The 576,716-nt window shown below is 43.6% G+C and overlaps 3 protein-coding genes and 1 non-coding gene across 11 annotated transcripts; 1 reads left to right on the forward strand and 3 right to left on the reverse strand.

The window, feature by feature from the left end:
- Positions 1 to 15,220: 15,220 nt before the first annotated feature.
- akap10 (A kinase (PRKA) anchor protein 10) lies at positions 15,221 to 125,054 on the reverse strand. Of its 4 annotated transcripts, none has more exons than XM_068010520.1 (16): positions 124,866 to 125,054; positions 101,192 to 101,242; positions 75,111 to 75,296; positions 70,492 to 71,061; positions 67,449 to 67,547; positions 65,438 to 65,522; positions 60,698 to 60,821; positions 41,914 to 42,050; positions 39,136 to 39,280; positions 37,947 to 38,123; positions 33,559 to 33,668; positions 30,708 to 30,790; positions 29,964 to 30,016; positions 21,790 to 21,885; positions 21,667 to 21,703; positions 15,221 to 15,951 (listed from the first exon to the last, which is right to left on the reverse strand). In XM_068010520.1, exons 1-15 carry the CDS (start codon positions 124,885 to 124,887, stop codon positions 21,689 to 21,691), a joined length of 1,953 nt encoding a protein of 650 aa, XP_067866621.1. In that variant the 5' UTR covers positions 124,888 to 125,054; the 3' UTR covers positions 15,221 to 15,951; positions 21,667 to 21,688. The 4 variants fall into 4 exon arrangements, 3 of the variants coding, with proteins under 3 accessions (XP_067866621.1, XP_067866623.1, XP_067866622.1); XM_068010521.1 differs by lacking the exon at positions 15,221 to 15,951 and adding an exon at positions 15,958 to 16,789; XM_068010522.1 differs by lacking the exon at positions 21,667 to 21,703.
- Positions 125,055 to 138,306: 13,252 nt separating this feature from the next.
- Positions 138,307 to 451,006, forward strand: LOC137346751 (LHFPL tetraspan subfamily member 7 protein). Its single transcript, XM_068010530.1, has 3 exons — positions 138,307 to 139,158; positions 292,308 to 292,446; positions 440,541 to 451,006. The coding sequence occupies exons 1-3, from the start codon at positions 138,847 to 138,849 to the stop codon at positions 440,765 to 440,767; spliced, it is 678 nt and encodes a 225-aa protein (XP_067866631.1). The 5' UTR covers positions 138,307 to 138,846; the 3' UTR covers positions 440,768 to 451,006.
- On the reverse strand, positions 199,551 to 199,767 carry LOC137346914 (small nucleolar RNA U3). The gene has a single exon (XR_010968819.1). It is a non-coding gene; the product is annotated as a small nucleolar RNA U3 (small nucleolar RNA).
- A 24,653-nt stretch (positions 451,007 to 475,659) lies between the features above and the next one.
- LOC137346749 (spermatogenesis-associated protein 22) lies at positions 475,660 to 559,205 on the reverse strand. Of its 5 annotated transcripts, none has more exons than XM_068010523.1 (12): positions 559,116 to 559,205; positions 558,908 to 559,024; positions 558,725 to 558,827; positions 557,377 to 557,429; positions 553,786 to 553,917; positions 553,105 to 553,264; positions 544,783 to 544,884; positions 532,459 to 532,560; positions 526,017 to 526,311; positions 520,341 to 520,470; positions 495,577 to 495,674; positions 475,660 to 478,373 (listed from the first exon to the last, which is right to left on the reverse strand). In XM_068010523.1, the coding sequence occupies exons 4-12, from the start codon at positions 557,417 to 557,419 to the stop codon at positions 478,182 to 478,184; spliced, it is 1,254 nt and encodes a 417-aa protein (XP_067866624.1). In that variant the 5' UTR covers positions 557,420 to 557,429; positions 558,725 to 558,827; positions 558,908 to 559,024; positions 559,116 to 559,205; the 3' UTR covers positions 475,660 to 478,181. The 5 variants fall into 5 exon arrangements, with proteins under 5 accessions (XP_067866624.1, XP_067866626.1, XP_067866625.1 ...); XM_068010525.1 differs by having other exon boundaries at positions 558,908 to 559,008; positions 559,116 to 559,202; XM_068010524.1 differs by lacking the exon at positions 558,908 to 559,024.
- Between the last annotated feature and the right edge of the window lie 17,511 nt (positions 559,206 to 576,716).

Consider the following 576,716-nt stretch of genomic DNA (forward strand, 5'->3'; position numbering starts at 1 on the left):
CATTCAGAATGATCATGGCTGATCTTCTACCTCAATTCCACCTTCCAGCACGATCTCCGTATCCCTTAATTCCCTTAGTATTCAAAAATCTATCAATCTCTGTCTTGAATTCAATGGCTGAGTATTCACAGCCCTCTAGGATCGAGAATTCCAAACATCCACAACCCTGTGAGTGAAGAAATTTCTCTCATCTCAGTCCTAAATGGCTGACCCCTTATTCTGAGATTGCGACTTCTAGTTATAGATTCCCCAACCAGGAGAAACATCCTCCCAGCATCCACCTTGTAAAACCCCTTAAGAATGTTATATGTTTTAAAGAGATCACCTCTCTTTCTTCTAAATTCCAGGGAATATTCTGCCATGTCTACTCAATCTCTCTTCATAGGACAATCCCCTCATCTCAAGAATTAGTCTAGTGAACCTTCATTGCACTCTCTCCAAGGCTAGTATATCTGAAGACCCAACCAGTGTCCATCCACCACCACCCTCCTCTGCCTGGCTGAACATGTTCTCACATTGAACAACTTCTCCTCCAACTCCACTCACTTCCTCAAAATGAAAGATATCCACATGGGTCCTAGCTATGCCTAAATTTTTATGGGATATGTAGAATATTCCTTGTTCCAGTCCTATTTGGACCCCTTCCCTCATTTCTTTTTCTGATGCATTGATGACTTCTGCTTCCTGCTCTCACCCCGAACTGAAAGATTTCATCAACTTTGCTTCCAATTTCCACCCTTTCACCCTCCCATGGTCTATCTCTGGCTCTTCTCCCCTTCCGTGACTTCTCTGTCGCTATTTATGGGGATAGGCTATCAGCCAATATTCACTATCAGCCCACTGACTCCCACAGCTACCTCAAATACACTTCCTCCCACCCGATTCCTGTAAAGACTCCATTCTATTCTCCCAGTTCCTCTATCTCTGTCGCATCTGTTCTGATGATGTAACCTTTCAAACCAGAGCTTCTGATATGTCTTCCTTTTTCCACAACTGAGGATTCCCACTGATTTCCCCCCCACCAACTCCCCCCCACCACCTTGGTTGACAGGGACTCGACCATCCCATTTCCTGCAACTCTCCTCTTACCCCTTTCCCTCTCTCCCAGAACCATGATAGGCCTCCCCTTGTCCTCACCTTCCACTCCGCCAGCTTCTGTATTCAACAGATCATCCTCCGCCATTCTTATCACCTCCAGCATGACATCGCCACCAAACACATCTTCGCCTCCCCTTTCAGCACACTGAAAGGACCATTCCCTCTGTAACACTCTGGTAGGAAGGGGAAGGAACTCCCACGACCCTGCTAGAAGGCACAGTGGCGCAGTGGTTAGCACCGCAGCCTCACAGCTCCGGGGACTCAGGTTCGATTCTGGGTACTGCCTGTGCGGAGTTTGCAAGTTCTCCCTGTGACCGTGTGAGTTTTCGCCAGGTGCTCCGGTTTCCTCCCACAGCCAAAGACTTGCAGGTTGATAGGTAAATTGGCCATTATAAATTGCCCCTAGTATAGGTAGGTGGTAGGGAATATGGGATTACTGTAGGGTTAGTATAAATGGGTGGTTGTTGGTCGGCACAGACTCGGTGGGCCGAAGGGCCTGTTTCAGTGCTGTATCTCTAAATAAATAAAAATAATAAATAAGGCCGCCAGGTTTTGCTTGGTAGTATCTCCACATGGCGGTGGGCCGCTTTGCCTTCCATTAAATTGAGGCGCAGGCAGGAAGAGGTTAAATTGGAAGGTGTTGGGAAGGCAGTGGGCATTCCCATTCCCACCTTCCCATGCAATTTTATGGCCCCCCCAACCTCTGTTCCTGTCCCGAGGGGGATCATAAAATTCAGCCCAATCTATCTTCTGGCATTTATCTGTGGAATCTTGATTGTGAGGAAGCAGTGATAGACTAAGTACTTTTCTGATTGATTGCTGATCACACACCTGTATTAATGTCGTTGTAATGCACGACAGTCTTAAAGCGAAAAGCAAGTATTTTATTAAATAGTAAAACTGATGATGTGGGTATTTTGACGTGAATACTGTACCCTGCATCTGAGGGATGGTAAAAAGAGGTGATATTGAACAATATTATGCACACTTTTTATAATTTAATCAGTAAGGATACACTGTGTGGCCCCAGTGATGTCAACAAAAAGAAACAAATAATAAATGTGACCCCATTTTTGCACAACTAATAACAAAATGAAAAGGAAAATGGAAGCTTATCAAACTAGAAAGTAAAATAATACTCAGTGTCCACCAAACAATCCAGTCTTTGCAGTGCCTACTCAGAAGGTTGAAAGTAAAGATGTATTAGTAAGTCCCTTGGTTTGCTTCGTTTAAAAGATCCTAAGGGAGTTACTGTTGCGAAGCATCATTCAATCCACTCAATGTCGATCACCCATCGCACATATTTCTTAATGATTCAACTACCCTACCTAGCTGCTTCATATCTAGCCAAGCTAATGAGTGGAAATATTTATCATGTCTCACTCTGCCCACAGCCTGCTTTATTTACAACATGAAATACATTTTTAACTGCATAAAATTGATTTTTAGTAATTTTGTCATTTTTGTTTCGGCACAAGAAAATCAGCTGAAAATGTCATTTTTTCACTTGATTGTATTCTATTACCTGAATTGTGATATTTATTTCTAAATCTCTTTAAGGAGCATTATAATAGAAATTCTAAATATATAACAATTAATTCATGAAAATAATAAAGACTAAAAAAATTAAGTTACACCTTCATAAATCAGAGATCATGTTGAGATTCATGATGGCCAGATCTATGTGCATTTTAGAAAGTTGGTGCTGCTCTGTGGAGGTTCAGTGGGCTCCTGTTCTTTGGGGTATGTCCTGACTTGCGGTCATGATCTTTATTGCGAGAGATTAGATAGAATCTATTCTCTTTATGAGACTATTATTGTATTATTATTCATTTTACTTGCTGATTGTGGGTCATTGCTGGCATAGAGTGGAAATGCTATTTGCCTGCATTCACAACAGGCAATGCATTTCAATGGAAATCCATCACATAAATGGTACAATTGTAATGGGGTACAGGAGCAGAGAGACCTAGGGATGTAGGCTCACAAGCCTTTGAAGGTGGCAGGGCAAATTGAGGAGTCTTTTAAAATGGGATCTTTGGCTTTATAAATAGAGGCATAGAGTACAATAACAAGGAAGTTATGCTAACCCTTTATAAATCACTGGTTAGGTCCCAGCTGGAGTATTGTGGCCAATTCTGGACACCACACTTGAGGAAGGATGTCAAGAGCTTAGAAAGGATGCAGAGGAGATTGATTAGAATGGTACCAGGAATGAAAGACTTCAATTAGGTGGTGGGATTGGAGAAACTAGAATTGTTCTTCTTGGAGCAGAGAAGGTTAAGGGGAGATTTGATAGAGGTGTTCAAAATAATGATCAGTTTTGATTGAGCAAATAAGGTAAAATCGTTTCCAGTGGCAGAAGGGTCAGTAACCAAAAGATACAGATTTAAAGTAATTGACAAAAGAACCAGAGGCGACATAAGGAGAATTTCTTTTAGCGCAGTGATTTATTGTGATCTGGAATGCAATACAGAATGGAATACAGCCAACCAAATCGGAACTCAGTGATGCCATTGATTCTCTAGCCAGCGGAAAAGCCCCTGGGAAGGACAGCATTACCCCTGAAATAATCAAGAGTGCCAAGCCTGCTATACTCTCAGCACTACATGAACTGCTTTGCCTGTGCTGGGACAAGGGAGCAGTACCACAGGATATGCGTGATGCCAATATCATCACCCTCTATAAAAACAAAGGTGACCGCGGTGACTGCAACAACTACCGTGGAATCTCCCTGCTCAGCATAGTGGGGAAAGTCTTTGCTCGAGTCGCTCTGAACAGGCTCCAGAAGCTGGCCGAGCGCGTCTACCCTGAGGCACAGTGTGGCTTTCGTGCAGAGAGATCGACCGTTGACATGCTGTTCTCCCTTCGTCAGATACAGGAGAAATGCCGTGAACAACAGATGCCCCTCTACATTGCTTTCATTGATCTCACCAAAGCCTTTGACCTCGTCAGCAGACGTGGTCTCTTCAGACTACTAGAAAAGATCGGATGTCCACCAAAGCTACTAAGTATCATCACCTCATTCCATGACAATATGAAAGGCACAATTCAACATGGTGGCTCCTCATCAGAGCCCTTTCCTATCCTGAGTGGCGTGAAACAGAGCTGTGTTCTCGCACCCACACTTTTTGGGATTTTCTTCTCCCTGCTGCTTTCACATGCGTTCAAGTCCTCTGAAGAAGGAATTTTCCTCCACACAAGATCAGGGGGCAGGTTGTTCAACCTTGCCCATCTAAGAGCGAAGTCCAAAGTACGGAAAGTCCTCATCAGGGAACTCCTCTTTGCTGACGATGCTGCTTTAACATCTCACACTGAAGAGTGCCTGCAGAGTCTCATCGACAGGTTTGCGGCTGCCTGCAATGAATTTGGCCTAACCATCAGCCTCAAGAAAACGAACATCATGGGACAGGACGTCAGAAATTCTCCATCCATCAATATTGGCGACCACGCTCTGGAAGTGGTTGAAGAGTTCACCTACCTAGGCTCAACTATCACCAGTAACCTGTCTCTAGATGCAGAAATCAACAAGCGCATGGGAAAGGCTTCCACTGCTATGTCCAGACTGGCCAAGAGAGTGTGGGAAAATGGCGCACTGACACGGAACACAAAAGTCCGAGTGTATCAAGCCTGTGTCCTCAGTACCTTGCTCGATGGCAGCGAGGCCTGGACAACGTATGCCAGCCAAGAGCGACGTCTCAATTCATTCCATCTTCGCTGCCTCCGGAGAATACTTGGCATCAGGTGGCAGGACCGTATCTCCAACACAGAAGTCCTCGAGGCGGCCAACATCTCCAGCTTGTACACACTACTGAGTCAGCAGCGCTTGAGATGGCTTGGCCATGTGAGCCGCATGGAAGATGGCAGGATCCCCAAAGACACATTGTACAGCGAGCTCGCCACTGGTATCAGACCCACCGGCCGTCCACGTCTCCGCTTTAAAGATGTCTGCAAACGCGACATGAAATCCTGTGACATTGATCACAAGTCGTGGGAGTCAGTTGCCAGCGTTCGCCAGAGCTGGTGGGCAGCCATAAAGACGGAGCTAAAATGTGGCGAGTCGAAGAGACTTAGTAGTCGGCAGGAAAAAAGACAGAGGCGCAAGGGGAGAGCCAACTGTGCAATAGCCCCGACAAACAAATTTCTCTGCAGCACCTGTGGAAGAGCCTGTCACTCTAGAATTGGCCTTTATAGCCACTCCAGGCGCTGCTTCACAAACCACTGACCATCTCCAGGCGCGTATCCATTGTCTCTCGAGATAAGGAGGCCCAAAAGAAAAAGGAATACGCTGCCTGAAAGGGTGGAAGAAGCAGGTTCAATAATAAGTTTCAAAAGGCAATTGAATGAATACTTGAAGTGGGAAAATTTGCAGGCTATGGGGAAAGAACAGGAGAGTGGGACTAATTGGATAGCTCTACTAAAGTGCCAGCACAGGCATGATGGGCCAAATAGACTTATTCTGTTCTGCATCATTCTATGATTATAAAGGATTTAATGTAAGTGGTATATAGATTAAGTATGAGTCCCTCGATATCTCATGATGTTGTACAGCTCTCCTTTAACTAGTAGCAGGAAAGATACATTCCCATTGTCTCCATAGAACCATAGAAAACTTACAGCACAGAAGGAGGCCATTCAGCAAGTCTTATCTGCACTGGCTGAAAAATCTAGCCGCCCAATCTAATCCCACCTTTCAGCACCTGGTCTGTAGCCTTGCAGGTTACAGCTATTCAGGTGCAGGTCCAGGGACCTTTTAAAAGAATTGAGGGTTTCTGCCTCCACCACCATTCCTGGCAGTGAATTCCAGATACCCACCACCCTCTGGGTGAAAAGGTTTTTCCTCATGTCACCTCTAATCCTTCTACTAATCACCTTAAATCTGTGTCCCCTGGTAACTGACCTCTCCACCAGGGGGAAACAGGTCCTTCCTGGCTACTCTATATAGGCCCCTCATAATTTTGTACACCTCAATTAAGTCACTCCTCAGCCTTCTCTGTTCTAAGGAAAACAACCCTAGCCTATCCAATCTTTCGTCATAGTTGCTACTTTCAAGCCCTGGCAACATTCTCGTAAATCTCCTCTGTACTCCCGCCAGAGCAATTACGTCCATCCTGTAATGTGGAGACTAGAACTGTACGCAATACTCCAGCTGTGGCCTATCCAGCCTTTTATACAGTTCCAGCATTACATCCCTGCTTTTGTATTCTATACCTCAGCATTCCATATGCCTTCTTCACCAATCTATCTACCTGCCTTTTCACCTTCAGGGACCTGTGGAAATGCACTCCAAGGTCTCTCACTTCTACCCCTCTCAATATCCTCCCATTTATTGTGTATTCCCTCGTTTTGTTTGCCCTCCCCAAATGCATTACCTCACACTTCTCTGGATTGAATTCCATTTGCCACTTTTCCGCCCACTCAACCAAACCATTGATATCTTTCTGGAGTCTACAGCTATCCTCTTCACTATCAACTACACGGCTAATTTTTGTGACATCAGCAAATTTTCCAATCATGCCTCCCACATTTAAGTCCAACTCATTAATATATACCACAAACAACAAGGGACCCAACACTGAGCCCTGTGGAACACCACTGGAAACCGCTTTCCATTCGCAAAAACATCCGTCGACTACTACCCTTTGTTTCCTGTCACTGAGTCAATTTTGGATCCATCCTGCAACATTCCCCTGTATCGCATGGGCTTTCATTTTTCTGACCAGTTTACCATGCGGGACCTTGTCAAATGCCTTACTAAAATCAACGTAGAGCACATCCACTACATTACCCTCATCAATCTTCCTTGTTACTTCCTTAAAAAACTCATTCAAGTTAGTAAAACATGACCTTCCCTCAACAAATCCATGTTGACTATCCCTGATTAATCCATGCCATTCTAAGTGGCATTTTATCCTATCCCTCAGAATAGATTTTAACAACTTACCCACCACCGAGGTCAGACTGACTGGTCTATAATTATTTGGCCTATCCCTTGCACATTTTTTAAGCAATGGTATAACGTTCGCAGACCTCCAATCCTCCAGCACCTCGCCCATATCCAATGAGGATCTGAAGATGATCCTCAGAGCATCTGTTATTTCCTCCCTGACTCCCTTTAACAACCTTGGATGCAATCCATCTGGACCTGGCGATTTATCCACTTTCAAGGATGTCAGACCCTCTAGTACCTTCCCTCTCATTATGCTAATCGTATCTAATATTTCACACTCCTCTTTTACTACAATGTTTGCATCATCCCTCTCCTTTGTGAAGACAGAGACAAAAAACTCATTAAGAACCCTGCCCACCTCTTCTGCATCCACGTGTACGTTCCCTTGTACATCTCTGATAGGCCCTACCCTTTCCTTAGTTATCGTCTTACTCTTAATGTACTTATAAAACATCTTTGGGTTTTCCTTGATTTTACCTGCCAATAATTTTTTGTGTCCTCTCTTTCTTTTCTAATTTCCTTTTTTGCTTTACCCCTGCACTTTCTATACTCCTCTAGGCTTTCTAAACTATTAAGTTTTTTGTGATCGTCATAAGCTTTCTTTTTCTGCTTTAACTTACCCTATAAGGTTCTAGATAGCCAGAGAGCTTTAGATTTGGCAGTACCACTCTTTATCTTTGTGGGGACATGCCTACACTGTGCTTGTAGAATCTCGCTTTTGAATGCCTCCCACTGGTTTGCCACTGATTTTCCTTCAAGTAGCTGTATCCAGTCTACTTTGGCCAGATTACCTCTCAGTTTTGTAAAATTTGCCTTCCCTCAATTTATAACTTTTAGTCCAGCTTTATCTTTGTCCTTTTCCATGATTATGCTAAAACTAACTATATTATGGTCACTATTTCCAAAATGGTCACCCACTGCTACTTAATCTACTTGCCCAGCTTCATTACCGAAGACTAAATCTAGAATTGTGCCCTCTCTCATTGGGCTTGTTACGTGCTGGCTAAAAAAGTTCTTTTGAATGCAGTTCAAGAATTTTGTGCCCTCTGAGACCTTCACACTGTTTGTATCCCAGTTGATATTAGGATAGTTGAAATCCCCCTGTCTCCTGTTGCCTAAACTAATTATGGGAAAAATACTCTTCGTAAAGTTCCTTTATGACATGCCGATACAGCAAGAAATTAGGAAAGCGAGTGGTACTTTAGCCTTTATTACAAAGGGATTGGACTAAAAGAGTAAAGTCTTATTGCAATGGTACAGAGCCTTGGTGAGACCACACCTGGAGTATTGTGTACAGTTTTGGTCACCTTATCTAAGGAAGGATATATTTGCCTTAGAAGGAGTGCAATGAAGGTTCGTTAGCCTGGTTCCTGGGATGAGGGGATTGTCCTATGAGGAGAGATTGAGGAGATTTGGCCTATATTCCCTAGAATTTAGTAGAATGAGAGGTGATATCATTGAAGCATATAAAATTCTTGAAGGGCTTGGCAGGGTAGATGCTGGAAGGTGATTCCTTGGCTGCGAAGTCTAGAACTTGAGGTCACAATTTCAGAATCAGAGGTCGGCCATTTATGACTGAAATGAGGAGAAATTTCTTCATTCAAATGGTTGTGAATCTTTGGATTTCGCTACCCCAGAGAGCTGTAGATACTTAGTCATTGAGCATATTCAATGATTGACATCAATATATTTTTGGATACTAATGGAACCAAGGGATTGTGCAGGGAGGTGAAGTTGAGATAAAAGATTAACCATGATCTAAGTGAAAGGCAGAGCCGGCTTGAAGGGCCAAATGGTCTTTTCCTGCTCCTAAATCTTTTGTTCTGATGAATATCTGAATACAGTATTAAAAATCCTGCACACATCCTGTCCTGTGGGGACTTATCAACATCACAGAACCAGCTTAACTGGTCATTATCACATTGCTGTTTGTGGGATCTTGTTGTGCACAAATTGGCTGCTGTGTTTCCTACATTAGAACTGCTGATTGATAGTGGCTAATTTGACGTGGTTAAATGTCATATTTTTCTCATCTGTTTGTGATACAAGACTCAAGGAATTTAATTTTCATTCTACATTACCAGGCTATTGTAGATTGTGAATGACAGAATCATTTTCTCTCCCCTGTAGACTGTAATTGAAAACAGTAATTCAATCAAGGAGTTACTGTTCAGGCAACAAGCAGAAACTGCTTTGGATTCACTCTTAATAGTTTGTCTTCCTTGTCATTCGATATCTCATTCTCAAATATAATTATATGAATCAAATACTGTGGTATTTGTAAAGCAGCAGTTAGTATGTGTTAATAATGAAGAAGAATTTGATACCTCAGTTCTTGTATTATTAAAAATTCCATTTGTGCCACAATGCAATTTGGAACTTTGATTAAAGTCTCTGTGGACAAACAGAATATGACCACATGAGGGCACTCATAGCACAGTATCTCTGTATTCTGAATTACTTCACTGAACTGTCATTTGGAAATCTTGTCAAGTGTTTTATTTAGGTTTTGCACCTGGAGGTAATTGTAATCATGATCAGTGACATGACTTGTTTACTTGTCTTATTACCCTCCAATTTTCTCCAGAATGGCAAGTGTAAACTAGGGTACAGTTCCATGAGCGATATCTTCTCTCTCATCCCTGCCCAAGTGCTCATTTTTAATGTGTGGCAGGCAGCAGTGGATCACCCCATGCCCTCATTGGAAATGAAAATCAGGCAAGGTGTAAAACAGGTGGCTTATCCTCTCTTGCCATTTTTCTCCTGAATTGCTGTATCATGGTTTCTAACAACTGAACGGCTTGCTAGGCCATTTAGAGGGCAACTAGTCACATATGGGCCAGACCAGGTAGGGACTGCAGGTTTCCTTCTTGAAAGGGCATCAGGGAATCAATTGGGCTTTTACAACAATCCGACTTTATGGTCACTTTTACTGGTAAAGGCTTTTTTATTCCAATGGTCTCCTGGTTCGCCTTCCCTCTTTTATCCTTCATAAGTATCAGCTCGTCCAAAACTCGGCATCATGTCGCACTCACCTATCATTTCTGTCTTCCCTACATGGGATCCTGATCTCCAAAGCAATTGATGGCTGTGCTTTTGGGCACCTAGTGCCTACAATCTGGAATTCTCCTAAACTCTCCTGCCTCTGTACCTCCCATTCTTTCTTGAAGACCTCCTTAAAACTCACCAATTTGACTGTTTTGGGTCAGCCTGCCAAATATCTCCTCATGTGGCTTGACATCCATTTATTTTGATTACATCTCTGTGAAGTGTTTTAGAACTTAACCTCTACATTAAAGGCACAGTGAGCAAATAGTTGCAATTGTAAATTTAAAATGAGCATAATTTTCTGAACTTCCTTTCACAGGCAATTGTGAATATCAATCCCAAGGAACTGATGGAGATATTCCTCACTGTAAGAACATCAAAGTGCATAACATTAAACAAAGAGAATTTTTTTATTCATTCATGAGATATGGGCATTACTGGCTAGGCCAGCATTTATTGGCCATCGTTAATTGCCCTTGAGAAGGTGGTGGTGAGTTGCCTTCTTGAACTGTTGCAGTCCATGTGAGGTAGGTACACCCACAGTGGTGTTAGGAAGGGAGTTCTAGGATTTTGACCCAGTGACAGTGAAGGAACAGTGAATGCCAATGTGATTATCTGAAGGAAATACGATATAGAGTGGCAAAATGGGATAGTATATCCAATGGGTCTAACAATCTTTTCCATGTGATCTGAATTTAGTATCATTATGGTCTTTTCTTTGCTGGTGCACCCATTATACCTCGCCAATATCTTCTGTTAAAATTTTAAACCTGATTTCCAAGTTTTCCACATTTTCCAACTCTCCCATTTTCTTTCAGCCTCTTACTATATTAAGTAATTTCTGTTACTTGACTGAGATGGTCTCTCTCATCATCCAGCAATCGTTCTGTTGGTGCTCTCTTTTAAAAGTATTTTCCCCTTTCTCTGATCCCCATTAACCGTTCACTTGTTTTCAGTTCTGAAGGGTACAAACTCATACATTAACCATTCATTCTCTCCACAGATGTCAATTGTCCTGGTGTGTGTGTCTATCATTATTCAGTATTTTTCTTTGCAATCAGAAAATAAATACTTCTGTTTGAAACATCTGTTCTATGCAGTATGTTACTTTGGAATGCAGCAATTAATTAGACAAATGCAGCACTGTATTCATTCTGCATTTGAAACAGCTCAGAAAAGGCGATGATATAAATGGATGGCCAATCTATCTGTTGCTGCTCTTTGTTAAGGCAAACATTTTGTCCATGAGTCCAGCAGAACCCCATATACTTCTTTGAATATCATGAGATCTTCACCATCCATGTGAACCTAGACAAGAACTCATTAACATCTCAACATTTGAAAATACAGCATTCCTTACACAGTACTACCTCAGTACAACATTCTAGCGTCAATCTAGTTGATGTTCTCAAGTGGGCGTGAAACAACTTTCTGATTCAGAAGCCACACTACTATCAGCTGAGCTATGCTGACAAATAACAGACACAGCAGAAACTAATGCTTCTCCACGGCAAGAGGGGGAACATTAAGCAGACCGCATCCTTAGGCTACACTGTGGATTTGGCAGTGGTGAATTTCAGCTCAACATTAATGGGAGACTGGGAAGCACATCATGCACCCAAAATCTGAGGTAAGGATGACATGCATGGCATAAGAATACACTGGGAGAGAGGGAAAGGATAGGAACATGAACATAAGAACAAGGTGCAGCAGTAGACTATACAGCTCCTCAAGCCTGCTCTGCCATTCAATAAGATCATGGCTGATCTTTTGCCTCAACTCCTTTCCTGCCACTCCCCACATTCCTTGATTCCGCGATAAACCAAAAATCTGTCAATCTCAGCCCTAAATATACTTAATGATGGATCCACATCCCTCTGCGGTAGACAATTCCTAAGATTCATAACTCTTTGAATGAATAAGTTTCTCCTCATCTCAGTCCTGAGACTGTGCCCATGTTCTAGATTCCATAGCCAGGGGAAATAACCTTTGTGTCTACTCTGTCAAGCCCCTTCAGAATCTTTTTGTTTCAATGAGATCACCTCTCATTCTTCTAACTTCCAGTATACAGACCCAATTTACACAGCCCCCTCATCCCAAGAACCAATTACAAATTATATAAACACCAATTGAAAAAAAAACAAAGATCCAATGGTAGCTTATCCTTTGGTTATCCTTTTCAGCTTGTGCAACCATCGTCCTCCTTGTATATCCTTCATTGGCTCGGTATCCAGTTGTGTCTGATTGCACCTGTGCGATGCCCCCTTGGGGCGTTTTTCCACATTAAAGGCACTACATAACTGAAAACTGTTTAGGACTAAGCGCAGGACTAATTTGCATGTTTACTTGTAGTGGTGCTTGTTGCTGTCACCTTGGTACACAGCTTTTTATTCTCAAGTATAAGGCTTATGAATGAAGCAGCAAACTGCTTTTTGTCTGTAAGTCTGGCTTGAGAACTTCATATTCTGACTACTGCAGCGGTAACTATTCTTGTTCTGCGCTCAGTGTTAATGTTCTTGCATTACCGTAACAAAATGTGGGCAGATTCCTCCATTCAATTTATCACATGCGCTTCTTCATCCCTTCTAGTGACAAAAACAAATTTACCTAGAATCATAGTACCCCCACCACGGACAATTATTTCACCATATTCAAATTTTATTTTTTAAAAACCATGTTAGTTTGAGTACTGCAGACAGCCAAAGTCCTTCTACATTAATTATGCTTCCTGATGCTAATAAATCTGCAATATTAGGCTTTCCAAAGTGTACCAAGTCTGAAATATTGTTTTCCAAGGACTCTGCAATACACCTGCCCATCAGATGGATTTCCCAGTGTGATATGATTCTTCAGAACATCTTAATCTCCCACAATCCATAGAGAGTTGTAGCCAATCCAGCTCCTATTGAGGCTCTCCAGAAGCTGGCTGAGAGCTCTTGGGACTGTTGCTCTGGCTTCCAGGATGCAGAAAAACACATGCAAACCAGTACAACCAACAACACTGCTAGCATGAGGTTCTCTCAAGACAGGATTGCATCATTCTGTATTAGATAAATTCAAATAGAATCTATGTAATTGTGAAACTTTTCTAGGATAATTCAGAATGTGCTGCAAAATGAAACTCTGGCAACAATTGAAAACTGTTGATATGGGGGCCATTTACACAGCAATAAAGTACTGTTTGCGTAGGGACATGAACAGATTGAATTCCCATGACGCTCACAAAAGCATTGTTTGTCTCTCCCTGCAACTTTCTGATCCTCCCACACACTACATCTGTATGTCTCTCTGTCAGTGTCACCATATGGCTGGTTTTTCCACAGTTGCTCTTTCTTCTGTAACACACTTCTTCCCTCGTTTTCCCACGTTTATTTCCTTTTGTATGTGCCATTGGCTGCGTCTCAGTTAATTGTTTCACATGTACTTTACACTCAAAATCCCATATTTGGTCATTGCATAGTTAACAAATTATTCTGAATGTTAGTTGGCCTTTTCTCTTTCCATTACTATCTCACTGAAGGGTGCAGGCCATACCTGCCCCAAAATGTAAAGTCCAGGCTTGGTGGAGAGGGGAACTAGGTCACAAAAGCATTATTATTTATCACATTATTGACAAAAAACTAATTTATTTTGTAAGCCTTACAAAGCCAGGAGTCAACTTGAGAGTTATCAATCTAAACTTTTCCTCTTTTTCTGAACACTTCCCTCCCCATTTCATACTTTCTCTTGTAGCATAGGGAAAGCAAAAGATGGGACAAAAAATCTGTGTTCACAGACTGACCCCTGGGTTTGTGAAGTTTGAATAGCATATTTATTTTATCAGTTTTTAAAAATTCTAATTAGACCTGATTTGTATATGTAAATTAAACAGAATACAAAACACATCTCAGCAGCCTTTACAAAGCCACATTCTGCCATTTTGAAACTTTAGTACTGTAGAATTATGGAACAGCAATTAATCTAAGTTAAATCCAATTTACATGTGCAGAACTAATAGGGCTGTAAAGTCAATAGGATCTTCAGATGTTAACTGTAATCGTTAATGGGAGTCTCAGGATTTCCTCAAAATCCTTCCATTGTGATGGACCACAATTCCTTGTAGAGTACCTTGAATGCAGTAGACCGCACAAGTACTCCACAGAGGAGAAACATGAGAGATGACTGAAATCATGGATAAAAAGAACATTTTTGGAAGCTTTAAAAGTCAAGGAGAGCTGCAGAAAGGTGAAGGAGCTTAAGGGTAGGCTGAAGGATCTGATACCAATAGCAGAGCAAGAGATCAGTGTTGGGAGGATGAAGGGCACAGTTGCCAAATGGGGCTGGAGGAGTTTGTGGAAGGGTGAGGCAAGACCATTTAGAGATTTGTATACTAAGGGGAGGATTCCTTTCCTTAGGTTACTGGGAGTTGGGAGTTTGATTAGGGTGCAGCTTGGAAGTTGGCAAGGAAGATTTTGGAGAGGTCAAATCTAGAGGTAATGAAATCATGAATAATGGTTTCAATACTAGTGGGGGTGAGGCAAGTGCAAAGGTGGATGATGTGTGGCCGTCAAAGTAAGTAGTTTTGAGTGACGGATATGGATATGGAGTTTGAAGCTCAGTTCAGGACCCAGCAAGGCATTGAGGCTGTGAACCGTTGGATAGGAGCATGAGTTCGGCTGCTACTGATCTATGCTTAAACTTACTCAGGATGAGAAAAATAACTGACAAAAACTTATATCTAAATCAAGAGCAAGCGAGAGGGGACAGGCCTGAGAGCAAGTGAGAAAGAGGGTGGGCCTGGGAGCAAAGGAGAAAGAGGGCAAATGAGATTGAGTGAGCACACGAGAGAGAGTGCACAACAGAGAGGTAAGATTTGTTTAAAATAACAAAGCACATTTGAAAGAAAAGGTGTGAAAGAAATGGAGAACATTAGCAGTGGTCACTGGGTTTATAACTATTGCTACCAAGAAGAAAATCTGGTATCTCAGCATACACCTTGAAGCTTTTCAACAAGTTGGAGTCAACACTGTACAAAAAGTTCACCAGCCCACCATTAACTTGACTGAAATCATAGTGCCCACACAGATTAGAATCTCTCCCCTCCCACATGTACTCAAAAATGGAAGAAAAACACAAATCACACCATTCTCAATAATATATGTATTTTAAATCAAACACAATTAAATAGGTATGATTTTAGATTAAGTACATGAATACTTATGCATCCGAAAAACATAGAAATTGGTACATAGTACCAAAAACCTAGACACAGCCTTTGTTTGCTTGTTTCTTTGATAATACTCAATCTCAATACAATTAGGTAGCATCTGAGTAAATACCTCCATTTATCAGATATCAGCTAGAAACACGAGAGATTTTCCAAAACTTTTACAAAAAAATTGTACATATTTTCCCCACTCTGTGCTGATTTTCTTTTTGAACAAAAGTCCTGAAGGTATCATCTAAGGGCTGACAATAAAACAGACTGCAACAAATCAATGGAGTGGCATTTAGAACACAGCAAAGCTCTATTATAATAGTCACTTCAAATGTTCTCAAACCATACACCCAGAACCCAGATTTAAAGAGCGCTTTATAATCCTTTGATTTGCACCTCGATGCAGCAACTTCATGAGAAAACCCTTCACAGTGCTCTGACTGGTATTAAAGTTGTTGAAACGTGTGCGCAACTTGAGGCTGGAGATCCTGGAATGCATAGTTTTCTTCATACAAACAATGGAGTAATATCAGACTGTGTAAAGTACAGTGTTGTTCATGGCTGTGTTAACAGAAAGGAGGAGGCCTCTGCTGGACGTGAAGTGAAGCTGCTCGAACAGGAGGGTATAGGAACCGATTCTTCTTCCTTTTAGTCATAGCTATAATCGGGACAAAGAAAACACACACAACAATCAACATTGATGTTTTCAAAAGGCTAAGTTGGCCTCAGGGAACAAAGGAAAAATGTTTGATAACTTTCATTGTAACTGTGATCTAACATATACAGGATATAGAGGAACAGCTGTTCAGTGCTACACGTGCTTTCACAACAGCTATACATCTAGTCCATCTGAGTTTTATCCGTCCAGCAGTCTGAACTCTCACTGCAGGTCAAATCAAGTGATAAAAGACAAAACAGATCGCAACAAACCAATGGAGTGGCATTTAGAATGCAGCAAAACTTTATTGTAATATATCACTTCAAAATGTTCTCAAACCATACATGCAGAACAAAAAAGGCACTTTCTTAAACACTCTTCTCTCTCTTCTTCCTGTTCTTTGTCCATCAATCTGGAAAATGCTCCAAGACATGTTTTTATTGAGATGTAAGCAGTTGCATTCCGTTTGCTATTCCATACACTATATAGTACAAATATTAATCAATAAACAACAAAACCATTCCTGTATTTTGAGCTCTTCCTAACAGGTAATGTAATGCACTCAAGGTCCTTCGATATAACTTGTTGTACCCACTGATCTAGTCACATGATGCAACAAAGAAGACTGCCAGGATTGAGAGATAGTTATGGTAGATAACACCACAGTACTGCAACAACAACAAAAAATATTCGTGCCAGATCTTTTGGCTGCATGATGATCTCTGCACCCTGGGTAACTCTTGTGATTGCTCAAGCTTCACTCTTTCTGTTTCAGAAGTCACATGAAATCCTCGAGATCTACTGCAGCCATTGAGCTCAAGCTGTGCTGTTTGCATTGCTGTTATCAAAGCAGGTGTAGCATTTAATAGCTGAAGTGTGGTATTAAAACAACAGCTGTATGAAGAATCTTAACTTGTTATAATCAACAGCCACAGAAAGAGAGATCAAGAATTGTCTAGCACGATCTTTTCTGCCTGTTTCATGCTTCTCATTTTACACAGCTTATGAGATGAAGCAATAAGCAGACAATACATCCCCTTATTCATCGACACAGCCTACATTTAAAACAATCACAAGCTGTCCAATATAACCCAGTGTCATCATAATATCAAATTCTAAATTCATTTACAAAAATGGACAGACCACCTTAGTATCGAATCGCTCTTAGGTACTTTGTATATAATTAATGCAAATTTAACAAGTGCAAAATTGTATGTTGCATGTTCATCCAATGTGGAAATACTGGACACAAAGAAAACACAAGTTTAAAACAGAGTAAAAATAAATCAAGCCCTTTAAAACAACATTGGTATGGTTTTCAGTTGGTTTGAAGAAGAAACTTCATTAATATAGGACATAAAGATTATAGTCAATATAGACATATTGTACAAAAGCAACAGCTTAATTCAGTTTGACAGGTCGTGCCATCTCTTCAGAATGAGCTAATTAATCCACTAAATTCTCAAAAATTATATATGAATTGGGAAAAACTGTTCCATTGAGATATTACATACATAGTCAACTATTCATAAACCTAAAGCAAATGTCTACTAGTCTGCTTGAGATATTGAGATCATTGATCTTGCATATTAATAATTCATTACTACTGAATGCTGGCCAATAATTCGATAAGTAGTTCATATAAAACAAAGCTCCCTTGTAAGAAAATACAAAATAACATTAGAGGGGATTTGAATGACTGAAGTCAGCTGCTGTACAATTCTTTTTTATTCTTTTTTTGTGGGATGTGGGCGTCACTGGGCTGGCCAGCATTTACTGCCCATCCCTAGTTGCCCTTAAACTGAGTGGCTTGCTAGGCCATTTCAGAGGGCATTTTAAGAGTCAACCACATTGAATGTGGGTCTGGAGTCACATGCAGATCAGATCATGTAAGGAATAAGGACAGCAGATTTCTTTCCCTAAAGAAAAGAACATTACTGAACCAGATGAGGTTTTTTTTTTAAAAACAACAATTGAAAATGGTTTCATGGTCATCATTAGATTAGCTTTTAATTCTAGATTTATTAATTGAATTCAAATTTCACCATCTGCCATGGTGGGATTCAAACCCAGGTCCCCAGAGCATTAGCCTGGGTTCTGGCTTACTAGTCCAGTGACATTACCACTACACCACCACCTCCCTTCTCTCTTGGCCTGTATATCTGCTGCAGTTTTCAATTTGTAATTATTTGCTGTGCAGAATGGAGACAAATTGGAAACGATGTTCCAGTCCCTTTCAGGCCTCCTCACCACTTTTTCCAGTATATTGATGACTATTTTTTGCCATTTCCTGCTCTCCCCCTAAACTGGAAAATTTCATCAAGTTAGCTTCCAATTTCCACCTTTCCCTCATGTTCACATGGACCATCTCTGACTCTTCCCTTCCATCACTTCTCTATCTCCATTGCTGGGGGCAAGCTATCGATCAATATTCACTATATGCCCAATTACTCCCACACCTACCTCGACTACACTCCCTCTCACTCTGCTTCTTCTAAGGACTCTATTCCATTCTCCCAGTTTCTCCATCTCTGTTGCACCTGTTCTCATGATGCCACTTTTTATATATCAGTACTTTCTATATATTTTTCTTTTTCCTCAACTGAGGGTTCCCTTTAACCGTGGTTAACCGGGCCCTCGACTGTGTCTGTTCCATTTCCCACACTTCTGCTCTCACCCCTTCCCCACTATCAGCACCATGATAGGGTATCCCTGGCCTCATCTTCCATCCACAAGTTTCCACATTCAACAGATCAGCCTCTGTCAGTTCTACCACTTTCAGCACAATACCAAGTCAGGATGGTGTGTGACTTGGAGGGGAATTAGCAGATGGTGGGATACTCGCCGTAGAATTCCCAGCCTTTGACCTGTTCTTGTTGTCACAATATTTATGTGGCTGCTCCAGTTCAGTTTCTGGTCAATGATAACCTCCAGGATGTTGACTGTAGGGGTTTCAGAGGGATTTGAGTGTTATATACAAAATGCCTGGAGTATTGTGTACATTTTGGTCTCCTTACACAAGAAAGAATATACTTGCCTTAGAGGGGGTAGAGTCATAGAATTATACAGCACAGAAACAGGCTCTTCAGCCCATCGTGTCTGTGCTGGCCATCAAGCACCTAACTATTCTAGTCCCATTTTCCAGCACTTGGCCCGTAGCCTTGTATGCTATGGCGTTTCAAGTGCTCATCTAAATACTACTTAAATGTTGTGAGGGTTCCTGCCTCTACCACCACTTCAGGCAGTGCGTTCCAGATTCCAACCACCCTCTGGGTGAAAAAATATTTCCTCAAATCCCCTCTAAAACTCCTTACCTTAAATCTATGCCCGCTGGTTATTGACCCCTCCGCTAAGGGGAAAAAGTCTCTTCCTATCTAACTTATCAATGCCCCTCATAATTTTGTATACCTCAATCACGTCCCCGCTCATCCTTCTCTGCTCTAAGGAAAACAACCCTAGCCTTTTCAGTCTCTCTTCATAGCTGAAATGCTCCAGCCCAGGTAACATCCTGGTGGATCTCCTCTGCACCCTCTCCAGTGCAATCACATCTTTCCTATAGTGTGGTGCTCAGAACTGTACACAATACTCCAGCTGTGGCCTAACTAGCGTTTTATACAGCTCCATCATAACCTCCCTGCTATTATTCTATGCCTCGGCTAATAAAGGCAAGTATCCCATATGCCTTCCTAACCACCTTATCTACCTGTGCTGTTGCCTTCAGTGATCTATGGACAAGTACACCAAGGTCCCTCAGACCCTCTGTACTTCCTAGGGTCCTACCATCCATTGTATATTCCCTAGTCTTGTTAGCCCTCCCAAAATGCATCACCTCACACTTCTCAGGATTAAATTCCATTTGCCACAGCTCCGCCCATCTTACCAGCCCATCTATATCATCCTGTAATCTAAGGCTTTCCTCCTCACTATTTACGACACCAATTTTCGTGTCATCTGCGAACTTACCGATCATACCTCCTATATTCATGTCTAAATCATTAATGTACACTACAAACAGCAAGGGCCCCAGCACCGATCCCTGTGGTACACCACAGGTCACAGACTTCCACTCGCAAAAACAACCCTCGACCATTACCCTCTGTTTCCTGCCACCAAGCCAATTTTGAATCCAATTTGCCAAATTTCCCTGGATCCCATGGGTTCTTACCTTCTTAACCAATATCCCATGCGGGACCTTATCAAAAGCCTTGCTGAAGTCCATGTAGACTACATCAACTGCTTTACCCTCATCTACACATCTAGTCACCACCGCGAAAAATTCAATCAAGTTAGTTAGACACTATCTCCCCCTGACAAAGCCGTGCTGACTATCCCTGATTATTCCGTGCCTCTCCAAGTGGAGATTAATCCTGTCCCTCAGAATTTTTTCCAATAGTTTCCCAACCACTGATGTTAGACTCACTGGCCTGTAATTACCTGGTCTATTCCTGCTATCTTTCTTGAATAATGGTACCACATTCGCTGTCCTCCAGTCCTCTGGCACCTCTCCCATGGCCAGAGAGGATCTGAAAATTTGTGTCAGAGCCCCTATCACCTCCCTTGCCTCACACAACAGCCTGGGACACATCTCATCTGGGCCTGGGGATTTATCCACTTTTAAGCCCGCTAAAGCATCTAATGCTTCCTGCCTTTCAATGTTAATATGTTCAAGGGTACAATAAAGGTTCACTAGATTGATTCATGGGATAAGAGGATTGTCCTGTGAGGAAAAATTGATGGAATTGGCTTATAATCTGGTGTTAAGAATAAGAGGTGATGTCATTGAAACATAAAAGATTCTGAGAAGGCTTGACATGGTAGATGCAGAGAGGTTGTTTCCCCTAACTGCAATCTAGAACAAGGGGTAGGCCATTTAGGACTGAGATGAGGAGATATTTCTTCATCGAGAGAGCTTTGAATCCAGAATTTTCTATCCAGAGGGCTGCAGATGTTCGGCACTTGAGTATATTCAAGGCAGAGATCAATAGATTTTTGGATTCTAAAGGAATCAAGGAATATATGGATTGGGCTGGGAAGTGCAGTTGAGGTTGAAGATTAGCCTTGATCCTACTGAATGGCGGAGCTAGCTCCAGGGGCTTTATGGCACACTTCTAACTCCTATTTCTTAGTTTCTTATTTAATCTCTCCTGCCTTCTACCCGGTCACAGACCTTCCCCTTTTGTTCTTTCCCCTCGCCCTCTTTTCTCTGCCTCTGTACTTGTTTAAAATCGTTAAATTTTTATCATTTTCTGGTTCTGATGAAAGGTCACTGACCTGAAAGGTTAACTCTTTCTCTCTCCACAGATGCTTGCTCTCCTGTTTATTATTTCAAGTATTTTTCTGTTTTTATTTTAGAGTTCCAGCATCCACAGTATTTTGCTTTTGTATGGGGGGAAAATGGAGAGAATTGGAGATAGGGAAGTAAAAAACAGGGAGCAGGTGAGCATGCAGAGTGTGTGTGAAAGCCAGCGAGACAGAGCGAAAGCAAGAAAAAGAAAAGAAAAAAGAAAAAGATCGAGAGAAGTGACCTTCCCATGGGACAATGTCCCAGTGCTTTCTTGAAGGACCAGTCCACCACTGCCATGTAGCTTTCACCTACTCCTGCTCCTATTTTCTATGTTTCTATTACCCTAACTGCCTAAAATTTACAAACCATTTAATGTTTGTTATTTGTTGTCATTTCAAATTCTCTTATACAGGTGAAAAATAACCACTTACCTAAGAGACACAAATGTTTCCTTTACATTCTGGTCCACTGTGAACAACACAACACATTATTTCAGGAGTTCTTAATGGTAACACTGTTAAAGATGCACTGTTTCAGCAGCACCAATTTATTACCTTTGTGGACTTCACAATGAGTGGCTCACTTTGTGCTTGTTGTATTACGTCATTGACAATCATCTTGGCGATCTTCCATGCCATCTCCTCCTGGGCCTAAAACAGAAACAATTTCACAGTCCCACATTGTTGTGTGACTAGATGAGTAGAAAAACTACTGTTCAGGATAACCCAATTATTTCTCTACTTTCTTCCTTTGTGACATACTCCTCATGGCCACCTGGATCTGAAACATTGCACAATTGAGGGGAATTAGATACCGTTGCCCTGCAGCATTAAAATGGGCCAGAATAGAGGGCGTATCCATATCTAACACATGTTGTTGCTGACCTGGGAATGCTGGTAAGGGAGCTTTACTCTGCCCTGAACACATGCTGTATTGTATGAGGGGCTGGAGTGTAAACTAACTTACTCTAGACTACGAGATAACACAAAGGAGGAACCTTGGGGGTTGTGGTGGGGGCGGAGAGTTGGGACAAGCCACTAACATTGCACACAGTGCAGATAAGGAAATCTAACTGGATCTTGAGATGTATAATCAAAATGACAAAGCACATAGCCTAGGAGGTCTGACTGGGTCTGTAAAAGTCACTGATACAAAGCTACATCTTTAGTACAATGTACAGTTCTGATCACCATACAAATCAAGATATCTGAGCAATGAGGAGAGTTTAATAAATCTGGGATTGTTTGCTTTGTAAATCAGAAGGTTGGGAGAAGATATTGACTACGTAGTCAAGATTCTGAAGGGAAAGATAAATTGAACCCTGATAATATATTTAAGATTGATACACTTTAGAATCAGGAAGCACTGAAAAAGTTTAGATAAGTGGAAGGTTCAGGGACAGTTCACATTTAATTACTTTGTAAAAAGGGTGGAGAATGTATGGAATGGGCTGTCCAGGGAATAGTTGGTGTGAAAAGAAATTGGATCACTATTAGAGAGCTCGGGTGATTAAAAGCTATTAGATTCTGGGAACAGCCTATTGGATTGCAAAGACTTGCCCGGTCCTATACCTTCCTATTTTCTAAAACCCTATTTATTCAGAACAGGATAAACAGCGATTGAATGCATGTATGGCCACTACAACAAACGAGAATGCATCAACAGAATCTCTCTCCCACCCACACAATGGAATATCACCTCACCTCCCACATCAGTTTGTCCACAAAGACATCGGTTCCTTTAAAGTGTCCCACTTGGCACAATTGGTAGCACTCAACTCAAGAGTCAGAAATTTGGGTGTTCTAGCCCCACTCCAGCACAATCTAGATTAATACTTCAGTGCAGTATTGGGGGAATTCTATATCAGAAGTGTCACCCTTTGAATGAGACATTAAACTAAGGCCTTGTCAGTTCAACTGTTCAAAGAACAAAAGAACAGTACAGCACAGGAACAGGCCATTCGGCCCTCCAAGCCTGCGCCGATCTTGATGCCTGTCTAAACTAAAACCTTCTGCACTTCCGGGGACCGTATCCCTCTATTCCCATCCTATTCATGTATTTGTCAAGATGCCTCTTAAAACGTCGCTATCGTACCTGCTTCCACCACCTCCCAAGGCAGCAAGTTCCAGGCACTCACCACCCTCTGTGTAAAGAACGTGCCTCGCACATCCCCTCTAAACTTTGCTCTTCGCACCTTAAACCTATGTCCCCTGGTAACTGACTCTTCCACCCTGGGAAAAAGCTTCTGACTATCCACTCTGTCCATGCCACTCATAACTTTGTAAACCTCTATCATGTTGCCCCTCCACCTCCGTCGTTCCAGTGAAAACAATCCGAATTTATCCAACCTCTCCTCATAGCTAATGCCCTCCAGACCAGGCAACATCCTGGTAAACCTCTTCTGTACCCTCTCCAAAGCCTCCACGTCCTTCTGGTAGCGTGGTGACCAGAATTGCATGCAATATTCTAAGTGTGGCCTAACTAAGGTTCTGTACAGCTGCAACATGACTTGCCAATTTTTATACTCTATGCCCCGACCGATGAAGGCAAGCATGCCGAATGCCTTCTTGACTACCTTATCCACATGCGTTGCCACTTTCAGTGACCTGTGGACCTGTACGCCCAGATCTCTCTGCCTGTCAATACTCCTAAGGGTTCTGCCATTTTCTGTATACTTCCCAGCTGTATTAGATCTTCCAAAATGCATTACCTCACATTTGTCCGGATTAAACTCCATCTGCCATTTCTCCAACCGACCTATATCCTGCTGTATCCTCTGACAATCCTCATCACTATCCGCAACTCAACCAGCCTTTGTGTTGTCCGCAAACTTACTAATCAGACCAGCTACATTTTCCTCCAAATCATTTATATATACTACAAACAGCAAAGGTCCCAGCACTGATCCCTGCGGAACACCACTAGTCACAGCCCTCCATTCAGAAAAGCACCCTTCCACTGCTACCCTCTGTCTTCTATGACCGAGACAGTTCTGCACCCAACTTGCCAGCTCACCTCTGATCCCGTGTGCCTTCACCTTTTGTACCAGTCTGCCATGAGGGACCTAGTCAAAGGCTTTACTGATGTCCATATAGACAACATCCACTGCCCTTCCTTCATCAATCATCTTCGTTACTTCCTCAAAAAACTCAATCAAGTTAGAGAGACATGACCTCCCCTTCACAAAACCATGCTGCCTCTCGCTAATAAGTTCATTTGTTTCCAAATGGGAGTAAATCCTGTCCCGAAGAATCCTCTCTAATAATTTCCCTTCCACAGACGTAAGGCTCACCGGCCTATAATTTCCTGGATTATCCTTGCTACCCTTCTTAAACAAAGGAACAACATTGGCTATTCTCCAGTCCTCCGAGACCTCACCTGTAGCCAATGAGGATACAAAGATTTCTGTCTAGGCCCCAGCAATTTCCTCCCTTGCCTCCCACAGTATTCTGGGGTAGATCCCATCAGGCCCTGGGGACTTATCTACCTTAATGCTGTGCAAGACGCCCAACACCTCCTCCTTTTTGACAACGACATGACCCAGACTATTTACACTCCCTTCCCTCGACTCATCATCCACCAAGTCCTTCTCTTTGGTGAATACTGATGCAAAGTACTCATTTAGTACCTCGCCCATTTCCTCTGGCTCCAAGTACCTCGCCCATTTCCTCTGTTCATGTGATTCAGGTTGATGGCAAAAGATCCCACAACAAGGAGTTCTCCCAGCATCCTGGCCAACATTTCTCCCTCAACCAACAGCACAAAAACAGGTTTAACGATCATTCATCTAATTGCTGTTTGAGGGATGTTGCTGTGCACATAATAGCTTCTGTGTTTACCCACATAATAACAGCAACTACACAAAGTAATTCATTGGATGCAAAGTGCTTTGGGAAACATAAGATACCTCAAGCGCAAATTCTTTCTTTTCTCCACATAGAAAATGCTATTTATTCTATCTAGAGAAAGTTACCCACCATGATTCCTATCCAAGCATCCACCGAGATGGCAGTCCTCTGCACATGCGCAGGTTGAGCAGGGTAGAGTTGCGTCTCCAAGTACAAGTGTAGAGGACATCATATTTTTTGGTGGATGTGGAGTACAGAGGCAGAATAAAGATCCTAATTCATTTCTTCTCTAAATGATCCAAATTTTATTTTTGTAATAACCAGCATTGGACATTTACAGAGAGATTTTTTCAGCTATTAGTTCACAGTTGGGAAGAGGAAATTCATTAAATCAGAGTTAAAGAAGCGACTAGGGCACAATTTGCAAAAAAAAAATCATAACTTAATACAAAAACATTGCATTTAGACGACATCTTTCATATACATCGTCTCAAAGCACCTCAGGGGTGGGAGAGGAGGGCAATGCAAGGCAGGAGAAGTGAAATATTGAGGGGGGGTAGATGCAAAACACAGAATAAAGGTGAGATTTTATGAAAACGTGGAAAACATATAACCCTGATATTAAATGTGAATAGCAGATCGAGATCATGGCTGTTCTGTGTTAAATGTGGTCCTAAATAAATATGGTACTGGTTAATTCTGGCATTGTTCATAAAAATACAGGAAATACCAATCACGTTTGAAAATCCTCTCAATTTTCTCCTGCTAGATACTTCTTCTTTGGCCTCCTTGTCTCGAGAGACAATGGGTAAGCGCCTGGAGGTGGTCAGTGGTTTGTGAAGCAGCGCCTGGAGTGGCTATAAAGGCCAATTCTAGAGTGACAGGCTCTTCCACAGGTGCTGCAGATAAAATTGGTTGTCGGGGCTGTTACACAGTTGGCTCTCTCCTTGCGCTTCTGACTTTTTTCCTACCAACTGCCAAGTCTCTTCGACGCGCCACACTTTAGCCCCGCCTTTATGGCTGCCCGCCAGCTCTGGCGATCGCTGGCAACTGACTCCCACGACTTGTGATCAATGTCACAGGACTTCATGTCGCGGTTGCAGACGTTTTAAAGCGGAGACATGGACGGCCGGTGGGTCTGATACCTGTGACGAGCTCGCTGTACAATGTGCCCTTGGGGATCCTGCCATCTGCCATGCGGCTCACAAGTTCAAGCCATCTCAAGTGCCGCTGGCTCAGTAGAGTGTATATGCTGGGGATGTTGGCCGCCTCGAGGACTTCTGTGTTGGAGATACGGTCCTGCCATCTGATGCCAAGGATTCTCTGGAGGCAGCGAAGATGGAATGAATTGAGATGTCGATCTTGGCCGACATACATTCTCCAGGCATCGCTGCCATAGAGCAAGGTACTGAGGACACAGGTTTGATACACTCGGACTTTTGTGTTCCGTGTCAGTGCGCAATTTTCCCACTCTCTTGGCCAGTCTGGACATAGCAGCGGACGCCTTTACCATGCGCTTGTTGATTTCTGCATCGAGACACAGCTTTCTGGTATTAGTTGAGCCTAGGTAGGTGAACTCTTCAACCACTTCCAGAGCGTGGAAGTTGATGGATGGAGCATTTCTGACGTCCTGTCCCATGATGTTCGTTTTCTTGAGGCTGATGGTTAGGCCCAATTCGTTGCAGGCAGACGCAAACCTGTCGATGAGTCTCTGCAGACACTCTTCTGTGTGGGATGTTAATGCAGCATCGTCAGCAAAGAGGAGTTCACTGATGAGGACCTTCCGTACTTTGGTCGTCGCTCTTAGACGGGCAAGATTGAACAACCTGCCACCTGATCTTGTGTGGAGGAAAATTCCTTCTTCTGAAGACTTGAACACATGTGAGAGCAGCAGGGAAAAGAAAATCCCAAACAGTGTAGGTGCGAGAATACAGCCCTGTTTCACACCACTCAGGATAGGAAAGGGGTCTGATGAGGCGCCGCTATGCTGAATTGTGCCTTTCATATTGTCATGGAATGAGGTGATGATACTTAGTAGCTTTGGTGGACATCCGATCTTTTCTAGTAGTCTGAAGAGACCACATCTGCTGACGAGGTCAAAGGCTTTGGTGAGACCGATGAAAGCAACTTAGAGGGGCATCTGTTGTTCATTGCATTTCTCCTGTAGCTGGCGAAGGGAGAACAGCATGTCAATGGTGGATCTCTCTGCTCGAAAGCCACACTGTGCCTCAGGGTAGACACTGCTCCCTCGTCCCAGCACAGGCAAAGCAGTTCGTACAGTGCTGGAAGTATAGCAGGCTTGGCACTCTTGATTATTTCAGGGGTAATGCTGTCCTTCCCAGGGGCTTTTCTGCTGGCTAGAGAATCAATGGCATCACTGAGTTCCGATTTAGTTGGCTGTTCGTCCAACTCATCCATGACTGGCAGAGACTGGGCTGCATTGAGGGCGGTCTCAGTGACATTTTCCCTGGAGTACAGGTAGTGCTCCACCCAGCGGTCCATTTGCTTGCGTTGGTCAGTGATTGTGTCCCCTGATTTAGATTTGAGTGGGGGGGGGGGGGGGGGGGGCGATCTTCTTGATGGTTGGCCCAAAAGCTCTCTTAATGCCATCATACATTCCTCTGATGTTTCTGGTGTCAGAGGCCAGCTGAATATGACTGCATAGGTGTTGCCAGTAGTCATTTGCGCAGCGCCTGGCTGTTCTTTGTGCAGCACGTCTGGCTGCTTTAAGTGCTACGGATGTTAACTCGCTGGGGGCTTTCTTGTAGTTCAGCTTTGCAATGCGCTTAGCGGCTATGACAGGTTCCAGCTCTTCAAAGTGAGATTGAAACCAGTCTGCATTCCGCTTCACACGTTTGGTCTCTGATGTGGGCCCACTTGGTCTCTCATCCCCTATGGGAGTGTTTTGAAGGGCTTTTTCAAGTGAATTTAGAAACTTATGTAACAGCTGTGGATGAGAAATTCTGCTAGTGTTGATGCAGGGGTGGTCCTTCTGCTTGAATGATGCAGCTTCTTTGGTTTGAGTCTAACCTTGCTGCACACCAGGGAGTGGTCGGTGTCGCAGTCAGCACTGTGGAAGCTGTATGTGATTTGAACGCTGTTTAAAGAGGCTCACCTTGTGACGATGAGGTCCAGCTGGTGCCAACGACGTGATCTTGGGTGCCGCCAAGAAACCTAGTGACAGGGTTTAGTGTGAAAGAACGAGTTGGTGATGCAGAGGTTGTGATAGGTACACAACTCAAGCAGTCTCTGTCCATTCTCATTCATCCTTCCAATGCCATAGTGCCCAAGGCAGGAGGGCCATGAGTCATGCATGGTCAGCCCCAACCCTGGCATTAAAGTCCCCCAGCAGGAATAGGTGTTCGGTGTTGGGGATGCTACTAATATTATGGAGTTCCTCGTAGAACTGGTCTTTAACTTCAGGTAGGGAGCAGAGTGTTGGAGCATAGATGCTGAGTAGGTGTACTGGACCAGAAGCGGTGAACAGTCGGATGGACAGTATGTGTTCCGAGCCATTTGAGGGTGGCTCTATCATGCTGAGCAAAGAGTTTCTGATGGCGAAGCCCACTCCATGCTGTCTTGGTTCTTCGGGATCCCTACCCTGCCAGAAGGTGTAGTCTTGCTCTCTTAGAGATCCGCTCGCAGGGAGGCGTGTCTCCTGAAGTGCGGCAATGTCCACATTGAGCCTACTGAGCTTGTTGTTAATGATGGCGGTCTTCCGAGAATCGTTGATTTGTGTAAGGTCTTCCGACAGGCCAGGACACATAGTTCTGACGTTTCAGCTTGCAAAACGAAGGGCTGGTACCTTCTTTCCTTTTTTGGTCGTGCTGTTTGGTGTGGTGTTACAGTCCACTTGTCGGGCAATGACCTTGAGCTCCAAGCACCCATTGAAGCAGGTGGACTGTGGCGGGACAGAACCTTACTGACCAGGGCTGCCCGGGTGGTAGCATACCGGCGCCAAACGTCATGCTCTGCACTCCTTTGGACCCCACCAGGAAGGCCGAGAGGGGGGTTTTGACGCTTGGGCAACTCACAACCTCCATACATCTGCCCAGGCATGCACCATGGAGAGGTCACTCCATAGTCGGCTCACAGCGACCAAAACAACACGGAAGGCAGCAGTTACGGGTTATAAGTCCAGCTCAATTGGCGTAGAGATTGGGCGCCACGGGTTGCCTTTGTCGGTAGAGGTCATCGCATCTCACTGGACAGCTAGAGACTAGGACTGATTAAATTCATACCGCAAATGTGGCACAAATGATAAAAAACCCAACATATTTATTGATCCTTATTGAATTCACTGCATGTACTGCTACTCCCATGTTTGTAAATGATCATTTCACCTATGTAGACCATACTGGTTTGCTTGTCATATTTGGCTTGTCTGACTATGCAGTTAAAGTAGATGCTGCAGCCCAAACTCTTTAATGCAGCACTGTGTGGTCACATTATGGGGCTGCTCGTAATTCAGATTATTTTGATTCCCAAATCTGCACTCATGGATTTAGGAGATTTTCCCTATTTTTAAAATGGAAGAGAAAATCAGACAAAGCACAAAGCTCACATCCACATCAGCTTATCAGTATGATTATATTACTGTCAATGAAAATCATTTGGTGTTTATCACATGCTCTGGTGTGAGGATTGAATTCTGCTGGAACAACGTACACTGTGTGAGGGATGAGGAAGAGGCTGCTGATTCAAAATTAGTCATTGGATCTGCAAAAAGTATTAATCTTGAGACACTTTACCATCACCTTAAGTAGTCCAATACAGATGAGAACTTATTTGCAAAATTACAAGTTCTGATGCTTCAAAGTAGAGATTGGGCCAATTTTAAAACTTTTTTTACTTTAAAATAAATCAGTCTCAAAATTTACCTCATCCGTGCTCCCCTGTACCCACTTCTTCATTGCCTGTGAAAACATGGAACCTGTTTGATACAATATAAAAATAGAATTACAAGTGCACTTTGAGTACGAGTGAGCAAAATACTTCATTACTATAGAGTTTCCAGAATGACAACACAACCCTCAGTTTATGACCTGGTAAGTTGACGGTTAGCATGTTAAAACAGTAATGATGCTCTTTTTTTGTGTTCCATTTGGCACAGTTGCTGATGCCAGCAACTGTTACACAGACTGCTAACTGCAATGATCCACTGGGTGAGCCTTTAATCCACACCAGCTGTGTCAAGGGAAAACAACAGTCCAAGGGAAAGCACTGGGGAAGAGGAGGAATAAGCAAAAGGCAATTTTGGTTGGCTTAGGGGTTGTGATCATTAACAAAGTTCATTTTTCGATATTTTTTGTCTCTATTTGTTCATTTCTTTCCTTCTTCTCAGGCCTTCTTGCACAATACATAGAACAGGTTATTTGTTAGGCCATGGCATTTGTGAATTGTTGCGCCTAGCATGCTGCTAGACTGCAAATATGCACAAGGTTTCCAAAAAGCAGATCTGAGGAATACCAACAATAACTTACATTTATATAGTGCCTTTAATGTAGTGAAATGTCCCAAGGCATGTCACTGGAGTATAATTTAGACAAAAACAGATACTGAGTCAATGACTGAAAAACAGGTACGAGATTTCTCAAGTAAAAACAACTCAGGTAAACACTTACCTTTTGATTTTTTCACATCCGGCTCTGGTTCAGATTCTCTTATAAACTGGCCAAGCTCATTTATCTTCCCAAATGTCATTCGTCTACCAAATAAATCAAGCAGCATTCAGACACAATTGACATAAACTTGTTACGACAATTTAGTTTTGGCACTTAATTTTTGTGTTAGAGGTTAATGGTGCGGGAGTCTGGATGACACTCAGTTCGCTACTAGAACTGGGAGTCCCTGGAAGATGAGTCAGTCTAAGTGCAAACTGAAGGAACGAATATATGAGAAACACATGACCTTTGTTATGTCTGGTGGGAAAGTTAAAAGTGACCCAAATTAATAAATGTTCTGAACCATATAAAGGACAGATAAAATTGATAAAGCTGCTTATGATTTTGTAGAAATGTGTACCTGACAACATCTGGATCCAACTGTTTGTTCATATTTAAAGCTAACTACTGTTAATGCAACAGAACTAAGATGCATCTGAATGAAACCCAAGAATCTAACTGTAGGCAATTTGCAGCAATAAGATCCACTTTATCAAGGGCTTTGTAAAACATGATTTCAAGTTCAAGCATGAGTTGCTGTAATGTAACAGAAACTTCAGAGTGGAATAACTTTGCAGATTACAGTTGTTGGTTCAAAATAGTCTGACTAATTAGACAACAAATGAATTCAAAATTAGTTATTCAAATTAAGAGATTTTAAAAAAACAAGACTGTTCAGCCAGCCTTGTAGTAAAAGAGGAGTGTGAAATATTAGATACGATAAGCATAACGAGAGGGGAAGTACTAGGGGGTCTGACATCCTTGAAATGGATAAATCGCCAGGGCCAGATGGACTGCATCCCAGGTTGTTAAAGGAAGCTAGGGAGGTAATAGCAGATGCACTGAGGATCATCTTCAAATCCTCAATAGATACAGGCGAGGTACCAAAGGATTGCAGGTCTGCGAACTTTGTACCATTGTTTAAAAAGGGTGTGAGGGATAGGCCAAATAATTATAGCCGGTCAGTCTGACCTCGGTGGAGGGTAAATTATTAGAATCAATTCTGAGGGGCAGGATAAACTGCCACTTAGAAAGGCATGGATTAATCAGGGATAGTCAGCATGGATTTGTTAAGGGAAGGTCATGTCTTAGTAACTTGGTTGAGTTTTTTGAGGAAGTAACATGGAGGACTGATGAGGGGAGTGCAGTGGATATGGTCTATGTGGAATTTAGTAAGGCATCTGACAAGGTCCCACATGGCAGACTGGTCAGTTAAATGAAAGCCCATGGGATACAGGGGAATGTGGCAGGTTGGATCCAAAATTGGCTCAGTGACAGGAAACAAAGGGTAGCAGTTGACGGATGTTTTTGCGAATGGAAAGTGGTTTCCAGTGGCGTTCCACAGGGCTCAGTGTTGGGTCCCTTGCTGTTTGTAGTACATATTAATGCTTTGGACTTAAATGTAGGAGGCATGATTGGGAAATTTGCTGATGACACAAAAATTGGCCATGTAGTGATACTGAAGAGGATAGCCGTAAACTATCATGACTTTCATGATGGGCTGAAGGGTCTGTTTCTGTGCTGTATGACTCCAGAATGATATCAATGGTTTGGTTGAGTGGTGGAAAAGTGGCAACTGGAATTCAATCCAGAGAAGTGTGAGATATGCATTTGGGGAGGGCAAATAAAGCAAAGGGATGCACAATAAACAGGAGGATATTGAGAGGGGTAGAAGAAGTAAGAGACCTCGGAGTGCATGTCCACAGGTCCCTGAAGGTGGCAGGACAGGTAAATAGAGTAGTGAAGAAGGCATATGGAATGTTTCCCTTTATTGGCCGAGGTATAGAATACAAAAGCAGGGATATAATGCTGGAACTGTATAAAACGTTGGTTAGGCCGCAGCTGGAGTATTGCATACAGTTCTGGTCAACGCATTACAGAAAGAATATAATTGCTCTGGAGAGAGTACAGAGGAGATTTACAAGAATGTTACCAGGGCTTGAAAGTTGCAGCTGTGCGGAAAGATTGGATAGGCTAGGGTTGTTTTCCTTAGAACAGAGAAGGCTGAGGGGTAACTTAATAGAGGTATACAAAGTTATGAGGGGCCTAGATAGAGTAGCCTGGAAGGACCGGTTTCCCCTAGCAGAGAGGTCAATTACCAGGGGGCACAGATTGGTGGAAGGATTAGAAGGGACACGAGGAAAGACTTTGTCACCCAGAGGGTGGTGGGTGTCTGTAATTCACTGCCAGCAATGGTGGTGGAGGCAGAAACCCTCAATTCTTTTAAAAGGTATCTGGACATGCACCTGAAGTGCTGTAACCTATAAGGCTATGGACCAAGTGCTCGAGGTGCGATTAGATTGGGCGGCTAGTTTTTTCAGCCGGCACAGACACAATGGGCTGAATGGCCTCCTGCTGTGCTGTAATTTTACTCTGGCTCTATGGTCACATCGTTACCGTTTTAGAGACTTTAAAAATGATATGTAGGGTTTTGTAAGTGTTTTTTCACCCATATTTTCTCTGGTCAGCTGTTATGACAGACAAAAAAAGATCTACTGGTCCATCTGGCCTGCCCCACATAAATGAGACGTCTTGTGCACAATAAATGTACTCTCCCACCCACCTGGTACCATGTAATCTCCTGGGAGGCACAGAAAAAAAACAAGCCAATTAGGAAAATATAATCCTGAAAATTCCTTTCTGATCAGTTCAGCGATCGAAACTAGTCCAGGAGACAACTCTGGCCCTCATTACTGTCTCTACCAGTTTTTCTATCATGCCTTATTTTGAATTTAGCAAGTATTCAGTGACAAGAAGATGGCAGAACATGAGCTGCTCAGCCTAAATATTTCCAGTAGTTGTTATGACTCACCCCGCAAAAGTCCTGTGATATAAAGATTCCGGTTCTAGGCTTGCAGCATCAACTACTATTGCTTCATCAAAGTTTTTCAAGATTTTTACTGTGGCCTTTCTGACGCTGTGCTATTTTTAAAAAAGAGGTTACCATCAATGTTGACACAAAAACAAAGTTATACTGCTTGACATTTACTCTAGTCAAGGTGGCTCAAGAGAAATCATACAATCAGAATGGTTGCAGCAAAGAAGGAGGCTATTCAGCCGGTCAAGCCCATGCCGGCTTTCCGCAAGAACAATTTAGCTAGTCCCATTCCCTTTCCTTGTAGCCCTACAAATTCTTTTCCCTTCGGGTGCTTTCAATTCCCTTTTGAAGGCCATGATTGAATCTGCCTCCAACACCCCTTCAGGCAGTGCATTCCAGATCGCAACCACTGGCTGCGTAAGAAAGGTTTTTCTCATGTCACCTTTGGTTCATTTGCCATTCCTTAAATTGGTGTCCTCTGGTTCTTGACCCCTCTGCCAATGGGAACAATTTCTCCTTATCTGCTCTGTCCAGACCACTCATGATTTTAAACATCTCTATCAAATCTCCCTTTAACTTTCTCTTTTCAAAGAACAGCCCAGCTTCACCAAGCTATCCATGCAACTGAAGTAGCTCATCCCGGGAACCACTCTCAAAAATCTTTTCTGCACCCTCACATTCTTCCTAAAGTGCGGTGCCCAGAATTGAACATAATACTCCAAGTGAGGTAGAACCAGTGTTTCATCATAACTTCCTTACTTTCGTACTCTATGCATCGATTTATAAATCCCAGGATCCCAAGTGCCTTTTTAACCACTTTCACAACCTGCCCTATTTTGTGCACATATACCCTCATGCGTCTCTGTTCCTACATCCCCTTTATAATTATACCCATTAATTCATACTGTCGCTCCTCGTTCTTCCTAGGAAAATCTGTCACTGTGTACTTCTCTGCATTAAATTTCATCTGCCACGTGTTCACCTATTCCAGCAGCCTATGTCCTCTCAAAGTCCATCAATATCCTTTTCACAGTTCACTATACTTCCAAGCTTTGTGTCATCTGCAATTAAATATTACACCAAACAATAAATGCATAAAGTTGTACACTGAATATAAAACTGCATGGGGTATAAATTCTTTTTGACCAATATCCAGTTAAATCACAAAGGATAGTCAATATTTTCTGTTTTGCACCCATTCATCCATCCTAGGCACATGTGGCATGGACCTATTGAGCAAAATCACCTGTTTCTGTGCTGTAAATAATAAAATACTAAAAATAATTAATTGGGGGAGGGCCAATTTCAATTGGGTGAAAATGGATCTGTCCCAGGTAAATTGGAATCAAAGATTGGCAGGTAATACAGTAATGGAATAATGAGCTGCCTTTAAAGAGGTGATAGTTTGGGTACAGTTGAGGTATATTCCCACTAGAGGCCTGCTACCCAACCCGAAAGGACCAGACGACGTGTCGGGTTCGGGTCAGGTTGGGCCCATCTTCAGGGTCCGGCTTTCGGGCTCGGGTTGGGCCAGGCCGAGTCGGGTCGGGCCGGACAGGAAACACAGGTTAAGTGCTCTGCTGGCAAGTACTGAAATTAAAACACTTACCTGAGCTGGGAGTCCGGGATGAAACTGAGTCTGCACAGTGAGCGAGTGACATCACTATGACGTCATCACCCGTGCGCTGCAGCTTCGTGCAGATTCCGAGTTCGAAGGCAAGTAAAGGGATGGTTGGGTCGGGCTCGGGTCGGGTTGGGCTCGGGCCAAAATTGGAGGGACTCGGGCCGGCGGTGGTTCGGTTGCGCTCGGGTCGGGTTCTTTTTTCCCAACCTGAGCAGGCCTCTAATTCCCACAAGGAGGAAAGGACAAACAAAGCCAGAGCTCCCTGGATGATGAAAGAGAGAAAGATGAAACAGAAAGAGGGTTTGACAAATGTCAGGTTGATAATACAAGTGGGAACCAGGCTGAATGTAGAAAGTTCGGAGGGAACATGGAAAAAAAAATAGAGTAGCAAATAGAGAGCATGAGAAGAGACTGGCAGTCAACATAAAAGTGAATCCAAAAGTCTTCTTTCAGCATATAAATAGTAACAGGGTGGTAAAAAGGAGGATTAGGGCTGATGAGGGTTTACACATAGGGGCACAGGGCATGGCTGAGGTTCCAAAATCACTATTTTGCATTTGTCTTTACTAAGAAGACGTTGCCAAAGTCGTAATGAAAGAGGAGGTAATTGAGAGACTGAACTGACTAAAAATTGACAAAGAGGAGGAATTCAAAAGGCTGGCTGTACTTAAAATTGATAAGTCACCAGGACTGGAGCAGATGCATCCGAGGATACTGAGAAAAGTAAAGGTGGAAATTGCAGAGGCACTGGCCATAAATCTTTCAATCTTCCTTAGATACAGGGGTGGTGACAGAGGACTGAAGAACTCCAGACATTACACCCTTGTTCAAAAAAGAGTGTACGGATTAACCCATCAACTACAGGCCAGTCAGTTTAACCTCAGTGGTAGGAAAGCTTTTAGAAATAATAATCTGGGAAAAATTAAAAGTCGCCTGGACAAACGTGGATTAATTAAGGAAAGCCAGCATGGATTAATTAAGGGCAAATCATGTTTAACTGAAAGTTTTTTTGATGAGGTGACAGAGAGAGTTGATGAGGGTAATGAGGTTGATGTTGGGTACATGGACTTCCAAAAGGTGACACATAACGGGCTCATCAGCAAGGGTGAAGCCCAAGGAATAAAAAGGACAGTAGCAGCATGGATACAAAGCTGGCTAAGTGACAGGAAACAGAGTAGCGGTGAACGGTTGTTTATCGGACTGGAGGGGAAGGTATATAGTGGGGTTCCCCAGGGGTCGGTATTATAGATCAAGAAAAGCAGCGATCCTATTAATGACCTAGACTTGAGTGTGCAGAACACAATTTCAAAATTTGCAGATGACACAAAACTTGAAAGTATTGCGAACTATGAGGAGGATAATGATAGACTTCAAGAGGACATAGACACACTATTGGAATGGGCGGACATGTGGCTAATGAACTTTAACACAGAGAACTGTGAAGTGATACATTTTGGTAGGAAGAACGAGGAGAGGCAATACAAATAAAAGGTACATTTCTAAGGGGGTGCAGGAGCAGGTTGAGAAAGCAGTTAATAAGGCATATGTGACCCAGGGCTTTATCAATAGAGGTATAGAGTGCAAAAGCAAGGAAGTTATGGTAAACATTGGTTCGGCCTCACCTGCAGTCTGTCCAATTCTGGGCTCCACACTTTAGAAAGGATGTGAAAGCATTGGAGAGGCTGCAGAGAAAATTTACAAGAATGGTTCTGGGGATGAGAGACTTCAGTTACGAGGATAGACTGGCGAAGCTGGGGGGGCTGTTCTCCTTCGAGAAGAGAAGGCTGAGAGGAGATTTGATAGAGGTGTTTAAAATCACGAGGGGTCTGGGCAAAGTAGATAGGGAGAAACTGTTCCCAGTGGCAGAAGGGTCGAGAACCAGAGGACACCGATTTAAGGTGACTGGCAAAAGAACCAGAGGTGACATGAGGAAATTCTTTTTATTACGCAACTAAGGGTTAGGATCTGGAATGCACTGCCTAAGTCTGTGGTGATGGCAGATTCAATCGTGGCTTTCAAAAGGGAATTGGATAATTATCTGAAGCAAAAGAAATTTGCAGCGCTGTGTGGAAAAAGCAGGGGGTGGGACTAGCTGAGTAGCTCATACCTGGAGCCAACATGGACACGACGGGCTGAATAGCCTCCTTCTGTGCTTATAAACATTTTATGATTCTATAAATAGTTTGTAATGCATCCAGTAACCATAGGATGAGGCAGTGCAGAATTCCTTCAAATCATCCGGGCTTTAAGCCTAAGCCTCAACTGCAAATAATTTCCTCGGAATGACATTTCAGTTTTTGGACTTATGCTATTTCCTCTTCCACGGGGTTTTGCTCATTATTCATTTTGCTGAGTTCTAGAGCAGTTTTGTGCTGTTAATGACATAGCCACTGATTCATTTTTCAATCAACACCACCAATATAGATTAACTGGTCATTCATGTCATTTGCTGTTCACAGGACCTTGGGTACATAGTGTTACAGAGCCAAATACAGCAGTCAGTCAGTACATTTCAACTGTAATTTATTAGATGTGGAGCACTTTAGGATATTCTGAAGGCATAAGAAGCTATGTGAATTAAAGTTTTTTTTTAATTTTAAGATACCAAGTTGGTCATTTCTTATATGCTGCAAGTAAGAAAATATAGTGGATCCCTCACTCCAGTACATTCTAAAGTGTGGGCTAAACCATGTTTTACCAAGTGAACTACTAAATCAGATATACATTGAAGTGTTCTTAAGACAAACGTTTTCCATACCTGTGCCACACTACCATCAGAGCTGCCTGTGCTTGGTTCATGCTCATGAGGACTGTTTGGTCCTTGGCCAAGATAAGGAGTATAGGCTCCTGTATATTCATCATTTCGCACTGAATGGATGAGATCATTCAAGTATTTGTAGTACAAATTACTAGTCAAGAAACCAGGTAAGTAAACCTAAAAGGTACAAAAAGATAGACTATTTATAAGTAGGATGAAGAAAATAATCTTGACATTGATCAATATTTATGGTTTTCAAGCACTGTAGAAGACGTTTTACAGATTTTCTCTGTTCTACATGTCAGCTAATTGGCACATTTGTGCTTTACCCTAATCTATCTCACCATTGTTGAGTTCTTCAGACTGTTACAATAATTGTTTATTTTCTGCTTATAGCTTGTTAGGTGAACTACAGACAAACCCTGGTGCGCTGAACAGCTCAGATACTAACCATACCTGCACAACCAGATTCAAGTTTTTAAAAAAAATCTACATTCATTCATGGGATGTGGACAAAACCAGCATTATTACCCATCCCTAACTGCGCTTGAAAAGGTGGTAACAAGTGATCTTCGTGACAGGGCATTTCAGAGTCAACCACGTTGCTGTGGGTCTGGAGTCATATATAGACCAGACAGGGCGAGGACAGCAGATTTTCTTCCCTAAGACATTAGCGAATAGGATGGTTTTTATGACAATCCAGAAGTTTCATGGTCACCATGACTGAAATGAGCTTTTTTCCCCCCAGTTTAATAAACTGAATTTAAATTCCCAGCTGCCATGGTGGGATTTGAACTTGCATCTCCCAATCATTATTCCAGGTCTCTGGATTACTAGTTAAGTAGCATAACCACTACGCTACAGTATCCAATAAAATGCAAAGATATCTGTTGCTACCTGAGATAGATCTTACACATAGTGCCACAAAATTGGAAAAGTGTAATCATTCTATAAACACAAATTACATATTTAACAAAGAAAATAATAAAAGTCAGAAGCTTGCACACTGTACAAACAAAATCTATGTCCATGGTTTTCCCCAGAAAATACTTTCAAAATGGGTCCAAGTAGTCCAAACTGGGTCTACACCCATATTAAATAATGGAGGACGAAGGAAGATTATTGTTCAATTTGAAATGCAGATTTAAATCAGTAAATGTTCTAAGAGGCTTAAACAAAGCCAACTCACTTTTTCCATTGTTGTCCAGGCTTGCCTTAATGGAGTGGTGAAACAGTCAGGGAGTGGTCCTCCTTCTCTGCAGATATTTGACTCTATTTCTAATCGGACAGAATCATCAAATCCTAAAGGGTGTGTAGCTTGCAATGAAAAATACCTATAAATAACAACAGTGATTAAACAAGTGGTACTACAGGTCTGTCTTGCACTTCCACTGGATATAACTTGGTAGAACCACCCAGTGCAAAATTTAACCATACAAATGTTAGAAAAAGATCATGGGATGGAGGTGCTGGGGAACATTTGCTCTGGTGAGATTGCGTTTACGGCAAAATGGCAACAGAAAGCTGAGCTAGAAATCCTATGGCTAGCTCAAGGGTAATAAAAGTTAAAAAAGAACTGGCTTTCAAAATGCTCATCATGAATTGACATGAGACATGAAAGCAAAAAGGGATAATCAAAACTTGAATTAAAATATCCACCCTGATCATTTAAAAAGTTTTCTTATCTGCTAACAGCATAGCACAATGGCATTGGCACAATATTTCCTTTTGACAAATTAGAAGCCACATATTTCCTGCACACCCCACAGTCCCTTAACATTATCTTTGATATTATTGCTTAGCTTAGGGACCTTGAGACACTTCTACAAAGCTGCACTATAAAATAAAATTCTCAATGTGTCATGGCTTACACACCAAGGGCTGAATTTTATAAGCGCCCCGATGTCGGGGGTCGCGGCAGGGGGCCTGGAATATCCTTCAGGGAGAGGCCTGCCTCGACGCCAGGAACGACTTGCCCCATTTTAACTGGCGGTGAGGCCTCGTGGTGGCCTCCCTGCCACGTGGTGACAGAGACTTCATTTAAATATACTAATCAAATTAAAATGAACGAATAATCGCTTACCTTGTAGCGACAACCGTCTCACGCCGATATTCTGGTCAGTTGCCGAACATCCTGCACCTTCGGATCTCTATTCGGAGATCCGAGGTGGAACACTGTTTTGGGGGGGGGGGGGCGGAACTGTTGATTGGCTGAGGGGATGGTAGAAAGCTCTTGTAGCCACGGTATTTATATGGCTACTCCAGTTCAGTTTCTGGTCAATGGTAACCCCCAGGATGTTGATAGTGGGGCATTCAGCAATCGTAAAGCCATTGAATGCCAAGGGGAGATGGTTAGATTCTCTCTTGTTGGAGATGGTCATTGTCTGGCACCTGTGTGGCACGAATGTCACTTGCCAGTTATCAGCCCAAGCCTGGATATCGTCCAGGTCTCGCTGCACTTCTACATGGACTGCTTCAGTACCCGAGGAGTCACAAATGGTGAACATTGTGCAATCATCAGCGAATATCCCCACTTCTGACCTTATGATTGAAGGAAGGTCATTGATGAAGCAGCTGAAGATGGTTGGACCTAGGACACTACCCTGAGGAACTCCTGCAGTGATGTCCTGAAGCTCAGATGATTGACCTCCAACAACCACAACCATCTTCCTTTGTGCTAGGTATGACTCCAACCAACCGAGAGTTTTCCCTGATTCCCATTGACTCCAGTTTTGCTAGGGCTCCTTGATGCCATACTCGGTCAAATGCTGCCTTGATGTCAAGGGCAGTCACTCTCACCTCACCTCGAGTTCAGCTCTATTATCCATGTTTGAACCAAGGCTGTAATGAGAGCCAGAGCTGAATGGTCCTGGCCGAACCCAAACTGAGCAGTGAACAAGTTATTGCTAAGTAAGTGCCGCATGATAGCATTGTTGACGACGCCTTACATCACTTTACTGATGATTGAGAGTAGACGGGGCAGTAATTGGCCATGTTGGACTTGTTCTGCTTTTTGTGTACAGGACATACCTGAGCAATTCTCCACATTGCCGGGTAAATGCCAGTGTCGTAGCTGTACTGGAACAGCTTGGCTAGTGGCGCAGCAAGTTCTGGAGCATAGGCCTTCAGTACTATTGCTGGAATGTTGTCAGGGTCCAAGGCCTTTGCAGTATCCAGTGCCTTCAGTCGTTTCTTGATATCACGCAGAGTGAACCAAATTGGCTGAAGACTGGCATCAGTGATGCTGGGGACTTCAGGAAGCGGCCAAGATGGATCATCCACTCGGCATTTCTGGCTGAAGATTGTTGCCTTATCTTTTGCACTGGCGTGCTGGGCTCCCCCATCGTTGAAGATGGGAATATTTGTGGAACCACCTCCTCCAGTTAGTTGTTTAACTGTCCACCACCATTCACGACTGGATGTGGCAGGACTGCAGAGCTTAGATCTGATCTGTTAGTAATGGGAACGCTTAGCTCTGTCTATTGCATACTGCTTATGCTGTTTGGCATGCAAGCAGTCCTGGATCGTAGCTTCAGCAGGTTGACACCTCATTTGAAGGGCAAAGATTATGAAGTTTGGGGGTGAAAGGTCGGGACCAGCAAAAAAGTTTTTTTTGGGGGTGGGGGAAAAAAATCTCTTGTATGGTCATTGGGTGGGTGGAAGAGTGGCTTCAGTCTTTCATTGATTGTTTAAATTTAATTTGAATGCCCAAGACTCTTTAAAAATTTAAATTAACTGTCAGGGCTAAAAGACCTTTAAAAATGGCGCTGGCGCTGGACGCCGTTGCTGGGGACAAAGTGCCCTCCCCCTCTACGTCATCGGGGTGGGCGCTCCACCCCTCTATGTTAATGAGCAATCGCACTAAATATCGCTGCGCCTCCGCAGCACACGTCTCATGCGTGCACATGCACTTTTTGAAGCTCACCGCCAAGCCCCAAATTTGGCTATTTGATTTTTTTAAACTTACTTATCATACAAGATTATGGCATCATTCTGTGCTTCTTGACCATCGTACTGCCCGCTTTTTGCAGCGAGTTGAGCTTGGTAGTTGTCTGCAGCCAACCAAAACTGCAAAATATTTACAGCTTCTTCTTTCTCCATGTACTAGAAAGAAAATAATAAGAATTAAATGCACTCTACACCAAACTCTAGTTTCAAAAGCATCTTATCACAACCAAATGGATTACCTTGTGTGTGGTTCTTATTAAGTGGAGAAAAGCAGCTATTTTTGTGCAAAGCAAAAACCACAACAGCAAATGAACAACCACAAACTGTTTTTGTTGGTGTTGATTGAAGTAGCAACGTTAGCTCAGAGACTAGTGGAACTCCCTCCATTTTAAATAGTACCATCTTTTATGTCCACCTCAATTGGCAGACTTCGTTTATCATCTCTTCTGAAAGCTGGCATCTTCGACAATGCAGCAGTTCCTTAGTACTACAATGCTGTTTTTCTCAATGAGACACTCAACTCCTTTAGTGCAGCTTGTACCTACAACCTTTGGACTCTTGACAACGCTACCAAGATGACACTAACAAACTCGCACAAAAAGTTCAATTTTCTTTCAAGTGTTCACATAGAATAAGGGAAACGTTAACTGGTTAACGTTCAGCACCTCTACTGTAGCAGGTCATACTCGTCATTAGACGGTAGAGGAAAACATACAGAAAGTCCTACACCAGCAGCAGCCTACACTTTATCCATATGTGCGACAGAACATATACACAAATTACTGTTTAAACATGCTAATTTGAGATGTAATAAAAAATATTCTGCTCAACTTTGACAATATTGGGTCTGTTTTACAGCCCCTTTGTAAAATTCAATACATTATTGTTGAGAAAGTAGTGCAAAACAATCTGTTGGAGCACGCCATCTGGGGGATACTTTGTTCACAACTACCATAATACCAGTAGAGGTATTTAGTTATCATCTCACCAGTGATAGCATCATTTGTTTTAACTATTTAAACTCACCATCAGGATTCATCTTTAGAATAATAATTACAATAACATTCTTTCCTCCTGTAAATTTCCATTTTTATAAAAATACAGTCTCATCGATTTGGAGAATTCCTCTCTTAGAACATATACTGGTTTCAATCCACAATTCTCACATCCCTTTCCTCTGGTCTTCCTCCCAGGACATTCCCACATGTTGCTCCACTGTGTTTCAACTTGTGGCCCCATCTCAGTCCTGACCTTCAGCTATTCCAATATCCGCAAGCCTGAGCCAATTTAAACACTCTTGACTTCCCGCCCCACCTCCCAAAGCACATGACTTCTCCTGTTGGCTTTTGCCAAATTTCACTTTCATAATATAGTCAAAAGTTTCAGTTTGTCCTTTCATTTGGGGAAGGCAGATAATGTCCTGTGAGAACAACATTTGAAACTGCGCAAGTCTCTGGGAAGACTGCTTACTCGTCCTCTTTAAGCTGCATTTAAAAAGATTCATAATTTCATTGACATTTTTCAGACTGAAATTTGGGACTAATCAAGAGTTTTTAACAATTTCTTTGAATTAGTAATTGTTATGAAATACCAAAGCCACTTTGCCCATGATAAAAGAAACAAAATACTGCAGATGCTGGCAATCTGAAAAAAAAATATAAAGTGCTGGAAATACTCAGCAGGTCTGGCAGCATCTGTGGAGAGAGAAGCAGAGTTAACGTTTCAGATCTGTGACCTTTCATCAGAACTTTGTCCATGACCCTTAGTGATCAATAAACATTCATCAACCTTAATAGAAACTTGAAGCTCATGTTCTTAACAACTAAAACCTGCAATAATTCATGAATTATTAATTTTTAAAAAATCAATTCCACTTTAACATTATTCATTGTGCAAATAATTGAAATCACCTCAATTGCTAAGTTGTGATCTGTATCACACCAAGATGACACCAGTGCAAGGCTGCCAACAATCCAGGATTATCCTGAAGGCTCCAGGAATTAGAGATTGATCACCTGGACACCGCTGGAAGCAACCCAGGAGAAACATCATAGGGGTATTAACAAAAGTGTGCCATTTTTTCCACTTTCTTTGAACACTTCTGTTGATGAGTTATTTAAAAATAATTGGAGATGGGTGGGGGGTGGGGGAGGGAGGGCAAAGGCTGTTTGACTGGGCAGAGTGGTTGGAGCAGGTGGTCATGTGATGAAATCCCCAGAAATATGTCCAGAGTTTATATTCCTATACCAGACACTCAATTGGCCACTATGCCTAAAGTAATATGAGAATGCCTAGGAGATGCAGAAAAAACCTACAAACACAGAATATTTTCTCTAAACAAGGTAGAACTATAAAAATAGGACTTTTTTTATTCCTTCATGGGATGCTGGTGTCGCTGGCTACACCTGCAGTTATTGCCCTTCCCTAATTGCCATGGGGAAGGTGGTGGTGAGCTGCCTTCTTGAACTGCTGCAGTCGATGTGGGGTAAGTATACCTACAGTGCTGTTAGGAAGGGAGTTCCAGGATTTTGACCCAGCGACAGTGAAGTAACTGTGGCATAGTTCCAAGTCAGGATGGCGTGTGGCTTGGAGGGGAACTTGCAGGTGGTGGTGCATCTGCAACTCTTCTCCTTCTAGGTGGTAGAGGTCAGGCGTTTGGAAGGTGCTGTCTTAGGAGGCTTGGTGCGTTGCTGCGGTGCATCTCTTGGATGGTACACACTGCTGTGACTCTGTGTCGGTGGTGGAGGGAGTGAATGTTTGTGGATGGGTTGCCAATCGTGTGGGCTTCATTGTCCTGGATGGTGTTGAGCTTCTTGAGTGTTGTTGCAGCTGCACCCATCCAGGCAAGTGGAGAGCATTTCATCACACCCCTGACTTGTGCCTTGTAGATGGTGGACAGGCTTTGGGGAGTCAGGTGGTGAGTTACTCGCCACAGAATTCCCAGCCTCTGACCTGCTTCTTGTAACCACTGTATTTATATGGCTACTCCAATTCAGTTTCTGGTCAATGGTAACCCCCAGGATGTTGATAGTGGGGGATTCAGTGATGGTAATGCCATTGAATGTCAAAGGGTGATGGTTAGATTCTCTCTTGTTGGAGATGGCCATTGCCTGGCACTTGTGTGGCATGAATGTTACTTGCCACTTATCAGCCTAAGCTTGGATATTGTCCAGGTCTTGCTGCATTTCTACATGAACTGCTTCAGTACCTGAGGAGTTGCGAATGGTGCTGAACATTGTGCAATCATCAGCGAACATCCCCACTTCTGACATGATGATTAAAGGAAGGCCATTGATAAAGGAACTGAAGATGGTTGGGCCTAGGGCACTACCCTGAGCAACTCCTGCAGTGAGTTACTCGCCACAGGATTCCCAGCCTCTACAGCTGCGATGATTGACCTCCAACAACCACAACCATCTTCCTTTGTGCTCGGTACGACTCCAACCAACGGAGAGCTCCCCCCCTACCCCCGATTCCCACTGACTCCAGTTTTGCTCGGGCTCCTTGATGCCATACTCGGTCAAATGCTGCCTTGATGTCAAGGGCAGTCATTCTTACCTCACCATTTGAATTCAGCTCTTTTGTCCATTTTTGAACTAAGGCTGTAAAGAGGTCAGGAGCTGAGTGGTCCTGGCAGAGCCCAAACTGAGCGACACTGAGCAGGTTATTGCTAAGCAAGTGCCACTTGATCGCACTGTCGACGACACCTTACATCACTGTAATGATGATTGAGAGTAGACTGATGGGGCAGTAATTGGCCGGGTTGGACCTGTCCTGCTTTTTGCGTACAGGACATACCTGGGCAATTTTCCACATTGCCGGGTTGATGCCAGTGTTGTAGCTGTACCAACAGCTTGGCTAGGGCTGCGGCATGTTCTGGAGCACAGGTCTTCAGTACTATTGCCGGAATGTTGTCAGGGCCCATAGCCTTTGCAGTATCCAGTGCCTTCAGCCGTTTCTTGACAATGAGTGAATCGAATTCATAGAATCATAGAGGTTTAAGGCACAAAAAGAGGCCACTTGGCTCACTGTGTCTGTGCCGACCGAAAAACAAATCACCTCTTCTAATCCCACCTTCCAGCATTTGTTCCGTAGCCCTGCAGATTACCGCACTTGAGGTGCATATCCAGACTCCTTTTGAATGAGTTGAGAGTTTCTACCTCAACTACCCTTTCAGGCAGTGAGTTCCAGACCCCCACCACTCTCTGGGTGTAAAAGTTTTTCCTCATCTCCCCTCTAATATTTCTACCAATCACTTTAAATCTATGCCCCCTAGTCATAGACCTCTCTGCTAAGATGGACAGATCCTACACCTCCACTCTTTCCAGGCCCCTCAAAATTTTGTACATTTCAATCAGATTTCCCCTCAGCCTTCTCTGTTCCAAGAAGAACAAACACAGCCTATCCAATCTTTCCTCATAGCTGCATTTTTCCAGTCCTGGCAACATCCTCGTAAATCTCCTCTGCACCCTCTCCAGTGCAATTACATCCTTTCTGCAATGAGGTGACCAGAATTGCACACAGTACTCAAGTTGTGGCCTAACCAATGAGTTATACAGTTTGAGCATAACCTCCCTGCTCTTATATTCTATACCTCGGCTAATAAAAGAAAGGATTCCATATGCCTTGCTAACCACTTTATTGGCCTGTCCAGCTACCTTCAGGGATCTGTAGAAATTCATGCCAAGGTCCCTCATTTCCTCTACACTTCTCAGTATTTTCCCATTAATCGTGTATTCCTTTGCTTTGTTTGACCTCCCCAAACGCATCACCTCACACTTCTCCAGGTTGAATTCCATTTGCCACTTTTCTGCCCATCTGACTAGACCATCAATATCTTCCTGCAGCCTATGGTTATCCTTCTCACTATCTACCACACAGCCAGTCTTTGTGTTGTTTGCAAACTTCTTGATCATACCCCCTATATTTACGTCCAAATCGTTAATATATACCACAAAAAGCAGGGGACCCAGTGCTGAGCCCTGTGGAACGCCACTGGAAACAGCCCTCCAGTCGCTAAAACACCCGCCAACAATTACTCTTTGTTGCCTGCCACTGAGCCAATATTGTATCCGCCTTGCTGCATTTTCCTGGATCCCATAGGATTTTATTTTTTTAACCAGTCTGCCATGTGGGACCTTGCTAAAATCCATGCAGATCACATCAACTGCACTACCCTCATCTATGTTCCTTGTTACTTCTTCAAAAAATTCAATCAAGTTGGTCAAACAAGATCTTCCCTTAACAAATCCATGCTGATTATCCGTGATTAACCTGTGCCTAAGTGACAGTTTATCCTGTCTCTCAGAATAGATTCCAATAATTTTCCCACTACTGAGGTTAGACTGACTGGCCTGTAATTATGCAGTCTATCCCTCGCTCCAGTTTTAAACAGAGGTACGACGTTAGCAATTCTCCAGTCCTCCGGCACCACACCTGTCACCAGCGAGGACTGGAAAATGATGGTCGGAGCTTCTGCTATTTCCTCTCTTGCTTCTTTAACAGCCTGGGGTACATTTCATCTGGCCCTGGTTATTTATCAACTTTCAAGGATGCTAATCCCATTAATACTTCCTCTCTCCCCATGTTTATCACATCCAATACTTCACACTCCTCCTCAACTACAAAGTCTGCATCGTCCGCCTCCTTTGTGAAGACAAATGCAAAGTATTCATTGAGAACCATACCTACATCTTCCGCCCCTACACGTAGGTTACCTCCTTGGTCTTTTATGGGCCCTATTCTCTCCTTAGTTTTCTTCTTACTTTTAATGTATTGATAAAACATCTTTGGGTTCACCTTGATTTTGCTTGCCAATATTATTTCATGCCCTCTCTTTGCTTTCCTAATTTCCTTTTTGATTTTACCGCCCCCCCCCCCCCCCCCACTTTCTATACTCCTCTCAGCTTTCTGTAGTATTGAGTTCTTGATGTCAGACATAAGCTTTCCTTTTCTGCCTTATCTTACCCTGTCGGTTCCTTGACATTCTTGGAGCTCTAGATTTGGCCGCCTCACCCTTTTCCTTTGTGGGAACATGTTTACTCTGAACCCCTTGAATCTCCCTTTTGAATGCCTCCCACTGTTCTGCCACTTATTTACCTTCAAGTAGCTGTTTCCAGTCAAATTTCACTAAATCACTCCTCAGTTTAGTAAAATTGGCCTTGCCCAAATTGAGAACTCTACCTCCTGTTCTATCTCTGTCCTTTTCCATAATTATGTTAAAACTGACTTAATTATGATCACTCCCACCAAAATGCTCTCCCACTGCCACTCCTGCCCATCTTCATTTCCTAAAACTAAGTCTAAATATGCACCCTCTCTTGTTGCACTTGCTACATACTAGGCAAAAAGGTTCTCCTGAATGCACCTCAAGAATTCTGCTCCCTCAATTCCTTTCACACTAAAATTTTTCCAGTTAATACTGGGGTAGTTAAAATCCCTGACTATTACTGCTCTATTGTTCTTGCTCGTCTCAGAGATTTGCCAATATATCTGCTCTTCTATCTCTCAACAGTGTAACTGCCCCTTTTTTGTTTTGTTTTGTTTTGTTCCTTAGCGGCACAGTGGCGCAGTGGTTAGCACCACAGCCTCACAGCTCCAGCGACCCGGGTTCAATCCTGTGGAGTTTGCAAGTTCTCCCTGTGTCTGCGTGGGTTTCCTCCGGGTGCTCCGGTTTCCTCCCACAGCCAAAAGACTTGCAGGTTGATAGGTAAATTGGCCATTATAAATTGCCCCTAGTATAGGTAGGTGGTAGGGGAATATAGGGACAGGTGAGGATGTGGTAGGAATATGGGATTAGTGTAGGATTAGTATAAATGGGTGGTTAATGGTCGGCACAGACTCGGTGGGCCGAAGGGCCTGTTTCAGTGCTGTATCTCTAAATCTAAAAAAAAATCTTAGCTCAATCCATATGGCCTCACTTGAGGAACCTTCCAACATGTCATCCCTCCTCACAGCTGTAATAGTTTTCTTGATCAAATTGCCACTCCCCTTCCTTTCTTATTCCCCTCCCTATCGCATCTGGAAACCCTATAACCAGGAACTGCCATTCCAGTTCCTCCTTAAGCCATGTTTCCGTAATAGCTATGACATCATTTTGCCACGTGTCTATCTGTGCCCTCCGCTCATCTGCTTTATTTGCTATACTCCTGGCATTGAAATAGATACCCTTGAGCACTGCCAAACTCTTTTTTTTAAATTTTGTAATCTTTGTTTCCTCTTTCGTCCAGACTCATCCATTAATTTTCTGTCTTCCATTTTCATTTCTGATTTTGTCCCAACTGAGTCTACCCGCAGGTCCCCATTCCTGTGCCAAACTAATTTAAACCTTCCCCAACAGCACTAGCAAAACGTCCCGCAAGGAACTCAGTCCTGGCTCTGTTCAGGTGCAACCTGTCCGGCCCATCTCCCCCAGAGCCGGTCCCAATGTCCCAGGAATCTAAAGCCCTCCCTCCTGCACCATCTTTCCAGCCACTCATTCATCTGTCTTATCCTTCTATTTCTATACTCACTTGTGCGTGGCACTGGGAGTAATCCAGAGATTACTACTTTTGAAGTCCTGCTTGCTAATTTCTTACCTAGCTCCCTAAATTCTGACTGCAAGACCACACCCCTCTTTCTACCTATGTCGTTGGTTCAGATGTGGACCATGACGGCTGGCTGTTCACCCACGCCCTTCAGGATATTCTGCAGCTGCTCAGTGACATCCTTGACCCCGGCACCAGGGAGGCAACACACCATCCTAGATTCGCGTCTGCGGCCACAGAAACACCTGCCTGTTCCCCTAACTATTGAATCACCTATCACTATGGCTCTTCCAGTTGCCCCTGTACCCCGCTGTGCAGCTGAGCCACCCGTGGTGCCATGGACTTTGCTCTGGCTGCATTCCCCAGGTGAAGCATCATTGTCCTCAGTATTCAGAACTGAATACCTGTTGGAGAGTGAGCTGCACTCAGGGGTCTACTGCACTACCTGCCTGATTCTTTTTGACTGCCTGGTAGTCACCCATTCCCTCTCTCCTTGCATACTCTTAAGCTGTGGGGTGACCACATCTCTAAAAGTGCTATCCACGTAGCTCTCACCCTTATGAGCTGCCGCTCAAGTTCCAAAACCCGGAGCTCAAGCTGTCGCAATTGACAACACTTCCTGCACAAATGGTTCTCCAAGATAAGGGAAGCATCCTGGAGCTCCCAAATAGCGCAGGAGGTGCACATTCAAGGTTGAAGCATCCCTGCCATTCATTTATTTATTAGTTGACCCTTTGCTACATCTAAAAATAAACCTTACCAATTCTTCAACACCTTAGAATTATTAATAAAACCTTACCAGTACTGATATATCCTAATAAAAATCAATACGGTTCACTAGTTAAAATAAACCTTACTCAAAAAAAAAACTCACCAGCTACTCACTTGTTTCTTATTAATTTATATTCTTTTTTAGTCTGCCAATTACTGAGACTCTATAACCTAGCTATTTACACACCCACCCTAACAGTGATGTACTAACCAACCTATTTACTGATACTCCCGAGCAGCTGTTGTTCACCAACCAATCACCTTGCAGCATTCCTGTGATGTCACTGTTCACCTGGTTTTCAAGCTCTGGCACCCTGGACTCCTCTCTGCTCCGCTCTCGCTGTTTCCCGCTATCTGAATTGGCTGAAGACTGGCATCTATGATGCTGGGGACTTCAGGAGGAGCCGAAATGGATCATCAACTCTGCACTTCTGGCTGAAGATTTTTGCAAATGCTTCAGCCTTATCTTTTGCACTGATGTGCTGGTCTCCCCCATCATTGAAGATGGGGATGTTTGTGGAGCCACTTCCTCCAGTTAGTTGTTTAATTGTCCACCACGATTCATGACTGGATGTGGCAGGGCTGCAGAGCTTAGATCTGATTGGTTGGTTATGGGATTGCTTAGTTCTGTCTATTGCATGCTGCTTATGTTGTCTGGCATGCAAGTAGTCCTGGGTTGTAGCTTCACCAGGTTGACACTTCATTTTGAGGTATACCTGGTGCTGCTCCTGGCATGTCCTCCTGCACACTTCATTGAACCAGTGTTGGTACCCTGGCTTGATGGTAATGGTAGAGTGAGGGATACGCTGGGCCATTAGGTTACAGATTGAGTGAGGGATACGCTGGGCCATTAGGTTACAGATTGTGCGTGAATACAATTTCGCTGCTGCTGATGGTCCACAGCGCCTCATGGATGCCCAGTTTTGTATTGTTAGATCTGTTCGAAATCTATCCCCTTTCGCATGGTGGTGGTGCCACACAACACGATGGAGGGTATCTTCAATGTGAAGATGGACTTCGTCTCCACAAGGACTGTGCGGTAGTCACTCATACCAATACTGACATGCACAGATGCATCTGCGGCAGGCAGATTGGTGAGGACGAGGTCAAGTAGTTTTCCCTTTTGTTGGTTCCCTCACCACCTGCCGCAGACCCAGTCTAGCAGCTATGTCCTGGCCAATCAGAGTCAAGCTGCCTGGTTTAAATTTCAAACAAAGCTTGGCAGCTAACTGTCATTTACTGTAAACTGCTGCATTCTCCATGACAACGCCTCTACCAGTGTTCACTTGCCAACCAATCAGCACTCTCTTCTCATACAATATAAAGTTATTGTTTTCCCTTACATTGGTATTCTTGCAGATTGTCCTGATGAATGCAAAACAAAAAGCTTCGACAACATGTCTCTATTTTCAGCAATACTCAAGTTCTGTACTACCAAACAACTATTGGTATACAACAGAATATACCACCTCCACTGTTAAATTAGACTGCTTTCTGACATCCAGCACTAGATGAGCAGAAATTTCCTCCAATTAAAATTGGGAAGACTGAAGCCATCGTTTTCAGTCCCTGCTCCAAACTCAGGTTGCAATCTGTCCAAAGTTCACATCAAAGAGTTTGCATGACACACAATAAAACAGGCTGATGCAAAGCCATGTTTTAGGAGTGACCGCATGTCCACCAGAAACTTTTTAATGCTACAAGACAGCCCTCACTTTGCCTGCAGAATGGAGCTGTGTGTGTCCAAGCAAGTATACAAGAACTCTTTTGTAGCTGACCTCAGTGTGACCTGGTAGGATGTGCAGTCAGTTGTCTAACTCTAGTCTGCTGAATACGCATTCAAATTTCCGAATACCTGTTTGAAACTAGTAGTTTCAATATAACTACAATTATAATTACAGAATTTATTCCATGCTCATGAAGTGACAACTTGAATAGATCTAGTTTCTCAAGTGCAGTTGCAGCTGCAAACTAAACTCCAGCTTTGCATCGACTTGCAGCACTGGTGAGCGCCAGATGTGACTCTCATCGTATACTTGCAGCTGAATTGCCCTTTTACCAAAATTACAACCAGAAATCGCAGTACACTGTATGACTGCTGCCCAAGTTATTCATGAAATTATAAAATTGCCTACTTCATCAAGTTAAATAGACCTACTGCCCAAATTTTCTTAATTTATTAGAATATACTTGCATTCATTCAATGCCAAAACATTTCAAAATTCTTCACACAATGGATTACTTTTGAAGTGCAGTAACTAAACGTGGCAGCAACATCCCACAAGCATCAAATAGAGGAATGACCAGTGTTGTGACCAGGTGAGAAAGGGGTCTAGGGTTCCCTCTCAGCCTTCACCTGGTCTTACTGTAGCAGAGTTTAATTTTTAAACACATTTTTTTAGCGCCCCCCCCATAGTGAATCCTTGCTCACTAACTTCCAATTATAAAGCAAAGAAACTAGCCAAACAGGTTTTCTTAGGTTTAAAGAAAAAAGGTTGAACTTTATTAAACTTAAACTCTAATTCGGTTAACACCTACGGACACGCGACGCGCCCACGCTAGCATGCATACGCCATACACACATGGCGATAGAAACAGAAAAGAGAAGAAATAAAGTGGAAAAGTTTGGGACAATTCTGAAGACGGTTTTGGTTACTGTTCTTCGAGCTCACTGTAAAGTCCTTGATTGTAGGTAGGTCTTGCTTTTCGTTGGGGCCCAGTATTTTTCTTAAACTTTGTTCGATGTAGCAGACTTTTCTCTCTTGAAGTTCATGTGTCCTCAGTGGGTCCAGAGGCTTGTGAGAAAGAGATGGGAGCAGACAGGAGAGGTCTTCTCACTCCAGGAGCAAACAGTCTTTGAGTTCAAACTCTCTGTGGCTAGTCCAAAAAACCCTTGACCAGCCAGTTAATCATGTGACCATCTGGTTTAACCAGTTTGTGGATTGTATCACCTTAGCAGTCTCTGGAATGTGCCTCTTACACACAATACCTAGTGATCAAAGTCCATTTTAGGATAAGTGGATAAGGGAAGTAACCTCCCTTGCCCCTGTTGGTATGCAATTGTCCTTCATCCAAGTCTGGCAGCCGTTGTAACAGGCCTTCTCTTCTTCCCAGTAACAATTTGAAATTTGATGGCATATGGCAAAATGAATATGCCTCATTCTTTGCAGATGGGGGCCCAGCATGACACCAGTTAATCTGCATTTTTGGTGTTATTAGCTGACAAACCAGTGACTGGAAGAAATAAATCGCCATTGCTTTGAATAGTACATTCAGATCAGAACCATTGCAACAGGCAGACAAGACTCTAGCTGGACATTTCATTCCAAAGTATAATTAAGGTGACAAAACCACAAAGTTGCAAACTGATGGTGAAGCTCTACATTGGTAGCCTAAAGCTCTCTGAATGGGTTTAGTTCCAATTAGTATTTAACATTTCATCTTTCCATTGCTTCTCTCACTGCACTTACTAAATTTGGTCGTTTTATATTCTCTAACTTTAGGCAGCTACTTATAAGTTAAGGAGTAATTTCTGCCACTGTATCTTCAAGACTCATTCCTGCCACATCTGATACATCAAATGATCCTAACTCATGACTTCAAATCTCCTTTCACTTTCAATGCCTAATATTTTCCTGCCAATGCACAGTTACCCAAACAAATTTCTGTTCCCTCTCTGAAAAGCTTCATGTCGCGAATGCTACAATAAGCAAGCCAGAGACAATTTATTTTCGGAAGATGTCATTCTACATCCAGCAATCCATACTTGGCACAGTGGTGGTACTTTTGTCTGAGTCAGAAAACTGTGGCTTCAAACCATATTGCAGGTACTCAGCACAAAATCTAGACCAACATTTCAGTGCAGTACTAAGAGTACTACATTGACATAAGTGCTGTCTTTGTATGAGACATTAACCTGAGACCCCATCTACCTGTTCAGGTGGGACGTAAAAGACTGAATGGCACGATTTAAAGAGGAGGAGCATGACAGCTCTCCCGGTGTCCTAGCCAACACTTATCCGTCAACTAATACCATCAAAAATTATCCGACTATTTTATTTTCTTGCTGTTTATGGGACCTTGCTGCACATAAACTGGCTGCCACATGTGCTCACATAACAGTGACTGCACTTCAAAAATACCTAATTGTTTGTGAAGCACCCTGGGACACAAAGATATAAAAGATGCCACCTGAACAATCCAACATTAATTCCCTCTTTAAATCCCTCTAACCAGATTTCCTCATCTACATGCTGCCCTTAGGCAACATCATCTGCAGATATATGATCAGCCTTCACAGGTACATTGATGATACCCAGCTCTACCTCTATGCTGTCAGACTTCTGGCCCGACATCCATAAGAACAGGAGTAGGCCATTCAGCCCCTACAGCCTGTTCCACCTTTAGTTAGATCATGTTCGATCTGTAATTTATCATTTCTCTGCCTCAGCTCCATATCCCTGAACACCCTTGCCCATCAAAAATCTAGCAATCTCAGTTCTGAAATTTCCTATCGACCTCTAGCCTCAACAGCTTTTTGGGGAAAGAGAGTTCCAGATTTTCACTACCCTTTGTGCAAAGAAGTGACATCACCCATTTTAAGGTTATGCCCCCTTCTTCTGGACACTAGATGAAACAGTTTTTCTCTATCTACCCTATCAAATCCTTTAATCATTTTAAACACCTCAATTACATCACCCCTTAATCTTTTTTGCTCAAAGGAATACAAAGCTAATCCATACAACCTGTCCTCATAGTTTAACCCTTTTAGGCCCAGTATCATTCTGAAGTTGAGCTACATCCCCTCCAAGGCCAATATATCCTTCCAAAGGTGAAGTGCCCAGAACTGAACACAGTACTCCAGATGCGGTCTAAACAGAGCTTTATAAAAACTGCAGCATAATTTCTGTCCCTTTGTATTTCAGCCCCCTTGAGATGAAAGCTAACATTCCATCAGCCTTGTTAAAAAAAAAAGCCAGTGGTACAAAAGTTATTTAAGTGATTTATGTACATGGACCCCTAAATCACTCTACTCCTCCACAGTTCCTAGCTTCTCACCTTTTAAAAAACATTCTGGTCTATCTTTCTTGGTTCAAAGCGGATGACCTCGCACTTCGCTTGCATTGGAGTACTGACTTGGGTTGCAATAGAGTGCTACAGTGGAAGTTTGGTAAGTGAGGAAGTTCGGTAAGGAGGGAGCAAGGAGCTCCTTTCATTTCCTACCTGTCCTCAGAGTGAGGGGAGCCCAGAGCTTCCAAAGAGCACAGCTGACTGGGAGAAGACTCGGAGGGCAGAGTTCCGGACCAGTAAGTATAAAAAAACTTACTTCTGGTCAAAAAAACTGAAAGTGATGTCACAGGAAAGCTGTGACCTGATTGGCTGGTAGGGATTTTTTTTTAAACTGAATTTGAAAATAAAACATTGATAAAAATTGATTAAAACCCCAATTAACTAATTAATAAGTAGAGTAACTAAACCAGAGGGAGATTACTGTATTTAGTTAGCATTTAATATTTATAGTAGGAATCTAGCACTAGGACCATACAGTTATAACAATTTAGTAAGGATTTAATAAGTATTTATTTATCTTAAATTAATTTATTAATTAGTGCTAGAAATGTCAGTTAGAGGGGTGAAGTGCTTCACCTGTGAGATGTGGGAGGTCTGTGACGCTTCCAGCATTCCGGACGACTACATCTGCAGGAAGTGCACCCAGCTGCAGCTCCTCACAGACCGCATGGATCGGTTGGAGCGGCAACTGGATGCACTTAGGAGCATACAGGTGGCAGAGAGCCTCATAGACAGGAGTTTTAGAGAAGTGGTTACACACAAGGTGCAGGCAGATAGATGGGTGACCGCTAGAAGGGGCAGGCAGTCAGTGCAGGAATCCGCTGTGGCTATCCCCCTCTCTAACAAGTACACCGTTTTGGATACTGTTGTGGGGGGTGGCCTATCAGGGGAAAACAGCAGCAGCCAGAGCAGTGGCACCATGGCTGACACTTGTTCAGCAGGGAGGGATAAAGCGCAGAAGAGCAATAGTTATAGGGGACTCTATAGTCAGGGGCACAGATAGGCGCTTCTGTGGACGTGAAAGAGACTCCAGGATGGTATGTTGCCTCTCTGGTGCCAGGGTCAAGGATGTCTCAGAACGGATCGGGGATATTCTGAAGGGGGAAGGTGAACAGCCAGACGTTGTGGTACACATCGGTACCAATGACATAGGCAGGAAGAGTGATGAGGTCCTGCAGGGGGAGTTTAGGGAGTTAGGTAGAAAGTTAAAAGACAGGACCTCTAGAGTTGTAATCTCAGGATTACTCCCTGTGCCACATGCCAGTGAGGCTAGAAATAGGAAGATAGTGCAGCTAAACACGTGGCTGAATAGCTGGTGTAGAAGGGAGGGTTTCAGATATCTGGACCATTGGGATCTTTTCAGGGACAGATGGGACCTGTACAAGAAGGACGGGTTGCATCTAAACTGGAGGGGCACAAATATCCTGGCTGCGAGGTTTGCTAGTGTCACTCGGGAGGGTTTAAACTAGTGTGGCAGGGGGGTGGGAACCACAGCAGTAGGACAGCAAGTGAAATATATGAGGGGGAACTAATAAATAAGGCCAGTAAGACTAAGAGGAAAAGCAGGCAGGGAGATGTTGCTGAGCACAGCGGGACTGGTGGTCTGAAGTGCATTTGTTTCAATGCGAGAAGTATAACAGGTAAGGCAGATGAACTTAGAGCTTGGATTAGTACTTGGAACTATGATGTTGTTGCTATTACAGAGACTTGGTTGAGGGAAGGACAGGATTGGCAGCTAAATGTTCCAGGATTTAGAAGCTTCAGGCAGGATAGAGGGTGATGTAAAAGGGGTCGGGGAGTTGCATTACTGGTTAAGGAGAATATCACAGCTGTACTGCGAGAGGACACCTCGGAGGGGTCGTGCAGCGAGGCAATATGGGTGGAGCTCAGGAATAGGAAGGGTGCAGTCACGATGTTGGGGGTTTTCTATAGGCCTCCCAACAGCCAGCAGGAGGTAGAGGAGCAGATATGTAGACAGATTTTGGAAAGATGTAAAGGTAACAGGGTTGTGGTGGTGGGTGATTTTAACTTCCCCTATATTGACTGGGACTCACTTAGTGCTAGGGGCTTAGATGGGGCAGAATTTGTAAGGAGCATCCAGCAGGGCTTCTTGAAATAATATGTAGATAGTCCAACTAGGGATGGGGCCGTACTGGACCTGGTATTGGGGAATGAGCCCGGCCAGGTGGTCGAAGTTTCAGTAGGGGAGCATTTCGGGAACAGTGACCATAATTCCATAAGTCTTAAGGTACTTGTGGATAAGGATAAGAGTAGTCCTCGGGTGAAGGTGCTAAATTGGGGGAAGGCCAATTATAACAATATTAGGCAGGAACTGAAGAATTTAGATTGGGGGCGGCTGTTTGAGGGTAAATCAACATCTGACATGTGGGAGTCTTTCAAATGTCAGTTGATTAGAATCCAGGACCAGCATGTTCCTGTGAGGAAGAAGGATAAATTTGGCAAATTTCGGGAACCTTGGATAACGCGGGATATTGTGAGCCTAGTCAAAAAGAAAAAGGAAACATTCGTAAGGGCTGGAAGGCTAGGAACAGACGAATCCCTTGAGGAATATAAAGACAGTAGAAAGGAACTTAAGCAAGGAGTCAGGAGGGCTAAAAGGGGTCATGAAAAGTCATTGGCAAACAGGATTAAGGATAATCCCAAGGCTTTTTATACATATATAAAGAGCAAGAGGGTAACTAGGGAAAGGGTTGGCCCGCTCAAGGACAGAGAAGAGAATCTATGTGTGGAGCCAGAGGAGGTGGGCAAGGTACTAAATGAGTACTTTGCATTAGTATTCACCAAAGAGAAGGACTTGGTGGATGATGAGCCTAGGGAAGGGAGTGTAGATAGTCTCAGTCATCTCATTATCAAAAAGGAGGTGGTGTTGGGTGTCTTGCACAGCATTAAGGTAGATAAGTCCCCAGGGCCTTTTGGGATCTACCCCAGAATACTAAGGGAGGCAAGGGAAGAAATTGCTGGGGCCTTGACAGAAATCTTGGCATCCTCATTGGCTACAGGTGAAGTCCCAGAGGACTGGAGAATAGCCAATGTTGTTCCTTTGTTTAAGAAGGGTAGCAAGGATAATCCAGGAAATTATAGGCCGGTGAGCCTTACATCAGTGGTAGGGAAATTATTAGAGAGGATTCTTCGGGACAGGATTTACTCCCATTTGGAAACAAATGAACTTATTAGTGAGAGGCAGCATGGTTTTGTGCAGGGGAGGTCATGTCTCACTAATTTGATTGAGTTTTTTGAGGAAGTGACAAAGATGATTGATGAAGGAAGGGCAGTGGATGTTATCTATATGGACTTCAGTAAAGCCTTTGACAAGGTCCCTCATGGCAGACTGGTACAAAAGGTGAAGTCACACGGGATCAGAGGTGAGCTGGCAAGATGGATACAGAACTGGCTCTGTCAAAGAAGGCAGAGGGTAGCAGTGGAAGGGTGCTTTTCTGAATGGGAGGGATGTGACTAGTGGTGTTCCGCAGGGATCAGTGCTGGGACCTTTGCTCTTTGCTGTTTGTAGTATATATAAATGATTTGGAGGAAAATGTAGCTGGTCTGATTAGTAAGTTTGCGGATGACACAAAGGTTGGTGGAGTTGCGGATAGTGATGAGGATTGTCAGAGAATACAGCAAGATATCGATAGGTTGGAGACTTGGGCGGAGAAATGGCAGATGGAGTTTAATCCGGACAAATGTGAGGTAATGCATTTTGGAAGGTCTAATGCAGGTGGGAAGTATACAGTAAATGGCAGAACCCTTAGGAGTATTGACAGGCAGAGAGATCTGGGCGTACAGGTCCACAGGCCACTGAAAGTGGCAACGCAGGTGGATAAGGTAGTCAAGAAGGCATACGGCATGCTTGCCTTCATCGGTCGGGGCATAGAGTATAAAAATTGGCAAGTCATGCTGCAGCTGTACAGAACTTTAGTTAGGCCACACTTAGAATATTGCGTGCAATTCTGGTCGCCACGCTACCAGAAGGACGTGGAGGCTTTGGAGAGGGTACAGAAGAGGTTTACCAGGATGTTGCCTGGTCTGGAGGGCATTAGCTATGAGGAGAGGTTGGATAAACTCGGATTGTTTTCACTGGAACGATGGAGGTGGTGGGGTGACATGATAGAGGTTTACAAAGTTATGAGCGGCATGGACAGAGTGGATAGTCAGAAGCTTTTTCCCAGGGTGGAAGAGTCAGTTACTGGGGGACATAGGCTTAAGGTGAGAGGGGCAAAGTTTAGAGGGGATGTGCAAGGCAAGTTCTTTACACAGAGGGTGGTGAGTGCCTGGAACTTGCTGCCAGGGGAGATGGTGGAAGCAGGTACGATGATGACATTTAAGAGGCATCTTGACAAATACATGAATAGGATGGGAATAGAGGGATACGGTCCCCGGAAGTGTAGAAGGTTTTAGTTTAGGCAGGCATCAAGATCGGCGCAGGCTTGGAGGGCCAAATGGCCTGTTCCTGTGCTGTACTGTCCTTTGTTCGACACGCTGAACTCCATCTGCCAGTTTTTCTCACTCACTTTCTCTATGTCCCTTGGCCACTTTCTGCTCCCCATCTAAATTTAGTGTGCCTCCTAACTTAGCGTTGTTAGCAAACTTGGATTATACAGCTCTCTATTTCTTCATCTGATAGATTTATAAATATAGTGAAATGTTGAGGCCCCAGTACAGTAAAGTGAGGGACAACACTAGTCACATCTTGCCAATTGAGAGTATATACCTATTAACCTCACTTTCTATCTGCTACGTTTTAACAAATTCCCTAACCAGATTAAAAGGTTGCGCCAATTCCATGCACTTCCATTTTTCTTAATGCTCTCATGTGGAATTTTCAAACCCTCCTTAAAACCCACCTCTTTCCCAAGCTTTTGGTCACTCCTCTTAATACTCCTTTGGTTCACAATGGTTTACAACATTAAGTTGCAAGTTGTGCTGCTTTAACTGATATACTTCTTAGATACATATCTTGCTTTAAATGTCAGAATTCTATATTTCACAAACTTCTTAAATGAGATTAAAATATCAAATATTTACAATGCCACCAAACGTTGAGTGCCCAGCACATATCCCTGAAGAATGATACTAAAATAAAAGTAAAGTACTGCAGATGCTGGAAACCTGAAACACAACAAAGAAATGCTGGAAATACTCAGCAGGTCTGGCAGCATCTGTGAAGAGAGAAGCAGAGTTAACGTTTCAGGTCAGTGACCCTTCATCAGAACTGGTGACCAGAAACGTTAACTCTGCTTCTCTCTCCACAGATGCTGCCAGACCTGCTGAGTATTTCCAGCATTTCTTGTTTGTCTTCCCGAAGAATGACAGTTTACTTTAACACAAACATATTCTGTTTTGTCTGCTGGCTCTTGAACAACCAGCCAGTGATTTACATAATGAGTTAAAGACTAAGTACACTATGTTGCATCTTACCTCTGAGAAATAGAAGAGTGCTGACTCATTGAAAAGAATATCAGCCAGGTAAACAGTGCCACTGGTCAACACTTCAATTTGGTATTTACAAAAATGATGACTCCGTAAAAATTCTGTAAAGTGCCTATTGGAGAACGAGAAATGAAAAAAGGTCAGCATTCATTTTATATAGTGAACAAAGAATAATAGCTAAAATCTTAAAAGCCCTTCCCTGAATAAAAATCTGCTGGAAATTGCATTATTACTTTCATCTTTACTGAAAGAAAATTATGTGGGTTTTAAAAAGTAAATTTAGATACAATCCAAAACAAAACATTAATATGCTTCCTTTTAAAGTTTTTTATCTTAATTTTGCTAAATGTGGTCCTTTTAAAAAATTATCCCTCTTAATAAACCAGTTTCCTTGGAGATTAAAAGGTGCAATGGCTGGATAAAATAAATTGCTGTTTTCTTCTCCTGTGGCCAAATAATGGATGCCCCACTTTTTTTTTTTTACAACATTCCCATTACGACCTTATAATAAATCTGTTTGCAATGCCAGACCATATCAGATGTCTTGTGCTGTAAACAGCCAAAGGCTTGGAATAGCAGTTACTTTGCAGTTAAATGTATCTGTACAGGCCATTTTTGGGACTGACTGAGGAGGTCTCCTCATAAAAAAGTCAAATTTCAATAATTTAATGTTGGAGTGAATGTTAGGTGGCCACTCCATAAACTTGAGCATGCATTCCACTGTGAAAACTACAATAGGTACTGTATTACCAACACTAAAAAAAAATCCTGGATTAGCAGAAGGATAAATTGAAAATACCAGCAATCTGAAATAAACAGATGTTGGCTGATCTGCTTTCTAGTTCCACCATGTTAAATATGCCTTTCTACACCTTTAAATGTGACATGCAAATTGCAAGCTCCAAGAAATTTTCTACAAACTTTTGAATTCACTGATGTCAGCAAAGCAGCCAAGCTAACCACCCCCATTGTCTAGTACATGTTTGGGGACATGCAAGCTCAAGTGATATTTCAGATCATGAAAAGGGTTTACAATCCCCAAACCCCTAAAGTATTATAGCCTTGAAAACACTCAAATATATTTTTCAAAACAATGATAAATAGTGCTTCAGTTTTTAAGGGGTTTTTGCACAGTTTGGATCAACTGTTGTATATCGCAACAATCTAAATGTACAGTATGTGTGTACTGCATTCTCACCCATTAACTGGTTTGGGACAGTAAGGACAAAAATGGCATGATGCTGGACCATGAGTGAACTGGAACAGAGGACAATATGAGAAACAATACAGTTTACAGAGGTATAACGTATATATTATCAAGTCTATAAGTACAACAGATAGGGGGAAAATTGATGGATTTTTCAGAACTCTACTTCTTAACAATTATGATTCTAGTTTGTGCAACACAAGCATTTGTTGCACTTCTGAAAAAAAACTACAGAATAGAAAAAGGTCATCTGAGCTAATGAGTCTGCCCCTTTCCTATATTGAGCATGAGGGAGAAGAGTGGAGATGGAAAATTACAAAAGGGTTAGGAGCTGTCAAAACAGCAGCATATAAGCTTTCATTGCTTCTGATCCTGCAACAGTGGATGGTAACTTCCTAGTTCCTCCTTTCTCCTAGTTATATGCTAAGATTGACAAACATGATGCTGTTGTAATGACTAAAATTAGTTTCCACTGCCTATTTTGAAGAACTTAAGTTCCCTATCCCTCTCTCTGTGTCTCTGTCAGTCTCTCCCTTTCTATCCCTCTCTCTCTCCATCCTTCTCTGGTTCAAAAATTGTGACGCAGTAGCAGTCAGAACGCATAAATCTACAGCCCAAATTTTAGTTTCACATTTAACCACAAGATGGCAATAAACCAGTCACAATTCCCTCAGTCTCATCAAGGGGTTCTTTTCACTTGTGTCCTATAGGGTGATCAGCATGCATCAGGGAGCATCATTCCAGCTGAAATCACAGTGCCACCTTAGTAATGCAGAGTTCATCAGCAATTCTACTGCAGGTACCATTGTACCTCCGCATGCTTGGGATAATGCGCTGTTTACTCAGGCAAAGGTAGACTGAAAAGAGTAATGCAAAGGTGTAAAGAAAATACTTTTGCAAATTAAATTTCCCTAATTTTCTTGCATTTTAAGAAATACATGTAGATCATCCCAAACATCTTACAAAGAACATATTATTGATAAACACAATAAGGGTGCAATGGTGTGAAATGCTTGGCTTTACATCGACTTGGAGTTATGCAGTAAGCGCACCCTGAATTTGAAACCAGGACTCTATCAGACACTGCAGCAAAGCAGAGTTATACTCACTACAGGAGAGAGTTTCTACTTTGCTTTAGAGTCAGTTTGGCTTCAACATTGTATTTACACTATGCAAGCCAAAAATGCTTCGTACTGACACTAATGCATGATAACGTCTTAGTGATGGTGGTACTAGGATGAAAACATGTATCTTTATAGCTTATTACTATTTATCATCCAGTCTATTATTATCTGTACAGTTGTGTTTTACAGAAGAAAAATGCGCTGGTAAACTTATTAAGATATTATAGAACATTGGTAAGACATATTTGACTTTGTTTAACTTCAGCATCAGCTGCGGCTCAGATGGTCGTAGCACTGTAGCCCGAGTCAAAAGGTGATAGGTTCAAGTCTCACTCTAGAGACTTGAGCACTAAATCTAAGCTGACATTCCAGTGCAGTATGAAGGGGGTGCTGCACTGCCGGCGGAAGTGCTGTCTTTCGGATGAGATGTTAAACCAAGGCCCCATCTGCCCTGTCAGGTGGATGTAAAAGATCCCATGACACTATTTCAAAGAACAGCAAGGTCATTATCCCCGGTGTCCTGACCAATATTTATCTCTCAATCAACATCACTAAAACAGATTACATGTTTGTGGGACCTTGCTGTGTGAAAATTGGCTGCCATATTTCCTACACGGCAACGGTGACTAGATTTCAAAAAGTACTCAAATGGCTGTAAAGCGTTTTGGGATGTCCTGTGGTCATGAAAGGTGCTATATAAATGCAAGTCTTGCTTCCACCCCCACCCCATAAACAATACATCTAAATTATTTATTCAAAGATGCAGTTGTTCTAAAATGCATCCATTATAATCTGCAAAAAGTGTATTGCAGCATATTGGCTATGATACTGGACTAGTAATCCAGATGTCTAGATACAAATGAATTCAATAAAAACTGGTAATTTGAGAGCTAGCACCAGAAAATGACCATGAAAGCTACTGGACTGTCATAAAATCCCAACTGGTTCCCTAATTTCCTTCAGGGAAAGAGAACTGCTATCCATATTCAGTCAGTTATATGAAAAATTGTTCCTAAATTTAGTTCATCCATAACAATTAAGTTATTATTCGAGCAAGTAGCACAAATGTTGTTTGTGCAGAGGGGGAAGGGAATTGAATGTGAACTGAATCAGCAGGAATTCCTCTTCCTCCTCTCCCCAGTCACCACTCCGAGAAAGAATGGCTCGCTGTCATACGTGACTGTCTGTCAATTGCTTCTAACAATGAACTAGACCTCAGTACCGTGGGAACAAAGGAACAGAGAAATATTGGATTTGAGAATGCACTGCATTACAAGTTTAAAAGACTCTATTTTTAGAATTAGGTCATGACAACTTAATTCAGATTTGTACTGGCTTCAATTTCAGAGTTTCTGTTCAATAAAATTGCCACAGTTTTTGTTTTATGCATCGTGGCCATGGTGACAAATATTGCAACCCAGTCAGTCAGCTGTTTTAGGATAAGTGACAGACATCTGAACTGTCCATATCAAAGCACAGTTTCCAAACGATACTTGTGTTATCAAATAAGTTTGTTTACTGCACTTTTTCTAAAAGTAATCAGAACGCAAGGGTAATAAAGGGTAAAAAAAACCTTACAATGTTCTATCAGGTGTCAGTGGACAGTGATCTGGGTAGAAGTTCTGACTGATTTTAACTTTTCTGTTCTGTATTAATTAGCACCATACCAGACAGTACCCTTAGCAGGTACTACTGAACCAGCAGAGTTCTTCATTCCTGCTTGCTTTTTGGTGAAGAACAGTAGACCATACAGCGCCTCAGGCCTGCACCATCATTCAATACGATCATGGCCGATCTTCTGCCTCAACTCCACTTTCTCACCCGCTCCCCAGATCCCTTGATTCCCTGAGAGACAAAAAATTCTGTCTACTTCAGCCTTAAACATAATCAATGATGGAGCATCCACAACCCTCTGGGGTAGACAATTCCAAAGATTCATTACCCTCTGAGTGAAGAAATTTGTCATCTCAGCCCTCATCTTAAGACTGTGCCCGTGTTCTAGATTCTCCAGGGAAACCACCTCTGTGTCTACCCTATCAAGCCCCTTCAGAATCTTGTCTCAATGCAAGATGGACAAGCACACTGCAATGCTGCAGTATGACATGGCATGATGCACCATTACTAAACATACAACATCTCCTCCATAACGTCCTACTGAAAACAGTGGGTTTTCTAACAGCCACGCTGTTTTGTTGTACAGTAGTACCTGCTTACCATATATCCAATTTAGACAAAAATCCACCTACAGCAAACAAACTACAATGTCTCAAATTGAATACAGGCTTTTTGTCAGCTCTAACACTTGCCAAGATGCCCCTTCTTCAATACTTAATGTTCACCTCTAATTAGATGAGCTCTTAGTACTTTGAATTAATTATTTCCAACAAATTTACTCACTCTTTTTCCATCATAACGTACACTACAGCTTGTGCAGAAACAAAACAGTTGGGATCTGCTTGTCCATCTTCTCCACATATCTTAGCTATTAAAAAAAGCACAAATATTTATCCAAAATCAGAATTCAGTGCTGCACAATAATACACAACAGGAATACATTATAATTCTGAACTAGAATTACTGCATATAAATATTTTCAAAAATAGGCCATTGCTAATTATGCCCAAATCACAGCATCAAGAGAGTAGTTTTTTTTTGGGCATGGAACCAAACAAAAATTGCAAGGCAGCATTAAAAAGTGAAAGTAAAACATATGCAGTTTTAAGCACTATTAGCAGCTACTCAGGGTTTTGTATAGAAGCTTCAGTTAATAATCTGCCATCAAGTATCTCTTGCAAACTCAACGTATGACATTTTGGATAGACAGTCTTCAAAAAAAAGCGCTTCTTTCTTGTTCAAAAAATTCAGATGCAAGCAAAATGGACTATTTTACCATTGCAGAAAACTTTGCTGTTTGGTAGGAAGATCAAAGTTAAAACCTTCAGAAGAATTTCAGTTATGCATATGTGGGTGAGGGAAGAAGGGGAATAGGAAGGTCCAATTTCCCTTAGCAGAAAGGTCAATAACGAGAGGGCATTGATTTAAACTAATAGGTAGAAGGACTAGAAGGGAGTTGAGAAGAAATTTTCTCACCCAAAGGGTGGTAGGGTCTGGAATTCACTGCCTGAAAAGGTGGTAGCAGAAACTTTACTGGATTTAAAAATACTTGGATATACACTTACAGTGTCATAACCTCCGAGGATATGGACCAGGAGCTGGAAGGTGGGATTAGGATGGATAGCTCTTTTTCAGCCTGCACAGACAATATGGGCCAATTGGCCTCCTTCTGTGCCATAAATTCCTATGATTACATGATGTCGATGGATACACAACACAGCTGGCAGAACCACAGGAGCAGAGTTCACCTATACTCAGTACTGCCAACGAGATTGGGTTGGATTTTTATATAGGAAGAAAATATAAGTAACATGAAAGGTGCACTTTACTGAAAAGTTATTTATAAAGGAAGACACCTGGATACTCAATATCTCTCCCCTTACCCCCAATTACACCTTTGGGTGGTGATCTTTCAGTCACTGGCTCTTCTCGTTGGAATTTGCTTGCTAAACCATTTGTTGTTTCTCCACCCAACCCCACCCCAACCCATTTTCAAAAACCTCCTAAAAACTCATCTCTTCAACCACGCCCATGAGGACACCTACAAAAATGCAAGAGTGCTTTCTCAGTCACCCCATAGTACCGCGATTCAGAGGTACTGGTTAGAAGTTGCCAAAAGACAAGCATTTTGTGCAGAATCCACCATGATGAGACATGAATAAAAGTCCACACTCGGGGCGTTGTGACCTGGGACAGATTGAAGCAGTTTTCCCCAATCGTGACATTGTGAACTTCATGACACCAAACAAGGGGAAGTTCAACACAAGCTGTTTATTCCCAAAGTACCACTAACCGCAAGTTCTAAAGCATACAACAGTAACATGGGAGAACTGAATGATGCAGGTACTGTACAGGTAACTCGTTTTAACAGATCAGAGGGCAAATCCTATTTAAAGATTAACAGTCATCAAAATGACACTCAGCAATTCAGTAGCACCAATTAGCTTTTTCTATCTAGCACACCTCCAGGAAGCACATATGGATAGGACTGACCTTATCTGTGAAGTCCTCCATAGTGGATATGCCCAATACCCAATAACCTTTTTCACATGAGGTCTGGCCACAATGGCAAGATATGAAAGGGGGCTGTCTATGCACATGGAATAACAGCCCAGCAACAGTCATAAGTGTCATTTGGAAGAATGTAATCGTAAGAGGGGGAAAAAAAACTATTTTATCATCACACTCTTATTGTCTTAACTTGCAAAATAAAAATTTAATGCCCTTTGTATTTGAAGGCCAGCTTGTCCCACCCATCCTCCCATTTAAAAGCACAATTCAGTCTGTGACTTACCTACTATGTCATTTCTCATCGCTTCTATAATTGGAATTGGTCTAGAAGCATCTGGTGAAATGTATTTAGTAAATATATTAACTGCGTCACGTTCTATACCTGCGGAGGGAAAACAATCATGAATGTAACTGTTCAAAGTAAAACCCTTGGGTGCATTAATAAATGCATTACAAGGTTTTTTTCCACAAGCCTATTAATTATGGTGATTGAAATTTTATTATAAATTTAAGAACATGGAAAAAGGAAAACCTATTAATCAGCAAATTTCAAAAATGCCATGCTGCAGGAAATTAATTTTGCATGGTGGGTCATAAGTGCGCACCATTTGTTATGCATCTTTTGTGAACTGAAATCTCGTTGGCAGTACTGTGCAATCACAGCAGAAACAGCAACTTACTATACCCGGAGCAAGAGGAGATGCTGCCAAACTTTCAGCGGTAGCTTCCAAATTATTAATTTTGTAAAATCTATGAAGTTTATTGCTGAAGGTGTGCAGTCTTCTATTATGGACACATTTTTCTGACTCAATCTTCAGTTTTTCTTTAAGATTACTTGGACTTAGCTGTCCATCTGTTATAAAATTAGAAGATTTATATTGTGCAAACATGGCACAGTTTATATGTTAAAAAGTGAAAGTTCCTGGATTCAATTACGGTTTAAAAAATGTCTTTTACTTGGGTCCTCCTGTTAACCAGCAGATTCCCACTAAACTGGGGACGAAGGGAATGCTATCCATCATGATTAGAAGCTTAGATGAGTGCCAGACTGGAGGTTTGCAAGTGATCGTGCATAACGTACCTTATTCTATGGGGTAGGTAATAGATTAATATTCTTTAAATTTCAATACATAAAGTATTTATCCCCTTCCTCAAAATCAGTCTCTGAATGGTTAATGGTGATAGGTTTCCTGCACAGATTTTGATACCTAAGAGTCTTTTACTGGTCCTATTTTGTGTTTGAAGAATTTGCGAACAATAAAATTAATCTCACAAGTACTGCGCTATGTAAACTGAGGACACTGCAAGCCTACCTTAGGACACCTCCTTAAGCAAGTCCTTCTCAGATTCTTAAGTTATAATAAAAGCTATATTGCACAGAAGCACATAGCGTTCTAAGACAAATTTTTTTTTGGGGGGGGGGGGTGGGAATTGGTGAGTGAGAAAAGGAGGAAGAGGAGAAGATGCATTGTGTTTGAGCTGTCCCAGTATATGCATAAGTTTAAGAATTTCCAATGGAATGAAGAATGCTGAAATTTGCAACAACAAATGAAGTCCGTGGTCTTTCATTGCACTGGGTGAAAATATAAATCGGAATGATTTTGGTTTCTTTTTAAATTACATCAAATTACTGTACACGAGTCTGAACATGTATTTAAACACTATTTATAAAGGAATAAAGTTAGAGATAATTAATTTTCCAGTAACACAACATTTGGAAATGAGCCACCGCATGGGAGATTGTGGCTGCTCTTTGCCGCCATTTTTTGAGCTCACCTCAGATCGGTGGCGAGCTCTTAAAATCCAGCCCACTATTTCCTATTTGCAGCAGAGTTTTCCATAAGATTCAATTTTGGGAGCCTCAAACTGGAGATCATTTTAAGAGTTCTTCATTCAAAGTCAACAGAATTGTATCTTACTCTGCTACAAAATTACCATTGGTTACAATTGACCAGAAACTGAACTGGAGTAGCCATATAAATACCGTGGCTACAAGAGCAGGTCAGAGGTTAGGAATCCAGTGGCGAGTAACTCACCTCCTGACTCCCCAAAGCCTGTCCACCATCTACAAGGCACAAGTCAGGAGTGCGATGGAATACTCTCCACTTGCCTGGATGGGTGCAGCTCCAACAACACTCAAGAAGCTCGACACCATCCAGGACAAAGCAACTCCCTTGACTGGTATCCCATCCACAAACGTTCACTCCAGTGGCGCAGTGGTTAGCACCGCAGCCTCACAGCTCCAGGGACCCGGGTTCAATTCTGAGTACTGCCTGTGCGGAGTTTGCAAGTTCTCCCTGTGACCGCGTGGGTTTTTGACGGGTGCTCCGGTTTCCTCCCACTGCCAAAGACTTGCAGGTGATAGGTAAATTGGCCACTGTAAACTGCCCCTCGTGTAGGTAGGTGGTAGGGAATATGGGATTAATGTAGGGTTAGTATAAATGGGCGGTTCTTGGTGGGCACAGACTTGGTGGGCTGAAGGGCCTGTTTCAGTGCTGTATCTCTAAATAAATAAATATGCACTACAGCAACGCACCAAGGCTCTTTCAACAACACCTTCCAAACCCGTGACCTAAACCAACTAGAAGGCCAAGGGCAGCAAATGAATGGGACCACCACCAAGTTCCCCTCCAAGTCACACACCATCCTGACTTGGAACTACATCGCCGTTCCTTCACTCTTGCTGGGTCAAATCCTGGAACTCCCTTCCTAACAGCACTGTGTGTACCTACCTCACATGGACTGCAGTGGTTCAAGAAGGCAGTTCAGCACCACCTTCTCAAGGGCAATTAGGGATGGGCAATAAATGGTGGCCTAGCCAGAGACGCCCACATCCCATGAATGAATTTTTTTTAAATGGTGGTTAATTTCAAAATATGCATTTTACTTTTCAAAGGAATAAATTATAAGCAATATGATGAATTGTATACCACTGACACTGTAAATTATCAGTAGTCACTTTCATATTGAAATGCACGACCCTGAAATTGCTGCAACCCCCCCAAAAAAGAGCATCCTTAAAAATTAGATATTTTTCTTTCTCATTGCTAACTAACCACAGACCAGGGACGGAAGCTGGGACGTCCTGTTTTGTCTGGCTCAGCTGCTAGTAGATCAACTCATCAAGCCATTGAGGGAGGGCATTTTACTTTGAAAGTTAATCATTATTTGTCCATTCTAGTTCATTCCAAATAGCCAGCAATGATTTAGAGCATCTCTCAATACCAGCAACAAAGTGAATTCTAGTATCATTGATGAACACATCACGGATGAGAAAATAGGATCAAGTGACTACCTTAGAAGGAAAATGACATAAGCATGCTTACTTTTCATCAGTTTGTCTGACAGACCTTTCAGCCCAGTTGGGTGTGGATGTCCTTTCGATACAGGTTTGAGAGAGTCTTGACTTGCAGTCTCTGTCTGAAAGGTTACCGTTCTTGATGTCCCAACATGCAATGGATTCAGATCACTGCCACCCTGGTTTAATGAGTGGTTTGGAGATGTTTTATTTCGCCCAAAACAGTCCACGCTTGCAGGGTCTGCAACACTAAGTTCATCACCACTAGAAATCCGATTGCCCTTTGCCTCCAGGTCAGGTGACGTACTGCAGTCAAGCGATACTGGCACATCAGCATCGCATTGTCTGTTTGCAGGGGAAGCAGGTTCCGCTAAAGAGCTATGTTTTACTGTGTTCAGGCTATGGGCCCTGATGCGAGACCAGCTTGTGGAGCGGAAACTTTCTGCTTCCAACCAGAATTTAACTAAATGCCCAACTCCTTGCATCTCCATGAACTGGATGATATACGGAAGAGCAGTGCTGTCCTGCAGGACTTGTTCAAGAGTCTTTGAGAGCCTGGAGTTAGTCTCTTCAGCTTTGTAATTCAGGCAAGAATGGCCTATTTAAAAACAAAAACATGAAAAATAGGATGGACTTTTTTTTTGTTCAGTACAATGGTATATTAGTACCAAATTATTGTGTCAAAGCAGAGCACAATGCAAGAGGAAAAAATATCTGTTTCAACACGTATGTTGGGTTATAATTCTATTAATAGTAAATATTGGTCCATATCTATTGAAAAATAATGCTCTTACCCAACTGTGAAATGGCTCCAATCAATTATTGTTGGATATGGTACAGCTACGACTAGGGTGGAATAAACCAATTTTTAAGAAGTAAAGCCTACTTATTTTTTCAATGCAGTACTTGCAGAATGCTCCAGTTAGCACTCTGTTATGATGCAATGCACTGGTAGGATATGTTGCACACCTGCTACACTGCAGATTACCAAACTTAGCCAAGTCCTTGGGAGAGCTGCCAAAATGGAGGTGACACATTTCCCAATGTACCAAATGTGGCAAGTCCATATATAGCCCATGATGTCATTTTTTATTATAGGTCCAAACAGCAACTTTCATCCAGTAATTCTTCAATGTCTAACCTTAAAGGGACCTCACTGCATACTTCACTGCAGACAGCTGTCTACTTGCACCTCCTGTTGTAAAAGGTACACATGCATCAGTTATACAAACAGCTGGTTGCAATGAAGTATAGAATTCAGAGAATGCATCGCAAATGGGGGAATACTGCTGGAAGTTAACTCTAGATGTACAATTACACTGCCATGGTACTTCAGCATACAAAATTATCCATAATGTGGGATATAAATGTGTGAAATGAGAAAGTTGTTTGGGCCATCATGAAAATCCTTCCAAATAAATATGCATAGCTTGAAATACCATGAACTTTCACCAAATGGTTTTATCTTCTGAGGAAGGCAGATATACACAACAAAAATCTCTAAAATTGCTCTTGAATTTCCAAGAGCAATAAGAACGAACACACATTAGGCCATCAATTTAATGTTATGATGTATATTATTCAGCACACCCCTCCTGCAATCATTTTTATGGTTCCCATAAGGTAGGACCCACCATGCGCTGCTGTATAATTCAACATATATTAAATACTATTGCTAGAAGGTAACCATGAGAATATTTGATATTGCGCTTCTTAGACATATTCCGAATAGCAATCTAGCCATTACGAAATCCATATTATGAATTCTGTTTATAGTTAGCTTCTTTATAATTAACTCATTTGCTGTTTTGGATTACATTTTGTTCACATTCTGAACATACCTTCCCCCTGATGTGGCATAACAAGAAAAAAGGCATAAGCTATTCCATAGATGCTGCACAAGAACTATCTACTGGTTCTGGCTCCTTCTGCTCTACATTCCAATAAATACACTGCTCATCATCTGGATTTTACTGAAAGATCTGCTACAGTACATTATGTTTCTGGATTTAGAGCCACAAATCTCATTTTTTTCAATGCTTCATCCAAGATTAATATTTCTCACTTGGCTTGCACTTTGACAGTGCTTAAACTAAATTCATTGCTGAATTTTCAGTAGTGCATATGAAAACCAAGCCAGTAATTTCCGGAAACTATTACAGCTGCAAAGTATAAGATTAAATAATTTTTAAAATAACTAGCTTATGAAATTAGAAATTTAGATAATTGTTTAAGAAGCAGTTCAAATCTCCAATTGCCCCATTATGGCCCACACAACTTTCATGATCTTCCAATGACCTGCAGTCATGCTCTATTTAAGTTACATAAGTTGGAATCAACTCTAAGCACCAAATATTATTTCAGCAATTAGATTATGTACACACAATACTGTGAACTAAAAAAGTGCTTGGTTCTTTATTTCCACACATTCAGAATTAATATGTTATATGAAGGTGGCTTGTCTCATTTTTGACAGCTTAAAATAATTCCGGAACCACAAATACTAACACAGTGAAAGTGTCTCAGTTATTTCTCAGCATGAAATAAATTTGGCTACAACAAAAGAAAACCAATGAGATTCTCAATCAATTTTAGCTCTAACCCTCACTCTACTTCTCTAGGATAAAGCATGGTACTGGATAAGAAGTTAGCTTAAAAAAAATGAAAGGCCTGAATGGGCTACTCCTGCTCTTATGGAAGAAAGTACACATGATGTGTAATACAGAAGACAGGAGCGATCCCTGAACCCCTGCTGTTTCTAGTCTATATTAAATAGCTTGGGTGTTGAAACCAAAATGCAACTTTGTCAAATAAGCTGACAACACTACATTAGAACAGCTGTAGAGACAGAGATGGGAATAAAAAAAAGTCAAGATTTTGATTGTAGTCAGTGTCCCAATTACAGAGCCAAACAATCCAAATTAATTCAGATCATTAATTCATCATCACTCTGTTCCATGTCTCCTGACCTCAATTCTCACGCCATCCTATTATTCCCTCAGTCACCTACATATCTGAAAATTTTCCTGCTCCCTACCACTTCAGTCAACCAGCCCTCAACTCTCATTCACCAGCCCCTTTGAAACATTGTGGCCAAACCTCAAATAGCCACAGCCATCATTTACAACGTCAAGCTGAATTCCTGGACTCCAATACACCAACTACCAAAAATTGCCTCTAGGAAAATGTCTCAACATACTCCAAATAATAAGTACCACCTCTTTCCATTAAGTTGCACAGCATCCAAAATAACCTGTCTTATGGAATTCCAACTTGGTGCTGATCATGTGAAACATCACAGAAAGCACTGCTGCTTTCAATGTACTCTTAAAAAAAGAACTTTAAGGCAACCATTGGGCTTTATATGAGCTAGAATGTACCAAAAAATAGTTCTGATCTGGAAGTTACCACTGATCAATTAATTAATGAGAACTGCTGTTAACAAGGACAAAGCCATTCCAAAGTCAAACCTGGACTATTCTTTTAATGTTGAGGGAAAATGGCAGTATCACTAGCATTATTCTGTGTATACTGAAAAGCTATTATACCACCAGAAATCTTCTGGCTGTAGGCCAATATGGATCTTAACTTCTGATTCACTTGTGTTCCCCCACCCCCAAAAAAATCATTACTTAAATGGATATAAACAATACCAACTTATATTTATATTGTGCCTTTAACGCAGCAAAATCTCCCAAGGAACCTTCACAGGAGTGTTATCAATTAAAATTTGACATTGAGCCACATAAGGAGATTTAGGACAAGTGACCAAAAGCTTGATCAAAGAGGGCAAAAAAGAATGTCTTAAAGCAGGAGAGAGAGATAGAGGTGAAGTTTAGGAGGGGACTCAGAACTTTGGACATAGGCAGCTGAAGGCACAGTCACCAAATATACTACTTCATTGCAAATAGATTCAGTCAATACTCACTGCAAACTCAGAAGTGTTAAGGAAGTGTTTGTCATAAGGATGTTTAACTGTATAGATTTATTCTGTCACATATACCAAACTGGATATCGACAGTAATTGGTGAAGACTTACAATTGATGTCTGCTTAACGTTGATACAATAGAAACTCTATAAGGCTGGAGGTCGAATGCACACTATAGTGATTTCACATTGATAAAGTCAAGGTGGCAACTTGTAAATGTGCTCACTAAAGTTATAATGGGATAGTTAGTGGTGCAGTCAACCAACACAGATGCAGCAGATCTATGAATACAAAAATGACATTAACAGCTACTTCAAAAAGGGTCCTAAATGCTTTCAAAGGGTGATGGAATTATCCCTGGTTCTACATAGTCTCTTCAATATTTAATTCTGATTTCAAATTGAACAGCATGCTCAGTTTAGCAAATATAAAAATCAAACCTGGATCAATTTAAAATTCAACTCCATAGCATCTGCAGAGTGCCTATATTTCTACTATATATGTCCAATTGCTAAATCATTTTATTGAATGTTTTAAAACTTTTACAATGTTGGGTCAATCATTTATTGCAGTTTTATTAATTATAACATTCTATCCTGCAATAATGGCACCAAAACTTCAAAGGTCATATATTGCCTCTCTAGGCTTATCTGAGGATGTCTGTGGCTGATTATTTCACTGGATATCATGAGTTCAAATTATCAAATTATAACTTTACCTAGGTCTCCAAAATGAGCAGCTTCCATATGAATCGGCTGTTGATTGAGAACTGCTGTTCTGCCACGTGCAAAGGAGTCCATGTTGGCAGAGATGGCATTGATCGCCACATTGCTCGGTCCTGCAGCTTCCAGAAGTGCATGGTTCTTGCTTGGTGATGGGGTCCCAACAGGAATGAGGGCTGGGACTGCAAAAAAGAGAAAGCATTCAGAGAATAAAACAATTACTTTGCGAAAGCCTAACCTGAATGATAATTGCAATTAATTATTGGTAAAATTACTTTGAGATCCTTTTAAAACACGACTAGTGATGGGCCAAGAGCATGCTTCCAAGACCCTGTTGTTTTGTTTCCATGGTTCTCAATTCCAGGTCTTGAAAATGTTTATACTTTGAGCACAGAGGGAGGATGAAGACTCATTTCTGAGATATCAAAGATCCCAAATAGAATGAATTTGGGCAGTGTTTGCCCAGTTCCTGAGGGGCCAAGTCCCCCGCACAAGACTTTCGCCAACAGAAATTAACCGAAAACATTAAATGTACATGATATGTCTAGTAGGAAAACACTGAGAAAAATACCAAAAGAGGTTTTCTGTACCAGGACACTGATCAAAATCTTAAAAACCCATGGTAGGTTTAATGTTTCTCATTACGTGATCATATTTAATGTCAATTAACTAAAGTAATTTTTTTTAGACTAATTACATCTATTCTAACTTGATTGCATAGTCATTTAAATATTTCTTAATTGTGTATGAGCGACACCCAAACTTAAGTCAGCCGCAGGTGTTCTCCCCATTAGGAGATGGTATTTACACTGCACTGAGGAAGAGCCAAAGTGAAAGCATAAAAGTTTACCGACATTTAATTATTCTGCAAGTTTTTTTTTATCATTTTAAAATGCAGAAACTTATGCGCAACATTAATAAAATAGGGCCATTGATAGAGCTGCCCAACACTACAATAATTTAATACATATTTGTTTCATTTCAGTCCAAATAGGAAAACAATCAAATTGGGAAAAATGAATTTAGTCTTATTCTCCAATTAACACAACTATCCTCCATTAGAACCTACTTTATGCTTAGAAACACAATCATAAAGCTTAAATAATCAATTTATGTTTCACTATTAAGTTACCAAAAATATTGCACCTTGTGTACACAGCGATATGTTGTCCACCTCAACAATGATCCTACTATTGAACTACAAATGGAGGTAGTCATCAGTAAAAGTAACAAATTATACAAATTAAAACACATGAATTATAAGGAAGCTAAAAACAAACTGTTATGAACTAGAACATTTGGGACGACAGGAAAATAACTTTACCACTACAAGTTCCTAGAAGTAGGAAGCACCCACGGTCACACAATATAGTTCAGTCTTCAACATTAGTATACAGGAACCACCCATTGCCAATGTGCTAGTGCATGTGTGAAGTCTTGTTAAATGCCAAGGATCTGCGTCATTCAACAGAACAAGGGCTTCATGTTCTTTTAATGTTATCAGAGTGTTCCAGTGAACAATGCCTTCATTTTTGTAATTTTAGTAATTAGCATTACAATGACTGCAACAGAACAGAATGCTAAAACAAAGGGAATTTATTCCATTTAGACAGAATTTATGCAATTTAAATAATTATGGATAGTTGCCTTAGACTGATAATTGAAGGAAATAGAGATTAATACTGGAATTATTTAAATCGTGAAGATGGATATTCAAAGTGTTACAACCAAGGCAGGAGGAATGCATTGTTAATTCAGTCCCACTTTTCCCCGGGTCACAGCATATCAATAAATTTTCCCACCTACCAAAGAACAGCCAATTAGATACTCTATTTGTCTCCCAGAATAAAGCACACCAACCAGGTTTCTTTTATCAACATCATTAACCTTTCATTAGAAAAATAAGTCTTAACCAATAATGAGATAAATCTATATACGAAAAGCTCCTTATTTCCCTAGCCCTCAAGCACACACACATACATTCAAAGAAGCCAGTTAAAGGGGGATGGGGGAAAGAATTTGGTTTACAGCTGTTTCATAGGAATAAAATAACTTAGTATGTCACATTCTGGTAGGATGTTCTTCGGTTTGGAGAGACACCCCAGAATCGAATAGTCGGATGCCACTCAAAGTCTCTCCAGGCGAGGTTGATGAACAGTCTGTGATGGGTAGGTGTTCAAGGAAATTTGACTACAGCAGGCATCAAGTAGGTCTTTCAGCAGGGGTGTAGCAGCAGGTCTGCTTAGGTCTCACGGCAGCAGTATAACAGAAGATTTCTTCAGATTCCTTTCTTTTTTCTTTTGGGCCTCCTTATCTCGAGAGACAATGGATACGCGCCTGGAGGTGGCCAGTGGTTTGTGAAGCAGCGCCTGGAGTGGCTATAAAGGCCAATTCTAGAGTGACAGGCTCTTCCACAGGTGCTGCAGAGAAATTTGTTTGCCGGGGCTGTTGCACAGTTGGCTCTCCCCTTGCGCCTCTGTCTTTTTTCCTGCCAACTACTAAGTCTCTTCGACTCGCCACATTTTAGCCCCGTCTTTATGGCTGCCCGCCAGCTCTGGTGAACGCTGGCAACTGACTCCCACGACTTGTGATCAATGTCACAGGATTTCATGTCTCGTTTGCAGACGTCTTTATAGCGGAGACATGGACGGCCGGTGGGTCTGATACCAGTGGTGAGCTCGCTGTACAATGTGTCTTTGGGGATCCTGCAATCTTCCATGCGGCTCACATGGCCAAGCCATCTCAAGCGCCGCTGACTCAGTAGTGTGTACAAGCTGGGGATGTTGGCCGCCTCGAGGACTTCTGTGTTGGAGATACGGTCCTGCCACCTGATGCCAAGTATTCTCCGGAGGCAGCGAAGATGGAATGAATTGAGACGTCGCGCTTGGCTGACATACGTTGTCCAGGCCTCGCTGCCATAGAGCAAGGTACTGAGGACACAGGCCTGATACACTCGGACTTTTGTGTTCCGTGTCAGTGCGCCATTTTCCCACACTCTCTTGGCCAGTCTGGACATAGCAGTGGAAGCCTTTCCCATTCCAGTATATCTTAGAACACAGGAGGTAACAGGAACCACACTTAATGCAGGGAATTTTCAGAGACAGGAGGCAATAGGAATCTGCCACCTTTCAAATACAGGGTTTCTTCTCAAGAGATGCAGGACTCCTTTACAGAGAGAGGTCTTTTTCTGGGTCTTCCTCTTTGATCTCCAGGCAGGTCAAAAACCAAATTTCAAATGCCTGCTCTTTGTCCAGCTCACTGTTTTTTTTTAAATGGTCCAAAGAGAAAGTAAAACCTTCCTGACAGGTCACAAGTCCAGACATAGAGTCTCCCTTGTCATTCAAAGTGTTGCTTTGAGAATGTCAAACCCCTGGCTGGTTTCCTTGAATTTGCCTGTTTTCCTGTCCTTGTGCAAGTTCAGCTTCCTTTTCAAAACATACAAAAATTTCAGCTATTTGCAGGAGTCAATGTCCACTGAAAAATCCTTTTTTCAGTTTTTAAAAACACACAGAATTCTAAGTTTTCTTTTAAATACAAAAATAAAACTCTTGTAACAAAAGTTAAATAAAAAAAGAGCTCAATGATAGATGACTAAGTTATTTAGGTATTTGTATGACCTAATTATATTAAAGACAAAAGTGTTGGAAATTGAGTACAGAAGGAAAGATTATGGGCGGCACAGTGGTTAGCACCGCAGCCTCACAGCTCCAGCGACCCGGGTTCAATTCTGGGTACTGCCTGCGTGGAGTTTGCAAGTTCTCCCTGTGTCTGCGTGGGTTTCCTCCCACAGCCAAAAGACTTGCAGGTTGATAGGTAAATTGGCCATTATAAATTGCCCCTAGTATAGGTAGGTGGTAGGGGAATATAGGGACAGGTGAGGATGTGGTAGGAATATGGGATTAGTGTAGGATTAGTATAAATGGGTGGTTAATGGTCGGCACAGACTCGGTGGGCCGAAGGGCCTGTTTCAGTGCTGTATCTCTAAATCAAATTTCAGTGTGCTTCATAATTAGAAGAACATTGAAATCACAAAATATGCTCCATTTGCAAAATCTTCCCGAGGTTCCAAATTCAGTGTTAATACTGGCAGCAGTTCCCACTTAAGTTCTAATGCCTCAAAAATTTCCCATTTACAAAAGCATAGCTGACATCAACCGAGTCTGCATGAGATCCTTACTACTTTCCCCTTGCACCTCATGCTCCCCAATTTCCATCTTTAATTTTTTTCAAACCCTGTATTGTCATCTTTATTAGTGTCTTGTTTTGAGGGATTTTAGCTACAATGTTAGGTTGGAGAAGTTGAAGTTTTCCTTGGAGCAAAGGAGAGTGAAGGGAGATTTCATAGAGGCATGACAGGTTTAGATTAGGTAGACAAAGAAAAACTGTTCCCATTAGCTGATGGTACAAAGACTAGGGGACACATTTAAGATTTTGGTCAAGAGATGCAGGGGGATGTGAGGAAGAACTTTTTTACGCAGCAAGTGGTAAAGACCTGGAACTCGCTGCCTATGAGGGGGGTGGAAACAGAGATGATGAATGATTTCAAAAGGAAATTAGATGGGCACTTGAGGAAAATAAATAAACTTAAAGGGCTTCAGCGATCGAGCAAGGGAATGGGACTGATTGGATTGCTTAACAGAGAGTTGGCAAGGACATGATGGGCCGAATGGCCTCCTTTTGCGCTGTAATGATGGTACCTCTAGTAAAAAAGTATCTCAACGCTCTTCACAGAGGCATAAAGAAATAAATATTGAAGCTGAGACGTGAGGAGCTATTAGGAATAATGAGCAAAATCTTAGTAAAGGAGATGGGTTTTAAAACGGGTCTTGAAGGACATGGAAGCAGAGAGACAAAAGGATTGAGAGGAAATTGCAGAATGAGAGGCCAAGGCAGTTGAAGTTCTTAGTGTTCCGATTTAGGATTCATCCAATGATGCACCAGCTCTTTCCAAACCCACAACATTTAAAAGGACAAATGTAAAATATACACAAACCAAAACAACATGCATTTATATAGTAACTTAAATGTAATAAAAGCATCCCAAGGCACTTATATCTATTAATAAATAACCAGTGAGTGAGATGGCCGGCTTCAGATTGGTTTCCAGGACTCAGGGACCACTGCCTGAAGCTGGGGTACCACTTGTTTAGGACACTTTTTTTTGCTTGCATTTCAAATCCTTGATGGCCTCACCTCTCCTCATCTCTGTAAATTCCTCCTTCGACCCACAGACATCTCTGCACTCTTCCAAATATAGCATACTGCACATGTGATCTTATTCATTCCACAGCCATGCCTTCAGCTGTCAAGGCCCTAAGCTCTGGAATTCCCTTTGTGAACCTCTCTGCCTCTCTCTCCGCCTTTAAGATGCTTCTTGAAGCCTATCTCTAAGTTTTTGGTCACCTGTTCCAGAATCTCTATGTAGCTCGGTGTCAAATTTTGTTTGATAATCTCTCCTGTGGAGCACTCTGGGATGTTTTATGTTAAAGGCACCATATAAATGCAAAGTGTTGTAGTGGGATCCGGATTGAAAACCACTCAACTAAAGCAATCAAATTCTCACTCTGTGCACTGATTACAAGGGTTCTGTGTGAATTTGGGGTACTTTAACGTTATTAGTGGAATGTATGGAAGTACTGGGATGAAGCCATCGCCTCAGCTTCTGTCACAAACTCTGTTCTGTAGCCAGCGACTCCATCCCTCTCCCTCGCAGCCGAACCAGGCTGTTTGCAACCTTGTGTTATATTTGACCCGATGAGTTTCCAACCACATATCCATGCTATCAAGATGCCCTATTTTCACCTCTGTAACCACATGACTCCATCCTGCCTTAGCTCATCTGCTGCTGAAACCCTCATCCATACCTTTGTTACATCTACACATGACTGACTATTCCAACAGTCTTTGTAAATTTAAGGTCATCCTAATCTCTGCTGTCTGTGTCCTAATGCATGAAGTCCCTTTGGGCCATCGCCTCCTGTATGCGCTGACCTACACTGGCTCTCAGTTAAACAACACTTCAATTTTAAAATTCTCACCCTTCTTTTCAAATCCCTCCATGGCCTCGTACCTCCCCATCTCCTCTACTCCTACAACCCTTCAAGATATCTGCACTCCTCTAATTCTGGCCTCTTGAGCAACCCTGATTTTAATTGCTCCATCAGTGGCAATTCTACCTTCAGCTGCCAAGACTCTTAAGCCCTAGAATTCCCTCCCTAAATCTGTCCTTCTCTCTACCCCTTTTTCCTCCATTAGGACGCTTCTTAAAACCTAATTCTTTGAATATGCACCTTGAGCTGTTTGTATGTTTAAGGTGTCATATAATGCAAGTTGTTTTGCTGTATTGAGTGTGGGCCACAGCACAAAATATACAGTAGAAACTGGAAGCCTCAATAAAAGACAAATGTTCAAAATGGAAGTGTCACATTGATGCATCAGATGGCAGGTAAATGGGCTGAGAAATTTTCTCATGCTGTACCCGACTTGGAATTCTATTGATGGTGGATGCATTCTCCCCTCAATAAGCATATCAATTTAAAGCACCACACCTGCTATTTTAGTCCCTACACATTGTCATGTTAAGTATTTTTTTTGTGTCATGTGGAAGGGGAAAAGGAAAAAGTATTTTTATTTCACCTCGTCACTATGGAGGGTTAAAAGGTCACCATTAATGTAGTCTTGAACCTGGCGAGAAAGTGTGGAGTGATAAAGGCAGGTTTTTATCCCTCTCCCCAACTCTCTCCTCCCATCTGCAAGAAAGCACCTGACCTTCATTCAGCAGATTCCCAGACAACCTGCAAAATCATGTTAGGAACCTGGTGCACTGCAAATTTCAGAAAAAGCACGTGTGAGGGAGGCAGGAATAGAAATAGGCAAATAGCTTTATTCATAGCCAGCAAAGTAATTAGCAGGTGCAAGGACACTGCTTCTGTTCAGAGTTATGTAAAGCTCACGGCTGCTGATTTTTAGTAATATAGTCAAAAAATGTTCCATGCCCCCAATGATAACAAATAGCAACAATCCTTCCAAATACGTACACAACATTTAATACATCAAAGCATTTTGTAACCACCAAATTTAGCCATTGTTCCAGGTAGAATATTTAATTCCAGTTTAATTCGAAATAGTTGGAAAGGTACTGATTTAGAGAAATGCCGGCTGTTTAAACAGGTATTGTAATTGTTTAATTAAAGTGAACAGATTGTTTCATCATGCTCACAGCGCCTACAGTTTATGCCTGTGACTGATGACTGGAAATGTTGACAGCATTTGACTGCAATTGACAGGTATGAATTTACCATGCAGCAGCAAAGTTAGTGGAGATGAATGTGTCCAGCATCACTCCTCGTTGATTGTGAATTTCCATGGAAAACAATGGGCTTCTGAGATTTACAGATGGGAAAAGTCCAACATGGGTTCGATCAGCATTTTGGAAAAGCATCATTTCACCAACTAGGACAAAGCGCATAATTTTCTACTCAACCAAAAAATTGTAAGCATAATTATATCTTCTCTGTTTTCACTTGAATTATCAGAATAAATGTTGCAAGATGTAATAATGCCATAATCTGAATATGTTAACAGTCACACAACAGCAAGATGTGATACCCTAAATGGGAAGGCATTTCAAAATTGAATTTTATATCATTCCCTGTTTTTCAAATGCACTGAATCACAACCATTTGCCTTGAAATCATATTACTCACCATGACTACCCCATCAGCACCTGAGTTTTAAATCTATTTGGTTTAAAACATTAAACTGAAATGTTTGCACAATACAGACTAAAGCAATTTATTTCCCATGGTGTACCAATTCCAATCTGTCAAACATCACTTCATTGCATAGAATGATGGATCAAACTAATTCCTTTTATAAAAAGACTTGCATCTATGTAGCGCCTTTCATAGCATCAGGGTGTTCAAAACGCTCTACAGCTGATAAAGTACTTTTGAAATGGATTCACTGTTGTAATTTGGGAAACACGGCAGTCAATTTACACGTATCAAGCTCCCATAAACAGCAATTAAATATAAAGTGACCAGATAATCTGCCTTATGTATTGGTTGAAGGAAAACTGTGGACCAGGACACAAAGAGAACTCCCATGATCCTCTTTGAATTTTACAGTAGGATCTTTTATTCCAGCTAGAGGACCGACAGGGCTTCTATTTAAAGTTTCATCCAAAGGATGGCACCTCCAACAGTGCAGCATTCCCTCAATACTGCACTGAAGAGCCAGTCTAAATTACGCACTCAAGTCTTTAGCACGGGAGATGAACTCCACGATCTTCCAACACAGAAGCAAGAGTACTCCCACTGAGCCAAGGCTGACACTTATAAAAGGAGCAGGAATTAACATTAATGGGGAAATAATTTTCACTTCAGAAAAAATAAGGCATTAAAAAGCATTGTCAGCATTTAAAGCACTTCTGAGGAATACTGAGAACGCCTTTTTTGATGTTCAATTGTAACGTATTGTGTTTAAGTTCTCACTAATTAAGGAGTCTTTTTAACTGCTCTGCTGTCATCTTTTGCATCACTTGCAAACAACTTATACTATGAATCTCACATTGATGTGCAGCAGTTCCATTTTCACATCAATACAAATATTACTGAGGCACTTGAAAGCATGAGGCAGGAGCCAACTCCAAAAGCTTGTCTCACCATTTCAGCTTTGCGTCTGCAGGCCAGTGTGAAGCAAAGCTTAAAAAGTTACCAGCATTACATCTTCTTGTGCAAACCACCCTATGCATGGTGCCAGAGGACTGTTAACATTGCACTGTTGTTTAAAAAGAGACAGCCTAATCTTGCTGGTAGGCAAATCATTGGAAAAAATTCTGAGACATGGTATAAATCATCATAATTTAGAGGGGCACGGATTAATCAAAGAAAGTCAGCATGGATTTGTTAACGGAAGGTCGTGCCTGACCAACTTGATTGAATTTTTTGAGTAAGTAACATAAAGGGTCAATGAGGGTAGCGAATTCAATGTAGTCTGGATTTTAGCAAGGTTCTTGACAAGGTCTCACATGGCAGGCTGATCAGTAAATTAAAAACTCAAGGGAGAGTGGCAAATTGGATTCAAAATTGGCTCAGTGGCAGGAAGCAAAGAGCTATGGTCAAAAGGTGTTTTTGTAATTGGAAGGCTGTTTCCAGTGGGGTTCCACAGCGCTCAGTGCTGCTCATGGTATATTTCAATGATTTAGACTAAGTACTGTAGTAAATGTAGGAGGCATGATTAGGGAGTTTGCAGATGAAACGAAAATGTTGATAGTTAGGAAGAAAGCTATAGATATCACTGGACTGGTAAGGTGGGCAGAAAAGAGGCACATGAAATTCAATCCAGAGAAATGTGGGGTAATGCATTTGGAGAAGCCAATCAAGGCAAAGGAATACACAATAAGTGGTCAGATTCTGAAAAGCAAACAGAGACACCTTGGAGTGTATGTGTACAGATAGTAAAAAAAAATTTAGAGGCTCTTTATATGAACGTGCAAAGCATTCGCAATAATATAGATGAATTAGTGGCACAAATAGAGATAAATGGCCATTTGTTATCTTTCAAGACAAATTGTTCAAGAAGGGGAGACGTGGGAGCCATATCTAAACTGATTGCACGTACAGTTGTCTCTGATGTAAAAACACCAAGGCTGGGCATCATTGCTTCTGAGACTGGAATTGATAAAATAAATTAGTAGCTATTTCAAACACTCAAAAAAGGAAAATTTACCTGAAGTTTAAAGGGGTAATCACATTTTCATTTGAAAGAAACTACAAACTAGTCTGGGTGGTCCTGAGCACAAGAAAAAAAGTTTTTTGGGGGAAGAAATAAATTGAACATTGGCAAAACCTGTCAGCCCAACAACACTGCTATTTGAATTTAGAATAATTTTGAAATGATAAAATGTCAGGCACAAAATATAACAGGTTATTTTGAGAAATAAAAGGTCATCTAAAATAAAGAACAAACCAAATGTATTAGTAATATTTGCTTTCTGTTCAAAAAAAAAAGAATGTTGGATTGTATAGTGAAGTTCCTCCAGGGTTCATGAATGAGGTAGAATGGTAAATAATGAAGTGCCCCACTTAGAAGATTGAGATAAGAGGAAGTGACAGGATAGGACATAAACAGGAAAAATCACACCACCAAACGGGAATTGGGGAAAAGAATCACTAGGGTACATTTCAACAGAATATATCAATCTGGTATCAATGTACATTCTAGGGAAAGGAAAGTGTAGATAATACTAGTAAACTGATTGCTTTCTTTTGGAGATGTTTGTATCTTTGCCTATGAACTTTTTTTTTTAAGATAACTGCATTTGATGATAGTCTGGCCACTAGCTGAAACATCGGGACCATGTAGGGGAGATAAGTAAAGATCTTCAGACAGACACCACCTCTTAATCTTTTGATAAACTCACCTGAAAGTCCAACAATGGCTTGTATTGGAAGGCATGTGTGTCATTATGTTGGTAAATGTGCAGATGTGATTTGTTACATGCGAAGCGACTAACATGCAGAAATGCATGGTGAACTTGCATTGAAGAACGTGTCTCAGACATACTCAGTTACTTGACAACAGCAAACCATGAAACAGCTAATGTGGCCAGTAGAGTGAGACACTTTAAATCATCAAGGCATTGGCACATACTCCATAGAAAAACTGACTTTAGAACAATCTGGAGAGAATTAAGCACACTGGTAATGGTCAGAAGGAGTAAAATTAAAGTAAAAGGGATACAAAATTTGGATTGGGATAATTGAAGGCTAGGAAGAAATAGTATTTCGCAAGAATTATCCACAAGGTGGATACAAGTGAAGAGAGAAGTGGGGACTCTTATAAGCCCATGCTTAATCTGTTTCTTGAAGCATATGTACTTACAGGGTAATATCTTAGAACTGGTGGCACTTGTTGGGGTATTGGTGGGAAGGAAGGGGGGGGGGGGGAGAAAGAGAGAGAAAGGGTGTCCTCCAATATGGTCATGTGCTGCTTATTATCCTCCAATATAGTCATGCACTGCTTATGATAAGCACGTAATTAGGAAATGTATCTGTTAGAATACTGCTAATTCACATAAGCAAGTAGGTATCGCTGTAGAAGTTGAGTTAGAAGAACAATTACACCAGTGTGTGATAAGAATAGTAGTCATCCATTGGTTATAGGAACATAGGAGTTAGGAGCAGGAGTAGGCCATTTGGCCCTTTGAGCCTGCTCCACCATTCGATAAGATCATGGCTGATCTGGTTGCGGTCTCAACTCCACTTTCCAATCTGCCCCCCATAATCCTTGACTCCTTTGTCTATCAAAAATATATCTAACTCAGCCTTGAATAAATTCAATGACCCAGACTCCACTGCTTTCTGGGAAAATAATTCCACAGACTAATGACACTTTGAGAGAAAAAAATTCTCATCTCCATCATAAAAAGGGAGACTTCTTATTCTTAAACTGTGTCCCCTAGTTCTCATCTCCCCCAGTTCTAGTCTCCATCACAAGAGGAAACATCCTCCCAGTATTCATTCTATCAAGTCCCCTTAGGATCTTATATGTTTCAATAAGATCACCTCTCATTCTTCTAAACTCCAATGGGTATAGGCCAAACCTATTCCATCTTTCTCCATAAGATAACACCTTCATCCCAGGAATTAGTTGAGTGTACCTTCGCTGAACTGCATCTACTGCATATCCTTTTCCAAATAAGGAGACCAAAACTGTACACAATACTCTAGATGTGGTCTCACCAAGGCCCTGTACAGCCACAGTAAAACTTCCCTACTTTTATACTCTATTCCCCTTGCAATAAACGGCAACATTCTATTTGCCTTCCGAATGACTTGCTGTACCTGCATGCTAACTTCTGTGATTCATGTACCAGGACACCCAGATGCCTCTGTACCACTGGGTTGTGCAATCTCTCTCCATTTAAATAATACACTGCTTTTCTATTCTTCCTGCCAAAGTGGACAAGTTCACATTTTCCCACATTATACTCCATCTGCCAAATTCTTGCCCACTCACATAACCTATCTATATCTTTTTGTCGACTCTATCTCCTCTTGACAACTTACTTTCCTTCCCATCTTGGTGTCATTAGCAAATTTAGCTAAAAAACATTCAGTCGCTTCAATGTTGGCGCTTGCAAAAACATCCACAAGTTCCATTGTAACCAACTGACGATTTTCTGTGTGCTTGGTCGACTTCTTAAAAAGAGGTGAAATCACTGCTTGTTTTTTTGCGTGTTCGTTTTCCAGCAGTGCGGTGTCCGATGCTCTCTTTCTGCTGCGATGGCTTTCAGACTCTAAGTGGCGCTGAACTATGGCCTGCCATATATGATCCAAAAAAGCACTGCAGCATGTACAAAACAGTATTCCACCATCAGCATGCAGAATTTGGCTTCCAAATTCTTTCACTCGATGTGTAGTAGTGGTTGTTGCCATTTTTGATTTGCTCATTCTGGCATTCTCACTTGTCAGCTAATACTTTTTACTGCTACTCTCAAAACTGCACCAGAAGCCCTCCCTCTTCTACCAATCAGCAAGTTGAGCCATGTGTCAATCAGTAAAATGCACTATTTTCACAACTTGACCAGCAATTAGCAAGTTCCTAAGAACATAAGGAATAGGAGAAGTAGGCTATTCAGCCCCACAAGCCTGCCCTGCCATTCAATAAGATCAAAGCTGATCTGCCCCAGACCTCAACTCCTCTTTCGTGCCAGCTCCTCACACCCCTCAACTCCCCGATATTTCAAAAATCTATCTACCTCCTCTTCAGATACTTTCAGTTATCTAGCCTCCACAACTCTCTGGGGTAGAGAACTGCAGACATTCACTACCCTCAGAGAAGAAATTCCTTCACATCTCAGTTTTAAATCAGTGTCCCCTTATTTTATAACTATGTCCCCTAGTTCAAGATTCCCCCACTAGTGGAAACATCTTCTCAACATCTACCCTGTCAAGCCCCCTCAGAATCTTGTACGTTTCAATAAGATCACTCCTCACTCTTCTAAACGCTAATGAAAAAAGGCTTAACCTGTTTAGCCATCAACCCCTTCATCCCAGGAATCAGCCTAGTGAATCTCTTTTGAATTGCCTCCAATGTCAGTATATCCTTTCTTAAATACGGGGACCAAAACTGTAAACAGTACTCCAGATGCGGTCTCACCAACACCCTGCTCAGTTGTAACAAGACTTCCCTATTTTTAAACTCCAACCCCCTAGCAATAAAGGCCAAAATTCCATTTGCCTTAATTACTTGCTGCACCTGCATGCTAACTTTTTGTGTTTCATGCACAAGAACACCCAGATCCCTCTGCGCTGCACTTTTTTGGAGTCTCTCTCCATTTAAATAATAGTCTGCCTTTTGATTCTTCCTACCAAAGTACGACCTCACACTTTCCTACATTAAACTCCATCTGCCAAGTTTTTGCCCACTCACTCAACCTATCTATATCCCCTTGCAGATTCCTTATATCCTCACACCTTGTGTGTCTTAATGACTGACCTGGTAGGGCGAAATTCAAAGAGAAAGCCGAAACAACTGTTTTAAAAATAAGCGGCAGAGAGCTAACCAAGAAGAAATCCTACTGAATTAACAAAAAAAAAAAATCACAGACAACTGAGGGGGGACTGTAAGATAGTAATGGCTTTACTAAAAATTAACCTTATTCTAAAACCTGACCATAATAAACCATTGTGCCCCCTGTTGAACTGTGGACAGTGCTGAGGGCATCATTTATTTTTCTTCTTTCAGCCTTTTAAGATCTAATTTGCAGAATTGTGACAAAACAGCAAGAAACCAGCCAACATTATCAGAAAGAAACAAAGAACTTATATTTAAGGAAGACATCTGTCTAAAGTAATGAAGTAACCAAGTAACCTTGAAAGATTTTGGAGAAGTGTGATAACGCAGAACTTAATGGTCTATGAGCCTTTTCTGTAAACATCCTTATGTGGGTGGTTGCAATCAACCCCACAACCCCCAACTGTTGCAGAGGCCTTTCACACGATGGAAAACTACCGGAGGAGAAGGAACTGCCTCAAAGCACCCCCCAACTAATGGAAACTGATTAAAGGAAGTTGAAGGAAGATTGACACTACCAGGGTGGGTTTTTAAAAACAAAGGGTTCAGCATGTGATAGGCTATTTTACCCCAAACCAAAAACTAATTGAACTATAAGCCACTGTCAGTACACTATCTTGTCCCTCCCTAATTAAGGTATAAAAGATACTGTTTTTTTTTTATTTCCAAAATATACTTTATTCATAAAAATCTGTAAAAATTACATTGCCAAACAGTTTCCAAACAGCACCAAAAAATACAAACATTGCAAGGGAGATCAGTTTCCTTCAATACTGTCATGAGTTTCTTCCCAACCCTTCCGTTTCTCAATTGTCATGTCAATTACAGTTTTACATTTACAGCAATTCAGAATATTAACGATACAGTTCGAGGGGTTTCCCATGGATCCAGCCCCTCAGTCCAGCTTGGTGGGGGAACCTTACACTGTGGTCTTTCCCCATTGAGCCTTTGCTGCGGCTGCCCCAAGCTTTAGTGCGTCCCTCAGCACGTAGTCCTGGACCTTGGAATGTGCCAGTCTGCAACATTCGGCGGTGGACAACTCTTTGCGCTGGAAGACCAGCAAGTTTCGGGCAGACCAAAGGGCGTCTTTCACCGAATTGATAGCCCTCCAGCAGCAGTTGATGTTTGTCTCGGTGTGCGTCCCTGGGAACAGCCCGTAGAGCACAGACTCCTGTGTTACAGAGCTGCTTGGGATGAACCTTGACAAAAACCACTGCATCTCTTTCCACACCTGCTTTGCAAAGGCACATTCCAGGAGGAGGTGGGCGACCGTCTCTTCCCCACCACAGCCAACGCGGGGGCACTGTGCGGAGGGGGCGAGATTTCGGGTGTGCATGGAGGATCTGACGGGGAGGGCCCTTCTCACCACCAGCCAAGCTACGTCTTGGTGCTTGTTTGAAAGTTCTGGTGATGAGGCATTCCGCCAAATGACTTTGACGGTCTGCTCGGGGAACCATCCGACAGGATCCACCGTTTCCTTTTCCCGTAGGGCCTTGAGGACATTCCGTGCAGACCACTGCCTGATGGACCGGTGGTCAAAGGTGTTTTTCCGCAGAAACTGCTCCACGAAGGATAGGTGGTACGGCGCCGCCCAACTGCACGGTGCGTTCCGCGGCAATGTGACCAGGCCCATCCTTCGCAACACCGGGGACAGATAGAACCTCAGCACGTAGTGACACTTGGAGTTTGCGTACTGGGGATCTACACATAGCTTGATGCAGCCGCACACGAAGGTGGTCATCAGGATGAGGGCCACGTTGGATACATTTTTCCCGCCCATGTCCAGAGATTTGAACATCGTGTCCCTCCGGACCCGGTCCATTTTAGATCCCCAGACGAAGCGGAAAATGGCTCGGGTGACTGCCACGGCGCAGGAGTGGGGTATGGGCCAGACCTGCGCCACGTAGAGCAACAACGTGAGCGCCTCGCACCTGATGACCAGGTTCTTACCCACAATGGAGAGAGATCGCTGCCCCCACATGCCCAACTTTTGTCGTACCTTGGCTACTCGCTCCTCCCATGTTTTGGTGCACGCCCCGGCCCTTCCGAACCATATCCCCAGCACCTTCAGGTAATCTGACCTGACGGTGAAGGGGACAAAGGATCGGTCAGCCCAGTTCCCAAATAACATGGCCTCGCTCTTGCCGTGGTTAACTTTGGCTCCCGAGGCCAGTTCGAACTGGTCGCAGATGCTCATCAGTCTGCGCACGGACAGCGGATCCGAGCAGAAGACGGCGACGTCATCCATGTACAGGGAGGTTTTGACCTGAGTGCCTCCGCTGCCTGGGATTGTCACCCCTCTTATGCTCGCATCCTTCCTAATAGACTCAGCAAAGGGTTCAATACAGCAAACAAACAAGACCGGGGACAGAGGACAGCCCTGTCTGACTCCAGATTTGATCGGGAAACTTTCAGATTCCCACCCGTTGATTGACACTGCGCTACTGATGTTTGTGTAGAGCAGTTGGATCCAATTGCAGATTCCCTCCCCAAACCCCATTTTGGAAAGCACGTCCATCATGTAGGTGTGCGATATCCTGTCAAAAGCCTTCTCCTGGTCCAGGCTGATGAGGCAGGTGTCCACCCTCCTGTCCCGTACGTAGGCGATCGTATCCCTGAGTAGCGCGAGACTATCAGAGATCTTCCTGCCGGGTACAGTACAGGTCTGATCGGGGTGAATCACCAACTCCAGAGCAGACTTGACTCGACTGGCTATGACTTTGGACAGAATCTTGTAATCAACATTAAGCAGTGAGATGGGCCGCCAATTTCTGATTTCTGCCCTCTCCCCCTTCTGCTTGTAAATGAGGGTGATGATGCCTTTTCTCATGGATTCTGACATGCTGCCGGCCAGGAGCATACTCTCGTATACTTCCAGCAGGTCCGGGCCGACCCAGTCCCACAGGGCCGAGTACAACTCGACCGGTAAGCCGTCGCTCCCGGGAGTTTTACTCGTCTCGAAAGACTCGACGGCCTTTGTCAGCTCGTCCAGAGTTAGCGGCTTGTCCAGTCTCTCCCTCCTGCTGTCATCTAGGACCTCTGTGATAGATGACAGGAAGGACTGGGAGGCTCTGCTGTCTGTGGGCTTCGCGTCATACAGCCCAGCATAAAAGGATTTGCTGATCCTTAGTATGTCGGACTGCGAAGACGTTACCGAGCCATCTTCTTCCTTCAGGCTGCTGATAACAGAGCTCTCTCTGTGTACCTTTTGGAAGAAGTAACGCGAGCACGTCTCATCCTGCTCGATGGAGCGGACTCTGGACCGGAAGATGATCTTGGAGGCCTCCTTGGCAAAGAGCGAGGCCTGCTGACTCTTCACCTCTTGGAGGTCCTCCTTGACCTCGACCCCCATTGACTGCAACCGGAGTAGATTTTGCATAATTTTCTGGAGTCGGGACAGTTCCCTCTGTCTCTCTCTCGCCTTCTGAACACCTTTGTGGATGAAGAACCTCTTGATGTTCTCCTTAATCGCTTCCCACCAGTGAACTGGAGACTCAAAGAGGGGTTTCACGGTCCTCCAACCATTGTAATCCCTTTTGAGTTCCTCAACGTTCTCTGGGGTCAGCAGTGTCGCATTGAGCTTCCACGTCCCTCTGCCAACCCGCTGGTCGTCCTGTAAGTGACAGTCGGCCAGTAAGAGGCAGTGGTCGGAGAAGAACACCGGCTTGACGTCGGTGGATCCGACCGTGACAGCACGGGACACAAACAGGAAGTCAATCCTGGAACGGGCAGACCCGTCCGATCTTGACCATGTGTATCTGCGCTGCGCTCCGTCTGCAGGTTTGCTGAAGACGTCGTGCAGTTTGGCATCCTTAACTGTTTCTATTAGGAATCTGGACGTAGCGTCCAGTTTGCTGTCGTCACTGCCGGATCGTCCAGCCGCATCGATGATGCAGTTGAAGTCACCGCCTAGGATGACCGGCCTGGACGTCGCCAGCAGCAGTGGGAGCTGCTGGAAGACGGTCAGCCGCTCGCTGCGTTGTACCGGGGCGTACACGTTGATCAACCGGAGCGGAGCGTTGTTGTACATCACGTCTGCTACGAGGCGGCCGCCCACCACCTCCTTAACTTCGGAGATGGTGAAGTTACCTCCCCGCAGCAGAATACCCAGGCCGGAGGAACGGCAGTCATTTCCCCCCGACCAGATCGATGGCCCGTGGGACCACCATCGCGACCACTGCCTGTAGGTGCTGAGGTGTGGTATTCCACACTCCTGCAGAAACAGTAGGTCAGCTTTGACCTTGGCAAGGTAATCCAAGGTTGAAACACATCGCGTAGTCGATTTAATGCTACGCACATTAATGGAAGCAATTCTTATACCCATTTTTTACTAAAAATTAGTTGTTGCTTCCCATACCATTTGTCCTCGCTAGTCCCAGTCCTTCCCCTTCGGGATGTTCCTGCATACCCATCGTATGCGCAAGCAGTTTCACGTTGGTTGGGCTCAGAAACCCCTCCTGATTTTTCATGCAGGGTTTGTGCCGCTCGGGTGACATCGGGGGGGTCTTGTCGGCAGAGAGCATTGGGTTGTCCTCAGCTGCTTCCATCTGTTCCTCCTCGAAAACATCACAGCTCCCGGTCTCCCGGAGCTCAGGTGCGCCAGACGTGTCTTTGCTCCCGGTGTCCCGGAGCTGAGATGCGTTGGCCACGTCGTTACGTGTGGGGAATTGGGGGTGGGGCACGCCGGGCCCATCACAGCTTCCAGTGCCCGGGGGCTGGGATGCTTTATCATCCATCTCGGAGTTCTGCCGCCTCTTTTGAAGGGGCTGTCGTTCCAGCATTTCCCTGTCCAGTGAAGAGGAGTTGTTGCAGTCTGATTCAGAAGAGAGCCTCCTCTTGCCACTGGTTTGGGTGGTGGCTTTGGGATGTTTTTTCTTTGTGGTTTTCCTCTGGACCACTTGCCACTGACCTGTTTGTCCATCTGCTGCCTCCTCCTCCATTGATTCTGTCTGTGGAGGAGGGGTTTCCGGGCGCTGGGTAGGTGCTGGGTCGTTGGTTTCAGCCGCCTCCCCTTCCTTCTCAGGTTGAAGTTCCTCACTGCGGAGAAGGTTGCTGGTCTCCTTTCGAACAGCGGACGCCTTCGTCGAACCTTCGCCCGGCCATTCCTTGGACCTTGCCGCCTGAGCATAGCTGAGACAACGTTTGGGGCAGGTCTTGTAGAGATGGCCTGCCGCACCGCACAAGTTGCAACACTTAGCCTGCTTACAATCCTTGGTCTGATGGCCTTCCTCCTTGCAGTTCTTGCAAACAACCGTGCTGCAGTTGGCTGCCATGTGACCAGATTTGCCACAGGTGCGGCAAACTCTGGGCTGCCCAGCGTAGACCAAGAAGCCTCGACTTCCCCCGATAGCGAAGCTGGAGGGAGGGTGGATGATGGCTCCACTGGGATCTACCTTCAAGGTCACCTTGACCTGCCGCTTGCTGGTCCAGATCCCAAAGGGGTCCTTGACATCAGTGCTGCTGCCGGCCACCTCGACCTACCTGGCGAGAAAGGTGAGTACATCCACCACTGGAACATGGGGGTTGTAGAGGTGAATGGTCACCACCCGGTCCCGTTGTGACGGAAGCGTGAAGAGCGGCTCCACTGTGAGGATCGACAGTGGCGCCCGGTCCCCTTTCTCCTTGAACGCCTTCAGGAACTTGATGCATCCCGCCACGTTCCGGAACGTCACGTCGAAGTATCCACTGCTGGGGAAATCCTGCAGGCAGAAGACGTCCGTCGCTTGAAATCCGCAGCAATCGAAGAGAATTTTCTTGATGAAGAAGGTGCGATCGACCGGTGCATCTCCTTCCTTGTCCTTCACGACCACCCGAACGGTGTTGCGCACTCCCTGGCCCGAAGCTCGAAAATTGGTTATAGCCATTTTACTCAAAGCTTCCCCAGATCAAAAGGCAATGATCATGGTCTCTTCTCAATCAAATAAGCACTGATAAGAACAGATACTACACTTGATCTTAGCCAAAGAAACTTTGGTGTTGCAACCACAAGGAAGGAGTGACTTGGTCAGTCACTAGAGAACTACAACCAATGTGTAGTTGAACCCTCTCAGGTGATTGTAGGTACTTCGCTTGTTTCATAGTTCAAACAATTTGTTAGTGCCAAGTGGTCATCTATAGTAGAGTATAGGTTTGTATTGCATATTTTGATATATTTTAAGTGACCCTAATAAAGTTGAATAATTAATCCAGAAGTTTGAGCGCACTCCATTATTTCCTGTAATTCGCACGCATGAACCAGAACAAATAGACATAAAATTCCATAATAGTAAATGACATAAGCACAGCAATGAGAAAGGATCTCGGTTCAGAAGATCAGAAAGTAGAATCAGTATGGGTGGAGATTAGAAATAAAAAGGGTCAGAAAATGCTGAGGGGAGTAGTTTATAGGCCCAAAAGTAATTATACCGTTGGGGGACAGAGCATTAAGGAAGAAATAATTGGAGCTTGTAATAAAGATAATGTAATAACTGTTGGGGGACTTAAATCCTCATATAGACTGAACAGATCAAATTGGCAAAGGTAGTTTGGAAGATAAATTTGTAGAAAGATTTTGCAACAGCTTCCTGGAACCAGCTAGGGATAAAGCTATTTTAGATCTAGTATTGTGCAATGAGGCAGATTTAATTAGTAATCTCATAGTAAAAGATCCTCTGGGAAAAAGTGATCACAGTACAATTGAATTCCATATTAAGTTTGACAGTGACAAACAAGAATTTTGAACTTAAACATAGCCAATTATATAGGTAGGATTTTTTTCACCCAGAGGGCAATGGGGGTCTGGAACTCACTGAAAGGCTGGTGGAGGTGGAAACCCTCATCTGATGACTCTTCAGTTCAGTTCTGGGGGAGTGCTGCAAAAATCGAAGGTAGTATCTTTGAATTGAGGCATCCATCTGAAGTAGACATAAAAGATCTCTTCTGGTGTCCGAGCCTCCATTTATCCCTTAACTAACATCATCCAGTTGTTTACCTCACTGCTGTTGGTGGGACCTTGTATGCAAATTGGCTCTAACCTTTGCATATGTTATAAATTGTAGGATTGTTCAATGTGAAGGAGCTAGAGGAACATCACACTGATGCTAATGTGCTTTCATTTGATGTATGCTTTTTGCCTGGGTCAAAGGGTGAGTGTTTTTTAAAAAAAACACATTGATAACAGCTGGAAGTTCTGAAGGACAAAACCTTTACTTATTGTGTACAACCCAGGTGACCTTTTCAGTTCAAGTGGACAAGTCTGATAGTTTCACCATTACACGTCATCATAATGGAAGGAAATTTCTACAATAGAACTAAAAATGGCACTCTTCATAGCTGCACTTTACTGAAATTCTAGAGACAACACTGTATGTTCTGAAGAAGGGTCACTGATCTGAAACGTTAACTCGGCTTCTCTCTCTCCACAGATGATGCCAGACCTGCTGAGTATTTCCAGTATTTCTTGTTTTTATTTCAGATTTCCAGCATCTGCAGTATTTTGCTTTTACTTTACTGCATGAATAATGACCAACAGTAGGGTGAGAACAATTTATCAAGCAGCTCATCTAGAAGCCAACAACAGTTGAGAATCTAGTTCAGAGACTGGATTTCTATTTTAAGCTCCCTAATGTGAGAGAAATGTTCTTGCTCTATTTTCAAGTCACTTTAAAAAAAATCTTTTGATGTTAAGATAAAATCTTTGCTCCCATCAAAGCAGTGAGTCATTAGTGCCAAAGAAAAAAAATTAAGTCAAATCAAACATGGAGTAGAGCATAATGCTCCAAACATCAACAGTCCCACTGTCTCCTTTTCATTCACTTTGGTCAAACTGTACTGAAAGCTTTGAAGACACCGAACACTAGAATCATTGTGCTAAAAGTTTATCATTATATTTCAAGCTGAAGGCACACAGGTGTAATTATTTGCCAAGATTTTTAGATAATACAGTCAAATGTGTGCACTGAATAATAAATATTTTAAACATTTGAATAACTTAAAATTGACTAACAAGACCTACCTACAAAATGTTGATAGGAGTTCATTGAGGAAATCATTGAAAAACAAGCAGCCTAACACCAAGAGAACATAAAGCAAACACTGGCAAATCTCACCGCAAACAGAGCATCTTTATTTATGGATTACAGGCTATAATTGATACATGCTTTTTAAGTGTTCGTCTCTGTGCTATGACTAACGTGAATGTAAATTTCAGAACTGCTTCCAGAGACATAAAGCTGAAGAGGGTCACTGAAATAGGACAAGACTAAACCACGGGGGAACTTAAAGGAGAAGAATGTTGAAATTGATTCATAGCGGCGCAGGGAGCCACGGAACCTGGCATGAACCATGGTAATGAAAGTGCAGGGACTAAGTAGGTAAGCAATGCCATTCCACACGAGTTATAACTTATGAAAAGTGAAAGTGGTGGGATCAGCTAGGAAAGCATTTTAATAATAAAGTCTTTAAGTAAAGAAAGTCCTGAAATTGAGTCTCTGCAGGAGAGTAGGGACTGAACCGGACAATGTTACGGTGATACAAGATGGGAATCTTGGTGACAGGAACAGATGTAGAGAAACAAAGTCAGCTCAATATCAAATTGCATGCAGAGGTGTTATAACACCAAAAGGAACCAGAGACGGCAGGCGGGAAAGCTGATGGAGTGAGGAGAAGAGGTGTTTAGAAGTTTACAGGAACCAAATTAATTACTTCAGTTTTTCCAATATTAAGCTGGAGGAAGTTTTGAAAATGTCAAACAGATAGTTGGAGTGGTGAGCAACTGGCTTAGAATCAAAAGAGCTGAATATAAAGACGAGCATAAATATTGTTTCTGGCCACATTCTTCTAGATTATGTCACTAAGTATATGCATAATGAAAAGGATGAGGACAGAACTAAGGATGAAGTTCTGAGGGACACCAGTTGTGACTGTACAGTCTGAGGATATATGGATATATGTTATTGGAACAGGTAATGATTGGAACCAAGAGAGAAAGCAGCACCATAAAGGTGGATCAATGAGAAATGTTCGAGGGGGATACAATGACCAGTGGTATTCAAGGCAGCTGTAAGTTCAAGGATGAACGAACCACGGTCAAATAGAGATGACATTTATGATTTTGACATGAGCAGGTTCAAAGAATAGTGGGAGATACAAGAAAAGCTGAAAAATAAAGAGAGAAGACCAAATATATTAGGAAAGTGTCACTGGGCGACACCAAGTTTGCATTTTAAAATCATGTAGCTCACAGGAGACCTTTGATAAGATGAAGCTTTTTGTATCATTTAAACAAAAATTCGATTGTTGGAAATGCACTTGCCTTGCACTTTTGCCAGCATAAGAATAACCGTTGCATTGAACAAATTGAATTGTGATACGCAGATGTTTGAGGAACTTGATAATGCATGTAAATTAAAGTATTTTTTTCTTTGTTATTGGTTTGACCTTAAACATGCCTCAACAATCCAGCAAGTCTAGGTCTGACAATCCTAAATTACATTTCAAATATTATCAGAGAGCAAACACCCAAGCTAATTGCATTTTTAAAAGACCTTTAGGCAGTACATCCAGTAAATTAGTTGATCTTTTTCAAGACACTTTGAAGCAATAGGTTAAAAATAAGTAATAGAAAAAGTTAGTAAAACTTAAAAACCCCTTGGTAACACATTTATTTTCAATTTAAAAATGCTTAAACTGCCAAGGTTGTAGTTAAATGTCCTTCTCCTTCCCTCCTAACTCCACAGCTACAGAAAAGCATCTGTTCTTCTTTGGAGTAGACTGAACTATCTTCCAATGGGCTCAATTTTATTGCAGGTGGGTCAAGACTGGGCAATCTAGACAGCTATCAGCAAGTTCTGAATCATTTCTGAAAGCAAAACAGGCTCCTTTGTTCCCAGCTCATTATCCCTTCACAAAGAGCTAAATGTTTTTTAGCTGACAGGGTGTCACAACAGAATTCTAGATTACTGTAGAATAAAACTCAAATATTTGTAGGCAATTTACATTCACAAATTCCCAAGATAGAGGTACTTCAAATCATGAATATATGTACTTGTAATAAAAACAGACTGGGATTTTTAAGCATGTAAAGAATTTATTAAAAAAACAACTTAAACGAACACTGGCCTAAATTCTCAGATTACTGTTCCAACACAAACATATGCTACTGTATAGTTCAAGCACAATTTGTACATTGCACGGAGCTTCACTGATTTATATCTAGAGAATCAAATATCTTCATCCGTATCTTTAAATTCCTCTATTGGTTTGGCCGTACTACCTTGGCGATCTTCAATGACATGTCCTTGGTCATATTATCCATTCCTCCAAAACTGGCCCATTTCTCATTTCACACTTCTTCATTGGCATCCCACTCCTTTAGCCATTATGCCCCAGCCTTGAAAAACCTCCTAAAGATTCTTTTTGACAGTGCTTTGGCCTTTTTACCTATACCCTTTCAGTCTGCTGCTTGGTGTCCACTCAATATCTATCACCTCAAAGCATTCAGACATCTCTCTGCATATTAGAACAGCTACGGAAATATGTGGGCGTGTGAAATTATCCATTTTGGAAAAGCAGAATTATTATTTTTTTTTTTAAAAGTGACTAACTTGCAAATGGTGATATTTAGAGGGATTCGGAGATCCATGGCCAGAATTTTTATGACCCTATCCACCAGCTTAAAAAAGTCAGGAGAGCCCGCCTCTGCTGGGCCTGGAAGCCACACTGCAAATTTGCATAGCCCAGGCCCTTAATTTGCCTCAGTCAGGTCTTCCGTCCAAGGCAGGAAGTCCTGCCTGCGAGCTGCCAGCCAATCAGACGGCTGGCAGCTCCTCAGGCCCAGCAGCACCACTGGGAACGATGGCCATAGCTGGGACTGCACCCAGCAAGAAGAGGACAATGGGCGTTGCCCTTCAGGAAAGTAAGTGGGTTTCGGCCTTGCCGAGACAATCGATTGGAACCACTGGGGGACATGAGAGTTGGACAGCGGTGGGGGGGGGGGGGTTACTTTTAGTGGGGGTGGCCTCCAGTGGGGCACAGGGTGCCTGAACAAGAGGTCCTCCCCAGCCTGCTAGGAGGCCACCAATTACTACTGGGCGGCCTCCTAAGGTGAAGTGCCCGCCTGCTGCTGGTAAGATACTAACAGTGGCAGGAGGAGGCCCTTACATGGCAATTCATTGGCCACTTAAGGGCCTCAATTGGCCTGGGGTGGGTGGGCCATTTTCCACTTCCCTCACCACTGGTAAAATAGCAGCAGAGGTGGGTAGGCGATAGAAATGGCACCCGCCCCCACCCCTCCCACCCCACTTATTTTACACATGCCACCCCTGCCCTTGTACACAAATTACTAAGTTAACATGCAGGTACAGCAAGCAATTAGGAAGGCAAATGGGTATGGTAGCCTTTATTGTAAGGTGTGTGGGAGGGGGGCGCGTTGGAGTACAATACTAAGGAAGTCATCAATAAACAAAGATACTTGCTTCTCATGATGTGTGCCGAAGCACTACGGTTGTAACCCAACACCAAATGTTCCAGAGAGTAGGCTAAAGGAAAGTTACTAGGATGTTCCAGAGGTTAGGGTAAAGGAAAGTTGCTAGAATGTTCAAAACACAATTATCTTAATTTAATGATGTTTCAAGGTTTCCCCCCACCCCACCACCACGGTATGACATCAACATCCTGTTTGTATGAAGAAACTGAACGAATTAGGAACAACAGGATTCATATTTCTTCTAAAATTAAAATGTACTAATGATGTACTAATTGATCTCTGGATGTCCCTAGGAGCAATTAGACTCCAGTTGATACCAAAAAAGCACCTTCACATTTGCATCTAAAATACATTCATAAAATAACAAATCAAGAAATTTAACTTCCAGCAATTAGACTCTAGCTGACGTCACAATACACTTATTTACTTTACTTCTTCACAGGGAGTACACTTGATGGTCTTATGAGTAAAGACCAAGTTAAACAACTCCACTGCCTAAGATTGAACTTATCAGCAATGACAAGATCGTTGGTGATATTTTAGCTATACGCCTCTTGCCAAATATCCCCAGTGTATTGCTTTTACATGTAGCAGAAGCGGTATGAAAACTAAATTCACATTTCAAACAGTTTACTTAAAACTAGGGTGCCACACCTTCATACTTGATAATGCTATCATCTAAATTCCTATTAAGTCACAAACCGTTATCAGTCAACATTACTTGGGCTGTGCATGCGGTATCTGCTAAAGCAAGACATCACTTGTTGAAAGATAATGATTCAAGAAACTAATGGATGAAAAATCTCAGTATTACTGAACATTAAAACCCCCTGACATAGCAACCTGATTCTAAATACCAGCAATAATCACGGGGCAAACAACGCAATTCAAGCAACTTTGGTGTTCCTTAGTTATTGTGACAGTCTCATCTGGTGGCAAACATAGTATTGTGCCAGTTCTCACCCACGTGTGCGTGCGCACACACATCCCAATCCCCACACATGTGGGATTTAATTTTTTTTTAGTTACCTTTATTGATTTGTGGCTCTGTGAGTTTCTCTTTTTCTCCTTTGGCTTTACCTGTACAAAACACAAATATACTCATTAGTTGAAAGCCCCAATCAGTAGGTAAAGTGAGCCTATAGTTATCGTCATGCAAATTTACCTTGGCACATGCATGCATTCCTCAATTAACTTTAAATTAACAATCTGGGATTTAACTGCTTTTCTTCAGACACTAGTATATTTAGAACAGGGAAGGATCTTACAATAATCTACAACACCAGTGAGGGAAAATATCTTAAATTTGAGATCCCAATCTAATATCTTTATTTTTACACTGGGTAGAATGTTAGCTGTTGTTTGAATACATTATATGGGAAAAGATAAATAATTTCCAGATCTGACATGTTTTTCCTTGAGGCACAAATGCAAATGGAGAAAGTTTACTCAAATTTGCTAACATGACTAAAATTGGTCAATGGTGCAGACAGAAGTTAGCTATATTAAAGGAGAATGGCCAAGAACATTTACCATAAGACTTGCATGCAGCATATTCCTAGCATCTATATATGTACTAATTACTTTTTGGTTTCGAGTCTGTTCATTTATGAGAATGTCATAGCTGGGCGTAAAGTTACATCCCCCAAGCTATGGATGGTGAACAGCACAGAAAGATTCCAAGGGAGTACTGAACAAATTGTTGGAGCTGCGGGCTGACAAGTACCTGGCTCCTGATCGACTACATCCGAGGGTCTTAAAAGAAGTGGCGAGTGAGATAGTTGATGCATTAGTTTTAATTTTCCAAAAATCCCTAGTTTCAGGGAAGGTTCCGCTAGACTGGAAAATAGCAAATGTGACACCTTTACACAAAAAGGGTGGGAGACAGAAAGCAGGAAACTACAGGCCAGTTAACTTAACAACTGTCTTAGGGAAAATGTTAGAAGCCATTATTAAAGACGTTATAGCAGGGCACTTCGAAAAATTCAAGGCAATTAGGCAAAGTCAACATGTTTTGATTAAGGGAAATCATGTTTAACCAATTTATTGGAGTTCTTTGAGGGAATTACATGTGCTGTAGATGAAGGGGAAGCGGTGGATGTATTGTACTTAGATTTCCAGAAGGCACTCGATAGGGTGCCACATCAAATGTTATTGCAAAAAATAAAAGCTCATGGTGTAGGGGATAACATATTGCCATGGATAGAAGATTAGCTAGCGAACATGAAACAGAGAGTAGGCATAAATGGGTCATTTTCTGGTTGGCAAGCTACAACAAGACGTGTGCCACAGGGATCTGTGCTGGGGCCTCAACTTTTTACAATTTATGTAAATGACTTAGATAAAGGGACCAAAGGTATGGTTGCTAAATTTGCTGATGACACAAAGATAGGCAGGAAAGTAACTTGTAAAGAGGACATAAGGAGGCTACAAAGGGATATAGATAGGTTAAGTGAGTGGGCAGAAATCTGGCAGGTGGAGTATAATGTGGGAAAATGCGAAGTTGTCCATTTTGGCACAAAGAATAAAAACGCATATTCTCTAAATGGCGAGAGATTGCGTAGCTCTGAGATGGAGGGGGATCTGGGTGTCCTTGTGCATGAAATGCAAAAGGTTAGGATGCAGGTACAGCACATAATTAGGAAAGCGAATAGAATGCTATCATTTATCGCGAGGGGAATTAAATACAAAAGTAGGGAAGTTATGCTTCAGCTATACAGGGCATTGGTGAGACCACATCTGCAGTACTGTGTACAGTATTGGGCTCCTTATTTAAGGAAGGATATAAATGAGTTGGAAGCAGTTCAAAGAACGTTTACCAGACTGATACCTGGAATGGGCGGGCTATCTTATGAGGAAAGATTGGACAGGCTAGGCTTGTATCACTGGAATTTAGTGAGAGGTGACTTGATTGAAACATATAAGATCCTGAGTGGTCTTGACAGGGTGGATGTGGAAAGGATGTTTCCCCTTATGGGAGAATCTAGAAAAAGGAGTCACTGTTTAAAAATAAGGGGTGGCCTATTTAAGACAAAGATGAGGAGAATTTTTTTCTCAGAGGGTCGTGAGTCTTTGGAATTCTCTTCCTCAAAAGGCGGTGGAAGCAGAGTCTTTGAATATGTTTAAGGCAGAGGTAGATAGATTCTTGATAAGCAAGGGGGTGAAAGATTATCGGGGGTAGGTGGTCATGTGGAGAAATCAGTTCAGCCATGAACCTGTTGAGTAGCGGAGCAGGCTCGAGGGGCTGAGTGGCCTACTCCTGCTCCTAATTCGTATGTTCGTATGGGAGAAAATGAGGAAAATAAAGATACAGGAATGATAATGGAAACAAACTTGATAGCTTTAAAGCATTATTTAGAAAAAAAAAAGTGAACAAATGGTCCATTGTTGAGCAACAATATCCATTCTCAATATATTATAATTGGAAAATGCACTGCACTTAACAGATGGAAGTGAGTGATTGAGATCCAATTGGGTAATGCCAGAGTGGAGGAATGCATTATGCCACATTTTTGACCTCAGCCATGTAGTTTTGAACTTTGACAAGGTGAATCCTGAAGCTACAGGAAACTGAGGACAGTGGGGTACAGAAGGGAGGTGGAAATGGAAAGATTGAAAGATATTAATGTGCTTCTTTGCGGACAGCAAGAGAACAGGGAGTAGCCTTACAAAACGCTCCTTACTCTCCCAGGTATAGCAGATTTATGGCACAAAATGGGGGCAAGGAAAAATAAAGGAGAGAAAATTGAGGGGTCAGCAGGGGACAGGTCCTCGTTTTTTAATGCAATCTTAAGTATAGGGTTCAAATCATTATCATAAGACAGTTGCATTTGACCTGTGCTGTTTAGGGTGAATACTTCATTTGGATGCTTGCAGGGGCCACTATTTTATACTGCACAGTTGGTTTCCTAGTAAACTGCTGGATGAGCAGAAAAATACATTCAATACTGGTCACTTGATGCTATCTGTCCGATTTATTACTTTCATCATTTCACCTACAATATCCAAGTCCAGCACACCCACCTACCATGCTCAGGTACAACTCTAAAACAATTGTTCAAAGAAATATGCACTATGATTTACAACAGTTCTCTAATGTTTTTGAAAACAAAATTGAGCTTCAAAGTTTTATCAGAACTGAATTGCATATTTGTAGTTCATTATCCTTTTGTTATATATAACTGGCAATAAATTTACACTAGTTGCTCAACTCCACCCATAAACCTGTCAGCATATGTACATTTGAATATAAAATTCAGAGTATTTAAAAAGAGCAAAGTTACACAACAGCTGTTTGCAAATTTAAATGAGAAAATAACAGTGGAGTGGCAAAGAGTTGAAGATGATCGCTGGGTGCGATTCTTTTTGTGCGTCATGCCTCCCACAGAGATGTCTCAAAATGAGATACATTACAATCTCATCAGCCTGAATTTTGCCGTAAAAATTACAGTGAGGGGATCAGCGCTCACCGCTATTAAAGTATAAATTGGACAGCAATTTCCAGTGACAACACACAGTAAACAGGGAAATCGACAATTTTATGCATCATCTTTGATATGTAAATTGGCTTAATGACCATCACCTAATCCATTTTCCATGCCAATTACAGAAGTTCACAAAATCCCTCAATGGCATGACTCTAAATGAACACCAGTCCCCCAGATCAGAACAAGTAACTAGTGGGAAGGACCAGTGAAAGTGCAAGTACTACTGGTTTGGCAGACCAATTGGTGCAATCATAGTATTGCAGCACTATATTTCCCTGCAGAACTATAAATCTTTTCTAAATCAAGCATGTATATAGGAAAGTTTCTATCTGTTTTGCCACAAAACTGCATTTTTTAAAAAAACTGATCAGCTTTCTTTGTAAACTCTGTGCTTCTGCATCTAGTTACAAACTCAAGTTCAAGCTCTGCCAGTTGGAGAAAGGGAAGGAAACCAATTTATTGTAAAAATCATGGGTTTTACATAATCATATACTGTACACACAATCATCTCACTGAGCACTGTAGGTAATTACACACTTCCACATCTGCAACATTCATAATCATATATCCATAATGATGTGTTACACCTTGTGGTAAATGTCAAAACCATGAAATACAATCTGACTAGTAATATCTTTGAGTTTAAACCTTAAGCTGTCAGACCAGTTTCACAGACTAGGAGCCTCAGTCATTTAGTGGATTGTGCAAAATGTCAATAATACAACATGTACCCGTTCTTTCAAATCAACACAAAAACTCAGAATTTTAGAGACAGGGTGCAAAAATTTCTAATACCTTACGTTCCGTTTTGTTCAAAATCAAACAAAAATTATTCCTAAAAAGCTACCAGTACATTGCTCTCCAAAATGAAATTTAGGAATTTATTTGATGGTCTAATAACTGCAGGGCTCCTAGGTCTCCTCCTTATGCTCACCACTTATTGCCCAGTCAGATATTACCACAGGAATAAACATAAAAACATAGAAAACAGGAGCAGGAGTAAGAACCAAAAGACAGCTTAAAATCATTGGGCCACAGTTCTCCCCCATCCAGCACTTCTAGTGCATCAGTGGCAGATACTCAAAGCATTTAAAAAAGAAAATAGAGGTCTTTTAGGATTATGAAAGGGTTTGACATGGTAGACATGGAGAAGATCTTTCTACTTGCTTCCGCAAAAACGAGGGGCCATAAGTACAAGATAGTTATCAACAAACCCAACAGGGAGTTCAGGAGAAAACTTCTTTGCCCAAAATGTTTAAGAATATAGAATTGACTACCACAAGGAGTAGTTGAGACAAACAGCATTCAAGGGGAAGCTAGAGGAGCGTGAGGAAAAAAGGAATAGAAGGATTTCTGACAGGGTTAGATGAAGAGACTTGTTTGAAGTATAAACACCAGCACAAACCAATTGGGCCAAATGGCCTGTTTCTTTGCTGCAGACTATGTAACTCAATGCAAAAAGGTTTCAGTATCCAGTGCAAAACATTGTTGTACCTTTAATTTAGCCCTTTCCATCATTTCTACTAAACCCGCCAAATTTCCAGTTGAGAGACATCACTGCCTGTTCATTTTTTTTTCATTATAGAGGCGTCGTGAGGGGAATTGACTGGCTGGCCGTGTGGGTTGGAATATTGTCTTTTTGCAAAAAGAGCGCGGAGAGCGGGGAGAGGCTTCACCTCAAAAAGAGCGGGGAGAGCGGGGAGAGGCTTCACTTCAAAAAGAGCGTGGAGAGCGGGGAGAGGCTTCACTTCAAAAAGAGCGTGGAGAGCGGGGAGAGGCTTCACTTCAAAAAGAGCGTGGAGAGCGGGGAGAGGCTTCACTTCAAAAAGAGCGTGGAGAGCGGGGAGAGGCTTCACTTCAAAAAGAGCGTGGAGAGCGGGGAGAGGCTTCACTTCAAAAAGAGCGTGGAGAGCGGGGAGAGGCTTCACTTCAAAAAGAGCGTGGAGAGCGGCGAGAGGCTTCACTTCAAAAAGAGCGTGGAGAGCGGCGAGAGGCTTCACTTCAAAAAGAGCGTGGAGAGCGGGGAGAGGCTTCACTTCAAAAAGAGCGTGGAGAGCGGGGAGAGGCTTCACTTCAAAAAGAGCGTGGAGAGCGGGGAGAGGCTTCACTTCAAAAAGAGCGTGGAGAGCGGGGAGAGGCTTCACTTCAAAAAGAGTGTGGAGAGTGGGGAGAGGCTTCACTTCAAAAAAGTGTGGAGAGTGGGGAGAGGCTTCACTTCAAAAAAGTGTGGAGAGTGGGGAGAGGCTTCACTTCAAAAAAGTGTGGAGAGTGGGGAGAGGCTTCACTTCAAAGAAGTGTGGAGAGTGGGGAGAGGCTTCACTTCAAAAAAGTGTGGAGAGTGGGGAGAGGCTTCACTTCAAAAAAGTGTGGAGAGTGGGGAGAGGCTTCACTTCAAAAAAGTGTGGAGAGTGGGGAGAGGCTTCACTTCAAAAAAGTGTGGAGAGTGGGGAGAGGCTTCACTTCAAAAAAGTGTGGAGAGTGGGGAGAGGCTTCACTTCAAAAAAGTGTGGAGAGTGGGGAGAGGCTTCACTTCAAAAAAGTGTGGAGAGTGGGGAGAGGCTTCACTTCAAAAAAGTGTGGAGAGTGGGGAGAGGCTATCCAGTTGAGTGGAACAAGCGCTTCCAAGAAAATCAAGTGTGACATCACAGGCAAGCAGGTAGATGATTGGTTGGGAAGCAGCTAGCGGTTTGGTGAGTATCTGGTAAGTGGTTGAGGTCTATTCTAATCCTAATGTTTAAAATAGTAAAGGAACTAGTGGTAAGCTTTATAAAATATAAAAAGGAAAATAAAATAAATAATTGACTAAAATAATTAAGTAGTTAATTGAAACGCATTAAGGATGGCAGGACAGGTGATGTGTCATGGCTGCAGCATGTGGGAGATCCTGGATGCCAGTGTGATCCAAGACAAACACATCTGCAGTAAGTGTTTGCGGCTCGAAGAACTTTGGCTCAGAGTCATTGAACTGGAGGCCGAGCTGCAAACACTGGGACACACCAGAGAGGGGAAGTTACCTGGACACTTTGTTCCAGGAGGCGGTCACACCCCTTAGGATAGGGTCTGATTTGGTCAATAGTCAGGGACAGGAAAGTGTGGCTGCAGCTGAGGCAGGTAAGGTGTCCCAGATGGCAGGAGTGCAGGAGCCTCAGTCTTTGTGATTGTCCAACAAGTCTGAGGTTCTTTCAGTTTGTTTGGATGAGTGTGGGGGCTGCAGGGTGGATGAGCAACCTGACCATGGCACCATGGTATTGGAAGCCATTCAGGGAGGGAGAAAAAAGGAATGTAATGGTAGTAGTGGACAGTATAGTTAGGGGGAATGACACTGTTCTCTGCAGACAGGAAAAAAAAAAGAGTCCAGATGGCTGTGTTGCCTGCCCGATGCCAGGGTTTGGGACATAGTGTCATAGAGTTATACAGCACAGAAACAGGCCCTTCAGCTCATCGTGTCTCTTTGGCCATCAAGCACCTAACTATTCTAATCCCATTTTCCAGCACTTGGCCCGTAGCCTTGTATGCTATGACGTTTCAAGCACTCAGGGCTGGAGAGGAACTTACTGTGGGAGGGAGGATATCATGTAGGTACCAACGACATTGGCAGGACAAGGAAAGAGGTTCTGCATAGACAGTATGAGGAATTAGGCACTAAATTAAGAAACAGAACCTCAAAGATAATAATCTCTGGATTATTACCTGAACCAGGTGCAAATTGGCATAGAGCAAATAAGATTAGAGAAATTAATGCATGGCTCAAAGGCTGGTGTGGTAGAAGTGGGTTCCAGTTCATGGGGCACTGGCACCAGTACTGGGGAAAGTGGTGGCTGTACCGTTGGGACGGTCTACACCTGAACCGTGCTGGGGCTGATGTTCTAGCGAGCCGCGTAACTAGAGAAGTGGAGAAGGTTTAACCTGAATAGTGGGAGCAAGGGATCAAATTTGGGAAGATATGGTAAATCAAAGAGTAGAGACAAGGCAAGACAGGACGGTATTAATATGAGAGATGATAAACAAACTATGACAGGAAGGGACAGAGCGTACAAATCTAAGAGTAAATCAACAGGTAAGGCTAGCGGTTACAAAATAATAAAAGGACAAAACTAAAGCTCTCTATCTGAATGCACATAGCATTCGAAACAAAACAGATGAACTGAGAATGCAAATAGAAATAAATATGATCTGATAGCCATTACAGAGACATGGCTGCAGGATAACATGGATTGGGACTTGAATATTGAAGGGTACATGGCATTTAGGAAGGACAGGAAGCTAGGAAAAGGTGGAGGGGTGGCCATGTTGATTAATGATGGTATTAGCTCAATAGAGAGGGATGACCTAAGTCCAGGAAGCCAGAAAGTAAAAGCAGTTTGGGTCGAGATGAGAAATCATAAAGGCAAGATGTCACTTGTGGGAGTGGTGTACAGGCCACCTAATGTTAATCATACTGTATGACGGGGTATAAAGGAAGAAATAATGGCAGCCTGTCAGAAAGGTACAGCGATAATCATGGGAATTTTAATCTACATGTAGACTGGAAAAATCAGATGGGCAGAGGTAGCCTAGATGAGGAGTACATAGAAAGTTTCTGGGATAATTTCTCGAAACAGTATGTTCTGGAGCCAGAGAGCAGGCTATACTAGACCTGGTGTTGTGCAACGAGTTAGGATTAATTAATGCCCTCATAGTTAAGGCGCCCCTAGGTAGCAGCGATCATAATATGATTGAATTTTACATTCAGTTTGAGGGAGAGAAGAGTGGGTCCAATACCAATATTTTAAACTTAAATAAGGACAATTATGAGGGCATGAAAGCAGAGCTAGCTAAAGTAAACTGGCAAATTAGGTTATGGGATAGGTTAATAGAGATGCAGTGGCAGACATTTAAGGGGATATTTCAGAATACACAGAATAGATACATTCCAATGAGAAAGAAAGATTCCAAGAGGGGGACCCACCATCCGTGGTTAACTAAAACAGTTAAAGATAGTATCAAACTTAAAGAAAAAGCATATCATTGCACAAAGATGGGTGGCAGGTCAGAAGATTGGACAGAATATAAAAAACAGCAAAGAATGACAAAAAGATTGATAAAGAAGGTAAAATTAGAGTATGGGAGAAAGCTAGCCAGAAATATAAAGACAGATAGTAAGAGTTTCTATAGATATTTAAACAAGAGTTAACAAAGTGAGCGTTGGTCCTATAGAAAGTGAGTCTGGGGAATTAATAATGGATAATAAGGAGATAGCAGATGAATTGAACAGGTATTTTGCATCGGTCTTCACTATAGAGGATACAAGTAACATCCGGTAAGTAAGGAAATGAAAGGGGAGGGAGGAACTCAAGAAAATTACAATCACCAGGGAAGTGATACTGAACAAATTGTTGAGCTGCGGGCTGACAAGTCCACGAGTCCTGAAGGACTTCATCCTAGGGTCTTAAAAGAAGTGGCTAGTGAGATAGTTGATGCATGGGTTTTAATCTACCAAAAATCCCTCGGTTCAGGGAAAGTTCTGCTAGACTGGAAAATAGTGAATGTAACTCCTTTATTCAAAAAGGGAGAGAGACAAAAAGCAGGAAACTACAGGCCAGTTAGCTTAACATCTGTCTTAGGGAAAATGTTAGAAGCTATTAAAGACGTTAGAGAAAATTTGAAAGTAATCAGGCAGAGTCAATATGGGTTTTGTTAAAGGGAAATCATGTTTAACCAATTTATTGGAGTTCTTTAAGGATTTACATATGCTGTGGATGAAGGGGAACCAGTGGATGTATTGTACTTAGATTTCCAGAAGCATTTGTAAGGTGCCACATCAAATGTTATTGCAAAAAATAAAAGCTCATGGTGTCATGGATAGAAGATTGGCTAGCTGACAGGAAACAGAGTAGGCATAAATGGGTCATTTTCTGGTTGGCAAGATGCAACGAGTGGTGTGCCACAGGGATCTGTGCTGGGGCCTCAACTTTTTACAATTTATATAAATGACTTAGATAAAGGGACCGAAGGTATGATTGCTAAATTTGCTGATGACACGAAGATAGGTAGGAAAGTAACTTGTGAAGAGGACATAAGGAGGCTACAAAGGGATATAGACAGATTAAGTGAATGGACAAAAATCTGGCAGATTGAGTATAATGTGGGAAAATGCGAAGTTGTCCATTTTGGCACAAAGAATAACAAAGAAGCATATTATCTAAATGGTGAGAGATTGCGGAACTATGAGATGCAGAGGGATCTGGGTGTCCTTCTGCATGAATTGCAAAAGGTTAGTATGCAGGTACAGCACATAATTAGGAAAGCTAATAGAATGCTATTGTTTATCGCCCGGGGAATTAAATACAAAAGTAGGGAGGTTATGCTTCAGCTATACAGGGCATTGGTGAGACCACGTCTGCCATACTGTGCACAGTATTGATCTCCATATTTAAGGAAGGATGCAAATGTGTTGGAAGCAATTCAAAGAAGGTTTACTAGACTGATACCTGGAATGGGTGGGCTATTTTATGAGGAAAGGTTGGACAGGCTAGGCTTGAATCTGCTGGAATTTAGAAGAGCAAGAGGCGACTTGATTGAAACATATAAGATCCTGGAGTCTTGACAGAGTGGATGTGGAAAGGATGTTTCCCCTTGTGGGAGAATCTAGAACCGGGGGGGGGGATGGGGGGGGGGGGTCACTGTTTAAAAATAAGGGGTCCCCCATTTAAGACAGAGATGAGGAGAAATTTTTTCTCTGAGGGTCATGAGTCTTTGGAACTCTCTTCCTCAAAAGGTGGTGGAAGCAGAGTCTTTGAATATGTTTATGGCAGAGGTAGATAGATTCTTGATAAGCAAGGGGGTGGAAGGTTATTGGGGGTAGGTGGTAATGTGAAGAAATCAGTTCAGCCATGAACTTGTTGAGTGGCGGAGCAGGCTCGAGGGGCCTACTCCTGCTCCTAATTCATATGTTCGTATGTTCATCTGTCATTATTTGGCACAAACCAGCAGTCTTATTAAAATCCATTTGCTTTATTCTCCCATTTTAATGGCAGCCCCAATTTTGGTGGCAGTACAATGAACAAACACAGTAGCTTTGCTGTCATTAAAAGCTGCGTGACCTAAGAAAATGGGTTTCACTGGTATCTTCTGAGTCAACAGCATTAATCTCAGGAGGTCTGACACAATCAAGCAAATGCACATAATTGGCTCAGTACCTCCCTTTTTCTGGCTCGTTAAGCACAATCAATCCAATGGAGGATCACAAGCCGATCAAGTATCTGGGTTGCAATAGCATTGGATCAGTGGTGGTCACTTCATTAATATAATAAAAGCAAAATACTGCGGATGCTGGAAATCTGAAATAAAAACAAGAAATGCTGAAACCACTCAGCAGGTCTGGCAGCATCTGTGAAAAGAGAAGCAGAGTTAACGTTTTGGGTCAGTGACCCTTCTTGGGGTGTTGTCAGTGGCAAGGACATCACGCATCTGCTGTCAATGGCACTCCTTAAAGTTGAAAGCACCTATACATTTATTATGGTGACATAGTTGAAAACATGTCCATTCCAAAGCAACAACATCCCTTGTCACACTGAGCAGATGAATTTTTCACTTGAGCAAAATCACACGTTCTGGCTGGCAATATTCCTTGATTAAGAATGTGTTTCAAAAACTGCTAGCCACTACAAGAAATTTTCCACTACAGATGTTGATAAATGTTGCAACATAAACTTTGTGAGGCTTATTCGCCCCTAGTTTCGATTTAAAATTATTTTAGCAAGTTTGACAATTAGCAACCCGACTAACAGCATTTCTTAGCAGCTTCACATGCGGCACTTCTGGCAGAAACTGCCTCTCAAGGATTGGCCTTCACAGCCATCAGCAAAGGTGCACCAAGAGAAGACACCCCACCTAAATGGAATTTTTTGTGGTGTGTTCATCATCTTTCGTAGATGGAAGGATGCCAAGCCAAATCCCATTACCATCACTCCTCATGCTACAAACAAGATAAAATACTTAAGTCAACAATGAACCTTTAAATAATGTTGCATTTCACTTTAGGCAGAAAGATCACAACTACTTTCTCTTCCTTTTACGAGTGAAGCTGCGGTGCCAGGCATTGCAGTCAATCGACAATTAACCTGACGTTATCAGGAGGACATGAAAGGAATGGCCTTTCATTTCACATTATGTCCACTTGATGAGCTAGAGGGCAAGTATTGCATTTTGAAGTAAGCCCCAATTTTACCTTTAAATGGCTCCACTTAACATCTTCGAATGTACTGTACAAGCTCTAAAACCCAATATATTTAGGAAATTTATAAAGGAACTTTGTAGCTGTGCTGAGCAGGACAGTATAGATTCTCAGGCAATTTACAACTGTGCTTAACAAACCATATATTCAAAAAGGAAGCTATTATTGTTGCCTTTTTATACTTCCGTTCTGCAATGCAGTTTATTGCACAATCATCACTAATCCAGTGGTTTAGAACCTCAACTCTGTACATTAAGACTGCACCCCTATGAAATAACCACACCTCTCCTTGATGACTCAACCTAGATGGTCCTGCTGAAACTGCAAGCTAACCAGGCGAGAAAATCAGAGGCAAACAAAATCCTTAATGCCCAAGGTACAATATGCCACTACTCTAACTCAATGGCACTTTTCACTGCTAAATTTTCTTTTGACTTCCTATCATCTCCCTTCCTTTTAAACAAAATTTCTTGCAACAGCTTTGCAAAAGTTACTTCACAGACTACCTATGCAGATGATCAATGTAAATCCTGCAATCTTTCACAATTGGGTGCAATTAATTGAATGAAATTTACAACTGGCACATGCATGTTCAATTTGCTGTAAACACACTAACTCTAACACATCAAAATCATACTTTACCAAACTGTCTGTGGAAAGCATAAATCCAAGACGTTCAGCAGCGGGACCTCTATTTCCTTGTAAACACCACAGCACCAGCTGATGTGTTGAATCAACAATGGCTTGCTGCAGCCTTTAATATACAAGCATTGCTTTCTTTTAAAACTTGGCCCGACTGAATAAAATCCAAAAAGGTCAACACAATAAATCTGAACTCATTTGGTTTGTAAGAAAACTTTAACACCGTAACTTCACTAAGTACACTGTGGCCAGAAAATCAACTCATTTTTTTTTAAATTTCATGAGATGTGGGCGTCACCAGCAAGGCCAAGACTTATTGCCCATCCCTAACCGCACTTGAAAAGAAGGTGGTGAACCGCCTTCTTGAACCACTGCAGTCCATGAGGCTGAGGTACTCCCACAGTGCTGTTAAGTAGAGAGCTCCAGGATTTTGATGCAGCAACGCTAAGGAACAGCGATATATTTCCAAGTCAGAATGATATGTGACTTGGAGAGGATCTTGCAACCTTCTCGGCTGTGGAGGGTTTGGGAAGTGCTGTCAAAGAAGCCCTGACGAGTTGCTGCAGTGTATCTTGTAGATTGTACACACTGCTGCCACAGTTTGCTGGTGAAGGAGGCAGTGAATGTTTAAGTTGGTGGATGGGGTGCCAGTCAAGCAGGCGGCTTTGTCCTGGATGGTGTCGAGCTTAAGTGTTGTTGGAGCTGCACTCATCCAGGCAAGTGGAGAGTATTCCATCACACTCCTGACCTGTGCCTTATAGATGGTGGACAGACTTTGGGGAGTCAGGTGGTGAGTCACTCACTGCAGAATACCCAGTCTCTGACCTACTCGTGTAACCACAGTATTTGTGCGGCTGGTCAAATTAAGTCTCTTGTTTCTTGCAAAACCAAAAAATTCAGACTGCTCCACTTCCGCTTTGGGTGCTCTGTTGGGGACGGCCTACGGGAAGTTAAATTCTGTACTTAACCCATGCTGAACCTCATTCCATTCCCACACATTAACATTTTGAAGAGGGCAAAAATTCACCCATTCTTATTAAATTATGTATTTAACAATACCCAATGAAAGAATACCATATTTGATCATGGAGAAAAAATTGAGACAATAAAAATAAATAATTATTCTGGTTTAAACTCTGGATCAAACATAAGAAAATATTGTATTTTATATGCTAAGTCAGTTTTATCTCGTGTGCATTTCTTTCCAGTTCCAACTCAAATCATGCTCTTTTGCTTTCTTTTCCAATTATTTTTGTCACTAAGCTTGTCCTAGTACCTCATTTGTCTCAGGTTTCTCACCACGAGCCCATCCACAGCAAGCCTCCAAATACAGTAGTTTTCACCTTCTATCCTCTGCAACTGTTTGTTCTACCGCTCCCAAGATATGTCCATGAGAATTTAAATTAGTCTGCCTAGTAGCTTCTCTAGCAGATCTTGCAAATGACTCATCTACTTGAGCATCATTTACTCCTAGGTTTCAGTCCAATCTCTAATATTGCCCAAGGATATGTATTTCTGGAGTACTTTCTGTCCTATCTTCCCAGACAATTGTTTGAGCAAGTAGCCTCTGATTGTTCTCAGCTTCAAGTTGAATCTTTGCTTTTCACGCCCCTAATCCAGTTTCTGTTCATATCTGATGGCAATAATTACTTCTGGTGTAAATTCAAGCCACAAATGTAACTGCCTCCAAGCATGCTCTATCCTATGTACCCCTCCCTTCATAGCAACCTATTTAAGATGATCTGCATATGTGCTTTGGATTCATTCATTGCAAGAACCTTAACAGATTTAGATCACCTGAGGAGGTAGGAAAGGAATTTTCCATAGTTTTTCTTTTTTCTCCTCTGGTTTCTGGCCTCTTCCAAATGTTTACATGGCTTGTTGGTAAAAGAGGGGCGGGGAGGGGGGTGTTGCTGGGGTTCAGACAGATAGGAAGTGTCTGCCTATGACCTTCCTGGATCCTGAGTATCAGGCAACTCTGATGAACCTGTGGTGGGGAAGAGACGGTTGCCCACCTCCTCCTGGAATGTGTCTTTGCAAAGCAGGTGTGGAAAGAGATGCAGTGGTTTTTGTCAAGGTTCATCCCAAGCAGCTCTGTAACACAGGAGTCTGTGCTCTACGGGCTGTTCCCAGGAACGCACACTGAGACAAACATCAACTGCTGCTGGAGGACTATCAATTCGGTGAAAGACGCCCTTTGGTGTGCCCGAAACTTGCTGGTCTTCCAGCACAAAAATTTGTCCACGACCGAATGTTGCAGACTGGCACATTCCAAAGTCCAGGACTACGTGCTGAGAGACGCAATAAAGCTTGGGGCAGCCACAGCAAAGGCTCAATGGGGAAAGGCCACAGTGTATGGTCCCCCCACCAAGCTGAACTGAGGGGCTGGATCCATGGGAAACCCCTCGAACTGTATCGGGAAAATTATGTGTCCTGTAAATGTAAAAATGTATATGGCATGACAATGAAATGGTAGGGTGTGAGGCAACTCATGACTGTATAGAAGGAAACTGATCACCTTTGCACTGCTTGTATTTTTTGACTTGATGCTGTTTTAAACTGTTTGGGAATGTAATTTTTACAGATTTTTATGAATAAAGCATATTTTGGAAATTAAAAAAAAACTTTGATGAACCAGCTAGTTTTCCCCTATCATTTTTGTATATTCATATTGATTAAAGAATATTAGATAAATCTATTATTCAGTTCTAAATATCATAGATTCTCCATTTTCTTACTTTTATTCCCACCATGTTACGGTTATTTTCCCTCAAGTATCTTTGTGTAACTGATTCAACTATTTATGCCATTAATGTCATTTCTTGCTCAACAATCAAGGAGTATGTCAAGTAATGTGCAAAATGGCGTAAATCATTTTATACTGTTTTACAGGAATAATGCTCTGCAGCAGCAAAACCCAACTTGATACTGGATATGTGACTGCCTAATTCCACTGTTACTGTACCTGGAGCTTGAAGATACAGCTGAAAATGTGCAAAGTAAGCATTTTCACTGCTGTAGTACTCAACCTCGACTTCCCATGAAAGGTAGAGGCAAAGGTACAGCAACATGGTCCTTTCAAGGCTTCAGCTGCACTGACACTTTACTTAAACACTTCAGCACAAGTCTAGGTAGGGCCTGGACTCCTTAGCATTAAAATGAGGCTGAAAGAGAACAAGATACTAATTGTAATAGAAAATGTTAATCGTGAGCACGGTTATAATAATTAAATAATGACAATAGGACAAGGGGACATTGGTGAAAACTGGTAAGCAGCAAGATCAAAGTTATGCCAGGAAGCAATAATACCTGGAATGGTCTTATAGCTAAGATGGCAGAGACAAAGTCTGGAATTATTCAAGAGACAGTTGCATGTTCTGAAGGGGGTCGGAGAAAGCAGAGGGGGGAGGGGGGAGAGAGGGCGGGGAATTGCGGGTTCCTACGGAAGACTGAGCTAGATGGGCTCAAAAGTGCATCAATAACATCAGATTGCAGCACAATCGTTGACTCCCAAAACAGACTCTGCCCCAACTGATTGTTATTATTTGCCAATTACGGCAGATGTAAAAATATTCAGAAATAGTTGGTTGATGGCATTCAAGAACTTGCACATTATTTCAGTAAGGCGTTTGATAAGGTTCCCCACGGTAGGCTATTGCAGAAAATACGGAAGTATGGGATTGAAGGTGATTTAGTGCTTTGGATCAGAAATTGGCTAGCCGACAGAAGACAGAGGGTGGTGGTTGATGGCAAATGTTCATCCTGGAGTTTAGTTACGAGTGGTGTACCGCAAAGATCTGTTTTGGGGCCACTGAACAAAGAACAAAGATAATTACAGCACAGGAACAGGCCCTTCGGCCCTCCAAGCCTGCGCCGATCCAGATCCTCTCTCTAAACATGTCGCCTATTTTCTAAGGTTCTGTATCTCTTTTCTTCCTGCCCATTCATGTATCTGTCTAGATACATCTTAAAAGACTCCATCGTGCCCGCATCTACCACCTCCGCTGGCAATGCGTTCCAGGTGCCCACCACCCTCTGCGTAAAGAACTTTCCACGCATATCCCCCCTAAACTTTTCCCCTTTCACTTTGAACTCGTGTCCTCTAGTAATTGAAACCCCCACTCTGGGAAAAAGCCTCTTGCTATCCACCCTGTCTATACCTCTCATGATTTTGTACACCTCAATCAGGTCCCCCCTCAACCTCCGTCTTTCTAATGAAAATAATCCTAATCTGCTCAACCTCTCTTCATAGCTAGCGCCCTCCATACCAGGCAACATCCTGGTGAACCTCCTCTGCACCCTCTCCAAAGCATCCACATCCTTTTGATAATGTGGCGACCAGAACTGTACGCAGTATTCCAAATGTGGCCGAACCAAAGTCCTATACAACTGTAACATGACCTGCCAACTCTTGTACTCAATGCCCCGTCCGATGAAGGAAAGCATGCCGTATGCCTTCTTGACCACTCTATTTACCTGCGTTGCCACCTTCAGGGAACAGTGGACCTGAACACCCAAATCTCTCTGGACATCAATTTTCCCCAGGACTTTTCCATTTACTGTATAGTTCACTCTTGAATTGGATCTTCCAAAATGCATCACCTCGCATTTGCCCTGATTGAACTCCATCTGCCATTTCTCTGCCCAACTCTCCAATCTATCTATATTCTGCTGTATTCTCTGACAGTCCCCTTCACTATCTGCTACTCCACCAATCTTAGTGTCGTCTGCAAATTTGCTAATCAGTCCACCTATACTTTCCTCCAAATCATTAATGTATATCACAAACAACAGTGGTCCCAGCACGGATCCCTGTGGAACACCACTGGTCACACGTCTCCATTTTGAGAAACTCCCTTCCACTGCTACTCTCTGTCTCCTGTTGCCCAGCCAGTTCTTTATCCATCTAGCTAGTACACCTTGGACCCCAAGCGCCTTCACTTTCTCCATCAGCCTGCCATGGGGAACCTTATCAAACGCCTTACTGAAGTCCATGTATATGACATCGACAGCCCTTCCCTCCTCAATCAACTTTGTCACTGCTGTTTGTCATTTTTATAAATGACCTGGAAGAGGGTGTAGAAGGGTGGGTTAGTAAATTTGCGGATGACACGAAGGTCGGTGGAGTTGTGGATAGTGCTGAAGGATGTTGTAGGTTACAGAGGGACATAGATAGGCTGCAGAGCTGGGCTGAGAGATGGCAAATGGAGTTTAATGCGGAAAAGTGTGAGGTGATTCACTTTGGAAGGAGTAACAGGAATGCAGAGTACTGGGCTAATGGGAAGATTCTTGGTAGTGTAGATGAGCAGAGAGATCTTGGTGTTCAGGTGCATAAATCCCTGAAAGTTGCCACCCAGGTTAATAGGGCTGTTAAGAAGGCATATGGTGTGCTAGCTTTTATTAGTAGGGGGATCGAGTTTCGGAGCCACGAGGTCATGCTGCAGCTGTACAAAACTCTGGTGAGACCGCACCTGGAGTATTGCGTGCAGTTCTGGTCACCGCATTATAGGAAGGATGTGGAAGCTTTGGAAAGGGTGCAGAGGAGATTTACTAGGATGTTGCCTGGTATGGAGGGAAGGTCTTACGAGGAAAGGCTGAGGGACTTGAGGTTGTTTTCGTTGGAGAGGAGGAGGAGGAGAGGTGACTTAATAGAGACATATAAGATAATCAGAGGGTTAGATAGGGTGGATAGTGAGAGTCTTTTTCCTCGGATGGTGATGGCAAACACGAGGGGACATAGCTTTAAGTTGAGGGGGGATAGATATAGGACAGATGTCAGAGGTAGTTTCTTTACTCAGAGAGTAGTAGGGGCGTGGAACGCCCTGCTTGCAACAGTAGTAGACTCGCCAACTTTAAGGGCATTTAAGTGGTCATTGGATAGACATATGGATGAAAATGGAATCGTTTAGGTCAGATGGTTTCACGGGTCGGCGCAACATCGAGGGCCGAAGGGCCTGTACTGCGCTGTAATGTTCTATGTTCTATTATGAGGCCATGGAATCTTCAAAAATCTGTTAATTTTAATAGTAATGTCATTATGGGACATTTAGGGTTTCTGGCCTATTTGTTCATACCAATCTCAGTTGGTATTGTTTAGCTCTCCCCTCCCCCGTCATCCCCAAAAAAACAACTTTAACGCCAAGCAGCAGAACTCTAACTAGGTCAATCAGATTTTCCATATAAACATCTTAATCCCCACGCAGTGTTGCAATACATCAAATTGAATGTACTGTGACACAATGCTAGGATGCAGCTTCATGCCCATGACTGCACACAAAGCTCATTCCAGGTTTGCCTCCAAGTATGAACTACAGACCAACTGCTTTGCCCCAAAGGATGAAGCTAAAGAGACGAAAGGAAGAAAATAAAAATGTAAACCTTCACAAGGCATTTTCCCACAAACCCTAGTAGCAAGATCAACAGCACACTGGTGGAGACTTGAGGGTGGGTAGTTCACGTACGACATACCTCTGAAGTATACTGCGAGGGGAAATTTGCAAATGAGAAATAGACAATAGCTCAATAAAGTAACTCCTCCAAGAATCAGCACCATTTAAAATACATCCAATCATATCTGTTGTGAAAATTGTGCTTTTCTGCTCAGAATACCCACCAGTCACAGCATTTACAGTGACAGACATAGCTCCAAGGTCATGGTGTACTACATTGTGAAGCAACTGCCTTGAGCAGTTCCACATCATACTTTCACCATGCATCAGATGTAAAAACATTCTGTAGTGTGTGATGATGTGGTCAATGTACTGATTTCATAAGAACATTATAGAGATCAAGGACACAAAAACACCTTCTGCCACTGAAATTGAATTTCCCAAAGTATGTTCCTAAATTGGCCCAAGATTTTTTTTAACCTCTTCCAAGAGGTTCTATGACAGAGGGATGGGTAGATGGTGCACGTAGGCTGCATCATGTCTGGATGGCATGGGCCATTTGGACTTTCGCCTCTTCATTTGTTCATAGATAGTAGAAATCCATAGATTTTTACAGCACAGAAGGAGATCAGTCAGTCAAATGTGTCTGCTCTCTGGATGAGTTACCCATTTAGTCACATCTCCCAATCCTTGCCTCATACCTTTTTAAAATATTCATCTTTTTTAAAGACTACTATGGATCCTGCTTCCACCACTTTCTGGCAGGGCACTAGAACTCCTCAATTTTATGCAATAAAAAAAAAAATTCAGTACATGCCCCTTTGAAGATATTAAATTTATGCCCTCTAGTTACCAATTCATTAACCAATGGAAATAGCTTTTCCTGATTTATCAAAGCAAAACCTCAATTGTAAACAGCTTCATCAGATCACTGTTCAACAATTTTCATTCAAATGAAAAGAGCCTCAGTTTCTCTAGTCTTTCCTCATATCTAAAGCTTCTCATCCCAGTGTCATCTTTGGGAATCTCTGCTGCACCTCTAATACACTGACAACATTCTCAGTACTCCATATCCATAAATTAGACATTGTAGTTTCCACAAGAACTCTCAATTTCCAATTTTATTTTTAAAACTAACTTTTTACTTAATCCCATTCTCTGCCCTGGATTCCTGTACCACTGGATTTAATTAGGAATCTTTCATGTAAGACTTAGTCAAAGACTTTGGCAACACTCCCCCCATCCACCACCCCAACCCACCCCCAAAATAAACTACAGTATACAGTCCTATTTCTTTGTCAAAATCCTCAAAAAAAAGTCAAGGGAACTTATCTAACAGGATCTTCCCCTTCTAAATCTATTCTAGCTGGTTAAGTTATTGCTACGCAAGTACTACACCAACCTACAACTTAGATTAGCTACTGTGATGAGCTATTGAGGCAAATGGTTGTGGCCTTGGCCAGATCCGTTATCTTTTTAAACAGAGGGCCAAAGGCTCCTCCATATCAATAGCCAGATCCTACAAGTTTCCATAATGGCACAAGAGATTTGTTAGTTGAATCCCTTAAGGAGCTCCTTTCGCACACACCTCAAAGGCCTCAAGCATACTGGATATACCATAACACAAAAATTGAACAACAAGTTAGTGTTATCCTGTTGGTCAAATACTTCCAGAAAGTATTCATTTTATGTTGAACTATTTTATCTGCCGTCTGAACAAGTTTATTTTAGAATTCCAACTTCCATACTCACTATTCTGGAGTGTAGTGATACTGGAAAAACACTTTAGCTCCAACATCTTTAATTCTCACCTGTTTCAGTAATTTCTATGCTCCTCCCAGAGTTCTCCCACTCGTTTTTCTTGTAATCCTTGCACCATTTCTGTATCTCATTCATATTTACTTGCCTTCTGCATCCACCTCGACTGCTTATTTAGTTTACATGTGTTTATCTTAAATGATTTGACACTCCATTCCTTCAATGTTCGTTATAGTAGACAATCAGCAAAAATAAAATATACACACACATTTATTAAAATATAAATAACAAAATTCTGTGATTTGATTAACAATCTTGCTCACCAGAAATATATTTAGTCACAAAAGTAATTCAAAATAAATTTCTAGATTTGGTAAACCCCTGTTTACTGCCCAGCATACAAGTGTTCAAAAATGAATTCTTTCTTGTCCACCACCCGCTCCTCCCCCCAAAAAAGTGCCTGTTATATTCCATAGTTTAATCAACTATACATAATTTAATATAATCTAACAATTTTCTGGAAATGTGTGAAGTACATTTGCAGCTGCGAGGGTGGATGAGTAAGCAACAAACTTCAACATCCCACAGTGTTCAGCTGACAGGAGGTGTAATTGGTGTAGGGTGAGATGCTTGCTATTTTTACATGCGTTGACAATGCTGATGTTACTGTGAAGCTGACCTGTCGGCTCCAGCAACATTCAAACAAATATTCGCAAACCCTTACTTCTGGCTACCACCAAGCTGCTTGCTGAAACAAACCTTCAAAATTACTAAATGTCCATAAATACTGAATATATTGCATCTAAAGTGCAAAGTATTCGCAGACAGAGGTATTAAGCTTACTAAATGCAGCTTGTGTTTTTCCAGGGAACATATACATTCAGCCTTTACATGCTTTTAAATGTAAGAAATCTATTTTGTGCATTAACAATACATTATTGTAACTTTTCTACTGAAGGTGTGCAAAATGCATCAAGAGGATTGCAATCGGCAGCACATAAGTATTCTTAGAAGATGGTGAATTAGGTTCCAGTTTGGAAAAGACCTTGTGAAAAGCTTAGATGCCAAGCAACAGCAAGTTATATTTACATAGCGTCTTTAACGTAGTAAACTATCTTCACAGGACCATTAGCACACAAAATTTGACACCGAGCCACATAAGAAAATATCAGAACAGATGATCAAATGCTTAGTCAAAGGGCTAGGTTATTAAGAGGAGAGAGAGGAGGAGAGGTTTTGTGCAGGATGAGAGTGTTCCAGAACTTAGGACCTAGGCAGCTGAAGATATGACTGCCAATGGTGGAATGATTAAAATCACGGATGCACAAGAAGCCAAAATTGGAGGAATGCAAAAATCGTGCGGGGGGGTGGGGTTGTACAGCTGGAGAAGGTAACAGAGATAGGGAGGGGCAAGGCCATAGAGGAATCTGAAAAGAAGGATGAGGACTTTAAAATTGAAGCATTATTTGACTGGGAGCTCATCTAGGTCAGAGAGCACATGGGTGATGGGATAGGATACGGACAGCAGAGTTTTGGATGAGCTCAAATTTACGGAGGGTGGAAGATGGGAGGTCGGACAGGAGAGTAATGGGATATTTAAATCTAGAGGCAACAAAGGCATGAATGAGGGTTTCAGCAGCAGCGGCAGAGATGGGCAATGTTACACAGGAGGAAGTAAGCAGTCTTGGTGAAGGAGCAGATATATGGTCAGAAGCTTATCTCCGGGTTAAGTATGACACCAGGTTGTGAACAAAGAACTGGCATTAATTGAATGTTCTCTGGATGAAGTACTTCTGGTGTTGTTAGGTAGCCTAGTTCTGTATAGCAGGAACCCATAACAGGAATCAGAAAATGGCTAGAAAATGTGTTTTTAATGGTGTTGGTTGAGCAATAAATGCTGGCCAGAACACTGGAAAGAATCATCTACTCTTTGAGTAGTGCACAGGATCTTTCACACCCTTCTGAGAGGACAGGCACGACCTCGATTAAAGATCGTATCCAAAAGTTGGCACCTCTGACAGTGCAGCACTCACTCAGTATTGCACTGAAGTGTTAGCCCAGATTGTGTGTTTAAGTCTCTGGAGTGTTCTTGAACCATGACTTTCTGACACACAGGTGAAACTGCTATCACTGAGCCAAGGCTGACCCGTTAGGTAGGAACAGAAACAAGATGATGTGAACTTGCATTTATTACATCTTTCAAAAATAGTCCAAAGTGCCTCACATACAATTAATTAATTCTGAAGCACATTAACTGTCAAGTATGCAAACTGATCTGAATGGAAGAATGGTATCTGAGACAGTTGCAGAAATTGGCAGAGGACAGAATTGCACTCATGAAGTTTTGTGGCATCTATGGCTAGCCTGAGTGACTATCCAAGATAGTCATTTTAACATTTATTGTTTCCCCAGGAACAACTAGATTACAATTATAATAAAGATATTTTTAAGGTTGACTGAAGTATGGGTTATATTAGCTAGTTTGAGGTACTCTACCAACCAACCTGACAAAGAGTTAACAAATACATCACTAACTGGGATATAAAACATTTGTAACACATAGATTTCTACAGGGCAACTTGTTATTTACTGCAATCATTCAAAGCAAAAAAAAAGCCACAAATTATACATCTCATTTCTATCCTGAAGCAGCTAATTTGCTGAAACAGACAACTCAGGCTAAATTTTAATATTTGTACAACCCAATATTAAAGTTGGCTTAACAGAGCTTGAAACGTCTCTAGTCTTCAACGCCAAGGTGACACAGTCTATAACAACATTGTGCAGTTGTGATTTAGGCTGCAACTAAACACAGCCGCCTGAATTACATAACAACATAGCCTCTTTTCAAAACACAGCAGAAAAGCTGAAAGTTTTTGTTGCACCCCAGTGGCTTCTCTCCAAAGTCTCAGGTTGAGTTTAATTCCTCTGCATTAACTGTTGAATTCATTGTGTTAAAATTGGACCAGGGACATTGTTTGTTGTTTTTGAAAACACTCGAATGTACAGAACATCAACAAGGAACAAAAAAAAATGAAATGAGTGTGAAAACAATAAATGAAGCTGCAGGTTGTTCACCACACTGGTCAGATAGGGATTGTACAGGAGGGTGTTGCCTACAAGCCAGCAGCCGGCTGCGGGAGGCCTACCCCCAGCAGCAGGGCCTGCTCCTGCCGCCTCCCTCTCACCAAACCCGCTTTTCTCCTCCTTACCTTTTCGCCTAAAAAATGACATGTTCGGGGACTGTGCGGGAACCGTAACACCGCTCGTTCAGTGCATGGCCGGCGGCTCGGAGCTCGCTTCATTCATTATACGAGAGGGAAAGAAGGAGCTGTCAAACCGGCACTTCCTCCTCCTCATAGTCCCCTGTCCGCGGCCATTCCCCCGAGCGCCGGGAGGAGCCGAGCGCAGCCGAATGGAAGAGCCGAGCGAACCCGAATGGAAGAGCCCAGCGCAGCCGAATGGAGGAGCCGAGCGAACCCGAATGGAAGAGCCCAGCGCAGCCCAATGGAGGAGCCGAGCGAACCCGAATGGAAGAGCCCAGTGGAGGAGCCGAGCGGAGCCGAGCGGTGGATCCGAAGTCAAGGGACAAGGCACCCTGGACCTAGCATAGTCGCATTCACACACTCGCAGCGACAAGCACAAACCCCCTCACAAATCAACTATATTTCAAGTCACGCCAAGATTTCATAGTTTACTTGTCTGTTAAGCAACTGAGGAAAGACTGTGACCATTAAAAGTGGAAGGATTTGGATGGAAAATATTAAAACATTTTATTCAAGGTCCAGGGTGACCATTGGCAACTTTTTTGTATTTTATGCCAGAAGTTTTATGCTGTTGAGTGCACTCTTAGCTTTTAATACTCAGGGTTATAAATGGAAATATGTGGAGAATTTTAAAAAACATACTGAAATCATTATATTTAGTTTAGTTTAGTTTAGGGATACAGCACTGAAACAGGCCCTTCGGCCCACCGAGTCTGTGCCGACCATCAACCACCCATTTATACTAATCCTACACTAATCCCATATTCCTACCACATCCCCACCTGTCCCTATATTTCCCTACCACCTACCTATACTAGTGGCAATTTATAATGGCAAATTTACCTACCAACCTGCAAGTCTTTTGGCTTGTGGGAGGAAACCAGAGCACCCGGAGGAAACCCACGCAGACACAGGGAGAACTTGCAAACTCCACACAGGCAGTACCCAGAATTGAACCCAGGTCGCTGGAGCTGTGAGGCTGCGGTGCTAACCACTGCGCCACTGTGCCGCCTAACAAATATTTATTTCAACAGTATTTACTATTAGGACTATAGTTGGACTGCATTTCTTTCCATTTCGCCATCTTTTTTAATGTATTTACTTATTTATTTAGAGATACAGCACTGAAACAGGCCCTTTGGCCCACCGAGTCTGTGCCGACCATCAACCACCCATTTATACAAATCCTACATTAGTCCCATTACCCTCTCACATCCCCACCTTCCCTCAATTCCCCTACCTCCTACCTATACTAGGGGCAATTTATAATGGCCAATTTACCTATCAACCTGAAAGTCTTAATTAAGAAACACCTTTCTGAAGAGGAATCCCAACACATTAATAAGTAGTTAGGGTTTGGGGTCCCGCCACAAACAGTAACATCATAAATTAATGTTTTCACCCCTCTCATTAATTACATAAATTATAGTTACTTGATATTGGCATCATGCATGTCCTGAGGTACTGCTCCCTCGTCCCAGCACAGGCAAAGCAGTTCATGTAGTGCTGAGAGTATAGCAGGCTTGGCACTCTTGATTATTTCAAGGGTAATGCCATCCTTCCCAGGGGCTTTTCCGCTGGCTAGAGAATCAATGGCATCACTGAGTTCCAATTTTGTTGGCTGTACGTCCAGCTCATCCATGACTGGCAGAGGCTGGGCTGCATTGAGGGCGGTCTCAGTGACAACATTCTCCGTGGAGTACAGTTCTAGGTAGTGCTCAACCCAGCGGTCCATTTGCTTGCGTTGGTCAGTGATTGTGTCCCCTGATTTAGATTTGAGTGGGTCGATCTTCCTGATGGTTGGCCCAAAAGCTCTCTTAATGCCATCATACATTCCTCTGATGTTTCCGGTGTCTGAGGCCAGCTGAATATGACTGCATAGGTGTTGCCAGTAGTCATTTGCGCAGCGCCTGGCTGTTCTTTGTGCAGTGATTCTGGCTGCTTTAAGTGGACCGCGGTGACTGCAACAACTACCGTGGAATCTCCCTGCTCAGCATAGTGGGGAAAGTCTTTGCTCGAGTCGCTTTAAACAGGCTCCAGAAGCTGGCCGAGCGCGTCTACCCTGAGGCACAGTGTGGCTTTCGTGCAGAGAGATCGACCATTGACATGCTGTTCTCCCTTCGTCAGATACAGGAGAAATGCCGTGAACAACAGATGCCCCTCTACATTGCTTTTATTGATCTCACCAAAGCCTTTGACCTCGTCAGCAGACGTAGTCTTTTCAGACTACTAGAAAAGATCGGATGTCCACCAAAGCTACTAAGTATCATCACCTCATTCCATGACAATATGAAAGGCACAATTCAGCATAGCGGCACCTCCTCAGAGCCCTTTCCTATCCTGAGTGGTGTGAAACAGGGCTGTGTTCTCGCACCCACACTTTTTGGGATTTTCTTCTCCCTGCTGTTCTCACATGCGTTCAAGTCTTCAGAAGAAGGAATTTTCCTCCACACAAGATCAGGGGGCAGGTTGTTCAACCTTGCTTGTCTAAGAGCGAAGACCAAAGTACGGAAAGTCTTCATCAGGGAACTCCTCTTTGCTGACGATGCTGCTTTAACATCTCACACTGAAGAGTGTCTGCAGAGACTCATTGACAGGTTTGCGGCTGCCTGCAACGAATTGGGCCTAACCATCAGCCTCAAGAAAATGAACATCATGGGACAGGACGTCAGAAATGCTCCATCCATCAATATCGGCGACCACTCTCTGGAAGTGGTTCAAGAGTTCACCTACCTAGGCTCAACTATCACCAGTAACCTGTCTCTAGATGCAGAAATCAACAAGCGCATGGGAAAGGCTTCCACTGCTATGTCCAGACTGGCCAAGAGAGTGTGGGAAAATGGCGCACTGACACGGAACACAAAAGTCCGAGTGTATCAAGCCTGTGTCCTCAGTACCTTGCTCTATGGCAGCGAGGCCTGGACAACGTATGTCAGCCAAGAGCGACGTCTCAATTCATTCCATCTTCGCTGCCTCCGGAGAATACTTGGCATCATGTGGCAGGACTGTATCTCCAACACAGAAGTCCTCGAGGCGGCCAACATCCCCAGCTTATACACACTACTGAGTCAGCGGCGCTTGAGATGGCTTGGCCATGTGAGCCGCATGGAAGATGGCAGGATCCTCAAAGACACATTGTACAGCGAGCTCGCCACTGGTATCAGACCCACCAGCCGTCCATGTCTCCACTTTAAAGACGTCTGTAAACGCGACATGAAGTCCTGTAACATCGATCACAAGTCGTGGGAGTCTGTTGCCAGCGATTGCCAGAGCTGGCGGGCAGCCATATAAAGGCGGGGCTAAAGTGTGGCGAGTCGATGAGACTTAGCAGTTGGCAGGAAAAAAGACAGAAGCGCAAGGGGAGAGCCAACTGTGTAACAGCCCCGACAAACAAATTTTTCTGCAGCACCTGTGGAAGAGTCTGTCACACTAGAATTGGCCTTTATAGCCACTCCAGGCGCTGCTTCACAAACCGCTGACCACCTCCAGGCGCTTACCCATTGTCTCTCGAGACAAGGAGGCCAAAGAAAGAAAGAAAGTTACTTGATAAAGTTATAGTTTGAGGTGAAATTTAAAACAATGAAACCAATTATGGAGACCCTTGTAAAGTTACTGTCATAGCTGGTTTACCGAAACGTTAATAACACATATTAATAAAATACAGTACTTTACATTGCACAAGTGTTCAGTAGATCGTAAATGAATCCATTGCAAAATATATGCCATTTGATGTATATGCAACAGTTTTGGAGGTGTAATAGTAGTTGTATAGTTTCATTAAGTTGGCTAAACATATATTGTAATTATAACAATTCAAACTGCTCTTTTAATGGGGTGAGTTTGAGTTAAACTACTGGGAGTTATGGTGAGCTGCATCCTTACATATACAGAGTTTGGGGTTCCAGTCCAGAATATTATTCCTGCCTCTGTATGTTTAATACTTGTGTGATCACAAGATGCCTTTTTTTATACAGCAAACATCCCAGAACCGGCAAGCAGGAAATTCCACAAAGCATAGTAACTTTATTTGTCTTTACATTGCTTCTAGATTAACTGTAAGAGATTTAGGGCCTGGGGCTGGAGAAAGTTTTCCATAGAGGCCTGAGAGGCTGTTGAATGTACAACCAGAGATGGTAATTAAAGCAGAGACCATGTCAACGTCGAAGAGCAAGTTCAACAAGTGGCTGAGTGAAAGGGAAATGAAGAGAAGTAAAAGCAAAATGCTGTGATTGCTGGAAATCTGAAATGGAAATTCTCAGCAGATCTGGCAGCATCTGTGAAGAGAGAAACAGAGTTAACGTTTCAGGTCAATGATCTTTCATCAGAACTGGAGAATGAAGGGATGTGGGAACAGGGTGGGAACATGGTTATTAGGATGCCGCTCATGTGGAGGATAAGCACCAGCATGGACTAGTTGGATCAAATGGCCTGTTTCCGTGTTGTAATTTCTCTGTATAAATGGTGATGAGTAAGGCCAATACCCAGCTATAAAACCCCGCAATTTCTCTTCCCCATATCACAGCACCCGATGATCAAAGTATTACTGATATTATATAAATAAACAATAACTGTTATAACAAATAGATATGTGAATTTAATATGTATTCTAAGATGCCTATTATAAGAATCACAATGGATTTGACAACACTGGCTTTGAAAACAGTTGCATTCCAACATCATTTGTCACAGTGTCAGCCAAAGTTTGATTCTAGATAATGGAAGTGATTTTTGCTGTATTAAAATCTGTGCATTAAATAAATGTTTTAGAATTTTTATTTCTTTTAGATGCCTATCTTCGGATTTAAGACAATTGGTAATAGGGGTATGGTAGCATAGTAGCACTGATATGAGATGAATAATCCAGAGGCCTGGCCTAATGTTCCAGATATATGAGTTCAAATCCCATCACAGTAGTTGGAGAAGTTAAATTCAATTAATTAAATAAATCTGGCACTAAAAAGCTGGTATCAGTAATGGTGACCATGAAACTGCTAGATTGTCATTAAAAACCCATCTGGTTCACTAATCTCCTTTAGGGAAGGAAATCTGCTGTCCTTACCCAGTCTCTGTTCAATTCCCCCTTAACCTTCTCTGATCCTGGGGAAAAAAAAGCACAATTTTTTTGACCTTTTCTTTGCAACAAGAACCTCTTGCTGCTGGTATCATTCGAGCAACCCTTTACTGTACCCTTTCCTTGGCTCTGATATCCTTCCTATAATGGGGTATGTAGAACTGCAAGGAATATTCCAGTAGGGTAACCAATTTCCTGTATAAATTCAACATCAGCTGTTTACTTTTATATTCAATGCTTTTTATGTCTTTTTCCACCCACAGGCCCACTTTTAAAGATCTGCTCCTCTACATTACTCTGTTCCTCCACTCTGTAATACTTTCCATTTCTCTGCATTGAACTGTAACTGTCACCTATATGCCCACAACACTATGCTGCATATATCTTCTGGCAATCTCTTCCATTTTTCCTTACAGTTTTCCATATCCACAGCTTTGGTATCACTAGCAAACTTCAGTATAATTCAACAACAACAAATTGCACTTACATAGGACCTTTAATTTAGAAAACAAGCCAAGCTGCTTTACAGAGGCATAACCTGAGTCAAAGTGGAAGAGATTAGAAGCTTGGTTAGACATGTGAGTTGTAAGAAGGTTCTTACAGGAGAAGAGGAAGTTGGAATGGCTGAATAGTTTAGGGAGGGAATTCCAGAGAGTGGGACCTAGTTGGCTAAAAGCACGGACACCAATGGTAGGGCGAAGATGGAGAAGATGCACAAGAGGGAGGGTGTTTCAGAGGAACAGAGAATTTGGGGTGGCTTTGGGGCTGGAGACAGTGTCTGAGCTAGACGGGCACGGAATGAAGGAATTTAGAATTTGAAATGCTGGGGTCCAAAAGTCAATGTAAGTGAGGACATGAGCAAGGGGTGAGAGGATTTTGGTGCAGGATTAGATACAGGCAGCAGATCTTTCTGTATGAGCTGAAGTTTATAGATGATGGAGGCATGGCCAACTAGGGAGCATTGGAATAATCATATCTGAAGGTGACAAAGGTATAAAAGATGGTTTTTGTGGATGATGAACTGAGGCAGGGGATAGTCAGACAATATTACCTAGGCAAAAGTAAGGGAGTCTTTGCGATTAAAAGGATGTGAGGATAGCAGCTCATCTGAGGTTTGAACAGGACAACAAGGTTGCAAACAGTCTGGTTCAACCTGAGGTAGTGGCAAGGGAGAAGACTGGAGACGGGATTTGAAGTTTGAGGCTGGAACTGATGACCATGGCTTTGGTCTTCCCAATGTTCAGCTGGAGGGAATTGAGATTCAACCAAAATTGGATGGAGACGGGACTGGAGGGAGGTTTAGCTTAGTGGGAAAGGCAAAGGGGCTTAAGCAGCGGAGGCAACTGAACAGATATACTCTATATTGGAGAAAAAAAATTATGCCACAGTAATCAATCATGAGCTGCTGGCACTTACTGTTAGAGGTGAGAGTGTAAGGGGTAGAGGAGGGGTAGAGGTGGTTTATAGTAGAGAAAATGAGCCTGGGATTTATCTTTGTCCTCTAGAAAGATCCTATAGAGTATTGAGCCATTTTGGCCAAGGAAAGCAGGCCCAACAGAGCTTGACGTGGTCAAGCCTGATCTGGCCGATGACTAAGCCAGTTGTGTAAGGGGTAGATGCAAATTTACATCTCTTGGACTTCAGGGAGGAAAGATGGGATGACTGGGATGAAAGATATTGATGCTTTTATTTAAATGATTTACATAAATGGAAAACAAAACAGGTCGTGGCACAGATACCTTTGGAATACACTATCTAACCTGCTGATCTACAGTTTTATCTTGTCCAAATCATCACTGAAGAACGATTAATGTAATTTTATCTATAAAGTAGTTCACACTGTTACTGTGGCTTTTAACATATCACTGAACTGTATAATTCAATTCCTTTAATATTTAATAACTCTTTAGATTATCTCCCAAATATTTTAAAATATTTCATATTTACCAATATACATTCACTTTATTAATTGTGGAAGTTACATTGTGTATAAAAGATATTTATTTTGAAAATGATGCAACTATTTGTGATCATTTTTGGTTTAATATGTGCATTTTAAAAATGACTTTAGAATTTTAAAAAATGTATTAAATTACAAAATCACATGCTGTAAGAGGAATCTTCTGAAAGCCGCTTTGCCGGGTGCCACAACTCAGTTTCCTCGCATTCCTGTGTTGGTTTCTGCACAAGAATGTTTTAAAGTGCACAGCTTCAGCACTTAACAAGGCGAGTGCATGTCTGCCACCCTTAACTATCCAGCAATAGTGCTATAACCATTAACCACCTCCAAAGTCACTAACAGTTTTAGATGACTACCTCTGAGAGAAAACTGTGCAGGATTAGTTTAATATGTAAAAAGAAGCTTTCTACTGACAATCGTGAATAAAAGTTCATTCCTGACTAGGGAGATGATTGCCCTAAATTATTAATTTCAAGAGGCTCAAATGGTTATTAAGCTGCAGCACCAACATTTATCAAGATTGAACATTTATGGTTTCGATTACATACATGCCCCCTTGCTGTCTGATGGATACTGCACCTCTGCTCAGTGCTGCCCTCTAATGGTGACTCACTGATCTGAGCTAGTTTCCCATACACCAGGTAGCACAAAGCACTGGAGCTCTCACTCCAGGAGATTCACACATTATGAGTCTGGGCTGGATTCAACTTAGCTCCCAAAGATAAAAAAAAAAAAATTGCTATCCAACTGTACGACCATCTCTTGGAATTACTGTCCTGCAATCAATTCTGCAAATTTCTCATTTTTATCTTCTTTTCTTCTTTTGGGCCTCCTTATCTCGAGAGACAATGGATATGCGCCTGGAGGTGGTCAGTGGTTTGTGAAGCAGCGCCTGGAGTGGCTATACAGGCCAATTCTGGAGTGACAGGCTCTTCCACAGGTGCTGCAGAGAAATTTGTTTGTTGGGGCTGTTGCACAGTTGGCTCTCCCCTTGCGCCTCTGTCTTTTTTCCTGCCAACTACTAAGTCTCTTCGACTCGCCACAATTTAGCCCTGTCTTTATGGCTGCCCGCCAGCTCTGGCGAATGCTGGCAACTGACTCCCACGACTTGTGATCAATGTCACACGATTTCATGTCGCGTTTGCAGACGTCTTTATAACGGAGACATGGACGGCCGGTGGGTCTGATACCAGTGGCGAGCTCGCTGTACAATGTGTCTTTGGGGATCCTGCCATCTTCCATGCGGCTCACATGGCCAAGCCATCTCAAGCGCCGCTGACTCAGTAGTGTGTATAAGCTGGGGGTGTTGGCCGCTTCAAGGACTTCTGTGTTGGAGATATAGTCCTGCCACCTGATGCCAAGTATTCTCCGAAGGCAGCGAAGATGGAATGAATTGAGACGTCGCTCTTGGCTGGCATACGTTGTCCAGGCCTCGCTGCCGTAGAGCAAGGTACTGAGGACACAGGCCTGATACACTCGGACTTTTGTGTTCCGTGTCAGTGCGCCATTTTCCCACACTCTCTTGGCCAGTCTGAACATAGCAGTGGAAGCCTTACCCATGCGCTTGTTGATTTCTGCATCTAGAGACAGGTTACTGGTGATAGTTGAGCCTAGGTAGGTGAACTCTTGAACCACTTCCAGAGCGTGGTCGCCAATATTGATGGATGGAGCATTTCTGACATCCTGCCCCATGATGTTCGTTTTCTTGAGGCTGATGGTTAGGCCAAATTCATTGCAGGCAGACGCAAACCTGTCGATGAGACTCTGCAGGCATTCTTCAGTGTGAGATGTTAAAGCAGCATCGTCAGCAAAGAGGAGTTCTCTGATGAGGACTTTCCGTACTTTGGACTTCGCTCTTAGACGGGCAAGGTTGAACAACCTGCCCCCTGATCTTGTGTGGAGGAAAATTCCTTCTTCAGAGGATTTGAACGCATGTGAAAGCAGCAGGGAGAAGAAAATCCCAAAAAGTGTGGGTGCGAGAACACAGCCCTGTTTCACACCACTCAGGATAGGAAAGGGCTCTGATGAGGAGCCACCATGTTGAATTGTGCCTTTCATATTATCATGGAATGAGGTGATGATACTTAGTAGCTTTGGTGGACATCCGATCTTTTCTAGTAGTCTGAAGAGACCACGTCTGCTGACGAGGTCAAAGGCTTTGGTGAGATCAATGAAAGCAATGTAGAGGGGCATCTGTTGTTCACGGCATTTCTCCTGTATCTGACGAAGGGAGAACAGCATGTCAATAGTCGATCTCTCTGCACGAAAGCCACACTGTGCCTCAGGGTAGACGCGCTCGGCCAGCTTCTGGAGCCTGTTCAGAGCGACTCGAGCAGTGAAAAAAATGCATTGATTTATAATGCATTATTGTCCAGATCAAGCTTTTACTTAAAATATTACAGCAGAATCGTCCTGTCAGCTGCTGGTAGAGGTATTTTGACAATTACAAGAAGTTACTATCAGTTATTCAATTGCCACTTTTTTTGCAAAATAATTTGCTGATGACAAAGGTCAAATCATCCAATGGAAACACAATTTCTATGATTCTTTTAAACAATTTCTTATGTTCTTATACTTATTAGCCAGACACTAGACTCTTGACATCATAAATTACCATATGGTAATACTACCATTAGAACTGTACTAAACCAAGTGTTAGAAAACAGGATCCAACCCTTCATTCTTGAGACATATTGTACCTTGCAGTTGGTTCAGGCAATGGAAACATATTTCAGGCAGTCCAAATATTCCTTCGATCAGTGAGTGTGTGGCTTTGTGACCCTCACTGTTTCTCCAGGAGTATGTGGATTGTGTGAAGGAACTATCAGCCATGACCCAGTGCCAAACCCTGAGGCCATCCATGTATCCCACCATCTACCAGAAACATTGTGGGTAAAGCAGATTGAGAAGGACTGAACATGCCCGGATCCCGAAGAGTTAGCACATGATCAGGTGATGACCTCTCTCATGTTACAAAGTACCTCACAGCCAATGAAAAGAACCCTTCCCTCCTCATGGTGCAAAAGTACTTGGAGTCATTGAAAATCCCCATGTGTGCCATGAGTAACACTAAGCACTCTTAGAAACCAGGGAAACCAGCTGAGTTTCTTCAATAATCACTTGATGACCCAAACTTTTAGAAAAATACTGTGAACATATTGGGATGGACCTGGATGCAGTTGAAAATGGTTGGCCATGAGATACATGCTTCCCTTGGAGATTGGAAGAGACCTTGTGGCTTAGAAATTCATGATCATCACAGCTACAGACATATGGTGGGAATCAAAGAAGGCACCTCAGATCATTTCAGTGGAAATACCTTTGCTGAGTCGGAAGCAGCATAGATGATGCTATTCAACTAATACCAAAAATGTTGCTTCCTCGCTGGTTAGATTCACCCACACAGACAACGGCTCATTCTTTAGACTTCATTTTTCATCCTCTGTATTCCTATATAGCTGCTACCAGTGAATACCCTACTGACAAGGAATGTTGCTGCAGTGGCCCATTGAGGCAAGTAAAAGAATCCATGTGCAATAAGCCCAGCTTCGGTCTTTAGCATAAAAAAAAGTTCTACAAAGTTGCAAGTCGTTTCATTTTAGTCCGTCTGTCGTTTAATAGTTGGCTTCATTGACATTTCAGCCGTTAGTTAGTAAAACATTGACATTGTGATTAATTAACTGTGGAAAAAGTAAGTCTGTGCTAAAAAGTATAGTTAATGCCAAAATCATCAATCCACTATAAGCTGCTGTCCATACTTTAAATGTAAGATTTATTGCAGTAGCATGAGTGACACTTTACTTGTAATTAATTCAGCATTTAAAAAAAATTATAAATAGAATAATGGATAGAGGATGATTATAGCATTTACCTGTTCAAAGGGTTTGAGTTCACACCATAACTCCAATAGCAAAACTGATTGGGTTTATAATCATCAACTATACCTAAAATGGATCTTACAGTGTTGTGATCACTATGGAGAATATGTATGTACACTCTGGATTGATTGCAAAGTTGCCATCTAACGTTTGATATATTGTCTTTGACACACGAAGGAGTAACAATTGCAGCCTCACTGCTGTATGTTTATCAAGTGATAATCGACAGTTGACTAATTAGAATTAATACAATCAGTACATGTTATAGTTGTAAACAGCAGATTGTTGGACCTTCATTTTGATAAAATGAAAGAAAACTCACCAACTTCACCATCTTTTGTCACGTATTGTTAACACTGCAAGTAATTAGATGAACAAACTGGCGAGATGGAGCCATTCTGGCTCTACGTCAAACTTCTGTTACTTCTAGAACCTAAATGTAGGATTGTTGAATTAGTTTTCAGCCAGATAATATAAAAACCTGGATCAAACATCACTCTTTAGACCAAAGTTGATGCTATTAAGCATCCTTGTGCCAACATTCTTTACAATGATGACCACTCCCCCCTCCCCCCCCACTTCCTTGTCCTTTGTTACAGGAGCATTAGAACTGAAATAAAAGCAAAATACCGCAGATGCTGGAATTCTGAAATAAAAAACAGAAAGTGCTGGAAATACACAGCAGGTCTGGCAGAATCTGTGGAGAGAGAAAAACAGAGTTAACGTTTCTTTAGGACTGAACACTGAAATAACCACCGCTTGCAGCATCCAGACATCAATCAAACCCTCAGCTTCAGATGCAGTCAAGAAATCTGAGCTCGTAGCAAGAGGTTTCATTACGTTTTAAAGTAGGGGGAAAAAATTGAAAAAAAGCAACTGGAGAAAACAGCCCCATGGACTTTGATGAAGAAACTCAAAATGCTGCTCCTTCTTCAGTCTAAAGTAACGCTCCATTGAAACTGATGACTAAATCAGTCATCAATTGCACAAGACCAGCAGGGCTAGGAATCTTCCTGTAGCTTGGAACCACTCCATAAGAAGATCCAGGGGAGCCTGCCAGTGAGTTTGATTGGGTTTAAAGTGGAGATACAGCATTCACTTCAGATGAAAGGCTGCCTCTTTCTCTTTCAGATACCCTTTCTCAGAAACCCATTAGGAGTTGCCCTAGTGCCATCAAACCAAAAAATCTAACAGAGGTGCAACTTTTTTTACAGACCACTGGACAGATACTTGAAAAGAACAAATTTGCAGAGTTACAGAGAAAGCTGGAGTGTGGAACTAAATTGGACAGATCTTTCAAAGAGCTGGCACAGGCATGATGGGCCGAATGGCCTCCTTCTGCGCTCTATGATTCTATGAATTTCAAAACCTCGGCTCATTATTCTCTTTTTATATGTATTATTGTGGTTGATGTGCGATTAGGGCAGAGTTATAAAGACTCATTTATTTGGAGGGCGGCTCACTTAATCTGATTTTAAAATTATAGCCCATTTTAACATATCTCATTTTTAACAGTAAACATTGCAGGATCGATTTATTTTGCCCCTGCGGCAAATAATAGTGTTTTTCTGTATTTTTGCTACGCAGAGCACAAATAGGAAATCTTCCCTCCTATGTTTAAACGAACAGAGAAAATTCAGATTATTTTCACAGGTTACTAGAACAAGGAATACTTTACTGCAAGGAGCTGTGAGACAGAGACAGTGACACAATTTAAAAGGGACTTGAATGATTTTTTTCAAAAGGATATGAAAGGATAATGGGGTATAGATATGGCCGGAAATGTGGGATCAGAGTAGCGGTTTGAGTTAAAAATAGCCCCAAGGGGCTCCTTTTGTGTTGTAATTTCTGATCTTTTAAATGAGGTTGGAATTTACATTATTCCATCAGCATAATATTGTGAGGTCTAGGGTAGCAGATCTTTTATTATATAGAAATTATAGCACAGAAACAGGCCATTCGGCCCAGTTGGTCAATGCTAGAGTTTATGCTCCGCCCAAGTTTCCTCCCACTCCATCTAACCCCATTAACATACCCTTCCTCTCCTTTCTTTCTCATGTGTTCATCCAGCTTCCCCTTAAATGCATCTGCTATTCACCTCAACTACTCCTTGTGGTAGCGAGTTCCACATTCCAAGCACTCTCTGGATAAGGAGGTCTCTCCTGAATTCTTTATTTGATTCATTAGTGACCTCTAGTTTTGGTCTCTGCCACAAGTGGAACCCTCTCCCTTACCTCTAACTTATCAAACCCTTCCCAATTTTAAAGACTTCTCTCAGGTCACCCCTCAGCCTTCTCTTTTCTAGCCTTCTATGTACTTACCTTGCGAACACACACTCTACAGAGCAGATATCAAGCACCTCCTCCCGAGCCTAGACCGAATGTGATTGCCTCTCTCACTTTGGTTGCTGTTCGGGCTACACGAGGGAGGAGATTGAGCTCAAGCTGTGAAAGTCCCGGCACATTTGTCAAGACAATTGTTGTCTGCTGATTTTTTTCCTTTTCCCTCAGGGTCTCCACCCTCCCCTCCCATTCCTGGATTCGTTCAGATGGAACAGGCACCTGTCTGCGTCTAGTGGTATTGGGCAAGCGATGCAAAAAAAAGTCCAAGAGGAAGCATCAACCAATCTGTGACAGCAAAGTGAAAATCTCCCCTTTCTCTGGAAAGAGAGAGAGGCTGGAGAGAGAGAGAGAGTAGCAGAGACTACACTTGCAGGTTAAAGCGAGCACTCTGCCTTCCAGTTTATCATCGGGATTAATCCGAAAGGGGCTGAACAAAAACAAAACCTGTCGACGATCATTTATATATATTTTAAAAATCATCAGTATCTAGGTGGACAGATCCAAGTACCTGATGCCAGATCCTGTTATAAACTGATCTTACTTGTGAGCTGGACTTTTTATTTTTGATGTGAAGATTTTAATAAGGAGGAGGGAGGGGGAGGGTTGGAGAGATAAAGGAGCCCCCCCACACGCACACACACACACACACACACAAAACATCTCAGTTGTCTTCCAGATGCATTCGCTGTTGGATCGGAAAAAGAAAGAAGCGGGCGCGGAGCTGGGCTTGGTGGACATACCGGCGGACAGCCTCCTGCCCCAAGCCCAGAGGATGTGGAGCTGTGTGGGCTGTCTCTGGGTGTTGCTGTCCTGCTGCTTGGTGGCAGTCTGCAGCTTCAGCTTTATCTCGCCGGCCTGGATCGTCAAAGAGAGAAGCAAAGACTCGGTGAGCTTTGGGCTGCTCTGGCACTGCTCAGAGACCGTCTACAACTGTTACACTTTCGGCGGGCTGGGCAGCTTCGCCGACATCCCCTCGGCTTCCTGGCAGGTAAATCACTTTGGTGGCGGGGCTTTTGCTTTTTAATGTTTTGACTGAGATGGAGAGAGAAAGCCGGGCTGGATGGGGCAGTGGAGGGGAGAAAGTTGCATTCACAAGTTGCAATAAATGTGTCACTTGATTGCACAAAACCAGTTTTGGAGAAACCTGCTGAAAACCTCACCGATTACTTGTAAATCCTGAAAGGTGAAAAAAAAAAAGACATCGGATTAATATTTATGAACAACCCAAATACTTAGTCCAGGCAATTGGTAGCATAATCCAGAGGTAAATTAGTGAATGGAGAGATTGATTATATGATTTGTATAATATTTGGTTTGAATATAGTTTCCCCATATTGTTTGCTCTTTTAAAGATTTGGCAATTCAATGATGGGTTTATCAATGATTTATATCACTATTATGGGGAAAACATTAAGGAGGAGACAAAAACTTCAAATGACTCCAGTGGTTAATTAAAAGATGCAGTTTCTCCCTACAATGTCCAGTCCTACCGCCCCTTCACTGCCCTGTCTCCATGCTTTTTCAGGCTCTCAGTTTCAGCACTGCTGACCTAGATTCCTAAGATTAAAAGTGGCGATAGGTTTCTTTTTTCATGTGGCTTTTGACTTTGTTGCCCAATATCTCCTCGCATTTTCTAACCCCGGCGATTTATCTGCGTTGACTGTAAGGTCACCCGATGTTTGATTCTCGCAGAAAGCCTAATGTGTCAGTGATGTGCAGCAGTTTCACCCTGTGCTTGGATTTAAATGGAGCATGTTTCTCTGTAAATCTACAAGTCAGCGCCTTTAATGAGATTTGTCACTGTTTCTTCAATTAATGCAAGCATAATATATTGGGGCCTTGCCTTTCAAGACAGTAGATCACCTCTGTTTGAACTCTTTTATGCACCAGCTTCCCTGACAACAAGTAGAATTAAAGGCGTCTCGTTAGCTGACAGCTCTCTTTTGCGTGGAATGTGCCTTAATTCAACCTAAACCAGCAGGAGGCGCAGTCTTTCACCTCGCTCCTTCACCAGTCCACCCTATTGCAGCAAGACTGCTTTACTGTTTATGTACCTAATTCAATTGAATAGCCAATACAGCGTGCCATGAGCCTACGAAGAACTTTATTTTTAAATAGAATTTAGCGTATCCATCCCCAGGACTGTTTCTTTCGGGCAAAAACTTCAGGATTTTTGTGAATTTACTTGAATCTTGACTGTAAACGCAGGAGCTTGTCAAGGAATTTTGCCCATGGGTTAGAATTATACTTTGATCGCAATTTCTATGTTAGAGATTAAAAATAGCCATTTTTATAATGCCACAAGACCTATTCGATATTCGTTTAGAAACCCATTATAAACAAGGACCCAGATAGATAACACTTAAAGAGGAAGGATCTTCATTTAAAAAAAAGCATTGGCAAACTTCATAGAACATTGATGCATGTCGTGTCTAAATCCATCATCATGCTACTTGCATGTGTGGAAATGATGTACAATTCTTCTGGATCATCACTCAATCACAAACAAAATAAATAGGTTTGGCAAACATTTTTGCAAGAAGATCAGTTCCTTTAACCAAAACGTGACTAGACTTCTAATGTCTGCTGTTGTTTCTAAATAAAAGTTGGCAGCAGATTAATCACAGCTTGTGTGCGGAGCATTCAAAATTGGGTAGTTCAGGAGTATTTTGCGCTTGGACCAGGTCTGTGTATTTAAAGGTTACACATAGATCATCAGTGATATACAGTTGGATTGAATGAGATGTGGTTTTAGTATATTGGCTTTTCTGCATTTTGAGCAGGTTTATGGCTATCGGGGGCTGACAGCACTTGTTAAAATGGCAGATGTAAGTTATCTGTCTGTATAATTTGGTTATTTGCTGGACTAATTGACTATCTATTGATTCAGTTCATTAAATTAACCCTTTGGAGGGCCACGGTGGCATTTTTGGACTAAAATGCGACTGAAATACAGTAAATACCACATGAGATGACAGGACAGGAATTGGAATAATTGTCGTGCCCTCTCCACTTCTACACTGACTATACAGTGAATAAGAAAAGACATTAAGATGGCAGTGCTAGATGTCACAATCAGTCTGAATATCACTGGAATAGAAAACAAATTGGCTGTGCTTTTAGTTTTCCAATCACAGTGACTTCTGCTGGAGGCATGAAGGTGTTGATGTCAGATGAGCACAAGATTGGGGCTTGCCTGTGATGGACCCCATTGTGGAATAGCTAGTCAACAATCTCTGTCTAGGCTTACACATGGCCAGTTGGGGAATTTAGCACAGGGCCAGTGCTGTCAATAGAAGAGTTTTCCTTAAATTGCCTTTAGGAAACAAGGAATAGGGGAAGAGAAAAAAATCAATTCTGGGATAGTGATTGGCCTGGGGCAGGCAGGCTGTTTTTCACCACCACCTCCCTGTGTAAACTGGCGGCAGACGCAGGAGCGGGTCAGGAAGGTCCTCCCAAGCCTCCCGCTCCATTTTATGCCACACCCCACCACCCCCCACCCCCGCCACCATCCCGCTCTTTGGGGGATGTAAAATTCAGCCCTTGGTGTCACATTTGACCCCGAGATGAGCTTCTGACCTCGTATTCATACCAGCACTAAGATCGCCTATTTCCACCTCTGTAACATTGCTTGAGTTCACCCCTGTCTCGGCTCATCTATTGCTGAAACCCTCATTCATACCTCCTTTACCTCTAGACTTGACAATTCCAATGCACTCCTGGCTGGTCTCCTACAATGTACCCTCTGTAAACCTGAGGCCACCCAAAACTCTGCTACCTGTGTCATAACTCATACCAAGTCCTGTTCCCCTATCACCCCTGTGCTCTCTGACCTGCATTGGCTCCTGTTCCAACAACATCTTGATTTTAAAATTCTCATCCTTGTTTTCAAATCCCTCATGGCCTCATCCCTCCCTAACTCTGTAATCTCCTCCAGCTTCACAACCCTTTGAAATATCTACGCTCCTCTAATTATGGCCTCTTGTGCATCCCTGATTTCAATCGCTCCACCATTGGTGGCCGTGCCTTCAGTTGCCTAGGCCCCAGGCTGTGAAATACCCTCTCTACACCTCTCTCCCTCTTTATGTCACTTTCCTTCTTTAAGATATCTCTTAAAACCTACCACTTTAACCAAGCTTTTGGTTATCTGACCTAATATCTCTTTATATGGCTTGGTGTCATACTTTGTTTCATACTGTTCCTATGAAGCGCCTTGGGATGTTTTATTTTGTTAAAGGTGCTATATAAATATAAGTTGTTGTTGATATAAAATATCTTGTGATATTAACTACTAATGCAATATTGTTAAGCATTATCTACACAGCTGCAAAATAAACAAGACCTTTCCTATTGTACTGTAACCCTGCTGGAATTTTGCTTTAAACGATTCAGCTTCAGACATGATGGAAAATTACTTATTCAAAGCAAGCTTTCTTGGGTTTAATACGCACACAACTCAATGGTGCACAATTCATTCATATTTGCTTTGTTATTTTTGGAATATTATCCATTCTCGCTCCTTCGCCTCTTATGCTAGATGCACAACAGTGTTTTATAAACAAACATTTGCTGTGCAACCCTACCCTCTGGTAGTGGGGCCCAAAACCTTCTCTTTCCTATTTGATTCCTCCCTTTCTGTTTTGGAGTGTCGCTACGAGTCAGCTTTCAGGATTATCTGACTCTTCCTTTAGATTCCCAGCTTTCCTATGTTTAATTTCCTATTCTATTGGCCTATGGGCTTTTGGCAGGGCATATTGTAGATTATTCCTTATGTGTGTTTGTTCAGACATTTAAAAGCTAATTTTCTGACTTTGTTTTCCTAGCAGGAAGCACTATCAGCAAGAGTACATTTCATAAATTCTAGCTTCCATAAAGAAAGAACAAATGAGTGTTTTCAAAGCACCTTTTACGCTCTCAGGCAGAATCTTCGCAGCCCCACAGAGGCGGGTTTGGAGGCAGTGATTAGAAAATAACGCATCAGGGTCAGCTCCCCAATGTGTTCCCACCTCCTGACAATCTTGCTGGAGGATGGGTCAATGCAGCAGTGAGTATCCGCCCAACAGTGGTGAGTATGCAATTAGGCCCATCAATGGCCCAGCTGGGGGCATGTTGATGACGGCGCCAGGCTCTTCCTGATGTTGGAGCAGCCCCTGCTGAGTTCCAAGCATGCCAACTCCTTGGAGGTGGCCTCCCAGTGGCAGGCCAGGGGGCCATCGGAGCAGGAGGTTTGATGCCCCAATGAAGGAGCCGCCAGAATGAAAGGCCACAGGCATGGCCAAAACCACTCCTGTGATGGGGCTCCCCCCTCCATCCACACCGATGGCCCGACCAGCTGTGGGCCTCTTCATTCTTAAATTTGCAGAAGGTGTCCGAGAGCGCCTCCATGTTGAGCCTCCCTTGCGATTGCCTTCCTGCCTCGGCAGTGCTCACATCTCCTGCCGGCCATCCTGTGCTGCTGCTGTGCTGATTGGACCTCCCGACACTGGAACCCAGCCTCAGTCCCTAATTGGACGGGGTCCTGGAGGCGGCTTCCTAATTGTCCGCCTCCGGGAAGATCGCGTCTGTCGTCCCGCCACCACCACTTCTGGGTTCCCAACCTGGAATTCATCCTGATGTTGGGATCGCAACCCACCCTGGAAAATTCAGTCCAGGTTGTCCCAAAATGCAGCACAGCTAATAAATTACGGGCATTTGAGAGTAACAGCAATTAAGGTGGGCAATAAATGCTGGCCTAGCCAGTGATGCCCACATCCCATGAACTAAATATTTTTTTTTAAAGTCAATTTGGACAAATGTAGCAGATAATTTGCATTTGGCAGTGTCCACAAACAGTAATAAGCAATTATTTTAGTTCTGGTGCGTTGGTTGAAGGAGGAATATTAGGTAGAATACCAGAAGAGCTTCTCTGCTCTCCTTCAAATATTACTCTGAGATCTTTTCCATCTACTTCAAAAGGCAAATGGGCCCTTGGTTTTAGCTTCTCATTTGAAAGATGACACCCTCAGTACTGCACTGAAGTGTCAGACCAGGTTATGGGCTCAAGTCACGGAATAGGGCTTGAACCTTTGATCCTGTGACTCAGAGGTGAAAGTGTTACCACTACGATAAGCCGACACTAGTTTAGAATCCATCCAGGATAGCGAGTTGAAGCCTTTATGTTGAAGTAGTTGTTCTTGTATACAGACATGGTCCTGATTGCTTTGCTGTAACTAAGATGTTTGGGAAGGAGAGGAGAGGCTAACCTCACATACAAGAACATGAGACATTGTTCTTTGAGTTCCTGTTGTAATCCTCTGGATACTTTAGAAGGCATGTAAGGCCAAAGCCACTAGATTGATAATCAATACAAACAGTTGCAATGGCATGGAGGATCCTTGTCTTGTACCTTTACGGTCATTGGCAATGGGGGAGAATCAGGGGCACATGTAAATTGGGCAGATTGACAAAGTGAATAAAAGATTGAATTCCCTTACCTTGAGGACTGACAAGAGGAATGGCTGCTGAATCTTCTAAATGCCTTTCCAACATGGAGTGAGAGTACAGGAGTGGGCATGGGCACTCTGATATGTTTTGCGGCAATACTCAGAGGCGTCGGACTTTGATTCCAGGGCGTTTTCAATCCTGTTTAGTTATTATCAACAGGTTTTGGTACCAGTCAGCAAGAAGCAGTGCTGGTAATTGATCAGGATTTTAAACCATACTTCAATATGAAGAATTGACTAAAAATAGTGGTAACATCTCACTGGGCGCTTGAATAAGAATGCTTACTTGAGCAAGTTTTTCTAGCATTCTTCTAAAAACCCACTAGTTCCCTGAACTTTACCCATTTTCATTAATGTAATGGGTGCCTTTATTTCCCTCAGATAAACTGTGGGGCATCCACCAGCAATTTCAATCCCAGTGACCTAACTGGGACTGAGAGGTTGTCTCTCTCTGCGTCGAATATTACTGGTTTGAGTGGTAAAGGGTTAAGTGGTAGTTGGCTCTAATTTGCTTGGACCAATGGAGTGGCATTCGACAAGCCCAATGCCAAGAGAACAATTATCTTTACAAGTGCAGTATTCCCTCTACGCTAGGAGGAGTCAACGACTAAAATAAAACAAATGACCCAATTAACTAAAAATGCCTGCGAGAATGTAAGAATACTGTACTGTGTGGTAATTCCACTCTCATTATTTACGAGACAGACAATATCCTGCAATGTCCACCAGTAGTTGAAACTTCTAAAGAGCCAACTGACATGGTCTGATCTCATTCTAAGGTTACCCGGGCATATGTAGCGGTGGTTGGTAAGCACTTGGTTAACTAACATTTGATTAATTTTTATTAGATCGTGTAGAGCCTTGCTGTGGAGTTGACTTACTTAGCTTGCTGCTACTTCAGTGCTGAAGTCATGGGTTTATTTATCCCATCCTTGTAATGCACCCACCCGAGGCCTGTGGGGGACGTGGGTGTAGTGGGGTTGGCAGCAAGGGCAGGGGTCTGGCTCTCAGCAGGCCTCCCTCTTCCTGAAGCCAGGTCCCTTGATCAGTCACTGAGTGATTGTGGTCTCAACTCCACTTTGAATCATTTCAATGACCCAGTCTCCACTGCTTTCTGGGGGAGAGAATTCCACAGACTAATGACCCTCTGAGAGAAAAAATTTCTCCTCATCTCCATCTTAAAAGGGAGACCTCTTATTCTTAAACTATGTCCCCAAGTTCAAGTCTCCCCCACAAGAGGAAACATCCTTCCGGTATCCAGTCTATCAAGCCCCCTCAGGATCTTTGATGTTTCAATAAGATCATCTCTCATTCTTCTAAAACTCCAATGCATATAGGCCCAACCTGCTCAACCTCTCTTCATAAAATAAGCCCTCCATTGCCCGGAATGAGTTGAGTGAACCTTCTCTTAACTGCATCTAATGCAATCATGTCCTTTTTCAAATAAGAAGACCAAATCTCCACACAGTACTCCAGATGTGGTTTCACCAAGGCCCTGTAGAGCTGCAGTAAAACTTCCCTACTTTTATTCTCGATTCCCCTTGCAATAAACACCAGCATTCCATTTGCCTTCCTAATCACTTGCTGTATCTGCATGCTAACTATTTGTGATTCATGTACCAGGACACCCAGATCCCTCTGTACCACCGAGTTTTGCAATCTGTCTCCATTTAAATAGCTTTTCTATTCTTCCTGCCAAAGAGGACAAGTTCACACTTTCCCACATTATACTCCACCTGCCATATTATTGCCCACTCACTTAACCTATCTATATCCCTTTGTAAACTCTTTATCTCCTCTTGACAACTTACTATCATGGTGTCATTGGCAAATTTAGCATGGACCTTGATTTTGCAATCAATGGTGAAAGACCAATACTCGCCATTCAATACACTTACAGCTGCCCACAGACTATTTGTAGGCTTTTATTGGCAACTTGCAGTATTTAGAGATCCTTTTCACTGTGTTTACCCTCCTCAGAGGATCTGTGGCGTGCGTGAGCAGGGCAAGGAACAGTGGTCTGGATTATGAGCCCCTGCTGGACTGGAAACGGAGCCGTGGGTGCTACAAATAGCACCGCCAACCTGTGTGGCAGTTCTCTGGCTCCATCCTGCCCTAAGGGCATTTTCCTGGAAGCAGGATGAGGAAGCGGAGGGGGAGGGGCGGGTGGAATGGTGGCAGAGCTACCCACCTGCATGTGGTGGGTAGCTGATTAAACTAACTAATGGCCACTTAAGGCTAATTGAAGGAGGCCGAATGGGATTTTCCATTTTCCATTTGGAGGGGGGGCAGTTTAGCTGTCTGGAGTCGGCCTCATAGCTTCAGACCAAGGGGCCAGCACTATAGGCAGGCTTGGAGGCCCTCCCTGCCTGCTTGGTGCAGTAGGAGGCAGAGGCCACCCTGTAGAGGGTTACCCCCCAACCACCACACTCCACAATGATGGCCTGGCTGCAAAGGCCATTTTTTATTTAAATTCTGAAAATGTTGGAGAAAAGGGCGCCTCCATTTTCAAACGTCCTCTCCCTCACTCACCTGCCAGGGCATCCCGCTGCTGCTTTCAAGCTGGAAAGGCCTGTAATCACAAGGAGTGACTGTTTCCCACACTGTGGTGGTGTTTTATGTAGGTGACAGGGGTCTTGGCTAGTGGCTGAAGAGCCAGCGGGAGCCCTGCGTTGCCTCCTCCGGGGAAGGCCCAACACATCTCGTGCCAACAGTCACTTAGCTGGGCAGCAGCAGCTGGCTCCTTTACTCAGTAGCACCACTGCGGTGGCAGTGGCTGTTGCTGGTAATGCATCCACCCGAGGCCTTGTATCATCATGGGATTTTGCATGGTGGGGGTCATGGGGTGAGGAGAAGTCAGCAGCAGGGTGGTGGGGCTCTCAGCCACCCCCTTCCCGATGGCGGGCTCCTTGATCAGGCATTAAGTGCCTTTGAACGAGAGACCGCATTCCGCCCCGCACCCCCCACCCCACAACTTGGCCCCGGAAGCCAGCAAGCAACCCGCATGGGGGCAGACCCCCGTCCGCCACTGGCCTAATACTGGAGGCAGCAGGTTGAGGCCCCGAATGGGCATTAACTGTCCACTTAAGGACCTCAATTGGCTGCGGGGTGGGAAGTCCATCCACGGATCTTCTGCCGTGGACTTATTTGGGGTGGAGGTGGGGTAATCACCCGTCACCATCCGGCCCGATTAAATGTCCCCCCGCCTTCAAACTTGCCATGGGAGCTTCTGACCCATATCTGAGCCTGACGGCAAGGTTCAGAAGTCCGCAGGGAAAACCCAGCCCTGTTTGTCAGTTCAACCAATCAGTTTGAAGGATCCTCACGGAGACATGCGGGGGATAGAAATTTGTCTTGGGTAGTGGTGCAAAGCGGGTGGAATCAGATTGGCCGCGCATTAAATGCAGCACCTGCCAGTTCATTCCATTGGCTGCAAAGGAACTGAATCTCAGGCGTTGTGTATAGCAGGTGACCAATCCAGTGCCACCCGTTCTGTGCCACCGCTCAAGACAAATCTTGATTCCACAGGGTTTAATCTCGGAGCTATTAGTTAGAATTTAATTCAATGTTGAATCATGTAGAGAGGAGAAATAAAGAGATGGAAAGAAAGATGGGATTAAGGGAAAAAGACAAAAGAGATGGAAAGAAGCATTTTTAAAAGATTTAAGTTTGAAAAATCTCCAACAATAATTAAAATCTGAAGGAGTGAGGCTCCACACTTACAAAAGTTAATTTTCAGTGCTAAAGAGGTTGTCTGGTAGTAATTAAGAGTTATCACACTGCTAAAAAAATTACTTAAACCTGAATGCACCGGCCCTAGACTTTTCTGGCATGGTTAGTGGATAACTAGTGGTTGAGTACAGCAACTTCATGCTCTTCATATGTTTTAATACTGAGTCTCCTGGTGAGTTACTATTGTAGTGAATCTTATGGAGGAGCAGGGCAATTTTTAATTGCACATGTGGGGACGCTGGAAGTTGCTGTCCAATTTACTCCTAAAGACTGATAGCTTCACTGTTATTCTTAATGCAAAATTTGGGCCATTGTTTTTATTGTATTAAACAGCTGTCTAAAATCTCAGAACTGTGGTTTATTTATTAAAACTAAAGTGTAACCAGAAAACTTTAGCCTTTCATTGTGCTTCATGCCAGATGTTGGGAGATTAACCAGAACATGAGAATAACCTTTTGTAAATTCAGTGTAATAACAGCATACACCAGGATAATTGTATATCTGTAACAGTCGCCATGCAAGGACCCAACCACACAGCAATGGGTAAACAGTTGCAACAACTAAAGAGCTCAAGCGATACTTGGTTAAATATAAATTCAGTCTTGCAGAGATGTATCTGATTATAAATTGTTTTAAAGACCCAGCAGAACAAGGAAAGTGCTGGGCAACACTGAATCCACTCCAGAATGGCAAAGGTGCATTGCTTTCAGCCTGCTGTGATTTATAGTAAAATCTTAATCGTAATGATGTGCACTGTCTTTTAATCCACCTGCCAAACCATCCATCAAGGAAAGCCATTGGCAGAATATTGATTGACCTTGTAAGATTTCTCAAACCACAAGTACTGTCCAAAGCACCACTGCTTCCTTATAAATTATGAACATATATAGATGCACCTTAGAACCTGTGAAATTTATGTGTTCACTTCAAATGGACTATATTTATATCATGTCATTCTCCATTATGATTGCTGACCTAATAACTATTCTGAAAAGAGGTTAGATGTTTAAGTGAATGAGTTATTTTTCATTGTTTAACAATGGCCTACTCCTGCTCCTAATTTGTACGTTTGTAATATTTCCAAAGGTGTTATGAACAAAGCTGGATTAATTGATCTGTTTGAGAGTACTTCCTTCAGTCTGATACCAGCAGTTCTAATGAACTTCCATCTGACATTACGAGTTGTACTTCCTTCTATCTGTTACTGACACTTAGATGACTTACTTCAGTCTGATGCTGTCAGTTCTGGGATACTTCCTTCTGACTGATACTAGATTGTCTGGCCATTGTCTCATACAGGTTGTGGGACCTTTCTGTGTGTATGTTAGCTGCCCCGTTTCCTACATTACAACAGTGGCCCACACTTCAAATATACTTCATTGGCTGTAAGTGTGCTTTGGGACATCCTGAGGCTGGGAAAGGTGCTGTTAGCACCTCTATTAGCACAGTTAGAGTACTTCTATCAGTCTGATTCTACCAGTTTTAGAGTGATCTGATCTGATACTACCAGGATTCGAAGTCTCATTAGTTCAGCGGTTTCTGGCTGGAGGTCTAGTACTACAGGGGTTTCTGGCTTGAGAAAATCACTGTAACCAAAGTTTCTGGCTGGAGGTCTTCATTGTAATTGGATTCTGGCCAGAGACATACACAGTAAGACAGGATTCTGGCTGGAGGGCCACATGATGGAGGGTCCATTATAACCTACTTCTAGAGGGTGATGGGGTAAGAGTGGAAAACTGCCATTGCCCATCACACTGTACTCGAATTATGATCCATTGGCTCCACGTCCTCCCAACTGGAAGAGGATACGCAAAAGGAAGAGATTATTGAAGGGAGCAAACAGGAACAGTGGATAATTTAAAAAAGAGTTTGGATTGCAAGCCCTGAGCCTACACCCATACGTTTCTGCTGTGGAACATCCAACATTTTCCAACAACCTATCACAATGCAAGTGGATTGTGGACAGCCCTTGCCTGCTCTACATAATATTGTTTAAAATGCAGTCTAGAATATAATACTGGCCTTAGCAGATCCTATACACCAACTGTGATCTTCCCTTTAGTACTGCAAAGATAATTCTTGCCACAAACATTAGACATACTTGAATTAAAAAGCTAAGATAAGAGAATGAAGGCGCACAAGCAGTTTTCAATAAAAGACAGCTGCGCTGTCATTTTACCGCACAGATTTAAAGGATAATACATAGTAAAGAATTTAACCTGTCTTATTGCGTGGGTCAGAAAGACTGTATAACGCAGACACAGAGGATATTGGCTAAATCTACTTCCCACTTGAAATGAGACAGAAGTTGCACAATATGTATTATTTATTTGCATTTATTATGGATCAAGATAAATCCAAAGTGGCGGGGAAGACATTGTTGCAAGGACAGCAGCCCTAGCCACACAGATACTGAGAGTTTAGTTGTATTATTCAGAGCTATGTGACGTTTCGAATACATACAGTCAAGTTTTAAAAAAATTGTGCTGTTGAATCACAGGGAATATATATCAGTTACGGTTCACTGATGCTCCACACGAGATACACCTCAGTAGTATGACTTCCATGGTTGCTCTGTCATCTTTGAATAGAATTTAAGGTTTATCTGCTAGCACAGTTTGCAGTGCCTTGTAAAACAACATGAAGAAATCCCTCAGCAAACAACTTCTTGTTGTTTCAACAGCTAATGGATCTCTTCTACAACTCTTTGCTGCAAAAATCAAAATCTTATCTTTACAACTAACACTTTATTGCCGTTGGTCATTGAGTAGTTAGTGCAACCAGTGTGGAACTGAATCTTATAGAGTTGGCTACTCTTGACTGAGGTGGCAATACGGCCAGTGGGCCATGTGTCAGTGCCCTTGGCTGGAAGGGGAAATCAGCCACAGTTCTCCTTTTTATTCACTATGTAATGACATGTCAAAAAATGTGCCTAGCTGAATGTTGGCATTGGCAAACCCATGTATCAATTGTGATCCTACCCACTCCATGGTTGAATAGCTTGGCAAAAGTCATTTTCAAGACTTACTTGAAAATGGCAACTTTGGGCACCCTTTGAATGTCCTGGCACATTGGTGACTGTACCCCAGCAGGAATAAAGATGGCAGAATGTTGATTAAGTAGGGAAATTTTTATGGGGAGAAGTGTGATGACTTATCTGTATCTTCTTGCATGAGTAGTTCCACTAAATGATATTCTAAACTGAAGCAGAGTTTCAACCCATCCCATTGTTAAGATGAAGAGAAAGTTTAACTTTACAATAATTAGGAAGCTATTTATATAATACCAGAAGTATTGATTTTTTTTCCCAAAAATATACTTTATTCATAGAATTCTGTAAAAAATACATTACAAAACAGTTCCAAGTTGACATTCCAGTGCAAAAGAAATAAGTTTTCTTCAATACAGAACATGAGTTGCCTCACAACCCTTCGATTCCATTTTACATGCAATGTACATTTGCATTACACAGCAAAACCATATTTTGATGCATGCAACCTGAGGGGTTTTACACAGGTTCCAGCCACTCGGTTCACTATGGCGGGATGACGTTACACAGTAATCTTTCCCCATTGAGCCTTTGCTGCGGCTGCACCAAGCTTTAGTGCGTTCCTCAGCACCTAGTGCTGCACCTTGGAATGTGCCAGTCTGCAACATTCGGTCGTGGACAACTCTTTGCACTGGAAGACCAGCAAGTTTCGGGCAGACCAAAGGGCGTCTTTCACCGAATTGATAGTCCTCCAGCAGCAGTTGATGTTTATCTCAGTGTGCGTCCCTGGGTACAGCCTGTAGAGCACAGACTCCTGTGTTACAGAGCTGCTTGGGATGAACCTCGACAAAAACCACTGCATCTCTTTCCACACCTGCTTTGCAAAGACACATTCCAGAAGGAGGTGGGCGACCGTCTCTTCCCCACCACAGCCACCTTGAGCACATAGTGCTCTTTCCAAAATCAATATAATTAGAATCTATCAATTTGTCAAATTTGAGGTTTGCAATGCTCACATTTACTCAGGGATTGTGTCCCACCTTACAGTGAAAATATTTTACCTTCTTATTATGCCAATCCCTCTACTCGTGATCTGCCTGTTTCTAAGATGCTTAATGTTAGTGAGCTGGGTTTTGAAGGCGGAGCATGGGTTGACGATGAACCGTCAGCATTTGCCATCATTACCCACACCCCCGACAATTCAGGATATCAGGCATGTGCTGATTAGTGCGGAGATTGTGAAGTTGCATTCTGCTACTCAGGGCTCCGACAGAGCCAGCGCTGTGGACACCCCTTCCCCCACCCGCCAGAACTGGCAATCACTGAAATCAGTGAGAATTTCAACTTTCCCACCCCCACATCATTGTTAGAGACCCCATAAAAAGTTACACCTTGTTCAATCAGGTTTAATTGGGTTTTTAATGATGATGTGATTAATAACATTTGCTGAACAGAATTGGCCTTGAAAAATTAATCTTACTTTCATGGACTGCTGTTAGATGATAACTAGTAAATTTTTTTAAACTAACTTTTTTAAAGAATATTTCTAAAACCTTTTTCAGAATATTTTGGCTCCTCCCTTCCTTCCTGTGTATGTCACAATCTTTAATCTGCTCTATGTAAAAAAATTTTAAAGGTGGTTTTATTTTAGTGCTTTTTGCTTCCTGTTTGCATGGCGATGAAAATCCTTTATTGTGATTGGCTGCTTGGACAGCTTGATGACATCACTGTTGCTGCACGCTTGGAGTCCCCAGTAAAGAACACTGCAATCTGTTGCAGTGGCACTGCACAGTGATAGAGGTGAAAGTCTTGCCCGAGAGGTTGCTAGTTTACTCAGTGAGGCTTAGTTCATGGTCAGCACCTTTGCATCGCCGCTGACTGCAAACGTTGGGCCCTTGTTTCTTCACGATTAACATATGATGAAAAGGATTAGTGCTGTTGCATCACGAGTGAAGGTTTCTGATTGTTCCTTTCAGAAATTTAGTGACTGAATCCCTTGATCTGTCAGCGTGACTCAGTTGGTGGCATTCTCACCTTTGAATCAAATGTTTGTTGGGTCGAGTCCCGCTCCATGGCCTTAGATTATGGGTGGTAATTTTGAATTTAGGTATTAATGCAAAAGAGGCATTATAGAATCAGCTACCCATTATTCATCTCTCCTGATTAATAACTATAACAGGCAGATCATCCAATATCATTCATTTGGCACTAGCACCCAAAGTCAAAATTTCCTTCCTTAATCTATCCATAGTATAGCAGTGAGGGAGTGCTGCATTGTTGGAGATGCTTCCTTTTGGATGGCCCGGTGGTTGAGATGAAATTTAAAGATCTTTTGGCGCATTTTGAAGAACAGGGAGGTGCCGTGATCAATATTCCTCTCTCAACCACCACTGAACATAACTTATTTTAAAAAAAGACCATAGAGCAGTGGCTGAAAACATGGCTGCACATTTGCATTCTGAGAGACAGTTGCTCATTCGTGGGCGAGCACCAATAAAGTCGCAGGATTCTGGTAAAAACCCAACCGGCTCACTAATGCCCTTAGGGTAGGGAACATGCCACCCTCACCTACATGGGTCACCAATCCACACTACATGGTTGACTGTTAATGCCCTGGGAGCAGCTGGGGTGAGAAATAAATACTGCCTTGTAAGTGTTGACCATGTCCAAAAAATTTTTTTAAAAAAACACAGACAAAGATTTTTTTCCCTTCTTGAAGCACTGGCTCCTATGGAGGCTGCCATATTGATACTTTGAAATCATGCAATGCCAACAGAGCTTTTTAAAGGTCAACTTATACGGTTTTCCATTAACTGAGAATATGTTCCTGGCTGGGCTTTGCTTCCCTTTCTGAGTAGATTTATCAATTTATTGTCAATTAAATGCTGAATTATGGGTACTTTGTGCTAAGGACTCGAATCTGTGATGGACTGGGTTGAGATTTCAAAAATACATTTTGCTTAAGACCCTTACAGCCTTCACAAAGTGGAGATAATCATCCCCATTGGTATCTGACCTGCAGTGATGCCCTAGTCCTAGAGATGAGATGAGAGTGTTTTAATGTCACTAAACCACTCAGTAGCCCCCGCCAGGTTAAATAGTTCAGCCCCAATTTTTAAAAATGCTCTATCTGCACATTCAACATATTTTTCTTGACGGGGGGCAGAGGTTGTGGTGGGGATAGATTTTCAGTGTAATTGCTTTACATTGAGGAACCAGTAGAGACCTGACTCAGCAAAGACATTTCAGAAACATGTTCATTAAAAAGAAAGAACTTGCATTTCTATAGCACCTTTCACGACCTCAGGGAATCCCAAAGAAGCTCAAAGTGCTTTTAAGAAATGTGGTCATAGCTGTATTGTAGGGAAAGGCAGCAGCCAATTTGCGCACAGCAAGATCCCACATACAGCAATGCCATAAACGATCAGATAATCTGTTTTAATGATGTTGGTTGAGGGTTAAATATTGATCAGGACACCTCTGCTCTACTTCAAACAGATCCATGGGATCTTATATATCATTTTCTCTCAATATGACCAACATTTAAAGGGTAAAACTGAAAATTAAAAAAAGCAAAGTGAACTATTTTTTCTGAACGATCCCTGCGGTGGGACAGTTATCAGATATTAGGCCTCTGGCTGCATTTACACCAGTCACCGGCTGGACATCCCACGTAGTTACCCAGCAAAGCACCTTAGAATTCGGGGCCGCTGCATCATGGGTAGGTCAGGTTCTTCTTGTGAGAAGGGAGGGGGAGAGGGCGATTGGGAGAGGGAAGGAGGGGGCGATTGGGAGAGGGTGAGCAATCTGAAGGGGGTTGATCGGAGGGGGTTGTTGAGGCGGCGATTGGAAAGTGGGGGGATTGGGGGGGATTGGGGGGGAGGGGGGAGGGGGTATGGTGGCTGGCAGCGGCCCGTGGTTTAAAAGTGGAGCTGGGATGAACATGACTGCACCTTCCAGCTCCAAGGTCAGGGAAGTATTTTTTAAAAACTTATTTCTTCATAGCAGCCTGCAGTGGTCGCTTTAAGACCTGCTGGTTAGGCCCCATGTAGACATGCTTTTCCTGAATGTAGCTGGCCCAGCACTGGCGGCTTCAGGGCAAACTAATTTGGAGAAGGAAGGTGAGGCATGTGCATGTGCATGCCGTTCACCATGTTGGATGCAGTGTGCCCTAGGTGCCCATTTTCTGACTCGAATATGGGCGCAATGCCAACAAATTTCTAGGCCTCCGATTCCTGAAACTGACTACTATTGATTCCGCCATAAAACATTCCCTGCGCGGGCACCTGCACCACCTGATGTCATGATTTTAGTTCCTGACATTATTATCTGGAAAGTATCGAAAAAGATTACCATGTTCTGGAGGGCATCATGCGTGGGCACCATTGTTTGAAAACCTTGGTCAGAGAAGCAGCATTATGTGAAGGGGACATCAGGGGACAAGTCTGGGATTCGGACTGCGTGGTGGTGGATGTGAAGGGGACTCAATCCTTGTCAGTGTAGTTGGACAGATATGTTCCATCCATACTCCCCGCCCTCCCCCCCACCACCTTGCCCCATATGTGATTGCATCTGTGCACCTTGGAATAGTCCACTTTCTTCTAATACAGACACTTATTTTACAACAACAACAACAACAACTTGCATTTATATATTGCCCAAGGTGCTTCACAGGAGTGATTATCAAATAAAATTCGCCACGAGCCACATATGGAAATATTGGGGCAGGTGACTAACAGGTTGTTCAAAAAGGTAGCTTTTAAGGAGCATCTTAAAGAAAGAGAGGACGAGAGGTTTGGGGAGGGAATTCCAGAGCTTAGGGCCTCGGCAGCTGAAGGCATGACCACCAATGGAGCGATTAAAATCAGGGATGTGCAGTGTAACGTACTCAGTTTGACAAGGCAGAAGTATGAGACTGGTTGTAAGTGACACAATGACATCCATGAAGTCACCAGCTGAATTGCCGGTACTGTGCTTTCTTACAGGAGGCATCAGAACCGAAGACAAATTGGGTGCTATTAAGCATGTTTCCTGTTTTCTAAGTGCTATAAAAATGTCATAATTTCCAAGAAGAGGACGTGATCTCCATTTTAACTGTGGAATTTTTATGACTCGTTGGGTGTCTGCGAGGCACTGTCTGGGTACAGAACCCAGTGATTAGAAAGTGTCTGCTATGGCTGACTGGGAGCAAATGTCTTGCTTGCTGTTACATTTTCATGAGTGCCGTTAAATTCCGTCAGTGCGAGAAGGGCTGCATTGATGTGCTAATTCTTCTTGGTTTTTTCTCTTTTCAAAGTCTTTCTGGCCAGTTTCCATGCACCCCTTTGATAAAACAAAGCCATTAGCAACCATGTTTTCTTGGCTTGATTTGGTGCAGCATGCAAACCACCCTTGACAGCTCTGATTTATGCTGTGTTGTGTCATTTTTCTGCACTGATGAAGTCCTTTGAACTTGGCTGAATTCATCACCCTTGTTTTCTTTATTTAGTTGTCACTTTTGTAAGTTGAAAGAGTAAAATAGATTTGCCAGTAGAAAAAGCGGCAACAAATGGATTAAAATTACACTGTCATTTGTCACATATGTCGCTTTTGTCATTTCAGACTGTCTACTTCAGTGTTTCACCACCCTTGTTTATTCACTCCCCCCTCACCACCCTCCCCCTCAACTCTTTTACCCCCATTGGCTCTGTACCTCCTTCCTCTAAGTAGCAGAATGGGCCACTTTCAATGTCTTTCCTACTGTATTAATTAACCAAATGGGAGGTATGTGTTTCCTCAGGATAGTATTTTGTTTCCCTACTGCAGGGCTTTTGCTGTAACTCCAGCTCAGAATCAGGGAAATCAAATATCCTAAATGAGCTATATTTTTGTTGAAGACAATGAAGCCCTTCCCCCATTCTTTCCCACCAATTGTCACCCCTCCTGTCCTGAAGATGCAGATTCTTGCTGAGATTCAGTGCAATTGGTGCCAGCCATCCTCCGCTTTTCACATCATCAGCCGGCCGTTCGACTACAGGTGGCAGCGCAAAAGCGTCCTTCCCCCGATGTCCATCAGCATTCACGAAGCAGCCAGGAGCAGGAGTCCTGCAAAGAGTTTTTCCCCTCCCTGGCGCAGGGCCACCATGGCTACGTTCAGCTCACCGAGCACAGAACAAGGATCAAACCTGGGATCTTTAGGGTCTGTGTGGCTTCGTTGCATGCTGCATGTCAAGAACTGGGTCACTGTGAGGGATTCCTTTCCTTTTTATGTATTTGCAACAGGGCCAACCATCCTGTGTGTTGATGTAAAGTAGATTTATTTATTTCTTACAAATTTGGAAAAAATTTGTTTTGTTACATAAAATGAAGCACTGCAGCAGACATTCTGTATATTTTTAGACTCTGCAGTAATCCTTTAGAAAACAGACACTGTAACAGCAGTAAAGTGCGGGAATTCTCCTGCTTGGTATCAGCCAGCCGTGACTCAGTGGTAACACTCTTGCCTCTGATACAGAATGCTGTTAGTTCAAGCCCTACACAAAGGACTGAATTTTACCGGTCCCCCTGACGTTGGGGGTCGTAGCCGTGGGGGGGGGGCAGAAAATGCCTCTGGGAGAGACCCACTACGGGTCTTGACGCCGGGAAGGGTCTGCCCCATTTTGCTGGCGGTGGCGAGGCCTCTTGGCGATGGGGCCAAAATTTAAATATTCTAATGAATGCTAATGAAGCAATAAATACTTACCTCGTGGCGCTGGCCGTCCTGCTCCTATATTACGGTTAGTGGCCGGCACTCCTGCGCCATCCGATCCCCGACCAGTGAAGCCCGGCGGAACACTGATGGGGAGTGGGGAGGAGGTACGTTTTCAGGGCGGGAGATGGGAGCGGGGAAAATTAATGTGATTGGTGGAGGGGATGGTGGAAAGGGGTTGAAGTTGAAAGTTAATAAAGTTCAGGGAGGAAAGTTGGGATAGCAAGGTAAGTTTTTTTTGGGGGGAGAGGGCAATGATACATTGTTTAGTCATTGAGGGGGGTGGGAGAGAGGCTTGATTCTTTCATTAAATTTATGTTTAATTGTATTGTGTGTATGTCTTTAAAAATTTGGGTGCAGTGGAAGGGCTTGAAGCCCTTTAAAAATGGCACCGGCACCTGCACAGTGGCGCCAGACACTGTTGCCGGGGATGCTCTACCCCATCCATGTAAATATCGTGGTGGCTCCACGGAGTAAATCTCCCGCATGCACCCTGCCATTTTTGAAGCTCGTCGCTGATCTGGTAAAATGCAGCCCAGAGACTTCAGCACAGAATCAAGGATTACACTCCAGTGCAGTACTGAGGAAGTACTGCACTGTCAGAGGAGCCATCTTTCAGATGAGATGTTAAACCAAGGCCCCATCTGTCCTCTTAGGTGGTGGTAAGAAATCCCATAACACTATTTGAAGAGAAGCAGGGATGTTCTTCCAGTGTCCCGGCCAATATTGATCCCTCAACCAACATCACTGAAACTGATTGTCTGGTCATTATTGCATTGCTGTCTGTGAGATCTTGTGTGCAAATTGACTGCCTTGTTCCCTATATTGCAACAGTGACTACACTTCAAAAAGTACTTCATTGGCTGTAAGTACTTTGGTATGTAATGCAACAGCAACAACTCACATTTATATACCGCTTTTAACGTAGTAAAACATCCCAAGGCTCTTCACAGCAGCATTATCGAACAAAATTTGACACTGAACCATGTATGAAGATTGGCGACCAAAATTTTGGACATTTTAAGGAGCGTCTTAAAGGAGGATAGAGAGGTGGAGAGGTTTAGGGAGGAAATTCCAGAGTTTAGGTCCCAGACAGCTGAATGCACAAATGGTGGAGGGATGAACATGAGGCAAGAATTGGAGGAGTGCAGCGATCTCAAAGGGTTGTGCGGCTAGAGGAGATGACAGAGATAGGGAGGGGCGAGGCTATTGTGGGATTTGAAAACAAGGATGAGAAGTTAAAAATCGAGGCGTTGCTTGACTGGGAGCCAGTGGAGTATAGGTCAGCGAGCACGGGGGTGTTGGGTGAATGGGACTTGGTGCGAGTTAGGATACAAGCAGCCGAGTTTTGGATGAACTCAAGTTTATGTAGGGTAAAAAATGGGAGGCTGGCCAGGAGAGCATTGGAATATTCAAATCCAGAGGTAACAAAGGCATGAATGTATAAAATGTACGTTCTTCTTGTTCCGAACTGAAGTAACATAAATCGTCCCTCTCGGATGCTACTGCCCTTTAAATGCTGTGCTGCCAACTGTGTGGTAAGTTCCTGTGGTTCCAAGGGGAGAGACATCATATACATCTTCATGAAGATTTCCTTTGTTCAGTATTTCAAGCAAAGCTGCAAAAGTTTCTAAAAGAATGTTGTTTACAACGGTGTCCATGAAGTCACCAGTTGGAATACCTGTACTATGTTTCCTTTCAAGAGTTAGCAAGAGGGTGCTTTTAAGCATTGCTTCTGCTTTCCATGTGCTATAAAAATGTCAACATTTTCAAGAGGAAGATGTGATCTCCTTTTCAATGTGAACATTTATTTTTTAAATGTAAAATGTGATGACCTGTGGTTGGTCTAAAGAGGACCTCTCAACCTCATTGATGATTTGGCCGACCATATTGTGGATGTTGAAGTTCATCTTGACCAGCAGGAGCGCCATGGTTAGTGCTAAGAAGTGGGCTTGTGCTTTGAAGTTGATGTGTCATGAGGAGAAGAATCGCCCTGTATTAAATGAGAGGAGAGAGAGAGGATGGACATCACTCCATATATCACGGAACAGAGTGCAGTGATTAGAAAATGTCTGCCATGACACTTTCTCAGATGGTGCAGAGGTGCGGAGAAAACAGCAAAACTTTATAAACTGATCTGCTGTAGCTAAATGAAGGCTGGGGTTTTATGTGCCCCCCCCCCCCCACCAAGTTGGGGTGCGAGGCGGGGGGGGGGGGGGGTGCACAGAGGTTCGCTCTGGGGGGGGGGGTGGGGGGCAGGGGTGGAGGGCGTGAAAAGGTTGAGGCGGGGAACCCATCACCTTTTCAGCCCCCCGCTCTAACACAAAATCCAGCCTGAAGTTTTCCCCCTGTGTCACATATTTCCTAATGTTTCTTTTAAGTGAACACCAAAAAAACAATGTGGAGACACCCCTGCCAGCTCAGAACACCGGCCCTCAAATCTCTGCCTCTTGTGTTGATGTCAAGAGGAGTTGAAGATGCAGAGAATGGGTCTGCTCCAGAGGGAGGAGAATGGATCCTGCCTGTAGAAGTCCCTATTGTTAAGAAACAGTATTCATTAGTTGAGAGAGAGAAATAATGCAGAAGTTAGTGAACCAGGTTCGTCCAAGAAAACACGTACAGGACTATAGGGAAAGAGCAGGGAGTGGGACTAATTGTATAGCTGTTTCAAAGAGACAGCACAGATGCGCTGGGCTGAAAGGCCTTTTGTGCTGTATGATTGCATGATTCTATATTATTCCGGGTTGTCCTGTCTGATGGAGGATGCAGCATTCTGTATGCCAGCCATAACAATAAAAAGAAAAGCACCGTGAAGCAGCTTGTTATCTTGGTGCTGAAGTCAGTATTCAATCTTCTAGCACCTCAGAAAGGTAGAACAGGCATACATTTCCTGTATAAATGGCTATGGGCTTCTGTATGATACATGTGGTGCTGTCAGCTTTTATACAGTGTGCACTATAATCGGAGGAGAAGTAGAGTAAAAGAAATTGCGTTGCATTTATATAACATTGGACTGGTCTACAAAACATTTTGTGCACGCAATGGTGATATTGAAAACCTGAAAAGACTGCAGGCAAATGAGTACACATTATGTGCAGGGAACATTTAATGATGTGAATTCTGTAATGCTACAGAAGAAAGATAGAGCAACTGGAGAAAGCGCCTGGCCTAAAGCCTGTCCCCTGCTGTGCCGAGGTAGTGGAAATGCGAGAGAATATTGAACTAGAGAGATTTATTTGAAATCAATATAACTATAGTTCTGGTTGATTACATAAAGTAATCCCTGGTAACAGGAGACACTCTCAGGTGTGCCATTGTTGAGTGAAATAAGATAGAGTTGCTTTCATATTGCCAACTCCATTATTCTCTTGGGGGGTTTATGTCTAATGTCTCATTTATTTTGTAAAAAGAGAAAAGTATCAGGAAGCCTTCATTGGAATCATGTTGTGACAGAGTTCTTTCACCATAACAGTTTACCATACGCTGTTTTAAAAAAAATAATTCCTGGGCTGTGGGTGATGCTGCAGGACCACAGTTTATTGCCCACCCTAGTTGCAGTGAGAAGGTTGTGGTGGGCCTTCTCTTTGAACTGCTCCAATCCTTGTGGTGATAGTGACGCTTTTACAATTGAGAGGCCATTAAGAGTCAGCTGGAAGTTCACTTCCCTGAAGGATATTAGTGAACAAGTTGGGTTTTTACGACACTCTGGCAGCTTTTACGGTCATTTTCTCAGGTACTAGTTCATAAATTACCAGATTTATTGAATTCAATTCACAGCTTGCTATTGAACTTGACCTCAAGGGCCAGGATTTTTACGTCTCGCCAGAGGCGGGAACGGAGGTGGGCCGGCGCTAAAAATAGCACTGCCGGTTTCCGTCATCATTCCCACCTCAGTAATGGCTGCCGTGGTGTGTTTAAATTGGGCCCACACTTGCACAGTCTCGCCTTTGTACCCACCCCCATGGCCGCTAATAGGCTGCCAAACCCACACTCCAGCCAATAAGCAGCTCTAATTAAAGACGGTAGCCCGCCCCCAATAGCTGCTGGCCCAATCAGAGGGCCGGCAGCCCAGTAGCCTCAACAGCGCCACCACAAGCGGTGGCTGTTGCTGAGGCTACAGCTCCAGGGAGAAGGCACCTCATTGACCGGGTTCCCCTGATGAGGTTTGAAGTTTTTTTTTCCAAAATATACTTTATTCAGAAAAACCTGTAAAAAATACATTACAAAACAGTTCAAAACAGCACCAGGTTGACAATACAAAGAGTGCAAAGGAAATCAATTTCTTTCAATACAGGAGTGAGTTGCCTCACAACCGTTCCATTTCATTTTACCTGCCATGTACATTTTGCAGCAAACCCATATTTCTGGATACAGCCTGAGGGGTTTTCCATGGATCCAGCCCCACAGTTCACTTTGGTGGGAGGACCTTACACGATGGTCTTTCCCCATTGAGTCTTTGCCGTGGCTGCCCCAAGCTTTAGTGCATCCCTCAGCACGTGTAGTCCTGGACCTTGGAATGTGCCAGTCTACAACACTGGGTCATGGACAGCTCTTTGCACTGGAAGACCAGCAAGTTTTGGGCAGACCAAAGGGCGTCTTTCACCGAATTGATGGTCCTCCAGCAGCCGTTGATGTTTATCTCGATGTGCGTCCCTGGGAACAGCCCGTAGAGCACAGACTCCTGTGTTACAGAGCTGCTTGGGATGAACCTCGACAAAAACCACTGCATCTCTTTCCACACCTGCTTTGCAAAGACACATTCCAGAAGGAGGTGGGCAACTGTCTCTTCCCCACCACAGCTACCTCGAGGGCAGTGTGCAGAGGATGTGAGACTCCGGGCATGCAGGAAGGATCTGATGGGGAGGGCCCTTCTCACTAGCAGCCAAGCTACATCTTGGTACTTGTTTGAAAGTTCTGGTGATGAGGCATTCTGCCAAATGACTTTGACAGTCTGCTCGGGGAACCATCCGACAGGATCTACCATCTCCTTTTCCCGTAGGGCCTTGAGGACATTCCGTGCAGACCACTGCCTGATGGACTGGTGGTCAAAGGTGTTTTTCCGCAGAAACTTTTCCACGAAGGATAGGTGGTACGGCACGGTCCAACTGGATGGAGCGTTCCATGGCAATGTGACCAGGCCCACCCTTCGTTTGAAGTAGGTTGGGGGGAAGCCAGGGCCTGGCAGCCAGGCCCCAGTGATTGTAGTATGGGGAAGTGGTGGAGCACCGGCAATGCTGTTACCGTAAAGGTGGCCATTGTCACATGGGTTCCCTTCCACGGGCTATGGAGTGCCCATAAAGGAGGGCACCTCCCCCCATTCCTGAGACCGCTGGGAGCCACTTGGTGGTCTCCCGCCTCCCAGCCTTTTGCCAATGGGCTGGAAAAATTCAGCCCCTAGTGCTCGCTGTGCATCTGTGGTGTAAAAACATCTTAAGATTTACAAAAAAAGTGATTGGCATAATACAATTCATAGCTCTGCACCTTTCAAGCCATTGGACTTGAACACAATAAAATCATTTTGTTTTCATTTGCAGCATTAGTTTGACCTAGTTGGTCGCACTTTTGCCTCAGAGTCAGGAGCTCTGGGTTCAACTCTCACTTAGGAACTTGAACACATAATTTAGTTGACTACCCACCCCACTGCAGTTACTGAGGGAATTAGTCCACTGATGGAAGTGCCTACTTTCAGTTTAATCAAGGACCTGTCTGCCTGTGCATGTGGGTGTAAGAGTATCCATAGGACTATTTGAAAAAGAGCAGGGAGCTCTCTTGTCTTGGCCAACATTCCCTTAACCAATACCATGAAAAATATCTGGTTTAACAGGTCATTCATTTAATTGCTTGTTGTGGGACATTGCTGTGCACAATTTCTGCTGGATTTGTCTATGGAACAGTGACTGCACTTCAAAAGTAATTCATTAGTTGCACTCTGCTTTGGAATGTCTTGACGATGTAATAAAGGCACGATAGAAATTCTTTCTGTTAAATACTCTCATATGGGGCTGAATTTTCCCAACCCATTGGCAATGGGCTGAGAGGCGGGAGGGGAGCCTGACGCCTTCCTGCCGCTATGCCATATTGCTCGTGGCGGGAAGGTTGGCGGCTTGGCCAATTGAGCCACGTAAATGGCCAATTAAAGGCCACTTCACACCTCCGTGGGCATTTGCCTGCGTCAGGAGGGTCCGCTGCCACCCTGTGAAACCTAGCGACCTCCCAGTGGGCTCCAGGGGGGAAGGGGAGGAGCTGCTTTATGCACACTCCATGGCCAATGGAGGGGCCCCAGCTGCAGTGGCCTCCTGCATGGCAATGGTGCTACCGGCGCTTAATGATGCCCCCACCCCCAATCTACGGAACCTGCCTGCCTGGCCCCGCCTCCCCCAACCACACTTACCCATCTTCGAGGGCGTCTGACCATTGAGGCGCCCTCTTCCTCAGTGTTACAGCCTCAGCAGTGACCACTGTTAGCGGTGGTGCTGCTGAGCTGCTTGCCCATCTGATTGGGCCGGCAGCTCTTGGGGGCGGGCTGCCATCTTTAATTGAACCACAGCCCGGTTGCCGTCGGCAATATGCCGCCCTGGGTCATTTCCCGCTTTCGGCCTCGACAACAGGACTTCACGGTCAGCCATAAAATTCAGACTGTGTGAACACGATCTCTGGTGTAAGGCTGCTTGGCCTCAGCTCCCAAATCTTTGATAATAAAACCAGAAAAGGCTGGAAATACGCAGCAGGTCAGTCAGCAATGATAAAGTGTAAAGGTGGGCTTAAGGTGAATCCCTTTCATCAAAGGATGAGCAAGTGCTTTAGTCTTTTTTTTTTCTTTTGGGCCTCCTTATCTCGAGAGACAATGGATACGCGCCTGGAGGTGGTCAGTGGTTTGTGAAGCAGCGCCTGGAGTGGCTATAAAGGCCAATTCTGGAGTGACAGGCTCTTCCACAGGTGCTGCAGAGAAATTTGTTTGTTGGGGCTGTTGCCCCAATAAAACCAGAAAAGGCTGGAAATACGCAGCAGGTCAGTCAGCAACGATAAAGTGTAAAGGTGGGCTTAAGGTGAATCCCTTTCATCAAAGGATGAGCAAGTGCTTTAGTAAGGTTGGAAAAAAAGAGTGAAAAAAAGGTGTTGGGAGAAACAATTGTCCAGCCACAGTAAGGTGATTAATGGGCTGAATGGCCTGCAAGCTGCTATAGAGAAAGATAAACAGAGGAAGATGGTGCATGATTGAACATGATTGTAATGGAATACAAAAATCAAAAAGGACAGAAAAAGAAACGTGCTTTTTCTAATAGCGTACAGTCACAGGGGTTTATAATCTGATGCAGTAGACAGTTTACACATGGGGAGGCATGGAAATGATAGGTATTTTAGGTTTATTTTGATGTTCTGCAGTCTGTGCTGGCATTTCCATTGAAGATTGAAGCTGTTGAATTGTGCAAGGCAGTCTGCCGTCTGGTTCAGAGATGTTCAGGATCTTCTCGATGGATATAAATATTAAAGGCCAATCGACATCCCTCTGGGGAGGTGAGCAATTATGGTAACACCTTAGAATCTAAGTTGTTGCCAATGGCAACAGCTCATTCCAGAGTCATGCCAATCGATCATTGTCCTTACTCTGTTGCTGAAGAGTGCAGTCTTCATACAGAAACTTCTGTATGAATAGACTAACAATAGAGCTCAGCTAATGGCTCAATGACTTTGTCCAGACCACCATACAGACAGGAAAGCTCTCGGCTCTATTGCTGATCTGTGCTGGTTTAGTTAACCTCAGGCATGCTGATACTAAGGGCTGTAATTGCTTTCAATAACTGTGGAATACAAAATCAGCCAAGGTTCCCACTCCTGATATCCAGCAACCCATGGTGAAAGTACGCATGTGTGGAGGTTCAGATTTGTCCATGATGCCTTCTGTTGTCGAATAGCCCACTGACAAGTGACCTCATGGGGGAGAACAGCCAGCACTCATGGAACTGCACCACATCAAGGAGTAAATTGGCAAGAGGAATTTTTATGTTTGGAAAATGAACTATAGCAATATTAAGCACATTACAGCTGAAAAGATGGCAGCTTAGTCTTTGTGACCTCTGGCATCTTGTGTACATTATTGAAAATATTGCACCTTCTCCTAAGAAAAGTGTCAGACCTGCCTTGCATATTCTTGACTTGGAAGCCACAGATGGTAGTTGGTAGTGCCCCTTTAAGAAGTATTTCCATCCTTGAGGTAGCAGGAATTAGGCCAGTGAATTTTGAAGAGCTGGTAGTTGATATTCTCGTCTCTCACTATCAACCTCTATGCCCCTGACCCCTCCCCCCAGTAAACGCACTTTTCTATTTCCCTGGCAGAAATTGTTTCTTGAACACTGATATACAAAAATATCCCAATGGCACCAAATGAAAGCTTTGGGCACCTTTGTTTATCTCAGATCAAGCTTCCCTTTTTCTTCTGCCTTGATTCCCTTGGGTCACAAAGAAGCTGCTGCCACTGGTGCATCCACTCATTCTATCAGAGTCATTGCACTGAGCAATACCCCGCTCCATCACTTCAAAAGCATCACTCATGCATTGAATAGGGTTTTCTCCTGTAATAAAGCTGGCCTTAGACCATTTGAAAAATTTATTGTGTCAAACGTTGTAGGAATTCCAGCTGCTGCTTTTAAGAGATATGATGCAGGATGGACAAAATGAAACGGGCGAGCTCCCTTACTGTCTGATTTTCCAGTATTCGCTTTCACCTATGCAGTCCAAGACAGATGCGGGATGGTTAAAACCGCAGTCTGCTAAGAGTAACATACACCCTAAGCTCAACCCCAGTAAACCATTGTCTGCTGTCACAACATAATTGTTCCATTTCCCAATCCGGCCATCCTATTCAGTCTCGAAGTGAGATTGCCAATTTAGTTCCAAATTACGGGCAGCTTCTTTGCTGTGAAGTTGTGCCCACTGGGTTGGGTTGCGTCTGCTCAAAGAAATTTTTCTTGGGACTGTGACAGACAGCAGAGGGAGGAGACCTTTATCTCATCAGTCAGAGCTGCGTTGAACCCATGCCCTAGAAATGAAGAGACGGTGCGTTGGCCTAATGCAGAACCCAGCCTCAGGATATTTAATCGTTACTTTCATTATTCACCGTTGAGCAGCCAAACAGATTAAAAATTGGTACATGAAATATGTACCTCACAGCGTAACTCCTCGCTTACTAACTGACAAATTCCAGGCTGCTTGGGGTGGCCATTTGAAAAGGAATCCAGCTCAGCCTGTATTACTGAGAGAAATCCTAATATTAAAGCAGTAAAGCTGCTTAGATGTAGCATTATTAATTATCAGGCTGTATAACTAAAGTACATAGAATTACAGACAGCACAGAAGCAGGCCGTTTGGCCCAACTGGTCTGTGCTGGTCTTTATACTCCACACCAGCCTCCTCCCACCGTACTTCATCTCACCCTATCTGCATATCCTTCTATTTCTTTCTCCCTCGTGTACCTATCTGACTCCTATCTGGCTTCCCCTTAAATGCATCCATGCTATTTACTGACCCATGCCTTGTGGTAGCAAGTTCCACATTTTAACCACTCTCTGGGTGAAGAAGTTTCTCCCGAATTCCCTATTGGATTTATTAGTGACTATCTTATATTTGTGGCCCCTAAATTTGGACACACTCCACAAGTGGAAGCATCTTCTCTACATCTGGCCTATCAAACCATTTCATAAGAGCTCTATTAGGTTACCCTCAGCCTTCTCTTTTATCGTGCAGAGCAAGGCAGCCTGCTTTGTCTTTCCAGATAGTTATAATCTCCCAGTTCTTGTATCATCCATGTAAATATTTTTGCACCTTTTCTAGTGTCTCTATATGCATTTTGTAATCTGGAGACCAGAGCTCCCAAGTTTGGTCTAAACGAGGGTCAATACAAGTTGATCATAACATCCCTGCTTTTCAATTCTGTTTTTTTTTCAAAAATATTCTTTATTCATAAAAATCTGCAAAAAATACATTACAAAACAGTTCAAAACAGCACCAAGTTGACGTTCCAAAAATTGCAAAAAAAATCAGTTTACGTCGATACAGGAGTGAGTTGCCTCACAAACCTTCCATTCCATTTTACAAGCCATGTACATTTTACAGCGAACTCAAGGGGTTTCCCACGGGTCCAGCCACTCAGTTCACTTTGTTGGGACGACCTTACACAGTGGTCTTTCCCCATTGAGCCTTTGCAGTGGCTGCCCCAAGCTTTAGTGCGTCCCTCAGCACATAGTCCTGGACCTTGGAATGTGCCAGAATGCAACACTCGGTCGCGGACAACTATTTTCACTGAAAAACCAGCAGGTTTCGGGCAGACCAAAGGGCGTCTTTCACCAAATTGATGGTCCTCCAGCAGCAGTTGATGTTTATCTCGGTGTGTATCCCTGGGAACAGCCCGTAGAGCACAGACTGTTGTGTTACAGAGCTGCTTGGGATGAACCTCGACAAAAACCACTGCATCTCTTTCCACACCTACAAAGACACATTCCAGAAGGAGATGGGCGACTGTATCTTCCCCACCGCAGCCACCTCGAGAGCAGCGCGTGGAGGGGGCGAGACCCGGGGTGTGCAGGAAGGATCTGATGGGGAGGGCTCTTCTCACCACCAGCCAAGCTATGTCTTGGTGCTTGTTTGAAAGTTTTGGTGATGAGGCATTCTGCTAAATGGCGTTGGCAGTCTGCTCGGGGAACCATCCGACAGGATCCATCATCTCCTTTTCCCGTAGGGCCTTGAGGACATTCCGTGCAGAACGCTGCCTGATGGTTTGGTGGTCAAGGGTGTTTTCCTGCAGAAACCTCCCCACGAAGGATAGGTGGTACAGGGCGGTCCAACTGGATGAAGCGTTCTGCGGTAATGTGACCAGGCCCATCCTTCGTAATACCAGGGACAGATAAAACCTGAGCACATAGTGATACTTGGTGTTTGCATACTGGGGCTCTATGCACAGCTTGATGAAGCCCCACATGAAAGTGGTCATCAGGATGAGGGTGACGTGGGTACATTTTTCCCGTCCTTATCCAGAGGTTTGAACATCGTTCAATGGACCCGGTCCATTTTAGATCTCCAGATAAAGTGGAAAATGGCTCAGGTGACCACCACAGCGTAGGAGTATGGACCAGACCTGTGCCACATACAGCAACAACGTGAGCGCCTCGCACCTGATGTCCAGATTCTTACCCACAATGGAGAGAGATCGCTGCTCCCACATGCTCAGTTTATGGTGTACCTTGGCTACTCGCTCCTTCCAGGTTTTGGCGCGCACCCCCGCCCTTCCAAACCATATCCCCAGCAGCTTCAGGTAGTCTGACCTGACGGTGAAGGGGACAAAGCTTCGGTCAGCCCAGTTCCCACAGAACATGGCCTTGCTCTTGCCGTGGTTAACTTTGGCCCCCGAGGCCAGTTCGAACTGGTTGCAGATGCTCATCAGTCTGCGAAAGGACAGCGGATCCGAGCAGAAGACGGCGACGTCGCCCATGTACAGGGAGGTTTTTACCTGAGTGTCTCCACTGCCTGGGATTGTCACCCCTCTTATGCCCGTATCCTTCCTAATGGACTCAGCAAAAGGTTCAATACAATAAACAAACAAGACCGGGGAGAGAGGACAGCCCTGTCTGACTCCAGATTGGTTCAGGAAACATTTTGATTCTCACCCGTTGACTGAGACGGCGCTACTGATGTTTGTGTAGAGCAGTTTGACCCACTTGCAGATTCCCTCCCCAAACCCCATTTTGGAGAGAACATCCATCATGTAGGTGTGCGATATCCTATCAAAAGCCTTCTCCTAGTCCAGGCTGATGAGGCAGGTGTCCACCCTCCTGTCCCGTACATAGGCGATCGTATCCCTGAGTAGCGCGAGACTATCAGAGATCTTCCTGCCAGGTACAGTGCAGGTCTGATCAGGGTGAATCACCAACTCCAGAGCAGACTTGACCTAACTGGCGATGGACAGAATCTTGTAGTCAACATTAAGCAGTGAGATGGGCTGCCAATTTCTGATTTCCGCCCTCTCCCCTTTCCGCTTGTAGATGAGGGTGATGATGCCTTTCCTCATGGATTCTGACATGCTGCCGGCCAGGAGCATACTCTCGTATACTTCCAGCAGGTCTGGGCTGACCCAGTCCCACAGGGCTGAATACAACTCAACCGGTAAGCCATCGCTTCCGGGAGTTTTACTCATCTCAAAGGACCTGGTGCCGTTTGTCAGCTCATCCAGAGTTAGCGGTTTGTCCAGTCTCTCCCTCATGCTGTCATCTAAGACCTCTGTGATAGATGACAGGAAGGACTGGGAAGCCGTGCTGTCCGTGGGCTTCACGTCGTACAGCCCAGCATAAAAGGATTTGCTGATCCTTAGTATGTTGGATTGCGAAGACGTTACCAAGCCATCTTCTTTCTTCAAGCAGCTGATCACAGAGCTCTCTCTGTGTACCTTTTGGAAGAAGTAACGCGAGTACGTCTCATCCTGCTCAATGGAGCGGACTCTGGACCATAGAAACATAGAAAATAGGAGCAGGAGTAGGCCATTCGGCCCTTCGAGCCTGCTGCGCCATTCATTATAATCATGGCTGATCATCCGACTCAGTTAATTGTTCCCGCTTTCGCCCCATACCCTTTGATCCTTTTAGACCCAAGAGCTGTATCTAACTCCTTCTTGAAAACATACAATGTTTTTGCCTCAACTGCTTTCTGTGGTAACAGGCTCACCACTCTCTGGGTGAAGAAATTTCTCCTCATCTCAGTCCTGAAAGGTTTACCCCGTATCCTTAGACTATGACCCCTGGTTCTGGACTCCCCCACCATCGGGAACATCCTTCCTGCATCTACCCTGTCAAGTCCTGTTAAAATTTTATAGGTTTCTATGAGATTCCCCCCTCACTCTTCTGAACTCCAGCGAATATAATCCTAACCGACTCAATCTCTTCTCATACATCAGTCCCACCATCCCAGAAATCAGTCTGGTAAACCTTTGCTGCACTCCCTCTACAGCAAGAACATCCTTCCTCAGATAAGGAGAACAAAACTACACACAATATTCGAGGTGTGGCCTCACCAAGACCCTGGGTAATTGCATCAAGACAGCCCTGCTCCTGTACTCGAATCCTCTCGCTATGAAGGCCAACATACCATTTGCCTTTTTTACTGCCTATTGCACCTGCATGCTTACCTTCAGCGACTGGAGTACGAGAACACCCAGGACTCGCTGCATATTCCCGTCTCTCAGTTTATAGCCGTTCAAATAATAATCTGCCTTCCTGTTTTTGCTACCAAAGTGGATAACCTCACATTTATTCACATTATACTGCATCTGCCATGCATTAGCCCACTCACTCAACTTATCCAAATCATCCTGAAGCCTCTCTGCATTCTCCTCACAACTCACCCTCCCACTCAGTTTTGTGTCATCTGCAAATTTGGAGATATTACATTTAGTTCCCTCATCTAAATCATTAATGTATATTGTGAATAGCTGGGGTCCTAGCACTGATCCCTACGGTACCCCACTAGTCACTGCCTGCCATTCGGAAAAAGACCCATTTATCCCTCCTCTTTGTTTCCTGTCCGCCAACCAATTTTTTAATCCATCGCAATACACTACCCCCAATCCAGAAGATGATCTTGATCTCCGTGGCAAAGAGCGAGGCCAGCTGGCTCTTCACCTCTTGGAGATCCTCCTTGACCTCGACCCCCATCAACTGCAGCCGGAGAAGATTTTGCATTCTTTTCTGGAGTCAGGACATTTCCCTCTGTCTCTCTCTCGCCCTCTGAATACCCTAGGAGATAAAGAACCTCTTGATGTTCTCCTTGATCATCTCCCACCAGTGAACTGGAGACCTAAAGAGGGGTTTCACGGTTCTTCAACCTTTGTAATCCCTTTTGAATTCCTCAACGTTCTCTGGGATTAGCAGTGTAGCATTGAGCTTCCATGTCCCCCTGCCAACTCGCTGGTCATCCTGTAAGTGACAGTCGGCCAGTAAGAGGCAATGGTCAGAGAAGAACACCGACTTGACGTCAGTGGATCTGAGCGTGACAGAATGGGACACAAACAGGAAGTCAATCCTGGAACGGGAAACACGTCCGACCTTGACCAGGTGTATCTACGCTACGCTCTGTCTGCAGATTTGCTGAAGACGTCATGCAGCTTGGCATCTTTTACTGTTTCCATTAGGAATCTGGACGAAGCTTCCAGTTTGCTGTCGTCACTGCTGGATCATCCAGCTGCATCGATGATGCAGTTGAAGTCACCGCCTAGGATGACCGGCCTGGACATCGCCAGCAGCAGTGGGAGCTGCTGGAAGACAGTCAGCCGCCCACTGCATTGAACGCTATACGTGGATCAACCGGAGCGGAGCATTGTTGTACATAACATCTGCTACGAGGAGGCGACCACCCACCACCTCCTTAACTTCGGAAATTGTGAAGTTACCTCCCCGCAGCAGAATACCCAGGCCGGAGGAACGGGGATCATTACCCCCTGACCAGATCAATGGCCCGTGGGACCACCGTCGCAACCAGCAGTTGATGTTTATCTCGGTGTGCGTCTTGTTCTTCTCGCAAAGTAAGACAATCTATCTTTAAATTATAAAAACTTTATATGTGGATGCACTTCTGGTCTTGCACACTTTAGAGTCATATGAGTCAGATACTGGCTCATGCAAAATTCTGAATACTTGAGAAAAGTATATAGAAACAAGGGCAGTCATTTGGAGTATGCAAGGAACCTCCAGTTGCCAGGTCCACAATGCCTGCAGCTTCTTAATTGGACAGTGTATAAACTCACCCAATGTTTAATTAGCATCACTTAGAACTTTGCGGTCTTAAAGGAACACACCTACACTTTGGCACGTAAAGCTTCGTAAGTCACTGGTTATTCCTTAGCTAGAGCATTGTGACCATATCTGGGCACTATTCTTCAGGAAGGATGTCAAAGCCTAGGAGAGGGTGCAGAGCTGCCAACATGTTGCATCACGGACATTTGACAAAATTATTGACTCAGCCCTGGACATGGGAGCAATTAATCTGTATATAAAGTGTATAGCCAATTTAATGCTATCAAAACACAATCTGATTTAAAATGCATTTCTCCCTATTTAGTGACATACCTGACTTTTTTTTTGCTTGTATAAGTGGTCAATGTCTGCCTGCACACTTGATGTAGCACTGCAGAGAATCTGGATAGATGTCCATCTGCCAGGAGTCATCTTGATCTCTTTCTTTCCCCTCTTGCTCTCTCTCTCCCTCTCTGTACCAATCCTTATCCCCTCTCTGTGTCCATCTCTCTCTCCTCTCTGTGTCCATCTCTCCCCCCTCTCTCTCCTCCCTCTGTCCTCTCTCTCCCGCCTCTCCCTCTCACTCTCCCCCCTTTCTCTTTCTCCCCACTGTCTCTCTCTCTCTCTGCCCTCCCCCCGCAACCGTTGCTGAGAGTGGGAACAACAGTTTCTGAACTTCGGAAAGATTCGGCATTTTTCGATGGGCTTTAAAGAAAATCGGAACCTGCCAGAAAACCCCGAAGCTGTCCGAAGGACAGAAACTGCTGTTCCTGCTCCCAGCACCTGTCAGCTGTCAGCTGTGAAACCGACAGTGCAATTTCTTTCAAAGTCGTTCTGGTCGGAAAGAAGAAGCCAAGGGAAAATTTCTCATCCCTGAAATTACCAGTCACGGACCTCAACATCTTTTACCACGTACACTGGTGTCCATGTACGGGCATGTTGCCAACCCCTGGCACAGAGATGAGGGACTTCATTTCTATGAAGAGATGAGAGAAGCGGGTGTAGTTCTCTTTTTAGAGCAGAGAAGGTTAAGGGGGGATTTAATATTGGTGTTCAAAATTATGAGGGGTTTGAGGGAGTAAACAAGAAGAAACTGTTTCCATTGATGGGTGGATTGCTAACATGAGGATACCCTCCGATAACCTTTAGTTCATCTAAAACTCTGCTGCCCGTATCCTAACTCACACCAAGACCTGCTCACCCATCACACTTTTGCTCACTGAGCTACATTGGCTGTCAGTTGAGCAATACCCTAGTTGTAAAATTTTCACCCTCGTGTTCAGAACCCTCTATGTCTTTGCTGCTCCATATCTCTGTAACCTATTCCAGCCCACAGCTCTCTTTGTTAGAATCGTAAAGTCATTTGCGGCACAGAACGAGGCCATTCAGCCCACTGAGTCCATGCCGGCTCTCCACAGAGTAATCGAGTCAGTCCCACTCCACCACTTCATCCCACCACTCCTTCAAGTTCCCATCCAATTTTCTTTTGAAATCATTGATTGTTTCCGCTTCCACCATCCTCGTAGGCAGTGAGTTCCAGGTCATTACCACTAGCTGCTGTCACAGAACTGTATTTATTTTCTCCTCAGATTAAAATAGTGTGCCTTTAAGATTGTTTAAAAACAGTGTGCTTTAAAAACTATGAGGCACAGTGTTCCAGCTGCATTTGTTACATAGGCAATAGCAGGAGAGTGAGGAGGTCACATGGTATAATGTTTCAATTTAACTGTGTGTAAAAACCAATTAAAACCAGTTTAGAGAGACACCAGCAAAGAGGGCTTACTGAACGAAAGAGCTGTCTGTTTCTCTCAGCAGAAATTCTACAATGAGCTACAGGCCATGTTAATTGCTTAAGGAGGAGAAAAACCCTTTGAAGAGACCATTTGTATTGCTGGAGGTAGCAAAATTGCTTTTCTTTACATCCAACCCAAAAAGTCTTTGCTTCAAGATTGAATCTCTCTTGACTGATTGTGTTTTCTGGAATTCACAGTAAAGTTTCGACTGAGAGACTGTCGGTTTTTAGACCCATTGCTATACTCCTTGTTTAAAGAACTGTTTGATGCTGTTGCAGCCGAAGTGCTTTGAATGCCTATCAAGAAAAGTTTCCTTCATTAAATCCGTGTGGAGACTTCGAGTGGCATTTGATTATTTTTACATTAGGATACCTCACCCATCAGGAACGTATCCCACAAACACTCATAACCCCGTTATTTATTTATTCTTAAGAAGCAGCTAATTTTTAAAACATCATTCTTTTTGAAAGAAACTGGTTAACCATTGATTCGTGAGTGTATGTGTGAATGGGGAGTTAGGTTAAAATAAGAAGTTATAAGGTCTTTAGACATAGGGTTATCTTAATAGTGTTTAAGATTTAGTTTTTAATAAATAGTTAATTTGTTGTTGTTTAAAGATACCTGGTTTGGTCTGTTTTATTATGGGAGTTACTAGAGTGTTTAATTTGGCTATTTTCTGGTCGGGTGGGAAAACTTTAATCATATGCTGCGACCTGTGGAGTGATGGGACTGAATTGACAGTGCGTTGCTCCTGCCTCGGTCGTAAGACTGTGTAAAAAAGTTCTTCCTCACATCCCCCTGCATCTCTTTCCCAAAACTTTCAATCTGTGACCCTAGTGCTTGTACCATCAGTTAATGGGAACAGTTTTTCCTTGTCTACCTTACTTCAGCCTGACATAATCTTGTACACCTCTAACAAGTCTCCCCTTAATCTTCTTTGCTCCAAGGAGAACAACCCCAGCTTTTCCAACCTAATCTTGTAAACAAAATGTATACAAAATTATGAGGGGCATTGATAGGTTAGATAGGAAGAAACTTTTTCCCTTAGCGGAAGGGTCAATAACCAGGGGGCATAGATTTAAGGTAAGGGGCAGGAGATTTAGAGGGGATTTGAGGAAAGATTTTTTCACCCAGAGGGTGGTTGGAATCTGGAACGCACTGCCTGAAGAGGTGGTAGACGCAGGAACCCTCATAACATTTAAGAAGTATTTAGATGAGCACTTGAAATGCCATAGCATACAAGGCTACGGGCCAAGTGCTGGAAAATGGGATTAGAATAGTTAGGTGTGTGATGGCTAGCACGGACATGATGGGCCGAAGGGCCTGTTTCTGTGCAGTATAACTCTATGACTCTAAAATTTGTATGTAGTTACAGTGTGTGTTTTGTTTGTGACCACTGAACTTGCTGTTATTTCCAAAGGAATAATATCTTTATTTGGTCTTGTCCCAAAACTGCAACAAAGATATCAGCACTCTTCCAATTCTGGCCTCTTGCGCATCTCTGATTTTAATTGCTCTATCGTTGTTGGCCTTCAGCTGCCTCGGCCCTAAGTGCTGGAATTCCCTCCCTAAACCTCTTTGTCTCGCAACCTCTCTTTCCTCCTTTAATACATCCTTTAAAACCCAGCTTTATGACTAAGCTATTGGTCATCTGCCTTAACATCACCTTATGTGGCTCAGTGTCAAATTGTGTTTGATAACGCTCCTGTGAAGCACCTTAGGTTGTTTTACTATGTTAGAGGTGTTATACAAATGCAAGTTGTTGTTGTAAAGAAACAATGTATGACTTTGAAATGGGGACCGAATTACATATGGGCACCCTGCTCCAATAATCCGTCATACTTCAGTCTCACTTTATCTGAAGACTACTCTTGGTCTAGCTTCGCCATATGCAATTCCACAGATGATTGACTGGTATAAATTAGAAAGTGTCTAGCTCGCATCCATCATCTTTCATATGTCAGACTCCAGGCTTTAAACTTCAAAGTGTCAAAACATATGAAAAAAAGAGGAAAATTGGTAATCATTTCGTGCTGTTTTTTTCTGATTGTGAGAAAACCTGGTCTCCCCAAGGCCAGGAATGATGGATTTACAAGCAGCTGCCAATCTGTTCCTTCAACAATTAGTCTCTCACTGACCTCACTATGTGTCCCAAATTAAACCACTGTCCCACTGAAAGCACCTGAGCATTGGCCTCAAAGGGACAGACGATGTTAATCACAATTGTATCTTACCAGTTAAACTGCGTCACCACACTCTAGACACCTTTTGAGCAGCACCACAGAAGATCAGCTCATTTTAATTTAAAAGGTGGCTGCTGTTCCCCCATCTTCCTTTCCCTTGTTTCACTCCTATTTTTATTATTTAAATTTATTTTTCTTTTCCTAACTAATATGTCCTATTCTAATTCTTTTTCCTTTTTTCCTTTCTTAAAATATCAGTTTTTAAACATTTTTGCTTAGCTTATTTTTGGTGCCTCCCAGATCCCACCATCCATTTTGATGATGGGAAGAACTTTGGAGAAATTGTCCACTGATTGGATGGGGCCATTGTTTCACCTGATCAGGTGTCCGACGCAAAAGATTGACTTAGGCACGTCACAGATCATCTCAATCCTTAATATGTTCTAAGGCATCAAACGGAGAAGGACTACTATAATGCAGAAATTTCTTGTCCCCAGTGATAGCTGTTAGGACCGAGGCGGGAGCGATGCACTGTCAATTCAGTCCCATCACTCCATAGGTCTCAGCATATTATTAAAGTTTTCCCACCTAACCAGAAAACAGCCAAATTAAACACTTTGGCCAGGATTTTATATAGGCGGATGGGAGCCGGCCACCAACAAAAAGGTCGGTGGCGAACCCGCTTCCGCCTTGTCTGGGGATTCGACCCATATTTTGGGGGGCCCCGGGCTTTAATTGCTCTGAGGCAGGACTTCCACCCGCTTGAGGTAGGAAGTCCCGCCTAATAGAGCTGCCAGCCAATCAGCGGACCGGCAGCTCTTAGTCCCAGCAGCGCCACCAGGAGCGGTGGCCACTGCTGGGACCACAGCCCAACGTAAAGGAAAGATGTCAAGGAGCCCAGAAACAATGTAAGTTTTGGTTGCCTTGCGGGGATAACTGGTCAGGCCCCAGTGAGGCAAGGGTGGTCGATTGGGGGGAAGGGGTGTTGGGGGTGATTGGGGTAGTCGGGGCGGTAAAGGTAAAATCCCCATGGAGGCGGTCGAAGGCCGTTAAGTGGCCATTAAGTGGGCCATTTTTTGCTGCCGCCACCCTGCATAAAGCAGTGGTAGAGGCGGGAGCGGGTCATGAAGGGCCCCCGGAGCCTCCCGCTTCATTTTACACCACCCCCCCCCCTCACCTTCCCACTCTTTGAGGAGGCGTAAAATTCAGCCCTTTATTAACCCCCAGAATAAAATACACCAAGCCACTACCCTCTACAGCTTCCAACCTCATAGTCCCGCCACCCTGGACAGTCCACTTCTCCCTCCTTCCCAAAATCCACAAACAGGACTGTCCTGGCAGATCCATTGTTTCATCCTGTTCCTGCCCCACTGAACTTATTTCTTCCTATCTTGACTCTATCTTTTCTCCCCTGGTCCAGTCTCTTCCCACCTACATCCGTGACTCTTCTGGTGCCCTACGTCATTTTGACAATTTCCAGTTTCCTGGCCCTAACCGCCTCCTCTTCACTATGGACGTCCAATCTCTCTACAGCTCCATCCCTCACCAGGACGGTTTGAGAGCTCTCCACTTCTTCCTTGAACAGAGGCCCAAACAGTCCCCATCCACCACCACCCTCCTCCGCCTGGCTGAACTTGGACAACTTCTCCTTCAACTCCACTCACTTCCTTCAAGTAAAAGGTGTTGCATTGGTACATGCATGGGTCCTAGTTATGCTTGTATTTTTGTGGGATATGTCGAACATTCCTTGTTCCAGTACTATTTAGGCTCCCTCCCCCAACTCTTTTTCCAGTACATTGATATCTGTATCGGTGCCGTTTCCTGCTCCTGCCTGGAACTGGAAAACTTTATCAACTTTGCTTCTAATTCCCACCTTTCTCTCACCTTCACATGGTCCATCTCCAACACAGGGTGGCACAGTGGCGCAGTGGTTAGCACCACAGCCTCACAGCTCCGGCGACCCGGGTTCAATTCTGGGTACTGCCTGTGCGGAGTTTGTAAGTTCTCCCTGTGACCGCATGGGTTTTCGCCGGGTGCTCCGGTTTCCTGCCAAAGACTTGCAGGTTAATAGGTAAATTGGCCATTGTAAATTGCTCCTAGTATAGGTAGGTGGTAGGGGAATATAGGGACAGGTGGGGATGTGGTAGGAATATGGGATTAGTGTAGAATTAGTATAAATGGGTGGTTGATGGTCGGCACTGACTCAGTGGGCCGAAGGGCCTGTTTCAGTGCTGTATCTCTAAATAAAACACTTTCCTTCCCTTCCTCAACTTCTCTATCTCCATCTCTGGGGATAGGCTGTCTACTAATATCCATTATAAGCCCACAGCTACCTCGTCTATACTTCTTCACACCCTGCCCCCTGTAAGGACTCCATTCTATTCTCCCAGTTTCTCCGTCTCCGATGCATTTGCTCTGATGATGCTACCTTCCATGACAGCGCTTCTGATATGTCTTCCTTTTTCCTCAACCGAGGAGTCCCCCCATTGTGGCTGACAGGGCCCTCAACCGTGTCCGGCCTATTTCCCGCACCTCTACCCTCACCCCTTCCCCTCCCTCCCAGAACCACGACAGGGTTCCCCTTGTCCTCACTTTCCACCCCATCAGCCTCCACATCCAAAGGATCATCCTCCGCCATTTCCGCCACATTCAGCGTGATGCCACTACCAAATGCATCTTCCCCTCCCTTCCTCTGTCAGCATTCCGAAGGGATTGTTCCCTCCACGACACCCTTGTCTACTCCTCCATCACCCCCACCACCTCGTCCCCTTCCCACGGCACCTTTCCCTGCAATCGCAGGAGGTGTAATACCTGCCCATTTACCTCCTCTTTCCTCACTATCCAAGGCCCCAAACACTCCTTTCAAGTGAAGCAGCGATTTACTTGTATTTCTTTCAATGTAGTATACTGTATTCACTGCTCACAATGTGGTCTCCTCTACATTGGGGAGACCAAACGCAGATTGGGTGATCGCTTTGCGGAACACATCTGCTCAGTCCGTAAGCATGACCCCGAGCTTCCGGTTGATTGCCATTTCAACACCCGCCCCTGTTCTCATGCTCACATCTCTGTCCTGGGATTGTTGCAGTGTTCCAGTGAACATCAACGCAAGCTCGAGTTACAGCATCTCATTTACCGATTAGGCACGTTATAGCCTGCCGGACTGAACACTGAGTTCAATAATTTCAGAGCATGACGGGCCTCCCTTTTTATTTTTAGCAATTTTTTTCTTTTTTCCTTTTTATTTGTTTATTTTATTTTAGTTTGTTCAGTTTGTACTACTGTGCCTACCCACTGTTTTTTATTAATGTTTGTGCTTGGAGCCAGGGCTGTTAATTTTACAGTCAATTAACACCCTTTCTGTACTAATGCTTTGTCTTTCCCCACACCATTAACATACCGTTATCCTTTGTTCCATGACCTTTTGGCCAGTTATTCTCTGTGACCTTGTCCTATCAACATCTCTTATGTTATCTCTTGCCCAACCCCCGCTTTGCTTGCTTAAAACCTTTTACATTTCTAATATTTGTCAGTTCTGACGAAGGGTCATTGACCTGAAACGTTATCTCTGCTTCTCGCTCCACAGATGCTGCCAGACCTGCTGAGTATTTCCAGCATTTCCTGTTTTTACACCAAACCAGGTATCTTTAAACAACAACAAATTAACTATTTATTAATAAATTGAATCTTAAACACTATTAAGATAAATTTATGTCTAAAGACCTTATAATTCTTATTTATCCTAACCCCCCATGCACACACACATACATTCAAAAATCAACAGTTTAAAAAAATGGTGTTTCTTAGGAATAAAATAAGTAGCTGGGTTGTAAGTCCTGGTGGGTTATGTTCCCGGTTGATGAGATGTCCCAGAGTAGAATAATCGGATGCCACTCGAAGTCTCCAGGCGAATTTGATGAAACAGTCTTTAATAGATAGGCATTCAAAGTATTTCAGCTGCAGCAGGCATCACACAGTTCTTCCAGTGAGGAGTACAGCAATAGGTCTACTTGGATTTTTAAATTGGCAGTCTTTTGGTAGATACTTTACTAAGAATTTCTGCAAACACAACCAGGCAATACAGAGAGTTACTTCTGTAGCAGAGACTTCTTAGAGTTTTGAAGTAAAATAGAATTTACTACCTCAAAGAATGAAAATGTTCTTTCCAGGGTTTTTTCCTTCTTATGCAAACACAGTCTGAGCTCAATGTATATTTTCTCTGCTGAGATATAGACAGCACATCTCCTGCTGTTACTTAGGGAACAGGCTGGCTGTGGCACTGTTGTCAGAGAATCTAAAAAAAACTTCTCTCTCTGTCTTAAAGGCACACTGTTTTAAAAAAAGGAGAAAAAATAGTTCCATGACACAGCAAGTCAAGGAGATAGCTCTTCCACAGCATAGTAAAGGTTAAAGATTATCTTCTTGACTATGATGTATCAGTGTCATCCATATAACTTGCATCATTCTTCAGTGTTAGGCTTTTGCTGCTGGTGATGTCTTACCTATCTGCCTCAGGAGTTTTTTTATTGCGTGGTCTAGTTTCTATGAGTCTCACTTGCTATTCTTAATCACACAAGGTTGATTTTTCCTGCTGACTGTGTGCTTATCATTGCAGCAGCAGAAGTTTACATGGCATTCAATGATAGCATCAAGCATTTCTAGATCAGTTATAGCACAGACCAGTTGCAATGCTAGATGCCTCAGTCAATGGCGTCCAGACTAAAGCTCATGAGGTATCCCCGCACCACCCCCTCCCCCAAAGCTTAGGCAATGCAGTCCTATTTCCACTTGTACTGATTACCCACTAAATCCTGTTTACAATCCTGTTTCAACTTTATGGGTTTGGAAAGGGTTGTTATCTATTACTTCATTGGCAGACATATCCTAAATTAGTATGCCAAGATCTATTAATTTCAGTAACTTGAGATATACGCAAATATATTGTAGCCCCTGAAGCACTTATGCAGCTTACAACGGCAAATAGCTTGTCCATCCTGCCCCACATTAGCCTCATAAAATTGTTCCAACACCTCAGTCAGAATATCCCTGCTGACATTTCTCTCTTCCAATATTTAATATCCTCATTTGCCTTCTGAGCACACTTGATGAATTAATGCCAATTAGCACATAATTCAAAGGACACCTGCTGTGGGCTCATGTCTGCTGAGAGCTAGATTAGAGATGCTTAAACCTCTTTCACTTGAGATTCTTTGCCCGTGACACTCAGAGGTGACCCTATCATGTCTATCTGGACTGGATGCATACATAGTACCCAGAGGTGAAAGGACAGTGTTCCAACACACTGGGTCACGCGTTCCCCAGAGCTACAATTTCAATTTGTTCTGTGATTGGAACTGTCGAGCAGAGGGCTATTTTGTGCTTTGTTATTAATGATTTCAGGCACATGTTTTACGGCCATTGTTCTCCTTCATGTACTGAAGGGAGCACGTACCGAGTTCCTGTTGGGAGCAACACAGAGACGATGTACTATATTACTGCACTACACCAAAGCGAAAAATGCTGCTCTGTTATGTTCAGTGTCAAGGGAGTTCTTTAAACAAGAATAAAAATAAAACAATGGTTCATAAAGCCCGAGGTTGTTATGATGCATTTCTGTCATAAGTTGGTTAGTAGTATTACACTCTGAGGTTTAACAAATGTAAAAGGACTACCAGAAAAATATCTCATTACTCTATAATTGCTTATATGAAAACTGTTATTAATCCCTCTGGGATTGTGACAGCATTTTTCATGCAGAATAATAATGTATGTGCTGTGAACTAGCTTCACTTTATTCAGAGAGTATAGCTAATTAAATGTGGAGTGGGACTGGGAGCTGAGCTTTTAAGATTTAACTCATTTTGCAAATTGCAAAGAAAATCCAATATCAAATGGGCTATTGATATAAATAAAGGGCTAACTTGTACATGTGTATAGGGACATCGCAATATCTCTTCAAAATCATTCTTTCTCAGGACCTCAAAACTGGAGAACTCCTTCACTCCCTAAATCTCATGCTTTCCATACCCAAACCTGGCATCATGCAACCACTTCTGATTTACTTGCCTTCTCTCCTACTTTATTATTCTTGGGAGTAGTGTCCTTTAATATAGGTCATGGTCCTTCACATAGGGTTTCCATAATAAAAATACAGTAAGTTAGTAACATAGGAAAGACCATTTCAATCCCTTTAACAGTGTAGGAAATATCACAGCTCATGACACCTCATGTACCCCTCTGTGCAGTTTTTCTCCAGGTATATATCCAACTCTCTCTTGAATTTGCTGATGCAATCAATCACTCACTGCATCCTTTGCCAGTCCATACCATGCGTTCACCACCCTCTGTATAAAGGGGCTAAATCTAAACTATCTTTCCATATTCCTTCTTCTAAGTGTGATGGTATGTCCTCTTGTAGAAACTGAGAGCATATTGAACATATAAGGGGTAATTTTAACATTTGCCTATGGTATAAAATGGGCGATATTAGTTCAGTTGTCCATTGTAAACCTGTCCAATCAGTCATGTATAATAGGAGCTGATCCAATATCACAATTTTACACCACCACTGATTATTTAAATTACCCTAATTGAACTTTATCTCACCAATACCCTGTAGGATCATGAGTACTTCTATAAAATCAGTCATGTGCCTTCTCTTCTCCAGTGTTAATATTCCTAATTTCTGTAGCCTGCTGGCTAGGGTTGAGTTATGAGGTAATATTTAACTGAAGAATAAGTGTGAGATTGAACCATAGCCTTTCACACACTGCCAGGGGATTGTTCTTTTTGTCATGCTGTCTGTGGTTTGTTTAGCGAAAATGGAAAAAAACAGCATTCATTTCTTCTTTACTCTCGTTCGGAATGTGAGGCTTAACAAAGCTGTGGTGGGACAGGGTTGTTGAAAGGGTAGTAAATATGATAGTGTGTGGGAGGATCTGAAAATATATATGGCAGCTCTTATGTCAAAGTTATAGAATTACCAGGAGAATTAAGGAACAGCAAGTGTCTGTGACTTTCAGGAAGGAAGGTGAGGGGAGAAAATTAGGAGGAAGAGTGGAAGAATTTCTTATCCAAGTAAAACAAAGCTATTACCAGATTTTAAAGTGATTCACAAATCCACAACAGGATAAGGCCATTCAGGCCAATCAAAACCACTCCTCCCTCCAGTCTGTCATAGACTTCCCTCACCTCCAAATTCACAGATCTTTGGTCCCTATGCTATCCTCAGTCATAGTAGGGCCTGCCTTATGTTTAGAAGCAGGTATGACAACATTACGAGACCGGAAAGGCATAAAAGGGTCTCACCAGTTAGGTCCAGGCCATGGAAGCAACCTAGACCATGAAGATTAAGGTAAATTAAAGAAAGGTATTGGTAGTATCAGTTCCTTTGGTAAGGAGGCCTCAGAAACTCTTCTCTGGGGAGCCAGGGCCTCTCCTGGATGGCAGCCAAGCACCTGAGTTTCTGGCAGTGTATGGCTCTGCTTTTCATTATAAACTTCAGTGTGCCATCCTTAATGAAAATGCAATGTGTTAATATTTCATTACAAACTCCAAACTGTTATGCCATTCAACTCTCCCCCATCTGTCATGTTATTACAAATTCTGATTGTTCATTTTGTAAAACAAATCCCATCTGTTGACAATTCCTTAAACTCCACCCTCCTTTGAAAATAAAATCTTCTTTCCGCGCAAGTCTTGACTTTGCCAATCTCAAATCCCAGTGTTTGAATCACAGCACTCCACATAATCTACTGTGTTCTCAACAAACTGAAAAATAATTGCACCCACACCAATCGTTTTGGAAATTTGAATATTTGGGAATATGCGCACTGTTCCATAACATCATTTACGTACAAATGTATTGAGAAAATTTGTTTACCAGCAATGCACTCACCCGTTTTTCATATGGTCACTGATTTTTCTATAGAATGTCACAGAATTCTAGTGAATCCATAGAATGATGCAATGTTGAAGAGGCTATTTGGCCCATCATGCCTGTGCTGGCTCTTTGAAAGAGCTATCCAATTAGTCCCACTTACCTCTTCTTTCCCCATAGCCCTGCAGATTTTTCCCTTTGAAGTATTTATCCAATTCCCTTTTGGAGGTTATTACTGAATCAGCTTCCGCCGCCACTTCAGGAAGTGCATTCCTGAGTTAAGTGTGTTGATGCCAATGCTGGGGAATGGAACATGTTTCAGTTTTGTTTGGATCAGTGTTACATCCAGGGCGGATGCAGCAGGAGAAGATGCCGTGTAAAAGTTGCTTTGATGTTTTAATGCTTGTGATACTGGCTCCTCACCGTTGAAGGCAACTTGCTGGTGGCCGGGAAGACTCAGTAAATGAAGGGTCTTTCTGACCATGCAGTTAGTGGCTGTGTGGGACTTGACAGGCAGTTAACACCATGGGCTGGATTTTACCAGAACTGTCGCCATGCCACGAACAGGGAAAGTGGAGGATGGCCTTCCTGCTCAGAGGCCAATTGAGCCAACTAAGTGACCAATTAAGGGCCTGTTCCCGGGAGGGCCCTCCACCATGTGGGGAGACCACCAGGTGAACATTAGTGGCCTCCCTGCGGTCTTGGCGGGAGGTGGGGGGGGGGGGAGGGCCTTCCTACTCGGACACTCTTTTGCCCATGGAGGGGCCCCACCACGGCAGCAATGGCCACCTATGCTCACCAACCGCTCCCTCCAACCCCCGAAACCTCGCCAGGGCCTGCCTGACTGCTCCCGACCCCCAAGACCCCACTTACCCGGTTGGGAGGGCGGTGCCCTGCCGTGGCATCCTCTTCTTCCAGATGCAGTCCCAGGAATGGCCACTGCTCCTGGTGGCACTACTGAGACTGCTGCTGACCTGCTGGCCCTTCGATTGGCCGGCAGTTCTTGGGGGAGGCAGGCAGCTGTCCTTTAAAGGGACGGCAACAAATTAGTTGCCCGACCCCTGAAAAATGCGGCCGTGGCTCCTGCAAATGGCCGAGGTGAAGTCGCCCAGGCTTTCCGTCCCGTCATCGAGACCCCCATCGTGAGAATTAAATTCAGTCCCGTTTGTCAAAGCAGCACAATGATGATATTAAGTGTTTCTATGAGAACTGTGCCATTTGTAATTTCTACCCAAATATATGAATAACAGTATAACTGAAAGATTTACAGATGAGATATATTTAAATTTTAAAAATCATTTGATTTCCAGAATGCTAGTTGATCAGCCAAATAGTTGATCCATCTCCCTCACACACACCCCCTCAAACCCTTTTCCCCTGTCTAATATTTGTTAGCTGCAAGTACTCTGCATGTTGTAGTTCACTGATGCACAGGGGAACACTGAAAACCCATGTCAAAGCAGCACAGGTAAATTTAATACAGCAAACCCTCGCTGTAGCACCATTCATGGGGCCCATAAAATAAAACCATCAGTGAGGGACATGCCATTGAGAGGCTTATATTTCTTGTCCATTAATGAAGAAGGAGGTCATAAACAATGACTAGCATTGTATCCTTGGTATATCAGAGACAGTTACAGTGAGGGATATACCATGGTGAGAAGAGTTTATGTTCCTTCTCCATTTAAGAAGGAGCCATAAACAATAGCTTGTCTTGTATCCTTGGTGAAATTGTAATTGTGAGGGGTCTGCCATTCAGAAGGAATTTTATATGGTTTCTTGATTAATTAAAAAGCAATGAATTATTTATGGTTTTATAGGCCTGGTATATCAGAGACTGTTACAGCGAGGAGCCATAGCAAATAGGTTTTACATCGTTTCACTATTAATTAAGGAGCTGTAAATAACATGTTCTTATATTCTTGGCATATCAGAAGTTGTTATTGTGACTGGCATGCTGCAGTGAAGGGGTTTATGCGATTTCTCTATTAATTAAAGAACAATCAGCAATACCTAGAATGATGGGTCTCTATAAAACCTGAAGAGGGAGAATAACCGACAGCTATGTCAAACCTGTAGACAACACTACATTTGTATGCATTAACTTTCTTTTCTAATCATCTCACTGATGATGTTGCCTGACCCAAAACAATAACAGGCTGAGTTCAACAGCAGAGATAAAAACCATTACTTCAATAGTAATTGGGTCACTTGAACACCAAATCTAGGCTGGTACAGTACTGGGGGAGTGCTGCACTGTCAGAGGTGCTGTCTTTCGGATGAGATGTTAAACCGACGCCCCATCTGCCCACTCAGGTGGATACAAAAGATCTCATGGCACCATTTCAGAGAAGAGCAGGGGAGTTTTCCCTGGTTACCTAACCAATATTTATATCTCAAGAAACACTCCATTAAAAAATTAGCTGGTGATGATCACATTTCTGTTTTTGGGAGCTTGCTGTGCACACATTAAGGTTTACTACATTGCAATAGTGCCTACAGTTCAAAAGTACTTCATAGGCCATAAAGTGGTTTGGACATCCTGAGATCATGCTATATAATTGTCAGTCTTTCGTACGATTTTCTATCTATGTTGTCACCCACCATTTGTATCTCTCCTCTATTCTCTCTACCCCACTTCGTTCTCCACCCCCTCCCCCCCCCCTACTTCATCCTCACACTAGTTCCTCGCCTTAATGCCCATGTATTATACTTCTGATCAGTAGCAAAAGCTGAAATTGTATTGCAAACTTAATTACTTTTGTTACAACCAGGTGAGGAAGGGGTCTCAGGCTCTCCTCTCGTCTCTTCTCTGGTTTGGCCATGACAGGGTTTATATTTTAAACACAGTGATTTTAGCTTACCACCTCAGTGAGCCCTTGCTCACTGCACTCTAATTAAAAATTGCAAATGAACCAATCAGACAGGTTTTCTTGAGTTTAAATAAGAAAGATGTAAGTTTATTAACCTTATCACTCTAACCCAGTTAAAATTACTAAAATACGCGATGCGTCCACACTCACATGCACACGAGAGTCACCACACATACATGTAGATACAGAGGGGAAGAAAGAATTAGGGGGTTGAAGTAGATTTTATAATAAATGGAATACAGATATGGTTCTTAATGTCCTTGGTTTAATGTCCTCAGTTGAAGTTAAGGTCTTGGAGTCCTCGCTGGGGCCACTTGCAGAATTTCAGGCTTGCTTCTCTGATACCAGAAAGCCAAAGAGAGGCTTTATCTGTAGTCTTGAAGCATAAAAGCTGCCTCCATGGTTTTTCTCGGACTTTGCTGGAGAGAGAGACAGAGAGAGACGTTTTCCTCTTGAGGTTCAGAATTGCAGTCTGTTTCCTTACTGTAAGGCACAATTCAAAAGCCCCAGTCTTACCAGCAGGTAGGCCATGTGACCATCCTTTTGTTTGAAACAGCAACTTCTTGGAGGGTTGTTTGATTTCAAAGTCTTTCAGACATACTCGGAGGGGGGTGGGGGTGAAGTTTGACTCTTACAAAGTCAAGGTGTGTTGATCACCACTATTGCCAAGACCAATCTTGCTAATTGAATCAAGGAGTACTCCCATTATTTCTGTATTCATCTGTCTCTCAGCCAGCCCTTGTCTTCTCAGAATACAAATGTGCAACCAATCTTTCAACTGCTCAGTTCTGCTTTTTAAAAAAGTTATTTGCAATAACCAGCAAAAATTTTCAAGCGATGTCCCATATGACAAAATTAATATGTTTCCATTTGGCAGGTATGATTTCTGTCACACTTTCTTCGGTTGCTGAACAACAGCATACATTTATATAGCATCTTTAAATGTAAAGAGCTGTCCCAAGGCTGTTCACAACTAAATGTAACAAAATGGATGCCACTTCTGGGAGGGAATAGTGAGGAAGGATGTCAAAAACATGGTGGGTTTTGAGGAGGTATTTAAAGAAAGAGAGAAAAGTGGAGAGATCGAAGAGTTTAGGGAGGGATTTCCAGGGAGCAGGTCTAAGGGGCTGAAGGCTTTGTAAGCAATGGTGCAGCAAAAGGAAAAAGGATACATAGAATGCCAGAGTCAAAATATTTTGAGTATTCAGGAGAGGATACAGAGTTGGAGAAGATTATAGAGCTGCTGTGTGACATGGCCGTGGAGGGGTTTAAAGATAAGGATGAGAATTTTACACATAAATGTGTTGAGGGAAGGGGAGCCAAAGTAGATCAACAAGGATAGGGGTAATGGGTGAGTAGACATAATACAAATCAGGATATGTGTGTCACATTAAGGTAGTTCCCTGGAGCTGGAAGGCAGAGGAAAAGTGTAGTAAGAGGTTGACATAGTTGAGGAGGATATCATTTAGGACTTTGGCTGGGGTTTTTTAAATTTTGTGAGAAGAACAGAAGCTGAACTGGAGGAATTTGAATGGGAAATTCAGTGAGGGATAGGCACAGAGATGACAACCTTAAATAGGAAAGGGAGGTTGGAGATCAAATGACATCCGGAGAGGATGGTTGGATTAACAGTGATTATTTCGAGTAGGGGAGATGATGATGTTAGTTCTTAAGGGGAGAGAGTGCATAAAGGGAAGGGTACCATTAATAATGTCTGCTAGTACGGGGTTCAGGAAGGGGCCTTAAGTGGTCAGAAATTGGCTGCGAAGGGAATCAAAGGAGCAGAAGGCAGGTCTCATGGACAAGGTGATCTTGGAGAGAGTAGGGATCAGAAGGGCGAGGAGCTGCAGAAAGACAGAGGTTCAGAGCTAGAGTGGGAGATGGTTGAGGACTGAGGATAACAATGAGGAGAGGAAATGGTGAAGGCGGCTGCAAAGATGGCTTTGATCTTGGAATTGAAGAAATTCATGAGTGCTGGCATTTGATGTTTGAGGTGAGAGTGGAGGGCCCAGACAACAGGAGTTTAAGGATGCAGTTGCCATGGAAAAGGGGAGCCTTGTGCTGTCCTTACCCTTGTGAATGATCATGGACCAGTGGGCAATTTTAGTTTGAGAGTAAAGTACGGTAATGCTTGATGTAGTCATGCCTGATCTGACAGTGATATGGCCAGTTGTGTGATAGGAATGTTGGAATTTGTGCCCCTCTAATTGCAGGTAGCAAAGATATAGGTTGTGAAGAGGAATGACAAGGGAAGGGGAGTTTATATGAAGGATGAGACTGAGAAAGAACAGAAGGAGGCAAAGTTTGAGCAGAGTTACTAGGGAAGTTGAGATGTCACTTGAAACCACCAGGGCTGAGGAATCATTCATCGTAAAGACCAAGGGAAGATATCTAGGAGAGTAAGTACTCCTCGCCAAAGAGGTAGGCCTTCAGTGGACACTAACATCCTCTCACTCCATATTCAATACCTACCTTGTGGCATTACCATGTCACCTCAAGGGCAAATAATTAACAGGGATTTGGAAGAGCCACAAACACAATTGTTGCTCATGTAGCAACAGGAGTAGGTGGGATGGAGGATTATGTCAACTGTGTACCATGCCATTTTATTCAGCAAGGTAAAATGGTTGATAGTGTAGCATGAATAATTTATAAATGATTTCAAACTTGCAATGATTTATTCATTTTTTTGCTAAAATGCTATTATTAGTTGTCAACAGATTAAGATTGTGAACATAAATCAAGGGTCTGCATCTTCAGAAATAGAAAGTAGCCCAGTACTTTTGCACTACCACAGTTCCAACGGAAGAGAGAGAGAGAGAGAGAGAGAGGGAGAACAGAATAATATCCCACATTCCTGAAGCAAGCACATTTCAAGGATGCACATACTGGCTACGAACAATAGAGGGATGGAATCTGTTCAAAAATTTTAATAATTTGTCTCCTGCAATGAATAATTTTCTGTCCGCTTCACCCAGACAACTGTACACATACGTAACAGTTTTAAATATTGGTGCTATTTTTTAATATTTGAACTCTCAAAGTAACATTTTGAAGGATGAAAATGGGATGCTGGAGTTGTATGATTGCCTTTAACAGTGGTATCCCTTTAAGATCTTAGTATGCTAATGAGCTAAGTACCAGGACGCAGTCATGTGACTACAAGCCTGAGCCACTCTGCTACTGTAACACCTAGAGGCAGGTTCTGTAAAACGTTAGCTCTGTACTGTATATAATTGATATAATTGTTAAGCTGTAATAAACCTGTTTGAGATCTTCAACCAACTGGACTCCACACATCTCATTTATGTTTCATCAGGCAACATAAAGGACTCATTATAGTCAGCGTATTGAACTCTGCACTGATATAATTGTGTGAGACTAGAGCTGCTAATTTAAAAGCCGCACTTCACTCGACTGGTTCCCAGTTATGAATAAGAGCACCAGGAGAGACTGCTTTGTAGAAAATAACAGTGCTGAAATACATATTGGTGAAGTATCTATCCATAACACAACTATAGATGTGAACTTAAGGCAATTCAAATTTGAGTAAAGATACAGCATCCAGTCTTTAAATTGCTCACTTAGTGCTTCTTTGAATTTTAGCACATCACAGAGGGTTCTGGCATAAGATGAAGCTGTGTGCATTTGCTTTTTGGAAGCTTCTATGAGTCATTTTTTCCCCTCATTCTTTCTCCTCTCCTAACGGCACCAACTCTTAATAGGGTACTATTCCACAGGGCCAAGTACTTTACAGTCCCTGGCTGAAGTAGCCATTCTTTAACTGTGACCCTAGACTGGACCCTAATTTTCTCTGGTGTGCTAAAAGCACTGATACATTCCTCTTACTGAATATTATAAAAAAAGAAACACTAAGATTAAAAGGATCTTTTTACCCCTCAGAGCAATAGATATGTGAAGTGGACTTTGACCAAAATGCAGTTCATATATGCCAACCAGTTTTTTATTTAATTGGGAGCTAAATGCACAGCTGATTGTGAAAAATATTGAACATGATTGAGATAAATGTTGAGCTGATAGTCAAATACTCAACAGAACATTGCAGTTTGATACAGATACCATCTGTGGAAAATAAATTGTCAGGAATGAATAAACAAATGCGACATTCAGAATCTTGGAGTACTTGGTTGATGAGCTATAGGTGTGATGGAGAGGCAGCATTTCAAGCAGAGTATTGGTCTCCAACAGCAGATTAAATAAATTTGCATCTGTAACAGTAGAAATTGTATTTGATCTATTCTAAAAAATGAGACTGAATTTTATGGAGAAGGTGGAAGTCCTGCCACTAGGGCCAATAGTGGGAGACGACACTGCTTCAGTAGGCAGTGGGACCTGGAGTGGAATTTTGCTGCTGGCAGCCAATTAAGTGGCCGCCACCGTCCAATTAAGGAGAGTGGCCCACCCCCAAGCCCAATCAGAGGGCTGGCAGCATAACAGCCTCAGCATCACCACCACTACCGGTGGCCATTGCTGATGCTGCAGCTGCAGGATGAGGGTGCCTCAATGGCCGGGTGTCCTTGAAGGCAGGTTAAGTGGTGTTGGGGGGGTGCCGGGGCCAGGCAGGCAGGCTGCAGCTATCAGCGGGGGGAGGGGAGGGGGTGCGGTCACTGAGCGCTGGCAACATGAGGGCGGCCAATGTTGCCGGAAGCCCCTCCGTGGGACATAGAGTACCAAAAAGGAGGGCGAACAACCCCCTCCCCTCCCCACCCCCAGTAGTCTCCCCATGTGGTGCCGGGGCTTCCCGATGAGGGCAAAATGCCCGTGTGGGGGGAGTAGGGGTGGCTTTCAATCGGCCCAATTGGTCTAGCGACGGGAGTCCGAGCCACCAACTTTCCCACCACTGGGAAAATTGCATGGCTGTGGGAGGATATCGGGCACACAGCCCCCTACCGCTGCTTTCCCACGCTATTTTGCCAGCCTTCCTGCCTCACAGCCTGTCTCCATAAGGCCCGGAAAATTACAGCTGTGGACTCAGTGGGCCAAAGAGCCTTGTTTTATTCCATGCTTTTTTTATATTTTTAGCATGCACGTTTGACTTCATTTTGGCAATGATATTACCCCTGTGTGTTTTTGTTTCTTCCTTTTCATTCAAAACATTTTTAAACACATTTGTTTTGTCACTAACACTCAATCTCTTGACTTCACAGTTGTAGCTCTGATGCTGAACCAAGCTCTATATATTATGGGTTTTAAATTGGTTTTCAGCCTATCAAAGGCCTATCTTAGGGCTGCCTGCCACTGAGTTCGGTACAGCTTTGCTTGGACATCAAACACAGCTGACTGCCTTTTAAAGCATCAGAGCTAACTCAGATTCTATTCTGAGCTTCATGATCTAGCTTCCACTTAAAGGCATCGATGCGACTAGTGTTGGAATGGCACCTGAATCCACGATCATTAACTGAACATGGCAGAGTCCCAACCTTGACAATTCAGATTAATATGAAATTCAATAAAAATAGAAACAGATTTATTCCATTATGATTAGATTTTTTAATAATAGGACCTTACAACTCTTATGATTGTAGGGCCAATAAATGGGTGTGACCTCCAAACCATTAGTTTTACTATCTGATTCTGAGAAGTACAGTTTTGTACGTGCAGACTTGGTCCAAGCTGACTGGACATTGAGTATTAAACACAAATGAACATTCTTAATCTTAATTGTTTGCTGGACTTACGATTCTTATCAACATTAAACTTCAAAAAGAGCACTTGGTTTATTTTAAGCCTGAGAGATTCCAGAACTGTTTCAGTATTTTTGGTGCTATCCTGCATCCTCCCAGCTTCTGAAATAATTTCGGGATTTTCATCTGCTACGCCTTGTAGCTTTTGGCATCTCGCATACAATTTATTTTTTCACTGCTTGAATAGTTGGCTTTCCACAGTTGCTCATTCAGCCAGGAAATGTTAGCCCTTTGAGAGCAAGAAAATTGAAAGCCAACCTTTGACCAGCGTCCTATAGATCTGGAAACACTCAGCAGGTCAGGCCGCATCTGTGGACAGTGAAACAGAGTTCACCTTTTTTGAAATGTCATCGACCTAAAATATTAACTTCATTTTTCTCTCTCCACAGATGCTGGCTGACCTGCTCAGTGTTGCCAACATTTCCTGTTTTTATTTCAGATTTCCAGGCCAGTATTTGATCAGCATGCCATGGCTCCGGACCTCGGGACCCACTGCAGGTCCCGTGTCTGCAAGGGCAAATGGCGGACCTGTTATGGCAATTTTAATGGCCGCCATTGGAACCACTGTTCCATGAAGTAATCTGTGTAGTGATTTTCTGAAATAAATACTGCAAAATTGTGCAAGGAGCAGCCTTTGCACTGGTCGCAGGTGAAGCAGTCTAACGCAAGTTCAATAGTAGGAGTAAAAATGAAAATCACAAATGCCGCACATTAGAAAAAACAATGGAAATTCGCGAATGTGCAGCAGTTCTGAAAAAGGCTGTAATCCAAATGATTAACCCCTCTTCCCTTTCAGGTGCTACCTGACCTACTGTACGTTTCCTGCTTTTATATTTAAGTATGAAATGTTTTCTTTTGTGCAGCAAATCACTGCAGTCAGCTGGCTTTTATTCAAAGTATCTTTTAACAATGATTGTGCATAGGAAGTGTGCACATTAGCACAGCATATTGTAGCATCAACATCCAGTTCCCATCCATCGGCTGAGGGAGATTAGGGAAAGAGCACTGACCTGGAAAGTCAATGGGGTGTGAGGAATAGTGACGGTTATGTCATTTTCTTGTTGCTCCCAATGTAAACTGGGCAGTTTCAACAAACCAGTTGCAGCATGAATAGCTAATTCCTCTGAAGAATATGTTCAAACAACACAATTTAGGGATTGGCTATAATTTTTTTCCCCAAAAGTATACTTTCTTCATAAAATTTGTAAAAATACATTACATAATAGTTCAAATTTGACATTACATAAAGTGCAATACAGATCAGTTTCTTTCAATACAGTTCATGAGGTGCCTCACTATACTTGCCATTTCAGGTTATATTTACAATGTACATTTACATTTTGTGTCAAACATTCTCTGGTGCATACAGCCTGGGGGGTTTTACATGGGTTACAGCCCCTCGTTATACTATGGCGGGAGGGCCTTACACTGTGGTCTTTCCCCATTGAGCCTTTGTAGTGGCTGCCCCAAGCTTTAGTGCATCCCTCAGCACATAGGACCTTGGAATGTGCCAGTCTGCAACACTCGGTCTTGGATAACTCTTTGTTCTGGAAGACCAGCAAGTTTCGGGCAGACCAAAGAGCATCTTTCACCGAGTTGATGGTCCTCCAGCAGCAGTTAATGTTAATCTCTGTGTGCGTCCCTGGGAACAGCCCATGGAGCACAGGCTCCTGTGTTACAGAGCTGCTTGGGATGAACCTCGACAAAAAAACACTGCATCACTTTCCACACAAAGACACATTCCAGAAGGAGGTGGGCAACAGTCTCTTCCCCACCACAGGCAGCTCGAGGGCAGCGTGCAAAGGTGGTGAGATTCCAGGCGTGCAGGAAGGATCTGATGGGGAAGGCCCTTCTCACCACCAGTCAAGCTACGTCTTGGTGCTTGTTTGAAAGTTCTGGCGATGAGGCATTCTGCCAAATGACTTTGACAGTCTGCTCGGGGAACCATCAGACAGGATCCACCATCTCCTTTCCCCGTAGGGCCTTGAGGACATTCCGTGCAGACCACTGCCTGATGGATTGGTGGTCAAAGGTGTTTTTCTGCACAAACTTTTCCACGAAGGATAGGTGGTACATCACGGTCCAACTGGATGGAGCATTCCGTAGCAGTGTGATCAGACCCATCCTTTGCAACACCGGGGACAGATAGAACCTCAGCACGCAGTGACACTTGGTGTTTACGTACTGGGGTTCTACACACAGCTTGAGGCAGCTGCACACAAAAATGGCCATCAGGATGAGGGCGACGTTGGGTACGTTTCTCCCCCTTTATCCTGACCTGAGTGCCTCCACTGCCTGGGATTGTCACCCCTCTTATGCCCGCATCCTTCCTAATGGACTCAGCAAAAGGTTCAATACAGCAAACAAACAAGACAGGAGAGAGAGGACAGCCCTGTCTGACTCCAGATTTGATCGGGAAACTTTCCAATTCCCTCCCATTGATTGAGACTGTGCTACTGATGTTTGTGTAGAGCAGTTGGATCCAATGCTGGATTCCCTCCCCAAACCCCATTTTGGAGAACATGTCCATCATGTAGGTGTGTGATATCCTATAAAAGTCTTCTCCTGGTCCAGGCTGATGAGGCAGGTGTCTACCCCCCTGTCCTGCACATAGGCGATCGTATCCCTGAGTAGCGCGTGGCTAACAGAGATCTTCCTGCCGGGTACAGTACAGGTCTGGTCAGGGTGAATCACCAACTCCAGAGCAGACTTGACCCGACTGGCTATGACTTTGGACAGAATCTTGTAGTCAACATTGAGCAGTGAGATGGGCCGCCAATTTCTGATTTCTGCCCTCACCCCCTTCCGTTTGTAGATGAGGGTGATGATGCTTTTCCTCATGAATTCTGACAAGCTGCCGGCCGGAAGCATACTCTCGTATACTTCCAGCAGGTCTCGGCTGACCCAGTCCCACAGGGCCGAATACAACTCGACCGGTAAGCCGTCGCTTCCGGGAGTTTTACTCGTCTCGAAGGACCTGACGTCCTTTCTCAGCTTGTCCAGAGTTAGCAATTTGTTCAGACTCTCCCTTTTGAGTTCCTCAATGTTCTCTGAGGTCAGCAGTTTTACATTCAGCTTCCATGTCCCCTGCCAAACTGCCGTCGTCATGGAAGTGACAGTGGTCAGAGAAGAACACCGCTTGACTTCGGTGGATCTGACCGTGTATGCACAGGACACAAAGAGGAAGTCAATCCTGGAACAGGCAGACCCGTCCGGTCTTGACCAGGTGTATCTACGTTGTGTTCCATCTGCAGGGTTGCTGAAGACATCGTGCAGCTTGACATCGTTTAGTTTTTCCATTAGGAATTTGGACATAGCGTCCAGTTTGCTGTCAACACTGCCGGATCGTCCAGCTGCATCAATGATGCAGTTGAACTCACCGCCTAGAATGACCGGCCTGGATGTCACCAGCAGCGGTGGGAGCTGCTGGAGGATGGTCAGCCGGTTGCTGTATTGGACCAGGGTGTACACGTTGATTAACCAGAGCGGAGCATTGTTGTACATTACGTCTGCTACGAGGAGACCACTTCCTTAACTTCGGAGATTATGAAGTTGCCTCCCCGCAGCAGAATACCCAGGCCGGAGGAACGGGAATCATTTCCCCCTGACCAGATCGATCGTCTGTGTGGGTCCACCATCATGACCATTGTAAGTGCTGAGGTGCGGGATTCCACACTCCTGTAGAAACAGCAGGCCAGCTTTGACCTTGGCGAGGCAGCCCAAGGTCGAAACACATCGCCTACTGGATTTAACGCTAAGCACGTTAATGGAAGAAATCTTTATACCCATTTAAAGCTGGATGTTGCTTACCACACCAGGTGTACTTACTAGTCCCAGTCCTTCGGTATTTTCCTGTATACCCATACTGTACACAAGCTGTTGCACATTTATTGGGCTCAGAAAAAATTCCCAGTCACTCATGGGGGGTTTGTGCCATCGGGGTGACAACAGGGGGGGGGGTCCTGTAGGTAGTGAGATTTGCTCTGTCCTCTGCTGGTGGTGTCTTTCCCTTCTGTTCCTCCTCGAGGACGTCACTGCTTATGGACTCCCAAAGCTGGGGTCTGCTGGGTATCTCACTGGGTTCAGCGCCTCAGGGTGGGGCGCGCTGAGCCCGTCACTGTTTCCAGTGCCATGGAGCAGGGGGGCGTTCGCTTCCAGCTCCTTTGCGTTCTGCCGCTTCTTTTGCAGGTGCCGTCTTTCCGGCCCTTCCTTGTCCGATGAGGAGCTGCTGCTGTAGTCTGTCTCAGATGGTAAACTCTTCTTGCCACTGGTTTAGGTGGTGACCTGTTCCATTTTTTGGGGCTTCTTCTTTGTGGTTTCCCTTTTGATCACTTGCCACTCACCTGTTTGGCCATCCTCCTGCCTCCTCCTCCATTGATTCTGTGTGTTGAGGAGGAGTTTCTGGGCACAGGGTAGGTGTTGGGTCCCTTGCTGCAGCTGTCTCCCCTTTCCTTTCCTTCTCAGACAGATTTTCCTCGCTGGGAGGAGGGTTGCTGGTCTCCTTTGCAGCACGAGACGCATTCACCGTTCCTTCGTCCAGCCTTTCCTGTGACCTTGTCGCCTGTATGTAACTGAGGCAGTGCTTGGGGCAGGTTTTGTCGAGGTGGCCTGCCCCACCACACAGGTTACAGCAATTACTCTGCTTACAGTCCTTTGTCTGATGGCCTTCCTGTTTGCAGTTCTTGCAGACTGTGCTGCCGTTGGCCTCCATATGACCAGATTTGCCACAGGTCCGACAAAGTCTAGGCTGCGCCGCATTAACCAAGAAGCCTCGACTTCCCCCGATAGCAATGCTGGAGGGAGGATGAATGATGGCTCCATTGGCATCAACCTTCAAGGTCACCTTGACCTGCTACTTGCTGGTCCAAATCCCAAATGCTTCCTTGACCTCGGTGGTGCTGCTGCCGGCCACCGGGACGTACCTGGCAAGGAAGGTGAGCACATCGACGACAGGAACATGGGGGTTGTAGAGGTGGATTGTCACCACCCAGTTCCGTTGTGACGGCAGTGTGAAGAGTGGCTCCACTGTGAGGATGGACAGCGGCGCCTGGTTTCCTCTCTCCTTGAAGACCTTCAGGAACTTGATGCATCCCGCCACATTCTCGAACATCAGGTCGAAATATCCACTGCTGGTGACGTCCTGCAGGCAGAAGGTGTCTGCAGCTAGGAATCCACAGCATTCAATCAGGATTTTCATAATGAAGAATGCGCAGTCGATTGGTGCACCTCCTTCGCTATCTTTCACCGTCACCCTAACGGTGTTACGCACCCCCTGGCCTGGAGCTCTGGTGTTGGTTGCAGCCCTTTTTTGCTTGAAGCTTTCCTGGGACAGGTACTAAAACCCCAATCAACAGGAAAACAACAACCACGGTAGAAATCCAATCCCAAAGGGTGAAAGGCTGTAAAAACGGCGCTGAAACCGCCCAAAAAAACACAAGAACATCTCCCTGTAGGGTCAACGCCCACTCATCATGGTCTCTCCCCTGCCAGCTAAGTTTGCTTGTCCAGATGCAAAACGTGTCCTTAACCTCCGAGCTGTTTCCAGCCAACTCAACATACCTGCCAAGGAAGGCGAGCACATCCACCACAGGGATATTGGGGTTGTACAAGTGAATGGTCACCACCCGATTTCGTTGCATTGGCAAAGTAAACAAAGGCTCCGCAGTGAGGATGGACAACAGCGCCTGGCTTCCTTTCTCCTTGAAGGTGTTCAGGGGTTTGATGCACCTTGCGACGTTTTTAAATGTCACATCGAAGTATCCAGTGCTGGGGAAATCCAGCAGGCAGAAGCTGTCCACAACTTCAAACCCACAGCACTCCAACAGGACCCTTGGGCTGAGGTCTTCACTGTCAGTATTGTTGACCTGGAGCTTGGGTACTAGCAGCAGCCATAGCTCAAAGGTTGTTGTTGTCGCTGCCGCCTTCGATCCGCTGCTATTGACAAAAATATTCGCACTGGGCACTTAAGATCAGTCCAGGGACTGTATTAAGACTTCTCCCCTACCAGCGGCTGCCCCAAGCTTCAGTGCGTTCCTCAGCACGTAGTCCTGGACCTTGGAATGTTCCAGTCTGCGTACATGCCGGCTGGGATTTTCTTCTCCCCAAAAATATACATTACTTACAAAATTTGTAAAAGTACATAACAAACTTCAATGCATCACAGGCAGCTTGAAAAATAGAACCAAGTAAAGCAAAATGAAACACCAACTACCTAAAAAAAAACATACTTCTCCCATTTAAAGACAAACCACTCAGACTGTGTTCTCTTCCTCCAACTCTCTACAAAAGAGAGAAAGAACACTCATCAATAACAGAGAACAGCTGCTAAAAGCAATGCTCAATGTCTGCTTCCTGCTCAGAAGAGAACACTATAAATCCTCCTTGTGGTTTGTGAGACCAAACACTTCAGAAACACATTTCTCTAGGCAAAAACTATAGAAATGATCCCTAAAAGTATAGTCTTAACAAGTCAATCCCACAAGCTCACCTGGCAGTACCAGAAATACACATCACAGTGCACATGTGTAATTCACATCCATACTATATCCAAATGTTTTCAATAAATCTATAAAGAATTCATATTTTTAAAGAAGAAAAGAAGCAAAATAAGAAAAAAGAAATGAACAGTAACAACATTCAAATTCAATTGCTAATCTGCATACTGGTCAGTTTGTGCAATCAAAACAAGATATGAGTAGTGGCACCGCTAAACTAGGGCACTGCTATTCATGGTCGAATAGTTGAAGTGATTCCTGCACCAAACCTTTTGTTGAGTCCTTCAGGAAGGACGTGGGGTGATAATCCCAGGCAGCGGAGGCACTCAGGTCAAAGCCTGCCTGTGCATGGATGACATCACCTTCTTCTGCTCGGATCCACTGTCCGTTCGCAAACTGATGAGCATCTGCGACCAAGTCGAACTGGTCTCGGGAGCCAAAGTTAATCGCGGCAAGAGTGAGGCCATGTTTTTTGGGAACTGAGCCGACTGATCCTTTGTTCCCTTCACTGTCAGGTCAGACTACCTGAAGGTGCTGGGGATATGGTTCAGAGGGGCCGGGGCGTGCACCAAAACCTGGAAGGAGCGTATAGCCATGGTAAAACATAAATTGAGCATGTGGGAGCAGCGATTTCTCTCCATTGCGGGTAAGAACCTGGTCATCAGGTGCAAGGCGCTCATGTTGTTGCTGTATGTGGTGCAGGTCTGGCCCATACCCCACTCCAGCGCCGTGGCAGTCACCCGAGCCGTTTTCCGCTTCGTCTGGAGATCGAAAATGGACCGTGTCTGGATGGACACGATGTTCAAACCTCTGGATAAAGGGGGAGAAAACACACCCAACGTTGTCCTCATCCTGATAACCACCTTTGTGTGCAGCTGCATCAAGCTGTGCATAGAACACCAGTACGCAAACACTAAGTGTCACTACGTGCTGAGGTTCTATCTGTTCCCAGTGTTGCGAAGGATGGGCCTGGCCACATTGCTGCGGAACACTCCATCCAGTTGGACCGTGCCACCTATCCGTCGTGGGAAAGTTTGTGCAGAAAAACACCTTTGACCACCAATCCATCAGGCAGTGGTCTGCACGGAATGTCCTCGAAGCTCTGCAGGAAAAGGAGATTGGGGATCATGTCGGATGGTTGCCATGCAGACCGCCAAAGTCATTTGGCAGAATGCCTCATCGCCAGAACTTTCAAACAAGCACCAAGACGTAGCTTGGCTGGTGGTGAGAAGGGCCCTCCCCGTCAGAACCTTCCTGCATGCCCAGAATCTCTCCACGTCCGCACGCTGCCCTCGAGGTGGCTGTGGTGGGGAAGAGACTGTCTTCCACCTCCTTCTGGAATGTGCTTTTGCAAAGCAGGTGTGGAAAGAGATGCCGTGGTTTTTGTCGAGGTTCATCCCAAGCAGCTCTGTGACACAGGAGTCTGTGCTCTACGGGCTGTTCCCAGGGACGCGCACCGAGATAAATATCAACTGCTGCTGGAGGATCATCAACTCGGTGAAAGAAGCTCTTTGGTCTGCCCGAAACTTGCTGGTCTTCCAGCGCAAAGAGTTGTCCATGACCGAGTGTTGCAGACTGGCACATTCCAAGGTCCAGGACTACGTGCTGAGGGACGCACTAAAGCTTGGGGCAGCCGCTATGAAGGTTCAGTGGGGAAAGGCCACTGTCTAAGGTCCTCCACCGTAGTGAACAGAGTGGCTGGAGCCTGTGTAAAACCCCTCGGGTTGTATGCAACTAAATATGGTTTTGCTGTGTAATGCAAATGTACATTGTATGTAAAATGGAATAGAAGGGTTGTGAGGCAACTCACGTTCTGTATTGAAGAAAACTGATTTCTTTTGCACTTTCTGGAATGTCAACTTGGAACTGTTTTGAACTGTTTTGTAATGTATTTTTTTTACAGATTTTTAAGAATAAAGTATATTTTTGGAAAAAAAAACAGAGACTGGCAGGGGTGAAACCATGATCAATGGGTTTTGATCCTGCAGGTGCTGTTTTTGTGTCTTTTTCTAGGGGTTTTTGGGCGGTTTCAGCACCGTTTTTATGGCATTTTGTCCTTTGGGATTGAAGATCAACATGAAGAGTGGCTCCGCCGTGAGGATCGACAGCAGCCCCTGGTTTCCTCTCTCCTTGAAGACCTTCAGGAACTTGATGTATCCCGCCACATTCTTGAAAGTTATGTCGAAATATCCACTACTGGGAAAGTCCTGCAGGCAGAAGATGTCTGCAGCTAGGAATCCACAGCATTCGATCAAGATTTTAAACTGTAATTGACATGACAATTGTGAAACGGAAGGGTTGGGAAGAAACTCATGACAGTATTGAAGGAAACTGATCTCCCTTACAATGTTTGTATTTTTTGGTGCTGTTTGGAAACTGTTTGGCAATGTAATTTTTACAGATTTTTATGAATAAAGTATATTTTGGAAATAAAAAAAAAGATTTTCTTAATGAAGAAGGCGCGGTCGATGGGTGCACCTTCTTTGCTATCTTTCACCGTCACCCTAATAGTGTTACGCACCGTCTGGCCTGGAGCTCTGGTGTTGGTTGCAGCCATTTTTTGCTTGAAGCTTTCCTGGGACAGGCACTAAAGCCCCAACCACCAAAATGAACTGAGGGGCTGGACCCAGGCGAAACCCATCGGGCTGTATACACCAGATATGGGTTTGCTGTAAAATGTACATGGCATGTAAAATGGAATGGAAGGGTTGTGAGGCAACTCACTCCTGTATCGAAGAAATCTGATTTCCTTTGCACCTTTTGGAATGTCAACTTGGTGCTGTTTTGAACTGTTTTTTTATAATGTGTTTTTTACAGATTTTTATGAATAAAGCCAGTCTCTGGTGCACTGGTGGGAATCATAGTGTCAATGTGTGCGTATTTGGAACTGCAGACTCAGTACTGGGTTGAAATTGCCCAAACACTTTTCAGTTATGACCCTCAGCCACACAGAGAGAAGGCATTGTTTAGCTATTTTCCACAAGCTCCCAGAGGTCAAAAGACCATGTTCTAACCCACTGCATATCCCAGTCCTCATTACTGGCCCTTATTTGTCTGCTGCTAAAACACATTGCAGTCTACAAGGCTTACACAGTCTCAGTGTAGTGGTAGTGGCAGGAGTCCACTGAGATTAGGCTATGTGTAATTATTGCAAATTTTGCAATATTGCAGAAATTTTAAACTGCTACACCAATCAATTACTGATCAATGTGAGCGCTCACTATCATTTACCTTACAGTAAAATCTTTTGGATGTTGGCTAGCTCTGCTTGTGTAGGGAGTCAAGAGTCAACTTCCTACTCTGAAGAGACTGTCTAAACAGGAAAATATATGAAACTGCACCCTTTGCTTCCTCTTCAGAACAATAAGGGTTATAAGTGCTTGGAATGTCATCTTAGATTTTCAACTGCTGGCTGCACTTTCCATGTACACTAAACAAGAGGGCTCAAAAGTACAAATCTATTTGTATCTAATTCTCTTAATGTTTGTGCTGATACAGGGGTAATGGGTGGGATTTTGAGTTTGGGGTTCGGACCCCAATGTCGGAGCCCCAACGTCGGAACCATTTCCTGTTTCTGACCCCACTCGGGGTTGGGTGGGGGGGTGCGCGGTGAGAGAAGGGTTGGGTGTTGGGGGGAGGAAGTAGTCACAGCCCCAAGGTCAGCAGCTAATTGGCTGGAGGACGATGGGTGTGGGATTGATTTAAAGGCATGGCGGCAACCATTGCTGTGACAGCCATCTTGCTAATCAATGGAAGGCAGAAGTCAGCAGGAGGAGAGTCCGAAGCCAGGCACTCATGGCAGGGCTGCCCCACAGTTTACTGATGCAGCCCTTGAGGTCATGCTTGAGGCAGTACGTGAGAGGGGGTGGGGGGGGGGGGGGTCTTGTTCCCGGAGGTTGGCAGCTGCCAAACTAAGCAGGCCTGGCTGGAGGTGGCAGATCATGTAAGCAGCTGCGGTATTGCCTGGGGGCTGGGGACCTGGGGTGCAGAGCTGCAAAAGGTTTAATAACCTTCTTCCTTATAGCAAGGTGAGTGCAACACGACACTCAGAGGACAGGGCTTACAGCTCTGCAGCCAATAACAGACACACAAGCTGAGCAGCCTGAGGACACACGGTGCTCCTGAACATTGGAGAAATGTGTGCCAAGGATGATCGCTGACTTGTCAGCAAATCTCGAGGCCCTAGCGCTGTTGAGGACCTGGCAGCACTAATACATAAACAATCCACTAGCATTGGTGAGAAAGGCCAGCATTGCCTTCTCTCTCTCTCTTTTGTCCTTGCTCTTTTGTTGATGCAAAATAACATTTGCGCCACACAAGTGCCAGGCAATGACTGTTTCAAACAAGAGAGAATGTAACCATCTCCCTTTGCTATTTAATGGCATTACAATCGCTGAATCCCCCATCTATCAACATCCTAGGGGTTACCATTGACCAGAAACTGAACTGGAGTAGCCATATAAATACCGTGGCTACAAGAGCAGGTCAGAGGCTAGGAATCCTCCTGACTCTCCAAAGCCTGTCCACTATCTACAAGGCACAAATCAGGAGTGTGATGGAATACTCTCCACTTGCCTGGATGGGTGCAGCTCCAACAACACTCAAGAAGCTCGACACCATCCAAGTTCCCCTCCAAGCCACACACCCATCCTGACTTGGAAATATATCGCCGTTCCTTCACTGTCGCTGGGTCAAAATCCTGGAACCCCCTTCCTAATAGCACTGTGGGTGTACCTACCTCACACAGACTACAGTGGTTCAAGAAGGCAGCTCACCACCACCTACTCAAAGCCAATAGGGATGGGCAATAAATGTTGTCTTAGCCAGCAATGCCCATGTCCCATGAACGAATAAAAAAAAGTGAGGACAGACCTGGACTCAGCAATAATGGCTTGGACAGTGAGATAGACTGCCAGTGTCCACTGTGAAAGTTGTCCAGTGCCTGTGAGGAGGAGAAAGAATTGTAAGAGAAAATAGTGAGAGTGAAAACAGGTTCTGCAACATTGAGTATGAATAGTAATTCTGCATTAAGGTGAAACATCGTTTCCACTGCCACTGGTCAGATCAACCAATTGCAATGAAAACCACAACCAAAGAATTATAGTGGTCTACATACAGAGTGAGGCCATTAGGTCCATCCAGTTTGTGCCAGCTCTTTGTTGGAGCAATCCAAAGCTAATCTTACTGTCCTACTCTTTCCCTATATTCTTCAAATATTTATCCCATTTTCCCTTAGCACATTCGTTGGTCCTCTGACTCAACTGTTCCACGTGACAAAACATTTCATGCATCAAAAGCTCTCTGAGTGAAAAATCTCTCCTAACCTGCTTACTCACCCTTAGTGACAATTTTAAATTGATGACCCCTTGTCACTAACTCCTCAAGCAGAGCAAATTGTTTTTCCCTATTTCAAAACCCTTTGTAATTTTAAAACATCTATTAAGCGATCTGTTAGCCTCCTCTGCGCGAATGGAAATAGCCCCAATATCACAATTGTCTGCTCCTAACTGTATTTTCCCATCCTCAGTGCGACAGATTAAGATTGAGAAAAAGTAAATAGAATCATAGTCAGAGTTATACAGCACAGAAACAGGCCTTTCGGCCAATCATGTCTGTGCCTGCCATCAAGCACCTATCTATTCTAATCCCATTTTCCAGCACTTAGCCCGTAGCCTTGTATGCTATGGCATTTCAAGTGCTCATCTAAATACTTCTTAAATGTTGTCAGGGTTCCTGCCTTTACCACCCCTTCAGGTAGCGTGTTCCAGATTCCAACCACCCTCTGGGTGAAAACATTTATCCTCAAATTCCCTCTAAACCTTCTGCCCCTTACCTTAAATCTATGCCCCCTGGTTATTGATCCCTCCGCTAAGGGAAAAAGTTTCTTCCTATCTATCCGAACAATGCCCCTCATAATTTTGTATACCTCAATCAGGTCCCTCCTCAGCCTTCTCTGCTCTAAGGGAAACAATCCTAGCCTATCCAGTCTCTCTTTGTAGCTGAAATGCTCCAGCCCAGGCAACATCCTGATGAATCTCCTCTGTACCCTCTCCAGTGCAATCACATCCTTCCTATAATGTGGTGCCCAGAACTATACACAGTACTCCAACTGTGGCCTAACTAGCGTTTTATACAGCTAAGTATTTTGAAGTATTTTACCCTAAATAATTGCTTATATTCATTTTCTTAGATTATTTCAATCATTTAAAAACCTAAAATTGTATCTGTATATGTACCAAAGGTTATTACAGCAGTCTCTTAGGCAGCTGATACATGTCTATGTGTACATTCACCTCATTGCCCCCAACTAGAGACTCAGTTCTATGCTGAGGCCTTTCTACCCCAAACATTTTGGGCTGACATTAGTGCGGCAGTTTGGAGTGGGAATGGTGATCTGTAAGGCCGGAGAATTGTTTGGGAAGCTAAAGGCCTGCTACCCGTCCCGAACCCGACGGGACCCGACGACATGTGTTGGGTTAGGGTCGGGTCGGGTTGCACTTCTGGGTCTGGCATTCGGGCTCGGGTCGGGTGGGACACACTCTATCAAAGGTAAGTGGCTCCAATGTTAATTTAACTTTTGGACTAGGAAGGTGGTTTTGTTACAGTTATTTTAAGCTTGTGCAGATCAGGAACAAAGTGAAAAATGGAAGGTAAGTTAACTGATGGTTAGGTCATGTCTGGTCGGGCCCGGGAGAAAAGGGAAGGACTCAGGCCGGGTCGGACTCAGGTCGGATGTGGTTCTGTTGGGCTTGGGTCGGGTTTTTGTTTGCAGACCCGAGCAGGCCTTTATCAGTAGTGTCCTCCCAGAAATCCAACGTCATGACGTCGGTTCTGGATTTAATCAGCAGTGGGAAAGCACCAAGCATTGCTGCCCCAACACGACGGGAGTGCAATTTAAATTGCTGAGCACTTAGTTTCAATACATTAGTATCTAATTTATCTCAATTCAATTAATTGGAATTAAGTGGACAATGGGCAGCCCTCACGTGCCTTCGGATTCCCGGCCTTTGAAAGCTGGCTGCTTGGGTAAGCAGCCATGACCAGCATTGCATAGGGGAAGATGGGGGAGCAGAGGCCATTGTCAGCCTACAGTGCTGTGTGCTCTGCAAGGGGGATCGTGGTTTCAGGTGGAAGTGGCAGCTGAGCAGGGTCTCGGATGGTTTGCAAGGGAGGGGCTTGGTTTTGGGTGGCTGTATCGGGTGTCCAAACTGTTGGGTGAGAGGATTGGCCATCAGCAAGGGTGGGCACTGAAGGCCATCTGGGAATCTGCTGGGAGAAGTAGCAAAGACACAGCTGCCGGAGAGTGTACCGGACTCAAATCAGCTACCTCCAATTATCTGAGTGACATTGTCAGCTAAGACTACAACTTTCCAGTGAGGCTATGGCCGACATGTGCCCTGCAGCTGGATGAGTTGCTATCTATGGGATTTGGCAGTCACCCTATGCCAGTGGCACTAAACTTTTACACATCTGGATCATTCCAAGGATCCACCAGGGAAATGTGTGGGGTTTCCCAGACAGCAGCCCACTGCTGCATGAAGGAGGTGACCAATGCTTTGCTTAAGAGGGCCGGTGGCTATGCACGCTAGCCAACTGACCCTGACAGTCAGGCCAAGAGGGCCATTGGGTTCAGGGCCATCTCTGGATTTCACCAGGTGCAAGGTGCAATAGACTGCACGCATGTGGCCATCGAGACTCCTACGGACCAGCCATCTGCCTTCATCAACAGGAAGGGCTTCCATTCCTGCAATGGTCAACTGGTCTGCGGCCACCGAAATCATTTCCTGCAGGTGTGTGTCAACTTCCTGGGAAGCAGTCACAACGCCCACATACTTCAACAGTCCCAGGTGCCACAAGCTTTTCAGGCCCCCTGCTTGTTTTCAGGGATGGATTCCCTGGGACAAAAGCTACCCATTGAACACATAGCTAAGGATGCCTATGAGGAACCCTTGTAATGCAGCGGAGGAGAGATACAACACTTTCCACGGCTCCACCTGAGTGACCATCGAGCAGGCCTTTGGGCTGCTGAAGATAAGATTCCATTGTCTAGATCGATCAGGTGGAACCCAGTCTGCCCCAGTGAGGGTTTTGCATATCGTGGTGGTCCTCTGGCTGACTAAGGCCTGGCAGTGCAGGACTCTCTTCAGGCGTTGCAGCTACTGGATTTGGGCTCACTGGCAGAGGGGCTGAACAGTCACTGTCCACACTCAGAGCACCCTGAAGGAGCCCCCAGCTGTGGAGGTCAGCCTCTCCTCCTCTCTTTCAAAGCTCACTTAAACCTCCCTGCTCTTCAGAGAAGGACGAGGAGGTGGAGAAGACTCCAGGCACTTCGTCCCTCTCTATCCTTGCCACTGCTGTGTTGAGCTCATGGCCAAGGCGATGGTGTGCCGGTCTGTGCGCATTTGTGGGATCTGGCTCTCCATGAGGGTCACCAACCCCTTGATGGAGGAAGCCATGCGCTCGCATAGCATGGATGGACTCCTCCATCATCCCTCATGGCTGCACATTGTCTCGAGCATCTCCACCAGATGTTGCCTTACCTCTCTCTCCAAGTTCAGCATGCCTTGTGCTGTCGACACCAGAGATCCGTCATGAGCCTGGGGCTTGGCATCGGCCTGGCCACCCACAGTCCTTCAACTGTCAGAGGCCTCGGCTGTCTCAGCCTCAGCCAGCTGCTCGGGCACGTGTGCGCTACTCTCACCAGCTTGTAACACTGATTCTACGCCCAAGCAGAAACCCACTGAGGTGGAAGGATCTGTGCTGGTAGAAGGTGCAGGAGAGTCATGGCACAGTGCTTCCTCTGACCGTGGTTCCTCCTCAGAGGTTGACGGCTGTCTCCCTTCTGCTTGAGTCTCCTGTGGATGCCGACCTGCATGAGAGAACACAAACATGTTTGGGTTAGGCTGTGCAGATATCGTCATGTCAACTAGAAGTGACGTGGGTCTCCAGAAGTGAACTGTATGTCAATGGAAGACAATCTTCACTCTGCTGTGCAGAGACTCCAGTCTCTCCATTTGATATAGAGCAGCCGTCATGGGTCCCTGCCAATTCTAGTGCCTCCTCCTCTGCTGTGGAGAGAGGCCGAAGATCTGGGATGCCTCCACCAGTCCGTGATGTCTTCCTCTTGTTATGGGCCCTCTTGTCCTGCAAGTGGAAAGAGGGAGATAGTCATACTTTGCAGAGAGATCAACAGAACAGTTCTATTAGTATTAACCCCTCATCCCCTATTGGGTTTCCTATATAGCTCATGCTCCTGCCCATTCTCAGGGGAGTTAATGGGGGTGAGCTGTGAAAGAAGGTGGCCTGTGGCCAAGTTGCAGCCATGCATCTATCAGGATGAGGTAATGCCTAATGGCCTCTGCCAGCGCTGTTGCGGTGCCTCCCTCCCTATGTCCCGCTTCCTCCTGCCTAGCCACTTGCAATCCCTAAAAAGGCAAGAGTTATGGTGCAGTCACCTTGGCAGAACAAAGGTGGTTGTTGACCCTCTTGCAGCATTGTACCCATGTCCGGGGGTGACACCACTGCTGCTGACCTCCTCCGCTATCTCCGTTCAAGCTTGCTTGGTCAGGCAGGAGGACCCCTTCTCGCCATCACTGGGGAAGAGGTCCTCCCGCCTTCCTCTTGCAGCCTGGAGGATAATCTCAAGGGAGGCATCGTTAAACTGTGGGGCATCCTGTGCCTTGCCTCTGCCGAGGGGCCGTGGGGCGTCCAGGAGTCACTCCAGCACTGGTCTCAGTAGTGAACAGCAAGCAGCAAATCAGTCCAAGGCAGCAATGCAAACAGGACTGGCAGGGCTTTAATTATGGCACCAACACCTGCTCCGGAGTCATCTGACGCCGTATTCGGCATTCCACATCCCGCCCCGCTGCGTGGTTGGTTGGGCCCCTCACCTTCATTATGTAGAGTGGCCACCATGATCTCGGTGGGCTGACCACTCATGTGAACAGTGGGAACGGTGCACATTTCCAACTCCACTGCCGGATTCCGCAGCGGGCTCATTAAATTCAGCCCTTTGTGTGCGATTTGGGAACGGACAGATCCAGGATATTTTGTGATGGTCGCGAAAGTGGGGAAAGAGTTATGTATGTGAAAGGCTGTGGATTAGCTCAGCTTAGAAATAGTATAAAAGAAGTGAGAACATAAACACAAAGGAGGAAGATGAAGAAGGGAGCCATCTGGAGGGTTGAACTCATCTGACTGTAATGTTTGTAACTTCTGTGGCAAAACATAGAATCATAGATCTTAAAGACAAAATGAGGCCATTTGGCCTGTCAAGCTGTGCTGGCTCTTTGAAAGAGCTGTCCAATTTAGTCCCACAGCCCAGCTTTATCCCCGTAGCCCTGTAAATTAATCCTCTTCAAGTGCAAATCCATTGTCTTTTAAAAGCTTTTACGGAATGATTTCACCACATTTTCAGGAGGCAGCCCGTTCCACTTCTTAACAACACTCTTATGCAAAGTGTTTGTCATGAGTAAATATGTAGCAATTAACTTTTAACAAAACTTCAAGTGTTTGAGTGCCTGTTAAATTCATTCTTGGCATATAGAAGGAAAGAAAGACTTGCATTTATATAGCATTATTCACAACCTCAGGATGTGCCAAAGCGCTTTGCAGCCAATGAGGTACTTTTGAAGTGTAGCCACTGTTGTAATGTAGGAAACACAGGAGTCAAAAACATCAATGTGGTAATGACCAAATAATCTGTTTTTGTGATGTTGGTTGAGGGATTAATATTGGCCAGGACACCAGAGATAACGCCCCTGCCCTTCTTCAAATTAGTGCCATGGGATCTTTTATGTCCACTTTAGAGAGCAAATGGGGTCTCAGTTTAATGCCTCATCCGAAAGATGGCACCTCCAAAAGAGCAGCACTCACTCAGTACTGCACTGGAGTGCCAGTCTAGATTTGTGTGCTCAACTTTCCGAAGTGGGACTTGAACCCACCACCTTTTGGCTCAGAGGCAAGAGCCACCTGAGCCACAGCTGACAGGACTGCAGCCATTTGTCTATATTATTACATTATTATTCGCATTCCTAACACTGGCACCAATCTTGGTGAATCTACACGCTGTATGGCTTTAATGTCCTTTCTTAATGAGGCATCCAAAATTGTATATAGCACTCACCTTGGTTTAGCCATCATTGTGCATAATTTTATTATTACATTTTCACTGTTGTGCTCCAGATTCTATTTATAAAACCAAAACAACATTGCCACAAAGGGGCAATTTCAGGCCATCTGTTTACAAAAGCTGGACATTACAGTCACATTTCACTGCAGCTCCCAAGACTTCCATGCCTGCTGCTAGAAAAAAATTGTACTAGCTTTTCTTTATTAGTGGGGCCAAGGTAATACGGAGATGTTGACATTATGATTAACACAACAGGGCTTACATTTAGCATAAAGAGCACTTTGCAAGATCAGCGATGCACAAACCCTAAACCAAACCAAACCTTAGTTTGGCTTACTATAGGGGATATACACAATTTAATTTGAGGTGACAAGCAAATTCTTGAATGTTCTTGTAAATAATGCATTGCCCCTAATGGTCCCTGTAGGGACTCAGAAGCATGTTTTACATTATTTCTGCTCTGGCTCATGGCTACAATCATCCCTTGCAGTCTCGAGTGATTGTATTTGTGCTTTTTAAAGGACATTTCCTCAGGTTGCTGTTTATGAGTGCTTCTACAGCTGAAAGATTTTTAGTGGAGTATATGCTAACTGCAATCAGATCAATTGGCAAGTGGGAACTGAAAAGTTCTCTTTTCTGGAGTGCTCCCATTACCTCATAATGGAGACCAAATGCTTGTGCCAGGCACATAATGTCTGTACATCGTCGTAGTGACAAGACTAAGATGATCTAATCGCCCTGTGGATCAACCAACTGTTCGTAGGTTTCAGGCAGCAGTCACTGTGTAGCATGAGAAATCTGGATGTAAGATGGAATAGGAACTTGTGTCTTAAAGACAATCGAGAATAGTTTTTTGCTTCTTACATAGTTCAGTGAGAATCAAAAATAATCTACAAAGAAGTGGCGTGATTCCAAGGGTAGCTGGGATCACCTGTGATGTAAAATGACCCCTCCCTCTCCCCTGGCCCCAACCATTTGCTTCACTCTTGAAAAAGTCTTTGTTCACCCCATATGTGGGGAATAATTCCAAATTTTTTCTAGTGGCGAGGCAGGATCTGCTGGGGAACTGTCCCGTTGTCAGACATCCTGGCTCAAAACAGGTCAGTAGATGCTAAGCTAACACCATGGAATGCTGGCACTAGGCTTGGTTTTGCCCACTCCACTGGGCTGCCAATCTCAGTCGCAAGACTGTCAGACAGAGGTCAACCACACCTCCAACAAAAGAGGGTGAGTCCTAAGCCCTCCCTGCACCTGACACCAAGTGACATTGGCTGAATCTCAGGAGCAATCTGCTTTCACTCCCAGCTGCAGTGACCTTTGTAGTTTGAGGTAAGCAAGGGTCCTGGGAACAACACAGAAGGAATCAATGCTTCAAAGTCAAACTGGACAATGCAGAGAATGTGAAACCTCCTCGGGGATTTGTCCAGGCATCACTAAAAGGCCATTTTCAACAGCCAAAGCCTATTTTGGAAATAGCAGGACTCAAGCAAGTCCAACTATTGTATTTCCTACTTCATTGTTTCTGCACTTCGGTGGAAAGACAGGAAGAGTGTAGTAAATCCATTAAGGAAATACAGAAAAAACCTGAGTAAAGCCACAGGAAATGCCTGCCCGATGAGTGGGAACACTCTCACATCTCTATATTGGGATGAACGCCACTAATAGCTTCAATGTGCTGTGTTGTGTGTACTTACCAATAACGTTGATGGTCACTCAGTAGGTTTGCAGGGGAAGGAACAATGAGTTTTTTGAATTATCCTTAACGTAGGAATAGGAAGAACCTTCTCAGCCTAGGGAATAGTGCATGCTTCAGAGGTATCTGACAGCAGGAAGAGCTGATTAAATGTTAGAGTCCAAAGAAGTTTACAAAGAAAAGTGTATACAATGCTGTTTTTCAGTGTTGCAAAATGTAGTACTTTTGACTTTAATGAAAGCACTGTAAACGTATTAAGCATAGATAGTTAGCTCTCCTGAAAGCTTGTGTGAAAAGACACACCCCATTATAAGCAATACAAACTAGAGGTCACAGCCTCAAATTCCTATCCATGCTGATCCAATTCGGGGCAGCAGTTGGCATGAGGGTGGGTAAAATCTGTCACTATTCCAGTGACCCTCATTGGAAAGTCTGGATGTTGGGTAGAATTCTGTTTCAACACTCTCCATTAAATAACTGCTGGCACCCATTGCCTACACTCACACATTCGCTACAAGGGTACAGTACTGAACCAACTCCCAGAGCCTGCAGGAGAAGATAGAGAGGGGAAAAAAGCACCATTTTACATAATTATGGAGATTGTATTTTGGTGCAACATACAAAAATTATGACACAAATCAGCCAGGGAATTGATTCAGTGCCAGGCACAGCCAGTGTTATAACTGCTACGCGTCAGTGGCTTCAGAAACAGCATGGGCTAATGCTTTTCAATACCGTACTTTAAGGAACCCTCCCACGGACTGTGTAACTGGTCGGCATTGATAAGGAGTCTTTTCCTGTGTAATTTGGGCTGTTAGTGTGGCAGGACAGAATATAAGCTCAAGAAAAAAGGAAGATGATATTCACCTTTCCAGCTCAAAGTGTTCAGTTAATAGGAATTAGTGCCGACGTTGTTGAGGGGGCAGGAATGGTTTAGCTCTTCTGTTATCTACATGCTTACATACTTATACATACTTATATTCTTTATCCTGACATTAAACTGTACAATATGATTCCCCATTAGTGGATTTCTGTGCTACAGGAGATTTATCTAATCATATTATTCTGCCAATGAGGTTAGGTATGTTTAATCTAGCTTGCCCCATTTTATAAGCATGTTGTATGAACAGAACCTTATTAGTAATACTGTTACAGAGATAGTTGTTAAAGAAGGAAAGATGCAAATTAGGTTAACCTTCTCTTAAATTTAAAGTTTTACATTTTCTTTTTAAAGAGATTTTTTTTCATGCTCGCTGTGAAAGCCCACCCTAGCCAGATTGGACATTTGCTTATGCAGTATTAGAGCTGGCAGTCTTTTGCCCATCCTCGATGAAACCACACTGAGTAAAAATTGTTGCTTTAACCACACCCCTGACTCCTGTGCCTCTATTCTAGAAATAATAATAGACAAGTAATAAAACAGCTGCAGAAAGACAAGGCACAATATCTGTGCAGAAACAGCCAGTTTGATAATGAAAAGAAGAAATTACTTTTCTCCCTCGCCTCCCATGCCATTTTGATCTCGGGATTTAACAGCAGGGAAGCTCCTTGGGCAGAAGTTGTGACTTTTGGGAGCAGTACAGCGGCGCTTGAGATGGCTTGGCCATGTGAGCCGCATGGAAGATGGCAGGATCCCCAAAGACACATTGTACAGCGAGCTCGCCACTGGTATTAGACCCACCGGCCGTCCATGTCTCCGTTATAAAGACGTCTGCAAACGCGACATGAAATCGTGTGACATTGATCACAAGTCGTGGGAGTCAGTTGCCAGCATTCGCCAGAGCTGGCGGGCAGCCATAAAGACAGGGCTAAATTGTGGCGAGTCGAAGAGACTTAGTAGTTGGCAGGAAAAAAGACAGAGGCGCAAGGGGAGAGCCAACTGTGCAACAGCCCCAACAAACAAATTTCTCTGCAGCACCTGTGGAAGAGCCTGTTACTCCAGAATTGGCCTTTATAGCCACTCCAGGCGCTGCTTCACAAACCACTGACCACCTCCAGGCGCGTATCCATTGTCTCTCGAGATAAGGAGGCCCAAAAGAACATCATTGGAAGGGGGCCCCGCAAAATAAACTGGGTAATGAAACTGTTTTCTTTAATCCCGCAAATCTTGTGGGAACTTGGGTATGTGAGGAATCTCATTTATTTTGGAACGCCCTAGGCTCAACAGTTGCTGCTGTGGCAGCCTGGTGCTGGGAATTGTGAGCATAAATACAGCTGTTCTTATAAATGGAGACAGCCAGTTTGCACTGTAGAAAGCTAGCTTTCTCTTCTCTTCAGTGTTTGCAGTAATGGGCAGCCAACTGATCATTTACTCACCATCAAATACACCCCCCCCCCCCCCCACCCCACTGCCCACACCATGAGAATTTCAAACCAAGTGCTTCATTGTCAGATTAATCGAAAGCTTTTATGCAACGGCAAATTCTTTTTAACAAGGCTTAACCTGTAGATCATGACGTAGTGCTGTTAAGTACTGAAAGCAAAAGCCAAACTTGCTGTACCCAAGACAACAGGTAGGTAGGTGCTGGCTAACCATGATTGGGAACTTGCAGAGCCAAAGTTGGCTTTGTATTAAGTTTGTGACCTTGTTCTTTGTTGCTTGAATAGAGGGAAGTGAGGCAGCAGGGGGGCCCGAGGAGGAGTGAAACTTCAGTTGGTGAGCCATCCCATCCTGCTCATACACCTCCAAGAGGTCAGTGACAAATCAGCATTGATAGAGGACTGGTACCAGCTCAGCTGCATACCCTTTAAAAAAAGAAATACATGCATTTTCATAAATGCAGGATGTTCCAAAGTGCTTTACAGCCAATGAGGTACTTTTGAAGCATAGGCACTATAAGCAACACAGCTGGCAATCCGTGCACAGCAAGCTTCCACAAACAGCAATATGATAACGACCAGATAAGCTGTTTTTTAAGTGATGCTGATTGAGTAATAAACATTGGTCAGGCCACCAGGAAGAACTCCCCTGCAGTGCAGCCCTCCTTCAGTTCTGCACTGGAGTGTCAGCCTTGATTTTATGCTCAAGTTTCTGAAGTAGGATTCAAACCCACAACCTTCTGACTCAGAGATGACTTTTGCTTTCAGTACTTAAGAGCACTACGTCATGATCTACAGGTTAAGCCACTGAGCCACAGCTCCTGTAGGTAAAAAGTTATGTGCAACAACAGTAATTTGCATCATAGAAGCATCAGTACTTAGAATTAGAATTAGAACATTACAGCGCAGTACAGGCCTTTCGGCCCTCGATGTTGCGCCGACCTGTGAAACCATCTGACCTACACTATTCCATTTTCATCCATATGTCTATCCAATGACCACTTAAATGCCCCTAAAGTTGGCGAATCTACTACTGCTGCAGGCAGGGCGTTCCACGCCCTTACTACTCTCTGAGTAAAAAAACTACCTCTCACATCTGTCCTATATCTATCACCCCTCAACTTGAAGCTATGTCCCCTCGTGTTTGCCATCACCATCCGAGGAAAAAGACGCTCACTATCCACCCTATCTAACCCTCTGATTGTCTTATATGTACTGCTGCTTTGCAAACTTTTGTAGCCTGTTATTTTTCTTTCCTATGTTTTAAAATGTTTATATCTTTCCAAAAGAATCCCGACTCTTCCAAATATACTTAACAAGGATCAGGAATACATTACTGGCTCGACCTTAATGCCTTCACTTTCTGATAATGGGTTGTATGAGTGCAACATCCCTGTTAGTGTTTACCAGTAAAACATGGTCCAACAATAACTGAGGCAGACACAGTTAATGAGACCATCGCCCATGTTTACAAAGTTAAAGTTTCTGCATCACAACAGTGACGACAGCTCAAAAGTACTTCACTGACTGTAAAGCACTTTGCAACATCCCAGTGTTGTGAAAAGTGCTATAGAAAGGCAAGTCTCTCTTTTTTTGGAAAAGCTATTGAAGCTCAGGCTTCTTTAACAAAACATTTGGAACCCACAATCAAGATGTGAAAGGGAACACTGAAAAACTGTGGGGAAAAAAACAGGAAAAGTTCAACTGGTAGAACAGGTCAGGCAGCGTCAGAAAGTGTCAGAAAGAGAAGGGAAGGTGGAAACGCCTGTTGGTGATGTTAGCCTATACTTAACGGGTTTGAGTAACACTCTTCTGTCAGCTGTTTTTTAGGGGGAGAATAAACACATGGTCATAGCTGGACCTATTTCTAGCTGGGGCAAAGATCACCATGTACAAGAGGTAGGTGCTTTGTAATGTTCATCAGTGCCCAGGACGATCGCTTGGACTAGTTTTCAGTGCTTAAAGGGTGTCGGACAGGAATTTTCCAGATTTCTATTCCCCCTAATTGGCCCTGGTTGTATCTACAATTTTGCCTGTCCCAGGAGATCACATTGGCAGGCTGGAATGGCGAGTGTATGTATTGTAAGTATCACAACATGTATAGGACAGGCTGTGTAAGACCCTCTAAAGTCCTGACCCCGTACTGAGTCATACCGTCATAGAATTATACGGCACTGAAACAGGCCCTTCAGCCCATCATGTCTGTGCTGGCCATCAAGCACCTATTTATTCTAACCCTATTTTCCAGCCCTTGGCCCGTAGCCTTGTATGCTATGGCATTTCAAGTGCTCATCTAAATACTTCTTAAATGTTCTGAGGGTTCCTGCCTCTACCACCCCTTCAGGTAGTGTGTTCCAGATTCCAATCACCCTCTGGTGAAAATTTTTTTCCTCAAATCCCCTCAAAATCTCCTGCCCCTTACCTTAAATCTATGCCCCCTGGTTATCGACACTCCGCTAAGGGAAAAAGTTTCTTCCTATCTATCCTAACAATACCCCTCATAATTTTGTATACCTTAATCAGATCCCCCCTCAGTCTTCTCTGCTCTCGGAAAACAACCCTAGCCTATCCAGTCTCTCTTCATAGCTGAAATGTTCCAGCCCAGGCAACATCCTGGTGATAATAAAAAAATAGAAATGCTGGAAATACTCAGCAGGTCTGGCAGCATCTGTGGAGAGAGAAGCCAAGTTAATGTTTCAGGTCATTGACCCTTCATCAGACTGGTGAATCTCCTCTGCACCCTCTCCAGTGCAATCACATCCTTCCTATAGTGTGGTGCCCAGAACTGTACACAATACTCCAGCTATGGCCTAGCTAGCATTTTATACAGCCCCATAATAACCTCCCTGCTCTTATATTCTATGCCTCGGCTAATAAAGGCAAGTATCCCATATGCCTTCCTAACCACATTATCTACCTATGCTGCTGCCTTCAGTGATCTATGGACAATTACACCAAGGTCCCTCTGACTCTCTGTACTTCCTAGGGTCCTACCATCCATTGTATATTCCCTTGCCTTGTTAGTCCTCCCAAAATGCATCACCTCACACTTCTCAGGATTAAATTCCATTTGCCACAGCTCCGCTCATCTTACCAGTCCATCTATATTGTCCTGTAATCTAAGGCTTTCCTCCTCACTATTTACGAGACTACTCCTATATTCACGTCTAAATTATTAATGTACACTACAAACAGCAAAGGTCCCAGCACCGATCCCTGCAGTACACCACTGGTCACAGGCTTCCAATCGCAAAAACAACCCTCAACCATCACCCTATGCCTCCTGCCATTAAGCCAATTTTGGATCCAATTTGCCAAATTGCTCTGGATCCCATGGGCTCTTACCTTCTTGACCAATCTCCCATGTGGGACCTTATCAAAAGCCTTACTGAAGTCCATGTAGACTACATCAACTGATTTACCCTCATCTACATACCTAGTCACCTCCTCGGAAAATTCAATCAAATTTGTTAGACTTAATCAAATTTGTTAGAGTGATTGTGATCATGATTGTGATACTCACAATCATTGTGAGTATCAATGGCACTAAACAAAGTTTGGATACAAATTCCATTTTATGTGGAAAACCTTTATTAACTTACCAATCAATGGTATATACTTACAACACTAGCTGCTTAGTAGACCCGCGTATAGAAACTCGCTCCCGGGTGATCAGATCCACTGAACGATATCTTCCACATGACGTCCTGTGACTGACCATGTCACACTTCCCAGCTGCAGCAACAATGTCCTTGTGAGCTGTGGCTTTATACCCCTTTCTGATCCTGGTCCCTTGAAATATAAGTTAATGTTTTGAATTGGGTCATCCGATTGGGTTTCAGTGCCTTATCAATCCCACCCTGGCTAAGCAAAACCACCTGTATGTGGTCATATCTGTCTGTGTGTGTATGTGGGGTCCTTATTCAGTTACACTGTATTTTATTTTTAAAAAGTCCATCATGAACCCCAGCGACGACGCCTTGGGTCAGAATTCTCCTCCCTTCGTCCCGATGTCCTTCGCCTCCATGTTTTTACCACTGGGTGAGGTCCATATGCTGGTCCACACCACCACTGGTTATATTTTACTTATGAACAGAAATACAGGAGATATTAACAAATGCCTCACAGCATAACAAAAATACAAGAGATATCCAAATGCCTTACAGCTGGCTAGACTAGTTGGTCTTTTCTTTCCTGTCATTTTTTTAATATGTTATTATTTAAAATAAACAGGTTAATGCCTGTGTTGAAATAACAGAGAACAAAATATCACATGAAGGCATTAAGAGTTCAGCCTAACTGATGTATGAAACCACTGGGCACGGGCTCCATTGAATCACAGTGCGACATGGCAAAAATGGGTTGATTTACCTTTCGTGTGGGACTCTGATGAAAGATCCCACTGAAACGTTAACCTGTCTTTTGTCACTGAGACACTGTGCATTTACAGCATTCTCTGTTTCTATAACATGAAAAATTGTGTTGCGACTACGACTCTGACAGGATTAAATGTAATAAATCCACCCAGAATTTGCTGTACTTTTTTCTAAAAGAGACTGAAATGGTTGCACCTTTAAGAAGTGAATCTTCCAGTTTCTTGAGGAGTGGGAACGGAGATGAAGCTGTGGTACTCAATACTTCATCATGCTAGTATTCATTATGTCACAAATTGTGACTCAGTGGAACCCATGCCCATGCTTTATTGCTGCAGTTAGGTTGCACTCAAATTGACGGATAGACTAGTTTAGACCTGGAAAAAGGCGAAAATAAAGCAGAGACACATCAGAAATGGGTTTTTAAAGTAAAGAATGACTGTGGTTACAATAAAATCCCATATGAGCCAATTGCTTATTTCGCCATCACAGAATACACTCAGTCTGAGTTTTAAGCCTTGTTTATACTTTCAGTCCTGTAGTGATCAAACTCATTTACTTCAGGTCAGCCTCATCTGAATGTCAGTTCCCCTTCCCTTGGGGTTTGCATAGAGGAGAACCTTGAGTTAGATCATGCACCAGGGTTTATTTAAATTACTTTGATGCCAGCATTCAACTTTTGCTATCTGGTGAAATGAACAGAAGATAAACAGTAGGGGTTTAGACCAGCTCAGCACAGATCTCCGGCTTTGCATAATATCACTTCAAGGATAAAAGGGTTCCTAAAAACGTTTTTAAAATGAAAGAATACAGGAAAGGCAAGGAAGATGATAACAAGCACCTGATTTATCGTGATCTGGAATGCACTGCCTGAAAGGGTGGTGGACTAAAATTCTGTAGCAACATTCAAAAAAGAATTGGATAAATACTTGAAGGGACTATGGCTATGGGGGAAAAAGCACAGAATGTGATTAATTGGATAGCTCTACCAAAGAGCTGGCACAGGCGTGATGGGATGAATGGCCTCCTTCAGTGCTGTTTCATGCAGTGATTATATGAGATTACACATCCATCCGGCACTCTCTCTCATTTAAGTCTCTTTGCAGGATGCCAGAACAATGGAAGCTTACAGCACAAATGGTGACCATTCAGTCCACCATGTCTATGCTGGTGCTATGAGACCAGCGCAGAACATAGGAACGGTAGTCGGTCATTCAGCCCCTCAAGCCTGTTCTACCAAAAACTGGAATCTGGTAGGTGACATGATGGGGGTGGTGAATGTTAGGTTTCTATGGATAGATGAAGCCCAGAGGTCAATTGACCTTCCTCATCTGTACTCACCTTTGTGATTATAAAGTGAATTTGCTTTGAAAGCTGAGACTGAAGCACTGGACTGAAATCTCCCCTCTTTGCACTGGCAGATGAGGGCCCGTGATAGAGGATGGAGGGGAATTTCTTCATCTTCCGTCCTGTTCAGGAGAAAGTTGCATAAGAGCAGGGGAGTGGGATTAATTGGATAACGCTATCAAAGACCCAGCACAGGCATGATGGGTCAAATGGCCTCCTTCTGTGCTGTACCATACTATGATTAGATGAGATTACACACTCATCCAGCTCTCTCTCATAGTTAAGTCTCCTTGCAGCAATCCAGCCTCTGCCAGCCATACAACACGTTGAGATCTCTGCACTCCCAGCATGCCCTTTCATTGCTCCACCATTTGGTGGCAGAGCATTGAGCTGCTGAGGCCCTAAGCTCTGGAAAACTCTCCCTAAAGCTGTCTGCCTATCAACCTCTCTTTCTCTCCTTCATTTGGATGCTGCTTAAAACCTACCTTTTTGACCAAGCTTTTGATCATCTGCTCTAATATCTCCTTATGTGGAACGGTATCAAATGTTGTTTGATAACACTGCTGTGAAGGGCCTTGGGATATTTTATTACCTTTAAGGTTCTATCTAAATGCAATTTATTTTTTGATGATGGTCGACAGCACCAGAGGCAATTTTACTTTTTTTTAGCCACTTCTATTTTGGTACAGAATCCTGTTCTACTCTGGGAGGAATTCTGCCTTCTTGTTGTTGAGGTGGGGTTCACAGGCATCTACACAGCACTGCTGTGTTATTTGAGGTTGCATGATTACAGCAAACGCAGTTCAATTTAGCTGTTGCTGAGTGTGTGATGAATAATGCAGCAGAGTGCTCTTTTCTATCTTACTTCCATGATGCCAGCAATTTACCCTGTCTACCTTTCCAAGTTATTGCTTTTGTGACATGAAAAGACATCGAGTTTAGGACTTTGGACACCTGCAAAACATTGAATGAACAGCTTCTGGGCTGGGGCTGTCCACTGCCAGTAAAAGAAAAGCTCATCACAGCAGTATGACTGTTATACTCTCTCTTGCACATGTACTTACATGCACACATTGTACTAGTGCACACACATTATACCAGCACACATACACTCTATAAATGCAATGGCATCTATAGGGGGTTGAGAGGCAGGAGGAGTGAGAGAGACAGGGAGAAGCTAACATTGGTTTTTAAAAGGCTTCCAGTAAATGGACCGCTGGGTGGAGCACTACCTAGAACTGTACTCCAGGGAGAATGTTATCACTGAGACCACCCTCAATGCAGCCCAGTCTCTGCCGGTCATGGATGAGCTGGACGAACAGCCAACAAAATCGGAACTCAGTGATGCCATTGATTCTCTAGCCAGTGGAAAAGCCCCTGGAAAGGACGGCATTACCCCTGAAATAATCAAGAGTGCTAAGCCTGCTATACTCTCAGCACTCCACGAACTGCTTTGCCTGTGCTGGGATGAGGGAGCAGTACCACAGGACATGCGCGATGCCAATATCATCACCCTCTATAAGAACAATGGTGACCACGGTGACTGCAACAACTACTGTGGAATCTCCCTGCTCAGCATAGTGGGGAAAGTCTTTGCTCGAGTCGTTTTAAACAGGCTCCAGAAGCTGGCTAGCATGTCTACCCTGAGGCACAGTATGGCTTTTGAGCAGAGAGATCAACCATTGACATGCTGTTCTCCCTTCACCAGCTACAGGAGAAATGCCGCGAACAACAGATGCCCCTCTACGTTGCTTTCATTGATCTCACCAAAGCCTTTGACCTCGTCAGCAGACGTGGTCTCTTCAGACTACTAGCAAAGATCGGATGTCCACCAAAGCTACTAAGTATCATCACCTCATTCCATGACAATATGAAAGGCACAATTCAGCATAGTGGCACCTCATCAGACCCCTTTCCTATCCTGAGTGGTGTGAAACAGGGCTGTGTTCTCGCACCTACACTCTTTGGGTCTTCTTTTCCCTGCTGCTCTCACATGTGTTCAAGTCTTCAGAAGAAGGAATTTTCCTCCACACAAGATCAGATGGCAGGTTGTTCAACCTTGCCCGTTTAAGAGCGAAGTCCAAAGTACGGAAGGTCCTCATCAGGGAACTCCTCTTTGCTGACGATGCTGCATTAACATCCCACACAGAAGAGTGTCATTGACAGGATTGCGGCTGTCTGCAATGAATTTGGCCTAACCATCAGCCTCAAGAAAATGAACATCATGGGACAGGATGTCAGAAATGCTCCATCCATCAATATCAGCGACCACGCTCTGGAAGTGGTTCAAGAGTTCACCTACCTAGGCTCAACTATCACCAGTAACCTGTCTCTCGATGCAGAAATCAACAAGCGCATGGTAAAGGCATCCGCTGCTATGTCCAGACTTGCCAAGACAGTGTGGGAAAATGGCGTACTGACACGGAACACAAAAGTCCGAGTGTATCAAGCCTGTGTCCTCAGTATCTTGCTCTACGGCAGCGAGGCCTGGACAACGTACGTCAGCCAAGAGCGACGTCTCAATTCATTCCATCTTCGCTGCCTCCGGAGAATCCTTGGTATCAGGTGGCAGGACCGTATCTCCAACGCAGAGGTCCTCGAGGCGGCCAACATCCCCAGCATATACACCCTACTGAGTCAGCGGCGCTTGAGATGGCTTGGCCATGTGAGCCGCATGGAAGATGGCAGGATCCCCAAGGACACATTGTACAGCGAGCTCGTCACTGGTATCAGACCCACCAGCTGTCCATGTCTCCGCTTTAAAGACGTCTGCAAACGCGACATGAAGTCCTGTGTCATTGATCACAAGTCGTGGGAGTCCATTGCCAGTGATCGCCAGAGCTGGCGGACAACCATAAAGGCGGGGCTAAAGAGTGGCGAGTCAAAGAGATTTAGCTGTTGGCAGGAAAAAAGACAGAAGCGCAAGGAGAGAGCCAACTGTGCAACAGCCCCGACAACCAATTTTATCTGCAGCGCCTGTGGAAGAGTCTGTCACTTTAGAATTGGCCTTTATAGCCACTCCAGGCGCTGCTTCACACACCACTGACCGCCTCCAGGCGCTTACCCATTGTCTCTCGAGACAAAGAGGCCAAAGAAGAAGAAGAAGAAGATTGTTGGTCTTATGAAGTCCCTGTAGTTCTACACTTAGTTTGTCTCTGGCTGCGTGAGTACAGTATTGCCCAATAGAAATTGCTAACTAGTGACAGATGCGACTATGGGGATGCCGTTTTAGCCACAGGCACTAATTTTAGTGGGAAATGCCGTATACAGAATAAAGGTAAATGTACTTCAAGTGTACGTTTACTTAACAAACATCTACCATCATTTAGTAATCAAGGTACTAAATTACTCCCAAGAATCAATAAACTCTTCCACACTCTGCTTTTCATCTCACCATTTTACCAACAAATACACAAAAAGGTTAAAGTACGCATGCATACATTGTGTGAATAAAAGCATGTGAGATCACAATCTCACTGACAGTGTCTATCGCTCAGCTTTTATTTACTTATCAGAAATGCAATGAGCCTGATCTGGGTTTTCAATTAGCCACATGCTACTTGTGAGTAATGTTTCAGGCAGCATTGCACTAGTAAAATATAAGAGCACCTATGACTTCTGGAAGCTGGCTCATGAATGTTGAACGCTCTTAAAAACTCTCTCGACTTAAAAACACCAAGATAAAAAGCCCTTAAGAGATGAACAATTAACATAGAACCATAGAAGAATTCTGGCACAGAAGGAGGCCATTCAGCCCATTGTGTCCGCGCTGGCCGAAAAATCTACCCGCCCAATCTCATCCCACCTTCCAGCATCTGGTCCATAGCCTTACCGGTTACAGCATTTCAGGTACATGTCCAGGTACTTTTTAAATGAGTTGAGGGTTTCTGCCTCCACCACCATTCCTGGCAGTGAATTCCAGACACCCACCAGCCTCTGGGTGAAAAAGCTTTTCCTCATGTCCCCTCTAATCCTTTTACCAATCATGTGCCCCTTGGTAATTCACTTCTCTCCTAGGGGAAACAGGTCCTTCCTGTCTACTCTATCTAGGCCCCTCAAAATTTTGACACCTCAATTAAGTCACCCCTCAGCCTCCTCTGTGCTCAGGAAAACAACCCCAGCCAATCCAATCTTTCCTCATAGCTGCAACTTTCAAGTCCTGGCAACATTCTTGTAAATCTCCTCTGTACTCTCTCCAGAGCAATTATGTCCTTCCTGTAAATTGGTGACCAGAACTGTACGCAATACTCCAGCTGTGGCCTAACCAGCATTTTATACAGTTCCAGCATTACACCCCTGCTTTTGAATTCTATACCTCGGCTAATAAAGGAAAGCATTCCATATGCCTTCTTCACCACTCTATCTACCTGTCCTGCCACCTTCAGGGACCTGTGGACATGTACTCCAAGGTCTCTCACTTCTTTTACCCCTTTCAGTATCCTCCCGTTTATTGTGTATTCCCTCACTATGTTTGCCCTCCCTAAATGCATTACCTCACACTTCTCTGGATTGAATTCCTTTCGCCACTTTTCCACCCACTCAACCAAACCATTGATACCATTCTGGAGTCCACAGCTATCCTCTTCACTATCAACTACACGGCCAATTTTTGTGGCATCAGCAAATTTCCCAATCATGCCTCCCACATTTAAGTCCAAATCATTAATGTATACCACAGATTTATAAAGCTGAGAATTCTTATCATTAACCACACATTTAAATGTAAATTATCCTTAATACTACACAATAGAAGAGATTGCAGCATAATCATTTACCTAGAAATATTAACTTTTTAAATTGCTAAAGCTTTAGTTGGGATTCTGGGAGATTGACGTCTGGGAGTCACTTCCAGCTTCCTCAACATAGAATCAAACGACATAGAAGGAGGCCATTCGCTCCATTGTGTCTGTACTGCCTCCTTGAAAGAACTATTCAATTTGTCCCACTCCCCTGCTTTTTCCCCTTTGCCATGCAAAGACAAAATAGTTATTTATCTCATCTGTTGCTCGTGGGACCTTGTTGTGCTTAATTTGACTTCAATTCCCCTTTGAAAGTTACTGTTGAATTTGTGTCCTTTAGGGTAGTGCATTCCAGATCACAACAACAAAAGAAATTCTCCTTAGCTCCCCTCTAGATATGGACAAGCCAAAACATTGCAAGTAAAAAAGCCGCCACTATAAAGAACACCTTTCTCAGTACGGGGTAAATTTTATGTTTCAATGAACCCGACACAGAGCTTTGCACAATGGGCGCGTGCACCGGGAGGCTTCTCAGTGCGTACAACTTTCCATCCATTAAAAATGAATGGAGGGAAAGTTACCTGCACATAAATCAGGAATGCTGCCCTCCATCTTGAATTCCATCACCCAAACTCTATGCCGGGAAGGTCAGATTGTAAAGTGTATGGCTATAAACACTGAGTACTTTAGGGGATGTGGGGCGGTGAGGTGGAAATACAGAGACGCTGAGAAATAATCTCATGCATACCTGACTTGCTGGAAAAGGTGACAGACAATCAATTTCAGGATTAAAACCCATTGTCACTGTAACAATAAACCACACTGAATTCAGCCCAGCGGGTAAAGCTAAACTGGCTCCTGACATTTTAACAAATATTTGTTTGGCATTTTAACAAAGGTATTCATTAACAGTGATTAAGATGCGGATATTTCACCTCTGATGTATTATTATTGCCACTGGCATCGCCCTGGAAATGAGGGATGTTGAAACAATTTGATGCTTTTTGACCTGGGACTCATTAGAACAGATAGGTGGGAGGGTGGGCTCCATGTTCTTTCTGCTACAGATGGAAGCTGATACAATAAGATTGTTTTGCAGTCTTGTGCGACACAGTTCAGACCTGGTGCAGTTACACTGGCTGCCTGGACATTGCTGAATTTAGACGGGTATGAAGTGGATCCTTTTACTAAACTATGCCTATATAACAATGGTATCTACACTTAAAAGAAAAGCAATTCTTTGGATGTAAAGTGATACCTTGAGGATGCAATAAAGTGCTGTCCGTATAAAATACTTGAAGCGGAAATAGATAAAAATGTGAAGTGGAAAAATTTGCAGGGCTATGGGGAAAGAGCAGAGGAGTGGGGCTAATTGGACAGCTCTTCAAAGAGCTGGCACAGGCATGATGGGCCAAATGACCGCCTTCTGTGCCGTATCAGTCTGAGATTCTATTGTAATATCTTTCTTTCTTTGCCTCATGTATGGCATCAGAGGGACGTCCTACACTTTAGGCCTCTGCCAATGTCTCCATGAACAGAACAGTAGGACAAATGAATTGCTACCCAGGCGGGACTCACCCTGTCCTTCTTTGGCCTCCTTGTCTCGGGAGACAATGGGTAAGCACCTGGAGGTGGTCAGTGATGTGTGGAGCAGCGCCTGGAGTGGCTATAAAGGCCAATTCTAGAGTGACAGGCTCTTCCACAGGTGCTGCAGAAAAATTTGTTTGTCGGGGCTGTTACACAGTTGGCTCTCCCCTTGCGCTTCTGTCTTTTTTCCTGCCAACTGCTAAGTCTCTTCGACTCGCCACACTTTAGCCCCGCCTTCATGACTGCCCGCCAGCTCTGGCGAACGCTGGCAACTGACTCCCACGACTTGTGATCAATGTCACAGGACTTCATGTCGCGTTTGCAGACGTCTTTGAAGCGGAAACATGGATGGCCGGTGGGTCTGATACCAGTGGCGAACTCGCTGTACAATGTGTCTTTGGAGATCCTGCCATCTTCCATGCGGCTCACATGGCCAAGCCATCTCAAGCACCGCTGACTCAGTAATGTGTATATGCTGGGGATGTTGGCCGCCTCGAGGACATCTGTGTTGGAGATATGGTCCTGCCACCTGATGCCAAGTATTCTCCGGAGGCAGCGAAGATGGAATGAATTGAGACGTCGCTCTTGGCTGACATATGTTGTCCAGGCCTCGCTGCCATAGAGCAAGGTACTGAGGACACAGGCTTGATACACTCGGACTTTTGTGTTCCGTGTCAGTGCGCCATTTTCCCACACTCTCTTGGCCAGTCTGGACATAGCAGTGGAAGCCTTTCCCATGCACTTGTTGATTTCTGCATCTAGAGACAGGTTACTGGTGATAGTTGAGCCTAGGTAGGTGAACTCTTGAACCACTTCCAGAGCGTGGTCGCCAATATTGATGGATGGAGCATTTCTGATGTCCTGTCCCATGATGTTCATTTTCTTGGGGCTGATGGTTAGGCCAAATTCATTGCAGGCAGCCGCAAACCTGTCGATGAGACTCTGTCGACACTCTTCAGTGTGAGATGTTAAAGCAGCATCGTCAGCAAGGAGGAGTTCCCTGATGAGGACTTTCCGTACTTTGGACTTTGCTCTTAGACGGGCAAGGTTGAACAACCCGCCATCTGATCTTGTGTGGAGGAAAATTCCTTCTTCAGAAGATTTGAACGCATGTGAAAGCAGCAGGGAGAAGAAAATCCCAAAGAGTGTAGGTGCGAGAACACAGCCCTGTTTCACACCACTCAGGATAGGAAAGGGGTCTGATGAGGCGCCGCTATGCTGAATTGTGCCTTTCATATTGTCATGGAATGAGGTGATGATACTTAGTAGCTTTGGTGGACATCCAATCTTTGCTAGTAGTCTGAAGAGACCACGTCTGCTGACGAGGTCAAAGGCTTTGGTGAGATCAATGAAAGCACTGTAGAGGGGCATCTGTTGTTCGCGGCATTTCTCCTGTATCTGACGAAGGGAGAACAGCATGTCAATGGTCGATCTCTCTGCACGAAAGCCACACTGTGCCTCAGGGTAGACGCGCTCGGCCAGCTTCTGGAGCCTGTTTAGAGCGACTCGAGCAAAGACTTTCCCCACTATGCTGAGCAGGGAGATGCCACAGTAGTTGTTGCAGTCACTGCAGTCACCTTTGTTTTTATAGAGGGTGATGATATTGGCATCGCGCATGTCCTGAGGTACTGCTCCCTCGTCCCAGCACAGGCAAAGCAGTAGGACAAATGAATTGCCAGCCAGGCGGGACTCACCCTGTCCAATTTGCCTATTCCGCTTCACCTCCACCCCACCCAACCCCTCCCCCACCCCGCCACTCCTCTACACAACTTAGACTGAACCCTGAGCAGAGTCGGGATGTTCACACTCTGCGGTACTGACTATTCAATGCCATTGCCATGACTATGACAAAAACAAAATACTGTGGATGCTGGAAATCTGAAATAAAGACAGAAAGTGCTGGAAATACTCAGCACTTCTGGCAGCATCAGTGGACAGAGAAACAGAGGTTGCGAGGTCGATGAACTCTTGTAGCATAAGCTAAAGAATGGATCTTCCACCTGCCTTCTTGGCCATGGATGCTGCCTGTTGCAGGGAGACCAAAAAGGGGCAGAAGACAACCTTATGTGTGAAAAGAGGACTTGGATTTTTATACACCTTTGGGATGTCCCAACACGGTTGACAACCAATGGGTTAACGTTGAAGTGCAGTCACTGTATTTATACAAGCAAGCGTGGCAGCCAATTTGCACACTTTGTGCAGCTGACAGGGTTCCCGGCACCAGGCTGAAAAAGCAGGGGGAACCCCGTCTCAGCCTTTTCGAGCACCACCCCCCCCCCCTCCACACCACACCACCTCCCCCCAGCACGATCCTCCGTTGTGCCAGAAGTGACATTTCCAGCACCGGGATCTCCGTCCCTTTAAAGACGGGGATCCCGCCTCCAAGAGCTGCTGGCCAATCACAGTGCCACCTGAAGCAGTGGCCAGTGCTGAAACCGGAGTGGCCTTGGACCCAGGCCCAGTGCTGGAACCCCAGACCTGAGGTAAGTGAGACAGGGTCACCGGGGCCAGTCCGGAAGGCGCTGGGGTGGTGGGGATGAGGGGGTTGGATGTGAAATGCAGTGGCGGGGGGTGTCCAGAGAGGTGGAGGTTTTGCCGGTGGGGATCGTCTGTGGGCCATGTATTTATTAAGATGGAGTCCCCACTGCTGATTAAATCCCAGCAGTTTAGGGAAGAGGACCTTAAATGGCTGTTAATAGGCCACTTAAGGGCCTCAAATAGCCTCTGGCAGGAAGGTCGTTGTCGGCCTATCGCGTCCCTGGCAAGATAGCTTGGTGACAGGGCACCAACGGGGCCTCCGGCCCCCGCCTCGAGTCGCAATTCCATGGGCCCCCCTGCCTCTGACTGTGTCTCAGGGGGGCCCATAAAATCCAGCCCTGCAAAGGCCCACAAACTGTAAATGAATGAATGACCATTTGCTGTGATTGCTGCAGTGCTCCCACTGGTGGGAGGGTGTAATTGGAGAGATACACATCTACAAAGACATTTCCCATTATAAATGTGGATGCAGCAATTTATAATAGAAATGCTGACAGGCAGTGCACGCAGTTATAATACTTTTAATACATGATACATAGACAAATCTTTCCATTTTCATCTCCTATACGCATTCACACTAACCTTACTCAAATTTCCACTGTGTGCTACATGCAGTGAAATTGTAACCTGTTCTTTAAAAATAGGTTTATGATTTTGTGACAGATTGTAAACAGAGGAATCTGCTCACCCGAATGCCTGCTGGTATAGTGCCAGGCTGCACAGACCAGAAGGCCCTAGTCACAATGTCTGAGCAAATCACATGCTGAGCAGCAGTTGGGGCACTTTAAATGATCCCCAAAGCCTCGAGGACCTGGGAGAAGCAAAGTCAGTGAGGTTTCTCAATCCTTATTGCTATCCAGTGACCACCACCACCTGCTCCCCACCCCCCTTGCTGGAAACTACAAGCCAGATGAGAATAGGAACTGTACTTTGCTGTGATAATCCCCATGGCCGAATTACCAGCTGGAGCTCAAAGCCAGAATTCACACAGAAAAAATGGTAACTTGGGCAATGTACCAGAGGGCCTCTATTGCCAGTAGAACTGTAGCCCACTGAGGAGTCTGAGCCTCCAGGAAAGGGTTCAGGGAACGGGGGTTGGGGTGGCACTGGGAGAGAGGAGGAAATTAACTTCTAAGTGAAACAATGAACAGGCAATAGGACTAAATTGTGCAGATGCTGGAAAGAAATACACAGGGACAGGGGACGCAGATGTGCATTCTTTCCCTGTTTTTGACTGTAATTCTCCGTGGCTTTGTTTTAATGAAACGAAACAGATTGTATTGGTTTTCATAAACTGCAACCAAAGGGCTGAAAATAAATCCGGTAATTAAATCAAACCAAATCAATTTTCCCTTTCTAGGAACTTGCCGTGTCGGATTCGGATTCTCCCGTGACCCGACAGGCTTCTCCTGTCAGCCTGAGCTGCTTGTCTGACTCTAAATCGCATTTCTGGATAACTGGGACTCTAATTAGCTGCCAACTCTGACACTTTGCCACGGGCAGCTATTATCTATCAAATCACCATGTCAGATTTTATCAAGTCTCAGGTCAGATGCTTCAGAAGCTGGTTTGCGCCCAGGACAAACAAGCTATGGCTCAATAAACAGGAGCTGAAGCCCCACTAAGGATGGTTTGCTCCCTAGCTGCCTTGATGGAACAGTCAGTGCTTGTGTGACTGGTTTCTGTGGCTACTGTCACCTGCATGGTGTTAAGTGCAATATCGACACTGCTCATAAACACACAAGCCTCTTCTTTTCAGGAATATGTGTTTTTTTTTTCATTTTTCTTTTCTTGCTATCCACTATCTCACACTATCTTAACTCGCACCAAGTCACATCGTTGGCTCCCAGTCCGGCCATGGCTCAGTTTAAAATTCTCATCCTTCTTTCAAATCGCAGCCTCGCCCCTCCCTATCTCCGTAATTTCCTCCAGTCCGACAACCCTCCCAGATCTCTATGCTCCTTCAGTTCTGATCTCTTGCATATTCCCAATTTCCTTTGCTTCACCACTGGTGTCCATGCCTTCAACTGCCTAAACTCTGGAATAGAAACAGAAAGTGCTGGAAATGCTCAGCGGGTCAGGCAGCATCTGCGTATAGAGGAACAGAGTTAACGTTTCAGGTTGATGACGTTTCATTCCCTAAACGCTGGAATTCTCTCCCTAAACCACTCCGCATCTACAGCTGTCTCCTCCTTTAAGATGCCCCTTAAAACCTACTTCCTTGACCAAGCTTTTGGTCACCTGTCCTAATATTCCCTTATGTGGCTCAGTGTAAAATTTTGTTTGGTAATGCTCATGTGATGCACCTTAGATTTTTCCTGCATTAAAGGCGTTACATAAATGCAAGCTGTTTTCCTTCCCCTCTCCCTCCCCCCGAGGAATGGGCCAGGACAACTCCCCTACCAACTATCCCTCCTTTTCTTAATGGTGTCATCTTGCCCTGCCTTATCCTGATCACCCTCTCCCATTCCCCGGCCTCCCACCGCTCCCCTGCTCTCCTTAAGTCAATGACTGTAGTCAGAATATGGTTCCCCAGACAGCCATCTGATACTATACCCGATTAACCAGCCTTCCTCCCTGCATGAGCCTAGATGGTGAATATTAGCTGGCTATTTAACCATTGGGGGGCATGGGATGGGTCTTCAGGACTAACAATAATGACGCCCTCCCCCAAAATCCACACACACGTCCCATATGGAAGGTCACAGGATTTTCTATTTTTTCCCCCAAAAATATACATTATTCATAAAAATCTGTAAAAAAAAAATGCATTACAAAACAGTTCAAAAACAGCACCAAGTTAACATTCCAAAAAGTGCAAAGGAAATCAGTTTTCTTCAATACAGGAGTGAGTTGCCTCACAACCCTTCCATTCCATTTTACATGCCGTGTACATTGTACAGCAAACCCATATTTGCTGTATACAGCCCGGGGGGTTTTCCACGGGTTACAGCCCCTCAGTTCACTTTGGTGGGAGGACCTTACACAGTGGTCTTTCCCCACTGAGCCTTTGCGGCGGCTGCCCCAAGCTTTAGTGCGTCCCTCAGCACGTAGTCCTGGACCTTGGAAATGTGCCAGTCTGCAACACTCGGTCGTGGACAACTCTTTGCACTGGAAGACCAGCAGGTTTCGGGCAGACTCAAAGAGCGTCTTTCACTGAATTGATAGTCCTCCAGCAGCAGTTGATGTTTATCTCGGTGTGCGTCCCTGGGAACAGCCCGTAGAGCACAGACTCCTGTGTTACCGAGCTGCTTGGGATGAACCTCGACAAAAACCACTGCATCTCTTTCCACATCTGCTTTGCAAAGACACATTTCAGAAAGAGGTGGGCAACCATCTCTTCCCCGCCACGGCCACCTCGAGGGCATTGTGTGGAGGGTGTGAGACTCTGGGCGTACAGGAAGAATCTGACAGGGAGGGCCCTTCTCACTGCCAGCCAAGCTACGTCTTGGTGCTTGCTTGAATGTTTTGATGATGAGGCATTCTGCCAAATGACTGGCAGTCTGTTTGGGGAACATTCCGACTGGATCCACCATCTCCTTTTCCTGTAGGGCCTTGAGGACATTCCGTGCAGACCACTGCCTGATGGATTGGTGGTCAAAGGTGTTTTTCTGCACAAACTTTTCCATGAAGGATAGGTGGTACGGCACAGTCCAACTGGATGGAGCGTTCCGCGGAAATGTGACCAGGCTCTTCCTTTGCAACACCGGGGACAGATAGATCCTCAGCATGTAGTGACACTTGGTGTTTGCGTACTGGTGCTCTACGCACAGCTTGATGCAGCTGCACACGAAGGTGGTCATCAGGATGAGGGCCACGTTGGGTACATTTTTCCCGCCCTTATCCAGAGGTTTGAACATCGTGTCCCTCCGGACCCAGTCCATTTTGGATCCCCTGATGAAGCGGAAAATGGCTCGGGTGACTGCCACAGCGCAGGAGTGGGGTATGGGCCAGACCTGCGCCACGTATAGCAACAACATAGGCACCTCGCACCTAATGATCAGGTTCTTACCCACAATGGAGAGAGATCGCTGCTCCCACATGCTCAGTTTATGGTGTACCCTGGCTACTCGCTCCTTCCAGGTTTTGGTGCACGTCCCGGCCCTTCAGAACCATATCCCCAGCACCTTCAGGTAGTCTGACCTGACGTTGAAGGGGACAAAAGATTGGTCAGCCCAGTTCCCAAAGAACATGGCCTCGCTCTTGCCGTGGTTAACTTTGGCTCCCGAGGCCAGTTTGACCTGGTCGCAGATGCTCATCAGTCTGCGAACGGACAGCGGATCCGAGCAGAAGACGGCGACGTCATCCATGTACAGGGAGGTTTTAACCTGAGTACCTCCCCTGCCTGGGATTGTCACCCCTCTTATGCCTGCCTCCTTCCTAATGGACTCAGCAAAAGGTTCAATACAGCAAACAAACAAGACAGGGGAGAGAGGACAGCCCTGTCTGACTCCAGATTGGATCGGGAAACTTTCTGATTCCGACTCATTGATTGAGACTTCGCTACTGATGTTTGTGTAGAGCAGTTTGATCCAATTGCAGTTCCCGCCCCAAACCTCATTTTGGAGAGCACGTCCATCATGCAGGTGTGCGATATCCTGTCAAAAGCCTTCTCCTGGTCCAGACTGATGGGGCAGGTGTCCACCCTCCTGTCCCGTATATAGGCGATCGTATCCCTGAGTAGCACGAGACTATCAGAGATCTTCCTGCCGGGTACAGTGCAGTCTGGTCAGGGTGAATCACCAACTCCAGAGCAGACTTGACTCGACTGGCGATGGCTTTAGACAGAATCTTGTAGTCAACATTAAGCAGTGAGATGGGCCGCCAATTTCTGATTTCCACCCTCTCCCCCTTCCGCTTGTAGATGAGGGTGATGATGCCGTTCCTCATGGATTCTGACATACTGCCGGCCAGAAGCATACTCTCGTATACTTCCAGCAGGTCTGGGTCGTTCCAGTCCCAGGGCCGAGTACAACTCGACCGGTAAGCCATCGCTTCCGGGAGTTTCACTCATCTCGAAGGACTTGACGGCCTTTGTCAGCTTGTCCAGAGTTAGCGGCTTGTCCAGTCTCTCCCTCATGCTGTCATCTAAGACCTCTGTGATAGATGACAGGAAGGACTGGGAGGCTCTGCTGTCTGTGGGCTTCGCATCATACAGCCCAGCATAAAAGGATTTGCTGATCGTTAGTATGTCGGACTGCGAAGATGTTACCGAGCCATCCTCTTCCTTCAGGCTGCTGATAACAGAGCTCGCTCTGTGTACCTTTTGGAAGAAATAACGTGAGCACATCTCATCCTGCTCAATGGAGCGGACTGTGGATCGGAAGATGATCTTGGAGGCCTCTGTGGCAAAGAGGACTGCTGGTTCTTCACCTCATGGTGGTCCTCCTTGACCTCGACCCGCATCGACTGAAGCCGGAGCAGATTTTGCATACTTTTCTGGAGTTGGGTCATTTCCCTCTATCTCTTTCTCGCCCTCTGAACACCTTTGAATATAAAAACCCTCTTGATGTTCTCCTTGATCGCCTCCCACCAGTGAACTGGAGACTCAAAGAGGGGTTTCACAGTTCTCTAACTTTTGTAATCCCTTTTGAGTTCCTCAACGTTCTCTGGAGTTAGCAGTGTAGCATTGAGCTTCCATGACCCCCTGCCAACCCGCTGGTCATCCTGTAAGTGACAGTTGGCCAGTAAGAGGCAAAGGTCGGAGAAGAACGTTGGTGGATCTGACCGTGACAGCATAGGACACAAACAGGAAGTCAATCCTGGAACAGGCAGACCTGTCCAATCTTGACCAGGTGTATCTACGCTGTGCTCCGTCTGCAGGTTTGCTGAAGGCGTCGTGCAGCTTGGCATCTTTTACTGTTTCCATTAAGAACCTGGACATAGCGTCCAGTTTGCTGTCGTCACTCCCGGATCGTCCAGCTGCATCGACGATGTAGTTGAAGTCACCGCCTAGGATGACCGGCCTGGACGTCGCCAGCAGCAGTGGGAGCTGACCATTGCCTGTAGGTGCTGGAGCAGGCTCGTGGGGCCCTATAGTCTAATCCTGCTCCTATTTCTTATGTTCTTATACTGTAGATTCACCCATTCAACCATCAAGGCTGCAACAATGCAACTTTGAAAGCACAGTTATAGATTAGAAACAGTAAGCAGAAAGCTGAGTTCATGAGATGCTTCATCCACTTCACTTTTCCAGTAAATCCCACATTCTGTCTGTTTACTCTATTTTTGTGTTTATGCTAATTCTACACCAATTGTTTCTCCTTCCTGGTGCCTTCCTACAGTCAGCATATATTCCCCAGCTAAACTGAAGCACATCAGCACTGTGAGGGGGGAGATTTTTGGTGCTTTGATGAAAATCCCTGCGCTCTTTAGTCTCTTGCCCCCGGCCATTTAAATTTCACTTACACGGATGAATGTCAGTTAATAACATTCACACGGTCAGATGGGCAAAGCCACTGAGTCCTGAAAGAACCTAGCTATCTCTCCTGAGAGCGTCATTAGGAGTGGCTTCAACAACAACAGCAACAACTTGCCTTTATAAAGCACCCAAGACACTTCACAGGACCGACTACCGAGCAAAATTTGATGCAAAAGCTTGGTCACGGAAGTAGGTTTTAAGGAGTTTCTTAAAAGGAGAGAGAAGAGGCTTGGAGAGGGAATTGCAGAGCTTAGGAACTCGGCAAGCTTCAGTTCAGATTGCTGATGATCTGGAAAGTTTGCAGACTGCAGGTACTCGGACCACTTCCACTTTCTGCCCCTTGCCAACACTTGCTTCAGATGATCACGTTTCATGATGTTAACTTACATTCGCTTGTGCATGCTCAAAGACCGCCTCTGCAAACACAAGCAGCTGTTCACTTCCAGCACAAATGCCGCAGTGAAACAATTCATTTGTTTGTTCTATGCATGAAGAGTTTTATCAGCTTCATTTTAAAATGATTAATTACCATTCTACAGGAAATGACAAATGTTATTATGATCCAGGACAGAATAGCAAGGTTATAGCCATGTGCACCACAGCTAGCACTGTAAACTTATTGACGTATCTCCAAGGGCCAAATCTGAGATCATTTTTATGATGTGAGTTCATGCCTAATGGGATTGCAGTTCGAAGACCCTTAACAGCTGGTGATCATCATCTCATCAGTCTGGTTTGGATTAAAATTTGGCTCCCGGAGGTGAAGGGACAGAGTTCTGGCACTCACTGTCTTGTCTCCATCATTCTTGGTTTCCTTGCAGCTGCAGCAGAATCTGCCTTATGCTACTCAAGGCTACTTTTTCAAGTGTCAGCTTAGCTCACTTGATAGTGTTGTTACCTCCGTGTCCTATGTTCAAGCCCTACTCCAAGACTTGTGTGCATAACCTGGGCTGACACTTCAATGCAGTACTGAGGGAGTGCTACACTATTGAAGGGGCAGTCTTTTGGGTGAGATGGCAAGCCAAGGATTTGCCTGCCTGTTCAGGTGGCACTATTCGACAAAGAGGAGTATTCTCCCGGTGCCCTGGCCAACATTCATCACTCAACCAATTCAACCAAATAAAAACCGATGAACTGGCCATTCACCTCTGTTGCTGTTTGTAGGACCTTACACTCCTCCAATGGCTGCTGTGTTTCTCTACATAATAACTATCACTACATGTCAAAAAAATAACTTACTGATTGTCAAGCACTTTTAAGAAGTCCTCAGGATTTTGAGACAAGGCTGACGGGCGACCTAATAGAGGACTTAAAAAGTATGAAGAGGTTTGATAGGGTAAACGTAGAGAAAAAATTTCTCCTTGCGGGGGAATCCAAAACTAGAGGTCATAAATATAAGGAAGTCGCTAATAATTCCAATAAGGATATTCAAGAGAAACCAGAGAGTGGAACTTACTGTACCACAAGGAGTAATTGAGGTGAAAGTACAGATGTATTCAAGGGGAAACCACATGAGTACATAACAGAGAAAAGAATAGAAGGTTATGCCGACAAATTGAGATAAAGTAAGGTAGGAGGAGGCTCTTGTGGAGCATAAATACCAGAACAGACCAGTTGGGCCAAATGGCCTGATCCTGCATTGTAGATTCTATATAATTCTATGTGATGAGGTGCTATATAGACACAAGTCTTTTCTTGCTTTTATATTGTTCTTTTGCTTCTGACTCACAGCATGTGGGTCTTGCAATCATAAGCTATAGCCACTGATGGTTTATGACTGGTGAACAGGAAGACCTTATTTTTCTCATTAGATCTTTCAGACTGGGTGCCGTCCTCCAGGGCCCAGTAAATGCACTGATCCTACGGCAGCACGATCCCACTAGTGATGGCATGATGCCAGCACATAGATGTGAATGGAGATTCATTGGCCCAGAATTTGCTTCCAAAATAATGGTGAGTTTAATGGTGCTCACCATTATGAATGTTTAAATCTTCCAGCAACTTGTGAAATGTAAAATCAGCACAAATCACTGGACGATTTGCGCCACTCCACCATTAGCCTTGTGCAAATGGCAGCTTGCCCACAACCTTCCCGTGAGTTTCATGAAGTTGCTGGATTTGCATTTCGATTACCAATTAAACTTGTCGCAGAAAGATAGGGCAGACTATTGGCTCTATCATTCAGTAAGGCTGTGAAACATAGAAACATAGAAAATAGGAGCAGGAGTAGGCCATTTGGCCCTTCGAGCCTGCTCCGCCACTCATTATGATCATGGCTGATCATCCAACTCAATAGCCTGTTCCGGCTTTCGCCCCATACCCTTTGATCCCTTTAGACCCAAGAGCTATATCTAACTCCTTTTTGAAAACATTCAGTGTTTTGGCCTCAACTGCTTTCTGTGGTAGCGAATTCCACAGGCTCACCACTCTCTGGGTGAAGAAATTTCTCCTCATTTTCAGTCCTGAAAGGTTTACCCCGTATCCTTAGACGAAGTGTGGTCCCCAGACCATTGGTGGTCCACGAGGGTCCTCCGGGTGGTCCACGGGCTGTTCTAAAATGCAAGTCACAGACGCGCAATGCCAGGGCCGAGGCCAAGTAACAGGCCAGAGCCCTCATCCCCACCACTCCCGTGTCAACCAGACTGACTCCCATGTATGTGTCACAAGTCGCCATAAGCGTGAGCAACATCAATGTAGATTTATAAACAAGATTTATGTTACTGTTGATTTTGTTTGATGAATACAGATGTAAGATAAATATTAGTTTCTCAGAAGATTATTGTAATGATTTTATGACATATGGAATGTTTCCAATGAGCGTGTTCTCTTGTAGTATTAATGTTTACAATATGAAAATGTCTACTTTTGTTTCTGGCATGAATTAATAATCTACTTATGATATTTAATAAAACAAAACACATTTAAATTTATTACATGTATTAGTGAAAAGCAGCACCATTCTTCCCATTTAATTCTGATGAGGTTTGTTTTGCAGTGGCCAGCGAAAGTGGGTGGGGTAGGACCGGTAGGTGGACCGCAGGGTCTTTTACCCCGCCTAAGTGGTCCGCGAATGAAAAGGTTTGAGAACTACTGCACTAAGGTCCCTGAAACCCTGTTGTCGTCACTGCATTGTTACAGCTCACACTTCCAAGCAAATTACAGGGCAACATTTTTGAAAGCTGAAGAGTGAGGGAAAACGCCTAACTAAAGGGGCACGGGGCGAGATGACCCACCCCAGCCAAATCTGGGCCAAAATGTTGACATCATGATGGCACTTCATGCATGTGCACAGTCCAAACTGCTCAGGCCAGTCTGTGCATGCATCGTGTACTAGGACTTACTTTTCAGTCTGTTCACACAGAGATTGTGCTACAGCCTTCGACTGTGAATGTGGGTGAATGACATAGTTAGTCTGCTCTCCCAAAACTTGGCCGTCGGTATGAAAGCAGCTTAACCTGTCGACCTCTCGGCAGCCCTGCAGATGAGCTGACAGGAAGTAATGTGCAGGTGAAGGATACTAATTGCCTGTCGATTAGGCTTTGAAGTTCATAATGGTTCAGATGCTACAGGCTACCAAAAGCCACAGGTTACTGGAGTTCAAAGGTTAAGTGCCAAAGTTAGTCTGATGCCGCAGGGAAGTCCAAACTGGGACTTGTGAGTCACATGAGACTGCCCACCATTGGTAGTTTGGGCCTGGAACTCCATTTGAAATCATACATAACAACCAAGAAAACTTAGCACAATCTGGCTAAAAGTTTCAATGCAGCCGAGGTAACCCCCAACAGCTAGTAAATGAGGAGTTAAAACAGGTTATGCAACTTAGTACAGAACCTTTCCATATACAGATGTTCAATTGGCTGATTTTTACCCCAAAACATAAATCCCCTCCCTGTCTTGTCATCAAGCAAGCATGGGACCCATGTGTTCCCCAATCTTCCAGCTGATCGACACAACTTCACTGATCCGCACACATGCATTCATTGTTGGTATTCACATGCACATGGAGCTTGGTGAGTTTGGGCACCAGGGCAGTAAAACCTTTGAGGTTAACCGGGATAACTTTTACAAAAAGTGTCTCAGGCTACAGAACGCTGATTCCTGAGGGTTGCCATGGACACGTGAAAGGGCCGAAGAGACGATGAATGGGATTGTTGTGGGACTGGAGGTTGAGAAAGGGCCTAATCATAATCATACAGCACAACAGGAGGCCATTTGGCCCATCATTCCCATGCCAGCTCTTTCAAGAGTTGTCTGCTTAGTTCCACTCCCCCACGCTTTCCCCTTAGCCCTGCAAATTTTTCCAAGTATATATCTAATTTAGTTTTGAAAGTTACTATTGAATCCTTTTCCATCACCCTTCCAGATCATAACAACACAATGCGTAAAATAATTTCTGCTTTTCTCCTCTCTGGTTTTTTTGCCAATTATCTTTAATCTGTGTCCTCTGGTTATCAACACTGTTGCCGGTGGAAACAATTTCTCCTCATTTGTTCTATCAGAAGCCCCGATAATTTTGAACGTATGTTATAGAGTCATAGAGTTATACAGCACAGAAACAGGCCCTTCAGCCCATCATGTCTGGGCTGGCCGTCAAGCATCGAACTATTCCAGTCCCACTTTCCAGCACTTGGCCCGTAGTCTTGTATGCTATGGGCGTTTCAAGTGCTCATCTAAATACTTCTTAAATGTTAAGGGTTCCTGCTTCTACCACCTCTTCAGGCTGTGTTCCAGATTCCAACTACCCTCTGGGTGAAAAAAAATTTCCTCAAATCCCCTCTAAACCTCCTGCCCCTTACCTTAAATCTATGCCCCCTGGTTATTGACCCCTCCACTCAGGGAAAAAATCTCTTCCTATCTAACCTATCAATGCCCTTCATAATTTTGTATGCCTTAATCATGTCCCCCCTCATCCTTCTTTGTTCTAAGGACAACAACCCTAGCCTTTTCAGTCTCTCTTCGTGGCTGAAATGCTCCAGCCCAGGCAACATCATCTTAAAGGAAGAGAGAAAGATAGGTAGAGAGGCTTAGAGAGGGAATTCCAGAGATTAGGGTCTTGGCAGCTGAAGGCACAACCACCAATGGTGCACCAATTAAAATCGGGGATGCTCAAGAGGCCAGAATTGGTTGAACGCAGATATCTCGGAGGGCTGTTGTTGGACAAAAATTAAAAGTGAATCCTAAAGTGGTGGATAAATCCTAAATTGTTAGCCCTGAGGTGGATTCTTAATGGGATCATGGATTTAAACTTTGTATGTGACCTTTTAAAGCTCTTGGGTACACATCAATGTTGCCCAGAGAGACAAACAATTGGACAGCGTGCAGTACTGCAGTACGCTGGCTTCTAAAGGCGCTATTACATTGCAGAAAATGATTGCTCCCAGCTCAGAACAGCAACTTCTGCCTGCCGCTCTCACCCTTCTGTCACATTGCTAGGCACCGCTGTGTTACACAACTATTTGACAGGGGGCTCCCATATTAACTTTATAGGAACAGGTGACCTTAACCCAATGGTGGAATCACACACCCACTGTGTATAACACTGATAATAGCAGCACAGATTAGGCTGCCTTGAATTGGATGAGAAAACTATTTTGCTGCCCTATAAATTGGATGGTTCGCAATCTTCTCTGGTTATCACTGGAAAGAATGACTTTCTATCCCTGTTAACACATCAGCCTTTTCTGTAGTTAAGATTGATGCTTATCTAAAACCGTACATTTCTCTCGCAAGTAAGAATTGATGTCCTCCACTCTAACATTAAAAGCTGATTGAGTGAAGCCATAGTAAGAATCCTTGCATTTATATAGCACCTTATCACATCAAAATATCTCAAAGTACTTCATCTCATGAATCGCATCTGAAGTGCAGTGATTGGTTGCTATATTGACCAATATGGCAGTCATCTTGCATCAACAGTGGGTTTGTTTCAGTGCTTGTGGTCCTGGCATGTTAAAAGCTTTGACAGAAATTTGACTTTGCCCAAAATGTGTGCAAATCTGATGAAGCAATTGCTCTGTCCACCAGTCCCTGCGGCCTGAGGCCTCAATCAAGTTCAGCCTTGGACCTTGTTTAAATGCAATAAAAAGGGTTGCAGCTCACCAATTGATTAGGTTGGAAGATTGGCTGAGACAGGTAGGATTTCAGTGGGGGGTGGGTGGGTGCATCCCTAATTCGGGGGTGAGACAGGGGAGAAAGGTGGCTTGAACAAGCCGTCAGCAGGCTGGAGTTTTCTTTGTGTGCCCTGCAGCTTCTGGGCACACAAAAATAAAACAGTCAAAAATTCCTGGACCTTTATTTTGAGTGGCTGCCAGCATTCTCGTCGCAACATAATGCCTGCTAGAACTGGGTGGAACTTGCACAGTTACTTGTACCTGAATTCTGTAGGCAGTGGTCTACAATGAGTGTAGGACCCCAATCTGCCTGTTTAAGCTGCCCTTTGCCTGTTTCAGGTGAGCAGTCTACTCCCTCATTTACAGGCCCTCCTGAAGATTGCAACAGGCGCACCTTGTGTATCAAAAGGGTGGCCAAGATTCCTGTCCTCCCCCCTCCTGCAGATGTGAAACTACTGGCTGGCCTTTTTTCAGGAACAAAGTATTTGGCCCTGAGTTGCATTTCTTCCATGCTATCTTTTGGATGAGTCCCTAACCTGAAGCCCTGTCCACTTGTTCAGTTGGATCTGCTGCCTGTATCCTAACTCACACATGGTGCCATTTAGCCATCACCCCTGTACTCGCTAACCTATGTTGATTCCTGGTCTGGCAACACCTCAATTTTAAAGTTTTCACCCTTGTTTTCTTACGCCTCCACGGCCTCGCCCCTCCCCATCCCCGTAACCTCCTCCAGCTGTACAACCCTCCAAGATATCTGCACTCCAGTTCTGGCCTCTTGCTGTTGCTCAATTTTAATCAATCCACCATTAGGAGATGTGCCTTCAGCTGCTGAGGTCCTAAGCTCTGGGATTTCCTCCCTAATCTTCTCTAACTCTCCTCCTTTACAATGTTCCTTAAAATAAAACTATCTGTTTGACCAAATTTATGGTCAACCTGCCCAACTACCTCCTTGCATGAGTTGATTTCAATGTTTGTTTGGTAACGCTCCTGTGAAGCACCTTGGGACGTCTTACCACATTAAAGGCACTATATAAATGTAAGTTGTTGTTATAATCAAATAAAAAAATCGACAAACACTTTACTTTGGTGAGAGTGTTGCTTCGAAATCCCAACTTTCAATCTTCCACATTGCACATTCCTTTACTTCAATTGTGAGGGTCCTTTGTGAGGATGTCCTTTGCCCCAGATATGTCTCTGGCTGCTCCTTATTAAACCGTCAGGACAGAAGGATGGATTGCCCGGGTACCTCAGAGATGGAATGTAAACGAAAATGATTTGGGCCTGAATTTTCAAGGAACCTTGAAGGCAGGATTGGAGTGGTGGGGGGGGGGGGTGGGGGGGAGTGGGGGACAGGCCGGGTGGGGTGGTGTGCCCCGAAAATACCAATGCCAGGTGGCGTGCAAGTCGCAGGACGCTGTTCTCGGTGCCGGACATTTTGAATGCGACGAGTTCAGGGCCTGGGCAGGCCACCCATCCCCCACAGGCAATTAGGCTCATTAAGAGCCTTGTTAAAGGTGAGTTTAGAAGACGGACTGGAATTATCCGGATGGCCTCCAGTTTCCCGACACGACGGGGGGCAGATCAACTGCCTGGAGGCGGGCACCCAGTGACAAGGCTGGGGTGCCGGTGCTCCTGGCAGGCCCACAGGCCCTCCTTGCCTGCTTGGGTGGCGGTGCAGCCAAAGACCACCCTGTAGAGGGGTTACCCCTGCCCCCATATTGTGGCCTGGCTGCTTTTTCTGTGTTTTTATCGAATTTTTTAAAAAGTGGCTGAGAGGACAAGCACAGTGATGGGCAGCACAGTGGCGCAGTGGTTAGCGCTACAGCCTCACAGCTCCAGGGACCCAGGCTCAATTCTGGGTACTGCCTCTGCGGAGTTTGCAAGTTCTCTCTGTGACCACGTGGGTTTTCGCCGGGTGCTCCGGTTCCCTCCCACAGCCAAAGACTTACAGGTGATAGGTAAATTGGCCATTGCAAATTGCCCCTAGTGTAGGTAGGTGGTAGGGAATATGGGATTACTGCAGGGTTAGTATAAATGGGTGGTTGTTGGTCGGCACAGACTCGGTGGGCCGAAGGGCCTGTTTCAGTGCTGTATCTCTAAATAAATAAATAAAAATAAAGGACAGCTTCTTGTTACTTAGCTGGAAGATCTCGAGAACCCACCCACCATCCTTAATTGGACAGGAAACCCATCTCCATGACAATTAAGGGTTTACCCACTTGAAAATCTTAACTTTAATCAGTTTCCCCACAGCAACGGATTTCTGACCTAAAAACAAACCCAGCTCCTGTTTCCCACCTCCGTGGTGAAAATTCAGCCCTTGTACCAAGCAGAGATCTTGCTCACAGGAAGGGTAAGATATTTGTAAGGCAGGTCAACATGGGATAGTGTCAGACACTTCTTTGTGGGTAATTATAGACCATTAACAAAGATTCAGGCCCACATTGTTATCTCCTCACACACAATCGGGAGGTTGAGTTGTCATGTGAGAGGCGTGGGAAAGTGAAGAAATAATAACTTTCAGCAATTTATTGTCGAAACGACTCAATTTCCCTGCTAGAGTCAGATTCTCACAAACACAAGAAATATTATGTACTTGAGTCAAGTTTAATCTTGGTTCAGGGTCCTGTAAAGTGCAGACATAAACAGCCAGTTTGTAAATCTTTACAGAGTGGTCTATTTAATCATTGCTCCGCAGCCAAACAAGATCAACAAAAACATATTTTTGCACCAAGGTGATTAATTTTGCAAAGCATGCTGCTGCATGGAAGTGACATTGACCAGTGAAGTATTTAATTATATTTGTTGTACTGAGCACATGAATTGGAATAATGAGGGTAATAGATAATTCCTGGATCAGGATTTTGCACTTAAACAACAAAAGCCTCCATTTACATTGAACCTTTAACACAGAGCAAAGCGCTAAATTATCAAGAAATATTAAATGCCAAACCAAAGAAGGAAATATTAGAAGGGGCGACCAAAATCTTGGTCAAAGAGGTGGCTTTTCATGCAGATCTTAAAGGAGGAGAGGGAGATGGAGGAGTTTAGGGAGGCAATTCCAGAGAGTGGGGTTTGAGCGGCAGAAAGCACAGCCACGAAGGAGGTTGCTGCACAAAAGGTTGGAGTCAAAGGAAAAATGTTTCTTGGGTGGGGGTGGGAGGAGAGGAGGGTGTTTGCAGAGCTGGAAGTAGCTACAGAGATAAGGGGCCGCCATTCCACTGTGATCTCCCACGCAGCAGCTCATTTAAATACCCCAGTTGGCCTCCCCCCAAAATCACGTGGAGGGGGTGTGTTCTCCAGGCTGGCAATAGCTATTCTATCGCCCCTATCCCAGCACCTCCCCCCTCCCCCACCCCGGCACTAAAAATCTCATGTTCCCCCCTTCCCCACCACTGCGGCTCCTGCTTTCCCCAGACAGAAAAGCGAAGGCGCAGGAGTGGCCGCCACTCAGCAGATTGCGGCCCGACTGTGAGATCGCAGGTAAGTGTTTTCAAATGTATGCATTTAATTAATTACCATTAGTTAATCCAGGTCCCATCGCCTAGCAGCGGGGGTTGGAGTGGGGGGGTGCCGCCATGGAGCCTCACCACCGCCGGGAAGATCGGGCCCTGCCCTCCCAGCGTCGGGTTCCGTGGTGGGCCGCTGCCAGAACAATCTTCCAGCTGCACCCACCCCCCACCCCCCGCACCCATACCCCACCCCCGCCATGGAGCCCAACATCAGAGGCCCTTTAAAATTCGGCCTAAGGAGGGGCCAAGAACGAGGCTATGGAGGGATTTAAACCCAAGGATGAGAGTCAAGGCAGAAGGGAAAATGAAATTTGCAGAGTGGGTTCTGTCTATGGACTTAAACAATAAGGTGAGTGAGAAAAGGTGAATGATAGGGTAATTATTATCCTCTTCTCACCTATATTTTATGTCTCTCTCTGTGTTTGATCGTTGCTATTAGGGATATTCCTTGGCCAAACCTACCTCTAAACTGCAAATACACCATACTACACCATTCCACCTCCTTCCTGCATCCACACCATGTTGAGATCACAGCTCATTTCAATTACTCGAAAGCCATGATTAGAACCAGGGGCATATTTGGTGTAGGTTAGGAGCAAGAGTCCCCATGGATTAATCGCTCTGCATCCCAGTCCATTTTAACTCCTGGGCCTCCATTTAATATTTGGGATCTGAAGCTGGCGGGAATGACATCAAGGCAAATTAAAATCATGTTTCAACACCGATGATGTCATCAGCGAGCAACTTTCACATTTTAATTAGGCCTCTCCCTACCAGTGGCCTCTACGCTGGTGGAATCTTGGCAGTTCTAAATGAGGGAGGGGTGTGAGTGTGCCAGGATTCTTTTAAACACATGCCTGCCCTGCTCATGCCAGGCAATGTGGATTAAAATCAGGCCTCAAGTCTTTTTTTTTTCTGGTGCTTCAGCAGTGGAGCTGCTGACTTCTCTTTAGTCTTCCCTTCCTCCAACAATCTACAGACTTCTGAAACAGCTTGTCACCCTCTTATTCAATTATGGATCTGCTTGGTCTCCTCTCCTGCCCTTCTCAACCTTGGTGAAGTCCTGCACTGTGAGCCTCAGCCTCTTATCTATGCTTATGATGTAATCGTCTGAAGCCGTGGTGTACTACAAGCTTTTCACGCCCCCAACCATCTGCTAGCCTGTGTATGAACAATAATACTGTTGTACATATCCATCTTATTCTCAGCATTGGTATTATGACTCCTCCAGATCCTATCAATTTTTTTTTAAACTGCCACTAGCTGTTAAATTCTGCACCAAGTTTCCTTTAAAGCTGTCAAGGCATCACCTGAATACATGAACATATCTGTCTCTGCAAGTTGTTTGACTGACAGATCAACTATTAAGTGAATAATTCACATGTAAAGTCCTTTCAGTGAAACCTCTCACTTGTTTGGTTCACATTTCCCATTTTTATCATGTTGACTTATGTGGTAACAATTAAGTCAAGTTTTGCATTACACTCTGCATGTATTCTTCAGCAGGTGGCACCTACTGAAACAAAGCCTTTTCAAGACATGCTGTGGTTATTTGAAAGTTAACGGCACAGCACTAAGCCTTGCTGTATTGTGAAGCGATGTAGATTAACCATTATTGAAAAATACCCATCTATTATTTCAATATTCCCAAGCTGTCTCTCATGGGGTAATGGGGTGTTGAAGCAAATTTTCTTTTACTCACTATCGTGTTTGATCATCTTTGCTTTCAAATCCCCAATGGCCTCACTCCTCCATATCTTTTTTTATTTTCTTCTTGGGATGTGGCATCACTGGCAAGGCCAACATTTATTGCCCATCTCTAATTGCCCTTGATAAGGTAGTAATGAGTTGCCTTTTTGAACTACTGCAGTCCATGTTGAGTGGGTACACCCACAGTGCTGTTAAGTAGGGAGTCCAGCAACGATGAAGGAATGGCAATATCTTTCCAAGTCAGGATGGTGTGTGACTAGGAGGGAAATTTGCAGCTGGTGGTATCCCCGTGCACCTGATGCCCTTGTTATTCTAGGTGGTAGAGGTTGCGGGTTTGGGCGGTGCTGTTGAAGAAGCCTTTGAGAGTTGCTTAAGTGCCTCTTGTAGATGGTACACACTGCTGCCACTTTGTGCTGGTGGTGGAGGGAGTGAATGTTTAAGGTGGTGGATGGGGTGCCAGTCAAGTGGATTGCTTTGTTCTGGATGTTGTTGGAGCTGCACTTATCCAGTAAGTGGAGAGTATTCCATCACACTCCTGACTTGTGCCTTGTAGATGGTGGACAAGCTTTGGAGAGTCAAGAGGTGAGTTACTTGCCACAGAATTCCCAGCCTCTGACCTGCTCTTGTAGCCACAGTATTTATAGGGCTGGTTCAGTTCAGTTTCTGGTCAATGGTAAACACCAGGATGTTGATATTGGGGGATTCAGTGATGGTAATGCCATTGAATGTCAAGGGGAGATGGCAAAATTCTCTCTTGTTAGTGATGGTCATTGCCTGGCACATGTGTGGCACAAATGTAACTTGCCACTTATCAGCCCAAGCTTGAATGTTGTCCAGGTCTTGCTGCATATGGACATGGGCTGCTTCATTATCTGAGAAGTCTCGAATGGTACTGAACGCTGTGCAATCATTAGTGAACATCCCCACTTCTGACCTTAGGAAGGAGGGAAGGTCATTGATGAAGCAGCTGAAGTTTGCCCGAAGAACTCCGGTAGCAGTGTTCTGGGACTGAGATGATTGCCCTCTAACAACCACAACCATCTTCCTTTGTGCGAGCTATGTCTCCAGCCAGTGGAGAATCTTTCCCCTGATTCCCATTGACATCAGTTTTACTAGGGAACTTTGATAACACAGTCAGTCAAATGCTCTCACCTCATCTCTGGAATTCAGCTCTTTTGTCCACATTTGGACCAAGGCTGCAATGAGGTCAGGAGGTGAGTGGCCCTGGCAGAACCCAAACTGAGCATCAGTGAACTGGTTATTGGTGAGTAAGTGTCACTTGATAGCACAGCCGATTACACCTTCCATCACTTTGCTGATGATTGAGAGTGGATTGAAGGGGCAGTAATTAGCCTGATTGGACTTGTCGTGCTTTTTGTGGACAGGACCTATCTGGGCAATTTTCCACATTGTGGGGCAGGTGCCAGTGTTGTAGCTGTACTAGAACAGCTTGGCTAAGGGCCTGGCTTGTTCTGGAGCACAAGTCTTCAGCATTAGAGTTGGGATGTTGCAGCAGCCCAAAGCCTTTGCTGTATTCAGTGCACTGAGCCATTTCTTGATATCACGTGGAGTGAATTGAATTAGCTGAAGACTGGCGTCTGTGATGGTCAGGACCTCAGAATGAAGCCGAGATGGATCATCCACTCAGCACTTCTGGCTGAAGATAGTTGCGAATGCTTCAGATTTGTCTTTTGCTCTGACGTACTGGGCTCCCCATCACTGATGATGGAGATGTTCATGGAGCCTCCTCCTCCTGTTAGTAATTTAATTGTCCAGCACCATTCACGACTGGATGTGACAGGACTGCATTGCTTTGATCTGATCTGTCTACAGGATGCTGCTTCCACTGTGCAGCATGCATGTAGTCCTATGTTGTAGCTTCAGTAGGTTAGTACCTCCTTTTGGGTATGCCTGCTGCTGCTCCTGGCATGCTTTTAGACACTCTTCATTGAACCAGAGTTGGTCCCCGGCTTGATAGAATAAGGGATCCGCTGGGCCATGAGGTGACAGATTGTGGTGGAATATATTTCTGCTGCCGCTGATGGCCCACAGCGCCACATGGATGCCCAGTTTTGTGCCAGCTCCCCCAGCCCTACAGTTCTACTACCCTCCGAGATCTCTGCACTCCTCCAATTCTGGCCTCTTGCGCATCCCAGAACGTCTTCACTGCACTATTGTATTTTTTTTGCCTTCAGTTGCCTCAGCCCCAAGCTCTGGAATTCCCTCCCTAATCTATCGGTCTCTCTACCTCTTTCTCGTCCTTAAAACCTACCTCTTTGACCAAGTTCTTGGTCACCCCTCCTAATATTGGCTCGGTGTCAAATTTTGTTTGAGAATGCTCCTGTGAAGTGCCTTGGGTCATTTGACTACATTAAGGATGCTACATAAATGCAAGTTATTGTTGTGTGCACAATGTCTCGACCAACCCACAGTATGCGAGTGCATACCAAGAGCTGATTTGGCTGTTGTCTTTTGGAATATAAACCCATTGTTCAGTACACAGCATGAATAATATTATTTTTAAAATCCAATTGAGTAGATGGCAACAGCTGGCCAGCAGGATATAGGCTCACATTTATGGCTCTCTTCTCCACTCCCCCCTGGCAACCTGCCCCCACACGTGGCGCTTGTGATAGCACCTAATGGGAAGGCAGCAAGAGGAGAAAGGCTTAATGCTGCTGAGAACTGCTTCTGGATTTGTGTGGGTAAAGGGGCAGTGGAGCAATGAATTCCATAGCACGGAAAATTCAGTCCTCTCAGGTAATCAGAAAAGCTTGCCAGAAACTCGTAAAGAGCTGCCTGAACGTTTGAGAATTCAGGACTCCCATATGTCCTGTAAAGCGACATCTTTAATTTATCTGGTGGACTGGTTTCCTACCTCATTGTGAAGGAAAACTGGCGTTGTGCTATAAACTCTAATCCTGCACACCATCTGGTGCCACATCATGCAGTGAAAGATAATTGTACAAAACAGTATTTGCGGCAGACTGAAAAAATATCTTTGGAATATCATGTGATCATTCTGTTCCGCAGGAAGTCACTAAGGGAATAAGCTACATTGTACACTTTCTTGCGCCACCACACTAGATTTTGGCAGGGGTTTGGCTAGATCTGGGAATCTCAATTTCCACCAATAAAATCCATGGATGGCATGTTTCAGATTTCCCATGCAGAGTTTCACAGGGGCAAAAAAAAAACCTACGGAAAGAACAAAATGCACTGTTCCAGGAAGAACTCTGCTAATTTAACAGTGTCCACCCAGTTAACGTATTCATTAAAATAACAGCAAAATCATCAAATGCCGATGTATTAAACGTAACTTCTAGTTTTAACTGTCTGAATGAACACATGGTTGAAAAATGAAGTTGGACTTAAAAATATTACAGCAGAAGGCTGTTGACATCTGAATTGCTACAATCTACTGTTGCGCTTGTGAGTTTCCTTTCATATACTGTGGGATGCTGGAAACTGACTCTGGTTACAATCCCACTTAATAGCATAATACTCGGATGGAAGAACTTTAGGTCATTCATGGGGAAGACAGGTTAAAGGAAGTCAGCCAAAAAGCCAAAATGTCACTTATTTTTATTTCATGTTTTCTTTATACATTCTTTGTAGCCAAGTACGATCTCGGGCAATTGAACTAGATACAAATGAATCAAAGATACAGAAAATGCGTAAAGAAAAAGAATTAAGTAACCAAAAATATTAAAGACAGTTAAAAGAATTGTATTTACATATCAGCGTACCACATCTGAGAAACATCTCAAAGTGCGTCACAAGCAACGAATTATTCTGAAGTGTAGTGACTGATGCTATATAAGCAAGAGAGGCAGCCATTTTGGGCACAAGATCCCACAATAGCAATGAGATGAATGAATGTTGGGATCTTTAGAGTACAGTAGATGGGTGGGGCAAGTCCATAGTTTGACGTGGTCAACTCATCCAAAGAATGAAATGGAATAAATATCTTTTATAACAGGGACCTTTAAACTGTGGCCCACAACCCTTGAACATCTAGAACGCAAAGCCCAGACATTCAATTCTATGTGTGTTTAGATTTATTCCTTACTGATTTGCTCCGTATAGAATGTTGAGGGCCTGCTGGTTCAGAAAAGATTGTCCTTAGCTTCATTAAGAGATGCATTCCAAATCAGAATCAGCAACTTGGCACTAACGTACGTTACTGGGAATGTGACTTTTCTTGGCGGATCGCAAGCCCTTGAGTCACAGAAACTGTAATTCAAAATTACATTTCAGTTTGTGCCAACATGTTTCATAACTTGTTTTGCAACTCTTAACCCTTCTGTGTTGTTCAGTTGATGTTGAGAAGAATAATGAGCCAAGCAGGCAAAATGCAAGCAAGGGACTACAGCTGTTTGGAGCTGGAGATGCTGCATATGATTACATAAAAATGCGAGGCCCGTACACAGAAAATGCAAGAGTCCACAAATAACAAATGCAAAAAATCCCCAGACATACAGAAAGAGACCCCACTGCAAAAGAAGCCTCCCTATATACGCAAAAGGGCAACGCACCACACCCCGTCACCAATCCTTTCCCACGCCCCTCCCCCCCTCCCCACACACACCTTCTCCATTCTACATCATGCTCCTTTCCATCTCTTCTCTTACTCTCTACTCATCCTTCAGATCCAAAAAGAAAGGTTAAGCCTCACGAACCCATCTATACTGGTGTCCTGGGTAACTTATTTTTACAAATCTATTATCCTTTGGATGAAAATAATTCCACCTACCTTACCTTCTTATTCTCAAATTCCAAATTTGTACCTTGTGTCATAATAAAACATTGTCGCAGTCATCTGAGAATCTTCAAACCATTATAATGCATTCATTCTTAATTCCTAACCACACCAAGAAAAGGGCCCAACTACCTTCTCCTGACATTCAACAGTCCCCAACATCAACATCCTGGCAGTCACCATTGACCAAAAGGTTAACAGGATCAGCCACATCAACAGGACAGAGACTGGGTAGTTGCCATAGACGGCTCACCATCGAACCCCTGAAAACCTATCCATTATCTACAAGGCTCAAGTCAGAAGTCAGGATGTAATATTCACTCCTTGCTTGAATGGGAGCAGCTGTAACAATGCTCGAGAATTTCAACACCATCCACGACAGCTTGATTGCCATCCCTGCCACTGGTCTCCATATCCAACCCTCCACTATCAGCACACTGTGTTTGCAGTGTGCACTTCAGCCAAATGAAGTGCAAACTTACGTCAGCACTGCCTCCAAGCCCTATGAACTCTACCAGAACTGAGTAACTCTCCAAACATCATCTTGATTTGGACAAATACCATTGTCATCACTGGCTCCAGATTTTGGAAATAGAACCATAGAAAAATTACGACACAAAAGGAGGCCATTCAGCCCGTCGTGTCCGTGCTGGCCAAAAAATCTAGCTGCCCAATCTAATTCCACCTTCCAGCACCTGGTCCGTAGCCTTGCCGGTTACAGCATTTCAGGTGCATGTCCAGGTACTTTTTCAAAGAATTGAGGGTTTCTGCCTCCACCACCATTCCTGGCAGCAAATTCCAGGCACCCATCACCCTCTGGGTGAAAAGGTTTTTCCTCATGTCCCCTCTAATCCTTCTACCAATCACCTTAAATCTGTGCCCCCGGGAATTGACCTCTCCGCAAGGGGAAACAGGTCCTTCCTGTCTACTCCAAATAGGCCCCTCATAATTTTGTACACCTCAATTAAGTCACCCCTCAGCCTCCTGTGTTCTAAGACAAACAACCCTAGCCTATCCAATATTTCCTCACAGCTGCAACTTTAGAGCCCTGGAATTTCCTACCTAACACCATCATGGCAACATAAGGACTGCAGAAGTTCATGGAGAAGCTCAACCACCTTCTAAAGGCAAAACTATATCTCGAGAGTAAAATTAAAAAGTAACGCAGTTGACTTTGTAACATGAAGATAGTAACAGATGTCTTTGTGTTGCCAGATTGCCAACAAGACTGTTTGTTGGTGTGTTTCGAGGGTGCAACTTTCAAGGTTGTTGAAATTGCATTGATTAAATTCTCATAAAATGAAGCCGCTGCCACCTTTAATATCACGTTTCATTGTAACAGTTTAGGTTGGTCAAACTGATTATCATACTCAGAGTTCTTTCTCTCCTCCCCCTCCGTAGCCATTGTTTTGTCTCCATCTCATCTGTACTGAAAAAACAATAGTCCAAGCAGAGACCGGACCTGAGAACAGCTACCACACCACGAGTAGACCCATAGCCATTACAGTGACCTTGTCAAGTTCTTGTGCAGTCAAAAAAAACAAAGAAAATGTATAAAATGAAACTCAAAAGCACTGTAATATTCATTTCAGAAATTTATTTTACCCTTAAGTTATTCATGAAAGACTCAGTTAAGCAGTGATGGAGAAGAATATAAGATTTCATTGTTTTACTCGGTTTAGTAATTTACAACATGGCGCTTGAAATAAATTGACCCCAGATGTGTACATTAATTTACAAAAACTGTAATATTGTTCAGCTTGCCTAAGCTATCAATCAGAGCAACACCCATGCTGACAGGCATAATGTTATTAATCGCCTTTGTCTGTACTTTGGAACATTTCAAATGATAATTTCATCTCTGATCTGCCATTTTGATGTATTATTTACTCCAAAGACGTGAGGAAATTATTCTTCCCTTAAAGCCATCTCCTGCATAAACAGTTCCCCGAGGGACACTAAGTTCTATATAATTGAAGGTTGGTGGCCAACAGTATACAAGTCGTCACTGTCCTCAATCCTACAACTGTTACTAAGCATTTCTTTCAGAAACTGGGATGAGACCCATACCACATCTTCCTACATTATTCAACAAAAAAAAAACAGCCACTGCCATGATGTCTAAACCTGTGCTGTTTGGAGGATTTTCTCATTGAATCAATCATTTTTCTGCTCATTCATTTAGCCCCAATTAATCTTGTGTAAAACATGCTATTAGACCTCACACCTCGAGTGCATGGCAATGAGAGCTGCCAGTAGGGAATGTGACTGCAGCTCTGCCTGTGCATTTTAATATCACGCATTCACCTCCTGCCACTGATTTTCACACAGGCCCAAGCAGAGGCAAACTGAGTACTGGGGACCAGCTGGCAGTTAAGGGTCTCCCTGGAATTATTAACCAGTATTTCATCTATTTAGCCCTTAATGATAAACGACAGAGCAACAGCATTTGTATTTCTCTGTCTCTGCTCACGTGTTCTCGGAGGCTTTGAGACTCTCAGATCCAATGTTCCGCTCTGTTCTTTATTAGATATATACAGCACAGGAGAATACCATTGAGCCCATCGGCCTGTGCAAGCTCTTTGAAAGAGCTATCCAAGTAGTCCCACTCCCCTGCTCTTTCCCCATAGCCCTGCAGATTCCACCTTTTTAAAGCATATATCCAATGTCCTTTTCAAAGTTACTATCGAATCTGCCTCAACCGCCCTTTCAGACAGTGCATTCCAGATCATAACAACTCACCTCCATAAAAGAAATTCTCCTCGTTTCCCCACTGCTGCTTTTGCCAATGGTCTTAAATCAGCTGGGGTCAGGTTTCTGCTTTGGGTGCAATGGCAACCTGGGTGCAAACTGAGCTTGAAATTGTACTGTTTTTCCGAAGCGTGTTGTGATTCAAGTTTCCGCTCAAGGTCATTTGCAGAACCACAAATGTAAAATCTCCATGAACCCTTGCATTTGAGGAGCATGATTAAATGTAATTTTTTTTCTTGCATTCTGAAATATTCCTTGATGTATTTTAGAGTGATACGCTGGTGCAGTTTTATTAATACAGCTGAGAATGGGTTTATCGCAAAAAAAAGCACCTTCTATGAGTAATCCTGTTTTATTTTGCTGAAAATCACTTTAAAAAAACTATACTGAACCATTTACTAGTTTCATTGGTTTACAAGTAAAAGAAAAGAAAGACTTACATGTATGGAGCACTTTACACGATCACTGGATGTCTCAAAGTGCTTTAGTCAATGAAATACTTTTGAAGTGTAGTCGTAATGTAGGAAACATAGCAGCCAATTTGTCCCACAAACAGCAATGTGATAATGACCAGATAATCTGTTTTTGTATGATGTTATTTGAGGGATAAATAGCGGCCAGGACACTGGGGATATCTCCCCTTCAAAATAGTGCCATGGGATCTTTTACATCCACCCGAGCAGGCAGATAGGCAACCAGATCTTCAACCACCCGCTGTGTAAAAAAAGCTTTTCCTCATTTCGCTGTTGGTTCTTTTGCCAGTGACCTCTGGTTCTCGACCCTTCCACCAACTGGAACCGTTTTCTCCCTATCTTCTCTGTCCAGACCCTCATGATTTTGAACACCTCTATCAAATCTTGCTTAATCTTTTCTTCTCTAAGGAGAGCAGCTCCAGTTTCGAAAGGCCTGCTACCCGACCCGAACCTGACGGGACCCGACGACATGTGTCGGGTCGGGTTGCACTTCTGGGTCCGGCATTCAGGCTCGGGTCGGGCCGGGTCAGACACGCTCTATCACAGGTAAGTGGCTCCAATGTTAATTTAATTTTTGGACTTAGAAAGGTGGTTTTGTACAATTATTTTAAGCTTGTGCAGATCAGGAACAAAGTGAAAAACGGAAGGTAAGTTAACTGATGGTCGAGTCGGGTCGGGTCGGGCGCGGGAAAAAATGGAAGGACTCGGGCTGGGTCGGGCTCAGGTCAGATGTGGTTCTGTCGGGCTCGAGTCGGGTTTTTTTTTGTAGACCCGAGCCAGCCTTTACCAGTTTCTCCAACCTATCCACATAACTGAAGTTCCTCCTTCCTGGAACCAGTCTCATGAATCTTTCCACATCCTCTCTAATGCCTTCACATCCTTCCTAAAGTAAGGCGATCGTTGAAAGAATGCAAAAATTAGCCCACTGCCAAAACAATTTCAGCAAGGGAAACTGCTTGGTTGCATAGCTTCAAGACCATGCCCAAGTGGTAGAGCTGATAACTACACCCTTGAAGGAAAAGAGCTGAAATTCTAACTGAGGAAGATCAGAACCGAGGAGGGCAAATAAACCTAGTACTTTAAGTAAAGCGTGCTATTCATAAACCATTTTTCAAGCCCAAAAAAGACCTGTTACCACGGTGACAATTTATAATCTTCCCTGTCATATAGCTTGGTAAACCCAAGTCTGGCCTGCAGTAAAATACTCTTTGATTTGTCTGTGCAGCAGTAAGAAGACTGCGCATCTTCTTAATTATTGATTTTAAACAAGCATAAAAATAGAAAAAGAATTCCTATTACTCACTTGCTTTTCATGTTTGTTAATCATGGTCCACATGCTCCAAAAATGAACAAATTAAGTCTGTTCCTGATTTGTCCACAGATTCCACAACCTCATTAACATTAGCAAAAGCAGGTATTTCAGGACTAAATTTCTTCAAAGTCTATTGTCTGTTTTAAATATATTTCTCACTATAACTTTCAGAAGGGAAAGTTGCACAGTAGTAGAGCTGTCTTTAATGATATGTCTCCAGGGTAGCATTTTTAACCTTGTTTTTCTTGTAGCTTAACTGCCTTTGTTCTCACTTTCTCTACATCTTGTCCATCTTGGTGGATGGGACTGCCTAGTCCACAGATAGTTGTATTGTCACTATCGTTGCCTTGCCATACACACACTGGATGTAATATAATTTTGAAATAAATATATATATTATCTACATAAATTGTGGTGCTGCTCACAGGTACTGTGGGCCTGGGATGTGTTTCTGATGTTTAGGGCTGAATTTTACAGACTTCCCAATATCGGGGGCCATGGTGGAGGAGGCCAGAAAAATGCTTCCGGGAGCGGGCCGCCACCTGACACCGTGAGGGCCTGGCCCGATATTGCCGGTGGCAGCAGGGCCTCGTGGCGGCTGCCCCCCTCCCCCCACCACCACTCAGCGACGGGACTGCCATTAACATATGTAAATAATTTAAATCACAGAATGAATTACCTTCACCTTACCGCTGTCTGTCCCGGTCCGATACTCGCGCCAGTGGCCGGCACTCCCATGCCTTCAGATCCCCGTCCAGGGAACCGAAGCATAACATTGATGGGGGGGGCGGGGGGAAGTGTAAGTTTCTCAGTGCAGGAGGGGGAACGGGGTCAAACTATTATCATTGGTGTAGGAGATGGTGGGAAGGGTCATAGTGTAATGTTTATGTACTTGGAGGGGGGGGGGCGAAGGTCAGGTACACAAGGTACGTGTTTTGGGGGAGAGAGGGCAAGTAATTAGTTCTATGGTTTTTGGAGGATTGGGGGAGGGGCAAATTAAATGTATTTAATTATTTTTATTAACCTGTTTCTTTAAATTTTTTTATTGATTGGTAGGGCTTGAAGCCCTTTAAAAATGGCATCTGTGCCTGCCGGACAGCCCACCCCTCCACATCATCGTGGGGTGGGGGGGACACGGCCCGCCCCAGCTATTTAAATGAGCCGCTGTGCTTAATATTGCAGTGGCTCCGCGAAGTGCAGCCCGCACGGGCAGACCGCCATTGTTTTCGTCCATTGCTGATCTTGGTGGCGGGAATATAAAATTCAGCCCTCAATGTGGTGGAGGGGAATCTAAATTAATACTAATGAATTAAAAGTCAAATGAGTTGCATAGCTTAAAGCAGCAGGAACAAATCAGAGGGGATTGTGGGTAAATTGTAGAGTGCTCTGGTCAGATGCACCTTGAGAACTGCGTCTAGCTCTGGTCACGGAGAAACAAGGAGATATTGAAATGCTGAAGACGGTACAGAGATGATCCATGAAGCTGATCCCTAATGTAAGGAAAAGCTGCCTAATCCTAGACTCATCACCATGGACAGGAGGTACCTGTGTGATGATCGAATGAGGATATATAAGTAAGATTTGCATTTTTATAGTGTCTTTTGTGACCTCAGGATGTACCACAGTGTTTTACAGCCAATGAAGTATTTTTGAAGTGAAGTCACTGTTGTAGGAACCACAGCAGCCAATTTGCACACAGCAAGCTCCCACAATGAGGTCACAGCAAGGTCAGATCATTTGTTTTAGTGTTGCTGGTTTTCGGATAAATGTTGGCCAGGAGACTTGGGATAACTCTGTTCTTCAAATAATGCCATGGGATCTTTTACGTCCACCTGAGAGGGCAGATGGGGCCTCAGTTTTAATGTCTCATCTGAAAGACAGCACCTCTGGCAGTGCAGCACTCTATCAGGTATTGCACTGGAATGTTAGCCTGGATGATGTGCTCAGGTTTCTGAAGTGGGTGTTGAGTCAGAGGTGAGAGTGCTACCAAATGAGCCATGACAAACTTTATAAGATAGCTAAGGAATGGAACAGGTAAATCAGGAATAATTTTGTAAATTAAATTGCGTATGTAGGATAAGAGGTTCAAATTATTTATTTATTTAGAGATACAGCACTGAAACAGGCCCTTTGGCCCACCAAGTCTGTGCCAACCATCAACCACCCATTTATACTAATCCTACATTAATCCCATTACCCTCTCACATCCCCACCTTCCCCTACCACCTACCTACACTAGGGGCAATTTATATTGGCCAATTTACCTATCAACCTGCAAGTCTTTGGCTGTGGGAGGAAACCGGAACACCTGGCGAAAACCCACGCGGTCACAGGGAGAACATGCAAACTCCACACAGGCAGTACCCAGAATTGAACCTGGGTCGCTGGAGCTGTGAGGCTGCGGTGCTAACCACTGCGCCACCGTACCGCAAATTATTAAGATAAATTTAGATCTGATATCAGGATCATTCTTCACACAAAGAATGACCAACACATGGATAGATGGATGAACTAAGATAGGCCAAATGGCCTTCCTCACCCATAATTCTTTGTGATTGTTCAGCACTAACTCTAGTCAATTCAGCACATTCTAAATGCTATATTTTCAAACATAGCTTATTGCACTCCTTAAAGTTTACAGTTGCAGCTTGTATGTTATCTTAGACTTCAAATTGAAAGGTTTTGTAGCAGTTTGGAAATACATGAGGGCAGATTATCTTTGTGTAGTGCTTGGGCTTAAAGGAGGCCCAAAAGAGTGCTTGGGCTTAAAAAAATCACCTTAGCAAATCACACTGAGGAAAATCAGGTGCAAGCGATTGCCCGACATTAATAGATCCTGCCTGTTTGCCCACCAATTAAGTTAGTTGGACAGGAAATTGTGGGGGGAGATACTATTATTGGCATGTGATCTTCCTTTGTTCAACTTTGTTTTCTGTGCACTGTTCTGGTGATCCTCTACGCTCAAGTACGAAAAGAGAAAAATCTGTCCCTTAGTTCTGAGTGAAAATCAACCACTTGAGCACTACCACAGGGAGATTTGGTAGATTGGATTTGGCCCTGGGATTGGGGAGCAAAACAGAAGGCCAGATCGCACAGCAGTAGGATACACAGCGGTCAGACAAGGAAGATGGCATAGAATGAGAGAGCGGAACAATTGATGGAGATGGGTTGAGGAGAGGATGAGTCAAGCAGGAAGGAAGAGTACTGGATTGATCAATTAGGCAGGGAGTAGAACACTGGGAGCTGGGGAGCTCAATGTGGTACGGATTGGAGCATGAGGTGGAATATAGGACCTCTCTGTTTTCACTCTCTTAACGAACTTCATCTCCATGCTTCCAAATCTATCATGTGGCGTTTCCTCAAATGTCTTTTGGAAGTCCGTCCACCTGACATCAACTGCACCCCCTCATCAACCTAATCCATTATTTTATCAAAGAATTCAATGAAGTTTGTCAAACATGACTTACATTTAACAAATCCATGTTGGCTGTCATTAATGAACCCTGTTTCTCCATTTCTGTCTCTTGTACTATGCCAAGTCTGTACACTTGAAAATTAATTTTCTTCCAGATTATGGTATCTGTTTCCCCACTATCGACTTTAGGCTGACAGGCCTGCAGCTATACGCCTTATCCCTTTCCCCTTTTGTGAAGAAGGGGTAACATTCACAACCCTTCTTTGACAGTCCTCTGGTACCGCCTTCATATCCATGGAAGATTAAAAGATGTCAGCTATTCCCACCCATATTTCCCTTAGATCTTGCTGTCTGCAAACTGCCACATTTTCCTACTACACGACCGTGATGACACTTGAAAAGTAAGTCATTGGGCCATCCTAAGAAAGACAGCACAGAAATGCAAGCTCATTCTCATGCTTAGAATGAGACAATTCATTCTGAGCACCATTCTCTGAAGGCGATATCAGCAGCTCAACTCTGTGCTGATGCGCCAGATCCTCTCAGCCTCGTCTCTAAAGGGTACATCAACTCAACTCTGCACTGACAGAGCATCCGTGCTATGAATTGAACTTCTGCTCGGCTAACACAATCACTTCAGTTGCTGAAACTATTCACGTGTGCACATACACCATGACAGAGGTAGGAGTGTACACAAGGTCAGAATGAATGGTCGACAGGCTTTGTTCACTTGGAAGCTAGCACTCTTGTGCAGTTTGGTCTCGTGTTGGCAGGGGCCTGGCATCTAGCTTCATTATAATCTTTTAAAACAAAACATTAGCCTTTATTACCAGGTGACAGCTGCAGCGAGTTAAGCAATTAGAAATGTCAGTGGGTGTGTTCTTACTTTGCTTTACATCGTATCCATTTCTGTCTCTTGTACTGTGTCAAGTCTGTAATCTGCCCTCAGGCAGAATCCCATTGTAAACAATTACAAGCTTAGCTGAGATACTTTACAGCAATATAACGAATAAATTGCGCCACCCTTCACGCAGGGATGAGCCATAATAGGTTATGGATTGACAAGATTCTTTAAGGGGTGTTTACTGTCTGCATCTGTTTTGTTTCCTGCTTATTACCATGTACCTCTGAGTACAGTTACACACTAACTTAGTCAGCAATTTAATTCACTCAGCTAATGGAATGGAAATAAAATGGACAGGTTTAGATACGAAGAACAAAATAAAGTTTTTGAAAGTAAATGTTGAAAAGTTTTCATAAGAATTTCTGGAAATAGGAAAAGGCCATTAAACCTCCTTCCTTTCTCCACCAACTATATCCCTCAATATTTTCTCTTTATGCGTGTATACACCCATCTCTTAAACGCATTTGTAGTGAGTAAAAAGGTTTCAGCCTCTTTATCCTAACTTCCCCATTTTTAAACTTGCATTTGGACAGTTCATGGGAGTGAACAATTTTCCTGTATCAATGTTGTCACTTCCCTGCATGCTCGTGGAAACTCACTACCTCATTTTCCAACATTTCTCCTGTGATCCTGATTTCGGGCAAGATTATGGAGGAAATTATGCCTCCCCAAATTTTCCATTCCAGGACTGTACTTCCACTAACAATGTACAAGGTACAATGGAATGAAGAGCACTATATACTGTAGTATCTATCATAAGAACGACCATGAGTTGGGTTCATCCTATTTTGAGAAGTGATCTTTGTTTGCAAGTGTTATTCCTTTTCCATTCAATAGGCAACTATTCTAAACAGCTGGTATAAAATAAAATGGTATGCTTAGCTTATGTAATAAAGCTGATTTTATTGTAGCTCTCACCTCTGTAAGCCCTGTGTGCACTGGAATTACACACTCACCAGTGAAGAGACAATAGCTTGCTGTGAACCCTATTTAAAAACTATAACTAATTGCCTTTAACCAAATACACATTATGTAGACTTCTTTCGAAAAGGGAATAGAAACCTAAAACACATATTGGAAAGGAAAAAAACTCACGGCACATTAGAATATCAGTTTAGCAGCTTCATATAGTTCTAAGTCAGTGGCCTACAATATAGATTTTCATGGATAAGATCGCTGATGAGGATGGTTAATTAAGCTAATCGTGGTTCATCCAACCAGAAAGATCCTAATTTTTTTTTAGGGTCAGGACAGAACAATCCATTCTATTTAAGACTAACCAGTCAATTACACAAAGTAGACCATATGTTTACAAGCCAACAACACTAAGACAAATTATTTGGTCATTATCACATTGCTATGTGCAAATTAGCTGCCACGTTTCCCACATTACAACAGTGACTCCACTTCAAAAGTACCTACTTGGCTGAAAAGTGCTTTGGTACATCCGGAGGTTGAGCATGGTGCTATATTAATTCAAGTTATTTCTTTATGTTGTCATGGTGTGAGATATGGAAATCTCATGCCCAGTGTATTGGGAGATATTCACCTGAGACTGGACTTGAGAAAGTTGTTAGTGAAAACTAGAGAATTCAGGTGATGTTGTAGAGGCTAAGGTTGAACTGGGGGAATTCAATGGTGTTTGGTGAATACAAGCAGAGCTTTAGGTTTTATTGACAGTATTTTTAATAGTAGGTGTCGATGGTCCAAGTCAATGTATGGTGATCCAGGGGTTCGAAAATGGGGTTTATCTGTGGAGCGCAGATCTGGATATTACCCAGCCTAGAAGTAATTAAACCAGCAATATCAGTGTCAATCAGAGACTGTAAACATTGATTCCTCCATAGAGTGGGCAATCCAATGGGAACCCTCCTCCCCTACCTGTTATCACTCCAAGTTTGCTTCTCAAATGCTGCCACCTAAAATGGATCCTTCCATAGAGGAGGCCTGTTAACAGAACTCATTTAGAAGCTAAAGTTGAGCAACAGCACCAGAAGATCTCAGGTTCAATCCCTGGACTATGCTGATTTAATTGATCCCAGCCAAGGTTGCAGTTGGGTATTGCAAGTGGCTGCTGGGCTGCAGTTGGGGAAAGGAGGAGAAATCTGCTAGTGTTCTCTCTACATTTGGTATTTAGTGGCCCCTGCTTTGAAGGTATGGGGTGTTAGAGTGCTTGCTTTTTCAAGCTCACAGATGGGGAGTGTTGACTTGAGGCAAGGTACGAGAGGGCATCTGACATGGTCATTTGGCGGAATGCCTCATCACCAGAACTTTCAAACAAGCACCAAGACGTAGCTTGGCTGGTGGTGAGAAGGGCCCTCCCCGTCAGATCCTTCATGCACACCCGAAGTCTCGCCCCCTCCGCACAGTGCCCCCGCGTTGGCTGTGGTGGGGAAGAGACGGTCGCCCACCTCCTCCTGGAATGTGCCTTCGCAAAGCAGGTGTGGAAAGAGATGCAGTGGTTTTTGTCAAGGTTCATCCCAAGCAGCTCTGTAACACAGGAGTCTGTGCTCTACGGGCTGTTCCCAGGGACGCACACCGAGACAAACATCAACTGCTGCTGGAGGACTCTCAATTCGGTGAAAGACGCCCTTTGGTCTGCCCGAAACTTGCTGGTCTTCCAGCGCAAAGAGTTGTCCACCACTGAATGTTGCAGACTGGCACATTCCAAGGTCCAGGACTACGTGCTGAGGGACGCACTAAAGCTTGGGGCAGCCGCAGCAAAGGCTCAATGGGGAAAGACCACAGTGTAAGGTTCCGCCACCAAGCTGGACTGAGGGGCTGGATCCATGGGAAACCCCTCGAACTGTATCGTTAATATTCTGAATTGCTGTAAATGTAAAATTGTAATTGACATGACAATTGTGAAACGGAAGGGTTGGGAAGAAACTCATGACAGTATTGAAGGAAACTGATCTCCCTTGCAATGTTTGTATTTTTTGGTGCTGTTTGGAAACTGTTTGGCAATGTAATTTTTACAGATTTTTATGAATAAAGTATATTTTGGAAATAAAAAAAAAGACATGGCACCCACAGAGCTCTATCACAGCAAGAGCCAGCAACTGCAGGAGAGGAGTGCAAGGAAATTGTGCAACCTTAAAAGATAAATCACTCACTGTAAGGTCACCTCTAAGCTATGCATTGTGCCCCTTCACTCTGTGATTATTACAGACTCAGCTCATGTTTCAATATTGTATCCACACTGCTTGTGAGCCTGTTAGAAAACATCACTCTGGTGATAACATAGAAACAGATCTGTGCAGATTCATTAGAATCTGTACAGGGATTCCGTAAGGCATCGGTAATTGTTGTTTCACAGCCTGCTCAGGCTGTCACAATCTACTGGAAATTTAATTTGGATGAGATATAAAATTTCATGCTGATACATTGCGTATCCTTCCGTGGACAGATTTTGTTTTACTTCATATCCTAATCATCTGTACAGACTGTACATGCTGCAAATCTCCCCCTTAGGAAAGGGAGACTGGAAGGAGTTGGAGGTGCAGTACTCACAAGGCACAGGGTTACAGCTACATAGAACGATAGAAACATAAAGCACAAAAGAAGACCATTCAGTCTATCGTGTGGCTCCTTGAAGGAACTACGTAATGAGTCCCACTCCCCCACACGTTCTCCATAACCCCTTTCCTTTTCAAATATTTATTCAATTCGCTTTTGAAAGTTACTATTGAATCTGCTTCCACCCCCGCTTCAGGCAGAGCATTCTGGATCACGACTCACTGTGTAAAAAAATATTCACAGAATCACAGAATTGTTACAGCACAGAAGGAGGCCATTCAACCCATCGTGTCTGCACTGGTTCTCCAAGTGAGCAATTCATTAGGTGCCTTTCCCCCGCCTTTTCCCCATAACTCTATGCATTCTCCCTTTTCAAATAACTGACTAATTCCCTTTTGAATGCCTTGATGGAACCTACCTCCACCACGCTCTCTGGCAGTGCATTCCAGATCCTAACCATTTGTTGCATGAAAAAGATTTCCTTCATGTCGCCATTGCTTCTTTTGCTAATTACCTTAAATCTGTGCCCTCTCGTTCTTGATCCTTTCATAAGAGGGAACGTTTATTTCCTATCTGTCCCTGTCCAGATCCCTCATGATTTTGAATACCTCTATCAAATTTCCCCTCAACCTTTTCTTTTCCAAGGAAAACAGTCCCAACTTCTCCAATCTATCTTCATAACTGAAACTCCTCATTCCTGGAACCATTCTCGTGAATCTTTTCTGCACCCTCTCCCAATGCCTGCACATCTTTCCTCAAATGTGTCACCCAGAACTGGACGCAATACTCCAGTTGAGGCCGAAGCAGTATTTTATACAAGTTTACCAGAACCTCCCTGCTTTTGGACTCTATGTCCCCGTTAATAAAGCCAAGGATACTGTATGCTTTATTAACCACGCTCTAAACCTGTCTTGCCACCTTTATGCACATATACACCCAGGTCCCTCTGCTCCTGCACCCCCTTTAGAATTGTACTCTTTATTTTATATTGTTTCTCCATGTTCTTCCTACCAAAATGAATCACCGCACACTTCTCCGTATTGAACTTCATCTGCCACCTGTCCTCATCTCCCCCCTGGTTTTTTTACCAATTATCTTAAAATCTGTCTCTGGTTACAGACCCTCCTGCCAGTTTGCCCTTACCTACTCTGTCAAAACCGTTCACGATTTTGAACACTTTTATTAAATCTCCCCTTACCTGTAGGCTTTTGAAATAACTTTTCAATAAAAAATGCTAGCGGTGACACGAGCAATCCAAACTAGGAGCTGGTTTATATTTAAAAGAAATGGGGGGAATGTCGAACACAGTGAAATTGTAGGAAGCCCCTTCCATTGATAGAAATAAAAGGCCGGCATTTGGAAATATTTCATTTCCCCTGTTCTAAACTGTGTATGCAGCTGAATGCCTGGGTTAATAATTGTAACTGATTCCCTACTGCAATTTACTTAAAGCAAAGCAATTTTACTAATAGTCCCTGTTGTAGTTTTCCTACACAATGCTCTAGTGCAGTTGCTTTGACTCAATTGATTTTTCCTAGTTTGAAATCCTGCTTTTCTTTTCCTATCGATTTCCCATATGTACGGTTTAGACCTCTCCCAAGAAATGTTCTCTTCACAAACCTCTCCAGTGTAAAAGACAAGATAAAGCAACAAAAACTCTATTTATATAGTGCCTTTACCATAGTAAAACATCCCAAAGCACAGCACAGGAACACTATCAAAACAAATTGACACTGAACCACATAAGGAGATAATCGGACAGATGTCCAAAAGCCTGGTCAAAGAGGCACGTTTTAAGGAGCAACTTAAAGGAGGAAAGAGGAGAAGAGAGGCAGAGAGGTTTAGGGAGGGAATTCCAGAGATTAGGGCCTAGGCAGCTGAAGGCATGGCCACGATTAAAATCGGGGATGCTCAAGAGGTCATAATTGGATGAGTGCAGAGATCTCGGAGGGTTGTAGGGCTGGTAAAGGTTACACTGATAGGGAGAGGCAAGGCCATGGAGGGATTTGAAACTAAGGATGAGAACATACGAATTAGGAGCTGGGGTAGGCCACGGCCCCTCGAGCCTGCTCTGCCATTCAATAAGATCATGGCTGATCTGATTGTAATCTCGACCACATTCCCACCTACCCCAATAACCTTTTAACCCCTTGCTTATCAAGAATCTATCTACCTCTGCCTAAAAAATATTTAAAGACTCTGCTTCCACTGCCTTTTGAGGAAGAGAATTCTAAAGACTCACGACGCTCTGAGAGAAAACATTTCTCCTCATCTCTGTCTTAAATGAGCAGCAGCTTATTTTTAAATAGTGACCCCTAGTTCTAGATTCTCCCACAAGGGAAAACATCCTTTCCACATCCACCCTGTCAAGAATCTTATATGTTTCAATCAATTTGCCTTACTCTCCTAAACTCCAGCTGATACAAGCCTAGCCTCATTAGACAACCTGCCTATTCCAGGTATTAGTCTAGTAAACCTTCTCTGAACTGCTTTCAATCCTTAAATAAGGAGACCAATACTGTACACAGTACTCCAGATGTGGGCTCACCAATGCCTTGTGTAATGAAGCATAGCCTCCCTACTCTTGTATTCAATTCCCCTCACAATAAAACAATAACATTCTATGAGCTTTCCTAATTATTTGCTGAACCTGTACACTAACCTTTTGCGATTCATGCCCTAGGACACCCAGGTCCCTCTGCATCTCAGAGCTCTGCAATCTCTCACCATTTAGATAATATGCTTCTTTTTGATTCTTCCTGCCAAAATGGACAATTTCATATTTTCCCACATTATACTCCATTTGCCAGATCTTTGCTCACTCACTTAATCTTTCTATATTCCTTTGTAGCCTCCTTATGTCCTCTTCACAACTTACTTTCCTGCTTATCTTTGTGTCATCAGCAAATTTAGTAACCATGCCTTCAGTGCCTTCATCCAAGTCATTTATAAACATTGTAAAAAGTTGAGGCCACAGCACTGATCCCTGTAGCACATCACTTATTACATCTTGCCAACCAGAAAATTACCTGTTTATGCCTACTCTCTTTTTCCTATTAGCTAGTCAATCTTCTATCCATGCCAATATGTTACCCCCTACACCATGAGCTTTTATTTTCTGCAGTAACCTATGATGTGGCACCTTATCAAATGCCTTCTGGAAATCTAAGTACAATACATCCACTGGTTCCCTTTTATCCACAGCACATGTTACTTCTTCAAAGAACTCCAATAAATTGGTTAAACATGATTTCCCTTTCACGAAACCATGTTGAATCTGCCTGATTTCCGTGAATTTTCTAAGTGCCCTTCTACAACGTCTTTAATAATAGCTTCTAACATTTTCCCTAAGACAGACGTTAAGCTAACTGTCCTGTAGTTTCCTGCATTCTGTCTCCCTCCCTTTTTGAATAAAGGAGTTACATTCATTATTTTCCAATCTAATGGAACCGTCCCCGAATCTAGGAAATTTTAGAAACTTAAAACTAATGTAACAACTATCTCATTAGCCACTTTTAGGAGAATTTTAAAATTGAGACGTTTCTTAACCGAGCCAATGTAAGGGTGATCTGTGAATGTGACTTGGTACAGGTTAGGACATGGGCAACAGAGTTTTGGATGACCTCAAGTTTACAATAGGCAGAACGGAGGAGGGTGGCCAGTAAGATCAGTTTTTATTCATCTCTCATATCCAGACTATCTTCGCTATATCCAGAAGCATTCATGCGAAACTGCTACTTCAGAACCTTTCAGGTACTGAAAATACCAACATTTAACACTAAAACGAATATAGCTATCATATTTCAGCCTTACATGTCCAATGTTATATTAATAATGGATGGAAACAGGGATGTAACACAGTTTTTACTTGGAGTCACAGCATTTTTCAGCACAGAAGGCCATTGGGCTCCTTGTGTCTGTGCCACCTCTTGGAAAGAGCTATCCAGTTAGTCCCTCTCCCCCATTCTTTCACCATCTCCCTGCAAATATTTCCAATTTTGTTTTGAAAGTTACTATTGAATACGATTCCATCACCCATTCAGGCAGTGCATTCCGGAATATACTTGCTGCATGAAAAAGTGTCTTCTCATCTCCCATCTGGGTTTTTGTTGTAAACAGTCTTAATTTAAAGCAATCATTGTGCATTGAATTTATCGCCCGTGCTGCCTTAATTCAAAGGCCTTTTATCTTGTGCAAAGAGTTTGGTAATTTAGTTGATTTGGATCTGTGCCTGATATAAATAGCCACTGATCATAGTTTCAAAGTGTAACAGTAGCAGCCCAGAGTTTGCCATTGAAATGATGGCGAAACTGTTAGTGTTCACTGTCATTACAACTGTGAAACTGACAGCAACTTTCTGGCGTCGGCATGTGCGCATTTAAATGCGGAAATCCAGAATATACTGTCAGTGATTCCATGATCCTCCACAGGGTCCACTGTTGGAAATCCCAAAGATGGAAATGTTTAGAATCGCTTGTACTGACGTGAACTTCCGCTTTTACATGAGTAGTCTTGCTGTAAGAACCCTTTAAAAAGTTAAGCCTTGTTGAATGTGGTTTAACTGGGTTTTTAAAGGCATACTAAGTTCATAATTATTTCTGAACAACCTCTCTGGCCCTGAAAAAACTAATTTATTATTTATGGAATGTTAAATATCTGCATTGTGATTTTTTAAAAATCCATATTTTTTTAAAACAATAAAACTTTTTAAAAATGATATTTAAGTTTCTACTTTAATCCCATGCATATGTCTCAATCTTTTAATTTCTTTTTCTGTAAAATGATGAAAGAGTAAAGGATAATCAGTGCTTTATACTTCCTGGTTTGCTGACTGCGAGAAAACTTCAATATGATTGGCTGCTTAGCCTGATTGATGACATCACTGTTGCCAGACACCGGAGATCTCTTTAAGCTGACAGCAGAATGAAATTAATGATGGGAAAGGCGAAATCCACGCACAGAGATCTCTAGGTCTTTGTGGGCAGCTTTTTTCGAGGTCAGCGCCGAGCACTGTCATTTTGCCACTGTCCATAAAATCTGAGTTTTAATACTTAAGTTCTTTGCATTTTTCTTCTAAGTCAAGGGTTATGGGGAACAGGCAGGAAAGTGGAGTTGAGGCCAAGATCAGATCAGCCATGGCAAAGCAAGCTCGTGGGGCCATATGGTCTACTACTACTCCTATTTCTTATGTTCTTTCTTAGGTCACCAGGCACATTTCAGGAGGTCAATAATGGAAATAAGTGTTCATTCTAAATGTTAGGGCAAATTCACCAATCTCATGCTGGTGGTGAGGAGCTGCATTCGAAGGGAGAACAGTCAGAGAAGGGATGACAAACTTTACCACTGAATCTTCAATCAGTAGCCCCTTTGACCATGATGAATGCTGGGAGCATGAAACTGGCGACTTTACCGATTTGCATTCAACTGACTCAGAAAGTCCTATTTTAAAATGGACTGATTCAATGTGGATAGAAAATTCTCTCATAGCAAAGTGGGGAAAAATGTATATTCCTAAGCGCTTTAGAACCAATGGATTCCCTTTGGAAGTGCAGTGACTGGTGTTTGCTAGGCAAAAACAGTAGCTAAATTGCACTCAGCAAGGTTCAATGCATAGCAAGGTCCCACAAACAATAGATGAATGGCCAGATAATCTGTTGGTGGTTTTGGTTGAGAGAGGACTGTTGGCCAGGACACAAGAAGAACTCTGTTCGACATCAAATTCTTTTACATTCATAGGAAAGGCCTTGATTTAACTTGTCATTGAAAGACAGCACCTTAAACAATGCAGCTCTCAATGAAGTGTTAGTCTAAGCCATGGGCTTATGCCCAAAGTGGGGCTCGAACCCACAGCAACAACTCTTATTTATATAGTAGTAAAGCATACCAAGGCATTTCACAGTAATATAATCAGACAAAAATTGACACTGAGTCAAAGAATGAGATGTTAGGACAGGTGACCAAATGCTTGGTCAAAGATATACATTTTAAACAATGTTTTAAAGGAGGAGCCAACCTTTTGACTCAGAGCCATGCGTGCTATCAACTGAGCTAAAATCTCTCTTTCGTCCTTCAGATTCTGATCGCCCTGGCTGTGCATTTCCAGCATTGTCTGTTTTTATTTCAGATTACCAGCACTGACAGTTTTTCTTTCTTATCTCAATTGAATTACTGCCTTCTAACTCACTGCCATCTACCCATTATCCTGCATGTAATTGACTGTGTACTGAGGGAACTCATTCTTTCACAAACTACCTTGACAGCTTCATTAGAAATGAGGCTGTTTAAACAAGGCACCATCATTTCAATGGCTGTATGCTTAGTCTTACTATGATAAGAACAGATATGAGCGGCAATGTTTCATTGAAGCCAAAGCCATAGCAATTGGTTGGGATTCAGGTATTTTCCCTTTTGTGTCACTTCAGAGTCTGACCAGCTGACGTTAGGTTCCTAACCCTCCAGGATTGATGTGGGGTCTCCAGGAATTGAAGATTCATCTCCAGGACAATGCACTGCTGCGGGCAAACTGGGAGAAAAATGATAGTGGGCATTAAACAAAATTACGGTCTTATTCTTTTCATTTTCTTTGAACGCTTTGATTTCCTAGTTATAAAGGTATTGAAAGTGGAGGAAAAAGGGCCATTTTGCTAACAGGCAAGGTTAATCCAATTGAAATTCTGTTCTGTTTTCTATTGGCGTAGGAAGATAGTTCGCTTGGAAGATGGACCAATGGCAGGAGTGTTAGGGCATATTGGTTTGTAATGGGAGGTCATGTGATGAAACCTCCAGGAATACATCCAACCTGAGTTTTCCACCTTAGCTAAGATACCTCCAGTACTAGGTATTGCAACTTTTAGGCCTCATGGTGTGCAAGTTTAATAGTTTACTACATTGCAACTGGGACGACACTTCTAAAGTACTTTATTTTATTCATTCATGGGATGTGGGCATCACCAGCATTCATTGCCCATCCCTAGTTACACTGGAGAAGGTGGTGGTGAGTTGCTTTCTTCAAGCGTTGCAATCACAGTGCTGTTAGGAGGGAGTTCCAGGATTTTAATGGTGAAGGAGTGGCAGTGGTACTTTTCCAAGTCAGTATGGTGTGTCACTTGGAGGGGAACTTGCATGTGGTAGTGTTCCCATGCATCTACTGCCCTTGTCCCTCTAGGCAATAGAGGGCATGGATTTGGAAGGTGCTGTCAAAGAAGCTTTGGCAAGTTGCTGCATCTTGTAGATGGTGCACACTGTAGTCACAAATATGCCAGTGGTAGAGGGAGAGAATGTTTAAGGTGATGAATGAGCTGCAAATAATGCGGTCTGCTTTGTCCTGGATGGTGTCGAGCAGAGTTTTGGATGAGCTCAACTGTATGAAGATGCAAGGTGGCAGGCTGGCCAGGAGGGCATTGCAGTAGTCAAGTCTAGAGCTAACAAACGGCATGGATGAGGGCTTCAGCACATTGTCCCAGTTTGCATTGTACGATTACACTCCCTTGACCTTCTGATCAGTAGCTGAAATACAGATGAATCCTGACTGGCTCATGTACTGGGGCTTCAGAGATTAAGTTTATCTCATCATTTCGTCCTGATCAATAACCTACTAATTAGCCTTGAATCCTACATTGACAAATGGACCGATTTTACACTTGGGCAACGTTTTGTCACATACTCATGGCAGACTTTATATTGAATAAAAGATTAATCTGTGTAAAGCTGCATGAAGCTTCCATCACCCCATTAAAGATGCCAATTACAGACATAGATCTCCTTTAAGAATGCAATGAGGCATTTGAGGAACCATTTCAACAGTCCCCCCCCCCCCCGCTCTCATGCTCACATCTCTGTCCTGGGATTGCTGCAGTGTTCCATTGAACATCAATGCAAGCTCGAGGAACAGCATCTCATTTACTGATTAGGCACACTACAGCCTGCCGGACTGAACATTGAGTTCAATCATTTCAGAGCACCCCATTTTACTTTTATTTTTAGTTATTTTTTCTCTTTTTTTTTTCCTTTTTTACAATCTTTTTTTGTGTTTATTTCATCTTAGTTTGTTCAGTTTTAAAAAAATATTCTTTCATGGGATGTGGACGTCGCAGGCCAGGCCAGCATTTATTGCCCATCCCTAATTGCCCTTGAACTGAGTGGCTTGCTAAGCCATTTCGAGGGCATGTAAGAGTCAACCACATTGCTGTGGATCTGGAGTCACATGTAGATTTCCTTCCCTAAAGGACATTAGTGAACCAGATGGGTTTTTACAACAATTGACAATGGTTTCATGGCCATCATTAGACTAGCTTTTAATTCCAGATTTTTTTTTTTATTAATTGAATTCAAATTCCACCTTCTGCTGTGGTGGGACTCGGACCCATGTCCCCAGAGCAATACCTGCATCTCTGGGTTACTAGTCCAGAGACAATACCAGTACGCCACCGCCTCCCCGCAGTTTGCTTACCCACTGTTTTTTTTCATGTTTGTACTTGCTGCTGTTCAATCTTCAGTCCGTTAACAACCCTAATGCTTTGTCTTCCAACACACCATTAACATATTGTTTGCCTTTGCTCCATGACCTTTTGGTCAGCTATGTGGCCTTGTCCAATCTACACCTTCTCCTTTATTATCTCTTGCCCCACCCCCGCTTCACTTGCTTATAACCTTTGACATTTCTAATATTTGCTAGTTCCGAAGACGGGTCACTGACCCGAAACGTTAACTCTGCTTCTCTTGCCACAGATGCTGCCAGACCTGCTGAGTGGTTCCAGCATTTCTTGTTTTTATTTCAGATTTCCAGCATCTGCAGTATTTTGCTTTTATTTGAGGAATAGTATTGGGTTTACATTTGTGCTAGAAATGTCTGCAGCAAGTTGGAAGTAACAAGGGAACGAGCAGGGAAATTGTATTCCTTGAACCACCAGGGACTTGGACATTTCCCCTTTCACCCATAGAAACATAGAAACAGGAAAAGGCCAATTAGCCCCTCGAGCCTGTTCTGCCACCATTCAATGAGGTTGTGGTTGATCTGTGACCCAACTCCATATACTCACCTTTGCCCCATATCCCTTCATACCTTTGGCTAACAAAAATCTATCAAACTCAGTTTTTAAATTAACAATCAATCCAGCATCAGTTGCCATTTGTGGAAGAGAGTTCTAAACTTCTACTGCCCTTTGTCTGAAGAAGTGTTTCCTAATTTCATTCCTGAAAGGTCTAGCTTTAATTTTTAGACTATGTTCCCCAATCCTAGACAACTATCAAAAATAGTTTTTCCCAATCTATTCTATCTGTTCCCCTCAATGTCTTGAAAACTTTAATCGAATCACCCCCTAACCTTCTAACCAGGGAATGCAACCTTAGTTTGTTCAATCTCTCCTCATAGTTTAATCCTTGGAATCCAGGCATCATTCTTGATAATCTATGCTGCACTGCCTCCAAAGCTAATATATCCTTGCTAAGGTGTGGTGCCCAGAACTGATCGCAGTACTGCAGGTGTGGTCTAACTAGGGCTTTGTATAGGTGTAGTACCCACTGCGCCACTAACAAGGACACATTATTCCCGATGCACCATTATTGTCTTAGACAGCTACTCCTTCTGTAAACACACATTGGACCACAAAGGAGACAGATACATTTCCCCATTCCCTACCTACAGCCAGGCAGACAGTGAATAGAGGCTCTGAGGCATGTGAAGTAGCAGGTCTGACTAAGATCACATGCACAAATGGCCACTGATTGTGATATGAATCAAATATGTTTTCCTATTTGACTGGCAGGAATCAGACACATAGCCATCATTAGATCACTCAAACCTTAGACACATACCCATACTAGACTGGCAGGGATCAGAAGATCCTATCAATAGATCACTGAGGATTGGATGGATTTACCCATTTACTCTAGGCGACAATAAACGGATGTATCCTATAGAACTACCATAACACTTCCTTCAGGCAGAAATGGAAAGGAAGCAGTGTGTAAATACACGGTTGGATGAATATGACAATGATTAAGGTGCCTGAGCACACATAAGATAGTCTCGGCAAATATGCATGCTAGCTTGGCTCAGCTGGTAACACTCTCATCTCCAGATCAGAAGACTATGGGTTTAAGTCCTCTAACAGGCTTTGAGCTCATAATCTTGGCTGGTGCTCCAGTGCGATTTGATGGTTATTCACCTTTCCTGTAGTGAGTATAACACTGTCGGAGATGCTGTCCTTCAGATGAGATGTTAAAACATGTCTGTTCAGGTGGATTTGAAGTACCACACGGTACTGTTTGCCCAAGCAGGAAGTACAGCTAGTGTCATAACCAACTAATAACACCAATAAAAATTTATCTAATGGTTTGTCATCTCACAGCTGTTGTGGAACATCACTGGTTGGTGCAGAACACAAGAACATAAGAAATAGGAGCAGGAATAGCATACAGTCTCTCAGGCCTACTCTGTCATTCAATAAGATCATGGTAAATCTTCTATCTCAACTCCACTTCCCCGCCCTATCCCTTGATTCCCTTAATATCCATCTCGATCTTGAATATACTCAATGGCTGAGCATCCACAGCTCTCTAAGGTAGAGAATTTCAGAGATTCACAGCCTTCAGAGTGAAGAAATTTCTCCCTATTTCAGTCCTAAATGGCCGGCCCCTAATCTTAGGACTATGATCCCAAGTTCTAGACTCTCTCGCCAGGGGGAACAGCCTCTCAGTATCTACCCTGTCAAGCCATCTGAGAATTTTATACGTTTCAATGAGATCACTTCTCATTCTTCTAAACTCCAGAGAATATAGATCCATCCTGCTCAATCTCTCCTCATAGGACATACTTCGCATCCCAGAATAGCCACTGCATTTTGCCGACATGACATCCCTAACTGCAATTCTAAAGTAATGAATTGTGTCAAGTGTTCAATATAAATAAAAATCGTTTTATAAACTGAGGGAGGCCACTATTATGACAGATATCGCCTTTTTTATTTGTTCTGAGGATGTGGATACTGGCAAGTTCATATTAATTGTCCATCCCTAGTTACTCTGCAAAAGTAGTGCTGGCACCTTCATCAGCTTTTATGGCTGAGCCAACAAAAGTCCATCAACCTGTGAGATAGGGCAGGATGTACGGAGAGTCGCGGAATTGTAAACTGCACCATTGGTTCAGGAGATACCTGGCCTGCCATTCTGCCTTGACCCGAATAATGGCCAGTGCTGCCTGCAGCTGCCAGCTTGAGTGTTTTCCATTCTCTAGCTCTGCCACTTCTCGGTCAGGCAAATACAAAATATGAACAGGCAACGAAATAGTTGCTATGTCTTGCAAATAATTAACTCGTTGTCAGTGTTGCTTTTTTTTTGGCTACTTGAGGGGAAGGTTTCCATCTAGCCCTTCCATCGTGCAATGTTTTCTAAATGAGACAGTTTTCCAGCTGATATCCTCTCTGTCACCCTTCCTCTGCCCTGTCCCTGAAGCTATTAGTATTCATACGGCATTGATAATAGTAAATGTATTACATGCATGAGGAGATTATGCAACTAATACATGTGTCATTAAGCTTCTTTGACATGTTTCAGTGGTTCGCTTATGGGCAAAACTCACCTTCCTATGAAATATGCCTGACAGCTGTTTAATTAAAACGTACTCAGATGGAAAAGCTGTTTGGCAAGGAGAAGGGAGCAGGATCCATGACTTGGCTTGGCATTGCCAACAGCCTGTAAGTAATCTTCTGTTGAAAGACTAATTTCAACAGAATTATGAATCAAAAGAAGTACTGGTGAATTGTTGCGAAAAGAATGAAAGACAGGCTTTGCATTTATACAGCACCTTATCACAGCTCTCAAACACCTTGAGGTGTCTCATGTGCAATGGATTAGCTTGAAGGCCTGTGGGTAAATCTCTTCCTTGGAAGCTCTGACCAGGAGATTAGATTTTGATTATTTTTCTTGGTTCAGCAGGTCTGTTGGCGTCCCATGTAATAAGTAAACTTGATAATCATACTTTCCAGTTGGATAGCCATCAGCAGCAGGAACCCTGGATGATTATTCCTTTGCCAACCCATGGGTACTGATGAAAACTGTAATGTCCCACCTGCTGTCCTCACTTAGAGTTTAGGACGGGCTGCAGGTCGAAACTGGGACCTTCCAATCTCTATGGCTGAGCTTTCCATCTTCCCCTCCCCCATTGCTTGGGATGCATCTCCTGGGATGAACCTCCGTCCATCCTGACTCGGGCCAATTTTCTAGTCTATTTAAGCCAATGCCCAGGATTCCACCAAAATATGGACAGGCACGCTTTGTGGAAAATGGAATATGACAGCTGCTATCAATCTTATATTTCGCCTCCAGTTTTCTCCTATCATCTACTGAAGGGACCAATTCTTGAGGGAGGGGGGATGGAGGTGGGGAACAGTACTATGACCCTCTGGTACTGCACAATCTCTTTATGAGTGAGTCCAGCTAGTGAGTGTTGTTGGGCTATTTGACAAATGTCCATACAGACATGCTGTCTTCACCAGGGATCTATACAGGTACACGGTCTTCGCCAGGTGTTCTAAGTGTGCACACTGCCCACACCAGGTGCTCTATAAGGGCACACTGCCCTTGCCAGGTGTTCTACGTGGACACACTGCCCTCGCCAGGTGTTCTACACAGGCACACTGTGTGCCAAGTGTCCTCATCAGATTTTCCCTCACTCACTCTCCAGATGGATTCTCTAGCAAGCAATCAGCAGCACAAACCATGAACAATTTTATTCCTTCCCTAGCAGATGGACTGAGACCAATTGTACCGACATTGCTGCTCCTTTGGCTGAGCACAGCTAACTCAATGTAGACCAAGGATAGAATCTGGGCCTTTCAGCCATGTATGATTCAGTCCCAAAGTATTTGTTCCAAAGCCATCTGGAGAGTTGTCCCAGTTCTGCTTTACAGTCTATGCTGCACATAGTGCGATATCCATCACTAACTATTGCCTGTTTCCTTAATGTGACGGTCAGCTAGCATCTAAAAATGAGCACTAAACTTTGTGCTAGTTACACAACGAATCTTCCGCCTCAAGTTCTACATTACAACTCAAAAGTACTTTTTTGGCTGTAAGGCACTTTGGGATGCCTTGAATTAGTGTGCACTTAGAGAAATTTCATGCAGTAACCAGTTGAATGAAACACAGTGAATCATGAATCCTAGAGAGAAAAATATACTTGACCTCGTCCTCACCAATCTGCCAGATGCTTCTGCCCATGACAGTAGTGGTAGGAGTGACCACCGCACAGCCCTTGTGGAGACAAAGTCCTGTCTTCACATTGAGGATACCCTCCATTGTGTTGTGTGACACTATCACCATGCTACATGGGATAGATTTCAAACAGATCTGGCAATGCAAAACTGGGCATCTGTGAGGTGCTGTGGGCCATCAGCAGCAGCAGAATTGTACTTAACTGCAATCTGTAACCTCATGGTTCAGCATATCCCCCACTCTACCATTACCATCAAGCCAGGGGTCAACCCTGGTTCAATGAAGAGTGCAAGAGGGCATGCCAGGAGCAGCACCAGGCATACCTCAAAATGAGGTGTCAACCTGGTGAAGCTACAACACAGGACTACTTGCATGCCAAACAGCATAAGCAACATAAGCGATCTCATAACCAACGGATCAGATTTAAGCTCTGTTACATTCAGTCGTGAATGGACAATTAAACAACTAACTGGAGGTGGTGGCTCCACAAATATCCCCATCTTCAATGATGGAGGAGCCCAGCACATCAGTGCAAAAGATAAGGCTGAAGCATTGGCAACAATCTTCAGGCAGAAGTGCCAAGTGGATGATCCATCTCAGCTCCTCCTGAAGTCCCCAGCATCACAGATGCCAGTCTCAGCCAATTCGATTCACTTTGTGTGATATCAAGAAACGACTAAAAGCATTGGATACTGCAAAGGCTATGGGCCCTGACAACATTCCAGCAATAGTACGGAAGACCTGTGCTCCAGAACTTGCTGCGCCTCTAGCCAAGCTGTTCCAGTATGGCTACAACACTGGCATCTACCCTGCACTGTGGAAACTTGCCCAGATATGTCCTGTACACAAAAAGCAGGGCAAGTCCAACTCAGCCAACGACCGCCCCATCAGTCTACTCTCATCAGTAAAGTGATGGAAGATATTGTCAACAGTGCCATTAAACGGCAATTGCTTAGAAATAACCTGCTTAGTGACATTCCGTTTGGGTTCCGCCAGGGCCACTCAGCTCCTGACCTCATTACAGTCTTGGTTTAAACATGTACAAAAGAGCTGAACTCCAGAGGTGAGGTGAGAGTGACTGACGTCAGCATCAAGGCAGCATTTGACCGAGTATGGCATCAAGAAGCCCCAGCAAAACTGGAGTCAATGGGAATCAGAGGGAAAACTCTCTGCTGGTTGGAGTCATACCTAGCACAAAGGAAGATGGTTGTGGTTGTTGGAGGTCAATCATCTCAGCTCCAGGACATCACTGCAGGAGTTCCTCAGGGTAGTGACCTAGGCACAGCCATCTTCAGCTGCTTCATCAATAACCTTCCTTCAATCATAAGGTCAGAAGTGGGGATGTTCACTGATGATTGTGCAATGTTCAGCACTATTCGCGACTCTTCAGATACTGAAGAAGTCTGTGTAGAAATGCAGCAAGACCTGGACAATATCCAGGCTTGGACTGATAAGTGGCAAGTAACATTTGCGCCACACAAGTGCCAGGCAATGACTATCTCAAACAAGAGAGAATCTAACCATCGCCCCTTTACATTCAATGGCATTATGATTGCTGAATCCCCCACTATCAACATCTTAGGGGTTACCATTGACCAGAAACTGAACTGGAGTAGCCATATAAATACCATGGCTATAAGAGCAGGTCAGAGGCTAGGAATCCTGAGGCGAGTAACTCACCCCCTGACTCCCCAAAGCCTGTCCAACATCTACAAGGCACAAGTCAGGAGTGTGATGGAATACTCTCCACTTGCCTGGATGGGTGCAGCTCCAACAACACTCAAGAAGCTCGACACCATCCAGGACAAAGCAACCCTCTTGATTGGCACCCCATCTACAAACATTCACTCCCCCCACCACCGACACACAGTGGTAGTAGTGCACACCATCTACAAGATGCACTGCAGAAATGCACCAAGGCTCCTTAGACAGCATCTTCCAAACCCGCAATCTCTACCACCTCGAAGGACAAGTGCAGCAGATGCATGGGAACACCACCACCTGCAAGTTCCCCTCCAAGCCACATACCATCCTGACTTGGAACTATATTGCTGTTCGTACACTGTTGCTGGGGCAAAATCCTAAAACTCCCTTCCTAACAGCACTGTTGGCGTACCTACAACCTAAGGACTGCAGCGGTTCAAGAAGGCAGCTCACCACCACCTTCTCAAGGACAATTAGGGATGGGCAATAAATGCAGGCCTAGCCAGCGACGCCCAAATCCCATGAACGAATAAAAAAAATCAGTTGTTCCTGCCAACTTAATATTGATTTGGAGAAGTTATCCCAGTTGTAGAATAAATAGTGCGTTAACCTTTTGATGAAGGGAGAATAATCCCCGACTATCAAATCAGAACAACATAATTGTCACCATCTAACCTGCGGCAGTTAGTTTATTAACTGCATGTGATAAATAACATGTACTTCTCCAAAACACAGGTTCATAATTCATTGGCTCCAGGATGAGAAATATACTTGTGGTTATAAATAAACTAAATCTTTTATTGCTCCTCTTTCAAATATACATTTGAATGCTTTATTGAACAAAATATATTGTGCTCTCCGGCCTGCTGAGTGTTTTCCAGCTGTTTCGTTTTTTATTATAAAAATGAAGTGTTGTCGGTACAATGGTATAACCCTAAATGATTGGTAGGCGGAAATTAACGAGAGCTGCAAGGTTAAAAGGAATAGGAAATAAGAAAGGAAAAATCAATAACAAGGAGTTGGTTGATGGTAACATGAGACTTCCTGAGAATGAGTGAGTTAGGGAAGGAATTGTGCAATCAGTCTGAATTTCAACATTTGATTTTAATAGGGGGCAGTTTGAAGGGACAGTATGGATGATAATCTGAACTAGATTCTGAGATATATTTGTTTATATATTTTCAAATCTGGTTTTCCTGCTTTTCCTTTCATAGAATCTCTATGTGTACTGGCACAGGACGCCCTTGAGATTTGTTCCCAGCATCCGTCAGTGCAACTTTATGTGAGAAGAGTTAGACACCCACACCATGAATGAAACTCAAGGGGTCCAGCACCTTCAAGTTCATGCAGTGATTTTTTTTTAACTCTTTCTGCCCATGAGGCACATCTGTGTATTAAACACTATATTTCAGCTCAGTTGTCCCCTCTTTTCGGTCTGTCTGACTTTGATTGGTGAGATGGCAAGTGGGATCACAGATGCCCCTGCAGCTGGTAGCAAGGAGGAACTGGGCCTCTGCAGGCTCAACTCTCCCCTTGTGATTTTCCCTTTTGCTTGAACGGGCACAGGACAACATCTACTCTGCACTCGCCCTTCTCATTGATCTTAGCCCAGATAAGGAACTGACTTGACTGCAGATCAAATCTGCACTTGTCCTTCACTCCATGGCTCAAAGGGTTTGCATTTGAGTAACTTAAGCTGCTTTAATATTGGGTTAACTGCTGTGCTGCTGCTGCCAGCTGCCAATGTGTTTGTCCAGTGCAGTTGGTATGACTCAAAATAATCTTACTGGAATCGCTAAGGCCGACAGCCAGACAGACCCAGTTCCTGTTCAAACCGGGTCCTCCAGGTTGGTGCCCCTGGCAAATCTGACAGCAAATGTACCACCCAAAATAAAAGTAGCTTTTCTCCAGCAACGTATGATATTACCTCAACTTTGAGGGTTTTACCTGACTCACAAACAATGCACGACTACTAAAGGGCTGATGTTACAGTCCGCAGCACTGCTGTACATTGGGTGCCAGTGTACTGGGTGTTGAGACCTGCTGAACACCCAGTGCACAAGACATGTGAAAATGTGCATCTTTCACACAAAGGGTGGTAAAATCTGGAACGCGTTCTACCCAAAAGGTCATGGGTGCTGGGGACAATTGGAGTTTTCAAGCCTGATAGCGATAGATTTTTGTGGAGCAAAGGCAGGTAAACAGAGTTAAGGTGCGGAACAGCCATAATCTAACTGAATGGCATTTCACAGTGAAACATTTCAATTACATCTGCCTTTTCCACCTATGCCACTCTTACAGAGAGTGTAGTGCTGAGGAGCCAGTTTGTAAAGAGATCATTCCTTAAATGTCTGATCGTCATCAATGAGCTTTCAATTTCAAGCTCTCACACAATAGTGTGCAACTGACTGCTTAGAAATGGACCACATTGGGCAGATTTCGAAACACTGAAGTCCCAGTGCATTTCCTCAGCCTGCAACAAAAGGGAGACGGTGTGCTATTTCAATCTGGATACGTTCTGTCTGAGGGTGAACAACTAGCCTGGTACCTGACCTTTTTATCCCCAAAAATATACTTTATTCATAAAAATCTGTAAAAAAATACATTACAACACAGTTCAAAACAGCACCAAGCTGACATTCCAAAAGGTCCAAATGAAATCAGGAGTGAGTTGCCTCACAACCCTTCCATTCCATTTTACATATCATGTACATTTTACAGCAAACCCACATTTGGTGTATACAGCCCGAGGGGTTTCCCATGGGTCCAGCCCCTCAGTTCACTTTGGTGGGACGACCTTACACAGTGGTTTTTCCCCATTGAGCCTTTGCAGTGGCTGCCCCAAGCTTTAGTGCGTCCCTCAGCACATAGTCCTGGACCTTGGAATGTGCCAGTCTGCAACACTCGGTTGTGGACAACGCTTTGTGCTGGAAGACCAGCAAGTTTCGGGCAGACCACAGAGCGTCTTTTACCGAATTGATGGTCCTCCAGCAGCAGTTGATGTTTATCTCGGTGTGCATCCCTTGGAACAGCCCGTAGAGCACAGACTCCTGTGTTACAGAGCTGCTTGGGATGAACCTCGACAAAAACCACTGCATCTCTTTCCACACCTGCTTTGCAAAGACACATTCCAAAAGGAGGTGGGCAACCGTCTCTTCCCCACCACAGCCATGTCGAGGGCATTGTGTGGAGGGGAGAGACTCCGGGCGTGCAGGAAGGATCTGACAGGGAGGGCCCTTCTCACCACCAGCCAAGCTACGTCTTGGTGCTTGCTTGAAAGTTCTGGTGATGATGCATTCTGCCAAGTGACTTCGGCAGTCTGCTCAGGGAACCATCCAACTGGATCCACCATCTCCTTTTCCCTTGAGGACATTCCGTGCAGACCACTGCCTGATGGATTGGTGGTCAAAGGTGTTTTCCCGTAGACACTTTCCCACGACGACTAGGTGGTACGGCACGGTCCAACTAGATGGAGCGTTCCGCGGCAATGTGACCAGACCCATCCTTCGCAACACCGGGGATAGATAGAACCTCAGTATGTTATGACACTTGGTGCTTGCATACTGGGGCTGTACGCACAGCTTGATGCAGCCGCACACGAGGGTCATCATCAGGATGAGGACGACGTTGGGTACATTTTTCCCGCCCTTATCCAGAGGTTTGAACATCATGTCCCTCCGGACCCGGTCCATTTTGGATCTCCAGGTAAAGCAGAAAATGGCTCGGGTGACTGCCACAGCGCAGGAGTGGGGTATGGGCCAGACCTGCGCCACATACAGCAACAACGTGAGTGCCTCGCACCTGATGTCCAGGTTCTTACCCACAATGGAGAGAGATCGCTGCTCCTACATGCTCAGTTTATGGTGTACCCTGGCTACTCGCTCCTTCCAGGTTTTGGCGCATGCCCCAGCCCTTCCGAACCATATCCCCAGCACCTTCAGGTAGTCTGAGCTGACGGTGAAGGGGACAAAGGGTCGGTCAGCCCAGTTCCCAAAGAACATGGCTTCACTCTTGCCGTGGTTAACTTTGGCTCCCGACGCCAGTTCGAACTGGTTGCAGATGCTCATCAGTCTGCAAATGAACAGCGGATCCGAGCAGAAGACAGCGACGTCATCCATGTACAGGGAGGTTTCAACCTGAGTGCCTCCGCTGCCTGGGATTGTCACCCCTCATCTGTCCGCATCCTTCCTAATGGACTCAGCAAAAGGTTCAATACAGCAAACAAACAAGACAGGGGAGAGAGGACAGCCCTGTCTGACTTCAGATTGGATCAGGAAACGTTCTGATTCCCACTCATTGATTAAGACTGCGCTACTGATGTTTGTGCAGAGCAGTTGGATCCAATTGCAGATTCCCTTCCCAAACTCCATTTTGGAGAGCACGTCCATCGTGTAGGTGTGCGATATCCTGTCAAAAGCCTTCTCTTGGTCCAGGCTGATGGGGCAGGTGTCCACCCTCCTGTCATGGACATAGGAGCTTATTCAAGGAGCAGCTACTGCGTGTCCTTGATAAGTATGTACCTGTCAGGCAGGGAGGAAGTTGTCGAGCGAGGGAGCCGTGGTTTACTAAAGAAGTTGAAGCGCTTGTCAAGAGGAAGAAGAAGGCTTATGTTAGGATGAGACATGAAGGCTCAGTTAGGGCGCTTGAGAGTTACAAGCTAGCCAGGAAGGATCTAAAGGGAGAGCTAAGAAGAGCAAGGAGAGGACACGAGAAGTCATTGGCGGATAGGATCAGGGAAAACCCTACGGCTTTCTATAAGTATATCAGGAATAAAAGAATGACTAGAGTTAGATTAGGGCCAATCAAGGATAGTAGTGGGAAGTTGTGTGTGGAATCAGAGGAGGTAGGGGAAGTGTTAAATGAATATTTTGCGTCAGTATTTACAGTAGAGAAAGAAAATGTTGTCCAGGAGAATACTGAGATTCAGGCTACTAGGCTAGATGGGATTGAGGTTCACAAGGAGGAGGTGTTATCAATTTTGGAAAGTGTGAAAATAGATAAGTCCCCTGGGCCAGATGGGATTTATCCTAGGATTCTCTGGGAAGCTAGGGAGGAGATTGCAGAGCCTTTGTCCTTGATCTTTATGTCGTCATTGTCGACAGGAATAGTGCCGGAAGACTGGAGGATAGCAAATGTTGTCCCCTTGTTCAAGAAGGGGAGTAGAGACAGCCCTGGTAATTATAGACCTGTGAGCCTTACTTCGGTTGTGGGTAAAATGTTGGAAAAGGTTATAAGAGACAGGATTTATAATCATCTTGAAAAGAATAAGTTCATTAGCGATAGTCAGCACGGTTTTGTGATGGGTAGGTCATGCCTCACAAACCTTATTGAGTTTTTCGAGAAGGTGACCAAACAGATGGATGAGGGTAAAGCAGTGGATGTGGTGTATATGGATTTCAGTAAGGCGTTTGATAAGGTTCCCCATGGTAGGCTATTGCAGAAAATATGGAAGTATGGGGTTGAAGGTGATTTAGAGCTTTGGATCAGAAATTGGCTAGCTGAAAGAAGACAGAGGGTGGTGGTTGATGGCAAATGTTCATCCTGGAGTTTAGTTACTAGTGGTGTACCGCAAGGATCTGTTTTGGGGCCACTGCTGTTTGTCATTTTTATAAATGACCTGGAAGAGGGTGTAGAAGGGTGGGTTAGTAAATTTGCGGATGACACTAAGGTCGGTGGAGTTGTGGATAGTGCTGAAGGATGTTGTAGGGTACAGAGGGACATAGATAGGCTGCAGAGCTGGGCTGAGAGATGGCAAATGGCGTTTAATGCGGAAAAGTGCGAGGTGATTCACTTTGGAAGGAGTAACAGGAATGCAGAGTACTGGGCTAATGGGAAGATTCTTGGTAGTGTAGATGAACAGAGAGATCTTGGTGTCCAGGTGCATAAATCCCTGAAGGTTGCTACCCAGTTAATAGGGCTGTTAAGAAGGCATATGGTGTGTTAGCTTTTATTAGTAGGGGGATCGAGTTTCGGAGCCACGAGGTCATGCTGCAGCTGTACAAAACTCTGGTGAGACCGCATCTGGAGTATTGCGTGCAGTTCTGGTCACCGCATTATAGGAAGGATGTGGAAGCTTTGGAAAGTGTGCAGAGGAGATTTACTAGGATGTTGCCTGGTATGGAGGGAAGGTCTTACGAGGAAAGGCTGAGGGACTTGAGGTTGTTTTCGTTGGAGAGAAGGAGGAGGAGAGGTGACTTAATAGAGACATATAAGATAATCAGAGGGTTAGATAGGGTGGATAGTGAGAGTCTTTTTCCTCGGATGGTGATGGCAAACACGAGGGGACATAGCTTTAAGTTGAGGGGTGATAGATATAGGACAGATGTCAGAGGTAGTTTCTTTACTCAGAGAGTAGTAGGGGCGTGGAACGCCCTGCCTGCAACAGTAGTAGACTCGCCAACTTTCAGGGCGTTTAAGTGGTCATTGGATAGACATATGGATGAAAATGGAATAGTGTAGGTCAGATAGTTTCACAGGTCGGCGCAACATCGAGGGCCGAAGGGCCTGTACTGCGCTGTAATGTTCTAATTCTAATAGGCGATCGTATCCCTGAGTAATGCAAGACTATCAGAGATCTTCCTGCTGGGTACAGTGCAGGTCTGGTCAGGGTGAACCACCAACTCCAGAGCTGACTTGACCCGACTGGCGATGACTTTGGACAGAATCTTGTCGTCAACATTAAGCAGTGAGATGGGCCGCCAATTTCTGATTTCTGCCCTCTCCCCCTTCCGCTTGTAGATGAGGGTGATGATTCCTTTCCTCATGGATTCTGACATACTGCCGGCCAGCAGCATACTCTCGTATACTTCCAGCAGGTCTCAGCTGACCCAGTCCCACAGGGCGGAATACAACTCAACCGGTAAGCCATCGCTTCCGGGAGTTTTACTCGTCTCGAAGGACCTGACGACGTTTGTCAGCTCATCCAGAGTTAGCGGTTTGTCCAGTCTCTCCCTCATGCTGTCCTCTAAGACCTCTGTGATAGATGACAGGAAGGACTAGGAGGCTGTGCTGTTCGTGGGCTTCACGTCGTTAAGACCTGCATAAAAGGATTTGTTAATCCTTAGTATGTCGGACTGCGAAGACATTACCGAGTCATCCTCTTCCTTCAGGCTGCTGATAACAGAGCTCTCTGTGTGTACCTTTTGGAAGAAGTAACATGAGCACGTCTCATCCTGCTCAATGGAGCGGACTCTGCACCCGAAGATGATCTTGGAGGCCTCCATGGCAAAGAGCGAGGCCTGCTGGCCTGACCTCGACCCCCATTGACCGCAGCCAGAGCAGATTTTGCATTCTTTTCTGGAGTCGGGACATTTCCCTCTGTCTCTCTCTCTCGCCCTCTGAACACCTTTGAAGATAAAGAACCTCTTGATGTTCTCCTTGATCGCTTCCCACCAGTGAACTGGAGATTCAAAGAGGGGCGTTAATGGTTCTCCAACCTTTGTAATCCCTTTTTAGTTCTTCAACGCTCTCTGGGGTTAGCAGTGTAGCATTGAGCTTCCATGTTCCCCTGCCAACCTGCTGGTCATCCTGGAAGTGACAGTCAGCCACTAAGAGGCAATGGTCAGAGAAGAACACCGGCTTGACGTCGGTGGATCTGACCGTGACAGCAAGGGACACAAACAGGAAGTCAATCCTGGAACGGGCAGACCCGTCCAATCTTGACCAGGTGTATCTACGCTGCGCTCCGTCTGCGGGGTTGCTGAAGACGTCGTGCAGCTTAGCATCTTTTACTGTTTCCATTAGGAATCTGGGCGTAGCATCCCGTTTGCTGTCGTCACTGCTGGATCGTCCAACTGCGTTAATGATGCAGTTGAAGTCACCGCCTAGAATGACCGGTCTGGCTGTTGCCAGCAGCAGTGGGAGCTGCTGGCAGACGGTCAGTCACTCGCTGCATTGAGCCAGGGCGTACACGTTGATCAACCGGAATGGAACATTGCTGTACATTATATCTGCTACGAGGATGCGGATGCCTACCACCTCCTTAAGTTTGGAGATGGTGAGGTTGCCTCCCCGCAGCAGAATACCCAGGCTGGAGGAACAAGAATCATTACCCCCTGACCAGATCGATGGCCCGTGGAACCACCTTCATGACCATTGCCTGTAGGCGCTGAGGTGTGGTATTCCACACTCCTGCAGAAACAGTAGGTCGGCTTTGACCTTGACAAGGTAGTCCAAGGTTGAAACACATCGCTTAGTGGATCTAATGCTACACGCACGTTAATCAAAGTAATCTTTATACCCAATTAAAAGTTAGGTGTTGCTTCCCACACCAGTTGTCCTTGCTATTCTCAGTTGTTTGGTATGTTCCTGCATACCCATAGTGTATGCAAGCTGTTTCACATTCGTTGGGCTCAGAAACCCCTCCTGGTTTCTCATGGGGGGTTCCGCTGGGGTGACACTGGGGGGGGTCTAGTAGGCAGCATGGCTTGGGCTGGCCTCTGCTGTTGATGTCTTTCCCCTCCGTTCCTCCTTGAAGACATCACTGCTGCCAGCTTCCTGGAGCTGGAGTGCACCTGACGCTTCTTTGCTCTCGGTGTCCTGGAGCTGGGATGTGCTGGGCATGTCGCTAGGTTCGGCACTTTGGGTTTGGGACGCGTTGGGCCCATCACAGCTCCCAGTGCCTGGGGGCTGGGGGGCTTTACCCTCCAGCTCCTTTGAGTTCTGCCACTTCTTTTGCAGGTGCCGTCGTTCCGGCCCTGCCTCGTCCAATGAGGAGGAGCTGCTGTAGTCTGTCTCAGACGATAGCCTCCTCTTGCCACTGGTTTGGGTGGTGGCCTGTTCCTTTTTTGGAGATTTTTCCTTGTGGTTTTCCTTTGTACGACTTGCTACTGGCCAGTTTGTCCATCTGCTGCCTCCTCCTCCATTGATTCTGTCTATAGAGGAGGGGTTTCCGGGAACGGGGTAGGTGTTGGGTTGCTGGTTGCAGCTGTCTCCCCTTTCTTCTCCTTCTCAGGTAGACTTTCCTCGCTGCGGAGAGGTTTGCTTGTCTCCTTCCCAGCACCAGACGCATTCACCGTATCTTCTCCCAACCTTGCCGCCTGCGCATAACTGAGGTAGTGCTTGGGGCAGGTTTTGTTGAGGTGGCCTGCCGCACCGCACAGGTTGCAACACTTACTCTGCTTACAGTCCTTGGTCTGATGGCCTTCCTTCTTGCAGTTTTTGCAGACGATTGTGCTGCAGTTAGCTGCCATGTGACCAGATTTGCCACAGGTGCGGCAAACTCTGGGCTGCCCCACATAGACCAAGAAGCCTCGACTTCCTCCGATAGCGAAGCTGGAGGGAGGATGGATGATGGCTCCGTTGGCATCGATCTTCAAGGTCACCTTGACCTGCCACTTGCTGGTCCAAGTCCCAAATGGTCCTTGACATCAGTGCTGCTCCTGGCCACCTCGACGTACCTGGCAAGGAAGGTGAGTACATCCACGACAGGAACATGGGGGTTATAGAGGTAAATTGTCACCACCTGGTCACGTTGTGATGGCAGCATGAAGACTGGCTCCACTGTGAGGATAGACAGCGGCGCCTGGTTTCCCTTCTCCTTGAACACCTTCAGGAACTTGATGCATCCCTCCACGTTCCTGAACGTCACGTCGAAATATCCACTGCTGGGGTAGTCCTCCAGGCAGAAGATGTCTGCAGTGTGGAATCCACAGCAATCAATGAGGATTTTCTTAATGAAGAAAGTACGGTCAACAGGTGCACCTCGTTCCTTCTCCTTCACCACCACCCGAACGGTGTTATGCACTCCCTGGACTGAAGCTCTCGAATTGGTTACAACCATTTTCATCAAAACCTACTTGGAACACGATCAAAGGCCACTAATCATTGTTTCTTCCCCTGCCAGGTACCTGAATTCTTTTTTTTTCCAAAATTTACTTTATTCATAAAAATCTGTAAAAATTACATTCCCAAACAGTTTAAAACAGCATCAAGTCAAAAAATACAAACAGTGCAAAGGTGATCAGTTTCCTTCTATACAATTATGAGTTGCCTCACAACCCTTCCATTTCACATTTGTCCTGCCAGATACATTTTTACATTATACAGGAGACAGAAATTTACCCGATACAGTTCAAGGGGTTTCCCATGGATCCAGCCCCTCAGTTCAGCTTGGTGGGGGGACCTTACACAGTGATCTTTCCCCATTGAGCCTTTGCTGCGGCTGCCCCAAGCTTTAGTGCGTCCCTCAGCACGTAGTCCTGGACCTTGGAATGTGCCAATCTGCAACACTCGGTCGTGGACAACTCTTTGCGCTGGAAGACCAGCAAGTTTCGGGCAGACCAAAGGGCGTCTTTTACCGAATTGATAGTCCTCCAGCAGCAGTTGATGTTTGTCTCGGTGTGCGTCCCTGGGAACAGCCCGTAGAGCACAGACTCCTGTGTTACAGAGCTGCTTGGGATGAACCTCGACAAAAACCACTGCATCTCTTTCCACACGTGCTTTGCAAAGACACATTCCAGGAGGAGGTGGGCAACCGTCTCTTCCCCACCACAGCCACCACGGGGGCATTGTGCGGAGGGGGCGAGACCTCAGGCGTGCATGAAGGATCTGACAGGGAGGGCCCTTCTCACCACCAGCCAAGCTACATCTTGGTGCTTGTTTGAAAGTTCTGGTGATGAGGCATTCGCCAAATGACTTTGATGGTCTGCTCGGGGAACCATCCGACAGGATCCAGGTACCTGAACTCTGTTTGTCCCAGTCTGTGACTGCCCACACATGGATCAGTGACAACAACCTGGGATTATTCACCTAATAGCTTTCCCTCTCTCCATAAAGTAAGAAACTGTATTAATAAAGAATTGTGGCAATGGAGCAGTCTATGTTAGAAAGTTTCTGTGCCCCTCAGGAGCTCAATGTGCCAGACCTGTGACAACAGGCTAAAAGAATAAAACCACGTTATTGAGTTGGGCTGTAAGATAGCATTTAATGTAAATCAGGCATGATACAAACGAGCCAGGGCTGTAATCTAAATGATGGCTGGGCTGCATTCTAAACAGTACAGGATTATAATATAAATGAGGTAGCGTGCTGTAATATAATGGAGGTGGGGGACTGTAATATAAATGAGTCTGTGATTAAACAAGTCTGTCGTTTAAACAATGTTGGCTTATAATGTTCAAGAGATAGGACTGAAAAGTAAAAAAGGCTAACTGTAATACCACTGAAACAAAAGAGCTGAAGTATAAACAAGGGTGGGAGTACAATACAAATGATACAAGGTGGAAGTGCTATAACATAAACGTAAGCAATATAAGCAAGGGCGGAATATGAGGCTGTCTGGAATATAAGTGAAACTGTTTTGTAATACACATGACAACATCCGTAATATGAGATATAGCTGTCATATAAATGAGACAATGGTGTAATATACACAAGTCCATCCTGTAATACGAGTAAGAATAGATTGCTATATAAACAATTCTGGGCTAAAATGTAACCAAGGTTGGATTGTGATATAAATGAGACAAGGCTGTAACATAAATTAGGTTGATCTGAAAGCTAAATGAAGGTGGGCTCTAATATTAATGTGGCATTGCTGCTTTTGCCAGCAGAAGAGATATCAATGGGGGCAGTGCTGGAACCACTCAGCAGGTCTGGCAGCATCTGTGAAAAGAGAAGCAGAGTTAACGTTTCGGGTCAGTGACCCTTCTTCGGAACTGACAAATATTAGAAAAGTCACAGGTTATAAGCAAGTGAGGTGGGGGTGGGGCAAGAGATAACAAAGGAGGTGTAGATTGGACCAGGCCACATAGCTGACCAAAAGGTCACGGAGCAAAGGCAAACAATATGTTAATGGTGTGTTGAAAGACAAAGCATTTGTACAGATTAAGTGTTAATACACTGAATATTGAACAACAGCAAGTGCAAACCTGAAAAAAAAACAGTGGGTAAGCAAACTGAACAAACTAAGATGAAATGAAATAAATGCAAAAAAAAAAAATGTAAAAAAGAATGTAAAAAAAAGAAGAAAAAATAACTAAAAATGAAAGTAAAATGGGGGGCTGTCATGCTCTGAAATTATTGAACTCAATGTTCAGTCTGGCAGGCTGTAGTGTGCCTAATCGGTAGATGAGATGCTGTTCCTCGAGCTTGCGTTGATGTTCATTGGAACACTGCAGCAATCCCAGGACAGAGATGTGAGCATGCGAGCAGGGGGGAATGTTGAAATGGCAAGCAACCGGAAGCTCAGGGTCCTGCTTGCGGACTGAGCGGAGATGTTCCGCAAAGCGGTCACCCAGTCTGCGCTTGGTCTTCCCAATGTAGAGGAGACCACACTGTGAGCAGCGAATACAGTATACTACACTGAAAGAAGGTCTGATCAGGTTTGGCATCCCTACTGCCAAATCACCCAAGATCAGTCGTGACTCTGTACACTCTGCATAGTGTTAATTGTATATTAGTTGTGTGTTTAACTGTATGCATTAACTGGGCATTAACTGGGGATTCACTTGTGCTCCTATAAATAAGAACTGACTGAAATTATGGTGTTTGAGTTAGGAGGTGCTTCTTTGTAACGTGTATCTCTAAATAAAAGCTCATAAAAGTATGTAAAGATTAGGCTCCAGGTCTATCCTTCACTGCCTGGCTTCATGGAATTGAACACACTGATCCATGTTGGTGTATTTACCCCCTGAGCCATGTTGGTGCTGTCCTATTGTCTTAACGTACTGTGTGCACATTGTTTAAACACAATACGGCATCTAAATTTGTGTCATCTCAACTACTCAGAAAGGAGACTGGTGCAACTCCATGCCACTGTGAGTTCCACACTTTTCTTCACACATGGAATAAACAATATATATCTGTGTAACAATGAAGTTGAGCTAGGACTTATGCCCACTCCTGCTGAAAGAGTTCTGTCTCCTGTTACATGTGTGGGGATCACCAGGACCAAGCAGCCAGTAGTCTGTCTGACTAATTGAAAGTTTGAACTGAGAAGCAGGACTGAAACCTTTGACCATCTGTTGCTGTTTCAGACAAGTGCTGTTCTGTGCTCCGGAGGCTGCGTTCTTCTGGCTACCAGCGCTCTGCTGGCTATTATTACTGTCTTCCTGCCAAGTGGGTTGTGTGAGAAGAGGATCTGCACACTGGCTGGCTACATGCAGACAACGGCGGGTGAGTGAACTGACTACTGCACTTCTCTCTTTCTTACATTGTCACAGTGGTGTGGATACCATGGAACCACTGTGTGGGATTTACAATTCAGTAATTGAACACATAGGGAAATGGAATAGGATCCATGAGGCCCATAAGGTTGGAAGTTAATAAAGGATTATGCGATATCCCACCAGCCGTTTGCACTAAGACATCAAGCTAAATAAACTAGTCCATGTGATATTAATTGAAATCCTGTATATGTTTGTAATGAAGATATGTTATAAGTACAATGCTTAAAACTCACAGGCAGTGCACCACAATTTCCCAATAAACGTATTAAGCAGGCAAGGATCCTTGCTAGCAAACACACTCAAAATTGGCCCCATTGTGCTTTAAGTTAATATATTGGTTTCTCATTAATTATCTGCTGCCCCTCCAACCCCCACCCCGAAAGCATCATAGCCTTCTCAATTTCCTCTCCCAATATCCATTCTTCCAGTGGAGATCACGGGCTGCAATCAGGAATGAGAAGCCTGGCCAGTTTTCACCTTTTCATCCGAGGGTCACTGAGAGCAATTGTAGCCTTCTTGCTACTGCTTTGATTGATATTGTGAACCCAGCACTGATCATGGATCGAACCTGGGACCCTACTAGTCTGATTTGCTGAACTACAACAAACAACAACCTACATTTATATGTAGCACCTTCAACATAGCAAAACATCCCAAGGGACTTAACAAGAGCTTTAGCAATAAAAACATTTTTGACGCCGAGCACTGAAGTAGATATCAGGACATATGACCAAAGGCTTGGTCAAAGAGGTAGGTTTTAAGGAGCATCCTAAAGGAGGAGAGAGAGGTAGAAAGGCAGAGAGGTTTAGGGAGGGAATTCGGAGCTTGTAGCCCCAACAGCTGAAGGCATGCCTGCCAATGGTGGAGAGATTAATATTAGGGGTGGGCAAAAGACCAGAATTGGTGGAACGCAGATATCTCAGAGGAGATTACAGAGATAGGGAGCGGTGAGGCCATGGAGGGATTTGAAAACAAGGATGAGGATTATAAATTGGAGGTGTTGTCAGACCGGGAGCCAATGTAAGTCGGTGAGCACAGGCATGATGGGTGAATGAGACTCTGGATAAACTCCCTGTGCCATCAGCAAAGCTTTAAACAATAATGTCTTTGGGAGGGTGGGGGAAGTTGGTGCTGTGATGGTCGGACACAAGTTTCCAAGTGTGACACCCCCACATGTTCACTATTTCAGCCATGTTTTCACTGGGAAGCACATGGCAGATACTCATGGATCATCTCAGGCTCCTCTTATGCCCCTGTTCGAAAGTGGCTGTGGCATAGGCCTGAGATTAAGTCTTCTGCCAGTTTATCAGAGGGATGATGAATGATGTGCGATGGGCAACAGAGGGAAAGGGAAGAGGAGAACTTGTTAAAAGAATATCATTGCAAAGGTTTGGGCTGTCTGTGCAGTTTCTAGATGATAACTAGCCTAATTATCTAAGGAACACAGGCAAAAATCAACAAGCTTCAAGTTGAGTGTAAATGATAAAGTACATTTCATGGTAACCAGAAAGATTTTCTAATTTTATGATTAATGTTTTCAACAGTCAGAAACTAACAAGCTTAGCTGGGTAATGTAGATGTGTAACAATCAGTCCCTCAGAGGGAGGATGGTCTCTCTAGTCCCACTCCACTTAATTCAATCTGAGGTGCATCGACTAGGGAGACTGCAGTAAAGGCCGGCTACCTGATCCGAACCCGACGGGGCCCGACAACATGTGTCGGGTTCGGATCGGGTTGCACTTCTGGGTCTGGCATTCGGCCTCGGGTCGGGCCGGGTCGGAGACACTCTGTCACAACCTCAGGTAAGTGACTCCAATGTTAAATTCATTTTTGGGCTTGAAAGGTGGTTTTGTTACACTTATTTTAAGCTTGTGCTGCTGAGCAAAGTGAAAAACGGAAGGTAAGTTAACTGATGGTCGGGTTGGGTCGGGAAAAAATGGAAGGACTCAGGCTGGGTTGGGCTCGGGGTCGGATGTGGTTCTGTCGGGCTTGGGTCGGGTTTAATTTGCAGACCCGAGCCAGCCTTTAGGCTGCAGTCTTTCTCCAGCAAGGCAAAAGGATGGAACAGGCGAACATACAAATATACGAATTAGGAGCAGGAGTAGGCCACTCGACCCCTAGAACCTGCTCCGCCATTCAATAAGTTCATAGCTGAACTGATTACTCCACATTTCTACCTACCCCCGATAACCTTCCAGAAGCAGAATGGATCAGTTTGTGGCTTTCTGACAGCTGATTGCAAGGGAGATTTGAGATAGCCTAAGAGCAGCTCTGGGCCTGTGTTGTCAGCTACAGGCATCAGACCAGGTAAACAAAATAAAGGAGATTAAAAAACAACTTAAGGAGGGAATTTACCTAAAGATTCTGATAAAAATAAAATAATCAAGCAACCCAATGGCATAACACCGTAAATGCACACTATCTCACTGGAGATGGTGAGATACAAAAGTTCCTTGAAAAGCCCTACAGGTTCAAGTAACAACATGGTCATTGAACAATTGAAACTTGCCTAGAACTGTTTAAACAGGATGATGGGATATTCTGGTTGATTGGCACAGTTCCTGTTAGTACCTTAAATGTTTCTTTTTCCTGCACATTATTTTTAATTATTTTTTCACCCTTGATTTTTTAAAGATATCTTCTCCCAATAACCTAAGTCGACTCTTCCCTTGCTTTGTCATACAATATTCCCTGAGTAACTTAATGGACAGTCTGTTGTGCAGGCCTTGACTTGAGTGATCTTTGAACCCATTGTCAGCATATCATATGACTGGCAGGCATAAACTCAGCATACAGCCCACCTACTCCAACCTTCAACACCCAAATTTCCCTCCCTCTGCATAAAATTTAGTTGTGTTGATTAACATCTTGAGAAAAAGGGAACTTGGTGACAGGGATAAGATTTCCTCCCATTGCTATGTGTAGGTACACCTACAATATATTAACAATCTTACATGTACACACACTACTGGCCTTCTGTCACACATTATTATCAACTTTTTACATTATGAATTCCTATGTCCACATTTATAATGGAAACTGCCTATGTAAACTTGTCAGACTATAATGACACCTTCCTGCCAGTGGTGGCACTGTAGCCTCTGCGTTTTGCACCTCAATGCCTCAGCCTGTACTGCAGAATAACTCCTATGCTCTAACCAGCTCTTCATGTCTGCTCCCCAAACTGCCATAAATGTTGCTCTTTAACTATAAATAATATTGCAGAAGTATATTATGTAAAAATATAAATATGCAACTGTAAAATGGGGACTAAATTATATCTGCATGGCCCAGTTCAATTTTCCCTGGCACTGTAACCCTGCTATACCTAAAGACTACACTTGGGTCTTGTCTCCCTATGTGCAATGCCACAAGGAGATCAATTAGGTATTACAGAGCTCCCAAACAGGGGAAATCTTCACAAATATACTTGATATTGCTTTAATTAAATTATGACTGTGCTTTCTTCAGGCTCTGTGTGGGTCTGATCTATTTTTGTGCCTCGAGTCAACTGGCTCATCCCTTACTAGAAGGATCTGCTCTACCCACACACTGCTTCAGGACCAGAGGAAGTCTCCCCCTCAAGACTGCCGCCCACTGAGGAAGAAGAATCTACCTATTCTAATGAAAGCAATTTTTAAGTCAAAAAATGCAAATAACAAATGCCCTATTGTTTTTGAACAGTATTTTTCCAATCACTGAGTACCATATTGCGTTGTGGTATTGATTAAATTTGCCAGAGATTGTTACGACTCAAGTTTTTTTCACAACTCCCAGATCTCAACAACTGCCTTGGGTTGTTGGAGTTGGTAGGGGGAGCCTGTTGCTCTTCTGTTGCAGTAGCAGCTGCATCCTTGACCTCCCCATCTGAAGATATCATAAGGGACAACCCTGGGGTAGTGACCTTTTGTATCCTGACACATTCCCTCCTGGTCAGCAGACTTCACTCTCAAGAGGCAGAGCTGACTGCAAGTAGCTCTTTGCAGTGTCATCAAAGAACCTCTCCAGATTTATTCCCCACACCAACCCCCCCTCCCCACCCCAACAACTGTAGTGCCGAAAGATCAGAGTAAGATGTTTATCATGATAAGTGTTTCTGTATATACACAGTACGCTGAGAGAGAGAAATTCACTTAATGGATTCAATCTCCTTAATGGCCAGTTGGGGTTTCAACTACACCACAGACAGACCTGATTTGGCCAATAGCTTTTTAATTTGTGTTTGAAACAAAGCTTTAAATTTTGTTCTTAAAATCCCTGCATAAAGTTAGCTAATTTATATTGAATTTAAATTATAAAGCACTTTCCTAAAGCACAGTGTGGGCTAAGAATGTGAATACTTGCCGTAGTGATAAACCAGTGGCGCTTGAATCACAAACACAAAATCTTTCAAAGTGTTTGAAGACCTTTCAGTGATATAACTTAATTGAAGCTGCATTCACCACAATTTTAGTGTCAGAAAAAAGGATCGATGCATCTTATGGGATACTGGGAGCTCCACTTGACATCTCATTGAGTGGCTTTATGGTTACTAAACCATACAGAATAGGGAGATCTCAAGCTTGATTCCTGACCTGTGCTGAATTAAGGACGAGCTGGGGAGATCAAGGACACAGGCTATTGCAGCAAAGGTGAAACTGACTCACTGTTGCCCTGAAAGCCCACCAACCCATGGCAGTGGCCGAGATCAGGCAGTTGTGACCAAAACTGGGGCTTTAATAATCTCTGGCAAATGATATTAGTGTCACAATGCGGTAGAGCACCCATTGTTCAAAACAGTAGTATTTCTGTTGTTTGCATTCTGAGATCAGGAAAAGGGGAGGGGAGGGGGTGTGGGGGGGAGGGGTGGGCTTGGAAATGAGCCAAGATCCCTACCAATGACGGTTCTCCAGTTAGCCCTACTGGAAAGTGTAGTGCGGGGTGGTCAATCCCTGTCTGGGCTGATACATATAGAAGGAACAATTAGCTGTGTCAGGGGTGTGGTCATCATATGGAATTCTATTTTACCATATGGTTGGTTTGTATTCCCTCGTATCCAGAGGTGGTCTAATCAAGGCATTTAAAATGATTAAGGGATTCAATAGGGTGAATCCAGAGAAACTTCTTGATATGGTAGGGAATTTCAGAACAAGGAGGCACAATCTTAAAATTAGAGCTAAGCCATTTAAGAATGAAATCAGGAGGCACTTTTTCACACAAAGGATAAGTGGAAATCTGCAATTCCCACCCCGAAAGGATGTGGATGCTGGAGGTTAATTGAAATTTTCAAGACAGAGATTGACAGATTTTTGTTAGGCGAGGATGTTAAAGGATATGGATACAAAGGGGCTCACTTTAATCTAGCTCGGCAGGTGGTAAATCAGGCAGGGAATTGTGTGGAGTGCTGGTTTCACACATCATCCAATATCCATTTCCAGTGACTTCAATGGAGTGTAACATCCGGCTGGGTGTAAAACCACTGTTGCACCAATCCCATTAGTTTTCTGGCCAGTAGGTTAGGTTACAATTAGCCCCAAAGTATATTTAAGATACAGATCGGCTGATCAGATCTAACTGAATAACGGAAGGGCATCAAGGCCAACTCTTGTTCTTATGTTAATATGTTCCTATAAGTCACCACCTTCATGAGAGGAGAGGAGAAATCATTGAGGAGAGGGAGGCTGCGGCTACGAATTCTAGTCACATTGTTATGTCTAAGGGTAATAGGTCCAAGAGATGTTACAGAGAGAGAGCAACAAGCCTGCACCCAATAACAAAGGGAAAAAGTATAAGGAATGACTTGATAAACTTGGGCTCTTAAGCTTCAAAACAAGATGGCACAGGCAGGACCGTATAAAGATATAGAAGGTTCTTGAACAGGAAGTGCTTTTGAGATGTCAAGGATTTGATAGGTGCTCTATAAATGCAAGTTTTATATCCATTAGAAAATAAGATTAGGTGCAATGTAAATGGGCCTCCTGACATGGAGCAATTCTACTCTCAAAGAACAAAGAACAGTACAGCACGGGAACAGGCCATTCGGCCCTCCAAGCCTGCGCCGATCTTGATGCCTGCCTAAACTAAAACCTTCCGCACTTCCGGGGACCGTATCCCTCCATTCCCATCCTATTCATGTATTTGTCAAGATGCCTCTTAAACGTTGCTATCGTACCTGCTTCCACCACCTCCCCTGGCAGCAAGTTCCAGGCACTCACCACCCTTTGTGTAAAGAACTTGCCTCGCACATCCCCTCTAAACTTTGCCCCTCTCACCTTAAACCTATGTCCCCTAGTAACTGACTCTTCCACCCTGGGAAAAAGCTTCTGACTATCCACTCTGTCCATGCCGTTCATAACTTTGTAAACCTCTATCATGTCTCCCCTCCACCTCCATCGTTCCAGTGAAAACAATCCGAGTTTATCCAACCTCTCCTCATAGCTAATGCCCTCCAGACCAGGCACCATCCTGGTAAACCTCTTCTATACCCTCACCAAAGCCTCCATGTCCTTCTGGTAGTGTGGCGACCAGAATTGCATGCAATATTCAAAGTGTGGCCAAATTAAAGTTCTGTACAGCTGCAGCATGACTTGCCAATTTTTATACTCCTTGATTTCTGGCCCCCAAATAACTGACTGTCCAGGCTGCTACAGTCCTCTTCTGCAATAAGCCTGCATTTTAGTTTTAATAAGCCTCTTCTGAGACACCTTATCAAATTGGTGAATATTTATGTACACTACATCTACTACATTGGCTTCAACCAATGAGTCACTTATCTGAAAAGAAAATATTTATATTTGTCAAACATGACCACTTTAACAAATCCATGCTGTCCTTAATTAATCTCAGTTTTTCCAAATGCTCACTAATTTTGTCTCCTATTCCAAAACATTCTTTCCCAGGACTTTACAACTGTGGGATGCCAGATCTCCTTCAGATATTCCTTCCTGTTAGAATCTTTAAAACCCGAGCTTAGTCTTGTCTAATCGTTACTTCCTGATTTGCTTCACCTCTTATTCTTTTCAACTGAACCAATTCATATACTGTAGGCTTTGACCCAAAACCGCTGTTTCTCAGTAAAGAAAATCTTCTTGCACTTTACCTGACCTGTGAACACTTGGTGCTGACAATGAGTGCAAAAAGACAGAAATGTGTTGAGTTTCCCAGCACTGACTTCCCTAAATAAGCACTGGAAACGACATAGAGGGAGCAAGTGCCTCTAAATTTACAACAGGCGTGACTATCTACATCAATCAAAACCAAATACAGATTAAAAGCCTCTGTCAGTTCATTTAAATATAGTTTAAAAAATAGCAATCTGTAAAACGCTTTAGGATGATTAAATTCTACACTCTTCACATTTTCTAATGTTGACACTTGCAAGGACATACATAACACAGGACTGACCAGTCATGTATACCCTGCTCCCTTGAGCATTCCAAACATGAGTAGATTGTCCAATTCAAACATTGTAAACGCATAGTAGAAAATCAGCTCTCCACTCAAGAGGAGAGCACTTTGTTACCGGAAATAGGAGTGTATATGCATGAACCAATGATTATCGATACCAGTTGCAGTGATGAATATTACTCCTGTATACATTGGCTGGTATAACAGAGGAGGAAATGTTATTTCCTGAGTTATTTTTAAGATTTTGAACTTCCTCTTTTGCAATCTAATACTGACAAGACCACCCCCCCCCCCCCCACCCCCCATCTTTCCCTTCTCCCTTTTCATGCAACCTAAGCATCTTATTAAGGAATAACCCTGGCTCTGTCAATTAGTAGTCTCACCTAATTATGAAGAACTATGAAGGGCCCTCAATGTATGTATCTGCAAGAAGTGTCTAACTTGCAATGCAGCATATATTTTGTAATTCTATTTTGTACCATGATTTGAGAAAGTGTTTGTAACCGAACAATAATTATAACAAAAGTCATTGTGAGATAAAAAATAAATCTGTGTTTTCTGCTCTGTTTCTGTAGGCTGTTCAGTGAAGCAGCTTAGAGAGTAGGCAATTGCTTCCATGCCTGTCCTAATCTAGCTCTGACCTAGATCTCTGCTCATCACTTCCCCATATCATCGTGGCTGAGATTAGGAACTCAGGCAAGGGAAGGGAGCAAACCTGCCTTCAACCCCTCTGTGCCACTGCTCACTGACACATTGCTACTGTTTGATTTTTGTTCACCAATAAAAATCCATTTCTCAAAATAGGCAGTGTAAACCCTTAGTACACTGGCAAGTTGAGAGAAACCTTTGAGTCACTGGGCTGACTAGTTCCATTTGGTTTCAGTTCACATGCTGAAAATAACCCAAAAATACAGTAAAATTACTCTAATAACAGGAGTCACTTTATTAGGATAAAGTTGTTTCTATAGAAATAACAAATACACAAAAATACAATTAAGTGAATAACAACTAATTTAAAATCCATTACTTGTCTTGGCCTTCATTCCTCTTTTCCTGTATCCTTTTAACTTCTTTTTTTACAACCTAATCTAAACAATCTCATGTTTTCTAGCCTATTTCCCCTGTAAATTTAAGTTACCTTTCTCTTATTTTCTTTCGCCCTCCCCCAACTCCTGCTGTGCTTTTTGAAAGTGGGAGCAAGTTTAGGATCATTGGACTTTCATTGGCTGAAGAAATACTTTGAAGGTTAGCTTTTCAGCCAGTCGATGGCCTGAACATAGAAGATTGATGGTTAGACTATAGATGTGGCATGGTCTTTCTTTATATGGTCATGAAGGAGCATAACTCTAGCTACTCAATCCAAGGGGTTTTGGTAAATTTACCCACCATACACTATCATTAATATTAAAGGGAAATAGAAAGCTGATTGAGTGTGGTTGGCTGTTGAGCTTGGGATTCCCAAAGCTGTGTTTCATCTCATAAGTAATGGGAATGCGACTTCCAGTTCCAATTTTTCACTCAAACACTTGATAATCTGGACCCAAAAGACTAGATTATATTCTTCACCTTACTCTCTAATAACTGGCAGTTGCTTTATTAATACATACAATTTAATTTATCAATGGACAAAAAATAGCATGGACCATGAATCAGGCATGTTGATCCCCACACCCAAATTCCCTGTGTACTTGCCACTGCACCAGATGCGCTAACTCAGGAAAGCTATCCCTGCAACCTTAACCTCACTCTATTTCCTGGCATTATATTTTACTGACACGTTTTCAACTGCTGCCCGGGTTCAAAACTGGTATTGCACAATGGCCACTCGTTATAGGAATTGCCTGATTTAGAAAATTGGGCAGTGTCCATCACAGGCCAATGGTCCGTGATGTTAGTTTTGCACCCTGGCAGCAAGTTAAAAATCTGCCGCACAGAGTTTGACCTTTTGCAGTGAATTTTATGCCGTTTACGAGCTGTGGTTTTTGGCAGTGCACAATAGGTCCTTAATGTCTAATTTCATTCCTGAAAGCTCCTTAATGCACTGCAACATTAGTAACAGGTACTGATGTTTTAATATGATGCTGATTACTGGAATATACTACAGAGAGGATACAATAGAAGCATACAATGATTTAAAAGATGTAGTTTGATTGCCTCATTATTAAAAGAATTTCTGTCAGGAAAGATCAGGAATTCCTCCATAAATATGCAGGATTCATTTGGATATTGCCACTTCAGAATTTCTGTTTTGGCTAATAAAAATGTTTGATGACTTATGCAGAAGTAATGGGTGCTCAAATGAGTTGGAACAATGCTTTCATTCTGAGACCTGGTCCAGTGCAGACTGTAAGGGTGAATGACTCCTCTCTGCCAACTGCGAGAATGCCAAGTCAAGATTCATCACAGTTCCTGATGGGATGTGTTCACAATACACAAGTGCCTATAATTTGGCATTAACTGTTTCTTGATTAATAATCTAAGTCAAAGAAGCTGTAAGACTGGGTGTTATGAGGGAAGAAAGTATCACACAGGTGCGGTAGGGGGTGCTCTTCTGAAGGTGGGCTTCAGGTGAATTGTGTGCGTGGTGTAGAGCAACTATTCCTTGTGTGACATGGAAGTATTTAATGATGACCCCTGTTGACAGAAGTGAAAAATATTCAATTTCTCAGCACTCACATCCCTCACTAGAGGAACACAAACATGACCCCCCCACCCCGAATTAAAAAGCTATTTTCTGAACAGATAATTATTATAATATCTATATGTATCAATAGTTCTTCAACTTTCCAAATTCAGCCTCCATTCAGCCTGACGATAGCAATCAAATAATCAGAAACAATCAAAACCAATGTATGTAGCAGCACAGAAACTGTTGACATAACCTCTTCACTAAATTGGTGTGGTCGCATTTCGGACCCTCACTTTTGAAACTGTGTCCGAGGATAAAGTTCCTCGTCAGATTTTGTGGATTGTGTTTGGTTGCACACCAAAGGCCCAGCTCAGCCAAAATAAAAAGCAAGTGATAGCTCAGGCTCACTGTGTGGGCAACAGCTCTGCTGGCTTGTGAAAACACCAGGTGCAAGTGTTTCACCTGCTCAATGTTTGCGAAGGATGCTTGGAATTCCAGTTTTTCAGTGGGGGTGGTGGGGGATGATCTGTTAGCAGTGGAGAGCGAACAGGTCACCTGCCAGTCTTTGGCCTCGGAATACTACACGCCATCCAAAATGTATCAAAGTAAGAGAATTCTCGTCACAGTCCATTAAAGAAAGGACTTGTATTTATACAGCACCTTTCACAACCTGAGGACATCACACAGCCCTTTATAGCTAATGAAGAGCTTTACAACAATTAACTACTTTTGAATGGAGTCACTGTTGTAATGTAGGAAACCCAGCAACCAATTTGTGCACAGCAAGCTCCCACAAACAATGTGATAATGACCAGGAGATCTGTTTTTACTGATGCTGGTTGAAGGATAAATATTAGCCAGGACACTGGGGAGAACTGCACTGCTCTTCTTCAAACTAGTACCATGGGACCTTTTACGCTCTCCACCTGAGATGGCAAACGGGGCCCAGGTTTAACGTCTCATCTGAAGGATGGCACCTCCGACACTGCTGTGCTCTCTCAGTACTGCATTGGAGTGTCAGCTTAGATTTTGTGCTCAAGTCTCTGGGTTAGGCTGTCAAAATTATTCAATGCAGCTGAAGCAGGCTAATAGGCCTGCATTTTAAAAGCAGTCAGTACCTCGGATACTAGAATTTCCTTGTCCAGCAGTATCCTCACATAGGGTTACTGATGTATTAATTCAGCTTAAGTAAAGATGAGTTGTCACATCGCTCCAGCAGAATTTGACACACAGCCACTCTGAACCTATGTAATAGCCAACATCAATATCTTGTCCCAGGCTCTCATCCATAATGGTGCTTCTTACAGCATTTCCCAAACCAATCAGACTGATCCTCCCTTAATCTGCCGCTTCTTTTCTGCAACTTGCAGGCAGAACATTCATATATAATATTAATGCCACTTGTGGCTCAGTTTGAGTTAAGAGAAGGCTTTGGACTGAACATTTCATGTAAATCTAAGTCCATTTGTGCTGTGGGTGGTCACCAGCATGGCTTGTCAGAGAGAAAACTGAGATAAATCTTTGGTTTGGCTGTGATTCCTCCCATTCCCAACAGTTGTTTGATCTGCTTCACGCTGGCAGGGAAATTTGAGCTGCCTGTTTTGGAACCTCACTTCACCCCAAAGTAAACTACAGTGGTCAGGTGATAATAATTGGGAGCTCAGGTTTCCTGTTTAGGTAATGCGGTAATACATTGTTAAAATAAGCGAAACAGGCTCAAAACAAACACACACAGATAGAGAGATTCACACAAAGCAAGACAGATGAAAACACATGAAAAGATACTGGAGCAATTAGTACATTTTCCCATCAGTGCTGTTCCTGTATAAATGCTGAACACACCTCGACTAAATCTAGGAACATAGGAACAGGAGGGAGGTCATTTAGTCCCTTGAAGCTGTTAGGCGCCATTCGATGAGATCGTGGCTGATCTGCGACTTAAACCTTTGCCCCACATCCCTTCATATATTTGGATTACAAAAATCTATCAACCTCAGATTTAAAATTAATAATTGATCTAGCAGAATAGAGTTCCAAACTTCTACCACCCTTTGTGTGTAGAAGAACTTCCAAATTTCACTCCTGAAAGGTCTGTCTCTAATTTTTAGACGACGCCCCTTTAGTCCTGGACTCCCAACCAGTGGAAATAGTTTCTCTCTATCTACCCTATCTGTTCCCCTTAATATCTTGAAAACTTCAACCCCTTAACCTTCTAAATTCAAGGCATTACAACCCTAATTTGTGTAATCTCTCCTCATAATTTAACCCTTGGAGTTCAGGTCTCATTCTGGTAAATCCACACTGTACTCCCTCCAAGGCCAGTATATCCTTCCTAAGGTGTGGTGCCCAGAACTGCTCACAGTACTCCAAGTGTGGTCTAACCCGGGCTTTGTACAGCTGAAGCATGACTTGTATCCCCTTGTAATCTAAATCTTTCCATGCGCAGGTGTTACTTAGTTTAGAATGAGTTCTGGTTATTACCCCTGTGGTAAAAACAAGTGAACAAAGGGATTTAGTGTAGGTGGAAGGAGGAAAAAGGGGTTGAAGGGATATGTTTCTGTGACAGAAATCACATCTTTGCAGCACGAATACATGTGACTCAAATGATGTAAATGTGATACAAATTACATCACATTTCGTGCCCCTTTACTAAAATATGGAAATGAGACTGTACCTTAGATTGAACTGACAGATGTGGTAGGGCAGCTATTTGTTTTTAAGACAGGTTGAAAAATATTTCAATATTCTTTCTTAAAAACAAATTGTCATGATTACGAGCAATGCTGCCATGTTTATTTAACAGTCTTCACCATGTGAACAGAGTGATCGTGGTGTTGACATGATATGGAAACATTTTATAATTTAGGCAAAGAAAATTAGTGAACAGATTAAGTCATTGGTGAGTTAATCATTTTCTGTCATCTTCATATAAACAGACTAATGAATCACTTCCCATCACTAACGGCTGCCATTCTTGGGCAGTCTCAAAGTGAGAGCACTGACTGGTTTCCGTGAGTAATTTATAGGGCGGAGTACTGTACACTGGGATGAGAGACTCCAGAGTCTATTCAAACTTAACAACAGAGTGAAAAAAGAGAGAAAGAGGGATAAAAAGAAAGACAGAAAAAGAAAAAGTGAATAAAGGTGAGAGAAAGACAAAGAGAGAGAGAGTGAAAAACAGAAAGAGAAAGACAAAGAGAGAGAGAGTGAAAAACAGAAAGAGAAAGGAAAAGAGAGAAAGAGAGATAAAGACAGAGAGTGAAAGAGAAAGACAGAGAGAGAAACAGAGAAAGAGAAAGACAGAGCGAAACAGAAAGAGAAAAACAAGAGAGAAAGTGAAAAAAGAGAGAGAAAGACATAAAGAGAGCAAAAGAGAGACAGAAAGAGAAAGCAAGAGAAAAATGAGGAAGACAGAAAGAGAAAAAGAGGAACGAAAAGAGAGAAAGAGAGTAAGAAAGAGAAAGAGAAAGAAAAAGAGAGATAGTTACCCTTCTGCCAGGTCCTCCAATTAAACACAGTGTGCTAACTGATCGGTGGCCAGGCTTCTGTCTTTGTGAATCACAAAGGTGTGTACATTTGAGCCCAGAGACCAGAAATAAAGTTTAAACCTCCATTCCCATTAATTATCATTTATTTGACATCGCTAATACTAGCAAATCATTGTGTTTAGACTTAAAATTCATACACCAATGAGGCAGCTACTCTGGAAGCAGCTCTTTCTGAACCTCCAGGTCCACATAATTCAACAAAACCAGCACAATACAAGCACATAGAGGACTGAGTTACCTGGGCTTCGAGCACCAGATTACCAGGGCTTGGTGGCCATAGGTTGTACGTCCTGTTCTAACCCACTGTACCACTTACTCCCCTATAATATCAACAATCACACTGGGAAGAGAAATTATTCCTGCCATTAATTCCAATGAAAAAGTCACAATAAGTGCAAAAAAAAAAATCCAATTTTTCATTAATCTTATCATCAGGAGGAACTTCAGTCTCTTGGACTGGATTCATCTCTGCAATCGTACCCAAGTAGCAGCAGATAATGAGGTGGTGAGGCATTGCCCCTTTAAATCCTTACTGCCTCTTCTGGTGCTGTAGCAATGGTTTAGGGATTTGCACTGGACACTGGCAGGGCCCCTGCCTTGGCAGCATGAATTCCAAAATCGGAACTGAACCTCAACCCAGGAAAATGGATTGGGTTTTGGGGGATGCGAGTTAGAAGTTTCACCTTACTGCTACATAGGGTTGCCAACACTCTAGGTTTGGAGTCTCCAGGAATTAAGGATTATTCTCCAGGACTCTGCTGTGCATGACCCAGGAGGAAAATAGGGCCAATTAAAAAATGTGTTTTTAAACAAATCTTCTTTGGACGTTTTTGTTTATTAGTTATAACAAAAATTGGGCATGGAGAAAAAGGCTGTTTGCTTGACAGTCAAGGATCATCCAACTGGGGAATGAAGAATCTTTTCTGATTGGTGTGAGAAGGTGGTGCACCGTGAAGATGGCCGTATTGGACAACCAATGGCAGAAGTGTGGGGGCAGGGTGTGGGAGGTAGGAGATCATCTGACAATAGCTCCAGGAATATGTCCAACCAGAGTTGACAACCCTACTGCTACTCTACATCAAAGATAAGGCCACCCCCAATGTCTCAAAAGGCCTCCAGAACCTTAAAGAGGCAACATAATGATTCGCTGTGGAGATTAATGCATTTCAATTATAATAATCCTGCTCTCATATTCCCATTAGTAAACTATTAGATTAGAACATTAGAACATTACAGCGCAGTACAGGCCCTTCGGCCCTCGATGTTGCGCCGACCTATGAAACCATCTGACCTACACTATTCCATTTTCATCCATATGTCTATCCAATGACCACTTAAATGCCCTTAAAGTTGGCGAGTCTACTACTGCTGCAGGCAGGGCGTTCCACGCCCCTACTACTCTGTGTAAAGAAACTACCTCTGACATCTGTCCTATATCTATCACCCCTCAACTTAAAGCTATGTCCCCTCGTGTTTGCCATCACCATCCGAGGAAAAAGACTCTGACTATCCACCCTATCTAACCCTCTGATTATCTTATATGTCTCTATTAAGTCACCTCTCCTCCTCCTTCTCTCCAACGAAAACAACCTCAAGTCCCTCAGCCTTTCCTCCTAAGACCTTCCCTCCATACCAGGCAACATCCTAGTAAATCTCCTCTGCACCCTTTCCATAGCTTCCACATCCTTCCTATAATGCGGTGACCAGAACTGCAGTAGCCCCAAAAACTACTGGCATTTGCGTTTTGAATGTTTCCAAATTACATTAAGTTTCGACGAAATATTAGTTATTTGGCAATAAAATTATTCTGCTACATAACTTAAGAAAATTAAAAGCATCAAGGTCAGAATTTTACGCCCCCCCCCCCCAACGAGTGGGCTGGTGGCGGGAGGAAGCGCAAAATTGAGTGGGAGGCGAGGGTGCTGTTCCCGACGCCTTCCCACCTCCACTGCAATTTTACGCAGGGCAGCGGCAAGAAACAGCCCAGGCCAATCAAGGTACTTAAATGGCCACTTAACTGTCACTTAAGGGCCTCCTCCCACTGCCACAGGTATTTTACCTGCGACAGGTAGGCAGCAAAGGTGTCTCGAACACTGCCAGATAAAACCTGGCAGTCTTTGTGCAGGCTTGGGGGGGTGGTTGGGGGTGGGGGGGGTGGCCTTCCTGATCGGGTACCCTGTGCCCCATGGAGGGCCACCTTGAAGCCCTAACTGCCCCCAAAGCACAACACTTGTTGCCCCCACCCTCAACCAATCCCCCTTTGCCTCACCGGGGCCCGCCCGATTGTCCCCGGCGAGGCGCTAAAAACTCACCTTCTTTCTGGGGCCATCGTCCCTCTTGCTGCTGTGGCTGATCGCTCCCGGTAGCGATGCTGGGACTAAGAGCTGCCGGCCCGCTGATTGGCTGGCGGCTCCATTAGGTGGGACTTCCTACCTCAATGAGGTGGAAGGGCCGCCCAAGGCCAATTAAGGGCCTGGGGAGCAAAAAATCCCAGCGTGATTCTCCAGGCCTGGCGGAAGTGGGCTCGCCAGTGACTTTTCAGCTAAGCATTCCCTAGTTGGTGAGCCAAATATGTAGTTACAGAATCGCTGTATTCCCATATATGGGCATGTTGCATTTTAATTTTACAATCCTGTAATATTTCAAGAAGGTTTTAATAGATGCCATAGCAATGCTGTAAGAGAGACTGGTAAAATTCTATTGGATATTTTGTTGTAAGTTCTGTGAGATCTTTCAGTATCAATAGGATGGAGCTCACAAGATAGTTTATTTCAAAATCCATCATTGTTGTTTAAAGTACTTGAGAAATTAAAAAGCTTCTCAAAAATTAGACTGACCTGGAGTTCGGTGTGTTGAAATCTATGATTAAAGGAAAGTCAGAGACCCTAAATGAGAAACAAACAGAGTATCTAAAAGGTGTGTTGCCCTATTGTGTGTTAAGCAGGTGTTGTGAAACTTGAGGTCCATAGCCACATTCCAATCAAACTGTTCAAAAACAGTAAAACAGGATATAAATGACCATACCTGTGCTGTCAGAGTCGCAGAATGATACAAGGCAGAAACAGGTCTTTCAACCCATCGAGTCTGTGCCAGTGTTCGACTCTACACAAGCTACCTAGTCCAATCCCACACTCTAGTTCGTTCCCCAGACGCTTTAATGTTCCTCCTTTTTAAGCAACTATCTCGCTCATGTTTGAAATACTTCAGGAACTCTGCAGGGAGATCAAAGTTGCAGAATTTGCCCTGACTCACCAAACCTGTGTCCACTTTTTTACCATAAGGGCAAGCACTTCGGTGGTGCCATTCACAATCCAAGCTGGGTGCAATTGTTAACATGGTTCTTCATTTTGTCTCTTGCCTTTCAGCAAGGTTTAGAAACATGCCTGTATATAACACGTATTAATTTAACATGCAGTACACTTCTAACCAAGGAGTGAAAACTACACTGCACTAACAGCCGTCTGTATAAGATTAAAAGAAAAGGCTTATAAGGTTGTCAGAAATAGTCGTAAACCTGAGGATTGGGAGGATTTTAGAATACAGCAAAGGAGGATGAAGAAACTGATAAAGAAAGGGAGAATAGAATATGAATGTAAGCCAGCAAAAAATATAAAAACGGACTGTAAAAGCTTCTATAGGTACATAAAAAGCAAACGTTTGACAAAGCAAATGTGGGTCCATGACAGGCAGAGTCAGGAGAATTTATAATGGGAAAAGAGAAATGGCAGAGAAGCTGAATGATTACTTTGTCTCTGTCTTCACTGAGGAAGATACAAGAAATCTCCCAGAATTAGAGATCCAAGGGATTAGGGGGAAATAAGGAATTGAAGGAAATTAGCATTGGTTAGAAGATTGTATTGGAGAAATTAATGGGCCTGAAGGTTGATAAGTCCCCAGGACCTGATATCCTACATCCCAGAGTGTTGAAGGAGGTAGCTATGGAGATAATGGATGTATTGGTGATCATATTCCAAAATTCTATAGATTCTGGAGCGGCTCCTACAGATTGGAAGGTCACAAATGTCACCCCACTATTTAAGAAGGGAAGGAGAGAGAAAACAGGGAATTACAGACCTGTTAGCCTTACATCAGTCATTGGGAAAATGCTAGAATCTATTCTAAAGGATGTGATAAATAGATACTTGGGTAATAATGATCTGATTGGGCATAGTCAACATGGATTTATGAATGGGAAATCATGTTTGATGAACCTGTTGGAGTTTTTTGAGGATGTTACTAACAGAATTGATAAAGGGGAGTCGGTGGACGTTGTATACTTGGATTTTCAGAAGGCTTTTGATAAAGTTCCCCACAGGAGATTGGTTAGCAAAATTAAAGCACATGGGATAGGAGGTAATATACTGGCATGGATTAAGGATTGGTTAACAGGCAGAAAACAGAGAGTAGGAATAAACGGGTCATTCTCGCATTGGCAGGCTGTGACTAGTGGGGTACCACAGGGATCAGTGCTTGGGCCCCAGCTGTTCACAATATATATCAATGATTTGGATGTGGGGACCAAATGTAGTATTTCCAAGTTTGCGGATGACACAAAACTAGGTGTGAATGTGTGTTGTGAGGAAGATGCAAAGCGGCTTCAAGGGGATTTGGGAAGACTTAGTGAGTGGGCAAGAACATGGCAGATGGAATATAATGTGGAAAAATGTGAGGTTATCCACTTTGGTAGGAAGAACAGATGTGCAGAGTATTTCTTAAATAGTAAGAGATTAGAAAGTATAGATGTACAAAGGGACCTGGGTGTCCTTGTCAATAAGTCACTGAAAGATAACATGCAGGTGCAGCAAGCAATTAGGAAGGCTAATGATATGTTTGCCTTTATCGCAAGAGGATTTGAGTACAGGAGTAGTGAAGTCTTGCTTCATTTGTATAGAACCTTGATTAGACAGCATGTGGAGTACTGTGTGCAGTTTTGGTCCCCTTACCGTAGAAAGGATATTATTGTCATAGAGGGAGTGCAACGAAGATCCACCAGACTTGTTCCCGGGATGGCGGGACTGTCCTATGAAGAGAGATTGGGGAAACTGGGCTTGTATTCTCTAGAGTTTCGAAGAATGAGAGGTGATCTCATTGAAACCTACAAAATACTTAAAGGGATAGACAGGGTAGATGCAGCTAAGATGTTTCCCCTGGTTGGGGAGTCTAGAACCAGGGGAAACAATTTCAAACTAAGGGGGAAGCCACTTAGGTCCGAGCTGAGGAGAAATTTCTTTACTCAGAGGGTTGTGAATCTTTGGAATACTCTACCCCAGACGGCTGTGGAAGATCAGCCATTGAGTATGTTTAAAACAGAGATTGACAGATTTCTAAATACAAATGACATAAGGGGATATGGGGATAGTGTGGGAAAAAGGCATTAAAGTGGATGATCAGCCATGATCATATTGAATGATGGGGCATGCACGATGGGCTGAATGGCCTACTGCTGTTCCTATGTTCCTATGTCTGTTTGCTAGGTGAGGTGATAGCTGTTTGTTCAGAGTATTGAGCAGCATAAAACCCTGTCAAGAGGCATAAGGAAAGTTATACCTCCAAAACTGCAGGACAGTACCCAGCAATTTGCTCTGGTAGCTTTTTTTTAATGAAGTAAAATGTCTTTAATCTCAGTTTTCCTCTCATTGCAGAGGCCAGGTGTAGGATTTTGCCCTTTGCTTCGGAGCCCCCATATAACCCTGCACTGTGTGAGAAACAGTCACCCAGCAGTGATTTTCCCAGAATTGGCCAATTAGTGACCAGAGGGTGGGCTTGCCATCCAATTAAGGAATGATGGTTGAGCTCTTGAAACTGTAGGGCCAGTAGGAAGCCCTCCAGCTCGGAAGGAGATGAAGCCTGCAGGGAAGAGGGGTGGGGCGCCTCCATTTTGAAGCACCCTCTCTGCACATTTTAAAACTTTTAAATTAATAAATAGCCTCAGCAGCCAGACCACCATTGTGGAGGGAAGCCCCTCCCCGGGGCAGCCTGCAGCCGCAGCTGTGGCCAGGGAGGTGGGGAGGGTCTCAAAGACGGCGGGAACACATGACTGGGGTCTGCCCCCAGGAAGCCTAGTCCCCATGCCTTGAGGGTGCCTCTGACAATAGGCCTTAAGTGGCCATTTAATGCTCTTAATTGGCTACCTGCCACTTGTAGGCAGGTAGCTCTGCCCACCCCCATCCCGCCTCCTGGAAAATGGCCTGGGGGCAGGATGCTACCTGCAAACCGGCATGCTGGCTGGTAGCATGAATTTTCACACTCATCCACCTCCCTGCTTACCCCCAACGGAGGCAAAAAATTCTGCCCCACGTGAGATGTAACAAATGGCCTTTAGTAGTGTCCCAGGCATAGAAACTTGGTCATTATGCAATGACATAACAAAGCAATAAACTGCTTCTTGCATTCTAATTCTGCCATCTTTCCTGATCAACCTCCAAAATAGAGTCAATGGCCGGGATTTTACCCTTTGGTGGACGGAAGCTGGCCATCAGCTAAAAAGTTGGTGGCGGACCCGCTGTCGCCTGGCCTGGGGATCCAACCCGCACTTTGTGGCTCCCCGTCCTTCAAATGTTCTGAGGTGGGACTTACACCCGCTTGAGGCAGGAAGCCCCGCCTAATGGAACTGCTGCCCAATCAGCGGGCCGGCAGCTCTTAGTCCCAGCAGCACCACCGGGAGCAATGGCCACTGCTGGGACTGATGAAGATGTCGGGGAGGCCGGAACTGAGGTAAGTTTTTGTTACCTCGCCAGGGGTGATTGATCCGTCCCCGGCAAGGCAAGGTTGGTCGACTGGGGGGATGGGCAGCATATTGGATGTTGGGGGTGGTCGGGGCAGCGGGGGCGGCCCTCCGTCGGGCGCCACCCCCCAGGCCATCAGAGAGTTGCCTGCTTTTGTCAGGCGGCTTCTCTCGGGCCTGGGACTCCTGCCTACTAATGGCAAAATCCTGCTGAAGGGCCTTGATTGGACTGGGGCGGGTGGGCCGTTTTTCGCCGCTGCTGCCCTGCATAAAGTGGAGGTGGAGGCAGGAGCGGGTCGGTAAGGGCCCCCCCCCGAGCCTCCCGTTCCATTTTACACACCACCCCGCACCTCCGCCACCTTCCCGCTCTTTGGGGGGAGCGCGGGAAATATCCGGCCATAGAGTCATTTACAGCACAGAAGGAGGCCATTCAGCCTATCAAGTCCATGCCGACTCCCCACAGAGCTATGCTGTCAGTCCTACTCCCTGGCTCGTTCCCCATAGCCCTGCAAGTCTATTTCCCTCAGGCCATCCAAATTCCTCTCGAAGTCGCTGATGCTTTCCACCACCCTCATGGGCAGTGAGTTCCAGGTCATTACCACTCGCTGCATATAAAAGTTCTTCATCACATTCCCCCTGCATCTTTTGCCCAAAATCTTCATTCAGTGTCCCCTAGTCCTTGTACCATCAGTTAATGGGAACAGCTTTTCCTTGTCTAACTTATCCAAGTCTGACATAAGCTTGTACACTTTTACTAAATCTCCTGTCAATCTCCTTTGCTGTCGGGAGAACAACCCCAGCTTTTCCAACCTAACCTTGTAACTAAAATTCCCCCATCCCCAGAACCATTCTGGTAAATTGTCTTTGCATCTTCTCAACGATCCTCACATCCTTCCTGAAGTATAGTGGCCAGAACTGGATGCAATTCTCCAGCTGGAGCCTAACCAAAGCTTTACAAAGGTTTAGCATAAATTCCCGGCATTTGTACTCAATGCTGCTATTTATGAAGCCCAAGATCCCATATGCTTTACTAACCATTCTCTCAATATGGCCTGCCACCTTCAAAGATCAATGCACATGCACCCCCAGGTCCCTCTGCTCTTGCACACTCTGGAATACTGGAACTTCATTTGAACATGAAAACAAACTGGCAGCATTTACAGTGCCAACTGTGCCTTTGGAACTGGCTCTGTTAATACTTTAGTTAGAACACACACAAATCTCCCCAGGCATTGCTCTCAGGTTGTCACAGAATGTGTCTTGGGATGGCTAAGCCCTCATACATATATATATATATATATATATATATATATATATATATATATATAGTGGTGTGTGAGAGAGAGAGATCAGGTGGAGCTATGAACTCCCGATATTTGAATAACATGTCAAAAAATCCTGCTCTGGGCTTGCACAGGTAGAACATAGAAACATTTAGCTCCTTGAGCCTAAATCCGCACAAAATGGGGCTGTCTAGACAATGACTAGGCAGGTGGCAGGAGAGCGCGAGAGAGGAGAGGTCAAGTTAATCTTAGGGCTTCTCCCACCTTGCCGCCATTCCTCTGGTGGAGGTTTCAGCGGCTGTTCTGCCGCCAAACGTTAAGGGGGGGTTTTTTCCACCTGTCACAACAGGTAAAACCTCCAGGAAATTCACATCGCATTTTATAACAAATAATTTTTTTTTCATCACTGATTGGGAAATAGTGATTGAAGACTGGATGAAGACATTGTGTGGATATGGGGCAGGAGGATTTCCTCTGGTCACTATTTCCAGACAAATCTTAAATGGCCTTCTTGGGAAATCTTTGTCACGATTATGACGTCCAGAGAAAATCTGCAGATCAAAAGCGATCTTCCCTCATGGTCTTCACTGGGCCAAATTTGCAAATTTTGAAAGAAGATCTGTTGCCTTGTTATTACTGAAATCAGAGGTTTCCTTTCGCTGATTGCTTTGAGAGAAGAGAAGATATTTTAAATACTCAGACAGGACATTTGCACAGCAGCTTCCTCTGCTAGGGTCACTTGGTGTACAACATTAGAGCAAGGTTTCAGTACACGTCTCTGACCTTGTGAAGAAGCCAAAAACAATGGGGCCAAAATTCCAGGGTTGTTAGGTTCAGGGTGCAAAGTGGGCACAGGAGTTTGGACCAGAACCCGGATCCATCAAGTTTCTCCCCTGTACATCCTAGAATCCAAATTCGGCTGGCAGGGAGGGAAGGGTTGGCATGCATGGGCAACTCTTCCACCCCCTCCCCTCCCAGCTTTGGCAGTGTGTCTAAGGGTATTCCTGGAAGGAGAGAAAAAAGTCACGAAGGGGGAAAGGTTCAGATAAAAGAATAAGCTACAATTAAAGTCTCTGTTAGACTGGATCTCCGGTTACCCTGGGAATTCCGGCCAGTACATCCACTGAGAGGAAGCATGAGTTTCATACCAGACCTGATAAAGGACCCAAAGACATTAAGAGGCAAAGATAATGAATCCACATGTGGATCAATTACCTTCTGAATGGAAGCATATCAGTCTCCTCTGGGGTAACTAATACTTCGCTTAATTTTCTTTGGCCCTTACTGGCCTTGGACAGGGTGCTACTCAAATTTTGGGGCATGTGCCAAAGCTTAAATATAAAAAATTCCCTATCCCCAGGATTCAGGACAGGGTCAGCACTCACAGTAACAGGTGCCAGGTGACTGCTCTGCTGTACATCCAGTGGCAGAGCTGGGACCCTGCAATATCGGACGCCAATGAGTGTAACTATCAGGGTTTGAGATGTGCCAATGTGTTCTTGGTTTCCCCCCTATTTATTTTGGTATTATTGAGTTGTACGAGAACTTACAGATGTTCTGATGACATGGTAGATTATAGAGTAACAGAGTGCTTGCTGCTTAGGAGGTCACACAATACTTGTACAAACTTAGACTGAGAGCCTGCATGCTTGGTTACTGGTCAGCAGGTCAACCTCATGTGACACCAGGATGGGGGAGCATTCTTGTTGGGTGTTAGTTTGGGGACTGATAACATTAGACACAGCAACTTCCAGCGCAAGTGGATGTTGTTAGGGTTTAGATCGGGAAGGTATTTACTACAATTGGTAAAGGCTTACTTGGAAATGAAATAAAATGAAAGAGACAGTGTCTCAAGGTAATTTGATTGGTCAGACATTAGTTTTGTTGGTAATGCTTTTTTTCTTGTTTCACCATATTGCTCCTCTTTTCTCCTGAAGATGCAGATTCATGTTCAGGTACAGAGCTGTGGCACCACAGCCACCCTACCCCCACCATCTCCATTCTCTCATGTCCACACCATGCAGTGCTGCAGGGTATTCAGCCATGGATTGCATCATGCCTGAAGTTGATCTTGTGCTCACATGACAACTACCCCCTTGTGCTTAACATGAAGTGTGGCAGGGAGAAGGAAGTGGGGAGGGGTGTGGAGCGAAAACTACATAGGGATCAGGAGGAAGAAAACTGTATCTGACTTTCCCCCCATCCTGTCCACAGGTACTGAGGCCAATTGTAGTGCCTCTGCTGCTATGCCAGCAGACATCAGCTAACTCAACACCTGGTACCTTCCTGGTATCTATGGCTCAGTTTCACACTGAGTGACACGTTTACCAACTGAGCCTTTGGGAGATTCACAGATATTTCTGAAAGATCAGACTGAACCATTCTCTTTCAGAATATTTGGTTCAGTTTGTAATCTTAAGATGGCAGGTGTTTCCCCTGCCTCTCCTGAGCTGTTGTTTCTCCTGGTACGACCACAATCAGGATACTTGAATCAGCACAATTATTTAAAAGGGAATTAATTTTTAATAACAAAGAAAATCTCCGCTGATGATTTAACTTGTACGCCGGCAAATATAATTAGCAGTAAGTGCAGCAGGGCAAGTACAGGAAGTGTGCAGCAAACCGACCAGTGATTATAAGAGAAATAAAGGTTAATGTTTGGGGTGCTGTCCTTCCACACTTCTCCTCCAGGTTCCAATCACCCTGCGGAGTATTTCCAGCATGTTGCACCTTTTTATTTTATTTTTTTATCCCTACTTTCAAAGGGCTATCCCTACTATCAAGAGCTTGAACAGCCACCTCCCAACCAGGTGGGTTTGAATTTGTGTCCTAGGAATGCCCACTGGTGCAAGGTGCTCTATCAGCTTTCTCCCCTGGTAGAGCCCTGGGCATGATCTTGGAAATAGTGAAAAATCAGCATCTTGCGTATTGCCTCCTATTGATAAAAATTCATGGTCGCAGAGGAGATATGGGCCAAGGCCATCAAGTATGTCCAGCTGGCCAGAGGCTAACAGATGGAGGTCAAGAGAGATTTACGACAATGGTCAGTGTCCACGAGGCATGAATTGCTTTCTAGGATCCCCACTTCCATTGACGAATAGCTAGAAAGTGCTGCAACAGTGTGCCAAGCAATCCTCAGTCCTGCCAGCCTCCTGTTCTCTCTCCACTTCCTCTATGGATGAACTAAAGGCTGAGTGAACCCTGCTGAACTCGGAACCTTCTGGTCCTAAGTGAGGCACTCAAGCAACCAAGCTACCCAGTGTTTTAATTGAGAGCTGGGGGTTGACAGGTGAAAACTCAAGGAGTTGACCTGTCAGATGCAACAACTGGCTGACAAATCACATTCCAGCTGGTTATTCTCACTAGTCTTGGGTAAGTCGTTGGTGACAATGATGAAAATCTACCCTGGGAGGAGCCTATTCCACCAGGCATTGATTTCCTGAGGAGATGGCTTGGTGATTTTTGTGAAGATATCCATGTTCCGAAATCTGATGGTGGGAAGATAACTTGGGAGGGGGAATAAAGAGTGGGGCAACAACAACAACTTATATTTGTATAGCACCTTTAACATAATAAAACATCCAAAGGCAATTCACAGGAGCATGATGAAACAAAACATGACACTGAGCTACATAAGGTGATAATAGGGCAGATGACCAAAAGCTTGGTCAAAGAAGTAGGTTTTAAGGAGTGTCTTAAAGGAGGAAAGTGAGGTAAAGAGGCAGAGAAGTTTAGGCAGGAAATTCGAAAGCTTAGGAGATAGGCAGCTGAAGGCACAGTCACCAATGGTGGGTCAATTAAAATCAGGGATGCTGAAGAGTCCAGAATTAGATGAGCGCGTAAGAGGGTTGTGGGGCTGGAGGAGATGGGGAGGGGAGAGGCTATGGAAGGATTTGAAAACAAAGATGAGAATCTTAAAATTAAGATTTTGCTTGAATGGGAATCAGTGTAGGTCAGCGAGCACTGGGGTGATAGGGGAACAGGACTTGGTGCAAGTTAAGACATGGGTGGCAGAGTTTTGGATGTCCTCAAGTTTACGGAGAGTAGAATGTGAGAGACTAGCCAGGAGTGCATTGGAATGGTCACGCCGGGAGGTAACAAAGGCATGAATGAGGGTTTCAGCAGCAGATGAGCTGAGGCAGGGGTCAAAGTCTGTTGCATAGCATAAGATGTTAAGGAGGTGGAAATAATGATGGCGCAAATATGTGGTCGGAAAATCATCTCAGCGTCAAATATGACACTAGGATTGCGAACAGACTGGTTTAATCTCAGATTGTTGCCTGGGAGAGGGATGGATTCAGTAGATAGGGAACGGAGTTTGGAGCAGGGATCGAAAACAATGGCATCAGACTTCCCAATATTTAATTGGAGGAACTTTCTGCCCACACAGTACTGGATGTTGGATAAGCAGTCTGGTAATTGAGCATAAGCGCAGGAGTTGAGAGAGGTGCTGGTGAGGTAGAGCTGGGTGTTGTCAGCATACATGTGAAAACTAACCCTGCGCTTTCAGATGATGTCACCAAGGGCCAGCATGTAGATGAGAAATAGGAGGGGGCTGAGGACAGATCCTTCAGGGACACCAGATCTAATGGTGTGGGAGAAGGAAGAGAAGCTATTGCATGTGATACTCTGAATGCGATTAGATAGATAAGGATGAGGCAAGTATGCTAAGAACAAGCTCCACTAAGGGATGTTCAGAATCATAGAATCTTACAGAGAAGAAGGAGGCCATTTGGCCCATCATGCCTGTACTGTCTCTTTGAAAGAGCTTTCCAATTAGTTGCACTCCCCTCTTCTTTCCCATATCCCTGCAAATTTCCCTTTACAAATATATATCTAATTCCCTTTTGAAAGTTACTATTAAATCTGCTTCCCCCACTCTTTCAGGCAGTGCATTCCAGATCATAACAACTTGCTGGGTTAAAAAAAATCTCCTCATCTCTCACCTGGTATTTTGCCAATTATCTGAAATCTCTGTCCATTGGTTATCGATCCTTCTGCCAGTGGAAACAGTTTCTCCTTATCTACTCTATCAAAACTCTTGATAATTTTGAGCACCTCTATAAAATCTACCTTAGCCTTCTATGTTCTAAGGACAACAATCAAAGCTTCTCTAGTCTCTACACAATTGAATTCCCTGAACCGTGGTAGCATCCTAGTAATTCTCTTCTGCACCCTCACCAAGGTCTTGACATTCCTCCAAAAGTGTACAGAATTGGTCACAATACTCCAGCAGAGGCCTAACTTGTTTATTCCTGAGCCATAATATTCTTGTTAAGTGGAATCTATTCCGCTTCCAGCCAACATTTGTTGCTCAGTTCAAAGACTGAGGTCAACAAGGAGTAGCAGATGGAGGGAGGGAGCCATACAGGTGCCTCCACTTAAAAATGTAAGGGTTAGAATTTAACTCCATGGCATCACTCAGAGCAGAAAGCAAAGTTCTGATAAGATCAATATAACTATGTAAGAAAACCATTTATATGTTTGACAAACTTGAGCCAGTCCATCTGAGGCAAGGAATGTATCTTACACAATTTAGAGAGCTTGAAATCCAATTTTAGACCGACCTTACTAGGACACGACCAAACTTGTGGAATATTACACTGCTCATATGTCACAATCAGTATGATTGGCTGCACCTTCCCGTGGTCCTGTTGACTTCCCCTGCCTCAGCTCATCTGCTGCTGTTACTTCCAGATTCAACTATTACAAAGCTCTCCTGGCCAGCCTCCCACCTTCCATGCTTTGTAAACAGTTAAAGATAGTATCAAACTTAAAGAAAAAGCCTATAATTGCACAAAGATGGGAGGCAGGTCAGAAGATTGGACAGAATATAAAAAACAGCAAAGAAGGATTAAAAGATTGATAAGGAGAGTAAAATTAGAGTATGAGAGAAAGCTAGCCAGAAATATAAAGGCAGATAGTAAGAGTTTCTATAGATACTTAAAAAAGAAAAGAGTTAACAAAGTGAGCATTGGTCCTATAAAAAGTGAGTCTGGGGAATTAATAATGGATAATAAGGAAAAGTGGCAGATGAATTGAACAGATATTTTGCATCGGTCTTCACTATTGAGTATATGAGTAACATCCCAGTATTAGCTGTAAATCAGGAAATGAAAGGAAGGGAGGAACTCAAGAAAATTACAATCACCAGGGAAGTGGTAATGAACAAATTGTTGGAGCTGCGAGCTGACAAGTCCCTGGGTCCTGATGGACTTCATCCTAGGGTGTTAAAAGAAGTAGTTAGTGAGGTAGTTGATGCATTAGTTTTAATTTTCCAACATTCTCTAGATTCGGGAAAGGTTCCTTTAGATTGGAAAATAGTGAATGTAACTCCTTTATTCAAAAAGGGAGGGAGACAGAAAGCAGGAAACTACAGGCCAGTTAGCTTAACATCTGTCTTGGAGAAAATGTTAGAAGCTATTATTAAAGACGTTATAGCAGGGCATTTAGAAAAATTCAAGGTAATCAGGCAGAGTCAACATGGTTTGGTGAAAGGGAAATCATGTTTAATCAATTTATTGGAGTCCTTTGAGGGAGTTACATGTGCTGTGGATAAAGGGGAACCGGTGGATGTATTGTACTTAGATTTCCAGAAGACATTTGATAAGGTGCCACATCAGAGGTTATTGCAGAAAATAAAAGCTCATGGTTTAGGGGGTAACATATTGGCATGGATAAAAGATTGGCTAGCTAACAGGAAACAGAGAGTAGGCATAAATGGGTCATTTTCTGGTTAGCAAGATGTAATAAGTGGTGTTCCACAGGGATCTGTGCTGGGGCCTCAACTTTTTACAATTTATATAAATGACTTAGATGTAGGGACCAAAGGTATGGTTGCTAAATATGCTGATGACACAAAGATAGGTAGGAAAGTAACTTGTGAAGAGGACATAAGGAGACTACAAAGGGATATAGATAAAGTGAGTGGGCAAAAACCTGGCAAATGGAGTATAAAGTGGGAAAGTGTAAAATTGTCCACTTTTGGCAGGAAGAATAAAAAAGAAGCATATTATCTAAATGGTGAGAGATTGCGGAACTATGAGATGCAGAGGGATCTGGGTGTCCTAGTGCATGAATCGCAAAAGGTTAGTATTCAGGTTCAGCACGTAATTAGGAAAGCTAATAGAATGTTATTGTTTATCACAAGGGGAATTGAATACAAAAGTAGGGAGGTTATGCTTCAGCTATACAGGGCATTGGTGAGACCACATCTGGAGTACTGTGTACAGTACTGGTCTCCTTATTTATGGAAGGATGTAAATGCGTTGGAGGCAGTACAGAGAAGGTTTACTAGACTAATACCTGGAAGAGTGGGCTGTCTTACGAGGAAAGATTGGACAGGCTAGGCTCGTTTCTGCAGGAATTTAGAAGAGTAAGAGGCGAGTGGATTGAAACATATAAGATCCTGAGGGGTCTTGACAGGGTGGATGTGGAAAGGATGTTTCCCCTTGTGGGAGAATCTTGAACTAGGGGTCACTGTTTAAAAATAAGGAATCGCCCATTTAAGACAGAGATGAGGAGAAATCTTTTTCTCTCAGAGGGTCGTGAATCTTTGGAATTCTCTTCCTCAAAAGGTGGTGGAAGCAGAGTCTTTGAATATTTTTAAGGCAGAGGTAGAGGCAGGGGGTGAAAGGTTATCGGGGTAGGTGGAAATGTGGAGTAATCAGTTCAGCCATGAACTTATTGAATGGCGGAGCAGGCTCCAGGGGTCGAGTGGCCTACTCCTGCTCCTAATTCATATGTTCGTAAACTTGAGCACATCAAAACTTTACTGACCATAACCTAATTCGCTCCAAGTCCCTTTTGCCCAACATCCCTGTGCTGGTTGACCTATATTGGATCTACTCCCAGTCCGGCAGTGCCTCAATTTTAAAATTCTCATCCTTGTCTTCAAATCCCTCTGTAGCTTTGAACCTCCCTATATCTGTAACCCCCTCGAGCCCTACAACCCTGCGAGATCTCTGCACTCCTCCAATTCTGGCCTGTTATGCGTCACCAATTTTCATCGCTCCACCATTGCTGGCTGTGCCTTCAGCTGCCTAGGCTCCAAGCTCTAAAATTCCCTCCCTAAACCTCTCCGCCTCTCTAACTCTCGCTCTTCTTTTACGATGCTCTTTAACCTTTGACCAACCTATCCTAATATTTCCTTATGTGGCTCGATGTCAAATTTTGTTTGGTAATGCTTCTGTGAAGCGCCTTGGGACATTTTACTCCATTAATGTTGCTATAAAAATGCAACTTTCTGTTGTTGTTTTCCAAACCTTTACAGTAAACTAATGAGCATTCCAGCAAACCCCAGGAAGTGCATTTTCAGCAAATGTATTTATTGCGGTGACCGTCCGGATCTATCTGCTGTGTATGAGTCAGAAATGTATTCTAATTAAATGGCTTTTAATGGTACACCGTTCAAAGGAAGCAAGTTAATTTGATTCCTCTGCTAAATGGATCCAAATGCAATGTGAGTTTTCAAGTCAACAATTAAGATCACCCATCTTCATCTTGGGTAGTGCTCAGCTGAATCTAGCTCACCGAGTATTGCTGAGGTAATGCAAGACACTCAACCAAAGCTGAAAATTTGCTTTTCTACTTAAGACCAGCACCAGATATTACATGGAATGTACAGCCCTGAAACAGGCCATTCGGCCCAAAAGGCCTATGCCAGTGTTGATGCTCCACAGGAGCCTCCTCCCACCCCTCTCTCCTATCAGCATAACCTTCTTTTCCTTTCTTCCTCATGCGTTTATCTAGATTTTCCTTAAATGCATCAATGCTATTCACCTCAACTACTCCATGTGGCAGCAAATTCAACATTCTACCCACTCTCTGAGGAAAGAAGTTTCTCCTGAATTGCCAATTGGATTTATTTGTGACTATCTTATATTTATGGCTCTTAGTTTTGGTCTCCCCTTTCATAATTTCAAAAGCATCTATCAGGTTACCCCAAAAGTCTAGAGAAAACCTGTTCAATCAATATAAATTATTTTATTCCATCCACTTCTCTTCACTGGGCACTAACTTGTGCTAGGCTGTAGTTCCACAGGCACCAACATCCTTTAATTACCTCAGTCAAGTGGCTAAGATGTGAGTCTGCTGGTCATGACTGGACGTCTTGACTATAAGGGAGACACCACAGCCAAACTTGAGCCAGTATTCACTTCAGGGCTATAAGTGCACTTCATTGCCACTCTAGTTGAGCACAAACCAGGGATCGAACCTCCAACTTTCTGGATCAGGTGGTTCAGTCCCACAAAGGGTAGCAAATCTACCACTGGCGCCACTAAAGTCTTCTACAAGAGTTTTTTTTTCACAACTTATTCAGAAAGAAGAATGGAGATCCTCTTTCTTGGAGTTTCCATCTCAAATTCCGAAGGGAAGACGACACCTCAAAAGAAGTGGAATCTCACAATATTAGGGTGCATGGGCTCATGCTTTGCTCAGTAACGCCTTTTAACAATTAATGTGCCTATTTTTTCCAACAAAATGAGCTCCTGATCAGTGAAAAGATGATGAGAAGATGCTTTGCACTTTCTGAGCTGGCTGGGGCTGGAGGGATGGGAAATCACAAAATCCCAAGCCACTTCATAACAGGAAGTTAACAGCTGTTGCAAATAAAAAAAAAACTCCAGAAAACTCTGAGTCACTCATTGTGAAAGATGCTGCATCACACCGTGAAAAGCTATGTTTATTCACCTTACTAGCTGCATGCTCACAATTTCCTGGGAAGGTGGGATCTTGCCCAGTTCCCAGAACTCCACCATCTGTTTGAAGTTGTCAAGCAGCATTAGCAGAGGCCAGGGGATATTGTAAAAGTTCCAGTGTGGAAGGTAATAATAAGGAGGAAAAAGTGAACTGGTATTTATTTTAATGGTACAGTGCCAAACGGTGGCCATCAATGAATTGGCTCATGGAGTGATGAGGTGCAAGTTTTTGCCTGCAGTTCTCACTCAGTTCCTGATCTTAGTCATGTCATCAGTTGGGGAAGTCAAAGAGGAAGCCAAGAGATTTTCTATGGAGTGAAAGGGTCAATCAGCTGGTGACCCAGCCGAGCAGCTACAAGCAAATGACAGAAATAAGGGAGTCAGTCGCGATTCCAGGAAATGCACATTGCTATATTGTGGAATCGTAGAATGTACGATTTGGAGTTTTCCAGAGTTTTTTTAAAAAAAAGTACAATATATTAAAAGGGGTCGTTTTCCAACTTTGGTGTTTCCAAGTGGGAGCCTCACCCATAGAGAGTGCACATTGCAAATTCCAGCACACGCTGCTTGCAATTTTCCTTAAATCTTCCAGGAGAGGAATCTTTTACCACAACAATGAGAGCTGGAAAATATTCACAGCAGTCAGGAACCAAATCTTGTACAAAAACAACATTACAATAGGATTATGAAGGGTTATGATAGTCAATCACCGTTATCTCTTTTTCCCACAAGTTGGTTTGCCTGTTAACGACAACACACAAATGTAAGATAATCACTAAAAGATTAAAGGGCAGGGCAGGCCAGGATAAAAATGTTCTTCCACCAAGGGTGGCTGGAATGTAGAATTCTTTTCCACAAAGTATTGGTGAGTCCATAAATTCTTTCAGAAGTGCATTAGGTATTTGCCTGAATAATAAAAAGGCATTGGGGAATGAGCAGGGGAATAGCATTACATTCGTTGGCTCATAAAAACATCAGTGCAGACTTGATGGGCCACATGGTCTATGTTATATTGAGATCCCAAGTGTAATTCCAAGGCCCACAATGTAGGACATCAGTCCCCAGAACATTGAGTAAAATGCTAAGGTGAATTGTAGAATGTAACACTCTATAATTAACCTTAACCTTTCACTCTATGCTCTTTCCCCCTCCCTGCCTCTTCACAGTGTTGAAATCAAGACCTTCCGAGCCATTTACTGTTCCATCTCATTCTTTCCCAAGGCAGCAAAACTGTGAAATTCCTTATTTTGCTTTCACCTTCAATCTTTGGGCTTTTAAAACCATGCATTACATCACTTAATCACTTTGTACAGGGGTACAGTCAGATAGTGGTTATCTTACTGGATGAGTAATTCAGAGACCTGGGGACTAATGATCCCGAGACATGAGTTCATATGCCACCAAATTAAATTCAATTACTTAAATATAAGTTGGAATAAATATCTTAAGATCGGTAATGGTGATTGTGAAACAACTGGATTGTCATAAAACCCCACCTGATTCACAAACATCCTTTAGGGAAGGAAATTCGTCATCCTTACCCAGTCTGGCTACAACAATGTGATTGACTCTTAACTGCCCTCTGAAATGGTGTAGCAAGCCAGTCAGTTGTATTCAAGGAGATGGCTCACTGCCATCTTCTCAAGGGCAATTAGGAATGGGCAATAGATGCTGGCCTTACCAGTGAAGCTCATATCCTGTGAATGAATAAAAGGTTATGGGTCTGACAACATCCCAGCTGTAGTATTGGAAACTTGTGCTGCAGTGCCTGGCCACGCCCCCAGCCAAGCTGTTCCAGTACAGCTACACTGCTGGCATCCACCCAACAATGTGGAAAATTGCCCAGATATGTCCTGTCCACAAAAGCAGGACAAATCCAACTCAGCCAATTACCGCCCCATCAGTCTACTCTCAATCATCAGCGAAGTGATGAAAGGTGTCGTCAACAATGCTATCAAGCACCACTTAAACAGCAACAACCTGCTCACTGATGCTCAGTTTTGGCTCCACCAGGGCCATTCGGCTCCTGACCTCATTACAAACGTGAACAAAAGAGCTGAACTCAAGAGGTGAGGTGAGAGTGACTGCCCTTGATATCAAGGCTGCATTTGACAGAGGATAGCATCAAGGAACTCTAACCAAATTGAAGTCAATGGGAATCAGGGGAAAAACTCCCCACTGGTTGGAGTCATACCTACCACAAAGGAAGATTGTCGTTGTTGGAGGCCAATCATCTCAGTCCCAGGACTTCGCTGCAGGAGTTCCTTAGGGTAGTGTCCTAGGCCCAACAATCTTCAGTTGCTCCATCAACGACCTTCCCTCCATCATAAGGTCAGAAGTGGGGATGTTTGCTGATGATTGCACAATGTTCAGCACCATTCGCAACCATACCTCAGATACTGAAGCTGTTCATGTTCATATGCAGCAAGATATGAACAACATTCAGGCTTGGGCTGATATGTGGCAAGTAACATTCATGCCACCCAAGTGCCAGGTGATTACCACATCCAACAAGAGAGTATCTAACCATCTCCCCTTGACATTGAATGGCATTACAATCACTGAATCCACCATTATCAACATCCTGGGGGGTGATCATTGACCAGAAACTAAACTGGAGTAGCCACAGAGGCTGAGAATTCTGTAGCGAGTAACTCACCTCCTGACTCCCCAAAGTCTGCCACTAGGTACAAGTCAAGAGTATAATGGAATACTGTCCAGTTGCCTGGATGAGTGCAGCTCCAACAATACTCAGGAAACTCCAGGCAAAACAGCACGCTTGATTGACACCCTATCCATCACCTTAAACATTCATTCCCTCCACCACTGATGCACAATGGCAGCCATGTGTACCATATACAAGATGCACTACAACAACTCACCACGGCTCCTTTGACAGCATCTTCCAAACCCACAATCTCTTCCACCTAGAAGGACAAGGGCAGTAGATGCATGGGAACACCATCATCTGCAAGTTCCCCTCCAAGCCACACATGATCCCAACTTGGAACTTCGTTCCTTCACTGTTGCTGGATTAAAATCCTGGAACTCCCTAACAGCACTGTGGGTGTACCCGCACCAAATGGACTGCAGTGGTTCAAGAAGGCAGCTCACCACCACCTTCTCAAGGGCTATTAGGAATGGGCAACAGATGCTGGCCTAACTAGCGACACACATATCCCATGAAACAAATAAAAAAAACTTCCTGATATATCTCATCTTCTCTCCTACTGTTTTCGGTTTGGGAGGTGCTCTGCGCAATGGACCTTGGCTTTTCTCTTAACTTACATATAAAGTCAAACAAAGGCAGCGAACTAACACCAGCGCACTGCACACTGGGATGTGTCGCTCATGTAATGCAGCACAAAGGAAGTTATGCTATGAAAGAACTACAGCACCCAGAAAAGTGGTATGACTGATACAACCCTTGCTTATTAAAAAAAAAATGATTCTCTTCACATTAGAAATGAACTTCTAATGGAGAAAGTGAACTGCCACATGTATCCGCAGTGCTTTTTGTGTCAGTGGAGCCTGGGCTGCTGCATGTAGGGTTGCCAAATCGTCTCTATTGTCCTTGAGTCTCTTGGAATTAAAAATTAATTAATCTCCCACATACTCCTGCAAGCAACCCAGGAGAAAATTTTATTCTGGTGATTTCTTCTTCCATTTCGCTTTGGGTGGACTCTCAGCAAACAGCAAGATTGCAACATGATGCAGCTTGCAACGCAGTTTAATCATCAAAACCAAGTGTTGATAGAGCAGTTTCTGGAGCACAGAGGATTATGGGAATTGAAGTCGCCATTATCAACCAAATGCCGAAGGATTGATGTGTGGGGTGTATGGGCTGGGAGGTCATGTAATAAAACCTTCCAGAATACAATCTAACCAGAGTTGGCAAACCCTAGTTGCTTGTCATTGTGAACATAATAAATAAAAAGGGATGTAGTATCTACAATCTATGGATTGTCATTAATTTTAAAAATTTCTGGTAAATTTGTGGACCTGTTGCACCCAATAGCCACTAAGGTTATTTCAACCCTAATTCCCATCTCTGTATATTTAAAAATGCAGCAGCAAGTCCCTCCATTCGATCCCTCTAATCTTCATTTGTGTCAGTGCCAAGAGTCAGCAAGCATTCAGAATATTAAAAGCAAAGTGAGGCAACTGTCAAACATTGACTGCCTATTTAGCAACAGCAGGGAATAAGTACACCATGTACAGTAAGTGGAATCGGCCCCCAAGCTGTTCCCGATTCCTTGGACAATTCCAGCAGCTGGCAGCATTTGTGTGCTATGTGGTTAAAAGGCAGGTGTGGAAGAAAGAAATTTGAGCCATTCATAGCATTCCCTGCAGCTACTGGAGATTACATTTCATTAAAACATGCTCCGAAAGACATTGGGATAGACACTATAAAGTACACTTGTAATTCAGAACCTGTGGCTCTCTTTAAAGGTCTGCACCTCCAACATTTATTGCCCATTGTTCTCTTGTGCCCAGTGTGACAATTTAGTTTGCAACAGTCTTCTTCCTTGCCTGTGCAGGCACACCAAGGTTAACTACCTAATGTAAATATGTGGAATACCCTGTTGTCTTGTGTATTATCCTAGGGTAACTGTTGGTGAAGCAAAAACGTTGGGAATGCTAGGATATTCTACTTTGCACCCAGTGTTACCATCAAGTTGTCCCTGGATCGCACAATAATAGATCCAGCATAAAGCTTAATCTAACAATGACCTTAAATCCACCATCACTACACTATTGTGGCCTGGTAGCAGATTATCAGTTTGGTGGCAACTTAATTATGGCAGTTGTTTTCACAACTGAATAGCTTACTAGACCACTTCAGAGGACAATAAGAGTCAATCACATAGTGTAGGCAAAAGTCATACGTCGACTAGATTGGGTGCGGGGGGGGGGGGGGGGGGGGGGGCGGGGAGGGAGTGGCAGTTTCTTTCTTGAAGGCCAGGAGTGAACTAGTAAGGTTTTTTCAGCAATCTGCCAGCTTTCATGGTCATCTTTGTCACTGGTGATGGCCCACAAATTACCAGACTTGGTACTTCATTTACATTATTTGTTATGGTGGGATTAGATTTCACAACCTCTGAGTCACTAGTCCACTGTCATATTCAGCCTTTAAAACTGGACCTTGGAAGCCCAGTTTCACTGTATAACTGACAATCGGTAGATTTTAATTTATTTATAAACATTGATCTTTCTCTTTGTCTGTAGAAACTATCATTTCAACAGTCTGGCCTGAACTTGAACAGGTGTGCAATTCCTATTCTCTAATAGAGATGATAAATAAGTGACCCACTCAGAAACCTTTGTCAATGGCTTCATTACCAGCTGTGATATAGCACGCAGTAGTGTAATGTGGTGATCGTTCCGGGTTTTGTATCTAACTGTAGCATAGTCCGCTCCAAGGATTCCAATAAGAGGCTGAAGCATCAGGAAAGGGAATGCCTGTCTAAAGAACCATGTGGTACATGTCATGCTGTTAGATTTCTTGAGGAATACACATGAGCGATTCCAAACTACATGTGTTCTGAATTTTCCTTCACTGAGGAGCAGTGATAGACTCACCAATACACTCAGCTCCTCCTTGAGATTATCCAAACAGGAACCAGAAACTTCTTGTGTGGTGAGTCATGGGTTAATACTCACATCCCAATGTTCAAAACTTTCATGATCACTTCACTCCTTCGCACATTGAACTTTATCAACACTCTGTGTTCAGTCGCAACATTTACACTGTCTCAATCTTTGGTTTGAAATCTGTGCATCAGAAGGAATAGAATATAAACACTTGAAGTATTGTTTGTCTCTCTGGCAGATCCTAACTACAATGAGTGTAGCAGTTATCTAGTTACCTACAGACAGGAGTCCATACTCCAAAAATGTGGTGCAAATTGGCAATAATGATTTGATAAATATGCACAGGAAAGCTATTGTGATAAAGTGTGTCAGAAACTTAAACCATCTTAGTAAAGTTCAAGAGATATAGGGACACAAGATCTCGGGAATTTTGGTACGGAGCTCCATCTTGTATACTATTAGAGCTCTGCTGGCACCTAGTTAATGCTTAATATTATCCCACAAAATTGTACAAATATTCCATTCGGCACTGCCAATATTCCTCAGTTCGTCATTTGGTAGTACAGAACTTGGGTATTGCTAAAAATAGAGACATTTTGTCGAAGCTTTTCGTCTTGCACTCATCAGGACAATTGGAAAGAATACCAATGTAAGGGAAAACAACAAATTTATACTGTATGATATATACAGTATAAATTTATTGTTTTCCTTTACGTTGGCATTCCTGCCAATTGTCCAGATGAGTGCAAGATGAAAAGCTTAGACAAAACGTCTCTATTTTCAACAATACTCAAATTCCTCAGTTCCCTTGATAAACACAAAACACAAGATGACACATTCCCATTTCTTGGCGGTTGAACAGTGCAGACCCGGTTGCTTCTTGATTTTTGTGAAGCAGACACTAATGGCATCACTATCTTAGTTTTTAACTCCAACGTTAAAGATTAGTATTTCCAAATCACAGTCATTGCTTTTAGCTGTGCCAAGGCCCTGAAATTGAAAAATCATTAAGTAATTTTCATTTTTGTCTATGAATAGAAGATTTTTTATAGGTTCTCTGAAGGGCTGTAATTTATTACGTTCCACAGTCTGACTTTCACAAATGACTTGCTTCAACCCATTAAACGGCTGGCAATTAAATACTGCCGGTACAATTGAATTTTTTGCACATTTAAGTGAATTACCACCATGCACTAACCTATGAGGAATTAATAATGGTGGGTAAAAAAGTGTTGTTTGACCTGTAAACATCTAATTGAGAAAAATGACAAATGCTAGATCCTCATTAATCTGCAAATGTTGCAAATAAAGCAATAAATGTCACCTCTGCCACTTCAGCTTTTCACTTAGCTTCTAGTTTTACTGAAGTAAAAATTCCATTACACAGCACCAGAGAAATCAATCAAAATGATAGATATTACATACACTGATTTTAGTTTTGAAAATGAAGTCAGCAAAAAAGAAACGTAATTACAATGATTAATAAATCCTCTATTTAAAGTAATAGTCAGAGTGATGAGCCACTTTGATGGGATTATCAAATGCATCAACTGCGTGAAAATTGACTTTTAGTGTCAAAAATAGTTTTAGGGATGTCATTCTCATGATTATAGTGAATTTAGTCAAGGTTGCTCTCAAACAGTAGGTGGCTATGTAAACTCAGCATGTATCCATCCAAACTATTTAGCTTACTATTGGTATTGCAATGGCTATCTCCAGTCACAACATGTCTCTGGTTTTTCTCCTCCTCTTTGTGTACCATGTGCCAGGCAAAGTACCATATAAGGGTACTTTCAGGATTCCATTGGTATTGTTTCAAAGCTGGTCCTAGGAGACATGGGAGAGCAACTTGGGTTGGCCTGCCCTCCAATGTTTAGAACACAAAAACTGCAGCAAGAAAAATTCAGCCATCAAGCCCATTTAATGGTTTCCCTGTGCAAGGCCTTTGGTGAATCATCGCAGCCCGATCTGTATATTTAAAGAAGGATGCCGCTGGTTTTTGGGGGTTGTCTCTTTTGCCTGCTCGAAACTTGACTTGTATGCTCTAATTAGTAAGCTGACTCTTTGGCCAGAATTTTACACCACCCCACAGGAGTGGGCTGGTGGCGGGGGGGGGGGCCGTAAAATTGAGTGGAAATTGGTCCTGTTTCTGACACCTTCCTGCCCCCACAGCAACTTTACGAGGGGTGACATGGCAAGAAACAGCCTGTCCACCCCAGGCCAATCAAGGCCCTTAAGTAGCCGACTAACTGCCATTTAAAGGCCGCCCCTGATCGTGCATCCTGTGCCCCATGGAGGGACCCCCCTAAGCACCAACCGCCCCCACTGAAATAAAGTACCCCCACCCAACCAACCCCCCTGGCCTCGTCCGATTGCCCAAAGGCGAGGCCCCAAAAACTTACCTTTTTTCCGGGGCTGTCTTCCCTCTTGCTGCTTTTGGCTGGGTGTAGTCCCAGCAATGCCTCAGAGAGGTGGAAGTCCCACCCAAGGCCACAGCCTGGGGAGCATAAAATCCCAACGTGGTTTCCCAGGCTCGGTGGAGGAGGGCTCGCCCCCAGCTTTTTGGCCTGTGGGCGGGGTCTCCTGCTGAAGGTAAAATTGCACCCTATGACTCTAAGACCTCCTACCCTCTTTTGAAGACAGTGACTTATGATGTGCTCAGTTCTAGCAGTCCTTCAGTATCCCCCGTCACGACCCGTTCTGCAAATGTGAGGTTGGTCGACAGACAATTAATAACAGCAAAGCTTGATTCCACCTTCCCCATTGTTCACACCTAAGTTCCTCTCTGCAAAGATCTTCTGCAAATACACTCGTGTGCATGGTAGGGGAGGGTGTCTTCAGCCACCCCACAGTAGAATAGCTTCCTGCCGCTCATATTCTAGATTGGTACATGGAGAATGGCAAAATTGCTGGCCATTGTAGACTTGCACTCCATCAAAGATTTTGTGTGTTCAGGAAAAGAATGTCAATTGATCCGCCAACAGCTAGTGAGCTGCGCTTTGTCAGCCAGTTGGTTGAAGGAAGGGTGGGACATATGGCAGAACTCAGAGCAAACTGTCTATTATACAGCAAAGTCTATTTACTCAGCAAACAGAGTCTATTTAAACAGAGCACACAGTCTACAGAGTCTATATAAAAAGCAACTCTACAAACTACAGCAGACAGAACTCATGATCAAAGCTACAGCACCTTCTCCTGACAAAAGCAGGGTGATTTCTCCAGCAGAATGGAGGATGGTTACCTAATACAAATAGTGCATGTAAACTCAATCCCTGTCCCACACAGGACTGCAATCTACAGGCATGATTGATGGAATAATTTAACCAATTATCTTCATTCTGGCCTGGATTGTTAGTATCACTCACTGCAGCTGTTCAGGAAAGAAGCAAAGAGAGGAAAAGGCTAATGGGAAGAAAACAATTGCGAGCTATGTTTTGGATATTCAGAAGCATTCACTTTGCAAGTGGTTTTCTTCAGAACTGTGCCTATTTGACCGGCTGCAGCCAGAAACCCAACACCAGCTACTTAATGTCTCAGAGCTGCCAAATCAGATTCTATTCTGTGCTGTGAACTCCAGACAAGAGGAGACTTAATCTGCTTGAATTTGGTCACAGTGGGAGTGTTTGAAGTACTGGAAGCTCAACTTCCAGCAGCAGACGGTGCAAGCCTGTAGCATTGACCGAGCAGCTGTCAAGGGGACCCTCTGGAGACACAAGCTAAGTTGGTGACCACTTTGTTTTCATATCACTACTAATACGATAGTCACAAAGTGGAAAAAAAGCACACAGAGTCTTCCTTTCCTTATGCAAATACGACAGCAGCAACAGCACAGTCAATGCACTGATTATCGAAAGGGAGAAAGGCTTCATGGGAAAGTGATTGGTAAACCTTTTATTGTTTGTGTACTAGCTAACCTGGGTTGGAAGTGTGCTGTGCAGCTGTGTGTGAAATTCCTCTGTCCACTAATTTGATCTTTGTCTGCTGTTTATTTTAAATGATTAACAACCTCATTTATGCAGCAGGCAGAAGAATTTGATAAGAATGGATTGAACCAACTGAATGAATATCACACAATGCATTTACACCCCAACCTGTGTTGACGTAAAGCTCTTTGCAGCATCACTGGTATCCATCATGAATGGCATTTGTTTCTCTGACTTTCTTCCTGCCCAGACTCCAATAAAATATATTTTGGCCAGTACTTTCACCAGGATGGCAATATGCTTCAAACCTTCTTTTATTTGTTCTTGGGACATGGGAGACACAGGCAAGATGGTAGTTCTCCTTCTCCTTGAATCTCTGTAGTCCTTGTGATGGTTCTCCCATAATGGTGGTAGGCAGGAAATTGCAGGATACACACACTCCCACCCAAGGATTATAGTCAGCACAGGAGCTGGTTGATTTCTGGCCCTCCCCCAGACTGGAGGAGCTGCCTCGAAGCAACCACTCAGTACTCGCAATTCGGCAGCTGCATGTTATTGAGACAGAGCACCAACAATGCCATTAACCTAGTAAAATGTCCCAAGGTCCTTCACAGGGGTGCTTTCAAACAAAATTTGGCATCGAACCACACAAGGAGATATTAGGACAGATAACCAAAAGCTTGGTCAAAGAGGCAGGTTTTAAAGCAGGTAAGGAGGTAGAGAGGTGGAGAGTTTGAGGGAGGGAATTCTAGAGCTTAGAACCTAGGTAGCTGAAGGAACGGCTGCCAATGGCGGAGCGATTAAAATCGGAGATGCACAAGCGGCCAGAATTGGAGGAGTGCAGCAATCTCAAAGGGTTATAAGGATGAATGGGGGTTCAGGTGCGATCAAGCTGGTAGTGTGATCACAGCACTTGCCACCTGCCCAAGTAGTCCATCAAACAGAAATTATCCCCTTAACATCTGAGGTGTGACAGAAGCACATGCAAGACACAAACCTTTATCATCCTTTATTCTCAAAATTTCTCTTCTCCTCACTTGAGGTATTGACTGCTTGCTGGATTACAGTCCACTGATGCCTGGCACTCTGCAGTGCCACACCTACTTTTAATGCCACTGAACAATTTGACACCTGCCCTGTTGGATAACATCATCTAGCTACGGTTGCTACGGCAACCTCTTAAGCCATTACCAATATTGTATAGCCGCTGCCACCCTGCAAGGCATGTAACCTCGCTGACATTTTCTTCACATTTCCCAAACATTGCCTCACAAGCTGAAATTGGTTTTCCAATGTCAAACAAACTCGAATGGGTCCAACCATCTTGGGGCCATTTATTTAACTGTTGTCAGGCAGGAAAGAATGTGGAAACTAATATTTTCACCACTGTGGATAAGACATTCATCCCTTAGCTGTCCAGCACTGATGTGTAATTAAAGAGGCCCTGCTATATTATTTAGTTGTTGTGTGGTCGTCCACTTAGATTGAAATTACAGTGACAGGTATAAGCTCCCATATTAAGAAGAGCACCTATAACCAATCACTAAGGCCCACTGAAAGTATTGTACCCAGTTATTAAATTGCTCTGTAAGGATCAAATGAAAATCATGAATGCTAAAAATCAGAAATTCAAAACAGAAAATAATACAAGTTGAAAGGCAGAAAAAAATCATGTGACCCATCATTCCAGCTGGCCCTTACACCTAAAACATTAACTTGTCTCTCTGTTTCAGATGCTGGCTGACCTGCTCTGCAGCACAATGCTTTCAGTTTTTAGGTCCACCTGAAGGGGCATTGAGTTTACAGCAAAGAACAGCCACCCTCGCAGATTTTGCCATTGTAGTTCAGTGATAGATTTCAGATTTTTACTGTAATTTTTAAAATCATCAGAATATTTAAAAGATCAACGATGAGAAAAAGCCATTCAGCTTTTTCTTCAAGTGCTCTAACTCTACCTACGCCCACGGCCGTTGCCCTTGAAAAATCTCAGCCTCTGCTACCCTGCCTATTCGATTATTGTCGGCGTTTATTATTCTTTTCTAGTGGAGGAGTTATTTCAGGTATCTGATTTAAACTTCCACATTTCGCCAGTTTATATTCATGATATCTGATCTCACTATCGTACCTTATTTTAAAGTGATATTCAGGCAGCATTGCAGCCATTTAAATTGATCTTCTTTGACATTGCCCTGCCTTCACCATCTCTCTCTCGAGGTTGTCAACATTGTACTTTAAACTTTTCTCATACCGGAAATTCAAAATTTAAAGTTTTTGTTGTAGGAAAACACAACAACTTAGATGGCAAACTTTCTCTTTTCCTACTGTGTTGCATAACTTCAGCAGAAGTTTACAAATGCAAACAGGGTTTCTGCTGAACTTGTGCCAAAGGTGCAGTGTGAGATTCTGTGTCCAGCATTCAGGCTCAGCTCGGGTTGGGTTGGCTGTGGTCGGGTTTTATTTTGACATTTTTTTCAGTATTAATAACATATTTTGATATTTTCAGGTCGGGTTGGGCATGAAAAAAAATTGAAGGGCTCGGGCCTGGGTTGGGTTTAGCTTGGCTGTGGTCAGGTCGGGGCCCAGGTTTTAATTTTATACCCGAGCCTGGCTTTAGTCCTGAGTGGTTACATTGCAAACAATTGCTGGTTGAGGAAACATTGGTGCAACTCCAAACCAGACTCAAGACCAATGTGAAGCCAGCCAACCTGGGGAAACCAGCCTCACTGCTGGGACTGCCTATATCAGACACATTCAAAGCCACACAACAGGGAGGGAGCCTGTACACAGAGGTCCCCCAATTGGTGCTGAACTTGATATTTTAAGGCAGAGTTTGAAGAAACATCTGGTAAGCGGGCTCTGTCACCAGAACTTTTCTTCCCCGTTAATTTAATTAGTTTTTGCCTGGATTACACATTTTATCTGATTGACAGCCTAAATGACCCCTGTCATATAATTCTATGACTATGGAATGTAATGGGCATCTCCAGTGTTATTCTGTAATAAGCTGGCTGCAATTTACAATCGACAGCATGAAAATGTCCCACAAACAAAATTGACTTGATTTTTAAATTAATATTCCACTGCAAGTTCTTGATGAACAAACACATCTGACAAGAATCTCCCTTCCCCCCCTCCCTTGGCTCAATGAATAAATCCATCACATGATATGGTACTGAGGCAAACAGATTGGGAAGGCACCACATTTGACCCACTAAGTTAGCTAGTCTGAGCTGGGCAGCACTCGGAGTTACTACAATTTCTCTTAGTGCATCTAGGATAGGGATAGAGAGAAGAAAAAAGAAATCAGCCAGGGTTCCTTCTCCTGATCACTGTCCAATGTGGATATCGGGTGAGGTTAGGATTATGTTTGACTGTAATTCCTCCACATCATCCCAGCAGCCTTCCAATACACATGGTGAAGTTCATACACGAAGAGCTATCAATGATGCATGGCACCTATGGAATTGCGCCCCTGCATGACTCAGTCACCACCTTTCAGTAAAAAGATGGCAGAAAAAGTTGTTCAGACCCCACAAAATGGATGTCTTTTTATCCACATTAACACAGGGTTAACAATTGCAATTTTTTTTTTTTTAGGGAGCATTTTGAAAACTGCAGGGACTCCAACCTTACTGTGAATCAGTTTTGTGACTCGCGTTGTTTTACAAAATGTCAATTTGGTAGACAGCCGCCAATGAATAAACATGCGTTTGTATTGAAGGCTGAGGAAATTTATTCCTTGAAAGGTTAATACATTAGCGGGTATCCCATAAATCAATTACATGAGTTCAGTAACGTTACATCCCATACAAAGCATGTCCTGACCATCATCGCTACTCAGGTTTGAAGCTGTAGCCCAGCAGAAGATTAATTATAGTGCAGCCTTCCCGTTGCCAAGCAACCCTATAGGATGCCCAATACGTTCCATAGAATCCTATTAGTTTTTGTAATCCCTTAAGATTTTGCATCGCATTGTCCCAGTGAACCAATTAACATCCAAAGTGCATGTTGAAGAAAACACAGTGTCCTGTAAATCTAAGGGAAATGTGTGTTTGTGTAAATGGCAAATTAACATTGTCTCTTTTTAGACCTAATTGAAAAGAACAAATGGGAATAGGAGTCATTTTTTAAAGAGAGGAATAATGAATCTATTTTCAGATCAATATTTAAGGGGTCAGTTATTTTATATTTATGCGATATATTGCAGGGCATTGTTAGTCAGACCTAATTAAAGTAACTTTACATTGATAATAGCATTTCATAAATTAAATCATGTTAAATCTAGCTTCTATCTTGATTTGGCTGCTCCTGTAATGATCAGAATAATCCACCCAGACTTCAGTGCATTTTTGCTAGATGTGGATAAAATTTGGATAAACATACTTAGAAGTCCTGTGGGATAGTTGGGGAGAATACAAAAGAGATTCCTGGGAGTGGTAGTACATGGCTCACGTCCTGTGCGTTCCCACACAGTACACCTCTGATCTTGGCCAGGTGCCAGCCTAGTGAAGAATGGTTCTACTGTATTTTTTCCCTGCTTTGTTGGAGAAAACAAAAACAGTAATCCAAATCCTAAAGATGATGCTTTCTTAACATAAGTCCTTGTTCAGTAGAGGGAAGTTCAGTGAAGGAAAGTGGATGGCAAACAGGTTTTCCTATTAGCACATCTCTGTGGTTTTAACAATAATTAGATTAGAAAGGCAATTCCAAGTCAGAACAGTTTGTGATAACCTCAAGGTGTGCTGCAGCTCATGCTGAACCCAAACTGAACCTCTTATACTGAAACCAAACACTCAACTTCTCATAGTCATTATGGCACAGAAGGAGGTCATTTGGCCCATCCAGTCCATGCTGGTTCTCTGTCGAACAATCCAGTCAAGTCGGTCCCATTACCCTGCTCTATCCCCATAGCCCTGCAAGTTTGTTTACTTCAAGTGCCTATCCTTTTGAAATCATTGATCATCTCCGCATCCACCACCCTCATAGGCAGCGACTTCCAGGTCATAACCACTCACTGCGTAAAAAGTTCTTCCTCACATCCCCCTTGTAGCTCCTGTCCAAAAACTTAAATCTGCATCCCTTAGCCCTTGAACCAGCAGCTAATGGGAACAGCTTTTATTTGACAACCTCTCGTACTGAATTCAAACACTCTACATCTTGCAATGATTTCAATTACATCTCAGTGCATTCATCAGACCTTAACAAATAAAATTCAAGTCATCAACTCAAAACATGCCTCACAGCAGTGATTCCTGAGGTATTCAACAATTACAACTGGATCACATCACTGGCAAATCTCATCACCATCCCCTGTACTCAGCAGATAAACGTTGCCTTTGGCACTGAGTCCCCACTCTGTGGGAACCAAAGGCCTGGATCACATCAAAGGAACTGGTTAATATTTGTAATGCTCTGCCCATAGAAAACATTCAGTAACAATAACAGATCCTATTGTACACAGTTGGAGCTTAAGTTGTAGGAGAATAGGGAGATAGAAAGAAGTAAGGAGTTCCAAAACTTTTAAGTCCTGGAAAAGAATGATTTGGAATATGAAATGTTAGTGTTCATCAACTGGTAATGAAAAGCATTGTGTGAATAGTGTTGATGTTCCAGTGTTGGTGAGGGTGAATCTCCTCAGATCTTTTCCCACTATGTTGCCATAGTATCAGTGGAAGGGTGGCATCAACAGGGTTTCTACAGAAGTTACAGTGGCGGAGCTGAAAATTTTATGAGGAAATTCAGCCCCACCGCCAATTGTACCTCTCTTCACAAAGTTTTTTTGCTAGCCTTCTAAAACAGGTCTGCTTTTATTTGTCAGGATGAAGCCAGCTGATCCATTGACGTTCTTGGAGCCTGGTAACCACAGGCAGACCAATACTGAAGTCATTGAGTTCCTGGTGCATAAATGGGACTTGATGATATAAAATTGATCAAAGGCAGAATATTTAATGTTGCAGAAAGCAGGTGCGATTTTGCAATGGCACATTTACAATCTCAATTGCATTTCATCAGTGGCTAACCTCAAAAGGACTGTCCCATATAATTATGCAGCTTAACTGTAGATAATCTGTGACATTGTACTTTCATACAACTGTGGCTCAAATAAGTTGCCAGTAAGGCAACTGATTTAATTAACAAGGATTATGGTCCAATTTCCAGATAGGATGCACCACCACCAAAAGTTATATTAAGGGTTAATTTGTCTTTAGAGATTTATTCTAACTGTTCACATATGAGAAGTTTTTTTGAGAAACAAAAACCTTTCGGTGTATTTTCATTTGCTCTACCCAAGATATATGGTTACTCAGAAGGCTTTGGAATTTCTTCAGGCTTTTTAAAGTTGTTCAGTCATTGCATGCCATGCTAATCATAATATTACATCCTTAATTCAGAGCTCCACATTGTTCATTCGTATATAAGCCTTGAAGATTAATTACATTTTAACAACTACTATGATGCTTCTGGTGCTTTGGTGGCGAGCAATAACGTTTAGTAAGATTAGCCTAGATTAACTTCTTCAGTGCAAGGGTACAGTGTAAAGTTGTAAAGAATGTGCTGAATGAAAACGCAGAGACAGGACAATATCCACAACAGATCAGCACCAAACCAGATCTATAAGGGAAAATATGAGAGCAGTGCAGATTATACATGTGTGTGTGTGATTTGTTATCTGCATTTCATGTCATCATTATCCTCTCAAGCATTGCAGGTAACCAGGGAGAAGTACAAGGTGCATCAGTTACACGATCATTCAACGTACAAATCACTTCCGAGGGATTTCAGGATTTAGTCTTTTCACTGTACCACTGTGTTCTTTACAAAAAGCTATTTTAATCAAGAAAAATTTCATTGAGGGATGAGCACAAATCTGGGCCTGAAATCCAGGCTTATTCTGGATTCAGACAGCTGAGCACCATTGAACTGAAACAGTGTTCTGCGAGATTTAGAGCCTCCTTTTCCCATTTAATGAGAACACAGAACCTTGACACTAATTCTAGGCTTGGATTTGAGGAGGGGATCTTCACTGCTGTCTGCTTTCTGTTAAATTAAATTCAGTATATTTTATAAAATTTTTTAAAATCCTTATGCTGGATTAAGTTAAATCATCGGTTGACCAGTAGGATATGCCCAGGAGAGAGGCAAAGTGGAGAACAGGCATCTCCCCAACTTCATGAAGAAATTGGCAATCCTCAAGTCCCAGTTAGTGACCAAACAGCTAGTTGGCTGTCGCACTCCTTGGTGCTTGGTAGAAAAAAAACACCCAAACAAGTTGATTTTTTAGCAATGAAAGAAAAAGCATGTATCGCTTCTTTTTGCCCTCATTTTCACTCCTTTCTGGTCACTGACACCCAACATCCAATGGCTGAGAGTCTTCTACCCACACTTCTCTGTGGCAGGTCAGCTGCTGGTAGCCACAGCAGAAAGACTGAGTGCCACCAGACGCTCAATGGGTAAGCACCTCCATTCTACCCAGCAACTCCCCACAACTGAGATCGGGAACTGAGAACTCATTTCCATCGCTTCGTGAATTGATGAGTCATTGGATCTACGTGAATTTCATTCATAAAGTAGCAAACAGCTGCAAATCTCCATTAATTACACGAAGAGCAGAACCACTGAAGATAATGATGGTAATTGACAAGAGGTTAAAACAATTTAGCAGATGTCATTATGGAGCCAATGGTATGTGAAAGGGAAATTCTCCAAATCCCTGAAGTTTCCAAAACACATTTAACACTCTAAAAAGGTAGTATTTATTTGACAGTGAAATGTTTCTGCCTGCAGCAGGAATTAATCCACTTATTATAAATTAATGTATCTCACAATGTTTTATGACTGAGGTTCCAGTCAGAGGTGCAGGCCTGAATGTAGCATATCCCTTCTGGGATCTGCCTCTAGTCCCAAACCACTTTGCAGTACAGTAATAGGAACATGTTTCATTCCTGAATTAAATTAATTTGGAGAGAACAAAACAAGCTCTTTCTTCTGTGAGATGATTTGATACTGGACTGGAAACTGGTATCACTGCTTGCTGCTGACAAAACACTACAACTGTGGATCTGTTGGAAAAACTCATTCTGCCTGGGTCAAGATAGATTTTGATTGCTCTCTTGTATTCCCACTCTTTGATGTAAATTAATGGTGTGGATGGCACTCTAATACACTCAGAATTCATTTTCTTTTAGTTTTGAGCTCGTTTTAATGGTGATTATTGGGGGAATTTGTGAAGGAAAAGCAACAGAAGTTGTTACAGATTGGCTTGTGAATTTACACAAATATCCTTTGAGATTTTTCAAGAATGATGTGCCAGTGAGGCAAGACACTGAAAGTCCTTTCTCCCTCCCCTATTCTACCTACTTTCTCTCCGATAACCAGTGTTGACCCATACAGAAATCATCAGCTGGGAGGGCAGCCCAGCTCATGATGCATTCTTAGGCTTATGCCAGGTCTCGTTCTGTAGCCAACCACAAGGAGATTCACATAATGAGAGTTGGAGTTGGTTCTCCTACTGGTTTTTCCTCCCTGTCACCTTCCCTCGGCTCATCACCCACAGTGCTCTTGAGCCACTTCAAGGATTCCTCATACATCTCCTTGCAGCTTGCTCAATAGCAACACTAAGAAGGGTTTAAGATGCAGGTTCTTCATTCTCAGACAGCTGTAAATGCTTTCAAAATAGAGAAAGAAAAATCAAACACAGTTTATAAAAAAAGATTTATATAAAAAAGACTTGCAAATTGGTAAAAGACCTATTCAAGATTTCTTGATTAGGGCATCCCTGTAGAATAATTTGGACCATTATAAAAATGAAAAAATACCACAATCAAACCTAATCCTCAAACTCTAGTCCATGCCATAAACTTAAGCTCATCCATAATACTGCTGTCCGTATCCTTTTCCCATTCACCCGTCCCCCTGTGCTCACTGACCTACATTTGCTCCCAGTTCGGCAATAGCTTGATTTTAAAATTCTCTTTCTTGTGTTCAAATCCATCCATGGCCTCTCCCCTCCTTCGTGACAGTTTCCTGGAATAATACATTGTGAATAAAGCTATTTTAGACTTGGTATCGTGCAATGAGGCAGGGTTAATTAGTAATATCCTAGTAAAAGATCCGCTGGGAAAAAGTGATTATAATACAATTGAATTCCATATAAAATTTGAAAGCGACATACTCCAGTCCCAAACAAGAATTTTAAACTTAAATAAAGCCAATTACACAGCTATGAGGGGAAAGCTGTCTACGGTTGCTTGGGTGAATAGACTAAAAGATCTGGCGGTAAATAAACAGTAGGAAACATTTAAAGAAACAATCAAAAATGTTCAACAAAAATACATTCCATTGAAAAACAAAAACTCAGCAAGAAAGATCCATCCATGGCTTAGCAAGGAAGTTAAGGATAGTGTTATATTAAAAGAGGCTTATAATGTGACAAAGAATAGTAGTAAGCCTGAGGATTGGGAGTATTTTAGAAACCAGCAAAGGGCCACCAAAAAGTTGATCAAAAGAGAAAAAATAGGATGAGAGTAAAAACTGATTTTCAGAGCTTTTATAAGTATACAAAAAGGAGGAGAGTAGCTAAAGCAAATGTTGGTCTGTTACAGGCAGAGTCAGGAGAAATTATCATGGGGAATGAGTAAATGATATTGAACAAATATTTTGTGACTGTCTTCACAGATTACATATCAGAAATAGAGGGTAAGCAAGGGGCTAATAAGAGTGAGGAACTTAAGGTAATTAATACAAGCAGAGAAAAAGTATTAGAGAAATTTAAGGGACAAAACTCTGACAAATCCCCAGAACCTGATGGCCTACATTCTAGGGTTCTAAATGAGGTAGCTATGGAGGTAGTTGATGAGCTAGTTATGATTTTCCAAAATTTCCTTGATTCTAGAATGGTCCCAGCGGGTTGGAAATTAGTAAATGTAACACCGCTATTCAAGAAAGGAGGGAGAGAGAAAACAGGGAACTACAGGCCAATTAACCTGACATCAGTTGTTGGGAAAATGCCGGAATCTATTATTAAGGAAGTCTTAAGAATGCCTTTAGAAAACCACAGTATGATTAGAATAAGTCTCCTTATTTAAGGAAGGATATACTTGCATTGGAGGTGGTACAGCAAAGGTTCACTAGATTGGTTTCTGGGATGAGAGGGTTGTCTTATGATGAGAGGCTGGGTAAATTGGGTCTATGCTTTCTTCAGTTTAGAAGAATGAGAGGTGACCTCATTGAAACATACAAGATTCTGAAGGGGCTTGTCAGGGTAGACACTGAGAGGTTGTTTCCCCTGGCTGGGGAATCTAGAACAAGAGGGGACAGTCTCAGGATGAAGGCCGATCATTTAGGACTGAGATGAGAAATTTCTTCGCTCAAAGGTTATGAATCTTTGGAATTCTCTACCTCAGAGGGATGTGGATGCTCCATCGTTAAATATATTTAAGGCTGAGATAGACAGATCATTGGTCTCTCAGGGAATCAAAGGATATTGGGAGCGGGCAGGAAAGTGGAGTTGAGACTAAGGATCAGCCATGATCGCGTGGAATGGCAGAGCAGGCTTGAGGGGTCGTATGGTTTACTTCTCCTATTTCTTACATTATGTCCTTATCTCTGTAACCTCCTCCAGCCTTGCAACCCTCCGAGATCTCTGCACTTCACCGCTTCTGGCTTTTTGCGCTTCCCTGATTTTAATTGCTCCACCATTTGTGTTTGTTCTTTCAGCTGCCAAGGCCCTAAGCTCTGGAATTCACTTCCTAAACCTCTTTGCCTCTCTATTTTTCTCTTCTCCTTTAAGACGCTCCGTAAAACCTACCTCTTTGATGAAGCTTTTGGTCATCTGTCCCAATATTTCCTTATAAGACTTTGTGTCAAATTTTGTTTGATAACGCTCCTGTGAAGCACTTTGGAATGTTTTACTACATTAAAGCATAAGAGAAGAACTTGGTGAAATTACAATCACCAGGGAAGCGGTACTGAGCAAACTGCTGGAGCTGCGGGCTGACAAGTCCCCGGGTCCTGATGGACTTTATCCTAGGGTCTTAAAAGAGGTAGCTGATGAGGTAGTAGATGCGTTGATGTTAATTTTCCAAAATTCGCTAGATTCTGGAAAGGTTCCATCAGACTGGAAAATGGCAAACATAACCCCTCTATTCAAGAAGTGGGGGGAGGCAGAAAATAGGTAACTATAGGCCAGTTAGCTTGACATCTGTCCTGGGGAGGGTGTTAGAATTGATCATTAAGGAGGCTATAGCTGGGCACTTAGAAAAACTCAAGGTAATCGGGAATAGTCAGGTTTTGTAAAAGGGAAATCATGTTTAACCAACTGATTGGAGTTCTTTGAAGGAGTAACATGTGCTGTGGATAAAGGGGAGCCTGTTGATGTACTGTACTTGGATTTCCAGAAGGCATTTGACAAGGTGCCACATAAAAGGTTATTGCGTAAAGTAGGAGCTCATGGTTTAGGGGGTAACATATTAGCATGGATGGAAGATTAGCTGGCTTGCAGAAAACAGAGTATGCAAGAATGGGTCCTTTTCTGATTGGCAGGATGTGACGAGTGGAGTCCCACGGGGGTCTGTGCTGGGGCCTCAACTTTTTACAATTTATATCAATGACTTAGATAAGGGGAGCGATGGCATGGTAGCTAAAATTGCAGATGATGCAAAGATAGGTAGGAAAGTATGTTGTGAAGAGGACATAAGGAGCTTGCAGACTGATATAGATGGTTGAGTGAGTGGGCAAAAATCTGGCAGATGGAGTATATTGTGGGAAAATGTAAAGTTGTTCACTTTGGCAGGAAAAAAAAATAGAGTATTGCTTAAACGGAGAACGACTGCAGAATTCCGAGGTACAGCGGGATCTAGGTGTTCGAGTGCATGAGTCACAGAAAGTTAGTATGCAGATACAGCAAGTAATAAAGAAGGCGAATGGAATGCTATCCTTTATTACGAGAGGAATTGAGAATAAAAGTAGGGATGTTATGCTTCAGTTATACAGGGCATTGGTGAGACCATATCTCGAATACTGTGTGCAGTTTTGATCTCCTTATTTAAGGAAGCATTATAATGCGTTGGAGGCAGTTCAGAGGAAGTTTACTAGATTGACAGCTGGAATGAGAGGGTTGTCTTATGAGGAAAGGTTGGACAGACTGGGCTTGTTTTCACTGGAGTTTAGAAGAGTGAGGGGAGACTTGATTGAAGTCTGTGGGCGGCACAGTGGCGCAGTGGTTAGCACCGCAGCCTCACAGCTCCTGTGACCCGGGTTCAATTCCGGATACTGCCTGTGTGGAGTTTGCAAGTTCTCCCTGTGTCTGCGTGGGTTTCCTCTGGGTGCTCCGGTTTCCTCCCACATGCCAAAGACTTGCAGGTTGATAGGTAAATTGGGCATTATAAATTACCCCTAGGATAGGTAGGTGGTAGGGAAATATAGGGACTGGTGGGGATGTGGTAGGAATATGGAATTAGTATAGGATTAGTATAAATGGGTGGTTGATGGTCGGCACAGACTCGGTGGGCCGAAGGGCCTGTTTCAGTGCTGTATCTCTTAAAAAAAAAATTTAAAAATAAAAATATACAAGATTCTGAACGGTCTAGACAAGGTGGATGTGGAAAGGAGGTTTCCTCTTGTGGGGCAGTCCAGAACTAGGGGGCACTGTTTTAAAATTAGGGGTCGTCCTTTTAGGACAAAGATGAGGAGAAATCTTTTCTCTCAGAGGGTTGGGTGACATTGGAACACTCTGCCTCAGAGGTGGTGGAGGCAGGGTCATTGAATAATTTTAAAACCGGTGTAGATGGATTCTTGTTAGGCAAGGGAATCAAAGATTATTGGGGGTAGATGGAAGTGTGGACTTCGAGACAACCGATCAGCCATGATCGTATCGAATGGCGGAGCAGGCCAGAGGGGCCGAATGGCTTACTTCTGCTCTTAATTCATATGTTCGTATTGTCGTGAAGACCACCACCTGCCAAGAATGAGGCATATTAATGTTGTCATTATGAACATTAATTTTAAACTGTTGCTGGAGTGAAGAGATGACTTGTTTAAAGAGATCACCAGACATTAGGCTGGAGGACATTTGCATACTAAGAGACAGTGCTTGGAGAGACAAAAGAATTGCTCACTGATTCAATTAACAGAGATTGGTCTGGCAATGGTGATCCACATCTTGTCGGTGCAAGAGACAGCAGTACACCCCCCACCCCCACCGAGAACTTTGAAATGCTCCAACAGCAGGAGCGGTTGTTCCCAAATAAGGAGTTAGTCACATGACATATTGCTGGCCAACTTGGAGTTTTGAATTGTGCTCACAGGACAGTGTGAAGATAGACGGAGATTGCAAGTGAACCTGGAACAAGACAGCCTCTTTCCTGGCTGGTTCTCTCTTGCTTTCTCACAAACCTCCTCAAGTCACTTAAACCTCAAGAGAGAAAAGACTCCTACATCGAAACACGTTAAAGTGTGCACTGGGCCCCAACGAACGGCAAGACTTACCGACAATCAAAGACTCCACATCGAACTCAAAGGACTGTAATTACAACCCAGCTATTGTCTCAAACTTTTCCCCTTTATTCTTTTCTACTTTTTCTGTCTCTATCTGCATGTGTGTTTATCGTGTATACATGCTAGCGTGGTCGCGTCGTGTATTCGTAGTTGTTAATCAAATTAGAGTTTAAGATTAATAAACTTCCACCTTTCTTGTTTAAATCTAAGAAAACCTGTCTGATTTGATTTCTTTGCCTTGCAATTGGAAAGCAGTGAACAAGGATTCACTGAGGGGGGAGTTAAAAACACGGTGTTTTTAAAAAATTAATCCCTGTTACGGTTAAACCAGGCAAAGGTTGAGAGGGAACCCCTAGACCTCTTCTCACCTGGTCGTAACAGTGTGTTCGTAACATAAGAAATAGAAACAGGAATAGGCCTTTCGAGCCTGCTCCGCCATTAAGTAGGATCATGGCTGATCTCTCTCAACTCCACCTTCCCCCATTATCCCCATATCCCTTAATTCCCTTAGTATCCAAAAATCTGTTAATTTCTGTCTTGAATATACTTAATTGCTGAGCATCCACAACTCTCTGGGGTAGAGAATTCCAAAGGTTCACAACCCTCTGAGTGAAGAAATTTCCCTTCATAAATGGCCGACCTCTTATTCTGAGACTGTGCTGCCTAGATCTAGACTCCCCAGGCAGGAGAAACACCCACCCAGGATCTATCCCGTCGACACTCTTAACAATTTTATATGTTTCGATGCGATCACCTCTCATCCTTCTAAACTCTATGGAATATATGCCAGTCTATTCAGTTTCACCTCACAGAACAATCACATCATCTCAGATTCAGTGCGGTGAACCTTCGTTGCACTCCCTCTGGGCTCCTTAGGTAAGGAGACCAAGGTGCTATATAAATGCAAATTGTTGTTGGTCATACCAAGAAATGGGAAAACAAAGTTGAAAACAGCAGCTGGACAAAGACCAAAGTGAAGATTGTTCAGAAGGAATAATAAAGAAAAGGATACGAGGTCAGTACAGAGATTTCTTTCCAGCCTAGGGCAACGTCAAGGATATCCACTCTGCCAAAAAAAAGGAAAGCAGTTTTCACACGTGTAATGTCTGAGTAAAAACAAACCAGCTGTAAGTAATAGAAAACAAAAAGAAAACTCACTGACTGAAACAGGTCCAACAGGAGTTGAACATGTTTCTCATTCTATGCAATACTGCAACAGCTCAGCTCCTGGCATTTCCAGGTCCCTAAAGCTTTGCTTGTTGCAGCAGAGATCCTTCTGTCACAGTCTCTCAGGTGGAAAGTATTGATTTTACATCTGTCTCTGCTGCACCAGGTTTCCATTCACAAGCCCTCAGAGACCCTCTGTCACCGGTTTTCCAATCTTTTGAAGTGCATCGATCCCGACAGGGGACCTTAAAGCCCTCTGCACACTGGCTAATTTCTGCCCGTATGTGAATTGGGGTCAGTGCAGGTACATCTTCCTCACTAGTGAAGAAACTGGCTGTTCAATGATTACACAATGATTACAATATGTTAATGATTCCTTTTGCACAATGCATATTCAAGTCAGTTATTTGGATGCAACATTCCACAGAAGCCTTTCTCTGTTTTATGTGATCTAATTTGACTTTAAATTTATAACTTTTTTTTTGAAGGGAAGAAGAGTGATTTTTACGCTCAAAGTGCTGGGGAACTGACACTTCTCCAGCATCAGCCGCTTCTAGGTCTGGGTCAGCAAAGGCCAGGTGTAGTGTTTACCTTTGACTCTCCAAAATGTAACTTTCAGGAGCATCTTTTCCTTTTACTATCCAAAACCAGCTGACCATTTATCCCTTCGAGATAAAATGGCACATTTAATGCCAATTAACTCCAAAATGTGGGCAATTTCCGTGTTCTGGCCTCATGCCCACTAAGAATTGGTTTGATTTTGCTCCTATTCAATACAGTTATAGCTCTCACAATGCATAGGGGGAAGAGGCTTTCAGTCCAGTGGCCTGGGCTGAACTGAACCCATTAAACAGAAGTTAAAAGGAAGATTGTGTTAAGTCTACAGCTTCAGCCATCTCATCCAACTTGGTACACTTCAAAAGCACTTAATTGGCTGCAAAGCACTTTGGAACATCCTGTGGTCATGAAAGATGCTATATAAATGCAAGTCTTCCTTTCTTTCTTTCAAATTATTTTCACAGTTGGCCACCAACCAGATTTTCTGATAGCTTTGATGGCCAACTGTGAAATGAAGTCTTAGATTTAGTTTCTTCTGTGGGACACTATCTTTTGGCCATTAGTTGCATTCTTTCTTCTTTCTTCTTTCTTTGGCCTCCTTGGCTCGAGAGACAATGGGTAAGCACCTGCAGGTGGTCAGTGGTTTGTGAAGCAGCTCCTGGAGTGGCTATAAAGGCCAATTCTAGAGTGACAGACTCTTCCACAGGTGCTGCAGATAAAATTGGTTGTCAGGGCTGTTTCGCAGTTGGCTCTCCCCTTGCGCTTCTGTCTTTTCTCCTGCCAACTGCTAAGTCTCTTCGACTCGCCACACTTTAGCCCCACCTTTATGGCTGCCCGCCAGCTCTGGCGATCGCTGGCAACTGACTTCCACGACTTGTGATCAATGTCACAGGACTTCATGTCGCGTTTGCAGACGTCTTTAAAGCGGAGACGTGGACGGCCGGTGGGTCTGATACCAGTGGCGAGCTCGCTGTACAATGTGTCCTTGGGGATCCTGCCATCTTCCATGTGGCTCACATGGCCAAGCCATCTCAAGCGCCACTGGCTCAGTAGGGTGTATATGCTGGGGATGTTGGCCGCCTCGAGGACTTCTGTGTTGGAGATACGGTCCTGCCACCTGATACCAAGGATTCTCCGGAGGCAGCGAAGATGGAATGAATTGAGACATTGCTCTTGGCTGACATACGTTGTCCAGGCCTCGCTGCCGTAGAGCAAGGTACTGAGTTGCTATTCAGGTCATCAGATCATTTATTCCCTCACAATACTTGTCAGCATAAATCATCCTACTTCACCAAACCCACATTGTCTGTTCAATCTGCTGCCCTTATCAACGCTTTGCCTTTATTAGCTATCTGCTGGTTACCATGGATTATAGAATCCTAGAACATTACAGCACAGAAGGAGGCCATTCAACCCATCAACTCTGCGCCAGCTCTGTTGAAGAGCAATCTATTTAGTCCCACTCCCCTGCTCTTTCCCCATATCCTAGCAATTTTTGTCTTCAAGTATTTGCCAAAATGGCAAACTTTATTACAGATGTATGTTTCCTGGAGAAAACAAACAATAAGGGCTGAATTTTCACCACAGAGGTGGGAAACAGGAGCCGAGTGGGAAAGTGTTTAAAGTTCAGATTTCCATGGGGGTGAGCCCTTAATTGAAATGGAGATAGGTTTCCTGTCCAATTAGAGCCAGTGGGGGCGGGAATGGAGGTGGGTCAGATGAATTAAGAGACTCATTTAGACTCACATGGCAGCCATCACTGAGGCTGCTGGCTGTCCTGAGGGAGAGATCTGCGTTTCGTGCCAAAGCCTTTTACTGCACCAGAGGGAAGTGAGATGTCATAGGAGAGCCAGAGGCCTGGCACCCAGGGCAGGCCAGACCCTCGCTTCATTGATGTTGACCTGGATCTAATGCTGGAGGCCATGAGGGTGAGCAGGGAGGTCCATTTCCCAGAGGGTGGCAGGAGGAGATCACCTCGTCATGCAGCAGGGGCACCTCTCTGTTTAGCATCATCTCTCTCCACCTCCAATTGCTCCTCTTCTCTCACCTCCTGCTTCTGCTGCTCCCCTGATGAGCTGTCTCCTTCTAGGGCCTCATTCTCCTCAAGGTCCACACTTGTCTGTAGAGCACAGCAGATCACCACCATGACCGAGACCCTTGCAGGAGGCTTTTGGAGGACATCACCGCACCAGTCCAGGAACCGTATCTTCAGAAGCCCAATGACCTACTCAACAGTTGTCCTGCTGAACAGGTGGCATTGATTGTATCATCTCTGGGCCTGTGTCTGGGACTCCCACAGAGAAGTGAGTAGCCATCTCTTCAAGGGATTTCCCTTGTTCCCTAGAATCCATCCAAACACTTTGGGGGTTGGAGTGAAGATCTGAGGCAGCCTGGACTGGTGGAGGATGAAGGAGTCAGCTGTCAGGAAAGCGAGCATGCACCTGGATGGAATTCCTATTGTGATCGCTGACTAGTTAGACATTGAGGGAGTGGAAGCCCTTCCTGTTGAAGGTTCTCACTGGGTGGTCACTGAGTGCCTTGCTGGCCACATGGGTGCAATCGATGATGTCCTGCAGCTGGGGCCTCCAGGTGGCGGCAAAACCCTATGCCTTCTGTCCCTGCGATGCTGCGTCTGTCATGAAATTAATATACTCTCCAGCTCTAGCAAAGAGGGCATCAGTGACCTGCGAATTGCAATGGTGTGCTGCCATTTGCGAGATGCCACTAAGGTCCACAGCTGATCCTTGGAAGGAGGCAGAAGCAAAGAAGTTCAAGGCCACAGTGACTTTGACGGCTACTGGCAGGGAATGGCGACCAGTGTTGCAAGATGTAAGGTCTTCGGCAACGAGGGCACAGATGTCTCCTGCGGAATTGGTTCTCAGTCATCTCCAGGTGGCTCCATATTTGGGGGTGGCTGATCCTGTATTGAGGGTTTGGCCGTTACCTTCCTGTCTTTCTTTCCTCTCCCGTGCCCTCTTGATGCCCAGGGTTCTGGCCTGCCTGCGAAGGGTGTTGCCACTCATCAACACGGGGCCCAAAATCTGTCCGTCCTGCCTCCATTACCAGGTGGAGCCTTCCTTCTGGGCAGGTGGTTGCTTATCTCCTTTTTCAAAATTGCCTGGGTTGCATCTTCTTCCTTGGTAAAGACAGATGTAAAGTATTCATTTAATACCTCAGCTATGTCCTCTGCCTCCATGTGTAAATCCCCTTTCTGGTCTCTAATTGGCCCCACTCCTCCTTTTACCAACCTTTTACTATTTATGTGCCTATAGAAAACTTTTGGATTTCCTTTCATGCTAGCTGCCAGTCACTTCTCATGCTCTCTCTTTGCTTATCTTATTTGTTTTTTCACTTCCCCTCTGGACCTTCTATATTCAGCCTTGTTTTCAACAGTATTTTCTACTTGGCATCTGTCATAAGCACACTTTTTCTTCTGTATCTTAATCTCTACCTCTTTTGGCATCCAGGGACTCTGCATTAGTTTGCCCTACTTTTCCCCTTCAAGGGAATATACCTTGACTGTCCAGCATTTTAAAAATCTAAACCACAGCCCCTTAAAAGCTCTTAATGAGCCTTTAAACTATCTTAATTGGCCTAAATTGGAGGGAGAGCAGGATTCGGCTGGGATTAACGCCTTGAAATTGGTACTCCGCACAGGACGGAATTTTGAGGTACCCCCCCCCCCCCCCGCTGCCCTTCGGAGGGCCTCGAAAATTCAGCCCCAAGTGTAAGCAGTGTAGTGCTGAACTATATAGACCAGGAAGTCTCAGATTTGATCCAATATCTGGGTTGTGTCAGTTGATCTTGCCATTGTGGTGAGTAAGTTGCTGCTGCCCATCCCCCTCCCTCGACAGGGCAGAAATAATCAGGGAGCGTTCCAACTCCTCATCACCTCTGGAAGGTAAGCATGCGAGAGCGTCAGGTGAGAAAGGGATGGAGCTCGATTGTGATGTTCTGCACCATTAACTAGCCTGCCCGCATTCATGGTCTAGACTAACATAGGGAAAGAAAAAAATCACCGCTTGTGTAAGAATCCGTAATGGAACTGAAGCTAGCAAGAAAGGTGGGTGGGGGGGGGGGGGGGGTGCGAAGAGAGAAAAGAACAGGAAGGTGAGAAAAAAAACTAAAATGTAGACTTCAATTTTCTTCACATTAAATGCTCCAGTTGGCATGTGGATTCATTTCAAACAAAGCATAAGAAGATTTTATATTTAATCTCTGAGGCGCCACTGAAAGCATTGACTGTTGTATCAACAGGAAGACTTAACCCTAAGTGCCATTTACAGAGAAATATTGAAGCAAGATTACTTTCTAATTTTTTTTTGTCTACTGAGGAAAATCTGGTGGTGTTGTTCATTATAGGTTAGTTGAAATGCTTTTTTTGATCAGGATAGGAGTCTTTCAACTTATAGTTTGGAAATGTATTATTCTGCTGCTAAGGCGAGCCATGCCCCTTTAAAACTACAAAGTCTCAGGGCCTGATTGTTTGGCCCAGGACCTAAGGCAGGCAGGTGGGCGCTAAAAATAGTACCGCCAGCCTGTGTGCTGGTTCCCTGACTCCGTCCTGCCCCCTGGGCCATTTTCACGGAGGCGTGATGGGGAGGTGTCAGGGCTACCTGTCTGCATGTGTCAAGTAGCCGATCAGTTGCCATTAAGGGCCACCTAAGATCAATTAAAGGAGGCCGACTTGGATTTTCCAGTCAGCCTCCAGATTCCAGCAGGCCACGGGAGCCGGTTTAACTACCTGGAGGGAGCCTCCTGTCAGCAGACTGGGGTGGGGGGGGGGAGCGGGGGTGGTAGTGCTCCAGGCAGGCCTAGAGGTCCTCCCTGCCTGCTTGGGTGCAGCAGCACCTACAGGACACACTGTGGAGGGGTTCCCCCCCTGACAGTGGCAGCCTGGCTGCAAAAGTCATTTTTATTTAAACTTTAAAAAAGTTGGAGAGGGTGCCTCCATTTTGAAGTGCCCCCTCCCTCACTTACCTGCTATGACATCCTGCTGCTGCTTTCAAGCTGGAGGGCCTCCTATTGGCCCTCCAGCTGAAAGAACCAGCCTGCCATCCTTAACTGGATGGTGAACCCACCCTCTGGCCCATTATTTGCCAAATCGTGTAAATTCACAATGAGTTACTGTTTCCCATACAGTGTGGACTTCTGAACCCCATTCGATCCTAACGGCAGGATCCAGAAGCAAAGAGAAAAATCTTGCCCTTAGTTTGGGTTCATTCTAATAGACTGAGAGAAAGGCACCATCGCTGGAACAAGAAATAAGAAGCCTTAAAATTACAATGCTACCCATTGATTTCAAGGTACTGGAGACATGACCACATTATTAAGTCAAGAATTTTTAAGTATTATAGGTTTTTCTTGGTGTTTTAACAGTGAGTACTAATGACATTACAGTGGTTTGGAGGTTATACTCAGTCTGAAATCATTAGGAAGCCAAATGAATATGACATTTGAAATGTGTAGTGATCCTGGGGATCTGGACTTTGGGAGGGGTTTTTGTGGCTCCTCCTACTCCCAAGTACAGGGGAAAATGGACCTAAAAGGCGCTTGTGAGACATTTTAGATAAGGGAGAAAAAGAGAGAGAAAAGGCAAAGTGCTTTTGCAGTTGCTGGCTTGAATCATCACCATTGATGGTTATTATTAAATACTGTCTGTTCTCTATACATAGCTGTGTTTGGAGCCTGTTATCCAGTGTTTTCATTGAATTCAAAAGTGTCAAGAACATTGAAGCAAGTACAGAGTAGTGGCTGTGCCTCCTGGTGTTAATTCTACTTCCTAATGCCATTTGGTTCATTCACTGCCTCAGCCCTACTTTAAGATGATGCCACGGTCATCACCTTTTTAACCAAAAGCATTATTTCAAATTTCAGAGATAAGCCAAAATAAAACTTTTATTTATAATTTGTCATTTTGCCTTTTAAAAGTAGCCCTAGTGGTGAGACTCACCAAGTTGTGCCAAAATAATGGGGTTCCTAACTTTGCTGTTCCTTCAGGGTCTCTATGACTCTTCTCTCAAAGTTGCTGCAAACGGGCAGGACAACCCTCATAGAAATTTGCCACAAGACAAGACAATCCATTGGCCTCCTACTAACCAAGGTTACATTCAGTAAATCAGAACAAAGGTAGCACTTGAAAGTGACTAGGAAGTGCATATTCTACTAGCCTGCTAGAAGTTTGGGAGTTCGGAGTCCCAGAGCTGCTTGGTACTCAAGTTAAGTTAACCAGTCAAATGAATTTCATCAGTTGTTGGCTCACCCTTTCAATAAGCCATTGTCATGGATATGGGTTTATACTGCTTGCAAGTCAACTTCTTTTTTATATATATGGAGATCACTCTATGATTCAGTCCATGTTTCCGTGAAAAACACAATGATCCTCAGGGGAGATAGAGAGAGAACGAGGTAAGAATATTCATCAGTTCTTTTTTTTATTGATTCATGGGATGTGGGTGTCACTGGCAAATGCCAGCATTTATTGCCCATCCCTAATTGCCCTTGAGAAGGTGGTGGTAAGCCGCCTTCTTGAACCGCTGTAGTCCATGTGGTGTAGGCACACCCACATTGCTGTTAGGTAGGGAGTTCCAGAATTCTGACCCAGCGACAGTGAAGGAACAGCAATATAGTTCCAAGTTGCAAGGTGGCTTGTTTGGTTACCATGAAAAACTCAAACCTCCTGGCAAGCTAGCTAGAATAATATTTGTTGTCTGCAACTGGACTTTAAATAAAAACAAAAGTGTAAGAGAAGGATCTTGCCTCGGTGGCTCAGTGAGTAGCTGAGCTTTACTGATCAGAGAGGCTACAGCTTCAATCCCTGGTCTCTTGCGAGTTAGTTGTTCTCGGCCTGGGCAGTAGTTGGGACACTGAAGCTGACATCAGTGCCCTAGTTTAGAAGTAGGGGAAGGTTGGCCAGGATTTCTGCTCCTGATCACTATCCAGTAGCACTTGCTTAAAGTGCATGCATGGAACTGAGGTGAGACCAGGATTGGACTTGACTCTGATGATTCTGTGGTGAAATAGCTTGCTAATGCTCACCGTCAAGGCTCATGCATCAATAATTACAAGATATGGGAGGGAACGTGGTGCCCATGGAACTATCCCTCCAAAGATCAATGTCTTTAGAATAGAAAGGAAGGGGGAAGGAATTGGGCACATATAATTGCCTGGAATACAAGAAGTAAAAAGGTTTAATGATAACATTTATGTTTTTCATAAAATGCAATACTATGGGCATTTTTTCTGAACTCCAGGGTTTAGTCTATTATAAAGGCACAAAATTTGGATGGAGGTATAAAGGCAAGTAATCGGCTTCCTCTAAAGACTCAGTTGGTAATGTGGTGGAACTGAACCATGCAGCCCAAAAATGGTCCTATTTAAGACCTTAGTCTGTGGTGAGTTAATGGATCACACTGGGAATAATGATAGGGATGACAGAACTGGCCAGGGAAGAGAAAAATCAGCTGCTCCCAATCCATATTGAGTGGAAAGTGCCCGCTTGAGGACATTGGGTGAGGGCAGGATTGGGCTGGCCCCAATTGCCCCTCAGTTATATTGCCGACACTGGTTTGCCAGGCTCTCACATGAAGATTGGCAGCTTGGTCAAGATACCTGAAGCATGCCACGGCCCAGTGTGAGTCAGCGGCTTTCGGAGAAGAGAAATAAAATGATATGAACAGTCACAAGGGGAGCCAAACAAAAGAGTTCCAGTAATGGGATGCGCTTAGTGATCTGAGCTTGTCATGTCTCTGCATTCAGTAGTGACAAGTCTCTTTATTGAACGTCTTTGTATATTGAAGCAGATGTAAATCTTCACATGTTAAAAGCTGCTAAATGCTGTTGAGGGCATTAATGATAGCAGATGTCACCTGCCATCTCTCGTGTTGGGAATCAACAGGAAAAAGGTTTAAAACTTTGGGAATTACAAATTTGTTTGGGAAAAGAAGAGGAACAAATGGGAAAATGGCCATTTCAGGTTTCATAGAGATAGAGGGGAGAAAACGTACTTGTAAAGTAGATTTATTTAAACAAGGAATGGAAAAGTATTTTTTTAAATGGGTGAACCAGGTCTAGAGGCAGTCACTGGCTCTCAACCTTCCCATCTGGGAAAATGCCTCAATAGTGGAAGGGGGAGTGGGATGAAATGGAAAACAGAAAACTGAAATATAAACAGAAAAAGGACTGAGGAAGAGGCCCTAAAGGAGAAATAAACAGAGTTTCTCAGAGGTGTGTTGCCTTATTGTGTGTTAAGCAGGTGTTCTGAAACTTAAGGAAGCCTATACCCACATTCTGTTCAAACTGTCTAAAAACAATGAAACTGGATTTAATTACCTCACCTCTACAGTCATAGAGTCGCAGGATGTTACATGTGTTACGACCAGGTGAGAAAGGGGTCTAGGGGTTCCCTCTCAGCCTTTTCCTGGTTTGACCACAACAGGGTTTAATTTTGTAAAACACCGTGTTTTAGCGTCCCCTCAGTGAGTTCTTGTTCACTGCTCTCCAATTGTAGTGGCAAAGAAATCAACCAGACAGGTTTTCTTAGATTTATACAAGAAAGGTGTAAGTTTGTGAACCTTAAAACCCTAATTCAGGTAAAACTACTACAAACACGCGACACGACCACACTCGTATGCATACGCGATAAACAGACATGCAGATAGAGATGGATGAGGAGAAAGAATAAAGGGGAAACGTTTGAAGCAATAGGTAGAGTTCATTTATTGTCTTTTGAGTTCGATGTAGAGTCTTTAATTGCAGTTAAATCTTGCCATTTCGTTGGGGCCCAGTGCACGCTTTCAAACTTGTTTCAATGTAAGAGTCTTCTGTCTTGAGGTTTAAGTGGCTTCAGTGGATCTGGAAATTCATGAGAGAGAGAGAGTGAGAGAGAGAGAGCAAGGGAGAGACCTTCCTTCTCTTTTGTCTTCAAATTACAGTCTGACTCAGACAGTTCTGTGAACACAATTCAAAACCAAACCTGGGCCAGCAGGTTAGTCATGTGACCAGCTTTTTATTTAAACAAACTCTCCTGCATTTTTGTGGATTCTGCATCTTAGCAGACATCCGGTGTGGGCGGGTGGGGAATGGAATGCTGGCTTTTTACATATTCAGTGTCTGGCAATCAAAATCCATTTGGGTTAATTGGATCAGCGAGCAGTTCCATTGTCTTCTCCAGGCAACTGTCTCTTAGAATGCAAATGTTTCCAGCCACTTCTGTGATCTCTTTAAACAAGTCATCTTTTCAGTCCAGCAACAGTTTAAAATTAATGTTTCATGTGATGAAACTAATATGCCTCATTCTTGGCACGTGGGGTTTTCATGATACATAAAATAGCTCATTAAGTCTATGCTAGTGTTTAACTCCATATAGTCCAAGTTAACACTCCAGTTCACTCCCCACACCCTTTAATATTCTTTCAATCCTACATTACAATGACGATTACACTTCAAAATCACTTCATTGGCTGCAAAGCACTTTGGGACGTCTCAAGGATGTGAAAGGAGCTACGTAAATGCACGTTTTCTCTCTCTCTCTCTCTCCGTTACTTAAAGTAAGTTGTGGATTCCAATTGACTTTAATACTACTTTTACCTGGAACTGTCGTACAAGAACGACACAAAAATATAAGGGGTTGGAATCATTTGTACATTAATGAGAAACTCGAGAGACAACACACTTTTTTATTCTCTGCAGTTTTTAACTCTCTTTGAAGCCAATGTCTGAGCAGTACTTGCATGTACATATTGCAAAGGTGTCTCAGCTATGGGGCACGTGAACCTCGCGTGGCCTGGACAACTCGGTTCTATCTGTAGCTTTACTACTGGATTGTCCCGTTTGAATTTCATGGGTCTGGAAGTTTGTAAAGAGCTATTCGTAGCAGTTGCATTGGTGGATACATTCTGGATCAGAATGCAGATCCATTGGTAACTGCAGCTGGAGACAGATGCAAGTTCATGGCAACATTGATTGAAACTTTATAGAGCCATTTTTCCTCTGCATAGGCAGAGCAAAGGAAAAGGGGTTAGGGGGGGTGATGATATGTTACACCTGGCACATGTCCACTTTTGTGCTTCATGTGCGCTTATCGGGATTTCCTGGGATTGCGGCGGTGGTTGAGAAGCACTTTGACCTAGAACAAGAGGAAACACTTAACTACCATGGCAATAAGGTGGGAGTGACATTAGCATACATCCTGCCTCTTACAAAAGCAAAATACTGTGGATGCTGGAAATCTGAAACGCAAAGAAAATGCTGGAAGTACTCAGCAGGTCAGGCAGCATCTGTGGAGAGAAAAACAGAGTTAATGTTTCAGGTCAATGACCTTTCATCAGAACTCTGTTTTTAAAATCTGGTACAGCAAAGAGGATCAACACAGGTCAATGTCTTCTGGATGCTGTCCATGATGATGCCCTCCTTCTCTTTCCTCCTTTAAGGCCCGATACTTAATAAGCCCTAAACTCTGAAATTTGCTCCCTAACCCATTTCACCTCTCTCTCCTCCTTAAAAACCTTAAAACCTTCCTCTTTGACCAACCTTTTAGGTCATCGTTCCTAATATCTCCTTCTTTGGCTGCAGTCCATTTTCGCCTGATTACATTTCTGTGAAACGCCTTGGCGAGTTTTCCAATGTAAAAGGTGTTATACCAGTGCAAGTTATGTTGTTGAGTGCATTGGGAAATTACGGCCTTTCTGGCATTTTTCACCAGAAATGGTGTTAGTTGTGTAATGCATTTACTCAAATATGGACAGGTGAGTCATAATTAGACCCAAATAACAGAATACATCGCATGAAAGTATTTCCTGTTATTTGAATAATGGGAGAAAAGGCAGATTACATCACATGACATGTATCCTGTTATTTGAACAACAATGGCAAGGGAAAGGGATTTCTCTGGATCCCTGGTATAGTGTTGCCACAGGCAGTGGAGGCGGTCAATTTAAAACCACAGGGTGATTGATTCAACTCTGCAGTGCTTTAAAACTTTTCCCCCTCTTCAGTTGCCCTTGAGGCTGCCAGCCATTCTGCACAGGCAGCTGGCTTCCGAAGCCAATATCCAGCCTGGAGGGTCCGACCAGAGCATTTAAGTGACCTCAGAAGCTCGGCTGGGTTTAAGGGGCACTTCCTTGCAGCTGGGAGTCTGACCTGATCCCACTACACTTCCAATATGATTAGGGCCAAGTGGAAGATCTAAGTCATGATTTGCTTTTTTTTTAAGATATCAAGGAAAATTTAATTTTACTTTCGGGTTTCAAGGATATTTCCGGCGAGGTCAAATTGTGACTTTGGACAACGGATTAAAGCAAAAAAAGAGCATTTTCCCCCTCTTCCTCCACTAATGATCTTAGACACAGGCAGCCAGATGTCATCTTACTGATATTGAATTTTTTAATACCCAGGGCAGTACAAAGCGATTTTTAATGATTGCTGTGAATAAGAACTATTTACACAGAAGCCACACTAATCCAATAGAGAATCAGGGCTTCAGTACAACCCAGAAGCAATGCATCTACAAGAAATGTCTATGCATATATAATAGGCTTTCAGAGCAACAGATTTATTCATCAGTATTGGTCTCAGTAATACCCAAAAGTATTTATTCTGATTTGAGCCTCCAGCGCTACATACACACTCTAGCTTGGATTCTGTTTTACCTCTGTATTGTCAAAGGAACCATTTTTCAATAAGATGTTACACCCAGGCTCCGTCTACCTGCTCAGCGGATGTGAAAGATGCCACAGTACTATCTAAAGGAGAGGGAAAATTTTCCCAGTGTTCTGGTCAACATTCCCCCCAACCAAACACCACCAAAACAGATTAACTGATCATTTTTCTCAGTTGCCGTCTGCGGGGCTTTATAATGCACAACTTGGCTGCCGCATTAGTGTACAAAACAACAGTTACTGCACTTCAAAAAGTAAATCAGTCAGCTCTGAAGCACTTCGAGATATCATGATTGGTGCTACATAAATTCAAGGGGAGTCAGTGGGACAGCTTTTCACCCAAATGGTAATAGAGTTATGGAATAATTTACTAGGAAAGAACGTTGAAAGTGACCATACAACGGGGTCCCAGAGACAATCAGATGCAGTTCTAGAGAGAGGGGGAATTGGGGGCTGTAGCAGTAGCTTTTCAACTTTGTGTTTGACCGTTAAGCTGGCATTGTGGATTATGGAAACCTAAATCATGCAGTTTCTATAATGGGCTGACCTGCAGTGCCTGATTTACACCCAGGCAGCAAGTTGACAATCTACCCCATACACTGAGAAGTTGGGGGGAGTGGTCCATTATGAAAAAGAGCTTGGAGACTCAAATGGCTCTCAAAGTGCTCATGTTCTTAGGTTGCCAAGTAACAGGTACAATAATAAACAGGGGTGCCTTGGCCGTGGGTGACCATGGATCCATTTTACAGGAAGTAGATTTTTTTTAGATCTTTCTCCTTTTTCTGTTCATTTTCCACCCCTCCATCCCTGAAGGCATTGATTTCTTGCTGGGAGATGGTTCTCTGGGCACCAGGTCCCCTCCAGGGCCTTGCACAAGTAGTATTCTTCATGTGTGAGCCCACACGTTTGGAGTGCTGGCAGGCTATTTGACTGTGGGACATTACACTAAGGCCAATCCTGTCTTTGCCCAGAATCCATACACAGCAAGAGTCACTGGATTGTGGGAATCACAGGTAATTTCTCCATCCCCTATCCAAGGATTCTAAGATCAACTGCAGCACCCTTTGTACCACTTTAGAATGGTCTAACAGATGCGGCCAAGGAATTCCTCAGTCAGAGTTTGTTACAAAAAAACAGCTGAATTAACTTCAGGCCATTGACCAGGGGTTGCTTCATTGTTCCTCCCTTCAAACTGTGCTTCCTAATTCAGCTCTTCCCAAACCCATTGGACACAATATCTCTTTCACATTTGTCCCTCAGTTGATGTTGCCAACACCAGTTGTTTGAATTTTGTCAGTCAATTTCGTTTTTTAATCAAGAGACGTGTAGTCAGAATTCTCAACAAGGATCATAGACCCACCTCTCTTCAAGTTCGACTTATTTCAAATGCAGTATTATAGTGTTGGAACACATGTACTAAGCACCTCCCTCGAAAGAAAAATATGCCTTCAGAGCTCCTGAGGTGACTGCCTTTGCCATACAATGACTAACAGCTTGTTTTAGTTGCTGATCTCTGGCTCTGACTGCAGTGATTACCTGGCTTCGACTGCATTATACCCATCAATTCATGGCCTTAGCTACAGTGACCCCAAGCACAATTCACTCACTGTAGTTAGATCACACTGATTTCTGGTCTCGCCCATTAACAACCCCCCAAAGACGATGTCATTGACAAATTATTCATTCATCCTACCAGTCTCCAGAGACTGAATACACTGTCCTTTCAATCTTATTGGGTTCACCAAGGTTACCGAGTTCCATTTTCATTTGGGCTGTTCAATTGATCAGTAGTTTATGAGGAACACAAATATAAGTTACTCAATTAGCCTTAAGAAAATAGAGGCCCCATAATCATGCATAATGTGCTGAGATTGAGATTAAATGAACAGCCACACTTAATCTCCAAATTATTGAATGCTGCGGTGGAGATGACTTCTGTATTTTTCCATGATTCTTTCTCTCAAGAGATGCCAACTGTTTATGTTTGTTCATTTTTGATAACTATTCCGATTATCTGTCTCCTCCATCCCCAGTTCAAAAATTCTGTTCTGTTTTTTATTCCCCCCTCCAATCAGGAAATTTCTCCACATTAAATAGACGAGGGATGTTGGCATTATGAAATTGAACATTTTCTCATCTCAGGCAACTAACACCAAGCTTTCCTGGGTTAAATACAGCAGGTTAGCTGCAGAATGAAGTTCCCTATGCTCTGCTTTATCAGTGCACCTCAGCATCAACATTGCGAGAGCCCACCCATGCACCCACTGCTATTGGCTGCACCAGCCATCCTGTGCCATCTGAGTGACATTGCCACATCAGTGCCAATTTAGGGGCAGGTTTGTGTAATGAATATAGCCACTGGAAACTGGTTGAGACTGAGCAAGCCCATTTCACATTGAGTGCTTCCAACTAGTAGGCAGAAATGACACCCACCCCCTCAGAGTTAAGTCCCAGAGGTGATAAGTCATTGTGCCAACCCACTGCCTCATCCAATCCTCTGTCCCAGCTTCTGTTCCTCTCGTGCAACTTATGAGTCTCCAGCAATAGGGCCAGGCAGTACAAAGTTCTGTAGGTGGTTGGAGTTGACAGCAATAGAGAGAAGTGTAATTTGATTCTCTATTATACCTTCTGGGTTGGCATAGTGACCTTCTTCTGGGAAGCAACATTTCACAGGCATGAACCTCTCACCTGCCACTCTGTAGGGCAGTGTGTTTAAATGTGCTGTAGCACACTCGGTTACCATACAGATAATCCTTAAGTTTACTCCTGATAATTAAACTTATTATTTTATACTGAACTGATGCAAGACTAATGGGCTGGATTTTTCCTGTAGGCTTCTGAACCCCGCCATCAGGTTCAAATTGGGGCCAGAAGCCCGCACTCTGGGGGAAAATTGTCACTCAATGTGATTTTCCCTGGAGCAGTCAATTAATGGCCATAGGGAGGGCTCACCATCCAATTAGGGACAGCGGGCGGGCTCTTGAAGCTGGAGGGCCAATCAGAGGCCTTCCAGCTGGAAAGCTGCAGTAGGATGCCGTGGCAGGTAAGTAAGGGAGAGGGTGCTTCAAAATTTGAAATAATAAAATGGCCTTTGCAGCCAGGCCACCACTGTGGGAAAACCCTTTCACTAGGTGACCCGTGGCTGCTGCTGCACCCAAGCAGGCAGGGAGGGCCTCTAAGCCTGCCTGGAATGCTGGCCTCCCCCGGCCTTATCCCAGTCAGCCTTCTTCAGTTGGCCTTAAGTGGCCGTTAATATTCTATCCTCCGTGCACGGGCAGGTAGCCATACCACCCTCCGCATCGCCCGGCCCCCCAATCTCACCTCTGGGAAAATAGCCAGGGGCAGGATGGAGCCAGGGAACTGATACAGAGGCCAACGGCAGTGTTTGTAATGCCAGCCCATTTCTGTTCCCGGCCCTGTCAGGGGCTCAAAATCCAGCCCAATGTATCTGTAGCTGTTTGGGTCCCCCCTGCTCCACGCCCCAACTTTGAAAATGAGCACCAACATAGTCCATTTCCAATACTGAGCTACCTCCCCAGTGTTCCATCGTCGTTTCAGTGACTCCCTCAATGTCCGGCAAAGGCTCACAAATCTCCTCCCTTGTATGTCTTACTACACGGAGATAAATACCTTTCATCCCTGGGGCTTTGTTTTAGCATGCCCAGAACTTTCATTTTATTCATAGTTTAGCCACTAATTCTACCTAAGTTATTCCTATTTAAGAAGGGCATGTCGCTCATATATTTCCTTGTGAGTATTCAGAGGAAAACAATCAATCATTCAGCTCAGTAATTATCTTGTGCTCGCACACACTTTCAGCCCTGGCTGTATCTTTAGTTCTCAAAATCCTATCTCTTCAAACATGTTTTTTTCTCTCCAAATCCTTCCCATCTTTGTCTCAGATACTTCCCTGTTCTCTTTTCCCATCTCCTGATATGGTTTCCTACTTGCAAGTTGTTTTCTTATGATTTCACAAAGGGCATGAGCCTGGTGGAATGAATGGCCTCTTTCCATGCGCCATGTTTCCATGACAACTACATTTGTTGCTGTTGCTGGTCTAGTTTGTCTAGAGTAGAATATTTTTCCTTTAACTAAGATCACAGATATATATACTTCACAACACTTTCTGCTTCCATATTGCTTAAGTACTGTGCACAGAACAGACTGTAATTCACATCATAATCAGTATGGCAAGCCCTGGAAACTGTGAGCGAAGCCTCTGGCTGAGTAAAGCAATTCATTTCCCAAAGTTATTATAAGAAGTGGCGCCCTGTACATCTTTACAGATATCGCTACCTGAAAACAATTGCTGAGAACCCATTATCACAATCAAACTGAGTAGCACACTGCATTACAAAAGCACTTTACCTGGGAACAGTTGATGTAAAATCTTTATTACAGGTCTCTTTATAATTCACTGCACTTTTCTAAGCTAACTCCAGGATGAATCAGTAAAACACTGTTGGTGGTTATGTGAAAATCACAGCCCCATTTTACACAGATTTGATCCATAATCGAGCTCAGACTAAGTCTGAAAGTTGCTCTGTAATTGACTGGCCAGAAAGGGTTCAAAGTAAATTCAATTTAAATAGTGACACCATCATCATCATGGACTTCACTTGGAATCTAGGGCTTGTTTAGAATTGCTTGGTTTTAAAGGAACAGCTCTTGTACGTACTCATGCTCAGGAATAGCATGGGTTCGAATCCCACCACAGCAGAAGGTGGAATTTGAATTTAATCAATAAATCTGGAATTAAAAGCTAGTCTAATGATGGCCATGAAACCATTGTCGATTGTTGTAAAAACCCATCTGGTTCACTAATGTCCTTTAGGGAAGGAAATCTGCTGTCCTTACCTGGTCTGGCCTACATGTGACTCCAGACCCACAGCAATGTGGTTGACTCTTACATGCCCTCGAAATGGCCTAGCAAGTCACTCAGTTGTACCTAACCGCTATGAAGTCAATAAAAAGGAATGAAACCAGATGGAATACCCGGCATCGACCTAGGACCAACTAGAAGGACAAGGGCAGCAAATACATGGGAACACCACCACCTGCAAGTTCCCCTCCAAGTCACACACCATCCTGACTTGGAACTATATCGCCGTTCCTTCACTGTCACTGGGTCAAAATCCTGGAACTCCCTTCCTAACAGCACTGTGGGTATACCTACCCAAAATGGACTGCAGCGGTTCAAGAAGGCAGCTCACCACCACCTTCTCAAGGGCAATTAGGGATGGGTAATAAATGCTGGCCTGGCCAGTGGCGCCTACATCCCATGAATGAAAAAAAAAGCTCCTGCTGGGTAAACTGAGTTTCCACAAGTGTAGTATCAGGCTGTCAGGAAAATCTCTGGCAGCCAATGTGAATTGTGTCACACTGTGAGCTATTGCTGTGTATTTTTAGTAGTGCTGTCTTTTTTGTTTCCTACTTTGAACAGTTTTGCTCATCAAGGTAAGGCATGCTAGTGCTGAAAATGGGAAACGTTCCATCTAGGGCAGTCATTGTCAACATCAGACACTCCCAGTCCTGGTACCACCAGGTTACATGTGGAGTGAAGCCCCAATAATGTGCCTCATTAGAACACCCTCAGCTACACCAGAGTTTAATTTTATCCAACTCCCACACCAGTCGTCCTTTTGACTTTTCTGTGTGAGATCCCCAATTCCGTGCTATATCAAGGAAAGTTTTGAGCAGTAGCTCATACATTGGAACAGGAGTAGGCCATTCAGCCTCTCAAGCCTGTTCCGCTAATCCATTTGATCATTCCTGATCTGCATTATACACACCAGGAATTGGATTGTGTCTTCCCAAACTCATTTTGTGTATGACTGTTACAACTTGTAGACATAGGATGATACACATCTGTTTTATAAATCCATGGCAGTGATCATTGAACCAGGGCAACACAGACCTTTTGAAAGGATTTTGAAATAATAAACCAATCTGTCAGCCTCTTTAAAAGCCAACCAATTTCACCATTTCCTATTGAAATCAGATGTTATAAATAGCATCCTGCATTCAGGTACAGCCCATATTAATATTATAGCTCCTCTAATGATATGATTTCAGCATATACTTGACACAGCCACTCTGCAGTAATGGTAGGGTCATGACTGAATGGGGGAAGGGAAGAAAGAGAAAAGAGAATGTTACATACAGACTACTTCACCTCAAAGCCAGGGTGCATCCAGTTAGAAATTCTGATGTCTAAATCATTAAGGAGGATCTACCTATTCCAGTGGAAAGAGGCCAAGAGGAGCATGGAAAATAAATGGAGCACATGGAAATAAAAGACATACATTCCATGGATTACCTCGCATTCATTAACAACACATAGACTGAATTAGTAAGATGCACACTGATTCATTCTTTAATAAAAGATGACACTGCAATAGAAACTTGCTGATTCATACAGATCAGTAATATATGCAACTGTTGAATCTATCAGAAAAATAAAGAAGCAGCTCAGTATTAAATATCCCATTCCAGCACACATTAACTCTGACAGTTTAAAATTCCATACAATAAGTATGAGTAGTGGAATCGATGGTGTTTGGTATTGATTAGGACAAGAGATACAATGCTCACAAACCTATGTAATTATTGTATCTATTTTGAGGCTTCAATTGAACAAACATATTCAACCAAGACCACAAAGCCTTTTCTAAAACACTAGGAAATTGCCTGTCGCATTGCCAATGGTCCATCGAGCAATAAAAGTTTTTCTTTTATTTACAAGTTGCTAACAGAGTCGGGAGAGAAAAACTCACTCCACAGTGCCACCTTGCAGCCAGAGCCTGCAACTACTTTCGAACAGTTGGCATAGCAAAATTGAATAGGAAATGTTGACATAGCAATTTCCAATGGGTGTAACAAAATGTTGAAAAAGTCAAAAATTGTGACAACCAGAAGTAAGCTTTGTGACCAGGAAATGGGTGCCCTATGCAAGATTATTAATAACATAATAGTCAATCTCTCGTGGCACTGCACACAAGTAGTCAAAGTCAAACCTATTCTTCAGTTGAAGTGGCATTGGAGGATGGGGGATAAATGGACCATGGGCAGACAAGCATAATTTAGTCCTCATTTAAGAGTCGTACAATCTTTTTATTATTTTATTTTAATATAATATTTTGATTTTACAGTAAAACTTACTCTAATTTGGGAAACAGAAAAAGAACTAGCATTTATAGAGCTCTTTTCATGTCCTTAGGATGTCCCAAAGCATGTTACACCAACTGTGCTTCTGATAGTCACTGTTGCAATATAGGAAATGTGGTGGTGAATTTACATACAGCAAGGCAAAAATGACCAGATAATCTGTTTTAGGAAACTGGTTGAGGGATAACATTGGCCAGGACACTGGGTAGAATTCCACTGCTATTTTTTTGAATCGTGCCATGGGATCTTTTATGATCACCTGAGAGGGCATTTCTCTGCAGTACAGACTAAGGAGATACAAAATAGAGGTGATATTGCGGCATCATTGGGAGGCGGGCATAATTATGTGACACGTTTATGTTGGTACTTCCCATTCTAAATGCGGACATAGGAACTTACAATGCAAAAAGCTGACACAAAAGTGTTAGAGAACATAACAACAGGAAAGAAAAGTTTTGTGGTAAAGAAGTGCACGCAGATGTAAGATTTTTAAAATGATAGATAAAGAGTTTGTTAGTTATGTACTGGGGGACTTCCCTGGTTTAGGAGTGGGCATTTCAGTGGGATGTTTAAGCTTTTCAAAGATGTATATCAGAAGTATGATTTCTAAAATAGAAAAACATTTTACCACTATATTTTTTGGAAATCTTAGTTTATAAGGTTCTCAGTTGATCTTTATCGCTAGATATCTAGATACTAATAACATCAAGGAATATGGGGATAACGCAGTAAAGTCACGTTGAGGTAGATGATCAGCCATGATCTAATAGAATGGCGGAGCAGGTTCGATGGGCTGAATGGCCTACTGCTCCTATGTTCCCATCAGTCGCAAAGCCAATCCTCATTTCAACACCGAGCCCCTGCTCTGGCTTTGGACTCAATGAAAAATGAGGCTTGACATTAGGCCCTAAGTTTACAATTATTTAGTGTTGGGCTGGGTTGGACCGGACATATAAAACAGAGCTAGGTGACCGTTTAAAACAAAAGGAAAATGTTACAGTTACATCGGAAAGATAAATCAAATCAGTAAAAAGGTAATGCATTCAAAAAAGATTGGAGGAAAGAGAGGCTCCTGATATCACCAAGGAATAGCAGCTCAAAGTCAGGTCTGGTTGAAATAGCCCAACGACCTCTCAGTCCTGTCTGAAAGCTGTCATTGCCTTCCTCACTGTCATTGCCTTCCTCACTGTCATTGCTCTGTTCCACGTGACTCTCCCGATTTTTTGGATTTGCCCATCTGACCTGCCCCAGGGGCTGGAAAGCTGCTTGTGGGCTTTTGCCAATCCTGCTCAACACCAGCTGCAAGGAGTAACTTAATGGACGCCAGAAATAAAGAGGCCACCAAGTGAATTGATCTGGTATATTGCATGGTCCAAGGAGACCAAAAGAAAGATGAAAGGGAAAATTATATATAAATACATTAAAAATAGAGCCAGAGAAAAAAAAAGAGAGCAGAAACTCACCTAGATATACATCATGGCAAAGTTAAGTCTTACCAGTCTGCCATCATAGGCATAATTGGTAGCTTTGCAGAAGATTCTTCTTAAAATAGAAATCAAGTAGAAACTATGCAAACCTGCTATATTTGCCACTAACACATGTTGATGTAATGGCCTAGACATTGGCTTATATCAGCAGGACTGGGTAGGCCAGAGGCTTACCTCATATTGGGCTTCAGTCCTCATTTACATTAGACCATCGAGCTGGCGTCCCCAGGCAACTTGCCAGCAAAGACATTTTAATTTTGGGCTGCTATGCCACCAGTAGCAACTCTAAGGTGGCTCTTCGAGGGGCGGTGGGTTTTAGGGGGGTGATGGCACAAATGATCAGGAGAGGGACGGAGGCAGCAAGCAGAAAAGGTAGGGAGGGCAATGCACATTTCCATTTCTACCAGGACTGTGTATCATTACGTTGCTCAGCTTCTATGTGTGGTGAGGTCAATGGAGAATCTGGAACCTTTGGTCAACATCGGGACCATTCTATCTCCTTAACCAGTAATTAGTGGGTTATTTACACATTAATAATGGCAGGTGCGTTAAACTGACCATTATTTTTCCAATGAATGGTGAAAGAGGCTTGAGGGACCATGTGGCCAACTCCTGCCCCTATTTCTTATGTTCTTAGTCTAAAAGCAGGGCAGCGGAAACTACAAGTGCAAGTCTTTTTTTTAAGCCTATCAAAATAGCGTTTGATAAACTGCTGAAGTGAAACAGTGAAGACAGTTTCGGCAAGACAGTCAATACAAAGTATTTTCTTTGCACATTATCACAGTGAGTTTGTTTATTCTTTATTCCTTTCCCTAACTTGACCCTGTGGAAAAATGTTAATGGCTTCGCGTTGCTGTGACATAATGAAGCATGAAAGAGGCTGTTGCTTATGGTGCAATTGGCTTATAGAAAGGTAAAAGGCCGTTATTGAAATGACTGTGGGCTCCCCTGACAAAAGGCACAATGACAGTTTCCCACAAGTGCCTCAGCTGTCAATTGCAGCCTTGTAGGAAGCCAGTGTCAAGGTCCCAAGAGTTCCTGTCACTCACCGCTTCTGCTAAATCTTCTCTACAGTTCCAGTGCATTTCACAACCTCCTCTTTTACATTCTAGGTAGTAGAGTTGCCAATTCTCCAGGACTACCCTGGAGTATCCAGAAATTAGAGAGTAATCTCAAGGACACTAATTTCAGCAATCTTGGAGAAAGATTATTGGGGCAATTAAAAAACTAATTTCTTCATTCTAAAAATAGTTGGAAAATTCTTGACTGTTCACTTTCCAATTGTCATGAGACATCGGAATGCTGTGAGGGTAGCTGGTGGTGAGAGGATCATGTGACAATACCTCCAATATTACGATCAGAGTTGGAAATCCTATTAAATGGGTGTTACCAATTCAGCTCATTAACAATTTTTTTTTTGCCACTGCACTATTGTGAAACAAATTCCATCAATTGTTTATAAAACAAAATACGATAAAGATTTCACGATCTCAAGCTGGGAAAACCCTTCACCAATGCAAACCTATGTGAAGAGTCATTGCCCTGAAGGTGTCACCGTGCAAGCTTCCTCCCACCCGCCTCCCAACCCACTCCCGGGATCCAAGACGTCCCCCCCTCCCCCCAAACGACCACCCTAGCCTCACCAGGGCACAACCAATCCCCCTGGTGAGGCAACCCAAACTTACCCATTCTCTCGGCTCCATCAAGTCGGCTGAGCTCCCAGTGGCTGCTGGCCCGCTGATTGGCCGACAGCTCGCTGAGGTGGGACCTCCTCCCTCAAGTGGGTGGAAGTCCAGCCTCGGGCCAATTAAAGCCCAGGGATCCGTAAAACACGGGACGGATCCCTAGGCTGGGCAGGAGGCGGGGTCGTCACCGACATTTACATCGGAGTCCAGCTCCCGTCCACCCGCTGTAAAATCCCGGCCACTGTCTCTGTAAGAACTCAGAGAAAACTTTGACCTTTATATCTGGGGGGGGGGGGTCTGCAGCATTTTGAAATTCTTACAGCTACACATTTAATTCCCCAAAACTAAAAGTGACCTCTAAAATATTAATACAAACCATGAACCAGGTTATTGTAACAATGTAAGCAGTCCCCTTGACCAACTGCTCCTGTGCCTCACCTACCTCTTATCAAGATTTCCATTGTTTTTATTTGTTTTCTGTTTGTTTCCCCCTTCACTCCCAACTTTGTATTCTCCGATTTCTGAAGAGATACGCCCTACAGGCTTTCCTCTATTATGAAATAGATGTTAGAGTTACCTTCCCTTTTCTATATGTTGTAAGAAATATTTGAATTCAGACTACCCTGCAATTGCTGAAAGCAACATTACTTTTCTGTGTGAAGCACTGTGATTCTAGTGCAAATAAAGCAGATACAATTAAATGGGAACTGCAACCAAATTATAAAGCAATTATAATTCTAATGTGATTATAAAGTGGTTAGTAATAAAGGAAAAGAATACAGTTACACTTAAATTAGATCAACAGTCAGAACTTAAAATCGGAGTCTTGATTATCTGCCATTATGGACAAGACCCTCACAGGCATGGTGAATAATTGGGAATGCAAACTCGACATGATCTGATAATGGTGAGTTTTTAAGCTTCAACACATTTTTATCAGGTACAGACAAGACCATGGGCGGTATTTAATGGAGGTGACGGGGCTCACACCCACCGGCTGAAGAGCAGGTGAGAGCCCCACGTCACCTCTTTTCGGGAAGGCTGCTGCATCACGTGCCAATTAGGCACTTAATTGGGCAGCAGCGGGCCTTCCCTGCGATTAAGGATCCCGGCAATGGAAGTTCCACCTGCTGAGAACTGCAGGCCCATCAGAGGCTGGCAGCTCTTTTACTTTTTTTTTATTTCCAAAATATACTTTATTCATAAAAATCTGTAAAAATTACATTGCCAAACAGTTTCCAAACAGCACCAAAAAATACAAACATTGCAAGGGAGATCAGTTTCCTTCAATACTGTCATGAGTTTCTTCCCAACCCTTCCGTTTCACAATTGTCATGTCAATTACAGTTTTACATTTACAGCAATTCAGAATATTAACGATACAGTTCGAGAGGTTTCCCACGGATCCAGCCCCTCAGTCCAGCTTGGTGGGGGAACCTTACACTGTGGTCTTTCCCCATTGAGCCTTTGCTGCGGCTGCCCCAAGCTTTAGTGCGTCCCTCAGCACGTAGTCCTGGACCTTGGAAGACCAGCAAGTTTCGGGCAGGCCAAAGGGCGTCTTTCACCGAATTGATAGTCCTCCAGCAGCAGTTGATGTTTGTCTCGGTGTGCGTCCCTGGGAACAGCCCGTAGAGCACAGACTCCTGTGTTACAGAGCTGCTTGGGATGAACCTTGACAAAAACCACTGCATCTCTTTCCACACCTGCTTTGCAAAGGCACATTCCAGGAGGAGGTGTGCGACCGTCTCTTCCCCACCACAGCCAACGCGGGGGCACTGTGCGGAGGGGGCGAGACTTCGGGTGTGCATGAAGGATCTGACGGGGAGGGCCCTTCTCACCACCAGCCAAGCTACGTCTTGGTGCTTGTTTGAAAGTTCTGGTGATGAGGCATTCCGCCAAATGACTTTGACGGTCTGCTCAGGGAACCATCCGACAGGATCCACCGTTTCCTTTTCCCATAGGGCCTTGAGGACATTCCGTGCAGACCACTGCCTGATGGACCGGTGGTCGAAGGTGTTTTCCCACAGAAACTGCTCCACGAAGGATAGGTGGTACGGCACGGCCCAACTGCATGGAGCGTTCCGCGGCAATGTGACCAGGCCCATCCTTCGCAACACCGGGGACAGATAGAACCTCAGCACGTAGTGACACTTGGAGTTTGCGTACTGGGGATCTACACACAGCTTGATGCAGCTACACACGAAGGTGGTCATCAGGATGAGGGCCACGTTGGGTACATTTTTCCCGCCCTTGTCCAGAGATTTGAACATCGTGTCCCTCCAGACCCGGTCCATTTTAGATCCCCAGACGAAGCGGAAAATGGCTCGGGTGACTGCCACGGCGCAGGAGTGGGGTATGGGCCAGACCTGCGCCACGTAGAGCAACAACGTGAGCGCCTCGCACCTGATGACCAGGTTCTTACCCACAATGGAGAGAGATCGCTGCCCCCACATGCCCAACTTTTGTCGTACCTTGGCTACTCGCTCCTCCCATGTTTTGGTGCACGCCCCGGCCCTTCCGAACCATATCCCCAGCACCTTCAGGTAATCTGACCTGACGGTGAAGGGGACAAAGGATCGGTCAGCCCAGTTGCCAAAGAACATGGCCTCGCTCTTGCCGTGGTTAACTTTGGCTCCCGAGGCCAGTTCGAACTGGTCGCAGATGCTCATCAGTCTGCGCACGGACAGCGGATCCGAGCAGAAAACGGCGACGTCATTCATGTACAGGGAGGTTTTGACCTGGCAGCTCTTTTACTGAGCAGCACTACCGTGGAGGCAATGGCTGCTGCTGGTAATGCACCCACCCAAGGCCCAGGATGGTCGATGGATCCAGGCCACAGCTGAGTGAAGGTGGGAAGGGTTTCGTGGGGTGAGGGTCACGGGGGAGGGGTGTGTAGAGGGGGAGGGGGGTCAGCAGCATGCGCAGAGGGATGCGGTCAGCGGGCCCTCCTCCTTCCCGATGCCGGCTCCCTCAATCAGGCACTAGTGCCTTTGAATGAGGGACATTCCCCCCGGGAGCCAGCAAGCAACCCACACGGGTTTTCTTGTTCTGTTCCCCATGTGCTAGCAGACCCGCCTGTTGCTCAGCTAATACCGGTGGCAGCAGGATGAGGCCCTTAATTGGGTATTAATTGCCCACTTAAGGGCTTCAATTGGCGGCGGGGCGGGAAAGCCGTCCACTGCCTGATTAAATGCTTTTCCATTTTTTGGAAGAAAAAAATACACTGATAGCCTAGCTCCTGCTGCTCTCCCGACTCAAAGCTGAATATCAACGTTTATATGGGTTTCAAAATCTGCCTGGACATCAAGGTAACAAGTTACTTAGGCTCTGGGTTCTTGATCAACCAGCTGACACACATTTGCACTGTTGTGCCTAATCTGCACTTACTCTGAAGAACTCACAATAAAGAACTGGTGGAAGGCGTCTTTTAGTAATTTATTCTCACATTAAGTCACAAAGTACAAGCACTCACAACTTGCACAGTATACTACCCGTCAAGACATGAGGTGATCAGTCTCGGACTTGCGGCTGCCTTTTGTTTTCTGAGTCCCAGACTCAGGGTGCTTCTTGCGAGGATTGGTCCCGGGTTCTCGTGCCGTCCCAAGTTTCGATCAGGGGTTAAATCCTGTTTCCAAGACCCACCCCTCACCTACTCCTCGAAACTCTGCACAGTCAGGACCAGATGTTTCTTCTGCTATCTCCTCACACCCACGGCCTTGGATCTCTCTGTTCATGAAAACAACTCCTTATTTGGTCGTGTAAGGGCACTATCAGTGCTTCTCCTCTCAGGCGTTGCCTGACTGTCTGCGCGCTGCCTCCAACCACATCTCGCTTTCACACAGTTTGCAGTTATGCACTCTTTAATTCTTATTGTAACAAACCTTTCAGGTACCATAGTCCCCCCTTTGATCCTACTGGGCTATGCCCAAAGGATCACACCCTTGTGTCTCTTGGGCAGTACACTCGTGCAATTCCCATTTCATTTCCAAAGCATGGGCATAAGCAATGTTAAAAAATGCAATTCAAGCACTGTCATTACATATCAATAGGCAGAGATAGGTTTCATAGTCGCCCAAGCATACATACAGTGGTTTAACCGAGCCATGCGTTTCATCAATCGTCGTACACAGAAAAGCACCAATAAGCAACATACAAAGCATACAATAGATAATAACAAAGCTATTCGACTACTTAAGGTCCACCAGGTAAATGCAGATCCCTCATCTAAAGGGGTGCATTTAATTTGTGTCCTAATAATAGATACTTCATTCTCCACCTTTTCAATGTGTCTGGTACACCTTTTCCTTCACCTCTTTTATTTTATCATACACCATATCTAAATGGTCAGTCAGCTCATCTAATTCTGACCTGGCTGTTAACATCCATTCCTCCAAATGCTCGGTGTCATCACTAATCCCGACAGCACTCGGGTCAGGTTTCAAATAGTAGGATCCAATAACCAGGGTGTGATTAGCCTTAACACAGAATGTATTGTTGTCCACGGGACAGACCAAAGAAGTCAGTCCATCTGGGACATACAAATGAGTACGGGTGGTATATATGCACCACATATTTGGTCCTGCCCTCACTACTTGTTGGAACTTGTGAGAGGGGTATACCCTGACCTTCAGGGAGTCTGAACTAAGGTTGAGCATACCTCATCCCGCACAATACACATTCTCTCCGTGTTGGGTACAGTCATCAGCCAAAAATAAATTTACCGTGTCGTTCCCTTTTCCCATAGTTGCCCATTCAACAGAGGCATGTACCAAAACTCGCTCTCCCTTTCTGTCTCATAACAGCTTCACTGGTCTCATCCAATACGATGTATTACCTCCCGGAGAAGGTAGTACCAGAACGAAGGTTATATTATCCTGTCTTTTATCCCATTCTGGAATACGCTCCAATTGATATGTAATTTAATCCCAACTAATTCCCTTTTGTGCCAATTCCGTTTTAAGGTGTTCTCCCAACCTTATCGGTATCCTTCCCATCAGAAGGTCCGTCATTAGTTTAGAGATACAGCACTGAAACAGGCCCTTCAGCCCACCGAGTCTGTGCCGACCATCAACCACCCATTTATACTAATCCTACACTAATTCCATATTCCTACCACATCCCCACCTGTCCCTATATTTCCCTACCACCTACCTATACTTGGGGCAATTTATAATGGCCAATTTACCTATCAACCTCCCTCCTCCCTCCTTTGCTCAATTATTCCTTGAACAATTCTACTGCATTGTTCCTCATGTTGCCCAACACTGCGGGCTGTAATAATTGTATGAATCATATCCTGGATTATTCCTGCAGTTAAATTAATTTCCTTTGCCTCATATAAAGAAGCAGTTGCTGCATGGTCAATTCCTCCAACTACGTGTTTATGCAGATTATCTTCTTCAATCTGATGGAATTCCATGACAGTTGACCACTCCAAACCATCCCATCATCTCTGACCAAATACCCCGTTTCCACCTCTGTGCTCTATATCTATCTCTTTGATGACTGATAGCTTCCCTTAAAATTAACAGGAGTTGAGTCTGGTTACTACAATGTCTTTGTGCCAGTATAGTCCCATCTCCGTCAAGAAATACTGGCACCTGGTACCAAGTGGTATATGGGTATATTCTTCTTAATCTCCCCACCTGGACCACCCCGTGAGGAGGTGGTGCCTGTAAATCTGGGCAACTTGGGGCCTCCAGAACCATTGTTATTCTTCCATATACGGTCCGATTTCTCCCAACCTCAATGTCGCTACATGAGTATGAAACCCTTTGGCTGGATTTAAGATAAGCCTTCCCTGCCTCCCATCCACCACCAGACTCATTAAACATGTGTATTCCATGCTGCCATTTATCAGGGGCCAACCACCCCCCTTTCAGGAGGGGATATTTCACGATGTCCCAACCATCTCCACCAGACCTAATGTTTCGCATCAATTCATATACAGTCTTGCCCGGTATTGGCCATCCCTCAGGCCAAGGACAGCCACCCGTTTGGTCATAACTCGTTCCCGCCCTTGTTTCCGTTCGTCCTCTCGCTCCTTCCGTCGTAGCTCTCATGTGGGTTGTTGCTTGGCACAGGATTCCGATCAGCACATATGTCCATGGGTGTCCCATTGCTACCGTCTCCTTTCACCTGCAGATCAAGATAATACCTGTTCTTATTTCTGTTATCAAAGAGCCCATTTAGGGTCAAATCCATCATCATCCTTGCGAACCAGCTGGATTCCTTCCCCTGATGGCCCACCCTCACCCGGTCCCTCCATCCGCTTCCATTTTGTCTGGAGTGGCGGTTTAGGCTGGTTTTTTTTGGACGGACAGCCGGCACCCCATCTAATCCTTCCATTTTAGTACTGCCTACCTCATCCCCTGCGACTCCTGAGGAAGAAGCTTCCCCTGGGTCACCGAAGAACAGCCCTTCTAGTTCAAAGCTTAATTCTTCCTCGTTATCCTCCGAGGAGTAGGGGCTCAGTAATGTCCCTGGATTCATCCATCCATCTATTCCGTTCCCTCCTTGGTCGGGAACATTTCCCAGTTGCTCTGTATCCACCTCGCCCAGGGCATCCAACAAAACATGGTGTTGGTGACTGCTTTGATTCCCAAATGGCTTAAGTTGGTTCACATGGTACCAACGTGTCCCACCTGTATCCAACATCACTTTATACACCGAAGGGCTGACCTTATCCACAATATTATATGGCCCAGCATACCTTGGAGACAAAAAGGACCCCACCTGTTGTACTTGGACCATAACTTGTTGCCCCACGTTTAGTTCTACCATTTTTACCTTTCCATCAAAATACGGCTTACTCTGTTTCCGTTTCCGCCCCATCTGTATTGCCGCCATTTTCTGAGTTGCCCGCAAATTCTCCAATAATTGGTCCATAAATTTCTCATGGGTTAGGGCGGTTATCTCAGGTTCAGAAAGATTTAAACCCAACAATGCTTCTATCCCTCGCATTTGTCTCCCCGTCATTAGGTCATGGGGGGTAAACCCAGTCGAGCTGGATACCGTGTTTCTGATTATCATCAGGATGTAGGGTAGAACCATATGCCAGGTGGAATTATTTTGCTGCACTGTCTTCCTCAACATTCCCTTTAGAGTCCTACTCATTCTTTCTACTATCCCACTTGACTGGGGGTGGTAGGCTATATGGAATTTCTGATTAATCCCCAACATAGTCATCACACTCTGCATCACTTTAACAGTGAAGTGAGACCCTTGATCTGATTCTATGCTTCGAGGCAGCCCCCATCGGGTAAAAACATGCTGTACCAAGATGTTAGCAGTTACCCGTGCTGTGTTAGTCCTAGTGGGAAAAGCCTCTACCCATTTGGCGAAGGTATCAATGATCACCAATATATATTTAAATCCTCCTTTACACAAGGGCAATGGTCCCACATAGTCAACCTGTAGGTTGGTCCAGGGTCCTTCTACCGGGCGAGTATGCCGTAATTCCCCTTTCTGTGCGTACTGATCTGGATTATTTTGAGCACAAATCATACAATTCTCCACATAATGTTTCACATCTTTACCTATCCCTGGCCACCAACACAATTCCTCTATCCTACATTCTGTGGCCTCCATTCCTTGGTGCCCTTGCATGTCATGACACTGATAGATTATCTGATTCCTATCCTGTATGGGCACCACATACTTTCCTTCCTTCATTACCAGTTCTTTATCCATCTGTATCTTTGACTTCCATCTAGAATATTCTTCTGGCCATTTCTCACCCTTCCGTATTTGCTTTATCATGGCATCTTGGCTTTGCGCTTCTACCAGATCTTCAGTCTTGAGCTGTGAGACTGTTACTGCACTTATAGGGTTTGTGTCATCGCCCCTCGGATCCCAATATTCCCCTGCTTTTGCCCCCATCTTTGCCAACTCATCGGCCCTCTTGTTTCCCTCTGGGATCTCTTTGTTATGAGCCTTTACTTTAATTATCCCATACTGACCTTCCCCTTTCCTCGCTGCGTGTACTATTCTCTGCAGTAATGGAGCAGATGGCAAAGGTTGTCCATCTGCAGACACAAAGCCTCTCGCTTCCCACAGAGGTAGGTACTCAGTCAAACTGTTACACACGTACATACTGTCAGAATATAGGTCAACCGGTGGGGGAAACATGTGTGGTTGTGTCACCACAAAAGCGACCGCAGCTAGTTCTGCACCCTGTGCACTTAGACTTGCCGGTAACTGTAAGGCGAAGTCTTTAATAGGTTTTCCATCATGATCCTGTACATGTAATCCACACCCTGTCTGCCTAATCCCATCCTCCACTGTCGAGGAACCGTCAACAAAAATTTTGATGGCTGGCTCCTTCCCTTGTACGTCCCCCAATGATTTTGATACAAAAGGTCCTTTGAGGGCCTTTGCTGTCAAAACCTGACACTCATGAGGTTCACCCTGGTAGGTTAAATTGGCCGCCAGGCTCGTAGTAGATCTTGCCCTTTTTACCAAAATATCTCTACCTTGCAAGAGCAAGGTCCATCGAGCAATACGATTCTGAGTAACATTACCGTCCTTCAGTCGTCCATCCAGTAACAACTGGACAGGCGTGTGCTCAGTCAGGATAGTCACGGGGCTGAGGCCAACAATATAAGCAAAATTTTGAATTGCCCAGAAGACGGCCAGCAAGTGTTTTTCACACACTGTGAAGGCTCGTTCTACTGATGTTAACAGGCGAGATGTGTACGCCACTGGGCAGAATCGGCCATGTTTTTCCTGAAGCAATACCACTGATAAGGTAGTATCTGTGGTCGCGACCTCGAGGGCAAAGGGTAGGGATGGGTCTGGCACCTGTAGCACTGGAGCCATGGCCAGCGCCTGTTTTAATTCTGTAACCGCTGATGTACACTCTGGTGTCCATACCCACTCAGAGTTCTTTTTCAGGAGATCATATAAAGGGGCTGCCTTGAAGGCAAATCCATCAATATGGTTCTGGCAATAACTCACAAGGGCCAAAAATGATCTCAAAGCTTTAATATTTTGAGGCAGGGGGAGGTTAAGGATTGTCTGTACTCGCATCTGCTCTATCTCGTGCTTTCCCTGCGTTATCACTATTCCCAAATAGGAGACCTTTTCCTTCATTATCTGTGCCTTTTTAGGGTTCACTTTCACTCCGACCTTCTGGAGGAGTTGCAAGAGTTCCTCCAGTAGCTCCAGATGTTCCTCCCGACTCTCCGTTTGGAGCAGTAGGTCATCCACATATTGTATTAAACATTCTGATCGGGAGAAAGGACTCAAACCCTGTGCCAACTGCTGGTGGAATATCGACGGACTATTATGAAATCCCTGGGGGAGACGTGTCCAGGTGTACTGTTGTCCCTGGAATGTAAACGCAAATTTATATTGACACTCTCGTGCCAGCGGTGTGGACCAGAACCCATTGCTAATGTCTAACACAGTAAACCACTTAGACTGTGGGAACTGCTTCATTATCGTTTCGGGGCTCGCAGCAACCATAGGGGCAGTCAAGGGCGTGACCTTATTTAACTCTCGATAGTCAATAGTCAATCGCCACGATCCATCTGGTTTACGGACGGGCCAAATAGGAGAGTTATTGGTGGATGCCACTGGTCTTAATACCCCCTGTTGTAGGAGACTGTCAATAACCTTCCTTACCTCTAGCTCCGCCTGTTTGGGGAATCCATACTGTTTCTGGGGTCGATGATCCGGCCCCTCAACTAGGACGTCCCCTGTCATTCGGCCACAATCATGTTTGTGAGTTGCAAACACTGAACGGTGTTGCTCAATAAGTTGCCGGGCTGCCGCGTCAGCAGTCATGTCCTCTGGTTTTAACCACAATTCTGCCATTGCGCAGATCCTCTCTGTGTATTGACCCGTTTGGATCATACCGGAGTGACCCTTTGCGTTCGTCATTTTCCAGATGTAACAATTTACCGGATCAAAAGATAAGCCTTGTTTCCTCATTACATCTGATCCCAAAATGTTCTCCGTCGATCGTCTCAACTTGACGATCACACATGTGTGGTTAAAACAATAGGTGCCAAGCCTGAATAATAATGGTCTAGTTTCAATCCCTGTCTGAAAGTGGCCCATAAAGCCACTTAATATCACTTTACTCTGGGTATGCCAAGAGGGGTCCATTCCTTTAGATTGGTTAAGGACCGTTCGGGAGCCACCGGTATCCCATAAAAACATTGTCAGACGGCCTCCTACCTCAATTTCCACCACCGGGCGCCCAAACGGATCCCACCCCCCTTTGCAGACCCACTCCACCGAGGCCTGACACCAGTCGGTATCTGGGTCAGAATTCCAGGTAACCGACTCGGTTGCCCTTTCCTTCTGCCGAGCTCCAGCCCTCCTCCTGGTATCACCTACGGGAGTCATGGGGTGATGCTGACCGCCCTCGCACTCCAGCTGTTGAGCCACCCGCCACCTGGCCCCTTCCAAAGGCAACGGGGGTTGGTGTGGTGTGCCCGGCTCCATAGCCTGGGGCTGTCGCCAGGGCGTGTTACAATCACGGGCGAAATGTCCTGGCTTCCCGCAATTATAACATCTGCCTCCTGTGGGCTGGGGGGAATAGTTTCTGGTCATCGCTCTACCCCGCCCTAATTGTTCTTCATAAGGGGGTGATGGTCCCCTAGCCGTCCCTTGACCCCTCCCAGGTCCCTCATTTCGCCATACTGCCCCCCGGCAACTTGGGTGAAAGGTGCTGACCTTTCCCTTGTCTTTGTCCTTTTCTCGTTTTCCTCGGCCTCTCTCCCATGCACGGGCCATACGTCGGAGAGCCCACTGTTCAGTGTGGGTTTGGTCTTCCGGATCATAGCTTTCACATGCATTCTGACTATTCTCATTAGAATGAGCTATCAAAGTGTGCACCCATCTGGATGTGTTGGCTTGAAGATTACTCCTGTCCAATCCGGGCCCATAAACTCCTTTGAAATTGTTCCATAACCGGTTGGCAAATGCCACCGGATGCTCATCCAACACCTGCCTGCACTTGTGCAAGCCTTCTGTGGGGTCCCCTCTATTACACCCTGACGCTGCCAATATTGCTGTCTTCATTTCATCTGGGGTACCCTCGCCCCTTTGCTGTGGCTGCGACAGTGCAGAGAAGAGTATGGGATCTAAGCACATTCCCAATAATTTAAACTCCTCTCTATTATCCAATCCATGCAGAGCCCTTAAATGGGTTACAGCTGCAAAAGTAACATGCGGGTCCCCAGTTCTGTTGTATTTAGGGGCCTCCTTCTGCATATCCGTCAATTGAGTGATAGTATATGGAGTAGTATACGTTAGTGTCTGGCCCCCCTGGACCCCAAAGGCGTATATTATGCCCCTCTGTGCCGAGAGTTCAGAGTGACGTTTGTTTATTTCCTGTCGGCATTTAGTGTGGTCAGCTGACTGGTGTGCTCGTTCCTTCTGTGAGCGGTGCAGAACCGCCAGCTCAGCCTGTAGGTCAGAGCATTTCTGTTCTGTTTTGGTGAGCTGCTCTTTTGCTCTTTCTGCTTCCCTTTCAGCCTTTTCAGCCTGACTTTGGAACTGGCTTAGATGTATGGCCTGCACTGTATTAGCCACTTCTGCCTTTAGGGCCCTATCGCGCCACTCATTCTTTTCTTTTTCCAAGTTTTGTAATTCACGTTTCAATTTCTTGTTTTCCCGTTCCTTCTCATCCAATTCCCTCATGCAAGATGCTACAGCAGTAGCTTTCACTAACTTAGATGCCCGTTTTCCTTGATGAGTACGCGCATCCTCCCAGTGCTGTACCCCGATGGGCCCCTTGCCCGTGTATTGCTTTACTGCATAATCTATCCACACAGGCCATTTGCCTTCTAAATACTTTCGGAGTTCTAACTCCCAATCTGGTCGAGCCATATTTACTTAACCGTTCACCAGTTCTCTAAAATGTCCTTAAATTCGTTCAAACTCGGCGAGACTACCCAGATTATCTCTTGATAGCACTGCGGCCAAGTCCCATCTGGGGTGCCAATTATGTTGTGCCTAATCTGCACTTACTCTAAAGAACTCACAATAAAGAACTGGTGGAAGGCGTCTTTTAGTAATTAAGTCACAAAGTACAAGCACTCACAACTTGCACAGTATACTACCCGTCAAGACATGAGGTGATCAGTCTCGGACTTGCAGCTGTCCTTTGTTCTCTGAGTCCCAGACTCAGGGTGCTTCTTGCAAGTGTTGTTCCCGGGTTCTCATGCCGTCCCAAGTTTCGATCGGGGTTAAATCCTGTTTCCAAGACCCACCCCTCACCTACTCCTCGTGACTTTGCACAGTCAGGACCAGATGTTTCTTCTGCTATCTCCTCACTCCCACAGCCTTGGTTCTCTCTGTGCGTGAAAACAACTCCTTATTTGGTTATGTAAGGGCACTATCAGTGCTTCTCCTCTCTGGAGTTGCCTGACTGTCTGCGCGCAGCCCCCAACCACATCTCGCTTTCACACAGTTTGCAGTTATGCACTCTTTAATTCTTATTGTAACAAACCTTTCGGGTACCACAGCACATTAACTGGTCTGTGCAAAAGTTATTCCCAGTACCCATGAAAATTCTTGAGGAGAATGGAGTGTGAATATTTGAGGTTCCACTATACTACCATAGCTACAGCTTTTCTCTAAAGAAGAACTGGACAGAAAGGAGGTTAATTTTTACATGTACGACTGAATCAAACAATTTTGGATGGTTGTGAAGTTTTGTGAAGAAACTATAAACTTTGTGTAACAAAAAGCTAAATGGGGAGGGAGACAGTGACATAGCATTACAGTGAGACAGTAAATTCCCTCTGTGGTGAATTCCTGATCTCGGCCTTGCTGCTGTCGGGAAGTCTGGTGTAGAGGTAAAGCACAGCCCAGAGTGGGGAATAGGTAATTTGATTGCCATTAGCTAATATTTAGGAAGAGCTCACTTGATTGTCCCTGCAATTGGGGATGGTGTGCAGTGTAGGGAGGGCCAATGTAATTTTTTATTGATAGCATGCCACCAGCAGAAGGCCCACACCCCGACTGCTGCCATCACATTATGATATAAAGGTGGCAAACTTTGCAACTTGGACACCGCTAAGATCTAGTTTATCTTGCGTTTCGCCCATGGGAATGGAAGGCGTGGAAAGCAGCAGGTTCTTTCTGTGGAGCCTGCAGTTGAGATCAGAGGCGGACAGGTGGAGTGAAAAGGAGAAGAGTGGGTCTCAAATTGTAAGTAGTCAGTGCTTCCTATGAGCTCAAGCCCCAGTAAATAAATGCACAGAGAGAGAGAGAGAAAGAGAGAGAGATGGGGGATGGAAGAACAGTCCACTTAAAAAGGAGCAATCAGATTGACATTGTTTGGTTAGTTTGCACACACAACATTTAATACTTCTGTAAAATGGTATCAGTTTCATAGCTATAACTGATTCTATGATTCTAACTACATCTGTTGAACAAAGGTCTAACAGGTCAGATTAACTGAAGTGATATCTGGATACAACAGCTTGTATTTATATACCTTTAACATGATAAAATATCCCAAGGCGATTCACAAGGACATTATAAAACAAAATATGACACGGGTTATGTAAGGATATATTAGGCCAGTTGACCAAAGGCTTGGTCAAAGAGGTAGGTTTGAAGGAGTGCTTTAAAGGTGGAGGATGAGGTAGTGAGGCAGAAAGGTTTAGGGAGGGAATTCCAGAGCTTAGGGCCCAGGCAGCTGAAGGTATGGTCACCTACAGTGGAGCTCAAGAGGCCAGAATTAAAGGAGCACAGATACTTCGGAGGGTTGTGGGGCTAGAGGATATGACAGTGATAGAGATGGGTGAGATTTGAAAAGATGGATGAGAGTTTTAAAATTGAGGCATCGCTTATCCAGGAGCCAGTGTAGGTCAGTGAGCACAGGGGTAACAGGTGAATGGGATTTGGTGTAAATTAGGACAGTGCAAATGAGGTCTTTAAACATCTTTATGTTGTCATTGCCGACAGGAATAGTGCCGGAAGACTGGAGGATAGCAAATGTTGTCCCCTTGTTCAAGAAGGGGAGTAGAGACAGCCCTGGTAATTATAGACCTGTGAGCCTTACTTCAGTTGTGGGTAAAATGTTGGAAAAGGTTATAAGAGATAGGATTTATAATCATCTTGAAAAGAATAAGTTCATTAGCGATAGTCAGCACAGTTTTGTGACGGGTAGGTCGTGCCTCACAAACCTTATTGAGTTTTTTGAGAAGGTGACCAAACAGATGGATGAGGGTAAAGCCGTGGATGTGGTCTATATGGATTTCAGTAAGGCATTTGATAAGGTTCCCCACGGTAGGCTATTGCAGAAAATACGGAAGTATGGGATTGAAGGTGATTTAGTGCTTTGGATCAGAAATTGGCTAGCTGAAAGAAGACAGAGGGTGGTGGTTGATGGCAAATGTTCATCCTGGAGTTTAGTTATTAGTGGTGTACCGCAAGGATCTGTTTTGGGGCCACTGCTGTTTGTCATTTTTATAAATGACCTGGATGAGGGTGTAGAAGGGTGGGTTAGTAAATCTGCGGATGACACGAAGGTCGGTGGAGTTGTGGATAGTGCCGAAGGATGTTGTAGGTTACAGAGGGACATAGATAGGCTGCAGAGCTGGGCTGAGAGATGGCAAATGGAGTTTAATGCGGAAAAGTGTGAGGTGATTCACTTTGGAAGGAGTAACAGGAATGCAGAGTACTGGGCTAATGGGAAGATTCTTGGTAGTGTAGATGAACAGAGAGATCTTGGTGTCCAGGTACATAAATCCCTGAAAGTTGCCACCCAGGTTAATAGAGCTGTTAAGAAGGCATATGGTGTGTTAGCTTTTATTAGTAGGGGGATCGAGTTTCGGAGCCACGAGGTCATGCTGCAGCTGTACAAAATTCTGGTGCGGCCGCACCTGGAGTATTGCGTGCAGTTCTGGTCACCGCATTATAGGAAGGATGTGTAAGCTTTGGAAAGGGTGCAGAGGAGATTTACTAGGATGTTGCCTGGTATGGAGGGAAGGTCTCACGAGGAAAGGCTGAGGGACTTGAGGTTGTTTTCGTCAGAGAGAAGGAGGAGGAGAGGTGACTTAATAGAGACATATAAGATAATCAGAGGGTTAAATAGGGTGGATAGTGAGAGTCTTTTTCCTCGGATGGTGATGGCAAACATGAGGGGACATAGCTTTAAGTTGAGGGGTGATAGATATAGGACAGATGTTAGAGGTAGTTTCTTTACTCAGAGAGTAGTAGGGGCGTGGAACGCCCTGCCTGCAGCAGTAGTAGACTCGCCAACTTTAAGGGCATTTAAGTGGTCATTGGATAGACATATGGATGAAAATGGAATAGTGTAGGTCAGATGGTTTCACAGGTCGGCGCAACATCGAGGGCCGAAGGGCCTGTACTGCACTGTAATGTTCTATGTTCTATGTAATTTTACCAAGGAACTTAAACAGTGATCCCTGTATTAAATAAAGGCGAGCAAGATACTTGATCAATGACAGTATTAAATACTCTGCAACCGAAGTGCTTAAACTTCTTTTGTACCTCTAAGTAAGGTAAATGAAGAAATATTTTCTTAATTTTGTCCCCTCCAAAGCTTAAGTTGCAGACTCAGACTATGCTGCAGTTAGATAGGCCCCTGGTTCCTCACCCAAGTGGGCATTCTGACTGTTAGCCCAGATAGAAACAATGGGCCCGATTTTAACTCACTCAAAAACCCACATTCACTTACACAGAATTAAAACCAGGCCCTCAAGTGCTGGTAGACTATTAAGAAAGCATACTTAATATTTGTGGTATTTTCCATTCTGAAAGAACTCTTCCTTTTCCTCGACCTCAAGTAATGGTTGTGTCTTTGCACAATTCCATTTAGTGGTTAATAACATGGAGCAGATTAATGATCAGAAAGCTCTGGAGAACAGATCTGAATCATCATTCTAATTGTGATTGAATCCAAGAAAAAGAATCAGATTGGTAGGAAATGGGTTTTCACAGCTCTTCGTAAAGTAGTTTCCAATTTGATGGTTATATACATATGTCCATACATATTTTATATTCATTACACACACACATGTACACACAAATCTAGCACACCCAAATTTGTGCTTAGCACATCAAAGAAAATTATAAGGAAACAAAAAGATCTGGGAACCTAAAATACCGGAACTAGGATGTTTTCAGGCTTTAAATTGACCTCTACGTGAACTCACTTGCTGCTTACAGCAATTACCGTTTGTACCTTAAAAAGACGACAGCACTTTAGTAGGATATTAATACATTGGTGTAATGGATAGGGTATAGTAGCATAGTGGTTATGTTACTGGACTAGTAACTGAGAGGCCTGGACTAATAATCTGGAGAGGAGTTTAAATCCCACCATGGCAGGTGGAGAATATAAATTTAGTTAATTAAATAAATCTACAATAAAAAGCTTGTATGGTGATCATGAATTGTCATAAAACCCTAACTGGTTCATCAATGTCCTTTAGGGAAGGAAACGTACCATATTTACCTGATCGGGCCTATCTGAGACTTCAGATTCACAGCAATGTAGTTGATTCTTAACTGTGCTCTGAAATAGCCGAGCAAGCCATTCAGTTGTATCTAAACTGCTACGGAAAACTATAATCCACGTGGACTGCAGCAGTTCAAGGTGGTGGCTCATTTTCTCAAGGGCAATTAGGGATGGGGAACAAACGTTGGCCTTGCCTGCAACACCCACATCCCATGAATGAATTAAAAACAAAACTTCTTCACCATTGGGCAGCAAACTGGTGGAACCACACAATTTTCATCTCTGTTGAATTCCTGAGAAATGAAACTAGGGCTGATTCTGTAACAGACGGGTGATCCCCTCTGCCAGGTTACTAATCAAACAGTGAAAGTGAACATTAATTGCCCCCACCTTTTATTTTCCATACTGTTATGTTTCTGCCTCCAGAAACACATGCTCTGAGGTACTGCGAGCTGCCCGCATGGAATTCCATGTGATATGTAGAGTTCGATTTTTCGCAGAAGCTGGGGTAATTCTAAACCAACCTACTGGGTGGGAAACCCAAGTGATTGGATGGAACACTGGATTTACATCCCCACCTGACATTACTCTTTATTGACTTCAAAGTGCTGAGAAGATACCTTTATCTTGAGGGTCCTCTCTCCCTTACCAGCATCAGGAGACTGCAGCTCCTTCAGTGCTGGAGGGCCTCCTACTGGCCCTATTGGCACTTATTGGCCCTCCAGCTTGGTGAAAGACATAGGTTGGTCTGCCCGAAACTTGCTGGTCTTCCAGTGCAAAGCGCTGTCCATGACCGAATGTTGCAGACTGGCACATTCCAAGACTACATGCTGAGGGACGCACTAAAGCTTGGGGTGGCTGCCACAAAGTTTCAATGGGGAAAGGCCACGGTGTAAGGTCCTCCCACCATAGTATAATGAGGGGCTGTAAACTGTGTAAAACCTCTCAGGCTATTTGCACCCGAGAATGTTTTTGATGTGTAATGCAAATGTACATTGTAATTATAAGCTGAAATGACAACAGTAGTGAGGCACCTCATGTACTGTATTGAAAGAAACTGATCTTTATTGCACTTTATGAAATGTACAATTTAAATAGTTTTGTAATGTATTTTTACAAATTTTTATGAATAAAGTATATTTTTGGAAAAAAAACTTATTGGCCCTCCAGCTTCCGGAGCCCACCCTCCATTCTTAATTGGATAGCAAGCCCACCCTCTGGCCATTATTTGCCCATTCCTTTGAAAATCTTGTCGGGTGACTATTTCTGAAATGGTGCGGAGTCAGGACCCAGATTTGATCCCGATGTTGGGGTCCGGAACCCAAAACAAAAATCCAGCCCAGTGATTCAAACCTGGCAGTCACAGAAGGAAGCCCAGGAATCTACCACTGCTGCTGTTGTGACCAACAATCTGTTAGAATTAAGTAATGTCCCCTCCTCCCCCAAACTACATTTCCTTCCCCTCCCCCTTTCCAAATTAACCTCAGCCCTGCCATTTGGTCAGATTGCCAACAACAACTTATACTTATATAGCATCTCTAATGTAGTAAAACCAAGAGATGTCCTTGAACAGCAGGAGAAAAGGATTCATTGAATTGTAGGCACTTTGCTGAATTATCCCTGTGTGATCGGAACAAGACTGACAATTGTTGCCTCCTCCCAAAAGAGAAAGCCAAATGAGAGTCGGATCTGATTGTCTCTGCTGGTTAGAATTTGCAGACTGCTCTTCACTGATGTCTTAGAATAGCAATTCCGTTTTAAAAAATCCTTCCCATTTCATTTTTATTGTGGGAACCATTTATTTCCTTACAAATGGACTAAAATCTCACTATGCAATATTAATAATGAAAGGATTAACATAATTGAATTAACTTGCTTTGTCTGTTAGTTCAACAAAGATTTTTAACACTTTAATTTTAATGCCATAATTAAAATAGCACAGAAAGCATTTTGTGGTAAAAGCATTAGTTATTAAGATCACACGGCGCAATTTAAACTCAGGCGTCGTCTTCCAACCAACACAGTGGTGGAAACAGCAGCATGCTTTGCTGGGTTAAAATTTAAAGTCTTTCTTTTGTGCACTTTTATTTTAAAGTCAGGAAGTTGGGGACTAACAACAACAGCCGAAAGGCACTGCCTTCGATAGATATGCCCGAATATTGCCTTTGATTTGTAGCGTGTCGCTTTGCAAAAGTGGATGGTTAGACAAGGCACCCTCGAAGCGTTATTTGTTTAAAATTCCCTTCAAGTTAGAGAGAGAGAGAGAGAGAGAAATCTCTTCAAGCCAATTCTACCGGGACAAAAAGAGCCTGCATCCCATCAGTTAATATAAAAATGATGGTATAACAGTGTTCAACAGGATGAATCTTATCAAAAATCCAATTAGCTGTCATCTTCCTGGCTCGGTGGAAGAATGGAGTGAATAGCATTTCAAATCCATTTGCATGATTTATACAAGTACGACTGTCCATGTGTGGCAGCCACTATGTTTTATTTATGAAGATACCGGCAGAGACAAGAACCTCAGATGTGGAAGCTGCTGGAGATATTAAGCTGCCAGGCTGGCCTTCAAGTGTTCTTGAAGAATGAATAGCTCAAGTCTCACAGGTCTGAGCTTTTTAAAGGAATTAAGTAGCACGATAAGATCAAGAAAGTCTTGATGTGTTGAGCTTCATTCAAATGTCTTATTTCACAATTCATGTACTTGGATGTCCCCTGTTAGTTAATCTTTTCTTCCCATTTCTGTCAAGCTTCTCTGTCAGGTAGAAGGAAGAGGAAAATCTACCCCACGTTTCATTGGGACTGTTAGCACCGCTGTCACACCACTATCTGACATGAAGTGCAATGTGAGGAGAAAGGTTTTGTGCAGTGGTTCTGAAACTGGGGTCCTTGGACACCTGGGGGTCCATAGACACTTTCCCGGGGTCCGTGAAATAATTGAAAGCGCTTACCGAGCGGGGACGGCCATATGGATGGGTGACGTGGGCAACTGCCCAGGGGGCACTGTAGTCTGTTGTGGGGAGGGGAGGGGTGGTGGTGCCAAGGTCATGAATAAATGAATGATCAGCGGCCAACAGCGGGCTTGGTGCCATCCGGGAGGTGGGAGTAGAATGCAGCTGCCACATGTTCATCTCAGGAGGGGAGCACGAAAGAATAGATAAGCTCTACAATGAGAAGCAGGTATCCCCATTTTACTGATATCTATAAGTAAATATCTGTTTTCTTAAAAGAATTAGTAAGAAACCCTTTACATGCAGCACTTTCATATTATGAATATTATATAGTATAATTTTGATGGGGCGTCACATCCTTTTAAAAAGGGATCCTTCAATCAAACAAGTTTGAAAACTGCTGGTCTAATGGTCTTGTTCGCTGTCTGTTCTTTCTTCCCCTCCTCCAAGAGTGAGTATTTAATGGAACAAAACACTTCTAGACAGTCATCATCATCAAACTGGTCAGAGATCCTGCACTATCTTGTCAGCCATCTCTCCCCTCTGCAAGCTCCCACAACAGTCTGCCTATTATATTACTATGTGATCTTTCACATCCACCTGAAAGGGCAGGCAGGAATTTAGTTTAAGGTCTCAGCAGAAAGATGGCACCTCTGATAAATGCATCACTCCTTCAGTATGGGATGTCAGCCTGGATTATGTCTCTCTGGAGTGGATCTTGAGTCTATGGCCCTCTGAATCAGAGATGAGAGTGCTACCACTGGGCCAAGGCTGACCCTGATCTTCATTCATACGCACATCTGTCCTGCCCTTTGTAATCGTCCTGCTGTAACATGCTCTATGTCAGCATAGATTATATGCTCGCATTAAAGACAGTTCTTACTGTATAAAAATGCATGGAGCAAAACTACCTTGAGGCAGGGTAGTTTTGATTTTTGATTGATTTTGATATTTGTGCTTTGTTGCTTTGCATATCTTAAGCTGTCAGTCCTAATTGTTTTCCCAACCTTCATCCTGCACACCATCCTGCTTCAGTTGGGAGGTCTGAGTGGGGAATCTACCCCACACCTTGCATCAATGTCAATCCATTTCACCCATCTACCATGTACCACATAGTGTGGTCAGATTACATCTCCCTAAATTAGTTTCCTTATATCTCTCCAAGTGTTTTCCCTCCACCTCTCCTAAAGTTCTGAACTCTTCCTGGGTTACAGTTCCACTCCCAAAGGTCTGTTCTCCATGTGTGATCTCTGACGGGAGCATCAAGAGGTTATTTGACTACATGGGGCAACACAGGTGAACCTGACCCTGTCTGTACCTCATGTTCACATCCATTCCAAGCAGGATGCTCACTGGATGGTAATTAGGAGTAGGAACCTTGTCAGATTATTGCCCCCTTCATAGCCCAGTGACAGTGAAGCCACTACAGTTGAATAGCCTGATGACACCTGCAAAGTAGACATTGAAATGTTGGCCAGTTGGATGAGATACTGGAAGATTACTGACATCTGTTAACCTCCACCACAGCGACAGTCAGATAGAGAGAGGTGAAAACCAATAAGCAAAAAGTAGCACAGCAACAAAACTGCTTCCTATTGTAAAAAGGTTTAGCTACGAACACAGATTACTGAAATCTTTACAGCCTAAAATGGCATTTAAGGAGACTCTCAGACATGTGCAAAGAAGTTACAGCTAAAATAAACTCACTCAGATTATTACTTTGTTGTAACTGTTGTGTAGTGGTTTTGTTACAGGACTAGTAATTCAGAGAATGTGAGTTCAAATTACATTCTGAATTTGAAATCATTTTTTAAAATCTGGAACCAAAAATTAGACCTTGTTGTTGAAGCCCAACTGGTTCACAAATATCCTACCGTCCTTACCTGGCCTGCCTTATAGGTGACTCCAGTCCCATACAAATGTGGTTGATTCTCAACTTCCCTCCGAAGTGGCCTAGCCAGTCCTTCAGTATCAGGGCAACTGGGAACGGGTAATAGATACCAGGCTTGTTAGTGAGGCTAACATCCCAAGAAAGCATTTTTTTTTAAAGTAAGTAGAAGCAGGGGAAATGGGAATTAATTTGTCAATTTCAGGAAAACTTACTCAATGAATAATAGATATTTGGAATAATCTAAGCTAGTAATAGAGGGGTTGTTCAAATTACAATTAGATGCTATGATGGGAGGGTTAATGTATTAGAGGGGTGAGCTTCAAAGGGATGAATGACCTTTATTTCATGTTAGTGGTAATGGTTTGACTGCTGCCCTGGTGAAGATCAACTTGCTCAGAGATCTGTGGTGCAGACCAGGGAAGGTTAGGCTCTTCAGTCTTCAGTCTGGAGAGAACAATAAGGGGTGGGAGAAACCTCCGCGAGTATGCAAAACATTATTTGGCATTAATAAGATGATCCCATAACTTCCACTTAAAAGGCATGTCAGGACAGTAGGACGAAAGAACATAAATTTGCACAAGTGGAAGTTAAATTTTTCATGGAATCAGCTCAAAAGGTGAATAATGCTGTAAACTGGTGGATTCATATATGAGGGAGACCAGAACATGGTTTGATTCTAGGCTGGCTGAGATGGAGTACTGGTCCTTCAGGTTTAATGGGACAAATAGCCTTATCTCATCTTTTGCTTATTTTTATTATTTTCCCATTGAGCCATCAAGGGCAAGGGGTGCAAGATTTTCTATTCTCCCACCTTTCAAGAGAATGTGCAAGTTTCTGTGCAGTGTGCCACCTCATGAAGCAGATTAAGAACTGAGGCCCAACCCACCGCCAAAAAAGTCACCTGAGAGCAGTCACAATTTAACTGTGTAAGGCATGAGGAGTCCTCTGCGGTGTCTCATTTAGGTTCGGAGCCATACACTAGACATGACAAGAATGAGCGACTCAACACCAAATAATATGAAAAACAGTAATTTTATTGAGTAATTATTAAGTAATTATGAATGATAAAAAAGATAGATAACTTTATTAAAAAGAAAAGGAGGAACTGTATAGAAAGACAAAAAAAACTTCTAGCACACTGCTATAACCTCAAATTAGTCTGTTCACGACTGCTCCCTAAAATGGTAGCGTTCCCCCATGGTACATACATCACCAAGTCTCTGGAGAACCTTGCACCCGGGTGGACTTTCCGGTCAGCCACTCCGTCAACGTCCCTTCCTCCTTGTCTTCAGTGGTTGACTAGTCCACTCTGGCTGCAGACCCGAACGTTGGATGCTGTTCCCCCTATAAGTCCAATTTCTGGCACCATTCCAGCTTTCTGAGGCCTCAATCCGACTTTCTCAAAACAAGAGTCCGACAACCAAGAGCCCTTATTAAATTCTTCTCACAGGCACTACGAGACCGCTCAGGCTGTTTACACATCCTTTGATGGTGTCTCTCACCTGCCATCAATTAGGTTATACTGTCCATCAATTAAACTCCATCTTCTAATACCATACCATAGTGGACAACCACAATGTGCAAAGTTATCCATTGCCCAGGCTTGTAGTTCAAGGGTCACCAAATACCATAAGAACTGACTTCTATTTAAACAATGGGAGACAACTGTTATTTTCAAGAAGAGAAAAACAGTAGTTTAGACAAAAAACTGTGCATAGCTTGGCATCAGAGTACAAACAAACTTAGTTTTAAATCAATGTCTACAAAGTAACCTTTAAAATTTCACTACAGGTTTTTAAAAAAAATCAAAAGCAAAGCAAAAGCAAGGCAGAAATAAAATGCAAAAGCATACAAAAAAATAGTGGCTGCAGGCCTCCAACTGTAATTTTTCTAACTCACTATCCCCAGAGCCTAACACTGTCAATATTTATATTTCCCTGGTGAGGGTTCCACATGAAATGGAGAATTGCACCTGAACAGAGCCAGGAATGAGTTCCTTGCTGGACGTTTTGCTAGTGTTGTTGGGGAGGGTTTAAACTAGTTTGACAGGGGGATGGGGACCAGAGGGTAGACTCAGCTGGGAAAAATCAGAAATTAAAATGGGAGGCGGAAAATTAATGGATGAGTCTGGAAGACAGAGGAAATGAGGGTTAGAAAATAAAGAGAGAGAGTTTGGCAGTGGTCAAGGGTTTCTGTTTCAATACAAGGAGTATAGCAAATAAAGCAGATGATCTGAGGGCACATGTATGATATCATAGCTATTACAGAAACATGGCTTAAGGAGGGACAGGAATGGCAGCTCAACGTTCCTGCTTACAGGGTTTTCAGACGCGATAGGGAGGGGGATAGGAAAGGAGGGGGAGTGGCAATTTTGGTCAAGGAAACTATTACAGCTGAGAGGAGGGATGATATGTTGGAAGGTTCATCAAATGAAGCCATATAGATTGAGCTAAGGAACAAAAAAGGGGCAATCACACTGCTGGGAGTGTACTAGACCCCCAAACAGTCAGACGGAGTTAGAAGAGCAGATATGTAGGCAAATCTCTGAGAAATGCAAGAACAATAGGGCAGTAATCGTATGTAGCAAGTCCAACAAGAGAGGGCGCAGTTTTAGACTTTGTTTTAGGAAATTAAGCTGGGCAGGTGAAAGGCATGGCAGTAGGAGAGCATTTTGGTGGTCGTGATCATAATTCAGTCAGTTTTAACATAATTATGGAAAAGGACAGAGATAGAACAGGAGTTAGGTTCTCAATTGGGGCAAGCCCAATTTTATTAAACTGAGAAGTGATTTAGCGAAGGTCGACTGGAAACAGCTACTTGAAGGTAGAACAGTGGAAGGCATTCAAAGGGGAGATTCAAGGGGTTCAGGATAAATATGTTCCCACAAAGAAAAAGGGTGAGGCGGCCAAATCTACAGCCCCATGGATGTCAAGGAGCCTACAGGGTAAGATAAGGCAAAAAAGAAAGCTTATGTCAGACACCGAGAACTCAATACTACAGAAAGCTGAGAGGAGTATAGAAAGAGGAGGGGTGAAATCAAAAAGGAAATTAGGAAAGCAAAGAGAGGGCATGAAAGAATATTGGCAAGCAAAATCAAGATGAACCCAAAGATGTTTTATCAATACAGTAAGAGTAAGAGGATAACTAAGGAGAGAGTAGGGCCCATAAAAGACCAAAAAGGCAACCTATGTGTAGGAGCGGAAGATATTGGTATGGTTCTTAATGAATACTTTACGTCTGTCTTGACAAAAGAGGGGATGATGCAGATATTGTAGTTACGGAGGAAGAGTATGAAGTATTGGATGTGATAAACATAGGGAGAAAGGAAGTATTAATGGGATTAGCATCCTTGAAAGTTGATAAATCACCAGGGCCAGATGAAATGCATCCTAGGCTGTTAAAAGAAGCACGACAGGAAATAGCAGAGGGTTTGACCATCATTTTCCAGTCGTCACTCGATACAGGTGTGGTGCCAGAGGATTTGAGAATTGCTAACGTGCACCTCTATTTAAAAAGGGAGCGAAGAATAGACTGAATAATTACAGGCCAGTCAGTCTAACCTCAGTAGTGGGCAAATTATTGGAATCTATTCTGAGACAGGATAAACTGTCACTTAGAAAATAACAGGTTAATCAAGGTTAGGCAGCATGGATTTGTTAAGGGAAGATCTTGTTTGACCAACTTGATCGAATTTTTTGAAGAAGCAACAAGGAAGGTAGATGAGGGTAGTGCAGTTGATGTGGTCTACATGGATTTTAGCAAGGCTTTTGACAAGGTCCCACATGGCAGACCGGTTAAAAAAATAAAATCCCATGGGATCCAGGGAAATGCAGCAAGGTGGATGCAAAATTGGCTCAGTGGCAGGAAACAACGGGTAATTGTTGATGGCTGTTTTAGTGACTGAAGGGCTATTTTCAGTGGCGTTCCACAGGGCTCAGTACTGGGTCCCCTGCTTTTTTTGGTGTATATTAACGATTTAGACGTAAATGTAGGGGGCATGATCAAGAAGTTTGCGGGCGATACAAAGATTGGCCATCTGGTAGATAGTAAGGAGGATAGCTGTAGGCTGCAGGAAGATATTGATGGTCTGGTCAGATGGGCAGAAAAGTGGCAAATGGAATTCAACTTGGAAAAGTGTGAGGTGATGCATTTGGGGAGGGCAAACAAGGCAAAGGAATATATGATTAATGGGAAAATACTGAGAAGTGTAGAGGATGTAAGGGACCTTGGAGTGAATGTCCACAGATCCCTGAAGGTAGCAGGACAGGTCGATAAGGTGGTTAAGAAGGCATATGGAATCCTTGCCTTTATTAGCCAAGGTATAGAGTACAAGAGCAGGGAGATTATGCTGGAGCTGTATAACTCATTGGTAAGGCTACAACTTGAATACTGTGCGCAGTTCTGGTCACCTCATTACAGAAAGGATGTAATTGCGCTAGAGAGGATACAGAGGAGATTTACAAGGATGTTGCCAGGACTGGAAAAATGCAAATATGAGGAAAGATGGGATAGTCTGGGGTTGTTCTCCTTGGAACAGAGAAAGCTGAGGGGATATCTGATTGAAACGTACAAAATTTTGAGGGGCCTGGACAGAGTGGAGGTGAAGGGTCTATTCACCTTAGCAGAGAGGTCAGTGACAAGGGGGCATAGATTTAAAGGGATTGGTAGAAAAATTAGAGGGGAGATGGAAAGGTTTTTTCACCCAGAGGGTGGTGGGGGTCTGGAACTCACTGCCTGAAAGGGTTGTTGAGGCAGAAACCCTCAACTCGTTCAAAAGGAGTCTGGATATGCACCTCAAGTGCCATAAACTGCAGAGCTATGGACCAAATGCTGGAAAGTTGGGATTAGAATAGGTGGAGCGTTTTTCGGCCGGCACAGACTTGATGGGCCAAGTGGCCTCTTTCTATGCCTTAAATTTTCGATGATTTCTATGATATATAACTGAAAATTGAAGTCCTACTGATGGTATGGTGATGTGTGGTTAGAAACATTCTCTTGATTACAGTGTGAAGACTATAATGCTTAAAATGCCAGATGTAGCATGAAAAATAAATCAAACTGAAAAGGAAGGGGCAGAAAAGCCATTATCTATACCTTGCTCTATTACAAAGGGCATGGCCCAGTGGTGCTGTGAAGAATTAGCTCATGTTTCCTGTGTTCAGGAGCCACAAAAAAAAAACTTTATAAATCTGCCACTAGATGAAGAGCAAAAGGGGTTTGAAATGCAAAGTGTTTCTCTAATCGGAGAGCAAACAGACTGGGATCAAAAGAGAGCTTCACGGAGCAATGGAATGAAGGAGTTTAAGAAGCCAGAGGCCCTGGCCAGTTGGGTGAGATACTGGAAAAACTGTCATTTTGTCTGTCTTTGTGATGACTAAAATTTCTTACTTCCACCATGCTCTGCCACCCCATCACCCATTTAAACTTTCTGATGAAGGGAGCTCACAAATCAAACTTCAGCCTCATATGAAAGTGAATCTGGCAATCTGTTTGGATGAGATTGCAAGTCATTGAACAGCTGGTTCTAAAATACTAATCCTTTGTCATTCAAGTAGCAAAGTGCTCCTTCCCCAGACACTTTCTTATCCTGTGAGATGAAGACATTAATTGGCAGCAAATGCTTTTAAAAATTACCCCAGAGACCACAAACTACATAGTCGTTGCATGGGTACTAGCTCCAAACACACTTCTCATACTTTTGAATGTTTGCTTGACAAATGTTTCCACATTCCTGCCCCTACCTTGCCAGCTTTCTCTGACAAAGATGCTCATTCATGTTGGAATAAAGTTCCGTGTGCACTGGGACTGTTCTTCCATGCCTCACCTAACTGGCTTTTCCTCACATGTGAACATAGACAGTGAATCTAAGCCATCTGTCCCAGCCTAGTCCTACCCTCAGCTACTCACTTGCACTTCCAGCAAAGGTCACTCAATAGCAATCAGAAGAGGTGGATTTCCCCCTTCCCTAGAGCAGGAGTGCTGAGCCACCCTACAACTGCTCCAGCTCAGCACAGACAAGGCATCAAACCTATGACCATTTTTGGTCTCAACGGGGCAACTCCAAACTGGGCAGTGTATTTGCCCCATGTCATCAGGGGAGATATGTGGCTCAGAGATTTTTGAGGTTTGGATTCCAATCTTCTGAAAGCTGTCACAAGCAACTATTGTTGTGTACTGGTGCTGACAGAACAAAAATACAGTCTTAGGTTCTGCTAATGACTGGTTTTCAAAAGATCAATGTACTTTGGTATATCTTGTGATAAAGGAAAGACATGTACTCAACATGTTATTACAGTTTGGAGATAATATCTGTGCAATTACTGTATGCCATGGCCTAAAAGTAAAATTAAGAAATTGGCTGATTGCCTTTGTGTGAGGTGCATTTCCCTTCCCCTACCCCTCCCAGAGGGATTTGATTCATGGAGATTACACTGTGGCATAGCATGTGGTTACCATCCATCCATTTGCTACTCTCCATGAGCACTTAACAACCATTTATCTACACCTACTCATTAATATCTGGAGCTTTCAGGAAAGATGGTGCTTGCTTTGTACAATATTACTGTTACCTTCTTTAGTTATGTTTAAACTCAGGTAAAAAGCCATGTTACTTGCACTTTTTAACTGCTGATCCTAACACTTAAAGCGATAGTCACTGTATTTAGTCGTGATAATAGGTTAATTCCAGCTTGTGACTGGGTTGGAATCCTGTGAATTGTACATAATAAGAACATTAATCTTAACTTCATATTGTGATAACACTCATGCACACAGAGTCTACTTTGCATCAAATCACTGAACAATCATTAGTAGCAAATAAGTTCATAATGAGCTAACCTATCAGAGTTGGTCATGCTTAGAAGGTCCATTGAGGCAAATTGATCATCGTCAAAGCTAGACCACATAATCTGGAAAATCTGGAGTCTGATTGTGTTTGGAACACAAGAAGAAAACTGTAGAAACAACACCTTTGACACTGAAAGGTCAGAATGATTGACGCTTTGAGTCCCTCTTTAAGATACCCTCCATGTATCTCACACACATTATAAGTGTTGAGCACATTGGTTCTTTGTTTATTCATTCTTACACAAACCATATTCAGTCTGACATGACAGAGAGATTTGGAAATCCTGTTCTCTCGGTCTCAGGCCCATCGTAAATACGATTAGTTACATAGTGTTCACGTTGCTAGGGGCAGGAGGCAGGAAGAGGGAATTCAGCCTCACACAATATGCCTATGTTTGCAGTTTTTAAAGTAATTCAATTCATATTTTTCCATTTGAGTCTTTTGAATTTGTCTATTCAAACTTAAGTAAAATCATTCATCACCTTTCCCCCTCTCTCTCTGTTGGCTATTCATGCTCCTGGCTTCTATTGGTGCTGAGGTTAGGAGGTGGAGTGCTGGGGGGAGGCTTTGTTGAATGCATAGTTTCTGAAGTAAAGAGAGTGGCAATGCTCATTATTAAATCTCCATGGGGGCGCCATCTCCCACACAGACACAATGCAGCATGTTTCCATAGTAGCAGCAGACTAGTGGATGTCAAGGCTTATTTTAATCACTGTTTAAAATCATAAGCTTTGCTTTAAGATTTACAACCATAGGTCTAATGTATTTGTTTATACTGAATTTGATATTAATTGACAGTTCTTCCTTCTCTGGCCCTTCCCCCGATATAGGTCACTCTCAGTTAATTCTACATGTTTTTATATTGCCAGTAGCACATCATCGAGGCTCAGGAGAGTGATGTCTCCTGCTGCTCCCTGACTGGGGAACCAGCCTCCATTGCCGCATTGGGCTCTGCTTTCATATGCATCCCCACAAAAGAGCACTGACTCCCTGCATGGGCATTACTAAAACCAGTTCTCTTATTCTGATGGCAGACACATATTTTCACAAGTCTCTGACGCTGCTGGGATAAGAGAGCTGGGCTTCTTTGCACAAAGCAGGGTGTCCCCTCATCGCTCCAGTCATATTCTATAAAAGTTAAGTATTAATCCCATGTCTGTTAAGATAGCTGTGTACATAAAAAAAAATCCAGAAATGAACTTTAGCCCAGTAACACATCTCTACCAAATGACGATTGTACCAAATCCTTTTCGGAATCCGATTAAACTTTGGTTATTCTTGTGAATTGTCCTGACGAGTGCAAGACGAAACGCTTTGACAATGTGTCTCTATTTACAACAATATTCATGTTCCTAATATTTAATTTTTAATATCTCCACTCACCTAAACAGTGGCAAGGTGCGTTAAACAAGAACTGTGTCTTAGCTCATGTTTAATTAACAAAAGACAGATAAATCCTTATTGCAAGCAGCAAAGCATATTGGTATAATAATGTCATATACCAAAAGCAAGTACAACATGGGTGTGTCCAGAGGTTCCTCCAGCTATCTTTGTTTTTATATCTATGATATTTTTCTGATGTGTGTTGGTGATTAAGAGGGAGACAGACAGACGCAGACAGGGAAACGAGAGTAAAGTCATTGCATTATAGCTGGCATGTGCCAATTAAGGAATCTATTCAAGCTGTTGCACTTTCAAATACAGGTAACAATGGAAAATAGCCAGGGGTAGTGCAGAGCATTTTAATCAGGGAGAGGGAGAGCCTAATTATGATTGCTTCAGATGGCTTATGTTTTTTGTTGTTTTTTTATATCATTATCTTTTTCTCATTTCCCCTGCCTCCCATAAAAGTTTCCAATAGAGTCTTCTTACTTGCATCTTTCTTAGAAGGGTGGGTAATCAAGGTCAACAATATTATTTCAGCATCAGTAGTCAGTTGTTTTCACTGAGGTTAGGCACAATCTGCACTTTTTTCTCCATGAGAATGGAGCATTTTTATGCCAATTGCTTCTTGACTACACAGCATAATATAATGTCGCCAAACTCACTCAGTAAGAGTAGGTGAATTAGAATGTTAATTGAGGGTGCGATTTAAACTCCAACCCTCTGGATTGAGAGTTTGAATTCCATCGTTTGAGCTACAGGACCAGCAAAGACTGAATGTTTTCAGTTAGGTCTGTGGTGAAATTTCACAATCTTCACAGAAAAGACAAATTTTCACAGGCTCTGCACTGTTTCTTGAACAGAGTACGGTATCTATAAAATATTGCTTTTTAACTGCCATGTAGAAATTGTCCATTTTTGTATGGTGATTTTATCAGAAGTTATAATGCCATATATTTTTTAAATAATTCTGTATATTGTCCAACAAACAGTGAAAGAACACTGTAGGGAAGATTCAGAAGAGTTGAAACATCTGACCTTTAGAGAATAAAGTAACAATGTCACATGGTGCTTTATAGGTTCAGGTGTTTGCCCTCACACTTGGTGAAATATTAATCAGCTGTCGGCTGCACAAGTCTGCACCAGGGACAAAGGTTTGAGAATACTGCAGATTAGAAGACGACCAAAACAACACAATTGGTTGCAGCGAGTGCTCCCTCAACATCTCGTGTTATCAGGCCTGAAGAAAGAGCTGTAACAACATAACTGGTAATTAAATAGGTACAGATTACGAAGAGAAAATAGTAAACTTTAAAATTAGAGAGAGGGAAGCAACATTGTACTCACTCAAATGTAGTACTTCCTGCTCCGCTTCTGTTTAAAATCACTTTGCTTTGACATTGAGTGCCATTATGCTGCCATTTTCACATCAAGACAATTTGGATACGCATCCATGTAATACTACCAGTACAAACCAGGAGATTATTGAGCTCCTAAAGCTGTTTGATGCGGGATCCCTCAAGGGATAAACTTGGGAGGTCTTTCTGGGTTCACAGAGCCGGTGCAAAACCATCACTCAAAAAATTGCTCTATAAATCAAAACACACATCTCAAAATATATAGCATTCAGTTTAAATATTCGACAATTACGCAGACTCGTTCAGCAGAATAGACAATGCCCCTAACTGATCCATTGTTACATTAGGTGAGGTATCATTTCAGTGAAGTACAGCATAAAAAATAAACTTCCTAAATGACACAGAATTGTCACTATTGGGTGAACAAAAGACAAGGAACAACGCTCAGACAAAAGAGCAAATACAGTGACAGTTACTTCATTGACCTTTCGAGCAAGGAGATTCCTCAGTGATAATCTCATTAACTGTAATATATTCAGTGAACAGCCATGATTCGGAGATAAAACATATCACCCCACCATTCACATACTGACTGTTGGTCATTGTTAAAGCAACAGAATAACAGTATTCATAATAAATGCTTTAGAATCAGACAAAGCAACACAAACAGATTTAAGGAGAACTTGGTACCTCCCTTTCCTTAAAATAAAAGCTTGCTATTGAAGTCTAAATTCCATGAACTGATGTGTCGTCTTCAGGCTGCATAATTTGTCTTTTTTCCACTTGCATTCACCCCAATCCCAATCTGTACTATTGCCTGTGATTTGTATCTATCGTAGCCTTGAGCCTATTTTGTCCCACCTATTATTCCCCTTTTCCATAGCTGATATGATTACTATTGACTTTTGACATAACTGTTGCTTGTATGCATTAAATTTTATTTCGATTTTTGGGTGAATCAGGATGATGGGTCATTGGATCATTTCCTCATATTCCTTAGAGAACATGCCTGAGGCTGGCATAACACAAGTGGGATAATATGCTACAGCCTCTGAGACTACCTCCCTAGTACACCAGTGTAAAACTCTTCAACACCATTTGTCTTATGTGCCTAGAGCATAAGGAATGCATTACTGGGTTTCATTACCAGTAAAAGATCTTAATGACATCCATTATTCACTGCACACTCCTTATTTTTTTTTTTAAATCATAGAATCATTTAATGCTAGGTATCTCTTTATTTCTGAATAAAGCTTCACAATATAAAGTATGGTGACTACGAACTGGTTTTGTCTGATTGAATAGAGCAAGCAGCTGACCTATTTTAACTTCCAGCAGTTACAGAGTATGTACGGTCCCTAAATGCACTATCTACTTATAAATATTCTAACACCTTGATGCTCCACATTGAATTGTCAATATGCCATGCCACCTGCCTATCTATGTCCAACACTTATTGGCTCAAAACAAGCACAAATCCCTCTAATTTACTCCAACCATTCAACATTGTACTCAGGGGTTTGCCAACGTTTAAGTTTTAACTGACAGCAATGTTGGTTGAGGGATAATATTGACCAGGACACTGAGAAGAACATACAAACATACAAATTAGGAGCATGAGTAGGCCACTTGGCCCCTCAAGCCTGCTCTGCCATTCAATAAGATCATGGCTGATCTGATTGTAACCTTGACTCCATATTCCCACCTACCCCCTATAACCTTTCACCCCCTTGCTTATCAAGAATCTATCTACCTCTGCCTTAAACATATTTAAGACTCCCCAGTTCATCTTCAAAATAGTGCCATGGGATCTTTTGCATCCACCTGAAGTGGCAGATGGGCCTCACCTCCAACAGTGCACTGCTGGAAATATCAGCCTACATTAGCTTGATTCATAGACTTGGAGCATTCCTGAATTTCTAAAAAGGGTACTCTTTCAAATCTGATAGCTTTTATTTGTTGTTGCCTGTAACAGAAGAACAGCTAGAAAGTTTATGTTGAGAAGTGAAGGCGTGTTTAGCACACAGGTGATACAGCAGACTGACTAGATGTGCACCTGTGATACTGGAACTCAGTTTGATAGTAGGCAGAAGTAACCCTCTTTCTATCCAATGAAAAATCAGACTTCCCATTCACAGGTTCTTCAGTTTTAGTGCTTTGAAACCACCTTCCAAATGTAGTAATAGTCACCTCCCTAGGCAGCATCTTTTATATAAACAGAGCATTGGACCTTTTCCATTCCCTTTTAAAGAGCTGACCATGGTCCTGAAAGCCTGATGTAATTTGAGCTGGTATTATAATGGGTCCAGTTGCAGTGTCGCACAGAAAACTGTAATGATTTACAGGAAGGACCTTACCCTGACAGGGACATGATGCAACCCCATGTGTGCTCATCAAAGCAGGGATCCAATTACTAATCCATCGTGTAAAGGATGTGGCGGAGAGTTGGTCTGGTCTAGTACCCAGGAACGTATATTCTGCATTCTTTCACCTCCATAGTTGTCAGTAATTATTATAATTGGCTGTGATTAATTGTGGCAAGTGAGGGTTCTGAAGTGGGAGTTTGATCACACACTCAAACAGAAATCAAATGATAAAGATTGAGAGAGGCAATAGTGAAGGAAATATAATACACAGGCACCTCCCCAGCTGTAAAATTTAGCTTGAGGACTGGTGGGTGGGGGAAAAAAAATCACTCGTTTAAAAAGAAGGGGGAAACCTATCATTGCTGGAAATCATAAATAAAAACAGAAAATGCTGGAAATACAAAACAGGCCAGCCAGACGCTAAAAGAAGAAAACTGGCTTAACACTCTGTTTCCTCAAAGCCTTAGACTGACAAGTGGCCTATACCTGGAACTGAACCCATCTTTTCCCTATGCAGGGCAACTATACATTTCTAGCATTTTCTGTTATTATTTTCCTTTGCCACCATTTGCAGCTTTTTTTAAAAAAACGAATTTTCTGAACAGATAAGCTGCAGGATAATAATTGCATATAATAAAAGCAAAATACTGAGGATGCTGGAAATCTGAAACAAAAGCAAGAAATGCTGGAATCACTCAGCAGGTCTGGCAGCATCTGTGGAAAGAGAAGCAGAGTTAACGTTTCGGGTCAGTGACCCTTCTTCGGAACTTCGGAGTTCCGAAGAAGGGTCACTGACCCGAAACGTTAACTCCGCTTCTCTTTCCACGGATAATAATTGCAGGTGGGTTTCAGTTAACTGGTCTTATTGGGTGCTGATGAATCTGCTGTGTATCTCCGGCAATTTTCTAAAAGCACTGTTGAAACTACCATGAAGCAGTGATAGAAAACTGTACTGACTTATTGCTCCACCCTCAAAACACTGCTAAAAGTGTTAAATTACACATTTCGACCAATTATTGGCACCACTATTAAATTGAGGATTAATGCTACTTATGTTGTGGACACTTGATATTGTCCTTCATGCTCAGCAGAACCTTTTATTTGGTGATTATTTCTGCACTATAGTCAATACGTTTCACATTTGCTAATCCACCACTCACTCTGTACTACATTCTTTGTGCAGTTGCAAGAGAAAGCAGAGCTTTATATTTTTCTAACTTCAGTGTCACGTTCTCAAGAGTTCCCCCTCTCCGCATGGGTGATCAAGCTTAATAAATGACTGGAGGCACACTTGTTGAATTCTGATTGCATTGACACCTTCTACTTTATATTATGCAGTCGCAATTGGAATCTGGTCACGGTGAGAAGGCTTCCAATTTCCTCTGCTTTCTCCCCCACCAACCCCCCTGTCCCAAGTCATCAATAACTTAATCAATGCATCATAGAACCATACTTCTCAGCACTGAATCCTTTTTAGTGATCAAGCACTTTCCCAGAGTTCATTGTATTGTCCTGTCTTGACGTCCTGATTAATGATGAAGGGAAAAGATTTCATCTGTTCATTAATTGTGGTAGAAACATAACTGTGTTCCTCATACAAACATTTACAATGTTGCAACAAGTCGAGAAAATCCTCCATGGTCTCATCAACATCACTGATTCCCGAACAATCCCAAATCACATTTTTTATTTACAAAGCATTTTTAAAAAATCTTTAATTACATCATTGAACTTATTGCTTTGTCTGTATCAAGGGTCCATTTAACAGCATAGCTGGGAACCAATGAGACTCATGTATGTGTCTGATGGATTCAAGTGCAGGCAGGCCAGGGATAACTGTTCTAAGAGGGCAGTACCTTTTGATTTGAAAGACTTTTTTTTTTATCTAACTTGTCCAACAGCATCAGCTCCTAAAGTGGAGGGCATAATAGATGACCTTTAGCAAAAATACATGCAGGAGGTGGAATAATGTGTGTGTGTTTAAGCATAATAAAGAGAAGGTACCACAACAGCTACAGAAACAACACAAAATACTCATGGAAACAGTTTCCATGTGTAAAGTAGAAGTGCCCTTTCCCTTATGACATTTATTTGGTGTCATATTTGGGAAATTGGCTACTGCTGATCCTTGAGCAGGAGAGAAGCTTAGAGGACCACTTTGAAATGAAAACAACAGTAAGGTTGGAGAAGTGTGCAAGACATTAGGGCCAGAAGTGAACTCTCCATCTGGACAGGGAGAGATTGTGTTAGGCAAGCCAGAAAAAAGGGGGAGGTCAAAGAATGCTTGAAAAGATGTAAAAGATGCACAGAGGGTAACATTTGAGAGCTAAAGGGCAGGGCTCCATTGGAACCAATTCAAACCTACATGCTCAGTAGAGCTGGCCTATTTAAACTACTGGATAATAGAAACAATATCATTAATGTACTTGCAGTAAAAGGACTATAGTGATAGACCTCTGAATCTGACTCAGCAATTGAACCTGTTTCATTGACATCATCTAATATGCACTTTAATGTTAAGGATTCCAGTGACAGACCAGGGCTCAGGGACACTAAAACTAATAAGGAAAACATGCAATGTAAGCACATTAAAATGTTGGGGAGAGTCACTTAAGATAAGTTAGACCTGCAAGACATTTGGCCACTCAGATTAATATATACATGACTACTGATTCTTTAAGAGGGTATTTATATTCAATAACAGGTTAAAAAGAAAGAGGGCCTCATAAGTAATAGATTTTGTATAATATAATCAGGTTTGAAAAGTTGTGTTTAAATGTGTGAAGAAAGGGTACTTTGCTAAATAAAGCATCAGTCATATATGTAGCAAGATATATTAGGTAGCCAATTAGTCAATTAGGTAGCCAATTATGTAGCATATTAGGTAGCTATTAAGTGAGAGCGCCCATCAATTTTGTCATATTTTTACATTAGTTACCTAATGGTTGGTGTGGCTGCTTACACATCGCATTTTAATGTCGAGAGATATTTTGGCTGTTCAAATCTCTGTAGTGATGTTATACTGATGAATGTCAAAAATAGTTATGAACAATGCTGTTACATTTTGTTCTTGCTATTTCAGTAATTGGCAACATTTCTAAAGAAGGGGCGCGGTGCGATGAGTGAAACTTTGCACTTGAAATGCTCCCATAGCTTAGTTTGTGATGCAAGGTTAACTTCAACTAGTTTACACTTTCCCTTCACCACCCCCACCCCCCCCACCCCCACCACCCAGTATAGGAGAGAGGCACCAATCCAACTCCTCTCACCCCATTAATATACTGTTTTATGCCATCTCTCCCCTGCAAGATTGTTGTGGGTTGTTGTTGTGGTAGTAGCGTGGCTGGGGCATTCTTGAGAAAGTCTCGGAGTCTGGATAAGGTCAACTAATAACTCTTATTATTTACACATCTCCATTTACACTCCCCTCAAGCCTCTCCAGCTAGCATCCTTTGTGCTGCTACTCTCTTCTTCTAAAGTCCATTACCGTGTGACTGTTACATCATCACGACAGTGCACAGAGGGTTGCTCTCACTGTCTCCAACGTTAATCCTTTCAGCTCCTTATACTATATCTCCCCCCAAAGTCTTTATCCTTACATTTTCTTTAACATATATACATTCTTAGAGTCATAGAGTTATACAGCACAGAAACAGGCCCTTCGGCCCTTCGTGTCTGTGCCAGCCATCAAGCACCTAACTATTCTAATCCCATTTTCCAGCACTTGGCCCGAAGCCTTGTATGCTATGATGTTTCAAGTGCTCATCTAAATACTTCTTAAATGTTGTGAGGGTTCCTGCCTATACCACCCCTTCAGGCAGTGCGTTCCACTGACTTTACTACGACCCTTTCTCTCCCCAAGTCTCTGACTTCACAGATTTAGTATGTTAGGAGGTTTCATGACTGTCCTTGATCTTGTTCTAGTCTCATTGAAATGATCAGTAGTCTTCCTTGTGAGTCTTGATCGCTGACTTGGTTGATTTCTACTAAGGATTATAGTATTCTGTTTGCTTTGGGTTTCTTCATCGTCATCTGGGTCTTCCAAATGAATGATTGACTGTTGCTTCTGGGGAATAGGGATAATGTTTCTCAAATTTCTACGTATGTTCCCTTCTGTTGTGTGTACCACATATGATCTCTGGTAGTTTTCATCCCTGTGGATTACAGTACCTTCCCTTTCTAGGTCATGTATCCATATTCTCTGGCCTTCATTCAGTTTCAGTAAGTCTCTGGCATGAAATCTTTTGTCGTAATTTCAAGTTTGTTGCCTTATTTAAGAGTTTTCCAAGTCTCTTACTCTCTTGTAGACCCGGACATCCAATCCTAGAAGCAACTTTTTAGGCAACACAGGAAGTTGCGTTCTTATCTTCCTGCCCATCAGTAACTCTGCAGGAGATAGTTTACACAGAAACGGTGTAGATTGATAAATTAGAAGTGAGGTTGGAAGATCTTCATTCTTCTTCAATAAGGACTTTCTGGTTCTTACACCGCTTTTCACTTCACCATTAGTCTGTGAATAATGTGGTGAACTTGAGATGTTGAAATCCCATTCTTGTCGCAAACTGTGTGAAATATTCATTCGCAAACTGGTCCATTGTCTGACAGCACTTCGTCAGAGATACCATGTGTTGCAAAGATGTCTTGTAGAACTCTTATAACTGCTTCTGTTGTTGTTGAATATAATCTTTTCATTGCTAGCCACCTTGAGAAGTAATCAATGATGATTATGTAGGACTTTCTGTTGAACAGGAATAAATCCATACCGAGATGTTGCCAAGGTCTGGTAGGAAATTGAGTAGTTAACAGGGGTTCATGCTCTTCTGGTCTTTGTATTGTACAGACCTGGAAGTTCTGGATCAGAATTTCGATGCCTTTGGATATTCCTGGCCAACACACTGATGATTGTGCCCTTGCTCTGCACTTCGTTATTCCCATAGGGCCTTGATGCAGCCATTCCCAGATATCCTATCTAAGTGAATTGGGAATGACTAGTCTGTCATTATAAGCTAGCAAATCATCAATGATTGTGAAGTAACATAATTTAGTAAGGATTTAATAAGTATTTATTTATTTTAAATTAATTTATTAATTAGTGCTAGAAATGTCAGTTAGAGGGGTGAAGTGCTTCACCTGTGAGATGTGGGAGGTCCGTGACGCTTCCAGCGTTCCGGATGACTACATCTGCAGGAAGTGTACCCAGTTGCAGCTCCTCACAGACTGCATGGATCGGTTGGAGCAGCAACTGGATGCACTTAGGAGCATGCAGGTGGCAGAAAGCGCCATAGACAGGAGTTTTAGAGACGTGGTTACACCCAAGGTGCAGGCAGATTGATGGGTGACCGCTAGAAGGGGCAGGCAGTCAGGGCAGGAATCCCCTGTGGCTATCCCCCTCTCTAACAAGTATACCGTTTTGGATACTGTTGGGGGGGATGGCCTATCAGGGGAAAACAACAACAGCAGCCAGAGCAGTGGCACCACGGCTGGCACTGTTGTTCAGCAGGGAGGGACAAAGTGCAGAAGAGCAATAGTTATAGGGGACTCTATAGTCAGGGGCACAGATAGGCGCTTCTGTGGACGTGAAAGAGACTCCAGGATGGTATGTTGCCTCCCTGGTGCCAGGGTCAAGGATGTCTCTGAACGGACAGGGGGCATTCTGAATGGGGAGGGTGAACAGCCAGAGGTTGTGGTACACATCAGTACCAACGACATAGGCAGGAAGAGTGACAAGGTCCTGCAGGGGGAGTTTAGCGAGTTAGGCAGAAAGTTAAAAAACAGGACCTCTAGGGTTGTAATCTCAGGATTACTCCCTGTGCCACGTGCCAGTGAGGCTAGAAATAGGAAGATAGTGCAGCTAAACACGTGGCTGAGCAGCTGGTGTAGAAGGGAGGGTTTCAGATATCTGGATCATTGGGCTCTCTTCAGGGACAGATGGGTCTGGTACAAGAAGGACGGGTTGCATCTAAACTGAAGGAGCACAAATATCCTGGCTGCGAGGTTTGCTAGCGTCACTCGGGAGGGTTTAAACTAGTGTGGCAGGGGGGTGGGAACCAGAGCAGTAGGACAGCAGGTGAAATAAATGAGGAGGACATAGTAAATAAGGCCAGTAGGACTAAGAGGAAGAGCAGGCAGGGAGATGCTGCTGAGCACAGCGGGACTGGTGGTCTGAAGTGCATTTGTTTCAATGCGAGAAGTATAACAGGTAAGGCAGATGAACTTAGAGCTTGGATTAGTACTTGGAACTATGATGTTGTTGCTATTACAGAGACTTGGTTGAGGGAAGGACAGGATTGGCAGCTAAATGTTCCAGGCTTTAGAAGCTTCAGGCGGGATAGAGGGGGATGTAAAAGGGGTGGGGGAGTTGCATTACTGGTTAAGGAGAATATCACAGCTGTACTGCGGGAGGACACCTCGGAGGGGTCATGCAGCGAGGCAATATGGGTGGAGCTGAGGAATAGAAAGGGTGCAGTCACGATGTTGGGGGTTTACTACAGGCCTCCCAACAGCCAGTGGGAGGTAGAGGAGCAGGATCTGTAGACAGATTTTGGAAAGATTTAAAGGTAACAGGGTTGTGGTGGTGGGTGATTTTAACTTCCCCTATATTGACTGGGACTCACTTAATGCTAGGGGCTTGGATGGGGCAGAATTTGTAAGGAGCATCCAGGAGGGCTTCTTGAAACAATATGTAGATAGTCCAACTAGGGATGGGACGGTATTGGACCTGGTATTGGGGAATGAGCCCAGCCAGGTGGTCGAAGTTTCAATGGGGGAGCATTTTGAGAACAGTGACCATAATTCCATAGGTTTTAAGGTACTTATGGATAAGAGCAGTCCTCAGGTGAAGGTGCTAAATTGGGGGAAGGCCAATTATAACAATATTGGCAGGAACTGAAGAATTTAGATTGGGGGCGGCTGTTTGAGGGTAAATCAACATCTGACATGTGGGAGTCTTTCAAACGTCAGTTAATTAGAATCCAGGACCAGCATGTTCCTGTGAGGAAGAAGGATAAGTTTGGCAAATTTCGGGAACCTTGGATAACGCGGGATATTGTGAGCCTAGTCAAAAAGAAAAAGGAAGCATTCGTAAGGGCTGGAAGGCTAGGAACAGACGAAGCCCTCGAGGAATATAAAGACAGTAGGAAGGAACTTAAGCAAGGAGTCAGGAGGGCTAAAAGGGGTCATGAAAAGTCATTGGCAAACAGGATTAAGGAGAATCCCAAGGCTTTTTATACATATATAAAGAGCAAGAGGGTAACCAGGGAAAGGGTTGGCCCACTTAAGGACAGAGGAGAGAATCTATGTGTGGAGCCAGAGGAAATGGGCGAGGTACTAAATGAGTACTTTGCATCAGTATTCACCAAAGAGAAGGATTTGGTGAATGATGAGTCTAGGGAAGGGAGTGTAGATAGTCTGGGTCATGTCGTTATCAAAAAGGAGGAGGTGTTGGGTGTCTTGCAAAGCATTAAGGTAGATAAGTCCCCAGGGCCTGATGGGATCTACCCTAGAATACTGAGGGAGGTAAGGGAAGAAATTGCTGGGGCCTTGACAGAAATCTTTGTATCCTCACTGGCTACAGGTGAGGTCCCAGAGGACTGGAGAATAGCCAATGTTGTTCCTTTGTTTAAGAAGGGTAGCTAGGATAATCCAGGAAATTATAGGCCGGTGAGCCTTACGTCAGTGGTAGGGAAATTATTAGAGAGGATTCTTCAGGACAGGATTTACTCCCATTTGGAAACAAATGAATTTATTAGCGAGAGGCAGCATGGTTTTGTGAAGGGGAGGTCGTGTCTCACTAACTTGATTGAGTTTTTTGAGGAAGTGACGAAGTTGATTGATGAAGGAAGGACAGTGGATGTTGTCTACATGGACTTCAGTAAAGCCTTTGACAAGGTCCCTCATGGCAGACTGGTACAAAAGGTGAAGTTACATGGGATCAGAGGGGAGCTGGCAAGATGGATACAGAACTGGCTCGGTCATAGAAGACAGAGGGTAGCAGTGGAAGGGTGCTTTTCTGAATGGAGGGATGTGATGAGTGGTGTTCCGCAGGGATCAGTGCTGGGACCTTTGCTGTTTGTATTATATATAAATGATTTGGAGGAAAATGTAGCTGGTCTGATTAGTAAGTTTGCGGACTACACAAAGGTTGGTGGAGTTGCAGATAGTGATGAGGATTGTCAGAGGAGACAGCAGGATATAGATCGGTTGGAGACTTGGGCAGAGAAGTGCCAGATGGAGTTTAATCTGGACAAATGTGAGGTAATGCATTTTGGAAGATCTAATACAGGTGGGAAGTATACAGTAAATGGCAGAACCCTTAGGAGTATTGACAGGCAGAGAGATCTGGGCGTACAGGTCCACGGGTCACTAAAAGTGGCAACGCAGATGGATAAGGTAGTCAAGAAGGCATTCGGCATGCTTGCCTTCATCGGTCGGGGCATGGAGTATAAAAATTGGCAAGTCATGCTGCAGCTGTACAGAACTTTAGTTAGGCCACACTTAGAATATTGCGTGCAATTCTGGTCACCGCACTACCAGAAGGACGTGGAGGCTTTGGAGAGGGTATAGAAGAGGTTTACCAGGATGTTGCCTGGTCTGGAGGGCATTAGCTATGAGGAACGGTTGGATAAACTCGGATTGTTTTCACTGGAACGACGGAGGCGGAGGGGCGACATGATAGAGGTTTACAAAGTTAAGAGTGGCATGGACAGAGTGGATTGTCAGAAGCTTTTTCCCAAGTTGGAAGAGTCAGTTACTAGGGGACATAGGTTTAAGGTGCGAGGGGCAAAGTTTAGAGGGGATGTGCAAGGCAAGTTCTTTACACAGAGGATGGTGAGTGCCTGGAACTTGCTGCCAGGGGAGGTGGTGGAAGCAGGTACGATAGCGACGCTTAAGAGGCATCTTGACAAATACATGAATAGGATGGGAATAGAGGGATACAGTCCCCGGAAGTGCAGAAGGTTTTAGTTTAGATGGGCATCAAGATCGGCGCAGGCTTGGAGGGCTGAATGGCCTGTTCCTGTGCTGTACTGTTCTTTGTTCTTTGTAAGTATTTTCTATATTCATAGAACGTTTTCACCATTTTCCCACTGGGACGTTCTTGTGGCCACCTTTGTGTGCAATATTGCCTTATGCAAATACATTCTTCATCGCTTTTTTGGGCGTGACGATATTTTTGCAGTTTCTGTATGCTTGCCGGCCAGTTTTGCGCAGTATACTGCAAATATGACTCAATCTCATCCACATAATTCACATCTTGTTGTGTCGGATGGTCTACCATCGCTCTTGATACCATATCAGGGGATGTTTGCGTTTTTCCCTGGACACATACATATATCTCATCAATCTTAAACAAAATCTTTGGATTCTTGGAGGCATTTTTGCAATCTCCTTTACAACCAAAGATACCAAAGGTTTATGGTCTGTATCGATGACGATTCTCAATCCAACAATATAAGCAGAAAATTTCTCACATGCCCAAGTGTTTCTTTTTTCAATTTCTGCATACCTTGTCTCTGGCTCAGACAAAGCTCTAGATGCATAGTACATTGGTCTGTGAGAACCATCTGGTTGCTCCTGGGAAAGGACTGCCCCTAATCCCGTGGAGAAGACATCTGCAGCTATCATTTTTGGTAGTGTAGGGTTATCATGCACCAAGATATCCAGTGATATGAGCATCTCTTTAATCATCTGGAATGCTTGTTCTTGGTGTCAATTCCAACACCATGCTGATCTTTTTTGAGAAGTTGCCTTAGCGGTTCTGTTAACTGTGCTAAAGAGGTAGAAATTTGGTGAACTGATTCACCATTCCTAGGAATCTTTGGAGCTGCTGAATGGAAGTAATGTCTTCTGTGGATCTGCCATTATACCTTTCGTGCTTACCATGTGTCCCAAGAAATGGGTTGATGCCTTGGAGAATTCGCACTTCTCTTTCTGCGTTAGCCCTGCCTCTTGAGGTCATTATAGAACTGCTCGAACTCTTTGGTCATGTTGCTCTACTCACCACCCATGTATCAGGATGTCATCCATGTGACAAATAACTCCTTTGAGCCCTTCTAAGATGTTAGGCATAGACCTTTGGAAGATTTCTGGTGAGGAAGTTATCCCATATGGTAACCAATTGAAACAAAACCTTCTCAAAACTGTTGTAAATGTGGTTAATAATCTTGTGGTCTCATCTAAGGGTACCTGCTAAAAGCCACTAGTAGCATCAAATTTGGTAAATATGGTGCTCGGAGACAATTTTGCCAAACTGTCATCCACTGTGGACATTGGGTGAATTTTGCGCACCACTGCTTTGTTAAGCTGCGTTATATCCAACCAGATATGAAGAGTACCATTTTGTTTTGGGACTGGAACCACCACCGACTACCACTCCATTGGTGTCGTAATAGGAGAAATGATTCCCATCCTGGTCATCTCTTCCAACTGGTCTTGAACTTGGTTCATCAACAAGTGTGGTATCTTCCTGGGTGTAAAGATACACACTGGTCTGGTATCTTCTTTAAGTGGGATTCTGTACTCTGCCTTGTGTCTTTCAAGACCTGTGAAAAGTTTGGGATAGTTTGCTTGAAAGCAACTGTTTACCTGTGGCTGTTTCACTTCATTGATCTTCTTCATCAGATGCAGGTCTAAGCATGCTTTTATGCATAGGAGGGAAAGTTCTTGGTTTTGCAAGACATATAGGGTTTCCATAATTTGTCTCCCTCTATATTGGAGAGTTGCTTGAAGCTTACCCTTTACTTTAAGTTGGGTCCTGCCTGGACCATGCAACTGTGTCCCCGCTGGTTGTATGCAATGTCTCCCTGGCTCTTGGTCTGAAAGAACTTTGACACTAGCATCTGTGACCAACTTAAAATTCATTAGGTGTCCGTGTACATAAATGACCACCATCCAAAATCTTTGTCTTGTTTCATTAATTTCTCCTAGGAAATCTCCTGGTTGCTCTCCTGCTGGAAGTTGATGCACTTCATTCACCACTCTTTGTGTGAAAGTCTTTTGCTGTGCCACTTTGAATGAAGATGTCTTGCTCTGGCACATTTTCCCATAATGGCCAATCTTTTTACATTTGAAACATTCCGCTTTAATAGCAGGACACTGCTCCCATCTGTGGGTCTTCCTGGCTCCACAGTGCTGGCACAGTTTCCCTGTGTCATGCACCTTCTCACCTGTGTGTGTCGTCTTCTCTATAGATTGCCTCTCCATCTTTGACTTCAAGAACTGTACAGTCATTGGGTTTCTTCTAATCCGAGGCTTCTCTTCAGCCTGCAGAACAACTATTTTGTCTTTGGACTTCCGCCTGTCGTATGATCTGAATTGACCTCTCGAGTGTAAGGTCATCTTTTGACTGTAAGAGATCTGATAAAGACTCATCAGCTATTCCCACAACTATCTGGTCCCTTATCAGTTCCACCTTCAATTTTCCATAGTCATATCCATCTGCCAATCTGTACAGATCATTTATAAAAGAATCTACGGATTCACCTATCTCTGGACTTACTTATTAAATTTTGCTCCTTCCAGGATTTTGTTATTGCATAAATTGAAATACTTGTCGAAGGCTTGTAGTGCATCCTCAAATTTATCAGATGCCTCGTTAATCTGTTGCCTCACAATAACGTCATCCACAAATGCACCCATAGAGTATAAGATGGCATTTACTTGTTCTGCTTCTGATTTAGAATGCAGCTGAGAAGCATTCCTAAAATGTAGGAATCTTTTTCTCCATAAGGACCAATTTTGTACCTGATTGGGTCCTACCTGATTGTGGAAGCTTTCAGGCATTCTGAATTCTTAATCCATTCTGTTTTTCTATGCTTTGTTCAGCTTTTTAGGGTGTTCCCCTTTCTTTTTAAATCGTATTGGCTTTAATGGAGGTGTTTGCACTCTTTCTGGGGGTTTCCCACACTTCCTCTCCATGGTCTGGTTGAGTAATGGCTGCCGACTCCCGATTTGCCTTTTCGCTCGAGATCGACCTCTCTGCCCGTTTTTTACAACCCAGTGCCTCTTTTGTCCAACAAAGGCCCCTTTTTAAAATTCTCTGTCCTGACTGTCAGCCGGCAGTGTGACTCAGATCCCCATTGCTGGACCTGGATGTTTCGTTGCTGACCAACACGCTTCTGTGCTGCAGTCTGAATACCTGCACGGCTGACTCACCGACTGTCCGCATCTTCTTCAGCTATGGAGCAGATCTGGAGCTCGTTGCAATGCCCCGAAAAGATCTGCTATTCCCTTAGTGCTACTTCACAAGGTAAGGTGTTCTCAGTACTCTCTGATCATTTTACCAGAGCTGCCATATTATGTGTTGTTGTTGTTGTGGTAATAGCGTAGCTAGGGCATTCTTGATAATGTCTCAGACTTTGGATAAGGTCAATGAATAACTATTTTATTATTTACAAGTCTCTATTTACACGTTCTTCAAGCCTCTCTAGCTAGCTTCCTTTGTCCTGCTACTTTCTTCTTCCAAAGCCCATTACCATGTGACTGTTACATCATCATTACTACAGTGGGAGGGGTCCAACATTAACCCTTTCAGATCCTTATACCTCAAAGATGATTCAGAAAAGAGGCCTGATCAACTGCTCAGACCAAGACTATATTTCCGTTTTCGATATTGGTCTATAGTAGACATTTGCAGGGCTATGGGGAGAAAGCAAGGGAGTGGGACTCATTGGATAGCTCTTTCAAAGAGCTAAGCACAGCCACAATGGGCCAAGTGACCAACTGTTGGGCAGTATGATTCTGAGAGTTTTGGACACCTGCATTTTTATTTTCTATGATATGGAGAGGGAGGGAAGGAGGGAGAGAGAGAGAGAGACTGGGAGAAAGAGCGAGAGGGGAAATGGGGAAAATGGAGAGAGTGCAGAGGGAGTGGCTGAATGTCAGAGGTGGCATCTTTCAAATCAGATGTTAAACTGAGGCCCCATCTACCTTCTCAGGCATGCATACAAGATCCTGTGGCACTATTTTGAAGAAGAGCAGTGGAGTTTTCCCGGTGTCCTGGCCAATTTTTATCCCCCAACTTACATCTCGAAAACAGATTACCATATCACTTATCTCAGTGTTCTTTCTGGGATCTTGCTCTGTGCAAACTGGCTGTTCTGTTTTCCTTCATGACAATTGTGACTACATTTCTAAAGTATTTCAACAACTGTAAAGCACTTTGGACGATTTTGAGGAGATGAAAGGCGCTAAATAAATGCAAGTTCTTGCCTTCCCTAAAACTGAATTAGTTACCCAAAAGGAAACTGGTGTTATTGTTGCAAAACAGAAGAGTTTTATTAGCATATGGGAACAAAAATAATGCTAATGAACAAATACAGGAAAAAAATTAGAAATCTGCTGACTTTGGGGCTCTTGGGGGTTCATAGATCCAAGTGGCAAACCTATGGTCTAAAGAGAGCAAAAAGAGGGCAAACGTGGCTTAATACTCTCTTCATTATGACACTTTCCGTGACTGCACGGAAGTTTCAATGGCATTCAATCCTTCTTTAAAAGTACTTTTGTTCCAAACCCACAACCTCTACCACCTAGAAGCACAAGGGCAGCAGTCACATGGAACACGGCCACCTGCAAGTTCCCCTCAAAGTCACACACCATCCTGACTTGAACTATATCGCTGTTCCTTCACTGTCGCTAGGTCAAAAACTGGAACTCCCTTCCTAACAGCCCTGTGGGTGTACTTAAACCCCAAGGACTGCAGCGGTTCAAGGCAGTTGCTCACCACCACCTTCTCAAGAGCAAATAGGGACAGACAACAAATGCTGGCCTTGCCAGCAACAGTTATATCCCATGAAAGTATTTTTTAAAAATGAGATAATTCCTGGACTTGTCATATAAACAGAACATACAATGAGACACAGTCTATTATCGCCACTTTGTACTCCTCGATGAAAACTTTTCTTTCCTTCTGAAAGTTGGGCTGTGCTGAGTTCATGCAGTACAGCATTGCTTTCAGACAGAACTTGGCATGTCTATGACTGAGGGATAGATGCAGAAGATCACAGTTAGTCATCAACCAACATGTCATCTGGGAAAATGGACAGAATTAATTTGTTTTTATTGAGATATAGCTACCCAAATATTCTGATGACCTAATGAAGTCTGAATAATGCTTTCTCAAAAAGGACCATTTGTGTATAGAAACGCAGACACTAAAATCGCTGATGTGGCAATTTAGAAGCAAATTACTGGCATAATTTAGCATTGTGGGGAATGGGAGAAAGAAAGAAGAGGTCAGCTGATATAATGATATGTCTGAGACTCTTCCAGAAGCACACACACTAAGGATCACATTTGTGCCAATGCTTGACTCCTGCCTTGTATTGTGGGTGGATTAATACATTAGAAACAACCAAATGCATTGTCACTTCCAGTACAATGCAGCTTATTGTGGCAGATGTATGGAACCAGAAGGAGAGGATTTTTTTTTAGTCCTGATGTTGGGAGTGCAACAAAATCAATTTACAGCCATCATACATTATATAAACGTGTTGGATAAAAACATCCAAAATGATGTCCCATGACCTCAAGGCACAGCTGTTGTCTCATTTGCATTTTATCCTCTGCCACTTGGAATCAAATCTAGTGATCTTTCCTAAATCTGTCATCACACTTTTTAATTTTACCTGGAAACCAAATAGTATCTCACGGGACGCACAAAATTCTGTGGAAACAAATGGGTTTTGAGTGAGTTAAGATCGGGTCCATGGTCTCCAACACCATCTCGTCTCTGGCTATTTTTCTATTGATCAGCATCGTCAACTTAAGAAAAAAATGGATGTTTGCAATCGACAGCATCCCACTAGCATAATAATTTAATACATCACAACATTAATTACTCATGGCACCCAATCATCATAATCAGGTTAGCCATAGTTACAGCAGCACCTCACAATTTCTCCTGTCCCCTATCACCTCTGCTGCTCCTGCAGCTGTTCACCCATGGTCAATCTTCATTCAGTTCTTACTGAACCCAATCTCACTACCTCGGCTTGGCACACTTCATCACCTTCTGAGAGTATTGATCTCTTGTCATACTGCACATATGTTCTGCCATGTGTGTCTATAATGAATTAAAACATCAGCTATAGCAATATTAAATTAACTACAAGTTATTGCATACGTATATACAGGAAAAGAAAGAATTTGTATTGATGTAGCAGCTTACAATTCTCAGCATTATTTTTAATGTGCAGTCACTATTATATGGGGATACGGTTGGCAGTTTGCACACTGAGGTAAGGCAAAGATTCAAACGGGGTTAGCCCTGCAGCCTCACAGCTCCAGGGACCCGGGTTCGATTCTGGGTACTGCCTGTGCGGAGTTTGCAAGTTCTCCCTGTGACCGCGTGGGTTTTTGCCGGGTGCTCCGGTTTCCTCCCACAGCCAAAGACTTGCAGGTGATGGGTAAATTGGCCATTATAAATTGCCCCTAGTGTAGGGAGGTGATAGGGAATATGGGATTACTGCAGGGTTAGTATAAATGGGTGGTTGTTGGTCGGCACAGACTCGGTGGGCCGAAGGGCCTGTTTCAGTGCTGTATCTCTATAGATAAAAACATTTTGGGCGGCACAGTGGCGCAGTGGTTAGCACCACAGCCTCACAGCTCCAGCAACCCGGGTTCAATTCTGGGTACTGCCTGTGTGGAGTTTGCAAGTTCTCCCTGTGTCTGCGTGGGTTTCCTCCGGGTGCTCCGGTTTCCTCCCACAGCCAAAAGACTTGCAGGTTCATAGGTAAATTGGCCATTATAAATTGCCCCTAGTATAGGTAGGTGGTAGGGGAATATAGGGACAGGTGAGGATGTGGTAGGAATATGGGATTAGTGTAGGATTAGTATAAATGGGTGGTTAATGGTCGGCACAGACTTGGTGGGCCGAAGGGCCTGTTTCAGTGCTGTATCTCTAAATCAAATCAAAATCAAAAAACCCAGTACAAAGGCACCATATCAGACACTAATTTAGTTAACTTGAGGTTATTTTTAGCTAAACAATGAGCGATCCACGTGACTTTTAATTTGGGTATATCAAAAATCATACTAAGTGTTATCTGGTGGTTTTCAGTGCAATGGAATGTCTACAGAGCAAATGAATGAAGAACAGAATATACCAGGTTTTAAGAATAAAAGGGGCAGGGGAGAGAGGGGGAAACAATCAGACTACTGAGATTACCTAGATCTCAGCAAGACACTAGCTTTTTTTTGACCTAAATTTATTTACAATAAAGCACACAAACATACAAACATACGAATTAGGAGCAGGAGTAGGCCACTCGGCCCCTTGAGCCTGCTCAGCCATTCAATAAGGTCATGGCTAAACTGATTACTCCACATTCCCACCTGCCCCCGATAACATTTCACCCCTTTGCATATCAAGAATCTATCTACCTCTCCTTAAAATATTCAAAGACTGCTTCCACTGCTTTTTGAGGAAGAGAATTCCAAAGACTCATGACTCTCTGTGAGAAAAATGTTCTCCTCATCTCTGTCTTAAATGGGTGACCCCTTATTTTTAAACAGTGACCCCCTAATTCTAGATTCTCCCACAAGAGGAAACATTCTTTCCACATCCACCCTGTGAAGACCCTTCAGGATCTTATATGTTTCAATCAAGTTGTCTTTTACTCTTCTAAACTCCAGCGGATACAAGCCTAGCCTGTCCAACTTTTCCTCATAAGACAACCCGCCCATTCCAGGTATTAGTTCAGTAAACTTTCTCTGAACTGCTTCCAGCGCATTTACATCCTTAAATAAGGAGACCAATACTGTGCACAGTACTCCAGATGTGATCTCAACAATACCCTGTATAACTGAAGCATAACCTCCCTGCTTTTGTATTCAATTCCCATCACAATAAATGATAACATTCTATTAGCTTTCCTAATTAGTTGCTGTACCTGCATTTCAGATATACCTGTATATGCATTTCATGCACGAGGGCACCCAGATCCCTCTGCATCTCAGAGCTCTGGAATCTTGCACCATTTAGCTAATATGCTTCTTTTTTATTCTTCCTGCCAAAATGGACAATTTCACATTTTCCCATATTATACTCTATTTGTCAGATCGTTGCCCACCCACTTAACCTATCTATATCCCTTTGTAGCCTCCTTATGTCCTCTTCACAAGTTGCTTTCTTACCTATCTTTGTGTCTTCAGCAAATTTAGCAACCATACCTTCGGTCCCTTCATCCAAGTCATTTATATAAATTGTAAAAAGTTGAGGCTCCAGCACTGATCCCTGTGGCACACCACTCGTTATTTCCCGCCAGCAGAAAATGACTCATTTATGCCTACTCTCTGTTTCCTGTTAGCTAGCCAATCTTTTATCCATGCCAATATGTTACCCCCTACACCATGAGCTTTTATTTTTCACAATAATCTTTGATGTGGCACCTTATCAAATGCCTTCTGCAAATCTAGGTACAGTACATCCACCAGTTCCCCTTTATCCACAGCACATGTTACTTCCTCAAAGAACTCCAATAAATTGGTTAAACATGATTTCCCTTTCACAAAACCACGTTGACTCTACCTGATTATCTTGAACTTTTCTAAGTGCCCTGCTACAATGTCTGTAATAAAGCTGTTAACAGGCCCATAGTTTCCTGCTTTCTGTCTCCCTCCCTTTTTGAATGCAGCTACATTCGTTATTTTCCAATCTAACGGAACCTTCCCCCAAATCTAGGGAATCTTGGAAAATTAAAACCAATGCATCACCTATCTCACTAGCCACTTCAGGACCCGCAGCTCCAACAATTTGCTCAGTACCACTTTCTTGGTGATTGTAATTTTCTTGAGTTCTTCCTTCTCTTCCATTTCCTGACTTGCAGCTAATTCTGGGATGTTACTTGCATCCTCTGTAGTGAAGACCGATGCAAAATGCCTGTTCAATTCATCTGCCATCTCCTTATTTTCCCTTATTAATTCCCCAGACTCACTTTCTATAGGAGCAATGTTCACCTTGTTAACTCTTTTTAAAATATCTATAGGAATTCTTACTATCTGTCTTTTTTTAGCTAACTTTGTGTTGTACTCTAATATTTCCCTAATTAATCTTTTAGTCATTCTTTACCTTTTTTATATTCTGTACAAGCTTCTGACTTGTCATCTATCTGATGTTCAAATCAATTTTAGACAGTATTGATATACCATATTATCATCGAGAATAATTATTGATTAGCCTCTCAGTCTTTTGGTGACTATTAGTACATTGATAACTGTTACTGATTACCTCTTGCTGTAAAAACTGGGTGTTACACTGTGACACCAAAGTACTCGGTCATTCACAACATTTGGAACACAAGAATTTGTTGGAGTAGAAAAAAAAGTTCAAAAACTAACCCCACCGTCTTATCTCCAACCATATCCCTCTATTCTCTTAAAGCATTTTCAATTGCCTCTAGAACCCTCTCTTGTAGTGCTGGTTGAACTGGAGAAGGGTTGAAGAGGTGCACCCCAGGGGTTGATTTGAACTTGGGCATAGGGAGCACAATCTCAAAATTTATTGATGTCATTTAAATAGAAGGTTTGTTAAACAGTGAGGGACAAAGTAAAAAAAATACAGGAAGACTTACATTAGCAGATTGGGCAGACACAATTTAATGTAGTTAAATGTGAGGTAATACTTTTTGGGGAGAAAAGCAAGGAATAGGAGTACACACTCAGTGGAAAGGCACTAAAGGATATTGAAGATGAACAGAGCGTCTTTGTGGCTCGAATGCATAATTCCTTAAAAGGGAACGATTGTAGGCAGCTAAAGCTTTTTTTTTAAAATAAAGGCTTTTTTGTAAATAGAGGCATAGAGTACAAAACATAGGCTAGGGCACAATAAGATTACTTCATGCAGTTTTGGTTACCCCATTGAAGAAACGATATTAAAAATATAGAGAGCGTAGATTCACCAGGGTGATACCAGGGATGAGAAACTAGTTGACAGGAGAGATTGTTTCCACTAGAGCAGAGATGGCTAAGAGGACAGTTAATAAAGTATTTTCAAATTGTGAGAAACTTTGATAAAGCAAATATGGAAAGATTATTTCACCCATTTGGGGAGTCAGTAACGAGAGGTCATCAGTTTAAAATGGTTGCCAAGAGAGTGAGGAGAGAGGTCAGGGGAAATTTCTTTACACAGAGAGTTTTTGGGGTGTGAAATGTTTTACCACAGGAAATGGTTGAGGTAGAAATCACTGCATCTTTTAAGAAAGATAATTGAAGCAAAGAAGGAAACAAGGCTAAGGCGAGAGAGTACAGCAGTGGAATTAGTTTTGGATTGCTCTAGGAAAGAGATGGCTCAAACATGATGGGCCAAATGGCCTCCATCTGTTCTGTAAGCATCTATATTTCCATGATTGCATAGTGACACAAGCATCACAGCAAAGACATTTTTAAAAATGGCATTCATTGGCATATTTCGTGACCTCAGGCATCCCAAAGTGCTTTACAAACAATGAAGTACTTTGTAGGCACTGTTGTAGGAAATGTAACAACCAATTTGCACACAGCAAGCTCCCACAAACAGCAATGCAATAATGATTGGATAAGCTGGGGTTTTTTTGGTGATGTTCATAGAGGAATAAATATTGGCCAGAACACCAGGGATAACTCCCCTGCTGTTCATTGAAATAATGCCATGGGATCTCTTGCGTCCACCTGAGTGCTCTGATAGGTCCTCAGTTTAAGGTCTCATCTGAAAGATGGCACCTTCAACAGTGCAGCACACCCTCAGTACTGCATTGAGTGTCAGCCTAGATTTTTGTGCTTAAGTCTTTTGAGGGGGTCTTGAATCCACACCTTTCTGACTCAGAGGTAAGAGGGCTACCCATTGAGTCACAACTCGCACAAAGCAAGTCCAGTCCTACGCTCCTACACTAGCACTTTCAAGCAGAGGACACTGGTTTTCTCCTCCCCACACCTTCCTAACCCAAAGAGACGGACCCCCAACACTCCCTGACTAACAGCCTAGATCTGCTTCAAACTTGCGATTTTTGTGGACCCTGTAGCACAATATCACATGACATATTTACCAAAAGAAGCACTGGGGGAAGAATCCAGTGCTGTCCAATGCTTAACAGCAACTGCACCGAACAAATGTGATTTGTTTTCATTCCAAAAATTGTAAACAGGCTTAATGATTTTGTATAATTTATCCATTTTATAACCTGATTCAGTAAAGCACACATTTCATCAATGTTGCACTGCATTAAGCCCCTAAATAGAAAATGTAAATAAAACCATTTCACTTTTAGTACACTTTATTAAATGAAACCATTAAGGATACAAATGTACTTTATAACTGAGAGTAGGTACTGTAGCTTTGATCCTTTTTTAACAACATAATTCATTTTTTAAAAGGAGAATATTTCCACTATACACACAGTACTGTGACTATAAACACATTCTGCCAGAAAATGTCATTAATTCAGTTTCAGGGACACATTAGAGAGATGATCATCGACACCACTGACTAGGGACGTGCAAACCAAGCAGATAAAGCTGTACTATATTGAAAAATTGCTTTTTTATGTCACAGCTGTAAATAAACAGCTTTATTCCACCTTAGAAGTCTGACTATTGGTAAACATGATCAAACTGACATCCTGTACTGGGGTAAATGTTGACTCAGATTCCATTGTGACACTCCCTACCCCACCCCCCAACTCCTGCTTAAAAGAAAAATCCCATTGACCTAAAGGTTACATTGCTCATGATGTCATTTAACATACTGCCAAAATGCTAATGATTATAACATGATTGCAGATAATTGAAAATTGGCACAAGAAAATGCAGGACCGAGTTCTGCCTATTCACAAAACAATACCCCTTCCATAGCAATTCAGATTTACTTAAAGCAACTTGAAAAATCTTCAAAGATTCTATAGAATTGATAGGAAGGGAATGTACTATTTCCTCCGCGAATCAATAATATAACAAGGAAATAATTGCACTGGCTGTTTCTCATTGACCAAATAACACACACGTTGGGTTCCACCGTTCAATGTCGAGGTCCAAGTCACGACAATTATTCAGGACAGTGATGTTCAGTCTGCAGATTTATAGGCTAAAACCACAGGCCCTGTGAAATGAGCCTTCATAATCAAGTGACAGTGCAGGCACTCTCCTGAATGGTGGCATTCACGCCCTGTATGTTTAATGAATGCAGACCCTGGCTTTGACCCTGTTGGGAAATGTTATCATCAACTGGGATACATGCCAGCTGCCTCCTGCTTTTCTCTAACCCCCGCCTCCAACCTACCAACACTTCAAGTTATTCTATTACTGCTGTTGAACACCAGAGATACATATACCCAAACACACACGTCTGCCAAGACATACAAACAGACAATGTCCCTGACACCACCATCACCATCCCGGGTTATGTCCTGTTCCACCAGCAGGACAAACCCACCAAAGGTGGCAGCACAGTGGTATACAGTCGGGAGGAAGTTGCCCTGGGAGTCCTCAACATTGACTCCTGACCCCATCTGGCATCAAACATGGGCAAGGAAACCTCCTGCTGATTACCACCTACCACCCTCCCTCAGCTGATGAATCAGTACTCCTCCATGTTGAACACCAATTGGAAGAAGCACGAAGGGTAGCAAGGACATAGAATATACTCTGGGTGGAGGACTTCAATGTCCATCAGCAAACTCGGTAGCAAACTGGCAGAGTCCTAAAGGACATAGCTGCTAGACAGGGTCTGCAGCAGGTGGTGAGGGAACCAACAAGAGGGAAAAACCTACTTGACCTCATCCTCGCCGATCTACCTGTTGCAGATGCATCTGTCCATGACAGTGTTAGTAGGAGTGACCACCTTACTGTTCTTGTGGAGACAAAGTCCTATCTTCACATTGAGAATACCCAGCATCGTGTTCTGTGGCACTACCACCGTGCTAAATGGGACAGATTTCAAACATATCTAGCAATTTAAAACTGGGCATCCATGAGGCACTGTGGGCCATCAGCAGCAGAATTGTATTCAACCACAATCTGTCACTCCATTGCCCGGCATATCCTCCACTCTACCATTCCCATCAAGCCATGGGACCAATCCTGTTTCAATGAAGAGTGCAGGAGGGAATGTCAGGAGCAGCTCCAGGCATACCTAAAAATGAGGTGTCAGTCTGGTGAAGCAACAACACAGGACTTTTTGCATGCCAAACAGCGGAAGCAGCATGTGATAGACGGGGCTAAGCGATCTCACAACCAACAGATCAGATCTAAGCTCTGCAGCCCCGCCCCAGTCGTGAATGGTGATGGACAATTTAACAACTAACAAGAGGAGGAGATTCCACAAATATCCCCATCCTCAACAATGGAGGAACCCAGCACATCGGCACGAAAGACAAGGCTGAAGCATTTGCATTCATATTCAGCCAGAACTGCCGTGTGAACAATCCATCTCGGCTCCCTTCTGACATCCCCAGCATCACACGTGCCAGTCTTCAGCCAATCTGATTCACATCACGTGATATCAAGAAATGGCTGAAGGCACTGGATACTGCAAAGGCTATGGGCCCTGACAACATTCCAGCAATAGTACTGAAGACTTGTGCTCCAGAACTAGCCGCACCCCAGCCAAGCTGTTCCAGTACAGCTAAACACTGACATCTACCCGGCCATGTAGAAAATTGCTCAAGTATGTCCTGTACACAAAAAGCGGACAAATCCAACTTGGCCAATTACCGCCCTATCAGTCTACTGTCAACCATCATCAAAGTGATGGAAGGGGTCATCGACAGCGCTATCAAGCGGCACTTTCTCAACAATAAGCTGCTCACTGATGCTCAGTTTGGGTTCCACCAGGACCACTCAGGGGTGAGGTGAGAGTGACTGCCCTTGACATCAAGGCAGCATTTGACCGAGTATGGCATCAAGGAGCCCTAGCAAAGCTGGAGTCAGTGGGAATCAGGGGGAAAACTACCCCCTGATTGGAGTCATACCTAGCACAAAGGAAGATGGTTGTGGTTGTTGGAGGTCAAACATCTCAGACCCAGGACATCACTGCAGTCATTCTTCAGGGTTGTGTCCTAGGCCCAACCATCTTCAGCTGCTTCATCAATGATCTTCCCTCCATCATAAGGTCAGAAGTGGGGATGTTCGCTGATGATTGCACCATGTTCAGCACCATTCACAACTCCTCAGATACTGAAGCAGTCCATGTCCAGATGCAGCAAGACCTGGACAATATCCAGGCTTGGGCTGATAAGTGGCAAGTAGCATTCACACCACACAAGTGCCAGGCAACAACCATCTCAAACAAGAGTAAATGTAACCATCTCCCCTTGATATGCAATGTCATTACCATCCCCCACTATCAACATCCTGGCGGTTACCATTGAGCAGAAACTGAACTGGACCAGCCACATAAATGCTGTGGCTACAAAAGCAGGTTGGAGGCTAGGATTTCTGCGGCGAGTAACTCACCTCCTGACTCCCCAAAGCCTATCCACTATTGACAAGACATAAGTCAGGGGTGTGATGGAATACTCTCCACTTACCTGGATGGGTGCAGCTCCAACAACACTCAAGAAGCTCAAAACTATCCAGGACAAAGCAACCGACTTGATTGGCACCCCATCCACCACCTTCAACATTCACTCTCACAACACCGACACACAGTGGCAGTAGTGTGTACCATCTACAAGATGCACTGCAGCAACTCACCAAGGCTCCTTCAATAGCACCTTCCAAATGTGACCTCTACCAACTAGATGGACAAGGACAGCAGATGCATGGGAATTCCACCACCTGTAAGTTCCCCTCCAAGCTGCACACCGTCCTGACTTGGAACTATATCGCCGTTCCTTCACTGTCGCTGGGTCAAAATCCTAGAACTCCCTTCCTAACAGCACTGTGGGTGTACCTACCTCACATGAACTGCAGCGGTTCAAGAAGGCAACTCACCACCACCTTCTCGAGGGCAAATAGGGATGAGCAATAAATGCTGGCCTAGCCAGCGATGCCCACATCCCATGAATGAACAAAAAAAAAACACGGTCCAGCTCCTGTTATACTGCATGTGCCTATTGATTGGGGATGTGTACTAGTTGCGTAAAAAGGCTATCTGTTGAGTAAGAAAAAACACTAAATCACTACATTTCATTATAAAGTTTGATCATCTGATACTTGTTATATTCCAGTGTTTCTCCCCTGGCCTTCCATCTACAGTTAATTCTAAAATAAATAAAAAGCAACTTTCATTGAAATAGCGGTTCATCAAAAAAAAATCTCAAACTGCTTCACAGGATGAAGGTTGAGGGATGGGCAGGACTGGCAGCTCAATGTTCCGGGCTACCGATCCTTCCGGCGTGACAGAGGTGGAGGTAAGAGAGGAGGGGGAGTTGCACTATTGATTAGGGAGGACATCATGGCAGTACTTAGAGAGGATATCCCAGGGGGAATGTCCAGTGAGGCCATATGGGTAGAACTTAGAAATAAGAAAGGGGTGATCACTTTGATGGGATTATACTATAGGCCCTCCAATAGTCAGAGGGAAGTGGAGGAGCATATATGTAGGGAAATCACAGATAGGTGCAGGAATTATAGGGTTGTAATAATAGGTGATTTTAACTTCCCTAATATTGACCGGGACTGCCTTAGTGCTAAGGGATCAGATGGGGAAGAATTTGTTAAGTGTGTCCAAAACAGTTTTCTGAAGCAGTATGTGGATGGCCCTACTAGAGAAGGGGCTACCCTCGATCTCCTCTTAGGAAATGAGGATGGGAATGTGGTTGATGTGTCAGTGGGGGAGCACTTGGGACCAGTGACCATAACTCTCTTAGCTTCAAGATGGTTGTGGAACAGGATAGGACTGGTCTTCAGGTTGAAGTCCTAAATTGGGGGAAGGTTAATTTCGATGGCATCAGACAGGAACTCTCAAAAGTTGAATGGGAGAGGCGGTTTACAGGTAAAGAGACGTCTGTCAAGTGGGATGCTTTTAAAAGTGAGATAGGAAGAGTTCAGGGCCGGCATGTTCCTGTTAGATGGAAGGGCAAGGCTGACAAGTTTAGGGAACCTTGGTTGATGAGGGATACTGAGGATCTGGTCAGGACAAAGAAGGAGGCATATGTCAGGTATAGGCAGCTGGGATCGAGCTAGTCCCTCGAGGAGTATAGGGGATGTAGCACTACACTTAAGAAGGAAATTAGGAGGGCGAAAAGGGGCCATGAGATTTCCCTGGCAGATAAGATAAAGGAGAATCCTAAAAGATTCTATAAGTATATTAAGAGTAAAAGGGTAGCTAGGGAAAGAGTAGGTCCCCTTAAGGATCAGCGTAGCAATCTATGTGTGGAGCCACAGGAAATGGGTGAGGTCTTAAATGAATATTTCTCGTCCGTATTTACCGTGGAGGTCATGGAAGCTAGTGAGTTCAAGGGAGGGAACACCGATATCCTGGAGCATATCAACATTACAAAAGAGGAGGTGTTGGAGGTTTTGAAGTGCATTAAGGTGGATAAATCCCCAGGGCCTGACCAGGTGTATCCTAGGATGCTATGGGAAGCAAGGGAGAAGATTGCTGGGGCCCTGGCAGAGATTTTTGTATCATCGTTAGCCACGGGTGAGGTACCGGAAGACTGGAGGATAGCTAATGTTGTGCCTTTATTTAAGAAGGGCAGCAGGGGTAAGCCAGAGAACTACAAGCTGGTGAGCCTTACATCAGTGGTGGGAAAGTTATTGGAAGGGATTCTGAGAGACAGGATTTATATGCATCTGGAAAGGCATGGTCTGATTACGGATAGTCAACATGGCTTTGTGCGTGGGAAATCATGTCTCACGAATTTGATTGAGTTTTTTGAGGAGATAACCAAGAGGATTGACGAGGGCAGGGCGATGGATATTGTCTACATGGACTTTAGCAAGGCCTTTGACAAGGTCCCGCATGGTAGGCTGGTCTAGAAGGTTTGAACACATGGGATCCAGGGTGAGCTAGCAAATTGGATACAAAATTGGCTTGGTGATAGGAGGCAGAGGGTGGTAGTGGAGGGTTGTTTTTCAGATTGGAGGCCGGTGACCAGTAGTGTGCAGCAGGATTCGGTGCTGGGCCCTCTGTTGTTTGTCATATATATTAATGACTTGGATGTGAATGTAAGGGGCATGATTAGTAAGTTTGCAGATGATACCAAAATTGGTGGTATAGTGGACAGTGAAGAAGGTTGTTTAAGGTTACAACAAGATATAGATCAACTGGGAAAGTGGGCAAGGGAGTGGCAAATGGAATTTAACGCAGACAAGTGTGAAGTGATGCATTTTGGGAAGTTAAACCAGGGCAGGACATATACAGTGAATGGCAGGGCCCTAAAGAGTGTTCTTGAGCAGAGAGACCTTGGGGTGCAAGTACATAGTTCCCTGAAAGTGGCAACACAGGTAGACAGGGTGGTGAAGAAGGCGTATGGCAAGCTTGCCTTCATTGACCGAGGCATTGAGTACAAGAGTTGGGACGTCATGTTACAGTTGTACATGACGTTGGTTAGGCCGCATTTGGAGTACTGTGTGCAGTTCTGGTCGCCGCACTACAGGAAAGATGTGATTAAGCTAGAGAGGGTGCAGAAAAGATTCACAAGGATGTTGCCTGGTTTGGAGGGCTTGAGTTATAAAGAGAGATTGGATAGGCTGGGTCTGTTTTCCCTGGAGCGAAGGAGGTTGAGAGGGGACATGATAGAGGTATATAAAATTATGAGAGGCATAGATAGGGTAGATAGCCAGAGTCTGTTTCCCATGGTAGAGTGACTAAAACTAGAGGGCATAGATTTAAGGTGAGAGGGAGGAGGTTTAAAGGGGATCAAAGGGGTAAATTTTTCACACAAAGAATAGTGGGTATCTGGAATGAGCTGTCTGAGGAGGTGGTGGAGGCAGGAACAGTAGCGACATTTAAGAGGCATCTGGACAGGTACTTGAATGAGCAAGGCATAGAGGGATATGGAATTAATGCAGGCAGGTGGGATTAGTATAGATAGGCATTATGGTCGGCATGGACGCGGTGGGCCGAAGGGACTGTTTCTATGCTGTACGACTCTATGACTCTATGAATCTTAGGAGTATTTGTAAACATGACAAACACTCTGCAAAGTTCCCAAACAGCAATCAGGTGAACAGCCAGTTAATCGGCATTTTTCCCCACCAAGTGACATTATTAAATGATGATTGTTGGCCGGGACTCTAGGAGAACTACCTGTTCTTCACATAGTATACTGGGATTTTTAATGTTCATCTGAATCAGCAGATGGGTTGAACATCTCATCTGTAGAATGGTACTTTGACAATCTTGCCTTAGCACTGCTGTGGAATGTCAGCCTAGTTCGGGACATGGACTCAAACCCACAACATCGAACCCAGCAGTGAGAGTGCTAAATATCTACTTTCATAAAAAGTCACTGATTTTTTCACAACCTTGAAATTTTCTGTCAGAGTCAGATTTATTACATGCTTGACAGCATCCACCCACTAGCCAGCAAACATCCTGTCTTGTCATGAAATGCCCTCTATCACACACATACGGTGATAATTTGCAGCCTATGACAATCTATACTTACATTTTTCATATCAAATGCTAGAGATACTTAATTCTGAGAAATTATATGAGGAGTAAGAGGATTTAAAAGTTGAAATCCAGTCAAAAGATTAGATTCCATTGCTCTCATACTGTAGCATCTTAATCTCGTGAGTTCAGATTCCATCATGTACAATGACGTAACCGTGGGTTATGGGTAGATTCCTCTAAAGCTGGGGGTTCAGCTATGTTGCCAAGGCACCATAAGAGGAGCGGACCAGGGTGTCGCGGAGGGAACGATCCCTTTGGAATGCTGACAGGGGAGGGGAGGGGAAGATGCGTTTGGTCGTGGCATCACGCTGGATGTGGCGGAAATGGCGGAGGATGATCCTATGGATATGGAGGCTGGTGGGGTGGAAAGTGAGGACAAGGGGAACTCTGTCACAGTTCCGGGAGGGAGGGGAAGGGGTGAGGGGAGAGGTGCGGGAAATGGGATGGACATGGTTGAGAGCCCTGCCAACCACAGTGTTCCCTCTGCGACACCCTGGTCCACTCCTCTGTTACCCCCAACACCTCATCCCCTTCCTACAGATCCTTCCCACCCTCTGTCCTTTCAACACCTTGCCCTTTGTTATCTCTTGCCCCACCCCTGCTTTATTTGCTTAAAACCTATTACATTTCTAACATTTGCCAGTTCTGACGAAAGGTCACTGACCTGAAATGTTAACTCTGGTTCTCTCTCCACAGATGCTACCAGACCTGCTGAGTATTTCCAGCATTTCTTGTTTTTATTTCAGATTTCCAGCATCTGCAGTATTTTGCTTTGATTGTAGTTATGAGGTGTTTTCTTGTATTACTATTATAGCTGTCATGTAATACACCTTCCACTTTGTTGATGTTAGAAGAACTGTTCCATTCAATTGTTATTGCACAACTTTCTTGCTAAAAGCTACTAAAGCAACACCTCATACGATTATTAGTATGTTCAAATATAAAACCACTTACTCTGCTGGAAATGCACCAAAATTAAATAAACCTTATGTTCTATTCCCAACCGTCCTCCTTCATGGAGACTCTCGACTCAAAGTTATTTTATAAAATATATGTATTAAGAAAGGTATGCTTGCATTTAAAATGTATTTTATGTCAAAAAGTCTCAAAACACTTCACAGACAATGAGTTACACAATAAACAACAGAAAATGCTGTCAACACTCAGTCCTTCTGTTGAAAGGTCATCAAGTTGAAACATTAACCCTACCTTCCTCTTTCCACAGATGCTGGCTGACCTGCTGAGTGTTTCTAGAGTTTTCTGGTTTTATTTCATATTTCCTGCAATGTTTTGCTAAATTAATTCCATCCTTCCAATCCAAGCTTTGAAGAGCTTTTGTTAAAAAATTTCAGGACCATTTCAATCATCTGCCTCAACTCTTCTTCGGCATTGCAGTGGGTTGTAGCACCATTTCAACAGCATGAAATAGCATTGTTGAGTAATAAGCTGTTAATTTCTCAAGCATACTTTGGCATTTAGTTTCATTGTATGCATGAAGCCGACCTCAATGCTAGAGTAGGTAATGGGAGTTGATTTTTCTTTTATGTGACTTCTCTTGGGATTGATGCCTGCAATTCTGAAATAGATGTTGAATTAAATATTGATTGTTCTTTAGTAGCACATGCTTATAAACACAGCATTGTAGACAGGGATAAGACAGAAACTCAATGAATCATGTATTGCGCACAGACACTGAGAACCACATTTGATGCACACACACCATTGCCCACCATTGTCTCACTTCATCTTGTACAGAATGTGCAAACAAAGAAAACATTATTTTGGCAGGGTGCAAAGTACTTCTATGGCATTTAAGTCACAAATGTGTTATGCCACCTCAGCCATGCAAATAAAGCAATGCTACCCTCTCCCTCCCAACTGAATTGTCTACATTGTGATGGATTATAGCGATGCTTTCCAGTAAATATGTACATGATCTGCTTCATGGTATTCTTTATTAGAATCCAATAAGTAGTTCAGGATCAACTACTTTCATGAACAAGTGAACAAAACATCTCGCACAGGCTTCTGACCAGCCAGCAGTTGCGCCTCAGAAATAACAGAGATCTTTCATGATAACCTGATATAACAAAACACTATAAATTACAAATCAGAGAAGCATTGAACATGTGGGGTAATAGAAAGCTGGCAATGCTTTGCTTAGCAGCATCTAGAATGTGCTTTTTGATTTAGCTCATCCTTTCCTCTACTATTTCTAACCTTGATGACGTCCTACACTATGCAGGCCTTGGCCCTTCATCTAGATTTGTTATTTTAAAAGGTAGTTATTTGGCTGAGAGGTTGCAGTGATATCATAATCAGCAAACCACATTAGTGGTTAATAAACATTAAGGTTGAACAGTTGCTTTAAAATCCCATCCTTCCTAAGCTGTATTGTCAGCAAGCTAAACAACTTCATGATTTTTGTTGTCTTTTCAAATCCTTCACAGCCTTGCTTTACCCGAGTGAACAACCTTCTCCAGTTGAGCATCTCTGACAGAAGGACATAACATCCGAAAGCAAGAAAAGGCCATTTTGTCCACCAATCCTGCTCCATTAGTGTCCAATATTAGTGTATGATTATTCAATTACAGGTTCCCCCCTCCTCAGTAACCTGTTGAGCCCCTAATGTTGGGAGCACCAAGTCCATTCCTATTACCTGCAATTAAACAGTTTTATTAATAATTAATCCTCAGTTCCTTTTCTCAATAGATAAAATACCAGCTCTATTTAAAGTATCATTTAATCCTGAATCAGTTATCTGCTCTGGGTGTTTGTTCTGTTTGACTTCAGTTGCTCTTCACTCCCAATCTATCATCAAAATTATTTCAGTCTTGATGCCCATGCCCTCTGGAACACTCTTCCAAAACCACATTTACTTGCTACCTCCTTCCTTCTTTTCAAAAACCGCCTTAAAACTCTTCTCTTTGACTGTGTTTTAAGTCTTTTCATCATTAGATTTCCATACTACCATTCCATGTGGTATCCATCTCTTAAATACTCCAATATACTCAGACCAGTTTTGCTCTATAGTTACAGCAATTCCTTGGTCAGCTGCAATGGGCAGGAATGAAACAAATGAGAAGAGGAGAAAAAAATGCTCTATTTCCTTTACAGGAACATGGGAACATACAAGAGTAGGCTATTCAGCCCCTCAATCCTGTTCTGTCATTCATTTAGAGCATGGCTGATCTGCATATTAATTCCATTTATCTTCCTTTGATACAGGATAACTGAGATTAATATTTTAGGTAAGGTTTTGATATTTTAATTCATCTAGCCTCAACAACCTTTTGAGGGAGAGGGGTCCACTACAGGAGGAGCATTACATAAATACAGACGGTTGCCCTAAATTTGGTATTAGTCAACAATTCTTTCGTACTGAGGTATGACATGTGCCCAGATCTTTGGTATAGACAGCTTGATGTTGATAAATTAGCACTAAAAGATCACTACAATATAATATCCTCAACCAACTGTTTACCAGGAAATATGCTATGCATTATATACATTACAACTTTCTATTAAGAACCATTTTCTCTAAAAGTACAAAAATCAATTTAGCGAACAATTTGGCTTTCATTCAGCCATTCGCCTTTTTTGCTGCAGAGGATACAATTTGCACCAGATTAGTGCTAAAATGATGCAATAGTATAAAAGCACCTGCTTAATCGTTTATTTGCATGGATTAGTTTTGGCGTCATATAGCAATTCATAGAATGGGAAATCCCCATATTATTCCAGTTGAGAACAAGTTTTGTTCTTGTTTTAGCTTGAAATCTTTATGTGATCCCAGGAAACATCTTCAGTAAATCATAACCAGGCATGAGGAAAGTACCATCAATCACTTACCTAACAGGACTTGATGAAAATATACATGACAACAGAGTCAGATTTTAAGGTTACCCAGAACCTAGATAGTAGTTCAAGGCTGTCAGGAATAACACATTCAGAACAGGCATTACAACACATGAAAAGCTTTGCAACAACGTATGGAAGATGTCACAATAACAGTCATGCCACAGTTGATCTTTCATAATGGAGAATCCCCACCCTCGTTAGATATGGTCATTTACAGCACCCTGTCAAGGCCAGTTTTGGGATATTGATTATAACTTGTCCAGAGCTCATTATAACATTCTGAATATTTGTCACCCTGTATCAAATGTGAAGTATGCTATTTTGGCTGAACAAGAAATTGGTGTAGATCAATGGACTCCATCAGTAAAATATATTATAATGGATAACAGAATTAATCACAAATGAGGAACAATACAATTAGCATCTGGCTCAAATCAGATGTTCAGAAAAGCTTAACTGCAGATTTTGGATTATATGTTGCAGCGGAATGCAAAAAATAAACAACTTTATTGTAAACTTATGGTATAAGTACTCTAGGAAGTCATGTATCTGGTTTCTCACAATGGATTTTATCAACATCATATGGGGGTATAAACCATCAACGTATTGCAACACATAGGGCTGAATTTTGTTTCCCTGCTCGGGCGAAAGAACTGGCAGCCAGCATGCACGATCCACATGCCACCATGCAGCCGTGATCTTCAGCCTGGCGGCTCATTACAATATACAGGGTGGCTGCACCCCTGCCCCCGCAGTTAACAGTGTCAGCTGTCTCTGCACAGGTGCTGGCACTATTTTTAAAGGGCTGCCAGTCCTGCTCAGAGAATGCAGAGTTGCCCCCATTCGCCCCCACACTACACTGAAAATAAATGTTTGACTCGTTCCCTCCCCCCACTACTCTAAAACTGCAGAGGTCAACCCTTTCCCCCACATACTAAAAATGCAGAGTTGACCCCGCTGCCCCCCCCCCCTCAACCCCACTACACTTTAAATGCTGTGATCCCCCCTTCCGCACCTCAGTAGCGCCAGCTTTCCCTGGACGGGAGAGTGAAGACACGTGAGTGCCACCCGTCACACTGAAGATCCGGATCCAACAGTAAGATTGTGGGGAATTGTATTTAAATGTATGCATAAAGTTAATTTCAATATTTAAAGTCGGGTCCCGTTGCTAAGTGGAAGAGGGGCCGCCACGGAGCTTCGCCACCGCCGGGAAGATTTGGCCCGGCAATCCCAGCATTGGGCTCCGTGGCGGCCCTCCCCCCCCACCGCCCCGGCCACAGAGCGCAATGTCAGGAGCTGAACAAAATTCAGCCCATAGAGGTCCTCTGTTGTAAATTCCAGGCCTGGCTGACATTCATGGGTGGGCTTCTCCCACATGATTGTAGCAATCTCAGTTGATTTATCAGGCGAAGGTGATGCCCAGTTTAAGGGATTAGTGCACTTATGTTAAGCACTCCCCTGCTTCTCTTTGAATAGTGTCATAGGCAGTCAGGGGCTTGCTTTAATGTTTCATCCAAAAGACAGTACCCTCTGACAATGCAGCACTCCCACAGTGTCAGATTAGATTGTGTGCTGAAGTCTCTGAAGTGGGGATTGAAGTCACCATCTTTGATCTTAGAGGTGAAAGTACCACAACTGAGCCAAGGCAGATACCACAGCTCATCAAGCTGATCCTATTGATTTTTCTTTGATAAATAAAATTCACAACTTGAGTGCTTGACTCCTACAGGCACCCATAGGCCAAATCAGTACAGTTCAGAAATTGATCCCAGATCAGAGCTTTTAGAGCCTCTTCTCAGCTTATTCAAGCAAAAAACATGAATCATTAAAGTAACTTTGAAGTGCAGTGTTCCACTCTGTAAGTCCATGATTATATCTAATTACTACAAATGATAAATCTTTATAAAAACTATAATCTCTAGTAATGTTTACCCATGCCAACGTAACATACTTAGATGTATTTGTGCATCTTTTGTTAACTGCATAGACATCGCTCAAATCAACTGCACATAAAGTATCTCAGGTAATAAACATTACGCACCGTATGAAATTTTCACTATTGTCACATTCTTCTTTCCAGGTGGAGGAGAAACATTAAATTAGGCAAAGCTTTTTGTGCATGAGGTGCAACAGATGATATTAAGATGCATGGTTCTTTAGGGAGCAACGAGAACCCTTCCTTTTAAATATCTGTTGTTATGTTACTTATATTATATGAGTACATTTTCAGGAAAATGTTACAGAACAGTAGTCGAAGTCCGAATTCCCAGACAGGATTCATAAAGACAGGCATCTAGGGGTCCCAGAATTGTCCTGGAGTCTCCAGGATTTAAAGATTAACATAGTAAAATGTCCCAAAGTGTTCCACAGGAGCACTATCAAACAAATTTTGACACAGAGCAACATAAAGGAGATTTTGGAATAGGTGTCCAAAAGCTTGGCTCAAGGAGGTATGTTTTTAGGAGGACCTTAGAAGGAGAGAGAGGTAGAGACACTTAGGAAGGACATTCCAGTGCTTATTACTTTAGCTCAAATCTCTGGTGAGCTAATTGGACCTTCCTCTCTCCACCAATCACCCCTGCACAAATTATCTAATCCATGCCATAGAGTCTGAGGCACTGCCACTGGTTTGGAGCCTCGTAAAATTTACCCTGTGATAAATTATTAAAACGAAAGTTTGGTGTAAGTACATTCTGTTCAAAGTATTTCCTCCTTTTAAAAAGAGAATATACGGACCAGAAATGTATTTGATGTCTAAGTAAAAATACCAATCTTATTACAAGTATGGAGTCACTCTTTGCCAGGCTGTCCAGAGACATGACTGATGGGGAGTGTCATCATGCATCTTGGAGTTGCTCCATAGGAAAGAATGGAGGCAGCAATCTTGGACGAACATGAGAGTCATTGAGCCATATAAAACAACAACAAAAAAAATCACACTATTAACAGCTCAATGCAATGCAGTAAGCTTGGTATGGTCAATCCGTCAACATCTGTCCACCTACTACACAACCTTACAAAAAAAAACTCACTATGTACAGATGCAGTTGCCTGACCAAGAAATTACCTAGGTTTGACAGGAGGGTTGGCAATACAAAGCACTTGGACTTGAATCCAATTAAGAAGCTGCCTTCTAATGCTTTCAAAAGTTTCTAATTTTTTTCCTGATTGCTGTCTTTGTCTGCCAACTGTACACTTTGGCAAACACTGTTTTATCGGGATTAATAGGGTATTGCTTACTTGTAGATTCTGCTGGCTGGTTAGACGGCACTGAACTATTATTTAATAAAAGGTTATGATCTGCTTTTAGCTAACTGAGCAATTGCAGATTGAAACACTCCTAGATTATTCAGCTCCATCATTATAAGTGGTACTGAAGTGCTTTTATTGTTCATCTTTCTATGTGGCCTCTGTGACATAGAGGCATCCCAAACAAAAGCACAAGGTTAAGTGCATCTGTGGTTATGTGCGTGGGAAGCAGAAATTTAACTGTTTCAGTTTCAAGCAGTTATAGTAGTTTATTACTGAAAATACAGATCAAACTATTCCAGATCATAGCTCAGGGATTACAGCATTCAGCTCCCATCTATTGGCCCCTGATACTTGTAGGGGGTGTCAACCTGGAAATGCCAGGAATGTGAAGATCCTGCCAAATTTAACAGAGGTCCTCGTTATCATTTTTCTTTTACACTGTTTCCCGCCTAGCAGCGAGCCAGATTGACAGGCTAGCTGGCTGCCAGGTGGGAATGTCAGGAGTAGAAGCCCATTGGGGACAGTCCCTGGCAACCAGGAAACAGCATGGGTTAGTGGCAGCATGTCAGACCAGCAAACAAGAGGTAGGGCAAAGCAGGAGACTTTGTGGGTTGGTGGGAGTGGGTGGGGAGATGCCAGACTAGAAATCAGGAGGTGGTGGGGAAGCCAAGAGACATTGTGGATTGGGTCAGCCCGTCATGGCAGAAGATTTTGTTGAGTGATCAAGAGAATGGGAGAGCACCTGCTCCTCCGGGCCCACAAGCAGTGCTACAGAAAGCACTTTACCTCATGGATCCAACTGCTGCCACTTACCTTTGGCTACCAGAGCGCCCAAACCCATGTAGGTGTTAAATTCAACTTGCTGTGAAAATATCAGCAATGGAGCTTTATTTGAATATTATAATTATGGGCCTGCCTTTCCAGAGCAAGTTACTCCGATGCCTCAAAACCTGGCCCAGTTAAAGAGAAAGTAACGTGTTGGAGTCTGGTTGCACAAATTTGCCAATTTAACATCCCACCCCTCACCCTATATGCCAGATTAAAATTACCCCATTAGGTATGTAGCTGGAGTATATAAATAAACTGGACTAACGTACAAACTCACTACCTGGTCATCTCGGTTTTGTCAGCTTCAATCAGACATCAAGCCACTCGCGTACACTAAGGCAATAGCTATTAAATCAGTTCTGCCCCATTAAAAGCAGTCTTCCTGTCAGTTCATTGCCAGTAATTAGAATGAACAGATATGGAAAAGTAGGTGTCACAGAGCATTCTGTCATTAAGCAGTGGGAATTGGAGTGGTGAGTGGCAAGACTATGGAGATTAAATATGATGGAAATTGGATTAACAATAATAAAAATTCAAACTGTAGTTATATCATCACGGTTGAGCCTAATTTGTAAGCAATTTTAAGAAGTCCTATTTGTGTGACACCTGGATGGAGTTGTGAATAATTCCCAAGTTCAGAAGTTCACTGTAAACACAATTAACATGCTGAATCTGGCCTTTCCCTCACCCCCAAGAATCTAAAATAAGAATTAAGGTACTTGGTTCCAAAGTTATTGGTTTTCGCTTTACACAGGGCAGCTGGTAAACAGGCAAAATCATTTCCATATCTTCCGGCACTCCTCTGTGCACAAACAGCATCAGTTATTATTTCATGTAAAAAGCTGTGAGATGTTGGTAAGGTTGGGAAAGATGACATCAAATAGCATGGCTGAGAATGGATTTGTTGTGTCAGAGGAGTTTTAAAAAAAATTCTCATGCAAAAATCAAAAATGAACAAATAAAACAATCCTACTGTAGTTCACTTATTAATAAATGTGCACTAATACAGATTTATTAAGAGTCACTTATGGAGAAGTACACTGACTCATTTTGGTATAAATGAACATATATTACTTTAAAAATAAACAGAGCTCTGTATTTCTAACGGGGGTTGCAATCTACATCACTCATCCAGATTTAAAATGTAATCCCTTGCATTCCCTAATGTTAAGAACTCTTGTCCTGTGACTTTAGTGCATTATATCATTTGTTATTGATATCAGCCCAGAAATGCAGGAAATGCTTATTTCCGGTAGAGAAAAATGGGGTAACAATGTAAGATCTTACATTAATAAATTCTTGTTTCTCTTTGCAGTGTTTATCATGGCATCTGGTCTTCTGGTCTACCCTTTTGGATTGAATTCACCCCTTGTGCAGAAATATTGCGGAAATTCCAGCATCTATCACGCAGCAGATTGTCAGATTGGATGGGGTTACATGCTAGCCATCGTTGGAGTCATGCTTGCAGTCTTTCTGCCTTTCTTCTCCAAATACGCACCTAAAGAATCCAGTTCACCGACTCCAATACCTACAATCTTATAGTATTTTTTACTAAAAAGAGACAAAAATGTACCACTGTTAAAAAAAAAATCCTGCTTTTACACTTTCAGAAATGAACAGAAGATATGAAAGCACTTCTTTAAGCTATGAAACAGCTAAAATAAGGTCAATTTGATTTAAGTGACCCAAAGTGCATTACACGAAAAGTCTTCCTGATTTCCTCAAAATACACAGCCAGCTGCCAAGGTTAGCAATACATGCAAAATGCTATAAGGAAATCAGTTACAAGATATATCCTGTGAGCAGTATTGCTGTTACTCTAATTATAAAAACTTAACCTGAAGCAAATATCTATTATTTCAGACTATTTGTATCATCGCCTGGATTGGTTGTTGTTTCCAGGAAACTACAAAGTTGGGTAACAGATATTAGAGGGTTCAATTTATTGAAGAATTTCAGTGATTATGAACAAAGTAACAGGAATGGGCTCAGTGAAGATATCACAGTAACAGAATAACAACATGGTATTTACTAGTTCAAAGAAGGAAACTGAGGCTTATGCTGTTCAGTGCAGCCTTGAAACAAAGAACTGTGAACAGATTAGAAAGTGAAGAGCAATTCTGTGGTTATGGGGTTCCTTTTTCCAAAATATTCTTCTGTTCAATGTCTGTGAACATCAGAATAAACTTTAAACTAGCGTACAGACTGTCAGGAAACATATTTAGAAATGTACTCTTTTTGAGATCAAAATGATAAACAGACATTTATTCAGCAGACAACCAGAACATGCTGGAGATTGCAGATAACTCCAGTTTTAAAAGAAAAGAAAAGCAAAGCAAGGCAAAACTTGTCAAATAGCTGGAGATCTTGTCTTACTTTATAGCAAAAGATCAAAATTTCAGTGATGGACCTCACACTCAGAGTTTTATCAAACGTTAGCAGATGGACATAAAAAGGAACAAACTGTGGACCAAGGCTTGCATATAAAAATGCTTCTAACCAAGGTTGGAAGATCAAAACAGTGCAGTGTGCAAGTTCTCAAAGGGCCTGCACACTACTAAAATCTTTGAATGCATTTCATGCAGTCCTCTCCGCTAATGGCTTTAACGTTCAATCCAGTACATTTAACATTTAAATAGAGAACCTCAAAATCAGCCTTCATGTCAGTATAAAACACATCAGAGCAAGCAGTACAGCCATAACAAATTCAGAATAAACATCTGGATAAATACGTCTGCTCCATACGGATTTAACCTTCTTCAGTTATTATTTAATACAATAGTACCCTTTTAACATGCAATGAAATTCCTTATCAACTCATTCACTACACACAGCCATAACTTGCTCTGAATATGTCCATTCTGCACAGCTCCAACAGTGATTGCAACTATCTTGTTGGGGTTTAGGAACTGCAGTGGTAATGTAGCCAATTGGAATTAACAAGTGAAGTAAGATTTCGTCCTCCTGTATTGATGCTTCAATCTAACACTAGTATAAGATTTTAAGGTAATGATGCAATGACAATTCTTTTTTAAAGAAATTAAGTTGATTTTACATAACATTTTCACAAAGAAAGCAGTTAGAAATCTTACTACTAGTTTTAGATTTGCCAGATTTCTTCATTGACTTACAATTACTTGTAAAGCTATTTTCTTTATTTTTTTTCATTTAAAATGATTGTCTTACCTACTGAGATGGGGTCTTCAATTATCAGATTTGTAACACATTACAATCTATTTGTTGTACAATATTTAACAGTGTTGTAATTCTATTCACTACTAGATATTTGTGCTCTATTCTTAAGCCAAACAGTCTGAATGTTAACGCCATATCGTGCTGGCCTAATCTTGAACCAAATAAAGCATTAAACTACCCATTACATCTGTATTGATCAAACACTAATTAAATTGTCATCTTAAATCTCAGTTTCTTTGTATCTTTAAACTGATCTATGAAAGCCTACGGCCTTTAATACCAACACACATCATCATAATAACAGGACACAAATTTACTAATAAAGCAGTAACATAAAAATGTCTTATTCTCATCACCAGTAGCAATTCACACTCTTCCCCCTACTTCCAAATGCTAATTGATTGCATCAGATTTTTCACACCACAAAATTATTTAGCCAGTTTGACTAGCAAATTATGTTAACAGCCTATTTAATGAGATTCACCTAGTTGGGGATTCTTCTATTTTCCTTTCACCAGAATGGTTCCACTAATTTGCAATTAAAATATTAAAAGATATACAGTTCTCATTGACCCTATAATAAGGCTTTAAATTTTATGTTCTGAGTTAGGATTTGGAATAGGACAGATTAAAAGAATAATTGGAAGCTTCTTGACTACTGATAAAATATATTCAAACATGATTATTAGGATGGACTGTAAGTGCAAGCAACATCATTAAAAGTTGTGGATATCACATTTGATTTCAAGGCTACATACATCCAGAGCATGTATTTAAAGTCCAAAAGAAAATGTTCTTAGCACAGATCAATAGATATCAGGCATAAATACTCATTGATGCATCCTGAAAGAACATGCGATTCAAGATTCCACCGTGCATCTATTTAGGCATTATATCTGCAATGACCTGGAGCATCATGTTTTCTCCACGACAGTAACAAAATTCAACGCAGCTTTAGATCAATAGAAGAAATGATTGGATCGGAATGGATCATTCTGATTTTGAAAGCAGTGACAATAACCTAACATTGACATCTGATTTCTCCGTTTTAAAAACAATTTTTACTCAATTATGTTTTCAGTCCAACAGGCAAAACAAATTGAAATGAAGCTATCATGACTTAATTTCTTTGACAAAATGAAATGACCAGTAATACCACTGTCCACTTAGCAACGCAGAATTCTCAACTTCGACACCATGAGGAAGATTGCCACTTTCTGTATTAAAATCACCAGCACCTCTTTCATAAATGTATTTGCATAACACATAGAAAATCTTCTCCCCCAATTCAGAACATGTGGCTTCATTGGCTTGGCATGCTTTCAGACCTCAGTGTAGTCTGGCGCTAGACCAGCTTGTTTTTACAGTAATATATGTATTTCCCTCCAGGTTTTAACTTTTATCCTGCCCACTTCTGCCTGATTCTTTTACCAAAGCAGTGGGACGGAAAACCCGAGCCGCTGATAGAAACATAGAAAATAGGAGCAGGAGTAGGCCATTCGGCCCTTCGAGCCTGCTCCGCCATTCATTATGATCATGGCTGATCATCCAACCCAGTAGCCTGTTCCGGATTTCGCCCCATACCCTTTGATCGCTTTAGACCCAAGAGCTATATCTAACTCCTTTTTGAAAACATACAATGTTTTGGCATCAACTGCTTTCTGTGGTAGTGAATTCCACAGGCTCACCACTCTCTGGGTGAAGAAATTTCTCCTCATCTCAGTCCTGAATGGTTTACCCCATATTCTTAGACTATGACCCCTGGTTCTGGACTCCCCCACCATCGGGAACATCCTTCCTGCATCTACCCTGTCAAGTCCTGTTAGAATTTTGTAGGTTTCTATGAGATCCCCCTTCACTCTTCTGAACTCCAGCGAATATAATCCTAACCAACTCAATCTCTCCTCATACGTCAGTCCCGCCATCCCAGGAATCAGTCTGGTAAACCTTTGCTGCACTCCATCTATAGCAAGAACATCCTTCCTCAGATAAGGAGACCAAAACTGCACACACTATTCCAGGTGTGGCCTCACCAAGGCCCTGTATAATTGCAGCAAGACATCCTTGCTCCTGTACTCGAATCCTCTCGCTATGAAGGCCAACATACTATTTGCCTTTTTTACCGCCTGTTGCACCTGCATGCTTACCTTCAGCGACTGGTGTACGAGAATACCCAGGTCTCGCTGCATATTCCCCTCTCTCAGTTTATAGCTGTTCAGATAATAATCTGCCTTATTGTTTTTGCTACCAAAGTAGATAACCTCACATTTATTCACATTATACTGCATCTGCCATGCATTAGCCCATTCACTCAACTTGTCCAAATCACTCTGAAGCCTCTCTGCATCCTCCTCACAACTCACCCTCCCACCCAGTTTTGTGTCATCTGCAAATTTGGAGATATTACATTTAGTTCCCTCATCTAAATCATTAATGTATATTGTGAATAACTGGGTTCCTAGCACTGATCCCTGCGGTACCCCACTAGTCACTGCCGGCCATTCTGAAAAAGACCCATTTATCCCTCCTATTTGTTTCCTGTCTGCCAACCAATTTTCTATCCATCACAATACACTACCCCCAATCCCATGCGCTTTAATTTTACATGCTAATCTCTTATGTGGGACTTTGTCGAAAGCCTTCTGAAAGTCCAAATAAAACACATACACTAGCTCCCCCTCATCAACTCTACTAGTTACATCCTTGAAGAATTCTAGTAGATTTGTCAAGCATGATTTCCCTTTCATAAATCCATGCTGACTCTGCCTGATTCTACCACTGTTCCCTAAATGCTCTGCTATAAAATCTTTGACAATGGACTCTAGAATTTTCCCCACTACCGACGTCAGGCTGACTGGTCTATAATTCCCTGCCTTCTCTCTACCTCCCTTTTTAGATAGTGGGGTTACATTAGCTACCCTCCAATCTGTAGGAACTGTTCCAGAGTCTATAGAATCTTGGAAGATGACCACCAATGCATCCACTATTTCTAGGACCACTTCCTTAAGTACTCTGGGATGCATACCATCAGGCCCTGGGGATTTATCGGCCTTCAATCCCATCAATTTACCCAACACCATTTCTCTACTAATACTGATTTCCTTCAGTTCCTCTCTCTCACTAAGCCCTGTGTTCCCCAACGTTTCTGGTATGATATTTGTGTCCTCCTTTTTGAAGACAGAACCAAAGTATGCATTTAGTTGGTCAGCCATTTCTTTATTCCCTATAATAAATTCCCCTGTTTCTGACTGTAAGGGATCTACATTTGTCTTCACTAATCTTTTTTTCTTCACATACCTATAGAAACTTTTATAGTCAGTTTTTATGTTCCCCGCAAGCTTGCTCTCGTGCTCTATTTTCCCCTTCTTAATCAATCCTTTGGTCCTCCTTTGCTAAATTCTAAACAGCTCCCAATCCTCAGGTCTGTTGTTTTTCCTGGCAAATTTATGTGCCTCTTCCTTGGATCTAATGCTATCTCTAATTTCCCTTGTAAGCCATGGTTTGGCTACCTTTCCCGTTTTACTTTTGCGCCAGACAGGGATAAACAATTGTTGCAGTTCATCCATGCGTTCTTTGAATGTTTGCCATTGCCTATCCACTGTCATTCCTTTAAGTAACGTTTCCCAATCTGTCATGGCCAACTCGCGCCTCATACCTTCATAGTTTACTAAGATTCAGGACCCTTGTCTCAGAATCAATTATGTCACTCTCCATCTTGATGAAGAATTCTATCATGTTATGGTCGCTCAACCCCATGGGGTCTCACACCACTAGATTGCCAATTATTCCTCTCTCATTACACAATACCCAGTCTAGGATGGCCTGTTCTCAGCTTCACGTTCAACTGATTGGAGACAACTGTACAAAACTATAATTCTTTACTCTATACCCACAGTCTGCTCCCATCTGACCAAACTGAGGTGAGATGTTTATCTCTTGTCAGGCACCTCAAAAGGGTCCTAGCCAGAAGTTGAGAAAATCACATGCACGATTTACAGATCAGTGTTAAGACTGTTGTGGCACATCAGGGCACAGCCACAGGGAGGTGAATTAAACTTGTTTAGTGCAAATCATTTTAGATTTAATGGAAGAATTCAATATTTTCTATCACAGCTGAAATTTATGTTTTATGGAATGTAAAATGCAACAAGTTTCTTACTGCCAACTTCTGCCATTTAAAGAGCAGAATGTTATTCCAAACGTTAAGGGGCAACTATATTAATGCATTTTCAACTGTATGTACTTATGGAAGAAATGACCACAAACTGATTCTATTCGTCTGTCTTACACCATGTTCTGACCAAACCAATTCGTGCCTTTTATTATCTAACAGCAAGAAACGTCAATAAGCAAGATAACCAGGTTTTCGACTTAACAGTTCAGACAAAAAGTTTTGTACATTGTGTACAAATGTGTTCTATGTTTAGAATTCTGTTTTAATATTTTTTTTCTTTTTTGTGTGAACTGATTTCTAAATGTTTGGTGTAAAAAGTGGCTGTTCGTTTTTCACAGAAAGTTCTGCAGGTGACCAATAGAGTGGTAGTCAAATACTAGTGTTTATACTTCAAAAAGAGATCGGGCACGGTGAACATTACAACCGCTACTCTGGCAACTGCCTTAAACCCCAAAGCGAGAGCAGTCAACTTTGGGAATTAACCAAATCGACTGCTGAAGGCAAGTGACAAATAGCCTTGTTCTAAAACCAAATAAGTTGGCAATTTGAACAACAATCAAAGCTAATTGGTGGCTGTTTTAATATAGTACTGGGTCTATGAGCCAAAACTAGGTGTAGATCTAATTTCACTATAAAAATGAACGTGAAATTATGCTGTGTAAATATTAACATATAAAATTCCCTTTCCATTATTTCACTACAGATGTAAACCCATTTAAAAATAAACAATTTAACACTATTAAAATTGATGACAAAGGAATTTCATATGATTACGTGAAGTGTTGCACACTGATATTCGTGCATTATAATATCAAAGCCCAAGAAATTTGTTGATTCGGAGAACTGTTGAAGAAAGCCAACAGTTCAATAAAGCCAAGAGCAGTTTTCACAATGTACTTTTGTGCAAAATTGCTTCATATACCAGTCATAAAATGCTCCAAATATTTAGCCAAGGCTACTAGAAATAGTGATGATTTCTAGATTATTTTAACTTAAATAAGGGCAGCTACTTTAGTATTACTGGTCAAACATCAAGTGGCTAATTTAAACCATTTCGAACATTGAGAAAATATATTAATTTTGCTGCACAGTAGGATTAGTATATTAGATACAATATATTTTTGCCATTTGCTTTTTTATGTTACTGTGTGAAGTAGCCTCTTAGCTCTTTGTTCTCTTCCACTTTCAAGAATTTCTCCCAAACCACATAACTTTCTGAGCTAAGAGGGTTGTGAGTGACTTTCACCTAGACACTTGCCAATTCTGGTTGCAAAATGGGCATACATATATTGGGGCTGGTGCAGTAAAGTACAAGAGTGATCTTAAGTGTAAAGAAGAATGAGCTATGAAGAAAGACAACAGAATCTTGAACTCTATAACAGAAGGAAAGGTTGCTTCGATAAAGTAAACCTAGAATATTACTTCAAATTAGAATGAGCTGGTAAAACAATAAAATGTATGATTAAAGTTGTGAAAAGTAGAGAGATAGCAGGAACAACTATTTTACATAAGGGATGATTAATGTTTGAAATAACCACCAGGCAGGATAGCAGATATGAAGAAATTGTGGATTGTCAAAATGTAGTTGGATGCCACAATTTAATAGAGGGACAAGCTTCTGTGGGCAAATAGCTTTATTCTGATGCCAGATTTTTCTCATGCTCTCAATGGCATTCTGATGTCTAGTGTGACATACTATCATTCTAGCTGGACATGATCCATCACTTTTAACATTATCTCCCAACATTTTTTATGTAAAAACATTAAAGGTTGCCATCACAAAGCATGATGTTCGATATCCGAATGACTCATTGTGCCCAAAATAACATGAAGATATTTTGTTATATATACAAACATACGAATTAGGAGCAGGAGTAGGCCACTCGGACCCTCGAGCCTGCTCCGCCATTCAATAAGATCATGGCTGATTTGATTGTAACCTCGACTCCACATTCCCGCCTCCCCCGATAACCTTTCAGCCCCTTGCTTATCAAGAAACTATCTACCTCTGCCTTAAAAATATTTAAAGACTCTGCTTTCACTGTCTTTTGAGGAAGAGAGTTCCAAAGACTCACGACCTTCTGCATTTATTTTTAAATGTAATTGAAAAATAAAGTATCGTCTGAACTGTCACTTTAAATCTAAACTATCTGCTAGCACTCACACTCAGAATACTAATGAGGTTTTTCTTTCATCTGATGTTAGTCAGCGCAATTATTTGAAGTGAGATTCATGCACAGCATTGATAGAATTTGAGATATGCAAGCATTTGGGGGCTGCTGCACCAACAAATATGTGCCCCTTCTTGATTCCAGACAATACATGTTGACCTATGTATTTGCATAAAGTTGTGGCAATAATATTACATTGACTAGTTGAGTGTAATATACCAATTGTCCCCCTTCAGTGCAATGCATCTTTCCTGCAGCATGGAGGTGGATTCTGGCATCAAGAAGTTTAGCTCAAAACAAATTGATTGCAGCTAAGGAGATGATCTGGGATGTGCAAAATTGAATACAGAATACAGAATGGCAAGGTCCAGGCTTTTATCCTTCGTGTGTGCTGTGGTGAGTGATCTCAGGTAAGGTGATAATAGGGGTTTTTATATTCGGATTATTGGTATTAGAAAGGAAAATAATCAATTAAGGTTCCTGCTTATGTTTACTATCTACTGACCCAGCTTATCCAATAACCTAGCTGAAAAGTATGTCTATGTCAACATTTGATGAGGACAGAATTGAGCTCAGTTGCAATTCATAAAATCATAAAATGGTTACAGGAGGCCATTTGGCCCTTCAAATCTGTGCCAGCTCTCTGTAAGAGCAATTTAGCTAGTCCTACACCCCTGCAATTTTTTTCTCTTCAGGTGCTCATCCAATTCCTTTTTGAAAGCCACGATTGAATCTGCCTCCACCATCCTCTCGGGCAGTGCATTCCAGATCGCAATCACTTGTTGCATAAAACAGATTTTCCTTTGGTTCTTTTGCCAGTCACCTTAAATCTGTGTCTTCTGGTTCTCAACCCTTCCACCAATGGGGACATTTTCTCTCTATACTCTGTCTAAACTCCTCATGATTTTAAAATTGCCATCTCTCCCATGGTCAAGTAGACTGATAACACTCACTATCAAGGCTAACAGAAGGAAAGTGGCTAGTAGAGGGAAGCTGATGGCTGTGTGGCCATTTGGGAACCCAGAGAGAAGAAGGGTGCAACTGGAGGGGCAAAAAATTCTGAGATTGGTTTCTAGCCAACAATACTGAACCAGTGTTACATGTTATTCTTACTTGAAATAAATGGTAGATCATGTGCAAAATTAGAAATACTGCAAAACAACATTCAACATGTTAGCAATAACAGGTATTTTTTAAACAATCACATTCTTGCTTTGACTGTTACTTAATCTTGTGCTTCAGTTTATGAAAATAAAACAGAATGTTAGACATGGTTTCCAAACAACTATATAAATGGTTCATCTTCCACCTCACTGATAATTGAGACTAAGAATGTTTCCCTTATTTCTTGCCTCGATATAGCTCTGGCCAATCAAGCTGTACAAGATTTGTCTCAATCCTAAAATAAAAACAGCATAAATAATCTATTTATAACACATCCCAGCAAACAGTCCAACTGAAAAAAAGCATATAAATAAGAAAAATGCATCCTATCCCAATTAAAATGAGGTGTGCATGTAATTCCTTTTCCCGCTGTTTGAATTAGTAGAAAAGCTTAACTAAATAAGCCTCTTCTGTAATGTAATTGCCTATGAAATATAGCATTTCTGTAAACAATAAAAAGAACATGCATTCACAGAAATCACTTGCCTTTACAATTGATCCAGCTAAGATGGGTTATAAGATATAGCTTGTTAAAATAAGTTTTAGTACCTCAACCCGCAAGCTTGTCCAAGTGCTTAAACCTTAGAACAACTAATTCACTTCTCCTCCAGTCGTAAGACTACATTAAATTCAAGGGATAAGTGAGTTACAAATTTAACTGGTCTAACTAAAACTTTTTATAGGAGACATGCTGTTCAGTTACTTTATAGAGCTCAAGACATTGGGTAATGGTAATGGTGCCAGTACAATGCTGTGATAAATTATTGCTTAATCTATCCCCGCAAAGGACGAACAAGTGCTTCAAAGAAAAACTGCTGTACTTTGAAACACATATTCAGATCTCCCCACAAGGCCACTGGTAAACCACTCTATTGTGGACCGCTTTCTGATGTTGTGAACTCGTTCTTGTACAGTGATTTTGTTGTAAATAAATAAGCGGAATAATTGTTATGGTTTATTCAACATTCTAAATGTATAATTTTCATGTTGGCAAGTACACAATGGATTTTAAAGTACTTTACCAAATCTGTTTGTGTTTTTAAGTTGACTTGTCTGCACCTACCATGATGTTAATAAATTTATGTACCTTACTCGTTATTGAATAAAATTGTGTTTAACAAACCCAAATACTTTCACTCATTTTATTAAATATCACAAATCTACTTCAAAGAAAAATCCAGATAATTATTTTAGGTCAGTGTTATCCAATATGCCAACCAAATGTGGCTCATACATTTCTTGTTAGTAAATAAATGATTAATAGACACCATCACTGGGCATGTAATCCCAATACTCACAAGGCCTTTTCATGTTGTTATAGCCAGGTGAGGAGGGGGTCTCAGGCTTCCCCTTTCACCTCTTCTCTGGTTTGACCGCAACAGCATTTATCCTTTTTACACAGTGATTGAACTTACCACCTCAGTGAGCATTGCTCCTGTTCCTCTAATATAATCACCAAAGAACCAATCAGACAGGTTTTCTGGAGTTTAAACAAGAAAGATGTAAGTTTATTATTCTTAACACTCTAAACCGATTAAAAGTACTAGAATATGCTATTCCTTCACATACACATTCACACAAGTCACACACACAAATAGATTACAGAGGGAAAACAGCTTTTGTGGTTGGAGTAGAATCCGGAATAAATGGAATTTAAATAGAATGTATCAGACCCAGAGTCCTCAGTTGAAATTGTAGTCCTGAAGTCCTCGCTAGGCCACATGCACAGTGGTGGGCTCACTTTTCTCAGGGCTTCTGAAGGCAGAAGGGGGGCTCGATCCTTGCCCCGTAGCTGCTGGCTGTGGTGGTCTAACTGGAGAGAGAGAGAGGGAGACCTGCTTTGTCGATGGCTTTTTTTCCCAGTTACTCTTCTCTGCTTTCTGTCTGACAAAGCTTATAGTCTTTCTAGAACTGCACAAGCAGTCACATGACATTACTAACTCTCACTGTGGTGTTAATGAGATCCTTCTGGAATCTTCTCTGAGATTCAAGGCTCTACCCCTCAAGCTGTCCAGTCACACTTGGTGGGGGTTGGGTCTTTCAAAGTCAATGGGTGTCGATGGCTCTAGATGACCATGTTGATAAAGCCATTTCAGGTTACTTAATCAGAGAGCACCCCATTGTTCTGGCTAGGTTCAGTCAGTTGTGTTGTCTCCAGTCTAATCTTTTGGTGTTTCAAATGTAAATTGCAATGGCCATTTTGGCTGCCAGTTTACTTTTTAAAAGAGTTATTTGTAAGAATTTCCAGTAAAAGTCTCAGGCAAGGTTCCATCTGATGAAATTAATATTTCCCATTTGGCATGTAAGGTTTTCATGACACCTCCGTACCATGCAGAATGAAATGCAATGACGGGAGCATTTCATTACAGGAGTTGAAAAGAAAACAAAGGAAAGCACACATTCATTTTTCATTCATTCAGGAATCTTAGAATTGTGACAGCTTGTCTTTTTTTCTTTGTAACATCAAGGCTGATTTAATTGCCCATTTTTCCCTTGAAGTTTCTCTGGGATGTTTATGTGTTGTCAAATAGGTTTAAAGTTTCTTTAGTATCAATTTGTAATAACCTGGGGATGGGCATCTCAATAAAGATGTGGTTGTTGGGGAAGCTTGGGGTCTGCAAATTTCCACGATTGTCAAGGGTAAGTTCTCCTGTGAGCACAAGCTTTAACCTCTCAGTTGCTGTTTCTGCAACATGTGGCTCTAACCCTTCAGGTTCCAGTACCTTGTTAATTTCTCTCCCTATGGTGGCATTGGGAACTAAATTGGTTTTAAGCCCCTGTGAGGTGTCTGAGATTTCCTTTGGACCCTTGTTCTTGCTGGAGTCTGAAGTGAAGTTGTGAGATTTGATTTGCTTTGGGCTTGAGCCCTGATCATTGGATTCTGCAGTGGGTAGATCCACCCTGACCTCACTTTGAATGTTCTGGTGAGTCATAGACGTGCTGCTCACTTTAGGGCATTTTTGTTTCCCTTTTCTCTTTACTCTTTTCTAATCTTGCCCATGTCCTCTCGGACATTCCTGATCACAGGCATCTATCCAGCTTTCTCTGCACTCCCTTGTGGCACTTTGACTAGGTGAGGCATCACCCTCACTATTGGTTTGCCTTTTTGGGATCTTTCCTTCTCCCTGCAGGTTTCTGTAAATGCTGTTAGCAGCCTTGGTAAGGTCCTTCTTTGGTCTGCATTTACGTGGGAGGGCGTAGGGTCTAATTTTTCCAACATCTCCGGGTTGGCTGACTGGACAGTAGGGGGTTCCATTTGGGAATCCTCCTTTAACCTGTCCTCACTTTCCTTTTCTCCCTAACTGTCTGCCAGACCTGTGCTAACTTCCTTAATACTGGGTCAGCTTGTTGAGCCTCAACTAGGGGAGATTGGTTTAACCCATTCCCTGGGTTCTCTACCTCCCCAAAGAAGGTTTCAGACAACCAGACAGCAGGCTCATCTGTCTGCAGCGCCTGTTCAGTCTGCTCTGAGGGAGCTGGTTTAGTCATGGCCCGAGTCACCATACAATCAGGAGAAATGCAGGGGATCATCTCCTGAAACTGCCCCATCTCGCAGACCTCCTTCGGTCTCTCTACCATTACTGGGGAAGCTACCACCTTCGTCCCCGCCAGATCATTACCTGGGAGCAGGTCAACCTCATCCACAGGCAAACCAGGGACAATCCCTACGGTCACTGGTCCCGAAACTAGTGCACCTGATATAAAGTTACGGGCGTACACTGCCCTCTGATACCATTCACCATTCTCGCATTCACTGCACTCTCTGAGGGAAAGGTCATGCCTTTTCCCAGCAAAAGGGATCTTGGTGGTCCCTGTATCCCTGAGTATGATGATGGGCTTGCTTTCCCCACTCGAGGATACAAAATCCTGATAACCTTCAGGGATCTTGTTAAATTTTCCTGCACCCATAGCAGTATGTTTCCTGGGTCTTATTGCTGTTCATGGAGGGCTGCCTCCTCGCCTTGCCCCACATTTGAGGAGTGGTGACCCTCAAGCTATATATCACCAACTGTCTCTCTAATGGGGAGAGGTCCTTTAGGACAATGGCTAGAGCATTGCTGTTGCAGTTAAAGCCACAACCAGCTCTGCTGTGCTTTGCCAGGGCCCTTCTCCTGCACTGGTTGAGTGTGTCCTAATTAATCCTATAGGTTTTCCTCATAGTTTCCAGCAGTCAGCCCAGAGGTGACCTGCCTTGTTACAGTAAAAACACACAGATCTCCAGATCTCACCCCTGCTCTCAGCACTGTCTATTTTGGCTTGGGGAGGGCCCCCTGCGTGTCCAGCTTTCCTCTCTTACCCAGGGCTGTTTGGGCTCCTATCACCCTCCCACCTTTTATCCTTTTTGGGATTGTGGGGGTGACTAGGTAAGTTTTCCCTTGCGGTAAGGACTTATATATGAGAGTAAATTCATCAGCCAGAACTGCAGCCTGCCTGGCCCTTTAAATTTTTTGTTCCTCTATGTGACTTTTTTTATAGAAAGCGGAAGAGAGTTTTTAAATTCTTCGAGAAGAATCACCTCTCTGAGGTTTTCATATGTGGGCTGTACTTTAAGTGTCCTTATCCACTGGTCAAAAGCCAGCTGCTTACTTCTTTCACACTCGAGGTAAGTTTGATCAGGAGAATTCAGAATTTCTGGCAGTACTAGCTCATATGCCCCGAGGATAGCATTTTTAGTCAATTCATAGTCTGATGAACTTTCATCCGGCAACAGTGAATAAACCTCATGGGCTTTTCCTGTTAGCTTGCTTTGTAACAATGGAGTCCAACTCTCGGCCGGCCATTTCAACTGTCTTGCAAGCTTTTCAAAAGTGACACAAAATGCTTCCACATCTCACTCATTGAACTTTGGAATCAACTGGGAGAACTTTAAGAGCTCAGCATGTGGTACTGAGTTAAGGGTAGCTTCCACACTGGCCATGCTTTCACTAGAGTTACTATATTGCCCCTTAGTTAATTCAAGCCGCCTTAGTTCCCTTTCCTCCTGCTCCTTCTGGAAAATTCTCTCTCTCCCTCTCTGGTGTTTTTCCTTCTCCTCCCTCTCTTTCTCTTTTTCCTTCTCTCTCTCTTTCTCTTTCCCTGTCTTCCAATTCGAGTTTCCTCTGATCTAATTGTATTTTAGCTAACATTACCGTGTCTGAGTCTGACTCCAACCCTGTTTCTGAATCTTCAGGGTCGAGTGAAAAATGGTTGGCCACAAGTCTTAGTATTTCGGATTTCTTAGCTTTTGTATGGAAAGTAACCCCAAACTGCCCAGCTACATTCCTCAACTCTTCCATAGATAGAGCCTTTGACTTATCCCAAGTTACTTCACCTTGGCTTGGGAAGGTATTGGCTTCGGATGCGGACATGTTAGTACTCTAGTGACAAAAAACACAAGAAAACCTGCATTGAAGTTTTTTTTGATAGGGATCAATTTGGTTTCCCACTTCCAATTTCTCGTTTGTCTGTGGGATACAATCACGGACTAGAGCCCCCAAATTTCTGTTACGGCCAGGTGAGGAGGGGGTCTCAGGCTTCCCCTTTCACCCCTTCTCTGGTTTGACCACAACAAGGATTATCCCTTTTACACGGTGATTAAACCTACCACCTCAGTGAATGCTTGGCTCCTGTTCCTCTAATATAATCGCTAAAGAACCAATCAGACAGGTTTTCTGGAGTTTAAACAAGAAAGATGTAAGTTTATTATTCTTAACACTCTAAACTGGTTAAAAGTACTAAAATACGCAACACTGTCACATACACAAATAGATTACAGAAGGAAAATAGCTTTGGTGGTTTGAGTAGAATCTGGAATAAATGGAATTTAAATACAGTGTATCAGACCCAGAGTCCTCAGCTGAAATTGTCGTGCTGAAGTCCTCGCTAGGCCACATGGGCTCACTTTTCTCAGGGCTTCTGAAGTCAGAAGAGGCATTCAATCCTTATCCCGTAGTTTCTGGCTGTGGCAGTCTGACTGGTGAGAGAGAGAGCTGCTTCACTGATGGCTTTTTTCCCCCAGTTACTCTTCTGTCTAACAAAGCTTACAGTCTTTACAGAGCTACACAAGCAGTCACAAGACATTACCAAATCAAAGCTCTACCCCTCAAGCTATCCAGTCACACTTGGAGGGGGTTGGGTCTTTCAAAGTCAATGGGTGTCGATGGTTCCTGACGACCGTGTTGATAAAGCCATTTCAGGTAATTTAATCAGAGGGCACCCCATTGTTCTGGCTAGGTTCAGTCAGTCCTGTTGTCTCCAGTCTAATCTTTTGGTGTTTCAAATGTAAATTGCAGTAGCCATTATGGCTGGCAGTTTACTTTTTAAAAAAGTTATTTGTAAGAATTTCCAGTAAAAGTCTCAGGCAAGGTCCCAACCAATGAAACTAATATTTGTCATTTGGCATGTAGGATTTTCAAGACAATGTGTACTTTGACCTTTATGTGCATTGATTGGTAAAGTTGTAAGACAAAAAGCAGAGTGTGCAAGCATTTTTTGATCAGTGTGATTACTTCCTTGATTATGAATAATGGTTTACGTTTGTTAAGTAAATAGGTTCATGTGAACTACATTTACCTGCATTGTGTGTAAGACATTTTCTATTAAAATGAGTGCATCATATTATGTGGTTGGCTCTTAATTCCCTCTATAATGGCCTAGCAAGCCAGTTGTAAAATCATCCCTTACAAAGCACCATACAGTTATAGCAGGCTCATCCGCTTCTAAAGACACTAGGGATTGACAGTAAGTGTGTTGGCCACATCATGAGATGAAGTGAAAAATGTTCAGGAATCACCAAGAAAAACTTGTAGCTTACCACACTTTATAACATGCAAAGAAATATAAAAACGCTTACATGAGTACAAAATAGACAGGTAAAAATTAAAAGAAAAAAATTCAAATTCCATTTACACTAAATCTGGAACACTACAAATTAAACCATGACAGTAGAAAAGATACACAGGTTTATTAATAGCAAATTTAGGACTTATCCTGGCTCATCCATCCTGAAAGACCTAAAACCCATAGTCTCTCATCATAGGACAACACTTCATCCCAGGAACCAATTTAGTGAACCTTCGCTGCACTGCTTCCAATGCAAGTATATCCTTTCTTAAATGTAGAAACCAAAACTGCACACAGTATTCCAGATGTGGTCTCACCAAAACCCTGTACAACAGTAGTAATACTTCCTTATTCCTGTACTCCAATCCCTTTGCAATAAAGGCCGACATGCTATTTGCCTTCCTAATTGCTTGCTGTACTTCATGTTAACTTTCTGTATTCCTTGTACAAGCACACCCATTGAACATTGACACTTACAAGTTTCACACCTTTTAAGAAACATTCTGCTTTTCTATTCTTATGGCCAAAGTGCATAAAATCACATTTCCCTGCATTATACTCCATCTGCCATCTTGTTGCCCACTCACTCAATCTAGCTATATCTCTTTGCAGCTTCTCTGTGTCCTCCCCACAGCTTATCTTTCCACCTTCCTTTGTATCATCAGCAAACTTAGATACATTACTCTCTGTCTCTTCATCCAAGTCATTAATATAGATTATAACTAGCTAAGGCCCCAACACTGACCCTTGCGGCACTCCCCTATTTACTGCCTGCCAACTTGCAAATGCCCTGTTTATCTATCCATGCTAATATATTACCCCCAACTCCATGAGCCCTTATCTTGCCAATTAACCTTTAGTGTGGCACCTTATTGAATGCCTTTTGGAAATACAGGTATACGACATCTACTGGTTCTCCTTCATCGACCCTACTAGTTACAGCCTCAATAAACTCTAATAAGTTTGTCAAATAGGATTTCCCTTTAGTAAAACCATGTTGGCTTGTTCTAATCATACTGTTCTTTTCTAAGTGCATTGTTAAAACTTCCTTAATAATAGATTCCAGCATTTTCCCAACGACTAATGTTAGGCTAACTGGCCTGTAGTTCCTGTTTTCTCTCGTCCTTCTTTCTTGAAAGGCAGTGTAACATTTTCCAACTTCCAATCTGATGGGACTGTTCCAGAATCTAAGGAATTTTGGAAAATCATAGCTAGCGCATCCACTATATCTGCAGCTATCTCTTTTAGAACCCTCAGGTGTAGGCCATCAGGTCCTGGAGATTCATCAGAATTTAGTTCCGAAAGTTTCTCCAATACATTTTCTCTGCTGATATGTATTTCCTTAATATCCTCACTTTTTAGCCCCTCGGCTACTGTCTATTTCTGATATTTCTACAATGAAGACAGACACAAAATATTTGTTCAATGCCTCTGCCATTTTTTCATTCCCCATGTTAATTTCTCCTGTCTCTGTTTCTAAGGGACCAACGTTTACTTTAGCTACTCTGTTCCTATTGATATAAAAGCTCTTACAAGGTTTTTATGTTACTGGCTAGTTTACTCTCATTCCATTTTTTTCCTTTTTTATCAACTTTTTGGTGGCCCTTTGCCAGTTTCTAAAACATTATCAATCCTCAGACAAGTGGTAGAAGTGTCAGTGGGGGAGCATTTCGGGGATAGTGACCATAACTCTGTAAGATTTAAGGTAGTTATGGAAAAGGACAAAGATGGACCAGAAATAAAGGTGGTGAATTGGGGGAAGGCCGATTTCAATATGATGAAACAGGATCTGGCCAAAGTGGACTGGGAGCAGCTACTTGTAGGAAAGTCTACATCAGACTAGTGGGAGTCATTCAAAGAGGAAATAGTGAGAGGTCAGAGCCAACATGTACCCATTAAGGTGAAGGGTAGAACCAACAAAAGTCCAGGGAACCCTGGATGTCAAGGGATATAGAGGATTTGATCAGGAAAAAAAAGAAGGCTTATGGCAGATTCAGAGCGCTGAAAACAACGGAGGCACTAGAGGAGTATAGAAAGTGTAGGGAAGGTACTTTAAAAAGTAATTAGGAGAGCGAAGAGGGGACATGAAAAAACACTGGTGGGAAAGGTAAAGGAAAATCCTAAGGTGTTTTATAAGTATGTCAAGGGCAAGAGGATAACCAGGGAAAGAGTAGGGAGCAAAGTGGCAATCTGTGTGTGGAGCCGGAGGACATAGGTGAGGTTTTAAATGATTACTTTTCATCTGTGTTCACTATGGAGAAGGACGATGTAGGTGCAGAGATCAGGGAGAGGGATTGTGATATACTTGAACATAGCATTGAAAGGGAGGAAATATTAGCTGTTTTAGCAGGCTTAAAAGTCGATAAATCCGCAGGCCCTGATGAGAAGTATCCCAGGCTGTTATGTGAGGCGAGGGAGGAGGGGCTCTGACACAAATTTTCGAATCCTCTCTGGCCACAGGAGAGGTACCAGAGGATTGGAAGACAGCGAATATGGCACCATTATTCAAGGGTAACAGGGATAAACCAGGTAATTACAGTGGTTAGGAAACTATTGGAAAAAATTCTGAGGGACAGGATTAATCTCCACTTGGAGAGGCAGGGATTAATCAGGGATAGTCAGCATGGCTTTGTCAGGGGGAGATCGTGACTAACTAACTTGACTGAATTTTTTGAGGCAGTGATTAGATGTGTAGATGAGGGTAAAGCAGTTGATGTAGTCTACATGCACTTCAGTAAGGCTTTTGATAAGATCCCGCATGGGAGATTAGTTAAGAAGGTAAGAGCCCATGGGATCCAGGGTAATTTGGCAAATTGGATCCAAAATTGGCTTAGTGGCAGGAGGCAGAGTAATGGTCGAGGGCTGTTTTTGCGAGTGGAAGCCTGTGACCAGTAGTGTACCGCAGGGATCAGTGCTGGGACCCTTGCTGTTTGTAGTGTACATTAATGATTTAGACGTGAATAGCGGAGGTACATCGGAGACAGCATGGTTTTGTGAAGGGGAGGTCATGTCTTATTAATTTGATTGAGTTTTTTGAGGAAGTGACGAAGATGATTGATGAGGGAAGGGCGGTGGATGTTGTCTATATGGACTTTAGTAAAGCCTTTGACAAGGTCCCGCATGGCAGACTGGTGCAAAAGGTGAAGTCACACGGGATCAGAGGTGAGCTGGCAAGATGGATACAGAACTGGCTCGGTCACAGAAGACAGAGGGTAACAGTGGATGGGTGTTTTTCTGAATGGAGGGATGTGACTAGTGGTGTTCTGCAGGGATCAGTGCTGGGACCTTTGCTGTTTGGAGTATATATAAATGATTTGGAGGAAAATGTAGCTGGTCTGATTAGTAAGTTTGCGGACGACACAAAGGTTGGTGGAGTTGCGGATAATGATGAGGATTGTCAGAGGATACAGCAGGATATAGATCGGTTGGAGACTTGGGCGGAGAAATGGCAGATGGAGTTTAATCCGGACAAATGCGAGGTAATGCATTTTGGAAGGTCTAATGCAGGTGGGAAGTATACAGTAAATGGCAGAACCCTTAGGAGTATTGACAGGCAGAGAGATCTGGGCGTACAGGTCCACAGGTCACTGAAAGTGGCAATGCAGATGGATAAGGTAGTCAAGAAGGCATTCGGCATGCTTGCCTTCATCGGTCGGGGCATAGAGTATAAAAATTGGCAAGTCATGTTGCAGCTGTACAGAACCTTAGTTAGGCCACACTTAGAATATTGCGTGCAATTCTGGTCGCCACACTACCAGAAGGACGTGGAGGCTTTGGAGAGGGTACAGAGGAGGTTTACCAGGATGTTGCCTGGTCTGGAGGGCATTAGCTATGAGGAGAGGTTGGATAAACTCGGATTGTTTTCACTGGAACGACGGAGGCGGAGGGGCAACATGATCGAGGTTTACAAAGTTATGAGCGGCATGTACAGAGTGGATAGTCAGAAGCTTTTTCCCAGGGTGGAAGAGTCAGTTACTAGGGGACATAGGTTTAAGGTGCGAGGGGCAAAGTTTAGAGGGGATGTGCGAGGCAAGGTTTTTACACAGAGGGTGGTGAGTGCCTGGAACTTGCTGCCAGGGGAGGTGGTGGCAGCAGATACGATAGCGACATTTAAGAGACATCTTGACAAATATATTAATAGGAAGGGAATAGAGGGATATGGGCCCCGGAAGTGCAGAAGGTGTTAGTTGCGGCAGGCATCAAGATAGGTGGGAATCTGAAAGTTTCCCGATCAAATCTGGAGTCAGACAGGGCTGTCCTCTGTCCCCGGTCTTGTTTGTTTGCTGTATTGAACCCTTTGCTGAGTCTATTAGGAAGGATGCGAGCATAAGAGGGGTGACAATCCCAGGCAGCGGAGGCACTCAGGTCAAAACCTCCCTGTACATGGATGACGTCGCCGTCTTCTGCTCGGATCCGCTGTCCGTGCGCAGACTGATGAGCATCTGCGACCAGTTTGAACTGGCCTCGGGTGCCAAAGTTAACCACGGCAAGAGCGAGGCCATGTTCTTTGGGAACTGGGCTGACCGATCCTTTGTCCCCTTCACCGTCAGGTCAGATTACCTGAAGGTGCTGGGGATATGGTTCGGAAGTGCCGGGGCGTGCACCAAAACATGGGAGGAGCGAGTAGCCAAGGTACGACAAAAGTTGGGCATGTGGGGGCAGCGATCTCTCTCCATTGTGGGTAAGAACCTGGTCATCAGGTGCGAGGCGCTCACGTTGTTGCTCTATGTGGCGCAGGTCTGGCCCATACCCCACTCCTGCGCCGTGGCAGTCACCCGAGCCATTTTCCGCTTCGTCTGGGGATCTAAAATGGACCGGGTCCGGAGGGACACGATGTTCAAATCTCTGGACAAGGGCAGGAAAAATGTACCCAACGTGGCCCTCATCCTGATGACCACCTTCGTGTGCGGCTGCATCAAGCTGTGTGTAGATCCCCAGTACGCAAACTCCAAGTGTCACTACGTGCTGAGGTTCTATCTGTCCCCGGTGTTGCGAAGGATGGGCCTGGTCACATTGCCGCGGAACGCTCCGTGCAGTTGGGCGGTGCCGTACCACCTATCCTTCGTGGAGCAGTTTCTGCGGGAAAACACCTTTGACCACCGGTCCATCAGGCAGTGGTCTGCACGGAATGTCCTCAAGGCCCTACGGGAAAAGGAAACGGTGGATCCTGTCGGATGGTTCCCCGAGCAGACCGTCAAAGTCATTTGGCGGAATGCCTCATCACCAGAACTTTCAAACAAGCACCAAGACGTAGCTTGGCTGGTGGTGAGAAGGGCCCTCCCCGTCAGATCCTTCATGCACACCCGAAGTCTCGCCCCCTCCGCACAGTGCCCCCGCGTTGGCTGTGGTGGGGAAGAGACGGCCGCCCACCTCCTCCTGGAATGTGCCTTTGCAAAGCAGGTGTGGAAAGAGATGCAGTGGTTTTTGTCAAGGTTCATCCCAAGCAGCTCTGTAACACAGGAGTCTGTGCTCTACGGGCTGTTCCCAGGGACGCACACCGAGACAAACATCAACTGCTGCTGGAGGACTATCAATTCGGTGAAAGACGCCCTTTGGTCTGCCCGAAACTTGCTGGTCTTCCAGCGCAAAGAGTTGTCCACCACCGAATGTTGCAGACTGGCACATTCCAAGGTCCAGAACTACGTGCTGAGGGACGCACGAAAGCTTGGGGCAGCCGCAGCAAAGGCTCAATGGGGAAAGACCACAGTGTAAGGTTCCCCCACCAAGCTGGACTGAGGGGCTGGATCAATGGGAAACCCCTCGAACTGTATCGTTAATATTCTCAATTGATGCAAATGTAAAACTGTAATTGACATGACAATTGTGAAACGGAAGGGTTGGGAAGAAACTCATGACAGTATTGAAGGAAACTGATCTTCCTTGCAATGTTTGTATTTTTTGGTGCTGTTTGGAAACTGTTTGGCAATGTAATTTTTACAGATTTTTATGAATAAAGTATATTTTGGAAAAAAAAAATCAAGATCAGTGCAGGCTTGGAGGGCCGAATGGCCTGTTCCTGTGCTGTACTGTTCTTTGTTCTTTGTACGATCAGTAAGAGCACAGATGACACGAAAATTGTTGGTGTCGTAAATAGTGAGGAGGAAAACCTTAGATTACAGGATGATATAGATGGCTGGTAAGATGGGCGGAGCAGTGGCAAATGGAATTTAATCCTGAGAAGTGTGAGGTGGTGCATTTTGGGAGGACTAACAAGGCAAGGGAATATACAATGGATGGTAGGACCCTAGGAAGTACAGAGGGACCTTGGTGTACTTGTCCATAGATCACTGAAGGCAGCAGCACAGGTAGATAAGGTGGTTAGGAAGGCATATGGGATACTTGCCTTTATTAGCTGAGGCATAGAATATAAGAGCAGGGAGGTTATGATGGAGCTGTATAAAATGCTAGTTCGGCCACAGCTGGAGCACTGTGTACAGTTCTGGACACCACACTATAGGATGTGATTGCACTGGAGAGGGTGCAGAGGAGATTCACCAGGATGTTGCCTGGGCTGGAGCATTTCAGCTATGAAGAGAGACTGAAAAGGTTAGGGTTATTTTCCTTAGAGCAGAGAAGGCTGAGGGGGGACCTGATTGAGGTATACAAAATTATAAGGGGCATTGATATGTCAGATAGGAAGAAACATTTCCCTTAGCAGAGGGGTCAATAACCAGGGGGCATAGATTTAAGGTAAGGGGCAGGAGGTTTAGGGGGGATTTGAGGAAAAATCTTTTCACTCAGATGGTGTTTGGAATCTGGAATGCACTGCCTGAAGAGGTGTTAGAGGCAGGAACCCTCACAACATTTAAGAAGTATTTAGATGAGCACTTGAAACGCCCTTGAAACGCCACAGCATACAGGGCCACGGGCCAGGAGCTGGAAAATGGGATTAGAATAGTTAGGTGCTTGATGGCCAGCACAGACACAATGGGCCGAAGGGCCTGTTTCTATGCTGCATAACTCTATGACTTGCTATTCCATTTTTAACAAAATTGTAAGGTTTTTCTTTTAATCAAATATAATCCTAAACTTCCTGAGTGAGCCACGGGTGGATCTTTCTGGCTGATCTTTTGTTTTTCAAAGGAATGTATTTCTGTTGAACATTTTGAATTGTTTATTTAAAGTTTCCCACTGTTCATTTACCGCCATACCATTTAGCCTATTTCCCCAATTTACCTTATCTTTAATTCAGGAAGTTGTTTTGAAATGCAATTGCTGTTGTGAAATAGGGAAACTCACAACTAATTTGCATTCAGCCAGGTCCCAAAAATGCATGAAATAAATGACCAGATAATGTTTTTTTTTAAATGATGTTAGTTGAGGGATGAATACGAATATACATACGAACATATGAATTAGGAGCAGGAGTAGGCCATTCGGCCCCTTGAGCCTGCTCCGCCATTTGATAAGATCATGTCTGATCTGAATGTGGCCTCAACTCCACTTTCCTGTCTACCCCATAACACTTCACTCCCTTTTATTTATTTATTTAGAGATACGGCACTGAAACAGGCCCTTCGGCCCTCCGAGTCTGTGCCGACCAACAACCACCCATTTATACTTCTTTTCTTTTTTTCTTTTGGGCCTCCTTATCTCGAGAGACAATGGATACGCGCCTGGAGGTGGTCAGTGGTTTGTGAAGCAGCGCCTGGAGTGGCTATAAAGGCCAATTCTAGAGTGACAGGCTCTTCCACAGGTGCTGCAGAGAAATTTGTTTGTCGGGGCTGTTGCACAGTTGGCTCTCCCCTTGCGCCTCTGTCTTTTTTCCTGCCAACTACTAAGTCTCTTTGACTCGCCACATTTTAGCCCCGTCTTTATGGCTGCCCGCCAGCTCTGGCGAACGCTGGCAACTGACTCCCACGACTTGTGATCAATGTCACAGGATTTCATGTCGCGTTTGCAGACGTCTTTATAGCGGAGACATGGACGGCCGGTGGGTCTGATACCAGTGGCGAGCTCGCTGTACAATGTGTCTTTGGGGATCCTGCCATCTTCCATGCGGCTCACATGGCCAAGCCATCTCAAGCGCCGCTGACTCAGTAGTGTGTACAAGCTGGGGATGTTGGCCGCCTCGAGGACTTCTGTGTTGGAGATACGGTCCTGCCACCTGATGCCAAGTATTCTCCGGAGGCAGCGAAGATGGAATGAATTGAGACGTCGCTCTTGGCTGACATATGTTGTCCAGGCCTCGCTGCCATAGAGCAAGGTACTGAGGACACAGGCCTGATATACTCGGACTTTTGTGTTCCGTGTCAGTGCGCCATTTTCCCACACTCTCTTGGCCAGTCTGGACATAGCAGTGGAAGCCTTTCCCATGCGCTTGTTGATTTCTGCATCTAGAGACAGGTTACTGGTGATAGTTGAGCCTAGGTAGGTGAACTCTTGAACCACTTCCAGAGCGTGGTCGCCAATATTGATGGATGGAGCATTTCTGACATCCTGCCCCATGATGTTTGTTTTCTTGAGGCTGATGGTTAGGCCAAATTCATTGCAGGCAGCCGCAAACCTGTCGATGAGACTCTGCAGGCACTCTTCAGTGTGAGATGTTAAAGCAGCATCGTCAGCAAAGAGGAGTTCCCTGATGAGGACTTTACATACTTTGGACTTCGCTCTTAGATGGGCAAGGTTGAACAACCTGCCCCCTGATCTTGTGTGGAGGAAAATTCCTTCTTCAGAGGACTTGAACGCATGTGAAAGCAGCAGGGAGAAGAAAATCCCAAAAAGTGTGGGTGCGAGAACACAGCCCTGTTTCACGCCACTCAGGATAGGAAAGGGCTCTGAGGAGGAGCCACCATGTTGAATTGTGCCTTTCATATTGTCATGGAATGAGGTGATGATACTTAGTAGCTTTGGTGGGCATCCAATCTTTTCTAGTAGTCTGAAGAGACCACGTCTGCTGACGAGGTCAAAGGCTTTGGTGAGATCAATGAAAGCAATGTAGAGGGGCATCTGTTGTTCACGGCATTTCTCCTGTATCTGACGAAGGGAGAACAGCATGTCAACGGTCGATCTCTCTGCACGAAAGCCACACTGTGCCTCAGGGTAGACGCGCTCGGCCAGCTTCTGGAGCCTGTTCAGAGCGACTCGAGCAAAGACTTTCCCCACTATGCTGAGCAGGGAGATTCCATGGTAGTTGTTGCAGTCACCGCGGTCACCTTTGTTTTTATAGAGGGTGATGATATTGGCATCGCGCATGTCCTGGGGTACTGCTCCCTCGTCCCAGCACAGGCATAGCAGTTCATGTAGTGCTGAGAGTATAGCAGGCTTGGCACTCTTGATTATTTCAGGGGTAATGCTGTCCTTCCCAGGGGCTTTTCCACTGGCTAGAGAATCAATGGCATCACTGAGTTCTGATTTGGTTGGCTGTATGTCCAGCTCATCCATGACTGGTAGAGGCTGGGCTGCATTGAGGGCAGTCTCATTGACAGCATTCTCCCTGGAGTACAGTTCTAGATAGTGCTCAACCCAGCGGTCCATTTGTTTGTGTTGGTCAGTGATTATGTCCCCTGATTTAGATTTGAGGGGTGCGATCTTCTTGATGGTTGGCCCAAGAGCTCTCTTCATGCCATCATACATTCCTCTGATGTTTCCGGTGTCTGAGGCCAGCTGAATATGACTGCATAGGTGTTGCCAGTAGTCATTTGCGCAGCGCCTGGCTGTTCTTTGTGCAGTGCTTCTGGCTGCTTTAAGTGCTGCGGATGTTAAATCGCTGGGGGCTTTCTTGTAGTTCAACAGTGCAATGCGCTTAGCGGCTATGACAGGTTCCAGCTCTTCATTATGAGATTGAAACCAGTCTGCATTTCTCTTCGCACTTTTGCCGTAGGTGGTCAAAGCTGACTCATAGATGGCGTCTCTGATGTGGGCCCACTTGGTCTCAGCATCCCCTGTGGGAGTGTTTTGAAGGGCTGTTACAAGTGAATTTAGAAATTTTTGTAACAGCTGTGGGTGAGAAATTCTGCTAGTGTTGATGCGCGGGTGGCCCTTCTGCTTGGAATGATGCAACTTCTTTGGTCTGAGTCTAACCTTGCTGCACACCAGGAAATGGTCGGTGTCGCAGTCCGCACTGTGGAAGCTGCGTGTGATTTGAACACTGTTTAAGGCGGCTCGCCTTGTGACAATGAGGTCTAGCTGGTGCCAACGACGCGATCTTGGGTGCCTCCATGAAACCTGGTGACAGGGTTTAGTGTGAAAGAACGAGTTGGTGATGCAGAGGTTATGATCGGTACACAACTCAAGCAGTCTCTGCCCGTTCTCATTCATCCTTCCAACGCCATAGCGCCCAAGGCAGGAGTGCCATGAGTCATGGTCGGCCCCAACCCTGGCATTAAAGTCCCCCAGCAGGAATAGGTGTTCGGTGTTGGGGATGCTGCTAATGATGTTATGGAGTTGCTCGTAGAACTGGTCTTTAGCTTCAGGAGGGGAGCAGAGTGTTGGAGCATAGATGCTGAGTAGGTGTACTGGACCAGAGGTGGTGAGCAGTCGGATGGACAGTATGCGTTCCGAGCCATTTGAGGGAGGCTCTATCATGCTGAGCAAGGAGTTTCTGATGGTGAAGCCCACTCCATGCTGTCTTGGTTCTTCAGGATCCCTGCCCTGCCAGAAGAAGGTGTAGTCTTGCTCTGCTGGAGATCCACACGCGGGGAGGCGTGTCTCCTGAAGTGCTGCAATGTCTATATTGAGTCTACTGAGCTCGTTGTTAATGATGGCGGTCTTCTGAGAATCGTTGATTTGTGTAAGGTCTTCTGACAGGCCAGGACACATAGTTCTGACGTTCCAGCTTGCAAAGCGAAGGGCTGGTACCTTCTTTCCTTTTTTCGTGTTGTTTGGTGCGGTGTATCAGTCCACCTTTCGGGCAATCCTACATTAACTCCATATTCTCTACCACATCCCCACCATTCTCCTACCACCTACCTACACTAGGGGCAATTTACAATGGCCAATTTACCTATCAACCTGCAAGTCTTTGGAGGTGGGAGGAAACCGGAGCACCCGGCGGAAACCCACGCAGACACAGGGAGAACTTGCAAACTCCGCACAGGCAGTACCCAGAACTGAACCCGGGTCGCTGGAGCTGTGAGGCTGCGGTGCTAACCACTGCGCCACTGTACCGTGGTCTGTCAAGATTATAACTCAGCCTTGAATATATTCAATGACCCAGCTTCTACTGCACTCTGAGGAAGCGGATTTCACAGAATAACAACCCTCTGAGAGAAACAAATTCTCCTCATCTCCGTCTTAAATGGGAGATCCCTTATTTTTAACCTGTGTTGCCTAGTTCTAGTCTCACATACAAGAGAAAACACCCTTCCAGCATCCACCCTGTCAAGTCCCCTCAAGATCTTATATGTTTCAATAAGATCACCTCTCATTCTTCTAAATTCCTACCTATTCACCCTATCCTAATAAGATAACCTCTTCATCCCTGAATTAGTTAAGTGAACTTTTTCTGAACTGCTTCCAATGCAGTTTTATTCTTTAAGTAAGGAGACCAAAACTGTAAACAGTACTCCAGATGTGGTCTCACAAAGGACCTGTACAGCTTCCCTACTTTTATATTCTATTCCCCTGGCAATAAACAACAACATTCCATTTACCTTCCTAATATTGCCAGGACATTGGTAAAACCCCCTGCTCTTCGAATACTGTCATAGGACCAACAGGATCTTGGTTTAACATCTCATTTAAAAGGCAGCACCTCCCACAATGTAGCACTAACTCAGTGCAGCACTGTAGTGTCAACTTAGATTCCATGCTCAAGTCACGACAGAGAGGTTGGAACTCATGACCTACTAATTCAGAAGCATGTGAGTCAAAGCGGTCATCCGTACTATCCTAACCCATCTGGTTCACTAATGTCCTTTAGGGAAGGAAATCTGCTGTCCTTACCAGGTCTGGGCTACATGTGACTCCAGACCCACAGCAATGTGATTGACTCTTAGATGCCCTCTGAAATGGCCTAGCAAGCCACTCAGTTGTATCTAACCACCATGAACTCGATAAGGAATGAAAATGAACAGACCACCCGGCATTGACTGAGGCACCAAAAACGACAACGGCAAAACCAGCCCTGTCAACCCTGCAAAGTCCTCCTTACTAACATCTGAGGGCTTGTGCCAAAGTTGGGAGAGCTGTCTCACAGACTAGTCAAGCAGCAGCCTGATATAGTCATACTCACAGAATCATACCTTACAATGTCCCAGACACTGCCATCACCATCCCCAGGTATGTCCTGTCCCACCGGCAGGACAGACCCAGCAGAGGAGGCAGTACAGTGGTATACAGTTGAGAGGGAGTTGCCCCGGGAGTCCTCCACATCGACTCCAGACCCCATTCAGTCTCATGGCATCAGGTCAAACATAGGCAAGGAAACCTCCTGTTAATTGCAACCTACTGCCCCCCTTAGCTGATGAATCAGTACTCCTCCACGTTGAAAACCACTTGGAGGAAGCACTGAGGGGGGCAAGTGCACAGTATGTACTCTGGGTGGGGGACTTCAAAGTCCATCACCAAGAATGGCTCAGTAGTACCACTACTGACGAGCTGGCCGTGTCCTAAAGGACATAGCTGCTGGACTGGGTCTGTGGCAGGTGGGAGGGAACCAACAGGAGGGAAAAACATACTTGACCTCATCCTCACCAAACTGCCTGCCGCAGATGCATTTGTCTATGACAGTATTGGTAGGAGTGACCACCGCACAGTCCTTGTGGAGACAAAGTCCCATCTTCACATTGAGGGTACACTCCATCGTGTTGTGTGGCACTACCACCATGCTAAATGGGATAGATTTCGAACATATCTAGCAACTCAAAGCTGGGCGTCCATGAGGCGCTGTGGGCCATCAGCAGCAGCAGAATTGTACTCAACCATAATCTGTAACATCATGGCCCAGCATATCCTCCACTCTGCCATTACCATCAAGCCGGGGGTCAACCCTGGTTCAATGAAGAGTGCAGGGGGGCATGCCAGGAGCAGCACCAGGCATACCTCAAAATGAGGTGTCAACCTGATGAAGCTATAACCCAGGACTACTTGCATGCTAAACAGCGTAAGCAGCATGCAATAGACAGAGTTAAGCGATCCCACAACCAACGGATCAGATCTAAGCTCTGCAGTCCTCTCACATCCAGTCATGAATGGTGGTGGACAATTAAACAACTAACAGGAGGAGGTGGCTCCACAAATATCCCCATCTTCAATGATGCGGGAGCCTTGTCTTCAGTAAAAAGTTAAGGCTGAAGTATTTGCAACAATCTTTAGCCAGAAGTGCTGAGTGGATGATCCATCTCGGCCTCCCCCTAAAATCCCCAGCATCACAGCTGCCAGTCTTCAGCCAATTTGATTCACTCCACGTAATATCAAGAAACAACTGAAGGCACTGGATACTGCAGTGACAACATTCCGGCAATAGTACTGAAGACCTGTGCTCCAGAACATGCTGCACCCCTAACCAAGCTGTTGAAGTACAGCTACAACACTGGCATCTACCCGGCCATGTGGAAAATTGCCCAGGTAAGTCCTGTACACAAAAAGCAGGACAAATCCAACCCGGCCAATTACAGTCCCATCAGTCTACTCTTGATCATCAGTAAAGTGATGGCAGGTGTTGTCAACAGTGCAATCAAGCGGCACTTGCTTAGCAATAACCTGCTCAGTGACGCTCAGTTTGGGTTCCGCTAGGGCCACTCAGCTCCTGACCTCATTATAGCCTTGGTTCAAACATGGACAAAAGAGCTGAACTCATGAGGTGAGGTGAGGTGAGAATAACTGCCTTTGACATCAGGCAGCATATGACTGAGTATGGCATCAAGGAGCCCTAGCAAAACTGAGGTCTGGGAATCAGGGGGAAAACTCTCCAATATTTGGAGTCATACCTAGCACAAATGAAGATGGCTGTGGTTGTTGCAGGTCAATCATCTCAGCTCCAGTACATCACTGCAGGAGTTCCTCAGGGTAGTGTCCTGGACCCAACTATTTTCAGCTGCTTCATCAATGGCCTACCTTCAATCATAAAGTCAGAATGTTCGCTGATGATTGCACAATATTCAGCACCATTCGTGACTTCTCAGATACTGAAGCAGTCTGTCTAGAATTGCAGCAAGACCTGGACAATATCCACGCTTGGGCTAATAAGTGGCAAGTAACATTCGTGCTACACAAATGCCAGGCAATGACCATCTCCAACAAGAGAGAATCTAACCATCTCCCCTTGATATTCAATGGCATCACGATTGCTGAATCCCCTACTATCAAAATCCTGGGGGTTACCATTGACCAGAAACTTAACTGGAGAAGCTATATAAATATCGTGTCTACAAGAGCAGGTCAGCGACTAGGAATCATGCAGTGAGTAACTCACCTCCTGACTCCCCAAAGTCTGTCCACCATGTACAAGGCACAAGTCAGGAGTGTGACGGAATACTCTCCACTTGTCTGGATGGGTGCAACTCCAACAACACTCAAGAATCTCTACACCATCCAGGACTAAGAAGCCCACTTGACTGGCACCCCATCCACAAACATTCACTCCCTTTCCACCACCTATAAGATCCACTGCAGCAATGCACCAATGCTCCTTAGACAGCACCTTCCAAACCTGCAACCTCTACCAGCTAGAAGGACAAGGGCAGCAGGTGAATGGGCACATCACACACCTCCAAGCCACACACCATCCTGACTTGGAACTATATTGCCGTTCCTTCACTGTCGCTGGACCAAAATCCTAGGACTCCCTACCTAACAGCACTGTGGGTGTACCTACCCCACATGGACTGTAGCGGTTCAAGAAGGCATCTCACCCCCATCTTCTCAAAGGCAATTAGGGGTGGGCAATAAATTCTGGCCTGGCCAGTGACGCCCACATCCTCATAAACGAATTTTAAAAAAGCTCTATAAAATAATTTCTCGGTTGCTTCCTTTCAAGGATGCAAGGCCAGAATTTTCCCATCTTTCATTTCTGTCTCATCCCTGCAATTCCTCCAGTGCTTGAATTTCTCTCATTTCTTGCCAACCAGAACTGGGTGCAGTATTCAAGGTCAGTCTGACTAGATAAGTTCTCATTGTTTTCTGCCCTACAGTGAATTTCCTATCCAGTTCCAAAATTTATTCTGAATTTACTCACAATTTTGAGTTTAATTAACAGTGTTTATGTGGAACTTTGTCAAAAGGCTTTTGGAAGTCAAGGTACATCACATCATGGAGTGTTTCACAGGCCACTTGAGTTGCCACTTCATCAAAAACGTTAAGAAGATTACAGGATCTTCCTTTTCTGAATTCATGTTTATTGGATTATTATTGTACTTGATTTTCCCCCGAGAATTGATGCCATTGTTTTGCGTGGAACAGAAGTTACAGGGGTGGAGTTACAGTGTTGCTGAAGGATTCTGTTGCAGCACTGGAATGCAAGAATGGCCTAGAAGGCTACGTTAAGACAGAATCTATATCAGTACTTAAAAATAGGAAGCTAAATGGTACAATTCAAAAATAAGGGTGTGAAACTGGAATAAGACAAAGTTTAATGACATAAGAAGGAATCTAGACAAGTTAACTGGGCAGAAAAGTTATAAAACAGGTCAGTGGATCAGCAGTGGGAAATCTTTAAATATGAAATAGATAAAGTACAAAATAACCTATTTCTAACAGATGATGTGAGGGTCCATCAAAAATTTGTTCTAAGGATAAATACAAATGGTAAATGAACTGAAATTTTCTTCTTGGTAAATATAGATTATGTGCACTTGGTTATAGGGAGTACAGTCTCAAAATTTACTGTTAACACACAAATAGGGAACTTGGCAAACAGCAAAGAGAAAGATTAAAGCTATAGATACCATATAGTGTAGATTTGTCAGGATAATGCCAGGGTTGGAAAACTATAATTACAGGAAGAGATTTGAGATACTAGGGGCTGAATTTTACAGCCCCCCTCCCCCCCCCCACCCCCATGACATCAGGGGTTGTGGCGGGAGCCAGAAAATGTCTCTGGCAGAGGCTCGCCATGGGCCTCGACACTGGGAAGGCCCAGCCCGATATTGCCGGTGGTGGTGAGGCCTCGTGGTGAAAACACTTTGTAAAAACAATTTTACCTGTTGCAGAGTCTGTGATAAGGAGAATTTAAAATTGTCACTGAGTGTAAGGAGACAGATTTGCAAAGAGGCAAAAATCAATGGACCAAATTGCTTATTTTTTTCATCTGTTTATGAGATATGCTGCAAACCTCTATTTCAATAGGTTCTGTTGTGATTGAAAGATGGTGCTGTTAACAAAATATATTTCTCACTCTCTATATTTGCAGTTAATTAACAATCCATTCTAACAAAATTCCCATTACAATCAGGGATACAAGGTGGGAACCAGTGATAGTGAAAAAATAAATCTACTGCAACCAATCTCATAACTCAAAGATACCACAAGCAAAAGTTAATTATGTCAATCAAAAGACATGTTGTTTATTCTTAGGAATCCAACAGTCTCCAATGTCTGTTTTATTTTTACAACTGGATTTGAGGTTTAAAAAATCCTGTCAATTTAAATTAATTTACTTTAGTTTGCAACCATTTCAGGCAGATTCATCAGTGAGGATATACAGGGACACTGTAGTGACACAAACAATTACATCAGATGAAATGGCCCAAATGGCAACAAATCTGGGAGATAATAATGTAGGCTTACAAAAAAATCTTAAAATAAACACACAGTAAGCATGGCTGGTTTACTATAGAATAATCCACTGTCAATGATTTGAAAAAAAACACTGAAGGTCCCTCTCTGCAGAAATGAACCAGGAGTCTACAGATTCTATATGTAGTATAATTATAAAAAAAACATTACTTTAAAATCATGTAACTGAGGTGTTATTATTAAAAATGTGTATAATCACATCTCATTACCAGAAACTTGTGTTTCATTTAAACTAAGTCGCAATCTGGATTTAACATTGAAACATATTGTGCTGAATTTTACTAGCCCTCCAGCGCAGCAGTCATGGCGGGGGTGGGGAGCGTCAAAAATCCTTCCAGGAGAGGCCCGCTACGACCCCCAACGCCAGGAAGGCCCTGCCACATTTTACCGGCAGCAGCGAGGCCTTGGTGCAGGGCCTTCATTTTCATATGCAAATGTTAGTTAAATTAAAGAATAATTACTTACCTGGTAGTGACGGCCGTCCCTTGTCGATATTCCATCTGCCAGCCGGAGCTCCCGTGCCTTCGAAACTCTGTTCAGAGTTCCAAGGCATGACACTGGTGTGGAGGGGGGAGGAATGAAAGTTTCAGAGTGGGGGAGAGCAGGGAAAACCACACCGCTTGGATGTGGGGATGGTGGGAATGGGTTGAGAGTCAAAGGTACTGAAGTTGGGAGGTGAAAGTTTGTCATTTAAAAATGTGGTTTTCCGGGGGGGTGGGGGGAAAGGTTATTTTATTAATTGATAACTCAGTGCGGGGCGGTTTGGAGGGAGTGGGCCATGGGAAAGGGGATAGAAAGTTTCAATAACATCTTATTTTTCATTTCAGTGCAGTGGCACCTTTAAAAATTTCGATCTAGTTGAAGGGCTTGCAGCCCTTTAAAAATGGCGCCAGTGTCTGCACAGTGGCACCGGACACCGTTGCCGGAGCAGTTGTCCCCTCTATGTCATCGGGGGTAGCCACTCTGCCCCCTTCATTTAAATGAGCCCCCGCACGAAATATCACGAGGGCTCAGCGACGGCGCATCCGCACAGGAAGACCCCTGAGATCAGAGTGCGCTGCCTCGATTTGCAGCGCCCTCATAAAATTTAGCCTGCTGTCTCTTTTTGATAGAACTGTCCCATTTATATTGCAGAACAATTCAAAGATCCAAAACTCATTAAAAGATGCCTAATCTTGGGTTTACCACTCCAGTTCTCCCACATAGTAATTTTCCCCCCCAAAAAATTGTTCTACTAGCAAAACTAGTAGCAAGCTGAATTATACATTTAGATAAAACATTCTTAAAAATAAAATCTGGAAATAGATTTGGTGAGAAGCTCACTTCATACTGGCAGGGACCATATGCCTCCAAATCAGTTCTTGGTCGCGATTACCTCTTAGGGGATTTAGTTGACCCAGATGTTCATATATAAACAGCTTGGGGCATTTATTGTAGCAAAGAAAAACCAGGACTTCCTGTGTCATTACAAACAAAATATTCAACTGAAAACCTGGTCTTATCAGGAGGACATCTTATCAAATTTCAGCACCTAACTTGTTCACTTTGTTTAAATTTAATTCCTCTCCCAGTTTGGCCACTACTAACTGCAACTACCTGGGGTGAACATAGTCCCTAAGTGTCCCATTTCCCCCCCTCCCCACTCCACCTTTGTGAAAAGTGCATGGTCTCTAACATACTTCTCCCCCAGTTACCCCGCCAAGACTGGATGTTCACCGCATAAGAGATAGAAACCATAATCGTGTGTTGTACCTCTCGTGATTAAGCACATGGTGGGGAATATTATGCCGTACCCCACAGTGGGTTTGGAGGTGGGTAGAGTACATAATCGGATGGGATGGTGGCACCACCTTCCCGCCTCCTCCAAAATTAAGTCCAGGTTGGGAAGGCCTGTGAACGGCCTTCTTGCCCCACCAACAATTGTGGCCCTTAACAGGGCAATTAATGCCCAGTTAATGGCCTCATCCCACCGCCGCCACAATTAGACATGCGCTGGGTAGTCCTGTCACCACACAGGGAGCACAGCTGGAAAAACTGTGTGAGCTGCTTGCCGGCTCCAGGAGAGACATCCCTCATTAAAAGGCACTTAGTGCCTGAACGAGGGACCTGGCAATGGGATGGGAGGACCTTCTGATAGCCACCCCACTGCTCTTGCTACCGTCACCCCCTACACCCTCTTCCCCATGACCCCTACCCCTGAAACCCCTCCCACCTGATCTATCTATGGCCTGGGTCCAGCACCGCTCCTGGGCCTTGGGTAGGTGCTCCACTGGCAGTAGCCACCACCTTCGTGGTGGCACTGCTCAGGTAAAGAACTGCCAGCCTCTGTTTGGCTGGCAGCTCTGAGGGCGGGACTTGTGCCGCCGGGGTCTTTGATCCCATGCAAGACCTGCCGCTGTTCACTTAAGTGCCTAATTGGCACTTGATTCAGCGAGCCTCCCATAGAAAAGACACGAGGTTCTCGGCATTTCTTTTCCCAAACGTTGAAACCCCCATCGCTTGGATAAAATCCCAGCCATTGAGATCTGCAAACCAGCAGGCTAATCTCCTTTCCCAACTGTAGCGATGCCTCACCTAGGATTGCATAAAAGACATGCTTATTACTTTTCTTCCCTTCATCCAAAAATGTTGAAGCTTAACATGTCACCGTTATTTATCCCTACATATATTACCACACCACTACTCATGCCACTTTTATAACACCCAGTAGATTTACAAAGCTGGTGCAATCTAGCTCCCCTCTTGGCTTCCATTTCCTCCGTGGTGTTCCCCTCAGACATCCCAAATGAATGTGTGAGCTCCCATATTGAAAAGTCATATGGCAGTAGTTGCTTTTTATTCTTGTACAAAACAGCTAAGTTTAAAATTTCAACCAATGTTGACATAAAGTTAACAAAACATCTTTCCAATAATATAAATCCTGGATTTATTTCAAAATTTGCAGATAACACAAAGAAGTATTGTGAACTGTGATAAACTTCAAGGGGATATAGGATGGTTGAATGGGCGGGCAAATGAAATTTAATGCAGAGAATTGTGAAGTGCTTCATTATGGAAGAATGAAGAGTAGCAATATAAATTAAAGGGTACAATTCTAAAGGGAGTGCAGAAGCAGATGGACTTGGGGTATATGTGCCCAAATCATTGAAAGTTGCAAGGCAGGTTCAGAAAGCGTTAATAAAGCTTACAGGATCCTGGGCTTTATAAATAGGAGCACAGAGTACAAAAACAAGGAAGTTATGATAAATCTATATAAACCTGGAGTATTGGGTCCAGTTTTGGCCACCATGCTTTAGGAAGGATGTGAAGGTGTTAGAGAGGGTGCCAAAAAAAATTCACGAGAATGGTTCCAGGGATGAGGAACTTCAGTTATGTGGACAGGTTGGAGAAACTGAGGCTGTTTTGCTTGCAGAAGATAAGATTAAGAGGAGATTTAATAGAGGTGTTCAAAATCATGAGGGGTCTGGACAGAGCAGATAGGGAGAAATTGTTCCCATTGGCAGAACAATCCAGAACCAGAGGTCACCTATTTAAGGTGATTGGAAAAAGATGCAACAGCAACATGAGGGAAAACTTTTTTACGCAGTGAGTAGTTAGGATCTGGAATGCACTGCCTGAGAGTGTGGTGGAGGCAGATTCAATTGAGGTCTTCAAAAGAGAATTGGATAATTTATCTGAAGAGAAAAAATTTGCAGGGCTACAGGGAAAAGGTGGGGGAGTGGGACTAGGTAAGTTGCTCTTGCAGAGAGCCAGTTTGGACACAACGGATCAAATGTCCTCATTCTGTGCTTTAACCATTCTATGATGCTAGATTTACTATTTTAAACTATTATTAGCTTGTAGCTCTGATGGGAATTTTGTTACAACAGAGTAACAGCTCAACAAATGCAGCAGCAAAGTAGACCTGAATGAAAACAATTTAATATTTATTAGATTGTGGCACAATATGCAGAACTGTTATTGATTTTTATGAGATAATATATACTGAACATAGAATTTTCTTGTAATAAAATGCTGATTACTTCTCAATAACCCTGCAATAATGATGTCACAATCATTAATCCTCTTATGTGAACATCATGACACATCAGAAGTGGTGCTCACTGACAGCCAATGTCTGCAATAAGACAAGAAATGATCAAATTTTAAAAAATCTCTGCATAAAATTGAAACAGCACGTTTTACATAGGGAGTAGTACAATCTCAAAGTTTAGATGACAGCTCTTCAGTTTATAGCCTTATTTAAATTTCTTCATTGAGCTGCCAACTTTCAATCGATGAGAAAAAAATTCCCCCTAAATTGTATTCTAAGTAAAGCACCTCAGTAAATGCTGCAAGGGAGAACTTTAAAGAACCAGTGATAAATAAAAAAATGTATTCTGATAAGTAACAGGTTTGTGTTTACATTAAAGATGAATAATGTTCACAAAAGGCATCACAGTTTAGCATTCTGAATTCTCCAATTTTCAAAGGAACCTTATAATGGAATCCTTGTACCTCAACAAACACTTTAAATCTGCTGAAAGCAATTTGGTGCTGAATACATCAATTTTAAAGCAAAAGGTTTAAAGGTTCTGTCAAAATGTGTTGATTCACAAAACATATTTATACAATTTATAATTGTAATTTTAAAATTAAAATTTTGAAACCGTATGAAAATCATATTGCAAACTGCATCTACAGTGCCCTTTGTTTGAGCCTCCTACATAACAAAAATAAATGCCAAATTTTGATATTGGTTATGAAGAACTATTCAGACTTCATTTAGTCCCTTAACAAACTGTGTCATTTCACCATCTGCTATGCTGACAAATTCAGTGAAGGTTTTTTGTTCTACAATTGAGGCAGGCCTGACAGACACACATTTAAAAAGGTTTCTTCTCTGGTCATAGGTCCCCATGCATCTGTGTGCCTGTCCTCTGATCAACCTTGGAAGGTCACGGTCCTGTTAGAAATAGCAAATACAAGACTTAAGATATCAACCAGCACATTAACATTCAGTGGGAAAAAATTCAAAATGCTTGGTATGTTACAAATCTTACCAGTGCTAGATGCTAATAAAATAGCTACAGTGGGCCAAATACAAAATAGAAACTACTGCCAAGCACTATAATTTATTCATCAGAATCCAAGCTAGGATTAAATAAGATTTAGAAAGACTCAGTCAGTACAACACTGTTATAAAATGTTACAACCAAGAACATACACTTTTTAACAGTGATATAAAATCTTAGTCCGAATTCATTGGCAGTTGGTATTGTCAATGCAGTCTGAAGTTGTTCTTAAATAAATACAAGTCAAGAGATAATGCAAGAATGTACCAACACACTGTGCCAGAGCAGTGGAACATATATTCATGTCTACAGTAACTCATATTATTAGTTCCTCACCTCAGTTTGTGCTCTTAAAAAGAGGCATAAAGTAAGGCTTAGTGTTCCTCCACAAGCAAGGAGGGGAAAAATGTCAGTGGACAAGTTATCCTGGATTTGGCTTGAGTGATACATTGGTAGCAGTCTGATACCAAGGGCTGAATTTTATGAGTGCGCCGCAGTTCGCAGTGACGCACTCTGATGGCGGCATGCATCCTGCGTGGATGCGCCATCCCTGAGTCCCCGTGATATTTTGCACAGGGGCTGATTTAAATGAGCGGCTGCCCGCTCTATGTCATCGGGGGCAGCCGCTGTGTCCCTGGCAACGGCGTCTGGCGCCACCGTGCAGTTGCCGGCGCCATTTTTCAAGGGGCTCAAGCCTTCAGTTACATTCACATCTTTAACGGTCCCACTTTGATATAAATTTCAATAAACATTTAATTTAACTTTGAATCCCCTCTCCCACCAACCCCCCACATTGAGTACAAAATACATAAATTGACCTATCCCCCCTATATAAACTTTTTGAAATTCCAAACTTCCCCCCCCAAACTTCAGCATCTTTGACCCTCGCCTCTGAGGTGTTAGATTGTATAAATGCACAAATTAGGCAAGTGTGTAACAAAGGCAGAGTAGTATTAATGGGGGATTTTAACTTACACATAGATTGGGAGAGGCAGACTAGCACCTGTCAGAAAGGTAGTGAATTTCTGGAGTGTGTCCGGGATAGTTTCCTACAGCAATATGTCCTGGATGTAACAAGGGGACAGGCAATATTAGATTTAGTTATGAGTAATGAGCCAAATTTAATTAGTAGCCTAACTGTGCGTGAACATTTATCCAATAGTGATCACAACATGATCGAATTCAAGGTAGCGTCTGAAAGTGAAAAGCACGAATCAGCTACTAGAATTTTAGACTTGGGTAAGGCTGACTTTACCGGGATGAGACAGAAACTGTCCACGGTAAACTGGGTAGATCTGTTCATAGGTCAAACGACTGAAGAACAGTGGAGAATATTTAAAGAAACATTAAACGAAATACAGAGCGAGTATATACCCCTGAGATGAAAAAACTCCACTTCATAGAAAAAACAGCCATGGACAACTAAAGAGATTAGGGATAGCATAAAACAAAAAGGGCTTACAAAAATGCAAAACGCAGCATAGATCGGCCGAGTGGGATCGATACAAAGACCAGCAAAGGGTCACAAAGCAGCTTATAAGACCTACTAAAAGAGATTATGAAAGGAAACTTGCAAGGGACATCAAAATCAATAAGAAATTTTATAGTTACATAAAGGGAAAGCAGGTGGTCAAGAGCAATGTAGGCCCACTAAAAGCTGGAAATGGAGATATTGTCATTGATAATGGGGAAATGGCAGACATGTTGAACAATTACTTTGCCTCAGTATTTACAGTTGAAAAGGAGGATAACTTGCCGGAAGTCCCGAAAAAATAAATAGCCGATAGGGGACAGGGACTTAATACATTTAACGTAAAACATCAGTAACAAGGAAATTAATGGAACTAAAGAGTGAGAAATCCCCAGGACCTGACGGTTTCCATCCGAGGGTTTTAAAGGAAGTAGGGGAGCACATTGTAGATTCCCTGACTATAAGTCTTTCAGAGTTCTCTAGATTCAGGAGTGGTCCCTCTGGATTGGAAAGTTGCATATGTGACTCCACATTTTAAGAAGGGTGAAAGGGGGAACCAAGGAAATTACAGACCAGTTAGCCTGACATCTGTGGTGGGCAAGTTGCTGGAGTCTATAATCAAGGATAGGGTGACTGAACACCTAGAAAAATTTCAGTTAATCAGGGACAGCCAGCATGGATTCATGACGGGAAGGTCATGCCTGACAAATCTCATTGAATATTTTGAAGAGGTGACTAAGGTGGTGGACAGGGGAGTGTCTATGGATGTTATTTATATGGACTTCCAGAAGGCATTTGATAAAGTCCCACATAAGAGACTGTTAACTAAGGGAGAAGCCCATGGAGTTGAGGGCAAATTATTGACATGCTTAGAAAGTTGGTTGAGTGGTAGGCGACAGAGAGTGGGGATAATGGGTAAGTACTCCGATTGGCAGGATGTGACTAGTAGTGTCCCACAGGGATCTGTGTTGGGGCCTCAATCATTCACATTATTCATTAACGACTTGGATGACGGCATAGTAAGTCAAATATCCAAATTTGCTGATGATACAAAGTTAGGCAGCATTGTAGACAGTCTAGATGATAGCATAAAATTGCAAAGAGATATTGACAGACTAGGTGAGTGGGCAAAACTGTGGCAAATGGATTTCAATGCGGGCAAGTGTGAGATTATCCATTTTGGACCAAAAACGTATAGAGCAGGGTACTTTCTAAATGGGAAGAGGTTAAGTACAGTGGATGCCCAAAGAGACTTGGGGGTTCAGTTGCATAGATCTTTAAAATGCCACGAGCAAGTGCAGAAAATAATCAAAAAATTAATGGAATGCTAGCCTTTATATCCGGAGGATGGAGTATAAAGACACAGAGGTTATGCTGCAGCTGTACAAAACCCTGGTTAGACCCCACTTGGAGTATTATGAGCAGTTCTGGGCACCACACCTTAGGAAAGATATTTTGGCATTGGAGGGAGTGCAACGTAGGTTTACAAGAATGATACCTGGACTACAGGGGTTAAGTTACAAGGAGAGATTACACAAATTAGGCCTGTTTTCGCTAGAATTTAGAAGGTTAAGGGATGATCTGATCGAAGTCTTCAAGATATTAACAGGAAAATGCAGGCTAGATAAAGATAAACTATTTCCACTGGTTGGAGATTCTAAAACTAGGGGGCATAGTCTAAAAATGCGGACCAGACCGTTCAGAAAAGATGTTAGGAAGCACTCCTTCACGCAAAGGGTGGTAGAGGTTTGGAACTCTCTCCCACAAACAGCAGTTGAAGCTAGAACAGTTGTTAATTTTAAATCTGAGATAGATAGATTTTTGTTAAGGAAAGATATTAAGGCATATGGGCCAAAGCCAGGTATATGGAGTTAGGCCGTGGAACAGCCATGATCTCATTGAATGGTGGGACAGGCTCGAGGGGCTGAATGGCCTACTCCTGTTCCTATCTTCCTATGTCCTATGTAACTCCTTCCCACCATCCCCACAATCAATAGCAATAGTTTTCGCCGCTCCCTCGATAACTTTAGTCCTCCCCCTCCCCACCAGTTTCTCGCCTCAGAACTCCATACCGAGTTCCGAAAGCATGTGTTGCGGCCAACACCTGTAATATCGCTGTGCGACGGCTGCACGGTCCAGGTAAGTTCATGACCATTTATTTTAATGCATTTTAATATTTAAATGAAGGCCCTGCCGCTAAGCAGAGGGGGGGATGCACTGAGGCCTTGCCACCGCCGGTAATATGCGGCGGGGCCTTCTCGGAGTCATAGATTGTGGCAGATCACTCCCGCAAGTATTTTATGGGCCCCCCCGCCATGACCCACTGCGTCGAGGGGCTGGTAAAATCCAGCCCCAAATGTTATGTTTTGACTTCCTGTTTGGGGAAATGGTGCATAGTGATATGAAAGTGATTATTTTTGTTAAAAAGTATTTTTAAAGGAATTTATGGTTAAGCTGAATAAATGTTGGATCAGTTTTTTTAATCAAGAGGACACTGAGAGAGAGCTGGATTGGCAAGAGTGTTTCTGGCTGTCACAAGACTCAGCTTGGATAGCAGAAACCCTAGTAACAGAGGCAGAGAAGTAACAAGTGCTCCTTTGATTGGACAAGCCCAGTAATAACAGAGAGCACCTGGATGGGCAGGAACACAACTGTCAAGCTTTCTGGTTGTGAGTCAGTGTGTGTGTGGTTTTACCTTCTGGAAGTAGATATGGAAGCAGTCAAGAGCTGCTGAAGTGTCAAAAAAGGAGCAGAGAATTCCAAGGAAGAACAGAAGACAACAACCCAGCTCGCTTTTCCACAATTCCCTAAAAGATTCTGTGAAGCCCATTGTGTTGATTCATCTTGTTTCCTATATTTGAGAAAGTCCTGCTAAATTACTTTTCAACGCCAGCTAAAGAGAACTATTCTGGAAGATTCTAGTGACCTGTCTGCATGTGCTTGGAGGTTGGACTGTGTGCCAGTTTGGTGCAGCATGTCTCATCTGCTATTTTCTTCAGGGGTGGGCAAGTGATCTGCCAGGGTTTTTTTGTCTGTAATAGAGCTCTGATCTAAAAATCCCTTTTTATTTTTTCTGTGTTTATGTGTCTGTGTAAGTGTGAAGGGGCTAAGGTAAAAAGGGACTTTAAAATTTGGTTAATGCAGAAAGGGGACTTCATAAAAATTTAATGTTGGAACTTTAAAAATTCAATCTGCGTGATATTGCTTTACTTCATTACTAGTTAAGACTTGTTTTATAATAAACTGTTAATTTTGTTGTCCAGTAAAGAAACCTGGTTAGTGTGTTCTATTCTGGGGAAAATTGTGTATCTGATTGTTTCAGTAAGTGGGAAAATTTTTAAAAACCTGTGTGACCTGTGAAAAAGTAGGACTGAATTAACAGTGCACTCCTCCTGCCTCGATCATTAACAATAGTGTAGAAGTATCCACTTTACAAAAAAAAGCAAGTTACTCCCACGTACATATAATGAGATTATACACAAATATAATTTAGTCAAAACTGTTCGGATTCATACTAAAATGTCAAAAATCCTTAACATAATAATTGTATTTTGTCTGAACTTTAGCAATTGTAGTTCATCAAGTATGGCTGTCATCTTTTTCAGGGTAGCACAGCAAATAGGCACATGATTATGAAAAACATTCTCCAGAGATTATTTTCACTGCGTATAATTAAAATGAAACCAAGTCATTGGTTATTGAAGTGTAGGAATTTATCATGTTAGAGGATGTTGTGATTTTGCCTGTTTCTTCCATTCTTGATCATGGATGGGTGAATGGAAGAAGAATCAATGTTTTTGTTGATGAGGGAAGAAGTTGTGCAATTTTTCTGATTCCTTTTATTTCAATTCGTAGACTTCCTATTGAGCTGTCCATAGTCAGCTGATAATACGAGGTTATTTAAGTATAAGGTCACAACAGAGTTGAGAGAGAGCTTTCAGAAATTCAATGCACAGAATTACCTAGTGGCCATCAACTAATATTTTTTTTAATTCATTCATGGGATGTGGGCGTCGCTGGCCAGGCCAGCATTTATTGCCCATCCCTAATTGCCCTTGAGAAGGTGGTGGTGAGCTGCCTTCTTGAAACGCTGCAGTCCATTTGGGGTAGGTATACCCACAGTGATGTTAGGAAGGGAGTTCCAGGATTTTGACTCAGCGACAGTGAAGGAATGGCGATATAGTTCCAAGTCAAGATGGTGTGTGACTTGGAGGAGAACTTGCAGGTGGTGGTGTTCCCATGCATTTGCTGCCCTTGTCCTTCTAGTTGGCAGAGGTCGCGGGTTTGGAAGGTGCTGTCTAAGGAGCCTTGGTGCATTGCATCTTATAGATGGTACACACAGCTGCCACTGTGAGTTGGTGGTGGAGGGAGTGAATGTTTGTAGATGGGGTGCCAATCAAGTGGGCTGCTTTGTCCTGGATGGTGTCGAGCTTCTTGAGTATTGTTGGAGCTGCACCCATCCAGGCAAGTGGAGAATATTCCATCACACTCCTGACTTGTGCCTTGTAGATGGTGGACAGGCTTTGGGGAGTCAGGTGAGTTCCTCGCCTCAGGACTCCTAGCCTCTGACCTGCTCTTGTAGCCACGGTATTTATATGGCTACCCCAGTTCAGTTTCTGGTCAATGGTAGCCCCTAGGATGTTGATAGTGGGGGATTCAGCGATGGTAATGCCGTTGAATGTCAAGGGGAGATGGTTAGATTCTCTCTTGTTGGAGATGGTCATTGCCTGGCACTTGTGTGGCGCAAATGTTACTTGCCACTTATCAGCCCAAGCCTGGATATTGTCCAGGTCTTGCTGCATTTCTACACGGACTGTTTCAGTATCTGAGGAGTCACGAATGGTGCTGAACATTGTGCAATCATCAGCGAACATCCCCACTTCTGACCTTATGATTGAAGGAAGGTCATTGATGAAGCAGCTGAAGATGGTTGGGCCTAGGACACTACCCTGAGGAACTCCTGCAGTGATGTCCTGGAGCTCAGTTGATTGACCTCCAATAACCACAACCATCTTCATTTGTGCTAGGTATGACTCCAGGCAGTGGAGGGTTTTCCCCCTGATTCCCATTGACCTCAGTTTTGCTCGGGCTCCTTGATGCCATACTCAAGTCAAATGCTGCCTTGATGTCAAGGGCAGTCACTCTCACCTCACCTCTGGAGTTCAGCGATTTTGTCCATGTTTGAACCAAGGGTGTAATGGGGCCAGGAGCTGAGTGGCCTTGGCGGAACCCAAACTGAGCGTCACTGAGCAGGTCATTGCTAAGCAAGTGCCGCTTGATGGCACTGTTGATGACACCTTCCATCACTTTACTGATGATTGAAAGTAGGCTGATGGGACGGTAATTGGCCGGGTTGGACTTGTCCTGCTTTTTGTGTACAGGACATACCTGGGCAATTTTCCATATCGCAGGGTAGATGCCAGTGTTGTAGCTGTACTGGAACAGCTTGGCTAGGGACGCAGCAAGTTCTGGAGCATAGGTCTTCAGTACTATTGCTAGAATATTGTCAGGGCCCATAGCTTTTGCAGTGTCCAGTGCCTTCAGTCGTTTCTTGATATCACGTGGAGTGAATCGAATTGGCTGACGTCTGGCATCTGTGATGCTGGGGACTTCAGGAGGAGGCTGAGATGGATCATCAACTCGGCACTTCTGGCTGAAGATTGTTGCAAATGCTTCAGCCTTATCTTTCGCACTGATGTGTTAGCCCCCCCCCCCCATCATTGAAGATGGGGATATTTGTGGAGCCACCTCCTCCAGTTAGTTGTTTAATTGCCCACCACCATTCTCAGCTGGATGTGGCAGGACTGCAGAGCTTAGATCTGATCCGTTAGTTATGGGATCACTTAGCTCTGCCTATCTCATGCTGCTTACGCAGTTTAGCACACAGATAGTCCTGTATTGTAGCTTCACCAGGTTGACAATTCATTTTGAGGTATGCCTGGTGCTGCTCCTGGCATGCCCTCCTGCACTCTTCATTGAACCAGGGTTGGTCTCCTGGCTTGATGGTAATGATAGAGTGGGGGATATGCCAGGCCATGAGGTTACAGATTGTGGTTGAGCACAATTCTGCTGCTGCTGATGGCCCACAGCGCCTCATGGATGCCCAGTTTTGCACTGCTAGATCTGTTCGAAATCTATCCCATTTAGCACGGTGGTAGTGCCACACAACACGATGGAGGGTATCCTCAATGTGAAGGCGGGACTTCGTCTCCACAAGGACTGTGCGGTTGTCACTCCTACCAATACTATCATGGACAGATACATCTGCGGCAGGCAGATTGGTGAGGATGAGAACAAGTATGTTTTCCCCTCTTGTTGGTTCCCTCACCACCTGCCGCAGACCCAGTCTAGCAGATATGTCCTTTAGGACTCGGCCAACTCTGTCAGTAGTGGTGCTACCGAGCCACTCTTGGTGATGGACATTGAAGTCCCCCACCCAGAGTACATTTTGTGTCTTCGCCACCCTCTGTGTTTCCTCCAAGTGCTGTTCAACATGGAGGAGTACTGACTCATCAGCTAAGGGAGGGCGGTAGGCGGTAATCAGCCAGGTTTCCTTGTCCATGTTTGATCGGATGCCATGAGACTTCATGGGGTCCAGAGTCGATGTTGAGGACTCCCAGGGCAACTCCCTCCCTACTGTATACCACTGTGCCACCACCTCTGGGGGTCTGTCCTGCCGGTGGGATAGGACATACCCGGGGATGGTGATGGCAGTTTCTGGGACATTGTCTGTAAGGTATGATTCCGTGAGTATGACTATCTCAGACTGTTGCTTGACTAGTCTGTGGGACAGCTCTCCCAACTTTGGCACAAGCCCCCAGATGTTAGTAAGGAGGACTTTGCAAGGTCGACAGGGCTGCGTTTGCCGTTGTCGTTTCCGGTGCCTAGGTCGATGTCAAGTGGTCCGTCTGGTTTCATTCCTTTTTATTGACTTTGTAGCGGTTAGATACAACTGAGTGGCTTGCTAGGCCATTTCAGAGGGCATGTAAGAGTCAACCACATTGCTGTGGGTCTGGAGTCACATGTGGGCCAGACCAGGTAAGGACAGCAGATTTCCTTCCCTAAAGGACATCGCCATCAGTCAATTAATCTTTAATCTATTTTTAGCGTTCTTTCCTTTTTCTTAAACTCAAAATAATAAATCAGATGAAAAATAAGCTTAGACATGTTTTACTCAGCAATCTTAAACCAGGCATCTCAAAGAGTAACACAACTACAGAGCATGCTGGTGCCAGCACAGGAGGTTTGAACCCTATGGGAAAATAATAAAGCTGTTTCAAAACTATACTGTATTTTAAACCTTATTGGCCAGAGACATGTGATTCTGAACTGAAAACAACAACAGGTCGTTTTTTGAGAAAATACCTGTCACAGCTGTCATAAAGCTGGAGTGAAATTAGTGAAGAGTTTTTCTTAACAAATTATAATGAAAAATGTACTATGCACCTCAGATCCACAGACCAAATTGCAATAATTTGTCACCAATTAGGCAAAAGGGTGATTGATGTGTGGAACTAAATGTAATGCAAGATAACAGCAATCAAATTTTTGAACTTACATTTGGAGAACATTGGTAAGTTTGTTCAGCAAATTATTGCGGGGGATGATTTTAGTCTCATTTAGCATGCAGCATTAGCTGGCACTTTTTATCATTTGTAAATTACTTCTCGATGTAACAGTATAGATTTTACTCAGTGTTGCCTGTTATATTGGCACTTGCCAAGGTACGCATGCAGCTTCAAGTTAAGTGAATTTACTCTTTTGTTTTTGTTTTTATTTTTATAGGCTGATAAATGTTATGTTTGTGTTCCATGATAAGTCTTGCCTTCAGCACTTCATATAGGATTTTGGCTGGGAGATAAAAAATAAACTTGACCACATTAGGTCAAAGGATGCAAAAGAAGCAACAAGTAGCAATCCCTTAATATGGCCAAATGTCCAATTCCTTCAGTTACTCTATAGAGGGACAAAAAGTAATAGTAGCTCATGCCAGTGAAGAGCCCCAAAGTTTGTTATTGGCTGTGCAAACAGCACTTGTAATTTTGTACCGTTGCATCAAGCTAGAAATCCTGTCCACCAGAATCTTATCGTGAAAGTGCTAAACCAAATCTAGTACATATTATACATTATATGGGAATATTTGATGTTGGAATTGACTAAAGAAGATAAATGATTTATCGTCCATCATCATTATTGCCTGCCTTGATGAATAGAAGTAAAAACGAGAAATGCTGGAAATACTCAGCAGGTCTGGCAGCATCTGTGGAGAGAGAAGCAGAGTTCGAAATGTTAACCCTGCTTCTCTCTCCAAAGATGCTGCCAGACCTGCTGAGTATTTCCAGCATTTCTTGTTTTTATTTCAGATTTCCAGCATCTGCAGTATTTTGCTTTTATATTGATGAATAGAAGATTTGTCACTGCAAAGAGGTACTATCGTTAATCAAGTGGAACTGAAGACTCATTCTACAGCACTAACATTAATTTATATGGGAGATGTGCTTATATTAAAGGAGCCAGAATCATTGGGCTGGATTTTCAGTCGCCTGTGAGGGTTAGGTTGGGTGTTGGCATGCATTGAAAATCATGCTCTTGATGGCATCACTGGTTCCCGGTGCCTCCGGAAAACAATGCAATTTTCAAAGAGAGAGTGGGAAAGGGAAGCCAGTAACCCACAAGCCTCCATTAACAGTCTTTGGAGCAGCAATTTGAGATTTTCCATTGGGAGGCACGGGGGAAAAGGAAGGTGTGGGACATGTTAGGGTGCAGCTGTCAGGAACACAACAGGGAGCAGTGATTGCTAATGAATGCATTGCCCAACGGTTGTGAGAGATGGGAGATTTAAACTCAGCTGCTCAAGCACAGTTGCCATCGCTGGTGCTGAGAAACTTGCATTTGTGAACTATGAGTGATTTGACTCTTGAGAGTGACATGAGTCTGCTGGCATCAACTGGGCATCAAAGGTGGGTAGAGGAAGACCTGGTAAACCAATGAGCAGCAAGAAAGGAAGTTGAGATGGAAACAGGCTTCTCTGACAGTGGACAGAGTAGCACGGAGGAGATTCAGCAGATGCATCCTTCTGGTCAGGAAGAGACCAGAGGAGCACAGCGAGAGGCTGCAAGGGGAAGAAGACGCTACCCAAAACATCAGGTGTACCGCCCAAGAGTCAGCTATCTGCAAATGACAGAGTGCCAATGCTGTAGAAGACTGCGCCTATCCAGGGAGTTAATCTCAGACATTTGTGCTCTGGTCCTCAATGACCTGATACCTCACGCCTCTCATGGCAGCCCCCCCACCTGTGACTGTCAAGGTCACCATGGCACTGAATATTTATGCATTCGGGTCATTCCAAGGATCAGCTGTGGACCTGGGTGGCATCTCGCAGTCGGTAGCTCATCATGCCATCCTGCAGGTCATGGATGCCCTCTTCCAGAGGGCGGGGAACTACATCCATTTTGAGACAGATGGGCCAGCACAGGCACAGAGGGCATTGGGCTTTGCCACCATGGATGGATTCCCTCAGGTCCAGTGGGTCATCGGTGGTACCCATGAAGCCATCAAGGCACTAACATACCAGCCATCCAGATTCCTGAACAGAAAAGTCTTCCACTCAATGAATGTCCAGGTGGTCTGTGACCACAGGAAGTGCATCTTACAGGTGTGCACTCAGTTCCCAGGCAGATGTCATGATGCCTTTATCCTTCAAGAGTCCCAGGTGCCAAACATTTTTAGGCCAACATCCAGACTCTATAGGTGGCTGCTCGGTTACCCCTGAAGAGGTGGCTCCTGACGGCCGTCCGGTACCCAGCCATGGAGAGGTGCTACCAAAGCCATCTACTAACATGTACCTGCATTGAACAGACCATTGGCATCTTGAAGATGGACTTACATTGACTGATCAGGTAGTGCCCTCCAGTACAAGCCAGCCAGGGCGTCTCATGGTTGTCTGCTGCACACTGTACAACTATGCAAAGACATCTGGAGCTGGATGAAGAGAAGGATCCAGCACGCTACTCTTCCTCGGAGGAGGACGTGGAGGAGGAAGGAAAGGAGAAAAAGGAGGACGAAGGGGGTACTCCAGAGAAGCCCGGTGCCCAGGCATTGGGGAAAGTCCACCGAGGCCATCCCAGGGCTCATGGCAGGCTGGCATGGCTGCAAGGGCCATGCTAATTGTGTGGCTCCCAGTCCTTATGACAGATGACTCAGTAATGCACCTTCCTTCAGAGAAATTATCCAGTAAGCATACACATTGGAATAATACCATTGCCATCCACATTGATTGAAAATGGGGTTTCCACTGCCAATAGTCTCCCCCAACACAGACCATGGCACTGCATGAAACCCAGCACCCCCATCATCCACCCCGGCCTTTCACTCTGTGGCCCTTTTGAGATCAAGCATTGAAAACACCCAAGTCTGCTCATTGGCACAATCAATAATATTATAAATGAAAAGATAATGAACATACAAACTCAAAAAGCATCACCCAAGTGACCCATAAACTGCATCTAACAATGCGGTGCCTTGCATTCACATCTTCTCCCATGAGGTGCTCTCTCTGTGGCTGAGGATGAGGTGGAGGCAGCCTGCTCCCTTGTCTCTCTTCACACCGTCCTCATTGTAGAGATGCCCATGAGGGCTCCTCCACAGGCTGCTGCATCTGTTTTACTGCAGGGGCAGCTTCTATCACAGGGCCTTGCTGCATGGATGGTTCTCCAGTCAGAGGGGCCAAGGAGGTGAGGGCTGATGCCAGTGCCCTTGAGGGGTGGTCCCTCATCAGCCTCTTCATTTGCCTCAGTCCTTCATAGTGCCCTTGTATGCTGAACGAGACCACTAGCTGGTACACAGCTGGCATCCACTCCATGCATCTCTGCACAATCAGCAACACTGAGCGGTCAATGCTACAGAGAGTCTCACTCTTTCTGTGCATTTCAGCACGCTGCTCCTGCATCCATTCAGAGTGATGCTGCACATGCTTCTCCAAGAGGTTGGCCACTCTCTCAATGGAGGAGCTCATGCGCTCAAAACCCTGAGACATAACGAAGCACATGTGCTGCATGTCTGCCCATGCCTCCACAATGCCTCAGGGATCTCCGACATGTGGGAGCTCATCTGCCTCTGATGCTCTAGAAAGACCCTTCTTATGTGTGACACCAGAGGCCTAGCATCTCCACCCAGCAGTGCATAGCTATGTCTTTCCTCCATCCTCTTTCCTCCTGCCTCACCCTGCTCACTTGTGAGATGTGGTTCACCCAGTGCTCTCCATTCTAAGTTAGGCTGAGGCCCAACCGAGGTGAGTGCGTTGGTGCCGGTGGAATGTGCAAAGGGCTGATGTGGTTGTGCTGTCTCAGGGACATCTCTCCCTGCTGAGTAGGCCAGCGACAAATGAGTTGTTACATCTTGCTCCTCCTCCGCAACTGGCCCCGTGGGAAACACAAGAAGGTGGTAATGAGAACTACTCAGCAGGTGCCTCAGCACAACCAGCCAATAGATGACAGTGATTGTATGGCCACAGCACGCATTGGGCATGAGTGACCTCCATGCCCTTCTCCTCTAGATTGAGCTATCAAATGACCCTGTTCTGGCCAACCTCCCATCTTGGCATCACCCACGGCTTGATGCAAGGGCACCTTCGCCATCTCCAATGCTGCTTCCTCCATAGGGGTCAGTCTGTGGAGCTGCGGCACACCACCACCAGTCTGAGACATCTCGCTTGAATAATGCACTCTCTTCTCCTACAGGATGAAGAGAAAAAGATTTATGAGAAGGCTTCCCTCCCTCAACCATTTCAGCTTGATATTCACATTAGATGTTGCGTTCCTCAGTGATGCCCCCAGTTTAATTTCACCCCATATGTGAGGGTTACTTACGTCTCATTGATGCAACTGGCCACTTGATCTGACAATGTTAAGGAGAACTACGAGCACTCAGTCTGTTCAGCTCACGTCCATGGTGTATACAAAGACTTTTCACCTGGGTATCGCTTGCCACTCGCCTTTCCAGATCTTAGCAGATCATTGAATTGCTTTCTGCACTGCATCCACGTCCTCCTAATGACTTCCCGGCTTCTGACCTCCACGGCCAATTCCATCCATGCCCTCCTGGTCTGGCTGGGAGGATTTCTTCCAGACAAAGGGAAGAGCACATCTCTACTCTCAAAGACAGCATCTGTCAAAGCCTCAACGGAGGCATCTGAAAAGCATGGGGCCGCCTGCCCAGGCCAGTGCTGACCCTCTGAGCACCCTGCTGCTCCATTCTTCCAGGCAACGACAAGCCCAATCATGGGTGCCGTTTGCCTTTGAAAATCACCCTCCGTGATGAGGTCCTGCCTCCAGACGACTCCTGACGTCGCTAATCGGGTGCCAAACTCGCCGCCAGGCCAATTAGGGCCTTTGTATTTTAAAAAATTGTGTTGCATTACTGACGATGACATGGTGCAGGATCGGGACCCAGAAATGATCCGGCCCCTAGGTTCCTGCCCCCGGAGTGAAAATCCAGCCCCTTATGTATGGCAAGCAAGATGACAGCAAGTTATTTCTACAGTATGATGCTCCATCCTGTGGTCCAGCTGAAAAACTACATCAGCTATACATACTGCATAGAACCACTCACTCGCAATGTACCTGAATGCACAAGATAATTATGAATGAAGGTGGCCTTTGATTTATCTAATTCAGAAAGATTCTATAAACGCACACCCAAATGTAGGATTCATAAATAATTCCAGGTGTTTTTCTCTCCACTACTCTATCTCGACGATTATTCCACATTAATCAATAGGTGTGTGAGGAATAATTTCTTGATATCTTTCCTAAAAGCACCCTTCTTTAGTGTGGTTCTGAACCCTCAGTTCTACATCAAGAGTTTAATTTAAAATAACATATCTGGTTAACTTTTTCCATATTCATAACAATCTTATATACTCTAAAAGATTATCTCTTGGATGTCTAATTTCCAGATTGAAAAGCCCAAGTTTCCCCAGTTCTCTCTCATAATTCATACCCCTCACATTGGGGAGTAGCCAGTGCTTGTATGTCTCTCCAGTTTCCTGGCAACTAAAACTGGATGCAGTATTCAAAGTATAGTCTAACTACAGGATTGTAAATTAAGAATATTACTTCCTCTGACTTGTGTTCAACTGTTTTGGATATTTAATTCAGCATCCCGTTGGCTTTGTTGATTGCTGTTCTGCATTGGTTGGATACATATAGTCTGCTAAGCCTCCTAGATCTCTTTCAGATTCATTTTAAGCTATTTCAACATCATTCACACTGCGCATATTGTCTATTTTTTCTTCCCATGTACAGAACTTTACATTTGTCTTCAATAAATTTCATCTGTCATTGTTCTGCCCACTTACATAACTTGTCTAACTCTTTCCAGTTTCTGAACTGCCTCTTCTGATTCCACTGCCCCTCCTAGTTTTGTATCATCTGCAAATTTGACCGCTTTTCATTGAGGTTCTGAATCTCAGTCATTTATGTAGAGACAGTAGCAGTCCAAGCACTGAGCTTTGAGACACCATTCAGCACTCCTCCCATTTTGACATCACGATTTGTGTGATTTCCTTCCATTCCATCAGTTTCTTATCCATTGCCAGGGGGTTTAATATGAATCCCCACAGCATTGAATTACAAGCCTTTTATGTGCAACTTTGTCAAGAGCCTTTTAGAAGTCAAGATAAACCACATCACAGGGCAAAGCACAGTCCACTTGGATTTTTACTTCCTCAAAGAAGTCAAGGAGGTTGGTCAGGAGAGATCTTCCCTTTCTGAATCCATGTTGACTGCTGTTTCCTAGATTGTTAGTATACAGATGGTCTTCAAGTTTACTCCTGATAATCAATTGCATTATTTTACATGAAATGGAAGGCTAATGTTCTGTAGTTGCATGCATCTGTTTTTTTCACCTTCTGTATGGGCACCACATTAGCCTGTTTCCAACCTTTTGATACCTCCCCAGTGCCCAATTACTCCCTCATAATGATTCTCAGTGCTTCACAAATCTCTTCTCTAGTCTCTTTCAGAATTCTACCATCTATCCTATGGGATTTATTTGTTTAGAGCCTGATTAGCCTGTCAAGGACTTTCATCTCATTTATAACAAAGTCATTGATTTTACTTGGGATATCTTTTTTGGAAAAGGCTTGTTGCTCATATCTTCTCTTATGAATACTTGGAGGAAGTATTTGTTCAGAATATTTACTATTGTGTGCTCATCTTCAGTTTAGCCCCAGCTTTTTTAATTTTTTCAAGATTTTCTTTTGCTTTCTGATTCCATTTGTAATATGTTGCTGGAATTTCCTAGGCCACTACTCCTTTCTCCCTACAGGACTTGTTCATGCCATTTTTTCCTCTTCATCTCACTTTTAATTTGTTTGATCAATTTAGGACACATTTATTTGGTCTGAGCTTGTTAGTTTTAGGAATGTAGAGTTTTATGGACATTTTGTCAGATATACCTGAATCTCTGACTTTCTAACTCTCTCTCTTCCAAGACAATCCTTAAAACCTATCTGACCAACGTGTCCTAGCATTTCCTTACGTGGTTCAGTAACACATTTTGTCTGTTAATGCTCCTTAGAAGCGGCTTGCGACATTTTACTACACTAAAGGCACTATCTAAATGCAATGTTTATTTCTCATTTGTGAACATCCACAGCAAATATACCTCTTAGTTTTCCTTTCATCAGTTTTCCTTTGTTGTGTATTTCTCCTGTTTATATTTGGTTTAATTTTTTTAATCCCAGGAGCTCTCACTTGATTTAATGTGACGCTTTCCTTTACTTTTGGCCTCCTTGTGTTTGATTTTGCCTTTTACTTCCCTTGATTTTTAAAAAAATTTGTTCATGGGTTGTGGACATCACTGGCAAGGCCAGTATTTACTGCCCATCCCTAATTGTCCTTGAGAAGGTGGTGGTGAGCCACCTTCTTGAACTGCTGCAGTCCTTGTGGTGTAGGCACACCCATAGTACTATTGGAGAGGAATTTCCAGGATTTTGGCCCAATGACTGTAAAGGAATAGCAATATATTTCTAAGTTAGGATGGTGTGTGACTTGAGAGTAGAACTTGCAGGTGGTGGTGTTCCCAGGTGCCTGCCGCCCTTGTCCTTCTAGGTGGTAGAGGTCATGGGTTTGGAAGGTGCTGTCAAAGGAACTTTGGCAAGTTGCTGCAATGCATCTTGTAGATGGTATTATTTAATTTGGCTTATTTCAGGTTCTACCCACCAACCTATGTCACCTACTTCACAGGTATTTTCTTTCAACTTAGTTCCTCTCCTCTGTACTTTTCACTTCTTAGGTGTTCTCCTTTTCAATCTACTCTGCTTGAATTCTCTTTTAAGAAAACACCAAAAGTTATTGATCCATCTGTTTTTCCAGGTCCTGTTACTTTAACTAATTTATTGAAACTTCACATGCAATCTGTGGTCCTTTCACTTTACTTCAGATGGATTTTGAGTTCTTTGGCATGTCTATGCCCGGGGTTTATTGATTTAAAAAGAAACTTTGCAGGAATCCTTTGGAGCAGCTGCCACACCAGTGCACCAGAAGCGATTTATGATCATGAAGAAATTCCATGTTGGCAGTGTTTCAATGTGATTTAACATTATGGAGTACTATATTTACCATTTCATAGAATACTGACGGAACTGAATCCTTTCTATCTCTCAGAAGAAAATTTTTAGCACTATATTCTCCAGCTATGACGGCTGAATCTAGGGTAGCTGTAAAAAAAAGATTGTACAGATTTAAATCGGGAGAAGTTGATCCTGTGCTAAAGAGTAGTACTTATTTTGTACTTATTCATCAATAGTTTTGTTTCTTGCAAGGTAGCTATTTAATAGAACATTCACATATAGATATTTACAATCTTCATCTGGAACAAAAGGACAAGTAAAATTAGCTTGCATTTACAATTTGAGAAACAAGACAAGACAGATAAATATTGGAAACAAAAACAAGAAATGCTGGATTCACTCAGCAGGTCTGGCAGCATCTGTGGAAAGAGAAGCAGAGTTAACGTTTCGGGTCAGTGACCCTTCTTCGGAGATAAATATTGGTTCAATTTATAGTCGCTGAAATGAACAAACTATATAAAAATAAAAACAGGTGCTCAAAATGTACAACAGATCAGTCAGCATTGCACACAGAAAGATAGATTATTGTTTTGGGTATAAGATATATAAGACTTTTTTCAGCCAGATTTTGAGATAGGAATAACAGTGAGGCTAACAGCACTCCCCGTTATAATGGAGAAAAAATGACAGCAGCTTCTGGAGTACGCACATGGAAATCCAGAAATGCTGTCAGAGATACATCGCTCCTCCATCTGGTGCACTGCTGCAGTCCTCGCTGATAGACTCCACATTGAACATATATACAAAAGAACATACGAATTAGGAGGAGTAGACCCCCTTGAGCCTGCTCCACCATTTGATAAGATCATGACTGATCTGAATGTGGCCTCAACTCCACTTTCCTGTCTGCCTCCCATAACACTTGACTCCCTTATCTATCAAGAATCTATCTAACTCAGCCTTGAATATATTCAGTGATCTAGCCTCCACTGTTCTATGAACATATGAATTAGGAGCAGGAGTATGAATGCAACAGCATGAACTGAGGGTACTTGCCCACTAGGATTATCCTGGAATGCGAAAATAACTCATGGATTCCTTTCTCTACTGCAAATCGTCTTCTTAAACCCCTCGACCCTGCCTCCTCCACACTCATCTCCAACTACGTGCAAAAAGTTCATGGTCTCCTTTGTCACTAAATTGTGACCGTTCTTTCAGCTGCCTCTGCCAATTCCCTCCCTTTCCCTAGCCACCTGGGCCAAACTTTCTCTAAGGTTCCCCTTGTCCTAGCCCTGAACTCACATCTTTCTCTTTCTCTAGTTTCTCTCCTATCTTCCTTCAGGCTCAAGGGGCCGAGTGGACTACTCCTGCTCGTATGCTCTCTCCGGGCTCATCCTGTCTGAGATCCAACTCCTGCTCTTTCAAGCCTATTCCCATGACACTTCTGATCTTGTATCTACCTCTCTCTATAACTTGCTGCAGCCCTATAACCCTGTGAGATATCTTTGCTCCTTCAATTCTGGCCTTTTGCTTACTCCTGATTTTAATCACAGCTCCATGCCTTCAGTTGCCAAGTTTCTAAGCTGTGGCATTCTCTCCCTAAACACCTCTGCTTCTCCACCTCTCTTTCCTCTTTAAGATGCTCCTTAAAACATATCTCATCTGCCCTAATATCTCCTTATGTGGATTGGTGTCAACTTTTGTATGATAATGCTCCTGTGAAGCACCTTGAGGCATTTTGATTCATTAAAGGCGCTCTATAAATGCAATCTGTTGTAGTTCCACACTAAAAATGGCTGAAAAAGTTGGGGTTGGTGCATTCAACAACATCTTGTATTTATACAGCACCCTTAAAGTAATAGAACATCCCAAGGTGCTTCACAGAGGCATTATAAAACAAAATATGACACTGACCACAAAAGGAGATATTATGATAGATGACCAAAAGCTTGGTCAAAGAGGTAAGTTTTAAGGAGCATTTTAAAGGGGGAAAGCAAGGTAGATAGGCTAAAACGTTTAGGGAGGGAATTCCAGAGCTTAGCGCCTAGGCAGCTGAAGGCACAACCACCAATGGTGGAGTGATTAAAATCGGGGATGCTCAAAAGACCAAAATTAGAGGAGCACCAATATCGTGGCAGGTTGTAGGGCTGGAGGAGATTACAGAGATAGCGAGGGTTATGAAAACAAGAGCGAGAATTTTAAAAGGAGCAACTGGGTTTTTAACAGTATGATAAATGATTATTACTGCTAAACAACCTCCCTGATTCTGAAAATTTAATTTTACAAGTGTGGTGTCTCATTTCCTCAGAAGAAAATTGATGTTTAAAAAAATCTCCAACATGTAAATAATTTTTTTTTCTGTCCAATTTTTCTCTCTTCTATAATCTCATCTGTAATTCTCAATCTTTATTTAACTTTCATTTAAATCTAATTTATATTTCCTGCTTTCTACTGGTTTAGACTCTGAAGGCAGAATCTTATCAGCCATGCGGAGATGGCTTTGGAGGCAGGAGGGTGGGGAATTTCAGAAAATCTCGTGTTGGGGCAGTTCCCCGATGCAATTGTGTCTCTAAGCGATCTTGCTGAAGGCAGAGTCTGAACGTCACCGGCTACCTGTCCGTTAGAGCGTAGTTAATTATGAGCAATTAAATGGCCACACAGGGGCAAATTGGTGTTGCCGCTGGGAAATTAAGGGCAGTGGACGGAACTCCACGCTGAGGCCGAAGCACGCAGGTGCCTGGAGGCAGGCCTGGGCTGGGGGGCAGAGAGGTGTTTAATTTCCACCCCGATACTAGAGCCGCGTGTGCCAGAGGGCCGCAGCTGCGGCGACAGAACCTCCTGTGGAGGGCTCCCCTTTCACAGTGGTGGCCTGGCAGTCGTGACCACACTTATGCTGACTTGTGAAGTCTTCAAAGGGTGCCTTCATCTTGAGGTGCCTCGCCTGCCGGTCTTCTTCCTACATTAGCCAGTGCCTACCTCTGCTAGCCCACAGCTTTGGATGCTTTGATTGGTTCACCTGCCTGCGTAGCCCTCTGCCATCCTTAATTGGACGGGGGTCCCGGAGGCAGCCTGTTAATTGGTCACCTCTTGGAAGATCGCACAGGCGGGGGAGCTCAGGAACCATCGGGCTGGCCCCCAGAAATGGTCCCCACCCAGGTTTAAAAACTGAGGCGGTAAAATTCCGCCCTGTGTCTCAGTGGCAATTGTTAAATCTGATTGTTGGAAAAACTTTGCTGTTTCCTGCCTTGCTCACAGATACCCTGCAGAGGGCACCACACACTAGAACAGATGTGGGCTAGAGCGAGCCTGCACTCTAGAGCTTGCAAATATTTTGTGGGCAGCTGTCAGCAATGGTAACGAGAACCGTTCCTCCACTGCTGACCAAGAAACACAGACCTACATCTTTACTATTTACTGCCAATTTTCTTCTAAACACCTCAACCATAATGAGGTTCTGTTGTCTTTGAGGTGACTTTTGTTTGTCTCTTTCTCCTACTTCATTGTCAGTGTTGCTCCTTTTTTCATCTTTGAACCCTTAACCTCCACATTTTCTTCTCTGTTTTCCTTCACTCTTTACCCAAGACTGTCTCACACTTGGGCTTTTCCAGCCTGACGATGCCAATTCTGATGAGGGATGACAACAAAAATACTAATGTACCTTTCCTTTTCAAATGTCTGCCTGACATGCTGCAAATTTCCAGCATTTTCTATTTTTTATTTCAGCTTATGGAGTGCAACAATCAACTGCTCATTCAATCACATATTATACTTGCTGAAAACAGGTTAATCCTTAACATGATACAATTGTACAATTCCCATCTTGTTACTCCATTTGTCTATTATTGTTAACCAGATTACACAGCCACGAACTCTGTATTGCTATCCTGTAATTCCAGGGAGACTTCTGGCCACTGAAGAATATAGTAATGGCAATTATCACCACCACATTATAGTGGCATTATTGACAAAATTCTGGAGGCACAAACATAAGCAAAATATTTCAATGTAACTTTGCACTCAGCATTTTCTATGCATTTCAAAAACCTTCAGTATATTTGCCTTCTCAATATCACACCATACTTTTAGAGCAATACAAATTGGAAATGAGAATGGACACCAGGGATAGCTTTAGTCTATTGACAATGATAAATAATTGGTTGAGATTCTGTAAGAAAACCAGAGGAAGAGTTTTAAGAGGCTCCTTACTAGTACAGTCTGTACCAGAACATTTATATACTTTTCATGGGTGTAACATAATATGGTGTAACATAATATGGCGTTTCACAAAGTGGTTCATTCGAGCAGGTACAGAGGGTTGAATTTTCATGCCTAGCTGGGGCTGTAACTAAGGCAGACAGAGCCCAAAAATACCAACACCGGCTGGCGTGACGGTTTCGAGACGTCATTCCCGGCCCCAGCAATGTTCACCAGAGTGGTGGGGAGGGCGGGTCAACAATTGGATTGAGGCCAATTAAAATAGTTAAATAGCTCATTAAAAGCTTGTTAGAGGGGGAGGTTAAAATTTTCACGGGGGTCCACAGGTTACATGCGCTGTCTGTTGCTGACCAGCTGAAGAGAGGTGGGTACAGAATGGGGAGCTAGTAATGGCTGCCCCAGGGAATTACCAAGGCCCCATAAGAGGATCAGCGACGCAGAGGTTAGAAGAACAGGAGGCAAGACTGCCAATCACAATAGGGTGGCCACCTATCCAAAAGGAAGACTGCAGCTGGCAATAGGGGCATGACTGTCAGATTTGGGGCTCAGTGGTGATGAGGGGCAACACCCTCCGCAGGAAGGGCAGAACCCCAAGCAGCAAGAGGGCACGGAAGAGGAAAAAGGGACAGGAAGGCAACAAAAGTATGATGGGCAAGTCAAGTGGTATCTTTCTGTGCCATAAACTTTCTATGATTCTATGAAAGCCATACCCTCAACACAGGATCTACCATCAAAGACAGAGCTACCTGGAGATGACCAAGACCCAACGCCGCAAGGGACTGCGACTCTCCAGGCAGATGGTCGCAGACATCTGTGCCCTCATCACCAAAGACCTCACATCTTGCAGCACTGGTCGCCATGCCCTGCCAGTAGCTGTCAAAGTCACTGTGGCCTTGAACGTCTTTGCTTCTTGTTCCTTCCGAGGATCAATTGCAAACCTTAGTGGAATCTCGCAAAAGGCAGCTCACCATTGCAATTCGCAGGTCACTGATGCCCTCTTTGGCAGAGCTAGATATTACATTCATTTCATGACAGACGCGGCCTTGCAGACATAGAGGACAGTGAGTTTCAGTGCCATCGCTGAAATCCCCCAGGTGCAGGGGATCATCAACTGTACCCATGTGGTCATCAAGACACCCAGCGACCGCCCAATCAGATTAATCAACAACAAAAACTTATATTTATATAGCACCTTTAACATAATAAAACAACCCAGGGCATTTTACAGCAGCATTATAAAGCAAAGTATGACACCAAGCCACAAAAGGTGATATTAGGTCAGATGACCAACAGGAAGGGCTTCCACTCCCTCAACGTCCAACTGGCCTGCGACCACAACAAGAGCTTTCTCCATCTGTGTGCTCGCTTTCCTGGCAGCTGCCATGACTCCTTCATCCTTCGACTGTCCACTTCAGCTCAGACCTTCACACAAATGGATGGATTCTAAGGGACAAGGGATCTCCCTTGAAGACATGGCTACTCACCCCTCTACGGGAGCCCCTGATAGAGGCACAGAGGCGATACCACCATTGCAGCCTGCTCACTAGGACTACCATTGGGCAGACCATGAGGCTTCTGAAAATGTACCTCCGGTGCCTGAACCAGTCGGGTGGCGTCCTCCAATACCCTCCTGCAAGGGTCTCGGTCATTGTGGTGGTCTGCTGCATTCTCCATAACACGGCCCTCCAGAGAGGTGTGGACCTTGAGGACTGTGATGCCCAGGAAGGAAAAAGCTCATCGGGGAAGAACAGGAGCAGGAGGTGAAAGGGGAGGAGGAAGTTGAGGCGGAGGGAGATGATGCTGAACAGAGAAGTGCCCTGGCTGCACAAATAGGTGGCCGGACACAGCTTGGGGTATGAAGGGCTCACAAGGATGCCATGAATGTCAGGGATCTCCTGATTCAGGAACATTTCAACTGAGCTCCTCCGACCCAGGTTGAGGGGCACGGCATGGAAGGGAGTCCAAAATAGCTGTGTCAACACATGCATGGAAGACACAGCCTAGAACATCTAATCATTTACCACCAATGAAGGAAGCACATTTGCCCAGAGGTTTTACCCTCACCACCTCTTTCACCACCTCATACCACTTTTCCTGTCATGGCAGCAATAAATGGAGTCCCAGACAGTAGCTTAAAGTGTCATCATAGATTCAGTGCATATATCGAGAGAAAATAGTAGACAGAGACAGTAACAACACACCCCAGTATGTTCGGTATGGCGCTGTGGCCTTCACGCTCGGCCACTCCTATGCTGTGCTCCCCTCATGGCCTTAGAGGAGATGGAGACAGCCTGCTCATTTGTCATCTTGCAGCGGACATGCATGTGGCAGTCGTCCTGGTCATAGGGGGGCTCATGGAGCATCTACAGAGGGTGCTGCACCTAATTCAATGCAGGGGCAGCCTCCATCATTAGGCCCTGCCGCACAGATGGTCCCACAGTCAGAGGCGCCAAGGAGAGGATGATGAGGGCACTCCATGAGGGGTGGGCACCCTTATCCTCCTAGGTGACATCCTCAGCCCTTGCCAGGCGCTCTGGATGTCTGGCAGAGGACATCAGGTGGCATCCTCTCCAACGATTTCTGCACCACCAGCACCACTGACCGGTGCAGGCTACACAGCGTCTCATGCATCATGTGGATGTCAGTGCACAGTTTCTGCGTGCACTCCCAGTGATGCCGCATATGGCTCTCCAAGACATTGGCCATTATGGAGGAGCTCATCTGCTCATAGCCCTGAGCCATTTTGGCACATATGAGCTGGATGGACTCCTCAATCCCCTACCCAAGACCCCGCCCTTCCTCAAGGAACTCAGCAGCACATCTCTTGCTGCTGTCCAGTGTAGAGCTTCCTTTCCAGTGACTCTTAGGGTTCTGCACCTGTGGTCAGCTGAGCAGGGCTGTGTCTCTCCTCCCTCCTCCAAGGGGAACTGACCACAGCTCCCTCTGCCTCTGGCACCTCCTCCTGTCCAATAGTACCATGATCATCACCCTGTGCCACCCTATCCACACATGCATGAGGACCCACCGAGGTGAGAGTATTTGCCATGATGGATGGTGCACTTGTAAGGCGTGACAGTGCGTCTTCATCCCCTTCTTGCTGCTCTGGGCCCATGGAGGGAGAAGGAAAGGCTGCCACAGGTTTGACATCTGTACCTGTGGAAGACAGAAGAAGAGATAATGAGGGCTAGCCTAGGAGAGTAGAAACTACTGCAGTGCTGAGGCCCAATGTTACTCAGTGCACAACACACTATCGGATGGGGTGGATTGCACTGCACCCCCTTAATGACCACTTTGCTCTCTGGAACCACCAAGGGTTCTCGATTAGTCAGTCCAACTGCCTCCTCTTCCATTATCCTGGTTATCTCCATCATTGTCTGCTCCATTGGGGTGATGCAACACAAGGGCACCCCTCCTCCAGTCTGGGCCCTCTCCCAATTATTGTGTGTCTATTTCTCCTGCAAGGACAAAAGAGAGCGAGATAAGGTACTGTTGCCCTCTGTGTCCAATGTCATCTGCCCCTATCGATTAGGCCCTGCATGTCTCAATGGTGACAGGTCCTCAGCAGCACAATGGCTGTAAGCCATTCTGAATGGCCAGTAAGTGGCCTGGACACACACTCCTTCCATGTTCAGGAGCAGCATGTGCCCTGAGGCTCCTCAGATGGTGTATCTGCTAGAAGGTGCAAGCCCTGAGACCTTTATAGAGGGCTGGGGATTTCACTTACCTTGACAGAAAGTATGAGGTCATTGAACCTTTTACGGCACTGAATCCAAGTTCTTCTAGCCTCGCTTCTGCTGCTGATGATGGCAGCAATCTGCACAGGCCTCTTTGGTTTTGGCTAGTGGCCTCCTCTTGCCACCCTCCAGGAAGAGGACCTTCCTCCCCTCTCTCACGGCCTCCAACATGAGATCCAGGTCAGCATCAATGAAGCGAGGGGCAGCCCTGCCCCAGACACTAGGCCTCTGGCTCTCCTGTGACATCTCACTTAAAGGCCAGCACGGGTCTGCAAAAAAAAACCCCAACCCGACAGAACCACATCCGACCCGAGGCTGATCCGACCCAAGTCCTTCCTTTTTTCCTGCGCCCGACCTGACCATCAGTTAACTTACCTTCCGTTTTTCACTTTGTTGCTGATCTGCACAAGCTTAAAATAACTGTAACCAAACCACCTTTCTAGTCCAAAAATTAGTATTGTGATGGAGCATTTCCGAACCAGCCCAAACCAAGCCTGAATGCTGGACCCAGAAGTGCAACCCGACCCACCCGAACCCGACACGTCATCGGGTCCCGTCAGGTTCGGGTCGGGTAGCAGGCCTTTAATCTCACTTCCCCTGGTGCTGTGGAAGGCTATGGCACAATCAGCAGATTTTTCTCTTAGGACAACCAGCAGCCTCAGCGATGGTTGCCATGTGTAGTCTAAATCAGTCCCCCGCTTCATCTGACCTGGCTCTAATTGGACAGGGAATCAGTCTCCATATCAATTCAGGGCTCACTTACATCAAAATTATGACTTTAATCATTTTTTCACTAAGACAGGTTCAGGACCCGCCTCCTGTTTCCCGCCTCCATGCGAACAATTCAGCCCAGAATGTTACTTTTCACAGATACTCTAGAAGCAAGTCATAGCAAAAGATGAATGGGATGGATGGATGGATGGAACAAAATGTATGATTTAGTACCTTTCACCTCCGTGGGTTATCCAGCCAATGAATTACCTCTGAAATGCAGTTACTGTTGCTGGATAGACATGTGCAGCTGCCAATTTGTGCCCAGAAATGAGATAAATGAAGGGTTAATCTATTTTGCTGATGCCGGTTAAGGGAGAAATGATGCCCAGAATACTGGGAGAGCCCCATCTCTTCTTGGAATAGTGCCATAGAATTTTTTACTTGCAGCTGAGAGAGCAGACAGGGCCTGTGTTTAACATCTATTGCAAAAGACAGCACCTTCTGACATATAGCACATGGTTTCTCTATTACAGGAGGAGCCACAAGCAGAGCTCATTGCTTTAATCGAGATACTTGAGTCAGGAATTACTGTACTTTTAAAGAAATTCACTCTTATTTCTCACAATAAGAAATTTATCCCTCACCAATCCCAATGTTACATTATAAAAGCAGTACACGTAGTTGCAGTAATTATAGATACCCTCAAGGGAAGAAAAATCAAGAAGCTGGAATGCTCTTTGCAACCTTAAAATCACAAATTTAAAAAAGGGAAAGCTCAGAAGTGACCCAAGGCAATGCCTTACATAAATCCTATTTTGAACTACTCATGATTGTAAATTGCCAACATTACACTACCTTTGGCCACATATAACTTAGTTTGAAGAGTCACAGATCAAATTTTTACTACTTTGTTTCAATGATTCGTTTCCTCTCATTAAAAATATAACCATCTGTAAATTTTTCAAAAAACAGCAGTCCCAAATCTTGTACCCACTTAGCAAACATTCACTGATTACATTTTTATTCAGCAGTTCTCATTTGAGTATAATTCCTCCCTTCCAAACAAATTTAAAGCAGAGCAGTTAATAGTTCAATTACCATTTTACTTAATTCCTTTCATCTATCTTCATTATGTAAAACTGAAGTTACTGATGAGAACGAACCTAATTAAATACTAATGAAGTATGGGTAACTTAGTCATGAAATGCAAAAAAATTAGTAGCACATGTACAAATTTGTTTCCCTCATTTATTTTATTCCTTCTTTTCATCCTGTCATTGGCCTCTCTCTAAATTGCATCCTCTCACAATGTAAAGTAACTCACTTAAGAAATAAGAGTATTTTCTGAGCTGGTTTACAATGTGATCCTTACCCACCTTCACTGCTGTTTCACTTCTTGGTATTTAAAAGATACTTATTATTCCGGCTCATATTTGACCCTATGCTGAGTTTCCGACCCCATATCCTTTTCTTCACGAACACCACCTACTTCCAACTCAGTAACATTACCCATCTTCGACCCTGCCTCAGCACATCTGCTGATGGAAACCCTCATTTGTTATTGTCATTTGGAAACCTTTGTTACCTCTAGACTCAACTATTCCGATGTTCTCCTAGCCTCGACTGAAAAATTCTCATCCTTGTTTTCAAATCCCTCCACAGCCTTGCTGTTCCCCATCTCTAATCTCCAACCCGACAACCCTCAAAATAAGTGACAGGTAGCCATTTTCACTAGCAAGGGCATAATCAACCAGGGTTCCTACTCCTGCTTGAAAGTGTGCATGCAGGGATGTTTGATGAGAAGGCCCGACTCCGTAGCCTGTTGACACTCTGCGCCAGTTTCATCCATGAAGAGCAGAGACTTAAGTGTTGTGCTCGTATTACACCTAACAGATATGGAACTAAATTCCAGCACAATTCAATCCCTTCAGGACAGATTGGCAGAGGAGTGCAAGAAAAATGGTAATAAAGGTTCACAGTAATTCCTCAATTTGCAAATATTGCTTTCTTCCATGTTTTCTTTCCTTTGTTGTATTCATTTAATGAGGTTTAAATTAGAAATTTAGTTTATTTTGTTGCATTCATACACAAAAGGGCAGGAAAGGTACATTATAGATATACAATATTTTGTATATTGTATGTAACAGCATATTGTTCAAGTTGCTCACTTAAGTTTCAAACGCCTTATTGAGCTATCAGGCAGACATGACTACATGTACAAAATACTTTCAACATATAGTTTCAACTTTGGTTTTACTGCGAAACATTTTAGGCTACAAGAATTCAAGAGCTTTATTGTTACATTCCAGGAAGCCAGTTGGTGAAGGGTAGAACTGGAGCCAATCTTTCCATTTTTTTATATGCATTTATTTACAGAGTTACACAAGACAAGCATACACCTCCTAACTCAACAACTTGTTTCAGCCTGTGTCCATTTATAGGGGCACAAGTGAATCCCCAGTTAATGCTCATCACCTGAATACAATTCAATACAATTAACATTTGTGTGTCTTGGGCAAGCCCAGCTTCAGGTATATCATTTGCTTCGTTTCCCCAGAAATGGTTTTATGCTGGAAAAGTGTAACTGGCGCCATACGTGCTGTTCTCCCACTTCAGCAACACTAGGAAATAGTTAAGGTGACACAGTCCCAAAATCAAAACTACAAGTAAAAGTGTCTCAGATGACACTGACCACCAAATTAGCATGCAAATCCAATAGCTTTTTCTCCACCTAATACAGTATCTGTGATTTTAGAAAGGGGACCATCTGAAAATAGATTACTATTCAGTAAGTGTATTTTACAGTCAGCACAAGCAATGCAACAGCATTTCTGTGATATATTTTCAAAATGCAAATTATATCTAACAAAGCATAAAACAAATTAGCAAAAGCTTTTAATTTTATTTTACATCAGAAATGTCTATATCATTTTTAGAAATTTGTCATGATACTGGCCACCAAACATGATATTCACAATTAATGCCATTTCATCAATCCACTACATCTGACCCATCAGTCACCGTACTGGTACCTGCAATCTTCAAACTGTAAATTTCTAAATTTAGTCATCCCACTGCCGGGACCGGCACCTGGACTGGAAATGGGCAGCATTCCTGATTATCACGTGAACAGCCATCCTACCATGATCATGCAGCTGGTGGCCATTTTACATATCGGAGGCAGAGGGCCCCCCAATCACGTGGCGGGGGCGGGAGGTGAGACGCCAAATACGGCATCAGATGACTCCGGAGAAGGTCCTGGCGCCATATTTAATTGCCAGCCCTGCATTCACTCCTGCCTGCTTTAAAAGAGAACCATTTGCTGCCCCAGGGCCCTTTCTGCTGCCTGCTAGTGAATCTGAACCCAAGCCTGCATCGACCATGGCAGACAGAAAATACCAGATGAACCTATGATTTAGCAATGCCTCCCTTGAGATTCTCCACCAGGCTGCAAGGGAAAAGCGGGGGTTTTTCTTCCCCAGCGACGGCAAGATGACATCCTCCTGACTGACCAAGCAAGCCTGGACAGAGATCACTGAGAACGTTAGCAGCCGTGGAGTCATCCCCGGACATGGGTTCAGTGCTGCAAGATGCTCAACAACCAACTTTGTTCCACCAAGGTGATTGTTCCTTATATCTCTCCTTTTTAGGGATTGCATGTGGCTACGCAGGAGTAAGTGGGGCAGGGCTGGGAGGCAACACAAAAGCACGGGCAAAGAACCTTAAGCATCACCTCATTCTGACAGATGCATGGCTGCATCTCGGCCACAGGCTACCCTCTTTCATAGCTCACCCCAATTAATTTCCGAGAGCTGAAGTGTGGATGAGCTTCATACAAAACCCCAGTAGGAGACAAGGGGCTGCCACGAGCAGAACGGTCATGTTGATCTCTCTGCGAGGTATGATTACCTCCCTCTCTGCACCTGCAGAAGAGAGCTCGTAAACAAGAGGGAGAGATCATGGACTGGCTGAGAAATGCCAGACATCAGGCCTCTCTCCATGGCTGAGGAGGAGGCACCTGAGTTGGCAAGAACACAGGATGGCTGCTCTCCATAGCGAATGGTGAGACTGGAGTCTCTGCGCGAGAGTTAGGATTCACTTCCATGGTGGGTTTCCTCTCAGCTGTAAAATCAGGGTCACAAGCTGGTGAGAGCGCCACAAACGCATCCGAGCAGCTGGCTGAGGCTGGGACTGCCAAAGCCTCTGACAGTCGGAGGACTGTAAGTGGATAGGCCTATGCTAAGCCCCAGGCTGATGACGAGCCTCTGTGGTCCACAGCACAGGGCATGCTGGAGTTGCAGAGAGAGGTACAACAACATATGGCGGAGATGCCAGAGGCCATGCGCAACCATGAGCGGACAATGGAGGAGTCCATCCATGCCATGACTATCATGTCCCAGGCATGTAAGCGCATGGCTTCCTCTATTGAGAGGTTGGCGACACTCATGGAGCACCAGTTTCCAAAATACGTGTAGACCTATACACCATTGCCTTGGCCATGAGCTAAACAAGCAGCGGCAAGGTGAGAGAAGGATCAGGAGCCTGGAGACTTCTCCCACTCCTCATTCTTCTCTGATGAGCAGGGAGGTTCAAGCGAGCCTTGACAGGGAGGAAGAAAGGCTGGCCTCCACATCTGGAGGCTCCCCTGAGGGAGCTGCGAGTATCGACAGCGGCTCTTCAGCCCCTCCGCCAGTGACCCCAGCTCCAGCAGCCGCAGTGCCTAAGGAGAGTCCTGTACCAGTGCCGAAACCTTCAGGTAGCCAGGGCCTTTCAGGCCTCAGCCAGCTAGAGGACAGCTACCAAAATCATCACCAGCCAAGGAGCAGCCTGATCAGCAGCCTGCCTCCAGCACAGGTGCTGTTGCTGGGGTCACACCTCATAGCAGCACTCACAAATGTATTAAGAAAACCACCTAGCCGCACTTGGGGAGTCACAGATGTCTGCCATCTGAAATGTAATGATAAATATAAAATTATTTTGTTCACATGATTAACGATCATTGTGTAACAGTTATAACTCCATCATGCCATAATTGTGAGCTCCTGACTTCGCCCTTCCCCCTTACTGGAATGCCAATGTAACCACACACCTCATTAACATTAACCACACTAGCGCGGTTTGCAGCAGGGCACGGGTCAGGGAACACAAATGGAAAGGAGGCAACAGTCTACATGTATTGAGGTGAGACTTTATTAGTTTCTCTGTGAGCGGACATCAGGGAGGTTGTCTCTTGCCTCCTTGGCAGGTTGCTCAACCTGTCCTCTGGTACAAGGGCTTCAACATCCAGGGGCACTTCATCCTCTCCCTTTTCTGCATCCTCCTCCTCGGTGCAGGAGTGACACTCAGGTATCTCATCATCATGTAAGGCCTCCCTCTCTGCAGTTCTAGATTGTGCAGAGCACAGCAGACCACCAAGATATGTGACACCTTCACTGGGGCATACTGCAGGGCTCCACCGGATCGATCGAGGCAAAGGAATCTCATCTTCATTAGCCCAACGGCCTGTTCGATGGTTGCTCGGGTGAAGCCGTGGCAAGTGTTGCACCTCTCCGCTGCATTGCGAGGGCTCCACACAGGCGTGAGTAGCCATGTCTTCAATGGGTAGCCCTTGTCCCCAAGAATCCATCCCTGACGTCGAAAGTGGGGCCTGAAAAGCTGTGGCTTTTGGGACTGTCAAAGTATGTAGTATCAAAGTATGGCCACTTCCCGGGAAGTGGGCACACACCTACAGAAGCGCTTTCGGTGGTCGCAGACCAGTTGAATGTTGATTGAATGTAAGTCCTTCCTGTTGATGAAGATGGCTGGTTGGTCTGTTGGAGCTTTGATGGCCTGTCACACCTCACACCCGGGGAAATCTGGCAATGGCCCCAAATCCAATTGGCCCTCTTGGCCTGACCAGGGTCAGTCCAGTAGCACACATAACCGCCGGGCCTCTTGAACAGGGCACTGGTAATCTCCATGTTGCAACAATGGGCTGCTGCCTGTGAGACCCCACACATGTCCCCAGTGAATCCTTGAAAAGATCCAGACACGTAAAACTTCAGTGCCACTGTGATCTTCAGGACCAGAGGAAAAGGGTGACCCCCAAATCCCATAGGCCACAACTCGTCCTGAAGCAGGGCGTAGAAGTCGGTGGCAGCCTCCCTGGACAGCCGTAGTCTTTGCTGACAATGCTGCTCCGACATCTGGAGATAGCTGAGCCAAGTCCAGTACACTCTCTGGTTCTGGTGGGCCATTCTTGGCAGGTCCGCCTACTGCTGCTCTCGTCGTGGAGCTTCATGAGCAGGCGCAGTTGCCTCCTGGCCCTCTATCTGTTGGAGATGCCGCATTACGCCATGGGGATCCAAAAAGACAGGGTGAATGAGACCCATATCAGGTGAACAGTGGGCCTTCAGATCGCTCTTGATGCAGAGAGCACCCCGTCTGCCAACTGAGCTTTTGACACTTCTCCCGTGCGACTCCGTAATGGCCCTCACTGCCCATCCCTGTTGATAGCCGACACTCTCATTCAGCAGTATGGGTGACCAAACATCTCACACAACAGTTTGGTCACCCAGTACAGCCACCAAAACCCAGGCCCCCAACTTGCCAAGCAATCGAAACCAGAAAACCCCCATCAGAGAGCCCGAGAACTGGAACCCCTTGTCAGAGACCCCAAGACCCCCCCTTGCAAAGCACACAGCAACACAGTCAGACAATGTCATCCGCACCCCCCTCTTCTCCTATGCAGCACAGTTCATGGCTGCCTCCTCATCGTGGCACTGAAGCCTCTCACCTCAGTGCTGCCAGTGCTAACAGCCGTAAACCTGAAGGCATGTGAGTGCTGCTTGCCGTCCACTAAATCACAAGTCCAGAATTAAATTCAGGTAGATTAGTTAAATGAGACTCCTGTCGCGTCTGTGGCTGGGGGGTGGTGGGGGGGGTGCAATGCCACCTTGGTGCTTTCCCACCACTGACCTAATCCTGAAATGACATCACGACGCTGGAATTTCAGGTGACAGTTCCGATGCAATCTCCATCTCCCCACACCACCATTCTCGCTTTCAACTGCAACACAAAATTCAGCCCCAAGTGTGCATAGTTTCTGACTGTTAATGAACTTTAAACAGTACAGGGACAGGTTTTATATCCAGTTACAATTAACAGCCTACAAAGAACTTCTTGGAGGGAGTTGGGACCAGTTCACTGTTTGGAGTCTGGATCGTTAAGACCTCTATGAACATACTATTATGTTAGCAAAATTGTTTGTATTTGGATACCTAATAAAGCCAGCTGCTGCTACAGGCTGCAATCTTTCCACTCAGATAATTTTACAGGTAACACTTGAGTGTCCATGACATGCTGTGCAGTCATGCACAAACAACATACAACAATACCAGTACGTTGGTATGCAGCATTACATTTACTAATCTGCCGGGAACTGTCAATGTACAAGAAGTCACAGTTGATTTTGTTCATTGAAGTATTAGGGCCTGTAGTACTTCGACAATACCTCCACTTCTCCTTTCCATATTTAATTTTTAGTACTATATCTTTTATTGCCAAGGACTCTCTGCTGCTGCTCTGTACTCAAGCACTACAGCCTGGATTATTACGCCACCTACTGATGGATAATAATTCTGTTTTCTTGTGTCATTTTTGAATCTGATTGGGTCTCGTCTCCTTGACATTAAAGAAGCGAGCATTTCTTAGCCTGACTTTATTTTATTAAAATTTTACACTGACTTACTTCATCTATATAAGGGCTGCTTCTACAATCAAACAGAAAATCAGAGGCTGTGGCCCACAATGTCCTGATGAGTAGCACTTCTTGCCAGGAGCATCCAATTGCAGAATGGCCTTATAATGGATTCTCAAGTGCGACCCCATCCAACAGAACTCTTACCCATTGCCAGGAGCAATAACTTTTATATTCTTTTTACTGGTTAGATAGCTGTTTGAAAATATGTATTTACCCCTCAATATTTTTCCATCCTCTCCTCTGGGTGGTAACTTGTGTTACAGTACAGTTCCATGGTCAGTGGAAACCTAAAAGTAGCATTCTTCAGGTATGAGCCCACATTGAACTAGACAATTGTGGGCACCAGGCCAAGCCCATTCCTGTCCTCTGGTATCTTCTGCACACTTATATTTTCCAGCAAGGGTCACTGGCTAATCAGGAGTGCAAGTACTACCTGATTTTCTTTCTTTATCTATCATTCCTCCCTAACCTGACACTGATGTCAAATATTGTGTTACCACTACTATGATGGCTGGTCATCAGACCAGTTCCTATAACAGCACCAAACAGGGAGTGAACATGGGACCTACAAATAACATTAAAATTGTCATTTTTAAAATTGACATAAATATAAATTTTTAAATTATCACACTTGTGCTTGCTGGCTCCCAGTCTGACAACACCTCAATTTCAAAATCCTCATTCTTGTTTTCAAATCCCTAAATGGCCTCAGCCCTGTCTATCTCTGTAACCTCCTCCAGCCCAAAAGCCTTTGAGATCTTTCCACTCCACCAGTTCTAGCCTCTTGTGCATCCCTGATTTTAATTGCTCCACCATTGGTGGCTGTGCATTCAGCTGCCTTGCTCTGGAATTTTCTCCCTGAACCTCTCTGCCACTCCTCCTCTTGTTAATTGTACATTATAGAGTCATATAAGGCATAGAAGGAGACAATTTGGCCCATCACATCTATGCCGGCTCTCTGCAGAGCAATCCAGTCAGTCCCGCTCCCATGTTTGATCCCTGTAGCCCTGCAAGTTTATTTCCTTCAAGTGCCTATCCAATTTCCTTTTGAAATCATTGATTGGTCTCTGCTTCCACCATGCTTGTGGGTAGAGACTTCCAGGTCATTATCACCCACTGCATAAAAAAGTTCTTCCTCACATTCTCCATGCATCACTTGTCCAAAACCTTAAATCTGTGTCCCCTGTTAATGGGAACAGTTTTTCCTTGTCTAACTTATCTAAGCCTGTCATAATCTTGTACACTTCTATCAAATCTCCCCCAATCTCCTTTGCTCCAGGGAGAACAACCCCAGCTTTTCCAACCTAACCTTGTAACTAAAATCCCCTATAGAATCATAGAAAGTTTACAGCACAGCAAGAGGCCACGGCCCATCGCATCTGCCAGCCGATAAATGATCCACCCATTCTAATCCCACCTTCCAGTATTTGGTCTGTAGCCCCGCAGATTACGGCACTTGAGGTGCATATCCAGACTCCTTTTGAATGAGTTGAGGGTTTCTGCCTCAACCACCCTTTCAGGCAGTGAGTTCCTGATCCCATCACCTTTTGGGTGAAAAAGCTTTTCCTCATCTCCCCTCTATTCTTTCTACCAATCACTTGAAATCTATGCCCCCTAGTCACTGACCTCTCTGCTAAGGTAAATAGGCCCTTAACCTCCACTCTATCCAGGCCACTCAAAATTTTGTACATTTCAATCAGATCTCCCCTCAGCCTTCTCTGTTCCAAGGAGAACAACCCCAGCCTATCCAATCTTTCCTCGTAGCTGCCTTTTTCCAGTCCCTGGAACCTTTTTGGTAAATCTCCTCTGCACCCTCACATCTCTCCTAAAGTGTGGTGAATAGAAATGGATGCAATACTGTAGTTGAGGCATAACCAGAGCTTTATAAAGGTTCAGCATAACTTCCCAGATTTTGTAGCCCATGCCTCTATTTATGAAGCACAAGATCTCATATACTTTGCTAACCACTCTCAATATGTCCTGCCACCTTCAAAGATCGATGTACCATCATCCCCAGGTCCCTCTATTCCTGCACACTCTTTAGAACTGCGGCATTAACTATCCCTTCTGCCAAAATGCATCACCTCACACTTGTGTGTATTAAATTTCATCTGCCAATTGTCTGCCCAAACTGCTAGCCTATCTATGTCCATTAGCAGGCAGTTCATATCAACCTCACTGTATCATTGGTATCATTGGCAAATTTCAAAATTCTAATCTGTATTCCAAGATCCAAGTCATGTATATTTAAAAATCAGTGATCCTAGCACCCTTGGGGAACACCACTACCATCCTCCAGTCTGAAAAACAACCATTTACTCTGACTCAGTTCTGATGAAGGGTCACTGACCTGAAACGTTAACTCTGCTTCTCTCTCCACAGATGCTGCCAGACCTGCTGAGTATTTCTAGCATTTCTTGTTTTTATTTCAGATTTCCAGCATCTGCAGTATTTTGCTTTCATTTACTCTGACCCGCTGTTTCGTCCTTGAGCCAATTTTTATCCAATTGGACACCGACCCTCCTGTTCTATGAGCCTCAATTTTGTTAACCAGCCTTTTATGTGGTACTTTATCAAATACTTTCTTAAAATCCATAGAGACAATATCTACCACATTAATTGTGTTTAATTGTGTATGCAGGTGGTGCGTATTAACTGGGGTTTCACTTGAGTACATGTATAAAGAGACACTTATTGAAACTGTGTGTGATTGAGATAGGAGGTGTATCTTTGTAACGTTTAACTCTGTAAATAAATATAAGACTGAGTAAAGACTGGCTCCAGTACTATCCTTCACCAACTGGCTTTCCAGAATATAACATGATAGCAGAGGATGACTGCCTAAAGGTGAAGGTTGGAAGCTGAAAACAAATCTTCAAACAGAAAACTACAATCCTAGTAGCCATTGGGAGAAATGGCAGAAAGCAAGTGTAAATTGTTGGGGTATGATTGCCCTCCGATGTTCTGAGTCTGAGCCATATGACCAGTGGAAGAATGAGGTAGGTGCGTGAACCATAAGTTGTGTCCCTACCCAAGAGGAAACAAGGTATGCCCTTGGCATTGTCGCTTTCTGCCAGAAGTAACATCAGAAATAAAGTATTTTGTGAATTGGATGCTCGTCAGTTGGATACTGATGAAGGTTTGGATCTTCAATTAGAGTTCTTGGATGAAATTTACTAGAAAGATGATCTATTAAATCCCTATGAGGCATGGTCAGACTTTGCTGGATTTCAGAAAATAGATGGTTATTCAATGGAGGAGTATATCATAGACTTGGGCTGTATAGAAGATTGAGAAAATTCAATTTGGAGATCCCTGGTTCAGTGCTGGATTGTGCTAAGGTGTCACATACGGACAGGCTCCTGGGTCTAACAGGTTTTTGGTTTTCGGACAGAGACTTCCTGTTGAATCAGATGTCTGCTGTCCTGAAAGAAATTCCTGGGGAAAGTCATTTCCTGCAGCCTTGATGGAACAAATGGGACATTCTGCGGTGACACAAATAGAGGACTCAATAATTGTCAGATTTCAAGATGGTTCAAATACTGGATGCAGAGTTCAATATAACGGAAAAGATAAAGACAGGTAGAATGAGGATGAAAGTACCTTTAGCAGACCTGGCTATTACAGCAGAAGACAGAATTAGAAGAGCAATAATAAGTGAATGAATCCCAGGAATGCCTAAGGAACAGTTAATAGGTGCTTCACGTGTGACTCGAAGCATCATTATGCAATGAACTGCCCAAAGCAGAGAGGCAGAGTCCTCAAAATGACACAGAGAATTCTGAGGCAGAGATGAAGATGATGATGAAATCAAACTAATTCTACTGGTAATAAAGAATTTTAATCCTGTGATGAATGAGCTAGTCGCAGACTCAATCAACTATGCTGTGCTAGATAGTGCTTGCTTTTCGACAGTATGTGGAACAGATTGGTTAAAATGTTACCTAGATTTACTAAGTAGTGAGAAACAATGCAAGATTAAGGAGTATAAAAGTAATACTTGCTCTAGGTTTGGTGATGACAACACATTGAGGTCACTAAAGAGAGTTGTAATTCCATGTAAAGTAGCTGGAGTAAGCCATTTTTGTCAGTACTGATGTAGTCTCTAGTGAGATACAAATCTCCTATGAAAAAGACACAAATGAAACCTGACATGGAGCATGATAAGCCAATTATTTTTGAAAAGTCAGTGGATCTGCAATTTATCCAATCAGGACATTATTGTATCCCCTTAACAAAGCCTATGTTTGTCATCAGAGTGTTAGACAAGTATAAATGGCATCAGGTGAGAAGAATCAGAGAGAAAAAAGCAAATTGACTTGAAGTTACATAGACAGTTTGCTCACCCTACTTGTCAGAGGTTAAAAAACCTGCCAAAGGATGCAAGTGTGGTTGATGAAGAGTATACAAGGATAATAGAAGAGATTCGCGAGAAGTGTGAAATCTGTTAAAACGTGTGGTCGTCCTATTGTAAGCCTTCCAATTGTCATGGATCTAAAGGTATGGGACAAAGACAAATATTTTCATTCCACATTTTATAGAACCGCAGCTAAATTTAGTCTTTCTTCAATAATAGGTACTGAGGACAAAAGGGTGATTATAGACAAAATCAAAAAAACTTACATTTAAATAGTGTTTTTCACAATCACTGGACATCTCAAAGTGCTTTACAGCCAATGAAGTACTTTTGAAGTGTAGTCACTGTTGTAATGTAGGAAATGTAGCAGGCAATTTGCGCACAACAAGCTCCCACAAACAGCAATGTGATAATGACCAGATGTTGATTGAGGTATAAATATTGGTCAAGACACCGGGGTAAATGCTAGATCAAATCTTAGCTGATCAACTAGATTGCAAGTCGACAACCGCTTTTCATGCAAAGAATTCACTAAGATGGTTGGATGGTATGGTCCCTATCAATTGGTCTATAGGCGAAATCCCAAATTGCATTCTGTGCTGTGTGATAGTCTTCCAGCTCTAGGAGGTACGACAATTAGTTCCATTTTTTCTGAACATTTGTATGCTTTACATGCAGGTAGATGGACTTCCATCAAGTCTGAGGTCTTGGAGAAAATTCAGAGAGTTTTGAGGCATTTGTACAAGACCATCTGAGACAGAATTTAATTCAAGAGATTTGGTGTATTATAAAAGAGAGGGTGATAGGGAATGGAAAGGCCCTGGTAAAGTAATAGATTATGATGGCAAGACAGTACTTATCAAACATGGCAAACAAACTGGTACGGTTCATTCCTCACAATTAATCAGGATTAATTACAAAATCTCAGACTCTCAACAGCGGACAGAAGTAAACAAGGCTCATGTGTTTTGTGATGAAGGACCTGAGAAACAGCATACAGTAGATGAAGGACTGGATAGCAGTAATATGAATGATCATGATGAACAGGACGGAGCTATCGCATCCAAAGGCCAATTGCCCACAGTGGCCACTCAGGTGACATATATTCTAGAGGGGTCAGTGAATGGAGGGATGTAACAATTGTAGGAAAAGCTACTGGCAAGTTTAAATATTAGTTGAATGTTCAGGATGATGGTCAAGAAGCGAGGTCCATGGACTGACCAGAATGGGGTGGAAGAGCGGAGAGTACAAAAGCGCAGCATAAGTTCTGATAATGGGTCTGGAAGTGACTCTTGCGTCAGAAAACGATCATGTACTGGAGAAAGCCGTCAATAGTGTGAGAGGGTGATCTCCCAGTAGTCGTCCAGACAGGCATAAAATTGCAAGTAGAGGCCATAGCTTCAATAGATTACATAGTGAAATAAAGGCTACAGAACAGTCTCAGAACAAAACTGGAAGCAGAAGTCCTCATGATGGTGAAGTTTTGGTGGCTGCCAATAAACTTGAGGATAAGCAAATAAGGGAGGCAAAACAAAGGGAATTATATAGTTGGAGAGAGTTTGGAGTTTATTCTGAGGTACCAGATAAGGGGCAACCAGTCTTGTCTCATGAGTGAATTTTTACCGAAAAGGTCATTGTAAATGGGACTTTTAAGGCTAAAATGAGGCTAGTTGCTAGAGGTTTTGAAGGACAACTGGGTGATACAGATGTTAGAGTTATTGTGTGATTGCCTTTAAGAGTAATGTACCTTTAAGATCTTAGTATACTAATGAGCCAGGTGGCAGAATGCAGTCATGTGACTATATGCCAGGCTCACTGTAACTGTAACACCAAAAGGCAAGACCTGCAAATAGATAGCTCTGTACTAGTACATAGTTGTTAGCTGTTTAATAAACCTGTTCGAGATCTTCAAACAACCTGAAATCCACACATCTCATTTTATGTTGCACCAGACAACATAAAGAAGCATCTCATTTCAAGAGTAGATACTCCTACTGCTGGAAAAGTAATCTTTAAAATTGTTTTAGCTCTTTTGACCACATATTCATAGGAGTGCAGATCAATCAACATTCCGCGGTAATGTGACCAGGCCCATCCTTCGCAACACCGGGGACCGATAGAACCTCAGCACGTAGTGACACTTGGAGTTTGCGTACTGGAGGTCTACACACAGGTTGATGCAGCCACACACGAAGGTAGTCATCAGATGAGGGCGATGTTGTGTACATTTTTCCCGCCCTTATGTTTGAACATCGTGTCCCTCCGGACCCGGTCCATTTTGGATCCCCAGATGAAGCGGAAAATGGCTCGGGTGACCGCCACAGCGCAGGAGTGGGGTATGGGCCAGACCTGCACCACGTACAGCAACAACGTGAGCACCTCGCACCTGATGACCAGGTTCTTACCCATAATGGAGAGAGATCGCTGCTCCCACATGCTCAGCTTGTGTTGTACCCTGGCTACTCGCTCCTCCCAGGTTTTGGTGCACGCCCCGTCCCTTCTGAACCATATCCCCAGCACCTTCAGGTAGTCTGACCTGACGGTGAAGGGGACAAAGGATCGGTCAGCCCAGTTCCCAAAGAACATGGCCTCGCTCTTGCCGTGGTTAACTTTGGCTCCCAGTGCCAGTTCGAACTGGTCGCAGATGCTCATCAGTCTGCGCGCAGACAGCGGGTCCGAGCAGAAGACTGGAAAGTCATCCATGTACACAGAATGTATGATTCAGTGGTTACATGTTGGTATTTTTAACCTAGGCTTAAATCATCCAATCCCTTCTCCATCACCAAACGTTCCCCCACAAGTCATCCCTCTAAGCAAGTAAAGCAGCATCAGCGAGCTCCAGCTTCTAAATGGGTAGTATCTAGTAAGTCAGCAGGAGCTTTGCACAAAGAAGTAGCCTTTATGTGCAAGAATTTTACACTCCAATGTGCACTAGGCCTAATAAGGAAAAATAGGCATTCCCCTTAATTGATCAAGGCTAGCTGCATGAATGTTATTTGAACAAACTTAAAATTGCATAGGGTTTAGCAATAAACTCAGAAGTCCAAATGCACTTCAACATAGCAATCAACCACAACTTGTGTTCCCACTTTATGCTTGCATCTTGTGGTTTACCTGCATAATCTTTCAACTACCCATTTTGTTTTTATACTTATTCGACAGGCATAAGAGTTAAGTAGCAAATTGTTTAAACTTGTGCAGAAATTGTTCAAGTTACAATAAATCCAAAGTTACTTTCAGTACTGTTTTACTATGCTCCAATGACTGAACTGCTGTGAACATCCCAGGAAATACACCGACCGCAATGAGACCAGGACAATAATATGGCAGAACTGGTCCAAATCTTTAATTTGTTTGGTTTCACAAGTTTGGTTTATTTGTGCATTCAATTTAATGTATATAGCCTTAATGATGAGCAAATACTCCTTAAAATTGATTACCATCACTAGATTAGGCATTTAATTCACTTTAATTGCAATACATTCCTCGTCAAAGCATGGAAATAATAAATCTTGATTCAAGCACAGAAGGTTCCACAGCTCAAAAGCTCAGTACATTAAATAGTTAATGCAATGTATTTTAGAAGTCTGATCAATTGTTTAATATACATTTTTGTTCCTGTAGTATAAGGACATGTAAGGACTGATGCTGGAAACAGTGAGAGTAACCCCCTCCCACTGTAAGGGTGATGATGTAATAGTCACATGGTGATGGGCTTTGGAAAAAGACAGTAGCAGCACGAAGGATGCTAACTAAGAAGGCTTGAGGAGAGTGTAAACAGTGATGTGTAAATAATAAGAGTTATTAATTAACCTCATCCAGACTCCGAGACTTTCTCAATAATGCCCTAGCTACGCTATAACAACAACACCACACAACAGTTTCCCTATCTGGTGAGTTCAGATTAAATTTCTGAATGATTGATTATCTGTTTTGTAGTACAAAGATTTGCAAATTGACCAGTGTTTACAGAAATCCAGATCTAAGCATGAAATTTATACAGAAACTAGTCATGCATTTACCAAGAAAGAAATGTAAACCAGTATACATACCAAAGACCTCAAATAGCAATGCACATCTGTGGTTGTACTGAGTCCATTGTTTCATGCCTTCTATAGTTGTTGTCACAATACGTAATGAATTATCTGGTTGCTTAACTTTCATCTGAACTGGTTTTGACTTCTATTTATGTAAAAAGAGGTAAAGGTTCAGCATATCTGCCAGCACTGAAAGATTCACAAATGCATAATGCAACAAACTAATTGAAATTAGACTTTCTATTACTTATTAAAAAATAGCCAAATCTTGTTGGTATGAACAACAATAACTGGCATTTATATATTGCCTGTCATGTAGTAAAACATCCCAAAGTGCTTCACATTATCAATGAAACTTGGATACTTAGCCGCATAAGAAGATATTAAGAGAGATGACCAAAAGCTTGGTGCATTGAGCAGCAAGAGAGCTTGGTGGTGTGATGGTTATGAGATATACTTTGAAGATGCATTCACTGACCTTGTCCACTTACGTGAAGTCATTGAACTGCTTGCAGCACTGCTGCCAGGTTTTTAGGACTAGACACTGGCATTGACCTCCCTGGCCACTTGCTCCCATTCCCTGAATGCTCTTTGAGGGTCTCCTGATCCCCACCCCATCCCAGGGAAGCATGGCCTCTCTTCTCCTGTCAACCTCCATTACTAAGGCCTCCAGCACTGCATCCATGAACCTCAGAGCCCTCTCTCTACCCTGGTGCTCCATTTGTTTAGCTTCTACTGCAGTAACTTGCAGTACAGGCAGTCAGCAGCAGCTTACTTCTAATGAATCAACCCCTCAAATACTGAAGCAGTCCATGTAGAAATGCAGCAAGACCTGGACAATATCCAGGCTTGGGCTGATAAGTGGCAAGTAACATTTGCGCCGCACAAGTGCCAGGCAATAACCATCTCCAACAAGAGAGAATCTAACCATCTCCCCTTGACATTCAATGGTATTAGCATCGCTGAATCCCCCACTATCAACATCCTAGGGGCTACCATTGACCAGAAACTGAACTGGAGTAGTCATATAAATACCGTGGCTACAAGAGCAGTTCAAAGGCTAGGAATCCTGCGGCAAGTAACTCACCTCCTGACCCCCCAAAGTCTGTCCACCATCTACAAGGCACAAGTCAGGAGTGTGATGATATACTCTCCACTTGCCTGGATGGGTGCAGCTCCAACAACACTCAAGAAGCTCGACACCATCCAGGACAAAGCAGCCCACTTGATTGGCACACCATCCACAAACATTCACTCCCTCCACCACTGACGCACAGTGGCAGCAGTGTGTACCATCTACAAGATGCACTGCAGCAACGCACCAAGGCTCCTTCGACAGCACCTTCCAAACCCACAACCTCTACCAACTCGAAGGACAAGAGCAGCAGATGCATGGGAACGTCACCATCTGCAAGTTCCCGTCCAAGTCACACACCATCCTGACTTGGAACTATATCGCCGTTCCTTCACTGTCACTGGGTCAAAATCCTGGAACTCCCTTCCGAACAGCACAGTGGGTGTACCTACCTCACACGGACTGCAGTGGTTCAAGAGGCAGCTCACCACTACCTTCTCAAGGGCAATTAGGGATGGGCAATAAATGCTGGCATAGCCAGTGACGCCCACATCCCATGAAAGAATTTTAAAAAAAAAATGAGTGCAGCTTCCCCTTTAAGAGGGGCAGGCTACTTGGTACACAAGAAATAGGAGCAAAACTGAACCATATGGCCCATCGAGCCTTCTCCGCCATTCAATTCGGGACTGATCTTGGGCTTCAATTCCACTTCCTGCCCACTCCCCATATCCCTTGATTCCTTGCGAGACCAAAAATCTATCTATCTCAGCCTTACATGTATTCAATGATGGAGCACCCACAACCCTCTAGGGTAGAGAATTCCAAAGATTCACAACCCTCTGAGTGTAGTAATTTCTCCTCATCTCAGTCCTGAATGATTGACCACTTATCCTGAGACTGTGTCCCTGTGTTCTATCTTCTCTGACCGGCGGGAACAATCTCTCACCTTCTGCCCTATCAAGTCCTTTCAGAATGTTGTATGTCTCAATTAGATCGCCTCTCATTCTCTAAACTCCAGAGCATATAGGCTCAATTTACTCAGCCTCTAATCATCGGACAACCCCCTCAGACCAGGGACCAATTTAGTAAATCCTCACTGCACTGTCTCCAGTGCAAGTATATCTTTTCTTAAATGTGGAGACCAAAACTGCACGCAGTATTCCAGGTGCGGTCTCACCAAAGCCCTGCACAATTTTTAAGACTTCTTAATTTCTGTACTCCAATCTCCTTGCAAGACCAACTTACCATTTGCCTTCCTAATAGCCTGCTGCACCTGCATGTTAACTTTGTGCGTTCCTTCTTGTACGAGTACCCCCCAAGTCTCTCTGAACATCAACATTTACCAGTTTCACACCTTTTTAAAAATATTCTGCTTTTCTACTTTTACGACCAAAGTGAACAACTTCATACTTCCCTACATTATACTCCATTTGCCATCTTGTTGTCACTTATTTAACCTGTCTATATCTCTTTGCAGCCTCTCTACGTTCTCCCTGCAGCTTACCTTTCCGAGCTTTGTATCATCAGCAAACTTAGATACTTTACTCTCTGTCTCTTCATCCATGTCATTAGTGTAAATAGCCGAGGCCCCAGCACTGACCCTTGCCGCACTCCACTATTCACTGCCTGCCAATTTGAAAATGCCCCAGCACGTGCTAGTTACGCATGCTGCTAGGCTCTCTGTTGAGTATTCAGCCAGCCAGAAGCGCAGCTCTCACTTGGCTGATTGCTACAATCATAGAAATAAGGAGGCAGCCCTGCGCCCAAAAATGGGAGCTATTGAATTTTGAGTTGTATATTTTTACACTTCATCAATGCACTATCAACTTCACAGTGTATTGAATGCCATTGGTCATTTGCTGAGCTGATTCAGCATCGAAGTGAACTTCATTTTGCGTTTAAATTTAAATCAACATGATTTCAGTTAGGAGATGAAGGACATAATGGCACAGAGGAAGTTAACAAAAGGAAAGAAAGAGGATCAAGGGAAAGAAAACAGGAAAGGATTTGAAACGAGTGCAAAGCAAGAGAAAAGGTTTATAAAGAAGCACATTTATATAAATGATGAGAAAGAAGAGACACAACTATGTTTCAAAAAATACAAAAAAAGGTGGAATAAAAAAGAAGCAAACAGAAATAACACCAAGTGCTGAGGGGTGCAAGCACAAATCTCATGATCCTTTGTGGGAGGTTGTGAAAGCTGAAACAGGGAAGACGTAAAGGAACGCCTCAGTCATGTAAGTAAATAAATTTCAACAGTAGCAAACCTCCCAGAATAAACAGGGAAGAGTCAGCATTAAAAATGGCAAACTAATTAGAAAAGGGACATTTATAAACAAAATTAAACTGCAATGTGATGATTGATCAAGTTTAAAGCTATTTACCAATACAAACAAATCATTTTGGCAACTTAAACTTGTGTTTCTGTACATTCATCCTTTAAAAATCTAATATGCACATAAAGCACTGCAAATCTCTCACACAAAATCCCTGCATATCAGTAGACTGGAGACTTAATCCTAGGCCTCTGCCAATAGTACTCTATAATCAGCCATTGGAAGGTACACCACAAGAGCTAAACTGGGAACACATGTTTTGGCTAATCCAATGGTTCTCAAACATTTTTGCTTGAAGGACCCTTTTCAAATGGATGAGCAACCACAGACCCCCCCATCTAAATTATAATACTATATATGAAAACAGGTATTTGCTTGCAGGTATCAGTGAGATGGGTGTGCCTACTTAAATACTTGTCACACCTAGCACAAAGGAAGATGGCTGTGGTTGTTGGAGGTCAATCATCTGAGCAGGATCACTGCAGGAGTTCCTCAGGGTAGTGTCCTAGGCCCAACCATCTTTAGCTGCTTCATCAATGACCTTCCTTCAAACATAAGGTCAGAAATGGGGATGTTCGCTGATGATTGCACAATGTTCAGCCCCATTCGTGACTCCTCAAATACTGAAACAGTCCGTGTAGAAATGCAGCAAGACCTGGACAATATCCAGGCTTGGGCTGATAAGTGGCAAGTAACATTTGTGCCACACAAGTGCCAGGCAATGACCATCCCCAACAAGAGAGAATCCCCTTGACATTCAATGGCATTACCATTGCTGAATCCCCCACTATCAACATCCTAGGGGCTACCATTGACCAAAAACTGAACTGGAGTAGCCATATAAATACCGTGGCTACAAGAACAGGTCAGAGGCTAGGAATCTTGTGGCGAGTAACTCACCTCCTGACTCCCCAAAGCCTGTCCACCATCTACAAGGCACAAATCAGGAGTGTGATAGAATACTCTCCACTTGCCTGGATGGGTGCAGCTCCAACACTCAAGAAGCTCGACACCATCCAGGACAAAGCAGCCCACTTGACTGGCACACCATCCACAAACATTCACTCCCTCCATCACCGACGCACAGTGGCAACAATGTGTACCATCTACAAGATGCACTGCAGCAATGCACCAAGGCTCCTTAGATAGCACCTTCCAAACCCGCGACTCTACCTCCTCGAAGGACAAGAGCAGCAGATGCATGGGAACATCACCACCTGCAAGTTCCCATCCAAGTCACACACCATCCTGAGTTGGAACTATTTCGCCGTTCCTTCACTGTCGGTGGGTCAAAATCCTGGAACTCCCTTCCTTACAGCACTGTGGGTGTACCTACCTCCCATGGACTGCAGCAGTTCAAGAAGGTAGCTCACCACCACCTTCTCAAGGGCAATTAGGGATAGGCAATAAATGCTGGCCTAGCCAGTGATGCCCACATCCCATGAATTAATAAAAAAATAATTTTTTTTTTTAAACTCCCCTCTCGTGAGCAAGGCTGAACTCACATGATGCCCAACAGCAGCTTTGGTAACTAAGGGTCTACCTGGGGATCTTCATCCTGTCCTCAACACTTCTCCATGCACGCTCCCCTCCTAGGTGAGGCAGCCAGGTCATTCTACACTGCATGTCGGCTGCACTCCATTCCCGCCTCGTACCAACCCCACCTCCAGTCGCCACTCCTTTGGTTACTTGCAGACTCCCTGGAAAGTCTATACAGACTTTGGGGTGGCGCAGTGGTTAGCACTGCAGCCTCACAACTCCAGCAACCCGGGTTCGGTTCTGGGTACTGCCTGTGTGGAGTTTGCAAGTTCTCCCTGTGACTGCGTGGGTTTCCGCCAGGTGCTCCCGTTTCCGACCACAGCCAAAGACTTGCAGGTTGATAGGTAAATTGGCTATTGTAAATTGCCCCTAGTGTAGGTAGGTGGTAGGAGAATTGAGGGAAGGTGGGGATGTGGTAGGGGACATGGGATTAATGTAGGATTAGTATAAAATGGATGGTTGATGGTCGGAACAGACTCGGAGGGCCGAAGGGCCTGTTTCAGTGCTGTATCTCTCTATGACTCTATGACCTCAGATTGAGAACCACTAGTCTAGTCTACCTCACAGAGTTTATGTAGCAAAATATTCGCTAGATCATTATTCAACTTTACATTTTTCCTGTTAGGTCAATTGATTCAATATGACCTAAATTTGAATTTGTATTCTTGTTGAGCAAAACAAAATATCCAAAGTTCAAATTCAACAAAGGCAAATTGTTTTAAACAAAATTTATGAATGTACCTGATCCACACCATCACCTGGATTACTTTCAAACTGGTTTTCAAAAAACTGATTTGGTTGACCACTACATTTGTTGCTTGTTGCATTATAAGATCTACTCTTGGGCCACTGATGTGTTTGCTGAGAAGATTTTGTCTGTGCTTTGTAAGGTTCAGAAGGCACATGTGACCTGAAAGTGCCTGTGATTTTCACTTGAGTATTATACCCACTAGTAGAAGTAAATCTGTTCCTTTCATTCATGATAGGCCGAGTATTTTCTTTCCATGTATTTCCAGACTGTTGTTGAACACCTGTGCTAGAATTTAAACAACTCAAGTTAGTAGAGTGTAACATAAACATTATAAATATATTTGCAGTAAAATGGGATCAAATTTAAATTTGCCAGAGAAAAACACAATCTTGAGAAGATTTCAGTGACATCTCAATGCAATCTTTGTGTGTTCTTGCAGACAAAAATCAATGGGACTTTGCTTTGCACAGAATACTAAATAAACAAACAGAGGAACCATTGACTAACTAGAAGATTGCACAATGTAACTATCCAGCCAAGAATAAAGCTGAAGCAAAATAGGCAAAGTTCAAGCCTGAAGTCCAAAGTGTGCTTAACTGATAAATGCAACAGCACTCTTATGAGGGTAGAAATAATCAACCAACTGCCTGAAGTATCAGAGACTGGAATTTTCTGGGCCTCTTAGCGACAGGCTGGGAGGCAGGAGGGCTGCCATATTGCCACCTGCTCCCTCATCACCAGGGCCTGGTTTCTTTTTGAGGGTGCCCAGTCATTGAGGCGCCTCTCCCTGCAGCCGCAGCCTCAGCAATGGCCACCGCTAGTGGTGCATTGTGAGTATGTCCTGGCAGGACAATATCACAAATAAGAACACAAGAACCAGGAGCAGGATTTGGCAATTCAGCCCCTCGAGCCTGTTCCACCATTGAACACGATCATGGCTGATCTCATCTCGGCCTCAACTCCACTTTCCTGCCTGTTCTCCATAACCCTTCAATCCATTACTAATTAAAAATCTATCTTACTCCTCCTTAAATCTACTCAATGTCCCCAGCATCCACCGCACTCTGGGGTAGTGAATTCCACAGACTCACAACCCTTTGAGAGAAGTAATTTCTCCTCATCTCTGTTTTAAATCTGCTACCCCTTATCCTAAAACTATAACCTCTCGTTCTAGATTTCCCCACCAGAGGAAACATCCTCTCTACGTCTACATTATCAATCCCCTTAATCATCTTATATACTTCAATTAGATCTCCTCTCATTCTTCTAAACTGTAGAGAGTAAAGTAAACTACTCAATCTCTTTTCATAAGACAAACCCCTCAACTCTGGAATCAATCTAGTGATCCCCCTCTGAACTGCCTCCAATGCAACTACATCCCTCCTCAAGTAAAGGGACCAAAACTGTACACAATACTCCAGGTGCAGTCTCACCAACGCCTTGTACAGTTGCAGCAACACTTACCTACTTTTATACTCTATTCCTTTAGCAATAAATGCCAAAATTCCATTTGCCTTCCTTATTATCTGCTGCACCTGCATACTAGTTTTCTGCGATTGATGCACAAGGACACCCAGATCCCTCTGCAAATGCGACAGTCCTCTCAAAGGTAGAGCTCCGAAGTGTGTTGGCACTAATCAAACAGAGGTAGCTGCGGTAGATCGGACACGTGCGCAAGATGGAAGACGGTCACATACCCAAGGACCTTCTGTATGGTGAGGTTGCCAGGACCAGCCAACCAGTGGGTCATCCAAAGCTCTGCTTCAAGGATGCTTGGCAAGCGTGACATGACAGCCCTAACTATCGACTATCGTACCTGGGAGTCACTAGCTGGTGAAAAAGGTGACACATCTTGCGGACTGCCGTGCATTACCACGATGACCAGTAGCTACAGCAGCTTGGCAACAGGCACCAACACCAAAAAAAAACAACTCATAGCATCATTTGGCAACTTCACTTGTGGCAGAGCCTGTCTCTCAAGGATTGGCCTTCACAGCCATCAGCAAAGGTGCACCAAGAGAAGATACCCCACCTAAATGAATTGTTTGCATCATCTTTTGTAGATGGAAGGATGCCATCATCATCATCACACTGAGCAACTGGATCAACAGGAGAAGTCTAGACAGAGTACTTTATGCTAAAAGTACTCTGCCTTGTTATAAAAGTTATTAGCCTCAGAGAAATTTGGATTGAACTTTTTTTTTTTAAAGTGCCAATTTCTGACCAGCATGGATTGCCTCAAATGGAGTCTCCCAATGTGAAAAGCTGGTCCAGTCACATTTCCAAAGCAGGGATGGTACAGCAACCTAAAAGCCACTATGGAGCTGCGTAATCATGGAAAGCAGACTGGGAGCTAAGCATTCCAGTTTTCCCAGGGCAACACTATTCAAGGTTAGTTCTCACACCATTCCAAAGTCACAGCTCCTGTAATTTGTCATGGAGCCACTTCAGGACAGGTAGGAATGCTCCTGTGTTATGGTCACGTGGTGGGATCTGGGTGGTTCCCACTGTTCGACTCCCACCAGACCGTGGCAATTGTGTGTTGTTATTAAGGTTTAACCTCTTTGGTGTTTTATTTGTCAAATAAACTGACAGCAGCAGGTTTTCTTGTAGGTTTAAAATGGAAAATCAATGATTTATTGATTAATATGCCTTAATCCGAAATTGCCGTGATCACACCCACACACATTTTCTGGCGCGCACACAACACACACACACAGGGAAAAAGGGATAAGCAATTATAAATGGGGGGTGTGGGATCATGGTAAACCGGTTGAATTTTCTTCTGTCAAGTTCTCGTTGGTTGCAGGTCTGAGGTGTATGTAGATTTCTCTCTTGGTTGAAAGTTCAGTTGAAGACAGTGGAACTCTTCTAATTCACTGCTGTATAAAGTGTAGATGTGGAATTCTACAGCAGGGCGCACCCTTCTGGTTTTCTAGAAACAAGCTTCTTGGATGCTGCTTTCTGGGTGTTTCTCTTTCTCTCTCTCTCTCTAGGCTGCCTTTTAAGGTACAGATGTGTTACATCTCACCTCCTGGTCGGAGGCACTTTAGTCTCTCTGCAATGGTGATCACACAATGGCCCAAGACATAGCTACTTCACACCTTCTTTGTTTCACAAGAACCCATTCAATTCTGGAATATTTTAGGATGGTGTAGGATAGGTGCAATTGACACCTCCTTGCCTTGAAGATTTTCCTTTGTCCCTGTCAGACAGTTTGAATATACAAAGGCCAAGTGCTTTCCCTTTGGCAGCCATTTTGGAGCACATTGTTCACTTTTTAAATGGAAAGTCCATTTTTTAAAGGACAAAGTCAGTTTTATAACTCTTCAATTTTTGTCCATAACTTTTCATCGTCATGCTTCTTGTACACATGACACCTGGTAGGATGGAAGACGATCGCCAGAGGTCCTTGGTACTCTGAACAAACTGTACCCCCTTCCTAGATTTTCCTTTTCATTTAACTGAATTATTAAAGAAATGGTAATTGCTAATGACATTTGGACTGCTGTTTTGTATCCCTTTTGACAAACTGCAGGGATAAAATAACATCATGTAAAAAGGCGGTGCAGGAACCTGGAGGTTCACAAAAACAAATCTTTGGACACAAAAGCAAAATGCTGTGGATGCTGTACATCTGAAATAAAAAAAAATGATGGGAATACTCAGCAGGTCTGGCAGGATCTGTGGAGAGAGAAACAAAAGGGGGAATTTTATACTCTCCTCCGTGTCTGTTTGGAGGCGGGGTGAGTATATAATCTGGTGGGATGGTGGCAGTAGTGGGGGGGGGGGGGAAACTCTGCCACCTTCCCACCTCCACCCAAATTAGGTCAGGGGTGGGAAGGCCTGTGAACAGCCGTTCCACCCTGATTCCAATTGAGGCCTTTAAGTGGGCAATTAATGCCCAACTAAGGGCCTCAACCCGCCAATGTCGGAATTAGCCCAGCAGCGGGTGGGCCTATCGCCACACAGGGAGCACACCAAGCAAACCCATGTGAGTTACTTGCCGGTTCCAGGAGGGGCAGGGGGGTGTCCCCCTTGTTAAAAGGCACTTAGTGCTTGAACAAGCGACTCAGCATCAGGAAGGAGAGGGGGTCGCTGAGAGCCGCTCCCCTGCCCTTGCTGCCGACTACCCTACACTCCTTCTCCCACGAGCCCCGCCCCGCGAAACCCCTCCCGCTGAGACTTACCTGTGGCCTGTGTCCAGGGCCTCGGGTGAGTGCTCCACTGGCAGCAGCAACTGCCTCCAGTGGTGCTGCTCAGTGAAAGAGCTCCCGGTCTCCCCCAGAGGAGGCAATGCAGAGCTCTCGCTGCCGCCTTTGCCAATGGTTGAGACGTCCATCGCCCAGATAGAATCCCAGCCAGAATTAAAGTTTCAGTTCGATGACCTTTAAGTCCTTTAGATGGCATTAAATAATCACCTGAAATGACAGACCTGTAAAATGCTTGCCTGGCATAAGCAAATTCGCATTGATGGCTAGCACTGAAATTCACTAACCACATGTTGGACGTGAATTTGATAGCCTTGTGCCCTTTTATTTTATTTTTTATTTAGAGATACAGCACTGAAACAGGCCCTTCGGCCCACCGAGTCTGTGCTGACCAACAACCACCCATTTATATTAATCCTACATTAACCCCATATTCTCTACCACATCCCCACCATTCTCCTACCACCTACCTACACAAGGAGCAACTTACAATGGCCAATTTACCTATAAACCTGCAAGTCTTTGGCTGTGGGAGGAAACCGGAGCACCCGGTGGAAACCCACGCAGACACAGGGAGAACTTGCAAACTCCGCACAGGCAGTACCCAGAACTGAACCCGGGTCACTGGAGCTGTGAGGCTGCAGTGCTAACCACTGCGCCACAGCGTGGTGCGCAGCGCCAGCCCGTGTACTGTGGAAAACTCTTGCGTGTTCTGAAAGCAACTGATTCGGCACTATCCTGGTATCATTCAGCCCTACCAGTTGTTGTGCACTAGACTTCCTAATTGGATCACACAGGTCCTTGAACAAATTCATGTGTCACTCTACAAAGATCAAGTGCTGAGTTGTAAGATGGGCCTGCACTAGCCTGTAGAAAGGACCAGGCACCCAACCTGCAGAAAAAAATCCCTGCTATTGCAAAGTGCCTGGAAGTACTCTGGAGTGGTTTTGAAGGTCTTGTGGGGAATTCCTGTAGAACTTGTCTAAGACCTTGCCCTCCAGTGAGCTGGCAAATGAACCATCCTTTACCCGACATGGCTGTAGCCCACTCATGCCTGGCTGATTCCAACTCTATAGTTACCTCTAACGTATGTGCAGTGCCAGTATCTGAGTTGGTGGCTGTGAGTGTCAGATCAAGTGATGGGCCCTTTTCATTAGTGCTATTCTGTTGCTCTCTGTCTTCCTCCTTAGGCTGCTGTGGCTGGGCAGGTTTCAGTTGCTTACTGTCTGAAAGCAGAAAATTAGGGAATGAAAGGGGGGATGGAGTGGGAAGCAAGAGGTCCATGGTCACACCATCTGCAGCTTGTGAATTATTGCAGATCTCAGGCTGAGGGTAAGCTGGGAGTTAAGAAGGATTATAAGGCAGGAACATACTGACATCCTCAGTGTTCTCAGCAATGCCACATGACAAAGGCTCTGTCTATGCATCCCATGATGCTGAGAGCTATCTCCTCTGTAGGGCTCAGGAGACAGATATCCTGGTTCACTGCTGGTTCCGCTCTGCTTCCTTCTAATGTATATCACCTTGTCCTGCAAGAGAAAGAGCAGAGTGTCAGCACTTGTGTAGCACTGTGTTTGGGTAATGTGCCTGCTATTGCTGAATAGCTGAAGGTATGTGGGTGGGCGTAAGGCAGACAACATTGGTAGGTGTGTGAGAGTGAGGGAGAGTATCTGGATGTTAGGCATGAGTCCTGAATGCCAGGGAATGCTGATGGGTGAGTGATGAGGGTGTAGTGCATTGAGCAGCGTAAGAGGTTTATGTGGTGGGTTGGAGATGTCATCTGAAGATGCATTCACTGGCCTTGACCAAATGCGTGAGCTCATTAAGCTTCTGGTGGTGCTGCTTCCAGGTCCTCAGGACCAAAAGCTGTAAACTGACCCCTTTGGCCACCTGCTTCCACTCCCTTCTCAGGGTGGCCCTTGAGGATCAATCCCGACCCCTGCACCCAAAAAATGGGGTAAGCCAGTTTGTAGTCCGTTGAGTTTAATCACTTCTCAGATGAGATGCAGAGTAGGATCTTACAAATGACAGAAAAAAACAGACACTTTGGCTATCATTAAGGATACCTCCAGTTGGTAGACCCTCAGAACATTATTTCTGTCAGGTCAGAAAGATCTGCAACCTGTAAGCCCTCAATGCAGCTGAAAGATGAATAAATGTGAGAACATAGAAAAAAAATGACAAAAATGGCTAAGTCAATTATATTATAGAATCCACTTACTTCCAACCTGTTTTTTTGGTTTGTCCTGCAGTGTTGGATCCACCAGAAAACTGTCTAGGTTTCTGACTTAGTTGCTGTGGAGGTATTTGTTGCTGAAGCTGGCTGAAAAATGAACATTTTATATAATTACCACTGAAGTTATGATATTCTTCTAAACCAGCTGAATTAGTCCACCTATCATTGTTTTATAAATTGTGATTAGCAGTCTGCTGTCTGTTGCCTGCTATGACACCCTCACCAGCAAAGAACTCAAAATTTGAAGAAATACTACTGGTTGTGTAGATCAGAGCTGTGCGAGTGCTGGGGACACTTTTGCAGCAGTGAGACCGGTGGCAAGATAAATGAGCAGGTCTGAGAGACAGCACAGCAAGCCTGGTAGCAGTATAAAGGAGTGGGCCTGAGAGAGAACACAGCAAGACCGGTGGCAGGATAAAGGAGCGGGCCCGAGAGAGAGCACAGCGAGACCAGCGGCAGGATAAAGGAGAAGGCCTAAGAAGGAACAAAGTGAGACCAGTGGCAGTAAAAAGGGGCAGGCCTGAGTGAGCACAGCGAAACCGGTGGCAATATAAAGGGGCAGGCTTGAGAAGGAGCACAGCAAGACCGGTGGCAGTGTAAAGAAGCGGGCCTGGAAGAGAGCACAGCGAGACTGCTGGCAGGTTAAAGGAACGGGCCCAAGAGAGAGCATAGAGAGACCGGTGGCAGGATAAAGGAGCAGGCCTGAGAGGGAGCACAGCAAGACCGACGCCAGTGTAAAGGAGCAGGCCTGAGAAGGAGCACAGTGGGCGGCACAGTGGCGCAGTGGTTAGCACCGCAGCCTCACAGCTCCAGCGACCCGGGTTCAGTTCTGGGTACTGCCTGTGCGGAGTTTGCAAGTTCTCCCTGTGTCTGCGTGGGTTTCCGCCAGGTGCTCTGGTTTCCTCCCACCTCCAAAAGACTTGCAGGTTGATAGGTAAATTGGCCATTGTAAATTGCCCCTAGTGTAGGTAGGTGGTAGGAGAATGGTGGGGATGTGGTAGAGAATATGGGATTAATGTAGGATTAGTATAAATGCGTGGTTGTTGGTCGGCACAGACTCGGTGGGCCGAAGGGCCTGTTTCAGTGCTGTATCTCTACATACATAAAAAGCAGCAGTATAAAGGGGCAGGCCTGAGAGGGAGCACAGCAAGACCGACGCCAGTGCAAAGGAGCAGACCTCAGAGAGAGCACAGTGAGACTGGTGGCAGGTTAAAGGAGCAGGCCCGAGAGACAGCACAGCGAGACCGATGGTAATATAAAGGAGCAGGCCTAAGAGGGAGCAGAGGGAGACCGGCAGCAGTATAAAGGGGCAGGCCTGAGAGGGAGCACAGTGAGACCGACGCCAGTGTAAAGGAGCGGGCCTCAGAGAGAGCACAGTGAGACCGGCGGCAATATAAAGGGGCAGGCCTGAGAAGGAGCACAGTGAGACCGGCAGCGGTATAAAGGGGCAGGCCTGAGAGGGAGCACAGCGAGACTGGCAGCAGTATAAAGGGGCAGGCCTGAGAAGGAGCACAGTGAGAACAGCAGCAGTATAAAGGGGCAGGCCTGAGAGGGAGCACAGCGAGACTGGCAGCAGTATAAAGGGGCAGGCCTGAGAAGGAGCACAGTGAGAACAGCAGCAGTATAAAGGGGCAGGCCTGAGAGGGAGCACAGCGAGACCGGCGGCAGTATAAAGGGGCAGACCTGAGAGGGAGGTGCCAACAAATTCTAAATCACAGTGTGACGTCACAGGGAAGAAGGTAAGTGATTGGTGAGTATATTTCTCTTTTCAATTTCTAAATTAGGATATTGTTTCAATTAGGAGCTGGGAAATTAAAAGTATTCAAGCAAGGTAGTGTAACAAAAAGTGTTGTAATAACAGTGTAAGCACAGAGCAGGACTAGAGGCATTAACTAAAATTGATAGTTTAAACAGGGTACTACAAAGATTGTTTAAAAAGAGAATTGTGCGTTTTTTTTCTAAGATCATGGATGGGCAGCTGCGACCTGTTGCTTGCAATTCCTGCACCATGTGGGAACTTCAGGTCACCTCATGTGCCCTGGGTGTCAACATGTGTAGGAAGTGTCTCCAGCTACTTCAGCTCGAGCTCAAGATTTCTGAGCTTGAAGAGCAAGTGGAATCACTGCGGAGCATCAGGGAGCAGGAGAGTTTCCTGAATCGTACGTTCCAGAAGATGGTCATCCCACAGACAGTAGGAGTTCAGCATAGTAGATGGGTGGCCATCCGTAAGAGTAGGAAAAGGCAGGAAGTGCAGGAGTCTGCGGGGTGTGTGCTACTCTCAAACCGGTACTCAGCTTTGGAGACTGCTGGGAGTCACGACACCTTGAAGGAGTGCAGTCCAAACCATGGCACCATGTGTATGGGACTGTATAGGAAGCAGCAGTAAAGTGCAGAAATGCCGTTGTTATAGCTGATTCCACAGCCAGGGGGACAGACAAGCATTTCTGTAACCGTTATCATGAGTCCTGCATGGTATCTGGTGTTCAGGGTAAAGGACAGCACAGAGAAGGTGCAGAATATTCTGCAGAGGGAAGGGGGTGAGCCAGAGGTTGTGGTACACGTTGAGATCAATGACAGAGAGAGAGCAGGTATTGAGGTCAGATGGTCAGATTTTCAGCAGCTAGGGAGGAAGTTAAAGAGTAGGACCTCGAAGTTAGTAATCTCTGGATTATTCCCAGTGGTACGCACTCGTTCGTTCGTTGGTGTCAGCTTCTTCCCAGAAGGTTGACTGCCATGGATCTCCACCACTGTCTGTCCTGTACTGTCCTTACACATTCTGCATAGGTCAACAGCATCCAGTCCATTATATCTGTCATGCATTTTCTTCTCTGCTTCCCTCTCCTACATTTTCTGTCAATCTTTCCTTCCATTAATTGTCTCTGTCTACCTTCTGCTCTAATGATGCGACCGAAGTATTGTATCTTTCTCTCTTTGATGTTGTGCACTATTTTCTCCAAACATTTCCAGCTCTTCCTCATTAGTCTTTCTGTCTGTGCAGAATATGCAGAACATCCTCTGATATGTCCACAACTCGAATGTATTCAGTCTCTTTGTTTGTTGTCCATGTCTCCGAGGCATATAACATAGATGACAAAATGTAGCACCTCAGCATTCTTTGCCTAAGATTCAGGGTCAGTTTCTTTGATGTTAACAAGTCCCCCATTCTGACAAAGCTGGTCTTGGCTATCTCAATTCTCCTTCGGATCTCACAATCAAATCCCCCATCATCTGTGAGAACCTGCCCAAAGTATATAAACCTTTTTTTTTGTGTTTATTTTATTTTAGTTTGTTCTGTTTGTTTCTACTGTGCCTACCCACTCACTGTTTTTTTTCATGTTTGTGCTTGTGGTTGTTTAGTTTTCAGTCCATTAACACCCTGTCTGTACTAATGCTTTGTCTTTCAGCACACCATTAACATATTGTTTGCCTCTGCTCCATGACCTTCTGGTCAGCTACTCTGTGACCTTGACCTATCAACACCTTCTCTTTTGTTATCTCTTACCCCAACCCCGCTTTACTTGCTTAAAATCCTTTACATTTCTTATATATGCCAGTTCTGAAGAAGGGTCACTGACCTGAAATGTTAACTCTGCTTCTCTCTCCAGATGATGCCAGACTTGCTGAGTTTTTCCAGCACTTTCTGTTTTTATTTCAGATTTCCAGCATCTGCAGTACTTTGCTTTTATATTATTATGTAAACCTTTTCACTTGTTCCAGGATTTGTCCATTTACTTCAATTTTCAGGTCCCGGGTTAGATTTCTGCTTATCACCATTGTCTTGGTTTTCTTCACATACATTCTTAATCCATATTTCACGCTCCTTGCATCCACTTAAGAAGGCGTATAATAAAGGCCGACAGTTCACTGCAGCACTGATGGTGTGCTGATCTATTGGAGATGCTCTTTTTCAGATGAGATGGTAATAACTCAATAGAAAGACAGCTCCACCGACAGTACAGACCTCGCTCAGTTTTGCACTGAAATGCCAGCCGAGATTATGGGCTCAAGTTATGCCTCGAATTTTGGTGATGCTTCCAGTTCAGGAATGCCTTGCGCTTGTGATTTAGTAGCTCCTAGATCTCCTGGTTGTTCTCATCAAATCAATCTTGATGTTTCCTGGCTGAGAAACCAACAGTATCTTCACAAGTGCTGATTATGGTAGCTTTGAGGGCAGACCAGGCATTGTGTGGTTCCTGTTCGGTGAGAGTCGCCAAGCTGCTTGTAAGACACTGCCTGAGTAGGTCTTTCTTCGCAGAGTCCTTGATACGATCAACATTGATTTTCCTGCGGCAGTGTTTCTGCTGCCACTGCTGTTTTTGGACTGTGTTTATGGAGATAGTAGCTCGGATTAGGTGATGGTCAGTCCAGCAGTCATCAGCTCCTATCGGGGCACGGGTGATCCAAACATCCTTGCGGTCCCTCACTCGGTCGATGAAATGGTCAAGCAAATGCCAATGCCTGCTGCGAGGGTCCTACCATGAGGTCTTGTACTTTCTCGCTGACGAAATAGGATGTTCATTATGATCAGGCCATGTTCAAGGCATTTCGTCAGAAGGACTCCATTGGTTTTAGCCCTTCCAACACCCTCTTTGCCAATCACACCTTTCCAAAGGTTTGTGTCCCTCCCAACTCTGGTATTGAAGTCTCCGAGGAGGATCAGCTTGTCTTCCTTGGGAACACAGGACAGCAAGTGATCAAGGCTAGAGTAGAGTTCCTCTTTGGCCTCATCTGTTGCTTCTAGGGTTGGGGTATACGCACTGACGACTGTGGCGTGCTGCTTCTGAGTTCAGGTGAAACAGAGGTAACAATCATTTAATCCACAAGGGAGCTTGCTGAGGCGGCTGGCTAGTTCATTTTTTTATGGCAAAGCCAACCCTGTGGAGTCGGTGCTCTTCTTCTGGTTTACCTTTCCAGAAGGTGGTATATCCACCACCTTGTTCCTTGAGCTGGCCTTCTCCTGACACTACAAGGAGTATTCTATAGGCCTCCAAACAGTGAGAGAGAGATAGAGGAGCCAATCTGCAGGGAAATCACAGAGATGTGAAAGACCTATAGAGTGGTGATATTGGGGGACTTTAATTACCCAAATATTGATTGGGATAATTTTTGAGTAAAGGGTAAGGAGGGGTAGAATTTCTGAAATGTGTTCAGGAGAACTCCCTTGATCAGTGTGTTCTCAGCCCAACTAGAAAGGAGGCATTACTGGATCTGGTGCTGGGAAATGAAATGGGCCAAGTGGACCAAGTGTCTGTTGGGGAGCACTTGGGTAACAGTGATCACCGTATCATAAGGTTTAGATTAATAATGCAAAAAAGCAAGGAACGAAATAAGGTAGAACATCTAGATTGGAAGAGGGCTAATTTCAACACGATGAGAAGAGATCTAGCCAGGGTAAAATGGAACCAAAGACTGACAGGAAGAGCTGTATCAGAACAATGGGTTATCTTCAAAGAAGAGATGCTTCAGGTACAGGCTAGGTTTATTCCAACAAGGGCAAAAGGCAAAAACAGGGTTCCTTGGATGACGTGGGAGATAGAAATTATGATGAAACAAAAATAGAGGATGTATGATGCATGTCAGGTGAATTCTTCAAGTGAGAATCAGGCCATATACAATAATTTGAGAGGGGAGGTGAAGAGGAAAATAAGACTGGCAAAGTGAGAACATGAGAATAGAACAGTAGTCAACATAAAAGGGAACCCAAAAATTTTCTACTGGCATGTAAATAGTAAGCAGATAGTAAGTGGTGGAGTGGGGCCTATTAGGGACAAAATGTGTAATATATGCTTAGAGGCGCAGGGCAAGGCTAATATACTTAATGAGTACTTTGTATCAGTGTTCACTAAGGAAGTGGAAGATGACAAAATTTCGGTAGAAACAGTGAGAGTAGAGGCAATGGATAGGGTAAAAATTGAGAAGGGGGAGGTACTAAAAAAGGCTGGCTATGCCGAGGGTAGGTTAGTCATCTGGTCTGGATGGCTTGCGTCTTAGGTTGCTCAATGAAGTGAGGATGGAGATAGCAGAAGTGCTTGCCATAATCTTCCTATCTTCCCTAGGTACGTGACAGAGGATTGGAGAGTGACAAATGTGACACCTTTATTCAAGGGTGTATGGACAGTCCTAGCAACTACAGGCCAGTTAGTTTATCAGTAGTGGGTAAAATTTTAGAAACAATAATCGGGGAAAAATGTCAACGAAGGTGCAAATTAATTAAGAATGGATTTGTAAAAGGTAGATCATGCTTGACTAACCTAATTGAAATTTTTGATGAAGTAACAGAGACGATTGACGAAGGGAATGCAGTGGATGTTGTTTATATGGATTTTAAGAAAGCATTTAATAAGGTACCACATAAATGGCTGGTTAACAAAATTGAGGGTCATGGAATAGGAGGGTCCAATTGGATAAAAGAAAATGGCTTCAGGACAGAAAACAGTGAGTCGTAGTAAATGGTTCTTTTTCAGACTAGATGACGGTAGACAGCGGTGTTCTCCAAGGGTCACTGTTGGGATCACTGCTTTTTTTGCTTTTATATAAATCTTGGAATACAGAGTAGTATTTCAAAGTTTGCTAATGACACCAAACATGGAAGTGTGGCAATCATTGAGGATGTTATGAACTGCCTGCATAGATAGCTTAGCAGAATGGGCAGACAGGTGGCAAATGGAATTTAATACTGACAAGTGTGAGGAGATGCATTTTGGCAGAAAGAATAGGGAGAGGCAATATATACTTAATGGCACAATTCTAAAAAGTGTGCGGAAACAGAGGGATCTGTGGGTGCATGTGCATTGATCTTTGAAGGTAGCAGGACATATTGAGAGAGTGGTTAGTAAAACATATGGGATCTTGGGCTTCATAAATAGAGGCATTGGGTATAAAAGCAGGGAAGTTATGGTGAACATTCGTAAAGCTCTGGTTTGGCCTCAACTGAAATATTGTGTCCAGTTCTGGTCACCACACTTTAGGAAGGATTTGAGGGTTTTTGAGAGGGCGCAGAGGAGATCTACCAGAAATGTTCCAGGGATGGGGGTTTTTTAGTTACAAGGTTAGGCTGGAAAAGCTGGGGTTGTTCTCCTTACAGCAAAGGAGATTGAGGGGAGATTTAATAGAGGTGTACAGGATTATGACAGGCTTAGATGAGTTAGACAAGGAAAAACTGTTCCCATTAACTAATGGTACAAGGACTAGGGGACACAGATTTAAGGTTTTGGGCAAGAGATGCAGGGGGAATAAGAGGAAGAACATTTTTACGCAGTGGGTGGTAATGACCTGGAACACTCTGCCCACAAGGGTGGTGGAAGCAGAGACAATCAATGACTTCAAAAGGAAATTGGATGATGACTTGAAGGAAATAAACTTGCAGGGCTACGGGCATCAAGAGGGGGAGTGGGACTGACTGGATAGCTCCATAGAGAGCCAGCATGGACGTGATGTGCCGAATTGCCTCCTCAATGATTCTATGACTTTATATTATCTAGAATATCATGTTCTCATATTTTCCAAGGCACCAATACATCTCATATTTCAGACATTAGTGCAAAGCTTCTTTGTGCTGTATAACACCATCAGTCTCTTAGTATTTTGTTATACATCTCAGGTTATGTGTTTTCTTATATGTAAATATTGATATGTAATCTAAATGCTACTTAGAGCAGACAGTAGAACAGAGTACATTTTTCCAGGAAAACTCTGCATTGCTGCCTCATGATGCTGACAGAAAGTATGTCCACCATCTGTTGTAAAAACAATTTAACAACCTTTTACTGTCACATAATGCTTACATCAAGGAGGCTGCTCAATTGGCATTCCTGTCAAGGAGTATCATTAGAACATTACAGCGCAGTACAGGCCCTTCAGCCCTCGATGTTGCGCCGACCTGTGAAACCATCTGACCTACACTATTTAGAACATTAGCACTGTAACAGTTTCCAACCCCCATGGAGATACAAGTAATTTTAATTACAGTTTTCTAGAACAAAACAAATTAATAGCGGCAACCAGCTAGGATCATGTTATAGAATTGCCTGACCCCTTTGGCTGAATTTTCCTAGCCAATTTTCCTAGCCCACCTAGTGGTGGTGGGCTTGGAGACGTGGGTAGCCGGAAAAATAGCAGGGAGCCACGTCGGGACCAGGCAACTTTCCCAGAGGTTGGCTGGGATTAGGATCAGCTGTCCTCCTCACAGAGGTAGACAGCCAATTAATATCATTAAGGCCCCAATTAGGGGCGATTTTGCAGCCTCGCCAACATTTAACCGCCGGCACAGCAGCCCTCTGCCTTGTGCGGAGACTGCCAGCTCAATGGAGCAGGCCTCCCTGTGGCAGGCCGGGGGCCATCAGAGCTGGAGGCTCCATGCCCCAATGACAAGGCTGCGGGCAGGCATGATTTACCCTCCACTCTCAAGGGGCCAAACCGTTTTGGGCCCTCATAATTTTTTTATTTGTTTCCACCCCTCCAAGGGCGCCTTCATGTTGAGGCATGCTCCCAGACCCCAACCTGCCTCAGTATCAATCCACCTCTCCCGACGGAGCTGCTGAAACTCCAGAGTGCCGACCCTCTGATTGGGCAGTCAGCATAAAGAGCCCACCCACCGTCCTTAATAAGATGGCGAATGCGGAGGCAGCCAAGTAGAAGGCCATGCCCGGTATGACTGCACTAGTGGACATGCTGCCAGCAAGTGCAGGCTCAGCACCTCCATTTGGTCCTGACGCCAGGATCCTGAAGCCCATGGGAAAATCCAGCCCTTTGATTTTGTTCCATTTTGTAAAACAGTCCAAAAGCAATATGAAAAGCAAGGTTATGCAGCTGCATATCCTTACACCCACTGAGCAGACAATGCTCGCCATCCTGGAGTGCCATTGCTGAGGCTGTGCCCAGCGGCAGGGTTGAAACCATAGAAGATGATGGTATCATCAAACCTAATCTGCCTTCTCACATCCCACTTAACCCTCTTCCCAGAATCTCTTCTGCTTCAAAGTTGCAAAAAGTTTGCACCTTTCACTCCCCTCCTCACAACACTAAACTTATGCTTTTTTCCTTTCATATACCCATGAACTGCCACATGGCCATGTATTGGTGGGAGAACAAAAGGTGGCAGAGCAAGAAACGCTGTTACTTAATCTCACACTCGCAGCCACCAGCTCAGACACTGACATTGCGCAAGATTTAGAGGATAACGTGTAGGCATTGTGCATGTGGTGAGACATTGGGCACAAGTGGCCTGCAGCCAGGGCAGGCAGCAAGAGTAGCGCAGTTGCCAGCTCCCCAGAAAGTAAAGTTGCACACAAGTTTATTTTTAAAAATTTTTTTTACTTTTATTTTAGAGATACAGCACTGAAACAGGCCCTTCTGCCCACCAAGTCTGTGCCGCCCATCAACCACCCATTTATACTAATCCTACATTAATCCCATATTCCCTACCACATCCCCACCATTCTCCTACCACCTACCTACACAAGGGACAATTTACAATGGCCAATTTACCTATCAACCTGCAAGTCTTTGGCTGTGGGAGGAAACCGGAGCACCTGGCGGATGTCCACGCAGTCACAGGGAGAACTTGCAAACTCCGCACAAGCAGTACCCAGAACCGAACCCAGGTGGCTGGAGTTGTGAGGCTGCGGTGCTAGCCACTGCGCCGCCCCAGTTCTGCTGCAGAGAATTCAGATGAGAACTTCAATGGGGCAGGCTACAAAAGAAAGCATGCACAATGAAATGCTTGGTGCTTAGGCAGGTCTGCCAGAACGCCTGCACGCAATGTCAAGGAGCATGGAGGAGTCCAACACCAATTTCGCACAGGACTTTGCACAGAGCTTGGAGCGCATCCTTTCCAACATGGAAGTGCTGGCCAACTCCATTAGCACACTTGTGGACACAACCATGACGCAGCATCTGATGTCCGATGTCGCAGCTTCCATTGCAGCACCGCAGATGCTATTCAATGGCTGGGTGCTGCAGTGGAAGCTCAGACTTCTGTAATTCCAAGGTCAGCTTGCTGCCATGCAAGCTCACACCTCTGCCATCATGGCTGCTGATATCAAGGTTTAAAAGGGCTTGAAGGGTGTCACAGATTATGAGGATTGCAGAGGTGCTGTCCCAGGGGAGTAGCATTGGTTCCATGGAGCACAAACCTGCTGTCCTTTCTCAGATGATAGCATTCATCCTCCCACCACTGCCATTCCATCAGTGCCCTTGCTGTTACCTGTCAGTCCACCAGCCCAGACTGCTGCCGCCCATACTGAAATGGTCCAGTCTGAAGTCAGGCCTTCTAAGACCACAGCTGCTAGAAGTCATCCTCCAAAGCCACCTGGCAGTCTCCCCCACAGAAAGTCAGTAGCCTTCCACCAGTCATGCTGTAGCCACTGCAGTAGCACTGCGCAGGAGACAACTTCACAGACACTGGTGATGTTGTCCTCTGCTCTGAGGTTGCAACTGTGGCTGCAGCAGGAGGCAGATTTCAGTGAGGACATCCTTACTGAAGCTCAAACATCTGAAACATTGGGCAGAATCTTACCAGCCATGCAAAGGTGGCTTTGGTCGTGAGCAGGGGGAAATTTTGAAAATGGCATGTTCATCGGCCACCTGACACATTCCCAACTCCGGTTGATCTTGCTGGAAGCAGGTGAGCAATGGAAGCAGCTACCCATCCAACAGTGGCACGGAGCCAATTAGTGCCAATTAACCTACCACTTAGGGCCAGATTGGGGACGCCACCAGATCTTACCGGCAGCAGATGGACCCCACACTGCGGGCAAAGCCCAGCAGGTCCCTGTTAGTGGCGTCCTGGCAGCAGACCAGAGGGCCAGCGAAGCCTCTTTAGCCTCCTTTATTTATACACCCTTCCTAACCCTCTCTGGATCCGCTTCTGCCTCAGGGCCACAGTTGCAGCCACAGGCCATCCTTTGGAGAAGGTCCCCCTCCATAGCGATGGCCTGGCAGCGGTCGCCACGAATAATTTTAAAATTTTCCTACATCTTCAGAGGATGCCTCCATCTTGAGGCGCCCTCTCATTTACCTGCCTGCCGCAGCAGACACACCTCTCCTGATGGGGATGACTGTAGGACAACTCTGCGGGCCCTCACATTGGCCCAGCTGGATGCATGTCCCACCCACCATCCTTAATTGGCCAGCACTTCCGAGAGGCAGCCTCTTAATTGACCGCCTCCAGTCAGATCGCACAGGCAGGCGGCCAGGCATCACCAGTGGGATCGGGACCCGATTTTTGCCCCAACCTCTGAAAATCTGTAAAGGCAGTACGATACTGCCCATTGTTCCTTAATGAGGTTCAAGTTGGCAAACTACTCCCCAAACACCCTGGGCAGATCTGGCCTCCTGCTGAAAGCCCTTCTCCCCCTCTTCCTCCCTCTCCTAGCAGCTCTGTGTCGCCTTTGCTCAATCTCACATCCATGCTGTATTCCAAGAGGAATGCCTACTACTATACCCATGTCTGAGAGTAACTGGTTTGTGCAGCAGCCTTGAAGTCAGGATGAAGTCCTTCAGCATTTGCCACACCAATCACTGTAGACTCCCTTTAAATAGCGCTGGTGAGGGGTGCTTCCTGCTGCTGAACGTATGTTCAGTCGTGCATGATTAAGAAAGGGCGTTAGCTGCAGCATTGGGCTCCAAAATGGCTGAGCTAGTGTCAAATCGCTGATCATTGTCATGATCTGTCTACTTTGCATACTTGCGGTGAAGGGTCCCTACACACACTAATGCCCTCACCAAAATAGCATTTGACGCAACTCACTCCAGAAGCATGTGGGTGTGCCACAGATGGCATTTTGGACCTCCAAGTCCACCTGTAGTGCCCAAAAAAATGGGAGCTATGCATCCAAATTTTGCAGCCCCAGACTGGGATCAGACCAAGCATGTCTGCAGAGCACCACATCCCATCCAAACAGCTAAACATCAGTACTGGCAAACCACATTATCTTAATAAAAAAGACAAACTGCAACATCTGCAAAAATACAGAAATGCCTCAATAGCTGTTTAAGGTCAGGCACCTAAAAGGATATCTATACAAGTTCCAGCAGGAAAAGATGTTATCATCAGTTACCCAGAGATGAGAATCCAATGTCAACACCAAAACACAAAATTCAAATTAAACAAGCTCCAAAGATAAAGAAAAGACAATCATGTTCATTTCCATTTTTTGGGCCCACCCTCTAACCAAATGGCAGAATCGTGTGTTATGCATCTGTAAAGATGTCCATATTCAACACTAGATTTTCTGATTACATCTGAAAATGCAAATCTCTATTAGAGTTTAATACTCAAATTTTATCACGAACGTTTAACTCACTTACTTCCAGCTGTTTTTACTGTTTTGCCCTATGATGCTGGATCCTTGGGAAAACTTCCTGTGTTCTTGAATTTGTTGATGCTGAAGTACTTGTTGCTGAAGTTGACTAAAAAGTAGCATTTTGAGTAATTAACACTCAATAATGGAAAAAATGTAGAAGAGAGAAAAGGCTCACATAGTCATTCACTTTATTTCTTACTTGCAGCCAAATAACATATCAAACTTTGAGGCATGCAGTAAATGAAACTATTACACTAATTTATAAAAATAACTGCCAGCTCCAATATTTTCCACATCCGAGTTTCTTCTTCAAACAATGCATTAATATTTCTAGAAACACATTCAAGGTTACATCCAATATAACCTTATTGTGTGCATACATTTTTATGTATTCTGATCAGAATAACCTGCACTTTCTGCCTGCGTTCTAACCAGTTTGTTGACTCATCTATATATGTCTTTTCAAGTTACTTAAATCTATGGCAACATAATAAATAATGTTGAAAGCATGATTATGATCTATACAACTTTGCATGCTGCTATGCAATCTTCAAAATATGATGGCATTTGTATGAAAACATTTAGTGAACTATGAATATTATGCAATTACAATGGCACAAAGCATCCCCCAGTTACTGGAATGATGTCAGCATGTCAACATTTGATTTGCATTTGCTTCACATTATAATCAGGTGTGTACTATTGAGAAATTTTCTTCTGTATGCACTGGGAGGTAAAACTGCACAAATTTAAAGAACCTGACCACCCAAAGCCAAACTGGAAGACAAAGTTGCCATGCCTATATAAAAATATGGCACAAGAGAATGACAAAGAGAAAACAAAAAAAACAGGTGAAATAGGCAAAGAAACTGCTGTAAGTGCAGGTGAAAAGTACAGACTGCCAGCAAATTAAATAGTTTAAAAAGGTATATTTTTTATTAAAAGGTATACAGGTTAATTACCACAGAATTTTTTTTAAACTTTCATCAATTCTGATGAATGATGCTACTGGATGTGCTGTCCAGAAATTTCTATTTCTGGTTCAAATTTCCAGTGCACAGTCTTTCTTTCTATTCCTGCAATCTAATTGAAAAAATAAGCTTACTAGTTTCACAATGCATCCCAGTTGGCCAACTTTAGTATTTGTGTGTCTTTTCCACATCATATTTATATAACCCTGACCGTTACTTTGTCTTATCTGCTCAGGTGTAGCCAGACCAATGAACTCAAAGCCGGGCAATATTTTGCAAATTTTTGAATAGCTCAACGGCTAATGCAAAGTTTACTTAGCCGGATTATTCTTAAATAATGTATATTCTACACCTCGGGTAAAGCACAAAAAAAAGGAAAGTAATAGAGAGAAACACTCTAAAAGAATCTGAGAACTAAGAAACAGATAAATTAACAAAACTAGGGACACGTAAAAACTGATACAGTGAAAGCGTGCTGTGCGAATACACCTGTTCATTCCTGGTGCATGCCTCACTCAATTGGCTTAGTAGTACTGGGTGCCTGATTTACAAGGCATCAAATTCAGTAAATTTGTCAACTTTTTTGAGGCCTCAAACAGAGCGTACTTGAGTATCATATAATTGTTGTCAAGCTTAGGCAAATTGGTTCTTTTCTGTGCTTTTTGCTTTTCTACATCTGCATTATCTTTGATGCATATGTTCCTGCAAAGCTGTTTTTGCAGACATTTTTTCCAAAACACTATATTGTTACTAATAGATATTCACATTGTTCAGCATAAGAAGGAAACAGAGTTCTGAGAGATGGAACAAAGGACAGGTAACAAGCACTTCTAGCATCTGTATCTCACTCGGCCTTATCCCAGATGCTGAGTCTTCAGACTTAGGCACATCTCCCTTGCCAGATCTGAAGAGATCTGCCTTCAGCATCTACATTTCATTAGGCAGCAATCAAGACTAGTGCTGCCTCATCAAGCAATTAAGAAACAATTAAGAAAAATACTTAATTCGTGGAAGGCCAATTTCATTGGGTTGGGAACGAACTTGGAACGAATAAATTGGAATGAAAGATTGGCAGGCAAAACTGTATTGGAACAATGGACTGCCTTTAAGGAGGAGATAGTTCGGGTAAAGTTGAGGTACATTTCCACCAGAAAGAAAGGTAGGGCAAACAAAACCAGAGCTGCCTGGATAACAAAAGTGAAGCAGAAAAAGGGTGTGTATGATAGATGTGAGGTTGATAATACAAGTGTGAACCAGGCTGAATATAGAAAGTTCAGAGGGGAAGTGAAAAAGGAAAAACGAGAGGCAAATACAGAGTATGGGAACTAACTTAAAAGGGAATCCAAAACTCGTCTACAGGCATATAAATAGTAAAAGGGCAATAAGTGGAGGGATGGCGCCAATTAAGGACCAAAAAGGGGATCTACACATGGAAGCAGAGGGTATGGCTGATGTAATAAATGAGTACTTTGCATTTGTCTTTACCAAGGAAGAAGCTACTGCCAGAATCAATGAATGAGTTGTGATACACGATGGGCTAAAAATTAATAAAGAGGAGCTTTTAGAAAGGCTAGCTGTACTTAAAGTTGGTGGATGGGATGCATCCAAGGATGCTGAGGGAAGCAAGAGTGGAAATTGCAGAGGCACTAGCCATAATCTTCCATTCCTCCTTAGATACAGAGGACTGGAGAAGTACAAATGTTACACCCTTGTTCAAAAATGGTTGATAAACCCAGCAACTACAGGCCTGTCACTTTAATCTCAATAGTGGGGAAGCTTTTAGAAACAATAATCCAGGACAAAATTAACCGTCACTTGGACAAGTATTGATTAAGTAAGGAAAGTCAGCAAGTATTTGTTAAAAGCAAATCATGTTTAACCAACTTGATTGAGTTTTATTGATGGGGAAACAGAGAGTGTTGATGAGGGTAATGCGATTGATGTGGTTTATATAGACTTCCAAAAGCTGTTTGATAAGGTGTCACACAATAGGCTTGCCAGTAAAGTTGAAGCGAATGGAATAAAAGGGATAGTGGCAGCACGGATGCGAGGCTGGCAGAGTGACAGGAAACAGAGTAGTGTTGAACAGTTGTTTTTTTGTCTGGAGGAGGTATACAGTGGGGTTGTAGCATTTCAACAACTGGCAAACTAAAAAAAGAGTATAAGTTAAGTATTAGTAATTAGGAACAAGTGAGTAGCTGGTGAGTATTTTTTGGAGTAACGTTTATTTTAATTATGAACTGTGTTGATTTTTAGTAGGATTTATCAGTACTGGTAAGGTTTTATGAATAATTCTAAGGTGCAGTATTGGTAAGGTTTTTTTTTTAGCAGTAACAAAGGGTCAATTAATAAATAAAGGAATGGCAGGGGTGCTTCAACCTCAAGAGTGCACCTTCTGTGCTATGTGGGAGTTCCAGGATGCTTCCTGTATCCTGGAGAACCATTTCTGCAGATGAGATATCCTGAACCCTGGCACCAGGTAGGCAACACAGCCTTCGGGACTCTCGATCCTGGCCACAGAGAACAGTGTCTATGCCCCTAACTACACTATCCCCGATTACGACTACATTTCTCTTTTCTCCCCCCACTTGAATGGCTCCCTGTACTATGGTGCTATGGTCAGTTTGCTCATCCTCCCTACAGTCCCTGCTCTCGTCCACACAGGGAGCAAGAATCTCGAAACTGTTGGACAAGGACAAGGGCTGAGGCTCCCACTGTGTTTTCTCTCTGTGGTCTCCGACTCTGTTCCTTTTGGCGTGCTTTTTAAAGCTCTGCTCCCACTGTGTTTTCTCTCTCTCTCTGGTTGCAGGATGGGTCGATAAGGTGGTTAAGAAGGCATATGGAATCCTTTCCTTTATTAGCTGAGGTATAGAATATAAGAGCAGGGAGGTTATACTGGAGCTGTATAACTCATTGGTTAGGCCACAACTTGAGTACTGGTCACCTCATCACAGAAAGGATGTAATTGCACGAGAGAGGGTACAGAGGAGACTTACGAGGATGTTGCCAGGACTGGAAAAATGCAGCTATGAGGAAAGAGTTCTGCTGTTCTGAGTTCGGCTGAAAGGTCAGAGACTTGAAACATTAACTTTGCTTCTCTCTCCACAGATGCTGCCAGACCTGCTGAGTATTTGCAGCACTTCTTCTGTTTCAGATTTCCAGCATCTGCAGTATTTTACTTTTATTATGACATAGGGGAGACCTGATTGGGTTGGATTATGTAGCTATTGATATATTATTTCAGTTTGACAGATTGAGGAGGACTGGGGACATGCATTTAAACTCTGCAAGAATAGGAATAGGCTAGATATTAGGCAGCTGTTCTTTTTCCAGAGCAGTGAGTCTCTGGAATGCGTTTCTGCTTGTGCAGTGTATACTGACTCTCTGCACACTTCAGATGGGAAGTGGACCGTGATGCTCTTGGTTGAGGCAGAGATCACATTATATAAGTGGTTTAACAGTTAATGTACACACAGTTAATGTGATCTGGACTGGCTTCGGGTGCCTGAGGTCGTCGAAGAGGAATTTTACAGATTTTCTTTTCCCTTATTGGACCTGGATTTTTTCTGTTTGCATGATTCTCCCAAGAGATTTCATGGTTGCTGCTGGTAGGAATTGTCTATTCATGATGCTCCAGGCACTATAGGTGCGCAGCAGGCTTGATGACCAGCAGGTCCTTTCCATTGTCGTATGTTTGACCAGAATTCTGGTGGAGCATACAACTGCCAGACATTGAGATTTCAATGTCTGAACAGATAAGGGAGATAGAAGTCTAGGGATTCTACTCTATAGCTGTGACAAGGTGTCTAAAATATACCTTACACAATTTCACAATATAAGAAAGGAAAAAACATGCAGCAAAAGGAGCAGCTTGAAGCTTGGTAGAAGAGGAAATAGTGGTTGAGGACGATGTTCAACCACGAAGGCTGGTATGTTAATCCTTAATTCTTAATTGGTAGGAGTTTTATTGAATATTGTAAATGTGCCCCTGCTCAGCAGTCCTTGGGTCATGATTTCAATATATAAGGTGGTTAGGAAGGGATACTTGCCTTTATTAGCCGAGGCATAGAATATAAGAGCAGGGAGGTTATGATGGAGCTGTATAAAATGCTAGTTAGGCCACAGCTGGAGCACTGTGTACCGTTCTGGTCAGAGCACTATAGGAAGGATGTGATTGCACTGGAGAGGGTGCAGAGGAGATTCACCAGGATGTTGCTTGGGCTGGAGAATTTCAGCTATGAAGAGAGACTGAAAAGGCTAGGGTTGTTTTCCTTAGAGCAGAGAAGGCTGAGGGGGGACGTGATTGAGGTATACAAAATTATGAGGGGCACTGATAGGATAGATAGGAAGAAACTTTTTCCCTTAGCGGAGGGATCAATAACCAGAGGACATAGATTTAAGGTAAGGGGCAGGAGGTTTAGAGGGGATTTGAGGAAAAAATTTTCACTCAGAGGGTGGTTGGAATTTGGAACACACTACCTGAAGGGGTGGCAGAGGCAGGAACCCTCACAACATTTAAGAAGTATTTAGATGAGCACGTGAAACGAGAAAGGCTACGGACCAAGTGCTGGAAAATGGGATTAGAATAGATAGGTGCTTGATGGCCGGCACAGACATGATGGGCCGAAGGGCCTGTTTCTGTGCTGTATAACTCTATGACTCTATATTGCCCATCAACAACATGCACAGCCTAATGAATACCACTTCTACTGCCATATATGCCTGTCCATCCACTAACAGCTACATTATTTTGAAAATAAATCTCTGCAATACAATCCAAAGAGAATACAACCATTTTATTTCCATGATACAGTTTTGTCTATGTGCTGTTACTGTTTGCGTTCCCCAGTGCTTGTCCTTGGTGACAGGAAGATTATGTTAAGGGAACAAGAACAAGTGATTTTATAATAAGCCCTAAAGCTAAAACTTTGCTGATAGTGGCAGTCTTCCCAGACATCACAAACAACCTGATCTCAAGGTTAAACAATACATTGATTACATTTCATTCTTAACTTTCTCACATTTCATGCATGCTTAGAAACCAACTTAACTGTAGTATATCAATATTAGGGTACATTCTATGCTTTGCTTTTATCTAAACACCAGCAGCACCTGCTAGACCCTGGAACTTCTTGATAAAGGCTAGTACAATTTGGTGCAGATTGTATAAAGGTCATGGAATATAAATGATGTAATACAGCCAGAAATATATAAAAAGGACAAGACTGCTAACACAAAGTTAGAAGATGAAATGGAAGGAAGAGGTCTAGAAAGTTGGGCTCAACAAATGTAATGCGTGATCCTCTACAGCAAAAAACATTGGTGTGTTCCGTGGTGTTTGAATATATTTATGTAGCCTGTAATAAACCAAACTCGTGCATCTAGAACACTCATTTCTGGTACTTAGACAAGTAGCTTCTGTTTATTCTTAGTTAGAAAATAATTCCTTATACAGAGAGTGGTTTGAATTAATTTGCCACAACCCGTTTTTGAAGCAGAGTCCATAAACTCTTAAAAGCAAATTAGATAGTTGATTGAAAAAGTGAAATATGAAAGGATATAAGGAGTAAGCAGGAGAGGGACTTTAGACTAGGTAGCTCCTATGAAGAAAAACATCAGACACAGATTAAATTTGCTAAATGGCCCCTTTTTAGGCTATATTACTTTATGCTATGATGCATAATGTGTGGTATTTCCTACCTAATCTTGTATTCCTTCTAAGTGTTAACTCAGATGGTACTGCAGCAGGAAGACAGGAAAATTGACCAGTTTACTTAATTCTGTACCCCCACCCTCACTGAAGCAGGGCTGCAGTTGAGGTGAGGGGAGATAATATCCTATTGGAGTTCCAAGGGGGTAGAGGTCTAGTCATAGGCCTAGCACACCATTTACTCTGCTCCATTGCTGCTAGGCCACTCAATCTTGAATAGTATAATGGAGAAATCAGGCTATGGTCGGTTGCTTGCTGATCTCCCCTCCATATCTACTTTCGGTTTGTACCACCACAACAATAAAATTCTGTATTTGAGGCACTTCAAAAACAAATTTAAGGTATAAAAAAAAATGAGCCCCAAACATTTTTCTTTCAAAACTATTAACAGAACTTTCACAGATAAATGAAAATGATTAATAAAAGAAAAATGGGGAAAATCACAGATTTGTGCTGGACACTCATTTAAATATTTTTGCATCAAATCTGATACCTTAACGAGATTCAGGCAGAAAATGGGCACAAGCACTCTCACACACAATGGAGCAGACAGCAGAATTGCAGCCCACAAAATTTCTTGCTCTCTCAATTCTCCAATCTCCGATGGCTATGAAGCAACTGCTCTCCATGACTCAGAGTACCAAAGAATCAGCCCCACAGTGTTTTAACCAGAGAAATGGAATATGATAAGACAAAAGAAACAGCAAAATAATAGGAAAACTTTTTAAATTAAAATGTTTATTAAGGCACAGAAGCATCTCCCTAAAACTTCCTACAACAAGGACGTCAGTAATAACTTGTATTTATAAAGCACCTTTAATTCAGAAAAACATTGCAAGATTGCTCACAGGAATATGAGAAAGACAAATGCTGAGGTCAAGACATATGTGGGCGATGTTACAGAGATTATAGTATACAGTCTTTTGGATGAAAATTCAGCTCCGGTTACAAAAGGATGCCAGAAGTGTGAAGAGTCAGTTCTAGCCTGTTACAGTGGCTGGAAATGGGAAATCAAGTCAGTGGCAAGAGATCAGAGATTGTGGCTGGGATTGAAGACCATGGCTTAAGAATTTCCAGTGTTTAGCTGGAAGAAGTCATAACTCATCCAAGACTAGATGTCTGAAATGCAATCTGATAGCACAGAGGCAGTTTGGGGGTGGGGCGGTCAGGAAAGGTGGTAGAGAGGCAGAGCTTCGTGTCAGCAGCATACAGGAAGCTGACCCCAAGTTTTTAGATGATGTGGACAAGGGACTGGATCTAGATGATGAAAAGGAGGACCAAGGATAGATTATACTCACTGTGAACCACTCCATCACATTGTGTCCCTGAGAGTGAGAAAATTATGTTTCTGTGTACTACAGAAAAGCTGTTTTGGTCCTAATATGATGCTAACAGGCTGAGGAAATCAAAGCTAGTCTGCCCATGACCCCAGATGGCATTAGCAATCAAAATATTCTAATGCTTTTTGTTTTAACTGAAAGCAAAAATAAACCAAAGGAATCTGAAGTTGTTCATAATTCGTTACAAAGACGTTTAAATGATACTTTTTTCAGGACTTCTAGTTTAAATAGATTTTATATCTACAGCAATTAAAACACAAAGATATCCTCAAAATTACCACATCTTACAGTTTTGTATAACCTACCCAGTATTCATAGATTTTGCTGAATTTGGCATTGGTGCCATCCCACTACATGCATTATCCATATTACTCCTTATATTGGGATATTGAAACTGGGCCCTATAATTGTTCTGTACTGTTGTCTGATTGCCTGGTGCTCTGGTTTGTGTTAATCCTTTATTGCCTTAAAATAAACAAATAAACACATCAAACTTTCCTTCAAATGTAAAAATGATAAAGAATAATGTTTCTACAGTACTGTCAAATGATATGGTATCGCAGTGATATATTGTATGATGGCCAACACTGAAATGTTTGTCAACACAATGGAGATTCACAAACTCTAAATGACTAAATCATGGCACTGTGGAAATATGTCCATGATTCGTAATAAGGTGAGTTCTCACTCTTATCGAAAAAAGGAACCTTTACATTTCCTCACTGGATAGAAGGGAAACAAAAGAGGCACAGAGGAGCCATTCATAGCATCTTCACATCTCTCCTCAAGCTGAACTCACAAAAGCTGTGGTAGAGGCCTGTAAGCCAACATGATATTGGAAATTACTCTCCTATTTGAAGAAGTTTTCATTAATGCAAAAATATAAAAAATGGAATGGTGAAAAGATATGACAAAAATTTAGCACAAAAAGAGAAAAAATAAAGTACCAAAATGGTGAAAGAGTGGAGGGGAATCATCTTGATTACCTGCTGGTGGTGAATCAAAACTCTCAGGTGTAGGAAAAAGGCTATTTGAGCCTGGCTCATGTTCCATAGGATTTGAAGTCAATGGCAATCGGGTTCTTTTCTTTTGATTGAACAGTAATACAGGAAGACATCCTGAAAAATATCATTTGTAGTAATCATATGTACCAAAAAAAATCAACCTGCTGAACTGAAGGCAAATATTGTGAAAATACCTTTCAAACATAGCCAAAACTGCTCTTCAGCATACCCACACCCCACCAAAAAAATGTCAAACCAAAATTGTTAATTCTGTCAATAATTCAAATCAATCCGAACACAAAACTTGGAACAAAGCTTTGAAAGATGTTCTTACTAAACAAAATGAATAGAACAAAGATCACTCAAAAGAAACTTATTAACAATCCCAAATACAATTATTTTAATAGTTAACACAAAGTTAGTTTGAGAAAATTTAACCTATTATTTTACTTGATTTTCTTTGATGGTGACAATTTTTTAGTAATTGATTACTACACAAATTGTAAAAAAAATTTAAAATTCCATATCCATGTCTAAGCCCGCTTCTCTTTTTGCTCTAGACAAGAATTAAGCTAACATTTGCAGACACTGTAAATTCTAGTATTAAAAATGTTTGTGCAAGATTTTTATCTGTTAGCACTTCAAAGTACCTGAAATGGTTAAAGGAGAATTCCAGGTTATCAAGTAAATTAATTTAACATATGGAACACTTCACCAATATCTACCTTCTATTACACAGTATTTACAGCACAGAAACAGGCCATTTGGCCCAACAGGTCCATGTCAGAGTTTATGCTCCACGAGTCTCTTCCTATCCTTCATATAACCTCAAGAACTTATACTTCGATTCCTTTCTCCCTCATATGTTCATCTAGTTTCCCCTTAAATGCATCTATGCTGGTCACCTCAACTACTCCTTCTGGGAGCAAGTTCCACATTCTAACCACACTCTGGGTAAAGAGGTTTCTCCTGAATTCCCGATTGGATTTATTAGCAACTAGCTTATATTCATGGACCCCATTTCTGATCTCTTCACAAGTGGAAACATCTTCTCTACGTCTACCTTATAAAATTCTTTCACAATCTTAAAGATCTTGTCATGCACAGAAGAAGCCGTGATTAAATAAACAATGAAATGGAGGAATATAAAGTTAAACAGTCAACTGTTAAAACTAAATCACAAGAACCTGGACACGTGAACCACAGTAAAAATGGAGTGGTGGCCATGTGACCCCACAATACTGGAAATCCACAAACTCGTCTGCAAAGATGAGGCTTGTTAACCTCATCTGAAGTAACTGGGGAGAACGCCTTTGAAATTGAAAGGAGCAATTGCATATTAATGACTCTGATCGACATGAATGAACTAACAGAGATGCTGGAGACAGTCTGACTCATGGCCAAACCAAGATGAATAAGGTGTTAAGCAGCAACATCATAACAGAATGATTCCCATTCAAACATCAAACCTATAGCCATGGTTATCATCCTGGCCCAATGTGTGGTCACAACAGGTAAGAGGGCTATGTGTCTCCTAACAGAAACTCCAATGTGATAGATTTTGACCTTAAAAAGGTAGCTCTCTGGAAAGACAGGGGAGATCAAACCAACATCACAGAAAACCTGTGAGATGGATCCAGCAGGCAAGAGAAGAACCCTGCTAACCAAGAACATCCACCACAGCAGAAGCATCACAAAGTGACTTGGAGACTAACCATCTGTGAAGGTAAACGGCACACAAACAGCTTTGGGTTGCATTACATCCACTAGAGCTCTACAATATCTTTACAAGTTCAAGATTGCGAATAATCAAACCTGCAATTTAAAAAAAAAGACTTTTCCTCCCAAGAAGACTCAATAATCTTCTGTAAACCACGAACACTTACCTCACTTGAGACTTTAAACTACCTCTTACCCTTTTCTCTCTACCCATCTATTCTTTTCTATGTATGTGTGGGTGAATGTGCGTACCTGTCATTTGTCTGTTTATTTGACCTTAAAGACATTCAGGGGCTAAAGCATCATTTTAACAAAACACGAGTGTGGTCAGTTGGAAGGTGAACAGTGGGAACCACCCACACCCCCTTATCAACTGTAACAATCTCTAACAGGTCATCCCTCAGCCTTCTCTTTTAGAGCCTGTTCAATCCTCCCTGATACGTAGAGCCTCTCAGTTTTGGTATCATCTTAGTAAATATTATCTGCAAACTCCTCGAGTGCATCCAGTCTATAATATGGAAATCAGAACTGTTCACAGTATAGAACTAAGGTTCTATAGAAATTTAACATAACTTTACTGCTTACCGATTTTATCTCTCTGGGAATGAATCCCAGAGCTATGTCTGCTTTTTATGGCCTTATTAACCTGCCTTCTAGCATTAACTCAGCTTTGGCTCAGTGGAACCCTCTTGGCTGAGTCAGAAGGTAGTGAGTTGAAGCTCCACTCCAGAGTCGTGAACACAAAATTGACGCTGGCACTTCAGTGCAGTCAGTGTGTGTATGTGGACATCAAGTGCTGAGGAAGTGCTGTACTGTCAGAGCTCTCATTTTTCAGATGAGATGTTAAACCAATGCCCCATCTGTTCTCTCAAGTGGACAGATTCCACAGCACTATTTGAAGAGGAGCTGGAGAGTTTTCTGGTGTCCTGGCCAACACTTATCTCTCAACCAACACCACCAAAAACCAATTGTTTTGTTATTTATTTCATTGCTGTTTGTGGGAGCTTGCCATGCATAAATTGGCCGCCATGTTTGCTACATTACAATGACTATACTTCAAAAACACTTCATTGGTTGTAAACTGCTTTGGGATCTGCAGCCATGAAAGGAGCTGCATAGTTTTTCTTTAATTCATGTTCATCATTTTATCTACACAGCTAAAACATACTGCAGACTGTATGTTTTCTACTGGTTTCTGTGGACAGTCAGAAACCTAGTTTTACCCTTTAGTGTGCAGGTGCTGGTTTCTAGTATGAACTGGTTCATTTGAATACTGCATTCATATTAACAGACCACTGAGCTGCAATCAGGGCACGACAAAGGCAATTCCAGCTCATTCAACCCTGCAAAGTCCTCCTCGCTAACAACTGGGGACAGTTATGAGAGCTGTTCCATAGACTAGCAAAGCAACACTGTCACAACATCATACTCACAGAATCAGACCTAAAAATAGTTAATTATTACAGAACATACTGTATCCAAGAGTGGTGGATGTAGCTTTCCTACTGTGTTTGCCCACATGGCTGGTTCCCAATTTTGACCATGCTATCAAAGGAGTCAATGATGAGCACTTCTCCACAGGAGTGCGGAAAAAACCAACAGGACATCACCAAGACATTCTCACATACTTTCCCGTAGCTAGCTGAAGAGCATCATTGGAAATTCCTTACAGCAGATAACTTCCCTGCCTACTCTTGGCAAGTGTTTCGTGTGGAAGACCCAAAAACAGAGGTCAGGACTTAAAACATAATATGGCACAAATTAGAAAATAAATAAAAATTTGCATCATACAAATTAATAGAATGCATCAAGTCTGATCACTCTCCAAAAATATCTCTCTCTGGGTAAAAGTACCTGCTGTAGCCCGTGTTGAATTTTCTGTCATATTCCTCTTCATGGTTAAATCTCTGTATCACAAGAAGCATCTGTTAACTTCAGTCATATATTAGCAAACCATATAATGTAAAATCAACATTTATAGGGGAAAATAGTAAAATTAAAGTTGTGTGTACTATTTGAATTGGTTGTTATAAATAAAAATGTTTAAGAGCAATCATTTCAACATACAGTTAACTCTAATTATTACTAACTTGTAAAATGGGGTCAAAGTTAAAGCTCCTTTAATAACAGTAATGAAGCACAAATAATGTTTGAGTAACACAAGAAAAATGTGTAGGAGTTGTTTGTATATGGAAACAAAAGATTTAAACATATTGAAATAACTTTTATACATGTTACCAAGAAATAATATTAATCTTTAATAGTAATGCATTTTCTTAACCTAAAACAAAAATTTACATGTTGACCTTTGGAAAATAAAATGCTACCCATTCAAAATAGCAGCACAGGATTATATAGTAACCCCTGCCACCTAAGCATTTTGTGACCAATTAAAGTTTCAGGGCTATTTGTCACACCATTCTGACTGTTAGTGCTGGGATCAAATTGACATAAGACAGTGAACCACACTGTCAGCACATATTTTCTGCTCACTGATCATGGAACAGCACTGAGCCGTGTTATGGGAAATCCAGAGGCCAGATCACAAGGACATCTTTGAAACCAGCTGAGATAATTAATAACCTTTCAATGCCAGAGGTGCTATAAGGTAGTGTTCATCATTTTTTTTCCATTTTTAGTCCACATTCTACCTGGAATATCAGTACTTCAGACAAGCACTAACGCTTAATTAATGAAGAGAACCAAATTCTATCTGATGTTGCAGTAGCTTTCAGAACGTCAGATATTTCCATCAGACAGAGGGTGCAGAAGGTTACCTGCTCCATCGCCATCATTTTGAGTAGTTTATGCTCAACTTGAACTAAAAGGTTGATGCTTCAGTATCATGGCTTGGAGTACTAATATGCTCCACCACAGATTTCTAGAACATGCAATTGCACCCTAAAGCAGCACCTACAGGCTTCTTCATTTTTGCTGCACTCCAAAGAGCCAGCTTTAAAGCAGAGGCTTAGGGCCAGGCTGGCAATGGACAACAGATGGTATGACAAACCCCAATTGATGTTAGAGAACCTATTAAATGCAAATAAATTAAAATATATGCAGTTTTCTTTGTATTCCCATTAACAGGTTTTTAATTCCCCATAATATATACTTTTGGCTCTTTGCCAACTTAGCATCTTGGGGGAGGGGTAAAAATGGGCTTTAGAGGGGGAAGTGGGTGGTAGAGTTAGTTAATACACACTGGAAGCTGGGACCAAATCCAACCTATATCATTTTTCTGTAAGTCTGGAAGCAGTCATATGAGAAATGAAGTAAAAACAGAAAATGTTGGAAATGCTCAGCACCTGTGAAAAGAGAAAAACAGAGTTAACATTCAGGTCGGTGACCTTTTGCCAGTGTAATGAGTTTGGCCAGTGTCTAGTACCTGTCAGCCACAGCACAAAACTACCAAGAATGGAGACAATAATCTAGTTTTCTGACAAAACGACGGTGAGGCTTCATAGACAGGCCCAATACGGCCTTGACCTGTTACACAAATAGCCTAGAATCAAATAGAATACTTTATAAACCAACAATACAAATTAGTGTGTGTTTAAAAAATACACATAAACTGTCAAAGAGTGATAGTTTACTCTTCTATATATATCAATATTGAGGCAACTGAGGTGAATCAGAGGCTTCACACTTTCCTCACACGACACAGAAAAAACATGCCGTTCAACTCAGAGCGCGAGACGGACGCGCGAGAACCTGACGTTCCCGACTACGTAATGACGTTAAACGCAGGCGTACGTACGCGTGACGTCAGTAAGCATAACGTCAAACAACGGTTGTTTGGCCCAGCTGGTGGATGGTTTTTTGAGGTGATGGCAAATAGTTTCTAACAGCCACCAAAGTCCTCTCCAGAAGGTCAATTATTGAAACTCGACAGTCAACTTAATCGTTGATTAACAAAAAAAAAAATCAAAAGTACTTAACCGGTCTGTCAGCATCTGGAGAGATAAGTTCAGGTTTCAGTAGTAATTCTTCCTGCTGTGTACTTTTCAAAAAAGAATTTAATCAAGTGATGTTACAAGTTGGTGCTCGAGTGTGTTATGTTGCGCATTTTATTGGATGAGTGTTCAAACTTGTAATTTCCCACACAGTGAATTGCCAATCTCCAGCTCTGTTCTATACTGCGGAGAAGTTAGATACTTCCATGAGGCAAAGTAGGCAGAAACATTGAAGGGAGGAGCAATCATCTGTTGGTCGTGGCGAAACTTGGGTTGGTGGGGGGGGGTTAACAATGGGTTTCAAAAGGGAAGTGGCTGATCGAGTCAGCGCCTGCACCTCTGGAAAGTGGTGTCAAATCCAGCCAAGACCTAGAAGTTGTTGTATGGAAAATGCCAGTTCCCAATATATTTTACAACGTAAAACTGATAAGTTGGCACAAAGTGTGGATAATACTCAAGTAATTGGTGTGGGAAATAGAAATGATGCACTGGTGAAGTTTTTTTGAATTTACGCCTAAGGTGTGTTGATGGTGTAGAGTAGAACAAGCTTTCCGAAGAAGGGTCACTGACCCGAAACGTTAACTCTGCTTCTCTTTCCACAGATGCTGTCAGAACTGCTGAGTGAATCCAGCATTTCTTGTTTTTGTTTCAGATTTCCAGCATCCGCAGTATTTTGCTTTTAGAACAAGCTTTCCTTTGCAATAAAAACAAAGTGCTGGAAACATTCAGCAGGTCTGGCAGCATCTCTAGAGAGAGAAACAGTTAACCTTTCAGGTCTGTGACCTCATATCTGTACTTTGTTTTTATTTCAGATTTCCAGCATCTGCAGCCTTTTGCTTTTATTTAAGATTTATTTTGCAGTTGGTAGTTCTGTTCTTCATCTGGGATTGTTTGACACTAATTGTCTAAAAAATTAATGTTTCTAACATTCCCCAGCACTAACAGCCTCACCATGATGATTCACCAATTTTTTTAAAAAATCGCTATTATTCAGTGTGTAGCTTCAGATCATCAAGACCAGTAGAAATGTTTAATTCAATTGCCTGTCAGCTTCAATATAAATCAGAGAAAATCAGAACAAAATGGCAAGGTTCCAGATGGGTAAACTGGAGATGAGCATTCTGTTAACCCTTTAATTAGAACATTACAGCGCAGTACAGGCCCTTCGGCCCTCGATGTTGCGCCGACCTGTGAAACCATCTGACCTACACTATTCCATTTTCATCCATATGTCTATCCAATGACCACTTAAATGCCCTTAAAGTTGGAGAGTCTACTACTGTTGCAGGCAGGGCATTCCACGCCCCTACTACTCTGAGTAAAGAAACTACCTCTAACATCTGACCTATATCTATCACCCCTCAACTTGAAGCTATGTCCCCTCGTGTTTGCCATCACCATCCGAGGAAAAAGACGCTCACTATCCACCCTATCTAACCCTCTGATTATCTTATTTGTCTCTATTAAGTCACCTCTCCTCCTCCTTCTCTCCAACGAAAACAACCTCAAGTCCCTCAGCCTTTCCTCGTAAGACCTTCCTGCCATACCAGGCAACATCCTAGTAAATCTCCTCTGCACCCTTTCCAAAGCTTCCACATCCTTCCTATAATGCGGTGACCAGAGCTGCACGCAATACTCCAGGTGCGGTCTCACCAGAGTTTTGTACAGCTGCAGCATGACCTCGTGGCTCCGAAACTCGATCCCCCTACTAATAAAAGCAAACACACCATATGCCTTCTTAACAGCCCTATTAACCTGGGTAGCAACTTTCAGGGATTTATGTACCTGGACACCAAGATCTCTCTGTTCATCTACACTACCAAGAATCTTCCCATTAGCCCAGTACTCGGCATTCCTGTTACTCCTTCCAAAGTGAATCACCTCACACTTTTCCGCATTAAACTCCATTTGCCATCTCTCAGCCCAGCTCTGCAGCCTATCTATGTCCCTCTGTACCCTACAACATCCTTCGGCACTATCCAGAACTCCACCGACCTTCATGTCATCCGCAAATTTACTAACCCACCCTTCTACACCCTCTTCCAGGTCATTTATAAAAATGACAAACAGCAGTGGCCCCAAAACAGAACCTTGCGGTACACCACTAGTAACTAAACTCCAGGATGAACATTTGCCATCAACCACCACCCTCTGTCTTCTTTCAGCTAGCCAATTTCTGATCCAAAGCTCTAAATCACCTTCAACCTCATACTTCCGTATTTTCTGCAATAGCCTACCATGGGAACCTTATCAAATGCCTTACTGAAATCCATATACACCACATCCACTGCTTTACCCTCATCCACCTGTTTGGTCACCTTCTCGAAAAACTCAATAAGGTTTGTGAGGCACGACCTACCCATCACAAAACCGTGCTGACTATCGCTAATGAACTTATTCTTTTCAAGATGATTATAAATCCTGTCTCTTATAACCTTTTCCAACATTTTACCCACAACCGAAGTAAGGCTCACAGGTCTATAATTACCAGGGCTGTCTCTACTCCCCTTCTTGAACAAGGGGACAACATTTGCTATCCTCCAGTCTTCCGGCACTATTCCTGTCGACAATGACGACATAAAGATCAAGGACAAAGGCTCTGCGATCTCCTCCCTGGCTTCCCAGAGAATCCTAGGATAAATCCCATCTGGCCCTGGGGACTTACCTATTTTCACACTTTGCAAAATTGCTAACACCTCCTCCTTGTGAACCTCAATCCCATCTAGCCTAGTCGTCTGAATCTCAGTATTCTCCTCGACAACATTTTCTTTCTCTACTGTAAATACTGACGAAATCACTGATGTATCAGGAAAATTCAAATCACAATGCAATACACACAGCATATATTTCTAATCTTGTTAGTAACATTCTTTTGAGAAAATATCACTAAGTACAGTCAAACTGAGAAAAGAAATGTAACATATATAAAGGTCTTTTTAAAATGACCACAAGATGGAAGCAAAAAACATACCTCAGTATTTTAATAGTATCCAATTTAATGAGATAACTAACATTGCGGATAGAATTTGTTCCAGTAGGAACCCATTCAATACAAAAGCCTCACAAATATCACAGCCAAGTTAGATCTCTTAAAATAGCTAGACCAATGCAAGACTAAGCTTTAGATTAGATTAGAGATACAGCACTGAAACAGGCCCTTCGGCCCACCGAGTCTGTGCCGAACATCAACCACCCATTTATACTAATCCTACACTAATCCCATATTCCTACCAAACATCCCCACCTGTCCCTATATTTCCCTACCACCTACCTATACTAGTGACAATTTATAATGGCCAATTTACCTATCAACCTGCAAGTCTTTTGACTTGTGGGAGGAAACCGGAGCACCCGGAGAAAACCCACGCAGACACAGGGAGAACTTGCAAACTCCACACAGGCAGTACCCGGAATCGAACCCGGGTCCCTGGAGCTGTGAGGCTGCGGTGCTAACCACTGCGCCGCCCCTAAACAGCTTCTTGGGTTATTAGTGTTAATGTAAAAGACAGAGTCTGTGCAGTGAAGTTGTAACCAGATTAAAATAAATCAAGCTAAGACCATGATTAATATCAAAGCGTACCAAATGACTCCTAAGAAATCCCCATAATCTGTACATCTCTATCGTTAACTTGACAGATTTGACTCCAAAGAAACGATGGTGGAATTATTACCAATAAAGAGTCAGTCTCAAAGGATTAATAGCAAGCAATTCAACATGTTCTGAGAAAGCTTGGTCGGGTTGGCTTCTTAGTTCTAAATGGCAAGGCTCTAGGTTCTATAATTATTTATTTGTAGCACAAAGTATTCTGAATTTTATTTTTGTTCATAACACACAGCCAGCATTCCTTCAGGAAACCAGTGGAGGCATAATACTGGAGTTCCATTCTGATATCCCACACAGCAGGTTTGTATTTGCATTGTGAATTACTTCACAACAGCAGCTGTGCTGATATGGGAAGAAAGATAAAAGCCAAATTGTGAAATAATTGAAGGTCCCCATCTGTCTTTTGTTTCAAGGAAGGTGTCCAGAAACTAAAATAGAAAAACAGTGGGACAAAAGTAGCAACATAAATTATAAAACCTTTCTCTCTCCTCCCCCACCCCCCCAAAAAAATAGCAACAAGAAAGGGTGAGCAATCATGTCTTGTACTAAATAAGGTAAGTTTTCCATGTATAGTTTAGTCCTATATTGTTTGCAGATGTAGACAGTTCTACATTACTAGTGTGCCATCAAAAATGGAGAACTCTTACTACTGACCACACACTGCGATAGAAAGATGAACTCCAAGTATCTGATAGCATCAGAAATCCAACATTTTGTGGATCCTGAGAATAGAGATCAAAAACAGTGAAAACAGCCACTTCCATATATTGGTCCAACAAGAACCAGCCAAACACTTGCAACAGAGTGATAGTCATAGATTGTTTGACTCTGTTTAAAAACAGTTCTTCTGGAGCCTGAGCACAAATATGAAAGTATCACAATGTTCCTGTTTAAGATATTCCTACACTTATCCTCTTTAAGGCTCTCTAAACACCATCCACAGCTAAGGAGGGTGTGCAGCCAATGTGCTTTTGACCTTCCACCAATAATATTCTGGAACCCTCCACAAGAAGGTGACCAATGGTGGGGGTGAAGGTTCTCATTAAGAGGAAGCACCTGGTTTCTATTCAACAGCTCTCTGCAACATGACTCCGATTGGTGTCTGACAGCTGTACATAATTACAGGACACTGTAATCAGCCAGACACCAGGATCAACCTTCACTCAGCACAGCAGCCATTTTGGAATTTTTATTTTTTGCTCTTACACCAATGAAATGAAAATAGCACCAAAAAAACCATACAAAAATAATCTGCACAGATATGCAACACATATAGCACTGCAACACTTTTGAGGCAAGTAGCATAGTTCAGATTAGCAAATAATCAACCTATTATGGAAAGGATTATCCCGACTTCAATTGTATGGTACCACCAGTGTTCATATCTGTCTTGATCCTTGGCCAAATTATATTGTCAGTTTAACTGTTTGACTTTTCCCAAAAACTTACACGTTCTTACAGACAAGTTTTCCAGCCTACAGATTCAATAGCTGCAGTCCAATCAGTACATATATTTAATTTTGTTATTTACTTGTTTTCTCCATTTTCCCCTTTGTACTCTCCCCACTTTACATGCCTACCTCAGCTAAGCAGACGGGCTGCTGCCAATGCCTCCTTATAAAGTGTTCTCAAAGGTAATCTTTTAGCAGGGTGACACTTGCCTTGAGGAGAACCCATACAAAAGACCCCTATATTTTACTAATTTGGTTTTGATGCACTTGGGAACCCGGATTGGTTTGGGACAATTTCATGGGTTGCACAGTCTTAACGCAGACCCTATCTTTCCAACTCTACCAAAACTCCATATGGGACCTGTTTACAACAGCATAGCTCATTGAAAAACTGTCATTCTTCTGAATCTCAGGCATGAACTTAGAATCATAGACAGCACCTTCCAAACCCGCACCTCTACTACCTAGAAAAACAAGGGCAGCAGATGCATGGAAACACCACCATCTGCAAGCCCCCAACCCCCACCTAAGTCCAATACCATGCTGGCTTGGAACTATCACCATTCCTCACTGTCACTGGGTCAAAATCCTGGAACTCCCTCTCTAACAGCACTGTGAATATACCTACACCGCATGGACTATAGTAGTTCAAGAAGGTGTATCACCACCACCTGCTCAAGGGCAATTAGGGATGGGCAATAAATGTTGGCCTTGCCACCATGCTCACATTCCAAGAATGGATTTTTAAAAAATCATGGATTGATACAACACAAAAGGAGGTCATTCAGCCCATTGTGCCTGTGCCAGCTCTTTGAAAGAGCTATCCAATTAGCCCCAAACCCCTGCCCTTTTTCCAAAGCCCTAGAAACTTTTCCTCTTCAAGTCTTTATACAATTCCCTTTTGAAAGTTATTATTGAATTTACTTCCACCAGCCTTTTGGACAGTGCATTCCAGATTATAACAACTCATGTAAAAAAAAAATTCTCCTCATCTCACCTCTGGTTCTTTTACCAATTACCTTAAATCTGTGTGCTCAGGTTACTGACCTTCCTGCCACTGGAAACTGTTTCCTCATTTATTCTGTCAAAACCCTTCATGATTTTGGACACTTCTATTGAATCTCCAGTTAACCTTCTCTGCTCTAAGGTGAACAACCCCATATTCTGTTACTCCATGGCACATCATGTCGCAGCTCCAGTGGACCCCTTCGTCAAACGAAACATTTATTTGCCTGTTCATTTTATATTTTGGTTCAGGGCATAAAGGATTCAGGTTGGATTGGCATATTTGTTATGTTTTTCTGTGAGGCTTATAGCTGAGAAGTGTGCTTCAGAGCTTTAAGAAGTAAAATAAAGAAGTTCATAGAGAGCAATACAATTAACATAAATTAGGCAGGAGATTGCATTAGCAAAAATCAGCATTAGCATACCGTGTAGTCTGCCATGTAGGGGCTGGAAGCAGTTTCTGTTTCCATTCTGTTGACATATGGTCTGTACCAGCAGACCTGAGGGGCAAATAAAATCAGTTCTGAGTCATCCTAACTGTCTCCCATTCATATCCTTCAAGCCAGTTTAGGACCAGCATTGAGAGAGGCCTGGGAGCAGGTCTCCCATCGACCATTTAAATGGAAGACCAAGGAGCACAGATGTATAGGTTTTTAAAACCAAGTTTGGAGATGGGAAAAGGCCATAAATAAGACAACGGCATTTCTGAATTAATATAGGGATGCTAAGTACAGGGATCAGTTAAGCAGGGATCAATTTGAATATGACACTGATGAGGCCACATGTACTGTGGTGCAATTTCTGGCACCCTGTAAAAGGGATATTGGAGCCATCGAAAAGGTGCAATAAGAATTTTGCTGTCAGTGGCAAAGTGACAGCACTCACCGCTGACTTCCAAGAAATTGGTGCAAAAAATCTAGCAATCACTCTGGCATGGATTTTATCTTTCCCAATGTTAGTTTGATTCTGACAACAAGTCCAGAGGATCTCCAGGTGTCCAGCAACAATGGTGTCACCAAGCAGGCTCAGCAGCCAATCACATTGAAGAATTCTCTCAGTCAGCAAACCAGGAAGTAAAATGCACTGATTATCATTCACTTTTTATAAATTTTACAGAGAGTGAAATAAAGGTTGTGACATACACATGGGAATAAGGGAGAAGCTGAAATAGCAAATACAAACCTTTTTTAAAAATGTTAAAAAACCTATGGAATTTTAATCATTTTTTTTGTGTAGAAATTTAACATTCCACAAATTTAAAAAATGTTTTCAGGGCCAGGGAGGTTGTTTAGCAGTGGTTATAACTTCATACCTCTTTAAAAACCCAGTTACATTTCAAAGAACAAAGAAAATTACAGCACAGGAACAGGCCCTTCGGCCCTCCAAGCCTACGCCGATCCAAATCCTCTATCGCCTATCACCTGTCGCCTATTTTCTAAGGGTCTGTATCTCTTTACTTCCTGCCCATTCATGTATCTGTCTAGATACATCTTAAAAGACGCTATCGTGCCCGCGTCTACCACCTCCGCTGGCAATGCGTTCCATGCACCCACCACCCTCTGCGTAAAGAACTTTCCACGCATATCCCCCCTAAACTTTTCCCCTTTCACTTTGAACTCGTGTCCCCTTGTAATTGTATCCCCCACTCTGGGAAAAAGCTTCTTGCTATCCACCCTGTCTATACCTCTCATGATTTTGTACACCTCAATCAGGTCCCCCCTCAACCTCCGTCTTTCTAATGAAAATAATCCTAATCTACTCAACCTCTCTTCATAGCTAGCGCCCTCCATACCAGGCAACATCCTGGTGAACCTCCTCTGCACCCTCTCCAAAGCATCCACATCCTTTTGGTAATGTGGCGACCAGAACTGCACGCAGTATTCCAAATGTGGCCGAACCAAAGTCCTATACAACTGGAACATGACCTGCCAACTCTTGCACTCAATACCCCGTCCGATGAAGGAAAGCATGCTGTATGCCTTCTTGACCACTCTATTGACCTGCGTTGCCACCTTCAGGGAACAATGGACCTGAACACCCAAATCTCTCTGTACATCAATTTTCCCCAGGACTTTTCCATTTACTGTATAGTTCACTCTTGAATTGGATCTTCCAAAATGCATCACCTCGCATTTGCCCTGATTGAACTCCATCTGCCATTTCTCTGCCCAACTCTCCAGTCTATCTATATTCTGCTGTATTCTCTGACAGTCCCCTTCACTATCTGCTACTCCACCAATCTTAGTGTCGTCTGCAAACTTGCTAATCAGACCACCTATACTTTCCTCCAAATCATTTATGTATATCACAAACAACAGTGGTCCCAGCACGGATCCCTGTGGAACACCACTGGTCACACGTCTCCATTTTGAGAAACTCCCTTCCACTGCTACTCTCTGTCTCCTGTTGCCCAGCCAGTTCTTTATCCATCTAGCTAGTACACCTTGGACCCCATGCGACTTCACTTTCTCCATCAGCCTACCATGGGGAACCTTATCAAACGCCTTACTGAAGTCCATGTATATGACATCTACAGCCCTTCCCTCATCAATCAACTTTGTCACTTCCTCAAAGAATTCTATTAAGTTGGTAAGACATGACCTTCCCTGCACAAAACCATGTTGCCTATCACTGATAAGCCCATTTTCTTCCAGATGGGAGTAGATCCTATCCCTCAGTATCTTCTCCAGCAGCTTCCCTACCACTGACGTCAGGCTCACCGGTCTATAATTACCTGGATTATCCCTGCTACCCTTCTTAAACAAGGGGACAACATTAGCAATTCTCCAGTCCTCCGGGACCTCACCCGTGTTTAAGGATGTTGCAAAGATATCTGTTAAGGCCCCAACTATTTCCTCTCTCGCTTCCCACAGTAACCTGGGATAGATCCCATCTGGACCTGGGGACTTGTCCACCTTAATGCCTTTTAGAATACCCAACACTTCCTCCCTCCTTATGCCGACTTGACCTAGAGTAATCAAACATGTGTCCCTAACCTCAACATCCGTCATGTCCCTCTCCTCGGTGAATACCGATGCAAAGTACTCGTTTAGAATCTCACCCATTTTCTCTGACTCCACGCATAACTTTCCTCCTTTGTCCTTGAGTGGGCCAATCCTTTCTCTAGTTACCCTCTTTCTCCTTATATATGAATAAAAGGCTTTGGGATTTTCCTTAACCCTGTTTGCTAAAGATATTTCATGACCCCTTTTAGCCCTCTTAATTCCTCGTTTCAGATTGCGCCTACAATCCTGATATTCTTTCAAAGCTTCGTCTTTCTTCAGCCGCCTAGACCTTATGTATGCTTCCTTTTTCCTCTTAGCTAGTCTCATAATTTCACCTGTCAACCATGGTTCCCTAATCTTGCCATTTCTACCCCTCATTTTCACAGGAACATGTCTCTCCTGCACGCTAATCAACCTCTCTTTAAAAGCCTCCCACATATCAAAAGTGGATTTACCTTCAAACAGCTGCTCCCAATCTACATTCCCCAGCTCCTGCCGAATTTTGGTATAGTTGGCCTTCCCCCAATTTAGCACTCTTCCTTTAGGACCACTCTCGTCTTTGTCCATGAGTATTCTAAAACTTACGGAATTGTGATCACTATTCCCAAAGTAGTCCTCTACTGAAACGTCAACCACCTGGCCCGGCTCATTTCCCAACACCAGGTCCAGTATGGCCCCTTCCCGAGTTGGACGATTTACATACTGCTCTAGAAAACCCTCCTGGATGCTCCTTACAAATTCTGCTCCATCTAGACCTCTAACATTAAGTGAATCCCAGTCAATGTTGGGAAAATTAAAATCTCCTATCACCACCACCCTGTTGCTCCTACAGCTTTCCATAATCTGTTTACATATTTGTACCTCTATCTCACGCTCGCTGTTGGGAGGCCTGTAGTACAGCCCCAACATTGTTACCGCACCCTTCCTATTTCTGAGTTCTGCCCATATTGCCTCACAGCTCGAGTCCTCCATAGTGCCTTCCTTCAGCACAGCTGTGATATCCTCTTTGACCAGTAATGCAACTCCTCCACCCCTTTTACCTCCCTCTCTATCCCGCCTGAAGCATCGGTATCCTGGGATATTTAGTTGCCAATCATGCCCTTCCCTTAACCAAGTCTCAATAATAGCAATAACATTCAACAAGGCGTAACTTTTTCAGGGTTTTTTTAAAAAAAGCAATATTACAATGTAAAAGAGGAAGTTCACATCAGTTCAAGTGATTATAAAGATTGCCGTCTGTGGGGTCTTCAACAGCACACACTGTTGAGGAGCAGGGAATCACTGACAGCAACTTCTGGATTTCTATGTTTAAGTATGCAAGAGCGAACACCAGAAGTTGCTCTCAGTTTCATAGTTGTCATGACGGTGAACATTGACAACTGCAAAATCAGGGCAATTGTAGGATATATATCCGGCATGTGTGGAGGAACTGTGTTGGGGTGGGGGGGGGGGGGGGGGTGGGGGTGCGGGGGGAGTTTCTAAAGACAAACATGACAGCTATGAAGAGAGACTTAAAAACTAGGACTGTATTCACGGTAGCAGAGAATGTTCAAAGAGTACAAATTTTGAAAGGGTTAGAGAGTTAAATAGTGAAAGATTTTCACTGGTTGGTTAATTGGTAGCAAGGAAGTATAAACTACAGATTAGTACTGGAAACATAAAGGCTTAGGCTAGAAAAGATTTTTTACACAAGGTATTGTTAAAATATGGAATGTATACTGAGTTCAAACACAACGTTTAAAACAAAATCAGGTACACAACCCAAGAAGAATTATTTTTTAAAGTGGATAAGGAAACCACCGAGACTGAAGTAGGTAGCTCTAATGTGAAGCTAACACTGGCAAACGCACAATGGGCTGAATGACCACCTTCTATACTGAGATTTTTATGATCTCAGTGAGACAATAATGAAATTAACAATAATAATAAAGGGACTGGATAAGGCAGTAAGTTGGACTTTAACCTTTTATCTCTGGAACCTGGAATCAAATCCAGCAGACTGTTAGAATGAAAGTGTCTCCATGCCATCTGTAAGAGTCCTGTATAAAATGATTTTGCACAGGCTCAACTCAGTCTCAATTCCTACCTAATGTGGACTTGCAGTAAAAAACTGCCTAAAACAGCACGAGTTGGCACAAAATTGGCAATCTCATTCAAAAAGATGTGAGAAAAGGAAACATCATATTGGTGCAGTTTTTTTTAAGATTGGAATTCAGGTATTTGTATACAAATGGTATGAAGGGGACTTGAGTCTTCATCAAAGGGTTAATAACCTGACTTCCAGTGAGGAACCTTGTCCACCAGTAATGTATTTCAGAAATATATTCTGGCGAAAAGGGAAAGTGTGGAGTCTGTAATGAGCCATCAATTTAAAATTGTCACTAAGAAAATAAGGGGAAAGGTTAGGAGCATAGAATACTTTGTCATGGGAAGTGGTTGAGACAGAGACTGTTGTATCTTTTAAGGTAAAATTGGATAAGCATTTGAAACAGATGAAGGTGCAAAGCTATGGGAGCGGAGCAGGGCAGTAGTATTCATTTTGGATTGTTCTAGTGAAGAGGTGGCACAGACAGAATGGGCCAAACTGGCACTGTCTTTCTTGCTGTAAACTACTATGGGTTCTGGTGTACCAAAACCTTACCATTGGAGCAATGCAGATAGTTATTCAGTTGTAATCACAAAGAATGCGAAGTTCTATGTTTACTTGAAGTTAACCCACTCTATTCAACAAATAGGTACTTTGTCCTTGTGTCTTGCATATCAGATACCATTGAGTGAGTTATCCAGCCACTTCACTTATTGTGTATCATTTGCACACTGGTTCAAACAATGGAATTTCCTTTGATGTTGTTGCAAAGATAGTGTATTTAACAGGACCAAATACTGTTTGACAACAAATATTTGTTTTTTTAATGTGCTTCTGTGGAGTTGTTGCAAAATCAACAATTATCCTCATTTTTGTTCCCCCTCACAGATCTGATCGCACCAACCACCCCAATTTAGGGGGTCTGGTTTCAAGGACAGATATCAAACTTATAGACATCACTATATGTGCCATTTCCATTCCTCTGAATCTGCATGTACGCTAATGACACTAAGCTCCACCTCACCGCCACCTTTCTTGATTCCTCCACTGTCTCTGATTTGTCACACTGCTGGTCCAACATCCAGTAGTGGATGAGCAGAAATTTCCTTCAACTATATATTAGGGAGAGCAAATCCATTGTCTTTGGTCCCTGCCACAAATGCTGTTTCCTAGACACTGATTCCATCCCTCTCACTCTGGCAAATGTCTGAAGCTGAAGCAGACCTTTTACAACCTTGGTGTCATATTTGACCCTGAGATGAGCTTCAGACTACATATCTACTTCATTGCCAACACTGGCCATTTTCACTTCCGTATCATCACCCAACTCCACTCCTACCTCTGCTGCTGAAACCCTCATCCATGCCTTTGTTACCTCCAGCCTTGTCTATTCCAGTGCTCTCCTGGCTGGCCTCCCATCTTCCACCCTACATAAATGCGCTGATGCAAAATTCTGCTGCCCATATTTTAATTGCGCAAAGTTCAGTTCCTCTATCACTCCTATGTTCACTGACTGACATTGGCTCCCTGGCCACCTCAGATTTTTAAAATTCTAATCCTTGTTTTCAGATTCCATCATGACCTCACCCCTTCTCAACTCTAACTTCCTCCAGCCCTACAAGCCTTTGAGATCTCTGCACTTCTCCAATTCTGGCATTTTGCTTATCCCCGATTTCAATCACTCCACCATTGGTGGCTGTGCCTTCAGCTGCCTAGGTTCTAAGCTCCAGAATTCCCTCCTTAAACCTCTCTCTCCTCTCTTCTCCTTTATGATGCTGCTAAAATATACCTCATAGACCAAGCTTTTGGTCATCTCCTGATATCTCCTCTGCAGCTCGGTGTCAAACTTTGATTAATACTGATCTTGTGAAGCTCCTTGGGACATGTTACAGTGTTAGAGGCACTACATAAATGTTGGTTGTTGTTGGATTGGCGTAAAAAGAACAAAATGGTGCCCCATTTGGGAATGCACAAGACACCAACTGATCTTTCTGCCACTACAGCAAAGCTGCTGAAATAGATATGCTCAGTCATTGCTTAGCATAAGATCTTGATTGACAGCTTGGATAGGGCAGTGGTTTGGATTTTTTGCCCCTGAAAAATGAGCTTTTATGTGCCTTTCTGTGTACACTCTGTCAGGCAAACCCCCCCCCACCCCCGCCACCCCCCGCCACCTGCCAAGACTGAGGCACACATATTGTTTCACCACATGAACATTAAAACTTAAAATTGCAAGTCCCTGACTGGAAAGACATTTGCATAGTAACATACAGTGTTGGAACAAGGGACAAAGAACCGTGCTCTGACCCATTCAACCAACAATGGACTTTTGATTACCAGACGTTGAAGGTGAGGGGAGCTAGCATTCCTGGTTGACTGCTAAAATAGCAAAATCCACAAACACAGAAGAGACCTGGTCAAATCAGTTGGTCACGTGACCACCTGCTGGCCAACTAGGGGAGTTTTAAAATGGAAAACCAGAATTTGAACAGAGAAAAGCCATGTGCTCATGGAGTGAAGATCCCTCCTGGCTGGCTCGCCACAGCCTCTCCTGTCTGCTCCCATCTCCTTCCCACGGAACTGAATCTTGTGAAGACACATGAACCTCAAAGAGAGAAAAGTCTCCTATGTGAACAAAGTTTGAGAAGAACACTGGGCCCCAGCGAACAGCAAGATTACCTACAATCAAGTGAGCTTGAAGTACAGTAAAAAAAGAAAGTCTTCTGATATTGCCTCAAACCCCCTCTCTACTATATTTTCCTCCTCTTTTCTGTTGCTATTTGCTTGTGTGTATCGCATGTGCACGCTAGCGTGGGCGCGTCATATATCCGTAGGCACTAAATGTATTAGAGTTCAAGGTTTAATAAATCTCACTTTCTTTAAACCTAAAGAAGCTTGTTTGTGCTCATTTCTTTGCCTTATAATTGGAAAGCTGTGAACAAGGATTCACAAAGGGGGTGCTCAAAACACAGTGTGTTTAAAAATTAAACCCTGTTAGAATAAGACCAGGTAAAGACAGCAAAAGACCCCTGGACACATTTCTCACCTGGTCATAACAGCTTACACTGACCTTTTGCACTCAAACCAACTAAGGCAAAAGATTGCAAGGAGATCATGGACTTCTTTGTCCCAAAAGTTGAACCCATCTGTTCAACTGCCTCTGCTGCTTGCAACCTTCCCCTTTCCAACCAAGCCACACCTCCGTCCCAGCTCTACCTGTCCTAACCCAAACCTGCATCTTTCTCTAATTTCTCTAACTTCTCCCTCATGCCCTTGCTGAGCTTATAATGTCCTCGAGACCCATATCTGCTCCATTGACTTCATTCCCACTGAATACTGACCACCCAACTTTCCTTCCTGGTCTTGCTCTGAAATTCCTACATCACTGCCGAGTGCCAAGGTTGTGGACTCCAGGACTTCAGCACAAAAATCAAGGCTGGCAATCCAGTGCAGTACTGAGAGAGTGTTCACTGTTAGAGGTGCTGTCTTTCGGATGAGACATTAAACCAAGGCACTGTCTGCTCTCTCGTGTACGTAAAAGATCCCATGACACTATTTTGAAGAGCAGGGGGGTTATCCCTGGTCACCTGGCCAATATTTATCCTTCAATCAACATCACATAAACAGATTATCTGGTCATTATCATATTGCTGTTTGTGGGAGCTTACTGTGCACAAATTGGCTCTCCATATTTCTTGCATAACAAGCAAGTGTTGTTATGGTGCTGCTGTTGCGAATGATGATCAGGGTGGTACTGTGCCGTGGGTGCTGGGCATCCTTTTGTACCTCATCCAAGTGGCCATCCTGATGTGTGAGTCTAGGCACTGAGTGTTGCCAAATCATTCCACTCTTAGGGGTGTTACTGTTGAGCTAAACCTGTCTCCATTTGACAACCACATGCATACATTTCAGGATTTACTAGATAGTATGTTTGGGAACAGTGGTTGATTTCCTGCACAATGATGCTGTTGTACAGAGGCCAAATGTAGTACCCCTATAACACCACAGTTGAAACAAATGACTTGAGATTGCAAATTGCACTTGATCTGTTGGAAACAGATACCCATTGGATACACTCACTGAATCACCTGCGGAGCATTTTTTTCTACCGTTGGTTCTCCAGCTTCTGTAAGACAGTCTTTTGTAGTTAACAGTGTTTCCTGCTGGTGAGTCCACACATTGTGAATTAACTTTAAACTAACAGGGGCATGTGAGAAAGAAATTTTGGTTGTGTTGCTATCGTACAAACATGGAATAAGTTCTATTTCATATACACGAGATGACAGACATATATCTTGATTTTTTGGCTTAAACACATTGGCCCAGAATTAGGCTGAGCTGAGCATCTCGCAGCAAGACTTTTCCCCTCATCCTTCAGCTTGAAAACATTTTACACAGCAAATTGCCGGAAATGCAAGCTGATAATGGTGTAGCAGCATCAACGGGACCTCTGGGACCTTGGAGAACGACAGAACCAACAGTCTATCTCTTTAACCAATTGGACTTAATGATAGAGAAAGAGATAGAGGAAAGATGGAGAAGGAAATAGGATGAATTAGTGTCAAATTAGGAACAGAAATTGAAATTGGTGGGGAGGTGGTGGCGTAGTGGTATTCTCACTGGACTAGTATCCCAGAGACCCAGGGTATTGCTCTGGGGACATAGGTTTGAATCCCACCACGGCAGAAGGTGGAATTTGAATTCAATTCATAATTCTGGAATTAAAAATGACGGCCATGAAACCATTGTCGATTGTCGTAAAAACCCATCTGGTTCACTAATATCCTTTAGGGAAGGAAATCTGCTGTCCTACATGTGACACCAGACTCACAGCAATGTGGTTGACTCTTAAATGCCCTCTGAAATGGTGTAGCAAGCCACTCGGTTATATAAAACTGCTACAAAGTCAATAAGGAGTGAAACCGGATGGACCACCCAGCATTAACCTAGGCACCGGAAACGACAATGGCAAACCGCAGCCTCACAGCTCCAGCGACCCGGGTTCAATTCTGGGTACTGCCTGTGTGGAGTTTGCAAGTTCTCCCTGTGTCTGCGTGGGTTTTCTCTGGGTGCTCCGGTTTCCTCCCACAAGCCAAAAAAAAGACTTGCAGGTTGGTAGGTAAATTGGTAGGTATAAATTGCCCCTAGTATAGGTAGGTGGTAGGGAAATATAGGGACAGGTGGGGATGTGGTAGGAGTATGGGATTAGTGTAGGATTAGTATAAATGGGTGGTTGGTGGTCGGCACAGACTTGGTGGGCCGAAGGGCCTGTTTCAGTGCTGTATCTCTAAACTAAACTAAACCCAGTTCTGTTGATCCTGCAAAGTCCTCCTTACTAACATCTGGGGGCTTGTGCCAAAGTTGGGAGAGCTGTCCCACAGACTAGTCAAGCAGCAGCCTGATATAGTCATGCTCACAGAATCATACCTTGCAAACAATGTCCCAGACATCACCACCACCATCCCCGGTATATCCTGTCCCACCGGCAGGACAGACCCAGCAGAGGTGGCGGCATAGTGGTATACAGTCAGGAGGGAATGGCCCTGGGAGTCCTCAACATTGACTCTGTACCCCATGAAGTCTAATGGCACCAGGTCAAACATGGGCAAGGAAGCCTCTCGCTGATTACGACCTACCGCCCCCCCCCCCACCTTCAGCTGATGAATCAGTACTCCTCCATGTTGAACACCACTTGGAGGAAGCACTGAGGATGTCAAGGGTGCAGAATGTACTCTAGGTGGGGGACTACAGTGTCCATCAACTAGAGTGGCTCGGTAGCACCACTACTGCGTGAACTGGCCAAGTCCTAAAGGACATAGCTGCTAGACTGGGTCTGTGGCAGATGGTGAGGGAACCAACAAGAGGGAAAAATATACTTGACCTCGTCCTCACCAGTCTGCCTGTCGCAGATGCGTCTGTCCATCTCAGTATTGGTAGGAGTGACCACCGCACAGTCCTCCTAGAGACAAAGTCCCATCTTCACATTGAGGATACCCTCCACCATGTGTGGCACTACCACCATGCTAAATGGGATAGATTTCAAACCTACCTAGCAACTCAAAACTGGGCATTCATGAGGCGCTGTGGGCC

The sequence above is a fragment of the Heterodontus francisci genome, chromosome 30 (genome assembly GCF_036365525.1).
Source record: "Heterodontus francisci isolate sHetFra1 chromosome 30, sHetFra1.hap1, whole genome shotgun sequence".
Taxonomy (NCBI): domain Eukaryota; kingdom Metazoa; phylum Chordata; class Chondrichthyes; order Heterodontiformes; family Heterodontidae; genus Heterodontus; species Heterodontus francisci.

Bases quoted from the DNA above. Each gene is read 5' to 3' on its own strand.
- LOC137346749 (XM_068010524.1), bottom strand. From the start codon at position 557,419: ATGAAGAGGAATATGACAGAAAATTCAACACGGGCTACAGCAG. The intron at 553,918-557,376 runs GTACTTTTACCC...GATATTTTTCAG, and splicing joins TTCAACACGGGCTACAGCAG to GATGTCTTCCTGTATTACTG. The intron at 553,265-553,785 runs GTAATCAAGATG...GTTTATTTTAAG, and splicing joins TTTTGATTCACCACCAGCAG to GCAATAAAGGATTAACACAA.
- akap10 (XM_068010520.1), bottom strand. From the start codon at position 124,887: ATGTCATTTTTTAGGCGAAAAG. The intron at 60,822-65,437 runs GTGAGTAAATTT...GTTCTCCAATAG, and splicing joins TACGTTATGATGGAAAAAGA to GCACTTTACAGAATTTTTAC. The intron at 38,124-39,135 runs GTGAGTTGGCTT...TGTACCTTTTAG, and splicing joins CCTGGACAACAATGGAAAAA to GTTTACTTACCTGGTTTCTT.
- LOC137346751 (XM_068010530.1), top strand. From the start codon at position 138,847: ATGCATTCGCTGTTGGATCGGAAAAAGAAAGAAGCGGGCGCGGAGCTG. The intron at 139,159-292,307 runs GTAAATCACTTT...TTGCTGTTTCAG, and splicing joins TCCCCTCGGCTTCCTGGCAG to ACAAGTGCTGTTCTGTGCTC. The intron at 292,447-440,540 runs GTGAGTGAACTG...TTCTCTTTGCAG, and splicing joins CTACATGCAGACAACGGCGG to TGTTTATCATGGCATCTGGT.